Raw genomic sequence first — 576,716 nt, 5'->3', positions numbered from 1 at the left:
TCACTCACAGACACATACTTACACAAACACACAAATTCACACTTATATGCACTATCTCTCACATAAACACACTCTCACCTGAAAGCATACACACAACATACATTTAAAAGTATTTTTACTTACCTCAGCTGCCATGGCAGAGCATATTCACATTTTTATTACACTAATAGTGAATATTTCTTTATTCACTATTAGTGTAATAAATTTTTTACAGAAAACAAAGAAAGCGGAGACCCAATTGAGGTCCATAAGGTTGAGCTGTCACTGTGTTCCTGGCACTGTATTTTCCACCTCTGACGCCAGGGGTCGCAAATGCAGTGCCAGGCCTCACAAAGGTCAAACTAGGGGTCTCAGCTGTGACCCATGCCAACCCCCAAATGATGTCCATGAAGCACGGTGATACAAAATATTATCTCCTCTTTGATGGTTGCAACCCATTGGAATTTGGCATTCGCAGTTTTTTAATCAATGATCCTTTGGGGCAGCCCTGCTAGGTGATGTAAAAAAAAAAGGATAGACAATGACATGTGAGGGAGGCAGGCATTGTCTCCAATGTCCTGAAATGTGGGAATGTGGGGACTTCTTCACTGAACACGGGTCCAACTCCAATACAGTCATACATGTGACAAAAAAATGTCGAGGCAGCATAAATCCAACACAAACATAATGTTCCACTAGCTTTTTTTTTTTTTTTTTGCAAAGAAAGAAAGACATTCAACAAGAAATAATTAAAAAGTTCTATGGTGTCACTGGCCTACTCAGTCTGGGAAGTAGAATTTGTGCTCAGACTCAGATGGTTCACCTAGAAGTTGGTCAGCAAACACACTTGATTCAGACCAATCATCCTCTTCATCCTCCCGTGGTGTTTCGGGAATGCTGTAATCAGGTGTATAAAATGGAGGCACCCCAGGAACTGTGGAGTGGGTCTCTACATTCCAGCTGTTCTTCTTCCAGTTCTCAACAATCCACCTCTTATATTTTAAAACATCCCCTTCAGAAAAAGGATTGAAAGTGGGAAGAATTATTTTGTAACGTTGATCAAGTAGGGTGGCACAGATGTACTTTTTGGATGAGATAATGTCATTTTGCAGCCTTGCCTTACAAGTCAAGCAATAGCTTAGGCTCTCAACCAAGGCATGAGCTTCTTGCTCTTCGGTCACACCTCCCAGTGTGCACCTTTCAGACACCTTCTTTAGCTGCTCCTGTAGCAGATGCAACAACGGGATAGCTTGGGCCATAGTACTGTCCTCCTTGCTATATTCCCACATGAAAACCTCAAAAGGGAGCAGCATCTGCGTCAGGCATTTGACTAGGCCCCATTTGTCCACATCCATGGTCATAGCTGTCCCAATTGCATCCCCTCCTCTTTGAATGATATAGTCATTGATATGTCTGTACTGCTCAAACAGACGTTACAACAATTAATAGGTTGAGTTCCAGTGTGTTGGCACCTCCTGTATCAGGACTGTAAATGGTACTCTGTTAGCACACTGAATAATCTGTAGTGCAAAGATTTGTCTGCAGGTAGTCAGTATGTTGTTGACTATGGCGGTCATTTTGACATTGGCGGTAAAAACCGCCTATCGCTGCGGTGACAGCCGTCAAAATACCACCACTGCGGCTACCATCCGTCCGCCATATTATGAGCACTGCCGGACTTCCGCCACAAGAAGGGCAGAAATCCAACAGTGTTCATGGTGGCGGATAGTGGTAAGTTGGCGCTGCTACCACCAGCACCGCCATGCCAGTAGAACGCCACCAGCCACATTGTGACAAGTAATACGGCCTGGGGGTTTTCTGCTGGCGGTAGCAGTGCCCCTTCCCGTTCCCTGACGGAAGATTTCCTCGCTCAAGGTAAGTCGGGCTTCCGACAGGGGAGGGGGTGGGAGGTTGGGGGGTGTTGTGTGTGTGTTCATGCATGAATGTGTGTGTGTGAATGCGTCTGTGCTGTGTTGTTTGCATGGTTGTATGTGTGTGAGTGAATGTGTGTAAGAATGGTGAAGTGAGTGTGTGTCTGCATGTCAGTGTGATTGTGTGTAGGAATGTGTGCAAGCATGTCTGTAAATATGCGTGTATGAATGCGTGTATGCCAGTGTGAGTGATTGGGTGTATGCGTGGTGCATGTCTGCGGCTGTGTGCATGTACAGGGGCTGTGTGATAATCAGAGGGGGTGTGTGAGTGTGTGATGATCGGAGGGGGTGGAGGTGTGTGTGTGTACAGGGGTAGGGGGGGCTTTGGATGGAGGGGGTGTTAATTGTGTGTTGGGGGGTGAGGGAACCACATTATCGATGACAGGGAAGAAATTCCCTGTCACCGGTAGGGCCTACAACGCCACGAAAACCATGGTGGTAGGCTGGTTCTTAATGCTGCCGCCGGTACTGTGCCGGCCACTGGGCTGGAGATTGATATTTCCGGCCCAGCGGCTGACACCGCTATGGCGGTATGAGTGGAGAAGTGGCGGGTTGGCTGCAGCCACCCCACCATTCTCATAATGTGGCCACATTAACACTCACCGCCTGGGTCATAAAGACCCCCTATATCTTCTTTTTTGAGAATGTCATGCACAACCAATTTGATGCAGTTCGCCAAACACAGGACCCTGAAATAGTCACCATCTGCCATGGCCTTGACAATGTTACTGCCATTGTCCAGAGCAACAAATCCAATTTGGAGACCTCTGGGTCACAGACATTCATACACCTTGCTATTAAATTCGTCCAAGATGTTTACAGCTGTATGTGATTTCTCCATGGCGAACATAGCTACCGTTGAATGCCAGTGAACGGTCCTAAAAATGTCTTCAGGGCCAAGAACTGTAGATAGCTTTTGCTTTACCCCCGCAAAAGAGATCCAGTGTGCAGTGATGCACATGTATTATTAGCATGACAACTGGTCCACATGTCTGTCGTCAGGTGGATAGTGTGGACAACACTTTGCTGCAAAGCTTCTCCAACAAATTGCAGCACATCGTGATGCAGCGCTAGAACAGCAACTTTTGCAAAATAGGTCCACTTGGAATCTTCCATTTCTGGTGTATGGCTGTCACAAATTCTAAGAATCCTATTCCTTCCACAAAAGAAAAAGCGAGGAGGTTCACCATTAACATTTTAGCCAGCTTACTATTGTATAAAGGTGCCATCGGGTGGTTGCAATCGTAGGGCTCCTCCTGCCAGAAAAATGCCAGTAATAGTAGCTTGGATTTTCTTATTTTCTGGGACCACTGACGCATGTGACTTTCGAGAAGTAGGTGGTATTAGACTCAACGTGTATTGTGGTGCAGTCACCGTATGTAATGGTGTCTCCATCTGGCTCTGAGTCTTCCTGTGCCATTGTGATGTCCTGAGGTGGGTGATTCTGGCACACTGCTGGGAACATGGCTGCTTTGCATGGGGATGTCACCCTCTTCTTCCTCACCTTCCACTGTGATTTGACCAGTTGTAGCTGATGTTTCCTGGCTCTCCTCACCTTCACCACCGCAACCATGTTTTTTTAAAGATGCTCCTCCCACTTGATTGTGTGATTTTTTTTCATATGGGTCATCTGGTCTCCAGTACCATATTGTGAAGCAGTCTTACCTCGACGAACACTCGCGTGGCAAATGCAGCATATTGCAATGTTCTCCTCCTGTTTGCTAATTGTAAAAAAAAAAAAAGTCCCAAACTGGGAAGAAGAACTTTCTTACTGGGTCACTGCTAGTGCCTGAAGAAGAATTGGAGATAGTTGATTGTGTTGATTGCTTTGCTGCAGTGCATAATTCTACTGAGGTAGGGGTTGGTGCAGGTTTCTGTTAGAGCTATATAAATAAGGGAGCTTGCAGTGCTGCCTGTGCCACATCCCTTGGAGCAGGTTGGATTGTAATATCGGACTCCTCTGTGCCAGGTTTCACAATGACTGGATCATCATTGTCATCTGCCTCATCATCCCCTTCCATGACTCTAAGGCTTTCTGGAACTTTTCTTTACCCTTGCCTCTCTTGGCATCTCCCGGACTGTGCCAGAGTCCACTTCATGTCCCTTCCATTGTCATCAGAGGTGGTGCTTGGAGAAGATGGTGGACTAGTACTCTTCCTTTTTCTTGCTGGAGATGTGGGAGCCATTGATTCTAAAAGAGGAGGGTCTTGCTCGGCCCAAATCTCGACCTCCTGTTATGCTTCAACTTCGGGAAGATCTACTATTGCTGGCAACAGTTCTGTCCACTTTGCTCTGTTTCCTGAAACAATTGGCTACCACTTTGCAAAAGGGACAAATCGATTCAACATCACTGCTCATTGGCATCGCCATGATTACAGTGGCTGTCTCGCTGACAGACATGGTCTTGGGCTTAAGTTGGGATGGTGCTGTAGATGCAGGAGTGCTGCTCCCAGGTTCCTCCAAGGAGGTTGGTGTGGAAAACCCCTGTCTCCCTAAAAAGGTTGTGATGGGTACGCCACTGGTGGAAAGCTGCTTCTTCTTACTGACCACTTTCTTGGGATCAATATTGTTGGGAGCCATCTTAAAGCTCTCAGTTGGCAGAGGCACTAAGCTGCACAAGCGGAACAGATTGGAGGACTGAAATAACTTTCAGGCCTTCTCTTTGGCAGCACTGCGGGTGATGTGACGTTTCTTCTCTTATGCTCCTAAAAGCAACCAAGCAAGAAAAATTACTGAAACGTGGCATTGTTGCAGGTTGAAATAGTACAGACAAATGCAATATTAGTGCGGTTGGTTACTTATCTAATAAATGCCAATTTAATCAAACATTTTAAAGTCAAACCACACCACCACACGATAAATTTTCATTTCAAATCAGACAACACAACATGCAGATATAGCTCTTTGCTTTATCTCTATCTGTTTTAAAAGAAACACCGGTGGTAGTCAGAGAGAGGTGTATGGGTAAATGGAATAATCCTTAAAAACTATGGCGGCAAGGTGGTCCAGGGAAAATGGAATAATCATAAAAAAAATGAATTATGCTGCTGATGTGTCTGCAGTGCACCACAGCCATGGTGTCCAGTAGGAAATGGAATTACTATACATGTAAAGAAAGCGAATGTTGTAGCGCAGCTGTGTACTTTAGATGGTTGAATGGATGGAGGAATGGATGGATGGATCAAGGCAAAATGCAGAGTTAAATAAATTGAACAAAAAAAGTAAAAAATTTAAAAAATAAAGAACAAAAATAAAAAAATGAAATAAAAAACGAAATTAATTTAAAAAAAAAAAAAATTAAAATACAAATTAAAATATAAACTTAAATTAAACAAATTATTAAAAACTGCCAATGTTTGTATGCAAGCCTATGGCAAAGGCACACTCGCTGCATGCAGAAAATGTCTGTCAGCCACATGGCCAAACGACAACAAGAAACAAGGAGGCATGGGAAACAAAAAACACATGCAAGCCTATGGCAAAGGCAGACGGGCTGGATGCACAAAATGGCTGCCAGCTACATGGTCAAACAACAAGTAGCAAGGAGGCACGGGGAACAAAGAACACATGAAAGCCTATGGCAAAGTCAGACTGGCTGGATGTTAAAAAATGGCTGCCAGCCACATGGTCAAAGAACAAAGAACAACAACAAGGAACAAGAATGCATGCAAGCCTATGGCAAAGATACACTGGCTGGATGCACAAAATGGTCGGCAGCCACATAGTCAAACAACAACTGCAAACAAGGAGGCATGGAGAACAAAGAACATATGTAAGCCTATGGCCATAGACTATACAAAAAGGACCCTGGCCACACGGAATGGAGAACAAAGACAAATGGTGGATGATGACAAATACTGACTAAATGGCCCTTTGGTGATCTAGGCCACATAGTAAAATAATATTGTAAATCCTACAAACATGTAGAAAAGGTACTGAGCTACGCAACAAATTTCCTTTACTAAAGTTGAAAAATCAATGAAATGCAAAATAAATAATAACTAGACTCATATTTAAATTCCAGATCACAAACCACTATAAAATGTAAACATCAAATTAAAGTAAAAAGAAATACTGGTGCATGCCCAAGCAAAAAAAACAACCCCCTTATACAATGGTTTTTGAACGTCCTTGTGTGATTTCACAAAAACAAAGTCCTTAAATCCAAGAGTATATCCAGGAGACAACGAGAGTGATCCTTCCACCTCAGAATCCAAGTGAAAAGTGACCAAGAGATGGACAAAGCACTGGGAGGAGCCTGCTGGACAGAGACAGGAAGTTGGAGTTTCTGGGAAACTTCCTTCCTGTTTGAAAAAAAGGCTTGTCACACTAAAAAACAACATGAAGGGTCCATTGGAGAAGAAAATCCACTCAAAAACCTTTGTTTGACTTGATTTAGTAGAAAATCTACTCCAGGTGCGTCCACGCTTGCGAGCAGGACTGTTTTGGGTACCGCCCCGGCTAGAAGCGGCGCGATTAAACGCAAAGTCTTGCATGTGCCTAATAGTGGCTCAAGAGTTTCGTGGCACTTGTGAGCGAAGGCCAAAAAACAAATCTGACACATGCAAACTCTGCTCCGCACCGGATGGCAGAATTTGGGAACTACTCCGCGTAGTGCAAAGTGCCCGAATTCTGAAAACTCCACCGACGGAGTGGAGTTCTGCCCCCGGGCATACTTTCTGGTGTTCAGTCCGGACATCACCACCTTTAGTCGAAGCTGCAACTTGATGGCTTACTGCAATACCTTCACCTGATGTCACCTGTGACTCAGTTGTCGGGTTTTTGCAACCGCTTCCTCACCCGCACCGTCTCAGTGGAGAAAACCAGCAGCTGCAGCTCCCATACAGCACCAAGGATAGCCAAGTATACCTCTGCATACTCGACATCAAGACTAGCTGGAGTTGTTCTGCTTGGTGAATCCTGTTCCATGGACCCACACAAGCTTACACCCAGTGGGCTCCCACAAACTTGATCTGCAAGTGACAGAGTGTCACGAGTACCATTTTTCAGCACCTGCGGCTCCTGCATTCAGCACCTACAGCCAGGACACCTCTGCACCTGGGCCTTATGAGCCAGATAAAATTGGGCTGACTGTCACAGCTTGGTCTTGGAACCTGCACAACCTTAAGCACGAATGGGTTCCTGTGAAACCACCCTGCAAGTCACTGAGTGTCACTAGTGACTTTTCCTATTGACCGCAATGGTGAGATTTCACAGCTTATAAATGCGCTGTTTTATTTCTGTTTTACAATCCATAACTCCGGTTACAAGTAACTAATTTGCTTTATTTTGGTGTCTAAATTAATATAAAAATCTGCTTCATTTTTATAAATTGGTGTTGGATTCTTTCAAGTTGTGCCAATTACTTATCGTCCATGTTGGTACTCTGAAATGCTTACTACTTGTTCCTCTAGTAAAACCTAACTGCTCTTTGCCACAGTACAAGGACTGAACTAAGGGTTTATTATTGTGAATCCGAGGGATCATCTTTGGGTTATTGTGAAAGTATTATATAGTGAACACTAACTAGCATCACTGCATAATACTCCATTTTCCTACAGGCGACAACTGTGATGTCAAGCCAGGCCAACAACTGACTCTACCATATGGTTCAAACTACATCTGGTGTACATTCCAGGTAATTAACTTACTGAGGCACCACAATATAATTATGTTTTATTGTGCTGCTTATGCCCACTCACCTGTGTGTTCTCTGAGAAATGTATTGCCATTTGAGGTTTTTGTTTTTGACATGCTATATATCAAAATGCATAAAGATCACCAGCCTTCAAGTGATGGCCTTCATATGCTCAGAATGGAATTGTTTTGATTGATATAGTGGCTGTTAGAAATGGGGTCTTTGGTTGGCAGTTAGGTTACCCCCTGTCCATGCAAGGACCCTCACTCTAGTCAGGGCAAGTCACACACAATCTAAATTATCCTGTGCCCACCTTCTGGTAGCTTGGCACTGAGCAGTCAGGCTTAACTTAAAAGGCAATGTGTAAAGTATTTGAGCAATAAATAATGCAATAACACAGGAGAACACCACAAAAATACACCACACAGTGTTTAGAAAAATAAATAATTTTTATCTGGTAAGATGCAGGTCCAAACGATCAAGACTCAATAAGTATATGTGGCGATATCACAGTAAAAATGATATAAAATGTCTTTAGTCTTTAAAAAGCAACAAATGTCTCTTGCAAGCACAAAGTACCTGGTTTGCGTTCAAATTCCGCAGAGGAGGAGTTGCTTGGAAAACGAGAAGAGGTGCAGAGAAATGCTCACTTTCTAAAAGTGGCATTTCTAGAATAGCAATATTAAACGCGACTTCACCAATAAGCAAGATTTTCTATTGCCATTCTGGCCATACTAAATATGACCTGGCTACTCCTTTTAGATCAGAATCTACCACTCAAACAGTTCATGAGGGTAGCCCTAATGCTATCCTATGAAAGGAGCAGGCCTCTCAGCAGTGTGAAACAAATTCAGGAGTTTTACACTACCAGGACATATAGAACACACATGTTCATGGCCTGCCTTTTATCTACATAGCACCCGGTAGAAAAAGGGGACTTTAAGGCTTGGCAATTACTTTTAAATGCCTAGTCGAAGTGGCAGTGAAACTGCACACACAGGCCCTGCAATGGCAGGCCTGAGACATGGTTAGGGGGCTACTTATGTGGGTGGCACAACCAGTGCTGCAGCCCACTAGTAGCATTTAATTTACAGGCCCTGGGAACATGTAGTGCACTTGACTAGGGACTTATAAGTAAATTAAATAAGCCAATTGGGTATGAGCCAATGTCACCATGTTTCAAGGAGAGAGCATATGCACTTTAGCACTGATTAGCAGTGGTAAAGTGCGCAGAGTCCTAAAAGCCAGCAAAAATGAGGTCAGAAAAAGAGAAGGAGGAAGGCAAATAGTTTAGAGGGTGACCCTGCAGAAGGGCCATTTCCAACAGAGGCTCTTATGGCTGAATAATTTATCTCGATAGTCTTCTCTACAAGCATAGTCAAAGATAGAAAGGCATTCTTTAACATATACCTTTCTGGGCGATGGGTGCACCTCATTTTTATTGGGAAAAGTGTAAGGATGCTGTACTCTGCAGAGTCTAGATCTTTCCCTCACAGAAATGTGAGGAGATTCTGAGATTTCACTTAGAGTTTGATACTTGTTGGGCATTCTGGGCTACAAAAGACAGTAGAGTCCATGCAAGCCACATCACCCTAAGGTCTTCCATGTATCTATTTTTTTAGAAATATCTGTGGTAGGTTTCCCTGGGTGCTTGCTGTCTCCGGCTCCAATTACCACAGCTAGTAATATCCTAAAAACCTGTAATTGAAAGAAACAAACTTGAAGTTTCCATGTGTGTTTTTTGGACTTTTCTGTCCCTGACAAGAGGCCCACTTACAGAAGTTGGGCACTGATTTTATTGGGATTTATTAGGATGTGTGTAGGACACTGGGTGGTAAGACCGTTTTTGCAACCTAAAAATTCTTCACCTTAGAAATGTCAGGACATTCTGTGATTTCACCTTAAGTGTGAAATTTGCGGGAGAATCTGGGAACAAAAAGATACTGGGATACACGCAAGCTGCAAAGTCCAGAACTCCACCAGGTATCTAGTCTCCCAAAATATTAGTGTTATGTAGGTTTCTCTGGGTGCTGGCCAACTCCAGGCCCTGCAACAACCAACATCTCAAGAATTGATGTGATTCAAAGCAAACACTTGACGTTTCTAGGTGCCTTTCTCAGGGGCCTGCTCCTCTGCTATGGCGGAGGAGCGTTGCCCCACCAGCTGCAGCAGCTGGGAAACTTTTACAAGAAAATGATAATAAACTAAGTTTACTATCATTTTCTTGTAAAAGGGGGGGGGGGGTGGCTATGGGGCTGTGCCGGAGATGAGGGGGAGTGCACATAAAAGTATTATCTGTGTGAAATTCAAACAGTGCATTTCATTAACCTGCAGAACCGTTTCACCTTAGTACACAACATTATATAACTGCATTGAGAAGTATTTTTTAAAGTCCTAGTTTTCAAACATGAATTTAGAAACTATCATCCCCTTCCATCCCCCACACCCTGACAACAATGTGAACTGTGAACTAAAAGGCAAGTCAATTGTTATGTTACTCTTTGGGAGGGCTGGGTTTCTATAAAACATGAACAACATTATAGTTTATTAAATCAGACACAGAAGGTTTTATACAGCATACACCCTGAAGACATATTTCAAGGTTCTTATATGTGATGATGAAGAAAAACGAAAAAAGGAGGTAAAACGAAATAAAACATTTGCCTAGGATCACACAATTTGGTTAAGTGGAGAAACCAAGATTTACACCCAAGTTTCTGGTTTTACATTGGGCAATTCAGACCCTAGATGTATATGCTTCACTTGCCCTACACACACGTTACCACTACCCCTCCCCGCCCTTCCCCCAGCCCTCCGACCGCCACCATGCTGGCAGCAATGCGCCTTCGGTCACATCAAAGACCAAACAGTGCGGCCCCAGGGAAAATATTTGTGAGTACCCATGGTATAGAACATAGAGTGGTATAAATGATCTCTAGCTTTAGACTCAGATTCTTGGGCACTTTTCCAAAATACATAGGGCCATATTTATACTTTTTGGCGCAAAACTGCGCTAACGCAGTTTTGCGTCAAAAAAATTAGCGTTAGCCGCCGGCGCTGCCTGGTGTGCGTGGAAAAAAACGACGTACACCAGGCAGCGCCGGCGTAGGGGGATATGGGGCTTGGGCGTCAAAAAATGGGGCAAGTCAGGCTGAGGCAAATTTTTCGCCTCAACCCGATTTGCGCCATTTTTTTCGACTCCCAACCCCCATAGAAATGACTCCTGTCTTAGCAAAGACAGGAGTCATGCCCCCTTGCCCAATGGCCATGCCCAGGGGACTTCTGTCCCCTGGGCATGGTCATTGGGCATAGTGGCATGTAGGGGGGCACAAATCAGGCCCCCCTATGCCACAAAAAAAATAAAAGAAAATGACTTACCTGAACTTACCTTAATGTCCCTGGGATGGGTCCCTCCAGCCTTGGGTGTCCTCCTGGGGTGGGCAAGGGTGACAGGGGGTGTCCCTGGGGGCATGGGAGGGCACCTCTGGGCTCCTTCAGAGCCCACAGGTCCCTCAACGCCTGCCTTTTCCAGGCACTAAAAAACGGAGCAAAAGCGGCCGTACGTCATTTTTTTTGACCCGCCCACTCCCGGGCGTGAATTTTGCCCGGGAGTGTAAATACGGCACACATGCCTCGGAGACGGGAACGCCTACCTTGCATATCATTAACGCAAAGTAGGTGTCCATGCTAAAAAATGACGCAAACTCCATGGACTTTGGCTCTAGACGTGTCTAACGCCAAAGTATAAATATGGAGTTAGTTTTGTGTCGGAATTGCGTCAAAAAAAACGACGCAATTCCGGCGCAAACGGAGTATAAATATGCCCCATAGTTTTACTTCATATACATGTTTTATTCATTAGTGGTTTCCTAATGCAGTGACACAAAGTCAGCACACAATAAAAAAACGTTGTAATCTCTGGCTCAGTTTATGGCTCTGTGTAATGCAGGTTTTTGAAAAACTGTCTAACAGTAAATACCTCTGTTAGCAGAAGTGCAGTGATGAAGAGGGCCACGAGCAATCATCCTTGGGGCACTGGCACTTATTTGTCCTCTTCAAAAATTTACCAAGAGCCTGAAAAACAAACGAAGTGGAAAGGAGGAGGAGACAGACGGAGAAACCGTCCTAGTGGTAAAAAGCAGGAACCACAGTAGTGAGATTAAGCGGCAGGGAGTGGCCGATAGTATATTAAAAATGAATGAGGTGGGTTCAAGACTGCCCTGGTTTAGGGGCAGATTTATCATTTCTCACAGAACGCTACTTTGAGCAGCGTTGCGTGAGAATGTGTTGTGCCATGCTGCGGCAGAATCCTGAGTCATGTATGTGCCATATTTACCATGCAGTGCACCATAGAACAGGGCCGAGAAATATGTCACCAATGTGAAACAAAGTGGTAGTTTTGTCTCCATGAAGCATAACGCAAATTCACCCTTCAACGCAATTGAATTGCATCCCGTAAGACACCTTTAGGTGCCATACATAAACATTGCGTCACGCAAGAGTGCAATGGGTCGGGAAAGCTAGAAAAAGTCATAGTGCGTGATGCAAATCTCTGTATAACTGCTTCTGCTCATCTACATTTTGCACCATGGAAGGAGCAACAGGGCAGGAGGCCTCCAATCCACCAAATGGACAAGAAGTATGTGGAAAAAGAATGAGGAGGTCCAACTTCACTGAGGAAGAGAGTGAAATACTTTTAGGTGAGATCACCAAAAATGAACATCTATTATTTGGCACCTCAAAATTACCATTAGCAAAAAAGGATGCTTTATGGCAAGCAGTAGATGACAAGATCAATTGTGCGGCACCAACAAGAAGGACAGTGCTGTCATAGAGGACCAAGAAGATGTACAGGGTGAGTTGAACCAACTGCGTGTCAAAAGTTCTCATAATTTGATAGTGCAGCAAATGAAAAACATAGTGGCACATGTATGAAAGGGTCCTTTAATACAAGTACACCTTGTTAAAAGAGTATGGGCCAGATGTACGAAACTTTTGCGAGTCGCAAATGGGTTGCAGCACTATTTGCGACCTCGCAAAAAGCAAAATGGTATGTACCAATGCCATTTCGGAGTTCCAAATAGCGATGCAACCCATTACTGACTCGCAAAAATTGTGACCTGAATTTGCGACTCGCAATTATGAAGTTGCAAATTGCGAGTCGCAAACCGAATGCACAAGGCAGTCGCAAATTGCGACTAGTCGCAAAAAGCCCGTTTTGCACACCCAGATTAGCACTGATCCAAAGTCTGTAGGTGGTAACCAGAACCAAAGTATAAAAGGAGACCCAGAGGGCATCTGGTTTTCTCAAAATGGCTGCACTATACGTGATAGCATGGAGGAGGAGAGTCCAGGCTGCCCAGCAGAGGAGGAGGAGGCAGAGACAGGAGGGGATGTACCGAACCAGGCAGACACTATTTAAACAGAGGGTGAGATTTATGAAAAATACAGACTGAGCAGCGCAGTTATCCTAGAGATCATTGAACTGCTGAAACCTAAGCTTGAACGCCAGACAATGCGCGGCTACTCCATCCCCACACATGTGCAAGTGCTTTGCTCAATGCACCTCTTGGCCTCGGGTAGCTATCAGGGGGTGATTGCAGTGGCAGGTGGGGTATCCCAAAGTGCCCTCTCACGATTCTTCAGAGGTTTCCTAGATGCCATACTCGCAAACATGTCCAGATATATATACCTTCCCAGGAATGAGGCGGAAATTAACAGCACCAAGTTGGACTTCTACAGAAATGCCAACTTCCCCCATGTAATAGGGTGTGTGGACGGGACACATATACCAATTTGCCCACCAACAAATATGGAATATGTGTTCCGCAACAGGAAATGTACCCACTCACTAAACATCCAGGTGGTATGTGATGCCCATAATGTCATTACTGACATTGTGGCTAAATATCCAGGGAGTACACATGATGCATACATATTCAGGCACAGTGGGATACACCAACGCCTAGAACGTTGGGAGTTTGGCGAAGGATATTTATTAGGTAATGTAGAGTACACTCTGATGCCTTAAATACCTGTCACTGCATAACCCTGTGATGCCCTACTAATTTTGCCTCTTTTGTCACACAGGTGACAGTGCATATGCCCTGAGACCATGGCTGCTCACCCCACACCTAACACCTGGCAATCAGAATGAGAGGCGATACAACATAGGACATCGGCGGACCAGAGCTGTCATTGAGAGGACGTTCGGCTTGCTGAAGTCACGTTTCCGATGCCTGCACAAAAGTGGAGGGGCACTCCCGTATGCCCCAGAAACTGCATGCAAGATTGTTGCAACTTGTGCCATCCTCCACAACATTGCCACCAGATGTGGGCTATATCTCACCCTCGACGACATAGATCCGGAGGATGAGGAGCAAGAGCTACCACACCGACAGCCTGGGGATGGAAGCATCGCAATGGAGGGCAGACAGAGACGGAACCACATTGCAACCCACTACTTTGGCAGGTACGTGGCAACCGTGACAACACTCACTAATGTAAGACAGACATAGCCCAGTTGTGTAGTACAACATATTATCCCTTTAATTCCAGGAATATAATGCAGAAAATATTGTCAACTCAACTGCACGAAGAAAGCAAAAAACAAGTAATGTCTGACACCTTAAGTTCATGTGCCTCAGTCAAAACACAGATTGGTAGCTCACAGCCTCCTGCGAATACGGCCACCATGGCCCAATCCAGGTTGGTCCCCTGATCCATGCCGGGCACTGCTACTCTGCAGGATCCGTGCATCAGAGGCAGATACACTGCTGACACTGGAGATCTCCTCGCTATCCTGAGGGGTATCGCCAATGCCCCTTGCTGCCTGGCTGGTCTCTATCAGGTCCACTGCATGGCTGATACTCCCTAGTCCTCTTGCCACATCACCAGCAAAATGGCCAAGTTCCACCTGCAGCTTCACTGTGCGCCTTGACAGGCAGGTTGTTGTGGTTGCAAGGCGCCCATTTGATGCACTCAGTCTGTCCAAACGGGAACAGTGTTGCGCTCTCTGCGCCTTGCATGTGCCCTATCTGCCACCACTTCCCTGACCAAGTCATTTATGGAGCTTGTAAGGTTTGCCATGTTTGTGTTCATGGCAGTAAACTGGTTGTCCACATTGGCAAAACCCTGGGAGTGTCTGCTGCAGTCTGTTCAGGTTCCTATTCATCACCCGCATGTGTCTGTTTTGCAGCCGGTGACTTTGCAGTAAGGATGCCTCCAGTCCTAAAAATTGTTGGTCAGTGACTTCCTCCTCACTCGCTGACTACATTGGGTGTTGCTGTCTCCGCACAGAGCCAGCTGACCTATGGGGCCGACTCTCCCTCATCAGTGGCCCCGGTGTCAGGTTGCCTGCCTCAAGACCCAGATCAGTCTCATCCATGTTCTCTGGTGCATGTTGGACAGGTGGTGTAGTCATGCACTCCCCAGCAGTTTCAGTGGCTGCCTCCTCTGCTGTGTGTGTGGCTGGTTCATCTCCCTGCACAGTAGGGTTGTTGGTGGGTCCTTGTGGCAGACCTGTGGGACACAGGGGATACACTGTCAGTGCCTCACATATGTTTGATGTCTCAGAATAAATATTTCTCAAAAGTTGGACTACTGTACTACATTGCCCATAGTACACTGTTCTATAGGTTGCAACATAGGCATAGAGCAAATCTAGAGGATGCATGCTTATGTGTACTGTGGTTGTGTGCATGGTGCATTGAGTGGTGTAAATAAGTGAATTTTGGTACTTACTTTTGGATGTTCCCGGAGCAGAACTGCCAAGGTCTCCAATTCCGATTACTTCCTCTGGCTCCGGAGTGGTCTCCACCATGGTATCTATGGCTGTAGGGGATGGTACTGTAGATGGTCCTCCTCCAGTGCCATGCATTTCCCTCATACGCTCGGCCACCCTTTCCTTGGTCCTGGACCGGAGGTTGTACCACCTTTTGCGGACCTCATCTATTGTGCGATGGCTGACTCCAATGGCATTTATCTTGGTAAGGATATCCTGCCAGATTTTCTTCTTTTGGGTGTCAGGGACACTTATTGCTGCCTTTCCAAACAAGACATCATGGTACAGGCAGCACTCCTCTGTTAGGAACTCCAGCACCTTTTCAGAAAACTTCAGTTTCCTTTTCCTGCCAGCACTGGGTGTCTCCTTGTCCTGAAATGCCATGGTTGTAGTAGCTCCTCTCAGCTGGGTGTGACTCTGCTGTTTGTGCTGGTTAGGCTCCTCCCTGTTCCATGGGGGTACTTCCTGGTTCTGATGTCATCACTCAGAACCAGGAAGTGTGTTTTTAACTATTTTTTTGCACCTGTGTGCAATTTGCGACTCCGGACCACACCCTTGTGCAATTTGCTACCTCGCAAATTGCGAACTTGCAAATAGCGATTTTGCAAATTGCGAGGTCGCAAATTGTGGTGCGACTCCGCACCGAATCGCAATTTGGTATTGCGATTTTGTCATGCATCTCGTTTTGCGAGTCGGAAATAGTGATTCGCAAGGAGTCGCTAATTCCGACTCACAATTATTTTTCTTCCTACATCTGGCCCTAAAAGACCTGTGCCAAACACTGGTATTGTTGCAGAAACCAATCAGGCCGGCCTGAAATTGAGGCACTTTGTAACCTATGACTTTGAAGTCAAACATTTCCTAGAGTACCAAAGTTCTAAATAACCAATCTTGAGAACCACATACATGCAACTCCAAAGTGTCCTGGATAAAAAGGGGGAAAAAGCAAAAGGTCACTACTAGTCATTTAGTAGTGCAGTATTGTGACCATTTACAAACTCCAGGACAACTGTAATGGACCAATAAAGGAACAAATTAGGATTGCTAAGTTTAGGGATTCCCCACTTTTCAACAGAGGGGGAGGCCTTGATACACCCCGTACTACATTTCCCGGCACAGCCTGTGCCCGTGATGCTTGCTTGCCGCGAGGACTAAGTGCCTGGGGATGCTTAAAAAGTGGCAGTCAGCCCCGCAGCGTGTGATGTGCATGGGATGTGCCCGGGCACAGCCCAGTCGAAGACTGGGCCCGTCTTTGCCCATCATCACTCAGAAGAGTCTGGACTGGGCCACCCCTCTAACGTCTACAGCTGACCGGAGCTTACAGTAAGTGGTGGCTAGTTTCGGAGCAAAATAGAAAAAACTAAAGCAGCTGTAGTACATGACAAATCAACAGGGAATAACACCTTAGATGGGTTTTTACAGAAGGCTGTTGGAGTTCTAGAAAGGGAGCTTGAGTCGGCTGAACATCAGCTGTCCATTGTAGCCCTCCCGACGACACCCTTAACGCCATCCTTGCCCTCGCCAATGCCTCAATCCATCCTGCTATCCAGCCATCGGTGTGCAGCGCAAGTTGACTGCCAGGTCCTTATCCAGTTCCACCTCGACAGGGGTGTTGACCATGGTTCCTCCCCTTTTTAATGGGATTACAGTGTGCTCTGAGCCTCATTGTAAGGCTGACCACCCAACCCCTAACCCCAGATCTGTTACTGAGGTGCATGGGGCCACATCTACTATGCTAGCCACAGAACAATGCCAGCAGAACAGTATAGATCAAAACAAGGCAGGTGGTGGTGGGTACAACCCAGGAATCAGTGGTGGTTGGGAGGCTGCTAATTGTCCAGTTGCAGACTCTAGCAAAGAGGTAGGGCGTTGCGAACAGGGGCATGGAGTACTTCATCTTCTACCTGAGGCTAGTGCTCTGGTGGCAGTAATTACAAATATCCCAAGCCCAACAGCAGGGAATCTTTCACTGAATTGAAGAACAAGGTTCTACAATGGTTGTGTGTAAATGCCAATTTTCCTTACTCCCGAGCAACCACAATAATAAAGGTGAAGAGGGTGGCTTGGGTAGGCTTGTTGCGCAAGCAGTGTGAGGGGATTGTATTGTGGTAAATTTTAATTCCCCTCAATTGTCAACCAAGGGCCAGATGTAGGTAGAAAACATTTTGCGAGGTGCAAATTGCGAGTCCCAGCAACTCGCAATTTGCACCTCGCAAAATGTTATGCAGAAAGGTGTCTCAGACACCTTCTGCGACTCGCTATGGGGTTGCAAAGACCCACCTCATAAATATTTATGAGGTGGGTCGCAGTTTGCGACCCCATAGCGAGTCTAGGCACTCACGGGGATGGTGGCCTGCTGGAGACAGCAGACCACCATGTCCGTGACTGCTTTTAAATAAAGCAGTTTTTTTTTTCTCTTTGCAGCCCGTTTTCCTTAAAGGAAAACGACCTGCAAATAGAAAAAATACCGAAACCTTTTTGTTTCGTTTTTTTTCCAGAGTAGGCAGTGGTCCATAGGACCACTGCCTGCTCTGAAAAAATATTATTGTGAGCATTCACAAAGGGGAAGGGGTCCCATGGGGACCCCTTCCCGTTTGCGAATGAGTTACCATCCACTTCAAGTGGATGGTAACTGCGAGTTGATTTGCGACCGCTTTCGCGGTCACAAATCAACTCTACATCACGGTGCGACTCGCAAATAGGTAGGGAACACCCCTTCCTATTTGCGAGTCTGAAACACATTTTGCGAGTCGGTACCGACTCGCAAAATGTGTTTCAGCATCGCGTAAGGGCTTTTGTGCCTCGCAAATGGCGTTTTTTGCCGTTTGCGAGGTGCAAAAGCCTTCTTACATCTGGCCCCAAGTCTTTTCAAATTGTTGCAAGACTGGTTCAATACACAGGGGCCCCATCCTGTTCAGACTTGCAGCTTTTTACCAATCACTAAATCCTTTAGGCCCTTTCCCCTTTGTGGGATCACAACCCGGCCCTAGGGAATATGCAATGGTAGTATCCAAGGAGGTGGTCCATTCCTCCATAGAAATGTCCAGCTGAGGGCGCCATCTTTATTGTCTGATGGAGAAACAGGGCCCTCTAGGTCCTCTGCCGAACCCTCTCTCCCGGGGGGAGGGAGGGATGAAAGTTGTGGACCCAGTCGAACCCAACAATACTTGTTCTCGGACTGAGAATAAAGAATTGTCACTGTCTTTTTACCTTTCCAAAGACAGGAGTGTTACAAACCAAAATTCCAGTAGGTGTCCCTTCAGCACAATCTCCTGCTATGACTGAGGATTCAGTCAAAATTATAAACTGGAATGTAGCTGGTTAAGGAGCCAAACTTTCTAATCCAGACTGGGGGTATATTATAGACCAGCACATAATCTGTATTTTCCAGGAAACTTGGGTCCTGGAGACCAAGTATAGACCTGGTTATAAGAGTGTCTGGATTCCTGCGGGTAGGGTATCATCCGGCAGGCCTTTAGGAGGCTTGTTAATTCGGCTCAGTGGAATTCTTAAGTGTAAGGCCAGAAAAATGGATCTGGGCTCTGCTAATATACAGGGCGTAGTTCTATCGATCAACAAAAAGTATCCGGCTCTGCTGATAAATCTTTATAACAGAAGTGTGGGAAAGAGCAGTGAATCTGAAACTCTCTGTGTGTTAAGATAATCTGCTTGCTAGACGTGATAGAGCTTACTTTGAGCTAATAGCGGGGGACTTTAATACCACTTTTGAGCCTTATCCAGTGGCTCAGGAGCTTTACTGGGAAGAGGATCGCCTGTGGGGAATCACGAAATTGGCCACGTCTAGTAGGTGCAGATTGACCAGGGCTGCATTACAGGTTGTGGATATTACACTCTCATATGGCCTCCGGGCATGCAATGGTCGCTCTCGTTCGGATGCCAATTTGGCTCCAACATTTAAACTAGGGATGTGTAGAAGCCACTTAGATTATTTGCCCCTAGATATACGCTTGTCGGACCAATGGAACATATGGTGGTCTTGGAGCATGTTGAAAGTGACCATGACCCATTGTTACTCTCTGTCAGAAATTTGTTTCCCTGTATAAAGGCCTGTGTTTCTGGGGATTCAGGTCAACATTTAGTAGTGAGGAACAACAGACAAACTGTTTAAGTGGAAAGTGGTTGATTCTTCCCCCCTACTATTTCCACATTGTACCATTCGCTGGCCAATCACATGAAAACTATGCTTCAATGTGGGTTAGATCATGAGAAAATAGTGGCTGAGCATTTGAAATGATATGATCGTCTCAAAGTATTTTTTGTTAAAGACTCAGTAAGTACGATGGGGTCAAAGCGAATTCGTGGGTGGTATACTAAATCATGCAGGGAAGCTAAACACAGATTATTAAGGGCTCTCAAAGGTGGGAACAGGTGTATGATAAAGCAATCTAGAACGAGCTATAGGCTGGAGCTGAATCAGGCTTGGAAACACTGGGAGATGAAATGCTGGGAAGCCCTTTTAGAAGCAGCGAGGCGCAATGATCATGGAAGGTTCTGGAAGCTGGCATCAAATGATAGTGGGGTGTCCCAGCCTCCAATGGAATCTTCAGTTCTACCTGATCAATGGGTCCAACATTTTAGCACACTCTACTCTGGCAGGGAAGAGCCTAGACCAGAAGTGGCGGGTGTTTTTAGGTGGGAGACTGTTCCTCTACTTGAGTTCACTTTAAGTGAAACATCTGTGGCTGTAAACTCAATTAAATGGGGTAAAGCCCCTGGTCTTGATAAAATACCAGGCCACCTTTATAAATCTAATCCCAATATTTGGGTACTCTGTATCAATACAGTCTGTAATGCAGTAGCTGTTGGTGCACCTATTCCCCACACCTGGAAGGGGGCAGAAATAGCCCCTCTTTTCAACAAGGGTAATCCCAGTAACCCAGTAAATTTCCAGCGGATAAGTCTGATTGAAAATTTGCAAAAGATTTTTGCTAAGCAGATCTTGGAGTGGATTGAGGAGAGTGGGCTATTTCTAGCTTGCAGGCTGGATTCAGACCCGCAGTTAGAGCAATAGATCAAGTTTTGAGATTTTTGTCAATCAGATGGAAGACTGTGGACGTTGGTTGAAGGAATCTGTATGTTGCTTTTATTGACCTCCAAGAAACTTTCAATTTGGTTCCAAGGGGGACGCTGTAGGGCAAGAGATTGTGTAGTCTATCTGAACTTCTAAATCTGATTATTCGCCTACATGAAGGTATATAGGCTCGAATCAGATGTGGCAACAATGGTGCACTGACTGACCCAGTTAATATTGAGAGGGGTTGCAGCAAGGTTGTGTTTTGGCCCCTACCCTCTTCCTCCTGTACAACAACAACTGCATTGAGTATCTAACTAATTGCGTGAATGATTCTCCTAGCCTAGTTAGTCGGAAAATACTGGGGTTGTTCTACACAGATGATACCCTTATCCTGGCAAAAACCTTGAGGGGCCCTCAGAACTTGGTTGACAATTTCTGTTTGTTTTGTAAAGACTATGGGCTTGAGGTTAATGCAGGAAAAATGAAACTGATGGTCTGTTGCCATGGGAAGAAAAAAGGTGAAAGCCAAAATACACATGAATTCTGTTGACCTAGAAAGAGTCACTGAGATTGACTACCTAGGAGTAAGATTAATGGATTATAGCAGGTGGGATACCCATATTAGGAAATGTTCCCTTATAGTATGTCATAGGGGGGGCCCTAGGCCAGAAGGCTAAAGCTGCCCAGTGTCCCCCATTAAACCCTGTAATGGGAATATGTAAGTCCCAGTTCAGGGGCGCTGCCCTGTATGGTGCGGAACTGTGGGGCTCAAGTAACCTGAATATCCTCGAAGTTAAATATTTTGTTTTGTAAAGAAACATCGTGGGTATGGGGAGGGGTGCCCCGTTGGTGCCTTTAAGGTTAAATCTTGGGCTGCACACTATTACAGATCTTGCAGCTCTAAAGCCCCTACTCTATTTAATCCACCTCTAGAAGTCGGTAGAATTGGAGCCTTGAAGGGAGGATTTAAGGGACATAATGAGACGAGAAAATATCTTGGAGAAGGTTAGCTGGTTGCGGAAGATGAAATTAACATGAACAGAGCTTGGTCTCCCCCAATTTTGAAATGATCCTGAAACGATCTAAGCTAATGCTGTTTTTTGAGTTAAGAAGAAATTTTGGGAGAGGGCTACTGCCCGAGTTTTTTAAGCGAGTGTAAAAGGCCATCTGACAAGTGAATTTCTGCTTGTTAAGCAAGAACCACTAGCTGAGCATTTTATGGCCTCAATCAGACCAGCCTGCGCCCGTTCTTTGTTCCTATAGTTTAGATATGGCACCCTACCAGTGGATGCTTTTACTGCCCAGTGGTTCCCTAGGGGTCATGGTGATAGTAAGTGTAAACTATGTTTGGCAGACTAAAAAACAGATTAACATTTTCTCTTCTTCTGCTCTAATTATGCAGTCCCAAGGAGAAAATGGATAATGCCCCCATGTAAAAATCTATCTCTTTTTGAGCGCGCCAATGCCTATAGGTTTTGTAAAAGCAATCCATTGCTGGTGATAGTTACTGCTATCTCCAAATTTATTTGTGCTGCCTGGTCCATTCGCCGCAGAGCACTCAAGGCTTTTGGAAGAGTTAGCTTGAAGCCATAGGTCTTCATAGTTTCATCTATATGCAGTGCATTGATAAGGGCCTGAGTGTTTTCAACCCAGGCTGATCGCAGATTTGGTTTTCCTCTGTCTATTGAATGTTGATTTTCCCAAATATCTAAGATAGGTTTTGGGTTCAGTCAGATTCTAACAAGGTGATTTGCACTAACTTGTGCTAAAATACTGTTGATTTTTTCTACTTTGGTATATATATATATATATATATATATATATATATATATATGTTTTTGCATTAATTCTTATTTACTTTTTTTTTTTAGTTTTATTGATGATATTTTATTGTATGACGATCAGCTTTTATTTTTCGATATGCCCCAAAAAATATAATTTGTTTCCCCATCTTGAGTATGTGTAGTGCTGCAATGTTCAAGATGTGGATGTGAAGAGCTGTGTGGAGCTGAGTAGGTTCTGCTGTACGGAACCATAGGTGGCCAGACAGAGCAACTGCAGGACCACTTTCCAAGGTCCAGGATTGTGGTGGCACCACATAGGGGCTATTACAGCAGACACAGATCAAGCACTCGGAGAAATGTGTTTTGACGCATCCATGTCCCTGAGGCCCTGATCAAGAGGCAAGCCAGCTAGCCTATGAGGGTAATCCTTTGGTTGAGGGTTGAACGAACCATGTCCACTGCTTTCAATCTGGCAGCAGGTCAGCAGGGTAACAGAGCAACGGTCCTGTTTGCAGAGGCTCAGTCGCAGTGTTTCTGAGTCTCCAACATCTCCAGAGATCAAATGAACAGTTGGCCAAGAGATACCTATGTGATCTCCCTGGTGCTCATTCAAAAATCTGATCAGGTACTTGACTTAAAACCTACCCCCATCCACTCTTCCCCTGTTGAGTTGTGGTCATCGTGCCAGCCTGCCCTGGGCTCAGCTTGTCCCGGGTGTCAATACACCTTTCTCAAGTCCTTTGTGATTCACCTCAGGCAGTGTATGTGATGAGCAAGTGTGTTTGGTTACACCTCCTCCCCTTTATGAAGTTTGAGCTGCTTCATTATGTCAACATCTATGTACCTTTGCCTCAATTTCACAAAAATAACACGCATGAGTCACCAAATGCTACAGACAAGGAAATGTTCTAATTAAAAAAGCAGTATGTACAGAGTTTGCATTCCTAAGCTAAAATTGCCCTTGCATAGTGTTCCATTATAAACATTTTTACAAAATCAAATACACTTTCACACTTGATCCCAGCAAATATTTCCCACTTGTGATATATCATAAAATAATGCAGTTCCATCTTTTGGGAGATGTAAACATCACATTGTGTTCAGAAATTGTGACACTAATTCGATATTTGATCGTACCTAGGGCATATCTAAATTCAAAGTTCATGTGGAATGAATTAAAATACACCACACCCTTTCTTCTGTGCTGTTGTGCCCATACCTCAGGAAAGACGTAAATGGAGGACAAAGTGAGGTTTTGGTTTCGTAAGAGATATATCATGGCTGATCCAAAACGCTGTGTAAATATACACACACTTGCTTCACTGGCAAGCCACGGTCATGCATAAAGGCCTACATACATGGGTGCCACAATGACTGGTGGTTGGACACTAGTAGCAAGTAAATCACAGGCCCTGCATACATAAAGTTCTACTTTACTAGGGATTTAGACACAACAACAAAAAAATAATTTTGCTGGAAGCTTTGGTAACCACGTTGAACGGAGATAGCAAAAACACTATAGAATTGCTGATCCATGGTTATGTCAGCTGAGTCATAAGGGCATCAAAAATTAAAAGCTTTTGTGTCACAACATAGGCACACAAGGTGACTCATGTGACACAAAACCAAAATAAGATTTACCAAGTCATGCAAGGTCACCTTTTGTGGCCCTGTGTGGCTTGAGAAAAGAAACCTATAGTGATGCGAGGCAGGCCAAGTGCTTGCCTTGTGTTATTCTGCAACAACAACAACATGGAGATGGATGGAACGCTTGAGTTAATCTCAGCCACTGGTAAGCGCTCGGCCTGCATCCCAATCCATCGCTTTTCACTCACCATGCCACCTCAGTTTGGACACAGCCATATGCAATTCAGCCTCGACCCTGCTCCAATCAGAACAGACCAGCTCAAACTGCCAGGCCAGGTCCTTCCTGAACCAGAAACAAGCAACCCAGGACTGGTTTCACGCTTTTTATGGGATCATCAGCCAGTTATATCTTGATTCCAGTACCAAAGTGAGCATGAGACCCACGACCTATGGCTCCTTCTCCGAATGTTGTCCTTTGTGACCTGTGGTGTGGTTGGGCCAGTGGACATGCTCGGCATTGTGGGTGCAGGTGTACAGGCCCAGGTGCCCTTAGCCTTTTCTTCTTTATAGTGTTTGCCCATCCTTCTGAATCCTTTTACCACCTTCCCGATCCTCACATAATGGTCTTCTGTGATGCAACTTTTTCTTTTTTGTTTGCTGTCATATGGGCTACACATAAGGAAAATGATTACTGAATCATGATAAATACAGAAAAGAAAGTTTGATCTACAAATAACTGTACCTCATGGAAAGGCTTGACATTGATTTCTGGCATTATGGGGGTCATTCCAACCCTGGCAGTCGGTGATAAAGCGGCGGCCAACCCGCCAACAGGCAGGCGGTCCAAAAAAAGGAATTCTGACCCTGGCGGGAACCGCCAACACAGCCCGCCACTTTAACACTCCGACCGCCACGGCGGGACAGACAAACAGCACGGCGGTCACCGCCAACAGGCAGGCGGCAGACAATGTACTGCCCACCCTATCACAACCCACCAATCCGCCACCTTTTCCGGGGCGGGAGCCCCGCCGATAAAAACACGGCGGAAACAGACTACGAACGGGAAAACGCTCACCTATACACACTCCACGAGGAAGGAGGACAGCATGGAACCCGAATTACACATCCTACCAGCTATTGTCTACCTGCTCATCTACCAGGAGTACGAACGCCGGCGCAGACGACAACGGTGAGTACTGCACCTACGACACAGGCGAGGGGGGAGGAGGAAAGCTTACGGGCACACACATGCGCCATACACCCACCCCCCCACCACAAATACCTTCACCCCAATGCCGAGCAACAAGTCAGAGTGACACCACACAAACCCCCCGGAATAATGCAAAGACACAATTAAAATTATCTATAAAATATATGTATAAATAGCTCCATTGAAGGTATGGGAAATATGCCATATAAATGATACTAAAATAAGGAATGAACATATTCAACAATATATACATAGGCAAAAAGTCCTGCACATTCCGTCAAAGTTCCATAGTCCGTGGGCCAATGTGCACAAACACATGGGCAAAGCCCACACAGGAGACCAGATACCATTGGAGAGAACACTGCTGGGGCATCAGATGATAAAACTACAGGCACCTCAGGGGGAAGGGAAGGGGGGCACCTCAGCCACATGAGTCCACAACGCCAGATTCACGAGGGGCCTCCATGCCCACTGTACCATCCTGGGGAGTGCAAAGCCACAGTCTCACAAGTCCCTACAGTGGGTGGCTTGCCCACTGGACCATCCTGGGGAGTGCAAAGCCACAGTCTCACAAGTCCCTACAGTGGGTGGCTTGCCCACTGTACCATCCTGGGGAGTGCAAAGCCACAGTCTCACAAGTCCCTACAGTGGGTGGCTTGCCCACTGTACCATCCTGGGGAGTGCAAAGCCACAGTCTCACAAGTCCCTACAGTGGGTGGCTTGCCCACTGGACCATCCTGGGGAGTGCAAAGCCACAGTCTCACAAGTCCCTACAGTGGGTGGCTTGCCCACTGTACCATCCTGGGGAGTGCAAAGCCACAGTGGGTGGCTTGCCCACTGGACCATCCTGGGAAGTGCCAAGCCACAGTCCATCAGATGGATTACCGACTCCACTGTTAATGGAGGAGGCATGGTGCCCAGAGTGCTTCCTGAAGCCCTGCTCGACACAGAACCGGCACTGTCAATGGGCCAGCGGTGCTTGAGATGAAGGGGCCCAGCGGAGCAGTGCTTGAGACGGCGGGCCCAGCGGAGCGGTGCTTGACAGGAAGGGCCCAGCGGAGCGGTGCTTGAGATGAAGGGGCCCAGCGGAGCGGTGCTTGAGATGAAGGGCCCAGCAGAGCGGTGCTTGACAGGAAGGGCCCAGCGGAGCGGTGCTTGACAGGAAGGGCCCAGCGGAGCGGCGCTTGACAGGAAGGGCCCAGCGGAGCGGTGCTTGAGATGAAGGGGCCCAGCGGAGCGGTGCTTGAGACGGCAGGGCCCAGCGGAGCGGTGCTTGAGACGGCGGGGCCCAGCGGAGAGGTGCTTGACAGGAAGGGCCCAGTGGAGCGGTGCTTGAGATGAAGGGGCCCAGCGGAGCGGTGCTTGAGACGGCGGGGCCCAGCGGAGCGGTGCTTGAGACGGCTGGGCCCAGCGGAGCGGTGCTTGACAGGAAGGGCCCAGCGGAGCGGTGCTTGAGATGAAGGGGCCCAGCGGAGCGGTGCTTGAGATGAAGGGCCCAGTGGAGCGGTGCTTGACAGGAAGGGCCCAGCGGAGCGGTGCTTGACAGGAAGGGCCCAGCGGAGCGGCGCTTGACAGGAAGGGCCCAGCGGAGCGGTGCTTGAGATGAAGGGGCCCAGCGGAGCGGTGCTTGAGACGGTGGGGCCCAGCGGAGCGGTGCTTGACAGGAAGGACCCAGCGGAGCGGTGCTTGGGATGAAGGGGCCCAGTGGAGCGGTGCTTGAGACGGCGGGGCCCAGCGGAGCGGTGCTTGAGACGGCTGGGCCCAGCGGAGTGGTGCTTGACAGGAAGGGCCCAGCGGAGCGGTGCTTGAGATGAAGGGGCCCAGCGGAGCGGTGCTTGAGATGAAGGGTCCAGCGGAGCGGTGCTTGAGACGGCGGGGCCCAGCGGAGCGGTGCTTAACAGGAAGGGCCCAGTGGAGCGGCGCTTGACAGGAAGGGCCCAGCAGAGCGGTGCTTGAGATGAAGGGGCCCAGCGGAGCGGTGCTTGAGATGAAGGGGCCCAGCGGAGCGGTGCTTGAGACGGCGGGGCCCAGCGGAGCGGTGCTTGAGATGGCGGGGCCCAGCGGAGCGGTGCTTGACAGGAAGGGCCCAGCGGAGCGGTGCTTGAGATGAAGGGGCCCAGCGGAGCGGTGCTTGAGATGAAGGGCCCAGCGGAGCGGTGCTTGAGATGAAGGGCCCAGCGGAGCGGTGCTTGACAGGAAGGGCCCAGCGGAGCGGCGCTTGACAGGAAGGGCCCAGCGGAGCGGTGCTTGAGATGAAGGGCCCAGCGGAGCGGTGCTTGAGACGGCAGGAACCAGCGGTGCTCGAGACGGCGGGGCCCTGTTCAGCGGGTTCTTGTCCCGGCGGGGCACTGTTCAGTGGTGCTCCTCTCGGTGGGGCCCGTTCAGCGTTTCTTGTCCCGGCGGGGCCATGTTCAGCGGTGCTCCTCCCGGCGGGGCCCTGTTCAGCGGTTCTTGTCCCGGCGGGGCCATGTTCAGCGGTGCTCCTCCCGGTGGGGCCCGTTCAGCGGTTCTTGTCCCGGCGGGGCCCTGTTCAGCGGTCCTTGTCCCGGCGGGGCCATGTTCAGTGGTGCTCCTCCCGGCGGGGCCCGTTCAGCGGTTCTTGTCCCGGCGGGGCCCTGTTCAGCGGTGCTCCTCCCGGCGGGGCCCGTTCAGCGGTTCTTGTCCCGGCGGGGCCCTGTTCAGCGGTTCTTGTCCCGTCGGGGCCCTGTTCAGCGGTGCTCCTCCCGGCGGGGCCCATTCAGCGTTTCTTGTCCCGGCGGGCCCCTGTTCAGCGGTGCTCCTCCCGGCGGGGCCCGTTCAGCGGTGCTCCTCCCGGCGGGGCCCGTTCAGCGTTTCTTGTCCCGGCGGGCCCCTGTTCAGCGGTGCTCCTCCCAGCGGGGCCCTGTTCAGCGGTGCTCCTCCTGGCGGGGCCCGTTCAGCGGTGCTCCTCCCGGCGGGGCCCGTTCAGCGATTCTTGTCCCGGCGGGGCCCTGTTCAGCGGTGCTCCTCCCGGCGGGGCCCTGTTCAGCGGTGCTCCTCCCGGCGGGGCCCGTTCAGCGGTTCTTGTCCCGTGTGTCTAGGGAGCCAGACCTGGGCAAGACTTCCCGCTCATTCACCATCCGAACTTGCGGTCGCGGCGCCCTCCTGTGATGGAGTCCTGGGCCCGTGGGTGTCGTCCGTCACACCCGTAATGGGGCTGGTGGGGCCCTCCTGGGCAGCTCGCCTGCTGCCTGACTTCTCCGCCCTGCTGCCCTTGCCCTCCTTCGCTGAAGCTCTGTGGCCCTTGCCTCCCTTGGATGATGTGGCAGGTGACGGGGCAAGGCTACTGTCCTTGGTGGCAGCCGTCTCAGTCTTGTTGCGCTGGGCCTTTTTCTTTTTCGCCCTCTTCCCAGGGGGTGGGCTGGCTGTCCCCTTGCTGCTGGCCGATGTTCCTGCCCTAGGATCTGGTGGACTCCAATAGCCCTGCACTTTGGTCACAGTAGATGCAGGGCTGGTGGTGGCTGAGGTGCTTTTTTTACTCTTACCAGATGGAGGGGGTGGGTCAGTGATTGGAACGAGCTCAAGGTTGGAAAGGAAAAGGACTTTGGAAGGACAGGGACGGGTAGGTGTAGTGGGTTTGGGAGTGGAGGAAGAGGATGTGGTTGTAGGAGAGTCAAGTGTGCTGTCTTTGGGTGCAGGTGCTTGTGACGGAGGCTGTCGTGAGGTGGATGGCTGTTGGGTGGGTGGCTGCCTGCGTTTGTGTGCTTTGGAAGAGGGGGTGATAGACACACTGGGAGAGGACACAGGGGACGTGTAAATGGCAGTGGGGGTGGTGACTGCACGTGTGCGGACTGTAATGGAGGGTGTGCTGGTGATGGAAGTACTGGCTGATGGTGGTGTGCATGCAGGTGTGAGTGGAGACGTCACAGGGAGGGAGGAGGGAGATGAGGAGGTGGGGGACACAGAGGTGGTAGTGACTGTTGGCATGTCTGCATCTGGATGTTGCTTGTGTGAATGCTTGTGTGATCTGTGGTGCTTATGTCTGGATGAGCTGCCCTTGGGTGTAGAGGTGTGTGCAGCCTGGTTTGATGGTGTGGATGGGATAGGCAGAGGAACAGGAGACTGGGACTGGGTGGAGGGAGTCAGAAGAGGAAGGCTGGAGACAGGGACAATGGCTGCCGTCAGTGCTGAGGCCAGAGCGTTGAACGATCGCTGATGGTCAGCCTGACCCGAATGAAGCCCTCCAGGTATGCATTGCTCCGATGCACCTCCCTTTCTACACCCTGGATGGCATTCAAAAGGGTAGACTGCCCAACAATGAGTGTCCTGAGGAGGTCAATGACCTCCTCACTGAGGGCAGCATGGGTAACTGGGGCAGGGCCTGAGGTGCCTGGGGCGGTGGAGATGCCCGCCTTCCTGGGCGAGCGGGCACGGAGCGAAGGCTGAGGGGCTGCTGGGAGGGCGGGGCTGGTGCGCTGGGTGGCGGCTGTACCTGTTGTTGCGGTGGGCACAGATGTTGCCGCCACCGCTAGGGAGCTCCCTTCTGAGGACGTGTCGGTGTCGCTGACGTCTCCACGGGTCCCCGTTGTGGAGCTCCACTCGCCCTCCGTCTCACTGGTGTACTCGGAGTCTGTTGTATGGCCCTCCGGGGCCATGTGAGATGCAGCTCCCTCGTGCGCCGATGCCACTTCTCCTCCGCCTGATGATGCTAATGCACACATGAACAGGAAGACAAAGAAGATGGGGGGGGGAGAAATGAAGACAGGTTGAGTGCATGCATTGGCAACACCGTTGTCGGAGAGGACAGACACAGAAGCCCCCTGAACTAGGCCGCGCAATGGGGGTACACTACTCAGTTATTGTGAGTAGGCCTACAGGTCTATGGACGACAAATGCACACATGGGTGAGGCCGGACCATGGATAGCTATACTTGGCACCCTACAGAGGTGGGGGGCGGGGGCACAGGGCCGTGTCTAATGGAGGGGCCTAGCCTACAGAATGCGCCCTGGCCTGGAGATCGCCACAGCCCTCCTCCCCCACCCAGACACCTTCACTGCGCGCAAAGATAGCAGAATGTGCTGATACTCACCCCCTTGTGTCTGCTGTGATGTCCTAACGCGCCCATCCAAATCGGGGTAGGCCACCGCCAGGATCCGGGACATCAGGGGGGTCAATTGGCGGCTGGCACCCCTCCTACGTTGGGAGGCCATCCCCAGCAGAGACTTGCAGTCTTTCTGGTCCCGCGGTGGATGTCCTCCCACCTCTTTCGGCAGTGGGTGCCCCGTCTGTTGTGGACCCCCAGGGCCCGGACGTCCTTGGCGATGGCACGCCAAATGTCGATCTTCTAATGGGCGCTGACCTATGTGACATGTACAGGGTGGTAAAGGAAATCGCATCAGTTTTCTGCCTGGTCAATGTGAGTGGCCCCCCCCTCCCCAACCTTGCCATGTGGCACATGCTCTCATCTTTCGTGTGTTGCACTCCTCATTCGCTCCCCTCCCCACCATCTTACATACACCCCACTCAACACAGGCATAGCCCATTCAACGTGCACCCTGTGTACTAACCTGTTGGTCTGGAGGACCGTAGAGTAGCGCATACTGGGGGAGGACCCCATCAACAAGTTTCTCCAATTCTTCGGAAGTGAAGGCAGGGGCCCTTTCCCCAGTCGCAGCAGCCATTGTATCTCCCAGACCGAGGTCACAGCAGCACTTGCAGTATAGGTCCTCTCCTATGGATGATCAGGTCTCGAGTGATTAATCAGATAGAAAATGGCGGTCACTCCCGTGGCGGTGCGTACCGCGGCGGTGCGTACCGCGACCGCCGGCGCACATCGTCATTGGCTCCTGAGAGCCATAGGGTTCGATGTTAACCAATGCTGCTTTGCGCTGCGGTCTTCGACCGCCTACCGCCACGGTGTGCCACGCCAGCGCAGTGACCTCACATCCCACTGTCACACTTCACAGGTCAGGCAGCCGCCATTTCAAGGGCCCACATGGCATGATTTCTACTGAGTCACACAGGCCTAGGCCTTGCATTGCCACTCATACAAGCCATTCAATGCATAGCGATTCGTGTACTGTGAAAGCTGTGTGAACTAACCTGTGGGTTGATTGACTCTGTGCTCCATGTTGTCCTTCCTAGGCACCGTCCGCTGGGACTTGCGAGGAGAAGGATGAATCCTCCCGTGTACCGACCGCTGGTGGACCTGTCGACAATGGAAGAACGACATATCATACTTACATACCGGCTTGACAGAGCAACTATACATGAACTATGTGCCCAGCTGGAGCCAGACCTGATGTCCCCCATCCGCCAACCCACAGGGATTCCCCCTCTGGTGCAGGTTCTGTCAGTACTCCATTTTTTGGCAAGTGGGTCTTTTCAGACAACAGTGGCCATATCATCTGGGATGTTTCAGCCTATGTTTTCTAAGGTTTTGTCCAGAGTGTTGTCTGCCCTGATGAAATACATGCGGAGCTACATTATTTTCCCTGAGGTGGGCGAATTGGCTACAGTGAAGGGTGATTCCTATGCCCTTGGACATATCCCCAACATCATTGGTGCCATTGATGGGACCCATGTGGCTTTGGTTCCCCCCAAAGAAAGTGAGCAGGTGTACCGAAACAGAAAAAGTTATCATTCGATCAATGTCCAGGTGGTCTGTTTGGCTGACCAGTACATCTCCCATGTAAATGCCAAGTTCCCTGGGTCAGTGCATGACGCGTATGTCATGCGAAATAGCAGCATACCTTATGTGATGGAACAGCTACAGAGACACCGTGTGTGGCTAATTGGTGACTCTGGTTACCCCAACCTGTCGTGGCTACTGACCCCAGTGAGGAATCCCCGGACCAGGGCAGAGGAACGGTACAATGAGGCCCATGGGCGATCTAGGAGGGTCATAGAAAGGACCTTCGGGGTCCTGAAGGCCAGGTTTAGGTGCCTGCATATGACAGGGGGATCCCTCATGTACTCACCAAAGAAGGTGTGCCAGATCATCGTGGCCTGCTGTATGCTTCACAATCTTGCATTGCGACGCCAGGTGCCTTTTCTGCAGGAGGATGGTCCAGATGGTGGTGTTGTAGCAGCTGTGGAGCCTGTAGAGAGTGAAGAGGAGGAAGACGACGGGGACGACACGGACAACAGGGATACAGTCATAAAACAATACTTTCAGTAGCACACAGGTAAGAATCAGCCACGCCATTTTACATTTACTTAAGGCCTCATGCGTCTCCACTGTCTGTGTTTCCCCCCAGTTCCTGGTAACTGATTTGTGACTTTCCCTTCCCTTTTCAGAGCTGTATGACCCACTGCCTGACTTCCGCTTTGTTTGGCCATGGACTAAAGCTTATTGAAATTGGTATGTTGTCATCACAAAGGAACTGGACATTATTGCACCGTTATGTGTAATACATTTGTTAAGAATACAAGCAGACTCCTGTTTTTTTAAGTGGAATAAGTGATTTATTTTAAGTGCTACATATAGGTACATGATTGTAAAACGGTGATGGGTGGGGGTGGAGTAATGTCCATGGCAGAGTCCAGTTCTCAGTCGCACAGGTGCTTTGTCCATAGGCCTGGGGAAGGATGGAGCAGGGGCAGTTCAAGGTTGGACAGGGTGACAATGTGGGACAGTGGGATGACATCAGGAGGTATCTTAGGCTGGCGGGGGTCTTGCAATCCTACTCTGTCTTCTTGTGAGATCTCAGGTTCCGCTTGCGGGGTGGTTCTTCTTCTGCAGGAGGTGGGGTTCTGGTGGCCTGTCGTTGTGTGGGGGCCTCCTGTCCACTAGCGCCGGCGGAGGTGGTAGGCTGTTCCTGGCCTGGGCTAGTGACAGGGGCCCTTTGGGGTGCCACATGGTCCCGCAATGTGGTGACGATCTGGGTAAGGGCCACGACGATGGTCCCCATTGCGGAACCGATGTTCCGCAGTTCCTCCCTGAACCCCATGTACCGTTCCTCCTGCAGTTCCTGGATCTCCTGGAACCGGGCCAGTACCATCGCCATCATCTCCTGGGAGCGGTGGTATGCTCCCATGATGGAGGAGAGGGCCTCTTGGAGAGTCGGTTCCCCGGGCCTGTCCCCCCCTGTCGCACAGCAGCCCTCCCAGTTCCCCTGTGTTCCTGGGCCTCTGTCCCCTGGACGGTGTTCCCACTACCACTGCCCCCAGGTCCCTGTTGTTGCTGGGGTGGTGGGTCAACCTGGGTGCCCTGTAGTGGTGGACACACCGCTGATTTACATGTCCTGTAGACAGAGGCATGGGCCCGCTGGGTGGGAGCTGTGCTGGTGTTCCCAAAGGGGGTTGGGTCTGGTGTAGCCTGTGGCTGTCTGTGGGGAACCGACTGTCCAGAGGTCCCCGATGGGCCGGGCTGGTCGTCTGGCTCCAGGGAGACAGAGCTGCTGTCATCGCTGGGGGCCTTTTCTGGGGGTGGGATGTACATCTCTGGACCCTCCTTGGCGGTGTGGTGGCGTTCGGGTCCTGCAGGGGTATAAAGGTATGGTTATTGCTTCTGTGTGTGGCATTTCGTGTGATGGGTGGGTGTCTGTGTACCCATGTGCAGGCATTTCCTTGTGGGGGCTTTTGTGAGTGTGGCTTGTGGGGGTGATGTGTGTGTGCAGTGGGCATGCTTTGGTGATGGGTGTCCATGCTTTGTGCTCGCATGCAGGGCTTGGTGTTGGGATGGGTGGGTTGTGATGGTGAGCCTTTTGCTAGGGGTTGGTGTGATGGGGGAGGGGGTGAGGGTAGGGGTATGATTTGGCATGCAGGTGGGGTGGGGATGGGAAGCAGTAGTGAAGATTTGCCTTATCAGAGTCCATTCCTCCGCCTACTCCTGCGAGGCCCTCAGGATGCAGGATGTGCAAGACTTCCTCCTCCCACGCGGTAAATTCTGGGGGAGTAGGTGGGGGTCCGCCGCCAGTCCGCTGCACCGCAATGTTGTGCCTTGATTCCATGGAACGCACCTTCCCCCGTAGGTCGTTCCATCTCTTCCTGATGTCCTCCTGATTGCGTGGATGCTGTCCCACCGCGTTAACCCTGTCCACTATCCTTTGCCATAGCTCCATCTTCCTGGCAATTGTGGTGTGCTGCACCTGTGCCCCGAAGAGCTGGGGCTCTACACGGACTATTTCCTCCACCATGACCCTGAGTTCGGCGTCACTGAACCTGGGGTGTCTTTGGGGTGCCATGGGGTGGTGTGGTTGAGGTGTGGGGTGGCGTGTGTGGTGATGAGTGTGGTGCGTGTGGTGGTGTGTGGTGTTTGGTGCGTGGATTCTGTGTGGGTGATGGTGTTGTGTGCCTCTGTGTTGTGGGATTGTCTATTCTGTGCTCTCTCTCTCGCCTTCGTCAATGATTTCGGGTCGTAGGGGCTTGTGGGTGATGTGGGTGTGTGTTTTATATTGTGTTGGGTGTGTGGGAGTGGTGTGAGTATGTGTATCAGGTGTGTGTATTTCAAACTGACCAATGTGGCTGAGTTTTCTATGTGTGTGTGTATTTTGACCGCGGCGGTGTGTACCGCCAAAGGAATACCGCGTTTGAAAGACCGCCGCGTGGATTTGTGGGTCGGAATGGTATGGGCGTATTTCTGTTGGCGTGACGGTGGAGGTTTGGTCTTCGCCATTTTTTCGCTGAGCTTTGGTGTGGCGGACTTTTGTGGATGTCGGGTTTTTGGCGGTTTGCCAGTTGCGGGTCAGAATGACCGTGGCGGTTTACCGCGGCCGCGGCAGTGTTATGGCGGTCTTCTGACCGACGGTAAGCGCCTTTTACCGCCGAGGTCAGAATGACCCCCTATATGTTATGAGCACTTCTACATCATCATTTTCCATTGGCAGATCGCATTTAACTATAACTGAGAATAATTGTTCACAGTAATGTTGACTTCCTTAAGGAAGCCTACATGTTTGTACCAACTGGTAAAATCCACAACACATACATATTTGTAAAACGTTGCTATTGACATACACTTTGCATATGTGTGTTGTATGGCCATCCAAAATGCTTACAACCCTATGTGGTGCATCAACTGTTGCAGAATCCTCTGCAAATATTTTATCTTAAGTGGCCAATGCATACATATTGAAAACATGAAAGAGTGAAGCCTCATCATATTCTCTGAAAGAAAGTTTTGAGTCCCTCACCAGCTATTTTCTACAAGTGGTATGTTGTTGCCTCTCATGTACTAGTAGCTGAGAAGGACCCTGTGAGCAGAGTGTTGGTGACTTGCCAATCTGAAAGGTAACCCACCTCCTTCCACAGTCTTAAGGGACTTATATTTTCCCCTTTTGAGGGACTAGCACCTACCTTTCTGGATTCGCAAAGTCAGTGTACTCACATAAGAGAGGTTGCAGTGGGTAATATACTTTCTGGTACAACTGGGATCTGATACATAGAGGTCCTCAAGAAAGCTGATTACATATCCCAGTGCAAGTTAGCTGAAACATGAAACATGTTGACCATTTCATGTGAATGACAAGTGATTTGTTCCCATCACATCACACTGTTTTGGACGTTACCCTATCCCAGTCATAATAAATTAGATGTTTACCTGTGAAAATAGGTAATTTCAGCTCACTTTCACTGCACTTTTCACAGATCTCATCACGTCTCCATAACCAGTGGCTACTTTCCCTCCTGGTGGAGGTACAGACCCAATGATGAAGCTATCGACTACTAGTATACCAGAAGTGACAATATTCCACTGGTAGAAAATAGAGGATGAGGGTCTCAAAAAAGGTTTTCAAAGAGACACTGGTTGAGAACATTATGAGGTTTCACTTTTTTGATATTTTCAATACTTCTGTTGGAACCTGAGTGAATGCATTTAATTGCTTCTTTCTCCCACTACTGAGTGCTTGTGAGTCAAAGCATACATACACCACACTCCTCACACACCACACTCACTACTCTATTGTGTGGTCTGGTTTGTATCACATATTGATGTAAAGGTCCAGGCTTCATATCTTTTGAGTCAATGCAATACACCAAGATACATGTTAGCAGTGTGCTGTTTGAAAGGGAGTGTGTTTGAAAGAACTCTATGTAGTACCTGATTATGCATGTGCACATGCACAGCCTTGTGACAAGTGACAACACATAGGGGGTCATTCTGACCGCGGCGGACGGCGGTCGCCGCCCGCCAAGCGGTTCCCGCCGAAAGACCGCTCCGCGGTCAAAAGACCGCGGCGGTCATTCTGGCTTTCCCACTGGGCCGGCGGGCGACCGCCGAAAGTCCGCCCGCCAGCCCAGCGGGAAACACCCTTCCCACGAGGACGCTGGCTCAGAATGGAGCCGGCGGAGTGGGAAGGTGCGACGGGTGCAGTTGCACCCGTCGCGAATTTCAGTGCCTGCAAAGCAGACACTGAAATTCTTTGTGGGGCCCTCTTACGGGGGCCCCTGCAGTGCCCATGCCTTTGGCATGCCTTTGCCCAGGGGCCCCGCGGCACCCCCTACCGCCATCCTGTTCCTGGCGGGAGAACCGCCAGGAACCGGATGGCGGTAGGGGGTGTCAGAATGCCCAGCGGTGCACCGCCAGCCTCCGCCATGGCGGTAATTACCGCCAGGGTCAGAATGACCCCCATAAACCCTTGTGTTATTTTGCAAGTATGGGTGGTCAACAGCAAGAATAATTCCTCTGTCTGAAAGTGTAACATTGGTCTCTGGGTCAGTGATACCGTGCCAAACAAAACCAACTTGTAACACTCTACCGACATCTGTACATGGTGAAAATTCTGAAGGTGTGGATGCTTTATAACACTCAAGTAACAGCCATGTCATGCATCCCTTATGCTGACTAAAGCAAACCATCACATAGGCCTGTAATACACATTTGGAAGCCTAAGCAAGACCATTGTATTTGGGGAGGAGTGGTTTGGCATATTAGGCGTGAGCGAGCCTTGCCTTGCCCATGTGCTGCTTTGCTTCACACAAGCAAAGGTAAACTGCATAAAAGGGCCACCCTCTGTCATCAGTAGGAATGGGGGTGGCGGAGGTAGGCAGATAAATCAATCTTTCATGCAGCACAACGGAGCAAGCCATCTTGCTGCGCTGTACAGTGTGAAAGGGAAAGGGCATGAATGTGCTGTATATACCATTATATGGTGTATACCTGTCCTATTGTAGCGCTTCTGCACGTTAGGCTGCCTAGCGCAAAGGCAGGCACACTTGCGTCATAGTGCAAGGGTGCCTGTATTGCATGCAGGAACTATATTTTAGTACAGAAAGGGACATGTTCCTGCAAAAACCCATAATTCAGCAGCATTTACCTCTTTCTGTGTGTGCTCCAGAATGCGGCACACATAGAAATAGGAACAACTTAGTAGACATAAACACATTTCTCCTCGTTACTTCTCACCTGGGACGGCATAGCACATGATTTCCCAGGGCTGCCACTAATGGTAAATCTGGAAATAAACCCAAAACAACAGTTGGATGCGTGGAAACACCCATGCTGCAACCATTGAACATCTTCCCGACCCAGTTATGTAAAGCAGAAGTTTACACTGCCTTGCGTTACTCTAGAGGTATCAAGTCATGCATGGCCATGCAAGCAAATTTTCCCTCATATCACTGCACCATAATCTTAATGTTGACAAATATATATATATATATGAGCTACATTTTATCTGTCAGCTGAAACATGCCTACTGTGCTGCCTTGCAGCAACATGATCAAACAATCAACATTTTACAGGGGTGCAATATTCATGGAAATCATGTATGTGTCCAACCCCATAGCAAAGGCCTACCAAGATTAGGTACTGAACTTGATCATTTGATTCCCTCATATATATGCCAAAATCTAACAGCAACTCAAATATCAAGAGGAACATGCTTTGATGGTTATGTGTTACTCACTGGAGTATAAATTCTATCACAAAAACTTTTTATGTGTTGAAGTTAGCCACAGTACCATCACGGTGATGCTACACTTGACTTGATCATCGCATCCACTCATACCAGCAGTGTTATTTGTAGGTGTAACTGCTAAATTTGTACTCTGGTATTTGGCAGTCGAGCACTTGCTCTGTGACAGAACTACACCCATATATTACCCTTGATGCATAGCATTCAGTCACTGTGTACAACATCTTATCCTTAAAGTCCACAAATAGTTCCACAAAGGAGGCACATTACTGTCTAGGATACTTATCTACTTTTGTATACATAGCACATACCTTCAGCATTTGGGTCAGAGAAGCTCACAACTTCAGCATCATAAAAGGGTTTGTGTCCACCTGAAAGACATGATATGTGTGAAATGTTACATATTGCTTGAATATATAGTCTGCACAGCAGCTAGATACATCTCCAACAACAATGTGTGATATAGGTAGAAGCAATACTTTTTGCACTATTTCACCACTATTTCACTTCTCACTTGCATGTATAGATAAGCATTTGCATCTATGTCAGGCAACACAAAACCTCAAGAGTACTTAGGGCCAGATGTAGCAAAAAGAAAATTTGCGAGTTTCAAATTGTGAGTCCATGCGACTCGCAATTTGCAACTCGCAAATTGGTATGCAGTACGGTGTCTCAGACACCGTCTGCGAGTCGCTATGGGGTCGCAATGACCCACCTCATTAATATTAATGAGGTGGGTCGCAAATTGCGGCCCCATAGCGAGTCTAGGCACTCGCAAACATGGAGGCCTGCTGTCGTCAGCAGACCTCCATGTTCGTGACTGCTTTCTCAATAAAGCAGTTTTTTTTTTAAAGTGTAGCCCGTTTTCCTTAAAGGAAAACGAGCTGCACTTAAAAAAAAAACGAAACCTTTAGTTTCGGTATTTTTTCAGGGCAGGTAGTGGTCCCTTGGACCACTACCTGCCCTGAAAAAATAGTATTGGGTCCATTCACAAAGGGGAAGGGGTCCCATGGGGACCCCTTCCATTTTGCGAGTGGGTTACCATCCACTTGAAGTGGATGGTAACTGCGACACCCTTTGCGACCGCATATGCGGTCGCAAATGGTATTACATGCCACTCCGAATCGCAAATAGGAAGGGAACACCCCTTCCTATTTGCGATTCTGAAATGCATATTGCGAGTCGGTCCTGACTCGCAATATGCATTTCTGCATAGCAAAGAGGCATTTGCGCCTCGCAAACGGCGATTTTCGCCGTTTGCGACGCGCAAATCCTTTGCTACATCTGGCCCTTAGGGTTGACAGCTGCATGAAGGTAATATCTGCAACACATACAAAAGTTTCTATGGCCTATACCTGATCTGACTGTGACTGGAAGTGGAGTCCCAAATTTAGAATACTGTTGGCTCCCAGGCAATTGTATGGAGTACAGATTTTTATGTTGCTTATTTGTGCCATAATGTTTAAGTAACAATCCTGTTTCCTAGTATGGCTGGTTGCATCACGGAACCCCCTTTTTTAAGATGTGTGTTTTATGTTGACAACGTCCTTATGCCCTATGAACAAAGATTTTACATTTCCCTGGGCTGCAAAACACGTATCAGTCATTCTGACAGACCAATCACATGGAAAGGGGGAATGTCTGAGTGTGTGCCAGACAGCATTGTACACGGCACACAGTAAAATGGCTTGAGGCAGAGAGAGAGACCCCATTACAGGTGAGTAAAGTGACTGAGTGTTCCTGTTTGCAGGCTGAGCACGCCAAAGATCTTTCTGTAGAATCCACACACACATAAGATAGGCACTTACTTTGTGTGAATGTGAGGCAATTGTTATAGTGGATCTTAATGCGCAGAATAAACCTGTACTGATCTAGATGACACTTTGCAGGTTGAGATTTCATCAGAAGTGATCGAAAACTTTCTTGTGTGTCTGAAACTGTTCATTCATTAGTGAAGTAGACAAGGGTTATTGTATTTTGTATGTGTGTGTTATTGCTGAACGAGTGGGCGTGCAGAATGTAAAGGATGGGAACTGCTGCGAGGAGTGAGGTCTATGTCACAGTGTGCTGTTCTGGTATAGGCTAGTTGGTGTTGTACCGTGCTGCTATTGAAGGACAGCTTCATAAGGTGCTACGCTGCGATTGGTGGTTTACGTTGAAGCAACAGATTGTGAATACAGCATTGTTTTAGATTGAATTAAAGCTTTGAGGAAATTATTGAAAAATTAAAAGGTTTAAGAACCTGCAAAATTTGCTTAGACGGGATGTTCATATCCCCAGCAGAGAAGGCAAAGTGACGCATCCCGAAGGTACTCCAGATCATTATATGGCGGTTAACATAGGACTTCATAAATGTGTTTAGATTGGTCAATGGCATAAGATCACAGAAAAAGAGGATCCTTTGAGATTCACACAATAGGGCACATTTCATTTGTGAATTATTGAGAATTTGAGAAAGGTACTGGTGAAATGAAAACACCTTCTAGACCTGCACAGTATGAGGTGCTTATCGCTTGGTAGTGTACTGTCTATGCTCGAGAAAAAGAGAAATACCAGGGAAGAGCAAAGAAGGCTGTACATACTTATGCAGATGCTAGATGGGATGCTGTGCAGAAAAGGTGGAGAACGGTCATGATAGAAAGGGGCAAGCTCTACCCAGCCTTGACTAACGATGTGGTCGAGGGGGAAGGGGAAAAGAAAATGGTTCGAAGACAAAAGGAGAAAATAAAAATCAAAGAAGCATGATGACATGAGTATCTAGTCAGTGATGATGCTGGAAACAGTCTTCTAGACGTGTTATTGTCTGAAGTCCAAACCTTAATAATGAAGTTAGGAGTGAAGAGGGAAACAATGGTACTGGGAGCAGTGGCATAATTAACCTTTCTCACTGCCCCAGCTAAGACGACTCCTAGTCCTATGGGATCCATTCCAATTAATGTGCCTTGTGAACCAAGAAGCGAAGGTTTGAGAGAATGTGCTTCAGTCTATCTCACTGTGAGTACTGTTGATGCTCACACAGTCCCAGTTGCTATTCGCCTGGAAGTTCCTATGTATAAATCTGAAGGCTCTGGGAGAAATACGTACAATTTGGCTGCACCTAATAATACTGAAAGACAGAGCAGAGCTCCAAATAGCCCAAATACGAGGGAATTTGTTACTTTGATTCCAACGAATACTAGTACTTTGTGTGGAGCGAGTGCAGACACGACTTTGAATATGTCAGGATGCACTTCAATAGGTTCTTATCAGAAAGTACCCACCCAGACTACTCCTGTATGGGAACCACTTCTGGTTTTGGGAAATTGTGCTCAGGGAAATTATCCCACGCCTAAGATTCCTGTAGTGACTCAATCTATTAGTGCGAAAGAGATAGATGAATGGGTACAGTTATTTAATGGAGGTACTCCATTTAAAGAAAGTATGGGTATGGAAGTGAGTTAGGGAACAATTCCAGTAACACCGAGAGTAAGAACTCTGGACGTACCAAAGCTGACAATAGAATTGGACGCAATGATTGTTGGAGATCTTGGCTTAGAACAATTGGAGGCTTACCAAGAGGATGTACTCGCATTTATGTATAGAGTTCTCACTAGGCAAGCAGGCCAGGTTTATGATAAACTGACAGAATTGGCTCAAAAATATGAGGTAGTCTTAAATAAAACTTTGGCTGTGCAAAGAAGCTATCAAGTGTGTTTCAGTGAGAAAGACATTGCTGATATGAGAACACCAGGATTGAAAACTCAGATCAAAGAACTAATTCAGAACATTAGGAAGTGGGAGACTAAATGGCAGAAGAAGAAGGAGGTAAAAAAGCCTCCGGGTGAGCCGGGGAGGCTAATTCACTCCTAGATACAGAAGGGAAATGCTTTGCAAGTATTGCAAATATGGAGCGTCAGTCCTGGGCAGAGTATCAACTTAATTCCGATCAGTCAAACATGCTTCCAAAGGGATGCCACATTGAGGGCAACCTCCTCTGCCTATTCCATTTGAGTGAAATAACCATGGATGCAAAGGGAACGGCCCTCTATGTGGTCTTTATAGACTTTCAAATGGCTTTCGATAGCGTTTCAAGATCGAGGCTTTGGTCAAAACTGAATGCTTATGGAATTCCAAACAACTTGCTAAAAGCCATCATTGCTCTCTATTCAGACATGTGGGTTAAAAAAAAAGGTTAGCGCCAGATGGGCCACTATAGAAAAAATTATGACAGATAAGGGCCTAAAACAAGGATGTATAGTGGCACCTGTGCTGTTCAACCTGTATCTGGCCAACATGATAATTTATCTAGAGGGGCGAGGGCTTTTCCACCAAAAATGACAGGCACCAGAATACAATTGCTACAATACGCAGACAATACAGTGCTTCTTGACTTGACTCCTGTTGGGTTGCAGCGACTCTTCAACGCTCTAGCAGCCTATTGACAAAACTACAGCCTGAAGATAAATGTCACTAAAACAAGAGTTTTGATAATTTCAGCAAAATTGAAAAAATGTGGGTCCTGGTTTATCGAGTGAAGCCCTGTAGAGGTTGTGGAAGCATACAAATATTTGCGAGTATGGCTGTACCATAGGGGCTGTATCTCATCCCACATCCACGCTCAACAAGTAACCGCAAATTCATTGGAATGGGCCTTTTGCAAGTTACGGAAGTCATCGGTGAATCCTGATTTAAGGCCATTGCTAAAGGTGATGGGTTGTAAATTTCTCCCAACAATAACGCATGGGGCAATTGTCTTCAGAGAGAGAGTGGCAAAATGTCTAGATGGGGCCCAATCCATCTGTTATTGGAGAGTCTTTTCCCTGCCAAACTGTACGACACACGCCCAAATTCTGCTTGATCTCTCAGCACTGGGCTCTTAAAGCCAGATATTTACTTTATCTTGTGAAAGCCAAACAAGCAAAAGAAAGTACGCTGAAAAGCTTAATATGGGAAACAATAAAAGGCAATCCTGGCTAACTGGTACAAGTATTTTAACCATGCACTCAATGCCCTTGAGGCTCAAGAGATCTAGTCAAGCGGTCTCCCTGTGCCAATAGTCTCTAGACTGATAAAAAAGCAAGCAAAAGTACTGTCAAGGAAACAGGGCACTTAGATTATCAAGAAATTGGCCCATGGCATTTGGGCATCCCCATTGTATCAGCCAGGGGCCTTGCCAATTTATCTTGCCCTGACATTTAGCCTGGCCCGAAACCAGGAGCTAATGAGACTGAAACTGGGGCTAATTCCATTAAAAATGTACTGGTATGGTTGGAGACATCTTGATGAGCAGGACCGACACTGTAGATTTTGTGCAATGCAGGAGAAAACATCAATCGACATCCTCTGTGTCTGTGAAAAGCTGCTCCCTCTCAGAGTATTCTGGCACCGCCCAATTTGGTGCGTATTACATGTTCATACCTGCAGCACAGTCGTTGATGCATGTTTGAAAAGCGAGTCCTCAAAGTTGGCAGCTCTATTCATGTGGGCTTTCCCATCATGTGGGACTTGGGGCTGGCGGTAAAGGGGACTTGGGGCCCCCAGGCACAGCCCCATCGCGCATTTCACTGCCCGAATTTCGGGCAGTGAAATGTGCGACGGGTGGTACTGCACCCGCTGCACATCAGCATTGCCGCCAGCTCTATTATGTTGATGTGACTTTTCAGCTGGTGTTACCGTCCGCTGGCCCAGCAGAAAAGTCCAAATAGGGAGCCAGAAATTAAGCCAGCACTGGTGGTATACTGGCGCCCGCAGCTTCGGCGGTCTTCTGTGAAGACTGCCGAAGTTGTAATGAGGGAATGGATGAGACTAGCTTTAACCTCTTGTTGACCACAGCTGATACTTGGGATGAGGGGAAAAGGCTTCAAGAGGAACAACAGAGTTGGGTTACAGTAGGCTGTGTCAAAAGAAATGATTACATTTTGGGCCATATTTATGGAAAGCTAGGGGGCGTGGTATGACCAGCAAACCTGGTGCATGTGTGAATGCTGTACTCCGCTCAGGCCTGACAGATATCATTATATATGTATTGCCCCATCAGGGGTCGCAAACTGTCACCTGCTGCAAGACAGGAGAGGGGAAACATTGGAGGGGCCCCGGTGACGAGCGAAGGTGCGGAGAGCGAGTCGCCGGAGAGCTAAGCTGATGAGAGCCTCAGCCGCGTCTGGTGAGGCGGTGCTTGCTGGCTAGTGTGCACTTGGAAAGGAGCGGCTGGGCTGAGGCAGACTTGCGTGGCCAGGAGGGCTAGGTGGCAAACCAGATAGAGGAGGAGCCGCGGGGTCCACGCAATAGGGCAGCATTGGGAGCCCCAGGGACTTGCTGTGGCACATCGAGGGATAGAGACTGTCCCCTCACCGATGCCTACAAGAGACAACGAGAGGCCTGAGAAGAGCACAACATACCGGGGAAAGGTGGGGCCGGACCATCCTGCACATGCAGTGCACAGTGAAAGCATCGATGGGGACGCTTCTGGGGCGTTGGTCGGTCAGGCGCTCTGAGGTGGTGCAATATGGAAGATTCGGAGACAACGACCGTGAGTACAGTGTGACCTTTACACGGACCCCTAGGATAAGATAGGGCCCATCTGGGGATCCCATGGACTTGGGCCTGATAAATCCACGAGACATGCAGCGTTTCCCCCAGGGACAATAGGCAGGGCTGCTAACATTGGTGGCAATAGGCCACGTCTGCCTTCCACACTCCTGGAGGAGCGAGCGGAACATTCGGGGAGGGCACCAGCGGCGACAGCACACCCCACGACACCGGACCCCCCGTTGGACAGTTCTGCCATGGGGGACTCTAAACAGACCCATCTTGACGGTATCACTTGCCGTACCGAATTATTATTACTAAAAGCCGGAACAGAGCTAAGTCACAAGGGCGGTGCCGAGTAAGCGACATGGCCCAAACGGACATTGCAAACCCTGTCCCGATCTCTTTACAAGCCACACTAGACAAGATCCTGGGAGCCGTAGAGGAATCCAAAACAACCCTTCAGCAGGAAATATGCCCGGTATCCGCGGAACTGGGCCTGTTGAGAGCAGACCACGAGAAGCTAGCGGACAGGGTCCAACGCACTGTAACCACGGTCACGGACTTAACCCCAGTGCACCAGGAGATTAAAGCCACTGTCTTACAGCTGACCGAATGTATCCAATGACTGGAATGATGGGCAGAAGATACGGAAGGTCGGAATTGGAGGAACAACGTGCAAGTTATCGGTCTTCCGGAAGGCTTTGAGGGCGCTGACATGGTGGCCTTCCTGGAGAGATTGCTGAGGTCAGAAGTAGACCCAGAACAACTCATCCCTTTTGCATTAGAAAGGGCACATCGGGTGCCGTCAAGACCACTTACACCGGGCCGACCCCCACAAGCTGTAGTGGCTAAGCTATTGCATTACAGGGAAAGAGAAATACTGAAGCAACAAGCCAGAGAAGTTGGGCCCTTCAGAGTGGAAAATGGGACAGTAACCCTCTTCCCAGACTTCACGGCAGAGGTACAGACCAGGTGGGTCTCCTATGCAGTGGTGAAGGGGGCGCTGCGAGACGAGGGCATTCAGTACTCACTCCTGTTTCCAGCCAGGCTGTGAGTGATCATTGCGGGGCACAACACCTTCTTCCAAACCCCCGAGGAAGCATGGGAGTGGTTGGAATCACATAAAGCAGGTGGGGATTCCCACACCAAAATGGGAATGTCGACACAGTGTGGACGCAGGAGAATGAGGAGACAACTAAATAGGTCCCGACCGAGAACCAGACCGACCCCAGCACAGGACAGAAAGGCAGCCCTAAAGGCAGTAGTGGCAGTAAGTGTCACTACGGAATGTAGACCTGAGTGGCGACGCTAGCGGAGGGGACTCGGACCGCCATACACCTTCCACGGACTCAGACTCACATCACACTGATGAGGCTCCAAGAGTGGCCCAGTGTCACTGACCCCATGATGAGGGTTACTGAATGAACTTGGGGCCATGATGGCCACGGACACCCCCAGCTTCTCAGACGCTATTACACGAATGGCAAGAACACTATCTGACTTAATGCTACTATTATGTTTGCTTTACATATACTGGGCAACCAACGGTTGCGGTGTTGTTCTGGGGATTGGGAACTGTTGTTGAATGTTTTTGCTGCACGTAGGAGTTTAGATATTGTTGAATCGAGGCTGACACCGGTAGTTGGGGGCCGAGCGGAAGAGATGAGGGGCTGCTGCTATTGGGGAGAATGGGTGTCCATCTCTGTTTCGACTCCCCCAAATGGCGGACTCCAAGCAAGTAACATGGAACATCCGAGGGATGGGGACTATTGTTAAGCGCCACAAGATCCTGGCATTTTTAAAAAGAAGGGGGTACATATAGCATTACTTCAAGAAACACACATTACTACATGAGAGGTGGACAGGCTGCGACGCAGATGGAGAGAGCAGATATTTGCCACCACATACTCGGCATTTGCACGGGGGCACTGATATTGGTGAGGGCTGGGGTCCCGTTTGAGGCCATGTCCATATATACAGACCAGGAAGGTCGGTACGTACTGTGGAGAGCAGATTGCATGGTCAACATGTCATACTGGGCTGTGTGTATGCCCCTAACCAGGAGCAGATCCCCTTTTTTTGCAGATCCTCTCGGGACGTTTAGCTAAACGTTCGGGAAGACAGCTATTGCTTGGGGGGGGATTTCAACTGTGTACTGAACAACTGAAATGGACTGCTCCCTCCCCTCCCCTGCCTGGGGCAACAGCACATAAGATGACAAAGGTCGGATGAATGAGTCGGTACACACTGGGGGCTGGAGGATGGCTGGGGGGTCCAGCACCCTGGGGATAAGGACTACTCATACTACTTGGCCTCCACCAACTACATACTAGAATAGACGGGTGCTGTGTACTAGAACTATTAGCCCCAAGATCGTCCACTCCGAATATCTAGGGCAAACCCTGTTGGATCACAGCCATTACTGCTTACCTAGCGTTGTGCAAAAGTTAGGGCCCCCATCCCGACACGGAGACTTTAGCAAATGGCATTAGAGCACCCACCGTATACAGATGCTCTTAGGTCCCACCTGCTGGAGCACGTTAGCATTTATAAGGGATCCATTGCATCACGACACATAGAATGGGAGACCTTAAAAGTAGCGACAAGGGGATACTGTATGGGACAGTTGGTAGGGATCAGGCGAACCCTTGAGCATGAATTAAGCTGCCTGGAGAAGGAAATACATGATAGAGACAATGAACAGGCCGAGGATCAGGAGGCACGGCAACAACTCCTTAAAACAAAAGAGTCGTTTAATTAGACCCAGAAAAGGTTGTGCTGTCATAATTACCAGAAGAACCTGGCGTCCTTACATGCAGATGGGTATATCTGGTAGAATGTTAGCACTGCTGGTACGCTCAGGTGGGGAGGGCACCCCGATCATAAGTGTCAGTGGGATGGATGGGGGCCATGTGTATGCACCGTCACATATACACAATGAATTTAAAACATACTACTTGTGCCTCTACGGACAGCCTAAGGAAGACTTGCCACAGTCATTGGGGCATCACTTTCAGTCTCTCCCACTGAGAACCCTAGCACTGACGGACAGGGACCCCCTGGGTGAACCAATAACTTTGGAAGAGTTAAAGACCGCTATTTCAAAATTGTCGGCAGGCAAAACGCCAGGCACAGACGGACTCCCTATGGAGTTTTACAAAACATAGGCAGATATCCTTGCACCCCTATTGGTTGAGCTTTACACAGAGGCATATGAAAGGGGCATACTCCCTGCAACGTTGAGGGAGGCACTGGTGGTCCCCCTATCCAAGACCAAATCACAGGAGGCCTCAGTGGCTGACTTCAGACCCCTGTCCATGTTGAATTGTGATTTTAAGATCCTGAGTAAGTCTTTGGCTAACCGGCTGCTCCCGCATGTCCCCCACTTCATACACGAGGACCAGAATGGTTTCATACCTGTGTGCAACACCTCCCTGAATCTTAGACGACTATTTTCACTTTTACACATGCCACTCGACGAGAAACACCCCGGTGCTGTACTCCTGTCAGTGGACCTTGAGAAGGCATTCGACTCACTGAGATGGGATTATCTGTGGACGGTAATGATTTGGATGGGCCTGGGGGAGAAATTAGTGCGATGGGTAGACTTACTGTACTGCCTCCCAATGGCGAGGGTGTGAACTGGCAGGGCAGTATCGGATGCCTATCCCATATTTTGAGGTACCAGACAGGGATGCCCTCTCTCGCCCTTACTGTTCACGCTCACCATTGAGCCCCTAGCGGTTCAGTTCCGAATCGAGGAGCACGGCAGGGGTGTGCAGTGGGGCTCTGTGGACCATGTCATCTCGCTCTACGCGGATGACCTGCTAATTTATCTGCCGGATGGCACATCAGGGATCCCTTGGGTGCTCAAATTACTTGAGGAATTTGGTGGTCCGTCGGGCCTCGGAGTGAATAGAAAAAAAGACGTACATCTTTCCACTGGCCGCAAGTGCGGAACGCCCCTCCTCCTGCCCTATTGATATTAAATGGTCCCCCCACACATTCAGTTCCTTGGGAATACAAGTGTACCATGACATACGAGACCTTTGAGGCGGCAATCTCAGTAAAACGCTTCGGTCTTTAAGACCATGCGTGGCGTTCTGGCGCTCTCTTAGGCTTTCCATGATGGCCTGAGTGTCATTATCCAGAATGATTATGTTGCCCGCCTTTTATACCACTTCATTACTCTCCCAGTGAATATACCAGTGAGCTGGTTTAAAGAATTAAATGCCTTCCTCAGGGAACTCCTCTGGGACGGGAGACAACAGCGAACATCTCTCTCCACCCTCCGCTGCCCCACCGATGGAGGTGGGCAGGCAGTACCGGATTTTGAATTATACTACCTGTCGAGCCAACTTCAATGGGTTGCTAGATCGTTCGCGAGTGGGAACCGGCTAGATTTGACCACATCCAGGGGCGATGTCAAAGGAGATCTGTTGCTGGCGCGGATGCTCAGCCCTCACATCACCCTACCGGCACAAAATGTCATGCTGACAGTGGCCCTGTCTTGCTGCAGACGGTGTCTGAGACGTACGGGTGTGACTGTTGCCTACTCCCCTGAAATACAACTGACAGGGATACCCTTGGGGACACCGAATCACACTTTATCAAGAAACCAGATGAAGACCTGGACCCGGGCAGGAGTGACGAGTTTGGGGGATTGCTTCCGGGAAGGGGTCCTGCATCCATTCACGGCTTTAGTTGAGGATAGTGGAGTCCCGGGGGGGGCAAATCCTCCTACATCAGACACTGGCACATGCTATCAGAGGATTATGGCTTACAGTGAAGGCAGAACCAGATGCGCATAAAATACCCCAACTCTTATTGACAATAGGGGAGGTTACCCACCTGGTTGCCAGGCTTTACAGGGCCCATAGCGAGGTTACCTTGAAGTCTCTGCAAACGCTGAGAGCGAAATGGGAATGGGCACTAGGCAAGGAGATGATGAACACAGAGTGGCAGAAGGTGCTGGCATACCCCCATAGGGTGTTGCGTAACACACGTCTCCGTTACATCCAATACAATCATATACACAGAACATATCTCACTCCACACAGACTTAGGGTAATGTATGGCGGCAAACCCAGGATATGCCCCAGGTGCAATGCTGTAGATTCAGATTTAGATCACATGATATGGGAGTGCCCCGGGATACAGCAGTGCTGACAGGGGGCGCTGGAGACTTTGGGAAGGGTCCTCGACGCACAATTGGAGCTGGATCCCTCCCTCTGCCTGCTGGGATTACACTCTAGACCCACCTCTAAGATGGTTGACAGCAGGTTCTTGGACCTAGTACTACTGAAGCGTAGGATTGACATGGCCTGGAAATCACCTCCTAGTAGACTGGAGACGGGATGTATCAACTTTGACTCAGGCTGAACTACACGTGCTGCAGAGGGAGGAGGCTTGGGGGATACGTGCATGTCCTATTGCTCCCTTATGGGCTGACGTACTGGGAAACAGAGGCGGGAGGTAGGTGGGGACTTGGAAACCGGAGAGATCAGATCCTGCTAGTAATGGGCTACAACCCCACTTGATGGAGAATAGGGATGTGCTGTAATATCCCACGCAACACAGAGTACTCGATATGTCAATTACCAGAAGTAGGTGGGCAGGGACCACTGCTTTGACGCCAATAAATATATACTGCCTCAACTGGTTAACCATGGACGGTGTCTGTGACCAGTCGGGGGGACCCCCACACTTGTATGGGAGAGGAGGAGAGATCACGATGGAGATACTGACCTTCCAAATCAGATAGCTCAATTAACCTTGAATGCCCCAACTACACCACAACATGGAATTGCCCCTCCAGCGCATTGTTACATGTTGTAGTTAGTTGTGTTTATGGTTTAAATGGTAATATTAAGAATGATAGCGAATGCCTACTGACTAAAGCAGGGTAGGGGTTGCAAGACTATGCGAATGCAAATTGATGTACTGTATATACTGGATGCCATTAATACACCCGGAAGGGCCATGGTACAATTGTAATAGTGATCGGGAACCAGCTGAGATATCCGAACTTACACATGTGCCATGCAACAAGTGATAATACTCCTATCTAAGAGTTGAACTTCTCAGTAAAATACCAATAAACAAAGTTAAAAAAATAAATTATGGAAAGTTAACGTTGCCTTAGCGTCATTTATTTTTATGCTAAAGCGGCACTAACTTAACTCCATATTTATATTTTGATGCTAGACCGGTCGACCGTCAAAATATTGGAGTTAGCACCATTTCTAGGATGCGCCAACCCACCTTGCATCAATGAGATGCAAGGTAGGCACTCCCTTCCTAAAAATTACGCTAGTCCCCCAGCGCCATATTTAACACCTGATGCAGAAACGATGCGCAACGAGGAGGCGGGCCTAAATAATGGCACTAAGCCCGATTAGCGTAATTATTTAACACCTGGTCAGACCAGGCGTTAAAGCGCAGATGGGCCCATTTCTATGGGAAAACACCATGGAATGGGCACATAGATGCCCACCCCAACCCCCAGCATCACCACCATTCACACCATAGGAACACTACAGGAAGAGGGAGCCAATCACAGGTAAGTTGCAGGTAAGTGTATGTGTGAGGTATGCCACTAGGGCCCCCTGCCTGGCACTGTGTATGTTAGGCTTGCCCTGGGGACAGTGGTCATCAGTGGTGGGCATTGGGATAGTGGAAATGACTCCTGTCTATACTTAGACATGAGTAATTCTTTGGATGCTTGTGCATCAAAAAATGCTGCTAGGCTGACTAGCTGCAGAATTTTTGCAGCTAATTAGCCTACTGTCATTTATTACCCTTTAGCGCCATTTCCCCTAACACCATCCCTAACTGACTAGCCATTCCTTAGTGCCACCGTGCGTTATTTCTTAAATATGGCACACGGATGGCGTTAGGAAAGGCGTTAGCTCCCGTTAAAAAAAAAGACGCAAAACTGTGCTAGCGCAGTTCTGCGCCATTTTTCATAAATATGGTCCTTAGGTTTAAATGGATGGATGACCATTGTTACCACATAGCTTGTTATCTCCTATGGCTAGACATTTCCATGGTCCAGCTCATATTGGTAGGGATACAATGGTGAGGTTGTCCAGGCAGGCCTGGTTTAATTCGAAATTCAGACTGGTGGCTGAGGCATTATGTCACAGGTGTGTTAGGTGTCAAAAGAAAAATGTTGGAAAAGGGAGTGCAGTCACATTGAGCGACATAGGAAAGTCAGGAGGGCCTCTTAATAGGATAAGTTGGATTTTATTGAGCTGCCTATGTGCAACGGATTGAGGTATGTTTTGGTCATTGTATGCCTCTTTTCCTGTTGTGTTGAAGCATAAAATGACAGTCTTACTGTAGCAAAACTACTGTGGAGGGAACTCATTCCCAGATTTGGTTTTCGGACTTCTTTGGAATCAGATTGAGGAACTAATTTTAACAATGAGGTCCTGAAATTGTTGTGCGCAGCACTGCAAATGAAACAGAGATTGCATTGTAGCTACAGGCCTAAGATTTTGGGTCCTATTGAGCAGGTGAATGGCACACTGAAATCAAGACTGGCAAAAGTGTATGCTTCAACATCTTTGAAATGGCCTGATGCTTTGCCCCTTGTGTTGATGAGTCTTCGGAGTGTACCTGATCAAAAGACTGGACTGTGCCCCCACAAAATCGTGATGGGGAGGGTGATTAGACTGGTGGCGTTTCTTTGTGAATATAACAGATGATATGGTCCTAGACTATTGCAAGGGACAAACCGATGTAGTGCGTTCTGTCTCTCATCAGAGCGGAACAGTCACTGCCCCCACAACAAGAACAGTGCCGTGCCCTTAGTCCCGGAGATTACGTCTTGGTGAAGAAACACATTAGGAAAACATGTCTAGAACCCTGTTGGCGTGGGTCATACCAGAAGATCCTGGTTACGACGACTGCTAGAAGAGTGCAGGTCTCCCCAGCTGGATACATGCTCCCACACCTGTAGAGTTCAATATCACCTTGACATGACCATGCCTGTCCTAGAAGAACCAGTGGTATGAGAGAAACAATAGGTACAGGTTAGTCAAGTTGTTAGGGACCAACCTGACTTTGAAACACCACCAGAGCAAGTTGAAGAGGGTCTTGAACAAGTTACATCTGACTGTGACGCAGAAACAATCGAGTCTTGTCCTGTGGTGAATGAGTCAGACTCAGAATCAGACCTTGGAGAAGGAACAAGTGCTGGAAGAAAAGGAGAGGAAGCTGGAGACGGTTGGCTCAGAAGACAAGAATGGGGAAAAGTGAGTTTGCCTAAAGAACGTGTGCCACCGAAGATTGCTGAAGGGAATGAAAACTCTGACTTGACAAAAGTGAAGATGAGGGTGTGGCACTGAGAAGGTCGAAAAGGACAAGAGTGCCTAGGCGTAGGTATTCTTCACCAGAGTGCGATCTACTTTGCAAATGACACAGCCACAGATCAGGAGTTCTGGTACTATTGGGTTCAATATACAAGTTCGGCTGAACCTCCATGAACTGAACATTGTAGTTGAACTGTATCCTGAATATTCGCTGTCATATATGAGCTTAGTTTACGTGCATGTTAGAGACATTTACATTGGTTGGGATCGGGATTTGGAAGATTTCTTAGGCCCCAGGAGAAGAAGAAAGAGGCTTGTCACTCAGAAGAATGCAGAGTAGGCCTAGGAAAGTCTCAGGAGGATTTGCATGTTGCTGATAAATTAAGTTTGGACTTTTTGAACTCTTTTGCTGTTCGCACTGATGAAACCAACAAAGGAGTATTTTGCCATTGCTGTGCTTATCTGATGATAGATCTGATTCTAAAGATGTAATGGAGCCAAACCAGAAAGTTATATATATATATATATATATATATGAGTAGGTGCTTATTTTCCTTGTAATATTAGTAGTATTGCTAATAGAAGCATTTTCTCATACACGTTCTGAAGAGAAGGAGTTATCCCCTAGTGTTTCACCATTGAATCTTAGTCATAAGGATAATAATGACTATGGCCCCGCATTACGACCCTGGCGGTGGGTGATAAAGTGGCAGTAATATCGCCAACAGGTCACCAAATTATGACCATGGCAGTGATATCTCCGATAGACAGCCAATGTACCACACTAACCACCAGGGCGGAAACAACAGCCACCACAGCGGTAGCCGCCTACAGCCAGGTGGAAGTCAAAGTTCCCAACATATTAGGACCCTGAAAACCGCCACCTTTTCCGGGATGATACCAACACCAACAAAAGCCTGGCAGGAACAGAGCACAAAAGTGAAAGGACTCACCATTGGAGACACAGGGAAGAACCACGCCCCCATGAACCCGAACTGCAAGTTTTCCCGATGATCTTCTACGTTATGCTCCACCAGGAACACCAACACCGACGAAGACGGCAACGGTGAGTACAGCCGCCTAGAACACAAGGGAGGGTGGGAGGAAAAAGAGAGTGACACACACACACACCACACACACAAGCTGTACTACAAAAACAATTTGACCCCAAAATTCTGAAGAATAATGCAAGGACAACAGGAATTGACGAAAGTGACTGTAATCAGTTGAACATCAACATTAATAATACGATTTGGCCATGAAACAGATATGTAAACTTGTATAAAAAAAGGGACACTGCCCAGTCCAAAGTTCAAAGGGCGCACATGGACACAGGGCACAGTCCAAGGCCTAACTCAAATCGTGGGTACATAAGGATAGAACACTGCAGGGACATCAGTTTGCAAACAGGCAGGCACCTTAGGGGGAGTGGGGGCACCTCAGCTGGATGCGGGAAAAAGCCCACTGGTTCTGGTGGGGGCAACATGCTCATTGCTTTGTCCTGGGAGTGCAAGGCCAGTCTCTCAAGTGGGTGAATACACCACTGGTACTGGAGGGGGCAACATGCCCATTGCGTTGTCCTGGGGAGTGCAAGGCAACAGTCTCTCAAGTTGGTGAATACCCCACTGGTTCTGGAGTGGCCAGCCCGGACAGTATCCCCTGGGTGGGTGGACTACATTGCGCCCACCGGCGTTGATGGCTGCATGCTGGTTGTGGTTGGAGGAGGCTCCTGGGCAGCCCCTGCACTCTGAGATGGCTGCATGCTGGTGGTGGTTGGGGGAGGCTCCTGGGCAGCCCCTGCACTCTGTGATGGCTGCATGCAGGTGGTAGTTGGGGGAGGTTCCTGGGCAGCCCCAGCACTCTGTGATGGCTGCATGCTGGTGGTGGTTGGGGGAGGCTCCTGGGCAGCCCCGCACTCTGTGATGGCAGCACATCCACGGCTGGTGGTGGGGGCCATGTCACAGCTGCTGGTGGTGGCAGTGTTCGCCTGACAGCTTCTACTGGCGTAAAGTGCCTCTTGTCCTCCTGGTCATGGGTTGGGGGTCCCTTGCCCTTCCTGGCAGTGGTGGATGGGCTCTTCTCCTCTCTGCCTGGTGATGCACACTCCTTCCCCTTCCTCACAGCTCGTGTAGGCTCCTTCCCCTTCTTCACAGCTGGTATAGGCACCGTCCCCTTCTTCACAGCTGGTGCAGGCTCCTTGCCCTTCTTCACAGCTGGTGCCAGACTCTTCCCTTTCATCCCAGGTTGTGCTGCCTCCTTCCACTTCAGTGTTGTTGTTCTGGTATCCCTACCACCATGAGTAGGTGGTGCTACCACTGTTCCCGTGGACTGTTTGGCTGAGGTGCTGGGCTGTGTCCTTGGTACCCTGCCCATATGTGCAGGACGGAGGGGAGGGGTAGGGAATAGGTCAGTATGAGAAAGGAAAAGCTTTTTAGGGACGTTGGGGCGGGAGGAGTGAGGAGCTATGGGAGTGGAGGATGAGGGAGTGGTCGTTGGAGGTGTATGTCTGCTGGATTTGGGTGCAGGTGCATGGGCTCTATGCTGTTGTGAGGTGGATGGCAGTTGGGTGTCTGAGTGCTTGCGTTTGTGTCCCTTAGGAGGGGGGAACAGACACAGTGGGAGAGGACACAGGGGATGCGTGCATGGATGTTGTGGAGGTGTCTGCCAGTGAGGTGTGTGTTCTGCTTGGTGTGGTGATGATGCTGGTAGTGGATATTGATGTAATGCATCAAGGTGGGAGTGTGGCCATATTTGGGTGGGAAGTGGAGGAGGAGGAGGAGGAGGGGGAGACAGTGGATGTTGTCGTGTCTGCAACTAAATGGTGCTTGTGTGAATGCCTGTGGGATGAAGTGTGGTGCTTGTGTTTGCCTGTGCCACTCTTGTGTGTTGTCTTGTGTGCATGCTTGTCTGCCTGGGTGCTTGGGATGGGTTGGAGCCGAGGAGAATGGGACTGGTAAGTGAAAGTTGGAGGGGGGATGGTAGAAAGAGGGACAATGGCCGCCATCAGAGAGGAGGCCAGAGCATGAATCAATTTCTGTTGGGCCACCAATCCACCATGAATGCCCTCCAGGAATGCATTGCATTGCTGCATCTGGGATGCCAGCCCCTGGATGGCATTCACAATGGTTGATTGCCCTACAGAGATGGATCTCAGGAGGTCAATAGCCTCCTCATTCAGGGCAGCAGGGCTCACTGGGGCAGGGCCTGAGGTGCCTGGGGCGAAGGAGATGCCCACCCTCCTGGATGAGCAGGCAAGGGCAACTCGCTGAGGGGCTACTGGGAGGGCGGTGCTGGTATGGGGGGTGGTGGCCGTACCTGCAGCTGGGGTGGTCACAGAGGTGTCCGCCACCACTAGGGAGCTCCCATCAGAGGAGGTATCAGAGTCTGTGTTGTCCCCTCCAATCTCCGCCATGCTGCTGCCTCCGCCCTCCGTCCCACTGGTTCCCTAAGGGTCGGTGGACTATGCCTCAAGGGTCCTGTGGGATGCAGCTCCCTCTGTCGCCGGTGCCTCTGCTCCTCCGCCAGATAATGCTAATACACATAAGGACAGGATGACAAAACTAGAAAGGGGGAGAGAGAGACAAAGGATACAGTGGGTCAGTGACTGCACCAACACCACCATTGGCGTACACAGCACCCTCACACACAGGGAACAGGCCTACGCACTATGCATTGCACTACCAGTGAAATGGCTAGTCACCAAGGAATGAGGAGAGGCACACACTGCCAATGGAGCACACCTGGGACCCACGCAGCCCAGCCCAAAAGTTAATGCTAACAAGCTAGGTAAGCAGTATTTTCCATTCAAACCCTTAGCCTCCAGAGGACCTACGCTGCTGTGTCTGGCCTGGCCTAGGGGCACCCACTGACACACAACCACCACCCAGATATCACCCCACTAGCCGTAAGTTGTAATGATAGCCACTGTACTCACCCCCTTGGGGCTACTGTAATGCCCTCAAGCGCCAATACAGCTCAGGGTAGGACACCGCCAGTATGTAAGTCATCGGGGGGTCAGGGTCTGATGGGCACCCCTTCCTCATTGAGAGGCCATCCCCAGCTGGGCCTCCATGGTCTTTCGTGCCCAGCGTCTCAGGTCCTCCCACCATTTCCAACAGTGGGTGCTCTTCCTGCCATAGACCCCCAGGGTCCGCACCTCCTTGGATATGGCACGTCATATTCCATTCTTTTGATGGGCGCTGACCTGCAGAGGCAATAGACAGGAGAACACCATTAGACAAACAGTCCAGTCTGCCACACAAATGGCCCACCATACCCGGTTGCATCACCATTGGCACACACATAGCCCACTGCACAACATGTACACCGCGAAGAGGACATCCACCCACCCCCCTTACACGATGCCATCACACACAACTCCATGCATTCATGCCACATGCTTCGTGCCCAGTGTACTCACCTGTTGGTCTGGAGGCCCATACAGCAGTCCGTACTGGGGTAGGACCCCATCCACCAGTCATCCAACTCCTCAGAAGTGAGGGCTGGTGCCCTTTTCCTGGACACACAGGCCATGGTAGGGTCCAGACACAGGTCACAGCAGCACATGCAGTGTAGGTCCTCTCCTATATAAGGTCAGGAAACAAGTGAGGAATGTGAAATAAAATGGCGGTCAAGTTGTGGTGATGCATACCGTCACCGCCGGCGTAGATCCCCATTGGCTACTGTACCCCATAGGGCCCAATAGAAACCAATGAGGAATTGCACAGCAGTTCACGACCGCCTACGGCCATGGCGTCCAACGTCAGCGGCATTACCTCACTTCCACCTGTCCCTCCACACAGGACAGGCGGTCATCATTTCAGGGTGGGTGAACAGGCCTATCAAAAATTGCTGCATCACAGGATAAATAGGCACATATTTTTAAATTACACTGTCCCAAAACATGATTGTGTCGTAGTTTGGACTCTTGCTCTGGGCAAGACTGCTGGTTAAAGGATGACAGTACTTTTGTTTGTAGGTGTATCCTACAGCAAGTCGCAACTGTTGTCCCAACCTTACCGGCTCACCAGAAACACAATAGGAAAAGGTGATTTGTGGCAGCCTTTACGCTTGGACTCGAGAGCAAGACATCTCAGGGAGTGTCGTGGTTAAATGGATATTACCCCTTTCTCACAGATATATCATGTCTCATACAAACACAGGCAACGAAAAAGATGCAGTAAAGTTTCAATAGTTTTTATTTAACATAACTGCAATTTGCGAAAAGTTGCATGGGCTGCAATGATTAGGATAATGAATAATGCAAGGAACAGAATTGTGCAGACAAGAGTCATTATTACAAAGACCCCCACCATCTTGCAATGCATAAGAAAGACATACGAGATGTAATATGCCCTGATACCCTAATATGAGAGGCCTAACCTCCTACCTAAAGGAGAGCTGGGTTTGCTAACACTAATCTGCCAATGCCATGTCCATGAGAGGAGCCCCCCAACCCTTGTTACCTTGGAATGAGATCTCTATCTCAGACTCTGCAGGGACACGAAGACTGTGTCAGTGTCAAGACGACGTGCAGCATCGATATCAGCGATGGTGGCGATGCCCTCTGGTGGGAATCCCTCTGATTATCTGTCTAAAGTGCGATGTATTTATACAGATCTACAAGGACCCTTGACGTAGGTGTGCTCCCAAACAATAGATAACAGACATGCTTGGGATGGCAATTAATATAAACAATCCCTCAAAAGTATAGAGAGGGAAAATCCCTAAATATGAACACCTAGGGGCATATTTATACTCTGTTTGCGCCGGAATTGCGTCGTTTTTTTTTACGCAAATTTGACGCAAAACGAACTCCATATTTATACTCTGGCGTTAGACGCGTCTAGCGCCAAAGTTCATGGAGTTTGCGTCATTTTTTGGCGTGGGCACCTACTTTGCGTTAATGATATGCAAGGTAGGCGTTCCCGTCTAAAAAATGACTCCGAGGCATGTGCGCCGTATTTACACTCCCGGGCAAAAATGACGCCCGGGAGTGGGCGGGTCAAAAAAAATGACGTCCAGCCGCTTTTGCGTAGTTTTTTAGCGCCTGGTCAGGGCAGGCGTTAAGGGACCTGTGGGCTCGGAAGGAGCCCAGAGGTGCCCTCACATGCCCCAAGGGACCCCCCCTGTCACCCTTGCCCACCCCAGGAGGACGCCCAAGGATGGAGGGACCCATCCCAGGGAACTTAAGGTAAGTTAAGGTAAGTATTTTTTTTTTTTTTTGTGGCATTGGGGGGCCTGATTTGTGCCCCCCTACATGCCACTATGCCCAATGACCATGCCCAGGGGACAGAAGTCCCCTGGGCATGGCCATTGGGCAAGGGGGCATGACTCCTGTCTTTGCTAAGACAGGAGTCATTTCAATGGGGTTGGGAGTAAACAAAAATGGCGCAAATCGGGTTGAGGCGAAAATTTTGCCTCAGCCTGACTTGCCCCATTTTTTGACGCCCAAGCTCCATATTCCCCTACGCCGGCGCTGCCTGGTGTACGTCATTTTTTTTGACGCACACCAGGCAGCTCCACCGGCTAACGCCGGCTAACGTCATTGAATAAATACGGCGCCCGCATGGTGCTTCAGAATGGCGTTAGCCGGCGTTAGATTTTTTGACGCACAACTGCGTTGGCGCAGTTGTGCGTAGAAAAGTATAAATATGGCCCCTACTGTTTGTTTGTCTTTATTGCTTGATCTTGACTCCTTAGCGCGGTGACACTGATAATGCAAAGCATAACAAGTGGCCTAACTATAAACAAGGCAGCCATCTTAGAAGAATTAAATAATCAAATGGGCTAAGACAGAGCAATCTAAGTAGGTTTAAAGTCACTAGGTGATGGGGGCCCAAGTCTGCAAGCCAGAGGCTGAGCTAACTCCTGTTATCCCATTAAAACGAACTAGGATTCACTACAATTGCACGATTTGGACTGCTGTTGTGGTATAGTTGTTCACATTGTGTCAGCCTACTCCCTTAGATACCTACTGCTGCGGATGAAAAGGAGATGGAGACATACCCCCATGTACAGACCCCTGGTGGACTTGGCTACACTGGAGGACAGGCACATTATACTCACCTATAGACTGGACAGGACCACAATCACAGAGCTGTGTGCCCAGTTGGAACCTGACCTGATCTCAGCTATCCGTCATCCGACTGGGATCCCCCCTCTTGTGCAAGTTCTATTAGTGCTCCATTTCCTGGCAACTGGTTCTTTCCAAGTGACAGTGGGCTTGGAAGCAGGACTGTCACAGCCAATGTTCTCAATAGTGCTGGCAGGAGTCGTGTCTGCCCTGATAACACCCATGTGCAGCTACATTGCTTTCCCTCAGGTGGAGGATTTAGCCACTGTGGAGGCTGGGTTTTATGGAGTGGGACATATCCCCAATATAATTGGGGTGACTGACGGGATACATATTGCATTTGTCCCCCCTGGGAAAATGAACAGGGGTTCGGGAATCGTAAGAGTTTCCACTCCATGAATGTGCAGATGAGGTGCCTGGCAGACCAGTACATCTCCCACGTCAATGCTAAGTATCCTGGGTCGGTGCATAATGCCTTTGTCCTAAGGAATAGCAGCATCCCAAATGTGATGTTCCAACTACAGAGGCACAGGGTGTGACTAATAGGTGAGCCTTGGTTCCCACCCAGTATATGTTGGTGTAAGCCTATGCTGTTGGCCGTATAGGATAGTGTATGGCTAAATGTTGTCCCTCAATATTTGCAGGTGACTCTGGATACCCAAACCTATCATGGCTGCTGACCCCTGTGAGGAATGCCAGGACAAGGGCAGAAGAACGTTATAATAAGGCACACAGGCGAACCAGAAGGATCATTGAGAGGACCTTTGGCTTCCTGAAGGCCAGGTTCAGGTGCCTCCATCTGACAGGTGGATCCCTGTGCTACTCACCCAAGAAGGTCTGCCAGACAGTAGTGGCATGCTGCAGGTTGCACAACCTGGCCCTCAGACGCCATGTACCTTTTCTGCAGGAGGAGGAGACTGGAGATGCCCCTGTGGCAGCAGTGGACCCTGGGAACAGTGAGGATGAGGAGGCAGAGGATGAGGATGTGGACAACAGAACATTGGTGATATGTCAGTACTTTCAATGACACACAGGTGAGACAGTGCTACCTCACATTTCTATGATTATTGGCGTATTCTGTGTGGCATTGGCATGCTGGCATTACCCACTTGTTTCCCCTACTTACTGTTACCCATGGATATTCATTTTACAGAAGTTGGTGATATGACAACATTGTCCTGATGTGATCACAACAGCCAGCAACAGGTCATTCATTCTATGCTCATACTATTTACAGTTCATTTGCAATGGTTGTAGCTGTTTCAATCAATACAAATTTGCAATACATGAAATACTATTAGTCAAGTTTTATCCAAGGGTTTTTATTGTTGTACTAAAATACAGAGGGGAAAGTAAAATTGAACCGGGTGATGATGGGGAAAAGTGCAGGTTATTGGTCCAGTCAGTTTGTAGCACAGGTGCAGTGTCCATGGGGACATAGGAAGGGAAGCAATGGCAGTTCAAGTTGGAGAAGGTGACTGAGTGGGACACAAGGGGGACAATCAGGACAGTCTAATTTCCTGGCGATGGTCTTGGCAAGCGTTTCTAGCTTCTGTCTGGTTCGCAGGGAACATTTGTGGGGTGGTTCACCTTCTGCAGGGGGAGGGGTGTTGATGGCCTGTGGGTCCTGTGGCGGAGCCTCCTGGCCACTAGCAGCAGCGAAAGTGGAGGGCTGTTCAGATGAATGGCAAGTGGTAGGGGCCCGCTGATGTGCTGTTGCCTCCCTCATGATGTTGGCCATGTCTGCCAGCACCCCTGCTATGGAGATAAGGGTATTGTTAATAGTCTGCAAGCCCTCCATGATCCCCTGATACTGTCCCTCCTGCAGCCACCTGTTCTCCTGCACGTTGTCTAGGATCTGGCCCATCGTGTCCTGGGAATGTTGGTAGGCTTCCAGGATCTCGGAGAGTGCCTCCTGGAGAGTCGATTCCCTGCTCCTGTCCTCCCCCTGGCGCACAGCAGTCCTCCCAGTGTCCCTGTTGGCCTGTGCCTCTGTCCCCTTAACAGTGTGCCCACTGACCCCAGGTCCCTGATTGTCTTGTGGGCGAGGTTTGGTAGGGGCCCGCCGATGTGCTGTTGCCTCCTTCATTTTGGCCATGTCTGCCAGCACCCCTGCTATGGAGATCAGGGTGTTGTTAATGGTCTGCAAGTCCTCCCTGATACTGTCCCTCCTGCAGCCACCTGTTCTCCTGCACGTTATCTAGGATCAGACCCATCGTGTCCTGGGAATGTTGGTAGGCTCCCAGGATCTCGGAAAGTGCCTCCTGGAGAGTCGGTTCCCTGCTCCTGTCCTCCACCTGGTGCACAGCAGTCCTCCCAGTGCCCCTTATGGCCTGTGCCTCTGTCCCCTGAACGGTGTGTGTGCCCACTGACCCCAGGTCCTTGATTGTCTTGTGGGCGAGGTGAGGCCTGGGGTCGCTGTACAGGTGGGCACACTACTGATTGACATGTCCTGGGGACAGAGGCCTGGGTACGCTGGGTGGGTGCTGTGGTGTTGGTTCCTGATGAGGGAGGCTCTGTGGTGGTGTGTGAGTGGGCTTGGGTGAACGGCTGTCCAGTGGTCCCTGATGGGCAGGTAGGTCATCCAGATCCAGAAGTCCAGAGTTACTGTCATCACTGTGGGCCTCTTCTGTTGGGGGACTGGATAGTGGTGGCACCACCTCTCCAGTGACATTGGCTGGGGTACCTGTGGGAATGTAAATGATGTATTATGTTTCAAGTGTATGACATTTGTACTTTGGTAGCTTCCCCTCTATGGTTGGTGTTACCCTGCCATCTTTTGCTTGTGTATGTTGGTGTATTGTGGGATTGTCAGTTTCACTATGCTGTGCATGCTTTAGTGATGAGTGTCCATGCAGGGCTGGGAGGGGTGTCCATGTATTGGTACAGCATGCAGGGCCTGGCATTGGGATTAGTGAGATTTGTTGGTGGAGTGTGTGGGATGTGGTGGAGTGATGGGAGTGAGGGTGTGTGATGGCATGCAGGTATGGGGGTGATAAAAGTTGACTTACCAGTGTCCAGTCCTCAGCCAACTCCGGTGAGTCCCTCAGGATGCAGTATTGCCAGTACCTGCTCCTCCCATGCTGTGAGTTGTGAAGGAGGAGGTGGGGATCCACTGCCAGTCCTCTGTATGGCGAGCTGGTGTCTTGCTGCTATGGAAAATACTGTCTGCATGTTTTTAAAGCAGGTGTTCCATTTATGAATGAACTAGCTTCTACGCTGACACGTTTGCTGCGGATGTATGGTAGGGCTTTGCAACAGTCTAAGCTGTTTATTGAGACTTAACTCCACAGTGATGGCTGAGCATAGTTATTTTTTATGACATACTGATCACTTTTCATAGACCTCTCTCCTCTGTTATAAATTACTTTAGTAGTAGATTGCAATACATTAATATGTTTAGTAAGACGTTTGTCTCAGGTGACAGGTCATTGTAGAAGACATTTACAACAGACTGACCTCTGTGTTGACACATTTTTGAAGGATGAGGAATAAATTCACTAGTGGCTTGTGACACAGTGCTGTGTCTCTAAGACCCCTCTACTCGGTGTGTGTTTTAGCGGTATGTGCAAAATTGACGTCTGCCTAAAACCTCTTTCCATATTGATGAATGGTGTTGTTGTGGTTTGTGATAGAGCAACCTGTATGGTTAGGCCTCTTACTTTGGTGATTAGTGTTTAGAGCTTTGATTTACAAGAGACAGGACTATCCGCTCAGAACTCTCTCATGGGTAATAAGTAAGTGTACTAGTTGATAAGGTGACAGTGATCTCTGTGCTGTGCGTCTCTCACTTGTCTCTTTTCATTATTAAAAAAAATAATTATATATTTTTAAGCATATTGAATTTTACTTTGCTGGAGGATGTCATCAGTGATGTCATCAGTCATGTCATTGGAGATGGTATCAGTGATGTCACTGACCATGTCATGAGTAAAGCAATAAGTGGTGCATAAGTTCAGGTAACTATAACAGCTGAACTTCTATGTTTTGTGTGAGTGAAATCTGAGCCTAACTTTAACGTCCCTGGAACCTATGGTTTTTTAGTAAATTTCTATTTTTTTTTAATGCGGCTGGGGGTTGGCCAGTATCCCCATTAGACTTGTGAAGCAGGATGTGACAGTCACACAGGATGTGACACTCTTGTGTCAAGGGGGATGATCACAGCCCTACCCTGATGGTCACTCCAAAACAGTTCTGGGACAGTTTTCCCTCCCACTGGAGTTGGCGCCTGCCTGGTGTGAAGGAGAAAAACAGAGGTATGCCCAAGTATGAGCTATATCTGCCTGTAACAGGGAAAGCCCCTTTAGAGTGCATCAATGGTCTGGGGAATGACGCCAGGCCATCCTGTCAAGAAGAGGGCAACACCTTTTCACACTCAAGCCTCATTGCTTCTGCCCTGGAAGCAGTTCACACCTCGTCACAGGGGACCCATCAAGCCGCTAGCTGACAGTTGAAAACTTAGAGAAAGGTCTCCAGGGGCTTTAGGCAGGCAGAAGGTACCTTTTCTAAAGTACCTCTTTGGTAATAGTTAGGCAAAATTCTACTTTACCATTAAATTAGATATTTAACAATTGAAAATAGTCTTTCACATGTTTCTGACAATTACCAATCAGAAATTAGCATTATAAGTTGTTATAATGTAATTCAGTGTTTCCTGATTAAACCAGCCAGCCTTGCTACAGTTAAAATAGCTTCAATACTTTTTCGCTGCATAGACATGGCATATTAAACTTCTACTTATCCTACTTTTAAATACAATGCACCCGCCCCAATTAGCAATAGTGCGTATATTAGGGATGATTTATAAATATTAAAAGGATTTAGGCCTGTCAAAAGGGTTTACTATGACCAGTTGAATTGTCAGTTTAAAACTGCACAGCCAGGCTACAATGGTAGGCCTGGAGACATGGGCCCTCATTCTGACCTTGGCGGTCTTTTCGCAAGACCGCCGAGTTACCGCCGCGGTAAAGACCGCCGACCGCGGCGGTATGCCGCTGCGCGTATTCCGACCGCTGGGAGCGTTCCGCCGGAATACCGCCAGCAGCCACACTGGCGGTCGGCGGGAAAGTGGAGACTGGTCAACCTCCACCGCCACGCCAGCAGAACACCGCCCCCAGAATTACGACCCACATTTCTGTGTGGCGGTCTTCTGTTGGCGGTCTTCTGTTGGCGGTCACGTCCCTATGGCTCCCGTCGCCTCCCGGAGGACCAACGCACAAGGTAAGTTGATCGTCCGTGAGGGGAGGGGGTGGGGGGGTGTTGTGTGATGTGTGCGTGCATGGGGGTGTGCGTGTGAGTGTGTAGAGGGGTGCTGCTGTGTCTATGGGTAATGTGTGCTGTTCGGCAGGTGCGCATGTCGGCATGTATGTGTGCGGGTATGTGTCCCCGTTGTGTATGTGTGTGTAGGGGGTGTGTATATGTGCATGTTGGGGGTGTGTGCATGTCGGGGTACATGTATGTACATGTCGGGGTGGGGGTGGGGAGGGGGTTCGTACCACCTCTGGGGGGTGGCAGGGGGGTGGAGGGTGTGGGGGGAGGACTCGGGTGGGTAGTGGGGGGTGGGGGAGACCCCTATCAGTGCCAGGGAAGGAATTCCCTGGCCCCGATAGTGCTTACCGCCATGGTTCGCACGGCGGTTCCCGCCCGCAAGAAACCGCGGCGGTAGGCAGGGTCATAATACCCTTGGCGGTCTTGGGACGACCGCGGGGCCGGAGTGCGCAAACTCCAGCCCCGCGGTCATGACCGCCGCGGCGGTCGGAGTGGAGAAGTAGCGGTCGGTCGCGGCGGGGACCGCCGCGGTCAGAATGCCATTTTTAATACCGCCGGTCTGTTCGCGGTCCGACCGCCGTCTCTCCGCCGACCGCCAGGGTCAGAATGAGGGCCATGGTTTACTCTGTCACTGTAGTGTTTAATATGAGGGGTGCTGCAGCCCACTAGTGACATTTACCTTACATACCCTGAGTACACTTTGTACTATATACAAGGGACATATAGGTAAGCTAGATGAGCAAATGAGGTGTATACCAATTTCATCACGGTTAAAGGTGGGAGCACACACAATTCACCTCTGGTTAGCAGAGGCACAATGTACAGTCATATGGCCAACAAAAACAGGGTTTAGCAAAAAGTTTTTAAAAATCTGGGGTAACCTTGCAGAAAGGGCAAATTTCCAATCTATTTGAATATTATTATATGTATTATTAGTAGTAGTAATAGCACTAAGAAAATTAATAAGGAAAAGCACATCATGCATGATCCATATGCAACAAGTCTTCACAAAGATTGATTAGCATGCTTTTTTTAAATATCAGACAAAAAATGTATTATTTGCTACCATATCTAACCTACCATACCTATCAACTGTTTCTGCCATATTTAATCTACAATAGCTCAATCACTCAGTTTTAATAAAGCGCAACTACTCACCCGTGAGGGTCTCAAGGCGCTGGTGGTGGGTCTGGGCCTCATTCAAAGAGCCATGTCTTGAGGTTCTTCCTGACGCTGGTGAGTGATGGGCTTTATCTGAGATGAGTGGGCAGGTTGTTCCAGCTCTTAGCTACGAGCTAGGCAAAAGATCTTCCTCTGGCGGTAGTTTTCCGTGTGTATGAAATAGTGGCTAGCACCGGCCAGGTGGAGCGGAGGGGTCTAGCGGGGTTCTGGAAAGAGATGCGATGATTCAGGTAGGCCGGTCCAACGTTGTGAAGGGCCTTGTAGGTGTGGTTGGGTAGTTTGAAGTTGATTCGCTTCTCCATTGGGAGCAAATGGAGCATCCTCAGGTGTTGGGAGATAAGTTCCTGGCAAGGGAGGTTTAGGATGAGTCTGGCGGCAGTGTTTTGGATGAGTTGTAGTTTTCTGATCTTCTTTGTGTGCTGCCGACGTAGAGTGCATTGCCGTAGTCGAGCTTGCTTGTGACTAAGGCATGGGTGAATGCCTTGTGACAGTCGACCAGGATGAATTTAAAGATTTTGCGGAGTTGGCGGAGGGTGTGCCACCAGGAAGAGTTGACTGTGTTTACCTGTCGGGTCATTCATAGGGAAAAGTTGAGGATGATTCCTACGTTGCGGGTGGGGTCAGTCGGAGTAGGCGGGGCGCTGAGCGATGAGGGCCTCCACGAGTCGTCCCAGGCTGAAGTGAAGTGTCTGAAGATGAAGAGCTCGGTCTTGTCTGAGTTGAGATTGAGGGAGCTCTCCCTCGTCCAGGCGGCGACGGCGATTAGCTACCTGCTTACCTATCAAACCTACCAGCCTACAAAACCTACCTACTACACCTACCTACCAAATGTCTTTTGCCGTATATTTCTTGCAAACATAACATCCTACCAATCTGCTAATCCTACCATTCGTACCTAAAAAACCTAACCTGTCTAAATAACAAACCTACCAATCCTTTCTGAAATACATTCCTACCATAGCTTACATACCTAACATACTTAACCTACATTTCCTAACCTGCCCTAGCTAGCCCACTTTCCTCTTTGTGGGGGAGATGCTAGAGGAAGTCTCAATGAAAATGCCTAGATTAGGACAGCCTCTTTTTGTAAATCGAAAATCTCAGGTGGGGCGAGGTTGCATCTTGCAGCCGATTAGGGCTCCAAAAGGCTGGGTACCCCTGCTGTGAGGAGCCACTGAACAGGATTTGCTGCTGTGGTGAAGGATGTAGCAGGAGCTTCCATGAAGACAGGCCGACCGTTAATGTACATTGGGCAGGTCGACGAGCAGGCAGGACCCAGTCTCCTTCTTGTTCTCAAAGCAGTTTGTGGGCAAAAAATGTCCATTTCCCAGGTTATGGATTTGAGCTATCTGGGCGTTTTAGCATCACTTCCAAGGGTCCAGGACTGGACAGAAGCCAGTTGGAGGGTCAGAACTCACTCAGACAGGGTGAAGGTGTGGTTTCAGGATGGTTGGTGCCTTTTCTGTCACTGAAGCTCTGCTCAGGAAGCCAGCCAAGCAGCTCCTAGAGTCACTCTGGAGGTTCTGGGTTCAAGTAGCAGAGCAGGGCTCAAACATCAGGGCAGACCTCTTAGGGCTCAGAGAAGGCTTGAGGCAGCAAAGCAGATGTTCATGGTGGGGCAAAGCAGCCTTTCTGAAGTACACAGTAGGCCACAGAAGCAGGCAGTCATTTGAGAGTCTTTCGGCATGCCCAGAAGTGAACTGAAGAGTGGGTCTGAGGGTCCTATGTTTTATACCGGGTCCCTCTTTTGAAGTGGGAGAAACTTCTGGAGGTTTCTCCTCACTGATATGCCTGTAGGTTTCTGTCTCTGTGCCCTGACACCATTTTGTTTGCAGGACTCAAAGACTACTTGAAGTTATTTGTGTGAGAGCAGGCCATAGCCTATCGAAGTGCAAGTGGGGCTGTGTACAGCTCCACCCTCTATCCTGTCTGAGATGGCCCATTCAGGTGCGCAGACTCCCTCTATTATGTGGCTGTCTGGGAGGAATATACAAATCCCAGCTGCCACTCGCACCTAGCCATATGACCCAGGAACAGACTGCAGGCACCAAAATGTTAGGGCAAGAAAATGCCAACTCTCTAAAAATTGCATTTTAAGAATTGTGACTTAAATTACAATTTTACCATTAAAGAGGATCTCAAGTTACAATTCCTAAAACATCAAACATGATTTTCCTAGCTGATCCCAATCAAATGTTATCACTTGTTAAATGTAATAAGGCAACTCAATGTTATCCTATGGGAAAGGTAGGCCTCTCAGTAGTGAAAAACAGAATTGAGAGTTTTTCACAATCAGGACATGTACAACTAAAACACACATGTTCAACATTTTATTTACAATGCAACCTATTCTACGGGCTACCTAGGGCTTAACTTAGAGGTGGCATATGTCATAAAAAGGGAGTTATATACTTGGCTAAGGAGTAATTTAGCCAAGTCAGATTGGCAGTTTGAAACTGTATACAGGCTGCAATGGCAAACCTGTGGCATGCTTTAAGGGGCTACTTATGTGGGTGGCACCAGTCCTGGGTATATGTTGTACCACTTTAATAGGGACTTACAAGTAATGTAAATTAAATACGTCAATATGGTGTAAGCCAATTTTACCATGTTAAAGGGAGTGAGCATTAGCACTTTAGCACTGATTAGCGTAGTTATGTGCACAGAGTCCTAAGGCCAACAAAAACAAATCCAGAAAATGATAAGGATGAAGGCAAAAGGTTTGAAGAAAGACCGCTCTAAGGCTGACAGGTCTAAAACATTCTGGTGGTCATTACAACACCGGCGGTTGGTGTTAATGCGGCGGTAAAACCGCCAACAGGCCAGCGGTAAAAGAAATGGAATCACGACTGTGGTGGAAACCATCATAGACAGCCACTTTAACACTCCGACCGCCAAGGCGGTACAAACAAACACCGCGGCAGTAACCGCCAACAGACAGGCGGAAGACAAGGTTCCACCCACTGTATTCCAACAGTCCACCTTTTCTGGGGCAGAATCACCGCAAACAAAAACATGGTGGAAACAGGACTTGGAAGGGAAAACGCTCACCTCTACACACCCCAAAAGGAATCGGGACGCCATGGAACCGGAGCTCCAGATACTCGCAGCCTTTATCTTCCTCCTCCTCTACCAGGGACAACAAAGAAGGCGGCGAAGACCACCGTGAGTACTGCACCTACGACACAGGAGAGGGGGGAGGGAAAAAAGAGTGACACACACACGCAACACTCCCACCCACTACAATACACACACAAGTACATGTTGATACATTACATTAACAACCCCCAACCCCCCCTGGAAGAATCAAAGGACAAAAGGAAATGAGTTGAATGTTTGTAATCTATTACAAATACAGTAATCAAAAATATATACATATATATATATATATATATATATATATATATATATATATATATATTTACACTATAAACAAATATATACACCAAGAATACAAGTCCAAGGTATTTCACCATCATAGTCCGTGGACCACTGGGCCCAAAATGCATGGGAAGGGGGGCACCTCAGCTGGATGAGTGCACGATGCCAGATCCACGAGGGGGCTCCATGCGCACTGCTGTATCCTGGGGAGTGCAAAGCCACAGTCTCTCAAGTGGATGCTTTTCTCCACTGGTTCTGGAGGGGGCATTGTGCCCAGAGTGCTTCATCCTGCCAAGGACAGAGGTAGTGGATGCCTTACTCCACTGGTTCTGGAGGGGGCCTTGTGCCCAGAGTGCTTCATCCTGCCAAGGACAGAGGTAGTGGATGCTTTTCTCCACTTGTTCTGGAGTGGGCCTTGTGCCCAGAGTGCTTCATCCTGCCAAGGACAGAGGTAGTGGACGCCTTACTCCACTGGTTCTTGAGGGGGCCTTGTGCCCAGTGTGCTTCATCCTGCCAAGGACAGAGGTAGTGGACGCCTTACTCCACTGGTTCTGGAGGGGGCCTTGTGCCCATAGTGCTTCATCCTGCTTGTGGTGGCCTCAGTAGCGTCAGAAGCTTTGGCGCTCACTGGCCTGCAGTGCTGGTGGCGGCGGTGTCCTGTTCAGCGGTGCTTGTGGTGGCGGTGTCCTTGGTAGCGGTGATGGTGGCCGCGGTGTCCTTGGCAGCAGTGCTTGTGGCGGCGGTGTCCTTGGTAGCGGTGCTTGTGGCGGCGGTGTCCTGTTCAGCGGTGTTGGTAGCGGTCTTGTCCACCATGCAGGTTTTTGCAGACTTGCCTGTTTTTCTGTGCCCCTTCCCCACCTTGGATGGTGGCGCAGCTGTCTTCACACTCCCAACTGTACCCCTGGGAGAGGCTTTGGTGGAAGATGTTTTGCCTCTCTCCCGCCGGGCACTGGCCAACTTTTTGTGCTTTTGAGGTGGGGGACTGTCCGTGGTCTGGCTCCTTGGCACACTGGCTGCCCTGCTGCCTGGCGCACTCCAGAAGCCAGTTACTACTGGCACCACTGTTCCCGCAGATGTTGTGGCTGAGGCGCTGGTTTGGGACCTGGAAAGGCAGGCCCTAGGAGACTGAAGGGGTGTGGGAGGTGAGGAGAAGAGGTCAAGGTTGGACAGGGAAAGTTTTTTTGGACACACTGGGACGGGTAGATGGAGGAGGTTTGGGAGTGGAGGAAGAGGTAGTGGTTGTAGGAGGTGTACGTTTGGTGACTTTGGGTGAAGGTGGATGGCTGTTGGGTGGGTGTGTGGCTGCGTTTGTGTACCTTGGGAGGTAGGCTCACAGACATACTGGGAGAGGACACAGGGGATGTGTGAATGGTAGTGGGGGTGGTGACTGCACGTGAGCGGGGTGTGGTGGTGGGTGTACTGGTGATGGAGGTAGTGGCTGAAGATGTAGTGCATGCAGGTGTGAGTGGAGACGAGACTGGGAGGGAGGAGGGAGACGACGAGGAGGGGGACACAGTGGAGGCAGTGGCTGTTGGTATGTCTGCATGTGTATGATGCTTGCGTGAGTGCCTGTGGGATGTGTGGTGCTTATGTTTGCCTGAGCTTCCCTTGTGTGTTGAGGTGTGTGCATGCTGGTCTGATGGTGTGCTTGGGATAGGCTGAGGTACAGCGGTTTGGGTCTGGGTGGAGGAAGTTGGAGGGGGGAGGCTGGACACAGGGACAATGGCTGCCATCAGTGCTGAGGTCAGAGTCTGAAAAGCTCGCTGTTGGACTGCCTGACCAAAATGAATGCCCTCCAGGAATGCATTTGTTTGTTGCAACTGCCTTTCTACACCCTGGATGGCATTCAAAATGGTAGACTGCCCAACAGTGAGGGACCTGAGGAGGCCAACGGCCTCCTCACTGAGGGCAGCAGGGTTGACTGGGGTTGACTGGGGCAAGGGCTGAGGTGCCTGGGACGAAGGAGATGGCCACCCTCCTGGGTGATCGGCCACGGGGCATACGCTGAGGGGCTGCTGGGAGGGCGGTGCTGGTAGGCGGTGTGGGGGCTGTACCTGTAGATGCGGGGGGCACAGAGGGGCCCAGCACAGCAAGGGAGCTCCCATCAGAGGAGGAGTCCGTGTCGCTGGTCTCTGCTCCTGTCCCCGCCGTGGAGCTCCCCTCGCCCTCCGTCCCACTGGTGGCCTCTGACTCCGTTGTGTCGCCCTCCAGGGCCATGTGGGATGCAGCTCCCTCCTGCTCCGGTGGCACTGCTCCTCCGCCTGATGATGCTAATGCACACAAGAACAGGGAGACCACAAAAGGGGGGAGAAGACAGAAGAAAGACTTGTTGAGTGCATCCAATACCGCTACCGTTGGCGGACACTACAGACACAGAAGCCCCCTGCACTACGCCGTGCACTTAGAGTTCCCTAATTAATCAAAGGGACATGGGTTACAAGTCCTATGCCCGATTGCTGCACACATGGAAGTCACAGGAGCCTGACTAGGTGTAGGTGGCTCTGAACACAGGTGGGGTGGGGTGGGGTGCCACAGGGCCTGCCTTAAGAAGGGACCTTGCCTACTAAACTCGCCCTGGTCTAGGGGAACCCACAGCCCACCTCCCCCACCCAGACACCTACAATATGTGCAGAATCAGCAGAATGAGAGTGTACTCACCCCCTTGTGGCTGCTGTGATGCCCTCAAGCGCCCTTCCAACTCCGGATACGCCACCGCCAGGATCCGGAACATCAGGGGGGTCACGGTGCGACGGGCACCCCTCCCACTTTGGGAGGCCATCCCCAGCTGGGCCTCTGCCGTCTTCTTACTCCAGCGGCGAATGTCCTCCCATCTTTTCCAGCAGTGGGTGCTCTGTCTGTGGTGGACCCCCAGGGTCCGGACTTCATTGGCGATGGCACGTCAAATATCCTTCTTCTGGTGGGCGCTGACCTACAGGAATAGTACAGGGGAAAAGGAGAAGATATAACCGTCCGCACCGTCACAGTCATTGGCCCGCATCCCTACCCTTGCCATGACGCACATGCACTCACCGTCGTATCATGCACGCCTCATTCTCCCCCCCCCCCTATCTTTCATCAACACCACTCAAAACAGGCATTGCCCATACAGCATGCCCACAGTGTACTCACCTGTTTGTCTGGAGGACCGTAGAGGAGCGTGTACTGGGGAGGACCCCATCCACTAGTTTCTCCAACTCCTCCGTGCTGAAGGCAGGAGCCCTTATCCCAGACACACGAGCCATTGTCTCTTCCAGACTGAGGTCACAGCAGCACTTGCAGTGTAGGTCTTCTCCTGTAGAAGATCAGGTATGAAGTGATTGAACAGAGAGAAAATGGCGGTGACGTCCGCGGCGGTGCGTACCGTCACCGCTGGCGTACATCGTCATTGGCTCCTGGGACCCATTGGGTCCAATGTTAACCAATGCAGGATTGCGCTGCGGTCTTTGACCGCCTACCGCGACGTTGTACAACGCCAGCGCAGTTGCCTCATATCCCCTTGTCCCACATTACAGGTCAGGCAGACGCCATTTTGGGGGCCACATGGCATTAATTTTGACTGCGTCACACATATCTAGGCCTTGCTTAAACACTAATACAGCCATATGTCGATTTTCAAACATTTTTCTATAAAGTTGTGTTTACATACCTCAGTGTTAGTTGACTCTCTGCTCGCTGTTCTCCTCCATAGAGCACGTCCGCTGGGGCAGGTGAGGAGATGGCGGCATCCTCCGTTGTACAGATCGCTGCTGGACCTGTCGACAATGGAGGAGCGACATGTAATTATCACCTACAGACTTGATCGTACCATAATCCTGGAACTGTGTGCCCAGTTGGAGCCAGACCTGATGTCAGCTATCCGCCATCCCACAGGAATCCCCCTCTAGTGCAGGTGCTGTCAGTACTCCATTTCCTAGCAAGTGGGTCTTTTCAAACAACAGTGGCCATTGCATCAGGAATGTCCCAGCCTATGTTCTCCAATGTGTTGTCCAGAGTTTTGTCTGCCCTGCTGAAACACATGCACAGCTACATTGTTTACCCTCAGGTGGAGGATTTGCCTACAGTGAAAGGTGACTTCTATGCCCTGGGACATATCCCCAACATCATAGGTGCCATTGATGGGACACATGTGGCCTTGGTCCCCCCACGCAGGAGTGAACAGGTGTACAGAAACCTGAAGAGTTACCATTCTATGAATGTGCAGATGGTGTGTCTGGCTGACCAATACATCTCCCATGTAAATGCCAAGTTTCCTGGCTCAGTGCATGACGCTTAGATTCTGCGGAAAAGCAGCATCCCTTATGTGATGGGGCAACTCCAGAGGCACCGTGTGTGGCTATTAGGTGAGGATATGGACCCAATACAGTGTGACTAGGTGTCTGGGTCTGGGGATGTCCCTAAGAGTTAGTGTGTGTCTAACAGTTGTCCCTCGACATTTGCAGGTGACTCTGGTTACCCCAACCTGTCATGGCTTCTGACCCCAGTGAGGAATCCCAGGACAAGGGCAGAGGAACGCTACAATGAGGCCCATGGGCGGACTAGGAGGATTATAGAGAGGACCTTCGGCCTCCTGAAGGCCAGGTTCCGGTGCCTCCATATGACTGGTGGTTCCCTATTCTACTCACCAAAGAAGGTGTGCCAGACCATCGTGGCCTGCTATATGCTTCACAACTTGGCTTTGCGATGACAGGTGCCTTTTCTGCAGGAGGATGGTCCAGATGGAGGTGTTGTGGCAGCTGTGGAGCCTGTGGACAGTGAAGATGAGGAAGCAGAAGAAGAGGACATAGACAACAGGAACACAGTGATCCAGCAATACTTCCAGTGAGACACAGGTAAGAAGACAACACTGCCTGCTACATCTGATTTAATTTTTCTACCTCTCATCTGTCTGTCATTTTCACCCAGTGTATGGACACTGAGGGCCTGATTCTAACTTTGGAGGACGGTGTTAAACCGTCCCAAAAGTGGCGGATATACCACCTACCGTATTACGAGTCCATTATATCCTATGGAACTCGTAATACGGTAGGTGGTATATCCGCCACTTTTGGGACGGTTTAACACCGTCCTCCAAAGTTAGAATCAGGCCCTGAGTTGTCACTTTCCCTTTCGATTTCACAGATGTGGGTCCCACTGTGTGACCTCTGCTTTGTTTCCGCATGGACTAGAGCTGTGTGACATAGGTATGTTGACATTACTTTGGATATAGCATTTTGCCACAGTTATTGCAAATATACATTTGTGAAAGCACAGACTGACTCCAGATTGAATTGTGATTTAAGGGTGTTTATTTAAGTGCTAAATAGTGGAGGGGGTTGTAAAATGGTCAGGGGTGATGGTGGAGGAATGTCCATGGCAGAGTCCAGTCTATTAGTCTCACGGGTGCATTGTCCAAAGGGGCATAGGAAGTGGAGCTAGGGCAGTTTAAGGATGGACAGGGTGACAAAGTGGGACAGAAGGATGACAATCAGGGTGGTCTCATTTCTTGGCGGGGTCTTTGCATTGTTTTCTGTCTTTGTCCTGGATCTCAGGGACCGCTTGTGGGGTGGTTCTCCATCTGCAGGGGGTGGGGTGCTGGTATCGTGGTCCTGTGGCGGTGCCTCCTGTTCACTAGCGCCGGCGGAGGGGGTGGGCAGTTCATCGTCCAGGCTAGTATCAGGGGCCCCTTGTTGTGCCACAGTGTCCCTCCTGGTGTTGACGAGTTCCTTCAGCACCCCTACAATGGTGCCCAGGGTGGAATTGATGGATTTGAGTTCCTCCCTGAACCCCAAATACTGTTCCTCCTGCAGCCGCTGGGTCTCCTGAAACTTGGCCAGTACCGTTGCCACCGTCTCCTGGGAATGGTGATAGGCTCCCATGATGTTGGAGAGTGCCTCGTGGAGAGTGGGTTCCCTGGGCCTGTCCTCACCCTGTCGCACAGCAGCCCTCCCAGTTCCCCTGTTTTCCTGGGCCTCTGTCCCCTGAACCGTGTGCCCACTACCACTGCCCCCAGGTCCCTGGTGTTGTTGGGGTGGTGGGTTAGCCTGGGTTCCCTGTAGTGGTGAACACACTGCTGATTGACGTGTCCTGAGGACAGAGGTGTTTCTTGAGGGGGGAAGCTCTGTAGTGGCCTGTGCCAGTGTGAGGGGAACCGACTGTCCTGAGGTCCCAGATGGGCCGGGCTGGTCATCTAGATCCAGTTGGACAGAGCTGCTGTCATCACTGTGGGCCTCTCCTGTAGGTGGAGTGGACATGTATGGACCCTCCTGTCCGGTGACGTTTGGTAGGGGTCCTGCAGGGGTGTAAAGGCATGATTATTGCATCTGTATGTGCCATGGTGTGCAATGGGTGGGTCACTCTGTATCCCAGTGTTTCCATTCTTATGTGGGACCTTCTGTGATAATGGTTTAGGGGGGTGTATGGGTATGTGCAGTGGACATGCTTTGGTGATGGGTGTCCATGCTTTGGTGTTACATGCAGGGCTTGGGTTTGGGATGTGTGGTTTGTGATAGTGGGACATGTGTGAGGAGTTGGAGTGATGGGGGTGAGGGCGAGGGTGGGGGTATGTGATAGCATGCAGGAAGGGTGGGGGATGAAGTAGTTAAAGATTTGACTTACCAGAGTCCATTCCTCCAGCTACTCCTGCGAGGCCCTCAGGATGCAGTATAGCCAAGCCCTGCTCCTCCCATGTTGTGAGTTCTGGGGGAGGAGGTGGGGGTCCGCCGCCAGTCCTCTGAACCGCAATCTGGTGTCTTGAGACCACAAAACGCACCTTCCCCCATAGGTCGTTCCACCTCTTCCTGATGTCATCCTGTGTCCTTGGGTGCTGTCCCACTGCGTTGACCCTGTCCACGATTCTTCGCCATAGCTCCATCTTCCTAGCTATGGTGGTGTGCTGCACCTGTGATCTGAATAGCTGTGGCTCTACCCGGACGATTCCCTCCACCATGACCCTGAGCTCCTCCTCAGAAAACCTGGGGTGTCTTTGCGGTGCCATGGGATGGTGTGGGTGATGTATGGGGTGGTGTTTGTTGTGATGTGTGGGGTGATATTTAGAGGTGTGTTGTGTGAGGTGCGTGAATGTTGTGTGAGTGATGGTGTTGAGTGCCTGTGGATGCTATTGTTCTTTCGGGTGGTGTCTCTCTCTGGCCTTCTGTCGCAATTGTTGTCGTAGGGGTTTGTGGGTGATGTGGGTGTGTGTTTTATATTGTATTGGGTGTGTGGGAGTGGTGTGTGTATGTGTATCAGGTATGTGTATTTCGATTTGTCCAATGTGGTAGTTTTGTAAATGTGTGTGTATTTTGAGCGTGACGGTGTGTACCGCCAATGGAATACCGTGGTTGAAAGACCGCCGTGTGGATTTGTGGGTCGTGATAGTGTGGGCGTATTCCTGTTGGCGTGACGGTGGAGGTTTTGTTATCGCCAGTTTATCACTGACTTTTGGTGTGGCGGACTTGTGTGGGTGTCTAGATTTTGGCGGATTATGAGCTGTGGGTCATAATGGCTGTGGCGGAATTCCGCAGCAGTGTGTTGGTGGTCTTATGCGCGGCGGTAAGCGGCTTTTACCGCCAAAGTTGTAATGACCCCCTCTATCATCCCTAACCTACCTATCATATCTATCTTACCAAAACTACCAATAATACCTACTTTCCTACAGTCTGTAACTACTATACCTACTCTAACCTAACCAGATATCCTTAGGAAAGATAGCCTACTATACTTACATTCCTAATATACCAACGTACTATATGTAAACTATAATACCTATCTTACCTAACCAATCATACCTAACTTATCTACCACGCCGACCTAACATATCTAGCTTATGATGCCTAATTACAATACCTATCAACCTGCCTACCAAAACTCACACCTATCTATTGACCTACAATATATTACATACGTAAACTTACCAACATGGTTATCATTCCTAAACTACCATACCTAACTACGATACCTGCCTACTAACCACACCTAACCTATCTACCATGCCTGACCTACCTACTATTCCTATTGTTGTCTTTGATGACTTGTTTCAATCATACACACAGATGTGATGGCAGCAATGCTTGCAATATATCTAACCACTTGCAATCCTTCGGCTTAGCATTCCAACCTATTGCTCTTTTGCCCATCATTTCACCTTATATTAGCCATATACAAATCAGTCATGGTTCTGCTCCAATTGAAACAAGGCAGCCTGAACAGCCAAGCCACGTACTCTCTGAACCAGAACGCAAACAACCCAACACTGATTTTGGCCTGACTGGGCCTCTTCAGTCAGGTGTAGATTTGTTCTACAGGCACTGTGAGCAAGGGATCCACCTGTGGGCATACCCTTGGCCACTAAGGGGGTTACATTAAACAGACAAAAGGTGACAGAAGCTGTGTTTGCAATAGGTATATTCACTGGCAATCACTTGAAATAGCATTCCAACCTATCATTCTTTTCATTCAATATACCACTTCAGATTCAACCCAGCCATATGCAAACCAGCAGTTGGTCCTGCTCCAATAATAATAGCACAGCCCAAGTTGCCAAGTCAGGACCTCTTTGAACTAGAACACAAGCAACTCAAGATGGTTTCGGCGGGACTGCACCTCTTCAGTTGGGTTTAACTTGGTTCCCGTGGCACAGTGACTTTGCCGGCTGGTCTCTTGCTCAAGTCCTACCCCTATGTTCTCAGACAAATAATCCAATTTTATGGAATCTCTGTCTGACACCCTTAGAGAGAGAATTCAAAAAATTGTAACATTCCGAAGAAGAGTTTTTCGGCTGGCAGTATGGCCCTCAAATCCCTTTATGTGACTTGCCTGATGGTCCGTTATACTTACTCCCCATGGAACATGGCACAAAGGTGATCACAAATCATCTTCAACCCCACAGCACAGAATTAGTGAGGGATGGACAAATATAGCAAAATAGGTCATCCAAACAGGTCTGAATACTACAGCTTCGGTGGAACAATCCATGCGCATATCCATATCACTTCATCAGCATGGATGGCTTGGAAAATCAGGATTTTAAAAGGATGTCCAATAATAGACTTCCTGTTTGATGGGTCATACCTTTTCAGAGCAAAATCTGATTTGGCTCTCAGAAGATCTAAGGAAAGCAAGGCCACTGCCAGGTCCCTAATCTTCAGACTCAGCTGCAATTAATGGCTTTTCTACAGGTGTCTTCTTTTGAAGCAGACAGCAAGCTCAAGGGTCCCTACAACCACAGCAAAGGCCAACCCACTGTGCCATCAATATCGAGGATGTGCTAAAGGTATAGGCCATTTCTTGTCTGTTACTCTCTTCTCTTACTCATCCTCCACTCCAGTCACCACAGGGGAGCAGCCTCAGTTTCCTTTTGTCAGAACAAAGGGCACCCATTGGAGGACAGGTATCCTAATTTCAACAAGCCTGGAGGGCCATCATTTCAGACCAAAGGGTCTTGCAAATTTTTGATAGGGGTATATCATACCCATTCATTAGGCCCATCCATCCAGCTCTCCACTGTGGTCCCCAACAAGCAGACCACGTTCCAGTCTTTCAACAGGAGCTATAAATCTTCCTAAAACCAGTGGTGATAAATGGGGGGGGGGTCTTTATCTGACTGTAGACCTAAAGATTGTGAACTGATTCATGTCAAAGGACAAGTTAAAAACGCTGTCCAGAGCACAGGTTTTATTTGCATTGGAACTGGGAGACTTGATATGTAGTTTCATATCACCACTGTGGTTGCACAGGAAGTATTGATGCTGCACAGTGGGATCAGCGCATTTACTAGTTCACAGTCCTTCCATTTGGTCTGACTTCCACTCCAGCTGTCTTCTTGAAGGTGATGGTTGCGGTTAGCACCCAAATCAGATGTACAGGAACCCAATGTTTTCTTTCATGGTTGATTGGCTCATCAAAGCCCCCAGAGGTGATGGCTCAATACCTGTAAGTCAAAGGGTCTCTGCTTTTTGACCTGGGCTTTTCCATCAACAAGTAACCAATCTCAACTGGTTCCGCAAGCAATAGACTTTGCATGGCGGGGAGCTGCAGTGTTCCATCAGAATCTACAGAGACACCGCAGTGGATATGACCTGGATGAGCGTGGAAGGCAACCTGGTGCAAGGAAGACCATTTCAGCCACCACAAGCCATGGCAACAGTCATCATGGGTACTTCCATCATTTGTTGGGGAGCTCATCTGGAAGACCTGGAGATCAGAGGCTTCCTGGTTTCCGGAAGAGCAGATGTTCCACATCAATCATCTGGAACTATGGATGATTCAACTGGCACTCAAAGCCTTCCTGCCATCTCTTCATGGACCTCTGTCCAGATGTGACCAAGACAGACAACATAACAGTGATATGGTACCTCAACAAGCAAGGGGTGAAGGCTCGAGAAGCATTACGGCTCTGATCTTGGGCACAGAAGCATCAGATCTGGCTGGTTGCCACTCATCTATCTGGGGTTGTGAATGTCTGAGTGGAAACTCTAAGTCGGTGTCACCCTGCCTACCACGAATGCTGACTTTGCCCAGAGGTGATTCAATACATCTTCATTATTTGGGACACCTATTTACCGCCCCTACAATGGACAGTGTCCCATGTTCTGTGCACCCCAGTAACCACTGCAGGGAGCCTTGGGGAATTAGTTTTTCTAGAAGTGCAACTTTCCGCTTCACTACGTGTTTCCCTCCATACTCTTGATTCCTCAAGTGCTGAGTCAGATTTGCCTCGACCACATCCAAGTCATCTTAAAAGCCCCAGACTGGCAAAGAAGAGTGTGGTATGCAGACATGATGCACCTCCACTTGTGTCCCCTGACCTGTTTCCCTCATAGGGTAGACCTCCTTTCACAAATGCAGGGACAGGTACTGCACCCCAAACTCCCGAGCCTACACTTTCATGTCTAGAGATCAACTGAGGTAACCTGAATGCTTTTTCTCTACAAGTAGTATACAATATCCTAAGTGACCACAGACATTCCATCAAGCCCCCTTCACTACTTTCTTCCCCAAAAAGCTAGTTCTTAGAAACCAGGCTACTTTATTGCCTAAAGTCTCTTTTACAAAGGGCAAGCTGTCACCATATCCACATTCTTTCCTCCTCCACATCCTACTAAAGAGGAAGAGAGGCTTCATAGGATGGATCCCAAGAGAGCTACCAGTTTTATACTGATTGTATCAAAAACGTCTAGGTTGACAATCGGTTTTTAATAGGCCACAGTGGCAAGATAAAGAGCAAAGCCATCCAGAAGAGGACATCATCTGGGCTCACGAAGAACCACCAGAAGTCATCCAACCTCACTTAACCAGGTCTTTTACTTTAGCCCTGCCAAAAGGAGTTCCCATTGCAGAGATCTGCAAAGCATACTTGTGTTTCTCTCCACATCGTGGCAAAGCATTACTGTTTAGATTCTGTGGGAGGGAAGGTGAATTTGCAGACAATTCTTGAGGATTTCCTACTTTAATCAGCCATTAAAACCACCTCAGGTTGGGTACTGCATGGGGAATCTACTCAAAAGATGAGGATTCTGCAGTTAAAAGTATTCATCAAAAGTTGTGACCTGTGATAAAGATTTTTCTGGTGGATACTCTATCTAGCAGCAGATTAACCACCGACCCACCCTCTTTTGTATTTTCATGGCTAGTTTTGAATCGACCACTTTAATAAGGTTTAATATCTAGAGATTGTAGTGCTCCTTGTCCAGCTTCTATCATTCTTATATTGTTCATCTGGAGGCATTGCTTCTGGTGCTGAAGTGGAGTCAGTGCCCCCTACTGGCACGGAGAGCGAATTAAAAAAACCTTATTCAGTCTGACCCCCACAATATTCTAAAGGTGAGGAATCTACAGTCAGAGTACCCTTCAGACATATAGTTACTGACGGTAATTAACTTTTTTTGTGAGGATCAGAACTGCCGTTTATGCTTCACTTTCTTTATTGAAAACAGCAGCAGCACACCAATCAAAACATTTTGAAATTTCTGGGGAAGGGAACTACTAGTAAACCATGTGAGCAGTCAATCCAACTAGTCCTTAACATTGCCCTGGAACTCCACTATTTCTCATCATGCACCCTCACCCTTTGCTGTTTCTGATAAGCGTCATATCAACATGTATCTCAGTGATATGGGAGATAATGGCCTAGTTTTTGTTTTACACGTGTGGTACCTTCTCTTCTGTTGATTACAATCAAGAGGGAGCGGACCTGAATCACTTTTGGGAACTTAATGAGCCTCTGTGGCACAGTGAGCACTGGCTGCACATCTAGACAAACCTGTCGCACTTAGAGAGCATTAATCGCAGCTATAGGTAACTGCTCAAGGCTGCCTTCCATAATTTTTCATTAATTGTGTCACAGGACTCAGATTGTCCCTAACTGATTAAACATAAGTAGCCCAAAACTGGTTGGGGTTGCTTTTGTTCCCGTAAGGAGGGGACCTAGACTAGTAGTTTGCTCTGGGTAATTCCTATTGGAGCAGGACAACAAAAACAAGTTACTTACTGGTAACTTCAGTTCTCTAGTATTGGTGTCTTTCATAGATTCACATGCTTGAATCATCTCCGTCAGCAAAGATGGGGTCCAACCGTACCTTAACATAGCAGTCCATATCATTACCATAGGCCCCAATGCAAATGCCTTTAATAACCTATCTATGTTCTTTTTAAAAAAGGACCAAATTTGAACAATGACCAATCATGAGACAGCACCCTCTAGAACACTCCCTAGAGAGGCAGAATACCTCAGATCTTCTAGCACAAGTGTATAGAATACTCATGAGCATCTCAGGGCAGGAGGGAGGGTCGCTTGTGAATCTATGATAGATACCAATATTGGAGAACAGAGGTTACAGGTAAGTAACTTGTTTTCTTCTCCAGTATTGAAGCTTTCATAGGTTCACATGCTTGAATTGAGTAGCAAACAGTAACTTAAATAGAAGAAGCATTTGCAGCAGAGAAATTTGCAGATTGTGGGTAATGATATTGAACATATGTTCTTCAGCTATTATTAACTTAAAGAAATTAAAGATTTCTTAAAGAAATTAACTATAGCCTCGCGAACCTCCTCACAAAATACCCTGTCCCGGAGTGCCCCATGCAGCAGCTGCCACAAAAATGTGCGCTCCAACCCACAGGGCACCTCCAGCACTTGGTTAACCGGCAAATGATCCGATAGTGTGAGGCAGGTGATCCACAGACCGAGTCCAGAGCTCCACATTTCTAGTGCCCAACCAGCGATCTATACGAGACCAGCTGCTGTGAGTATAGTTAACACACATGTCCTCTGGCAGCACCATGCCTCAACCTCCACAGATCTACCGAAGCGCCCGCATTCAATGTGCTGCACCCTAGCTAAACTCTCACGATCAACCGCCGGGTCCAGAATCACGTTAACGTCTCCACCCCAGTTCACCGCACCACTTCCCATCGATTCCACCAAGCGCCACATCTCGTGAAAAAAAACTCATGGTCATCAGTGTTAGGACCATATACGGAGACAAGCCTGGAAGCTCTATCCAGCAGCATGCCGCTCAATATAACATATCGGCCGTTAGGATCAGCGACAACCTTCTGAGTGCGCCACTGCAACCCTTTACGCAACAAAATCGCCACCCCACGTGCATAGCGTGAAAACACAGAACAGTGATATTCCTCGATCCAGCCGGTCCTCAGCCTGCCCCACGTAGAAGCTACCAAATATGTCTTCTGTAGCATGCAGATATCAATTTCATGGCGTTTGACATAAGCAGACATGAGGCGCGCCTTACGCCCATCATTCAGCCCACGCACATTCCAGGTAAGACAACGAATGGCTGTCATTTCTCGATTCCCATCGCAACCTCTCAACAAGAAGGTGCATCCACAGTGCCCCAACCTGCCCACCAGCAGCAAACGAACAAGAGAAAGGAAAAATAAGAAGAAAGTAGGAAAAGACAAAACAGATATCCAAATCCCCAACCACGCAGACCCCACAAATAGGCCAAAGCAGAAAACCACTCCCCACCCCCAAACATACAGATACCCATTCCTAACAGGTAGAACAGAATCAGGACTTATCCAAAGGGTGAGAGCCAGGCCATCCATCCCACCATCCAATCAGGAATGGGGGAGAGGGGCGAAAGGGCCGAACAGCAAAGCAGTGCGGCAGAGCAGCCACAGGCAAAAAGAGTAAATCATGTGCTTCCCCAACAATCACGGTGGAGCCTCCTCAGCCCCCAACACCCCGCCAATCAGTCATTGTCGCTCAAGGCAGCATGCTCAGACCCAGGACCATTGCCTCCAACCGCTTAGGCACCGATTTGGTGAATTTGGCCGCCTGCTTAGGGTCAGTGAAGAACAGCAGTTTCCCTTCATGCTGCACCTTTAGCTTGGCGGGGTATAACAGAGAGAATCTCGCACCTGTCTGGCTCAACGTGTGCTTGATCGGCAAAAAGGCACGCCGCGCAGCCTGCACACCAGAGGTATAGTCAGGGAAGAAATTGAGTTCAGAGTTCTTGTATATCACAGGTCGCCGCTCCTGGGCCAGCCTAAGGACGGTATCTCTATCTCGATAGTTCAGCAGGCAGGCAATTATGGGACGCAGAGGGGTTCCAGGCGGGGGCCGAGGTCCCAAGGATCTATGAGCACTCTCAACCACCAACAGCTGGGAGAGTTCTCCAGAGAAGAGGTCAGATAGCATGCCCTCCACAAATTCCTCCTTGCTGCCCATAGCCGCAGTCTCCGGCAGACCAATTATACGGATATTGTTTTGGTGCGACCCCGCTTCCAAGTCTTCATTTTTGTTTAGAATAACCTCTAAAACTCGCTCCATCTGTAAAAGTTGTTCTCATCACCATTACGGTGATCCTCCAGATCAGATGTCCGTGACTCCAACAGCTCAAATCTAGAGTTATGATCGTCCACCTGGGCCTTGATACAGTCAAGCTGCTCAGCCACATGATCAAGTTTTGCATCAGTGCCAGAAAGACTGTTCTTGAGATCAAGAAACATAGCCTTAACCGAGGCATCCGGGCTCCCCTTCTCAGCATTCTCACCACCGGGTAGTGAGGCAGAAGAACCACCTCTCTTCTTTCCACCCTCCAAGATGAGCTTGGACTGTCTTTGCTCGGTCTTTCCCATGTTCCGCAACCGCCAGGCACCAAGGAACTCAGTCCCACCAACAATAAGACAACGAAGCAGTCAGCCCAGGAAATCTTCGCTCCCAAGTGTCACCTCAAAAACACTGAGAAGCCCCACAGCATAGTCCAGGCAAGGCAGAAGCAGGTCACCAGTCCACAACACAGGTGCACTTAGAACACCAGCCCTGAAAATCCTAGCCCCAACCTAGAGGTCACTGCAAGGGCATACGCGTGTGTCCCAAAATGAGGCACCTCCAAGGACAGTCCAGCGATCATGAGCCTCGACTCAGGTCCACACTCGGCGACGCCGGTCAACTCACCACGGGTACACCAGCCTTCCAAAGTAGTCAAGGCTGAGAAGGACTCCACAATTCTGGCAGATAAATAAGCTCCTCTGGCCCGATCTGACCGGCAACGCCCCCCCAAGCCACCAGGGCCCAGCACCAGCCCACAGAAGTGCACCACTTGGCAATCAGCCCGCGCAGGGCCACCCCAGGCTGACCCCAGGCGCTCTGCCAACACGGGACCAACAGAACACCTCCGGCCCGGATCTGCACCTCGGGCGCCCTGCCCCACAGAGACCAGGCCCGGACACTTCCAGCCAGCTGGCTCCGGCAGACACATCAGGCCACACACTCAGCGCTTCCGTGCCTCAGCTCCATCCAGGCCACGGCCCGAACTGGCCACCGATGAGGCCTCGGTAGGGAGGCTGAAAGCACAAAAAATAGTAAAAATGGGGTATGTCCCAGTAAAATGCCAAAATTGTGTTGAAAATTGGGGTTTTCTGATTCAAGTCTGGTAGGTAATGGTTTGTCGCACAATTGCTAAAAGTGGCTCCTTGCTTCTAACTAATCACCTTGACCTATGTTATTTTATGTTACTGTCCTTGAGTTGACTGGGCTAGTCTTCAATTGGTCTTCAGGCAGGCCTTAATTCCTCACAACCACTGTTTCCCCCCCCCCCATTTAAATTAGTTCCTATATAATAAAGACTTCTAGCTGCAGATTCTTTACTTTTTAGTTTTCCCGGGTGTCAGACTGGATCCGGAGGCGTTGGCTCCAGCGGTGTACCTGTACATGCGGTCGAGTGGCTCCGCCGGTTCTGTATAGTGTTGTGGGTGTAACATCACGGTTACCTATATAGGGGCATCACTTATTTTCGTCCCAGTTAGTGCAGATCAGAGAGAGCTACCCCTTGGTTGCTCTTTGACAGGCCTTTTTTCGACATGTTTTAAGTGTGTTTTTTTTCTTTCTTATTGGTGTGTCTGATGTCGTCCAGGAAGGTGGGGTTCAGACCGTGTGGCACCTGTCAACATGCCATGTCTGCTACGGATCATCACCTCATCTGCCTCTGGTGTCTTGAGCGCGACCATGACTTGAAATTGTTCTCAGTCTGCATGATAGTGGCACGCGTAATTTGGAGATTTCTCGTCCCTATCGAGCAGCAGGTCGCGAGACTGCTACTGGAGCCTGAAAATGTCACATTCGGGAAAGAGGCACAAAAAAGATGTCCAAGCAGACCTCTACTTCACCTTGGTTGGCGCGATGAGCGGGGAACATTGGCGTTCCCAGCTCAGTGCTGCACAGCTGTTGTCCAGTTAGACTATGTGCCTCCCACCGGTTCTGGGAGCCAGATCAACACCTGCTCTAATAAAAGAATTTAACAAAGCCAGGTGCTGCATTTTCGAGCGGGCTGACTCCTCTTGCGTGCCGTCGGGGGCCGTGGGTTCGGTGGAGGCCCCATCACGTTCGTGCCAGATTCTTCGGCCTCTGCTCCCATGCTGTAATATATCACTCTGGTTCTGGACCAGCGCAGGTCCTGACACTGATACTTCCGGTGGTGCCAGCCCCATTCTGATTCCCGACTATCTGGAGCCAGAACGGCATTGCATGTCGCCAATTGCAGACAGCACTCACAGGTGCCTTATTTTTCACAGCCAAGCATGGGAGAAGATTGTGAGAGGTCACTGGACCATTTAGAATACCAGTTCGAAAGATCTTTGGACTGGTATGAGAAGCTAGGTGAAGCAAGTGGTCAGGACACCTCTCCAGATACTGGCTTGCTTCCTTCCCTTAACCCCCCCCCCATCAGAGGAGGGAGCTTCCTATCCAGTGGTGGTGCGTAGGGTAGCAGAGGTCCTCAAACTGCCCTCTGTGGCTGCCAAGATGAACATCTTGACTGAAGTGCCTAGCATGGGAGTTCTTCTTTCAAACCCCTCCTGCCCTTTAATGAAGCACTTACTGAAGTCCTGCTGGGAACTTGGTGCAAGCCCATCACTGGCTCCTGTAAATAGGCCGATTGCTCGCTGCCATCACCCTTCACCGGGTGACCCTAGTTTTCTCAGCCAACACCCCACGCCTGAGATCTTGGTAGTCCAAGCCTCCACTTCCCATGGTGCATACCCTTCTGCTCCCCCGGATAGGGAATCTAAGAGGCTGGACCATCTTGGGAAGATGTTTTCTTGAACCAGCCTGGCACCGAGGTCTGTGAACACCTTGTGCTTATTGGGCCATTTCTCACACACCATTTGGAATATGGTTGCTTAAGTCATTCCTCAGGTCCCGGAGTAGGCCCGGGCCATGCTCTAAGCCGTAAGACTGGAGGGATGCAACTAAGTTCACCATTTGATTTGGTTCGGCTTGGATACCACTGACTCGCTGGGCAGAGCGGTTGTGTAGACTGGGCTTATGGTGCCACGGCTGCGAATATCTTTTTTTTTTTTCTTTTTTCCCCAGGGGATGTCTTGGCAAACCTTATGGACATACCCTTCAGTGTGACTCGCTTGTTTTGGCAAGAAGGCAGACTTGGTCGTAGCCACAGTTCTTAAAGCACTCCAGCACCAAGTCCTTGGGCCTCGGGGACCCTCCTCATCCACCATCTGCCTTTCGTGGCTACGTAAGGGGTGTGGCTCTATGCCAGCCACTGTCCTACACAACCACCGTAGGCTATGCGAGGACTTTGGCATGATACCTTCAGACCTAGAAGGTCTGGAAGCAAGAAGTCGTCTGCCACCCAGCCCCCCAGCAGCTGCCGTCTCAAAGCCCTCCTAGTTTGGTTCTGCAGGGCCATGCTTGCCCAGTTGGAGGGAGAATTTACCACCATCTCCTCCACTGGCAGTCTATCACATTGGAGGCATGGTACTGCAGATCATTCGGAAAAGCTATGTCCTGTCTTTCCACCAACCCCCCCACCCCAACCACCACCAAAATACTACGAACATTTGAACAGCTGGCTGAGGATCATTCATCTCTGTCCTGAGAGGAAGTTACAGCCCTCTTGGTCAAGGGAGTCGAAGAAAGGGACCGATTTATCAGAAGTAGGTAGTTGTTGTTGTTATTCCAGCTACTTTCTGATAGCCAAAAGAACAAAGTTATTCTAGACCTACTGACTGTAAAACTCTTCCTCAAGAAGTTCAAGTTGCTCATGTTGGCTTGGGTCTTGTTTGCTCTAGACCTAGAAGACTGGTTGGTAGTGCTGGACTTGCAGGATGCGTATTTTCATATTCCCATCCTGCTGGCCCACAGGTGTTACCTGCGGTCCATGGTAGGCCACAAACACTCAATTTACCATGCTGTCATTTGGCCTTACCAGTGCCCTTCGGGTGTTCACCAAGGTGATAGCGGTGGTCGCAGCTCATCTGCTTAGGTCAGGGGTTTCAGTCTTCCCCTACCTTGATGACTGGCTATTGAAGGTGGGCTCCTCCCAGGCTGTCTCCTCCCATCACCGGACTACAGCGAACCTTCTGCATTCTGAGGTTCACTATAAACGTGCTGCACTCACACCTGTCTCCCTCTGATGTTCTTTCATAGTAACTATTCTGGACACAGTGCAGTTTCAGGCTTATCCTCACAGGCAGCGAGTTCAGAATATTCAGGTTATGACACTGATGTTTCGGCCTCTATGCTGGGTTTCGATGAGGCTGATGAGCCACATGGCCTCCTGCATCCTGCTGGTATACCATGCCAGATGGCATATACGGGCTGTGCAGTGGGACCTGAAGTTCCTGTGGACGCAGGATCACAGAAATCTCTCCAACATGGTCCAGATCTCGTAGGGAACTGCAAAAAAACCTGCAGTGGTGGATTTATGAACCATGACTGGGTCAGAGGCAGGCTCCTCTCCCTTCTTCAACCAGACCTCACAGTAGTGACAGATGGTTCTCTTCTGGGATGGGGCGGCCATCTGGGAGAGGTGTAAGTCAGATGACTCAGATGTAGATTCTGGATTCCGCTGGAGACCAACCTGTTGGAGCTTCAGGCGATCCAACTAGCATTGAAGGCATTTCTTCCCTCTGTCAAGGGGAAGTTAGTGCAGGTGTTCATGGACACCACCACTGCCATGTGGTACTGCTACAGCAGGGTGAGGTGGGGTCATGGACCCTTTGTCGAGAGACCCTTTGTCTCTGGGCATAGCTGGAACAGCAGGGCATAAGCCTGGTGGTTCAACACCTGGCAGGTTCTATAAATGCCAGGGTGGGCGAACTTGGCCCTAGATACCTAGGGAATCACGAGTAGTGTGTCCATTTGTAGGTGGTGCAAGGATTTTATCAGCAGTGGGGAGAGCCTTGGTTAGATCTGTTCACTTCCAAAGAGAATGCGCAGTCGGTGGTATTGCGAGTTGGAGTTTCCAAGACTGCAATCGCTCTGCGATGCGCTTCGTCATGAGTGGAGCTCAGGCTTCGTGTACGCCTTTCGGCCCATACCACTCCTGCCCTGAGTTCTCAAGAAGATCATGAACGACCGGGCCCAAGTATTCCTTGTGGCTCCAGACTGTGCACGGAGAGTCTGGTATCGTGAGCTTCTGAAGTTGAACATTGATCCTCCAATCAGGCTGCCCCTTCAGGAAGATCTTCTGTCACAGCAGCATGGGAGGGTTGTCCATCCAAACCTGTCAACGCTAAGCCTTCAAACGTTGAGATTGAGCGGTGGCAGTTGACCGCTATCTTCTTCCCGAAGTCTATAATGTTTTAGCAGCCAGGTGTACCTCCACAAAAACGGTATATTCCTGCCGTTGGCAAAGATTTGTAAAATATTGTACAGAGAAGTATTTAGATCCCCTTTCTGCTTCTCTCTCTGATCTACTTTTCATTCTTTCTCTTGCCCAGCAGGGCTCTGCTCTGAGCACTCTTATGGGCTATCCATCTGCTTTGTCTGCATTTTGGCAGCTCCCTGACAACCCTCATTGTTTAAGTCCCCTGTTGTAAATAGGTTTCTAAAAGAGCGTCTACATATGTTCCCACCTTCACCCTTTATCATGCCTCGGTAAGATCTTAATTTTAGTTCTCACATACCTTGTGTGCTCCCTTCAAGCCATTGCACAATTGTCCCGTCTGGCTGCCTACCATCAAGACTGCCGCCTTAGTGGCAGTAAAATTTGACCTGAGGGTGACTAAGCTGCAGGCCTTGTCATCTAAGCCTCCATTTCTCACAGTATCACCTGACAAGGTGGTGCTTCTCACACATGCCTCTTTCCTTCCAAAGTGGGTGACCCCATTTCATTACTGACAGACTGTCACCCTGCCCACCTTCTTTACTCTCCCTGCATCCCTCGAAGGAAGAGGAGCCACTCCATCGACTGGACCCAAAAAGAGTGTTGTCGTAGCTTGACCACACATGTTCTTGGTGGATAACCAACTCTTTGTGGGATATGTGGGAGCAAAGAAAGGTTGGGCAGTACAGAAACATGAGGTCATTCGCTGTATAAAGATCTGCTATGACCTGGCTAAAAAGCAGCCTCCTGAGGGCTTATGAGCCCATTCCACCATAGGAAAAGCTGCAACCACAGCGTTAGCTTGTTGAGTCCCAGACATGTGTCAGGCAGCCCCATGGGCATCCCTGCACACATTTGCCAAACATTACCGCCTGGACAGTCCTGTCAACAGGGGCAGGCATTTCACATGTTTGGTCCTGCAGGACTTTCTAGTTTGGGGGGAAAAAAAATTGTCCGCAGCCCACTGCCAGGAGGATATGGCTTGGGTGTCTAGTCAAAGGTAAGGAATCTGCAGCTAGAAGTCTCTATCTGATGAACAAGTTACTTACCTTTGACTCATTATCTGGTAGAGACTCCATCTAGCTTCAGATTCCTTACACATAACCATGCCTCCCTGCTCTGTGGACTCATTTGCTAGGGTCAGGGTGATCCCATTCAGGCCATAGATCTGAGCTCCTTGCATGGAAAGTCACGATTAAAGTAACTGCCGTGCACGCACTCGGGTGGTGCCTAAATATGTGACCATGACATCTCATATGGCACCGACCGCGCCACTCGAAGCCAAAAGGAGCCATCCGACTGCGCGCACGGGGGTGTTGCTCGGGCGGACGTTTCCGGATCCGGTCTGGCTCATGGGGAAGTTCAGCAGTGGGGAATCTACAGCTAAATAGCATCTAACAGATATGCTGCATTACCAAAGGTAAGTAATTTGTTAATTTTAATAAAAACAAATAAAGTTGCCAGGTGTCTGGTGAATAAAGTTTTCGCCTTCATACTTACTCATCCTGTTCAGATAAATACATACAGTTGAAACTTATGTCAGAAAGAAGTCTTTTTTTAATTTTTCTTTTTAGAATTCCTCGAGCCCTAAAATTGCTAGCTTTCATCATAAAACCTTCTTTTTTTTTTTTTTTTTTTTTTATTGATCAGCTGGGCATAGTCCAGCCTCTAATCCCATTGCTTGACCACTGTTGAAATTTGAAGTGGCTCGCATGAGATTGGCATGTTTTCTTTCGAAATTTTGGGTGGAACGAGCTGTGACTCACTGCTTAACCTTTAAAATCAAAATGATTGCAGGGTGCTGGAACACTTGCATGTTTTTGAACTGAGTGTGTACACACTGATTATACACCCATGAACTTTGGAACATTTGAGCTTTATCATTAAGATTATACCACAGTCTACATCTTGTAAACATGCGTTGAGTGCACTGTCATATCGTCTTCCAGTTTTAGTAGAGTGTATACGTCATCAGCATAGGTAAAATGTTATTCCAAACGATGATATATATGCTAGAATGAAACTTAAAATAAGTAATAGTAACAAGGTGTGTATTCCTGCCACAGGCCAGCCCATTCAAAACATTATGTACATCTATGAGGTGTCATTGTCTTACTTCTCCCACTGAAAGGTGTTCAGTGGTGCCAGATCTCATCCTTGTTTCTGGTTTGATTGAGGTGCTGTAGGATTAAGCCCTGATCGACTATCGGATGCCATCGGACAGTCTTTGGTTCTGGAACCTATACATCATTTGAATTCATTGCCTGTCAGAAATCTCTCTTCCTCAGTATTGATCTTAATTCCAAGCTTTCTCAAACTCTGGTTGTGCTGGGGCCAAAACATTCATGAATGGCACGTTGCTCCAGTTTAAGTCCTTATTACTTACTTCCAGTTTAGCAGAAAATGGTAGGTTTGACCCTGAGAAACTTCGAATGCTTTGCGTCTGTTTCAAGCTGGTTTTCTGTGACCATTCTAGCATTAAGGTGAATATGTGGGGTTTAAGAATGCTTCAGTATTTGTCACTGTGCTAGCTGCTTGTAAACTCGAGAGTCCAATGGGAGAGCTGGATTTATTTTTTCACCCAGGTGCTTGAATTCAAAATTTAGTCTAGCTGTCAGTGAATAGGAACTAGCTGATCAGCCCTCTGCCTTGATCCATCATGGACTGGGCTCTATGCTGAAGCTTGGGCAGCACGTGCACTGTTTAACCTCCGCATGGCCTCATGTTCTGATGGTGACAAACGGTAACATGGGTATTTGCACATTCTTCACTCGTTTCATCCCACTTCTCCAGGTGGGCTCCTGGTAGCTATAGAAACGCTTGGTTATGCTGATAAATGCTGCTTCTGTTGGAACTAGTGTGGGGAATCGTATGTAGAAGATCCCACTGGAGACATTCTGTACACCTGAACTTTTGACTTGCTTGACAAAAGATCTGAGTATATGGCAGGGAGGGAATTCTCAATTCCCCTGTTGATCCGAACTCTGGATCTCATTTAATTATTATCTTCAGTAGCACAAATTCCTGCTCTCATCTTATCACACTTATCTACTCATCACTCTTATGTCATGTCTCTATCAAATTATCCTCCATTCTCACTCTGACTCATCCCAAATCCCTTCTACCACTTTCATCTCCTAAATATCTCTGCCTAAGCTCTTCCCTCCACCTCCACATCTAACTCACCAAACCTCACTCTACCTCTGTGACCTCCCACACAACCCTACTAAATTCTCCTGCATTCATCTCACCCTGCTACTATGCTCTCCCTAACCCTTCCACATACTATTCCCCCTCCGCCCCCCTTTATTCATCCCACGCCTTTGGGTTGAGTAAATAAAGGATATACTCCCAATTAACACTTCTGGATTTCTTTCCTCCTCCACCCCTCCATTACTCCAGTCAATCTAACTAACAAACGCTCATATCCGCAGCTCAAATTAACTCATAATAATACTAAAACTGTACTCATTATTAAACGATACTAATCCATCACTAATTCTTGTTGGGTTCCGGAGTAGCGTAATACTCATCGAAAAGCGCTTCGACGCCTCGTCAGGGGTAGTAAGCGCTATATAAATATGATTACAATACAATTATTCATTTAATGCATACATCTATATATATATTTAGCAAAAAATGTATACATATTCAAACTTATAAGTATAACACATAACATATCTATCTATCTAAATACACATAAAAGGATGAATGGAGGCTCACCTTATTGAAATAGATGACATAGCACTGCTTGACCAACTGCTGCATCAGCGCTTTCGCCAACTTGAGGAAATAATGCTGCCTGAATGTGTGCACATTACTTCAAGTTGCAGCACAACATATCCTGTCCAAAGACACACCAGCAAACAGGGCTGCAGATGTGCTCTGGTTGTGTGTGCTCTATCCTTGCTTGTTAACGGTCGTCCAGCTTTAAGGTGACAAAATTGTATTGTGGTTAAAATCCATCTTGCAATGGCTGGCTTGGTCACTGAAAATCCTTTACTCATTTGATTATAAGATACTAACAGCTGAGTTGTCGTTCTAAAATCTCTTGTTCGATGTAAGTAAAATTTGATGCATCCTTTGAGACCCAAGGGCCCGTATTTATACTCCGTTTGCGCCGAATTTGCGTCGTTTTTTTCGACGCAAATTCGGCGCAAAACTAACGCCATATTTATACTTTGGCGTTAGACGCGTCTAGCGCCAAAGTATTGGCAAATAGCGTCATTTATTTGCGTGAACGCCTTCCTTGCGTTAATGAGATGCAAGGAAGGCGTTCCCGTCTAAAAAAATGACGGCGACGCAAATGCGTCGTATTTATACTCCCGGGCAAAAATCACGCCCGGGAGTTGGCGGGTCAAAAAACCCCGCATTTGCGCCACTATTTAACGCCTGGGTCAGGGTAGGCGTTAAGGGGCCTGTGGGCTCAAAATGAGCCCACAGGTGCCCTCCCCTGCCCCCAGGGACCCCCCCTGCCCACCCCAGGAGGACACCCAAGGATGGAGGGACCCACCCCAGGGACATTCAGGTAAGTTCAGGTAAGTATTATTTTTTATATTTTTTTACTTTTTTTTGGGTGGCATAGGGGGGCCTTATTTGTGCCCCCCTACATGCCACTATGCCCAATGACCATGCCCAGGGGACATAAGTCCCCTGGGCATGGCCATTGGGCAAGGGGGCATGACTCCTGTATTTACTAAGACAGGAGTCATGAAATGGCGTCTGGGCGTCGTAAAAAAATGGCGCAAATCGGGTTGAGGCGATTTTTTTGCCTCAACCTGACTTGCCCCATTTTAAGACGCCCTAACGTCATTGTTTCCCAACGCCGGCGCTGCCTGGTCTACGTGGTTTTTTTCCACGCAAACCAGGCAGCGCCGGTCTGCTTGCGCCGGCTAACGCCATTCCATAAATACGGCGCCCGCATGGCGCTTCAGAATGGCGTTAGACGGCGCTAAATTTTTTGATGCTAAACTGCGTTAGCGCAGTTTAGCGTCAAAAAGTATAAATATGGGCCAAGGTGTTTAAGGAACTTTCTGCTGGTGAGGTTGGATTCGGGAAAAATGTTTCTTGGCCCCTGTCCATCATTAACATGTGAGGGACTGGTTTGAGATGGATGTGGTTGGCCTCTGATAGAAGGAGGAGCTCCATGAACCAGTGGTGTCTGGGTTCCCTGGGAGTGATTAATATGGTTCAACACCTCTCTATCTTGATCTTTTGAAGAACTTTCTGGATCACAGGAATTGGGGGGAAAGTACAGACAGAGATTACAGACCATCTTATCGAAAATGCATTCTCCCACGATCCTGGATGGGGATGCCAGCTTGCGAAGTACCGACATTGGCTGTTCAGTTGCATCCCAAACAGATTGAGCACTGGTTTGCCCCATAGAGAAAATATCTGTTCTAGCGTGGATCGATCTTTCTTGTAGGTGTCCTCCCCACCCTTCCAGAGATGCATCCACGGTAATCACATAGCCGGAAACTAGAAATAAGAATAAGAGACCTTTGTTAAGATGGTGAGGAATGGACCACTGGGTTAGAGCCGATATTATTCGAGGAGTAACTGTGATGAGATCCTCGAAGGATCTGTTCACCTGTAACTACTGTTTGTCGAGCTCTTCCTGTACAGGTCTCATCTTCAATTGAGCGTATGGTACGATATCTATACAAAATCACATCATTCCCAGAAGCAATTTGAACATCCTTAATGAAACACAATTTTTTGTGTGAAGTTTCAATGTTAGTCGTCGTAGGTTTTGTTGCCTGTCATGCGATAGGTAGGCTTTGTCTTGTATGGTAACCAGGATTGCTCCTAGTAAGATATTTGTGTCTATGGTACAGTCGAGAATTTGATGTGGTTGACTGTTAGGCCCAGGTTGCTGAAGAGCTTCAGGCAAGCTGAGGTGTTTTTTGTTGCCTGACTGGCTGTGGGTGCTTTGATCAGCCAGTCAACTAGGTATGGGAGGATTTGATGTCCTGAATCTTGCAGAACAGCTGCCACAGGGGATAGGCACTTTGTGAAAATACATTGTGCTGACTTGAGACCAAAGAGAAGAACCTTGAACTGGTAGTGAGTGTCGGCAACCGTAAATCTGAGGAACTTGCGATGCTTGGTATCTTGCCAGTGCTTAATTTGTAAATAAAAACGTGCTTGTGCTCAAAGCTCTCCTCTTAAACATGCGGCTGCTGCAATTCAAAGTGCGAACATGGAATACTAAGGCAGCGTAATCTCGATGCCATCTCTGACCTCTTCAATCCATTTAAAATCACTCCCTGCCCCTTCAGCTCACACCTGCAGCTTTTCTGCTTTCTCTCATCGTGACGCTCTTCGTTTTTCTCTTCCCCTGTCTTTCCCAAACGTGTCTTTTGCTCACAGCAAATGCTTGAGGCAGAAGACTGAGTGCCGGCCCTCAAAAATAAGTGCTGGTGCTCAGCACCGGAAACAACAAGCACAAATTAAGCACTGGATCTTGCAGATCCAGGGTAGTTAAATGATCTCTGTGATTCAAGAGCCTGAGGATGTCTGAAAGAGTAATCAAACGGAAAGACTCTTTTCTCAGATATTTGTTCAGTTTCGGTAAATCTAGAATAGGTCACCATTCCCCTGATTTCTTTTTAGCTAGGAAAAAAACAACAAGCACAAATTAAGCACTGGATCTTGCAGATCCAGGGTAGTTAAATGATCTCTGTGATTCAAGAGCCTGAGGATGTCTGAAAGAGTAATCATACGGAAAGATAATTTTCTCAGATATTTGTTCAGTTTCGGTAAATCTATAATAGGTCACCATCCCCCTGATATCTTTTTAGCTAGGAAAAAAACAGGAACAGGAACCCATTCCCCTTTGGGATTGAGGAACTCTTTCGATTGTTCCCTTCTCTAACATGATGCGGGCTTCTTGTCGCAATCACAGGTAACACAAGTTGTTATTAGTTAATGAAAACCATAAATTTTGTTCCTTCCACATAAAACTTTAACAGAGCAATTTTAGTGCAATAAGGCAATTACAGATCTTAAGCTTAGAATAAAATGGTATATAACATTTCCTTCCACATAAAAAATTAAAAAAGGAACTTACTAGTGCTATAAGGCATTAATAATAATAGGGCAACAGAACAATCTTAGTGTAGGTAAGGCAAATACAGCGCAAAAAAAGTCCTGTGTTTAAAATGAAATGATATATGAAATTTCCTTCCACATGGAAATTTAAAAGAGAACAGTAATAGGCCAATGAGGCATTAGTAAAAATAGGACAAAGTGGGAAGAGACCTTCTATCGATTTTATTTACCCCTACTCAAGTCTTATTGTTAGTACCAGACTTTATTACAACACATGCTAAGCAACCCAAATGTACTACCTAGAAGCCCTCCCTTCCTTAAGATGTTCAGAGTGGGTTATAGGGATTTTGTTATCATTTCCGCCCTCCCTATGACTTGGTTATTTCGAGAGGCTGTAATTTTAAAAGAGAAAATTTCCAAAAATTGAACCAGCCTAATGTTCAATATTGTATTTCGAGGGTTAAAAGCTGCAATTAATGCTTGTCTGCAGGATCTAATTCTTAAACCGTTTAATTCTTTTTTCAGTAAGAGTCTCCTTTCAACCACCAAAGCTGGACAAATGCAGACCACATGCACCAAGTTTTCATCTGCTAGATGACAAAGACGGCACTCCTGGGAGCCTACTTGCCGCTCCTTATTCCATTTTGGCATGAGGTCTAACGTTGGGACTTCACCCAGCCTAAGTCTGAGAAAGGATTGCTTGATTTTCCGTGAGTAGGAGCCAGCCTAAGTAGTGATTCTTTAAACATTTTGTAGGATTTAAGGATCAACCAACTGTGCTCCCTTTTGGTCAATGAGACCCTATCTTCTAGCCAGCTCTGTAATTTACTTGCTTTATTCACAGCTTCATTGAAAACGGGGATGGGTAGAGACCGGTCCCATACCTCATCTAAGTTCAAAAGAGACTTACTTTTTCTAGATACCTTATGTAGTTGCAGTTCCCTCTTTCTAGGATAATTTCCTGCCAGACTAGATTGGCTAAAGACCCTTTTGAAGCGCGGCTCAATTTGTAGCAGCATTTAATATATGCCGCGGGTCGGGCTAACGACTGTTTGACCAGCATAAATTCCAGTCTGACCTGGGCTGGCGAAGCACGCCGGGGAGCCGAAGAACGCGCTTATAGGTCTTTATCAGAAGCTTATCCAGTATACCTACTTCCATCCCCCTCATTATTTCGGTCCCATCGGTGATAGTTGGAAGTAGTTTCGCTCTCATTACAGCTGTTAATGGGTTCAGAGCATGACCACAGATTGAGTTTGCTAGCTTACAAAAGGCCTAAGTAAGGGCCTGCGTCTTGTTTTTTATTGCTTCTTTTTGTGGCGTGTAATTACCTCTAGCGTCCACCACAAATCCTAGGTATCTATATGATGTTACTTCCTCTAGGATATTCCCATTCATATGCCATTTACATTGGCTGGTTGCCCTGCGGTTTAAGGTAATCATTTTAGATTATTTATGATTGATTTCTAAATCATTAGATCCTGAGTATTCTTCTAATGCCTTTAACAATTTCTGCATGCCTATTCTGGTATTACTGATTTGTAGTAGGTCAACTGCATATAGCAGAATTGATACTTGTTGACCGCCCAGTGAGGGAGAGTGGGATGAATGACCATTTAACTTGGTGGGGAGATCTGCTATGTACAGGCTAAAGAGTGTTGGGGCCAATACACAGCCTTGTTTTACACCCACTGTTGTTTTGACTGCACTGGATAGGTGAGAGCCTTCCCCCAATTTAACCTTCACCCAAGAATCAGAGTATATCATTTTGATGGCATTTAAAATAGAATGTGGCAGCCGCTACAGAAGTAATTTGGCCCACAATTTGCCGCGGGAGACATGGTCAAAAGCAGCTTTAAAGTCAACAAAACATAAATAGGTTGGAGTCCCCTTTGCTTTTGCGCTGTTTCTGATCAGACCTAGCCCCATATGATTTGTTAATGTTCCTTGGTGCTTGGTGAAGCCGCTCTGATTAAAGGGTAGAATATTGTTATCTGTAATCCAGGCTTATAGATGTTTTAGCACACAGCAGGAAAAGTACTTGAGGTCAACGTCTAAAAGAGCGATTAATCTGTAGTTGCTTGGGGAGACCACGCTCCCACCCTTGTATATGGGGTGGATTATTGAGCCTTTCCAGGATGCCGGGACGTTGCCTGTTTTGAGCACATCATTAAACATTGCAGCCAGGAAATTGGCCCATCTTTCCGTTTCTTGTTTAAATAATGCTTGCGGTAAGCCATTAGGGCCGGGGGCGCAGTCTGTTTGTGACTTTCCAATGATTTTTAATAGTTCTGATGCCGTAAATTTCAAAGCTTCAGGGACGTTGGGTTCCCAGCCAATCATATGCCCCTGAATTTGAGGGCCTTCTTCGATGGTTAGTTCTTTTAGATGGGACTTTAAATGGGATACCCATACTTCCTCTGTTATGTTTACATTATTTCCTGCTTTTGCACCATTGTCTATTGTATTGATGATTTTCCAAAATCTTTATGAGTCAGATGTTTTGGTCGCAAAATGTAGTTTGGCCCACAGGACCTCCTGTTGGCCTTTTTTAAAGGTCCATCGATCCCTTTTATACAATTTCCTTTGCTCTCTCAGAGCGGTCAATATTGATCCATTATCTGGGCATTTACGCAGTGACCTTAACAATTTACCTACAGCTGCTTTCCTTTTGCGCACTGGCAGCGGTAAAAGTGAACTTTGGCAGTGATTCAATTGTGCTCCCTTTCTTGTATTACTTAAGGAATCTTTTTTTATGAGGTCGAGGGCAAAATTCTCCCAAACTGTTGTCAACTTTGCCCCATTTGTGGTCATTGATTCTAGCTTCCGTAGGGCCTCTTCTGCCTGACTTTCAGTGGTGTCAGAGGTCCATTTGAGTCGCTTTAGATTTTCGGTGCCCAATGCCCCGTTTAGGGCTACCACTTTCTCCGGTTTCTGTGGTGATGCACAGATCCCAACTACCTGTGGCTTATGATCACTTTCCGTGCGGTCCATGATGGTAAAGGTGTTTACTAACTTATATAAAGCAGGGGACACCAAAGTGTAGTCTAGATAGGAGACTGATTTCCCGGAGAAACTTGTCCATGCCGGTGGAATATCAGGACATTTAGCCGTCCGTTTAGCACGAAGAGGCCTACTGATTCACAAGTGCGTATAAAACTCTCCCCTATTTTGTCTTTCTTTAGTTTTTTGGGGAGGGTTTGGCTGGGCATTCTTGCCACTGTTTGAATGTGGTCCTCACTGGGGTTGTGGAATAAGCCGAGATTGAAATCGCCTGACTTTAGCCAGAATGCCAATTTTACTGTGCTTTTTATCCTTAACAGGTAACAATTTGTTTGCTTAATTTTTATTTTTTTTGGATTGATGTATGTGTTAACCAGGATCAATGGTTCCTGTGTCTTTTTCCCCCAGTCGTCCAGCCGGAGTAATTGAAAGGGTTGGTCTTCCTCCTTATGCTCAGAGATTTTTACCAAAAGGTTCGTACTAACGTAGATGGCTAGGCCTCCCTTCGGCCTACCGGGCCTATTTGTTTTCGTTGCTGGGCTAAAATATTCCATGAATCCGATTATCGGTATTGATTCCATTGCCCAGGATTCCTGTAGGAGTAAAATGTCGAAGGAACAGAAAAAATGTATTACTGCAGGATCCTCCAGTTTTGTCCGTGGGCCACCGACGTTCTAGGAGCAAATGGATAATATGCCATGTGAGGGTTGATCCTTACCTATTCAATTGTTGCCCATCGGTCTTGGGGGTAAAAGCCGTCGCTGCCCATTCCCTTTCCGGATCCATTTGCACTCTTTCCCTCCCTTCTTCTCTCCATACTTGGACTGTCTGCGGGTGCTTAGGTCGACTTTTCTCACTGGACCTTTCTTCAATGGGTCTGCTGGCCTGATGTACTCCTTTCAAAACAGACCATGTGCCTTTGGGATTTCCCAGGTATTGTGTGGCTAGTAATGGAGTTGGATAGCGCTCTCCTTTGTAGATGGTCACCTCAATGCCCCAGGCTTTCAATAGGTCCTTTCTTTTCATGATCCGCTTTGGGATATCTGGTGCCGAGAAGATGGTGAGTGTTGGATCCGTGTGTTGGTTGCCTCTTGCTTGGATAAATGTTATTGCTGCGAGGTCCTCCGAGGCTACAAACTGAAGATCTGGTAAGGATTTTATGATTCTTAAGATAGAAGAGCGATTAAGAACATCTGTGGAGGACCTGGAGGTGAATTCTGGAATCCAGAGTAACTGGAGGATGGACTCCTGGGAATTCGTGTCTGTTATAAGTGACTGATTTTGCTCTATGTGACCAGTGGCAGGCTTGTGTCCCTTGCTGCCCACATTGACCAGTGTTAGTTGGGAGGGCAGCGCAGGCGTGATGGGTTTTGGTTTTGTACTCTGCTGGCCCCTTGTGGGGCTTGGTCTTAAGTCTGTTGTGGTGCCAATTGCTGCGGGTGGCCTCAGGGGGAACTTTGTTGACTGGGCATTGTCTGCTGAGGCGGGGAGTGTTATCACATCTACTATTATGTTAGAGCTTGTACTTATGTGGGTAGTAATGTCTCTATTATACCCTCCATTTGACGTTGCATGGTCTTTAGGTGGTTCCTTTAGGCTAGTATCAGTGCTTTTTATGGCAATTAGTTGATGAAGTTGTGCGGACTTCCTTCCCTTCCTTGCCCGCTTTAGTTCTCTTTTTGAAAGGGTCCGGGTTGTGGGAAATTCAGGGTTCCCGGGCTTATTGATGGACTGTAGCAAAGGATGATTCTCCATGGGTTCCATACTAGCACTTGCTAGTTGACGTCTGTCAGCCAATATTCTCTCTCCTCACTTATAGTCGATGAAACGGGCGCTAGGGAGGAAAGGGGCTGCTGCTCCTCTTGTTTCTGCTCCCTCTGTGTAGATTTTAGCATGGTGGCGAGTGGTTTAGTGCATGTATGTTCATCCTTCCGGGTGAGGCAGATTTCTTGAAGTATTCCCTCTAGAATTTGTGGCAGTTGAGATATCTTTTCTACTACCTCCTTACAGGAGCAGATTGTAAAGTCGTTAGAGTGATTGACTTGCGCCCTTGTTATAAGTGCGTTTAATTTTTCCAACTTACTGTCAATCCCAGCGACAAATACTGCCAGGGTGTTTAGCAAGTCAACTAGAATGTCCATTTAATTTGAGTGAAATTGCAGCGCCATGACCGTTGCTTGCATTGAATTTAGGATTGCAGCCCACATTTCTTCTAACCTGACTGCCACTGGAGCTTGTATCTTTAAGTCAGGCTCTTGGTTACCACTTGATAATACTTTATTTATAGTTGTTTTATGGGGGACTTTCTGTGCGGCTGTCACTGTTTCTGCCTTTGCTGATCTGCTTGTGAAGACCTGTTCTATACCCCAGAGGTCCTGTTCTTCTTTTTCACAGTTGTACGTTGGAAATGAGTGGAGTTTCGGACTTTGACAGAATGGGCCACCTTCCTGAGATTCTTGTTCTAAATGTTCTGCAATTGCTACTAGTTCTGAGTCCAGGATGGGTAGCTTAGCTGGACTAGATGTACATTGGTACTTAGTGGCATTTAGGGATTTATTACATAGAATTAGGTCTTGCCTAGGATTGTAGAGGGATCCTGGTGTAGGAGTAGCTGGTACCGCATCTTCCTGGACTGTACTTGATGTGTCTACTTTCGTAGGCTGATTTTTCCCGATCACTACTGTTGGAGATAGGGGGAGGAGAGGAGGTGGATTCATTCTGAGTTTCTTTACGTTGCTTCCTTGCTGTTTCCGGTCTTGGCTGGATGAGGTTATTTCCCCAAAACTAGTTTGGGTTGGAACCAGGGAGTCGATCCTTTTTCTGGCAGCGTAGGTTCCAGCAGTAGTGAAATAATCGGTTATCTTGCGATGCTTGGGAGAGACTGTGGACTCTGGAACCCCCTCCGGCGGGGTCACCGATTTCCAAAAGCCGGGCTCTCCCCAGTTCATTTCTTCCATGCTGGAGTTTTGGTCACCTCCCCGCGTGTGCCATTTGTTAGATTTTGCCTCCTGCATGGGAGTGGGAGATCCTGTTTGCTGCTTGCTCTCCTTTTTGGGGTTGCTTCATCCAGAGCCAGGTCTCCTTTCTTTTTTCTCTTTCCTTGTTTTGCAGGACGGTTGATAATACTGCCTCGTGCTTTGCCTGACATCATGATCGGTAAGTTTTGCTGCCTTAGAGGGGGGTGATTTTGGGCGGGCTGTTGGAGTGGGAGAGATAGGCCTTGTTGTGCCTTTTAATACTTTGAGGCAGTTAAGGGTGCTGTCCTCCAAGAAGAAACTTTAACGTACGTTGATTTCTGAGGTTGCAGTGAAGGTAACCCTCAGGGGTGAACTTGGAGCTTTTGGGGGCCTGGGTCCTGGGGGGGCACCGAGAGTCTGGAATTGCCAGACCGTGCGGGTCCTTGTTGGTCCCTCCTACTCCTGCCCGGGCTACTCAGTCCTGTGGGAACCCTGGGCAAGGTGCAAGAGCAGGGGGAGAGGCAAGGGCAGGGGCAAGGGCAGGGGTGAGGCCACAGACTACCTGGTGGGTCTACCAGGGTGGGTGGGAGTGAGGGATGCTGCACGTCCTGGCAGTGAAACCGGGCAGCACCAGAACCTGGACCAGCTTTCCCCCGCCTTGTTGCTCTTCGTGCCCCTCCTTAGCCCTCTGCTGCTCACCTGCTCACTCGCCTCTTGCTGATGGTCGCGTCATGGGCAGCACCTGGAGTAGAGGGCCGGTTTCCCTGTAACCGGTAGCTGATGCCCTGAAGCCTGGCCTGGCGCCTTGTACGCCATCCTTGAAGGGCGTCCCTCCTTTCTTTGCCTCCTTAGATTGCAACCGCCCTATGCCCCCCGCAAGCCGCACCCACGATTGGGCTGCTTCCGCGGAGGTCCGCTGAGGGGAGGGGACGCTGTTGCTGCAGCGGGGCTCCTCTGTGCACACCGGCGGCTGATGCAGGCGTGCTCAGCAGACAGGCAGACTGCTGCAGGCACACCGGCGGCTGCTACGGGCAGGATCCTGATCCTGCCGCTCGTACTGGGGGAAAGTACACCGGTGGCGAGTGGCAAGTTTCAGCGGGGCCCTACCACTGCTGCTACTGCGCTCCGCTCTGATTGAACCGGAAGCTAATGTCGCAATCAGTGAAGACAAGGTGGAAGTGAACCCCTTGGAGGAGTCGTCAGCGTATGTTGTATGAACTCCAGGGTATGACCGTGGGTGAGAAGGTCTAATACCCACTTCTGTTGTTATTTTCCGCCATTAGTGCATAGAGTTGAAAATATACTCACCCACTGTTGGGACAGATTTGGTAGTAACCAACACTCAATACAGGTCACTGCTTTGTGTTGGACTCCTTCGTGTGAGAGACCTGTTTTCTATGCGGTCCTTGTATATGATATCCTTCTGAAGGGGGCTGTCTATATATTTGCTGTTGGTATTAAGGCCTGTATTGGTGTTGGTATGGTTGATGACCTCTTTGATAAGCACCCCGATATGTGGTGATGCCTCTTCCACAAGCTCCTCAAAAGGGGGCTTTTCTAAACTGTAGGACACCCAACAATCTGGCTGTTTCAGTGTCAGCGTTTATTGATTGTAGAGCTTCATGTACGTGTTTTCCAAAGAGAGCTTGTCCATCAAAGGCCATATACAATATTTTTGTTTGAACTTCTGGCCTAAACGAGGTGCATTCCATCCACTCCTGTCTCCGCAAGACTGAGCCTCCTGCGAGCTGTCAGAAACCCATAGATACAATGTCCATAGTGCAGTTGATTATTTCAGATGAAGTTCATTTGCCTTCTTGAAGAAAATTCTTTTTTTCCGCTCTCTTTTCTTCAGATAGGAAATCAATTGTATCCCCAATGTCAGACCATATCTGTCTGTCATAATGTGCTAGGATGGCCAGAACAGTGGCTGCCTGTACTATAGCAACACAAAAGGATGATGGACGGAGTGCTGACAATGCAAACACTCACCCCCAGTCACAGATCTGGGTTTAATCCATCGTTATTTTGCTCACCATGCCACCCCAGTTTGGACCCAGCCATATGCAAATCAGTCCTGACCCTGTTCCTCATGGGAACAGTCCAGCCCGAACTGCCAGGCCAGGTCCTCTCTGGACCGGAAACAAGCATCCTGGGACTGGTTTCGGGGTTTCACCCCTCATCAGCCAGGCTAGCTTGATTCCAGTGGCACAGTGAGCAAGGGACCCACGTCTGGGCATACCCTTCCCACTTAGGGCAACTTTAGCAACACAAAAGGATGATGGACGGAGTGCTGACAATGCAAACACTCACCCCCAGTCACAGATCTGGGTTTAATCCATCGTTCTTTTGCTCACCATGCCACCCCAGTTTGGACCCAGCCATATGCAAATCAGTCTTGACCCTGTTCCTCATGGGAACAGTCCAGCCCGAGCTGCCTGTACTATAACTGTATACATCGTAATGAAATGCTTTCTATAATCTAGGCGCCTGCCTTCTCTATCAGGAGTTGCTGAAATAGGTGCAGCTGGATATTTGGAGCAGCATTGTGCCACCTGGGAAATCACAGAATCTGCCTTCGGGTAATCTATTAAGCAGGCTGGTAAGTCTTCAGGGGCTTTGAACTTCCTTTCTATCCAGGGTAGGACAGCAGATACTGCAGCTGGATTTTGCATGATTTAATGCCTTCCTGCCAGATGTAGTCTATGATTGATATAGCCCTCACGGATTTTCTTTGCCGCTCTTCAAAGTCATACAAAAAACAGTCAGTTTGTTTGACTGTCATCAGGAGATGGAATCTATCAGCCGCCCTATCCATAAGAGCATGGAATCTGCCAATGTCCTCAGGAGACAAATCTACAGGATGGAAGGGCTGTGTACAAGATGGAGGAATTAGGTAGCCTTCCCACTCCTGTGAACAATTGTCATGTATTTCTCCTTTCTCATGTTCATCACTGGAGAATGAGGAATTATCCTGAGGAAGCGCAGCACTGGCGGACTGTGGAGTCATTCTTGGCATCATCGGAGGAAGAAGGTGCTCATGTATCTTTGGTAGTTGTGGAGGAGGTGGAGCAGCAACCTGTTGTGATGAGGCGTATCAGGATATCTAGTTTCGGAGTCATTTAAAATGCGTTGTAAGTCTTGTAGTAGTGACAGAGGTACCTCAACCAGGTCCTGAGGTGTTTGAGGCTGTTCATGAAACTTATAATGGCCATGTGATGAAGGTAGTCTACTAGGGAATGCTGGTTGATGAAAATAGTCATCATAATATTGACCATCCTCGTCTTCATCATCTAGGTCTTAGCATTTAACCCTTAACTGCAAAGGATTACTGCTGCTCCGAATGGACCCTCATTGTCAGAGTCCTCTACATCCAAAAGATGAGTTGTAGGGTATGGAGACCCCTTGCAGGGGTCTCCATTCCCTTATTTGATATTTTAATGATTGTTGATGGTCTTGTTGACAATGGCGTCTTCAGTGGGTTAAGAACTGTCAATGGTGGTAACCTTGCCGATGAGTCCCTCGTCGATGAGGTTGTGGTCGGTGCTGTCAACAGTGAGGCCATCATCAGTAGTGCTGTTGACAGTGAGGCCAACGATGGTAGTGTCATTGACGGTAGTATCTCTGTAGACTTAGTCACCGTGGATGGATTTGTCTTTGTCGATGTCGTTGCCGATGGGATAGGCGTTAGAGCAAATGTTGACAGTCGTCGAAATTGTCATCTTCGACGCCATACTGGATGCCACCTCAATGCTTGCCCTCGAAGGTGCTGTCGAGTTTTGTAGTAGATTTCACCATCGGCGGCTCTGAAGAGGATTTTGAGGAACTGACAGCAGTTTTTTGAGGTGGAGACGAAGGATCGGATCTACTGTGCTTAATAGATTGTTTTTTTTCCTGTCTTTGCCAGTCTCATGGTGAAACTTTTTAAATGCCTTTTTTGATGTCTCAGGGCATTCCTCAGAAGCACTTTAGATTTCTGCAGCCAGATTAAAAGTCTACCTTCACGATCTCTGAGGGTCTTAGATGAAAAAGTGCAGCAAATTTTACAGTCTTTCACCTTATGGTGAGGGTGAAGGCAATATATACAATCCTTGTGAGGATCATCAACATGCAGCCTCTTCTTAGCACATGAATTACAGGATCTCAATAATCCTTTCTGAGTTGTTTCAGCCATATCAAGTTAGAAGTAACAGGTACAAAACCAGAGAACTGAGAAGAATACTGAGCAGAGCTCAGGGAGACACCCTTCACATGATGTGCGGGAGAAAATATGATGGATTCTGCCTCTCTTAGGAGTGTTCTAGGGGGTGCTGTTGCATGATTGGTCACTGTTCAAGTTTGGTACTTTTTTTAAAAAGGACACAGATAGGTTGTTAAAGGCATTGCTCATTGCCACTGGGGCATATGGTATTGAAATAGACTGTTATGTTAAGGTACCATAGGAGTTCCTCTTCGATGACGGAGAAGATTCAAACATGTGAATCTATGAAAGATCCAGTAGTGGAGAAGTCTGATTTCTGTATTGCTGTTGTCTTGTCTAATGGGCAAAAAACAATAATCTGCAATTCATCCTATGAAATTGCTACTGGCTGATACTTATTCAAGAATTCCTTCCATGACTTTGTTGTTAGCTGCAATCCACTGGTGCAAAGGTTACTGTTACTTATTTCCCGGAAGATTTCAGTGGAAGCCAGTACTTTCCAGGTGCATGGGAGCAGGCTTCTGTCTTCATCAAATTATATGGGTCCACAGATACTAGAGGAGGTTTCTCAGTCTGGTGTAGTTGGTATATTGAGAGGGGTAGGATTCAGGTTCAGAACGTTCTGACAAAAAAACTTTAAGGCTTAGTGTAGGAAAGTGCCCTCTTTCTTGGCATGGTTACCCCCATTTTCTGCCTGATGTCAGTATGTTAGACTGTGTTTACTGGGTTCCTGCTAACCAGGACCACAGTAGCTTTGCTCTCTCCTCAAATTGTACCTTTTTCTCCCCAGAATTGGCATACTGGTCCCCCATGTAAGTCCACAGTATATGGTACCTACGTACCCAGGGCAATAGCTTCCACGGGATCCCTATGGGCTGCAGCAATTATTCTGCCACCCATAGGAAGCCAATCGTAGGGTTCTACAGGCCTGCCATTGCAGTCTGTGTGAACCCGGGTGCACGCACCCCGATTAACTACAGGTCTACACCAGGTCACTGTAAGTCACTCCTATGGTAGGTGCTCTGCCCAGAGGGCAGTGTGCAGGTACCTCTGTGTGAGGGCTCCCCTGCACTAGCAGAGATGCCACTCCAGCTCCATTTTACTAGAGTTTGTGAGTGTGGGGATGTCATTTTATATATGTACTGGACGTAGGTCACTACCTATGTCCAGCTACATAATGTTAACTCCGAACCTGGGCATGTTTGGTATCAAACATGTTGGAACCATACACCAATACTGTTGCAAGTATTGGAAGTATGATTCCATGCACTCTGGGGGCTCTTTAGAGAACCCCCACTATTGCTACCACCAGTCTTACAGGGTTTCTCAGGCAGCCCAGCTGCTGCCACTCCTCAGACAGGTTTCTGCTCAAGCCCAGGAAGGCAGAACAAATGATTTTCTTTGGGAGAGGGGTGTTACACTCTCTCCCTTTGGAAATAGGTGTGACTTGCTTGGAAGGGTTAGCCTCTCCACACCACTATCTTTGCTTTGAAGGGCACATTTGGTGTCCTTCGTGCATAAATCAGTCCACACCGGTTCAGAGGCCCCCAGTCCCTGCTCTGCCGTGAAACTGGACAATGGAATGGGGAGTGACCACTCCCCTGTCCATCACCACCCCAGGGGTGGTGCTCAGAGCTCCTCCAGAGGGTCCCTGGGTTCTGCCATCTTGATTCCAAGGTTGGCAGGGAACTCTGGGAGCATCTAAGTGGCCAGGCAGGTGACGTCAGAGGCACCCTCTGATAGGTAGTTACCTGGTTATGTGACCAAGTCCCCTCTCTGGGCTATTTAGGGTCTTCCTCTGGGTGGGTCCCCAGATTTGGCTTGCAAGATTGCAGCAGGACTCCTCTGCAACCTCTGCTTTGACTTCTGACCTCCGGAACCGCGACTGGACCCTCCAGGAACCTACAAGCTGCAGATCCACGAGTAAGACTCTTCTGCAACATTGTATCCAGAATTCCAACCAGCTTTGCATCAATTACACGGCTGTGCATCCTCAATAGACTGCAGCTCTTTGGCCTGCACAAGAAGAAGGAATCGCCCTTGGAGTGAAGGCATCACTCCCCTGTAACTATAGGTAACTGGCTGCAACGACAACTGGCTGCGTTGATCTCCCCTCATCCTGAGTGGCGTGGGCCCTGCATCACGGGTGGTGGTCCGGAGAGTCGCCCTTGGTCCTCTCTACCAGCTGTCACACTTTGGTGGTGGTAAGTCTTTTCCACTCCACGCAAGACAGTACCCCTGTGCACTGTGTCCTTTGCAGCTGTCAAGGCTTATTTGCTTCACCTCCAAGGGGAACTTCAGGTGATGTGTAGCTCCAACCCCCAGCACTCCCTCCTGCAACTCCAGGGCCTTTGCGTGGTCATCTGACGATGTGGGAGCAACTTCTGTGGTGCTGCGTAGGCTGCTTCTGTGACTTATGTGTACTTGTGCTGTGGGACACCTGTGGGTGCTGCCACTGCTTCGGTGGGCCTTCTGCAATGCAGAGGGTCCCCTGTGACTCCCCCTCCTGGGTAGAGTCCTCCTGGACCTTGCTGATCCCCGGCAGTGCTCCTTTTCCTCCAACCGTGAGTCTGTCTTTGCCAAGGCTTGTTGGTGGATATCCTTCACCAACACCCATCTGCAATCCATCTTCCAGCAAGGGACCTTTTGCATGCATAAGGAACTCTTCTACAGCTACTGTGCTGCAGTGCTGACCTGACTTCCTCCTTCGTCGATCAACTCCAAAAGGTACCTCTGGGTGGGTAGCATCTCCTACTCCCTCTGGATTCCACAGACACTTCTGGACTTGGTCCCCTCTCTCCACATGTCTCCATTTTCGGTAGTCCACTGCTGGTTCCTTGCAGGCTGTTCTGGGTGTCTTCTTTTTCTTCTTTTGGGTTGGTATTTGGGAAATCCAGTGTTTTTGTTTCCAGCGGGTCGCTGCGGGGTACTGTATTACTTACCTGTGTCATTTCTTAGTACTCCCAGCTCCCCTCTACACAATTTACGTACCTAGGTGGGGGTTCTGTGTTCACATTCCACTTTCTTAGTATATGGTTTGGGCTCCCGCTAGGGCTACTATCGCATATTGCTATTTTACACTATTTTCTTACCTTTTCATGCCTCTTACTGTTTATTAGTGTATATCTATAGTGTATTTAATTACCTCCTACTGGAGGGTTGCCTCTAGTATTTTCTGATACTGTGTTCCAAAAATAAAGTACCTTTATTTTTGTACAACCAAGTGTTTTCTTTCTTGTGTGTAAGTACTGTGTGACTGTAGTGGTCTTGCATGAGCTTTGCATGTCTCCTAGATAAGCCTTGGCTGCTCATCCACAGCTACCTCTAAAGATCCTGGCTTCTAAAAACTTCCTACACTTCACTGAGAGAGGATACCTGGACCTGGTATAAGGTGTAAGTACCATAGGTACCCACAACACACAAGGCCAGCTTCCTACACTTAGGTCTCCAAAACTACTGAAAAGTATAGAAGGGAGGCAAAGCCTCACAGCTTTTACCAGCTTGAAGTCACATAAGCAGGGACATTTCATAAGCGGGGACTTTTCATTCGGGAAGTATCACTTGACCATGTATCCCCAGTCAGAGGCAAAGAGTACTGCAGTAATTTAGGTGCAAAAGGATGAAAAAATGCAGGAGCTCTTTAGTAAAATCAAGCGTCCTGAAAAAAGCAAATATTTAAAGCATAGAAAGGTGATGCAACATGCCATATGAAAATGAACACAAAGGAGAAGAGAGAGCTCCATGTTCACAAGCAAACACAGACAAAATAATTGGAAATGGAGAGCAAGATGGACGATGGAAAAGAAGATACTGGAAAATGCAAAGATATTTCCTGAGGCAGAACCCATGTACGACTTTGCAGCTTTCAGCTCAACCTCTTTATTCTGAGTGTGACAAGGGGTAGGAACATTTGGTGGGAAACCTCACTTGAATTATTGAGAAGGATAGATGATCAAGGAGACCCTTTCTTAAATCTGCATGCCAACAATGTGAGTCAGGAACATGAACTCTAAGATAATAAAACAAGTTCAGAAAGGGCATATAGTGGCTTTCCATTGAAGTTTATCTCAAGATGCTTGCTAGACCATTTAACAGCAGCTGTACAACATACTTTTGGAAGCGTCCACGAACAGAAATTATTCTCTGGTCTGTTTTTGATAAGTTGTGTCATCATTAGTTACAAGTTCAAATAGACAAATAACCCTTTCAGAAAACTCTAAACCTGGGATAATGAACCATCATGTCTTTTGATTTCTTGTTATTGTACAGATTTACATTGTGCCTTATATGATTCACATTGACATTTTTAAGTAAATATACCATATTTAAATTTTTATGGCCTACAGGCTTTGAGGTTTGCGGCGGAAGACTGAGCTTAGAGTAGTATTCTCTCTAACCCTTTTGAAGAAATGTGTGTGCTCATGTGTATGTGTTCATGTACAGACCCTTAGTATAGCTATAGTGCCTCTAATTTGTTATGTCCCACCGAAAGAGAGGCCTTCGAAGAGCTTGTGGTAGAGAGAGAGAACCAAGACCGCCATTAATCCTTGCAAGTTGGGAAAGGAACTATGGGGTTCTCTGTGCAAAATCATGGTAAAACAAAAGTAGCCATGATATGCCACGGTTATCCAAGAGAACCTTTTAATGGCGCTCCCTGAGATGGTTACACATGAGGTCCATGATGCCAAAGCCGGATTAATTAAGTGAGTTGCCATTTATTTTACCTTGGGTTGTAAAAGGTACACTTTATAGATTATCTCTGAACACCTGATTTAGCAAGAGTAACTTAGTCTAATCAGAATATTTATCAATCCCAACAACTACTGTAGTAGTACTTTCACTGTTCGTGAAAGCATTTTCTGTTTAATATCAGCTTTAGGGGAAGCCATGTCCCACAGAGGTACAACAGTTCATCGTAAGACGAGGCCAGGAGCACAGGACACTGAGATCCCACCAACATAAATGGAACAAACGCAGAAAACTCTGTGTGCCACACTCAGTTTGTTATACCTATTAAAAATGTACAGGAATCACTCTAAAACCTTTCGCACTAGGAATTCAATAATCTCACAAGCATGTGACTTGAGATCAATAGAACTTTGGGAATAGTCAAATTTTAAAGTCCTCAAGTTAAAGCACTGTCAAAGACACTACCCTTTTACCTTTTTTATGGAGTCTTCCACAAAGGGTACTACTCCACAATGAAAACTGTAGTAAAGCATGACTTTTATATTCTTTTATATTTACTTACATGTGCCTATTATTCTTCCAAGGTACGCAATGGGACCTGCAGAAGCTTTTTTCATATGAGAGGGCCCTTTCTGCTTCCCACCTTCTGAGTAGTTAGTTACCTGTGGGTTGCTAAATGCATTTAAAAGGTATTAGGAAATTGCAAGACCTACATTTACAAACATTAGGTTTTCAGACTCTCACATGTCCATCTGTGTTCCAGTTAGTTTTGGGTCCAAGTGCCTTGCTACGTAGATTGGCAATTGATCGGTAAGTATTATGTATGCTTCGATATGTTAGGGCATTGTACCACACTCCCTATGGCTGGCCATCCGGAAGAAGCTCCTATTGCAGTCTAACACCATCCAGTTCAGCTTCCTGGAATGCAGTGGTGAGGGCCTGGGGAAAGCAGGGAATGTCTCTCTCCCAGGGTGAGAGATTTGGAGGAGAATCCACCTCCCCTAATAGAAAACCTTCCCGCTACTGAGCCCCCACATGCCCTCTGATTCAAAGCTCAGTGCGGAATCTCAGTGACGTCCCGGACATCCTCTTCTCGTACTCTCGATCAAAGCTTTCATTCTGAGCCACAGTGAAATGGTTCTTCCAGTCGCCTACAGCCCCTGCGAGGAAGTAAAAATAGAATGGTCAGTTTAGGAACATACTTCAATCTGTGGTGCGAACCAAATGACACTCCTTAACCACTTTTTCAATAGTATTGTTCTGCGTACAAACAACCATGCCACCCAAAGAAACCTGTAACATATTCCCTCTTCCTCTGCGACTTCAGCTTAAATCCTTCTGAATTATTTCTTTCGTCCTCCCCCTCCTTTCCATAGTCTCAAACAGTCCTCACCTCACAGGCCGGTTGAAGAACAGTTGTGAGATTAACATGCACATATCACCTAGACACAGCATTTCACCTAGTGTTCACAAAAAAACGAGCATCCACAGCTCCAAGCAATCTCTTGCCATCGTTTAAATAATGGACAAGTGTTAATGCAGTGATGACCTTGGTTTAAAGAGATATTGCACATCAGCCAAAGGGAGGAGCAGTGAGTTAAAGGTAGGAAAACATTACTCTCTAACAAACCCCCACTGTTCTGCACACAGTCAAAAGGGATACCTTCCAGTGTTCTGTAACTTTATTTCCTCTTGGTGAAGTGGGTTAGGTGCTGACAAGGATGGGACAGTTTCATATGTGTATGTTACTTAACCTTTAAGCATCTATTTGTAGCGTGTAGTGCTGCAGATTCACATGCTATGCACACTTCTGGAATCTAGTGTTTGGCCTGGAATCTGCAATTTGTTTTTCTCGAGGGAGAGTTTTATGGTCGACATTGTACATCGTATCTCCTCCTCCTCGAAGCATTGCACATGTTCAACGAATCCTTGATTAGACTGCAATATTTTCTCCCTGTCATACGGGAAGTGAGGATTGAGGCCCTCATTATAAGAATGGCAGTAAAAACTGCCTACCGGCGTGGTGACGGCCACCAAAGTACCGTCACCGCGGCAACCATCTGTCTGCCATATTTTGATCACTGCTGGACTTCCGCCACAAGAAGGGCGGAAATCCGGCAGTGATCATACTGGCGGACAGTGGTAATCTGGCGCTGCTACCACCAGCAGCGCCCGCCACGTCAGCTGAACGCCGCCAGCTGTATCATGACCTGTGATACGGCCTGGTGGTATTCTGCTGGCGGGCGCTGCTGACAGTAGCAGCGCCCCTTTCAATTCCCTTACGGAAGACCTCCTCGACAAAAGGTAAGTGAGGCTTCCGACAGGGGAGGGGTGGTGTGTGTGTGTGTGCATGAATCTGTGCGTGTGTGAATGTGTCTGTGTGTGTTGTGTTGTTTGCGTGGTTGTATGCGTGTGAGTGAATGTGTGTAAGAATGGTGAAGTGAGTGCGTGTCTGCATGTCAGTGTGATTGTGTGTAAGATTGTGTGCGAGCATGTCTGGAAGTATGCATGAATGAATGCGTGTTTTCCAGTGTGAGTGATTGGGTGTGTGTCTATGGGTGTGTGCGTGTATGAGGGTCGGGGAAGTCTGAGGATCAGATGGGGTGGGGTGTGTGTGTGAGGATCGGAGGGGTGGGGGGTGAGTATCAAAGGGGGTGGGCTGGGTGTGAGGATCGGATGGGGTGGGGGAGTTTGGATGGAGGGGGTGGGGTGTCAGGTGTATGTTGGGGGGTGGGGGAGCTGCCTACCGGTGACAGGGAAGGAATTCCCTGTCACCGGTAGGGCCTACTGCCATGGTATTCGTGGCATTGCTAACGCCACAAAAACCATGATGGTAGGCAGGCTCAGAATGCCGCCGCCGCCGGTACTATGCCGGCCGCCGGGCGGTATGAGTGGAGAGGTGGCGGGCTGGCTGCACCTAACCCGTTATTCTCATAATGTGGCAGTATGTACCGCCAGCCTATTGACAGTACTACTGCCACATTTCCACTCACCGCCGGGGTCATAATGACTTCTATAGTCTGCTACGTTAGCATTTGCTGTTGAACATGCTTACATTTACTGTGTATTTGTGCCTCCAATTAATACCTGCTGGAGAGGTGGGAGGGTGCATGTGAATGTGCAGCACTTCACGCTACGAATAGATGCTTACAGTATAGCTAACATACTCCATTCGTAGCATGTGTTGGCTGCAGATACACATGCTATGCATAGACTATAAAGCAGTACTCCTCTCGCTGTGGCTTCTGGCATCATATGGTGTATTTGCCTGAAGTAATGTGCGTAGAACGTTTGTCCCAATAGCTCTTGTTGTCTGGGTTGCACATCCACACCATAGTGTTTGGTAGAAGTGCATGGGTTTATCCATCTTGCCGATGTACAAATGTCTGTCAGCTGGATATTTCCCAAGAAAGCCACTGGTGCTCTTTTTTTACTTGTGGAATGATACCTTGGCATTGTGGGTAGTGTTCTTTTTGCTTTGATGTAGCAAATTAGTATACATTTATCTATCCATCTAGGGACTCCTGCTTTTGAGATGGGATTACCTTTCCTTGAATTTAAAAAAGCGCGTTCAATATCTGGTGCAGTGATTCCCAATCTTTTATGACCGGTGCCTGTGGCTCCCTTAACCAATTGGCTGTAACTCCCCATTACAATACTTTATTTTGACAGGGGGTTGTAAGCGACGTGGATATGTAAGCCCGGACTCAGTAGTACTTCCATTTTAATCCCTGAAAATTATTGGGATGAAGGTATGGAGAATAGTGTGTGCACTGTATGTCAACTCTGTTTTTTCACAATGTTTGTGTGCCCTCTGGCCCTGCAGTGATTCCATCTGATTGCTGTTTGTGCACACTCAACCTGGAGCTGGGCACATCCAGCCGAAACCAGCCTGGGTCACCTGGGTGCCACGACCCACGGTTTGGGAACCAGTGCACCAAGGCATAACTGACCACAGAAGTAAAAATTTTCAGAGGCCTATACATTGATGGAGGATGCTTCTCTCATTTGCTAAGCTTTCGTTTATCAGTCTTTGTGGCAAATGACCCCAGAAGATGGGCACTGTCAGCTAATACATGCTTGAGTATGACTAACTGAGGCAGCACATTTTTCCACAACTGGGTTACAATACATACCAGGTTCTCATTGTGCCACAAGAAACCAGATGGCTTTTTACATGACCAAATCTTTAAAGTACTCAGGCCCATATTTATACTTTTTGACGCTAAACTGCGCTAACGCAGTTTAGCGTCAAAAAATTTTGCGCCGTCTAACGCCATTCTGAAGCGCCATGCGGGCGCCGTATTTATGGAATGGCGTTAGCCGGCGCAAGCAGACCGGCGCTGCCTGGTTTGCGTGGGAAAAAACCACGTACACCAGACAGCGCCGGCGTAGGGGGAAAATGGCGTATGGGCGTCTTAAAATGGGGCAAGTCAGGTTACGTCGAAAAAATCGTCGTAACCCGACTTGCGCCATTTTTTTTCGACGCCCATCCCCCATCAACATGACTCCTATCATTGTAAAGATAGGAGTCATGCCCCCTTGCCCAATGGCCATGCCCAGGGGACTTATGTCCCCTGGGCATGGTCATTGGGCATAGTGGCATGTAGGGGGGCACAAATCAGGCCCCCCTATGCCACAAAAAAAAAAAAAAAAAAAACTTACCTGAACTTACCTTAATGTCCATGGGATGGGTCCCTCCGTCCTTGGGTGTCCTCCTGGGGTGGGCAAGGGTGGCAGGGGGGGTCCCTGGGGGCAGGGGAGGGCACTCTGGGCTCATTTTGAGCCCACTTGTCCCTTAACGCCATGCCTGACCCAGGCGTTAAAAAGCGGTGCAAATGCGCCGTTTTTGGCCACGCCCACTCCCGGGCGTCATTTTTGCCCGGGAGTATAAATACCACGTAAAGGCCTGGGAGTCATTTTTTAAGACGGGAACGCCTCCCTTGCATATCATTAACGCAAGGAAGGGGTTCACGCTAAAAAATGACGCACACTCCGGGCACTTTGGCGCCCGAAGCGTCTAACGCCATAGTATAAATATGGCGTTAGTTGGCGTTAGTTTAGCGTCGAATTTGCGTCGAAAAAAACGACGCAAATTCGGCGCAACCAGAGTATAAATACGGCCCTCAGTTTACAGAGTTTGGAAGAATGGAAAGGTAAGTCGGGCCCACCAGGACTTGAATTTGTGACCATACATTTTAAGGGTGAGCACTGAGTTCAATAAACTATCCCGTTTCTGATGCATTACCACTGCCTGACCGTAAGTTATAAAACACACACAGTAAAGATTAAATGAATACATTTTGGGCAAGCTATCATTGGAGGATGAAAAAATGCAAGTAAGAAAGTGTATGAACAAATATACAAAGCTTTATAGATGTGTATGCTAAATGTGATTTTTGAAGATGATTCAAGTAACACACCAGTTGTACAGATGGTGATGAAGGATTTATGTTGTTTGCACTACAAACAAAAACAAAGCGAATCCATTTTGCTGCATAACACACTCTTGTGGTTTGTCTTTTGACTTCCTTTAGCATGTCCATACATCCTAAAGGTAATTGTAGGTACTCAAATTCTACAACCCCGTGAGCAAGATTGCAAGATTGAGCTGTTGAACACTGGGGTGCCTGACTCTGCGAGTGAGAAGATCTGGAATGTTCGGAAGATTCCTGTGATGTACTAGGGAGAGCTCCAGCAATGTTGTGTACCATGGCTGACATGCTTATGTTGGAGCTGTGAGTATCATCTTTAGTGATTTTTGCATGAGTTTCCAGGCCGCATAGGGAATGAGTGGAATAGATGGAAAAGGGTATGCAAACATTCCTAACCTATTCATCCATAGCGTTTTGCCTGTGGACTGTGTTTGTGGGTGCCTGGATGCAAAGTTTTGGCATTTTGTGTTTTTACAGTGGCAAAGAAGTTCATTGTTAGACTCCCCCACCATTCAAAGTATGTATTTAGGATTTAAGTGTGGACTTCCCACTCGTGGACTTGTTCTTACGTCCTGCTTAGTAGGTCTACTAGTGAGTTGTCTACCCACAGTATGTATTATGCCAGGAGGTGGATTTCGTGGCTGATGGCTTATTTCCATATGATTTGTGCTAGTTGGGATAGCTGCAATGAATGAGTCCCTCCTTGTTTCTAGATGTAGTACATTCCTGTCATATTGTCTCTGCAAAGAACATTCTTCCCTGTTATGGTGGGCAGGAATGCTTTGAGAGCCATTTGTATCGCTAGCACTTCTAGAACACTGATGTGGAATGTTTGTTGTTGTGCCGACCACTATCCCTGTACCACAATATCCACCATGTGAGCACCCCAACTAGTAAGTGATGAATCAGTCGTGATTGTCACCTGCAGGATTGGGTCCCTGAAGGCTCTTGCCTTTTGTGTGCTTTGTGTTTTCCACCACTGTAGTGCCTGATGGACATTGGGTGAAACCAACACTAGAACCTCCATGTTGTCCCCTCGCTTGTGATTCTTGTGTTGCTAAGCACTCTTGTCGGGGTCTCATATGTAGTCTTGCATGTGGAACTATAACAATGCAAGAAGCCGTCATACCTGGAAGGGGCATCACCATTTTGACTGGTAGGCATTGATGTGGCTGAAAAAGAATTAGTTGGTGCTGGAGATTGAGAACCCTCTGTGGACTGGGGAAAGCTTTTGTTGGACTGAATTGAGTATGGCTCCAAGGTAAGGTTGTATCTGGAGCAGTTGTAAATCAGATTTGGTGGCATTTATTGTAAGTCCCAATTTGTGTAACAGGTTGATAGTTGTTTCAGTGTCCTGTAGACATTTTTGTTTGCTGGAACTCTTGATCAGTCAGTCGTCCACATAATGGAAGACATGTATGTTTTCCCTTATTAGATTTGCAGCTATTACAGCTAAGCCTCTGAAGAATCCACATGGGGCTGTTGTTACACCGAATGGTAGTACTTTGAACTGATAGGGACATCCACTTACCACAAACCAGAGGTTTTGGCGATGCACTGGATGGATTGGGATATGAAAGTATGCATCCTTCAGGTCTAATGCAGCCATGAAGTCACCTTCTTATGGTAGTGGTATCACTTCCTGAAGTGTCACCATGTGACAGTATTCAGATATGATGTATTGATTGAGTGGGCGAAATAGGACGGAATATGCCATCCTTTTTGAGTATTGGGAAGCATAGGTAGTATACTCCTTGTCCTTGATGTTTGTATGGGACAGGTTCTATAGCCCCTTTTTGTAACAATGTTTTTCCTTCTTCCAACAACAAGTGTAGATGTTGTGAATTTAGGATGTGTTTCCTTGGTGGGATATTTGGAGGTTGTTTGAGCCCCAGACAATATCCCCGAGGGATGATGTCTAACACCCATTGGTCTGATGTCACTTCTGGCAACAACTGATTGAAGTGTTGTATCCTTTCCCTGACAGGTGATGCGCGGTTGGGGGAATTGTTGGGGTGTCACTATTTGGTGTTAGCGGTTTCCTTTGTGGGCATTCCTTTACCTCCACCTTGTGCTTTATAGCCACTTTGGTAATAGCCTTTTCCTGATTGCTAGTGGTATTGCTGTTGTTGGCATTGGTAGCTTGAAGTTTCTGGTGTGGTACTCTTTGAGGTACCTCTCTGTTGGTTGCACCGAAAGGGCTGTTGCTTTTGCATTGTGGATTGCAAAATTGATTTGGATTTGGCTGTTTCTATATCCTTTTTTATCTTTTCCACTTGTGTGTCAACCTCTAGGTCAAAAAGATGTTCACAATCAAAAGGAATGTTCAAATTGTGCTGTTGCACTTCTGGTTTGAATCCAGATATGCGAAGCCATGCATGTCTATGGAGTATTACTGATGAGTTAATGCCTCGTGCTGCGGTGTCTGCACTATCTGACGCACATTGAATGGGTGTGTTTGTTATCTGTCTGCCTTCTGCAATTAGATCATATCCTTTTTTCGTATTTTGGTCGGGGAGATGTTATAGTAAGGCCTCCATCACATTCCATGTGGCCCTGTTATAGCATGACAAAAGGCCAGCAGAATTATCAATCTACCAATGTTTGGCGTGGCCTCTAGCCACCCTTTTCCCCATTGCATGAATGTAGTTCTTTTACAAGCTTTAGTGACAACTAAGGAGTCTTAAGGTAAGTACCCTGGATTTGACAGGATCTTTATAAATGTCCCTGGGTACATTTAAAATAGAACCTATCATTGGTAGATATTGTACCATACATTCAGTCAGTTTTTTAAAGTGTTTCCACTAAGAAACTGGTTTCCTCCTCTGTCTACATGAGCAGTTTATGGTGTTCTACAGCTCCTTGCATACCACTAAGGTATGAGGAGGTGTCATCAGGAAGAGCAGCTTTGTTGGGATTGGCTGCTCTATGTCGGTGTCCGGAAGGACCAAGTCATAGTCATCTCATGAGTCTGGGCTGAAGTGGGTATCTCTCTGAGAGTCTGAGTAATAATCCTCAAGCTAGGGCTATCCCCTCTTTTGTCTCCCTGAGTAGGTGAAGGTTGTCTTGTGTGTGGGGATAGAGGCTGATGTAAAGACATGGGACTTGTGACACTATGGGGGTGATTCCGACCTTGGCGGGCGGCTACCGCCATGCGGCCGAATTTAGGCAGACCCCATTCCAACATTCCGCCGGCCCAGCGGGTATGAGGCCGCAACACAGGAGCCGGCTCCGAATGGAGCCGGGGGTGTTGCGGCCGTGCGACAGGTGCAGTTGCACCCGTCGCGCTTTTCACTCTCTGCTAGGCAGACAGTGAAAAGCCGGCCGGGGCCCTGTTAGGGGACCCCTGCACTGCCCATGCCAGTGGCATGGGCAGTGCAGGGGCCCCCAGGGGCCCCAGGACACCCCTTACCGCCAGCCTCTTCCTGGCGGTGAAAACCGCCAGAAACAGGCTGGCGGTAAGGGGGTCAGAATCCCCAGGGCAGCGCTGCCCTGGCGGATTCTCCCAACCGGGGCAAAAACGGCGGAAAACTGCCAGCCCTGGCGGGGCGACTGTGGCTTTACCGCCGCGGTCGGAATGGGTGAGAAAGCACCGCCAGCCTGTTGGCGGTGCTTTGACTCATTATGGCCCTGGCGGTCTCGGACCACCAGGGTCAGAATGACCCCCTATGTGCCATAACCATTCTCTTAGGTAGTGCCTGTGGCGCATCCAATTGTTGATCTTGACTTCTGGATGATTGCTTATTGTGCGTTTCCTGCATGACTTGTGTAGGACTTCAAAAACATTGGCTTCTTTCTCTTGTGAAACTTGTTTTTGTGATCCTGTTGCCTGCTTTTCTGCTCCTGTTTTTGTGACTGAGGAAGGCACTTTTGTCTTTGCCATGTTTGGAGACACTGTTTTCTTCGGCTTTGAAGAGTGACCATGTTCCTTTTGTTTCTTCGAAGCTGATGATTGTTTAGATTCCAAATGACTCAAAGCCTAACCAAGCCTAGTGCTTTTCTGGTATCGAAGCCGGGTGCAGGTGTTTCGTCGGCCACGATGTGTGGTTCAACGTCGACAGCTGTATCGGCACCGATGTAGGTCTGGTGTTGGTTCCCTCCTTGTCTGTATGCCTGGTAGCCCGATTGGGACCGAGAACCCTCTCATCCTGTCTAAGCTCCGAAGCACAATCTCGATGCTACAGCCCAAGAGCTGTGGCGCACCGTGGCATGGAGGGGGAGGGCTATGTAAGATTTTCTTCTATCGAGGTGGGTCAATTGTACTCATGGCCCTTGGTATCGTCTTCATTCTGAGTCCAGATGCAGGTATCGGAGTTTGGTGCATAGCTTCCTCAACCTGCACATCCAATTCTTCTCCCCAACTGGCCTCATCGGTGGCGACATAGTGCGTGATGTGATGTTGGCGTCCAACTCACCCTTGTTGTTGGACTTCTTTTTGAGATAACACTGCACCATTGCAATCTCAATGGTGTGAGCCAGTCTCCGATCGCACCTGCTTTTGAAGGTTTTCTTGTTTTTGAACAAGTCACATGTGGCGCAGTCTTGATATTTGTGCTCTGGCGACAGACACAGGTTGCAGACATCGTGGGTGTCAGAGTAGGCGTACTTCGCCCCACACCGAGGGCACTTTCTAAATAAGCTGTCCTTTTTAGGCTTCATTACCCAGAGACACTGTTCTTGACAGGCATAGAGAACAAATAAATTAAATTCGAAGATGGCTGCAACCAAGTGTGTCCTACATAGTTCCAATTGCTGCAAGAGCGGTGTCTCTATTTTCGCTGTCGATCCTGTAGCTGTTAAATGCCAGTAGACCGAATGGGCGTCAAAACCTTTAGAGCACTAATGCAGTCCATCAGAGCCCAAAGGTGGAAAAAATAATCTAACGAAGCTGTTCAACATTTGCAAAGCCTTGAGGAAGAGGTGATACGATTCACAATATCGACCATGAAGACTTCCTCGAGAAAAACAAATTGCAGAGTGTGGGTCCAACCCTAGATGGCAGGAGGGTGCATAGCATGTATATTTGCACCAAACACATGCTATGAATACAGTGTTCCCTCTCGAACAGTGCAATCAGCTCCCAGATTGCCATATATTACTAGCCTCAAATAAGGGAGAAACCTCTGAATGATAGTTTCATATTATTCTAGTAGCCAGCTCCCTACACCCTTTCATAGAGAACCCATACAGTTCTACCTCAAGAGGGACCTGCTGATGTTGTTTTTAATCTGTAACCAGAGGTTGGTACACTGGGACTTCAGTGCGCCCACAAGTTCACCTTGGCTGAGACACCAAGACTGCAATTAGGTTTTCACTAATACCTAAGCTGCATTCAAACATCCATTTACACCAAGTCTGCATTCAAGTCTATTGATCAGAGACAAAGGGCACCTGTTACAAAGGTATGCTGATGAAATACTTGCATTGTGTGCTGTGAACCCAGATGTTAGACTCAGGACAGGAACAAGGCTATTGTTGGCTGCCCTGGGAAGAATTGGGATGTAGTGTCACATCACATCTAGTGAGACCTTAATACAGAAGAGCCTAGTAACACAGAAGACCTTCCTGTCAATCCATTTGCAGGGAACAGTTGAAAAGTACCAAGATCTGATGACCAAAAGTAAAGAAAGAAATTGAATCAATCTTTCAGCGCCAACGCAAACAATCTAATATATGAGGATTTGGGCTCTAATGGCTGTATGAGGGTTTAGGCCCCCAATGGTTAAATATGGCACTACCAAAGTGCCATAAATAAATGAGCACAGCATCAACACCTTCCAACACCACAAAGAACTGCTGTGGGATTTTTGCCATCCACGAGGCTGCAGTTTTCAGTCATTACAATAAGACATATCACCACTGCTCTACTTAACTTCCAACTACTTCAGAGACATGATTGTAGGAAAGTACCATCTTCCTTAGCATGTTACCCCCATTTTTCACCTGTATGTCAGTAAGTTGTTTGCCTATCTCAATGGGATCCGCTATCAAGACCACAGTGCTCATAATCTACGGCCTAATGTGTATGCCTGTGTAGTGCCTAACTGTGTAACTGAGGCTCTGCTAATCAGAACCTCAGTGCTTATGCTCTCTCTGCCTTTAAATGTGTCACTGTAGGCCAGTGACTTCATTTACCAATTTCAATTGGCACACTGGACCCCCCTTATAAGTCCCTAGTATATGGTACCTAGGTACCCACAGCATTGGGGTTCCAGGAGATCCATATGGGCTGCAGCATTTCTTTTGCCACTCATAGGGAGCTCAGACAAACCCTTACACAGGACTGCCATTGCAGCCTGTGTGAAATAACGCACATGTTATTTCACAGCCATTTCTACTGCTCTGAAGTAACTTATAAGTCACCTATATGTCTAACCTTCACTTGCTGAAGGTTAGGTGCAAAGTTACAAAGTGTGAGGGCACCCTTGCACTGGCAAATGTGCCCCCACATGGTTCAGGGACATTTCCCTGGACTTTGTGAGTGCGGGCCACCATTACACGCGTGCACCACATATAGGTCAATACCTATATGTAGCTTCACAATGGTAACTCCAAATATGGCCATGTAACGTGTCTAAGATCATGGAATTGCCCCCCCATTCCAAATCTGGTATTGGGGAGCCAATTCCATGCATCCTGGGGGCTCCACCATGGACCCCCAGTACAGCCAAACCAGCTCTCTGAGGCTTGCACTGCAGCTACATCTGCTGCCACCTCACAGACAGGCTTCTGCCCTCCTGGGGTCTGGCCCGCCCAGTCCCAGTAAGGCAGAACAAAGCATTTCATCTGAGAGCAGGGCATTAAATCCTCTCCCTTTGGAAATAGGTACTACAGGCTGGGGAGGGGTAGGCGCACCCAGCCTCTGGAAATGCTTTGAAGGGCGCAGATGGTGCCCTCCTTGCATAAACCAGTCTACACCGGTTCAGGGACCCCTTCTCACCTGCTCTGGCATGAAACTGGACAAAGGAAAGGGGAGTGACCACTCCCCAGTCCATCACCAAGCCCAGAGCTCCTCCAGTGTGTCCCAGACTTCAGCCATCATGCTTGGCAAGGTGTGGGGGCACTTTGGAGGGCTCTGAGTGGCCAGTGCCAGCAGGTGACGTCAGAGACCCCTCCTGATAGGTTCATACCTGCTAAGGTAACCAATCCTCCTCTCAGGGCTATTCAGGGTCTCTCCTGTGGGTTCTCTACAGATTCTGTTGGCAAGTTTCCTACAGGAATCCCCTGCAACAACTTCAGACTCTTCTGACCTCAGATCAACCGCAGCCTGCTCCAAGAAACGCTGTAACTGCAACAAAGTATCTACAAGACACTTTTCTTCAGCAACCTCAGCTCCAAGTCAGCAACTGCAACAGTTTCCACGGTGTACACGCTCTGGGGACTCCCTGTGGAGTCACTGAGTCATTCCCCTGCTCCAAGCAGGCACCTTCCAAGACGATGACCGGTACCCTGGGACTCCTCTCACAGCGACGAGCGTCCTCCTAAGGACACAGAGGGTGGACATCATCGACATAGACTGTCCTAAGGTCCTGCTGAGGCAATTTGGAGGAGGCACGTCCTTGCCTTTCCCGAGAGCGATGGTACCCCTGTGTACTGCATCTTCTTCGCCTCCTGAGGCCTCTGTGCACTCTTTTCAAAATTCCTTTGTGCACAGCCTGGCCCAGGTCCCCAGCACTTCATCCTGCGATGCTCAACTCGCTGAGTTATTCTTCGGCGGCGTGAGACCCCCAGGACCCTCCTGGATCCATCCAGTGCCATTTTGACACAAAACGCACTTTTAAAACCTGGGAAAGATCTGGCTTTATGCAGTTTATATAGGCCGATATCCTTGTTGAATTCAGATTATAAACACTTACCATTATGTTTGGTCAAAAAGACTTCAGGATCTGATTAGCAGGTTGATTCATGAAGGCCAGAAGGGATTTGTTAGGGGTAGAAAATTGTATGAAGTAACTCACAACTTACTAGGTGCAGTGGACCTGGCAACTTCAGAAAGGGTCACTTTAACGGTTCTCACTTTTCCTGCTGCCAAGCCTTTGACCGGGTGAACTGGCGTTTTTTTACAATATGTTATGGAGGGTTTCAAGTTGGGCTAAAAATTCATAAGGGCAATCCAGACTATTTATAAAGACCCGACCGCTAGTATTTTGGTTAATGATAGAATTTCTTCGAGATTTAGGATCGAGAGAGGGAAGCGTCAGGGTTGTCCACTATCCCCCCTTCTTTTTGATTTATACTTTGAGCCCTTGGCTGCAACAATTAGGGCTGACAGCCAGATTCCATCCTTTCAATGCCTTGGCTGCAAAAAGAAAGACGCTTTATACGCCGATGATCTCATGATTTATACCGGTGATTTGACAAATGTTTTTCCTAGAATTATACAACGTTTAGAGGATTTTGGTAGGGTGTCGGGCTATTCTGTAAATCCGGAGAAAACTGAAATTATGTGTTGGAATACCACCTATAATAGCCCTTTTGTTAAGCAACAGATTAGATATTTGGGGATTCTAGTTACTCCTTGCCTTAAAGAATTAGCTAAGATCAATTTTGACAAGGCCTGTATGGGGAATCGTAGACTGCTTAACACTTGGGCGATTCTTCCTTTGTCCTTTATTGGAAGAGTTAATATTCTCAAAATGATTATCCTTCCAAAGTTCACTTTCTTGTTCAATGCTATCCCTCTGGAATTCAAGAAATGTTGGTTTAAAAAGATACAGGCATATTTAACATCATTTGTGTGGTCATCCAGTGGGGTCAGGACTGCTTGGCAAAAATTATGTAGGCACAAAGGAAAAGGTGGGATCGCGGCTCCAGACTTTTATAAATATTACTTGGCTTTTCACTTGAAGAATGGGCGGATTTTGTTACGCAACAGATCTAAGTACACAGCCTTTTGGGGTGAAGTGACTAAAGAATTGTTAGAGGCTGGCAGGTACTTCTTGTATAAGTTTGGTCATCCCAAAAACTTTTAAAAAGATTCATTTGAAGATTCTTAAGGATGCTGCCAGAGTGTGGTGGCTGGTTCGACAAGCATTGGAAATTAAGTATTATACTTCTCGGGCTCCGGTTTGGGACTCCTCTGGCACCCCTGAATGTCCCTTAGACAAGTTGGCACTCCCATTAAAGGGGGTGGCGCGGTGGGGACAAATGTTGGAAGATTCTAGGTTGGTGCCTTGGTCAAGGTTTGAGGAATTAACTGAATATAAGGTTTCAAAGTTTAAATACTATCAGTTAGCAAGTTGGGTGGCTGCCCTTCAAGAGGAGGGAGATGCGAATAACCTCTGGGAGGAGAAATTATCTTTGGTTTTGGTCCATAAAAAATTTCTGTCTGGTACCAGGCGTTATTAGATGCTTCAGAGACAGTGTTTCCTTTGCCTGAGAAGAAATGGGGAGTGGTTCTACCAGCCTTAGATGTGGTAAATACCTGGGAATCTTCATGCTCTATACTTTGGTCTGCAACTAGATCGGCCTTTTTGAAGAAGAATCACTTGTTCACCTTGTATAGGGTCTATTGGTCCCCCCAGAAGTTATCAGCTTTGGGGAAGTCAAAGAGAAAGTGTCAATGTTGTGGTAAGGTTAATGTGAACGATATACATATGTTTTCAAGCTGCCCTAACCTTAGTGATTTTTGGGCTACTGTTTACAGACTACTTAAACAGATTATAAGTTCTCATGTAGAAGTAGCTCTCCCATTAGTGATTTTTGGGGTAGCACATGGTTTAGGTTGGGACTTGAATTTCCCTAAACCTTATAAGCACCTGATGTTTCTATTGATATTGCTGGCTAGCAGACAAATATGCTTCGTGTGGATTTCGTCTTCACCCCACATTGTATCCGACAGGCTGGTATCTATAAATTATTTTTGTTGTTTGGAGCGCACTGGTCTGCTGGGTAACAGACAATTGTTGCTCTATTTAGGATAACTTTCAGCAAAGTGGTAAGAACTTTTTTATATAGTCCAATGATTATTGGCCCCCTGGTTTCGGGAGGTTAGCTCCATACGTCTGGCTAGTCTAGATACAAGGGCTTGACCAGCGTGACCTGGAGAATAGTTCACGACCGGGAGAGGTGAAAATATATGTGGTCTCTTGTGTTGACCAAACAGATGGGATCACTTTTGACGGGCACAGGTTGATGACCCTCGTGCGGAAATGTGGGCTCTTATGAGGACAAAAAAAAAAAACACTTTTGTCGTAGCCAAGGCTTGTTGGCGACTTCCAACACGAAATCTCGTCTGCAACAATCTTGACGCTGTGGGACATCTTTCGCATCATGCAGGAACCCGATGGCATCTTCCTAGGGTGCATTTCTGCACTCTTCGACTAAACGGCAACTGTTCTTTTGCACCTTCTTCTGAGTTGGCAGGGGCTCCTGTCCTTCCTGGAACTTCTTTTGACTTCTGGACTTTATCCCCTTCTCTTGCAGGTCTTCAGGTCCAATAATCCAGCTGTTGTTCTTTGCAGACTTGGTTGGCTGCTGCAAAATCCCCAAAACGAGGTGTAGTGTGTCCTACAGAAACTTGCAGTACTTGGGCTCTGGGGTGGGGTAACTTACTTACCTTTACTGTATTCTTACTCTCCCACCGATCCTGCACACACTACACTTGTCTAGGGGGAATTTGTGATTCGCATTCCACTTTCTCAGACCTATCTGTCAACAAGCCCCCTAGTATAACTGGTTCTGGTAAAGGTTCACATACAAGTAGGGCTCCCTTCACCCCTAGAGGCCCGGTCACTAGAGTGGCTCCTGATACAGATAGGTCTGCCTCTGCAAACTCTCATGTTACCTCTGTTTCAGAGGTTTCACATAATTCTAATCCTGAGGACCAGTCCCTAGATAGGGAACTCAGAAAGCTGAGGTTAGAGGAGGCCAGACTGAAGCTAATGCGGCAGCAGCTGGCCTTAGACAGGGAATCCCTGGCTGTGAAGAAAAAGAGGCAGGATTTGGGGTTAGTTCCCCACGGTGGCTGGAGCAGTTTTAGAAATAAAAATGTTTGGGAACCTTCATTTAATTCTAAAAATCTGTCCCTCCTTACAAGGATGGTGATGACATCAAAAAAGTGGTTTGCTGCACTTGGGGTGGCCTGTAAAGTTCAGAGGGTCCCTCATGTACAGTGGACTGCTATCCTTTGGTTATCCTTCTCTGGCAAAGGTAGAGACAGACTTATTATTGTCAGAGAGGATGATGCAGATAATTACCAGGTTCTTAAAAATGCACTCTTAAATGGTCTGGGCTTAACCACTGAACATTACAGATTTAAGTTTAGGGAGACCAGAAAGGAGTCATCACAAGACTGGACAGACTTTGCGGACTGTTCTGTGAAGGCCCTAGAAGGTTGGTTACATGGCAGTAAGGTGACTGAATATGAAAGCCTATATAACTTGATTCTGAGAGATCATATCTTGAATAGTTGTGTGTCTGACTTGTTACATCAGTATCATGTGGACTCAGATCTGCCCCCCCCCCTCTAAGAATTGGGAAAGAAGGCATACAAATGGGTCAGAACAAGGGTGAGCTGAAAAGCCCATACAGGGGGTGACAAGGATGGCAAAAAGAAGGATGGTAAGTCACATGACAAGGGTGGGGGCAAAGCTCAAAAAATCGTCAGAGTCATCAGGCCCAGAAAAATCCTCTGGGCGTGGTGGGTTCAAATCCTCTTCTCACAAAGATAAGAAACCTTGGTGTTATATGTCTAAAGCCAAAGGCCATTGGGCAACTGATCCTCATTGTCGAAAAAGAAACACCAAGCCTCCCACCACCACAACCTCAACTGCAACCAATAGTGCCCCTAGTAATAGCAGTGGTGGTGGGAAGAACACTACTAATAGCCAGTCAAAGGGTGTAGCTGGGCTCACCATTGGTCTCTGATGGTGACATTGACCTAGCCACTTTAGTTGCTTGTCCCCTTAATATGGATAAGTACCCCTGATTAATGGTGTTCAGGTTGAGGCCTACAGGGACAGGGGTGCCAGTGTCACCATGGTGATGGACAAACTGGTTGTCCCTGAGTAACACCTACTTGGTCACGAGTATCAAGTGACAGATGCCCATAGCAACACCCACCCCATGGCTGTTGTGAATCTCAACTGGGGGTAGGGGGGTTACTGGTCCAAAGAAAGTTGTAGTAGCCACTAATTTACCTGTAGAATGTCTGCTAGGCAATGATTTGGAGACTTCAGCTTGGGCTGAAGTGGAGTTGGAGGCCCATGCAGCAATGCTGGGCATTCCAGGGCACATCTTTGCTCTTACCAGGGCTCAGGACAAAAAGCAAAGAGGACAGGGAAACTTGGATCCTGGAACCATGGACCAAGTGCTCCCAAAAACTAGGGGTAGGAAGGACAAACCCTTGTCCACTACCCCTTCCTCCACAGATGATTCCCCTTTTAAGGAAGAGGAATTCTCTTCCTGTGCAGAACCTACACCAGAGGAGCTGGAAGCTGATACAGCTGAACTTCTGGGTGCAGGGAGGCCTGCTAGGAAAGAGCTGAGTGTGGCACAGCAAACCTGTCCCACATTGGAGGGCCTCAGGCAGAAAGCTGTCAAACAGCAAAATGGTGATGTCACTGACACACACAGAGTTTATTGGGAGAATAATCACCTTTATACTGAAGCAAGGGACCCTAAACATGATGCCACCAGGAGACTGGTCATCCCCCTTCAGTACAGGGAATTCCTCCTAACTCTGGCTCATGACATCCCTTTAGCTGGATATTTAGGCCAGAGTAAAACATGGGACAGACTTGTTCCACATTTTCACTGGCTCCATATGTCAGAAGACACAAAGGAGCTTTGTCGCTCCTGTGTCACCTGCCAAGCCAGTGGCAAGACTGTTGGCACCCCAAAGTCCACTGTAATGCCACTACCAGTGGTTGGGGTGCCATTTGAAAGGGTAGGGGTTAACATTGTTGGACCCCTTGACCATCCAACAGCTTCTGGCAATAGGTTTTTCCTTGTGGTGGTTTACCATGCCACAAGGTACCCAGAAGCTATCCCCTTAAGGACCTCCACAGCTCCTGCAGTGGCAAAGCTCCTCCTAGGAATCTTTTCTAGAGTCAGCTTCCCTAAAGAAGTGGTGTCAGACAGAAGTAGTAACTTCATGTCTGCATACCTAAAAGCAATGTGGAAGGAGTGTGGTGTTACCTACAAGTTCACCACCCCTTATAATCCACAGACTAATGGACTGGTTGAGAGGTTTATTAAAACTCTTAAAGGAATGATTATGGGACTCTCTGAAAAACTCAGAAGGAGATGGGATGTCCTATTACCATGCCTGCTTTTCGCCTACAGGGAGGTAACCCAAAAAGGAGTCGCCTACAGACCCTTTGAACTCCTATTTGGTCACCCTGTTAGGAGTCCCCTTGCTCTTGTTAAGGAGGGTTGGGAACAATCTTTAAAAGCTCCAAAACAGGAAATAGTGCACTATGTAATTGGCCTGAGAAGTAGAATGGCTGAGTACATGAAAACGGCCAGCAAAAATCTTCAGGCCAGCCAAGAGATCCAAAAGCAATGGTTTGACCAGAAGGCTGCCCTGACAGAGTACCACTCAGGACAGAAGGTGTGGGTATTGGAGCCTGTGGCCCCAGGGCACTCCAGGACAAATGGCGTGGACCCCATCTAATTGTAGAGAAAAAAGGTGAGGTCACCTACTTGGTAGACGTGGGCACTGCCAGAAGCCCCCTTAGGGTACTTCATGTCAATCGCCTAAAGCCTTACTATGACAGGGCTGACTTAACCCAGCTCATGGGTACAGATGAGGTTACAGATGAGGGACAGGAAGAAGAAAGTAACTCTCTCCTTGATCACTTCTCCACCACTGAAACAGATGGTTTAGTGGAGGGAGTGGTTCTGGCAGACTGCCTTACTGCTGAGCAGAAGGAAGACTGAAAAAATCTCCTTGATCAGTTTTCTCAACTCTACTCACTCACACCTTGTACAACTACTTGGTGTGAACATACAATTGACAGTGGAGACAGTTTACCTGTCAAAAGTAAAATTTACAGGGATCCTGACCATGTCAAAGATTGCATAAAAAATGAAGTTCAAAAAATGTTAGATCTTGGAGTTATAGAGCCTTCTGATAGCTCCCGGGCTAGCCCAGTGGTGCTTGTCCCCAAACCGCATAGCAAAGAGGGAAAGAGAGAAATGCGGTTTTGTGTGTACTATAAGGGTCTCAATACAGAAACCAAAACAGATGCTCACCCTATACCCAGGGCAGATGAGCTAATAGATACATTGGTATCTGCCAAGTATCTAAGCACTTTTGACTTGACTGCAGGGTATATTGGCAGATCAAAATGTCAGAAGATGCTAAAGCAAAAACTGCATTTTCTACCATAGGAGGGCATTATCACTTCACAGTGATGCCCTTTGGTTTGAAAAATGCACCTGCCACTTTTCAGAGGGTGGTGAATACAGTCCTCCGAGGTTTGGAAGCTTTTAGTGCAGCATATTTGGACGATATTGCTGTCTTTAGCTCCACCTGGGATGATCACCTGGTCCACCTCTGAAAAGTTTTAGAGGGCCTGCAAAAGGCAGGCCTAACTATCAAGGTGTCAAAGTGCCAGATAGGGCAGGGGAAAGTGGTTTATCTGGGTCACCTAGTAGGTGGGGAACAGATTGCACCACTTCAGGGGAAGATTCAGACCATTATGGACTGGGCTTTCCCTACAACTCAGACCCAGGTCAGAGCCTTCTTAGGTCTCACTGGGTATTACAGGAGGTTCATTAAGAACTATGCCTCAATTGCAGGACCTCTTAATGACTTCACCAGCAAGTAAGTGCCTAAAAAGGTATTGTGGCCAGCTAGCTGTCAAAAAGCTTTTGAGGAGCTTAAGCAGGCAATTTGCTATGCACCTGTGTTAAAGAGCCCAAACTACTCCAAAAGATTAATTGTCCAAACAGATGCTTCTGAATTAGGGGAAGGGGCTGTACTATCACAACTTAACTCAGCGGGCCAGGATCAACCTGTTGCTTTCATTAGCAGGATGTTGACCCCCAGAGAAAAGCACAGGTCTGCCATAGAGAGAGAGGCCTTTGCCGTGGTCTGGGCACTGAAAAAGCTGAGACCCTACTTATTTGGGACTCACTTTATTGTTCAGACAGATCACAAACCTATATTATGGCTTAAACAAATGAAAGGTGAAAATCCTAAATTGTTGAGGTGGTCCACCTCCCTACAGGGAATGGACTATACAGTGGAACATAGACCTGGGAGTACCCACTCCAATGAAGATGGACTGTCCAGATATTTCCACTTAGACAATGAAGACTCATCCGGGCAAGGTTAGCCTTATTGTCCCTCGTTTGGGGGGGTGGGGGTTGTGTAGGAAAGTACCATCTTCCTTGGCATGTTACCCCCATTTTTCACATGTATGCCAGTATGTTTTTGCCTGTCTCACCTGCTGTTCAGGACCCTAGTGCTCATAATTTATGGCCTAATGTGTATGCCTGTGTAGTGCCTAACTGTGTCACTGAGGCTCTGCTAATCAGAACCTAAGTGCTTATGCTCTCTCTGCCTTTAAATGTGTCACTGTAGGCCAGTGACTTCATTTACCAATTTCAATTGGCATACTGGACCCCCTTATATGTCCCTAGTATATGGTACCTAGGTACCCAGGGCATTGGGGTTCCAGGAGATCTATATGGGCCGCAGCATTTCTTTTGCCACTCATAGGGAGCTCAGACAAACCCTTACAGAGGACTGCCATTGCAGCCTGTGTGAAATAATACACACGTTATTTCACAGTCATTTTCACTGCACTTAAGTAACTTAGAAGTTACCTATATGTCTAACCTTCACTTGCTGAAGGTTAGTTGCAAAGGTACGAAGTGTGAGGAGGGCACCCTTGCACAATTTCCTGAACACCTATACTTGGTGTCAACAAACAAATTCACTACTATCGTCACCATAAAAAAGAGGCTGAAGAAGGGATGTAGCTTGACTCCCTTGCTATTCTTTTTGTACTTTGCAGATTATCTGGAAGATTTATGTAACAAAGGATTTTTTCTGCCAAAGTTGGGTACCTGAACAATGAATCTATTTATGTATGCTGATGACACTGTGGTTTTAGATCTTACTCCAGCAGGCTTGCAGAGGAAATTGACAACACTGCAGCAATTTGTCAAAAACATTATCTCCAAACAAACATCACAAAAACGAAATGTTAGAAACTCTTCTGCAAGAGAGTATTCTGTCTGGTGTATCGATAAGATTAGGATTGAAATAATCCAGAAATACTTTTATTTAAGTATGTTACCTAAAGAAACCTCAGCTCAAAATATAATTTACAGTCTCAATTCACTAATTCATAATCAATAGGAAAGAGCCTACTGAACTTTTAGAATTAATTGCTCATCAAAGAAATGATGCCCTGCTAACAGCGATACTGCCAAATTTCCATCTATAAAGACATACAGATTGAAGTGGGTTTTCTTACAAGAACTAGTGAATAGTCTCTTATTGGAACACAGTTTATCGTTGAGAAAGTCAATGTCCATTGCAGAAACACCGTTAGAATTGGGTTGCAGCATTGTTTATAGAGGGTTATCACAAAATATACTGTAGTATCCTGTATGCCCCATGCCCTGGCCGAGAGTTCCAGTACATAGAATATTGTCTTTGTATAAAATGCTTTCTTTCTCTAATTTCACTAGTGTCTGTTGGAAGGGTCAGAGAGGACCTGGAGGCTGAGCTGGGAAACCTAGTGTGGTTTAGTGCTGTATAAGTACTTGAACTTTATATGTAACCTGAACTTCCACCTGGAGAAAAACAACGACAACAACACCACCACCCTGCTCGACAACCTCGGACTCAAGCAACTGGTGAGCACCCCCACCCACACCGCTGGTCACACACTCGACCCCATTTTCTCCGCCAGCAACCACATTTCCTTCAGCCACTCCTCCGAACTACACTGGACCGACCACAGATGCGTCCACTTCACCTTCAAATGAGAGACTCACCACCATTGCACACAACAAACCCCCCACAGACGCTGGAGCAAAGTCTCCACAGAGCAGCTCCTCTCTACACTGAACCAAAACCCACCAGCCATCATCATAACCGACGCCAACAACGCAGCCCACAGCCTCACACAGTGGATCACCAACTGTGCCGAAAACCTCGCACCACTCAAAAACCACCCAAGCGGGATCAGCATCAGGAAACCCCCACGGTTCACAGACGCCCTCAAAGAATCCAAGATATCCTGCCGTACCCTCGAAAAAACCTGGCGCAGGGAACGCACCACAGAAAACATGACAGCCCTAGAGATTGCCATCCGTAAGCACCACCAGCTGATCCGCTCCACCAAAAGGACATCATTCAAAGAGCGACTAGACAACAACACCCACAACAGCAAAGAACTCTTCAACATCGTCAAAGAGTTCTCCATCCCCAGCGCCAGCTCCAATGTCATCACACCATCACAAGAACTCTGCAACTCCCTCGCTACATTCTTCCACCGAAAGATCGTAGACCTACACGACAGCTTTGGACCCCAGACCCCGCCCCCCACCACTGAACCTACAGCCCCCACCACTAACTCAACGCCTGGAACCCCATCAGCTCAGAAAAGACCAGAAGCATCATGAACACCATCCACTCCGGCACCCCTCCGACCCTTGTCCCCATCACATCTTCAACAAAGCCGACTCCGTCATCGCCCCCCATCTCCGGAACATCATCAACAGATCGTTCTCTTCAGCCACCTTCCCAGAGAGCTGGAAACATGCAGAAGTCAACGCCCTCCTGAAAAAAAACACGGCTGACCCCAACGACCTGAAGAACTTCCGCCCCATCTCTCTTCTCCCCTTCCCAGCCAAGGTCATCGAGAAGACCGTCAACAAGCAGCTGGCCGCCTTTCTTGAAGCTAACAACTCGCTCGACCCTTCCCAATCTGGATTCCGGGCCAACCACAGCACAGAAACCGCCCTCATCGCAGTCACCGACGACATCAGAACCCTGCTCGACAACGGAGAAACAACCGTCCTCATCCTCCTGGACCTCTCGGCTGCCTTCGACACCGTGTGCCATTGCACCCTAATAACCCGCCTCCGCACCACTGGAATCCTAGGACAGGCCCTTGACTGCATCATCTCGTTCCTCTCCGACAGAACCCAGAGAGTCCACCTCCCCCCCTTCCGCCATCTGCGGCGTACCCCAAGGTTCCTCGCTCAGCCCAACCCTCTTCAATATCTACATGAGCCCGCTCGCTGCCATCGCACGCAAACACAACATCAACATCATCTCCTACACCGACGACACCCAGCTGATACTCTCCCTCACCAAAGACCCAACCACCGCCAAAACCAACCTACAGGAAGGAATGAACGACGTCGCGGAATGGATGAAGCTCAGCTGCCTAAAACTGAACTCAGACAAGACGGAGGTCCTCATCCTCGGACAATCCCCTTCCGCCTGGGACGACTCCTGGTGGCCCAAGGCTCTGGGCACCGCACCAGCCCCCTCGGATCACGCACGCAACCTCGGATTCATCTTGGACCCCCTCCTCACAATGACCAAGCAAGTCAACGCCGTCTCGTCATCATGCTTCAACACCCTACGCATGCTACGAAAACTCTTCCGAAGGATCCCCGCCCGAAACCAGAAAAACAGTTACCCATGCCCTCGTCACAAGCCATCTGGACTACGGAAACACCCTAAACGCAGGTACCACCGCAAAGCTTCAGAAACGTCTACAACGCATACAGAACGCCTCCGCACGCCTCATCCTCGACATCCCTCGCCACAGCCACATATCTGCCCACCTGAAACACCTACACTGGCTCCCCGTCAACAAAAGGATCACCTTCAGACTCCTCAACCACGCACACAAAGCACTCTACAACATGGGCCCCGAATACCTCAACAGCTGCCTCTCGTTCTACACGCCCACCCGTCAGCTCCGCTCAGCGAGCCTCGCCCTTGCCACCGTACCACGCATCCGCAGAACCACAGTCGGAGGAAGATCGTTCACCTACCTGGCAGCCAAAACATGGAACTCCCTCCCTCCACACCTAAGAACTACCCAGGACCATCTCACCTTTAGGAAGCGCCTCAAGACTTGGCTTTTCCCGTTATTCCCCGTTTCAAAATCCAACCATTCTTATAGAATAGTCTTAGATTATAGACACTTAGTCATACATACGCTATACAAAATTCACATAGCACAGCACTAATCAACAACATAGTGCGCAAAAAAATACAAAAACAACGTTGGATATTTCCAACGGGTTCTTCTGCCAAAACGTAGTGCACAAAAGTAGGGACCTGAGAGCATTCTCATTTGGCTCACAAAAACACTTTTGTCGTTTGCCTCAAGGCTACAAGAACAGCCGAGGGCTGTTCTCAGCCTGTGTATCATCAATATTACATGATATTGATCCTGAGGCATTGTCTTACGTGGATGATATCTAGCTCACAGATGACGACCTCAACATTCATCTTGCCACAGTTGATCGGATCGTTTTTAGGATACACAGCCCTTGGCTAAAAATGTAATTTTAGGAAAACTAAAATAACTTTTCTCAATGTATTGTTCCTGGGATACGAGCTATCAAATGAGGGGAAAACCTGGCCCCACACTTTCTAGAAAAATTTGCTCAACTCCACCCACCTAACACTCTCAAGAAATTACAGTCTTTACTTGGTTTCTTCAATTTTTGCAGAACATACATTCCTGACTATGCACAACGTATCAAGCCACTTTATGATTTAGTACGCCCTGATTTTTCAAGCAGACACTGGACAGTTGACTACACACTCCTCCTTAGGGAGTTGCAACATGACATGCTAGAAGCAAAACACTTACACACCCGTGACACCAAAACAAATTTGGTCATCAGAATAACTGCTGGTGCCACAGGGTTCACTTATGTCACCAATCTGCAGTAGCTACGGCTTCTGTGGCTGCAGTGACTCGTTCTCAGACAAGATTGGATAATGAAATATTGACTGCCGTGAAAGCTTCGGCTGAAGGCAAGTCTCTCCCAAAAGCATACCCCCAAAAAATACTCTTACCACATCAGTGCACAAAACATTGCCTACGCAACATTTCCTGGGGTTGGAGATCAAGTGATCCCCAACCAAGACCAGAGATTAGATCTAATAAAAGCAGCGCATGAGGGCATCGCTTCTGCTCATGCTGGTATTTCGGCCATAGTAACGCTTTTGGTGGCCAGGTCTATAAAAACAGACAAAACAATGCATCATTTGTTGTGACATTTGCCAGCAAATGAAGGGCTTCAACATCAAATGCCCACTGCAGACATCCCTCTTAGTGTCCAACAGGCCACTACAATGTGTGTACCTGGACCATTGCGGTCCTCATCAACACGATGGTGCATACACATACATCTTGGTCGCTGTAGATTCTTGTTCTAGATTCCTGTGGATACAGCCACAGCGGTCAGCTGTCGCTCGAACTGTTATAAATGACTTACTGATCTTTATCAGTACATATGCGGTTGTGACATTCCACTCAGACCAGGGCTCTGCCTTTGTCTCCAAGGCATTCGGGGACACCATGGGGACAATGGGTGTTGAACTCCATCACTGCTGACCATACCATCCTAAGGGAAATTTGGTTGTGGAGAGAAGGAATCGTGATCTAAAGCAGTCCTTAACAGCTAGAGTATTAGGTTCAGGCCACTGTTGGTTTCATCACCTATATGGGGTCCAGAGAGCACTGAATAATCTGCCAAGACAGTCCTTGAGGGGACGCACTCCCTATGAGGTTCTCTTTGGGATACCTATGTATGTCCCAGATCTTGATGGCCCTGGTTTGGTGGCAGCAGACACACCGTTTGACATAAATGAACTTTTTACTGTTTTACAGGAGCTTCAGCTATTTTGTGGTGACAAATCATCTGCCAGTGCTGCCACCTTAGGAATAAGGGATTTACCAACAACTTCCACTGGCTGGATTCCTAAAGTCGGGGATCTGGTTTGTGAGAAGACTGCTGTGAAGAAGGAATTCGGTCCATCATACAGAGCACCAGTCCCAGTCCTGGGAGTACAAGGTACTAGAACTGTCACCTTGCCACCGCTGCCTGGTTCCAAAGCAAACAGATTCATTTCTATTGATGATGTCAAACTTCACCATGTGGCCGATCCTACACAATAGACCCAGAGGACCCTTGGGAAGTTCCCAGTCCCCTCTCACTTCCCAACAGGATATACCTCTTCAAAGCAGAAATAACAACACCACTTATGACTACACAAGCATGTCCCAACAATGGTAAAAATACCTCCTCAACGGTGGGAAGGGCGGAAAATGAGCTCTTGCTGATTTCAGTTGCCACTTCAGCGAAAGCACCTGTCCAAGATTTGGCTGTTTTCTACACTAACACAACACAGACCGAAGAAACTGTCTACTATGAGCCTCCACGCGAAGTGGATCCATCCACTGGTAATACACCTACTCCTGTGTTTGCAGAGACTGCTCTGGTTATTTCATCAACATTGATGACTTTTCTTCAGACTCATCCACTCCCTCGACTGAAAATGTTTCAAAGACACGTAAGCTGTACCTATGGCTCAAAAATAACTATTTAATTCAACCATGGAATTAAAATGGCTAAAATGGCTAAAAGGGAAGCGAGTTTCACTATGCTTCACATAGAGAAGTTAGAAAAGTTGCCTTTCACAGTTGCAGAGAGCCCTTCAACAGTCTGGCTCCTACATGGCATTATTAATCTGCCCATTTCCACTTTTCATTTTTTGAAATTTCTGAAACATCTTGCCATGGGCAGGTACGAGCAACTAGGCGATAGCTATATTAATGAAGAGTGGGGGTTACCCTTTGAATACAAATGTCTGAACGGCGAAACAGAGGACTTTCTTAGCGGAAGCGAATGCAAGACTAGTGTTACTCATTCAATGATCTGCAAGCAGGTGTCTCTGCACGGCCATTGCAATGCGGGGGTCGCAAACTTGGCCTGTTTTCTGAAGGGCACTCCCGTCCGTTGTACTTTCGGATGGAGGTTATGTAGTGCTGAGCGACCAAAGCTGTTGCGGTATGCGAACAGGAATTGCCTATGCAATTTCAGTCTCTAAGGTCGCTACGTGTTGTGGACATGTTTTATTAACCGCTCCACGAGAGATAAAAGTATCAGAAATGTGGCCGCACATTGATACAGCTAATGTAAATTATGACAAGCTGAGCAGACTAAAGGTGCTACTGTTCCAAAAATAAGTCGCGTTGGCATCAGCTAGAGAGACGTATGCTCTCCAGATTGTCAGATCAGCAGCCAAGATACAATCCCTTTTAAATACCAACTTCCCCAAGCACTTTGGAGAGTTGGTACACAGAATTTGTAACGCCTCAAGCACTGTCCACTATTTTTAAGGCTGTTGGGTGTGGATTTGTGTCAATCTTCCAGACTGCCTTCGGAGTTATTCCATCGGCCATATATTCACTCTTTTCAAGAGTGTTTGGCGGCTTCCCTATAATTTTGCCATTGATAGGCAGAACACTGCTGCTATTTCTTCTGATTTGCAGTGGTTGCGTCTTTCCAGCTACACAAAGCAATGGAACCACTGCCGCCAGCTGAACTGTGCCGTGAACGCATGGTTCAGGTCTTTAATGCTCCGTTGCTGGATGAATTGGAGCGTGAATGGTCATTGTCATCCCGACCACTCCTATAGAGTGTGCAACAAGTGTTTCGCTGCATATGGTGACTCTTCAAACACTTGCCTACAGTGTGTCTTGCTGTTACGTCAGTGCCCCCTGTAGACCAAGCACTGCTGATATCCCTGATGAGGGTTTATTCATGGTTGTGCCCCTGAGACTAAGGCTGATTCCCGAGGCCACTTATGAGCCGCCCTTGGTGAACGATCTGGCTCTTTTTGGCACTGTGGAGAGTGCCGCTCCTGCAGGTGGACCTGCACAAGAGACTACTACACACTACTGCTCCGTGGATCCCTCTGCCTATCCTGTGATCGATCTAACATCTAACGATATGGCCTCTTTTCTGAGGTCCTTTCCATTCGATAGCTTTGAAGATGCTCTTCAAGATCATGGCTATTGTTAGGAAGATTTGATGATTGGCTTATTATATCACATTTTAAGTTTGCATTTATTGCCCTTACTTTGGTCTGCTGTGCTTGTCATGGTCAACATTATGGTGGTCATTACAACAACGGTGGTAAAAACCGCCTACTGCCACGGTGATGGCCACCAAAATACCATCATCACGGCTACCATCCGTCCACCAGATTATGAGTACTGCCGGACTTCTGCCACAAGAAGGGCGGGAATCTGGCAGTGATCATACTGGCGGACGGTGGTAAGATGGCGCTGCTACGACCAGCACCGCCACGCCAGTTGAACGCCGCCAGTAGTATCATGACCTGTGATACGGCTGGCGGTGTTCTGCTGGCGGGCGCTACTGACGGTAGCGGAGCCCCTTCCCGTTCCCTGAAGGAAGACCTCCTCGACAAAGATAAGTCGGGCTCCGGACAGGTGAGGGGATGGGGGTGTCGTGTGTGTCTGGTTGTGTGCATGAATGTGTGAGTGCGTGTGTGTAAATGCGTCTGTGTGTGTTGTGTTGTTTGCGTGGTTGTAAGCGTGTGAGTGAATGTGTGTAAGAATGGTGAAGTGAGTGCGTGTCTGCACGTCAGTGTGATTGTGTTAAAGAATGTGTGCAAGCATGTCTGGGAGTATGCATGTATGAATGTGTGTATGTCAGTGTGAGCGGGGCGTGTCTGCGGGTGTGTAAGTGTATGGGTGGTGGGGGTGTGTGTGTGAGGATCAGAGGGGGATGGTGGAGTGCGTGAGGATCGGAACGGGGGAGTGTAAGGATCGGAGGGGTGGGGGAGTGTGTGAGGATCAGAGGGGGGTGGGAGAGGTGTGAGGATCGGAGTGGGTGGGGCTGTGTGTGTAAGAAGCGCAGGGGGAGTTTGGATGGAGGGGGTGGTGGCGTCTGGTGAGTGTTGGGGAGCCACCTACCGGTGACAGGGAAGGAATTCCCTCTCACCAGTAGGGCCTACCACCATGGTTTTCATGGAGTTGTTAACGCCACGAAAACCATGGTGGTAGGCAGGTTCATAATGCCGCCTGCCAAGCTGGGGATTGACAGCTCCAGCCCGGTGGCTGATACTGCCATGGCGGTGTGAGTGGAGAAGTGGTGGGTTGGCTGCAGCCAATACGCTATTCTCATAATGTGGCCGTATGTACCGCCAGCCTGTTGGCAGTACTACTGCCACATTTCCACTCACCGCTGTGGTCATAATGATCCCCTATATCTCTTTGTATGTTTTTTAGCTATTTGGTTTTTAACATGGTTTTAAATTGGATTTTTGCCTAAGTTTCATACTTTTAGCTTTTAGTCCAGAGTATTATTTAGCATTGGCTCAATTCACCTTCAGTGGAGACAACTTATGGCTTCTTACTTGTTACAACAATGGGGAGGGTGCAGGGAATCCTAGTTAGTTTTAATGAGAAATAGGAGTTAGCTTAACCTTTGGCTTGCAGACTCATGCCCCCGTCACCTTGTGACTTTTACCCTACTTAGTTTGCTCTGTTTTAGCGCATTTATTTAATTATTTAGCATTGGCTCAATTCACCTTCAGTGGAGACAACTTATGGCTTCTTACTTGTTACAACAATGGGGAGGGTGCAGGGAATCCTAGTTAGTTTTAATGAGAAATAGGAGTTAGCTTAACCTTTGGCTTGCAGACTCATGCCCCGTCACCTTGTGACTTTTACCCTACTTAGTTTGCTCTGTTTTAGCGCATTTATTTAACTATATCTTTCAAGATGGCTGCCTTATTTCTAGTTAGGCCAATGTTTTACTTTCACGTTATCAGTGCCACAGCCCTGAGGCATCAATATCAAGCGACAAAGATAAACAAACTGTAGGTGTTCACATTAGGTACTTTCCCTCTTCACGCCTTTGAGGGAATTATTTACATAAATTGCCGTCCCAAGCATGTCTTGTTATCTATTGTTTGGGAACAGACCAACGTCAGGGATCCGAGCAAATCTGTATAAATGCATTTCACTTAGACAGACAGTCAGAGGGTTTCCGACCAGATGCCATTGCTGCTATCGATGCTGCACATTGCCTTGACGCTGACCCAGTCTTCGTGTCCCTAGGAAGTCTGAGCTAGAGACCTCATTCCAAGGTAGCGTGGGTTGGGGGGCTTTTCTCATGGACATGGTATTGGCGGATTAGGTCTAATGTACCTAGCTCTCTTTAGGTTAGAGATTAGTGGCCAGATGTAGCAAATTCCCAAATTGCGACTTGCAATTTGCGGGTCCCTGCGACTCGCAAATTGCAAGTCGCAATTTGGGATGCAGAAAGGTGTCTCAGACACCTTCTGCGAGTCGCTATGGGGTCGCAAAGACCCACCTCATTAATATTCATGAGGTGGGTCGCAATTTGCACCCCCATAGCGACTCTGGGCACTCACGGGGATGGAGGCCTGCTGGGAACAGCAGACCTCCATGTCCGTGACTGCTTTTAAATAAAGCCGTTTTTTTTTCCAAGTGTAACCCGTTTTCCTTAAAGGAAAACGAGCTGCACTTAGAAAAAAAAACCGAAACCTTTAGTTTCGGATTTTTGCAGGGCAGGCAGTGGTCCCTTGGGATGGTAACTGCAACTCCATTTGCGACCGCATAGGCGGTCGCAAATGGAATTGCATACCACTGCGACTCGCAAATAGGAAGGGAACACCCCTTCCTATTTGCGACTCGGAAATGCATTTTGCGAGTCGGTTCCGACTCGCAAAATGCATTTCTACATAGCAAACACGCATTTGCGACTCGCAAACGGCGATTTTCGCCGTTTGCGGGTCGCAAAGTGTTTGCTACATCTGGCCCCAAGTTCTTATTATTAGGTATTAGGACATATTTCACATCTCTTGTCATTTCATGTCATTGCAAGATTGTGGGTGTCTTTGTATTAATGGCTCTTGTCTTTACCATTCTGTTTCTTGCATTGTTCATTATCCTACTCATTGCAGCCCATGCAACTTATTGGGGATTGCAGTTTTGTTAAATAAAATCTATTGAAAACTTTACTGCATCTCCTTCATTGCATGTGTTTGATTGAGACATGCTGTTCATGTGAGAAAATGGTAATCTCCGTTTAACCACAACACTTTTAATTCCATGCGTAAAGGGTGCCACAAAGCACCTTTTATTGTTTCGTTTTTTGGTGAGATGCTGCTTGTAAGCCGGGAGGGTTTGGATGACAGTTGCGACTTGTTGTAGGTCTGGCATAGTCGCCTACAAACATAAGTACTGTAATCCTTAAACCAGCAGTCTTGCCTAGAGCAAGAGTAAAACTACGACAAGCCTTTGTCCAGATCACTATCTGGGCTGCTTTTTGGAAGTCATCTCAGTTAAGGGGTCCACCATGGTGCCATATCCCTTAACAAATCTGCGGTAGTAACCAGTGAGGCCTAGGAAGGCCCTCACTTCAGTTTGAGTTCTAGGTGGTTGCCAGGCCATGATTGTTTCAATCTTGGCCTGGAGGAGCTGCACCTTGCCAACACCTATTAGGTGTCCCAAGTACACCACGGAACCCTGCCAAATATGGCACTTACTGGCCTTGATTGTCATTCTTGCATGTTGCAGGGCTGTAGCACCTCTTGGAGGTGAAGCAGGTGTTCCTCCCAGCTGGCACTGTAGGTGGCAATGTCATCTAAATAGGCAGCACAGAATGCCTCTTTACCAGCCAGGCCCCTGTTAACTAACCATTGGAAGGTAGCAAGGGCATTCTTCAAGCCAAAGGGCATTACCCGGAACTGGTAATGTCCCTCAGGGGTTGAGAATGCTGACCTCTCTTTTGCCCCCTCAGTCAAGGCGATCTGCCAGTACCCTGATGTTAAATAAAAGTTATTGAGGAATTTGGCAGCACCTAGTCTGTCAATGAACTCATCAGCTCTGGGGATGGGGTGTGCGTCAGTCTTTGTGACAGAATCAATACCTCAGTAGTCTACACAGAACCAAAGTTCTGGTTTGGCAACCGGCAGGGCAGCCTTTGGTACCAATACCACTGGGCTGGCCCAGGGACTGCCAGAGGTTTCAATCACCCCTAAAGCTAGCATCTTGGTAACTTCATCCTTGATGCTGGCCTTCACCCTGTCTGACAACCTGTAAATTTAGTTCTTTACAGGGGACTGTCTCCCATGTCAATATCATGGACGCAGAGGTGTATGAGTCCAGGGGTGAGGAAAAATAGGGAGGAAAACTGCTCCAGTAACTGGTAACAGTCAACTTCTGATCTAGGGTCAGGGCGTCAGAGAGGATGACACCCTCCACTGATCCATCACTTTCCTGTGCAGAGAGGAGGTCAGGGAGAAGTTTACTCTCCTCTTCCACATAGTCATCTGTCACTAAGAGCATGCTGATTACAGACCTCTCACAGTGAGGCTTCAGTCTGTTTACATGGAGCATCTTTAGGGGGCTCCTAGGGGTCTGGAGGTCTACCAAGTAAGTGGCCTTCCCCTTACACGCCTTTATCTCGTATGGGCCAGTCCAGCAATCCTGGAGAGCTCTGGGCTACACTGGTTCTATGATCCATACTTTGTCTCCAGGTTGAAACTCCACCAGAGTGGCTTTCTGGTTGTACCAGTGTTTCATTACCTCTTGACTGGCTTCAAGGTTACTTTTGGCCTTCTTCCAGAAGTGGTGCATCTGTTTGTGGAGGGGCAACAATTAGCTGACCACATCCTGGGGAGCTTTCCTGTGAGCTTTCTCCCACCCCTCCTTGACAATACCTAAGGGCCCCCTGACAGGGTAGCCATAGAGAATATCAAAGGGACTAAGACCTGCCCCCTTCTGGAGCACCTCTCTGTAGCAAAGAGAAGGCATGGCAAGAGGCCGTCCCACTTACGCCTCATGGCCTCAAGTAGACCTGCAATCATGCCCCCAAGGTCTTGTTGAGCTTCTCAACTAGACCACTGGATTGAGGATGATAGGGTGTGGTGAACCGGTAGGTCACATCACACACATCCCACATGGACTTTATATATGCAGACATGAATTTAGTGCATCTGTTAAACACTATTGCTTTGGAGAACCCAACATAGGTCCAAGATTCTGGTCACCACTGATGCAGTCACCGTCCTCAAAGGGATTGCCTCTGGGTAGCAGGTGGCATGGCCCACCAAGACCAAGATGAACCTGTTACCTAGGGGGAGCAATAAGATCGATGCCCACCCTTTCAAAGGGGGTGCAAACGACGGGAAGTGGGATCAAGGAAAATTCAGCTTTTTCCCTGACTTCCCATTGGCCTGGCAAGTGGGACAGGACCTGCAGAATGTATCTGAGACTGTCCTCATTTGAGGCTAATAAAAGTGGATGACAAGCCTGGCAAAGGTCTTGTCTTGCCCTAAATGTCTTGCCAGGAGTATGTCATGAGCCAAACCCAGTAGGAAGGCCCGGTAACACTGAGGGACCACCAGCACATATGCTGCCCCAGTACCACGAGCCTTAGGCTCACTATATAGAAGAACATTCTCCCAGTAAATCAGGTGATCCCCAGAGGCTTCACCTGCTGCATGGACTGAGACCTGTTGCTTCAAGCCCTCAAGAGTGGGACATTCCTTCTGTGCTTTGCAGAATTCCTCCCTGGTGGACTCAGAGGTCTCCTCCTCAGGGACCCTGTCAACCTCCACTGTGGGAACTTCTGGGAACGGTTTTCTGCACCCCTTGCCCCTCTCCTTGGCAGTTGTCTGGGCCATTCTTCCATTCTTCCAGGCTCTAGACGCCCTTGACTTCCCTCCCGGGTAGCCATGGACCATGTGGTCATGCAGACCCACTCAGGCAATCCCATCATCTCCAAGTGAGACCTGAGCTCTACCTCTCTCCAGGTAGGGTGCTCTAAGTCACTGCCTAACAGACAATCTGCAGGCATGGCAGGACTCACAGCTACTTTCAGAGTACCAGAGGAGCCCTCCCCACTCAAAGGGAACCAGAGCCACAAGTAGATGACTCTCTCGATTGTCAGCGACTATGACTTGGTGCAATGTGTTTGGTAGGGCTTGCTCTTCTGAAAGTAGTCATGCTGGCTGAACACTCTGGTATAGCCCACAGGTCCGCCTCCTCAGCAAGCTACCTGGGATAGGTCAGCTCACAGTCAAGTAGGTGCTGGCCCAACTCTGTAAAGCAAATACTAAGCATGTGCTCTCTCAGGATTAAACTGTACAAACCCAACATAATCACTGACTTTGCTGCCCTGCACCCAGCCATTCAGTGCCTTATCGGACAAATCAATAAAGTCTACTCAGGTTTGGTTGGGGAGCTTGCTACTGTCCCTGAATCTTTGGCAATACCTCTCAGAGGTCAGTCCAAATTTGGCAAGCAAAATTGCTTTCATAGGAGTGTTCTTGGTCTGGTCCCCAACCTCTAATGTTAGACGTGTGTCCCTCCCAAGTCTTGGCACATGTTTCAAAAGCACCCCCCCCCCCCCCCCCAGTTCTCTTCAGGAATCCCATGTGCCCTCAGTGCAACTTCATAAGCAGAAAACCAATTATCGACGTCATCTCTCACCACATAACTTGGCACCAAACCTTTGGGTATACGAACCTTCTTGTCTCCATAAGGTACTGTACGTAACCTGCCACCATCGCTGCTGGATTCAGACTGCCTAGATTTGAGCTCCAGCTCTTTCAGACTCAGTTCAGAGCCAAGATAAGTTTCTTCTCAGCTAAAGCTTTCAGCCTCAGCTATCCTTTCCTCTGCCTCTATTTTTAACCTTGCCAACTGCAGCTGGAATGCTCTCTCCTACCTCCTTTCCTCTGCGGTCAGGCCGTTACTTGAGACACTGCTCCCTGGTTTAGCAGGGGGCATAAATCCAGGGGCGTCACCCCCCCACTGCTGTTGGCAGCTCCTCAGGAGAGCCATCCATGTGCTCTACCAACTCGTCAAGCTCTTGTGAACGGGCTTCTGCCCAGGCCCTCAGCGCCCTTTTGGTACTCATCCTTCTTAGAGGCTCCACTGGTTGGTACCCCCATCCCATTGCAAAAGCCCTTCAGCTGGTTAACTGTGTATCCCTCCAGCTTAGCCAGGTCAAACTCCCCAGCTCCACTTGTGGACCCAGCCAGAGACATGATGTATAGGATTAATTAAAGAATGTCAAGCAGGGAAACTGCAGCAAAAAGAAAACAAATCAGATTGACCTTTAACTGTGGTTAGGTAGTGTACATGTAGCTATTGTATGGCACTGCACAAACACAAGTATTATCCTCACTGCTGATCATCAATGTTAGAAATGGGATTAGATGGCAAAGGTATACACCCTTTTCCAAATAGGGACCACAGTTCTAGTCAGGGTTAGTCACAACACAATCCAAATTATCCTGTCCCCTCCCTCTGGTAGCTTGGAACTGAGCAGTCGGACTTAATTTAGAAGGCAATGTGTAAAGTATTTGTGCAATAAATCATACAGTAACACAGTGAAAACACCACAAAAATACACCACCCAGGTTTAGAAAAATAGATATTTAAATTAATAAAATAAGGTCAAAACAACAAAGATCCACTAAACACAAGTTGAAATAAAACTTATAAAATGTTTTAAAGAGTCTCAATCCTCGGAAAACACTAGTTATTTCTTTGTAACACACAGTACCTGTGGTGCGTCAAAAATAACGACGCACGGGGACCACAGAGGAGGAGATGCGTAGAAAAATAAGGTGTTGTGTCAGTTTTTGTGGCGCAGCACAGATGATGCGTCATTTCTTTCCACGCTGCAAGGGGTTGCTTAGTTTTTCAGGCATGCAGTCCTGGTTCCTCACCGTGTTGCGGGGATATTTTGATGCCCAGGGATGGTGCGTAAAAAATCCTTGACGTGCTGACAGAAGGACCAGGCACTGCATCGATCCGGTTGGCGATGCGTCGAATTTTCCATCGCAAGGCAGACACTGCGTCGAATTCTCCGTTGGGAAGTTGATGCTACGTCGTTCCTGTTAGCAGTGTGGCTATTTCTCAGCCATGATGCAGGCTGTGCGTCGATTTCTGCAGGTGTTGCGTTGATTTTTGACAAACAAGGAATTTCTTGAAGAGGTGAAGTCCTTGTTGGCCCTGAGACTTAAGCAGGCTTTTCTATTACCAGTCTGGCAATACCAAACAAGACATGGATACTCCTTCCAGATCAGAATCTACCACTTAAAGAGTATATGAGGGCAGTTCTGAAGCTAATGTATGAGAGAAGCAGGCCTCAAAGTAGTGGAAAAGGTTTTTCACTACCAGGACATGTAAAACACTTAAGTACATGTCCTGCTGTTTACCTACATAGCACCCTGCCCTATGGTTCACCTAGGGCCTACCTTAGGGGTGACTTATATGTAGAAAAAGGGGATTTTAAGGCTTTGCAATTTGTGGCAGTAAAACTGCACACCCAGCCTTGCAATGGCAGGCCTGAGACACGATTAAGGGGCTACTTATGTGGGTGGCACAATCAGTGCTGCAGGCCCATTAGTAGCACTTAATTTACAGGCCCTGGGCACAGGTAGCGCACTTTACTTGGGGCTTACGGGTAAATTAAATATGCCAATTAGGTAGGATCAAATGTTACCATGTTCAGGGGGACAGCATATGCTCTTTAGCACTGGACAGCGATGGTAAAATGAGCCGAATCCTAATACCAACAAAAACAGTGTTGGAAAAGTTGAGGGAGGCAGGCAAAAAGTTGGGGGATCCACTCTAAGGCTGTCAGGTCTAACAGACAGTTTTAGCCTTTCACAGACTAAACGTTCATATGAAACTACTGTGAAAGAATCTAAACACATTTACCTGTCTTGGTGCCCTCGCACTGTGTCCAGCCCCCTAGCTCCCTGTCAGGAGAGGGCACTGACCACTTCCCACCGTGGAAAGCCGCAGTCACGTGAACCTTTGACCAACAAGTACTCTCAAGAAGGTAGTTTGCTCTGGAAATAAGGTGTTATTAGTTCCTCTGGGTCCTGTGGCCTATCCTGCACTTTGAAACTCCCTGTGATAAATCTACCTCCAGCATCTTGCCTTTACGTGGCAATCCTGATTGGGGTCCCTCAGCTGCGTGAGTAACAGATAGAATCCCATGATGAGATGATGAGCAAAACTTTAACCTGGCTTATGCAGAACAGGGATATTTCTCTTTCTATGACCAATAATATTGTGCTCGCTCACAGCGCGGGTTGGATTGGGCCAGGGCCAGTGGATCGAAAAGGGGACTATGTCATAATCAACTTCATAAACACTCATTTAGAACACAGGTTCCTCTTTGATCCAGTGTGTTATAAAGAAGGTGGGTAGGGCACTGCTTTAATGCTTTTAGGCTACTTTTACAAACCCTGCAATTTCATCAGACATGACCATTCTCGGAGGAAGCATAGATGCTGCCCACCTCCGGGTACAATCCCAGTTCCTGAGGGCTTGCACCACAATAGAGTGGTTTTCAATGTTCCTGTTTTTAACCGATATGATCCCCTTGATGGAGTAGACTGACTCGTAGACACTAGGGTGTTGCTAGTCTTACCCTGTCTGTACTATCCAGTGAAGGGTTCCCTCTGGGAAGGCAGTGTCAGGAGGACGGGTGAACGGTTTAATAATCCTGGGCGATGGAGACGGGTCACAAGTTTCCACATTTTTGATCCCCCAAATTAACACTGAACTGTACACTGGAGCATATAATGATCCAGTAGACCATCCACACCCCTTATTGGAGAATACTAGTTCCAAATCCAGTTCTCTTGGTTGTGTGACATATCATCTGTGCAAGCCGCCTGGTAAGCCCTTCCCTAGAGCAGCGGGTAGAGAGGGATTCAGTCTTGGTGTGACGTTGTCCCAAGAACGAACCTATGCCCTGCCATGAGTGTTACCCCATGGGAAGGGAGCTCTGATGTGTCAGGAGCCCCTCCCCCCGCTCCCACTTCCTCCTACTAAGATCCTCTTGTGGAATGTTGCAGAGTTGGCCTCCAAACTAGGCTGTGCTGACTGGGGTATTTGTTTTTTTAGATCTGCTTGACCTTTCCCTGTTTCAAGAGACTCTGTTAACAACCTAGGCCCATCATTTGGGATATGCAAATTATAGCAAGGAAACAACCAAAACAAGGAAGGGTAGACCATTTGGAGGACTTATTATTTGGGTTACTGCTTCCTCTGGGTGCGCTGTCAAGGAGACCACAACTGCCTCTGATATCTGTTATATCTGTCTAACATTTTCCTCAAACAGTCATCTATGTATACAATGTTTATTTTAGACCCGTGGGGAACAAACTGGAATCACCCACCATTGAGTTACTGGCCTCACACCTGGAGTCTTTGCCAGACAGTGCTTTCAAAATTGTGGGTGGGAACTTTAACTGTCAATTTGAGCCCCTAGACAGGACCATTACTGATCTATCGTAGGAGGAAGACAGAGTATGGTCCATCCCAGATTTCAAAATTTCCCCCATCAGAAAATGGTCCCCAGTGGCCCTACAACTAAATGGCCTAATCCTTAAATAGCATTTTTGCGCTTGTAATGGCAGAACTCCCCGGACAGGGAAGGAAAGCACACTTTTAACAGTATCAGATGGTCTAGCCTTAGAGATTGCATCCTGGTAGATGTCAGGTGTTGGCCTTTTCTTATTGACATGATAGTCACACCTTGACATGATAGTGATCATAAAACCCTAGCTCTTACACTCTATCTTCCTGATTGTAGGGGGCCTGCTAGTCTCCTTGACTCCTTTGACAGTAGGATCAGATTATCTACCAACTGGTGTACAGTTAAATGGCTTATTATGTCAAATTCTCAGGAGCAGATTGGGTTAATATACAGACTGGTAGAGGGATCCTTACGGAAACTGCTCTGTGTGGACATGGGAATCGACCAGAGGGTGTCTCCCTTACAAATTGGAGACATTCGCAAGTCAATGTTCAAGGACCTTAAGAAATGCTTTTATGTGGAATATAAGCCGGGGGCAGGTAAGAGAAACCAGCCTTCTTGGTCCAATCATACCTGCAGAATTGTAAAGGGTGCATTAGTTGCTTCTATCAAGTAACAGGATAGAGGGATGATACCTCTCAGAAGGGTGGTCTATAAAAAAGCAGTCCTTGTTGCAAAAAAAGAATGGGATTAAGGGCGGTGTGATGGTCTTTCCGTATCTGCTAAGTAGAGAGATCAAAATACTTTCTGGAACATCGTAGCCACAGGGAATAAAGAGGGCTTCAGCCCTATTGAGACCAATATTACGGCAGCCAAGTGGATTGCTCACTTTTCAGTTCTGTATACGCAGTCAGAAGCTGAAAGTGCTTCCAACTTAGTTCAGAGGGGTACCCTCACATTAGGATCCAGTGATGTGTTTAATTGTGGGGAGTACCCTGCCATCACAATCCAGGAAGTGTGTCTAGCTATCAGGAAAATTGTTCCCAAACCCACCACCCACGTTGGATAAGATCCCGAGTGATCTGTGCCTTGTTGAGATAGATGGTTGGGGTGCGTACCTCACATTATTTTGTACTGCAATAATAAGTGGGACACCTACCCCCTGTTCCTGGGTGGGGGCTGAAATCCTACCAATTTATAAGAAGGGCTCTCACTTGCCGGTTATAGACCCATTAGCCTTGCAGACAGTTCCCAAAAGCAGTTTGGCAGGATCATCTTAGACATACTCCATGACTGGATGGAGGCTAAGGACCTTCTGTCCCTTTAAAAGCAGTCTCCTGTACATGAACCTCCACTATTGACCTGGTGTTTATAGCATAAGTTCACTGGTAGGGCAGCTGTGGGGGAGGGACTCAGGTAAAACATCATAGCCCTCTCTTCCCGACAGTGCCCTAGGTCCACTCCCCTGCCTCTCCAGTATTGGGGACCCAGGTACACTAAGTTGTCCCAATAGTGTAGGACATAATTTCCTGCAAATTTGCTCCTCGTCCACCAGTGCGATCTCTAGTGGTCCAGCCAAGGTAAATTTAGCACTCTTAACAGCTCTCTTCTTATTGTCTCTCTCACTGTCTCTCTCCAGGCATTCATGGGGCTCTCCTCCCCCATCATCGTTGTCATTTGTGCCTGTATCAAAAGCGGCCCCCTGCACCCCTGGTCTCTCCTTCTCTAGTTCTACCTGTTTAGTAGACTGCTGCAGTAGTGGTGTCTTATCCAGCAGTAGTAGTGCCTTATCCACCTTCTGATAGAAGCTGGTGATACTCTCATTGAGCGCTTGGGTACTGCTTTTCTTACGTTAGGATTCCGTCTGTCTCTCTGTGTCATTCTCTGTTGCTTTTCTGACAGGGATCAGATGGTTCATCATTAATTTATCGTTAATTTGTTGTTCGGCTGCAGCGTGCTAGAAGGGACTTGGGCCCTGGGCTTCAGTGATCGCAATGACCAGAAAGATTGGAGTGAGGGTAATCAAGGAGGAAAAAAACAACTACTTAAAAGTTCCTTGATGTTTCTGGATTATTCGCTTCATGATATACCGTGCAGTGCAGCATCGTTCAGAAACGAGACCAGAAACGAGATGGAATCCTGCGAACCATCTAACGCTGGGCTGGCATCTGAAGGCAGTTTGTCAGAGGCTGCTTTTGATTTCAAGTTTACAAACAATAGTTCCTCCCCTAGTGGGCCGCTCTGTTCGACCGACTCTGTATACCATCACCTTTCTCCCTCCCTGCATCAAAGGACCAATCCTGCATCTACAGATTCCCCACAAGGGTTCATAATTTCTGAAGCTATGCTTGCACTAAAAAATGTCTTAACATTGATTCTTGCATTCGTAGGTGATCAGAGCACACAGAGTCATTGCGAACTATGATATTACAGGCTCTAGTCCCGGGCGGAGGAACAGACGGAGCAAACCAGGATATTTCTTACAAGCCTCCCTGGTATGCTAGTCACAGCCAGTCCAACTATCCTCAGCCCACAAGGAGTACTGTGCAGACGCAAACTGTAGATCTCACTACTGCCCAACCAAGGAGTTTACCACGGGTTAGTGGGCCTCTGGCTATGGCTTCTTCCCATGGTGACTCCACCTATGGCAGTAAAGAAGGTACCGGGCATGCTCAAACAGGGATGGCCAGCCCCCTCATAGAAGAGCACCAGGTTAACACAGGTGAAAGAGCTATACCCACATCTACGGTATTTCAGGATCTGACAGCGGGTCCTGGGGAATGTGGAAGGAGGGACGGGGGTTGCAAAACGAAACCCTAGGTGGAGCAAGTGTGATCCTGAGAAAGGATATTGAAAAGGAAGGCAACGGTAAGAAACATTTCCTGTGTACTCCCTTAAATGGCTGTTCTCTAACCCCAAGGATGGTGCAGATAGAGGGTCAATTCCACCTGCAAGCCCTGTGAATGCGCCAAGGGGGGGTAAGCGAATTACCAGCAGCTAGGCTGTCTCTGCGCCTGATAACACTTCTTGGCAGGCCGATGGATGCAGGGGTGAAGCAGCCCCCCCACGATCCACTTAACCCTTACACTGTGAGACTACGCAAAATGAGGGTGATGCAATGGAAGACGCAGACTGCCAAGTTCATCCCCTAGGGAAGAGGAGGCCTAGGAACAAGAAGAAAGGCTCCATAAAGAGGAAGAGGAAAAGAATGGTGGCGGGACGGGCTCACTGAGAACAATTGAGGCAGACAGTCCTCTGTCCTGCACTCAGGGGATGGTGGTAACTCCAACTGAACAGGGTGATCTGCGAATATCTAGTGAACCAAGGGTCCTCCTTGGCTCAAACGCAAACTTGAATCCGGATGCCGCACCATTTTCAGCACTCTCAGGAACTAGATGCACAGACAGTATGGATGCTCTTGACTTACATCATGCTGGCATTGCCTCAACTCCTAATGTTGTGCCAACGAGAAGATTTAGAGGGCATTGTCTGGAGTAGTTGTTGATTTTTTTCTGGATGTGGGACTAAATCTACCCCTAAATAGGTCACGGTTACTAAGCCTCTTCTATGTTGTACCGGAGCTGAGAGTCCTCTCCTCCAGCGATATGAGATAAGTAAAACTGGGATATAAGCAAGGACAGACCGATTATGACAGCAGGTATGCTCGCCCTGTAGCCTCCCAGGGCGACTTAGTCCGCTCCTGCCCTTCAGCTCTGGTCAAATTCGCTCTACCAGGTACAGCCAGCCTAATCCTCAACCATGCAGATTGCTTTCACATAATGGGGGTCGATGTGCAGCCATGTCATAATTTTAACCAAGAGGAACCCAGGAGGGCTAAGCTGTGCAGGACTAGTCCAGAAATGTTAAGGACTGGGAGTCCTCTCAGGTATGGACCGATACTATGGCAAGATAAGAAGAACATCGCAGCTAAGGGAAATGGAGTGCGAGAATAACTGACCATCACTACCCACAAGAACTGTAGACAAATTAGGATTCCCAGCCATGGTGAGAGGAAGAAAGGGAATACCTGTGAGGATTGGTCATGGGTAGCAGCTGTACTGTCTGTGGATTCTGGAGCACACTCTGGAATAGGTGCATATTGAACGACGAAGTCACCTTTCCAGCATTTTACCATCCCCCTTGCATGCCCTTCCCCGTGTAATAATTCGAAGGGGGGATGCCTGCGAATCCCGTACTGGAATATAGCAGGGTTGGCCAGCAAGGTGGAAGAGATTGGTTACAATTTGTTAGCTTATTTGACATTTGCTACTTTCAAGAAACTTGGGCTGTTGAAAGAATTTGTATTAATGGGTTCTTGGGGTTTGACATGTTGGCCGGCCGGTCCAGGAAGGGACGCCCATTGGGTGGTATTTCAATCTGGGTCTTGTGCAGGCTAAACTGTAAAGTAGAGCAAGTAGATGTGCCACTTTCGACAGCTCCCGATAATATCACGCATGTGAGACTTTGGGCAAGCAGAGATAAAGAGGGTGCGATGGACATCTTGAATTTATATATTCTGCCAGGCTGGTCCCTAGGGGTTCAGTTAATTTAGAAAGAGTGCTCCGCATACATTAGTAAAATTAGAAAAGGCACTGTAAGTGATTACACAGCAAGTGGCCACGAAAGAGATGGGGATGTGATACTGGTCTGTGGAGATTTTAACACATCTGCCTGTGACGCCATTAGTTGTAGCGAAATCATGATAGAAGACCGCAGTATGGGGAATCCTGAGACAGCAATGAGCTGCCCAAGGTCCACAAAAAAAGCTGAGGCCTTTACTGATTGTATGCTTAGCAATAAGCTCCGCTTTGTCAATGACCGTTCCAAGTCGGATGGTGCAGCGAAGGCAACCTTCGACAATGGTAGATTCTTATCGGTCATTGACTACGTTATTGTTAATGTGGAAGCTTGGCCAGCTGTCCTTGACATGGCAGTGGTTAGTAGAACGGAAAGCAACCATAATCCACACGCTCTTAATATGAGGCCAAATGTCCTAGGGATAGGAGGCATGACATCTATTGTGAGGCACCCCTTTATTGGGCTAAAATCCTTACTAAAGTGTTCAACGCAGCCCTTGAGGGGAATGCAGTTCAGCAGTCCTGGTGCTCTGCCGTCACAGTACCGATTTATAGGAAGGGCGACCAAGAATGCCCTGCCAACTATCGGTCGATCTCTCTGCTAGACGGGGTTGGGAAGGTTCTAAGGAAAGTTCTGCATAATCGCCTCCAGGGGTGGGTTGACACCCAGGGTGCGATAACAGAAGTGCCATCCGGCTTTCATTCCGGGGTTAGAACCATAGTCCACATCATCCGTCTTTACCTGATCGCATTTAAGTTCACAGTAATCAGGAGGTCCTAGTTGTACCTGTTTTTTATCGATCTGAAAGCTGCCTTTGAATCAGTAGATAGGGGCAAATTATGGAAGTCATTGTTAGGCATAGGGGTTGATGCTCCCCTACTGAAAGCCATAGTAGCACTGCATTCAGACAACACGGCTAGAGTGAGATACGGGATGGATGGGGAGCGCACAGACGCCTTTCAGGTACAAAAGAGTGTCCGGCAAAGCTGTGCCTTGGCACTCCTACTTTTTAGCCTCTTTTTGAATGACGTGACATAGTTCCTCTTATGGGAGCAGCTAGATGCACCTCTCATAGCCAGAAGGAGGGTTCCTATACTATTATTCGCAGATGGTGCAGTCTTTATGGCACACACTGAAAATGCGGCCGATAGGCTCATCACCTGCTTGGTTAAATACTGCGAGGAGAAATCATTAACTATCAACTGTAAAGGACCATGGGGATGACTTTTTATGGCACGCACTGAAAATGCTGCCCATAGGCTCCTCACCCGCTTGGTTAAAAACTGCGAGGAGAAATCATTAACTATCAACTGTATGAAGACCATGGGGATGACTTTGCAGCCCTCCCCTAGCCTGCGGAGGAAATTAATAATCAATCATGCCCCAATTGAGGTTACCAAGCACTTTGACTACCTAGGTGTGTGGTTCTCTGAGAATCTATTGCCAAGTTCGGAAGGCAGCCATAGCCCTTAAACAAGCAGCTGGGGCTATATTGAGATTCAAGCATAAGGCCGGTGGCCGAAGTATTACTATTATCCTGGAGATATATGTTTGGAAAGCAGTGGCTGCAGCACTCTGTGGAGCGGAAGTCTGGGGATATACGAATATTAGAGTGTTGCAGGTTGCTGAGAACAACTTTCTGAGAACCCTATTGGGGTTGGGGCAGGGAACCCCCCTGAAAGCCCTCTTTGCAGAATTAAACCTGATACCGATATCGGAGCTAGCAGCCCTAAGGCCAATACTGTATTGGGTGAGGCTAGTTCGTAACCCTAGGGCGGTGGTGTACCTAGAAACCTTGGAAGAGGTAACTGCGTACAATGGATCCGGGGCGCGCTCCTGGGGAGCTCACGTTAAAAAGACTCTGGGGAACCTCCGTTTGGAGGACCTATGAGTGGACCCGAGTAGAGTCAGTAAGGGTACGGTGGGCGTGGTAAAAGATTGGTACCAGGAACTCAATAGGATGAGGGTGTACCGGGAACTTAGGTCTGACTTGATCACACATTATTACTTTAATAACGTTCATGAGATAATCCCCCAGGCATATCTGGATATGTTGTATCCTGAACTGAAGCGGACTCTTTATATAAAATACAGGCTGGGAGTGCTGCCTTTAAGAGGTTATCTGGTTCGCACTCGCAGGCTGGCAGCAGGTATGGAGTTCTGTGACTGTACTACTGGGGAGGTGAACAATGTGGCGCATTTTACCCTCGCCTGTAAAAAATTTGATGAGGCAAGGCGCCGGTGGCTCCTACCTCTTTTTAAGTCCAATGAAGCACATTGCGCCAAAATTGCAATAGCAGTTTGTATGAGCCCCGATTAGGGGAATTGCCAATTAAATTAGGGATGGCCGAGCCATAAAATCCTATAAGACCCAATAGGGCCCCAGGTGCTGGGGGTGAGATGGAATTATGGCTTTCCCAACACTAGAACAAGGCCTTCCATTTCTTCATTGCTGCTAATATAAAAGCGCTGGGAGCACAGGCACTTTTCTTCTTCCCAGTAAAGGGTAGGCACTGTCAAGGGGCTGCCCCTCTCTTAAAATGTGTTGGGGGGGGGGTGTAGCGGTTTATTCATTATTTATTTAAACTGTTCAGGGTTTTACGAGTTATGGACTTACTAGATCAGTGTTGATTGCTGCTAATATGTTTTTAAATCGTGATTATGGTTTTATATGGATTTAAGTACACTGTTCTGTGTATTGTTTTATATTATTGTAAGGTTTTTGCGGATACAATTTATTAAATCTACTAGACTAGGTGTTTAGGCTTCAGTTGCTATACTGGAAAACAGTTATATTATTGTAAGACTTTTGCTGATACAATTTAATAAATCTACTAGACAAGGTGTTCAGGCTTCAGTTGCTATATTGGAAAACAGTTGTTCTCCAGGGTGGACAATTGTACGTTGTGTTTGTGGATCCACGCTCCGCCTTTGATTTGGTCCCCAGGCCCATGCTGAGGCAAGTATTAGATGATTTGGGGATCCCGAATTACCTGCTCTGCATCATCATCAGGGCTCATGAGCAACATTTTGCACAGGTTAGGTATGCCCAATTGGGCAAAGTGACCAAACTTTTTCTGTCAATAGAGGGGTGAGACAGGGCTGCGTCCTTGACCCCACTTTTTTCCCCTTGTATGTCAACGATCTGATAGCCCATCTAACTCTTGTGAGGGTGATGCCCTAAGGTAAGCCACTATGAAAGTTCCTGCCCTAATGTTTGCTGACAATACACTCCTATTGACCAAATCTCCCAGGGGGCTAAAGAAAATCCTGAATAACTTTAATAGCTTTTCCAGAATGAAGGGTGTGGAAATTACCATGGCCAAAACAAAGATTATGGGGCCAAATTTAAGAAACGTGGCGGTGCATCCAATGCAGCGCCACTTTTCTTCCACCCCTCTGCACCCTCTTAATGCCACCATGAGTGCGCTGCATTTTAAGATACGGCTCACCACGGTGGTAGTTAGAACAATGGCATCAACATTTTTGATGCTACTGTGGTGCTTTGCTATACTAGTGTCAAAAATGTTGACGCTAGTGTAGCCAAGTGCAAGGAGCCCCATTGATTTAAATGGGCGTGTCATTTTAACACCTGCTCTGAGAGGGTGTTAAAAATGACAGTAAAAATTGTGTATTTCACTGCACCATCTTTTTGGGACTCCTAACAGGGGAACACCCCCCACTTCCGCACATTATGCCTGGCGAAGGCATAATGTGGCACAAGGGGTTACAAAGTGGAGCAATGCATGCATTGTGCCACTTTGTAAATGGCGAGGGGAAAAAGCTACCTTAGTGCTGCCTTAGCGTAAAATAAAATGACACTAAGGCGGTGCTAAAGTGGCGCAAGGGCCTCTTAAGTCTGCTCCAGTGGTTTTTAATGCCTGCCCGACTTCAAGACCCCATTGTACCCCTGATTGGGCCTCCCCTTGAGCAGTTGCACACTTCTGATTACTTAGGGCTCACCCTCACTGAGCAGCTGGAATGGGCTACCGATATTTCCAGGTGTAGACAAACTGGATCATCCCATTGGAGGGGTTGCTCGCTCTAGGCCAATTTCTCCTGTTATTCAAATCTACAATCTCCAGGCATTAGGAGCTGCTCTCTCTGGAGCTGAATTATAGGGGTACAAGGATGCAAATGCCCTGGTGATCGCTGAGAACCATTTTCTGCAGCAGTTATTGGGTGTCCCGGTCAGTATCCCTTTACTTCCACTTAGGATGAATATGGGGCTCAGATCTATCTCCGAGTTCGGTGTTCAACACATACTGGAGAAGAATCTGAGGCACCCCAGAGCTACAATCCTACTGTGGAAGTATGGAGGGAATCCTTAGATTTCTGAGGCCTAGAAAGAGTCTATGGATTAAATATGTAAGATAGACCCTAAGTAAGAAGAGAAATAGTAGCACGTGCGAGGACGCAAGGGGAACTTTCCATCTTATTCTCAAAGCAGTCCTTAAGAGTAACTTCAAACAGTACAAACTGAACTACATTTTAAATAGGTCTTCTCTTTGTTCTCTGATGGATATATTTCTCCTGAGGAAGGATGTACTCATGCAGAGTAGTATCTTGACGAGATATAACCTATGTTAGCTAGGAAGCTTTGTATTCAATTTAGATTTGGGTCTCTGCCACAGCACTAATTTACAACCAATTGGGTCTGCCCTGAGAAATCAACCGAGCGGGATTGCCCGTCTTGTGGTTCCTCCCCAGAAAACGCTGTACAATATTATTTTCTTTTGTACTAAGTTTTCAAAGCCAAGGGCAAATGGCTAATCCTGGACGCTGTACAATATTATTTTCTTTTGTAATAAGTATTCAAAGCCAAGGGCAAATGGCTAATCCTGGTGTGCCACAACCTAGGCACTAGACAGCTAATGGTAGCACTTAGGATCTTGTAGACTGTTACCCGCCACCGAACAGTATTTGTTGTCTGTAAGCTCTTATATTTTATGTGGCATATCAGGCAGAAATCTAGTCTGCTTTCATCTAACCCAAGTGAAACAGAGGCAGAACCAATTAATTGTAATCTTCTGCTTACCTGGCACAGTGCCACTATACATTTCTCTTTTCTATCCGCCTTATGCACTCTATGCCCTTGAGGATGAATTGGTATTTCGCTTCATTTTGCACTGTAATTTATTCTTGTGCCACCCCTGATTTTAATTGCTTCTAAGTTGGCTGTGATCTTGTAGCAATGCTCTTTGGATTGTTTTCATTTAGTTTTATCTATCAACTGTTTTATGCATTTCATAGCTTTTTTAGCGTTGGTCTTAAGTATGATACTGTGAATTCATGATGCTTGTACTGTTTTCATCTGCTCTTTTATGGCTTTTGCCGAAATAAAGCTTATGACGGATTGAAATAAAGCTTGGGATTGATTGTTAAGCTGCCGAAATAAAGCTTATGATTGATTGAATAAAAGCGTATGATTGATCAGTGAATTGAAACCTGCTACTGCCATGTTTTCTTGCTTATACTAACTTAGTTAACAAGATGTGCCCAACTCTGAGCCTAAAGTGCACTGTGTCCCGGCACTCTAGACACAAAGGGGGTCATTCTAACTCCTTGACCGCCGGGGTCGGAATGACCCCCAAAGTGTGAGCTTGCTCAGCTTAGACTGTTTGCATTGTTTATGCTACTAAGGTCCATCTACTAATTCTCATAAGCTCAGCTAGCCACCTGCTTGTTCTCTTAATGAGATTTTTTTGTGTGGTCGTTGCTAAAACTGTGTATGCAGCAGAATATATATTTGAGCTCTGCCTTGCATCACAATGCCCAACTCCATTGATGATGTATGAGGAACCCGCTTATTAGTAATATTTGTGATGTTACAGAGCATCTCTTTTCAGAAACGTGAGACCGAGTTGTTGTCTATATTATTCTCCACTATACATGTCCACTAAAATCATTCTTCAGGTTGTGCTGGTTAATGAAGCTAGACAACCTCTGACATGGACTTTTCACAGATATTTACTCCTAAGGGATAATTTTTAGAGTACTTAAAAATTCAGTTAAGTTGGTTATAATGAAAATGTCACTTACCCAGTGTACATCTGTTCGTGGCATCAGTCGCTGGAGATTCACATGTTCTGCATAGCTCGCCATCTGGTGTTGGGTCGGAGTGTTACAAGTTGTTTTTCTTCGAAGAAGTCTTTCGAGTCACGGGACCGAGTGACTCCTCCTTCTGTCTCCATTGCGCATGGGCGTCGACTCCATCTTCGATTGTTTTCCCCGAAGAGGGTGAAGTAGGAGTTGTGTTGTAGTAATAGTGCCCATGCAATGGAGTGACTAAGTATGTACCTATTTAAGGTTAAAATAATATATATACAAATGTACAAAGTTGAAGCTAACTTCCAAACTGCTACAGGCTCCCGGGGAGGTGGGTGGGCACATGTGAATCTCCAGCGACTGATGCCACGAACAGATGTACACTGGGTAAGTGACATTTTCAGTTCGATGGCATCTGTCGCTGTAGATACACATGTTCTGCATAGACTAGTAAGCAGTTATCTCCCCAAAAGCGGTGGCTCAGCCTGTAGGAATGGAAGTGGTTTGAAATAATGTTCTTAACACGGCTTGACCTACTGTGGCTTGCTGTGCGGATAACACGTCTACACAGTAGTGCTTAGTGAACGTGTGTGGCGTAGACCATGTGGCTACCTTACATATTTCTTGCATTGGGATGTTTCCTAGAAAGGCCATGGTAGCACCTTTTTTTCTGGTTGAGTGTGCCCTTGGTGTAATGGGCAGTTGTCGTTTTGCTTTAAGGTAGCAGATTTGGATGCATTTAACTATCCATCTGGCTATACCTTGTTTTGATATTGGGTTTCCTGCATGAGGTTTTTGGAATGCAATAAATAGTTGTTTAGTCTTTCTTATGTTTTTCGTTCTGTCAATGTAGTACATTAATGCTCTTTTGACATCTAATGTATGTAGTGCCCTCTCAGCTACGGAATCTGGCTGTGGGAAGAACACTGGTAGTTCCACTGTTTGATTTAGGTGGAACGGTGAAACAACCTTTGGTAAACATTTTGGATTAGTCCTTAGGACGACTTTATTTTTGTGTAGTTGTATAAAAGGTTCTTGTATTGTAAACGCCTGAATTTCGCTTACTCTTCTTAGAGATGTAATGGCGATGAGAAATGCAACCTTCCAGGTTAGGAACTGTATTTCGCAAGAGTGCATGGGTTCAAAAGGTGGACCCATGAGTCTTGTTAAGACAACATTCAAGTTCCATGAAGGAACAGGTGGTGTTCTTGGTGGTATAATTCTTTTAAGGCCTTCCATGAATGCTTTAATGACTGGTATCCTATATAGGGAAGTTGAATAGGTAGTCTGCAGGTATGCAGATATTGCCGCAAGGTGTATTTTAATGGAAGAGAAGGCTAGGTTAGATTTTTGTAAGTGAAGCAAGTAACCCACTACGTCCTTTGGAGTTGCGTGTAAAGGTTGGATCTGATTATGATGGCAGTAGCAGACAAACCTCTTCCATTTACTTGCATAGCAGTGCCTAGTGGACGGCCTTCTGGCTTGCTTTATGACGTCCATACATTCTTGAGTAAGTTGTAAGTGTCCGAATTCTAGGATTTCAGGAGCCAGATTGCTAGATTCAGCGATGCTGGATCTGGATGTCTGATCTGTTGGTTGTGTTGTGTTAACAGATCCGGCCTGTTGGGCAATTTGATGTGGGGTACTAATGATAGGTCTAGCAGTGTTGTGTACCAGGGTTGCCTTGCCCAAGTTGGTGCTATTAAAATGAGTTTGAGTTTGTTTTGACTCAATTTGTTTACCAGATAAGGAAGGAGAGGGAGAGGAGGAAAAGCGTAGGCAAATATCCCTGACCAGTTCATCCATAGGGCATTGCCTTGGGACTGCCTGTGTGGGTATCTGGATGCAAAGTTTTGGCATTTTGCGTTCTCTCTTGTTGCAAACAAGTCTATTTGAGGTGTTCCCCAGAGTCTGAAGTAAGTGTTTAGAATTTGGGGGTGAATTTCCCATTCGTGGACCTGTTGGTGATCTCGAGAGAGATTGTCTGCAAGTTGATTCTGGAGCCCTGGAATAAACTGCGCTATTAGGCGAATGTGGTTGTGAATTGCCCATCGCCATATCTTCTGTGCTAGAAGGCTCAACTGCGTTGAGTGTGTGTCCCCCTGTTTGTTTAGATAATACATTGTTGTCATGTTGTCTGTTTTGACAAGAATGTATTTGTGAGTTATAATTGGTTGGAAAGCCCTTAATGCTTGAAAAACTGCTAGCATTTCTAGGTGATTTATATGCAGTTTTGTTTGATGTACTTTCCATTGCCCTTGTATGCTGTGTTGATCGAGGTGTGCTCCCCACCCTGTCATGGAAGCATCTGTTTTTATTACGCATTGTGGCACTGGGTCTTGGAATGGCCGCCCTTTGTTTAAATTTATACTGTTCCACCATAGAAGCGAGAGGTAAGTTTGGCGGTCTATTAACACCAGATCTAGAAGGTGACCCTGTGCTTGTGACCATTGTGATGCTAGGCACTGTTGTAAGGGCCTCATGTGTAGTCTTGCGTTCGGGACAATGGCTATGCATGAAGACATCATGCCTAGGAGTTGTAATATCATCTTTGCTTGTATTGTTTGTGTTGGATACATGCGTTGTATGATCTTGTTGAAATTTTGAATTCTTTGTGGACTTTTGTTGTGTCTATTATGGCTCCCAGGTATTGTTGTACTTTGCAAGGCAAAATGTTGGAGAGTTGACGGTGAACCCTAGTTTGTAAAGGGTTTGTATGATTTGATTTGTGTGTTGTAAGCACTTTGTTAGTGAATTGGTTTTGATTAGCCAGTCGTCTAGATACGGGAATACATGTATTTGCTGCCTTCTGATGTGTGCAGCCACTACTGCTAGACATTTTGTAAAGACTCTTGGTGCGGTTGTTAAACCAAAAGGCAATACTTTGAATTGGTAATGTATTCCTTTGAATACGAACCGTAGGTATTTCCTGTGCGACGGATGTATTGGTATATGGAAATACGCGTCTTTGAGGTCTAAGGTTGTCATGTAGTCCTGTAGTTTTAGCAATGGTAACACTTCTTGTAGCGTGACCATGTGAAAGTGGTCTGATTTGATGTAGGTGTTTAGTATTCTGAGGTCTAGGATTGGTCTCAGTGTTTTGTCCTTTTTTGGTATTAAGAAGTACAGTGAATAGACTCCTGTGTTTGTTTGTGTGTTTGGTACTAATTCGATTGCATTCTTTTGCAATAGTGCTTGAACTTCTATTTCCAGGAGTTCGGAATGTTGTTTTGATAAATTCTGTGCTTTTGGTGGTATGTTTGGAGGGAATTGCAGGAATTCTATGCAATAACCATGTTGGATAATTGCTAAGACCCAAGTGTCTGTAGTTATTTCCTCCCATGCTTTGTAATAATGACCTATTCTTCCCCCCACTGGTGTTGTGTGGAGGGGGTGAGTGACATCTGAGTCACTGCTTGGTTGTAGGGGTTTTTGGGCTTTGAAATTTTCCTCTATTCCTAGGGAATTGCCCTCCTCTGTATTGGCCCCGAAAGCCTCCCCTGTACTGTCCCTGGTAGCTGGACGGTGTTGCCTGCGAGGTGCTGGCTTGTGTGGCCTGACCCCGAGACCCCCCTCTAAAGGGTGTCTTGCGGAAGGTGCTGTAGGTTCCTCTGCTCTGCGGGGAGTAGAGTGCGCCCATGGCTTTAGCAGTGTCAGTGTCTTTTTTAAGTTTTTCGATTGCCGTGTCCACTTCTGGTCCGAACAGTTGTTTTTCGTTGAATGGCATATTGAGCACTGCCTGCTGTATCTCTGGTTTGAACCCAGACGTTCTTAGCCATGCGTGCCTTCTAATGGTCACAGATGTATTAATTGTTCTTGCAGCTGTGTCTGCTGCGTCCATAGAAGAACGTATCTGGTTATTTGATATGTTCTGCCCTTCCTCAACCACCTGCTTTGCCCTCTTTTGTAGTTCCTTGGGAAGATGCTCGATGAGGTGTTGCATCTCATCCCAATGGGCTCTGTCATAGCGCGCAAGTAGTGCTTGAGAGTTAGCGATGCGCCACTGGTTTGCAGCTTGTATTGCGACTCTTTTCCCAGCTGCATCGAACTTGCGGCTCTCTTTATCTGGGGGTGGTGCATCCCCAGATGTGTGGGAGTTGGCTCTTTTCCGAGCTGCTCCTACTACGACAGAATCTGGTGGCAGCTGTGTGGTGATGAAAACAGGGTCCGTAGGAGGTGCCTTATACTTCTTTTCCACCCTTGGCGTTATTGCCCTACTTTTGACCGGCTCCTTGAATATTTCCTTTGCGTGCCGAAGCATACCTGGCAGCATAGGCAGGCTTTGGTAGGAGCTGTGGGTGGAGGAGAGGGTGTTGAATAAAAAGTCATCCTCGACTTGTTCTGAGTGGAGGTTTACGTTGTGGAATTGTGCTGCTCTAGCCACCACTTGAGAGTATGCTGAGCTGTCTTCTGGTGGTGAGGGCTTTGTTGGATATGCCTCCGGACTGTTGTCCGACACCGGGGCGTCATATAAGTCCCAAGCATCTTGATCCTGGTCACCTTGGCTCATGGTGGTGTGAGCCGGGGAATGTGACGGAGTTTGCGCTGGTGAGACGTTAATTACAGGTGGAGGAGAGGGTGGCGGAGTCACCTTTTTCACCATTTTTGTTTGTGGCGCCTGGTCTGTTTGAAACTCCAGTCTCCTTTTTCTCCTAATAGGGGGAAGGGTGCTTATTCTTCCCGTTCCCTGCTGTATGAAAATACGTTTTTGCGCATGGTCCACTTCGGTGGACTGCAGCTCTTCCTCAAACCTATGCTTTCGCATCTGAGAGGACAGTGATTGTTCCTCTGTATAAGAGCCTGGACCTGGGTCGGTTACGGGTTGTTTCGGCACCGAAACCCTGCCTGTATCTCTTTTCGGCTCTGAGGTGGCTTTTTTCTTTTTTGGCCTCGAAACCTCTCGGCGTCGATCTTCGTCGGTGCCGCTGTCTCGGCGTCGAGCCGCTTCTACACCGCTATCTCGGTGTCGTTGCTTTTCTCCAGCACTTTCTCGATCCCGAGAAGGCTGCGTGCCGGTGTCTCGACCGGAGTCGGACGACCTCGGCACTGTTTTGGCCTTTTTCGGTGCCGATGGTCGGTCACCGAATTGATGGGTGGAGCCATGGCCTGGTGGCAGTGGCGTCCCCTGGGCCTTGTCACTTTTCTTCTGTGTTGTTTTCGACGTCTTACTCACGGTTCTTTGATCGTCGAATTCCTCGGAGTCCGATTCGTGGATCGAAAAGGTTTCTTCTTCCTCTTGTTCCTCGAACTCTCGGTGCGCTGTCGGCGTGGACGCCATCTGAAGTCTCCTGGCTCGACGGTCACGGAGTGTCTTTCGGGACCGGAACGCACGACAGGCCTCGCAAGTCTCTTCACTGTGCTCAGGCGACAGGCACAGGTTACAGACCAAATGTTGGTCTGTATACGGGTATTTGTTGTGGCATTTGGGACAAAAACGGAACGGGGTCCGTTCCATCGACGTTGTTCGACACGCGGTCGGGCCGACCAGGCCCCGACGGGGGATCGAAACTACCCCGAAGGGCACCGGAGCGCGTCGATCTTAGATGCGGTGTTGACTCTGACTACACCGATCCCGAACGCAACAATACCGACGAAAATCTTCCGATACTAACTAACTTTCCGTTCCGAAACTCAGAGCGACAGGAACCCGTCCGAACCCGATGGCGGAAAGAAAACAATCGAAGATGGAGTCGACGCCCATGCGCAATGGAGACAGAAGGAGGAGTCACTCGGACCCGTGACTCGAAAGACTTCTTCGAAGAAAAACAACTTGTAACACTCCGACCCAACACCAGATGGCGAGCTATGCAGAACATGTGTATCTACAGCGACAGATGCCATCGAACCTGGCATTTCGATCTTCACGCTTTCAGCATGACTGGTTGGGGTTTTCACACAGCACACATCTTGTGGTCTGGCAAGATACTTCTCAATTAGACTGAGTAGAGAGCGTAAGGCAGAATAAAATAATATACAGCACTTGGGAAGATTAGTACAAGGACACTCAACATCCATATCCACAAATAAAGAGAAAAACAACTATTTCAGTGCTTAATTTGTAGAAAAATAAGTGCTAGAGCCCTTGTTAGAGGCCACTATAGCTTGCACCAATCAATTGTCCCTGCCAGACCTGCCAATGGCAGCACCAGCCCAGCTAATTACCATGATGCTCCTTCAAGTGCAACAATTCAGATTATTCCAGAACACTCAAGGCTATTAAAATGGCTTACATAGCAAATATTAATCATTTTGAATTTAGATTGAATTATTAAACAACTGTTGTTGTGGTCATCTGAAACACAGACAGTACCACAATGTGATGGACTGTCATAAGTTACAGTATTGACAATTAAGTGGGGGTGACGAGCACAAGAAACCACCAGCTGAAATTAAGCACTGAACTATTTGCTTGAGCAGATCTATAAGGTCATGATTTAGGAGAAAGAATCACAATTGGCTAGAGTTAGTCTTGGCATCCTTGGTGTGGTCTCCCCTAACTTTTTTGCCTCTGCTTCCCAGGTTGTTGATGTGTGCTGGACTCTGTTTTTGCTGTTTTTGATACTCAGCACTTTACCACTGCTAACCAGTGCTAAAGTGCCAGTGCTCCTATGTAAAATGTATGTGTAATTGGCTTATACATGATTGGCATATTTGATATACTAGTACGTCCCTAGTAAAGTGCACTAGAGGTGTCCAGGGCCTGTAAATCAAATGCTACTAGTGGGCCTGCAGCACTGGTTGTGACACCCACATTAGTAGCCCTGTAAACATGGCTCAGACCTGCCACTGCAGTGTCTGTGAGTGCAGTTTTAAACTGCCAATTCGACTTGGCAAGAGTAACCACTTGCCAGGCCTAAACCTTCCCTTTTTATATATGTAAGGCACCCCTAAGGTAGGCACTGGGTAGCCCCATGGGCAGGGTGCAGTGTATGTTAAAGATGGGACATGTACTAATGTGTTTTACATGTCCTGTCAATGAAATACTGCCAAATTCAGTTTTAACTGTGGAAGGCCTATCACTCTCATAGGCAAACATGGGGACTGCCTTTAAATATTATTAAAGTGCAGATTCCCTTTGAGAGCAGATGGAAATATGGAGTTTGGGGTCTCTGAACTCACAATTTAAAAATACATCTTTTAGCGAAGTTGGTTTTTAGATTGTTGGTTTGAAAATGCCACTTTTAGAAAGGTGGCATTTTCTTGCTTAATCCATTCTGTGACTCTGCCTGTTTGTGGATAGTCTGTGTGGGTCAGTTTGACAGTTGAGCTGTTTGTGAATCCCCTCTAGAAAGCAAGTCAAAGGGAGCTGGGATGTAGCCTGCATATCCTGATGAGCCATCTATGCTAGAGTGGAGATAGGAGTGGTCACTTACACCTGAATGGGCTGCACCTGTCCTTTCACAATGCAGTCTCCTACCCCCTGGTGTGTGTCTGGGGCCTGGCCTGGACAAGGCAGGATCTTGTGAATAACAGAGACTATCCTTTGAATTAGGCCTACTTCAAAGGCAGAAAGGGGTATAAGTATTGGACCCAAACTCCATAAAAATTAGATCACTTCTGGATTCAAGAGGAACCTCTGCCAAGGACAAGAGCTGAGGAAAAGTGCTGTCCCTGCTTGTGACTGTGCTTTGTTGGGCTATCCTGCAGTTGCAGGCCTCGCAAGTCTCTTCACTGTGCTCAGGCGACAGGCACAGGTTACAGACCAAATGTTGGTCTGTATACGGGTATTTGTTGTGGCATTTGGGACAAAAACGGAACGGGGTCCGTTCCATCGACGTTGTTCGACACGCGGTCGGGCCGACCAGGCCCCGACGGGGGATCGAAACTACCCCGAAGGGCACCGGAGCGCGTCGATCTTAGATGCGGTGTTGACTCTGACTACACCGATCCCGAACGCAACAATACCGACGAAAATCTTCCGATACTAACTAACTTTCCGTTCCGAAACTCAGAGCGACAGGAACCCGTCCGAACCCGATGGCGGAAAGAAAACAATCGAAGATGGAGTCGACGCCCATGCGCAATGGAGACAGAAGGAGGAGTCACTCGGACCCGTGACCCGTGACTACTAGTGGGCCTGCAGCACTGGTTGTGACACCCACATTAGTAGCCCTGTAAACATGGCTCAGACCTGCCACTGCAGTGTCTGTGAGTGCAGTTTTAAACTGCCAATTCGACTTGGCAAGAGTAACCACTTGCCAGGCCTAAACCTTCCCTTTTTATATATGTAAGGCACCCCTAAGGTAGGCACTGGGTAGCCCCATGGGCAGGGTGCAGTGTATGTTAAAGATGGGACATGTACTAATGTGTTTTACATGTCCTGTCAATGAAATACTGCCAAATTCAGTTTTAACTGTGGAAGGCCTATCACTCTCATAGGCAAACATGGGGACTGCCTTTAAATATTATTAAAGTGCAGATTCCCTTTGAGAGCAGATGGAAATATGGAGTTTGGGGTCTCTGAACTCACAATTTAAAAATACATCTTTTAGCGAAGTTGGTTTTTAGATTGTTGGTTTGAAAATGCCACTTTTAGAAAGGTGGCATTTTCTTGCTTAATCCATTCTGTGACTCTGCCTGTTTGTGGATAGTCTGTGTGGGTCAGTTTGACAGTTGAGCTGTTTGTGAATCCCCTCTAGAAAGCAAGTCAAAGGGAGCTGGGATGTAGCCTGCATATCCTGATGAGCCATCTATGCTAGAGTGGAGATAGGAGTGGTCACTTACACCTGAATGGGCTGCACCTGTCCTTTCACAATGCAGTCTCCTACCCCCTGGTGTGTGTCTGGGGCCTGGCCTGGACAAGGCAGGATCTTGTGAATAACAGAGACTATCCTTTGAATTAGGCCTACTTCAAAGGCAGAAAGGGGTATAAGTATTGGACCCAAACTCCATAAAAATTAGATCACTTCTGGATTCAAGAGGAACCTCTGCCAAGGACAAGAGCTGAGGAAAAGTGCTGTCCCTGCTTGTGACTGTGCTTTGTTGGGCTATCCTGCAGTTGCTGCTTCTGCCTGTGAAAGGGGACAAAGACTGGACTTTGTTGTGCATTCCTGTATATGAGGAATCTCCAAGGGCTTGAACTAAGCTCCCCTCCTGTTTTGAAGTCTCAGGGCCATCAAAGACTTATTCTGCCAGAACCTAGACTCTCTGCTGAGACTCCTGTCCTGCCAAGTGGTGCCCTATCCAGTTCCTGGGGCCTTGAAAGATGTAGTTGGCAGACAAGAGCTGAAAATCCACACACAAAATGCAGAGCGGGAACATTTTCGAAGCACCATCTGCAACGTGGCTGATAAAAGATGCGCTGCCGACTGCGCGGCTGAAATCAATGCTCCACCTGCATCGATGCAAACCCCATGCAGCACAATTTTTTAACATTGTGCAACCAGATTTTCCAAACATCATCCCTGGGTGTCAAAGTCAACCCGGCTTGGCGGGGATAGGAGGTGCCCCATCCATAAATTGACGCATCACCCTCCTGCAAGGGAGAAAAAGGATGCATTGCCAACCCGACCGGAGAAGGAAACGACGCACGGCCTCACTTGGGAGTAAGGAATCGACGCATCACTACCCTTTTCCGATGCACACTCGCTGTGCGGCTTTATTTTTTACGCTAACTAGGTACTTTGTGGAAAATCAACGTTTAGATTGATTTCTATGGAGTAAGACTCATATTCTTTTGACTTGTGTATGTTGGATTTTTGTTGTTTTGGCCTTGATTGCTTTAGATAAATATTACCTATTTTTCTAAACTGGTGTAGTGTCCATTTTGAAGTGTTTCACTGTATTACTGTGTGTGTTGATACAAAATACTTTACACATTGCTTCTTAAGTTAAGCCTGCCTGCTTGTGCCAAGCTACCAAGGGGGTGAGCGGGGGATAACTGAGTGTGATTCTCCTTTATCCTGACTATAGTGAGGGTCCTTGTTTGGGCAGGCGGTAACCTGACTGCCAACCAAAGACCCCATTTCTAACAGCTAGCGGAGCCAAACAACCTCAAAAACAGAACCCCAATATTTTTGAGTCTGGTGAGGGATCTGGTACATGATAGCGTATGCATAATGAACAAGAAACACAGTGTGTTGTTCCAGCTATCCATGGTGACCAACGGCAGTTACAGTATGAAACAAAAATGATATACTATAGTACAGTACAAATGTTTCATAATATTATCTGCTGGAGTCAATCTTTTCAATCCAAAATGAAATTTTAGCAGACAAGATACCACGTACCACAAAACTTGACCACATGCCTGATATAAAACACATAAACAGTGAACGATTCAATGGCAATTTTATTATACGCCAAAGAGATGTTCGGGTGCGTGACATGACTATAAGTCCTATAATTATATATTAGGTGTAAATGATTTATTCTCTACCAATAGCTCATAATTTGATGTTAACTCCACCTATGGAGTTCAGAAGAGGCGTATGCCAAGGGTGCCCCCTGTCAGCAGCAGCACGTGCAATCCATTTGGATTCATTTATAAAGCAGATGTGATTCTATCGGTTACCTGTGTAGGTTGTCAAGTTAATATCATGTTTCACGAAGATGACGCTTCAGTTTACACTTCCAGGCTGGATGAAACAATGGAAGCTACTTATTTGTTAGCTTTTGAGCCTGGCGCTGTATCTGTCTACAGACACGATCAGGAGAAATATCAGACACTATGGTCAGGCGAGATGCTCTCCGCAGACTCCTGAATAGTTCAGCGTACTAAATATCTTAGAGTAACTCTAGCAAACAACTTCGATCAAGCATTCAAGGCCAACTTCCCCTTTCATGGGAAGTATGTGGTTGGTCTCTCCCAAAGTGGAATATGTATTAAGGGGTTGCAAAAGGGAAGAAGTAATGCCTATTGCCATAAACAATGTCTCATCTTCTATGTTCTTTGCCATTTTTATAGCCCAAGGAGTTGTTTCACTTTGGTTAAATTTGAGAACCTCCTGTTTTTAACAAAGTTCGATTCAAGTCCTTAGCATGTTTTATAACATATGGGCCAACATAAAGACATTTCTTAAAAATGTGTCCTACTAGCATATCATAGGAACATACTCACAGTTTGGGGATGCATTCTGTTCTCTTGACTTGCAGGTCAATTGTACAAACTAGCTGGCTTTTCTTGGATTGACAGCAAAGACAATGGATATTATGAAGAGATAACTGTTTGTCCTAAACTCAGCCTTCTTTAAGTCTTCACTAATGAGAGGCTGTCTCAGTACGCACTTTTGGCACAGAGGGAAATGCTCCTTTGAGAGCCATTGGTCATAAATTATTTATTTTGTTCGGCAGACAGTCTCAACCATTTCCAATTCCTACATGATATTCCTCAAAGAAATGACTGAGGACTTGCCACAGTCGGCAGGCAAGTTGTCTAACTTGATAGGGGAACCAAATGATCCAGCTTAAGTATAGAAAGCCTTCGAAAATGCATGTAGATTTCTCACACACAACTAATTAAGGACTATACCTTTGATTGCTATATTACTTCCACCAGGAGAACAAAATAGAGAGTGTGGAGCTAAGGGCTATGTCCTGCTCCTGATTGCACCCACGGATTTAAACTGTCACCTTATATAAGGTAACATTTTTCAAAAATCTATTTATTACAATGTTCCCTATTATTTTATAAATTATATCCATTTCAATTATATGTTATTTGAAATGTAAGTGTAAGGCTCCACTACATTAAAAAAAAAAATCTTTGTACACTACTGTAGACAGATAAGCTGCATATAATTTCAGGCTTTAGCCATTTTACCAGGTGCAATACACTTACTCCTTTCTCATATTGACAAGAAAGTCTATTCTGAGTATAAGATTCTTATGAGGAACCTGTCACAGGTGCAGCAGCCTTGAGAAGTATGCTCGCAAGGCCTACGTCTAGCTCATGAACATCCTTGATCCCTTCTCAATTTCTACATGCTTCGAGTAACCCTGTAAAAAAAGGGATAGTACAACACACAGTAATCACTGGTTCACATGCTATCTAATTTATACAGGGAACATTTCTCTAGGGCTGTATAGCTCAGTCCTGATAGTCCATGATATTGCATAAATTCCTAGAACCATCTATTGCAGCGTTTCCCAAACTGTGGGTCGGATCCACTGGTGGGTATTGAGCCAATTTCTCGTGGGGTGCAAAGGTTCTGGTCTAAGGTGATGAACAATGTCCCTAAGCCCAGTTTTAAAACAATCCTTAGAAGTATTCCCAAGCAAGACAGTCTTGTCATCTCACTCGCCGCACTACATTAACTATAACTCACACCTTTTCCATGTACTGGTTATACCCTTTCATACTGCATCACTTATATTATGTGAAAGCATAGCATTCATAACAACACTTATAATATCTCAAATTACACTATTTGTCACAACACAGTGCATTGCATTGAATTTCAATAGTTTTTGTCCACAAGTAGAGTGTTACAGTGGAGGAGAGTGCTGTGAAGTCTATTGTCATAGAGTGGAGTGTTGTGGAGTGGAATGAAGTGGAGTTGAGTGGAGTAGTGTGTTGTACAGTGTAGTAAAGTGCTACATAGTGTAGTGGCTTAGTATCTCATATAATGGAGTCAGGTACTGTAGAGTGGAGCAGTGAGTTGTGCAGTGGACTGGCATGCCGTACAGTAGAGTAGGGTGTCAAAGACTGTCACAGAGTGGAGTAGTGTGTCTTGGAGTGGAGTAGGGTGAAGTAGAGTGTTGTAGAGTAGAGTATCATTGAGTGGAGTGTTGTATAGTACAGTGAAGGAGAGTAGAGGAGAGTGTTGTAGAGTGGAGTGCCATGTCATATAGTGGATTGACATATCATGGAGAGAAGAGAAGTGGTGTTTTGTGCTGTCAAGTGTCATACGGTGTGGTACAGTGGCACAGACCGGATGGGCACAGAGCGGAGTAGGGTGCCATTGAGTGGCAGAGTGCAGTACTTGAGTTGTAGAGTAGAGCTGCATATAGTGGCGTAGAGTGTCGGCAGTGGAGCAACATAGACTGGAGTATGATACAGTGGTGTATAGCGGGATTGTGTTAAGGGGAGTAAAGTGTCTTGGAGTGGAGTGGCATCTTGTAGAGTATAGAAGTGTGGAGTGGAGTAGAGTGGAGTGATGTAGCATACAGTCAAATAAAGTCTCATCAATTGGAGTTCTGTGTTGTACAGCAGAGTGCACTGGGTTGTCATGCAGTACTGGAAAGTGTTGTAGACAACAGTAGAGTAGAGTGGCCTACAGTCTAATAGAGTTTTGTGGAATGGAATGGTGAACAGTACATTGTTGTAGAGTGTGGTAGAGTGGATTGGCATACAAAGGCATTGCGTAGTGGTGTAGAGTGCAGTAGTGGAGTAGGTTGGAGGACTGTGTCATTACAGTAGATTGGAGTAATGTGGGGTACAGTGGGACACAAAGAGTTGTGTACATTATTGTGTCTTGGACTAGCATATAGTACAGTGGCATAGAGTGGTGCAGAGTGTTATACAGTGGTATATAGCATCGTACACTGCAGTTTACCGATACAGACTGGAGTAAAGTGTCAGGGAGTGGCACACAGTGTAGTAGAGTGTTGTAAAGTGGAGCTACATGGAGTACAGTAGTGTGTCAAACAGTGATGCTGCATAGATTGGATCGTTCGATAGTAGCTTAGAGTGAGTTAAAGTCTCATATGATGGAGTAGAGCCGAGTGGAGTGGCGTAATCTAGTGTAAAGTATAATAGAGTGCATTGGAATGTCGTAGAGCAGGTTGGCATGGAATGGAATGGACTGGCTTAGCTTAGCTTAGGTAGTAAAATGTTATAAACTGGAGTGTGGTCTTATACAGAAGAGTGGAATGCTTTGTTGCAGAGTTTAGTAAAGTGTTGTATAGTGGAATAGAGTGCTGTACAATGGAGTGTATGGGCATAGAGTGGAGCGTAGAGTTGGACAGTGGAGTGTTTTTGGATAGTGTGGTGTACAGTGCCATAGAGTGTCATAAAGTATAATACGGTTTTATAGAATGTAGTTATATAGAGTGGGGGACAGTGTCATACAATGGAGTGGTGTAAAGTGGAGTGGCATATACTATATTGGCATTGAATGGAGTACTGAACAGTGGGATAGTATAGAGTGGAATAGTGTTGGAGTTATATAGAGGGGGGGACAGTGTCATACAATGGAGTGGTGTAGAGTGGGGTGGCATATACTATAGTGGCACTGAATGGAGTACTGAACAGTGGGATAGTATAGAGTGGAATAGTGTACAGTGGAATACCATGCAGTGGAGAGTAGAAGAGTGGAGTTTCACAGAGTGAAACAGTGTAGAGTGGTGCACAGTGGAATGGCGTATAGTGGCTTACAGTACAGTGAAGTGGCATACATTGAAGTGGCGTAATGTAGAGTTGGGCAAACTATCATAAACTGGAGTGGCATCTCACACAGTAGAGTGGAATGCTGTGTCACACACTGCTGGAAACTGTCGTAGAGTGGAGTAGAGTGTTACACAATAGAGTGTATAGGCATAGAGTAGAGTAGAAATTTGGACAGTGAAGTGTACATGGATAGACTGGAGTAGTGTCTAGAAGAAAGGCACAGAGTGTAGAAGAGTTTTGCAGAGTGGAACTATAGAGTGGCAGAGAATGCACTGGAGTGTCAGAGAGTGTAGTAGCGTACAGTAGAGTGGCACACAGAGGAACATCATACACAGGAGTGTCTTAAAGTGGAGTGGCATACAGTGGAATAGTGTAGAGCGGAGTGGCTTAGACTGCAGCAGCGTACAGTGGAGTGGCACAGAGTGTAAAAGCGTGTGGTGTAGTAGCATACAGTAGAGTGGCATACTTTGGAGTGGTGAGTGGCATACAGTAGAGTGGGGCAGAGTGTAAAAGCATACAGTGGAGTGGCGTACAGTGGAGTGACGTCCAATGGACTAGTGTAGAATGGAGTGACATACAGTAGAGTGGCAAAGATTGAAGTTGTGTACAGTGTAATAGCGTACAGTGGAGTGGCGTAGAGGCGAGTACAGTGCAGTGACATAGAGTGGAATACTGTTGAGTGGAATAGCATGCATTGGACTGGCGTAGAGTAGAGTGGCATCCAATGGACTAGTGTAGAATGAAGTGACTTACAGTGAAGTGTCATACACCATAGTAGTGTAGAGTCGAGTAGCATATACAGGTTTGGCATACAGTGGAATAGCATGCAGTGGAGTGGGCTACACTGGAGTGGTGTAGAGAGGATAGCAAACAGTGAAGTAGAGTACAGAGTAGCGGCATACACTGGAGTGGCATAGAGTGGAGTAGCATACACTGTAGTGCATCCAGTGAAACAGCATATAGTAGAGCGTTATAGATTGGATAAGCATATATAGTGGAATAGCACAGAGGGGAATGGCATAGAGTGGAGTGGAAAAGCATAAAGTTGAATAGCGTATAGTAGAATAGAGTGGTGTAGAGTGTAATAATGTACAGTGAAGCAGCGTACGGTGGAGTGGTGTTTATTGGAGCAGCATACAGTTGAGTGGGGTATAGTGTATTAGCACACACTGGAGTGACGTACAGCACAGTGACATCCAATGGAGTAGCATAGTATGGAGTGGTGTACAGTGGAGTGGGGTAGAGTGCAATACCATATACAGTAAAGCGGCGGAGACTGAAGTCGCATACAGTGTATTAGCATACAGGGGCATAGAGCGGAGTGGTGTACACTGAAATATTGTATAGTGAAATACATTGGAGTGATGTAGAGTGGAAAAGCATACAGTGGTTTGGTGAACAGTGGACTGTTTTCTGCTATTCCTTGCACACCCAGCTTTAACGGGTCTCTGCCTCCTGCACATTATAGAAACCCTTGGAAGGGGCATCTGGCCTGATGGTCAAGTGGAAAAAGTCTTTCCAGGTCCCCATTCGCGGAGACCACCAAGATGAGGCCTGCCATCCTGAGACCCTGCTACGACGACTTAGTTTTTTATACCCGAAGGTCCACATCTCCTGGGAGCCAGGCCTTACATGGAGCCTTTATCTGCGTCCTCTAGTGCAGATGGCCAGAGCAGACATAGCCCACTGGGACAAATTCCCTCTAAACCTCATTGGCAGAAATGCCCTATTCAAAATGATGGTCCTCCCCCACTTCTTATATGTCTTGCAGAACTATCCACTTCATGTTCCACAATCCTGATTGGCCGCAATGGAGAGACCGTTTATATGGGTGAATAATCCCCCATGAGTAGCCCTGGGCGAATGTGTACGTATGGTATATGATAAAGAGCTGGGGATGGCCAACGTGCACCTCTACTACTCGGCAACCCAGCTATTGATCATCAGTGGTTGGATGCATGGGGGATGGGGAGACCTGACATATCAGGGAGAACTGGCCCTCATTTACTTCTGCGACATAATGGCTATTCCATAAGGAGCTCCTGTAACTACTGCTGTCTTTTCGCTGGTCAAGCTGGTACCTTAGGCTCCGCCTGGAATCTCCCCTTTCAAAAGGTAACTGGCTGATACCAGTGGCACAGCTGGAGGGATTCCAGAGATGAGATAACATCTGGATCTCATGTTTTGGGGGGATGTGGAGGACCGGAACACATTAAGGGGTATATTTCAGATACTGTAGCACCATCTTAGCACCGCCATAGCGTAATGTTTTTGACGCTAAGGCGGCACTAAAGTAACTTTTTCCACATGCCATATTTACAAAGTGGTGCAATGCATGCATTGCACCACTTTGTAAACCCTTGAGCTACATTATGCCTGCACCAGGCATAATATATGCAAGGGGAGCATTCCAGCGTTAGGAAGCTCGCAAAAGTGGTGCAGTGAAATTTAACAGATTTCACTGCACCTTTTGTGGCGTCATTATTAATGCCTGCTCAGAGCAGGCGTTAAAATGATGCTCCCATAGAAACTTATGGGCCTCCTTGCACTTTGCTTCACTAGCGTCAACATTTTTGACGCTAGTATAGCCAAGTGCCACAATTGCATCAAAAATGTTGCCGCTGTTGTGTTAATGACCGCCATGGTGCACCGCATTATAAATACGACGTTAGGTGCCAGTAAGGGGGTGCAGAAAAAGTGGTGTATCAGCTCTGATGCACCACTTTTTCTTAACTATTGGCATAAATCCTTCAAATTCTCTGTAAGGAGTTCAGTATGCAAAATGGGAAGACTGGATGGTGAATTAGACAAGACCGACTGGCAGGAGGCATGCATGGCACAGAGAAAACTGGCCATTTTGGCAAGGCTCCGACTTATGTAATTCAAATACCCCACCACACATATTTTACATCCTGCCATCTGTAAAAGGCTCAGGTCCGTGCATCCCTAGTTTGTACTAGATGTCATGACCCTCACAGCAATTCTTATCATATGGTGTGGTCCTTACCTGTTATTTTCAAGTACTGCAAGAGTATTGTGTTCACCTTACACGATTAGTGGGCACACACATAGAGTGGGACCCCAAACTTGCACTGCTGGGCATCCTGACTACATGGGGGACACCCGGGGGAGAGAACCTGGGTGCGCCTTGGCACACTCCTAGACACAAAGGGACATAGCTAAACATTGGAACTCTCCTTAAGCCTCACCCCTCAAGGCATGGTGGAAGGGCTTAGACTGATGCCCCAAGGTAGAGGAAACTGTATATATTGCAAGGGGAATTCCTCAAAAGTACGAGAAAACGTGGCACAGTTGGTGGGCGTAGTTTGGCTTGACTGTGTGAGGGGGAGGGAGAATCACCCCTTGCGCCGATCTGGATCACTGGGGTGGGGGGTGGCGGAGAGGAGGGCCTTCTAGGAAGGGGCAGGCCTGGCTATTGGAGCATGTATTTAATGTGCTGTTTTATTTTGTCAGAGCAACAGTAAGCAATGGTCCTTTCTAAAAATAATAAAATGTTCTCATAAAAAAATGTAAACACTTTTCACTAAACTATTTGTGAAATATAGTGTATGGCACTGTTTTTTCGATTTTTTTTAATACTGATTTTTTTAAATTCTTCTTAGGTAGTACTGTTTATTTTAAAAAAAATATATAGAAAGTTATAATTATTACTATAATTATTACTTTACTAAAGTGGTGAAGGTAGGGAAATTATATAAAACCGAATACTTACCATATCTAAGACCCTAAGCCACAACAATGTTGGCCTTAAAACAACAAGGCTGCCTTTAACTTTTGTAACAGCAGCCATTATGCAATCAGAAAATGACATGTCATTGCCATGGGGTGCTGTAGTTTCACAAATTCCTTGAAAGTAACACAGTCACAGATACCACTAAGTTTAAATGCTTTATGTTAGACCTGACAGCCTTAGGGTGGCCACCCCTAACTTTTTGCCTGCCTCCCTCCCTCCAATTTTGAGATACTGTTTTTGCTGGTTTTTAGACTCTGCACACTTTAACACTGCTAACCAGTGCTAAAGTGCATATGCTCTCTCCCTTTAAACATGGTAACACTGGATCACACCCAATTGGGCTAATTAATTTACTTATAAGTCCCTAGTAGAGTGCACTATATGTACCCAGAGCCTGTAGATTAAAAGCTACTAGTGGGCCTGCAGCACTGATTGTGCCACCCACTTAAGTAGCCCTTTAACCTTGTCTCAGGTCTGCCATTGCGAGGCCTGTGTGGCAGTTTCACTGCCAATACGACTTGGCATTTAAAAGTACTTGCCAAGCCTAAAACTCCCCTTTTTCTACATATAGGTCACCCCTAGGGTGTGCCCTAGGTAACCCCTAGGGCAGGATGCTATGTAGGTAAAAGGCTGTGTAGTTTACGTGTCCTAGTAGTGTAAAACTCCTAAATTCCTTTTTACACTTCTGTGAGGCTTGCTCCCTTCATAGGCTAACATTGGGGCTGCCCTCATACATTGTTTGAGTGGTAGCTGCTAATCTGAACGGAGTAGGAAGGTCATATTTAGTATGGCCAGAATGGTAATACGAAATCCTGCTGACTAGTGAAGTTGGATTTAATATTACTATTTTAGAAATGCCACTTTTAGAAAGTGAGCACTTCTCTGCGCTTAAATCTTTCTATGCCTTACAATCCATGTCTGGCTCGGTTTAGTTGACAGCTCCTTGTGCATTCACTCACACACCCCAAACACAGGCTACTCAGCCTCACTTGCATACATCTGCATTTCGAATGGGTCTTCCTGGGCTGGGAGGGTGGAGGGCTTGCCCTCACACAAAGGACTGCCACACCCCCTACTGGGACCCTGGCAGACAGGATTGAACTGAAAGGGGACCTGGTGCAGTTCTATTCCACTCTTTGAAGTCTTCCCTTCTTCAAAGGCACAGTTGGGTATAAAAACAGGGCCTCTGCCCTACCACCTCAGACACTTCCTGGAGAAGAAACCTGAACCAGAACCTGCACCCTGACAAGAAGAACTGCCTGGCTGCCTAAAGGACTCACCTGACTGTTTTCTGAAGAGGACTGCTGCCTTCTGTTGCCCTGCTGTCTTGCTGCTCTCTTGCCTTGTTGCAGAAGTGCTCTCCAAGGCCTTGGATAGAGCTTGCTTCCTGTTCCCCGAAGTCTCAGGACCAAAAAGACTTCTCTCCTTCAGCAGAAATCCCCGTGCGGTGAAAATTCGACACACCGCCTTCGAAGAACGATGCACAGCCTGCTCGCTTTGAAAATTTCACTGCATGCCGAGATCAGAACGACGCAGCTCTGACTTCACGACAGAAGATCGAAGCAGCGCCAGTGACGCAAACGGAAATTCGACACACAGCCCTACTGGATCGATGCAAGCCAATTCAGAACGACAAAAGCCCGACTTCTTGAGAGGAATCAACGCAGCGCCTGCTGTGCGGAAGAAAATTCCACGCATCGCCCACCGGAGTCAACGCAGCCCCTGTGATTTCGCTCCGCAAGCACAGGATTCCACGCATCGTCCCCGGGGCATCTTAAAACCCCACAACCCGAAGAGGATCCAAGTCCGCGCGCCGGAAATCGACTCAACGTCTTCCCCAAGTGAAAAATAACTACCCAAGTCCGTATGCAAAGGGGCGAAACCAACACCGTTTTCCATGCATCTCCTCCTCTGCGGTCCCTTGCGAGGATTTTCAACGCAAACCAGGTACTTTGCCCTGCAAGAGGCACTTGTTGTTTCGAAGACACTTTTTATTGCTTTTAAAGAAATATTTAAACTCTAAGACACTTGATTACACTTTCAGTGATAGCCCTACATTTGCTTATTTCATCTTCAATTGTTTTGACCTGCATTTATCCAGATAAATATTATATATTATTATAAACACTGTGTGGTGTATTTTTGTGGTGTTATATTGTGGTATTGTATGGTTTATTGCACAAATACTTTACACCTTGCCATCTAAATTAAGCCTGACTGCTCAGTGCCAGGCTACCAGAGAGTGGGCACAGGATAATTTGGATTGTGTGTGACTTACCCTGACTAGAGTGACAGTCCTTGCTTGGTCAGGGGGTAACCTGACTGCCAACCAAAGACCCCATCTCTAACACCTTATAACTTAAAAAATACTTAACCTACTCACCTGCAGTACCCAACAAGGATCACCTGCGCACCATAATGTATAATCCTGCCAAATTTCATGTAAATCCGTTCAACCGTTTTTGTGCTACATCTAATAGTCTGTGGAAAATGCATTGGTGGAAAAAGCTAGTTTTGAGACTCCCACTTTTATCTTTGCACTCCTTAACTATTCACCACTAAAATTTACATCATCACAAAATGTAAAAAATGCTATAGGTCGGCAAAGTTTTGTGGTGATTCGTCAAATGGGTAGACAGTAATTAGCATAAATTAGAGGAATTCCAATCTCTGGGAATTGTAACTATAACTACAAAGTGACAATCAGTTTTAATGTGACTTCATTCTTTTTATCTACTTATCTGTTATGTATTTGATTATTGGTTTGCCTAATCATCTAACCCTAAATGTGCTTTTAGTTGTTCATGAGGTAATTCTGCAACTTTACATAGGCAATCTAGGTTATTTTTTGGGCTTCCTTGCTACATTTAGTATTATTGTGCTAAATATGGAGTCCAAAGTGAATGAAATGGTTGTTGTTATAAAAAGTTAGATCATTAATTGTTTCCTAATGGCCAGTTATCGTGTCCTCCTACAGTAGTTTGTGTAACTCACTCATTGGTCATTTTCCATAGGAGTGCATGAAGAAGATGGTTTTAGTTTGGCTTGTTGGGCACAGTTTTATTTTGTGAGCCATAGTGCATGCAAACAAAACGTATGTAGATCAAGATTAATATCTATTGTATTAGTTATGTATTTGTTATTGTTCCCATTAGCATGTGACCATAAATGGGTCTTTCAGTTGTTCATGTAGTGAATCTTTACATATGCAGTCTAGTTTACTTTTTGGGCTTCCTTGCCAGTATTATTGTGCTAAGCATAGTTTTCAATAATTGTATTGCAAATGTTGCAGTGATATTGAAGTCATAGAAAATTCCATGACTGATGTAATATGTGGGGTACTTAGCACATGCCCCCCACCCCAGGCCAATTTTAGCCCTGGGGACACCATCCCCTGGGACCCAGCACATTTTCTAGGGGAGGGGGGCATGCGCCTCTCACCTTGGGCCAATTTTGGACCCAGACACTATTCCCCGGTGCATGGCACATATTTTTAGGGGAGGGGGCATGTGGCCCCTCTTCCGGGGCCAATTTTATCCCCAGGTCCCCATCCTCTGAGGCCTGCCATTGTATTTAAGAGGGAGAATTTAAGAGGGAAGGGGGCACACAGCACCCATCCCAGGTCAGATTTCGGCCCAGGGACCCCATCCCCCAGGGCCTGGCAATACTGCAAAAAGGGAAAGGGGCACACAGGCTGATTTCCACCCCGGGGACCCCATCACGCGGGGCCTGGCCAACAAAGGGGGGTGCCCACCAAGGGAACCCACCACACTATGGTTGGGGATCTGGGGGAGCCCCAAGGCCCCTGATGGCTCCTCGCCTCTAGAAGGAGCTGGCATTTTCCCCCCTCCCCCACACCCTCCCCACAGGGAGCAACTAAAACTGCTACAGAGCAGGTAGGAAAACAGATGAAAAGTCTGGTTCCAGCGGGCAGCAGCATTTTTCATGCTCCCACCACTGGGAGTGTACTAAGTGCCTGATTTATATCTTGGTATGCGGGTTGCTCTGTCACAAACGTGATGGTTATTGCGTTCATCAGGATATAATGGACTCTTAACACAGCGAATGGGATATTCGCCACATTTGTTACAGAGTAACCCTGTCCGCCAAGGTCTAAATCAGGCCCTCAGTGTTTGCTCCTGCGTGGTGGGAGTGTTGAAATTGCTTCCGCCAAGTGGGAGCAAACATGTTTCCCTGTCTGTGCCAGTATGGGCAGGGAAACCGCTATGTCCTCGGGGTGGGCTCTCCAGACCATAGCCTGGTCCAGCCCTGGGAGATGAGGTCCTCAGTGTCATTAAGGCTCAGGGAGGGGCAGCGTGGCCCCCTTTCCCATTGCATGCAAGGTTGGGCCTAGGGGGATGGGCCCCCAGGGGCCTAAATCATCCTGGGGAGGGGAGCCACCCAAACCCTACTCCCCTTTTAACATTTGGCAGAACCCCGGGGGATGGGAGCCCCGGGGCCAAAATCAGTCCCAGGGTGGGGGCTGCGTGCCCCTCTTCCAATTTTTAACAAGGCCGGGCCCCAGGGGTTTGGGTCCCCCGAGGATGAAATCAGCCCAGGGAGGGAGGCAGCATGGCCCCCTCCCTCTTCACAATATCGGCTGGACCCTGTGGGATGGGGTCCTGGAGCTGAAATTGGCCAGATGAGGGGGGCACGCATGCACACCTCCCCACAAATAGATATTAATGTTCCCCCGGGACCTGGCCTACCCTGGAGGGGCTTAAAAAGAAAAAATACAAGCCCAGGAGATCGCGCTCGTTTTTTCATTTTGCCACGGATCTTCCAAAAATTAGCAGCAAAATTAAGAAAATGTGTTTTGCCTCTGGCGGGGTCCCTTTGGGACCCAACCACCAGGCCTAAGGTGTCAGGGTATTCCTACCCTGCCTCTTGTGGGTTTTTGTTTGCTTTTTTTTCTTGGGACTGGGGCAGAATCCCGAGTCCCAAGACAGCTACCACCACTTCCTGGTTGCAGTGGTGGCAGCCAATCATGGCATTTGCTGTTGGCGTGTTGACCCCCATCTCTAGATATACTTAAATCTTTTTTTTTATAACAGATTTACACCAAATGTTAACAAAAATCACTATTTCTGGACCAACATTTAGCTTTCTGTCAAATTTGGTGTATTTCCGTCCAGGGGTTCAGCTGTAATCCTGTCTAAAATCCCTATGAGAAACTGCATGTGGAAAACGTGTTTTGGAATACCCCCTTTTTCTTTGGCCCAGCTTGACGAATCACTCTGAAATGCTCCAGGCAGCAGCTGAAGTGAGTGTCAAACTAGTTTTGAAAATTTTGTGGAGATTCATCAAACGGCCCTAATGTGTTTAGCAAAACGAAAAATGCTTTTCCTATGAAAACTAGGTCCTAACTATAACCACCTACTGGCGATTGCCAGTAGCTAATTCAAAATTTCACTAATTCACCAGTGGGCCTTGTTTTTATACAAAAATGGATATGAGTCCTTATGCTTTACTCTGCTACAGAGAGGGTTTTCCAAAGTTGCTAAAATCACTGGTATCAACATCACTATTTTACAGAAGCCTTGTGAATTTAGTGAATGGATACCACAGGCCAGCACTCCACTCTGAAAAGTGTTCCAGCTCTAGTGCACTTCACCAGCTGCCATTGTTATAGGAAGATTAATATCTTGGCCACAGTCTGATATCAAAGGGTGTGGTCAAGGTTGTGACATTTACAAACAATTGCTTTTATTACATTAAAAAATCACTCCCACATTACGTTCATTAAAGCTAGGTGGGTTGTGAAATTATGTCATTCTAAAAATTATGGCTCTGGTTCTAAAACGTTTGGGGAGCACTGATCTATTGTATACTTTCTTGATTTGCTTCCTCATGTGAGTTTCCTCCATGGACATGTTTAGCTTCTCAATCTACTGGAAGCTGCTTTTTTAAACTGGTGTATTTTACATCAGCGCTTACAGTACCACTGCAGCACATTTACTAGACAGTGTGAAGACTAAAATCGCCATCCTACACAGAGACACCATCAAAGTCACCACCAGCTCCCAAGACACTATTGGCAACCCTGAACACGTGCACTTCCTCATCCACATCAACAACAACTCCACCCTCAGATGTTCACTAATCTACAGACCACCTGGACCACGCCCCGCCTTCTGCGACACCATCGCCGACAGCATCAGCCCGTACGCCCTCACCTCCACAGACTACATCATCCTCGGTGATTTCAACTTTCACTTAGAAAACCCACAAGACCACAACACCACCTCCCTCATAGACAACCTCAACAACCTCGGACTCAAACAACTGGTCACCGCACCCACCCACTCAGCAGGACACACGCTGGACGCAATCTTCACCTCAAGCCAACACATAGCCTACACCCACACCACCGAACTCCTCTGGACAGACCACCGCTGCGTCTACTTCTCCTTCACCAAACCCCCCACACACTACCATCAACACACCACACCCTCCCGCATGTGGGACAAGATCCCCACAGAACGACTAAACTCCCAACTGGCCCACAACCCCCCCCCCAGCACCAACGACCCCAACGCAGGAGCACACAACCTCACCAAATCGATCACTACCTGCGCAGACACACTAGCACCCCTCAGAAAACACATCACCACAAGCAACATCAAGAACGCCCCATGGTTCACCCCTGAACTCCAAGACTCCAAGCGCAAATGCCGCCAAGCTGAGAAAATATGTAGACTAGAACCCTCCTCAACCAACTTCTCCACCCTCAAAACCAACGTTCGCACCAATCACCAACTCATATGCACCGCCAAAAGAGATCACTACAAGACACGCCTTGACAACAACTCCCAAAACAGCAAAGAACTCTTCACCATCATCAACGAACTTGCCAAACCCAAAGCCGGCAACATTAGACTCCACACACACACACAGCCCCTATGTGACGCCCTTTCCAACCACTTCCTCCACAAAATCCTGGACATCCACAACAGCTTCATATCACACACACCCACCACACATACCCCTCTCTCACCCAACTCAACCCCCACTCAAGACCCCCCCTCCACACTATCCACATGGACCCCTACCACACACGAAGAAACTGAAAAAACCATGAACTTTATCCACTCCGGTTCCCCCTTCGCCCCCTGTCCACACCGCATCTACATCAAAGCTAGCCCTACCATCGCCCCCATACTCTACAACATAATCAACTCGTCTTTCGACTCCGCCACCTACCCAGACCCATGGAAGCACGCGGAAATTACCGCTCTCCTAAAAAAAAAAAAAAGCCGACCCGGAGATCCTCTCCAACTACTGCCCCATCTCCCTCCTCCCGTTCCCCGCCAAGGTTGCAGAGTAATTGGTCAACACTCGCCTATCCCACTTCCTCGAAGCAACCAACACCCTTGACCCCTCACAATCTGGGTTCTGCAAGAACCACAGCACAGAAACCGCCCTCATCGCATGCACTGACGACATCAGGACCAAAGTCGACAAAGGCGAGACCGTCGCACTCATCCTCCTAGACCTCTCCGCTGCTTTTGACACCGTCTGCCACCACACACGCCTCCACAACATAGGAATCTGCCACAAAGCCTTAGACTGGCTCTCTTCCTTCCTCACCGACCGAACCCAGAGAGTCCGCCTCCCGCCCTTCCACTCCAACACTACCAAGATCACCTGCGGAGTCCCCCAAGGGTCCTCCCTCAGCCCCACACTCTTCAACATCTACATGATCCCCCTAGCCAACATTCTTCGAGCACATGGAATCACCATCCTCTCGTATGCAGATGACACCCGACTCATCCTCTCCCACAACCCCACCACCGCCAAAACCAACCTACACGCCGCTCTCCTAGACACAGCCAACTGGATGACCACTAACCATCTCAAGCTCAACTCAAACAAAAGCGAAGTCATCATCTTCGGCCCCAACAAAACCACATGGGATGACTCCTGGTGGCCCACCGCCCTAGGCCCCGCACCCACCCCCGCAACCCACGCACACAACCTCGGCATCATCCTCGACCCCTCCCTCTCCATGACACAGCATATCAATGCTCTAACCTCCTCCTGCTTCCACACACTCCGCATCTTAAAAAAATCCTTCAAATGGATCCCCCCAGAAACCAGAAAGACAGTCACCACGCACTCATCAGCAGCAGACTGGACTACGGCAACGCCCTCTACGCTGGCACCACACTCAAACAAACGCAAACTCCAAAGAATCCAGAACACAGCTGCGGGCCTCGTCCTTGGCCTCCCCCGACACGAACGAATCTCACCACACCTCAAATCCCTACACTGGCTCCCCATAGACAAAAGAATCACATTCAAGATCCTCATCCACGCTCACAAATCCCTCCACAACACCGGCCCAACCTACCTCAATGAAAGAGTAAACTTCCACACTCCCACATGCAACCTCCGATCAGCCGACCTCGCCCTAGCCACAGTCCCCCACATCCAGCACACCACCTCAGGAGGCAGGTCCTTCTCCTACCTCGCCCCCAAAACCTGGAACGGCCTCCCCATCGACCTTCGCAAAACCAAAGACCTACTGGTCTTCAGAAAGAACCTCAAGACTTGGCTGTTCGACCAGTGACCCTCTCCCCCCCTCCCCCAGCGCCTATAGACCCTCACTAGTGAGTAGCGCGCTCTACAGATTTCTTTGATTGATTGATTGATACAAGCTGTAATACATAGAAGGGGCCGAATTCATCTGTATAAGCTTGCGGTTGCTATTTGTAAGGAATTCAATCTGTTTTAATCCTGGTTAGTTGAAAAAGATCAATTTAGAAGACTATAGTGATTGATTACAAGATCCAGAAGTCTCCATTTCTAGTTGGATCACAGCACAAACATAGCACAGTCAACCAGCCTCACATTTCCATCTGCCTAGACAGAGGTGAGAAGAAACAAAATACTGAATTCTGCATAGTTGTAATAGCGGAGAAATAAACTGCACAACTTAAGCATCCAGGACTAAAGATTGCCAGACAAGTACACTTGCCATTCTCTCTCCATATGAGATTTAGGGGGGGTACTGGCGAGGGCAGCAGGGATCATACAAGGCTTTTCTGTCTTATAATATTCCCCCTAGTGGCAAGCACATTGGATGAATGATGAGAGGGCCAACTTAAATTCATCTCACAATGGTCCACAAGCAGTGATCGTTTTACTTCACAAGCATGTCTTTTCAAGACCTCAGAACAAGCTTCTGTTGAGTTCACAACTTCTCTCTGACTACGGGTTGAATTTGGTGATGGGTAGGAGTGGTGGTTGGGCAGGGGTTAATTTTTGAAAGTTTACAATTATCTAACAATTAATATTTTTCCAAACAGCCTCTCTTCCCTTAGTATAGATGTTTAAACCTGCCAATGAGGGCACACTTTATTCTATAACCCAATTTCTGCCATAGAATAATGAAGGATCCCTATGGCTCCTTGTACCTTTTCTCATGAAGGGAGACACAGACTGGTCAAATATGAAAGAGGGCAGAGTGGTGTAGTTGACCATGGGATTCTCCTTCATTGCCTGGAAGGTCGTGTGCTGAATGACCTTCTCCAGAAGCTCTTCACTTAACTCCTGCTCCATGAACTGCGCCAACTTCAGGATTTCACCTCTCAGGTCCTGGAAAAGAGGAAGAGACATGAGGAGGAATCAGTGAAAACAGGGCACTACTTGAGGATACTCGGGGTGGTGACCTCTCAACACAGAGAAAGTATGGATGAATACGTGGTCTGAAGCTAGCAACAGTGTTCTGCATCTGAAGCCACCATCAAGAAACTGTTATATCTTTGTCTTGCAGAATGCCCTGATTCTAGCAATAATGTCACACCCACATTTGCAGTGGTGTAACACTCTCACCTACTGGACTGATGGCACCCCCATTTCTAGCTGCATTATGAATTACCCTTACCTGCAGTTGGGTCACATCCTGTCTGATTTTAATAGGGTCACAGCCTCTCTTCTTGCAGGTGCAGCACATCAACACCTTTGTGTAACAGAATTTTTGACCTTACAACTCAAGTAGCATCGCAGCTAAATCATGCCCTGCCTTGCGTTAGCAATGCAGTCTCACATTTTTAATATTGCACCTCACATCTTTGATTAAAGAAAAATGTTCAGCTCTTCCATTAGCATCTCTTCCCAGGGCCGCAGGCAAGGGGTGCTGGGAGGGCACATTTGAGGGCCGGGCCAGCCTGTTTGCCCACTCCAAATGACCTAGGCAGCTAGGAGAGTGTTGTTTGAGAAATGAGTTTATTTAAACAAACTGCATTTGTCTTTGAATTCTAGAATTTAAACCAAAAGAATCACATGGCCTTTTCTTCACTAAATGCGTCTGCTAAGTCTTCTTGAAGCAGAGAACATCGTTTTCAAAGCCCTAATAATGTCGGGCCCAGATTTCACCAGTCACCAAGAAAAGGAAAGAATGAAGAAAAATACATGCACATAAAAACATAAAGGGGGTTATTCTAACTTCGGAGGAGGTGTTAATCCGTCCCAAAAGTGACGGAAAAGTGACGGATTTACCACCAGCCGTATTACGAGTCCATTATATCCTATGGAACTCGTAATACGGCTGGTGGTATATCCGTCACTTTACCGTCACTTTTGGGACGGATTAACACTCCTCCAAAGTTAGAATAACCCCCAAAATGTATTGGCTTAAAATTGTTCTTTTTTTGAAGAGCTTGTATTCGGAATTGCTTTTATTATTTTAAAGTGCCACACACTAGATGAATAGCTTGACTGATTAGGTTAAAAAGTGCAGCTTTAGGAGTTTGTTATTCCAGGGATGCTAGTATGAACATTGGCAGCTAGTGGTATAGGTGTTTCACATGCTTTGAGTACATTCTTCAGAAGAGATTAACCATTTGAAGAGCATGGGCGTAGCTTCAGGAGGGGTTACCACTGTAGTAAATGTATTTTCTGATAAATAGTTGGGTGAGAGCTTTTAATCGATTATGGTGAGGTCTGTCAGATTTCAGCAAGAATGTTTACGTGCACTCAGACACAAAAGCACACACACTCTCTCCATCTCTCTGTTTTGAAATTCCATTTTTTTTTAGGTATTTTACACAATTTTATTTTTTCTCTCACTTAGTAGTCCTACCATTCCACATTCCCCTCCCTTTCCACTGCTCTTTAGACCCCTTTCATGTACCCTACTTGTCGCACAATGTATTTTAAGATTGTATGCCAGCGTGATTGTTGAAACATCTGAAGCTTACCCCCTCCCAATCTTACGGACTAAGCTATGCCCCTGATGAAGAGCTGAAAGCTCAGAAACAAGAAACAAGCAGTGGTTTTAAGGAAGCCACAGGGGAGTTTCCACCCAGCCTTCTCTAAAGGTATTTTTTTTAATGAAGGGTCTTTTTGACCATGCCGAGGTGGCCCAGCCATCAAAAATATGAGAATGTGGCTTGAATGGGAAGCCTACAAGGTATAAAAAGTTTCAGACAGTTGATAGTTCAGCATAAATCAGTGATTTTTGCCATTGTGCCCGATGCTGGTTTTTACCATCCCTGTGGTTCTTCTGTAGGAATTTTGTTTTTTTCTGTGACACATGTAGTCATCTTAACAGACAGAGGTGAGAAAAATTAGTTTACATATTAGTATTATGAAACCATTCACTTAGTCAGTCAGTCAGTCATAAAACTTTATTTGGTCAATTTTTTTACCATAAAAGCACATCAAATACAACATTATTCACCAACTGATAAAAAGGTTAAAACACCATTGTTAATAACAAAGCCATGAAATGGAGCGCCTAAATAAAATATGAATTTGTCAAACAACCTGCAATAACATACCGCTTTCTAGTACCTACAATAATTTTCTTTGTGGTAAGAGAGGAGTACATGTTATTTCTAGCAAAACATTTTCAAGAATACAGCCCTAGGTACCATATTTTTTCTGGAGTTTGATTGCAGCCCTAATATAACTCACGACCGGGTAACATACTTCCAGCGTGGCAGCAGAGTGCAGATATTTCAAACCATCTTTGTGAGATTTAAAGTGCATATGCTTTAAATCAGGACAAAGGAAATCAGCCCGAATCAGTACATACAATTTACAAAAAAGCACAAAATGCATAGTTGATTGTGTTGAAACATTAACACAGGGACAGTGAGAAAAAAGGCTACTATCGAGCCCACTGTTGGAAAAGCAACTAAATGATGTATTGAAACCAGCCTTAACCTTGTATAAAAAAAATCTATGCTGCGGGGTAGTTAGCCATGTCAAGTACCCGTTCATGCCTAACTGTTAGGAAGCTGAATGCAACTCAAGACAGAAACCATCTCAAGGGACCTTACTGTGTGACCTTCGTCTTTATGAGACAAATACATTTTTTAAATAATATTCTTTGTTTGAATCCGTAACCCTTCAGGCACTTCAAAATGTTGGTGCATCCCAAGACTACACGTTACTTTTTACATAGGCTAACCACACAATAGCATCCCAATTATCCAAGTTCAGACAATCCATAATAACTTCCTGAGAGAACCCAGCCTTGGGGGTGCTCCAGATTTTAGCCCAAAGCAGCAGGGGAGCCATGCCCACAAAGTCTTCCAAATTATCCATTCCAAGTTCGAAATGGGATATAAAACTAGCCGTACTTGGAGTTATGGCAAGCAGGCCACTGAGAAACCTATTCTCAATTACCTGCAGTTTACTTGGCATGACACAACCCAAAACACTTGTTCCGTAAACGCCAAGTGATAAACATTTGCTGTTGTACAACATAATCAGCTTCCTGATTGGTTAATAGCCCAATCGATTTTCAAATCTAAATAACACATCACAGGCTGCCCCCATCTTCAATGCTCTCTGTGCAATAAGCCTTTCCCATGAGCCACAAGTGTCAAACACAATCCCTAAATAACTGAAAAATAAAGAACTTTTAAAATTCGAGTTCCTCTAATATAGACATTTTTGTTCTTATTTAACTTAGGACCACAGGTCAAGACAAATTATTTCAGTTGCCTGATCTTAAGATTTAATTTACTCATGAAATCATTAAACCCAGTTAAAAGATTTTGTAGACCATTTGTGGTTAATGCCAGAAGAACGGCACTGTCTGCATAAAGGAGGTCTGGAACTGCTTGCGTGCCAACTTGTGGAATGTCTTTACTATATGACTCTAAAATGTGCCCAAAGAGTTAATATATAATAAAAACAGAAACGGGGCTAGGACACATCCCTGTCTTAAGCCTCTGGAGACCCTATTTAGGTTTAGTACACTCCCCAGAAAGAGTACAGTGCACCTTAGTAGATGTATTCGTATGAAGGTGATTTACTAACATCACCAATGTGGGATTGATTCCTGCCTGACCAAATAAGTCCCATAATATTCCCCGAGCCACTAAATCGAAAGCACAGGAGAGGTCCATGAAAGCCATGAGCAGGGCATCTCACCTGGCTTTGACATATTTTCCCAGAATGAGAGTAAGGTTTAATGCCTGCTCTATAGTCTCTAAACTGGACCTAAACTCATATTCTAATGGGGAAAAAAGCATGTTGATTCAGCCCAGTTCTCTAATTTATCTAAAATTACCCTTCCCAGGATCTTCACTGTTGAATCTAACAAAGAGTTTGGGTGGTAGCAAGAGGGCATGTTTCGATCACCTTCTTTAAAATTAAGTACTATGATGTCCTCCTTCCATGAGTCCTTTAGATTTCCTTTAACAGCTGCCCTCAAAACATTGGTCAGCAACAGGGCTCAGAGATCAATATTATATTTAAATAAATCAATTGGTGCCCCATGTGGACCTGGGGCTTTTGCCATTAGATGCTCCCTGGATTGCTTTTACAACTGATGCATAGTTCACAAGGTTGGCTATCCAGTCTTCAGTGACCCCAAGAGGTGAGAGGCCCAAAACATCCCTTTGATCTACTGAAGTACCTTCAGAATTAAAATTGGATGTGAAATGATTAGTCTAATCCTGGGCGCTAATATGACACTCAATTCCAGAGGAAAAATCATTAGGAAAAAAGAGGCCGGTTAACAATCTCCCAGAGAAGTTTGCTATCCTTTAAGACTGCCGCTTTTTCTAAATCCTCCCAGGCCTTAGTCCTCAGTTCTTGTTTACTTTTAAAAAGAGTTTGCTTATTAGCTCCTCTGGCCCTTTTAATTGCTTCTAAATTGCGAGGTATGTGGGAAGTTACCTTTTTTTAGTGCCTTAAGTGCTATTGTACACTCGTGGCTGAAACAAGATTTCACTAGGCGCTCCCTTGGTGATTTATGTATGGTTAGATTGTGTGCAATAGTACAGCAAATGTTATTAAAACTCTCCAGGAGCTCTCCAGAGGGCCTATCCATTGACAGACAACAGAAGAAATCATCATACTTTGTTGTAATAAGATTATTAGTAAAATTGTATGGATTCATTTTACTCCACTTTAAACGCGCTCCACCATGCACGTCGCCTATTGGCAGCTTATTTACCGCCATTGGCTCTTCATCATGATGGACATCCAAACATACATGGATAGGATTGTGGTCACTAAACAGTAGGGGGTATACTTTAAAGAGACCTAATCTATTGGCCAAATCAGAAGACATAAGCAAAAAGTAATTTGTGCTGCCCTTGCCCCTCCCCATATATGTAGGCGGACTAGAGTCACTTTGCCCCAAAATGTCTGCTCCATCAACCAAGTTGTAAGCCAAAATTAATTTGTTTATTGGTTCCCCATAAGGTTTGTGTGAGAAGTGACCATTGATAGCCCCCTCTACTTCAGAAAACCCAAAATACCTTCAGCACTATACCGATATTTAGTGATGTTAAAATCAGCTGCCCAAATTTTAGAGTGGGAGGCTTCCTTGAATCTATTATGAAATTTAAAAAGCAGCTTCCCCAAATCCTCTACTATCACAGCTCAATCAATATCAACCAATAAATAACTTTATTTTGGCAGAAAGCCATAAAAGTATCCAATAAACAGCAAACCATAATCATGCATTAAAATTATAAATAGATAAAAGGTAGGGTTCCACATAATACATTTAGGAGTGCTAACATTTCTACTGGGTTAAGTTGTTGAAACACACAATTGTAAAAACAATACAGGACGGATATCAGATTCTGAAATCCTGTAAGCCTATCTATCTTAATTCTGCATGGTAATCTATTTCTGACTAAAATGATTTAATCTAAAATAAATTATTAATACACAGAATTATAGCAACAATACAAGGCTGCCATCAGAGTTTCTTTTTTTTTTTTTTTTTTTTAAAGCTAAGCCTTCCTGTCTTGATTACACTTAGTAATCTTCTTTTGCCTTGAGTAGTTATGGCTATGCCAATCAATCAGCAGAATTTTCTCTGGTTCTTATGGCCCATGCGTTTTGTAAATACCTTGCGACTGCAAAAACTACCTTGTCGCTTGTGTCACTTGCAAAAATTCGCAAGGATATGTTATGTTTCCTTATCCCCATTAATCTACATAGAGGGATAATCCACTTCTTCCTGGACACCGAATATCTGGGACAAAAAAACAAAGTGTGCAAGCTTCTCTGGTTGCTCGGGGCAAAAATTACAAAAGCTCGAGTTGTAATCCTCCTTGCTCCATCTTCCAGTGAATGTCTTAAGTGGCAATATCCCTAGCCTAAATTTAATAAAAAGGGTTTTGACATAGGGGGATTGATGTTGTCCATGTAGGCCTCAAACTCGGGGCTACATTTGTGGTCTAGAAAATGTAGCGTCCTGCGGCCTTGGACCTTATTGGTCCAAGTTTGCACCAAGATGGTCTCCCAGTAGCACCGACTTATTTGTGTCGTTTACTTCCTTTGTTAAATTACAAGGATCTCTCCACACCTCCTCCATTTTGATGAATTGGCACATATCTCTAATGTATTTAAGCCAAGGAATTTTTAATACACCACCGTCCGCTAAAAGCTCAGCTACTGCTACTGGACAGGTGTTCGGATGTCCAAAGACGGACCCAGTACGTAAGAGGTCTTAAGGCAATCTCATTGTGAATCTCGTTTAGAGCTAAGTCAAATCTAAGGGGAATGAGAGGAGTACTCATCGGTAATCGCAGAAAATTACGCAGGAAGCGATTTTCCACCGTCGTTAAACCTCTAGAGTTGCAATGCCCCCATAGCCCAGCACCGTAGGTTGAAGCAGCCACTGCCGCTGCCTTATATATTGTAATGGCAGGTGAGATTTCTCCTTCTGAGATATTTGCAATTTTCCTCCCTATCACAACTGACCTCTGACGGAGGACAGACAAACTCTTCTCAATCTGTGCGGTCCACCGTTGGTCATCCGATAATCTGATCCCCAAATAGTCGAACTGGCTAACTCTTTTTACCAATTGTCCTGCTATAGTCATTTTCCCCCTGAAAGACTTGTGCGGATTGAAGGCCATAAATTTGCTCTTAGAAAGATTTATCTCAAGGCCCCTCTTGGTGCAAAATTTAGAAAAAGCATCATGTTCGTTTTGGAAGCCCATTGGGGGTTCTTTGGATCAATAAAGTATCACCTGCGAACATTAAGATAGGGACAGGAATTCCTGCTAACTTTGGCGTGTCATGGTTACAGTTCATCATCTGGTCAACCACACTGTTGATAAAGAGGTTAAACAGAGTGGGGGCCAAGACGCACCCCTGTCTGACCCCCTGTCAACAGGTATGGCTTCTGTCAAGTCTCCGCCTTGAGACCAGCTTACCTGGGCATGAGTACCCTTGGGGAGACACCTGATCAATCTCAGCATCTCTTTGTCGAGTTTATAGATCTCAAGGACATTCCACAATAAGGGCCAGATGTAGCAAAGTGTTTGCGCCTCGCAAACAGCGAAATACGCCGTTTGCGAGGCGCAAAAGCCTCTTTGCTATGCAGAAATGCTTTTTGCGAGTCGGACCTGACTCGCAAAATGCATTTCCGACTCGCAAATAGGAAGGGGTGTTCCCTTCCTATTTGCGACTCGCAATGCGATTCAATTTCATTTGCGACTGCGAAAGCGGTCGCAAATGAAATCGCAGTTACCATCCACTTGAAGTGGATGGTAACCCAGTCGCAAACGGGAAGGGGTTCCTATGGGACCCTGTAGGAAAGTACCATCTTGCCTGGCATGTTACCCCCATTTTTCACTGTATATATGTTGTTTTAGTTGTATGTGTCACTGGGACCCTGGTAACCCAGGGCCCCAGTGCTCATAAGTGTGCCTGAATGTGTTACCTGTGTAGTGACTAACTGTCTCACTGAGGCTCTGCTAATCAGAACCTCAGTGGTTATGCTCTCTCATTTCTTTCCAAATTGTCACTAACAGGCTAGTGACCATTTTTACCAATTTACATTGGCTTACTGGAACACCCTTATAATTCCCTAGTATATGGTACTGAGGTACCCAGGGTATTGGGGTTCCAGGAAATCCCTATGGGCTGCAGCATTTCTTTTGCCACCCATAGGGAGCTCTGACAATTCTTACACAGGCCTGCCACTGCAGCCTGAGTGAAATAACGTCCACGTTATTTCACAGCCATTTTACACTGCACTTAAGTAACTTATAAGTCACCTATATGTCTAACCTTTACCTGGTAAAGGTTAGGTGCAAAGTTACTTAGTGTGAGGGCACCCTGGCACTAGCCAAGGTGCCCCCACATTGTTCAGAGCCAATTCCCTGAACATTGTGAGTGCGGGGACACCATTACACGCGTGCACTACATATAGGTCACTACCTATATGTAGCTTCACCATGGTAACTCCGAATATGCCCATGTAACATGTCTATGATCATGGAATTGCCCCCTCTATGCCATCCTGGCATAGTTGGCACAATCCCATGATCCCAGTGGTCTGTAGCACAGACCCTGGTACTGCCAAACTGCCCTTCCTGGGGTTTCACTGCAGCTGCTTCTGCTGCCAACCCCTCAGACAGGCAGCTGCCCTCCTGGGGTCCAGCCAGGCCTGGCCCAGGATGGCAGAACAAAGAACTTCCTCTGAGAGAGGGTGTGACACCCTCTCTCTGTGGAAAATGGTGTGAAGGCAGGGGAGGAGTAGCCTCCCCCAGCCTCTGGAAATGCTTTGTTGGGCACAGATGTGCCCAATTCTGCATAAGCCAGTCTACACCGGTTCAGGGACCCCTTAGCCCCTGCTCTGGCGCGAAACTGGACAAAGGAAAGGGGAGTCACCACTCCCCTGACCTGCACCTCCCCTGGGAGGTGTCCAGAGCTCCTCCAGTGTGCTCCAGACCTCTGCCATCTTGGAAACAGAGGTGCTGCTGGCACACTGGACTGCTCTGAGTGGCCAGTGCCACCAGGTGACGTCAGAGACTCCTGCTGATAGGCTCCTTCAGGTGTTAGTAGCCTATCCTCTCTCCTAGGTAGCCAAACCCTCTTTTCTGGCTATTTAGGGTCTCTGTCTCTGGGGAAACTTTAGATAACGAATGCAAGAGCTCATCCGAGTTCCTCTGCATCTCTCTCTTCACCTTCTGATAAGGAAACGACCGCTGACCGCGCTGGAAGCCTGCAAACCTGCAACATAGTAGCAAAGACGACTACTGCAACTCTGTAACGCTGATCCTGCCGCCTTCTCGACTGTTTTCCTGCTTGTGCATGCTGTGGGGGTAGCCTGCCCCCTCTCTGCACCAGAAGCTCCGAAGAAATCTCCCGTGGGTCGACAGAATCTTCCCCCTGCAACTGCAGGCACCAAAAAGCTGCATTACCAGTCCCTTGGGTCTCCTCTCAGCACGACGAGCGAGGTCCCTCGAATCCAGCGACTCGGTCCAAGTGACACCCACAGTCCAGTGACTCTTCAGCCCAAGTTTGGTGGAGGTAAGTCCTTGCCTCACCTCGCTGGGCTGCATTGCTGGGAACCGCGACTTTGCAGCTACTCCGGCCCCTGTGCACTTCCGGCGGAAATCCTTCGTGCACAGCCAAGCCTGGGTCCACGGCACTCTAACCTGCATTGCACGACTTTCTAAGTTGGTCTCCGGCGACGTGGGACTCCTTTGTGCAACTTCGGCGAGCACTGTTTCACGCATCCTCGTAGTGCCTGTTTCTGGCACTTCTCCGGGTGCTACCTGCTTCAGTGAGGGCTCTTTGTCTTGCTCGACGTCCCCTCTCTCTTCAGGTCCAATTTGCGACCTCCTGGCCCCTCCTGGGCCCCAGCAGCGTCCAAAAACGCCAAACGCACGATTTGCAGCTAGCAAGGCTTGTTGGCGTTCTTTCGGCGGAAAAACACTTCTGCACGACTCTCCACGGCGAGAGGGATCCGTCCACCAAAGGGGAAGTCTCTAGCCCTTTTCGTTCCTGCAGAAACCTCAGCTTCTTCTGTCCAGTCGAAGCTTCTTTGCACCCGCAGCTGGCATTTCCTGGGCATCTGCCCATCTCCGACTTGCTTGTGACTTTTGGACTTGGTCCCCTTGTTCCACAGGTACCCTAGATTGGAAATCCACAGTTGTTGCATTGCTGGTTTGTGTCTTTCCTGCATTATTCCTCTAACACGACTCTTTTGTCCTTAGGGGAACTTTAGTGCACTTTGCACTCACTTTTCAGGGTCTTGGGGAGGGTTATTTTTCTAACTCTCACTATTTTCTAATAGTCCCAGCGACCCTCTACAAGGTCACATAGGTTTGGGGTCCATTCGTGGTTCGCATTCCACTTTTGGAGTATATGGTTTCTGTTGCCCCTATCCCTATGTTTCCCCATTGCATCCTATTGTAACTATACATTGTTTGCACTGTTTTCTAAGACTATACTGCATATTTTTGCTATTGTGTATATATATCTTGTGTATATTTCCTATCCTCTCACTGAGGGTACACTCTAAGATACTTTGGCATATTGTCATAAAAATAAAGTACCTTTATTTTTAGTATAACTGTGTATTGTGTTTTCTTATGATATTGTGCATATGACACTAAGTGGTACTGTAGTAGCTTCACACGTCTCCTAGTTCAGCCTAAGCTGCTCTGCTAAGCTACCATTATCTATCAGCCTAAGCTGCTAGACACCCTATACACTAATAAGGGATAACTGGGCCTGGTGCAAGGTGCAAGTACCCCTTGGTACTCACTACAAGCCAGTCCAGCCTCCTACATTGGTTGTGCAGTGGTGGGATAAGTGCTTGAGACTACTTACCACTCTTGTCATTGTACTTTTCATAAGAGAAAAATATACAAAACAAGGTCAGTGTATATACACATAGCCAAAAAGTTTTGCATTTCCTCTCTTCACTCTTTTCTAAGTGCTGAAAAGTACCTCTAAACTTTCAAAAAGTTCTTAAAAGTTTAAAAAGTTTTTTTCTGTCTTTCCAAAAAAATTCTGAAAACTTTTTTCTCTTTTTCTATCACTTTAACTCTCTCTAAAAATGTCTGGCACAGGCCAAAGTGTTGATCTGTCCAAACTTGCATATGACAACCTTAGCTGGAAAAGAGCAAGGAGTCTCTGTATATAGAGAGGTTTGAGTGTAGGGAAGAATCCTTCCTTGGAACTGTTACTTAACATGCTTAGAGAACAGGATAAGGCCATAAGTGCCCCATCTGTTGAAAAAGTACCTAATAGTTCTCAATCAGATTCAGGGACTCCCCCAGGAAAAGATTCAGGAAAGAAACTTCCTAGCCTGCCCATTACTAGACAATCTAGCATAGATGGTAATGATGATGAGCCACACCATATAAATAGTGTTGTCTCACATCATAGCAAAAGCATTTATTCTCACCATACTGGTAGTAATGTTTCTGTAAACCAAGCTGTTAGGGTGGCTTCTGTAAGGGACAGGTCTCCTTCTGTTCATTCCCATCATAGCTCTGTTTCTAGAAATGTCACTCCCACCAACCCTGATGACAGAATGTTAGAGAGGGAACTCAATAAGTTGAGGGTGGAACAAACCAGACTGAAGCTTAAAAAGCAACAGCTGGATTTGGATAGACAGTCTTTTGAATTAGAGAAGGAAAGACAGAAGTTGGGTTTAGATACCCATGGTGGCAGCAGCAGTATTCCCCATAGTCATCCTGCAAAAGAGCATGATTCCAGGAATCTGCACAAGATAGTTCCCCCTTATAAGGAGGGGGATGACATTAACAAGTGGTTTGCTGCACTTGAGAGGGCCTGTGTTGTACAGGATGTCCCTCAAAGGCAGTGGGCTGCTATCCTATGGCTATCATTTAGTGGAAAAGGTAGGGATAGGCTCCTTACTGTGAAAGAAAATGATGCTAATAATTTCCAAGTTCTTAAGAATGCACTCCTGGATGGTTATGGCTTAACCACTGAACAGTACAGGATAAAGTTCAGAGAGACCAAAAAGGAGTCTTCACAAGACTGGGTTGATTTCATTGACCAGGCAGTGAAGGCCTTGGAGGGGTGGTTACATGGCAGTAAAGTTACTGATTATGACAGCCTGTATAACTTGATCCTGAGAGAGCATATTCTTAATAATTGTGTGTCTGATTTGTTGCACCAGTACTTGGTGGACTCTGATCTGACCTCTCCCCAAGAATTGGGAAAGAAGGCAGACAAATGGGTCAGAACAAGAGTGAACAGAAAAGTTCATACAGGGGGTGACAAAGATGGCAACAAAAAGAAGGATGGTAAGTCTTCTGACAAGGGTGGGGACAAATCTAAAAATGAGTCTTCATCAGGCCCACAAAAACACTCTGGTGGGGGTGGTGGGTCCAAATCCTCCTTTAATCAGAACAAGGAAAAGAAACCATGGTGCTATTTATGTAAAATAAAAGGCCATTGGACAACAGATCCCAGTTGTCCAAAGAAAGGCACCACAGCTCCTACCACTACAACCCCAACTGCTACACCTAGTGTCCCTACTAATAGCAGTGGTGGTGGGAGCAAACCTACTAATAGCCAATCCAAGGGAGTAGCTGGGCTCACTATTGGTAACTTAGTTGGGGTTGGCCTTGTTAGGGAGGCCACAGAGGCTGTGTTAGTCTCTGAGGGGGCTATTGATTTAGCCACCTTAGTTGCTTGTCCCCTTAATATGGATAAGTACAAGCAGCTACCCCTAATAAATGGTGTTGAGGTTCAGGTCTACAGGGACACTGGTGCCAGTGTGACTATGGTCATAGAGAAACTGGTCCACCCTGAACAACACCTACTTGGTCACCAGTACCAAGTAACCGATGCTCACAACAACACACTTAGCCACCCCATGGCTGTTGTTAATCTCAACTGGGGGGGGGGTTACTGGTCCAAAGAAAGTTGTGGTAGCTTCAGATTTACCTGTAGACTGTCTATTAGGGAATGATTTGGAGACATCAGCTTGGTCAGATGTGGAGTTGGAGGCCCATGCAGCAATGCTGGGCATCCCAGGGCATATTTTTGCTTTGACAAGGGCTCAGGCCAAAAAGCAAAAAGGACAGGGAAGCTTGGATCCTGGAACAATGGACCAAGTGCTCTCTAAAGCTAGGGCTAGTAGAAGCAAACCACTTCCTACTATCCCTCCCTCTACAGTGGATTCTACTTTTGAGGAAGAAGAATCCCCTCCCTGTGCAGAACCTACACCAGAGGAGCTGGAAGCAGACACTGCTGAGCTTTTGGGTGAAGGGGGGCCTGCCAGAGAGGAGCTGAGTGTGGCACAGCAAACCTGTCCCACATTAGAGGGTCTCAGACAGCAAGCTGTCAAACAGGCTAATGGGGATGTCAGTGACTCTCACAGAGTTTACTGGGAGGACAACCTCTTGTACACTGAGCATAGGGATCCTAAACCTGGAGCTGCCAGGAGATTAGTGATTCCTCAGGAGTACAGAAAGTTCCTCCTAACCCTGGCACATGACATTCCCCTAGCTGGGCATCTGGGTCAAATGAAAACTTGGGACAGATTGGTTCCATTGTTTCATTGGCCTAGGATGTCTGAGGACACAAAGGAATTTTGTAAGTCCTGTGAAACCTGTCAAGCCAGTGGCAAGACAGGTGGCACTCCAAAGGCACCCCTTATCCCACTGCCTGTGGTTGGGGTTCCCTTTGAAAGGGTAGGGGTTGACATAGTTGGCCCCCTTGACCCTCCTACTGCTTCAGGCAATAGGTTTATCTTGGTGGTAGTGGACCATGCCACAAGATATCCTGAAGCAATTCCTTTAAGGACCACTACAGCTCCTGCAGTGGCAAAGGCCCTCCTGGGAATATTTTCCAGGGTGGGCTTCCCAAAGGAAGTAGTATCAGACAGAGGAAGCAATTTCATGTCTGCATACTTAAAGGCCATGTGGAAGGAGTGTGGTGTAACGTACAAGTTCACAACACCCTATCATCCACAAACAAATGGACTGGTGGAGAGATTTAATAAAACTCTCAAAGGCATGATTATGGGTCTCCCTGAAAAACTCCGCAGGAGATGGGATATCCTTCTACCATGCCTCCTTTTTGCCTACAGGGAGGTACCCCAGAAAGGAGTGGGCTTCAGCCCCTTTGAACTTCTTTTTGGACACCCTGTTAGGGGTCCACTCACACTTGTAAAGGAGGGTTGGGAACAACCTTTAAAAGCTCCTAAGCAGGATATTGTGGATTATGTACTTGGCCTCAGATCAAGGATGGCTGAGTACATGAAAAAGGCCAGTAAAAACCTTCAGGCCAGCCAAGAGCTCCAGAAGCAATGGCATGATCAGAAGGCTGTTTTGGTTCAGTACCAACCAGGGCAGAAAGGGTGGGTCTTGGAGCCTGTGGCCCCAAGAGCACTCCAAGATAAATGGAGTGGTCCCCACACAATTGTTGAAAAGAAGGGAGAAGTCACCTATTTAGTTGACTTAGGCACTGCCAGGAGTCCCCTTAGGGTGCTCCATGTCAACCGCCTGAAACCCTACTATGACAGGGCTGATCTCACCCTGCTCATGGCAACAGATGAGGGACAGGAAGAAGACAGTGATCCTCTACCTGATCTCTTCTCTTCCACAGATCAAGATGCTCTTGTGGAAGGTGTAGTTTTGGCTGATTGTCTTACTGCTGAGCAGAAAGACAATTGCATAAATCTCCTAGGACAATTTTCAGAACTCTTCTCTACTGTGCCAGGCACCACTTCTTGGTGTGAGCACACTATAGATACTGGAGACAGTTTACCTGTCAAATGTAAGATCTATAGGCAGCCTGACCATGTCAGGGACTGCATAAAGCAAGAAGTTCAGAAAATGTTGGAACTAGGAGTGGTTGAGCACTCTGACAGTCCATGGGCTTCTCCTGTGGTACTGGTACCAAAACCCAATTCTAAAGATGGAAAGAAAGAAATGCGGTTTTGTGTAGACTATAGAGGTCTCAACTTGGTAACCAAAACTGATGCTCACCCTATACCCAGGGCAGATGAGCTCATAGATACACTGGCATCTGCCAAGTATCTAAGCACTTTTGATTTGACTGCAGGGTATTGGCAGATCAAATTGTCAGAAGATGCTAAACCTAAGACTGCATTTTCTACCATTGGAGGACATTACCAGTTTACTGTAATGCCTTTTGGTTTGAAAAATGCACCTGCCACTTTTCAAAGGTTGGTGAACACAGTCCTGCAAGGGCTGGAAGCTTTCAGTGCAGCATATTTGGACGATATAGCTGTCTTTAGCTCCAGCTGGGATGATCACCTGGTCCACCTATGGAAAGTTTTGGAGGCCCTGCAAAAGGCAGGCCTCACTATCAAGGCTTCAAAGTGCCAGATAGGGCAGGGTAAGGTGGTTTATCTGGGACACCTTGTTGGTGGGGAACAGATTGCACCACTTCAGGGGAAAATCCAAACAATTATTGATTGGGTTCCCCCTACCACTCAGACTCAGGTAGAGCCTTCCTAGGCCTCACTGGGTACTACAGGAGGTTCATTAAGAACTATGGCTCCATTGCAGCCCCTCTTAATGACCTCACATCCAAGAAAATGCCTAAAAAGGTATTATGGACAGCAAACTGTCAGAAAGCTTTTGAGGAGCTGAAGCAGGCCATGTGCTCTGCACCTGTCCTGAAAAGCCCTTGTTACTCTAAAAAATTCTATGTCCAAACTGATGCATCTGAATTAGGAGTAGGGGCAGTCCTATCACAACTTAATTCTGAGGGCCAGGATCAACCTGTTGCTTTTATTAGTAGAAGGTTGACCCCTAGAGAAAAGCGTTGGTCTGCCATTGAGAGGGAGGCCTTTGCTGTGGTCTGGGCTCTGAAGAAGTTGAGGCCATACCTGTTTGGCACTCACTTCATTGTTCAGACAGACCACAAACCTCTACTTTGGCTAAAACAAATGAAAGGTGAAAATCCTAAATTGTTGAGGTGGTCCATATCCCTACAGGGAATGGACTATACAGTGGAACATAGACCTGGGAGTAGCCACTCCAATGCAGATGGACTCTCCAGATATTTCCACTTAGACAATGAAGACTCATCAGGTCATGGCTAGTCTTATTGTCCTTCGTTTGGGGGGGGGGGGTTGTGTAGGAAAGTACCATCTTGCCTGGCATGTTACCCCCATTTTTCACTGTATATATGTTGTTTTAGTTGTATGTGTCACTGGGACCCTGGTAACCCAGGGCCCCAGTGCTCATAAGTGTGCCTGAATGTGTTACCTGTGTAGTGACTAACTGTCTCACTGAGGCTCTGCTAATCAGAACCTCAGTGGTTATGCTCTCTCATTTCTTTCCAAATTGTCACTAACAGGCTAGTGACCATTTTTACCAATTTACATTGGCTTACTGGAACACCCTTATAATTCCCTAGTATATGGTACTGAGGTACCCAGGGTATTGGGGTTCCAGGAGATCCCTATGGGCTGCAGCATTTCTTTTGCCACCCATAGGGAGCTCTGACAATTCTTACACAGGCCTGCCACTGCAGCCTGAGTGAAATAACGTCCACGTTATTTCACAGCCATTTTACACTGCACTTAAGTAACTTATATGTCACCTATATGTCTAACCTTTACCTGGTAAAGGTTAGGTGCAAAGTTACTTAGTGTGAGGGCACCCTGGCACTAGCCAAGGTGCCCCCACATTGTTCAGAGCCAATTCCCTGAACTTTGTGAGTGCGGGGACACCATTACACGCGTGCACTACATATAGGTCACTACCTATATGTAGCTTCACCATGGTAACTCCGAATATGGCCATGTAACATGTCTATGATCATGGAATTGCCCCCTCTATGCCATCCTGGCATAGTTGGCACAATCCCATGATCCCAGTGGTCTGTAGCACAGACCCTGGTACTGCCAAACTGCCCTTCCTGGGGTTTCACTGCAGCTGCTGCTGCTGCCAACCCCTCAGACAGGCAGCTGCCCTCCTGGGGTCCAGCCAGGCCTGGCCCAGGATGGCAGAACAAAGAACTTCCTCTGAGAGAGGGTGTGACACCCTCTCCCTTTGGAAAATGGTGTGAAGGCAGGGGAGGAGTAGCCTCCCCCAGCCTCTGGAAATGCTTTGTTGGGCACAGATGTGCCCAATTCTGCATAAGCCAGTCTACACCGGTTCAGGGACCCCTTAGCCCCTGCTCTGGCGCGAAACTGGACAAAGGAAAGGGGAGTCACCACTCCCCTGACCTGCACCTCCCCTGGGAGGTGTCCAGAGCTCCTCCAGTGTGCTCCAGACCTCTGCCATCTTGGAAACAGAGGTGCTGCTGGCACACTGGACTGCTCTGAGTGGCCAGTGCCACCAGGTGACGTCAGAGACTCCTGCTGATAGGCTCCTTCAGGTGTTAGTAGCCTATCCTCTCTCCTAGGTAGCCAAACCCTCTTTTCTGGCTATTTAGGGTCTCTGTCTCTGGGGAAACTTTAGATAACGAATGCAAGAGCTCATCCGAGTTCCTCTGCATCTCTCTCTTCACCTTCTGATAAGGAAACGACCGCTGACCGCGCTGGAAGCCTGCAAACCTGCAACATAGTAGCAAAGACGACTACTGCAACTCTGTAACGCTGATCCTGCCGCCTTCTCGACTGTTTTCCTGCTTGTGCATGCTGTGGGGGTAGCCTGCCCCCTCTCTGCACCAGAAGCTCCGAAGAAATCTCCCGTGGGTCGACGGAATCTTCCCCCTGCAACCGCAGGCACCAAAAAGCTGCATTACCGGTCCCTTGGGTCTCCTCTCAGCACGACGAGCGAGGTCCCTCGAATCCAGCGACTCGGTCCAAGTGACACCCACAGTCCAGTGACTCTTCAGCCCAAGTTTGGTGGAGGTAAGTCCTTGCCTCACCTCGCTGGGCTGCATTGCTGGGAACCGCGACTTTGCAGCTACTCCGGCCCCTGTGCACTTCCGGCGGAAATCCTTCGTGCACAGCCAAGCCTGGGTCCACGGCACTCTAACCTGCATTGCACGACTTTCTAAGTTGGTCTCCAGCGACGTGGGACTCCTTTGTGCAACTTCGGCGAGCACCGTTTCACGCATCCTCGTAGTGCCTGTTTCTGGCACTTCTCTGGGTGCTACCTGCTTCAGTGAGGGCTCTTTGTCTTGCTCGACGTCCCCTCTCTCTTCAGGTCCAATTTGCGACCTCCTGGTCCCTCCTGGGCCCCAGCAGCGTCCAAAAACGCCAAACGCACGATTTGCAGCTAGCAAGGCTTGTTGGCGTTCTTTCGGCGGAAAAACACTTCTGCACGACTCTCCACGGCGAGAGGGATCCGTCCACCAAAGGGGAAGTCTCTAGCCCTTTTCGTTCCTGCAGAAACCTCAGCTTCTTCTGTCCAGTCGAAGCTTCTTTGCACCCGCAGCTGGCATTTCCTGGGCATCTGCCCATCTCCGACTTGCTTGTGACTTTTGGACTTGGTCCCCTTGTTCCACAGGTACCCTAGATTGGAAATCCACAGTTGTTGCATTGCTGGTTTGTGTCTTTCCTGCATTATTCCTCTAACACGACTCTTTTGTCCTTAGGGGAACTTTAGTGCACTTTGCACACACTTTTCAGGGTCTTGGGGAGGGTTATTTTTCTAACTCTCACTATTTTCTAATAGTCCCAGCGACCCTCTACAAGGTCACATAGGTTTGGGGTCCATTCGTGGTTCGCATTCCACTTTTGGAGTATATGGTTTGTGTTGCCCCTATCCCTATGTTTCCCCATTGCATCCTTTTGTAACTATACATTGTTTGCACTGTTTTCTAAGACTATACTGCATATTTTTGCTATTGTGTATATATATCTTGTGTATATTTCCTATCCTCTCACTGAGGGTACACTCTAAGATACTTTGGCATATTGTCATAAAAATAAAGTACCTTTATTTTTAGTATAACTGTGTATTGTGTTTTCTTATGATATTGTGCATATGACACTAAGTGGTACTGTAGTAGCTTCACACGTCTCCTAGTTCAGCCTAAGCTGCTCTGCTAAGCTACCATTATCTATCAGCCTAAGCTGCTAGACACCCTATACACTAATAAGGGATAACTGGGCCTGGTGCAAGGTGCAAGTACCCCTTGGTACTCACTACAAGCCAGTCCAGCCTCCTACAGACCCCTTCCCCTTTGTGAATGGACACAAAAATAATTTTTCAACAAAAGGTTTCGTTTTTTTTTCTAAGTGCGGCTCGTTTTCCTTTAAGGAAAACGGGCTGCAGATAGAAGAAAAAAAACTGCTTTATTAAAAAGCAGGCCACCATCCCCGTGAGTGCCCATACTCGCAATGGGGTCGCAAAATGTGACCCACCTCATTAATATTAATGAGGTGGGTCTTTGCGACCCCATTGCGAGTTGCAGAAGGTGTCTGAGACACCTTTCTGCATACCAAATTGCGAGTTGCAATTTGCGAGTCGCACGGACTCGCAAATTGCAAGTCGCAATTTGGCTTTATCCTACATCTGGCCCTAAGTCCCTTGGGACCATGTCGAAAGCAGCTTTTAGGTCGATGAAGGCTACATACAAGTGGCTCTTGTTGAGTGTCAAATATTTCCAACAAAGGAGATTGAACCTAAACACCTGATCAATTGTGCTCACTCCTTTCCTAAATCCTGCCTGAAGATCGGAAAGGATCTGTGAGTCCTCTATCCGTGCCTGCAGTCTGGTCAAGACTTGCTTACAGAAAACCTTTTGGCTAATGTCGATTAGACTTATTGGCCTATAGTTGGTTGGTAGTTCCCTTGAGCCCTTTTTAAAAACAGGGATTGTGATTGCTCCTTGCCATGTGGAGGGAAAGCCACCACCCCTCAGAATCTCGTTGCTAAGTGTATTTAAATATAGAGACGAAGTTCTGGGTCGGGACAAATACAAATCGCCTGGTATACCATCTAACCCAGGAGCCTTCCCTTTACGTAACGTTTGAAGAGCTAGAGTTGTTTCTTTTAAGGAAAAAAGATCCAAATCAAATTTGGATGGTATAACTGACCCCAAAGTTGGTGAATGGGAGGGCCCCTCGGTAGATGAAGGAACAGTGGTGCTGCTAGTTTGAGCCGCTCTATACAAATTTCCAAAATGTGACACCCAGAGTGCTGGCTGGATTACTGGGTAGGTCTCGACGTTTTGAGAGTGTCCTTTATCTGCCACTAGTTTCCAAAACAGTTTTGAGTCCTTTTCATGAAGAGCGTCTACCAAAGCGTTCCAGTGTTTAGTTTCCCACTCTTTTTTAGCGTTTTTCAGAACTGTTTTGTATGCAGTCCTGGTAGCTCTTATCTCTCGACAACTCCCTACCTTCAATGCTCCCAAAAGCTGTGATTTGGCCTGTTGGCAGGAGCTAGAGAACCACCTCAAGGGTCTGTCTCTAGCTTCTACCCGCCTCCCCCTGCCCAAATTTTAGAGTGGGAGGCTTCCTCTAATCTATTATGACATTCAAAAAGCAGCTTCCCCAAATCCTCTACTATCTCAGCTATCTGGGAAACTAAGTAATTATAATAAAATTGAATTAAAATCAAATTCAACACACTATCCTTTTGTAAGTGTAGAATTTGAAAATTAGGGGTAGCTGCCACAAGCGTAACCTTAAAATTTGTCAATGAGCAGGTAACAAAAAAGCTGCCTCTCCCACCTGGTGATGGCATAGCGGCTGAGCAATGGGCTGTATATCCATTTAGAGAGACATGGTTCAGAGCCCATGTTTCCTGCTAACATATAATGTCATATTTGGCTAAACAATTCAACCATTCCTCATTAGAAGGTTTATCACGAATCCCTGCAATATTCCATGATAAAAGTTGTAAACTCTGCCCGCACTTTATACTTGTCATAGCCTGGGTAGTGTGTGGTTGCGTGTTACTGGAAACTTGAGAAGAGGGTGAACCAGATCAGGGAGAACCCTTTTTTCCTTCAGTTGGCAGGACAAAACATGAGTCATTGTCTGATAAACCTGACAGGGCCTCAAATCGATTAGGGTGGGTCCATTGAAATAACAGTGCCGGCCTGTACAATTCCCTATTGGACTTATAAAAATTATCCTGCTTACTTCACTCAGCTCAATCGATGATGGTGGGTCAAAGAAGTCCAAGGGTCTTGACAGTATTGTAGTGCTATTTCCGTTTGTACAATTTAAATGCAAAAGTAGGAATTAAAGACACCCAGGGTCCTTGAAATTTAACACAACACAGTCTCCTTCAATGGATTTTGTTATGTGACCAACCCATCTAACTTCGTGCGCCATGATTAAATTATTAAATAGTTCTTGATCGGTGCCAGATTATTTCCTGCACCAAAATGGAGCTTTGTTCAACAAATTCCGAGGATCCTCATATGTATCAGCTGCCAAGGAGAGAAGACCTGCTAACACCAATGTATAAGGAGTGCTTCTGGGGGAAGGGGAGAGGGGATGTAAACAATCAGAGGTCCCTTTAAACTTTGCATGGACAACAGATTGTCGAAGATCCAGCTGTGATGAGTCAGATGAGCCTTCTGGGGGAAAGTGCACGGCCCCACCCTACGGCTAGCATCACTCCGGGGTTCTAGGCTACTGGAGGAATCTGGATTAAGGATGGCCTTATCAACTTGTGAGGAACCCACGTTGTCACAATCGACAGCTAAATGGCGCCTCATTATGATTAACATCCCGGACACCTACCTGCCTTGACCCTAAGGAATGACCTCTGCTGGACACATTTATCAGTGACTCAAGATGGTTCTCGGTCTTCCTCATACGTTTCAGTATTGGATCTAAGGCATCAGTAATTAATTTCCCAATGCTTGATAGCAGTTACTCCTGAAAGAATACCGTCCCTCCAACTAGTTCGGGATCTGCCACAAATGCCTCCTTACTACAATTGGGTGCGTTATTAGTGGGGACATATTTTTGCCTCTTAGATCTTGTATTGATTTCTCCTCTTCTTCTTTTCCCATTTTGAGATTTAGTAACCACGCCCTCTCTTCTGGGTTGAGACTTTGTTAGCTGAGGCATAATTAATTCTATAGAAGAACCTTCACATGCCACAGAAGGGGAAAGTGGAAGCAAAGGTCGGCCAACTCGGTTACTTGTTGAATATCTTGTAGAATGTCTTCCTCCCGTGCCCCAATCTTGGCCCCCTAAAGCGAGGCTATCGATAAAGGTAAAACACAAGGCAGGGATGAAGATAAGGATAATCTTCTCTTAGCCAGTTCAATCTCTTTAGTCAAACGCTGACAGTTCTTTGTAAAAGAACCATCCAGTGTTGTATTGGCAGAGTTAACAACTTGAGCCCCCCACTGTGGTCTTACGTTTGTCCATATTAAATATTTATGAGATTGCCCAATCAACATTCTGTAATCCAACAACAGACCAGCACCTCATTTGTAGTAGTATTTTCATATTGGCTTGGTGGTTTTACTTTCATTGCTTACACTAGGGCCACTGAACCCCAGGCTATCCCACTAATCATATTTAAGTGTGAAATTGGATTCATATTCTATTGGTCTAGAAGGATAGCTGTTAAACCCTGCCCTTTCCAACTGGAAAAGCTGAGAGACCACGTATGCCATAGTTTGCAGGCTTTATCTTGAAAGAAGGGTTAGTCCTTGATGTTGTGATCATACATTACTAATATATTTTATTCTGGTTGCTTAGCATTGGTTTTAATTTAAATTGCATTCTTATATTTCAACACAGCTAACTTAACCATTCTAAGCTTGCAGCCACAAATGCTACAATAATCAGTACTATAAAGAAAATGCATGTCCAGTTGCAGCCAGTTTTAAACCCAACCTATGAGCCTATGGGCAGATTTACTAACCTTTAGGGAAGTGCAGTAACTAAAGCTGCTGCACTGTGTTTCACAAAGGTGGGAAGACGGCACAGAGGTATATTTACTAAAAATGGCCTTTTGCTGAATTTCATGCCCTTCTCTGGTGCATAACCAGGCTGCCTAACATCATGCACAACATTTGCACCATGATGCAAAGGTATGTGTGTGATGTCTAGCACAGGTTTTGTACTTGAAGTATACCCTCCCAGTACAAAAATACTAACCCTCTGTAATTTCTATGCTGTTCCACATATTGAATGTGCGAGTTACAGTTGATTCCTTTGTTCAGTTGAATGCAGAAATTAATAAGCTGCTTCTGAAGTCCTGTAACCTTAGTCGGGTGGAACCTAGGTGGTTTGATCGGATGTGTAGACAGGCCTCGATATTAGTTCATGAGGCCCTCAGGGAATCCCCATGGGATATTAGCAAAATTAAAAGCTGCTGATCACAATATAAATTACCTCTATGGAATAGAACTAAAGAAATGCAAAACAAATCTTGGTGTAATCTGATCAAGGCACGTAGGCTGAAGGATACCAGGGCATTTTGGTGTGAGGTAAACTGAGCCAGGCCCATAGCAGTCAAGCCTAATTCAGTAATCATGGCTATTAGTAAGGAGGCCTGAGTTGACCACTTTAAGACAGTCTATAGTGGTAGGGGCGACCAGTGCTATTCAAAAGAGAAGGTTGCCTTCCCACTTGCTATTGACCTTACCCAAGAAGAAGTCTTGGAGGCTATTTTGAGGAGCTTATCTAATAAAGCTCTCGGCCCCGATGGAGTCCCTCTCAACCTCTATAAGTTAGCCCCAGACTTCTGGCCCCCTTATGTCTAACTCCTTTAACAAGATTTGTAATGTTGCTATTCCCCCTTCTTGGAGTACCGCTGTTGTTGTTGTGCTTTTTTTAAGAAGGGCGACCCTTCCTCAGCTGGGTGTTATGGCCCAATCTCAATATTGGATTCCATAGTTGAAATAGCCGAGTGAGTGATTTTGGAGCAACTGCACACATGGCTGAAGGGAACCGACATGCTGTTTGAGGTGCAGTATGGGTATAAAGAGGGGCATGACACACCTAAACGTTTATCTTTTGGTGAGCTTTCTAGACAGGACTCGGTCTGCCTGGCCTTTATGGACATTTCACACACTTTCAACAGTGTTCTCAGGTCCAAATTGTGGAAGACTCTTTTAGATTTGGGGTGGAGACAGAGTTAAGAGCTCTGCACTTTGATTCCTCAGCATCTGTGAGATACGGCCCGCTGAGGGAGAGGACTGGCAGCTTTAAGCTGGGGCACGGGGTGAGGCAGGATGATGTACTGGCACCTATATTGTTTCTTCTGTATATTACCAGTATTGGGGTAGCTTTATCTGGTGATACCGCAGATGTCCTATGATTGGCAGGAAAGAGCTCCAGCCTTATTGTACGCAGACAATGCAATTTTACTCTCTAGAACCCATAATGGCCTCCATATTCTATTTCAAGAATTTTTATCCTTTATGGAATCCATAGGCTTGGCTACTAATCAAGCAAAAACATTTACTTTGGTCTGTAACCTGAAGAGTAATAGGATGTGGGTATTGTGCTGAATGGTCAGCCTGTTATGCAGGTTTCTGAGTTCCCGTATTTTGGTGTGGCTATGGATGCCAACTCTAGTTGGGGGCCATGTATTACTAGAGTGAAGAGTAAATTTGTGAGTGCTGCGGGCTGTGTTTTTAACCCAGCAAAGAATATTGGTAAGAAACCTATGGTCCCTCTTCTGGAAGTGTACAAAAAGAAATGTCTTCCTATCCTCAAATATGGGGCTGGGATTTGGGGATATGCAAAAACTAGTGCTTTCAAGTGGAGCACAATGGAGTCTTGAGGAGACTCCTGGGGGTTCCTCTTTCGTGCTCCACGTTCACTGCCCATCAGGACCTCTGGATGGAGTACGTGGAGGACACTGTTGAGCTTGCTCCTTTACTTCTTTGGTGCTTCAGCTGGGTTAATGCTAAGGCTACATTAAATAAGGAGATTATCTCTGATTGCCTGGGGTGCGAAGAGGGCCTGAGAATCACGATTGAACTGGGAAAGTTGGGTAGGCTGTCCCCTTTTACTAAACCTTTCTCCGTTCAGAAGGCTGATTTAATGAGGGTCAAAACTGCCTTCTTGAACAGGTCTAGGCTTTTGAGGGAGTGACTTGAGTTTGATAAACTGTCCATGAGGAACTATGCTGAGGTCCATCTTTCCCCATCCCTAGAGCCTTATCTTGAGTGGATGGACAGCTCGTGGGATAGGTGAATGCTCACTAGATTTAAGCGGGTTTTGTGAAGTGGAACCTGGGGTTTACTTTAGGTAAATTTGACCCGACCAAGGTGATTCTTTGTCCTTGTGACGACGCCTCTCCACAAAGTCTGTTGCATTTTATTTAAAAAAATATATATTTTAAAGACCTCTCTATGCAATTTCTAGTCCTGATTATTCATTAAAAGGGGATCAGATTCGCAATGGCAGCTTTAGTGTTCTTACAACGATTAGACTCTCCCATGAACTGCTTGAACATTTGTTTCTTTTTAAAATGTGCACTTAGAAGGAGAAAATCTCTACTGTTTTAATTGGGTTATTCTTCCTGCCGATGGTCGTTTTATGACTCAGAGTAGGTATTTTTATTTATATATATGTATTTTTTATATGTTTTAAACTGCTGCACTATGATGCTTTACTGTGTACACTTTTATGGCCACTTCTTATGGCCAAAATAAAGTTTTTGAATTGAATTTGAATTGAATTGTGTGAGGTAAAGTGCAGCACACATGCAATCTGTGGAATGTTTTGACAAATGAAAACATTTCTCCAACTTTGCATCTGCTCCAAGGAGATATAACTTGTTGACACAAAGCCCAGCCTGACTATTTCAGTACGAAGGATTACACATATTGAGTAAATGACCTGGTAAGATTAAATGTATAGGTATCGCTATTTCACTAGTAAGGGAGTGCATATTACAGCATAAGATGGCAATAACAAACAGTGAGCTCACACACTCAGTGGCAAGAAATTTCCACCAACAGCATGCTTATAATGCTGAGTTAGTCAGATACTGTGGCATTGAGAGTGTGAGATTGGAAATAAGTGGAGGGGACAGGGATGCCAAGCTATAGCGTTTGGAACTTCAGTACATCATATACCTGGATGAATTAGGATGAAGAAATGATTGTACACTTAGTTTGAGATGTAAATACTCATAACATAAGAGGTAGCTCTGTTTTCCTAATGATAATAGTTCAATGATTAATAATGATTCTATTATGATAAGATGGCACTGAAAATCAGAATGAACGGTTAGTGTTTTGTTTTCTGCTTTAGCTCTCATCCTAGTTGATGATTGGGAGGGTAATTGGTTTCTTTAGGAGGTTTAATCTCTCGTTTTTAACTGATGTGAATACAAGTACCACTGAGGGTCTATAAGTGGAATTATGATGATTTGGATGACGTTTTGCACAGAACCTTTAGCACAACCTACCTGTAACAAAGAGGGATGCATGTCAATGTCTGAGCCTGCTTAATGTACATGCAGATTTAGACTGAACTATTAACCTTTTGTCACAACATTATAGTGAACTTCGTTGTCGGACCTTCCCAACTTCCCCTGTTAAATTGCATTTAAATTCTATTTAGTTGTCACCATTATTTAAGCCCTAAAATGTTTAAAACACTCGTTTACCATTAATTAACCAAATAATCCATGATGGATATGGTTCAACAACCTGTAAATGTATTCTTAAATTGGTGAAGGAGTGAAATTTAAACTTTACTCACAATGGAGGGAAACATTAGGAAACTTCACTGTTTATGAAACAGATGTTTTCTATTTTTGCCAAGTTAGGGGTGAGTAAAGAAAATGTCCCTTTCACAAAGACAGATGATGTTTCCTAGCCTTTGCCAAAGTAAAGTTTATCCCTACATACCTTGCAGAAGTTGTGATTTCCTGATGCATAATGTCCCAGGTAGTATTTCCTCCAGCAGAAAAATGTTGTTCAAGAAAGAAACATGGGAGTAAGGGCTTCCAGCAGAGGGCTGCTTCCTTTATGTTTTTTAAACTTTACAAGCTGTGCATTTCTCAATGCTTGAACAGTTTAGAAAATGTCCAAAGGTGCAAATCATCCAACTTTACACCCCCATACTTTTAATCACACCTATTTGATGGAATTTAAAGTTTGGTTGCGGAAACCTGACTCAAAGTGCTTTAATACACACACAATCATTGTGTGGTTTAAAATCATCCATACTTTAGCATTTACCCTACAAATATTTGGGTGAAAAGGCACCCTGCGTGTGCAGCTTTAATGTTGGGTCATTACTAGTGGCCATGCTCCCCAAACATATACTTCTGGCTACAGACTTGTCTCTTCGTAACCTGCAGTCATGTCCTCTTCTCATGACGTAATGCCGAACCTCACTTCCTTCATTACCATGGCAGTCTCACTTTTTGCAGTAATGTCATACCATTTACCAGAAGTAGTGTTCCACACTCACCCCCACAACATCATTATGCCCTCACCTCCTTCAAGTCCTCATAGAAGATGTATAGAATCCTTTGTGAGTCCTTCGCGTCCCACCAGCCCTTGACATGGTCATACCAGGAGCCCCATGGCACTGGAACACACGGCAGAGGAAAACAAAATAAAAGTGTTCAGTTATAGGGACCTTGATCATAGTTCCTTCTCTGTAGTACAGTTGAGAGACCTATTAATTTCATGCATGGATGCAGAGTTTGGAGCCCGGTATCAGAATGGTAGAGCACTGCCATCATATAAAAAGAAAATACAGAGGACCATAATTGTCCTGCTTGGACAGATGGGTTCTAGTGTCCTCTATGTGCAGTGGGTCTGAGCTATGTGGAGATGTTTATCCCTTTAGAGTGGAATGCACTGAATAGATGTGCTGTAAGGGTTCAGTGCCTGATAGTGCTGTGTCAAAGTGTCTAAACTGCAGAACTGAGCTCCTCTTGGAGTGTGTTACATGGTACTTAATTATGTTCCTCCTCTAACTGGAAAGCTTATAATGTATCTGTTTTTGCACCTGACTATGTTGAAGTCTGTGTCATTATTATATGATATTGATATTGCTCTCCTCAGGAGAGATTTACTACATTTGTAAATGCGATCAGATGAAGATGTCACACCTAGCTGTGCCAGAAACGTTTTACCTGACAGTGGTAGAACCTAGGAGATACAGTCCAGAAGAAGAAGAGGCTGCAGTATATTTCACTCTAACAATTGTGCATGGAGCCTGGCGAGCGAAGGTTATATTTGTGGTCTGCAGTTGAGAAGAAAGACAGTGGTCTGTAGTTGAATGGTGCCAAGATCTGCTTGTCAGTTGAGTGGATGAGAGGATCCAGCACACAAAGTGCTCAGAGACAAAGGACTGCTAAAGGAAAATGTGCATAGAGGGACATTCTTCAGTCTGTAGCAAGGCATGGAGCCTACAGAATGCCTGACAAGACATTTCCATGTGCTTAATCATGGTACAGGTAAATGCAAAGCTGAATAGACGCTCATTCACAAATGCTGAATTAGGGCCATGGTCCTTGTGACTGCTTTGGCAAAAGCCAGCAAAAGAGAAGCATTAATAGTGGAATATTCATTGCTCCTAAATGATTATACAAACTGATCAGGTGCTGATACCTGACGAAGCAACTGTATGCTATTGTAGTGCAGTCTTGCGCAGAATGCAGAAGTGAAGAAATACGGTGTGCTGGAAAAGGTTTCTGTCAGTAGACGGCAGGGCGCTAGATGCCACGTTTGTATTTGTAAGTAAATATTACAAAGTTTGGCTCACCCAATATTGATATTTCATCCAAAGAAGCAATAAACATTGTGTTTCCCAGCAACTTAAGGATTTGGGAAAACACAATGTTAAGACTTCAGCATAGCAAATTTGAATGCAATTCATAATCTGCCTGATAAGGTCCTCTTTGGAAATTAGACTTCCTGGGAGGTGCTGGCCAAAAACAACTAAGCAGAAAATGGAGATGTTTTCTAAGGCACACCCAATCTTTGTACTCTTGTATAAATGGCTATTTGACTGTTAAGGCTCACATTTAATTAAACTACCCCTGTGGAGGGGACTAACTGCAATTGGCATTATATGTTAAAGGGACTAACTAGTAATGTTCCAGGTGGGATTAACCTCTTGAGTCCACCTATTTCCCTTACAGGGATTTTGAATATGGACTTGTGCCCCCTGTTTTGCAACTAAGCTGGTACTGCAGCTAAGTGCACCTTATGGAAGAGAAAGCCAGTTAAACAAGTTACTGATGATCTTGTTCTGTGGCTGCTAAGGACAATGAGGTTAAAGTAGTAGTAGCAAAATAGATTTTGGAGAGATTAAAAATTCACTTTAGTCTACCTTGCTGCTGATGACATGGGGAGTTCATTGTCACTAAATGTATAAAATTATTATGTGAGTGAAAGACAGAAAGCGATATTTGAGAAAAGGAGAAGAAGGAATAGAGAGAACTAAACAGTGAATGCAAACATGGAAGACAGTACATAAAAGATGGGTGGATTAGTGGATGGGTGTGGAGAGATTGATTCTGTAATTTTTTCACTGAAATGATGTGGGTGACGAGTTATTGACTGGATTGATAGGGTAGGATAAAGTAGATGAGATGAGTAAGAGACTGAGGGCCTGATTTAGAGTTTGATGGAGAGAACCTTCATTCAAAAACATGAAGGATATCTCCTCTGCCTTATTACAAGTGGATTATATCCTAAAGCACTTGTAATAAGAAAGTGCATTATAGCCTAATGCACTTGCAATAAGATGGACAGGATACCAGTCACATTTTGGCCTTGTATCCCGTCTACCAAAGTCTATTCAAGCCTTATGTCGAGGGAGAGTGATTGAGTAAACAGTTGGAGCCAATGACTGAGTGAACCAATGGATTTGTGTCTGAGTGAATGCAAAGGTAAATATCTAGATGGACTTGATAAATTAGTGAGCCCACGCTTTGGTAGACAGATAACTATGAATTCATGTCACATCTAAAAGTGATGCATTGAATGCTTGAATTAATCTTGTCCACTTTTAGTTAGACTCCATCACATTCCTATTGATTGTTATTTTGCTTGAGATTCCATATAGAAAGGCTGTGGAGTAGTAGATTGGGATAGACTGTTCATATTTTAGAAAGATCAAGATTGATTTGCATGTGGTTAATCTTTGTCTAAATTGAAACAATGAGCAACAAAAATCAATAGAATGTAATCCAGTCCAGTGTAATTACCAGTGGCTGTAATTGAATCAAACACTTCATACCTCGCTTTTTAGGTCTGACTTGACCGTGCAGCAACCTGCAAGACCATTTTGTTTTACATCTTCTTCTACATATGAAGGCAGGGGGCTATGGCCCTAGCCAAAGGAGCACTTTCCTCTCATATGCTATTGGCTTTTTGGTATATCATTCCGCTCCTAAGAAGTGCTTCCATTACAGTGTAGGAGGGACTATTTTGAATCTGAAAAGCCAGTTCAATTATCACACTTTTTGTCAAATTTATTACTATATCTCCTACATAAAGTCTATACAAATAGCAATATTTTGGCCAAAGCCAATTTGTTTTTCTTTAATGTGCTAAACTGCATTTATATGATTACATGTGCGAGAGAGTGTGGCCTACCTTTATTTGGCCACTTCTTTTTGCAAAAAGCTGGAATTTCTTCATGAAGTAGACAAATCAAGATATGTGCGGGACGATTGTTCTTTATCACTTATAATTTAACTGTTTTGATTTTAAAGCACACACATAGTCACCCTGCTACAAATCTAAATTGGTTAGAAATTAATAGAATTTCAGCTATGATAATGCACCTTAAATGTAATTCTCCATGGGTTGTATATCTTAGAAGATGTAAAGGATAGAAGAAACAGAATAAATATGGGTCAAAGAAGGGAAAAAAGTAAAGAATAAGGAAAGAAACGAAAGGGGTGCACCACACTACCTCGAACCAACTCCTAAACTGGAGAGGCTGAGTTGTCCAATCTATAAAACCGGCAGGAAAGTCTATCAAAATTCTTGTGGTTTAACCTGGCTCCGAGATCCTCTGCAAATTCTAACTCTTGCAAAAAGATAGAACAGCTCAACAATTTAGGATTCTCTCTCTTCATAGCAATCAACCACTTCAATGGCCTGTGATTTGTTTACACTACAAACCTAATGCCAAACAAGTAAGGGCAGAATATACGCAAGGCCCACTAACTCAAATCACTCTTTTTCAATAGCTGCCCAGTTCCGTTCCCTGGGTAGTATCCTCCTACTAATAAAGGCTACCAGACGCTCTCTACCTTTGTCGTCCAGCTAACACATTTGCAACACCTTTGTCAGAGGCACACATTGATGCAATGAAAGGATGACCGTAGTCAGGTGCTTTCAGCACAAGTCCACTGCACAGTGCCTTCTTCGGTTCCTCAAATGCTTTTTGATTCCCCTTCAGTTTAGTATACTTCCATAGTTTGCACTAAGTTCCTGTACTGCTTGGTGAGTCTTAACAATGCCCTCTCTTCAGTCCATGTAGTAGTCACATCCCACTCCATCACAGACTGCATCTTGGTATCCAACAGGTAGATCTTCCATTTACCTACCTCATGCCCAACAAAGACTACAGATTACTATCCCATCTGACACTTGATTCTCTTCATAATTAGTTTTGCCTCCTGTATCCTAGCCAACACCTGACCTATGTGTCTCAGGTGATCCTGACATGATTTGCTAAACACTGCAATATTATCCAGATAGGTCACACAGAACTCCTCCAGCCTTGCGAGAACATGTTTCAGCAGGTGCTGAAAAGTGTCATGAGCATTCTTTAACCTGAAGGGCATCACCTTGAACTGATATAGCCCCTCTGGCGTACAAAAAGTAGTCTTTTCTCTGGCATTTGGTGCTACAGTGATCTACCAGTACCTACTGGTCGGATCACATTTTCTCAAGTACTTTGCAGCACCTAGCCGATCCACAAGCTCTTCCACTCTTGGGATTGGATGGGCATCAGTCTTTGCCACATCACTGAGAGCTCGATAGCCCTCACAGAACAGCAAGTCAGGAAACCCTTGCTATGGTACTGGTACCATGGGACTAGACCATGGACTACGACATCTCTTAATGACCCTCTGGTCCAACATGATGGCAACTTCAGCTTTAATGCATCCCTTAACCCAGTCAGACATTCTGTGCATTCTAGCCTTCACTGACAGACTGTTTCCTGTGTCTATGTCATGCACACAGAGAAGTGTCAAGCCTGGAACCTGTGAGAACAGATTGGAAAACCATCCTAACATCTCTCTACACTCTATCTGCTGCTCAGGTGTTAACTCAGAACCTAAGTGAACCCTTTCCACAGTGCCCTCATTCATGTCACTCTCACTATGCAGGAAGACACTTAGCGCCTGATTTAGATTCTTGAGGGCGGGTTACTCCGTCACAATGGGGACTGATATCCTGTCTGCAGAAGTATAAATCCCATTATTTCCTGTGGGATTTATATTTCGGTGGATGGAATACATGTTACAGTTGTGACGGAGCAACCCATCCGCCGAAATCTAAATCAGGTCCATACTTTCTGCCATAACCTTCGCTATGATAATCACTGTACAAACTCTCCTGAAGTAAGGCTTCAGAAACCTATTCACATGGAATACACTCTTGGGTACCCACCTGTATCCACAAAGTAGTTAACATGAGAAATCTTTTGTCCTCCAAAGCCACTGGAACAAATAGGCTTTAGCACCAAAACCTCCTGACCTTCCTGATAACCAGTCAGAGTAGCTTACTGGTCATACCAGTCCTTCATCAGTGGTTAGCCCAAGGTGTTATTTTGCCTAACTCATGGATTGTGCCAAAAATCTCCTGAGGCCAATTACACAGCCCACAACATCCTTCCGTGGAGACTCTAAAGTTCATTCACACCCTTCTCTTACTAATGTGAGCGGACATGTCCATACAGAAGCTCAACTTGACTGACCTCTACCTCTTCTTCTGAATCTTTCTGCAAGAACAAAAAAAACTTTGCAGAAGGTGGTTATCCTTGAGAGGCGGTAATGTCAGACGCTCTGTAGGAGAGCAAATGATCTAGACCTAACCGCCGATCCCCATGGCGATCAAGCCCAGGTTGATACCTCGTTTGCAGCACTAAAGATGGCCCCGCCTGCACCACAAGACCCAGTACAGAGACAAGGAGGCCGCAGTCAGAAGCTGCGAAAGAAATAGACTGACAGCCAGACAAGCCAGGGGGCAGGCTGTGTTCACCAGGAGCCGAACCCCGAGGGCCACCTCCTGTTGACTGGGGGCTGGGAGAACACCGCTGCTGGATCACTGGCATTTCCAACATCTGGGGCAACGTGGTAACCCTGAGAGCTGCAGGGGAAGCGATGGGCCCTAAACCATGCCTTGGCCTGCACTTCTGGCTGCAAGGCCCTTCTCACCATGACTTGAGCCCCAGCGGCTAAGGGCAGTGAAAACAAACCCACATGTAAGGGGGCCCGCACAACTGTTGCCCCAATTCTTGGCCTGGCGCCCTGAAGCAGGGGCATGCCTGACATCTGGAAGCGGGCGACAGGTCCTAAGGAACTGCTGTCAGTCTACACACACGGACATCCCCCCAGAAGAGAGTGGCCCTGAACTGGCCAATGCCCATCCCACCCATTGGCGCTGACATTGGGGAGGGGAGGCTGGATCCGTGGACAGGTGAGTGACTTTTCTCTCCCCCCTCCCACTGAGATCCCGGATGCGGGCCTACTGCTCATGGAGCTGGGGCTTGGTGGTAACCCCGTGCCTCAGTGTCCCTGCTACACCTTAGACGCTCCCTGCCTCTGCAGCGCCTCTGAGGCCAAATTGGCCCTGCAGACCCAGCCACATCTGGCACCATTACAGAGCTGTGTGGCACCCACTGTCCTTGATGCAGATGCCCCCGTGATGATCCTGGTGGTAGAAGGAGGCCCTGCATGGACGGAGATTGGGCAAGGGCCTGGGAGTTGACAGCTCAGTTGCGAGGGGTGACCTGCTGTTTTCCCGATAACCCGCATCTTGGTCCAACTGGGGTCATGGCCGTCTGGGTGGCACAAAGCACAGAATGCTATCCTTGACCCTCTGGTACTGGACTTCTGCCACCCCATCATGGCAAGAGACACACCCTCTGGCTCCACAGTGCAGCATAAAATTGACAAACACAATGCAGGTAGCACTGGCGGAGGATATTGGCACTGCGGGTGGTAGGAACACGCAATAGGAGGGGCTACAAACGTCCTCAATCATGTAGTTGATGCAAGATCTCAAAGAAAGCCATGGAGGACAAAATGGGGGAACTGAAAGTAGACCTGTTCCTGATCGGGCATGATCTACGGAATACAGTAGACAGAGTCACAGAGGTGGAGGGCAGAGTTTCTGAAACTGAGGATAAGGTCAAATCACATGAATCCCACCTCTAGTCCCTACAACCTTTAGTCAGCCATCTGGAGGTCTGGGTGGAGGATGCTGAAGGAAGATTGCAGCGTAATAACTTGTGCATTGTGGGCATCCCAGATGGGGTGTAGGGAACCACACAGACCTGATTCATTTTTGACTGGCTCAAGAGGTAGGTGCCGGCCTCAGAGATGTCAGCCTGCTTTATCATAGAGAGAGCACACAGAACACTAACCATAAAACCGCCTGTGGGTTCCCCACCTTCCCCCTTCAAAGCCCAGGTTCGTAACTATGCAGATCGAGACAACATCCTTTGGTGGTGTGCAGGACTCGGTCTCTGGTGTTCCCATCCTTTCCAATAATGATCTTCCCAGTCTACAACTTAAAGGTTCAACAACAGAGGTGGTCCTTTCAGGAAGTGAAACAAAAACTTAGAGTCATGAACATCCACTACATGCTCCTTTTCCCAGGTTGCTTGAAAGTTATATTCCAGGACAAGACTTTGTTTTTCGATACGCCAGAAGCAGCCTGGGATTTGGTAAAGGAGTGACCCAACCTGTGCGGTGCTTTTTCCATCTCACTAAGGGGAGGGTGGGGGTTTGAAGGGTAGGGGAGGAGAGGGCCCTTCAAGCGAGTGGCACAGCTCCCTAGTGCATAACTCGCAGTTGTAATCACAGGGCTTATTTTCTGGAGCCAGAGAGCTCTCTGGCACAGAAGATGACCAGGACAGTGGATATGAGACTCTCACAGAAGGTGGTGACTCTGACTCACTGCTGCCCTTGCAAGAACCCTCAACTCAACAGGTTCTGCATAGACTTGGTGGGTGCCTGCACATGTTGTTGAGAAGGCATGGTGTGGCTCCTTGAGCACTTTTATTTTTTATCTTTTGTTTGTTGGGGTTGATTGAGGGGTGATTTGGCTGCGGGGTTGCACGACAGGCAAGACGCACATCTCAAGTTACCCCAGTTGACTACCGTCCCTAGTTGTGTCAACAGTTACTTCTAGTTGGCGTAGCAAAGGGTGGGAGTTGTGGAAGGGGAGGGGTTGGTAGGGGGTGTTCGTTTTGACCTGGCATTGGTACATCTAGAGGCATTCACTTGGCAGGCACATAGATGACACGTACCTCGAACACGCACCTCATCACTTGGGACACTACTAACTCAGGCAAATAACTGACTCACAGAAACATACTCTCTCTCGAGGAGGCTTAACCTCTTCTTGTGGAATGTTAAAAGCATGCGAGACAAGTTTAAGAGAGAGGCCGTTCTGAAGGTAGCCCACAAATGTAACCCCAAAATCTTAATGCTCCAGGAGACGCACCTTATGGGCAATCAATGCCCCTTCCTGTCTTATATGGTGTATACGCAGGATTTCAACTCGGGGTTCGAGAGGGGTTGCCATCTTGATCCATCAACATATTCCTCTAGTGGTGTCCAGGATGTAGCATGACACCAAGGGAAGCTATGTGGTGACAACCAGCACTTTTCAGGGGTCCCCGATTTCTCTTGTTTGCGTCTATGCTCTCCCAGCCCCTCACCCCTGAATTTGTGCGCACACTGAGCCGTCTCTTTATGAAGCTTCTGCACCCCCATGGATTTTGGGGGAGGCCTCAATGGGGTTAGTAACCCTGGCCTAGATACCTCTTCCATTTTGACACTCCACTTTTCAACACAACATGTTGCTTAACAAAGAGTGGAGGGTGCACCATCCTGTGTGAGATTGCTACACCTTTTATTCAGGAACACATAGATCCTTCTCCCACCTTGACAGGACAGTCCGGATATTGCAGAGGGGACTGTGAGACCACTTGCTGATACTGCTGGATCTTGCCTGGGGGCCAGATCAATTTGCTGTGGGGTGGCGCACAAGCGACTGGAACCTCCACAGCGAGGAATTCCGTGAGGCATGCTAACATACGAGTCAACGATTTCTGACAGAAAATAGCAGGACAGTAGTCTCCCCAGGCGCCCTCTTGGAGGCACTCATGGTTACTCAGTGTAACAAAATTATCAGCTATAATAAAGGGCAACAGGGTCGAGCCCAGCATACTGTGGCAGACCTACAGTCTTGGGTGTTTGAGCTCGAACAGAGTTATGTAGCTACAGCGGAGGACTCAATCCTGGCGGCTTCCTACACACTCAAAAACTGCTAAGTTAGGAACTTATGCAAGAGGCCCGTGAGACATGAATGGCTACTCACAGTCATGTCTTTCAATGGAGGGGACAAAGCAAGCAAAATGCTGCACTGCCTGTGTATTTCCTTTGCTCCTATAGCCTGTATCAAAACAAATGGAGGGTCACAAATATCGGGCAGCGAGGCCATAGCAGAGAATTTCGCTGGGTATTACCAGCGGCTCTATATCCTCCTCCTGTAGGTCCCCCGGTCGACCTGCGCCAGTTTGTGGTGAACCTACCAGTGACTTGTCGGTCCCAGTGGACCGCATTTCTTTGAAGGCAGATGTCACCTGCGAGGAATTGAGGACAGCCCTTGCGTAGCTTCAGGAGGGTAAGGCACAGTGGCTCAACAGCTTCCAGAGGGCGTTCTAGATAGTTGTATGGACTCAGGGAGGTAGGCTTTTGCTCCAGACCTTTAGTGAAGCCCTGATGTGGAGTGAGTTGCCCAGGGCACTTAGAGCAGTGGGCATAGTGGTGGTCCCTAAGTTGGGTGTCCACGGAACACGTTGCGAGGACTACAGACCAATACTTCTGCTGAACACAGAGGACAAGGTCTGGGCCAAAGTATTAGCTTATCGACAACTGGGTGTGATCAGACCTCGTCCATCCCAATCAGTCCTGGTTCATGCCCCAATGGGCCTCCAGACACAACGTACGGAGGGTTAACAACACCATCTAGATGAGCAACATTTTACCGGGTCATCAAGCTCTGCTACTGGTGGACTTTCAGACAGGGTTCGATTTGGTGGATTGGAACTACCTGCTTGCCTCATTACCCCGTCTTCAGTTTGGGCCAAAATTCATTAGCTACATTCGACTGCTATATACGTGGCTCTGTGCAAGGGTACTAGTCAGCGGGGCTATGTCTAATTGGTTCAGTATAGAGAGGGGCACACTCCAGGGAGACCCTTTCCCCCTTGCTTTTTGCCATGGCAGTTGAGCACCTGGGGGCGTAGGTAAGGGTGGATGCTCTGTTTCATGGTTTCCAGTGGTCCTCAATGGTCAGCCATAAAATACCCCTATATGCAGATGATGTCTTATTGTTTCTGGACGATCCTGCTGTGACAGGCCCCGGGGTCCTTCAAATTCCCCATAAATTTGGAACCTACTCAAGTCTTTGCATAAACAGGGCCACGTCTTCCATTTACCCAATTGCCCAGTGCCCGACAGCCATGACATGGGCACTAGAGTTGCAGGTTCAAATGCCTAGGGGTATTTGTAACTGAAGACATGGCCTGGGACTATGACGCCAACCTACAATCTCAAGTGGTAGGTCTGACGAAGGGTGTGAAATTCTGGTTCTCCCTCCCGCTGTCCCTACTCGGATGCTCTCCATATTCAAGAAGCAGCTTCTATACCAGCTCCAGAATACCACCTTCCCGATTGGGCAAGGATTCTTTACTAGAGCTAAAACTCTGTTAAGGAATCTTTTGTGGGGTGGAGGGATTCCCCGGATTGCTCTTCAGAAGTGCTGCAGGCCTGCCTTTAAAAGCGGCATAGCCATCCCAGATCTACTGTTACATTAGACGGTGTCCCATTTTTTGGTGCTCAACGACTGGTGGTTCGGGGGTTTTAAGACCCTGCGTATGTGGTAGAGGGATTGGTTATGTACTGAAACCCCCGCATCTAATACATGGTGGGGACATTCCAATGTCTATGGGTGTTTACAGAAAAGGTCATGGGAAGCGCGATCAGGCTCATGTTCGAGACTCCGCTGTAGAGGGGGACCAGACTCCTGTAGGTCGCAACACTTCATGGTTTCACCTGGTGGGACACTATTGGTAGATGTGCTCCTCAATGGGCCACTTAAGTCCTTTCAAAAGTGGCAGGTAAATACCACATGTTTTTCCGTTAGCTTAAGCTCCGACATGTACTTGTGCCATATTTGCTGTTCAACTTGGTCATTTCCGAATACTCTACCCTAAAGGTGAAAATCCTGCTCACCAGCATTAAGGAACACAAACTGTCCGCCCTCTATCTTTGTTGCACAATCAGCTGGATCACAAGGCCAAGGTGAGAGCAATGTGGACACAAGACTTAGGGCCACTGGGGGACAAGGACTGGATTGAAGTTGTGGTTGCCACTAGGGAGGCTGTGATAGCCTCTCAGAGTAGTGTCTGATTGAGCTCAAACTGCTGCATCACACATACCTCATGAGGGCACAGCTGTACAGAATGGGGCTGGATAGCGCAGGAGGTTGCTTGGCCTGTAGAGGGGGTATTGGAAACTTTGGAGACTGTTTTGGGTTGGAAGATCCCTAGGGACCTGAAATTGATCCTCCTACACATCACAGAGGATATAGGGAGGTGACAGATGCAAGAAGGTGCTGCTCTGGCTGGGCTTGCTTATAGCTGCACTTTGTGGCACTGTAATATGAACTGTGGAGATGCTGTTTTAATTTATTGCTGGCTCTGTTCCAAGCTTGGGTGTGTTATAAGGTCAAAACTCACTCAATAAAAAGTGGAAAAAAATAAAAATAAAAATAAAATGGCAGGAGAAGATCCTAGTTCCTCTTAAGGTGTTAGTGGAGTTCCCAACGTGCCTTTCAGTGTTTTGTAAAACTCCTCCACCAAACTGTGGCTTGTGGGTGGTATGTTGATTGAGGAGTGGTATGTCACACCAGCTTACTCCTATATCTCTCTCATGTAAGACAAGATGAAATTGGTTCCCCGGTCTCGCATTATTGTTCTCCGAAATCCAACCCTAGAAAAAATTCCCAAAGAGCGCTCTTATTACCACCCATACAATCATGCTTCTCAGAAGTACCACCTCAGGATATCTGGTGGCGTGATCCACCACAACCGAGATACCTGTTGCCTGATTGGGAGGGGTGGTCAAAAGGACCAACTATGTCTATTCCAATCTGCTCAAATAGGACACCTACAACTGATAGAGGCACTAACAGTGCTTTGTCCTCCCTCCTTACTTACCACACACCAGGCATGCGGGACAGGTTCTATAGAACTGTTCTGTGTCTCTGTCCATCCGTGGCCAGAAGTACAGTGGGTGCAGCCTATCCTGGGTCTTTCTAACGTCCAAGTTACCTGCCAAGGGCACTTCAAGGGGCACTGACAACAGGTAATTCCTGTGCACCAGTAGAACTACTAGCCTCTTGCTAGATCCTGACTTTAGATCCACCAGCTCACTGTACAGTAGGCCATCCACCCAGCCAACATAGTGTTTTCAACCACTCCATTGCTGACCTGTTCCTGGGCTTCCTTCTGAAGTCTCACAAGCGTAGGGCACTCATCATGTGCCTTATGAGAATCATCTCTTGTAGGCCTCCCAGCAGCTAAGAAACCCTGCATCTCTGAAAGTAACCCAGTGACACCTGGTCTTTGTCAGGAGCCTCATCCTCTACGAAGCAATGACCGCCATGGCCAGTGCATTCCAGGAGTCTGCTCTTTCCAGAAAACTATCTTGTTTCGGTCCCTGCAAATTGTGAATGGTTCCAGTCTCATCATGGGTTTGATGTGCAGCCTGTGTGCTCGTCAACACAGCTGATGTGGTCAAAGCCATAAACGCTTTTAGTCATGGCACCATGCCAAATCACTGCCAAAGAGACAACCAGCACCTTGATTTTCTCTTACCCCAGTACTGATCATGGCTGCCTTGCCGTCGGGCTCAGCATCAACTGGGGCAACTGCGTACTCCATGCATTTTCCACTGGCTACTAAACTGGCTATCAAACCTGTATCCTTGGTACCAGGACTAATCTCCTCAGGCTTAGGGTACTTCCTCTCAACCAATATGTGGAAGGCTCCAGCATCCCGAAGAGCAGGCATTCTCACACCATTAATACTAACTTTGTGCACAAACTCCATTGTGTTGGTATTATTGTGCTTCACAACATCTGGGTCCCTTTTCCAGATGTCCATAGCCACTAGACTGAGTGCAAACATTCACCCATGCAAAGCATACATGATATCATGGATGCAACCTTAAGAGGGTCGTACACCTGACATTCTCTCTTAAAAGTGTTCCACTTGGTGGCACTTGTACCAAGTCACCACCAGGGCAACGGCCCTCAATTATTCACTGGGGCCTCACCTGGCATTTGGTGGTTGTGAGCAGCACAAATATGGCAACGGTCCCATTCAGGTCAGAGTGCTGCACAGAGCAATGGCCCTTTTTTCATCACAGCATGGTATCAGGGACATGACCCTTATTCTTCCTCACGAACCTCATCTGGCATACATGGGTCGTGAACAGTACATCCCAGTTGGTGTAACTGTCCCGATGGACCCAAATCTGACACTCTGACCTTGGGACCACTCAGCAGTATCGCCACTTGATCTCACTCCCTACGGGAGATCTACTTCTCCTCACAGTGTCCTCTGGTCTTGGATAAGATAGAAGCTGGTGTTTCAAGCTCCAGGGCAAGTGTCCTTGATTCTTCTGGGTGATGTCCCCTCACCCAGCAGGGTGAGTGTCAGACCTTCAGTCCCCTGACCTGGTCACAACAGAAGGGAGTCGTGCTGAGTTTCTCCACATTGAAATACAGCTTTAGTTTGACAATTTGGAAGCCTCATGCTCCCCTTTTTATGTTCTGGCTTGACAGGGCAGAAGGCACCAACCATTTATGTGAGCACCACTTGAAAGGGGCTTTGGGTCTGTCCACATGTTGGTAGCCGAGGGAGTACATGTTTGATTGGTCAGAAGTTGTGTGCTTCCACAAAAAAAGTGCTTGCCATCCACATAGCTGTGATCAATGTATTCATTTATTCAGCTACCTGAGCTTGAACTTTCAGGGGCACACACATGAGATTGTAAAGCTGTTAAAGTATCTTAGATAACTAAATAATTTATGATGGTTTTCTTTGGCAACAGGGAAGATGGAGGGAAGGCAGTTGTTTAACCTACACAAATATTATTCTACAGTTATTTGCTTCCACCTAAATACATATTCATTTCTATGCTATCCACTTGAAATGCTTCACATTACCATATAACATTCCTTTAAAGCCAACCTATTGGTATTGCCAGCCCTATTATCTGTTAATAAGTTTCCAGACATAAATGTGATTTAGTGTTTCAGTCTTTGAAATTTGTGTAATAGGTGTTGCTCCATTTGAAGTGTCCTCTTTTCTGTCCCGACCTTTGCACAGGAAGGCATCTCTCACGTTAGGGATAAATCCAAGTTGGTCGCCCCACAACACAGGCCATCCGAAGGTCTTGAGGTTCACACCTGGATGTCTGCCTCACTTATATATGTTCAAAAAAGGTTTCCAAAGGGCTTCATCCCTACTCTTTATGATTTTCTTTTTAGCCACATCTCCTTCCTGAGATGTGTCCAGGCCTCTTTGGCCAGTGAACTCCTCCAGCATCAAAGAGGCCCTTTGAAGTGTATGAAAAGCCTGGCTCTTCTGTCTCCCGGTGTGTGTGTCCCATCCTCCGCTCAGGAATGAAGTAATCCACAAATCTGTCTGGGGGAATCTCCTCTACCATTATATGCCTTCTCAAGCAGGACCTGGGTTTCCCAATATGAAACCCACAGGCATCCATACACTGTGACACTCACAAGCACACACATGCATCCTTAGGCACTACACATAGAATAGAGTGTAGCCTTCCATGTACTGCAACACTCACAGATACCCATACATACCAGCGATCAGTACAGAACACATTCAAGTATACTGAAAAACTATGAAGCGAAGGGGAGAGCTATAAAGAAATGGAAAATGGTAGAACCTGAGAGAATATGAAAAAGAAGAAAAGGGTGTAGGGTGGAAGAAAGGACAGCCAGGGCAGAAATCAAGAATAGTTAAATGGAAATCAGATAGAATAAAACAGACATAGAGCCTGATTTAGATCTCGGCGGATGGAATACTACATCACAGATGTGAGGGATATCCCGTCAGCTGTATTACGATCTCCATAGGATATAATGGGATCGTAATACGGCTGACGAAATATCCATCCCATTTGTGACGGAGTATTACCCTCAGCCAAGATCTAAATCAGGCCCTTAGACAGGAAACAAGGGCACAATAAAGACCGGGAGAACAGAGTCACAGAAAGTAAGATAGACAGTGTGTGAGTTTATTCTGCACCCTGTAGGAGCTCAGAGACAGTATCTGCATGGTTAGCTGCTTAGTCTCAGTGGGGTACAGTGGAGTAGTTACATAAGTTGTATTAGATGCCTGAAGGGGTTCAGCATGGTGTATGAATGAGCTCAGTAAGTTACTTGAATCCCTGCAGGAGTTCTACTAGTAGGTTGCTTAAGTTCGATTAAGTGTTTAAAACAACTCTGTTAAGTGCCTTTATGAGCCTCCTTATGTGCCTACAAGAGCTACATTGTGTGCCTTCAGGAGACTGATGGGCTTGCACCAGAAGCACAGCGCATTGAGTAGATCACCGATAAATAAAGCGGTTTGAACACATTTATATCTGAATGGTTACATACTTTGCACATCACAAAAAATGCCGGAAAATGTTTGTCTTTTAGAGGTGGAAAAGGTAAAGGCAAGCATTGTCAAAACATTGAATCAGGCCTTGACAAGCATGCAAACTTTTTAATCACTTTATTTGCAACGGAATGAAATAAATATTAAAAGTGAAAAATTAAGATATATATATATATATATATATATATATATATATATATATATATATATTCACTGAAAAAACAAATGGGACATTATAGTTAGGTTCTGAATGTACTCGTACAAAACCATAGAAATTCAGCAGTTATAGTTAGAGTTCTTTCAAGTAACTAAAACTTTCACCCTAAGGTAACTATAACTTGCGCCTTCGCCATGCACAATCGTCTCATCAATAATTTTCTTGCAAATGTTGCAGTGAGAATATGAAAGATAGCACAGAATATGTCATTGATGATATAATATGAGGAGAATTAGCTGTATCTGGGGGTAAGAGTGGAAGTCAGAGTGTCTGTCTAGGTGTGGGAGTGCATACATCAGTGTTTTAGTATGTGCGCAGGTCTGTGAGAGGGTGGATCAGGGTGTTAGTGGTTATGTGAGTGGGTGTGTGACTGAGTGGGCGTGTGAGTGGGTACGTAACTGTATGAGTGAGTCTGAGTGGGTGTGAGAGGGTCTGACTGGACCTGTGAGTGAGTGCAAGAGGGTCTGAGTGGCTCTGTGAGTGGGTGCGTGAGTTTCTGAGTGGGTGTGTAAGTGGGAGAAATGATTGAAAGAGAGACAGAGTGAGTGAAAGAAAATGAGAGGGAGAGAGACAGAGTTTTTAGGCTATGATGTCAGATATACTTAGAATGAGTTATTTGCCTCCAATTTAAAATAAGAAATGTATTTGTGTTTTTTAAATATAATAATTAAAATAATAATAATTGAAATGAGTCCAGCTAGACGTGAACCCCCAAAGCTCAGTGTGAAGGTCAGCAACCGTCACACTGAGCTATGGCAATTTTTATCTTTTTCATTCTTCCAAGCCCTTTATGGGCTATCTGGGACCGCGAGGGAGCACTCAAGGGCTCCCCTTGGTCCCTCCATATTTATTTATTTTTTAATAAAAAGCCTTTACTGGTTACCTGGCACTGTGGGGGAAGCCTTAAGGTTTCCCTCGCAGTGACATTGCTTCAGCAAGCACGGACCTGCTTTGACAGCAGTTCCGTTCTTGCTAAAGCATTGCATCTCTGTCCTCTGCATGCCTACAGGAAACAGAGATGAAAGTTTTGGATTTTAACAGCGGGACTTGCTTTAGAGGTTCTGCTGTCAAAACTTGAAGTGCTTGCTGTGGCTTGGCTGCAGCCAATCCACAGCAAACATCTATGTCCCGGGGATGGGCACCCCAGGACATAGTAGGAGCAAGCCCTTGGGTTTGGCAGTCCCAAAGACCATCAGTGGCTCGACAAGCGGGGGCTACACGCCCCCCTTCCAACGTGGACATAGCCACAGGGGTGGTTGTCCCCAGGGGCAGCAGGGGCGCTGTTCTCCTTGCTTGCATTTATAATTTTGAAAGCCTTGGAGAGGTGGCAGACCCCTAGGCAGCGTGGGGTGGGGGGGTGCAGATCCCCCTGCATTTTTAATAATGAAAGCCCTGGTGAGGTGGCAGTCCCTAGGGCAGCCATGGGGGCCCCCGACATTTTTAAAACTGAAAGTCCTGGGAAGGTAGTAGTCCCCAGTGTAGCAGCCCCCCCCCCACATTTTTAAAAATGAAAGCACTGGGGAGGCAGTGGTCCCCAGTGAAACAGGGGACCACGGCCCCCCCCCCATATATAGTAATGAAAGCCCTAGGGAGAGTCCTGGGGAGGCCGCGGTCCCCAGGGCAGCAGGAGGGCCAAGGGCTCCTTTTGTTTAGTTTTTTTACTTTTTTTCCTGGGACTCGGCTCAAGACAAGTCCCAAGATGGCTGCCAACACTTTCTGGTTAAAGTGTTGGCAGCCAATCAGAGCTGTGCACTTTCCTGCACAAGCTCATCTTTGTTTGCGAATACTTTGCAGCCGGAGATATACAAATTTTAATTTCCCTAAATTTCTCAAAAACTACTGAACGGATTTACAAAAATTCACAAAAAGCACAATCTGCGTACCAACAGCTAGCTTTATGCCAAATTTGGTGTAATTCTGTCCAGCAGTTCGGGCTGTAAACGTGTTGACAGATCCTATGGGAATAAAAATGGGAAATGCAATGTTTTTTCTCAGCCCCGCTTGACGGATCATCCAAAAACTTTCCATGCATACTCAGAATTACCCGGCCACTTCTTTTGGAAAATTTCGTGAAGATTTGTCAAATGGTCATAAGATGTAGGCAAGTCAAAAAATGCTTTTTCTATGGAAACATGGTCCTAAATATACCTACTGGTGACCGCCAGTAGGTGAGATATATATTCCAGTAGAAGGCATTCTGCTGAAACGCGTTCACATCTTATCTCAGGACTCTGTGTTACCCTTATAAGAAATAAATTCAATGAACTGAATTTGAGCTTGCTGGATATGATTCTGTTTCAATAATTGGGATCTGACTAACGGGATCGGTGCAGCCGTCAGATGGCCATCGGTCCATCTGTTGAAGATTTATATATATATATATATATATATATATATATGAAGAAACTGCTAAAGCTTGCTTAAAAAAATGAGCGTCCTACTAATTTCATGCAGTAAGTGCACTAACTGAACAAGCGAATGTCTGCTTTTGAAACAAGATCACTTGTCGTTAGTCTGGCCAATTTAGTTTTTAACCTAAAATGTAAATCCCTGGTCAAAAAAGTAAAAGTTTAAAGGTCTGGGAGGAAATTTTTAAAAGGGCTGGGGGTCGTCATCTCCAATAAGGAAGAAACTGCCACTGGGCTCTCAAACAGAGGTGAGAGCAGCCTCATTTGGCCATGGCAACAGCCAGACAAGCCTTTCGTGCCTCCCTCGGCAGGGTGCAGTTTTAGATAAGATTTGAGATATAACCTCATAAGGGACTGCTCAACAGGCAATTCTCTGCCTTTTGAAGCACAAGAGCATTTTGGGGGGGGCAAACCCGAGCTCACTATGCTGGGCCTTTCAGAGTAGAGTGAGTAAGTAAATCGGCCTTTAAAACGTTGTCTATTTTCTGGCTCAGCTGCCAACTTTTATTACTCTACTAAGTGTTATCTTGATCAAGGCAGGTACATGAAACACAGTATGAACTATTGCTGCCATTAAAAAGATTGCAGGGCTCCTCCTCATGCCACCAACTCTGATTTGTGTCAAGGCATGCAACTGGGCCCATTTGGTATCATTCACTCTTTTGGCAGTATCCCTTCTGTTGCACACTTACTATGTGGATTACTGGACCTCAGGGGCGGCTGTTGATTTATAGAGGAGAGGGAACGGCCGGGCCACTCATTCAGCACATACATACTTACAATCACCCATCTACATGCCCACTCACTCACACCCATCCATTCACAGGCGTGCAGGCACCCATTCACAAGCACATACACACGAACACACCCATTCACAGCACACATGGACAAACACACATTTGTTCATACATACACACGTGCACACAAACATTAAAAACTTAAAACTTACAGGGATGCAGCTGTGACCTTGGGTGGCGGGTGGGAAGCCTCGCGGTTCCTGGAGGATTGGGACTGCCACCTCATCTCTTTGGCCAATCTTGTTATGGGTCAGCCAGTAAGAGGAAGCAGAAGTCCCTTACTCGTCACAGAGAAGGATGGGATCAGTGAGAGTTCAAAACTGAAGTGCGCAGGTCCAAGTGTATCTATAACACCTCCCACTTGTCATGAGGGGGAGGACCTCCGCGTACTTTGCCAGGTTGTGGAAGTCACTCCTATAGGGCTGCAAAATCTTAACCCGGCAAAGTTCAACTCAGGCAGCCAGGTGCCTGTTCATTTAGCGCATGTATAGCACCTGGCTGCCTGACTGACCTGAACATAAAAAAGGGCCTGATTACAACTTTGGAGGATGTGTTAATCCGTCCCAAAAGTGACGGTAAAGTGACGGATATACCACCAGCCGTATTACGAGTCCATTATAGCCTATGGGACTCGTAATACGGCTGGTGGTATATCCATCACATTTGGGACAGATTAACACCTCCTCCAAAGTTGTAATCAGGCCCAAAGTGTGTCTGTGAGGCTGTGCTTTGCTCAGCGCGCAGGTACCTTTCATGTTTGCAAAAAGGTGGGGAGGGATGGTTCCTCTGCCTTTAAGGAAGGGTTGCATCACGCCTGCTGGTCCTTTAATTACGCTCTTTTTGTGTTAACACACACAGTGCTTGCCTGGCTATGTTGATGCAAAGGCAACATGTTCTAACAGAACCTGGTGAGCAATAGCAAATTGCCACTGATCTCTTCCATCCAACAGCAAATGTTAGACACAATGGCGCAGATTTATGAAAAGTGGCACTGCACCCAGTGCAGCGCCACTTTTCTTGCGCCCCTTACCGCCACCATGTTTGCGCCGTATTTAAAATACTGCGCACCATGGCGCAGGGTAGAGGGCAATAGCGTTTAACTTTTTTATGTAATTGATGTACTGTTCAGGGTTAGCGCCAACATTTTGGCGCTAATGCTGAACAGTACATAGGGGCCCATTGTAACCAATGGTGTGCCCTCTTTTAACATCTGCTCTGAGCAGGCGTAAAAAGTAGCTGCAAATAATGATGCAGGGGAATCTCTTAGATTCCACATGGCCATTTTTGCAGTCTCCCTAAAGGGGGATCGCCCCCTTTGCATACATTATGGGGGTCATTATGAACCCCGACGGTTCAGCCCGCCATGCCGGCGACGGGTGAAAAGCCCGCCACTGGCATGGCGGGCTGAACCACCATATAATGAACACATGGAGGGCTGCCATAGGTGGCCCTCCTCCACCGCCAGGCTGCCTCCGACAGGCAGCCTGAGGGTGGAAGGAATCATTATCCGACAGGGCAGCGCTGCTGTACTGTGGATAATTATCGCTACAGCCCCCAGGCTGGCGGAAGGGGTGCCCCGGGGCCCCCCCGGGGGCCCATGTACTTGGCTTGTGCAGTGCAGGGGCCCCTGTGCAGTGCCCCATCACGCAGGTTACTGCCCGATTTACGGGCGGTGATCTGCGCGACGGGTGCTGCTGCACCCGCCGCACAGAGGCATTGACGGCAGCTCCATGTGGAGCTGCCGGCAATGTCCCGGCCAGGCATTCTGCTCTTCTGGTCTTCTCCTGGTCTTCTGAGAGCCCTCAGAAGACCAGGCAGGGCCCACAGGAGTCTCGGAACACGGGGACAAAGAAGATGCAAAGCATGCTGGAAGTACATTGGAAGGTCCCACGCCACCGAACAGCTCAGGGAGCTGTGCGTCGCAGGATGGAGTGCTGGGGACCTGGGCTACGCTGTGCACAACGGATTCTTGGAAGAAGTGCACACAAGCCCAAGAAGCTGCAGAAGACGTGGTGCACAAGGGTACTGTTGCAGCACGGGGAGGCAAGCTCTTATCTCCACCAAATTTGGACAGCTGGACCCTTGGACAGTCTGGGTCACTTCGGTCCACCACCTGTGTTCCAGGGAGAGGAGGGCATCGTCAGAAGAAGAGTCCCAGAGTACCGGTTGTCGTCGCAGAAGGGTGCCTGCAGAAGCAGGGAAGTGACTCTGTCACTCCACTGGAGATTCCTTTGGTTCTTCTGGTGCTGTGTGAAGACAGGCAGTCCTCAGAGAGTGCACACCTTGGAAACTGTAGCAAAAGCTGGCTGGAGCTGAAGTTGTAGGTCACAGGAGTCACCCTGGATACTTTGTTGCAGTTACAGCGGTTCCTGGAGCAGTCTGCGGTTGAACCGACGGTCAGAAGCCGAAGCAGAGGATGCAGAGGAGTTCTGGAGGAATCTTGCAAACCGAATCAGAGGAAACACCCAGAGGAGAGACCCTAAATAGCCCCTAGAGGGGAATTGGCTAGCTACCCAGGGAGCACCTCTCAGGAGGGGTCTCTGATGTCACCTGCTGGCACTGTTCACTCAGAGGTCTCCAGAGGTCCCCACACCTTGGAATCCAAGATGGCTAATGTCAGGGACACTCTGGAGGAGCTCTGGGCACCACCCCTGGGGTGGTGATGGACAGGGGAGTGGTCATTTCCCTTTTCTTTGTCCAGTTTCGCGCCAGAGCAGGTTTAGACTGGATTATGCAAGAAGGGCACCGTTTGTGCCCTTCAAAGCATTTCCAGAGGCTCTGGGAGGGTACCCCTCCCATGCCTGTAACACCTATTTCCAATGGGAGAGGGTATAACACCCCTCTCCTAAAGGAAATGCATTGTTCTGCCTTCCTGGGATTGAGCTGCTCAATCCCCTGGAGGGCAGAAATCTGTCTGTGAGGTGGCAGCAGCTGGGGCTGCAGTGGAAACCTCAGAGAGCTGGTTTGGCAGTACTGGGGGTCCATGGTGGAGCCCCCAGGGTGCATGGGATTGGCCCCCCAAATACCAGATTTTGATTGAGGGTGACAATTCCATGATCTTATACACCTCACAGGGCCATATTCGGATTTACCATTGTGAAGCGACATGTATGTATTGACATATGCAAGTGTGCACGCTTATAATGGTGTCCCGGCACTCACGAAGTCCGGGAAATTAACCCTGGAAAACGTGGGGGCACCTTTGCTAGTGCAAGGGTGCCCTCACAAACAGTAACTTTGTACCTAGCCTTCAGTAAATGAAGGTTAGACATATAGGTGACTTATAAGTTACTTAGGGCAGTGAAAATTGGCTGTGAAATAGTGTGTGCACTATTTAACTCAGGCTGCAGTGGCAGTCCTGATGAAAGGTTTGTAAGAGCTCCTTTATGGGTGGCTAAAGAAATGCTGCCCCCCATAAGGATCTCCTGGAACCCCAATGCCCTGGGTACCTAGGTGCCATATACTAGGCACGTATAAGGGGGGTCCAGTGTGCCAATCAGAATTGGAATATGGAGCCACTAAAGTGTAGTGACAAATTTGGTAAGTAGAGAGAGCATAAGCAATGGCGTTCTGGATAGCAGAACTTCAGTCAAGACAGTCAAGCATACCAACAACACATATAAGCCAAAAATATGAGCACTGGGATCCCGGCTACCAGGATACCAGTAAGGCAGGCAAAACAGACAAATAGGGTTTTAAACTATTAGCACTGGAGTTCTGGCTAGCAGGATCCCAGAGAGACAGTAAAAACACACTAACACTCACAAACAGGCCAAAAATGGGGGTAACCATGCTATAAAGAGGCTACTTTCTCACAGACTCTCCTGGGCTAAAGAAAAGGAGCTGTAGTTTAGTTAATCAAGGATACATTAAAAGACCTCTAGCTACAGAATAGCAAAGGATACTGACACCTTGCCGTAAGTGCCATCCTAAGTAGGATGGGTATGTCCAGACATTGGTCCTGTGCACACTGTGTCACTAGAACCAGGCAGTGTCCAGCTGATGGGCCTATAACTATTGGGAGCCAGTCCAGGGTTGCTTGTGTTCCTGTTCAGGGAGGACCTGGCTTGGCATTTCGGGCTGGATTGTTTCAACTGGAGCAGGTTCAAGATTGAATTGCATATAGCTGGGTCAAAACTGAAGTGGCAGGGTGTGCAAAATAACAATGGACTGGGGTGCAGCCCCAAATAATTACCAGTGGCTGAGATTAATTCAAGCATTCCATTCATCACTTTTTTGTATAGTTTAATTTGTCATCCTGTAGCAGGAGTTTCTTCACCACTCACGCGCAGCAACACATCTACGGTCCTCATTGTCCCCAAACCCCGGGCCCACTATTTGTGCATGCATAGATAGTCATGGGACACTGGAACTACCGCTTGCCTTCACTTGTCACTACCCTCCCTTGCTCATCAATCTGTACCTCGCACTCTCTCACCTTTCCCATTCTGGAAGGCGTCAAAATATTCAGACCAAGATCCTGGCTCCATCAGCCCTTTGTTCATCTTCTGGAAGTAGTAGTAAGACACCATGATGTCCTTTGCATTCCGAGCTACGTAAATCACCTACAAAGAGGAGAAGAAAAAGAGCAGGTACAATTAGAGGTGTAAAGGAGTCAAAAGAAGCCAATCATTTGAACTTGCGTTAACCGTTGACTGCAGAAGGGTATTTCTGACCCAGAAGTCTCTTCAAGTGGCAGTATAAGAGGTTGACCTGTGCAGCTTTTTGGGAGTGTTGTGTGTGTGTGGTGGGGGGGGGGTGCATGCCAAGGCTGTCAGTGTCCAAATCAGTGGTAGCAAAATCAGCACCATCCATGTGTTCTTTGAACTTCTGTTAAATTAGAGATTTATTTCGAAGATCAATTAGACCTTCTGTTTATAAGTTAGGTACAAAAAGTAAACCTGTACAATGAAAAAGGATGGGCATTATCTATTTCTATGAACTGAAAAAGGTATGGGGCGCAAGACAGAGGAGATAAGTATCAGGAAAAATAGCACTTTGCCTCTGGATTGCTTTCCTAATGCTAACCAATACATTTTTCTTGCTTCTTTTTTGCTATATGGTGCCACTTAGGGCCTCATTACAGTGACTTCTGTTACAGCACATGTTGGAAATATGAGTTGTGGTGATTTTATTGTACCCTGTAAATACTGGGGGCCTCACTTACGTGGCCCTAACAGCACACTGCACCACCGGAGTGTCATTTTTTGGACGCTCCAGTGGCGCAGTATGCCAGCCCATATATACAAGGCGACGCAAACCACCTGTTAAGCGTGAAAATGGCATTCCATGGGAGTTACTGTGGGTGTTCCCATGCAACACCCATGGAATCCGACGGAATCTGATGCCTTCCCAGATTTACAAGTATGAGAATGCATCAGATTCCTATGCCGCCTCAGGGGAGCATTCTACAGCACACAAAGAAAGACAAAAACACCATTAATTATTGTTTATGTGCAGGAAGGTGTCACTTTCTGCACATTAACAATCATTCCCTCAACACAGGCACCCTTGCACCATGGTGCAAGGGTGCCTGCGTTGGTGCAAGACAGCAATTTCAGCACCAGCGCAGGGGACAAGGACAGGAATGCGCTGTATCTTATAGATATGGTACATTCCTGCTGTCTTGTTTTGACGCAGGGTGGTGCAGCAAAAAGGCTTGCGGCGCTGCCCTGCGCAAAAACGTAGTAAATGAGGTCATGGATGTGATGAAATCCACTTCCCCGGAATATATTTCAGCAGGTCAAAACTGCTCAAAGTTATTGGGACAAATCTACCTGGAAGAAATACCAGGTCATGCGAATTTTGGTGCAGTAATCACCAAACTCCTTGTGTTAGGTCCTATTTTGTGGGTAAAACATATAATTGGCAATAGTTATGACATATGATAAAATCCACACATCTTGCTGTCGGATTTTACATGTGTGATAACTATTGGACTCGGCACCAGCGCACTCGTGATGAGACCCCTAGAGGATACGAAACACAACCACCATGCAAGGCTACAAAACTGATGTAGGCAGACATTCAACCACCAAGTCACTCCATATTTCTATCCTTCCATTCTTGTCTCTTTCGTCAGTAACAGAGTCTATAAAATTCATGTTTTAATACATTCCCTTTCCATGTCACACAGACAGACATCCTTTTCAGCTATTACAAAATAGCTGTTCAGCGATGAAAACAGCCGGATTGGAGAACATTTTTCATGCAATGAAATAAAGCCTGAATTTTAACCTACAGCAGTTACGAGACATCCAAGAAGTTATCATTCACAGGTATATATTTCTTACAAGCACTACCTGGAGGACCAGAAATTCCTGTCATCAGCTTTAAATCTGAAATTATTGTACAAAACAGAATACAAACACATAACAAGCGTGAGAAAAGCCAATAGGTCTAGACTGTAGAAGTAGAGTCAAGGAGGAGACCCGACATGAAAGGAATGCCGTGAACGCCCAACACCAGGGTAACAATTGTAATGTTGGGGGCCCTAGGCCCTCATGTTAAGTTAGTAATGACACGGAAACATACTTATGGTTACTATAACTGGGCTCGGGCACATGCGCCCGGACCCTTTTATTAGGAGGGTCATCTGACCGGTGACACCTGAGATGGATGGGTGTGGGGTGAGTGTGGAAACCAGCCCTCAAGAGGTGGCTGGTGGAACCACGTCATCTTGAAACACAAGTATGAGCCCAGCCAGACTCTACAACGATTTAGAGAATGAAACCTGATTTGCCCCCAGCGAGAATATTGAGGAATCAGGTCCACAAACTGTACGTCTTGGTAGGGTATCCTGGGACTTGACTATGACTGGTCCAGGAGTGTACGAGGATCATCGGTCACTGCATTCTTTAAGCCTGAGTCAGGAGAGAGACGATAAGGCTTGGCTGACAATGGACTCCCTTTAGTTTCTGACTTTCCCTTCACTCCAACGTTACAGGTTCCTCGTCCATGGAGCTCCGAAAAAATTGTACAAGTTATCTCATTCTCTATGGTCCTGCTCCATCTTTACCTTACCATCCCACCCCCACCTTCTCTCCACCCCGCCCACTAGCGCCCAGGGCACACATATCAGATTCATATGAACTCAACTAACCCCCAAGGGAGTCCACAGGTACTCCTCCACCTTTCAGACACGAACGGCTCAATGCACCAGAACAGCACCCATGACTGCAGATGCATAAGGTATTAATCTCAAACATATGGGACCTCAATGCCCCTGCCAAGCGACTTACCCTACACTGACAATGCCCCAGGACTCGGACAGCGACATTTGCCCTCATCAACAGATATACCTTCTTAAAAAGGACTGGGCCTACTAAGTCAAATTGGTTAATTAGACCGTACTTCACCTCTGGACCCAATAAGAAAGCTGGCATAGCTATATTACTGGCTACATTTTAGGGTAACATACTAAATAAATAATCAGAGATTTCCAGTAGAATTCAGTCCCCACAGATCTCCATAAATGATTACACTTTCACTTTGGCTAATATTTATGTGCAGCCTGAATGACGCCAAGGAGTAGTTTCTCTATAAAGCCCTCCTCCTGGTAATGACCGCCCTAGACAGGAATATTCTGGTGAGTAGACACTTTAATATTGTTTTGGCCTGATGTTGGATACAATAAGCCCCATGTAGGCCAGATGGGTGTTACATGGCTGTCTGACAGAGGGCTAGTGGACATCTGGCATCTACAGAATCCCACCAGCAAGGACTACTCTTTTTCTGCCTCCCGGCACACTTACACCAGGCTAGTCTATTTCCTAGGCTCCCCTGTACCCATTTGGCCACCACTCAGGCTGATATAGAGGTTTACACCCTCTTGGACCATTACCTATAACCCTAAACATTAAAACAACCCCTTTCACACTGCATTTGCCACAACTAGAGGCTGAATGACAATCTTCTTATAAATGACACCATCAGTATAAAACAACAGAACTATAGAGGGGGCAATAAAGCCAGGCGCTTACTGGCTAGCAAGTTGTGAGCCAAACAACATAAAGATAGAGTGGCAGTCTTTGTCATAACCCAAAGGGAACATATATGGTCAAACAAAGGCCTTGCCAGATCATTCAATCAGTTCTATGGTAATCTTTACTCAGCAGGCAATGGTAATGAGTTAGCCTTATAAACATACCAGTGTGCAGCCCACACTACGGAGCTCCCATTACTCCACGCAGCTGCACTTGAGGCTGGCAGTGATTTCTGGCACAGCTAAACTCCAACTCAATAAAGCACCAGGCATCTACTAGATTTTCTGCCCTCTGTTTGCCCTGCTACTTCAGCACCTTAGCAACTCCTTTGTGGATACAGGGACACACACAGATAGTATGAGAGAAACTGTCAACACTGTAATCCTTCCCCGCCACGGACGTAATGGTTACGTCCATGGCAGCGCCCGTGTGGCGCCATGGACGTAACCATTACGTCCAGGGACTGGCAGTCGGGGGAAGCGCTAGCGCTTCCCCCGAGGGCCGCCCCCCAACACCCCCAGGCCAGGGCTGAAAGGGGAATCCCTTCCCCTTTCACGCCCACCCCCCCCGCCCCCCCCATGACGTCAGCGCGCGATCGCGCGCTGATTTCATGGAAACGGGGAATGACGCGCTGGAAGCCATTTGCTTCCAGCGCGTCAAGGGAGAAGGTGAGTATTTCACCTTCGTGCGGGGTGGGGGTGCTCTCAGAGAGGCATCGAGGGAAAGGAAAGGGTTTTCCTTTCCCTCGATGTCTCTTTGAGCATTCCTGCTGCCCGATCGCGATGCGATCGGGCAGCAGGAATGCCCACTAGACACCAGGGATTTCTGTATGTGTGTGTGTGAGTGAATATTAGTGTAGGGGAGCGACCCCTTGGGCAAGGGTCGCTCCCCTTTGGGGGCACATGCTTTTTACGTCGTTTCTGCCCCCCCTGGGGGCAGATTGGCCCTATTTTTAGGCCGATCTGCCCCCAAGGGGGGCAGAAAGCCACTAGACACCAGGGATTTTATTGTTGCTGTGTATTTTTTGTGTTGGGGGGCGGCCCCTTGGGCAAGGGTCGCTCCCCTTTGGGGGCACATGTATTTTACGTCGTTTCTGCCCCCCCTGGGGGCAGATTGGCCCTATTTTTAGGCCGATCTGCCCCCAAGGGGGGCAGAAAGCCACTAGACACCAGGGATTTTATTGTTGATTTGTATTTTTTGTGTTGGGGGGCGGCCCCTTGGGCAAGGGTCGCTCCCCTTTGGGGGCAAATGTATTTTACGTCGTTTCTGCCCCCCCTGGGGGCAGATTGGCCCTATTTTTAGGCCGATCTGCCCCCAAGGGGGGCAGAAAGCCACTAGACACCAGGGATTTTATTGTTGATGTGTATTTTTTGTGTTGGGGGGCGGCCCCTTGGGCAAGGGTCGCCCCCAGGGGCCCTCATGTATTTTTGGGCAGTTCTGCCCCCCTTGGGGGCAGAGAGGCCTATTTTTTTTAGGCCTTTCTGCCCCCAAGGGGGGCAGAATCCCAATAGCGCCAGAAATAGTATGTATGTATGTGTGCTTTGTGTTGGGGGGTGGCCCCTTGGGCAAGGGTCGCTCCCCCCAGGGGCGCAATGTATTTATTGTCGTTTCTGCCCCCCTTGGGGGCAGATTGGCCCTATTTTTAGGCCGATCTGCCCCCAAGGGGGGCAGAAAGCCACTAGACACCAGGGATTTTATTGTTGATGTGTATTTTTTGTGTTGGGGGGCGGCCCCTTGGGCAAGGGTCGCCCCCAGGGGCCCTCATGTATTTTTGGGCAGTTCTGCCCCCCTTGGGGGCAGAGAGGCCTATTTTTTTTAGGCCTGTGTGCTTTGTGTTGGGGGGTGGCCCCTTGGGCAAGGGTCGCTCCCCCCAGGGGCGCAATGTATTTATTGTCGTTTCTGCCCCCCTTGGGGGCAGATTGGCCCTATTTTTAGGCCGATCTGCCCCCAAGGGGGGCAGAAAGCCACTAGACACCAGGGATTTTATTGTTGATGTGTATTTTTTGTGTTGGGGGGCGGCCCCTTGGGCAAGGGTCGCCCCCAGGGGCCCTCATGTATTTTTGGGCAGTTCTGCCCCCCTTGGGGGCAGAGAGGCCTATTTTTTTTAGGCCTTTCTGCCCCCAAGGGGGGCAGAATCCCAATAGCGCCAGAAATAGTATGTATGTATGTGTGCTTTGTGTTGGGGGGTGGCCCCTTGGGCAAGGGTCGCTCCCCCCAGGGGCGCAATGTATTTATTGTCGTTTCTGCCCCCCTTGGGGGCAGATTGGCCCTATTTTTAGGCCGATCTGCCCCCAAGGGGGGCAGAAAGCCACTAGACACCAGGGATTTTATTGTTGATGTGTATTTTTTGTGTTGGAGGGCGGCCCCTTGGGCAAGGGTCGCCCCCAGGGGCCCTCATGTATTTTTGGGCAGATCTGCCCCCCTTGGGGGCAGAGAGGCCTATTTTTTTTAGGCCTTTCTGCCCCCAAGGGGGGCAGAATCCCAATAGCGCCAGAAATAGTATGTATGTATGTGTGCTTTGTGTTGGGGGGTGGCCCCTTGGGCAAGGGTCGCTCCCCCCAGGGGCGCAATGTATTTATTGTCGTTTCTGCCCCCCTTGGGGGCAGATTGGCCCTATTTTTAGGCCGATCTGCCCCCAAGGGGGGCAGAAAGCCACTAGACACCAGGGATTTTATTGTTGATTTTTATTTTTTGTGTTGGGGGGTGGCCCCTTGGGCAAGGGTCGCCCCCAGGGGCCCACATGTATTTTTGGGCAGTTCTGCCCCCCTAGGGGGCAGATATGCCTATTTTTTAGGCCTTTCTGTCCCCAAGGGGGGCAGAATCCCCATAGCGCCAGGGATGCTATGTATGTGTGTGTGTGCTTTGTGTGGGGGTGTGGCACCTTGGGCAAGGGTCGCCCCCCCCCAAATGGTGCAATGTAATCTGGGTGATTTCTGCCCCCTCCCCTTGGGGGTAGATTGGCCTATTTTTTTTTTAGGCCCATCTTCCCCCAAGCAGAGAAGACTAGACACGGGAAAATGAAAAAATGGTTAGTGGCGGAGTGTTTGTCAACTGGCGAAGTATTTACTTTTATGATAATAACAGTTTTTCTCCTTTTTGTTTTAGTTCAAAGCTTTTGCTGACTTTGCTGTGGCTTGTTGCAGTTTTGGCAGTAGTTGTCCTGCGGTTTGCGTAGTTGCATGTTTTAGGTAAGTAAATAAATTTACTCCAAGTGAGTATTGTTGCAATGCATGAATGACATGTTTGTAGGTGGTGTACTGAATGCAGGATTGTGTGTGAAATTGTCCTTAGAGTTATGCACAATGATTATTGTGTTGTCTTATGTCTAATTTGCTTTTTTTTTTCTCTTTTTAGTGGGATATCGTTGGTGATTGCTGTGGCTGTGCAGAGTAGTTGCTGGTGAGTCAAGCTTTTTCAGGCAAGTGAGCAGTATAGTTTTTGAGTTTATAATTCTTAGTGATAAACCTATACTTTGTTACTTATCTTACACAGTGCTGGTTGTTGGTGGTGTATTTGTTCAGTTAATTTTAGTAGGAAGGATCATGGCCAGCCGTAGGATGACCGCTCAGCAGGTTGTTAGTGTGCTTTTTGAGTCATCTTCTGACCATGAATATGAGACTGACTCTGCATCTGAGGCAGAGGAGGAAGTGCAGGATTCTGGAAGTGAATTTTCTGTCAGAGATGAATCATCTGATGATGAAGCCACTCTCAGTGCTGATGAAGGGCCTGTTTTAGAGGAGGACAGTGATGTGCCAATGGTGCAGGAGCCAGCGGCTGAAAGGCTTCCCATTGGAAGACCTGACGCATGGGTTGCACCAAACATGGAGCAGCCACAGTTGCCTGCGTTTACTGGTTTTCCAGGGTGTCGAGTTAATACGGAAAACTTTTTGCCCGTCAACTTTTTTGAGTTGTTTATGGACGATATATTTTTGGAAGAGATTGTTGAGCAGACTAATTTGTATGCAGAGCAGTTTTTGAGGGACAACGCTGCCAGACTTAGGCCACACTCTAGAGCTAGCCGGTGGATTCCCACAAATCTGGAAGAGTTGAAAAAGTTCTTGGGTTTAACTTTTTTGATGGGGCTGATAAGGAAGCCGTCGCTGTCTTCATATTGGTCTACTAGTCCCTTGATGGCAACTGCTATATTTCCTGCCATCATGAGTCGTAACCGGTATGAGCTTCTTCTTCGGATGTTGCATTTTGTAGATAATGCTTTAGCCTTGCCACGAGATCATCCTGATTCTGACCGTCTTTTTAAGATTAGACCTGTCCTTGATCATTTGGTAGATCGGTTTTCAGAGATCTATGTTCCAGGGAAAGAAATATCTGTAGATGAGTCTTTGGTCCTGTTCAAGGGTCGTTTGGTTTTTAGGCAGTACATTCCTAGCAAGAGGGCACGGTATGGAATTAAATTGTATATGCTGTCAGAAAGTAGTACAGGATATGTTTATAATTTCCGGGTCTACACTGGTAGGGATTCCAATATTGACCCCCCTGGTTGTCCTCCCACTTTTGGAGTTAGTGAGAAAATTGTGTGGGAACTTGGTAGACGACTGTTTAACAAAGGTCACCATTTATATGTAGATAACTTCTACACTGGAGTTCGGTTGTTCAAGGAGTTGTTCAGAGTGGACACTGTTGCTTGTGGCACAATCCGCTCTAATCGGAAAGGCTATCCAAAAGAGCTTGTCTGTAAAAAACTTGAGAAGGGACAGTGCAGTGCCTTGCGGAATGATGAGCTGCTAGCTCTGAAATTTGTAGACAAGAGGGATGTATACATGCTAAGCACCATCCATGATGAGAGTACTTCACCTGTGGCTGTTTGGGGTCAGGTTGCCGAAGTGCGCAAACCTGTGTGCATCTTAGACTATAATAAGCACATGGGTGGTGTTGATAGAGTAGATCAGAGGTTAGAACCTTACACTGCTGCTCGTAAGTCTTATGTGTGGTATAAGAAATTAGCGCTTCACTTGTTCCACTTGGCAACTTTTAATGCTTTTGTTGTGTTTAAGGATAGTTCTCCAGAGTCAAGGATGACATTTGTGAAATTTCAGGAGTCTATCATAGCTAGCCTTGTTGTGCTGGAACAGGCAAGAGTTCCTAGAGAAGCAGTGGTGGAGGATGTGGCTAGATTGAAAGATCGTCACTTTGCTGAGCACATTCCTCCCACGGCCAAAAAAAACTTTCCTGCTAAGAGATGTAGAGTCTGTGCTCGAAGAGGTATCAGGAAGGAGACTAGGATGTACTGCCCTGATTCTCCTTCAAAGCCTGGGCTGTGTGTGGGTGGCTGTTTCAGGAGCTACCACACACAGAAGAATTATTGGGAAATTCCGTGAGCGTAAACTGGTGTTTTATATTTTTATATGTTCGGTTTCACGGTTGGCATTAGTCATGTATTCAGTTAGAGCTTTTGTGTTTGTAGTTTTGTACTAATTTATGATTAGTGGTTTCTTTGTTGTTTAAAAACAAAAAAAAGGGGATGGCATGTGTAGAGTGGCGCTTGGCTGGCGGCGTGGGTGTGGTGGCGCTTGGCTGGCGGTGTGTGTGGGGTGGCGCTTGGCTGGCGGTGTGTGTGGGGTGGCGCTTGGCTGGCGGTGTGTGTGGGGTGGCGCTGGGCTGGCGGTGTGTGTGGGGTGGTGCTGGGCTGGCGGTGTGTGTGGGGTGGCGCTTGGCTGGTGGTGTGGATGGGGTGGCGCTTGGCTGGCAGTGCCGGCCAAACGCCAGTCCACACACTCATCAGCTGGTGTGATTGCTGTATCAGGCATGTGGGCGTATGAAAGTGATGGGCCCTTGACTGGCGCTGTCTGTGGATGCGAGTCTTGTAATGTGCTGGGCCCGTGGCTGGCGGCGTGAATGGTCTAGTGCATGTCATGTGTGAATGGACTGTAAAGCGGTTGGTGCCTTGTCGTGGCTTTACAGCTCACGAGCTGTGAGTCATTGGTTCAGTTTTTTGGCCTTTCAGTTATTACCAGTGCATTTCACTTTTGTGAAATCTCTTGTTAATAAAATTTGATCTACTGAACCATCACTCACCCTCGTGCCAAATCCAACCAGTATGTGTGGTACAAATGACAAAACCTGCTCCGCTGTAATCAGGCGTCGCAGCACACTTGAGACACGCTAGGTGCCTCAGGTGGGACCCCGATGATGAAGCATGCCACCAACTTGGTTGGTGGGTGAGGGGTCTTCTTCACATAACCTAAGTGTGTTTCTTTTCACAATTTTAGTGTTTGGCACATCACGGACGTATGTGCACACATCAAAGTGATATATTCCAAAAATACCTGTGTTTGGGGGGGAGGGCCCACCTATGTTTTTGGTCCTGGGTGCGGCCGTCATGTAGGGAAACCTACAAAACCCAGAAACTTTTTAAAACTAGGCACCCCAAGGAGTCTAGGGAGGTGTGGCTTGTGTGGCTCCCCCAACATTTTCTTACCCAGACTCCTCTGTAAACCTCACAATTTGCATAAAAAAGCATATTTTCCTGATTTTTCTTAGTAGGATCACCGCTCCAGCACAAAATTCCTACTCCCCAGTTTTCCCCTCAGTCTCCCAAGTAAAATGACACCTCACTTATGTGGGTCCCCAAAGCAGAGTCCGTCTAAAGATGTATAAAAGAATATGCCCTTATAAACTTGCTGTGCTATCCCTTCTATCCCTTCAGGTTTTGGGCCTTATTATGTTGCAGGCACCTGGGCCACCCACACAAGTGAGGTATCATTTTTATCGGGAGACTTGGGGGAACGCTGGGTGGAAGGAAATTTGTGGCTCCTATCAGATTCCAGAACTTTCTGCCACAGAAATGTGAGGAACATGTGTTTTTTTACCCAAATTTTGAGGTTTGCAAAGGATTCTGGGTAACAGAACCTGGTCCGAGCCCCGCAAGTCACCCCTCCTTGGATTCCCCTAGGTCTCTAGTTTTCAGAAATGCACTGGTTTGGTAGGTTTCCCTAGGCGCCGGGTGAGCTACAGGCCAAAATCCGCAGGTAGGCACTGTTTTCTCCCAAAATTGTGGATGTGTCCACGTTGCGCTTTGGGGTGTTTCCTGTCGCAGGCGCTAGGCCTACCCACGCAAGTGAGGTATCATTTTTATCGGGAGACTTGGGGGAACGCTGGGTGGAAGGAAATTTGTAGCTCCTCTCAGATTCCAGAACTTTCTGCCACAGAAATGTGAGGAACATGTGTTTTTTTAGCCAAATTTTGAGGTTTGCAAAGGATTCTGGGTAACAGAACCTGGTCCGAGCCCCGCAAGTCACCCCTCCTTGGATCCCCCTAGGTCTCTAGTTTTCAGAAATGCACAGGTTTGGTAGGTTTCCCTAGGTGGCGGCTGAGCTAGAGGCCAAAATCTACAGGTAGTCACTTTGCTAAAAACAGCTCTGTTTTCTGTGATATGTCCACGTTGTGTTTTGGGGCATATCCTGTCGCGGGCGCTAGGCCTACCCACACAAGTGAGGTATCATTTTTATCGGGAGACGTGGGGGAACGCTGGGTGGAAGGAAATTTGTAGCTCCTCTCAGATTCCAGAACTTTCTGCCACAGAAATGTGAGGAACATGTGTTATTTTAGCCAAATTTTGAGGTTTGCAAAGGATTCTGGGTAACAGAACCTGGTCCGAGCCCCGCAAGTCACCCCTCCTTGGATTCCCCTAGGTCTCTAGTTTTCAGAAATGCACAGGTTTGGTAGGTTTCCCTAGGTGGCGGCTGAGCTAGAGGCCAAAATCTACAGGTAGGCACTTCGCAAAAAACATCTCTGTTTTTTTCCAAAATTTAGGATGTGTCCACGTTGCGCTTTGGGGTGTTTCCTGTCGCCGGCGCTAGGCCTACCCACGCAAGTGAGGTATCATTTTTATCGGGAGACTTGGGGGAATGCTGGGTGGAAGGAAATTTGTAGCTCCTCTCAGATTCCAGAACTTTCTGCCACAGAAATGTGAGGGACATGTGTTTTTTTAGCCAAATTTTGAGGTTTGCAAAGGATTCTGGGTAACAGAACCTGGTCCGAGCCCCGCAAGTCACCCCTCCTTGGATCCCCCTAGGTCTCTAGTTTTCAGAAATGCACAGGTTTGGTAGGTTTCCCTAGGTGGCGGCTGAGCTAGAGGCCAAAATCTACAGGTAGTCACTTTGCTAAAAACAGCTCTGTTTTCTGTGATATGTCCACGTTGTGTTTTGGGGCATATCCTGTCGCGGGCGCTAGGCCTACCCACACAAGTGAGGTATCATTTTTATCGGGAGACGTGGGGGAACGCTGGGTGGAAGGAAATTTGTGGCTCCTCTCAGATTCCAGAACTTTCTGCCACAGAAATGTGAGGAACATGTGTTTTTTTAGCCAAATTTTGAGGTTTGCAAAGGATTCTGGGTAACAGAACCTGGTCCGAGCCCCGCAAGTGACCCCTCCTTGGATCCCCCTAGGTCTCTAGTTTTCAGAAATGCACAGCTTGGTAGGTTTCCCTAGGTGGCGGCTGAGCTAGAGGCCAAAATCTACAGGTAGTCACTTTGCTAAAAACAGCTCTGTTTTCTGTGATATGTCCACGTTGTGTTTTGGGGCATATCCTGTCGCGGGCGCTAGGCCTACCCACACAAGTCAGGTATCATTTTTATCGGGAGACGTGGGGGAACGCTGGGTGGAAGGAAATTTGTGGCTCCTCTCAGATTCCAGAACTTTCTGCCACAGAAATGTGAGGAACATGTGTTTTTTTAGCCAAATTTTGAGGTTTGCAAAGGATTCTGGGTAACAGAACCTGGTCCGAGCCCCGCAAGTCACCCCTCCTTGGATCCCCCTAGGTCTCTAGTTTTCAGAAATGCACAGGTTTGGTAGGTTTCCCTAGGTGGCGGCTGAGCTAGAGGCCAAAATCTACAGGTAGTCACTTTGCTAAAAACAGCTCTGTTTTCTGTGATATGTCCACGTTGTGTTTTGGGGCATATCCTGTCGCGGGCGCTAGGCCTACCCACACAAGTGAGGTATCATTTTTATCGGGAGACGTGGGGGAACGCTGGGTGGAAGGAAATTTGTAGCTCCTCTCAGATTCCAGAACTTTCTGCCACAGAAATGTGAGGAACATGTGTTATTTTAGCCAAATTTTGAGGTTTGCAAAGGATTCTGGGTAACAGAACCTGGTCCGAGCCCCGCAAGTCACCCCTCCTTGGATTCCCCTAGGTCTCTAGTTTTCAGAAATGCACAGGTTTGGTAGGTTTCCCTAGGTGGCGGCTGAGCTAGAGGCCAAAATCTACAGGTAGGCACTTCGCAAAAAACACCTCTGTTTTTTTCCAAAATTTAGGATGTGTCCACGTTGCGCTTTGGGGTGTTTCCTGTCGCCGGCGCTAGGCCTACCCACGCAAGTGAGGTATCATTTTTATCGGGAGACTTGGGGGAACGCTGGGTGGAAGGAAATTTGTAGCTCCTCTCAGATTCCAGAACTTTCTGCCACAGAAATGTGAGGGACATGTGTTTTTTTAGCCAAATTTTGAGGTTTGCAAAGGATTCTGGGTAACAGAACCTGGTCCGAGCCCCGCAAGTCACCCCTCCTTGGATCCCCCTAGGTCTCTAGTTTTCAGAAATGCACAGGTTTGGTAGGTTTCCCTAGGTGGCGGCTGAGCTAGAGGCCAAAATCTACAGGTAGTCACTTTGCTAAAAACAGCTCTGTTTTCTGTGATATGTCCACGTTGTGTTTTGGGGCATATCCTGTCGCGGGCGCTAGGCCTACCCACACAAGTGAGGTATCATTTTTATCGGGAGACGGGGGGGAACGCTGGGTGGAAGGAAATTTGTAGCTCCTCTCAGATTCCAGAACTTTCTGCCACAGAAATGTGAGGAACATGTGTTTTTTTAGCCAAATTTTGAGGTTTGCAAAGGATTCTGGGTAACAGAACCTGGTCCGAGCCCCGCAAGTCACCCCTCCTTGGATTCCCCTAGGTCTCTAGTTTTCAGAAATGCACAGGTTTGGTAGGTTTCCCTAGGTGCCGGCTGAGCTAGAGGCCAAAATCTACAGGTAGGCACTTCGCAAAAAACACCTCTGTTTTTTTCCAAAATTTAGGATGTGTCCACGTTGCGCTTTGGGGTGTTTCCTGTCGCCGGCGCTAGGCTTACCCACGCAAGTGAGGTATCATTTTTATCGGGAGACTTGGGGGAACACTGGGTGGAAGGAAATTTGTAGCTCCTCTCAGATTCCAGAACTTTCTGCCACAGAAATGTGAGGAACATGTGTTTTTTAGCCAAATTTTGAGGTTTGCAAAGGATTCTGGGTAACAGAACCTCGTCCGAGCCACACAAGTCACCCCTCCTTGGATTCCCCTAGGTCTCTAGTTTTCAGAAATGCATAGGTTTGGTAGGTTTCCCTAGGTGGCAGCTGAGCTAGAGGCCAAAATCTACAGGTAGTCACTTTGCTAAAAACAGCTCTGTTTTCTGTGATATGTCCACGTTGTGTTTTGGGGCATATCCTGTCGCGGGCGCTAGGCCTACCCACACAAGTGAGGTATCATTTTTATCGGGAGACGTGGGGGAACGCTGGGTGGAAGGAAATTTGTGGCTCCTCTCAGATTCCAGAACTTTCTGCCACAGAAATGTGAGGAACATGTGTTTTTTTAGCCAAATTTTGAGGTTTGCAAAGGATTCTGGGTAACAGAACCTGGTCCGAGCCCCGCAAGTCACCCCTCCTTGGATTCCCCTAGGTCTCTAGTTTTCAGAAATGCACAGGTTTGGTAGGTTTCCCTAGGTGGCGGCTGAGCTAGAGGCCAAAATCTACAGGTAGGCACTTCGCAAAAAACACCTCTGTTTTTTTCCAAAATTTAGGATGTGTCCACGTTGCGCTTTGGGGTGTTTCCTGTCGCCGGCGCTAGGCCTACCCACGCAAGTGAGGTATCATTTTTATCGGGAGACTTGGGGGAACGCTGGGTGGAAGGAAATTTGTAGCTCCTCTCAGATTCCAGAACTTTCTGCCACAGAAATGTGAGGGACATGTGTTTTTTTAGCCAAATTTTGAGGTTTGCAAAGGATTCTGGGTAACAGAACCTGGTCCGAGCCCCGCAAGTCACCCCTCCTTGGATCCCCCTAGGTCTCTAGTTTTCAGAAATGCACAGGTTTGGTAGGTTTCCCTAGGTGGCGGCTGAGCTAGAGGCCAAAATCTACAGGTAGTCACTTTGCTAAAAACAGCTCTGTTTTCTGTGATATGTCCACGTTGTGTTTTGGGGCATATCCTGTCGCGGGCGCTAGGCCTACCCACACAAGTCAGGTATCATTTTTATCGGGAGACGTGGGGGAACGCTGGGTGGAAGGAAATTTGTGGCTCCTCTCAGATTCCAGAACTTTCTGCCACAGAAATGTGAGGAACATGTGTTTTTTTAGCCAAATTTTGAGGTTTGCAAAGGATTCTGGGTAACAGAACCTGGTCCGAGCCCCGCAAGTCACCCCTCCTTGGATCCCCCTAGGTCTCTAGTTTTCAGAAATGCACAGGTTTGGTAGGTTTCCCTAGGTGGCGGCTGAGCTAGAGGCCAAAATCTACAGGTAGTCACTTTGCTAAAAACAGCTCTGTTTTCTGTGATATGTCCACGTTGTGTTTTGGGGCATATCCTGTCGCGGGCGCTAGGCCTACCCACACAAGTGAGGTATCATTTTTATCGGGAGACGTGGGGGAACGCTGGGTGGAAGGAAATTTGTAGCTCCTCTCAGATTCCAGAACTTTCTGCCACAGAAATGTGAGGAACATGTGTTTTTTTAGCCAAATTTTGAGGTTTGCAAAGGATTCTGGGTAACAGAACCTGGTCCGAGCCCCGCAAGTCACCCCTCCTTGGATCCCCCTAGGTCTCTAGTTTTCAGAAATGCACAGGTTTGGTAGGTTTCCCTAGGTGGCGGCTGAGCTAGAGGCCAAAATCTACAGGTAGTCACTTTGCTAAAAACAGCTCTGTTTTCTGTGATATGTCCACGTTGTGTTTTGGGGCAGATCCTGTCGCGGGCGCGAGGCCTACCCACACAAGTGAGGTATCATTTTTATCGGGAGACGGGGGGGAACGCTGGGTGGAAGGAAATTTGTAGCTCCTCTCAGATTCCAGAACTTTCTGCCACAGAAATGTGAGGAACATGTGTTTTTTTAGCCAAATTTTGAGGTTTGCAAAGGATTCTGGGTAACAGAACCTGGTCCGAGCCCCGCAAGTCACCCCTCCTTGGATTCCCCTAGGTCTCTAGTTTTCAGAAATGCACAGGTTTGGTAGGTTTCCCTAGGTGCCGGCTGAGCTAGAGGCCAAAATCTACAGGTAGGCACTTCGCAAAAAACACCTCTGTTTTTTTCCAAAATTTAGGATGTGTCCACGTTGCGCTTTGGGGTGTTTCCTGTCGCCGGCGCTAGGCTTACCCACGCAAGTGAGGTATCATTTTTATCGGGAGACTTGGGGGAACACTGGGTGGAAGGAAATTTGTAGCTCCTCTCAGATTCCAGAACTTTCTGCCACAGAAATGTGAGGAACATGTGTTTTTTAGCCAAATTTTGAGGTTTGCAAAGGATTCTGGGTAACAGAACCTCGTCCGAGCCACACAAGTCACCCCTCCTTGGATTCCCCTAGGTCTCTAGTTTTCAGAAATGCATAGGTTTGGTAGGTTTCCCTAGGTGGCGGCTGAGCTAGAGGCCAAAATCTACAGGTAGTCACTTTGCTAAAAACAGCTCTGTTTTCTGTGATATGTCCACGTTGTGTTTTGGGGCATATCCTGTCGCGGGCGCTAGGCCTACCCACACAAGTGAGGTATCATTTTTATCGGGAGACGTGGGGGAACGCTGGGTGGAAGGAAATTTGTGGCTCCTCTCAGATTCCAGAACTTTCTGCCACAGAAATGTGAGGAACATGTGTTTTTTTAGCCAAATTTTGAGGTTTGCAAAGGATTCTGGGTAACAGAACCTGGTCCGAGCCCCGCAAGTCACCCCTCCTTGGATCCCCCTAGGTCTCTAGTTTTCAGAAATGCACAGGTTTGGTAGGTTTCCCTAGGTGGCGGCTGAGCTAGAGGCCAAAATCTACAGGTAGTCACTTTGCTAAAAACAGCTCTGTTTTCTGTGATTTGTCCACGTTGTGTTTTGGGGCATATCCTGTCGCGGGCGCTAGGCCTACCCACACAAGTGAGGTATCATTTTTATCGGGATACGTGGGGGAACGCTAGGTGGAAGGAAATTTGTGGCTCCTCTCAGATTCCAGAACTTTCTGCCACAGAAATGTGAGGAACATGTGTTTTTTTAGCCAAATTTTGAGGTTTGCAAAGGATTCTGGGTAACCGAACCTGGTCCGAGCCACACAAGTCACCCCTCCTTGGATTCCCCTAGGTCTCTAGTTTTCAGAAATGCACAGGTTTGGTAGGTTTCCCTAGGTGGCGGCTGAGCTAGAGGCCAAAATCTACAGGTAGTCACTTTGCTAAAAACAGCTCTGTTTTCTGTGATGTGTCCACGTTGTGTTTTGGGGCATATCCTGTCGCGGGCGCTAGGCCTACCCACACAAGTGAGGTATCATTTTTATCGGGAGACGTGGGGGAATGCTGGGTGGAAGGAAATTTGTGGCTCCTCTCAGATTCCTGAACTTTCTGCCACAGAAATGTGAGGAACATGTGTTTTTTTAGCCAAATTTTGAGGTTTGCAAAGGATTCTGGGTAACAGAACCTGGTCCGAGCCACACAAGTCACCCCTCCTTGGATTCCCCTAGGTCTCTAGTTTTCAGAAATGCACAGGTTTGGTAGGTTTCCCTAGGTGGCGGCTGAGCTAGAGGCCAAAATCTACAGGTAGTCACTTTGCTAAAAACAGCTCTGTTTTCTGTGATGTGTCCACGTTGTGTTTTGGGGCATATCCTGTCGCGGGTGCTAGGCCTACCCACACAAGTGAGGTACCATTTTTATCGGGAGACTTGGGGGAACATAGATTAGCAAAACAAGTTCTATTGCCCCTTGTCTTTCTCTACATTTTTTCCTTCCAAATATAGGAGTGTGTGTAAAAAAGACATCTATTTGAGAAATTCCCTGTAATTCACGTGCTACTATGGTCACCCCGGAATTCAGAGATGTGCAAATAACCACTGCTCCTCAACACCTTATCTTGTGCCCTTTTTGGAAATGCAAAGGTTTTCTTGATAGCAATTTTTTACTCCTTATATTTCAGCAAATGAATTGCTGTATACCCGGTATAGAATGAAAACGCACTGCAGGGTGCAGCTCATTTATTGGCTCTGGGTTCCTCGGGTTCTTGATGAACCTACAAACCCTATATATCCCCGCAACCAGAGGAGTCCAGCAGACGTAACGGTATATTGCTTTCGATAATCTGACATTGCAGGGAAAAGTTACAGAGTAAAAAGTAGAGAAAAATTGATGTTTTTTTCACCTCAATTTCAATATTTTTCTTTTTCAGCTGTTATTTTCTGTAGGAAACCCTTGTAGGATCTACACAAATGACCCCTTGATGAATTCAGAATTTTGTCTACTTTTCAGAAATGTTTAGGTTTCTGGGATCCAGCATTGGTTTCATGACCATTCCGGTCACTGACTGGAAGGAGGCTGAAAGCACAAAAAATTGCACAAATGGGGTATGCCCCAGTACAATGCCAAAATTGTGTTGAAAAATTTGGTTTTCGGATTCAAGTCTGCCTGTTCCTGAAAGCTGGGAAGCTGCTGAGTTTAGCACCGCAAACCCTTTGTTGATGCCATTCTCAGGGGAAAAACCACAAGCCTTCTTCTGCAGCCCCTTTTTCCAATTTTTTTGAAAAAAACGAAATTTTCACTGTATTTTGGCCAATTTCTTGGCCTCCTTCAGGGGAACCCACAAAGTCTGGGTACCTTTAGAATCGCTAGGATGTTGGAAAAAAAGGACGCAAATTTGGCTTGGTTAGCTTATGTGGACAAAAAGTTATGAGGGCCTAAGCGCGAACTGCCCCAAATAGGCAAAAAAAGGCCTGGCACAGGAGGGGGAAAAGGCCTGGCAGCGAAGTGGTTAAACTTGGGAAAGATGCCCTGCACTAGTCCTCATATAGTCCTATATCCCTTTTAAATATCAGCGCCAAGTTGTTTGAAGGAATCTTGGCCAGGTGCCTCAACCTGTACACGCAGGGCCTGGTGGACCCGATCATTCCGGGTTTATGCTGAAGAGGATCTTTGGTGACAACATTAAACACGTTTTACACATTATAGATAAGGTTTCCTGCTTCAAGCAGCACGCACTTCTTCTCTCCATCAGCACAGAGAAAGTGTTGGACTGCGTTGACTGACTTTTCCTGATGTCAATCCTTGATAAATCCAGTCTTAGTCATAGGTTCCAGAAGAGGATATTGTGTGGCTACTCCCATTCTAGAAAAACACAAAAGGTGAGTCAACTGCATGCAAATCACTCTTGATCTTGCTCCAATACGAACAGCTAGCCAAGGGTATAACCAGATGTGGGTCCCCTGTTCACTGTCCCACAGAAACCAAGCTACACCTGACTGAAGAGCCTCTATCAGGGCGAAACCAGTCTTTTGTTGCTTGTGTGCTGGTTCAGAGAAGGCCTGGCTTGGTAGTTTGAGATGGACTGATCTTACTGGAGAAGGAACAAAACTGATTTGCATATAGCGGGGTATGATTTGAGGTGGCATGGTGGGCAAAAGAACAATGGGTTGGAATGCTACCCCAAGCAATTTCCAGTGGAGACTTATTACAGGCATCCTCCTGTCACCTTTTGTGTGTTTGATCCTCCCATCTTAGAGTGAATGGGATCCTGTTGAAGCTTTTACATGTGAGCAGGGGCACAAAGAGGGGTACTACCTCTCCCTTTCCTCTATCTTGGGCATAATCAGTGGGCTCAAAAAGCATAAACTGATGCTATATGCAGATGACGTCCTATCTGAAAACTCTATTCCCATTAACCCGCCCGACCACGTTAACTATTCAGGGATCATGATATGCCCTTTCTTAGGGAAGGCAGTTGATTGCAACTATGCAGAGCTTCTGTCCACATTTTAGGTGGATCTGCAATCCTGGCAGCACAGAGGTTTGTCCTGAATGGGTAGAACAGATGCAACAAAGATGTCCCTTTTACACAAATTCTATATGTAATACAGACACTCCTCCTGCAACCTTCACCCTGAACTTTATTAAATCTTATTGAAGCCCCAATCTCTTCTTGACTCCTTCATTGATGGGAAAGAAACCATGAGTGGCAAAGACGCTCAACTATCTTTCATTAAGCAATGGGGACCTGGTACACTGAACATTGTTAACTACTACTTAGCCACGCAATTAAGATATACCCTGGAATAGACCAGAACCTGTACCAAGAAACACTGGTGCCTCATCGCCCGAAGCATTGAAAGCGTCCACATGTGGAAGGTGCCCTGGCTACACAAGATGTATAGACCATAGTGGGTGTATTCCTCTTCAATAATCAGTGCCACAATGGTAGCATGGGAAAAGGTTTCAATACCTTGGACCAGACCACTTATCACTTCCCCCCCACCCTCGATTGTCAAACTTGAATTCACCCCAGCTTAGACAGAAGACAACTCCTTAACATGGCAGAAAGTCCACTGTAGACGGGTGGGTGAATTCTTTGATAAAGCTGGAAGTATGTCCTTCAAACAGCTTAAGAAGGGATCTGGGGTCCCAGAGGGGGAGAGGTGGCGATATCTCCATATCAGGCACTGGATGACACAAACTTCCATTAAAACTTATGCCAGAAGGACACTTATACCCTTTGAGAGATTGGTCTTCACCAAATGGGATGACAAAAGAATGCTTTCTGACCTTTATAAATTCCTTAACAGGACCATCCACACATGGGAGACACCGGCCCAGAGATGGTGGGAGTCGAAACTCAGCCGCACCATCACAAATAAAAATGGTCATACATTTTCTACAAAACAGAACACACTATATTGGTACTATACCCAAGCTTGAATGAAACCATAGAAGGCCTCTTCTTTAGGGGACTACTGGCTTAAGTGTGGAAATTCTACATCTAGAACATTTTGAACACAGAATGAGATAAGTGGCATTGGGAGTAGAGCAATAAAACACACATGCAAATACACATGCAATCAAGAGTAGTGAATAGTTAGTTTGGGAAGCATCGTTAGAACTGCAATAAAGAATGTGTAAGAGACAGGTTAAAGGTTTAGGGACACCGGTGGTGTGACATTTTGCAACAAACATGTAACTGATCAGTATTTTTTTATTTGACCTTTTGTAATAAGCATTGTTCATGTTGCTATGTGAGTGGCAACCTGTGAAGCAGTAGATTAAGACCAGCTTTTTATCTGTATGGAGATAGCTACTCTCCCTGCCACCTCAGTAAAAAGCTGTATTTGCCTTGCTGAAAGGAATCCTGTCTTTTTATTTATCCTAAGTTTCCCCGCAACAATGGACTCTAGGAAATCCTAGGCATGGAATAAACTTTGGCTGTCCTAGAAAATAAAATGGACACTTTCTGAGGCTAACCTAATCCAAACTGTTTGCACTCACATTGCAATCACTTATGGAACCATGAGCCACTGGTGCAACTGGATAAAATGCAATCGCTAAGGGTATATAACACTCTTACTCTCTCAGACCCTACCTAAGGGAAGATGGATCCCGCTATCAACGCACTACTCTTATAAACCTGTCTCCCTCATGCCTTTCCGTTGCTTGTCCTTCCCTTCCATTTGCCTCCCCTTTATTTCCTCCTCATATTTTATCCCCACCGGCTGATGGTTGTAGGTGGGTGCACATGTTAAAAATGTTTCAATAAACAGATTTAAACCATAAAAGTTGAGTCATTGGCTTTGCAAAACTATGTCATTCTCAAGGAGCGAATGCATGTGTCAAGACCAAAGGTCGAAAGGGGCAGGATCTGAGGGGCTGTGACGCACCGATACTTTTTTAAATTTGACACAGTTACTCTACTTTATGCTAAAAGCCAACCGTCCAGGATGATTAACTTCGACAGTTGAGATGCTTCATCGGAAGGTGAGAGACTCTCCTGTGCTGGGAAGCGAGGGAGGGACAGTCAGCTAATCAAGAAACAATTCTTCTTGCCACGGTGCCTGATGGCCTGAAAGAAATATAAATCTGCACATTTGGTTAATCTGTAAATTTATAGGCTGCTTCAAAGACTGTATTGGCTTTAATTGACGGAATTCCCTGAGTATTCTTTCTGAGAGGTATTGTTATGTGACCCAATAAAATCTGGAGTGCGTGCTTTTAATGGACAGTTATGAAAATGCTTGCACTAGGTACAGTCTGCCTATTACTCAGATTTATATTTTGGAAGCACTTTCTTAATCTTAAACCTAAGGGCCTGATTTAGAGTTTGGCAGATGGGTTACTCCGTCACAAATTTCCTATCGGCCGTAATATGATGTCCATAGGATATAATGGAATCAAATACAGCAGACGGGGATATCCTTCACGTATGTGGCAGAGTAACCCCATAGGCCAAACTCTAAATCAGGCCCTTAATCTTTTTTTGATTTTGTGGCAGCCTATATTATACTGTGTGTAATACAAGTTTAAAATAATGACCTACATATTTACAATGTTTTCTGTCACACGTCAGACCTCATTACAATAAAAACACACAAGTCACTATTATCCACTGCACCAACCAGCATTCACTTCTGTGGATCTCTTGTTACACACACACACACACAGATATCTGCAGCGATCACATTGACAAATGGAAGTTTCACAATGTAAAATAGGGCATCAATCACTGATTACTTTCACTAGCATTTATTTTTCATTTAACCTGTATTATTTTATATGCAATTATTTGAATGTGAAAAACCGACAAAATCATTACAGAATGGTTTCTTCTTTTTAGCTGTGCCTTTGATCCTGCCCTCATTGGTCTCAGGATCACAGTTTCCATCGTTTTTTAATGCACCCTGACCACTGGGCAACCAGGTGCTTTTACACGCATGGCCAGTAACCTTGCAATGGGTTTTCTATTAATGAAAATCCATTCCAAAATTGCTGTTGTTGCGTACGTATGCCTTCTGATTTATAGGGATGTATGTGTTCTAACATGTGCAAACATGTGCTGTGATGCATGGCTCATAAGGCATGGTGGAATCTGTTCTAACATGAAAGATAGCCATGTACATCAATGAAAAGTAAGTTTCCGTTTGAGTGATAGGAGCAAGCAGTCTTCCAGGCACGTTGCAGCTTCTAAGTAATCATAAACGAAGAAAAAACAAAGTAGGAAAGAAAGAAATAAGCAGGGAATAAAAATGAGGAACACAATGCCACACAGGACTTTGCAGCAGCCGTGGCTTAAAAAAAAAAAGAAAGTAACAAAAGAAATGAAGTGGGGGAGGGGCCCTGCCAAGTGCCACACATTAGGAGTCAATCTAACGCATTTAAGTGCTGGTCCCCTGCATTAACGCAAATCTCATATATATTAAGGGGCTTATTTACAAGTAGCTTGCGCCGCTGTTGCGTCATTTGACTCATCAGTGGGGCATTCTCGGCTCCATATTGCCCCATACTTGAAAAATTACGCATTAGGCCTAATGCCTCATTTTTTTTAGGCCTGCAAAAAAAATACCAGCTGTGCCATGCAGTTCATAATGTATGCACTTGGGACTGATGTGTTATCTACAAGTATTTCAATGTGGGACGCATCTTTGAGATGCGTCGCGCTTAACCTGGAATGTGTCACAATTCCTACGCTTCTTCAATCCAGGCGTAGGAAATGATGCAATGGCTTTCTAATAGGAATCTGACCAGTTGAAGTCACTTAACATACTGTAATGAGTAAGTATATTGCATTCCCTCAATGTGTGGTAGGCCTACACATGTAACAGTGATGTTGTAGGACCTCTTGACCAACCTGGGACCATGGCACTTATAATATCATCATCCACTTCAGCAAGGCTATATGACGCTGTGTACTACATGAAGGGACAGGCCAGGATTGTCACTTCTCCATGGAGGAATAGGTCCCCAAGTCCCGGTCAGTATGCTCTAAAGGACAACAGGTAAGTACACACATAAGGTAGGTTATACATGATTGCCACTTAACATTACAACATATACTTGCATTCACTCACATTACACTGTCACTCACTATGTCACACATACTCAGGTCTCTACATACACATAAGTAGACTCTGACCACTGTATTGTAAGACATAGACATACTACATACATTACATTCAGGACCAATATAAGAGTGTACAAGGTGCTATTCCACCATTTTACAGACTTTTAGATTGGTCCCCGCACGATAGGCTACTTGCAGCAGTCAGAACTGGTTTTTCACGCATTGCTGAAGTTGAGTCAAACCTTGTACATGAGGTCCTTATTTCCTCTCTGAGCATAAAGAGTTACAGTTTCTCTAAAATCCACTGCCAGGGAGGCTCCCTTGCTGTGTGCCCCTGGAAGAATGTAAGTGGGGACCAGGGTCGAAAAAATGTAAGTGGTTGCCATGAATAACAGTCATCTTAGCCCGGCCCAGCTTGTTTAGTTTGTATCTTTCTCAGTGGCAACCCATTCAGCCTAGCCTGTGCATTAATGTGTACTGCAAGATGTGCTTGTGAACACACCTTGTCCAATGTCAGTTGAAAGCTGCAACTCCTTAAAGACATCGGCTACAACAAGCAAGGCAAGTGTGTGCGTTGATTTTAAACGCTTTTGTTTGCATTTGTGAAAAAGCTGCTCCAAACCTGTACTTGTAGCTCCCTTTCTTGTACTTGAAAACAAAAAAAAAATCAAGGTGCCTGTACTATCTGAGTACCAGTTTGCAACTGAGAATTCAAATGCCTTAGACCAGTGGTTCCCAACTTTTTGACTTCTGGGGACCCTCACTTAATAATTATAGGAACCCGGGGACCCGCACTGAGTAATTACTGGAAGCCAGGCACCCCAGTCTAAACATTTGATGATTTGAACCGCAAAACAACACACAAAAAATACAGAAAAAAGCATTCATCAAAAAATACACAAATGATAACACATTTATTTAATTCTCAAACACATAAATAAGACAAAATCAAAATATTAATGTTAATAGAAAGATTGGAGCTTTTCTAAATTTAATTGAGGCCACTCATTGTCCATACTATATTCTGTTTGATAGACCTCCACTGTTATCACGAAACAATCTGAGGCTACTATTTTTTTAATTTGTAGCTTCCAATTTCCAATTCCTTCACATTTACAGTAGTTTAAACTTTTTCAATTGTACATTTAGCTTCTTTATTTAAATGCACTTGATCAATATATTTAATTTTCTATGTAGTCATGGATCCCCTGAGGAGGCTTCGCGGACCCCCAGGGGTCTCTGGATCACAGGTTGGGAACCACCGTCTTAGACTTTCATTCACTTCAGGGTTAGACTCTTGTAGTCTCTTGCCTTTGTTAGTAGAGTTTTGTTTTGGCAGCCTAGGTGTCTATTTTTGGTTCTTATTTGTGAGTATTAGATGCCACGAGGTAACCTTTGCTCTAGGTTTACCAAAAGACTGTCATTTCTTTACTGGTGCACAAAAAGAAGGTAGAAAAATGCTGCATACGGACAGGCTATGTAAGCATTCCCAAAATTAAGAAGCTACTTAAACCAGAGGGGGCTATAAACCAAGCAGTTTTTCAAATTGCAGAAGAGTGTTGCACTGTGTCAGTCTTTGTTACCACTCAAAATAAATATTTTTACCTACCTCAGGATAAAGACGGAGAAAAACATTTTATATTCTGCTTTCATGTTTTACTGTTTGTATACAGCTCCTTGAAGCCAATACATAATTCACTGAGTTACAATAGAATGATTATGAATTATGACCAGCAGGCAACAACATAATATATGTATAAAAAGTAGTAGTTCTATGAGCTCTACACATATAACACTAATGGTTGACCTGCATGTTATGCCTTGTGCTTTGCAGAAGGAACTTGAACCTCCTATACTATTTTATGATGAGCCTAAACTGTGACTAGACTGCACAAACATTCCTCCTGCAGAGCATTAACCATCAAGAACGTTACTGACCATCCTTTTCGTGTATTTTGCGATTTTGCAGCAGTTTTAAAGCCATTTTAGAGTTTTACATTGCTCAAGATATTCATCTGTTTACATGGGCTTTAATGTTCGGTTTGGCTCGCCGGAAAGTGTCCCTCGAAAGATCACACATTTGGCAGGAGATAATTACTCATAAGTACATTGAAAGCATAGAAATGTCACACGTAAGCTATCGGAAAACCTGGCAGCTGTAGCCGAAAAAACACAAATAATTACATCCACTCCCCTGAGTACATAAATAAAAGAGCCCATTCAAGGCATTCGTAACAGGGCACAAATCCTTTATTCAGAACACCGTGAGATCAAACAGCTCCTGGTGGGACAAATACAAGAGATAGAGAGAAAACCCACTGATTAAAGATCAGAAACCAGAGGTCGACAACAAGCCTTACAATCATGACCAAGGAGCTGACCTAAATTGAAGCCTAAATAGATGATATGTATCCGCAATAGGTCTGCCAGCAGACAGCTTTAATTCCTCTGTAGAATAAACCTAAAAAGAGCTCAACAGAATCCATTGTAAATTACCTTACATTTATAGACTCATCCAAGCGGGCGGAGCTTCATTAAGAAATGTCAGCGGACAGTGCAATGTATTGTATGTATGTATGTGCACTGTAAAGTAGGCCTGCTCAACCGTGACAGAGAAAAAAGCGGGTAGTGCTGTGCTTTCTTTAACAAAAAAAATCTAAATGAATATTAGAGAGTTATGAGCCTGGACCATTATTAATTCTGTGGTTTGCCGTGCTTGCAAAAAGATGTTGTGTTACTTTTATGGCTGGGAGTCTTTTATGGCTGCAAACAAAGAAATATTTTTTTAACAGACTTTTTTGAAAATTCTGTGCATCTCACCATTCAAAGACCCGGTACTCCCTCAGCCTCAGTATTGTTCAGGGTTGACAAAACAGCCACTGAACGCTGGCAGTGCCAATGAAACCTTCAGTGTCTGCCATGCCCCACAATGGTCAAGCTTAAGGTCAGCTGCGTCATGGGGCAGATTTAATTACATTTCATGCTATGCAGAAAGGCAACTTGCTGCACACCTTTGCATGAGAGGTTTATAGCAGAAACATATTTCTGATGCCTCCCAGCTCTGGCCCACTGTGTGCTACCTAGCGCCAACGTAGGCACTGTTGCAACTTTGTGCAAGGAAGCCTGCGTAGCAGGCATGATTGTTTTTGTGCAAGGAGGGACATCTTCCTGCACAAAACAACCCTTAACGGCATTTTACTCTTTCTATGTCAGCTGCAAAAGAGAACATACATGGATAGAGGAAATAACAAGGAAAAAAAAGATATTTCTCCTTGTTATACCTCACTAGGGTAGGCGTAGCATTTTGACCTATTCCTAGGTTGACAAATCTGGGAATGCTCTAAAATACATAGGTGGATGCAGGGGAACACTTGCCAATGCAAAGTAACACAAGGCAGGGCTTTGAGCTGCCTTGTGTTACTTTGTATTTACTAAACCACTAAAGCCACGTGGCTCTGCATGGATGGCTTAGTAAATTACAAAAATTATTTTTCTTTGGGGCTGCACCATAAAAGTGATGCAAACCCAACACAAAATCAAAGTAAATCTACCCCTATGAGTCCAATGGAAACCGCACCAAGGCACAACTTAGAACAAATGTGTTAGACCTGTCAGCTCTTGACCCCTGTCTTTTTGGCTTCTGACCTCCTGTTTTTGATCCTGTGCCGAATTTCGTTTTTGCTGGCTTTAGGATTCTGGACACTTTACCACTACTGGACAGTGCTAAAGTGCAAGTGCTCTCTGTCTAAATGGTATTGGTGATTAGTTTATCCATGATTGGCATATCTGATTCACTAATACGTTCGTAGAAACATGCACTATGTGTGCCCAGGGCCTGTCAATCAAATGCCACTAGTGGGCCTACAGCACTGATTGTGCCACCCACATGAGTAGCCCTGTAAACATGTCTCAATACGGCCACTGCAGTTTCTGTGTGTGCAATTCTAAACTGCAAGTATGACCTGGCAAGTGCCAGGCCCAAACCGTCCCTTTTTACTACATGTAAGTCATCCCTAAGGTAAGCCCAAGGCATCCCCATGGGCAGGGTGCCTAGTATTTAAAATGTAGAACATGTAAAGGTGTGTTTTGCATGTCCTGATAGTGAAATACTGCTAAATTCGGTTTTCACTTTTGCAAGGCCTATCTCTCCCATAGGTTACATGGGGATTGCCTTGAAATATCTTTCAAGTGTAATTTCTCATTGGAAGCAGACAGAGATAAGGAGTTTGGGGTCTCTGAACTCACAATTTAAAAACCCATCTTTTGGTGAAGATGTTTTTTTAAATTGTAAGTTTGAAAATGCCACTTTGAGAAAGTAGGCATTTTCTTGCTTAGCCAATATGTGCCTCTCTCTGTCTGTGGAATACACGCCTAGGTCAAGATGACAGTTGGACTGTTTGTGAATTCACTCTACAGTCACACAGATAGAGCTGAGGTGTGCCCTTCATATTCTGATTACCCTTCCTGGGCTAGAGTGGTGGGGGGAGTTGACATTTGACCTCAATAGGGCTGTGCCTGTCCTTACAAAAAGCAGTCTCAAAACACCCTGGAGTGTGTCTGGGACCGAGGCGGGAAAGGCAGGGTCTTGTGCACTACAAAGACTTTCTTTTGAGATTTGCCTGCTTCAAAGGCAGAAATGAGTATACGTATTTGACCTCTGAGACCACAACTTTAAAATCCTTCTGGACTGAGGACATTCTGCAAGGAAGGAGAGCTATATGATGTAGAAGGAACTGACACTCTGCCTGTTGCTTTGACTTGCTGGCCTGCTGCTTGATGCTTCTGTCCTGGGAGTGAAAGGACTGTAATTTGCTTTCTATATCCTGCTTCCAAAGGTTCTCCAAGGGCTTGGAGTGAGCTTGCCCCCTGTTAGAAGTCTCAGAGCCATCGAAGACTTCATATGCCAGCACCGGGGCTCCGTTGCTGAGGTTCCTGACCCACCATGTGGTGCCAAATCCAGTTCCTGGGCCCTTGGGAGTGAGTTCTGGTGTAACCCAGAAGAAACCACGTACTTCAGCTCCAGAACCGGTGCCGCTGTCCGACTTGGCGCCGCTGCCTGCACTGGAGCTGTGATCCCCGCTGAGTGCAACGACCACAATCAATGCTGCAGGCCCGCCACAGAGCCTCTAAAGTCCCACCGCAGCATGAGTCCCGAGTGCCGTGCCACCAACGTTCATGACACTCGACCCCGACTCTGTGGGTGCATGGTGTGAACGTGACACCGCAAAGTCAACGCATCATGTCTTCATATGCTGGATTCATTGACCCCACCCAATCATATGGAACCGACACCTCGCCACTGACGCCACATCTCCTCCCCTGCAACCGCAGGGAGCAGCCACTTCACCTCCCCTGCTCATCAGCAAGTAACCAACGCCTCACCTCCCCGGTAGAAGTAACAGACACCCACACGCACCCCGCATACACTCATTCACCAACCCTGACATACACAAATCGTTCACATGCATCCATACACGCATTCACCTCAACACTCATATTCGCATTCACCACAACACTCATACTTGCATTCACCACAACACTCATACACGCATAGACACCCGCATACACACTTACATTCATACATGCACTCACTTCTACATTCATACACGGATTCAACCACGTATACACACATACATGTACACACGCAGACAACACCCACTCACACACGCACAACACCCCCCACCCTCACACGTCAGACAATCGACTTACCTGGGCTGGGGAGGAGGTAGTCCGGCAGGGAACAGGAACAGGTGCTTCCACTGCCGGCAGCACCTTGACATCAGGACACTGCCACGCCGTATTACTGCTCATAATACGGGGGGCGGAGTCCTTTTGGCGGGGTGATACCAGTGGGTGTACTGCCCCAGCGCCTCAACCCACCACCACGACTACTGCTGGATTTCCACCCAAAATATGGCGGATATCCAGCAGTACTCGCAATATAATGGGTGGGAGACCGCCAACACTGACGGTCTTCTGGCGCCCGTGGCTTTGGCGGTCTTGCTAAAAGACCGCCAAAGTCATAATGAGGGCCTAAATCTTTAAAAAATCATATCTTTGCTTGTGTATGTTGGACTTTTGTCAGTTTGGTCTTGTTTTACTCAGGTAAATATTGGCTATTTTTCTAAACTGGTGTGGAGTACTTTTGTGGTGTTTTGGCTGTGTTACTGTGTGTGTCTGTTACTGTGTGTGTGTGTGTGTGCCAATACTTTACACATTGCCTCTGAGATAAGCCTGACTACTAATGCCAAGCTACCAGGGGTTTATCTTAGCTGTGTGACTCCCTTACCTTGACTAGAGTGAGGGTCTCTTCTTGGACAGGGTGGAAATCACTACCAATTAGAGACCATGTGCCAGATGTATCAATCTTTCCAATAGTGATTACCAAATTGCGTTTTTTTGCAAATCGCAATTAAGTAATCGCTATTGTGATGTATGAAACTCCAAGAGTTTCATATAGCGATTCGCAAGGTCTCATGAATGGACCTACCTCATTAATATTCATGAGGTAGGTCGCAATTTGCAACCCATTGCGAGTGGCTAGAATCACAGGGATGGTGGCCTCAGCAGACCACCATGTCTGTGACTGCTTTTAAATAAAGCAATCTTTTTTTTTAATGCAGCCTGTTTTCCTTAAAGTAAAATGGGATGAGTTTAAAAAAGAAAAATGAAAAGTTTTCTTTTCATTTTTTAAGAGTAGGCAGTGGTCTCTAAGACCACTGCCTACTCTTAAAAAATGTTTTCACATGCATTCATAAAGGGTAAGGGGTCCCCTTTCCGAATGGCTTACCACCTACTTTCAATGGGCGGTAAAATGTGAATGTTTTGTGACCACATTTGGGTCACAAAACATTCATATATACCTCTGAGATTCGGTATTAGGAAGGGACGCCCTTGGCACACCCCTTCCTAATACTGAATAGGTATGTAGTCGCAAATTGGTCTGGACACATACCAAAATGCATTTTTGCGATTGCAAAAATGTTTGATACATCTGGTCCCACATTTTTAACAAAATGGGAGACTGCCAACCAGCTACTAACAAAAGGGGAACTGTTCTCAATCCACTGTTTTACTGTCGTAACCCACACTATCCAGAATATCCATGGAGGACCACTATGGAATTTTCAATTATTTTAAGACACAGAGGTGAGAATTATGCTACTATATTTTTACTGCATCAAAAACACACCAGCCAAATAAAATACATTAAACTGAAAAACTACTTATCCCATGAACACCTTGTCTATTACAACCATCACATGCTCCAATCATAGTGAAGTTAGACCCTTAAGTATTGGAACCCTATATTGATTTATTTTTCTTCGCTCTGTAGCACACAATGCAATGGTGGCACTCATTCGAATTACATCATCATGAAAAGAGTTTGAGCCAAGAACCAAAACGACCACTACATAAATGTCATTTGTCATAACATGGTGGGTAAATAAACTACAATGGAAAATAATAAACACAATAATGTATAACAGAATACTTATATAGAACATAAAGACAAACCTCGGATGAGATAATACTCACTTTCGCGTTCTTAATAGAATAAAAAATTCTTGTTGCATAAGATAGAAGCTTTTTTATTCTATGTCAGGACTGGAGGCTCCCATTACGCTTGTTTAAAGCTGTTACACCACTAATGAAGCAAAATCCACAACAGGCTCGTAATAAAAAAAGCCTTAAAAGTAGACTTTGATGACCAATCGGTTGTTTTCATAATATCTTCCACAATGGAACCCAAAGCAAATGATTTGAAGGCCATAGCGCCCCTAGTGGAATGTGCGCCAAATCCAGAAACGTCAATACCTGATAGAAGCCAGTGTACCCATCTAGCCAGTGTTGCAGCCGGCACTGGCTTGAGTGGTCGGAAATGCAATTAATAATTGTCCACCATGATCTTTTCCAAATTCACTAGTTCATGCCTCATACAACCTTCAAGCAGCACACAACACATTATTTTGCATTATTGGGCAAAGCTAGGTAAGACACAGGCCTGGAATTAGTTTTAGTGCGCCTAAAAATAGAAAAAGAGACTTCATCTGGTAAAAATACTCTACCTAAGAAATCCAGACATGAACATCTGACACCCTTTTAAAGGAGATTAAATATAACAAAACTGTAGGCTTAGCTGAAAACTGCTTACGCGACAGGGAAGCATTATCAGGCGATGCACCAAATCGAAAAACAATGTTGACATCACATCAAGCTAAGAATTTTGGAAGAGGGGACTTAGTCAGTAAAATGCCCGCGTCAGCTTTCCTACCAAAATGGTGTTCCCCAATTGGTTTGCCCTCCGCAGGGCAATGCACTGCTGAAATCGCAGACTGGAATTTTTTACTGACCTGCAAGCCAGAACTGAATACACCAAGGAGGAAAGAAACTTAATCACCAAGAAACAGTCTGCCTCCGAGAGATCAGCGCTTCATTTGTTAACCAGCTAACCCATCTCCGCTATGCAGAAGCATAACACTTATGGGTACTTGTTGACCAAGCCTGCACAATATAGAATCTAGCGAGTTGCGAAAGTTCTGGCAAATTCCATCTCTCTCTGAAACCTTGCAGGCTAGCAGAGTGAGTTGCTTGGACAAGATAAGTGGTTTAGGAAGGCCCACAAAGCCCAACAACAGGTTCAGACAGTGAGATATTCTGACCTGGCAGGCACAAGGCACCTCCATCAGAACCTGAAACCACGACTGAGCCTTCCACTGCAGAGTCACTAGAATGATCTCTGCCACTTGCCTCTGAACTTGCAAAAAGACTCTGGAGATCAATATGAATTGGGAAAAAAGAATAACCCCAATTCTGAGACCTATTTTGGAGAAATGTCGCCTGCGCCTTTGCATTCAGGCACCAAATGAAGAAGCTTGGAATCTGTCAACTGAGTTGGGATCCACCTTGCAAGGACCCCAGAGTCGATTAAGTGTGAAGTCTCCAACTGCTGTCATCCCAACCAGTAATCCCAATTCGCTATTGTATTCCTTTGACCTGGCAGATATTTGGCTAAGATCGAAATCCGATGTTGAAGGCAAAAGTGGCAGAAGTCATTGGCTATCTCTGCCAGGAGACAGGATTTAGTCCCGCCAGCTTGATGACATAATGGACCACTGATATGATGTCCGTCAGTAGCAGGTCACACAAACTGTCCTCTCCGGTGACAGACATCTGGTGGCACACAAGCCCGCTAGAAGCCCCAAGCAACTGATGTGAAGATATAGTTCTGTCTCTGAAAACTCCAGGCTAGAACCAGGTTCCTCCTGGTAGCCCTCAAAATTCTCCTCATCAGGATCAAATTGAGCAATAATGAAAACATTTCAGCAACAGTCCAAGCGCCAGGCGAGTAAGACCCAAAAAGGACAGTATAAAAAAGTCAAATGTGGAGACAGCTGCCTCAATAACACTGTGTGCAAAGCCTTCAATAATTTGTACAACCGTGGCAGAACTCAGCTGTCCACGGCGTCAACTGGGGAGCTGAAAAGGACCGAGCCACGAAGTGGAGAGGGGTTGTCAGGACTGCTGGAATTACAGTGGTCAGGTATGCTCAGCTGTTTGAAGCCAGTGGTACCCAGTGCATGCGCGCTAGTCCAGCAAACAACAAAAGAGGACTGCGCCAATCCAAGGGATCGGCGCAGTCTACTCATCGCGCCTGCTCCACTGGTAAAACCAAGTGTGGTTGGGAGACAGACCGTGGACAGGAGGCTGATCTCCCAATAATCCTGGAAAAAAATAAAAACCTAAATAAAAGGTGCAAGTGCAGCAATCCGAAAGGCAACAACAGTCAGACGCGGAAAGAGCACCCACCAAAGGCAGCACCGATCTCAATCAATAGGTGTAAACCGCTTATTAATACAACACAGTAAAAGATATATGTAAAGACACTTAAATGGCTGCAAATAGCAGCAAAGAAAGAGGAATCGAGATGGCCATTCCAAGACAATTTTCACTGTTACTGGAGCATATGATTGCTGTTATGGACAAGGTGTTCATGGGATATGTGGATTTTTAAGTTGAATGTTTTTTAATTGGCTGCTTTGTTTTTGGATCCGGCCAAACACATCTCTAGCATCCCTTTTCTTGGAAAAAAACACAGTAGCCTAATTTTTTGGAGTGACGGTTTAGCAAGCCCGCTTTACCATACACAGTGATATGAACAATACATTACACTGTTTAAAATTCTCAATTAATGCTGTACTTGCCCGTGGGGCCTACGTGCATTCATTTTTGGGGCTATTGGGGCCCACCGTCACTTATTTTACCTTATCAGATATTCCTTGTGAGAAAGAGAGAGTAAACCACCCAAATGGAAAAGAAGGAAGAGAAGATGGAAAACAGTCGACGGGAGCACATCGTGAGCGCCGTATCAAATGGTCACCGAATGTTGAGCCTTCCTGCCGGCCTCGACAATGTTTGTTTAACGTGACACATTTGTTTCAGACTGCCTGTTCTGGAAAACGGATCTCAACATCAGAAGGTGGCAGCCTTCCTTTGATGCATTTGTTTTTTCTCTGGAGACATCAATTCTTTAGTTTACAGCAGGGAAATGAAACACACTTCATCTCCAGATGCCATTTGAATGCCTGACAGGCATTTAAGTGGAGAATAGCGCAATGGAGTAGAAAGTCCTTGCCTTCTACTTCATAAAAATTAAGTGAGTCACTGTTTACCAAGCACATGTTGGCATCTTAAGTCTAGTTAAATCCTGCAATGTAAAAAAGTTGTCCAAAGGCATTGTAGAGAATACAACACAAGCTGCTGCGTGGATTATAATTTAGCTTTTTCATTTTCTTTACTCCAAACAAGTTGGAAAAAAATACAAAGGTTCTGATCTGTTATTTCATACATGCTGTGAATGAGGACGTTTGAAACACTGCGGTATTCAGGGGCATATTTATACTCCGTTTGCGCCAGAATTAACTAACTCCATATTTATACTTTGGCGTTAGACGCGTCTAGCGCCAAAGTCCATGGAGTTAGCGTCATTTTTTAGCGTGGACACCTACTTTGCGTTAATGAGATGCAAGGTAGGCATTCCCGTCTAAAAAATCGACTCCGAGGCATGTGCGTCGGATTTATACTCCCGGGCAAAATTCACGCCCGGGAGTGGGCGGGTCAAAAAAAAATGACGTACGCCGCTTTTGCGCCGTTTTTTAACGCCTGCAAAAGGCAGGCGTTAAGGGACCTGTGGGCGCTGAAGGAGCCCAGAGGTGCCCTCCCATGCCCCCAGGGACACCCCCTGTCATCCTTGCCCACCCCAGGAGGACACCCAAGGCTGGAGGGACCCATCCCAGGGACATTAAGGTAAGTTCAGGTAAGTGTTTTTTTTTATTTTTTCTTGTGGCATAGGGGGGCCTGATTTGTGCAGAAGTCCCCTGGGCATGGTCATTGGGCAAGGGGGCATGACTCCTGTCTTTGCTAAGACAGGAGTCATTTCTATGGGGGTTGGGAGTGAAAAGAAAATGGCGCAAATCGGGTTGAGGCGAAAAAATTGCCTCAACCTGACTTGCCCCATTTCTTGACGCCCAAGCCCCATATCCCCCTACGCCGGCGCTGCCTGGTGTACGTCGTTTTTTTTAACGCACACCAGACGGCGCCGGCGGCTAACGTCATTCAATAAATACGGCGCCCGCATGGCGCTTCAGAATGACGTTAGCCGGCGCTAATTTTTTTGACGCAAAACTGCGTTAGCGCAGTTTTGCATCAAAAAGTATAAGTATGGGCCTCAGTGTGTGAGCAGGTTTTACATTGTTGTGTGGAAGGTGTTTAAACAAATTCCCTCCATGGACCTTTGCGAAAACTATGGGTCCATCTTATCTTGATAAACAAGGAAACATGAAAACAAGAGAGCATTAACGAATACTAATAAAGGCGAGATACTCGCCACCTCGCACATCTTTCTGCACTGCATTTGTCCAGTATTACAAATGCAGTGATATAAACTATTTATATAACGAAATGTCTTTTTCTCAGCCATTCCTCAAATTCATGGGTCCTGGACATTAAATAATTGGCATCTTTCACTCTACAGCTTTTATGCCCTATATTCCTAAATGGGTAAATCTTTAAAACAAAAAGCTAAAGGACCATCTACTCTTTCCTCCCGAAGTCAGTCGCTCATCCAAAAACACACCAATTAAACCTAATTCCTAAAACTTGGTCAGTCCTAGTGGAGGGTGTAAATGAGCCAGTAACGGGACATCTGGAGTTACCCCCAAAAATCTATCCACTTCAGTCAACCGACATAAGAAAGACTCAGAATCACCTCCCAAATCACCCTCACCTTTCTTTTTGGAGGATGTCACGGACAAAATTAGAGCTTTGAAGCCTTTTGTTGTGGAAACCAATGCCTTTCTTTTAAGAATAGAGGAGAAATGGTCCTCCCAAGACCAACGAATAACTGCAATGGAGCAAAGAATTAGCAAAACTGAACATTCAACTCCAGATGTAGCCTCACTTACAAAAGAGCTACTCAAACCGACAACTGAGGATTTGGAAAATAGAAATAGGTGGAATAACGTGTGCTTATATGAGATACCAGAGAACTCGGAAGGGTAAAAAATGATCTAATTTTTTAAATGGATGCTACCTTCCATTGTTCACACTACAAGACCAAAGCCCGCTTAACATCCAGAGAGCACATCGTCTGGGTCCAAAAGCATCTGTATGTGAGACTAGTACTAGGCCAAAAGTTATCATAAACGTTTTCTTACAGCATACAGATTTAATGCACATCTTCTCTGCTGCTAAACATGCTAAATCCTTGCAGTGGTCTGGTCACAAAGTTTTCTTCTCTCAAAATGTGTCTAGTGCAACAGCCGCCAGGTGGAAACACTTTCTTGAAATTCATCCACAACTCAAATCTTTGAACATACGATATAGTTGAGTACATCCTTGTTGCTTCAAAATGACATATAAAGAAACATCCTCCACTTTTGAGGATCTAGCTAAACTACAAGACTTCCTTCAACAGCATTGCCTTGAAGGTATGAAAACTGGAGCTACACCTAAAATATAAATGCCACTTCTGCATCTACTATATTTCTCGTCATATATATTTTATAATATTTTAATTCACCTTGTCTCATATATTTCTTACATAACCATATGCACTATGTTCTAACCTCTTGTCTCTTGTCTTCTTTTCAGCATCAGTCAACCTGAGACTGTATTTGAGTGTCTTCCATGTTCAACCATTCGTTGTAGTTGTATACTCATTTATGCACACCATTACCCTAGTTCGTTCCTGGTAAATTCACCAATATGTTAAGATGTTAATCTATCTGTTTAACACCGTCCCTTTTAAATGAATACCTTTTTTAGTCAATTTTGTTGCTGATTATAAGCATCTGTGTTCTATTTATGTAGTATAAAATGCGTTTGTTCTTATTGTTTTCTATTAATATTGTACCAGTTCGCGGGGGTCAAGTTTGGCCCCATTCTCCTTGGTGCTACACAATCTCTATATATACTTTGGGATTTCTCTCTTTCAACTTACTGGTAATACTGCAACCAAGGGTCCTTCATCCTGTGTTGCCTTTTTGCCCACTATGTTTTTTTAGGGCTTTTTATCCCCCTTTTCTACTTTTCACTATCTCTGTCTCTTGCTCCCATTCTTTTTGCAAACCCTTCTGTTTTTACTGAAACTTCCTATGTTTAATTTAATGAAGTTACTACATCTTTATGATTTGTATTGATGACATCCTATGACACACCATTGAGAACTACAACTTGGAATGTTAAAAGCTTGAGAAACCCAATTAAACTCCAACGGGTGCTTTCACACCTATCTCGTTTACACATTGTCACATTACCTTACTCCAAGAAACACACCTCACTAATTTAGATATAAATAAGCTAAAAAAAAAATGGCTATGAGAGCTTTACTCTTCCCGTCAATCCAAGGTAAAAACAGGGTGACAATACTCTGCCATAAAAAGCTAAATATAACCTTTGTTAAACAAGACAATGATGACAAAGGTCGATGGGTTATTGTCCAATTTAAACTTAATGACATTTTATATACGATTATGAACGAATATGGCCCCACAAATCCTGATCCCAGTTTCTGCAGAAAGGTTTCCCATAGGTTTACTGAACATTATACTGAAAATTTCATTCTGGGAGGAGACTTCTATCATATTCTAGACCCTTTTCCAGACCAACATTCTGTAATAACATTTAAATCTTACAAAGCCCACAAAGCTTTTCAACACACTATTCAACATAACATTCTTTCAGACTCATGGAGATTAGCACACCCTTTTCTTCAGGAATATACCTTTTACTCCTCTCCTCATAGATCTCAAACTAGAATAGATTACATTTTCCTTAGTAAAAAACTAACCCAATCCATTTTAAAATCAGAAATTGGATCCATCTTGATTTCTGACCATGTCCCGTTTTTTTCATATTTGGATGCTCCTATAAAAAGCACCACTTAATTCTCGATGGAGCTATAATAATAATTTGCTTTCTGACAAGTATTTTCTCTCTTCTTTTAAAGAATTTATACTTGAGTATTTTGATATCAATGATACAGGTGGGATCTCCTTTTAATTTGTCTAGGATGCATTCAATGCTACATCTAGAGGCTTTATCATTAATTACGTTTCCAATAAACTAAAATGCATGAAAAAAGAATCTGCTTCTATTTTAAATTACATTAAAACACTAGAGCATAAATACTTTAACTCCAAAAATAATAAATCAGATTTAGAGGTGATAGTTGCAGCTACAATTAAATTTAATAATGCTACAATAGAGAAATCATGATGAACTCTCTTAAAAATTAATGCAAGATATTACAGAGTTAGGAATACGTCTGGCACTTTTTAGCCAATTACCTGGAAGGCAGAAAGGAAAAAAGCTCCATCAACTCAATTAGCAATCAATCAGGTGCTACTCTTTTTTGAGACTTAGCCATTGCTCAAACCTTTGCAGACTACTATCAAAATCTTTATACCCCTGAATCTACACCTTCCAAGGATTCTACTAACACTTATTTTTTTCATCCTTCAATGTGCATAACATCTCAGATTGATTTAAGCTCCCTAGATACACCAATACCATTGGAGGAGTTATTTACTGTGGTCAAAAATCTACCATTTGGTAAGGCACCTGGAACAGATGAATTCACTGTTGAATTCTACCTTCATTTTTCAAATCTACTCTTCCCTAAACTACTTAAATTAATCAATCATTTAATCTCAGTCAATAAATTGTCCAGAACTTTTACTGAAGCCATGGTATGCATCATCCCTAAGAAAGACAGAGATTTATTACAATGTAAAAATTACTGCCACATGTATCTGATAAACACAGATTGTAACATTTTTCCAAAAGCATTGGCTATCAGATTAGCAACATTATGCCTGATCTAGTTGATGTTGAACAAACCATTTTTTTAAAAACAGGAATATAGCAGACCATTCATGAGTTTTACTTAACATGCTTAGCAAAGCACCCAAACTCAAACAATCTTTGGCGGCAGTAACACTAGACATGGAAAGATCATTCAATAGAGTCACTTGGCAGTTTCTAATGCAAGCTTTCTGCAGGCATGGTTTTGGCGGAGGTGTTTTTCAATTAATTTCCCTATTATACTTTTTGCAACTTTCCTCTGTATTACTGAATGGTTCAGTCCCCATATTTATCTCTCTATAGTGGCAGAAGACAGGGATGTCTCTTATCACTATTACTTTTCAAATTAGCTCTTGAACCTTTTTTGTACAGACTCAAACATTTCGATAATTGTTTCAGTTTCCAACAGAAAGATGTTCTTATTAAATTCACCGCATACACAGATGACATACTCGATATCTCTAAGCCAGATGCCACTCTTCCTTATTTTTTTGATCAGTTACACCAATATTCAGAGGTGTCTGGATATAAACGTAATATAGACAAATCTGAAGTCATGCCTTTAAATAAACATTGTCTCAAGGCAGATACAGGTTTGGCATGGCAACATGACAAGATTAAGGGGGTCATTCCGACCCCGGCGGGCGGCGGGCACCGCCCGCCGGGCGGAAACCGCCCAAACACCACACCGCGGTCAAATGACCGCGGCTGTGATTCCAACTTTCCCGCTGGGCCGGCGGGCGATCTCAAGAAGATCGCCCGCCGGCCCAGCGGGAAAGCCCCTGCAAAGAGGAAGCCGGCTCCGAATGGAGCCGGCGGATTTGCAGGGGTGCGACGGGTGCAGTGGCACCCGTCGCGATTTTCAGTGTCTGCAAAGCAGACACTGAAAATCATTATGGGGCCCTGTTAGGGGGCCCCTGCACTGCCCATGCCAGTGGCATGGGCAGTGCAGGGGCCCCCAGGGGCCCCACGACACCCGTTCCCGCCATCCTGTTCCTGGCAGTAAAAACCGCCAGGAACAGGATGGCGGGAAGGGGGTCGGAATCCATGGAGGATTCTCTGGGCCAGGGGTAAACCGGCGGGAAACCGCTGGTTCCCCTTTTCTGACTGCGGCTTTACTGCCGCGGTCAGAATGGCCCAGGAAACACAGCCAGCCTGTTTGCGGTGCTTCCGTGGTCGTTGACCCCCCAAATGCTTAGGGATATTATATCATAATAATCTCAGAGATACACTTAAAGCTAATATGGATGGTTTGATCACTAAAATCACTATATTGCCTCAAAAATGGTTGCCACCACTTTTATCATGGTGGGGTCATCTTGACGCGATTAAAATGATGATTCTCCCAGTAATCAATTTATCTCTAAGGATGTCGCCTCTTGGGAAATACTTCTTACCTATTGACAAAACGTTATCACAATTTTTAAGGAATAGTACAACATTTTATATCTCTGTCAACCGTCTGAATCTAACAAAAAATGTCAGAGGGTTTAAATTCCCTAACTTTTCACTTTATCATAAAGCATTTACTATTAAGCAATTTCAAGATTCCTTTCTGAACCCTTCAGAACCCCAAACTGAATTATGGTTCAAAATGGAAAAGTCCTCGATCTTTCCCTTTTCACATGAACATATTCTATATACATCTCAATACCGTAAATATTGGTTACCTTCATTGATTTATTATTCCTGTTCCCTATGTAAACCCTATTTTATAACTAATTCTTCTTCAATGGAACAATCCCTATGAAGTCCTATTTGGTATAATAAACAGCTGTCGCACAATGGGAAACTACTATTCTGGAGTAGATGGACACAGAAAGGTATTTTTTAAGTTTCTTAATTAATTCTTCCTAACTATGGACCTATTCCCTTTCACACTTTTTCATTCTCTTACAACTTATCCCCTAACTGTATCAAACAATATCAAAGTTTAGAACCCACGCTTAAACAGTCATTAGCAACTTTTTCATCTCTCCCTACTAATCATTCCACAACACAACTACCCCTAAACACTATAATTCACATCTCCAAAGCAGCATTAATGTACAAGTTGCTTACCTTCGGTAACGAAATATCTGGTAGAGACATATTCTAGTTGCAGATTCCTTACCTTAGAATTTCCCCCCAGGCGTCAGACTGGATCCGGAGATTTTTCTTCGAGCAATACCCTTGCGCATCGGTAGGTGGCGTCGGTCGACTCCGCAGGCGTCATAGGCGTCGTGGTCGCCGTGATGACGTCGGGAGTACTACATAGACGCCGCCCTCGCGCAGTGACGTCAGTTTCTTTTAACGACTTTCCACGCCAGAGCGCAGAACCGCGAAGAACACTGTGTTTGTTGCGCCAGAGCTAAGGACCTGAAAGGGGGGTATCCCTGTTCCTAGAAATCAGTTCACAAGCGGGGAGGATAGGTGGGCGGTAAGGAATCTGCAAATTGAATATATCTCTACCAGATATTTCATTACCGAAGGTAAGTAACCCGTACATCTGATAGAGACTTCTAGTTGCAGATTCCTTACCTTAGAATAGATACCCAAGCAATGCCATCCTTGGTGGGGGGCTGCGAATATCATACTAGAAAGTCCTGCAGGACCGAACGACCAAAGTAGCCGTCCCGACGGACCTGACTATCCAGGCAGTAATGCTTAGCAAACGTTTTCAGATACGCCCACGTAGCTGCCTGACAGATATCCAGGTCAGTAACTCCGCGTGCTAACGCAGTGGATGCAGCAGTGGCCCTGGTAGAATGAGCCCGCAAGCCGTCAGGAGGTTGCATTTTCGCCAAAGCGTAGCACATTTTGATGCAAAGAAGCACCCATCGAGAGATGGTATGTTTCTGCACCGCCTTCCCTTTCTTCGCACCCACATAGCCAACAAAGAGTTGATCGTCCACCCGGACGTCTTTAGTACGATTGAGATTGAACGCCATCGCTCTTTTTGGGTCCAGACGGTGGAGTCTCTCCTCCTCATGGGAAGGATGTGGGGGTGCGTAGAAGGTAGGCAAAGTGATGGACTGGCCTACATGAAACAGTGTAACCAACTTAGAAGGAACGAAGCCCTAGTGCGTAACACCACTTTATCGGCGGTGCACGGACAAGTATGGAGGCTTTAAAGAAAGGGCCTGAAGCTCACTCACCCTGCGAGCAGAGGTGATGGTGATGAGAAAGACAGTTTTGAATGTGAGGAGCCGTAAGGGACAATTATGCATTGGCTCAAAGGGGGTACACATCAAGTAAGTAAGTACCCACTGAGGCATGATGAAGGGAGTGGGAGGAAATAAGTGGGTGAGCCCCTTTAAGATCCTACTCACAAGAGGAGATTTAAAGAGTGAGGGCTGATCAGGAAACCTAAGAAAGGCGGAAATGGCAGACAGATACCCCTTAAGGGTGCCCAATGCAGAGCCCTGCGGGCTAAAGAAAGAATGAATAGAAGAACGTCTGAAAGAGGGGCAGATAGGGGGTCAACAGATTTGTTGGTGCACCATGCCACAAATTTATTCCAACGACAGGCGTATACAGTTTTCGTCGATGGACGCCTGGATGCCAAGATAACATTGCAGACTTCGGGTGGAAGGTCAAATGCTGTCAACTGTTGCCGCTCAATTTCCACGCATGAAGGCGGAGTTTGGACAGGTTCGGGTGGAGGACCGTCCCCTGCTGCTGCGACAGAAGATCCGCCCGAAGAGGTAGTCTGAGTGGAGGATCGATGGACATTCTCAATAGCTCTGGATACCACACTCTTCGAGCTCAGTCCGGAGCTGTAAGGAAATGCCTCCTTGGCATGGTTGCCCCCTGACTTTTTGCCTTTGCTGATGCCAAGTTATGATTTGAAAGTGTGCTGAGGCCTGCTAACCAGGCCCCAGCACCAGTGTTCTTTCCCTAAAACTGTACCTTTGTCTCCACAATTGGCACACCCTGGCATCCAGGTAAGTCCCTTGTAACTGGTACCCCTGGTACCAAGGGCCCTGATGCCAGGGAAGGTCTCTAAGGGCTGCAGCATGTCTTATGCCACCCTGGGAACCCCTCACTCAGCACAGACACACTGCTTGCCAGTTTGTGTGTGCTGGTGGGGAGAAAATGACTAAGTCGACATGGCACTCCCCTCAGGGTGCCATGCCAACCTCACACTGCCCATGGCATAGATAAGTCACCCCTCTAGCAGGCCTTACAGCCCTAAGGCAGGGTGCACTATACCATAGGTGAGGACATAAGTGCATGAGCACTATGCCCCTACAGTGTCTAAGCAAAACCTTGGACATTGTAAGTGCAGGGTAGCCATAAGAGTATATGGTCTGGGAGTCTGTCATACACGAACTCCACAGCACCATAATGGCTACACTGAAAACTGGGAAGTTTGGTATCAAACCTCTGAGCACAATAAATGCACACTGATGCCAGTGTACATTTTATTGTGAAATACACACCAGAGGGCATCTTAGAGATGCCCCCTGAAAACATACCCGACTTCCACTGTGGGCTGACTAGTTTTGCCAGCCTTCCACACACCAGAAAAGTTGCTGGCCACATGGGGAGAGTGCCTTTGTCACTCTGGCTACTAACAAAGCCTGTACTGGGTGGAGGTGCTTCTCACCTCCCCCTGCAGGAGCTGTAACACCTGGCAGTGAGCCTCAAAGGCTCACCCCCTTTGTTACAGCACCACAGGGCATTCCAGCTAGTGGAGATGCCCGCCCCCTCCGGCCACAGCACCACTTTTGGCGGCAAGGCCAGAGGAGATAATGAGAAAAACAAGGAGGAGTCACTGGCCAGTCAGGACAACCCCTAAAGTGTCCTGACCTGAGGTGACTCTGACTTTTAGAAATCCTCCATCTTGCAGATGGAGGATTCCCCCAATAAGATTAGGGATGTGCCCCCCTCCCCTCAGGGAGGAGGCACACAGAGGGTGTAGCCACCCTCAGGGCTAGTAGCCATTGGCTACTAACCCCCCAGACCTAAACACACCCCTAAATTGAGTATTTAGGGGCCCCCAGACCAAAGGAAGAGAGATTCCTGCAACCTAAGACGAAGAAGGACTGCTGACCTGAAGCCCTGCAGAGAAGACAGAGACACCAACTGCTTTGGCACCAGCCCTACCGGCCTGTCTCCCCACTTCGAGAGAAACTGCAACAGCGACGCGCTCCCCAGGGCCCAGCGACCTCTGAGGCCTCAGAGGACTAACCTGCATCTAAAAGGACCAAGAACTCCAGAGGACAGCGGCCCTGTTCCAAAGAAACCAAAACTTGCAACAAAGAAACAACTTTAAAAGGTCTCGGCGTTTCCCGCCGGAAGCGTGAGACTTTCCACTCTGCACCCGACGCCCCCGGCTCGACCTGCGGAGAAACAACACCACAGGGAGGACTCCCTGGCGACTGCTACCCCGTGAGTAGCCAGAGTTGACCCCCCTGAGCCCCTACACCGATGCCTGCAGAGGGAATCCATAGGCTCCCCCTGACTGCAACTGCCTGCTTCCAAGAACCCGACGCCTGGTAAAGACACTGCACCCGTAGCCCCCAGGACGTGAAGGATCCAACCTCCAGTGCAGGAGCGACCCCCATGTGGCCCTCTACCTTGCCCAGGTGGTGGCTACCCCGAGGAGCCCCCCCCACCCTTGCCTGCCTACTTTGCTGAAGAGACCCCTGGATCTCCCATTGAAACCTATTGCAAACCGGATGCCTGTTTGCACTCTGCACCCGGCCGCCCCGTGCCGCTGAGGGTGTACTTTCTGTGCTGACTTGTGTCCCCCCTGGTGCCCTACAAACCCCCCCGGGTCTGCCCTGCGAAGTCGCGGGTACTTACCTGCTGCCAGACTGGAACCGGGGCACCCCCTTCTCCATTGAAGTCTATGCGTTTTGGGCACCACTTTGACCTCTGCACCTGACCGTCCCTGAGCTGCTGGTGTGGTAACTTTGGGGTTGCCCTGAACCCCCAACGGTGGGCTACTTTGGACTCAACTTTGAACCCTGTAGGTAGTTTACTTACCTGCAAAACTAACAAATACTTACCTCCCCCAGGAACTGTTGAAATTTGCAGTGTCTAGTTTTAAAATAGCTTATTGCCATTTTTGCCAAAACTGTACATGCTATTTTGCTGATTCAAAGTTCCTATGATACCTAGGTGAAGTACCTTTCATTTGAAGTATTGTTTGTAAATCTTGAACCTGTGGTTCTTAAAATAAACTAAGAAAATATATTTTTCTATATAAAAACCTATAGGCCTGGAATTGTCTTTGAGTATGTGTTCCTCATTTATTGCTTGTGTGTGTACAACAAATGCTTAACACTACCCTCAGATAAGCCTACTGTTTGACCACACTACCACAAAATAGAGCATTAGAATTATCTCTTTTTGCCACTATCTTACCTCTAGGGGGAACCCTTGGACTCTGTGCACACTATTTCTTACTTTGAAATAGTACATACAGAGCCAACTTCCTACAGGAGCCACCAAGATAACTTGGGCCCGGTCGTACTTGATTTTCTTGAGAACTCTGGGCAGAAGAGGGATAGACGGGAAGGCTTAAAGAAGGCCGGAGTTCCACTCGAGAGGAAAAGCGTCTCCGAGCGAGTGCCGCCTTGGAAACTCCAACCCGCAAAATAGCTAACATTGCACGTTCTCTGCAGAGGCCAACAGATCTAACCAAGGCTCTCCCCACTTGAGAAAGAGACCTTGCACCACCTCCGGATGGAGGCGCCATTCGTGATTGACAGTGAGTCGGCAGCTGAGTTCGTCTGCTCTGGCGTTGAGAGCCCGCCAGATGTTGAACCATCAGGGTAATGATCTGATGTTCCAGCCATGTCCAGAGGTGTAGGGCCTCCTGACAGAGGGTCCAGGACCCTACCCCGCCTTGTTTGTTGGAGTACCACATGGCGGTAGTGTTGTCCATGAACACCTGCACTACTTTCCTTTTGAGAGAGAAAAGGAATGCTTTTAACGCAAGTCCGATCGCTCGGAGCTCCAGCAACTTTATGTGGAGTCCGGCCTCTGATCGCCGCTTTGCCCATGTGGCTGCCCCAACCCAGAAGCGACACATCTGTCACTATAGACGGATGGGTGGGGAAGGGAGAGGGATCTGCCAGTGACCCAATTGGGATACGAAAGCCACCACTGCAGGTCTTTCGCAGTCCCCTCCGAGATCTGGACCATGTCGAAGAGATTCCCCTGATGCTGCGCCCACTGGAACTTCAAGTCCCACTGCAGAGCCCGCATATGCCACCTGGCATGTGTTACTAGCAGGCTGCAGAGGCCCAGCAACCTCAGAGTATGTCTCTCCGAAACCCAAGACCAAGGCTGAAAGATCGGAATCATAGCCTGAATGTCTTGGACTCGCTTTTGGGAAAGATAAGCCTGAAACAGCACTGTGTCCAGAACTGCTCCAATGAAAGGGAGCGTCTGAGAGGGAGTCAGGTGTGACTTCGTCACGTTGATAGTGAACCCCAACTGGTGCAGGAGGTCCACCGTAGTCTGGAGGTGGGAGACCACTGTCTGGGGCGAAGGCGCCTTCAACAGCCAGTCGTCTAGTTAGGGGAAGACTGAGACCCCTAACCTGCGCAGATGAGCTGCAACCACCGCCATCACTTTCATGAACACCAGAGGGGCACTGGTAAGGAAGAAAGGGAGCACGGTAAATTGAAAGTGCTCGTGACTTACCACGAATCATAGGTAACGTCTGTGGGCAGGCATGATGGGGATGTGGAAGTAAGTGTCCTGCAAGTCCAACACTACCATCCAGTCTCCTGGGTCCAAGGCAGACAGAACCTGAGCTAGGGTGAGCATTCTGAACTTCTCCTTCTTGAGGAAGTAGTTCAGGTCCCGAAGATCTATGACAGGGCGCAAGCCTTTGTCCTTCTTTGGTATCAGAAAGTAGTGGGAATAACAACCACGACCTACTTCTGGCACAGGGACCCTTTCTATAGCTCCCTTGGCCAAGAGAGACGCAACTTCCCGGCGGAGAAGCACCAAATGACCCTCCGAAAGGTGATGGATGGATGGTGGCATGTGTGGTGATGCGGATTCGAAAGGGAGGGAGTATTTGCAAAACCCATCCGTCCGTGGTGATATGCACCCAGTGGGGCAGGTGATGGCGGATTCTGCCACCAACTGGGCGGGAGTGAGGGGACGGACTAGGAAGGTTTGGAGGCTGCTGCGGGGGCAGAGGTTGACTGGACAGACCTCCGGTTACCTGTCCCACGAACACGTGGGATTGCGCGCCCCCGGCCACGCATAGGCTGTCCAGCGTGCATGGCCCGGTGGCTGGGTTGAAGACGCAACAGGGCACCCCTTCCGTGGCCACGGAAGGGACAAAAAGCAGACTGTGGGGAGCGGGTGCCAGCAGAAAGGCCAAGGGACCGAGCCGTAGCCCGGGACTCCTTGAAACTCTCCAAGGGCGAGTCCGCTTTGTCTCTGAAGAGACAGGTGCCATCAAAGGGCATGTCCATGAGTGACTGTTGGACATCCCCCGAGAAGCCAGAAGTACGTAACCAGGCATGGCGCCGTAAGGCCACTGTTGTTGCAACCGATCTGCCCAGAGAATCGGTCGTATCCAGCCCACAACGGATCGTGAACTTTGCCGCGTCTCTCCCATCTTCGACTGCTTGGGAGACGATAGCACGGGCCTCCTCCGGTATCTGTGACAGGACTTGGGCAACCGTATTCCACAGTGAGTGGGAATAACGGCCCAAAAGGCATGCAGTGTTCACGGACGCAGCGCGAGGCTGGAGGAAGAAAACAACTTCTTACCAAATTGTTCCATCCTTTTGGATTCCCTATCCAGGGGTGCGGAAGGGAAGGCGCCAGAAGAAGAGGACGCCTGGATGACAAGACTCTCAGGCGTAGGATATTGAGACAGGAACCTCAGGGCTTTCGGCGCAGGCCGATGGCGGCGAGCGATAGTTCTGTTCACAGGAGCCCCTGTGTTGGTTTTGGACCATGTACCCAAAAGGACATCAGTGAGGGCCTCATTAAATGGGAGAAGGGGTTCAGACGTAGAAGCCCCAGGCTGAAGCACCTCCGTCAGGAGGTTAGACCTGACTTCGACAGTAGGTAGCTCAAGGACAAGGACCTCAGCTGCCCTACTAACCACCTTACTCCAGGTAGCTTCCTCAAGAGTAGCCACGGTAGGAGGAGACAGCATGCCAGCATCAGGAGAAGTATCTAGAGCACTGGCTTCGCCCAAGTCCTGTGCCCAGTCCATAGTAGGGTCTTCCTGGTATTCATAAGGGTCCAGGGACCCTCCAATTCCTCCCGTATTCGTACCCATAGGAAAATGGGTCAGAATCCGACCTCGGGCGAACAGGGCCCACTGAAGCCGATGGCGGCGTTGGTCGACGCCGCTTCGACTCCGAGTCGTCGGGAATGAGAATCGGGTCGACGTCGATAGTGGGCACTACCAACGTCGGGAGCGTTGCTAAACGACCAGGCGCCGGGGAAGGTCTTGATTATGCAACCGGCGTCGGTGAGGATCCGCGCACGGATCCGGAGGCGACCTCGGTGGCCGGGGCCCGGAACCCAAAGGCCCCTCAGCCAAGCCCCTTGGGCCTGAAGGCACCGTATCAGGGTCGGCACGCCCAAAGATCAGGCGCATGGCCTCGTAGAACTCCTTGAGTTGGGAGGGGGTCGCTCCTGGAAACTCGGGGAAGCGCGGAGTCGACCCAGATGTAGGCTCTGAGGACGGAGGCCTAGTGCGTGGACGCTCATCCAGCGTCGCGTCAGCCGAGTGACGGGGTGAAGTCGGAGAGCGATGGGACTTCTTTGACTTCTTCTTCTTCTTACCTTGACCCGAAGACTTCGAAGAAGACGAGTGGTGATGGCTCCATGACCGATCGAGACCTTCCTCTTGAGCGAGATCGGGATCTACGCGAAGTCGAGTGCCGGGCCGCAATCAGCTTTAGGGACCGCTCCCTCAAAGCCTTCTGATGCATTGCCCGACACTCGGAGCACGACTTCGGGTCGTGGTCACGCTCGAGGCACCACAGACACACACAATGAGGGTCCGTCACCGACATCATGCGGTGGCAGTCCTCACACGCCTTGAACCTGGTCTTCGGGGACATCCTCGACGCACCAAGTGTTGCACCAAATAAGTTCGACAAAACGGTTGAATTCGGCCAAAAAATAGCCTAGGGTAGCTCTCTCTTCGATCAGTGCATGGCGCGGAAAGAAAAAAACTGCTGTCACTGCGTGAAGCCGGCGTCTATGTACTACTCCCGACGTCATCACGGCGACATGGTATTCAGCACGGGGACGTTTAATAGCATCAACCGTTGTCTTTTGAGCAGTGATTTGGGCACTGGTACTCACAATGTTACAAATTAACCACTGTAATCCCTTATATCAATTCGTGAATCAGCCTCAACCAATCTCTAAGGGCAAAACATTATGGGTTTGATTATTTATGAGGGATTTCTAATTTCCTAATTTTAAGTGCTAGTATGGTTGTTAACATAACTTCACCAATAATGCTGGGGTGCCAGAAATGCATGCCTGGTACTGAAACGTTTATTGTAAGTGATTCCAACAAAAGCGCTCTGAGGTAACTCAAATATTACACACAGTGCTACGTAAAACTCATAAGCAATGTATAAATTTATTGGATTGCCTCGATCTGACCTAGCTTATCTCTCAGTGCTCATCATACCTTACAGTTCTGGTCCCTGAACGAAGGTGGTATGAGCTGGATGGGGAGATGTGATTTTAGAGTCCTTGGAGAAGGCATGGCCTCTGCTTCTTCGAGACCTGTGAGAGAACATATAGGTATTAGATCCCTAATTATAAATCTATGAACATGTAGAACCAGGCAAGCCAGTTATTGTGAACATCAACGGGCTACCTATGTCGAAAAAATCTACTGTGTCGAAATGTTGCATAATATTTGTTTATTCATTTAAACCATTTAAGTGCACAACTCACTGGAAATGATAACAGGGTAACATACGAAAGAGCAAACACTACTTTGTGAAAAGGGCACAAAACATAAGGCCATACATTATGAAAAGTTAATAAAATTTAAAACGACAAGTATTGACAAAGCCCTTGGGCAAGGCTTCTGTTTAGGACAACCATAAATGGCACACAACTATTAACATAATACACATATATAGAAAACATCCCACTTAAAGTCACACATGTTTAAAAATATACAGGCAGTTGGAACAACAAATCTGCAAACAACAATGCACACAGGCCACAATTTATACATATTGCTGCGCAGCCAGGGGCGAAGAGTGATACGCAACTGTGGAACAAAGGATGGCATGCTGCATTGAGCACAGAAAGAGCTCAAGGTCTTGTGCACCAGGCAGCACTACTGTTGCACCTTGGCGTGAAGTGCTTTACAGGAACACTAGTTATGTGACTCCTGGGCTTACTAGCTGTAGTGCATCAGGGAGTCCTCGGGGTTTGTGAATGAGGCGAGCACTAGATGTTGCTAATTAGGAGAGCAGTAGGTGATAGAGAGTCTATACATTCAGTAATACATGAAACACGTTGGACTCCACAAAAAGGACAGAGAATATTCAGTTTCAAACCATGAAGGTTTACTAGAAATTAATGGTTTATAGGATGCAAAAATCAGGTGTCACAAATCATAATCAAATTACAGTTTCTTCATTTGATATACATATGAATTAAATCAGTCATATAAATCAGAGGACACTCCAGCATGGAGCCACCTCAAGAAAAAGGCAAAAGAAAGCCAGTCTCTAAACTCTCCTGCTCTGCTCTACTTCTGGGTCCGAAATCCCACTTACTTCAGCTCCTCACTAAATAGAAAGAACCACAAACTTTACCATTTTACAACCCTACACGCAGTTCTCATGAAACTGTCCAATCAGGTTAAAGCAGGATGATAAAATTGTATACTTGTTAGGCTCTCAAGGTTTTCTCATAAACAAGCTTCTCTCTGTGGCCTTAAACCTTACCCTATCTGCAACAGGATAAGAAATAGGAACATATGAACAAAGCGTTTTTGAGTTCACAAATGCAAATCGTCTCATTTGTGAATGCAAAAAGGCTTTTTGAAATGTACAAAGCCCTATCTGTGACTCGGTAACCTATTACCGAATCACAAATTGGGTTTGCAATTCCTTATTAGAAAAGGGCATGTTCAGGGCGTCCCTTCAAAATACCGAATAGCAGTGGCATGTAAGAATGTTTTGCGACCGAAATGTGGTCGCAAAACATTTGCATTCTACCACCTACATAAAGTAGGTGGCAACCCATTTGCAAATGTGAAGGGGTCCCTATGGGACCCCTTCCTCTTTGTGAGTGCTTGTAAAAATATTTTTTAAGAGCAGGCAGTGGCCCCATGGACCATTGCCTACTCTTCAAAAATTAAAAGAAAACTTTCGTTTTTCTTCGGAAACACATTCCATTTTCCTTTAAAGAAAACGAGCTGCATTTAAAAAAAAGATTTATTTATTGGAAAGCAATTACAGACATGGTGATATGCTGACCCCAGCAGGCCACCCTCCCTGGGATTTTTGCGATTCCCAATGGTTCCCAAACCGAGACATACCTCATTAAATTTAATGAGGTATTTCTATTTGGGACCCACTGGAACTCGCAAAATGTGTAAACGCACACATTTGTGCATGGTCTTTGTGATTACCAAATAGCGAATCACAAAAATTTGCTATTTCGTAATTGCAAACACTTACCTATGTACATGTGGCCCATAGAGACAAAGCTACATTCTGCAGGTGTCTTCTTGAATGGGCTATACATTAAAATATTCCACAATGATTAATAAGAAAAGAAACATTTCTTCACACGGGAAAGAAGGAAAACAGAACATTGTGTTAGACAGTCTAAAATATGTATGTGTCACAGAGTAAAGATGGGAACCAATGTTAACCATTTTACAATTCAGGCCCACATTAACTATAGTCAATCAAAACATGCAAGTTACATAATTTCTCCCTACATATAGCATTTGAATGTCTATGTTTTAATGTGATGTAAATGCAATTATAATAAATGAAAAGGCTTCATCATGCCTAATGCCATAGGTGAAATAGCCAGCCCTCTATTTTTGGAGCGCACCATTTTATATTCTTACACTTTTAGGCGTATGCTTATAATGGTAAAAAGAAACACAGAATGGAAAATACATTGTTTGTAAATGGGGAGGGTCCATGGAGCAGTGCCCATTGGAGCCCTATCTCTCCAACCCTTTAGGTAGCTCTAACAGTGGTGATCTGCAGCATGCCACCCATTTTCTTCTGCTTGTAAGTACTTGTGTCTGGGCTTTCCTCCAAGTCTTCTTTGGCTTTTGCACATTTGTGCATGTGAAGCCAGTTTTGGGGATAAGAGGGTCTTGGGGAGTCTATCAATCTATGCTGGAGTCCAAAGAGGCTGCATAACCAAGGCCAAACATGGCCTTGTCTCCACAAACACTCTCTCACACCTTTGGTAAAAAAAACACATACGAGTATGGCATTTGCACCATTCAACATGACAGGAAGCATTGGTTGGATGAGGACACAAATATTTAAAATGACTGATTTTATGTCAGAAAATGTAGTTGAACAGAGCAATATTTTTAAAAGGTCAATCATTTGAATTAGAATTATCGGTTTTAACTGCGTAGTCTCTCACTGAGACATGATAATACCCTGGAAAGTTCTTTATTGGAGAGTAGAATTGTATCAATTCAACAAACAAAATAACACCAACATAACAAAAATTCAATAAGGGGTGCCATAGATTTTAGGGGCATATTTATACTCCGTTTGCGCCGGAATTGCGTCGTTTTTTTTAACGCAATTCCGACGCAAAACTAACTCCATATTTATACTTTGGCGTTAGACGCGTCTAGCACCAAAGTCCATGGAGTTTGCGTCATTTTTTAGCGTGGACACCTACTTTGCGTTAATTATATGCAAGGTAGGCGTTCCCGTCTAAAAAATCGACTCCGAGGCATGTGCGTCGGATTTATACTCCCGGGCAAAATTCACGCCCGGGAGTGGGCGGGTCAAAAAAAATGACGTACGGCCGCTTTTGCGCCGTTTTTTAGCGCCTGCAAAAGGCAGGCGTTAAGGGACCTGTGGGCTCTGAAGGAGCCCAGAGGTGCCCTCCCATGCCCCCAGGGACCCCCACTGTCACCCTTGCCCACCCCAGGAGGACACCCAAGGCTGGAGGGACCCATCCCAGGGACATTAAGGTAAGTTCAGGTAAGTATTTTTTTTAAAACAAATTGTGGCATAGGGGGGCCTGATTTGTGCCCCCCTACATGCCACTATGCCCAATGACCATGCCCAGGGGACAGAAGTCCCCTGGGCATGGCCATTGGGCAAGGGGGCATGACTCCTGTCTTTGCTAAGACAGGAGTCATTTCTATGGGGGTTGGGAGTGAAAAAAAAATGGCGCAAATCGGGTTGAGGCGAAAAAATTGCCTCAACCTGACTTGCCCCATTTCTTGACGCCCAAGCCCCATATCCCCCTACGCCGGCGCTGCCTGCTGTACGTCGTTTTTTTTAACGCACACCAGACGGCGCCGCCGGCTAACGCCGGCTAACGTCATTCAATAAATACGGCGCCCGCATGGCGCTTCAGAATGGCGTTAGCCGGCGCTAATTTTTTTGACGCAAAACTGCGTTAGCGCAGTTTTGCGTCAAAAAGTATAAATATGGGCCTTAATGTTTTAAGTAGAAATAGTGCCAAAAAGTTCAAGGCGCCAATGACAGCCAATGGGTGCGATAGACCAGGGCGTAGGTGCAATTTGAGACTGACAGCAATTCAGTGTGGGCGAGATACACCAACCAGGTTTGTTGTAGTCAAAGATTTTACCTTCTGACGTAGAAGATCATTTAGAGTTTGGCAGAGAGGTTAGTCTGTCACAAATGTGACGGATATCCCATCCACAGTATTACAAGTGCCATTGGACATAATCCACTTGTAATACTGCTAACAAGATATCCTTCACATGTGTGATCAGTAACCCATCCGCTGAACTTTAAATCAGGTCTTAAGTCCTTTAAGTTCCCATCTACCAAAGAAGTACACTTCTAATGACCCCCAAGACCTCAGGGGAGGCACTTAGAGTATTACAGAGTGCCGGGAATTGGACAACTGCAGGGTCTAATCCACGTTGAGATGCCACTGGTCAGCTGGGCACTTCAAGGAAAAGGCCTCTTGCAGCTTATTGAATCCTAGTAGCTTCAACAGAAGGTCCGCCGAACGACTCTTGGAGTCCACTTCTTTGTCCTGGATACAAGAGGGAGCAGAACCAGTTTGTAGGGCTCTTCTCTAGTTACAAACAGCAGTGCCAGTCCTCTTCTGATCTTCTCCAAGTCTAGTAAGTGTTGTGAAGTAGATGGTTAGAGGTGCAACATTTACACCTGGTACTAGCTAATGGGTAGGAATGACTCTTAGGCAGGCCCTAATCACTGGGGTATAAATTTCCAGGGTCAACCCTACCCACTTTGGACATTTTCAAGATGGCAACAGTCTTTAGCCACACTACTGTAAACTTGGGTTCTAAGGGCAGGGAGTTTGTGTGAGGAGTGTACTATGGTAATCCTAGTGTCCTCCCACATCTAACACTAAAATCCTATTTGAGTTAGTCACTGTACCGACAATGAACCCACAGACAGAAGTCTAGTAGGACAAAAGCAGAGACCTTCAGCAGCCAGACAGTTGATCCACAAGAACTGTCCTGACATTTTGTTTTCTGTCCTTTCAAGTATGCCCCAAAGGTTATGCGTGAACCCCGCAGATCTGTTGAGCAGGATTTGACTCTCAAGCAGGACTTAACACTGTAGTGTAAACAAGCATTTGCAATGCAGTAGGTCTAGCATTTGTGAGAGTTAGAGCTATTGACAATGACAATGTCTTTTACCTATGTGTTTTGGTTTGGAGTGTAGTGGATGTATGCCAGGTGCCACAGCAACCCTCCTAGGCCTGTCGCTCCAGGAGAGAGGACACAACAAGCCGCCATTGTGGGGGTGGTTTTGCCTTATTCCCACAGACTGGCTGTGATATTATACCAGAGTCCAGAGGGTGCTGGGGAAGTGCACTGCATCTCTGACAGCGACTGTGAGGGGTATTCGAGGTGCGGTCTCTTAAAACAGGAAGCAATGCTGTTCAAGCACTGTTTTAGACAAAACTTCCGGAAGTGGCATCTGCAAGGTCGTAATAGCTGTGAGGGGACTGTCAAAACCATGACACTAGTGGATTCTGAGAGGATGAAGTGATGGAGTTTGCTTCACTTTTATGCCCTTTGATACGCTGCTCCTCTCACTGTGGCACCCTTGTGTTCGCTTCTTTGCGCTACAGGATTAGGAAAATGTCGGCCTCTACTAACTGAACTCTTTTTGAAGAGGCCCAATTTACATTCAAAGGCTAGATGTTTTTTGCTATCAAGCTTGAGGCCGTGAAGTGCTTGGATCTGGATCCACAACTCCTTTTCCACCAATTTGGAGACAACACCTTTTGCAAACTTCTTGCCTAGAACTTACCTATGTGCTTGGTTGGTGACCCTACAGAGGTTATCAAGAGCACATGCTATCACATAGTGTAAAGCTCTACTCAAGTCAGTTGGTTAATGCACCCACTGCAGAGATCTTGACAGAACCGGAATGTCACAGATTACAATCCTGACTTATCTTTTTCACCTATTCATCTCTGCAAGGTCGATGCAAATGAATTATAGCGATTTTGTTAAGAATGGCATCTGCTTTGCAGTGCTATGAAATGGCAGTACTGGTGTTACCAAATGCTATAAAAAAAACTAAAAAAAACAAGTTATTCCCAGACTGGTCCAACACTCACCAGACAAAGAGCCACCTGGGAAGAGGATGTGGAAGAGCCAGGGCTGCCAAATTTGGAACTGGGGAACACCGTTCTTTAAAATATTTTTGCTTTGCTATGTGCGATATTCACGAAAATGTGCGAATATTTGCAAATTTTTGCAAATTATTCACAAAATATGAAAACATTTGGAAGAGAAACGACAGACTCATTCATACACTAATTCATTCACTTATACATGCACTCAGACACTGACACACCCATTCACAGACCCACTCAGACCCTCATGCACTCACTCAGATCCACTCAGACATTGATGCACCCACTCACAAACCCACTCAGAAACTGATGCATCCACACACAGACCCACTGAGACAGAGAGATAGGCTGTGGCCAACTCCCTTTAGCCATGCGCAGCAGTGGTGGAATTAATGTTTAATAATTAAAATTACTATACGTTTAAAAAACTTAGAAATTCACTGAAAAAAACAAAGGTTACATGGACTGTATAGTTAGGAAACAGAATTTAAAAAAACCTTAGAAATTCACTGGAAAAAAACAAAGGTTACAGGGACGTTATAGTTAGGTCCTGAATTTACTTCTACAAAACCAGCGACAATTCAGCAGTTATAGTTACCTGAGCTAACTATAACGTGTGCCCCTGTACTGCAGTACTTATGAAATCACATATTACACCACTCATGACATAGCCAGTGACATCACACCCCTAGTTTCCACAGAAAACCTTTTTTTAACTTCCTTATATCTTTGGCACCGTTTGATGAATCTTCATGACATTTTCCCAAAAAAGTGTCAAGTGCATGGAAAGTTTTGGAATGATCCATCAAGTGGAGCCAAAAGAAAGGCGAGAGGTAAAAAAAAAAAGTATGTTTCCCATGTTAATTCCCGTAGACCCTTTAGACACGCCTGTAGCTTGAACTGCTGGACGGAATTACAACAAATTTGCCAACAAAGTAGCTTTTGGTCAGCAGATCACCCTTTTGTATTTGGGCGTATCCATTCAGTAGTTTTTGAGATATTGAAATGAAAAGAAATTTGTATACCTAGGGCCGCGGATCCAGGGAGATCTCCTGCTGAGATTTGATTGCCTGCCAACACTTCAAACAAGAAGTGTTGGCAGCCATTTAGGGATTCTGCTTCAGCCGAGTCACAAAAAAACCACAAGTGGATCCGCCCAGTCTGTCAGAATTTGGGCATTAGACAATATGCTATTGCCCTTAGGATTTTAAACCGCGACACTTCTATTGTACTGATACATGCAGTTAGCAAGTTCCTTGTGGCTGCATGGCATATTCGCACTCGCCTTCTCTTTGTAAAAACACAGAGACATCTCCTGATGGATCCTCAGATTTCATTGTGATAAAAAAAAAATGCGGTCTCCTACATTTCTCATTTTGTTTTGCCTGGGGTGTGCCAGGTCCCTGGAGCATTATGGAGCAAAAATAGAGGGGGGTGCATGGGGACCCCCTTCTAGAGCTTTTAGAAGCACCTGGGACCATCATCTCCCCAGGGCTATGCTTAATAAATATGCAGGGGGTTCCTAGGTCCACTGCGCGCCACAGACCACCACCTCCTCAAGGCAACATATTATTAAATTAATGGGGGAGGGTCTGCGGAACCCCCCCAGGGACTGCCACCTCCCAGGCGCTATGTCTAAAAGGTATGTGGGAGAGCCCACCATACCCCAGGGACCAACACCAACCTGGGGCAATATGTTATGTAATTAATATGATGGTCTTGCGGACCCCCCCCCCCCCGGGCCCCAGGGACAGCCACCTCTCTGGAGCTGTGTTTTAACAGTATGTGGGGGGGCTGCATGGCCCCCTGTGCCCAAGGCACCACCACCTCTTTGGGCCTCAGGGACCATCAACTCCCTGGGGCTACAAAATGATTAAAGGATGGGGTCGGTGTGGACCCCTGGCCTTGGGGACCACCCTCTCTCTAGGGCCAAATAGAAAAGGAGGAGGGTGGGAGCGCCGCCCCCTCCTGGAGCCATACATGGCCTTGGGGATCGCCACCTTCCAAGGCTGACTCCTGCTACCTCCCTAGGTGCCCACCCTTGGGAGGTAGCTGTTGCTTTTGCTTGGCGGGAGCTGATGGTTTCCCCAAGCAAAGGCAAATAGCCCACTTTCACTAAGCGGAAGCTTTAACAAAGCTCCCGCTTGCTGAAAGCAGGGTTTTTATCTCTTTACCTGCCTGCTAACATGCAGGAAGAGAAAGAGATGAAAACCTTGTTCGTGCACGCAAGGAGCTGCTATTTGCAGCACCTCCCAGATGCAGGATCAATGCCGGCTCCCACAGGCGGCGGGGAGCCGGCTGGGACCACAGGGGCCTTGAGGCTCTCCCCGCGGTCCCTTGCAAACAAACAAGTACAGATCATCCAAGTGTATTTTCTTTGCAGTACCACCCAAAGTTATTTGAAGGAGACGCTCAAGGAACAACAATAATGGCAAAGTTACAGACACAATGTCACTGGAGACATTACCTCAGCATCCTTTACATAATTGTAGTGTAGGAGATGCACTATACAGTTACCAAACGAGGTACCACTTACTACTTAGCTAGTAGAAAGTACTCTAGATGGGGTAGCATTCTTCACAAGATGCTGTCCTTTTCTTGGATAAATACGCATTTGGGCATGATACTCATTTACAGATATAAATAAAGCAGTTGCTCAAGTTGAAACTCCACTTCTGTAAAGTATTAATCATCTAAATTTCTTGCACATGGTGAAATCAAAGCAAGTGTTTTTTCTCTGCATTTCGACCTCGAAAAGTTATCTGTAAACCTTGAAGGAAATGTTCCTGCTTTTTTTTAGTGCAATATCTCATGTTGTAACCATGATGAGTGGGTTCTTTCTTGTCCACTGCTGCTGAGACCCAGCCACTGCAGCGCACGGCCAAAGGCCATGTGTGACATGGGCTCAGATGGTTATAGAGACTTGGCTGCAGGCTCTGCAGCCAACCCACTCCTTACATAGCTGAAGGCTGCCTGTGGAGCGGGGTTGGGTGGGTATAGGGGGTGGGCTGAAAGCCTTTGGCCATACGCTTGGGTAGTTGGATTAATGTTTAATAATTAAAATTACTTTATGTTAAAAAAATATAAATTTACTGAAAAAAACAAAGGTTACAGAGACTTTATAGTTAGGAAATAGAATTTAAAAAACATAGAAATTCACTTAAAAACCTAAAGGTTATAGGACCAATACAGTTAGGCTCACATTTTTGAAACATACTAAACCATAGAGATTCAGCTGTTATAGTGTGAATTATTTCAAGTAACTATAACTAGTACCTTACGGTAATTATAAATCACGCCCTCGTGATACACTGCTAATAACTCCAAATATTACAGCATTCATGACATCTTTGATAACATGGTTTATATTATCAATGTAATATTTGCAGTAAAGCTATGGAGGAAAAAACTGTGCATTGCGGGCGTGAGTTATGGTTACCTTATGGCACGGGTTGAAATAACTCTAACTATAACAGCTGAATTTCTATGGTTATGTATGTTTAAAATGTGAGCCTAACTCTAACGTCCCTGTAACCTTTGGTTTTCTATCTATTGTGTGATTATCCAGGGAGATTTTAATGTCCATCTGTAGCCCCGGTGCTGTTTTATCTATGATGCACCACTTTGAGCACTCAGAACAAGGGGAGGCACTGGAAGGTCTCATAGCTGTCATGAATCTGCTTCACATTGATCAGGTGACTGAAGGCGATGCTGCTCCATCATTTATGGGGAGAGGTAGTCAGACTGTTATTGACTTTATTTTTGTATCAGTTCTATTGGTTCATCAAGTCATAGAGATAAAGACTGAATGGAATAACCTCAGTGACCACAATCCCCGTATGCTGGAAATGGAGTGGAGGTTGGGGGATGTGGTCCCTCACGGGGTGGACCTGAGGAATACTGAAATTTCCCCTAAGGATCAGACACGGAGGCTTAAATGGAGCAAAGTAGTCCCAGAGTCCTGAATGAAAAATCTTGTAACTGTGAAGGAACAAGATATTAATGTCTGCTTAGAAGCTGGTACTCGAGAAGATGAGGTAATGAACGCTTTTAATAGGGTTGTGTGAGCAGGTCACAATAACCTAACAATCACAGTGAAAGTAATCAACTCAGGGTGGAGAAATGGTTTGATGAAAAATGTTCAAAAGCCCATAAAAACTTGATGATAGCTTTAAAACAAAACCCAAAGGACAGGACTAGGATAAAGGAATGCAGGAAGGTTTACAAACTGGCAAGATAAGCTCGATGAAAGGAAATTAGAAATCAGGCATGGTATGATCTCCTACAGATAAGTGTTTTAAATAATAGTGCCAATTTCTGGGATACGGTGAATAGACCATTGCTTACCGAGGTCAGGACTGAAGTCACAGATTGCACTATTTCTCCTGACATATGGATCAGACACTATCCCTGATTTTTAAAAAGTGTTCAAGAACTGAGCCCCAATGTTATCGGACAAACTCGCTAATAGATTCAGCAGTGGAAATCATCGGGCGGGTAGTCTTAGCAGAACTGAACAAGTGGTTGGAGCATAATAACGTTCTATTGAGTCTCCAACATGGGTTTAGGCCAGGAAAAGGGACCATTGACCAATGCATAAATCTTCAACTGATTATTGGGTAGTATACAGTAGTCAAGAGAAGCAATTTATATCTGGTGTTTATGGAACTCACATCAGCTTTTGACAGAATGAACAGATCGAAACTCTAGGAGCTGCTGAGGAACCTAGGAAATGACAAAAAGATTTTTAGTGGAGCTTCATTAGGATTTATGAGCATCAGTCAGGTATAATTTAGATGGCAGTCTTACTGCACCAGTGAGAGTGCAAAGAGGGCCTCTACTGGTCACCCTTTACATTAACAACCTGGGGCCTACTTTAAGTGCTGCATGCAAGGATATTCCCCGGACGGATCCCTACCTCAGGCCCGCCCTCTTGTATGCAGACAATGCTGTGTTGATAGCTAGGACACCAGTGGGTCTCCAGTGTTTGCTCAACCCATTTATCAATTTTATGGGGGATCTGGACCTGAGCACAAATTATTTTAAGTCACATACTATGGTGGTGGGCCAGGAAAGAAAGCCAAGAATTCATTTTTTGGGGGTGGTACTGAATTGACTAGAGTAACCATTTTGCGTTACATGGGGGGGCCTTTTCAATTAACATGGGTCCTGGGTACCCCAAAGGAAGATCAAGATAAATACTTTATATAGAGCTGTTGGTGCAATATTTGACTTTGCAAAGAGCCTTGGGGCAAAACCAGTTCAGGCCCTGGTCAAGGTGTACCAAGCCAAATGTATCCCAGTGGCAAACTATGGGTGTGATGTCTGGGGTTACAAGGATACTAGAGAACTACAGATAGCAGAAAATAATTTGGTGCACAGACTGTTAGAAATTCCTCAGGGAGTCTCCTGATACATGTCACATGAAGAAATTGGTATAGGCTGTACTTCTGATCTCGTGGCTCTTGGCCCTTTATTGAGATGGATCAGGACATGGGTGAATCCTGATTTAGAGCTCCATCAGGCAGTGACTGAGGACTGGTTGTCTTTATCCAGCATTCCATGGCTCAATTATATTGTAAACAGTATGCACCCTCGGACGTCCAGAGTGTTTTGGAAACCCAAGGTCTTTTGTTACGGAAGACCTAAACGCCATTAAGAAACCCTTTTTTGAGTAAAAATTGGCAGAGAGAGAATTGGCCCTCTTGATCCAGGTTCTCCTTGCTCAATCGGGTCCGCCTGAGTCTGGTAATTTTGGTCCTTGCCGTCCCATCTGCCATTGTCAATTCCCCTTTCTCTGCCCCACTTGGAAATCCGAGCCCTGATCCCCTGGGTCCAAACCTTCATGCCCCTCTTAGCCCTGGCATTGTCATGATCGTTTTACAACACCTTGTCCTCCTTGCTCTGGTCTTCAAGGTGCCCTTTGCATTGGTCCCCTTGATCTTCCTAGTCCCTGTCCTGCTTATCCTGGTTTCCAGGTACTACTGGCCATTGCCCTCCAGGTCCTGATCTTTGTAGTCCTCTTCATTGTGGTTCTGATACTCCAAGCACTTGTCCTCCTGTTTATTGTTCTCATAGTTCTGCAGCTGTCGTAGTTGGCTCCTAGGCGAGACCGCTGGTTTAGGGATGACAGCACTTTTGTTTGTAGGCAACTAAGCCAATCCTACAACCCTCCTGGCTCACAAGCAGTACCTCATCAAAAACACAAACAGTAAAAGGTGATTTCTGGCAGCCTTTACACATGGGCTCAAGAGCGTAATATCTCAGGAAAGTAGTGGTTAAACGGACAGTACCTTTTCTCACATGAGCAATAAGTCTCAGTCACACGCAGGCAATGAAGGAGATGCAGTAAGGTTTTCAAATGGTTTATTGAAAAGACTGCGAATTACTGCAAAATGCAGGAACTGCAGCGATTAGGATAATGCACAGTGCAAGAAGCATAATTGTGAAAACGAGAGTCTTGAATACAGAGACCACCACCATCTTGCAATAAACATAAGATGTAAAATACCCTAACATCCTAGCATGATGAACCTAATCTCTAATCTAAAAACAGCTAGGTGTGATAAACCTAATCTGCCAGTACCGTGTCCATGAGAAGCGCCCAACCCTCATTACCTTGGAATGAGGCCTCTAGGTCAGACTCCGTGGGGACATGAAGGCCGAGTCTGCATCAAGGTGACGTGCAGCATAGATAGCGTTGATGGCACCTGGTAGGAATCCCTCTGATAACCTTGTCTGAGTGAGATGTATTTATACAGATCTTGTAGGACCCCTGACACAGGTATGTTCCCAAACAATAGATTAAGGGGGCATGCTTAGGGTGTCAATTATATAAACAATTCCCTCCAAAAGTACATTATGTTCCTGTCACACGTAAGTCGAAAAGGAACATGACATGAATACGTACGTATATCACTTGTCTTTGACGCTGATAGTGACGCCTTCACAGGGTGGCACTGATAATGTGAAATCAAAATATTTAACTAATTATAAACATAACAGCCATCTTGGAAGAAATAATAAAATAAATGCACTAAAACAGAGTAGACTAAGTAGGATAATAGTCACTAGGTGATGGGGGAACAGGTCTGCAAGCCAAGAAGCTAAGCGAACTCCGGATTCCCAGTAAAACTAAATAGGATCCACTACACAGCTAGCATTGAAACTTCCTGACCATGGACTTTTTGTCTGTGTGGCCATCATTCTCGTGTATTCCTGCACTTAGTCCTTTGTACACTGGGTCTCCTGTTTCACAGGCTCTCAGTCCTGGACCTTTTCACCTCCCTCTCCCTAATATTCATCCATTAGTCCTCCTGGTCCTGCTCCCCTGGTTTATCTATTCCCTTGGTTTGCCTATTTCTAGTCCTTGTGCACCTGGTACATGTAGTCCTGGTCTTAGTTCTGGTACATTTTTCCATGGTCCTCGTGTATCAGGTCTTCTGATACTGGCCTACTGAGCTTACTTAGCCCTCTCTGTCCCCAGGTCCTCCTACCCCAGCAGATCTCTTGGTTTGCCTTTTTCACACTATTCTCATCAATCTGACCCTGGCCCTCCTCTATCATGTTCCTGCTAGTAATGGTCTTCCTGGGGCTAGTTTTCCTCACCGTGCTGGCACTGATCTTCTTAGTTCTGCATCATTACCAAGGTCACCCTGATTCATGAAGTCCTCGTCACTCTGGTTTAAGATCCCATGAGTCTGACCCTCATAGACGTCCTGGTACCACTGGGCTTGGACTTCCTGGTCCTTTATACCCCGTGGTCATTCTAACGTAGGGTCTCCAGGTCTTGCTTGCCCAGGTGCTTTCTGGTTGTGGTCTTCCCAGTTCTGGTCCATTCACTTCTGGCATCTTAGTCCTCTGTGATCTGATCTCTGTGGTCTTGGCCATCCTCTGCCAGGTTTTTCTTCCCATTGGTTTGCTAGCACTGGTCCTTTTTTGTCTGTCTACCTGGTTTGCTAATCCTGGCCCTGTTCATCCTTATTCCTCTGGTCCTGGTTGGTGCCCTCAGGCACTTCTAGTTATTATGGTTCAGTGTCTTCTGTTCCTTCCGTCCCTTGTCCACAGGGTCGGGATGCCCTTGCTCCACAGCCATCTGGCCCTCCTGATCCTTCTCACCCTGGCCACGGAACACCTAGACTTGTTTTTCCTTGTCCTGCTTCTTACCATCTATTTGTTCCTAGTTCAAAATGGCACTGGTACCACTGTCCTTGTGGATTAGGTCTTCCTGAGCCTGACTATTTTTGTCCTGGTCCTCGCTGCTCCGGTCGTCCTAGTCCTCCTGGTGGTCCATCTTCTGGTTCATATTCTCCTTCCCTACTTGTCATCATCCGCCTCCTACTGGTCCTACTTCTTCTTCCTCAGACCCCCTTTGCAATGACTTTAGTCAGGTACAGCCTCTAATCCTGTCATCCAGATTTTTATTTTTTATGCTTAAAGATTTATTTGCTAAGACTGCACTGACAAGGACAGAAATAAGGACTTTGCCCACTTAAAACACTGATTATCATGCTAAAAAAAATAAAAACTCCCACTCCCAAGATACACTATAAGGTTCACATGGGACCAGTAAGCACCTATGCCTGAAACCCACTCTACTGAGTTAATACTATAAATAAGTCTGTTTATTCATATACAGCAGAGTGAACTTCTCCTGTTAATGATCATTTCTTACCTGTCTCCTCCTTCCACTTTCCCATTCAGTTGAAGCCCCAGTACTGTGTTTCACTCAATTTATCTCCTGCAAATGTCCCAAAGCACTGTGCCCCCAAGCACCAGTTGCCTATTGTACGTGCGCCTCCCAGTAGAGCCCAGATACCACCTATCTATCTACATTCCCTGTTTGCTGCTGCTTGTTGGCTGGTTCTTTGTTGCCAGGCTTGAAATACTAACCAAGCCGCCCCTGTTTAAAAAGAAGCCCAAAGCTAGAACAAGGCCTTCCATAGGAAGCCCAAAATGAGCCCTGCCCACAAAAATCATTAAAAGGAGGGTCACAAACATAAAACATATGGCCACCAGTCAACATATACATAATCTCTACTATTTAGGCAGCAACTAGCTAAACAGCAGAGATTATGTACAAGTTTGCCAACCGCTGGGTCAATAGCAGAGATTATGTGCAATATGGCCGGTGGCCAAGTATATAGGCACTTCCTGAATTATTATGCAAGTCTGCTAAATTTCCAGCATAATGGTAAGGGCTTTTAGTCAAAATCCATCTTGGAAACAGATATATATCAGAAGAGATTTTAAAAAATGGAACTGAGATTTGTACCCCTCGGGATGCTGAAATTCAATTTAGAGATTTTGCTCCGGTCCAGATTTGAAGGGGAAGTTATGAGATCGGTAATCCTGATTAGTCTGTTCCTAATAACATTTCTCAGGGACTAAAGAGACTGGCTGCAGAATTTAATAAGGTACCGGAAAGTCTTTATTGATAACAGGATTGTGTGAACCCCAGTTTCATTATTTTGCATCCTGTAATCTAAAACTAAATCCAATTAAATTTGACAAACATGAACCTGTAAATTCAGCTGAATTGAGCCTGAAGCTGGCACCTCTCATAATGTGGTTAGTGTTTGTTTACAATGCCTCCAAGATGGAACAAATGGCATACGACAACCAATGCAAAGATCTGGTGAACCTGACTCTTCATGCTACAGTGACCGGAAAAGCGAGATCTGAACTTCAAGCTATAGCAACAACAGCCAGAGGTGACTGTACTTCAAGCTCCAACAACAACCTTCCATGAATTTTGACCAGCTCTTCACACTACAGGGACAACATCTTGTGCCACTCTGTCTGCTCTTCATGCTGCAGTGACGAACATCAAGAACGCTGTCTGGGCTTCTTGTGGCCTACTTCACCTCAAATGGAATTCTTTCCGCCAGACTTTGAGAAGGTAACATTTTCAGCGGGCCAAACCTCGTCCTTGTATCTGGCCTGCACTTCAACATGGTCAGCCTAAACTTATGACTTTTCCCTGGTCTAGCACGACCAGAAGACCTTGACTGGCGCTTTGTTCTTTTAGAAGCTATATTTACTTGGACATTTAAAACAGGATATTTCTGGTTCTACTGATTCGATTTTTGTTGTTCTGATATCATTTTATTTATTAAAATGTACTCTCTTTTGATAAATTGTTTTGGTATTTTTCTTGCATTGTGTGTTCATTTTATTACTGTTTGTGTGTTGCATAAATACTTTACCCTTTGCCTTTAGCCTCACTACCTTGTACCAAGCTGCCAGAGGGTTAAACACTGACTAATTTAGTGAGTTTTGTTGTTCAGTCTGACAAGAGTTGGGGTTATTGCCTGAGTGGGGCTTCCACTCCCTCAACTAATAATCCAGTTTCTTGCAGTGATCCCTCACAAAATGTTGATAACTTTGACATCTTGTTATAAGTAGTAGGGAATGAAGTGTCCAAACCAGCCTACTCTGAGAAAGATTTCTCCAATCATAGGTGGTTATTATGAGTCTGGCAGTCGCATGACCGACAGGCTCGCGGTTGCGGCCCCACCGGCAACAGGCTGGTGGTGGGACCGCTACATTATGACCGTGGCGGAGCCGGCGCGGTCAGACCACCAACACCGCCAGGCTGCCGCAAGTCAGCACCGTGGCGGTCCCGGTGGTTTCTCATCCTCCAGGGCAGCACTGCTTGCAGCGCCGCCCTGGGGATTAGTCAGCCTTTCTATGGCGGTTCATACCGCCATGGAAAGGCTGGCAAAATTGGGGACTCGGGTGCACCTGGGGACCCCTGCACTGCCCATGCACTTGGCATGGGCAGTGCAGGGCCCCCCATGCACAGCCCCATCGCGCATTTCACTGCCCGAATGCAGGTGCATGCGTGATGGGTGCTGCTGCACCCGCTGCACCGCCACATTGGCGCCGGATCCATTACGAGCGGGCGTCAATGTTAAGGCCCTGTTCACCGCCGGGCCAGCAGGCAGAAACACTATATCCGCTCGCCGGCCCTGCGGTGAAGTCCTACTAGGGCCAGCGAGGTTCAGGCCGCACAGGCAATCTGAGGGCTGGAAGAGTTTGGCGGGCAGCCTCCGCCGCCCGCCAAACTCTTAATGACCACCATAATGCACTGTGTGATCACAAATCATGTTATTTGAGATGTCATAAGTGTTGCTATGAATGCTATCATTTCCTGTCGTACAAGTGATGCAATATGCAAGGGTATAACTAATGTATGGTAGAGAGGTGAGTTATAGTAAATGCAGTGTTGCGAGTAATGTGATAAGACTGTGTACAGAAGTTCGCAACATACAGTAATTTCTAGGTGGTGTGTACATTTCTAAATTTAAGTTCTAACTATGAGTTTAGAATTTGTAATGTTTGTATAGTTTAAGTTGGGTTTGTAAAGGAAGAATACATACACTTTTCCAAACTATAATTTAGCTTTAATCTTTGGTTTTTAAATTACATTTAAATGTTTTTTTTATTTATTATTAAAAACGTGTTTCAAATCGCAGTGTTGAGTCATTCAGATGAGTTTTGTTAAGTGCAGTGTGGTAGAGTATAGTGGAGGACAGAGCCACGGAGTGTAGTGCCACAGAGTTTAGTGCTGTACATTGGAAAAGAGTGTAGTGGAGCAAAGTGGAGGGGCACAATGCACAGTGAAGAAAAGTGTTATACAGTGGAGCTCTTTGGTGTGTCATAGTGGAGTACTGCAGAGTGGACGGCTGTGTTGTATAGTGGAAGGGTGTGTTGTACAGTACAGCTGAGTGTTGTACAGTGGAGTGTTGCCGACTGCAGTGTTTTCGAGTCGAGTATCGCGGAGTGTTGTCGAGTAGAGTGCCAAACAGTGGCTCATACAGTGGAATACATTGTTGTAGAATGTACTGGCATAGAGTGGAATTCAGTGGAGTACAGTGTTGCATAGTTCAGTATTGTTGAGTGGATTGTCGTACAGTAGAGTGGCAGAGAGTCTGGTACACCATAATGTTGTATAGTGGAGTGTCATAGAATGGTATGTCGTATAGTTGACTGTGTTGTATAATGTAGGAGAATGTTGTACAGTGGCATGCTTTGTCAGATAGTGGAGTGGCATGTCATTGAGAGAAGTGGCGTGTCCTATAGTGGCATACAGTATAGTACAGTAGCGTAGCATGGATGGGCATAGAGCGGTGTAGAGTGTCACATAGTGGCATACAGTGTGGTAGAGTCTTGTAGAGTGGAGCTTCATTGAGTAGAGTAGGGTGTTGTACAGTGGAGGCATAGAGTGGATTGTTGTACTGTGGTGTAAAGTGAGGTAAAGTTTTGTGTGGTGGTTTAGACTGGAGTGGAGTGTCGCAAACGTAGTGTGGAGTGAAGTATAACACAGTAAATTTGCATGTTGTAGAGTAGCTGGGCATTGAGTGGATTGGAGTAGAGTAAAGTGGTGTAGCGTAGAGTCCAGCTAAGTGTCATAAACTGGAGTGGCATCTCGCACAGTTGAGTGGAGTGCTGTGTCACAGAGTGTTAGAAAGTCTCGCAGAGTGGAGTAAAATGCTGCATGGTGGAGTGTATGGACATGGAGTGGAGTACAGTTCTGTACAGTGGCATACAGTGTAAAAAAGTGTTGTAGAGTGGACTCGTATAGAGTACAATGCTGTAGATAGGGGCAGAGTAGAGTGGCATAAACCGGAGTAGAGAGCAATGTCGTACAGTGTTGTGTTGGAGAGTGTCATACTGTAGAGTATTATGGGGTACAGTGTCATGGCGTAGAGGGTTGTGGCGCAGAGTGGAGTAGCACAAAGTGGAATAGCGCAGAGTGGAGAAGCGTACAGTGGAGTGGCCTACACTAAAGTGGCATAGAGTGGAGTGGGTTAGAGTGGAACAGCATAGAGTGGAGTGGCATAGAGTGGAGTAGAGTACAGTGGAGTGGCATAGAGTGGGGTAGCATACAGTTGAATAGCATAGAGTGGAGTAGCATACACTGGAGTGCCGTAGAGTGGAATAAAATAAAGTACCATACAGTGTAGTGGCATACAGTAGAGTGGGTTAGAGTGGAGTAGCATGGAGTGGATTGATGCAGAGTGGAATAGCGTACAGTGGATTGGCGTGAGTGGAGTAGCGTAAAGTGGAGTGGCATAGAGTGGAGTTGTGTACAATGGAATAGCATACAGTTGATTGGCGTAGAGTGGAGTAGTGTAGAGTGGAGTGCCATACAGTGAAGTGTCATAGAGTGGGGTAGTAAAGAGTGTAGTGGCATATAGTGGAATATCGTAGAGTAGAGTGACGTGATTTGGAAAAGCATACGGTGGAATAGCGTACAGTGGAATGGCATACAGTGGAGTGGCATAGAGTTGAACAGAGTATATCAGAGCAGCATACAGTGATGTGGCATACACTGGCATGAGTGGAGTGGGCTACAGTACAATAACATGTGTGGTGTAGAGTGGAGTGGAGTAGAGTGGAGTGGTGTAGAGTAGATTGAGGTACCTTGGAGTGGCATACAGTGGAGCAGTGTAGAGTGGAGTGGTGTACAGTGAAGTATTATAAAGTGTAGTGATGTATGGGCGAGTGACGTAGAGTGGAATGGCATAGGATGAGGTGGCGTAGAGTGGAGTGGAATAGTGTAAAGTGGAGTGGCGTAGAATGGATGGCATTGAGTGAAGTGGAATACAGTGGAACAGCTTAAAGCATAGCGTTATACAGCAGAACAGAATACAGTAGAACAGCATAGAATTGAGTGGCACAGAGTGGAGGGACAAACAATAGAGTGGTGTAGACTGGGGTGTTGCACAATGGAATTGCATACAGTACAGTAGACTAGAATGGAGTGATGTAGAGTGGAGTTGCATAGAGTGGGTTGGGGTAGAGTGGCATGCCGTACAGTGAATTAGAGTGGAGTACAGTGGAATAGGATAGAGTGGAATGCCATACAGTGGAGTGGAGTCGAGTAAAGTGGAATAGCGTACAGTGTAGTAGTGTACAGTGGAGTGGTGTAAAGTGGAGTAGCATAGACTGGAGTAATGTACAGGAGAGGCATAAAGTGAATTGGCGTAGAGTGGGGTTATGTACAGTACAATACTGTATAGTGAAGTAGTGTAGAGTGAAGTGGAGAAGAGTGGAATGGCTTAGAACAGAGTGAGGTACATAAAGTGGAGTAGTTTAGAGTGCAGTGGTGTACAGTGAAGTTTTATAGAGTGTAATGACATACAGGTGAGTCAACTAGAGTGGAGTGGAGTAAAGTTGGGTGGTGTAGAATGGAGTGCCATACATTGGAATAGCATAGAGTGTAGTTGCTTAGACTGGAGTGGCGTAGAGTGAAGTGGCGGTGAGAGGAACAGTGTAAAGCATAGTGTTGCACAGTGGTGTTGCATACAGTGTTATAGCGTGGACGGGAGTGGCATAGAATGGAAGGGCATACTAAGAAGTGGTGTAGCCTGGAGTGTCGTACAATGGAACGGCATAGAGTGTAGTAGTATAGAACAGAGTGGTGTAGAGTGGAGTTGCGTATAGTGGAGAGCCATACAGTGGGTTAGCGCAGAGTGGAGTAGCTTATAGTGGAGTGACTTAGAGTGGAATGGCGTAGAGTGCAATTGTTTATAGTGGATTGGCTTAGAGTGTAGTGGTGGGGAGTGAAGTGTGGTACTTGAAACAGGTATAGCGTGAACGTTGGTTAACGGATGTAGATGTAATGTGGCAGGAATAAAAAATATAAGGTGTAAATGTAAATTTTTGGTACAGGGAGAGTGGCCTTAAAACCACATGGCTGCCTTTAACTTTTGTAAAAGCAGTCATTAGCCATTAACATAAGGACTTGTTATTGCTATGTACCACGAAGGCTTTGCAAAATTCTGCAACATTTCACAAAACTACAGCAACAACAGATATCACTAAGTTTGAATGCCTTATAACGCAAAAAATACCCTACTTACCGGTAACGCCAAAAAGGATAATCTGCACACTATAATCTACAATCCTGCCACATTGATGGAGCCTCGACTGGGCATTTGCCCTCTATGTGTGAGTACAAAGTTTATGGAAAAATGCACGGTGTTCTAATGTGTTTTGGGACCCCCTTGGCCAATCATAGCAAAACTTTCCATCCTGTGCCAATCTAGAACAAGCATTGGCAAAGCCAACAGGTCTTGCTTATGGGTGAGGTATTGCCTCTGGCAATATGGTGGGGCTGGTGAACGGGAGGGCAGGCGGGAGGGTTGAACATAAGGGTGGGTTGTTGGTGCATGGGAGGTTTGTTGGGGGTGGATAACAGGAATCGTCTCGCCCCACTGACTCGGATGAACATGTTTAAAAAAACAACAACACTACGCAAGAGCAAAGCAAGGCGGGAGGTGGGGGGTGGAGATCGCAGACCATGCGCTGCATGTGGATGTTGTGAGGGCTGGCAGGGAGGTGGGGCTCGGAAGAGAGGTTCTGGATCAGAGGCTCTGTAAGCTAAAGTGAAAGCCCTTGATCTGTGAAAAGCTTGACCTAAAAGGAGCACAACACTATGGTTGTGTGGAAAAACAGTGTTGTATATTTAGAAGTGCATTATATAATATATAAAGGACAGACACTTAGTAAGTCTTCACCCCCTCCTAACACATTAAAATGTTTTAGTATGTTAGCAGGGCTGAAGCGGCCTTCGACAAATTGTTAGCAACACCTAAAAATATTATGGGGTATTTTACAGAAATTCTTATGGAAATACTAGAAAGGCAGTAGTCATATGCTACAAAGGAAAGCAGCAGATACAAAACCCATTTCCTGCCCAAATTTAGATTGCTGCCAAGGACAGTGAACGTTGTTAAAGCTGTTTAGTAAAGCTGCATGGCAGGGTTGCGGAAGCATTGTAAAATGCAAGTTAGCAGAGTAGTTTATTATTAGAACTAGGAGTAGCTGTAAAAAAAAACTCTGGCACTGGAAATAAAAAAGGGCCGACCACAACAGTGTCCAGTGCGCTGTTAAAATTACAAGAAGTTGTGGGGACTAGACCTCTGACAGACTTTTTAAACGCTACATAACAGCTGTACTTAGCACCCCTAGGTAAAGTGTTGTTTGAGCATGTTGCTGTGTATGCTTCCAAACACACTGCATTCAACATCATTAACGCCATCAAATTTAATTAACTTCCTGTACTAAATGTATTTTACTGATGTACTAAAGATAGTCATAAAAAATAAACTTGCGTAATTCAGGGCATACTTTCTTGACAGCCTGATGTTTCTTTCACTGTTGCTCTGTAGGTGAAAGTGAAGGATAGACATGTGCCAAGCTGGCGCCCACTGTACTAAGAGGTAGATGGCTGTCTGTTTTCTTTGCTCCAGATGTAAACGCCACTTGAAGCAGTAGTGTAGGAACTACTAGCCCCTCTTCAGTGTGTACGGCTAGCCGACCCCCGGCTTCCTGGTTCTCATGCAGCATTTCTATGGACACCAATGAAACATTAAGATGGCTGCTAGATCAGTCTCGCCAATGTAGATGTGGAGTAACAGCTAGATCAGGCGACTTTTGAACTGTGGAAATGGGTTTGAGTCTCTGCGGGAAGCACATGTGATTGTTAAGAAAACATTTTAAATGAAAATGCAGTGAAGAGTTTGATTTGTTGGGTGGGGCAAGCAGTGATGAGGGGGTTAGGGCACGAACAAGAGCCCTCTGGCATATTATCTCGGACTTTAAACGCTTACCAAATGTGACCGAGACAATAGCATGATTTACATCCCTGTTTAGAGAAACAGTGTTGAAGCAAAGCTAAGCTCAGAGCGAGAATGCTCTGCAAATGAAAAGGGAAGCTTCGCGAAACACAAACAGGAAACTAAGAAAAGAAAAAGTCTCCCAAACGAACACATCAACAACCAAAGTGTGAAGATGCAGTAATAGATACCTGCCCCGTGGGAGGAAACAAAGAAAAAAAGGAGGGGCAAAGAGAAAGGACTGACCACTAGCAAACAAGGATTTTTAAAGCACACTGAAACAAACAAACAAAAACCAGTGGGCCTGGATTTAAGCCCACAAAGAAGTATCTACTAAAGAATATACAAGGGGTCTCGAAAACTTGACCTAAAAAGCAATAGGTCTGAAAAGATTGTGGAGATTTGTCACATGGATCCAAAGTTATTAATGGTGAAATATCTGAGGAATTCCTATATCTGGTAAACCTGTAACCCTACTCATACCTACAGAGTGACTACTGCCACTCTGTTACATATTTATTTATATATATATATATATATGGAAAATGTCACTTACCCAGTGCACATCTGTTCGTGGCATGTTCCGCTGCAGATTCACATGCTGTGCATATACTTCTGCCATCTAATGTTGGGCTCAGACTGTTACAAATTGTTTTTCTCTGAAGAAGTGTTTTCGAGTCACGGGATCGAGTGACTCCTCCTCTTCGGCTCCATTACGCATGGGCATCGACTCCATGTTAGGCAGGTTTTGCCTGCGATGATGATGCCTCTGCTGTTTGAGCTCTAAATCCACCTCTAAACTGAGGTTTACGTAAGGATCCCCTGTATGGTATGGTGTATAGTGCACCCATAGCTTTAGCGGTGTCTGAATCTTTGCACAATTTTTTAATTGCAGTGTTCACTTCTGGGCCGAAAAGTTGTTTTTTGAACGCCATATTCAACACCGCCTTGGATTTCGGGTTTGAAACAGAATGACCTGAGCCATGCTTGTCTCCTTATTGTTACAGCAGTGTTGACACTCCTGGGAGCTGTGTCTGCTGCGTCTAGGGCAGACCTAATCTGATTATTGGTGATGGCTTGCCCTTCCTCCAGTATCTGCTGTTCCCTTTTTTGATGTTCCTTCGGGAGATGCTGAATTATGTTTTTCATCTCATCCCAATGGGCCCTGCCGTATCTAGCCAACAGCGCCTGTGAGTTGGCTATCCTCCATTGATTGGCTGCCTGGGATGCAACCCTCTTCCCTGCAGCATCAAATTTCCTACTCTCTTTGTCTGGTGGGGGTGCATCACCTGATGACTGTGAGTTTACCCTCTTTCTGGCAGCGTTTACTACTACTGAGTCTGGAGGGAGTTGCTGAGTTATGCAGACAGGATCAGAGGGAGGTGATTGTATTTCTTCTCTATCCTGGGAGTAATTACCCTTGCTTTAACTGGGTCCCTAAATATTTCTTCAGCGTGTTTTAGCATGCCGGGGAGCATAGGAAGCAACTGGTATGTTGAATGTGTGGAGGAGAGTGTATTAAACAAAAACTCATCCTTCAACAGTTCAGTGTGCATGGTGACACTATGGTATGCTGCAGCCCTAGCTAAAACTTTATTGTACTCTGTACTATCCTCATGTGGTGAAAGCTTAGAGGGATAGCAGTCTGGATCGTTGTCAGGAATGGGATCTGGATCAAAAAAATCCCATGGGTCTACATTGTCCTGTTTCAAGTCAAACTAATGTGATGGTGACTGCATTGGTGGAGGACTGGTAGGAGGAGAGATATGCAGGTGTGGAGAATAAGGAGGAGAAAAATGAGGAGGTGGTGGTCTCTCCTTTCGCTTTGGCACTTTAGATGGAGGCTGTGTAGTGTCCAATTCCTCCTGAAAGGCTAATTTCCTCTTAGGTTTCAGAGGAGGTGCTGTTAGGATTCTGCTAGTTTATTTGTGGATATGAATCATGGCTTGCCTTTCATCCATTACTTCAAGTATTGGCTGTACTTGAGTCTCCTCTGCAGAAGGTTTTGTGGCTTTCTTAGAGTGTCTTAGAGAGTCCATGCTCCTCGGTGTGACCTGCTCTTTTCGGCTCCGAAGCTGGCTTTTTTGATATCGTAAAAGATGGTGTAGTGGTTGTTCTCAGCTCCGAAAGGGATTTCTGAAATGTTTACTCCGAAGAGCAGTGTTTGCTCGAGTCGGAGACAGAGCTTTTCGTCGACTCCGATGGTTTCGGAGGAGTGGCCTTTTTCGGTGCCGAACTGGCTGTTTGGTCACCGGATGTCTTCTTTCGGGTCGAGCCATGGCCTTCTGGCAGTGGCGTACCCAAAGCCTTATATTTCGGTCTTTGAGATGGTACAGGGGCAGGCGTACTCATGTGTTGTCCTGCCGTGACCGGTCTGTCTTCCTCAGATTCCTGGTCGGAGGCAGAACCTCGCTGTCTGCATGATCTCTTCCTCTTCGACGTCGAGATGTTCGGAGCTTTTGGACGCCACATCGAGCCTCCGTTCTCTTCTATTTCGAAGTGTCTTTTTTGATCGGAGGAATCGGCAAGCCTCGCAATTTTCTTCCCGATGATCTGGGGAAAGGCAAAGATTACAGACGAGGTGTTGGTCTGTAAAAGGGAATTAGGCGTGGCACTGAGGACAGAATGGAGTCCGATCCATGAGGCTTCCACGTGGTCGGCCCGACCAGGACCGAGTTGAGTGCCCGCACCCCGAAGGGAGAGTCTAGATGTCTTTTCCGACGGTACCGATGTGTCTATAGAAGATATAACCCGATCGATACAATACCGACAAAAAATAAAGCGTTTTCAAAGTTTTCCAAATCTAACTATCGGAGCAAAAGGAAACACGAAACACGTCCGAAAACACTTCTTCGAAGAAAAAACACTTGTAACACTCCGAGCCCAACACTAGATGGCAGAAGTATATGCACAGCATGTGTATCTGCAGCTACACATGCCATCGAACATATACATATATATATGGAAAATTTAACTTACCCAGTGTATATCTGTTCATGGCATGTCCCGCTGCAGATTCACATGTTGTGCATACGTCTGCCATCTAGTGTTGGGCTTGAAGTGTTACAAGTTGTTTTTCTTCGAAGAAATGTTTTCGAGTCACAGGATCGAGTGACTCCTCTTCTTCGGCTCCATTGGGCATGGGCATCGACTCCATGTTAGATTGTTTTCCCACAGAAGGTAAGGTAGGAGTGATAGAGTATAAAGAAAAGAAATGTCCATGCTAATGGAATGTTAAATATATATAAATATCTACATATGTACAAGTATTGTTTAACTTAAACGGCTACAGGCTTCCGGGGAGGTGTGAGGGTGCATGTGAATCTGCAGCAGAACATGCCATGAACAGATGTACACTGGGTAAGTGACATTTCCGTTCAATGGCATGTGTAGCTGTAGATACACATGCTGTGCATAGACTACAAAGCAGTTAGTCCTCCCATAAAAGCGGTGGTCAGCCTGTAGGAGTTGAAGTTGTTTGAAATAATGTTCTTAGTACAGCTTGACCTACTGTGGCTTGCTGTGCTGCTAAAACATCTACACAATAGTGTTTAGTAAATGTATGTGGTGTTGACCAAGTAGCTGCCTTACATATTTCAGCCAATTGTATGTTTCCTAAAAAGGCCAGTGTAGCACCTTTTTTTCTTGTAGAATGTGCTTTAGGAGCAACTAAAAGTTGTCTTTTAGCTTTAGGGCAACATGTTTGGATGCATTTTACTATCCATCATGCTAAACCTTGTTTTGAAATGGGATTACCAGTATGAGGTTTTTGAAAAGCTACGAATAACTGTTTAGTTTTCCTGAATGGTTTTGTTCTATCTATGTAGTGCATTAGAGCTCTTTTAATGTCTAATGTTTGTAGAGCTCTTTCTGCCACAGAATCTGGCAGTGGGAAGAAGACTGGTAGTTCCACTGTTTAAATTGATATGAAAAGGTGACATTACTTTAGGAAGAAATTTAGGGTTAGTTTGTACTACAACTTTATGCTTGTGTACTTGTATGAACGGTTCCTCAATAGTGAAAGCTTGAATTTCGCTAACTCTTCGCAATGATGTAATTGCGACTAGGAAGGCAACCTTCCATGTTAAGAATTGTATTTGACACAAGTGCATAGGTGTAAGCACTATGTTTAGGTTCCACGAAGGAACTGGAGGTGTTCTGGGTGGAATGATGCGTTTTAAGCCTTCCATGAAGGCTTTGATAACAGGTATTCTAAATAAATAAATAAAGAGCTGTGCTGTACATTTGCAAATATGCAGAAATTGCAGTGAGATGTATTTTTATGGAAGAGAATGCTAAATTAGATTTTTGTAAATGAAGTAAATAGCATACAACATCTTGTATTGATGCTGAAAGAGGGGCAATTTGTTTAGATTGACAGTAATATACAAATATCTTCCATTTGTTCGCATAGCACTGTCTAGTAGTGGGTTTTCTTGCTTGTTTAATTACTTCCATACATTCTGTTGGCAGTTGAAAACACCCAAATTCTATGACCTCAGGAGCCAAATCGCCAGATTGAGTGTGTTAGGATTCGGGTGCCTGATCTGCCCTTTGTTTTGTGTTAACAGGTCTGGTCTGTTTGGGAGTTTGGAGTGTGGTACTACTGACCGGTCTAATAGTGTTGTGTACCACGGTTGACGTTCCCACGTTGGTGCTATGGGTATCAGATTGAGCATGTTTTGACACAATTTGTTGACTAGTAATAGAATGGGAGAGGGGGAAAAGCGTAAGCAAATACCCCTGACCAATTCACCCATAGAGCATTGCCCTTGGATAGGGAATGTGGGTATCTGGATGCAAAGTTTTGGCATTTTGCGTTTTCGCTGGTGGCGAACAGATCTATGTCTGGTGTTCCCCATTGTTGTAAGTATTTTTGAAGTACTTGAGGGTGACTCTCCCACTCGTGTGTCTGTTGATGATTTCTGCTCAGAACATCTGCTAGTTGGTTGTGTATCTCTGGAATGTATTGTGCTACCAGGTGAATTTGGTTGTGTATTGCCCATTTCCAAATCTTTTGAGTTAGGAGGGAGAGTTGGGACGAATGTGTCCCTCCCTGTTTGTTTAGGTAATGCGTGGTGGTCATGTTGCCTGTTTTGATCAGGACATTTTTGTGAATGAAGAGAGGCTGAAAAGCTTTGACAGCTAACAACTCTAAGTGATTTATATGTAGCTGTTTGTGTTGGGCATCCCATTGTCCTTGGATGTTGTGGTTGTTGAGGTGAGCTCCCCAACCAATCATTGATGCATCTGTTGTAATTATGGTCTGAGGCACAGGGTCTTGAAATGGCCACCCTTTGTTTACATTTGTGGAATTCCACCACTGAAGGGACATGTATGTTTGGCGGTCTATCAACACTAGATCTTGAAGTTGAGCCTGTGCTTGTGACCATTGTTGTGCAAGGCACTGTTGCAAGGGCTGCATGTTTAGTCTTGCATGTGGAACAATTGCAATACATGATGCCATCATACCTAATATTTTCATGACAAATGTGACAGTGTACTGTTGATCTGTCTGTATTTGTGCTATTATATTCTGGAATGCTTGTATCCTTTGCATATTTGGACTAGCAATCGATTTTTGAGTATTCAGTATTGCCCCTAAATACTGTTGTATTTGCGCAGGCTGTAGTTGTGACTTTTAGTAATTTATTGAGAACCCTAGCGTGTGCAGGGTTTGTATTACATAATGTGCATGGTTTTGAAACTGCGTATGACTGTTTGATTTTATCAGCCAATCGTCTGGATATGGAAAGACACGTGTGTGTTGTCTTCTTAGGTAAGCTGCGACTACCGCTAGGCACTTTGTGAATACCCTTGGAGCTGTTGTTATTCCAAAGAGTAACACGTTGAACTGATAGTTCTTTCCTTGAATGACAAACCTGAGATATTTTCTGTGCGCAGGATGGATGGGTATATGAAAATTCGCATCTTTGAGGTCTAATATTGTCATGAAATTGAGTTTTTGAAGTAGTGGGATAGCATCCTGTAGAGTTACCATGTGAAAGTGTTCTGACAGGATGTAAAGATTGAGGGTCCTGAGATCTAATATTGGTCTTAAGGTGCCATCCTTTTTGGGAATGAGGAAATACAGTGAGTAAACTCCTGTCCCTACTTGATTTTCTGGCACTGCTTCAATTGCTTGTTTGCGTAATAGAGATTTGACTTCCTCCTGTAACAGTGATATGGTGTGTGGATAGCTTGTGTGGTTTTGGTGGAATGTTTGGTGGAGTTTGTATCAATTCTAGGCAATAGCCATTGCGGATAATTGATAATACCCAGTTGTCTGTGGTAATGTTTAGCCAATTGTTGTGGAACTGTTGCAGTCTTCCTCCCACAGGGGAGGTGTGGACTGGAAAGGAAAGGCACAAGTCACTGTTTACTCTGTTGTGAGGCTTGTTAAGTTGTTTGGTATTTTCCCCTGCCTCTGGGGTACTGGCCTCTACATGTCCTTTTAAAACAGCCTTGTTGGTATTGAGGTTGGTAGGCCGGCTTTGGCTGTGATGTGGATGCCTCCGCAGTTTGAGCCCTAAATCCACCTCTAAATTGGGGTTTGCGAAAGGATCCCTTGTATTGTGTGGTGTATAGTGCGCCCACCGCTTTTGCGGTGTCTGAATCCTTATGCATTTTTTCTATAGCAATGTCGACCTCTGGGCCGAAAAGCTGTTTCTTGTTGAATGGCATATTCAACACTGCCTGTTGGATTTCAGGTTTGAATCCTGAGGACCTAAGCCAGGCATGCCTCCATATGTTTACAGCAGTGTTGATGCTTCTGGCCGCTGTATCTGCTGATTCTAGGGCAGACCTAATCTGATTGTTGGTGATGGCTTGCCCTTCCTCCACTATCTGCTGTGCCCCCTTTTGCTGTTCTTTGGGGAGATGCTGGATTATATCTTGCCAACGGGCCCTGTCATATCTTGCCAACAATACCTGTGAGGTGGCTATTCTCCACTGGTTGGCGGCCTGAGATGCCCCCCTCTTTCCTGCAGCATCAAACTTCCGACTCTCTGGTGGGGGTGCATCACCTGATGACTGCGAGTTTGCCCTCTTTCTGGCAGCGCTTGCCACTACTGAGTCTGGAGGTAGTTGCTGGGTAATAGAGACAGGATCGGAAGGAGGTGGCTTATATTTCTTTTCTACTCTAGGAGTAGTTATTCTTGCCTTTATAGGCTCGCTAAATATTTGGTCAGCATGTTTTAGCATGCGGGGAGCATGGGGAGCGACTGATATGTTGCATGTGCGGAGGAGAGTGTATTAAATAAAAAATCATCCTCTAATGGCTCAGTGTGCATGATGACATTATGATATGCTGCCGCCCTAGCTATCACTTGATTGTAGCCTGTACTATCCTCTGGTGGATGGCAATCTGGATAGCAATCTGGGTTACTGCCCAGAATAGGGTCTGGATCATAAAGGTTCCATGGATCCACATTGTCCTGCTGTGAATCAAATGAGTGTGATAGTGACTGCATAGGTGTAGGACTGGTAGGAGGAGAGATATGTAGATGTGGAGAGTGAGGAGGAGACTGAGGAGGAGAAAATTGAGGAGGTGGAGGTCTCTCCTTTGTTTTTGGCACTTTAGCTGGAGGCTGTGTAGTGTCCAATTTCTCCTGAAAGGCTAATTCCCACTTTGGTTTAGGAGGAGGTGCAGTTACAATTCTGCCAGTTTCTTTATGGATATGAATCCTGGCTTGCCTTTCATTCATTACTTTCATGATTGTTTGCATTTGTGAGTCCTCCTCAGTAGATTTATGGCTTTCTCAAAGTGTTTTTGAAAGTCCATGCTTCTCAGTATAACTAGGTTTCTTTGGCTCCAAAGCTGACTTCTTCGGTATCGAAAGATGGGGTTGAGGTTGGTCTCGGCTCCGAAAATGATTTCCGAGATTTGTACTCTGAAGAGTGGTGTTTGCTTGGTTCGGAGACGGAGCTTCGGCTCAAGTCCGATGGCTTCGGAGGAGTGGCCTTTTTTGGTGTCGAACTGGTGGATTGGTCCCCAAGCTTCTTGTTTCGGGTCCAGCCATGGCTTTCCAGCAGTGGCGTCCCAAGGCCTTATGTTTGGGCTTAGATGGTACATGGGCTGGTGTACTCACATGCTGTCCTGCTGTGACTGGTCTGTCCTCCTCAGAATCCTGGGTGGAGTTGGATCCTGGAACGGAGACTGCGGTCTGCATGATCTCTTCCTCTTCGATGTCGACATGTTCAGAGCTTTTTGATTCTATCTCGAGCCTCTGTGCTCTTCTGTCCGAGAGTGTCTTTTTTGACCGGAAGGATCTGCAGGCCTCGCAATTCTCTTCCCGATGGTCGGGGGAAAGGCAGAGATTACAGACGAGGTGTTGGTCTGTATAGGGGAATTAAGCGTGGCACCGAGGACAGAATAGGAATGGAGTCCGATCCATGAGGCTTCCACGCGGCCGGCCGGACCAGGCCCGAGTTGGGCGCGCGCGCCCCGAAGGGCGAGTAGAGATGTTTGTTCCGACAGTACCGACGTATGGATCAAAGGTGTAACGCGATCGAAACAATACCAACGAGAAATGAAGAGTTTTCAAGGTTTTCCGAATCGAACTATCGGAGTGAAAAGAAGCATGTCCGAACGCGATGGCAAAAAGAAAACAATCTAACATGGAGTCGATGCCCATGCGCAATGGAGCCGAAGAGGAGGAGTCACTCAATCCTGTGACTCGAAAACACTTCTTTGAAGAAAAACAACTTGTAACACTCCGAGCCCAACACTAGATGGCAGACGTATGAGCATGTGTATCTGCAGCTACACATGCCATCGAACATATATATATATATATATATATATATATATATATATATATATGTATATATATATATATATATATATATATATGTATATATATATATATATATATATGTGTATATATATATATATATATATATATATATATATATATATATATATATATATATATATATATATATATATATATATATATATATATAAATAAAATGTCACTTACCCAGTGTACATCTGTTCGTGGCATGTTCCGCTGTAGATTCACATGCTATGCATACCGTCTGCCATCTAGTGTTGGGCTCGGAGTGTTACAAGTTGTTTTTCTTCGAAGAAGTGTTTTCGAGTCAAGGGATCGAGTGACTCCTCCTCTTCGGCTCCATTGCGCATGGGCATCGACTCCATGTTAGATTGTTTTCCCACAGAGGGTAAGGTAGGAGTGATAGAGTATAAAGAAAAGAGATGTCCATGCAAATGGAATATATGGAAAATGTCAAGCACCCAGTGTACATCTGTTCGTGGCATGTTGCGCTGCAGATTCACATGCTGTGCACTGTTCCTGCCATCTAGTGTTGGGCTCGGAGTGTTACAAGTTGTTTTTCTACGAAGAAGTCTTTTCGAGTCACAGGACCGAGTGACTCCTCCCTTTCGGCTCCATTGCGCATGGGCGTCGACTCCATCTTAGATTGTTTTCCCCGCAGAGGGTGAGGTAGGAGTTGTTAAAGTAAGGATACTAGAGGTGCCCATGCAATGGAGTAAATGTGTATGTACATAGAGTATTAAAGTCAAAATTATTTACATATACACACTTTTAATTCAACGAAAACGGCTACAGGCTCCCGAGGAGGTGGGAGGGCGCATGTGAATCTGCAGCTCAACATGCCACGAACAGATGTACACTGGGTAAGTGACATTTTCCGTTAGATGGCATGTGTAGCTGCAGATACACATGCTGTGCCTAGACTACAAAGCAGTAATCTCCCCAAAAGCGGTGGTTAGCCTGTAGGAGTTGAAGTTGTCTGAAATAATGTTGTTAGTACAGCCTGTCCTACTGTGGCTTGTTGTGCTGCTAACACATCTACACAGTAATGCTTAGTAAATGTATGAGGTGTAGACCAAGTGGCTGCTTTACAAATTTCTGTCAGTGGTATATTACCAAGAAAAGCCATTATGCCGCCTTTCTTTCTAGTGGAGTGTGCCCCTGGAGTAATGGGTAATTCTATTTTAGCTTTTGGGTAACAGGTTTGTATGCATTTGACAAGCCATCTGGCAATGCCCTGTTTGGATATGGGGTTACCTGCATGTCGTTTTTGGAAAGCTACGAACAATTGTTTTGTTTTCCAAAATTGTTTTGTTCTGTCAATGTAATACATTAGTGCTCTTTTTATGTCTAACGTATGTAATGCCCTTTCTGCTACTGAGTCTGGCTGTGGGAAGAAGACTGGGAGTTCTACCATTTGATTTAGATGAAACGGTGATATGACTTTTGGTAAGAATTGTGGATTTGTACAGAGAACCACCTTATGTTTATGTATTTGTATAAAGGGTTCGTGAATAGAAAACGCTTGTATTTCGCTAACTCTTCTAAGTGAAGTGATGGCTATTAGAAAGGCTACTTTCCAAGTAAAAAATTGGATTGGACAAGAATGCATGGGTTCAAATGGTGGGCCCATGAGTCGTGTTAACACAATATTAAGATTCTACGAAGGCACTGGTGGTGTCCTTGGGGGTATGATTCTTTTTAGTCCTTCCATAAAGGCTTTAATAACTGGGATTCTAAAAAGCGATTTTGTATGTTTAATCTGCAGATAAGCAGATATTGCATTGAGATGTATCTTAATGGAAGAGAAGGCTAGATTGGACTTTTGTAGGTGTAGTAAGTAACTTACAGTGTTTTGTGTGGAGGAGTCTAGTGGCGTAATCTGATTAGCCTGGCAGTAACAAACAAATCTTTTCCATTTGTTAGCGTAACAATGTCTGGTTGTGGGTTTCTTGCTTGTTTAAAGACCTCTATACATTCTTTAAGAAAGGTGTAGATATCCAAATTCTAAGACTTCAGGAGCCAGATTGCTACGTTGAGCGATGCTGGATTCGGGTGTCTGATCTGTTGTTTGTGTTGTGTTAACAGATCCAACAGTGTGGTGTACCACGTTTGGCGAACCCACGTTGTTGCTATAAGTATTAGTTTGAGTTTGTTTTGACTCAGTTTGTTGACCAGATAAGGAATGAGCAGGAGAGGGGGAAAAGTGTAAGCAAATATACATGACCAGCTGATCCATAGAGCATTGCCCTTGGACTGAGGGTGTGGGTACCTGGACGCGAGGTTTCGGCATTTTGCGTTTTCTTTTGTTGCAAATAGATCTATGTTTGGTGTCCCCCAGAGGTCGAAGTGATTTTGTAGAATCTGGGGATGTGTTTCCCATTCGTGAGTTTGCTGTTGATCTCGACTGAGATTGTCGGGCAACTGATTTTGAATGCTTTGTATGTATTGTGCTATCAGGCGAACGTTGTTGTGAATTGCCCAATGCCAAATTTTTTGTGCTAAGAGACACAGCTGTGACGAGTGTGTGTCCCCCGTTTGTTTAGATAATACATTGTTGTCATATTGTCTGTCTTGACAAGAATGTGTTTGTGGGCTAGAAGTGGTTGAATTGCTTTTAACGCTAGAAATACAGCTAGCAGTTGCAAGTGATTTATGTGAAGTATTTTTTGTTGATTGTCCCATTGACCTTGTATGCTGTGATTGTTGAGGTGTGCTCCCCACCCAATCATGGAAGCGTCTGTTGTGATAATGACGTGAGGCACTGGGTCTTGAAAAGGCCGCCCTTTGTTTAAGTTTACCGGGTTCCACCATTGAAGCGAAGAGTGTGTTTGGTGGTCTATCAACACTAGATCTTGGAGCTGACCCTGTGCCTGTGTCCATTGTTTTGCTAGGCACTGCTGTAAGGGCCGCAAGTGTGGTCTTGCTTTTGGGACAATAGCTGTGCATGAGGACATCATGCCTAGTAGTTTCATCACAAACCTTACCATGTATTGTTGGTTTGGTTGCATGCTTGATTTTACATTTTGGAACGACTGAACTCTTTGTGGACTTGGAGTGGCAATTGCTCTTTGTGTGTTGAATGTTGCTCCCAAGTATTGTTGTAGTTGGGATGGTTGTAGATGTGATTTTTGGTCATTTATAGAAAACCCTAGTTTGTGTAGAGTATCTATGACGTATTGCGTGTGAAATTGACATTGTTGCTGAGTGTTGGCTTTTATTAGCCAATCGTCTAAATATGGGAATACGTGCATGTGCTTTCTCCTTATATGCGCTGCTACTACGGCTAGGCATTTTGTAAATACTCTGGGGGCTGTTGTTATTACGAACGGTAGCACTTTGAATTGATAATGTTTGCCTTGTTTAACAAACCTGAGGTATTTCCTGTGAGATGGATGGATGGGTATGTGAAAATACGCATCCTTGAGATCCAGTGTTGTCACGTATTCCCCCTTTTTTTAGTAAGGGAACTACGTCCTGAAGTGTTACCATGTGGAAATGATCAGATTTGATGAAGAGATTCAGTGTTCTGAGATCTAAGATTGGCCTTAATGTTTTGTCCTTTTTTGGAATAAGGAAATACAGGGAGTAAACGCCTTTTCCTTTCTGGTGATAGGGTACTAGCTCTATGGTTTGTTTTTGTAGCAGTGCTTGGACCTCTATTTGTAATAGGTCTAAGTGTTGTGGAGACAATCTGTGTGCTTTCGGTGGAACATCTGGAGGGAATGTTGTGAATTCTATGCAATAACCATGTTGGATAATTGATAGGACCCACATGTCTGTGTTAATGTGTGTCCAATGGTGGTAGTATTTGGTTAGCCTCCCTCCCACTGATGATAAGTGTTGGGGTAGTGTTACATTGAAGTCACTGTTTGCAAGGGCTTCGTTTGGAGGGCTGGAATTTCCCTCTTCCTCTTGGGAATTGTCCTCTGTAGGAACCAGGAAACCCCCCTCTTTGGTATTGCGACTGATAAGTGGGTTTTGTTTGGGAGGTGAATGGTTCAGCTGTCTATTGTCGAAATCCTCCCCTAAACTGTGGTTTCCTAAATGTGCCTCTGTACTGTGAGGCGTAGAGCGCGCCCATGGCTTTGGCCGTGTCCGTGTCTTTTTTCATTTTCTCGATCACGGTATCCACCTCCGGCCCCAACACTGATGTTGATTAAAAGGCATATTTAGTACTGCCTGTTGTATTTCTGGTTTAAATCCAGAACTTCGCAGCCATGCATGCCTCCGAATTGTTACAGCTGTGTTGACAGTCCGTGCTGCTGTATCTGCAGAGTCCAGGGCAGACCGTATTTGATTGTTCGATATGGCCTGTCCCTCTTCTACTACTTGTTGGGCACGTTTTTGGTGTTCCTTGGGCAAATGCTGGATGATGTCTTGCATTTCGTCCCAGTGTGCCCTGTCGTAGCGTGCAAGTAGGGCTTGAGAGTTTGCAATTTGCCATTGATTGGCTGCTTGTGATGCCACTCTCTTGCCCGCTGCGTCGAACTTTCGACTCTCTTTATCAGGTGATGGGGCATCCCCTGATGATTGTGAGTTCGCCCTTTTCCTTGCAGCTCCCACAACCACTGAGTCCGGAGGGAGTTGTTGAGTAATAAACACTGGGTTTGACGGGCGGTTTGTATTTCTTTTCGACCCGTGGCGTGGTAGCTCTCCCCTTTACAGGCTCTTGGAAGACCTGTTGTGCGTGTTTGAGCATGCCCGGTAGCATTGGCAGGCTTGGATAGGATGCGTGAGTGGATGCCAGAGTGTTGAAAAGGAAGTCATCCTCCACTGGTCCCGAGTGCATTGTTACGTTGTGGAACGTAGCTGCCCTGGCTAGTACTTGCGTTTATGCTGTACTGTCCTCTGGTGGTGAAGGCTTGGTTGGATAACACTCTGGGCTGTTATCCGATATAGGTGGGTCATATACATCCCAGGGATCCGCATCATCTTGGGTCATCCCAGTATGTGTGGGTGACTGCGCCATCGGTGTACCCGCTGGTTACAAGTGTGGTGATTGCAGTGGGGATGGTTGTAGTGAGATCTGTGGTGGTGGTGATTTGTCTCTAACCACTTTGGCTTTGGGTTGCATTTCAGTTTCTTGAAAGGCTAGTTTTCTTTTGGATTTGAGTGGAGGGATGGTTTGTATCCTCCCTGTCTCCTTCTGGATCTGTAAACTTTGTTGCGTTTGGTCCTGTTCTTCTACATCCAGATCTTGCTCAAATCTGTGCCTTTCTTTAAGCTGCATCGAAAGCCTTTGCTCTTCGGTGTAGGAAAAACGTTTCGGCTCCGAAGCTGTTTTTTTTGGTACCGAAATTCCTAACGTAATTGTCTTTTTCGGTTCTGAGGAGCCTTTTCGAGGCTTGCTTGACTCGATAACTCGATGCCGAGATTTTTCGGTGCCGGAATCTCGACCGGAGTCGGAAGTCTTCGTCAAATCTTTGGCCTTTTTCGGTGCCGATGTTATCTGGTCACCTTCCTTTCTGTGGATTAAGCCATGGCCTGCTGGCGGTGGCGTCCCCGTGGCCTTGAATTTTTTGGTGTGACCCTGGGTGTGGGACGGGGCAGGTTTACTCACAGTTTGTTGTGCCGTTGAAGGTCGTTCACCATCGGATTCATCCAAGTCCGTTTCTTGGATGGAAATTCTCCCTTCCTCCTCGACGTTGAGATCTTGTTTCGGCTTCGACGCCATTTGTAGTCTTCTTGCTCGTCGATCTCTTAAGGTTTTCTTCGATAGAAACGCTCGGCAAGATTCACAAGTATCCTCTCTGTGTTCGGGTGACAAACACAGGTTACAGACCAGGTGCTGGTCTGTATAAGGATACTTGGCGTGACACTTAGGACAGAAACGGAAGGGGGTCCGGTCCATTAGTCTTGGACGACGGGTGTGGTCGGGCCGACCAGGCCTTGATGAAGAGCGGAAGCCCCGAAGGGCCGCCAAAGTGGTCTTGATGTTGGTGCCGATACGATAAAACTAAACCGGTACGGAACGAGAACAATACCGACTAATTTTCGATACTTAGCTATCTTTCCCGATTCGAAATACAGAGCGAAGAGAAACACGTCCGAACCCGATGGCGGAAAGAAAACAATCTAAGATGGAGTCGACGCCCATGCGCAATCGAGCCGAAAGGGAGGAGTCACTCGGTCCCGTGACTCGAAAAGACTTCTTCGAAGAAAAACAACTTGTAACACTCCGAGCACAACACTAGATGGCAGGAACAGTGCACAGCATGTGTATCTGCAGCTACACATGCCATCAAACATATATATACATATGTACAAGTGAATGTTGAACTTAAACAGCTACAGGCTCCCAGGGAGGTGGGAGGGTGCATGTGAATCTGCAGCAGAACATGCCACGAACAGATGTACACTGGGTAAGTGACATTTTCCATTCAATGGCATGTGTAGCTGCACATACACATGCTGTGCATAGACTACAAAACAGTTTTTCCTCCCATAAAAGCAGTGGCCTGTAGGAGTTGAAGTTGTTTGATATAATGTTCTTAGTACAGCTTGGCCTACTGTGGCTTGCTGCGCTATAAAACATTTACACAGTAATGTTTGGTAAATGTATGTGGTGTTGACGAAGTAGCTGCTTTACAAATTTCAGCCATTGGTACATTTCCTAAGAAAGCCATTGTAGTCCCTTTTTTCCTTGTGGAATGTGCTTTAGGTGCAATTAAGAGATGTCTTTTAGCTTTAAGGTAACATGTTTGGATGCATTTTACTATCGACCTTGCTAAACCTTGTTTTGAAATGGGGTTACCAGTATGTGGTTTTTGGAAAGCCACAAATAACTGTTTAGTCTTTCTAAATGATTTTGTTCTATCTATGTAATACATTAGGGCTCTTTTAATATCTAACGTATGCAGGGCTCTTTCTGCCACATAATCTGGCTGTGGGAAGGAGACTGGTAGTTCCACTGTTTGATTGATATGAAAAGGTGATACAACTTTTGGAAGAAATTTAGGGTTAGTTCGTAGTACAACTTTATATTTGTGTACTTGTATGAATGGTTCTTGAATTGTGAAAGCTTGAATTTCAATAACACTTCGCAATTAAGTAATTGCGACTAGGAAGGCAATTTTCCATGTTGGGTATTGAATCTGACAAGAGTGCATAGGTTCAAATGGTGGGCCCATACGTCGTGTGAGCAATATGTTTAGATTCCACGAAGGCACTGGAGGCGTTCTAGGTGGGATGATGCGTTTTAACCCTTCCATGAAGGCTTTGATAACAGGAACTCTAAATAAAGAGCTGTGCAGTATATTTTGCAAGTACGCAGAGATTACAGTGAGATGTATTTTTATGGATGAAAAAGCTAAGTTTGCTTTTTGCAAATGAAGCAAATAACATACAATGTCTTCTATTGATGTTGAAAGAGGGGTAATTTGTTTAGATTGACAGTAATGCACAAATCTTTCCATTTGTTGGCATAGCACTGCCTGGTAGTGGGTTTTCTTGCTTGTTTAATTACTTCCATACATTCAGTTGGTTGTTGTAGATACCCAAATTTTGATGACCTCAGGAGCCAAATCGTTAGATTGAGCATATTGGGATTTGGATGCCTGATCTGCTGTTTGTTTTGTGTTAACTGATCTGGTCTGTTTGGGAGTTTGATATGTGGTACTACTGACAGGTCTAATAGTGTTGTGTACCAGGGTTGACGTGCCGACGTTGGCGCTATGAGTATCAGTGTGAGAGTGTTTTGACGCAGTTTGTTGACTAGAAATGGAATGAGCGGGAGATGGGGATAAGCGTAAGCAAATATCCCTGACCAATTCATCCATAGAGCATTGCCCATGGATAGGGGATGTGGGTATCTGGATGCAAAGTTTTGGCATTTTGCGTTTTCGCTGGTGGCGAACAGATCTATGTCTGGTGTTCCCCATTGTTAAAGGTATAGTTGAAGCACTTGAGGGTGAATCTCCCACTCGTGTGTTTATTGATGATATCTGCTCAGAACATCTGCCAATTGGTTGTGTATCCCTGGAATGTATTGTGCTACCAGGTGAATTGTGTTGTGGATTGCCCATTGCCAAATTGTTTGGGCTAGGAGGGAGAGTTGGGATGAATGGGTCCCTCCTTGTTCATTTATGTAATACATTGTTGTCATGTTGTCTGTTTTGATAAGGATATTCTTGTGAGTGAGAAGAGGCTGAAAAGCTTTGAGTGCTAGGAATACAGCTAGCAATTGTTGAGTGATTTATGTGCAACTGTTTGTGTTTGGCGTCCCATTGTCCTTGGATGTTGTGATTGTTGAGGTGAGCCCCCCAGCCAATCATTGATGCATCTGTTGTAAGTATGGTCTGAGGCACGGGCTCTTGAAATGGCCGCCCTTTGTTTAGGTTTGTGGAATTCCACCACTGAAGGGACATGTATGTTTGGCGGTCTATTAACAATAGATCTTGAAGTTGACCCTGTCCCTGTGACCATTGCTGTGCAAGGCACTGTTGCAAAGGCTGCATGTTTAGTCTTGCATGTGGGACAATGGCAATACAGGATGCCATCATGCCCAATAGTTTTGTGACGAATTTGACAGTGTACTGTTGGGCTGGCAGTATTTGTGGCAATATATTGCAAAATGCTTGTATTCTTTGTGGACTTGGGCTCGCGAGCGCTGTTTGAGTATTCACTGTTGCTCCTAAATACTGTTGAATTTGCGCAGGTTGTAGGTGTGATTTTTGGTAGTTTATGGAGAACCCCAGGGTGTGTAGGGTTTGTATTACATATTGCGTATGGTTTTGACACTGTGTATGACTGTTGGATTTTATTAGCCAATCGTCCAGATATGGAAAGAAATGAATGTGTTGCCTTCTTAGGTAGGCTGCAACTACTGCCAGGCATTTTGTGAGTACTCTGGGAGCTGTTATTCCGAAGGGTAACACTTTAAACTGATAATGCTTTCCTTGAATGACAAACCTGAGATATTTTCTGTGCGCTGGATGGATGGGTATGTGAAAATACGCATCTTTGAGGTCTAGTATTGCCATGAAATCGTGTTGTTGAAGTAGTGGGACAACATCCTATAGTGTTACCATGTGAAAATGTTCTGACAGGATGTAAAGATTGAGGGTTCTGAGATCTAATATTGGCCTTAAGGTTCCATCCTTTTTGGGAATGAGGAAATACAGTGAGTAAACTCCTGTTCCTATTTGATTTTGTGGCACTGCCTCTATTGCTTGTTTGAGATATAGAGATTTTACTTCCTCTTGCAACAGGGCGATATGTTGTGTGGAGAGGCTGTGTGGTTTTGGTAGAATATCTGGTGGAGTTTGTGTCAATTCTATGCAATAGCCATTGCGGATAATTGGTAATACCCAGCGGTCTGTGGTAATGGGTAGCCAATTGTTGTGGAACGTTTGCAGTCTTCCCCCCACAGGTGAGGTGTGAATTGGGAAAGGATGGCTGAAGTCACTGCTTTGCTTGTTGTGAGGCTTGTTTTGCTGTCTGATAATTTCCCCTGCCTCTGGGGTACTGGCCTCTGTAAGTACTTTTGAAACCACCTTGTTGATATTGAGGTTGTAGGCTGGCTTTGTTTGTGAGGTGGACGCCTCAGCTGTTTGGGCTCTGAATCCACCTCTGTATTGGGGCTTACGAAAGGATCCCCTGTATTGTGTAGAATACAAAGCACCCATGGCTTTTGCTGTGTCAGAATCTTTTTTCATTTTTTTCAATCGCTGTGTCCACCTCTGGACCAAAAAGTTGTTATTGGTTAAACGGCATATTGAAGACAGCCTGTTGTATTTCAGGCTTAAATCCTGAAGACCTAAGCCATGCGTGTCTTCTTATTGTTACAGCAGTGTTGATGGTTCTAGCTGCCGTATCTACAGAGTCTAGGGCTGACCTGATCTGGTTATTGGTGATGGCTTACCCTTCCTCTACTATTTGTTGTGCCCTCTTCTGCTGTTCCTTGGGCAGATGTTGTATGATGTCTTTCATCTCATCCCAGTGGGCCCTGTCATATCTAGCCAACAATGCCTGAGAGTTGGCTATCCTCCACTTGTTGGCTGCTTGAGATGCCACCCTTTTCCACGCAGCATCAAACTTTCTACTTTCCTTGTCTGGTAGGGGCGCATCCCATGATGATTGCGAGTTTGCTCTTTTCCTGGCTGCGCTTACTACTACTGAGTCTGGAGGCAACTGTTGTGTGAAAAAGACAGGATCAGAGGGAGGTGGCTTATATTTTGTCTCCACCCTAGGAGTCATTATTCTAGTTTTAACTGGGTCCTTGAATATTTGTTTAGCATGCTTTAACATGCCGGGGAGCATGTGAAGCAACTGATAAGTTGCATGTGTAGAGGAAAGTGTATTAAAAAAGAAGTCATCCTCTAACGGCTCAGTATGCATGGCAACATTGTGATAGGATGCCTCCCTAGCTATGACCTGAGTGCAGCCTGTACTATCCTCTGGTGGTGATGGTTTAGAGGGATAGCAATCAGGGTTGTTGTCTGGAATGGGGTCCACATTATCCTGCTGCGAATCAAATGAGTGTGCTGGTGATTGCATAGGTGTAGGTCTAGTAGGGGGAGAGATAAGTAAATGAGGAGAGTGAGGAGGAGACTGAAGAGGAGAAAATTGAGGAGATGGCGGTTTCTCTTTGGTTCTCTTTAGCTGGAGGCTGAGCAGTGTCCAATTCTTCCTGAAAGGCTAATTTCCTCTTTGGCTTTAGAGGAGGTGCTGTTAAAATTCTGCCAGTCTCTTTATGGATGTGAATCCTGGCTTGCCTTTCATCCATGCCTCCATTTGTAAGTGCTCCTCAGTAGGTTTATGGCTTTCTTTGAGTGCCTGTGAAAGTCCATGTTCCTCCGTGTAAATTGGCTTTTTCGGCTCCGAAGCTGGTTTTTTTGGTATCGAAAAAGTCAGGGTTGAGGATGGTCTAGGCTCCGAAAATGATTTTCGAGGTTTCAACTTGAAGGATCAATGTTTGGTGGGCTCGGAGAAAGAGCATCGGCTCAAGTCTGATGACTTGGGTGGTGTGGCCTTTTTTGGTGCCGAAGATGTGGGTTGGTCACTGAAGCTCTTTTTCCGGGTAGAGCCAAGGCCTTATGTTTGGGCTTGGCTGGGACAGGGGCAGGCGTACTCAAGTGCTGTCCTGCCGTGACTGGTCTGTCCTCCTCAGACTCCTGCTCGGAGTCAGATCCTCGAACGGAGACAGCCGTCTGCATGATCTTCTCCTCTTATACTTCGAGACGTTCGGTGCTCTTGGATGCCATCTCGAGTCTCCGTGCTCTTCTGTCTCGCAGCGTTTTCTTGGAGCGGAAGAATCTCCAGCCCTCGCAATTTTCTTCCCGATGGTCTGGGGGAAGGCAGAGATTACAGACGAGATGTTGGTCTATGTAGGGAAATTTAGCGTGGCACCGAGGACAAAAGCGGAATGCGGTCCGGACCATGAATCTACCACGCGGTCGGCCCGACCAGGCCCGAGTTGGGCGCGGGTGCCCCGAAGGGTGAATAAAGATGTTTGACGATGGTACCGAAGTGTTGATAGAAGATGGAACGTGATCGAAACAATACTGACGAGAATTAGAAAGTTTTGAAACTTTTCCAACTCGAACTATCGGAGCGAAAGGAAACATGTCCGAACCCGATGGCAGAAAGAAAACAATCTAACATGGAGTCGATGCCCATGCGCAATGAAGCCGAAGAGGAGGAGTCACTCTATCCCGTGACTCGAAAAAACTTCTTCTAAGAAAAACAACTTGTAACACTCCGAGCCCAACACTAGATGGCAGACGGTATGCATAGCAATTGTATCTGCAGCTACACATGCCATCAAACATAAATATATATATATATATATACATACACACAACTGCACCGCATCCCACCGAAGCCTTCGTTCTCTAAATGGGGCTCGTGATCAGGTGTGGGAAACACGATATATCCAAACAAAAAGTCTTCCAATGCAAAATGAGAATCACGCACACTCCTGGTGAAGCATATATTCAATGAAGTTTATTGCAGGCAATGCGGTCACCAGTAGGTAGTTATAGTTAGGACAATGTGTCAATAGAAAAAACTTTTGGATTTGTCTATATGTTTGGCATCATTTGACGAATCTTGACAAAAATTTCCAAAAAAAAGTGTGCCGGTGACCCTTTTTGCACACGGGATATCTTTTAGGGTGATCCATCAAGCAGGGGCAGAAAAAAAGAGGGTTAAAAAAATATGCGTTTCTCATGCTAATTCCCATAGGCGTTTTGAACACACTACAGCCCGAACTGCTTGACAGAATTGCACCACCAAATTTGTCAGAAATGTAGGTTTTGGTACGCAGATTACGCTTGTGGACACTATTGCAGCAAATAGACGAATGCAAGCGGACACAGGAATGCTGTGATTACCTGATATCAACCTGACCAGAAAGTTGTGGTCGCCATTTTAGGTAACCGAACATAGTCCCAGTGGCTGAAAAATAAAAACAAATGTGGAATAACGTGTCAGGGTGGAGTCATTCAGACCCCTGGGGTTGTTCTATAAGGGTATTTGAGGGTGAAATTATGACCTTAAAATATGACTTGAAATATTTGCAAATAAGTCGCAACGCTCAGCGCAGCCTGTGTAACATTGCAACAAATTCACGAATATCGGCAATTTAAAAAAAAAAAGAATATTTGATTCATTCATACAGTAAATCATTCACTCATAGAAGCACTTACACACTCATGCACCCATTCACAAACCAACTCAAAGTCATGCACCCACTTTCAGGCCCACTCAAAGACCCATGCAGACACTCACGCACCCAGTCACAGTGAGCGAGCAAGGAAATATTTATTTCCTGCGTGTGTTTATACACTGGAAAGATAAGGGTATCAATTTTAACCGACTTCCAAAAGAGCCTGGTGCACTCTATAATGGATGGCATTCCTCATCACAACAAGGTGAGTGGCTGCCTTTCAAATCTTCTATTTTGCTGATGCGGCCCTATAGGGGTCCGGAGACTGTGTGTTCTGCTCTAAGTCACGTTTTTGAAAGCACTCGAACAAGAAATGTACTTAGTATTTTGACTTTGCCTGCAAACAAAAAGACATTCAGAACCATGTTTTAAAGGGCACAACCTGCTATTAACATGGTGAAGTACGAAAGGATTTATTTCATCTGAATCGGAAAGTGAGAGATATGTGCTGCAGCCAAACACTTTGCGAAGTTTGAATTGAAAAGAAAATGAGAATGGCATTTGGAAAAGATGAGGAAATGTTAAAAACAAGAGAGCACATTATCGTATTCAAAATGGAACGTGCGTATGTGAAGGGAGGAAAAGTGGCTTAATTGTTCCCATGTGTGGGAATTTCTTGAACTAACAATCCCACAATGCCTAGTGATGACGCAGAAAAAGAAGGTCCGACATATATTCATACATATCGTGTAATCAATACATATAATGAAGTGTGATTTTAGTAAAGAGAATAATGTACGAGGGAAAATTGTGCCCTCAGGGTAGTTCGCCATCATTGTAAACGAGCTTAATTAATCATGAAGTATTGAAAATGTAGTAATCCGTCATAATTGCAAATGTATGCCATGATTTCTTGTTTTAAAACTGTTTTGCTTAGCTTAAATTTAGTACAGGCTTTGGCCTAGTTGCCTGGTTTCAAATTTTAACTGCGTGGTTTTTCCTTGAACTAATGAAACATATATTCTTGCTTGAAGTTGTATTTTTCCAGTAGAGCTGACTGATACACTTATCTCCAAGGTTTCGTACTAGGCCGGTTCCATCCCCTTTGATACAAGGTCAGTCTCTGCAGGTGCGGACAATGAAGGTACAGATAGTAAAATAATTGGCAAACCATGTTACAATTTGTGTTCCAAGGCTCCAAGGACAGTGTATGCATAAATGAGCGCTAGTAAAAGACAATTTTGATTGGACAATTTGAAGCCAACCTATGAACCCTCCAATCGAAGACCCTGCAGAATTTGGAATGTTTCTTACTTAAACCCACCGGACAAAGAGAAGTCAGCCATTTTCCTCGATGCCAGTTTGAAGCCTGATGCCAGACTCCATTTTGAACAGCACCCTGATGCCCTTTTCTCTATCTGAGAGAAAGAGACTTTAAGAATTCTCACCCTAGAGACTTTAACTTTGATTTGCCCCGTCTTGCCCATGCAGTAACTTTGCCCCATTCTCCTTGCCGCTGCAAGGAAGCTTGCCCTTAACTTTGCCCCTTTGAAACTTGCCCCATGATGATCAACCGGTACCTGAAGGACGAAGACTTTTCTTGAATGCTGATTGTATTTGGTAAATATGAAAGGACAAATGTATTATGCATTGTGTTTTTCCTTTTAGGTACCAACTGCTATTTTGATAGGGTCCTAGCTAGAAGTTTTCCAAATTTGTGTTGACTAAATTCGTTTTGCATGAAGCCCCACATGCCGATGCTAATTAGAGGTTAGTCGAGGTATTCATTCAATGTACCATGCTAAATTGAAATCTTGTTATGCTGACCAATGTATGCAATTAGTCAAATACAGTTAGTCATATTGGTGATTTGCATTGCGATAACTGAGTGTATCATTATTCAGATTTTACGTAGATTGCGTTTCTTCCGCCGTTATGGACAGCTAGTAATGTTCATATACATATATCAATTGGTTTTGAGACATATATACATCGTGCTAGCTTTGTTAATATAGGGAAATAAATTCACTAACTTTTAATAAACTGGTGTATTTATTCATGACTGAAAGGTCATGGTGCGCCGAAATGCCAACTGTTATTGATTTCTGATGTGCTATATTGATCTATTAATTGAGTATTGATTACCGATTACAATAGTTATTGATTATTGATCTGAGTGACTCGACTATTTTAGGATGAGGAGAGCCCGACTCGGTTAAAAGATTCACTGACCTCCAACGTGTCCAGGTACAGGTAATTTATAAGGGCTGGACGCGTTATCAGTAGATGGTAGCAGAGATTGATGGTTTAGCCCTTTGGGACCCCATCCGAACAATAGACAGAGTCAAGTTAGAATTTTCTTTGATAAAACAAGTTGGAGAGATGATGATGCCCTAAGTCCCCAATGACTTTCCCGGAATCTCGGAGCTTGCGAATGAGGAACATGGAGGTATGAGAATGGTCTCAGCGTTTCTAGTGACGGTATGAGTGAAGTTAGGGTTTCGCGCTTGCACAGCTTATCGCCGCAGATTAATTGAGAAGTTTGTAAGGATTTTAAGGGGGGTTAAAAGATATTAGAGGAGTGTTACTCCAAAGGTGTGAGAGTAGGGAAGTCGTCGAACTTCACGTGTGTGTAGCGCTTTGAGCAGAAAAAATTGTCCACGTGGTTGTTGATGTTGAGACGTGCCCTGCGAGGTCAAGAGACTCCGGAGTATGTTGAAAAGTGTATGTGACACTTGTTTGATGTTGTGATCTGGTCAGGTTTAATAGGTTGATCGGGCGTGGTCAACAAGTCGGTATGAATGTTGCAGAGTGAAAGAAAACTTCGACTTTGAGATTTGACGAATTCTAAAGTGCACTAGAATAGTTCATTGATCAGTTGAGAGTAAAGTTTGCGGGTCAAATTTTGCTTGCGAAAGTGGGAAACCGAGAAAGATGGAATAACTGCCGAGGCTAGTGAAAAATCCCTAAGGTTTCTGAAGCGATTGTATTACCTTTCCTGTAGTAAACCGACAGATCTGTTTTATTCTTTTGGTTAAGTGCTCGCGTTATATTGCAGAAATTAGTTTATGAGTGAAGCCGAATGAAAAGAGGACAAGCCGTGGGACTTTGTCAGCCGCAGTGTGTGAGTGTGATGTCACTAGGAGCCGCGCTGGGATAGGTCGGTTGGTGAGAAGGGTCGCGCACGGATTGGACGCAGTCCGTGAAGCGCAATTGGAAGGGGAAAGGCAAGCGAAGAGTATTCCGGGAACTAAAGTCACTTATTGATTACATATTTTAGAAAAACAAAAAGACGGAAAGATGAAATTTTTCAAAGCATTTAAGAGTGCCATGAGGGGAGATGTTTATATTAAAGCAAATGTAGGAGAAGAAACGCCGCCTGAGGGTACACCAGCTTACATTGTCATTGAAGAAAAGGGTGTAGCGCCATGTCTTTGGTTAAAACAATGGTGCAAATTAACAGAGAAACATCGTCGTTTAATCTAAGAGTTTTAGAAAATCTGAGATTTGCCCTATACGACATGAAAGTACCTCCAAGACCAGCACAGTTTGAGGCACTAGCAATTTGGGAGCTAACAGCTAGAAACCAACAACAAAAGAAATTTGAGACAAGAATAAGAAAAGTAGAAAAGACACTAGCGGATGCTAGATGGGACAGCACACAAAAGGTTTGGAGATCAGACGTATTGTAGGGGATTAAATTGTTTCCAGCGATCACTGATGAAGCGGAGATGGAAGGAAGGAAAGCCACCTATAAGATAAACAGGAGTCAGTCTAGAGAGAGAGAGAGCAATAGAAACTCGAAAAGGGGAGACAAGTCAGATGATGAAGAGTTCATTATACAATTGCTGAATGATCGCCCACCACCATACGTGGAAAGCGAAAAAGGCTCAAGCATTAGTACTGCCCCTCCAGAACCAGTACAGGGTAATGTAACACCAAATTTGAGAATATCTCAGAGGCCGAGCAGCTCCGACATGCCTTTCTCACCACAAATACCACAGATTCAGAGAGTATACCCAGACGTGCCTACATTGAAACCTTCTGATAACTATCAGCCACAGGTTCAAAGGCACTGTTGTGATGAGCATAACATGGGAATGGCTTCTGATTCAATGGCGCAGGGAGGACAAAACTATCAGAGACCGACATTGATTCAAGCTGAATCAACACAGTTCTCGATGCCCCAAAAGCAGACACAAGAAGTGCGAGTAATAGAAAGCCAGTTAGGTATGCCAGCAATGATGAACCACAATGTGGGGATTAACATGCCACAGAATTCGGGGAACAGACAGAATCCAGACCCAATATCTCTACCTATCACTGTAGGTCCACCAGTACCACTGTACATACAGGCAAATTCAAGCACAAGCGACCAAGGGTTAATGATACAGAATGGGACAGGGAAAAGATGCATAGAAACCACTCCAGAGACAACTCCGATAGCGACACTGCCAAATGGATCTGGGTCCTTGTCGGAATTTAGTCCAATTCCAATTTGTGCTCCGTCAACCGTGGTAAGGTCACATCCACCACTATTAGTACCGTTAACCTCACAGACTGAAACATTGCAGAAACCGTCAGTGGCAGTTGATGTAACTGCTACACTGATGGGACTGAACGCGCAACAGTTAACACAATGGTTCAACAGCCTGAACTCCCAACAGAGTGCATCTAGCGGGAAGGGAGAAGAATACCTGAATAAAATAAGGTTGGGTATGGAGGCAGATGAACTGGTTGAGGGAACAATGGGTTTGAACAGATTAGAATCATACACAGAGGAAGAACTAAGATACATGTGCCCTAGGATTACAAGAGAAGTAAGCAGCATACATAAGAAGTTACAAGAAATTGCAGACAGAAACGAGATCGATATAGGTAAGACTAAACACCTGAGCAGAAGTTACAGGTTAGACTTTGAGACAAAAGACTTTGAACACATGAGATCCGCAGGGATGAAAACTCACCTTAAGGAGATACTGCAGAGTGCACAGGTCTGGAGATGTTTAGACAAGTGGGAAAGCAGGTGGGTTAAGAAAAAGGACAAAAAGAAAGTGTTAGAAATGGGGTCTTTGGTTGACAGTCAGGTTACCCCCTGTTCAAGCAAGGACCCTCACTCTAGTTAGGATAAAAGAGAATCACCCTCAGCTAACCCCTGCTTACCCCCTTGGTAGCTTGGCAGAGCAGTAGGCTTAACCTCAGAGTGCTGGGCGTAAAGTATTTGTACCAACACACACAGTAACTTAATGAAAACACTACAAAATGACACAACACCAGTTTAGAAAAATAGGAAATATTTATCTAGACAAAACAAGACCAAAACGACAAAAATCCAACATACACAAGTCAAGTTATGATTTTTTAAAGGTTTAAAATAAAAAGAGTCTTTAGGTAGTTGTAACACCACACTAGCGCTGCTAGCGTGAAAATGTACCTGGTTTGCGTCAAAAATAACCCCGCACGGGCGGTGTGCGTCGAAAGTAACCCTGCACGGCTGTGTGCGTCGAAAACAACTCGGCACGGCGGTGCGTGTTGAAAAAGCCAGCCACACGACGATCCGAAAGTCCCGCGGCGCAGGGTGCGATCTCTCAGCGATGCTGCGCGTCGTTTCTCCTGCTCCGGGCGTCGGTTTTTCGGTCGCGTTTCCTGCGGCGTCGTTTCTCAGCTGCGGAACCGGCGTCGCGTCGTTTTCTCAGCCGCGATCGGATTCGCGTCGATCTTTCCTCCGCACGGCGCTCGGTGCGTGTATTTCTGTCCTTAGGCTGCCAGCCTCTCCTTTCAGGGTCCCAGGAACTGGAAGGGCACCACAGAGCAGAGTAGGGGTCTCTCCAGAGACTCCAGGTGCTGGCAGGAAGAAGTCTTTGCTATCCCTGAGACTTCAACAACAGGAGGCAAGCTCTACATCAAGCCCTTGGAGATTTCTTCTTCAAGATGGAAGGCACACAAAGTCCAGTCTTTGCCCTCTTACTCTGGCAGAAGCAGCACTGCAGGAAAGCTCCACAAAGCACAGTCACAGGCAGGGCAGCACGTTTTCCTCAGCTATCAGCTCTTCTCCAGGCAGAGGTTCCTCTTGGTTCCAGAAGTGTTTCTGAAGTTTGTAAGTTTGGGTGCCCTTCTTATACCCATTTTAGTCTTTGAAGTCACCTTTCTTCAAAGGGGACTCACACCTTCTTGTGAAATGCTGCCTTGCCCAGGCAAGGCCTCAGACACACACCAGGGGGCTGGAGACAGCATTGTCAGAGGCAGGCACAGTCCTTTCAGATGAGAGTGACCACTCCACCCCTCCCTCCTAGCAGAGATGGCTAATCAGGAAATGCAGATCACACCCCAGCTCCCTTTGTGTCACTGTCTGGTGTGAGGTGAAAAACAACCCAACTGTCAAACTGACCCAGACAGGGAATCCACAAACCAGGCAGAGTCACAGAATGGTTTAAGCAAGAAAATGCTCACTTTCTAAAAGTGGCATTTCCAAACGCACAATCTCAAAATCAACTTTACTAAAAGATGTATTTTTAAATTGTGAGTTCAGGGGTCCCAAACTCCACATGTCCATCTACTCTCTAGGGGAATCTACACTTTAATCATATTTAAAGGTAGCCCCCATATTATCCTATGAGAGAGAGACAGACCTTGCAACAGTGAAAACGAAATTGGCAGTATTTCACTGTCAGGACATATAAACCACATTACTATATGTCCTACCTTATCCATACACTGCACCCTGCCCTTGGGGCTACCTAGGGCCTACCTTAGGGGTGCCTTACATGTAAGAAAAGGGAAGGTTTAGGCCTGGCAAGTGGGTACACTTGTCAAGTCGAATTTACAGTGTAAGAATACACATACAGACACTGCAGTGGCAGGTCTGAGACATGATTACAGAGCTACTTATGTGGGTGGCACAACCAGTGCTGCAGGCCCACTAGTAGCATTTGAGTTACAGGCCCTGGCACCTCTAGTGCACCTTACTAGGGACTTACCAGTAAATCAAATATGCCAATCATGGATAAACCACTTACATACAATTTAAACAGGAGAGCATATGCACTTTAGCACTGGTTAGCAGTGGTAAAGTGCTCAGAGTTGAAAAGCCAACAGCAACATGTCAGAAAAAAATAGGAGGCAGGAGGCGAAAAAGACTGGGGATGACCCTGCATAAGCAAAAGTCCAACACGACCCCCTACCAGCCTAAAGCCAGGGGAGAACAATCAATACCTTGATGTACTTCCCTGATTGGGGCGATAGAACAGGGACCCAGGCCCACAACAGCAGGGGCATGTTCCAGTTCTACGCCTTCCTGACTCCAGTTGGATCCCTCTGTCCATACTCTCAGGGCCCACTAAGCTAACCCATGGGGAACCCTTCTCCACATCTACAGACACCATCTGTGCAACACCTAACTTTACTTTGCTCACAGATGTATTGCAATGGGCAGATAGTACCACCAGGGCCAACACAGTGGTGTTGCCCACTCCACCCCCGGGGTGTGACTCTCGTCCTCCCCCCCCCAGGGGCAACTCTGTCCACCAGGACAGCAAGCCACAGTGGCCCCAGACAACTGTCAGGGATGAGAGCCCGACCTCAGGCCTCTCTAACCACTGTGACCGTGGAGAGTGGGGGGTGGTAGCCCCAGGTGCCTGGCACCCTTTGACCACTCTCTCTTCCACCAGTGCAGGGATGTTAACCTGCAACTGATCCTCCAACCTGGGGTCTGTACCTTCAGGTTGGACCAGGGCCAGGGGTGAGGCTTCCCTCCCCCTGCCCTCTCCTCTGGGGTCCTGAACCACCCAACTAGGAGTGGCCCCCCCAGAAGACAACATGGTAGGGGCACTGTTAGCAGTAGCCCCTTCCTCCAGGTCAGGGGGGACACCCTTAACCTGGCCTCCCAATCCAGGGTCTGTACCCACAGACTGGATCACTGCCTGGCAAACCAGGACTTCCTGGGGGGCATACCTACCCCCTACCAGGTCAGAGTTTATCCTCTGAACCTGGTCATCCAACCCAGGGTCACCACCCTGCGGTTGAACCACTGCCTGGCACACCAGGACTTCCTTGGGAGCACACTTACCCCCCATCAGGTCAGAGTTTACCCCCTGAACCTGATCATTCAACCCAGAGTCACCACCCTGCGGTTGAACCATTGCCTGGCACACCAGGACTTCCAGGGGGGCACACTTACCCCCCTCAAGGGACACACTGTCCCGAAGGGCCACACAAGAGTCTGGCTGGCGCAGGTCTCCTGACCTCTGCCCATCTGACAGAGTCTGGATTCCCCCCAACCCAGAAATGGTCTTACCAAGGTCATTCATGGGGGGCTCTGCTCTCAGAGCTGACCCCTGACCCTCCAGGTTCTCCACTGGGGTCCGCAACCCCCTCTCAACCCTCTGTCTGGACTTCTGCACCACCTCACTAGGAGTGGTACTGCCAGACACCAGAACTGGTGGGACGCTGGCTACAGCCGCCCCCCCAAGTTCTCCTGACACTGTGGGGTCTCCCTCAACAGATGGCCCTATGGTACAGGCTAGGCTCCCCTCCTGGTGTTCCCGCAGGGAACCCTCCAGGACCTGGGACCGGATCTCGGGCACCTTGGGCCTCAACCCATCCCCATTCCCTCTCCTCTGAGACTGGACATGGGGTCCCTCACCCATCCCACTACACTGGGACCTACCTGGGACACTACAATCCTTCCCTTCCTCACCTGGTTGGGAACTACCTAGACCACTCCTCTCAGGAGCACCCCCAAATGCCTCTTCAGACTCTCTGGTACTCACCCAGAAGTCTGCCTCCATTGTAAGCTCCCTGGGGTCAGAGAACTCACACTCCACCTGGTGTTGGCATAGCTCTGGAAAATAAGGACTAGACATATGCTCTCCAGCAATTACATCACTCAGCCCCTCACATGAATTAACCAAAGTACCCTTCACCCAACCATCCAGTGACTCTGCCTTGAAAAAGCACCCCACATCACCCTCCTGAGGCTGGTGAGACAGTACCTGACTGTCCCTGACACTCAACCCACACTCTTCTGGGATGTTTTCACACTCCATAACCAGGACTTCTACCTGGGGGGAACCCCTCTCCCTGTCACTCTCACCTAGAGTCAGTAGAGTGTCCCTCCCATCAGTAGGAATATGACTCCCCATGCCAGTTCCCCAATCCACCTCAGGGACCCTGTGCATCACTGGAGCTACCTCATACCCCTGAACCTCCTGGCGTGTGTTAACTCCCTCCTTCAAGTAGGGCACCACCTCTCTGGGCATGTGCACTTCTGCAGCATCACTGGATATACAATTGTTGCTGCCACCATTCCAGCTGGACTCAGCCCTCATGACTTCCAGCTCTTTCAATTTAAGCTCGTAAGCATAAATCATTTTTTTAATCTCTAAGTTCCTCCTCCTTTCTTCCAACTCCCAATCGAGCTTTTTCAGCTCCCATTGGTACTCCCTCTCTGCCTGTCTGTCCTGTAACTCTTCAGGAGTCAGACCCTTGGGTGACACCCTGCCACCCCTCCTGGGGACCCTCCCCCCAGGCGTAACAGGTTCCTCCACTACACCACTGTGTATCCTCTGCACTTCCCCACCCATATTCTCCTCCTCTGTGTGCCCTCCAGCCTTCTTGATTGTCACCCAAGCCCTCTGTGCCTGTTGCAGCTCCCCCTCCCTGGTGGAGCTCTCAGTGGGACAGTCAAGATCTTTAAGGAACTGTTTCAATTGAGCAACTGAGTACTCCTTCAGTTTCTCCATTTCAAACACAGCTCCAGCTGTTGCATCTCCAGATTGAGACATGATGGTCACAAGTGCAAAGTTCCAAAAGGCAGAAAAAAATAATTTCCCAATGAAGTAAAAAGAATCAGTCAAGGGATCAGCAAAATCATGGAAGTAGAATAAAAAGAGTCCTTAAGAGAAAAATCAAAAGATCACCAAACAAGTAGTATGTGGTCACGTAGTGGTCTGAGATCAAAACAGTAGTGTACACTCAATTACTGTATGTCAAGTACAAATACAAGTCCAATCCCGACCGCTGGTCACCAATGTTAGAAATGGGGTCTTTGGTTGACAGTCAGGTTACCCCCTGTTCAAGCAAGGACCCTCACTCTAGTTAGGATAAAAGAGAATCACCCTCAGCTAACCCCTGCTTACCCCCTTGGTAGCTTGGCAGAGCAGTAGGCTTAACCTCAGAGTGCTGGGCGTAAAGTATTTGTACCAACACACACAGTAACTTAATGAAAACACTACAAAATGACACAACACCAGTTTAGAAAAATAGGAAATATTTATCTAGACAAAACAAGACCAAAACGACAAAAATCCAACATACACAAGTCAAGTTATGATTTTTTAAAGGTTTAAAATAAAAAGAGTCTTTAGGTAGTTGTAACACCACACTAGCGCTGCTAGCGTGAAAATGTACCTGGTTTGCGTCAAAAATAACCCCGCACGGGCGGTGTGCGTCGAAAGTAACCCTGCACGGCTGTGTGCGTCGAAAACAACTCGGCACGGCGGTGCGTGTTGAAAAAGCCAGCCACACGACGATCCGAAAGTCCCGCGGCGCAGGGTGCGATCTCTCAGCGATGCTGCGCGTCGTTTCTCCTGCTCCGGGCGTCGGTTTTTCGGTCGCGTTTCCTGCGGCGTCGTTTCTCAGCTGCGGAACCGGCGTCGCGTCGTTTTCTCAGCCGCGATCGGATTCGCGTCGATCTTTCCTCCGCACGGCGCTCGGTGCGTGTATTTCTGTCCTTAGGCTGCCAGCCTCTCCTTTCAGGGTCCCAGGAACTGGAAGGGCACCACAGAGCAGAGTAGGGGTCTCTCCAGAGACTCCAGGTGCTGGCAGGAAGAAGTCTTTGCTATCCCTGAGACTTCAACAACAGGAGGCAAGCTCTACATCAAGCCCTTGGAGATTTCTTCTTCAAGATGGAAGGCACACAAAGTCCAGTCTTTGCCCTCTTACTCTGGCAGAAGCAGCACTGCAGGAAAGCTCCACAAAGCACAGTCACAGGCAGGGCAGCACGTTTTCCTCAGCTATCAGCTCTTCTCCAGGCAGAGGTTCCTCTTGGTTCCAGAAGTGTTTCTGAAGTTTGTAAGTTTGGGTGCCCTTCTTATACCCATTTTAGTCTTTGAAGTCACCTTTCTTCAAAGGGGACTCACACCTTCTTGTGAAATCCTGCCTTGCCCAGGCAAGGCCTCAGACACACACCAGGGGGCTGGAGACAGCATTGTCAGAGGCAGGCACAGTCCTTTCAGATGAGAGTGACCACTCCACCCCTCCCTCCTAGCAGAGATGGCTAATCAGGAAATGCAGATCACACCCCAGCTCCCTTTGTGTCACTGTCTGGTGTGAGGTGAAAAACAACCCAACTGTCAAACTGACCCAGACAGGGAATCCACAAACCAGGCAGAGTCACAGAATGGTTTAAGCAAGAAAATGCTCACTTTCTAAAAGTGGCATTTCCAAACGCACAATCTCAAAATCAACTTTACTAAAAGATGTATTTTTAAATTGTGAGTTCAGGGGTCCCAAACTCCACATGTCCATCTACTCTCTAGGGGAATCTACACTTTAATCATATTTAAAGGTAGCCCCCATATTATCCTATGAGAGAGAGACAGACCTTGCAACAGTGAAAACGAAATTGGCAGTATTTCACTGTCAGGACATATAAACCACATTACTATATGTCCTACCTTATCCATACACTGCACCCTGCCCTTGGGGCTACCTAGGGCCTACCTTAGGGGTGCCTTACATGTAAGAAAAGGGAAGGTTTAGGCCTGGCAAGTGGGTACACTTGTCAAGTCGAATTTACAGTGTAAGAATACACATACAGACACTGCAGTGGCAGGTCTGAGACATGATTACAGAGCTACTTATGTGGGTGGCACAACCAGTGCTGCAGGCCCACTAGTAGCATTTGAGTTACAGGCCCTGGCACCTCTAGTGCACCTTACTAGGGACTTACCAGTAAATCAAATATGCCAATCATGGATAAACCACTTACATACAATTTAAACAGGAGAGCATATGCACTTTAGCACTGGTTAGCAGTGGTAAAGTGCTCAGAGTTGAAAAGCCAACAGCAACATGTCAGAAAAAAATAGGAGGCAGGAGGCGAAAAAGACTGGGGATGACCCTGCATAAGCAAAAGTCCAACAGAAAGAAAATACTCTAGAACGGAATGAGAAAAAAACAACAGAATGACGATCTGATAACCATGTTACCAATGAGAGAGACAGCAGGGGGAAAACTTGTACATGTACCGTGGCACAGGTGCGATATTCAATCCTTTACGGATGACTTTCCCAAATTGATAGAGAAGCTGATTGAGTGGTATCAACAAACAGATAGATTTGTGAAACTCGCGAAGTGCCTCTGGGAAGACTTGAATACTTTGTTTGAAATTGTGGTTCCGGCGGATTTGTGGGAAGATTGTAAAAGGGCTGTAGGTTGGCCGACGAGTGAACCAGAGAGAGATAGGGACACAGGTGCGCCATCACCTACGGTAATGAGTTTGTACCACAAGGTGATCGAGCACTTGAAAACCAAGGTTGCGTCGAAAACTGTGGATTGGCAAAGGATTGATAGGACCGCCCAAGAGGTTAAACAATCTATACACGCGTATTATGAGAGATTGTTGAAAGCGTTTAAAAATTACAGTGCCACGGAAACGATTGAGCCAAAGGACATGCTCCATTTTGTGTTCAGGTTTGTGGAAGGGCTGAGACCCGAAATTAGCCAGATGATTAAGTCACACTTGATTTGTTGGCAGTCAAAGTCGATCGATGAAGTGTTGAATTATGCGAAATACTGCAGTGATGAAATTGAGACCAAACAGAAAAGATTGAAAGAAAAGGTGATGGTGATGCAGCTCAGAGCAGCTCAGACAGGTTTACAAGGTTTACAAGGTTTACAAGGTTTTCAACAACAGATGCCGCAGCAGCAGCAGGGAAATGCTATGTTTCAGCCGCAGATGAGAGGCAGAGGCGAGGAGGTTTTGTGAATAATGGTCCTGATTTGAATACTGTTGTGATTCCAAATGGTATACAGGCAATGAAGAAGGTGATGCCATGTCACACGTGCGGAATTGTCGGGCATTGGAAACGGGAGTGCCCAATGATGGTGCAGGAAGGTGTAGGTCAGCAAAACAATGATGTCAATGCATTCCAGACTATGAGAGGACAAAAATTGAGAGGTCCGAACGCAAATTTCCAAAACAATATGAACGACCTGCTGGGTTTACAACCCATGCAACCGCAACAGGTGCAAATGCCTCATGTGCAAATGACACAATTGCAGCCAATGCAACAGCATTTTCCTATGGTACCTAATCAGCAAATGCAAATACCCTTAGCACCAATGAATCAGCAGCAAGCAATGCTTCCTCAACAGGTCACGGGTCAGGGAATGAGTCAAAATGACACAGTACACCAATTCCCACTACACAGCGAGAATGGAATAAACGATGTATGGGAGAGTGGAAGTTCAGATGAGGAGGGAAATTGTGTGCTTGCAGCATCTTTGGAAGTTGATCAAAGGGGTCCGTATGTGGAGGGAAGAATTATGGGTCATCGCGTTTCATTCTTGGTTGACACAGGAGCTACACGTTCCACTGTTAGGAGCATTGAGGTACCGAATTTGCCACTTTCAGGGAGAACAGTTCAAGTAGTGGGAGTAGCAAACAGGTACCTGACGAACCCAATCACAGATCCAGTACAAGTCAGAATTGGTAACTATCAAGGGACACATAATTTTGTGGTATGTGACTCAAGCCCGATATCACTGTTAGGGAGAGACCTATTGTGCAAATTGGGATGTTCGATTATGTGTTCGAACGATGGAATTAGAATTCAGACGAGCAGTGATGGGGAAGAAGAGGACAGTGTAGAAGGGGATGAGATGGAGACTGTCGATGAAGAGTATCCCCTGATTACCCTTTACCCAATGATCACTGAAGCAGATATTCCTGCTGAGTTACAGGAAACAGTCGGAAAAGAAGTGTGGGATATGACAGGAAAAGAAGTGGGATTGGTGAAAGGAGTGGAACCAGTGAAAGTGACCGTAAAGCCCAATGTAACCTTTCCCCAGACCCCACAGTACCATATGGCACAAGACACCCTCATGAAAGTCGCCCAACTCATTGATGAGTTTGTAAAACAGGGAGTACTGAAAGAAGTGTTAAGCAGTCCATGTAATTCACCAATTATGGGACTAATAAAGCCAAGTGGAAAGGTCCGAATTGTGCAGGACTTGAGGAAAATAAATGACATAATAATAAAATGTTGCCCTGTAGTACCAAATCCAGCTGTGATAATGTTTCAAGTCCCTTGTGATGCCGAGTGGTTCTCAGTCATCGACTTGTCACAAGCATTCTTTTCGGTGCCTCTTCATGAGGACAGCCAATTTCTCTTTTGTTTCAAATTCTTAGACAGAGTTTACAGTTGGTGTCGAATTCCTCAAGGGTTTTCGGAGTCACCGTCAATTTTCAATCAGATTCTAAAGAAAGATTTGGAGGCGTTGGAATTGCCACTCGAGTCAACCCTAGTACAGTACATTGACGACTTACTGATTGCATCCAAGACAGAAAGTGACTGCACAGCCGACACCATTGCCCTATTGAACCATTTGGGAAGGAATGGACACAAGGTGTCTCCTTCGAAATTACAATTCTGCCAGAAGAAAGTGAAATATTTGGGTCACCAAATAGAGAAAGGGTCACGGAGAATAATGAAGGAAAGGATAACGAGTGTACTCCAAATGAGACCCCAAAGACGAGGAGGGAGGTGAGGAAGTTTTTGGGAATGGTGAGCTACTGTCGCCAATGGATTCCCAACTTCTCAACTCTAGCAAAGCCTTTACTGAAACTGACCCAGAAGGATGCATTGGATGAAATTGAGCTGAAAGGAGATGAGATGGATGCTTTTATTGAATTGAAAGAATGCATGTGCAGGGCTCCAGCTTTAGGTATGCCTGACTACACAAAGCCATTCACATTGTTTTGTCATGAACGTGATGCATGTTCCTTGTCTGTCTTGACCCAAGCCCATGGTGGCGTAAACAGACCAGTAGCATATTTTTCAGCTACTTTGGATCCGGTCGCAGCAGCACTGCCAGGGTGTTTGCGCGCCGTAGCAGCAGTTGGTATCAGCCTCACTCAAAGTGAAGGAATAGTGATGGGACACCCTTTAACAGTCATGGTCCCTCACTCAGTCGAGATACTTTTGACACGTTCCCGAACACAGCACATGACTGGTGCTAGACTTACAAGGTACGAAACAATAATTCTGGGATCACCTAATGTGCAGCTGAAAAGGTGCACTACGTTGAATCCAGCAACCTTGTTTCCCAGTGAAAATGCTGAAATTGAGAACGCTGAAGACATCGAGCACGACTGTCTTCAGGTGACTGAATTTTGCACCAAACCAAGACCTGATATCAAAGATACCCGATTGGAAGAAAATGATCAAATTATTTTTGTTGATGGTTCATGTTTAAGAGATGCACTGGGTATATTGAAAGCAGGGTACGCTGTATGTACAGTAACAGGTGTTTTGGAAGCATCTTGGCTTCAAGGAGTTTACTCTGCACAGGTAGCAGAATTGGTAGCCCTTACTAGAGCTTGCCAACTCTCTGCATTAATGAAAGTTACCATTTACACTGGCTGCCAGTACGGGTTTGGAATAGTGCATGATTTCGGACAAATGTGGTCACAGAGAGGCTTCATGACCTCTTCAGGATCACCAGTGAAAAATGGTGAAAGAATAAGAGAATTGTTACATGCCATCCAACTGCCAGGAGAAGTAGCAGTGGTAAAATGCAGTGCACACTCGAAGGGACAAGATAATGTTTCTCTGGGAAATGGATATGCGGATCAAGTCGCAAGGTTTTGCGCATTGAACTGTATATTGCTTAGGGATGAATGGAATTTGATAAGTGAACTAGAACGCGAACCAAGCGAAATCTTTGCTCTAAAGGTGGTAGATACGATGGACGAATTGAAATCCTTACAGAATGATGTCAGTGAGGATGAGGAACTCTCGTGGACCAAATCACAATGTGTAAAGAGACTAGATGAATTATGGGTTTCAAGTGAAGGGAAATTCGTTCTTCCAAACAGCCTTTTGACACAGATAGCCAGATTTTACCATGGACAAGCTCATCTTGGGAGGGATGCCATGATTAGACTGTTTAAAACTGATTGGTTTAACCCCAAATTCCGTGAAGTTGCTGAAGCAGTTTGCCACCGTTGCGTCATTTGCCAACAGATGAACGCAGGGAAGGGAACCGTAGTAAATTTGAGCCACATTGGAAGAGCAGGGGGTCCATTCAGCAGGATGCAAATGGACTTCATTGAGATGCCTGTGCATGGAGGCTTGAAGTATGTGTTGGTGGTTGTGTGCATTTTTAGTCACTGGATCGAAGCATACCCTACACGCAGGAATGACAGTCTCACAGTTGCAAAACTACTCTTGAGAGAGTTAATACCACGTTTTGGATTCCCGATCTCTTTAGAATCAGATAGAGGAAGTCACTTCAATAATGAAGTAATAAAATTGCTTTGTGCAGCACTGAACATTGAGCAAAAGCTGCATTGTAGCTACCGCCCTGAAGCATCAGGTCTAGTGGAGCAAATGAATGGCACATTGAAATCAAGAATGGCGAAAATATGCGCATCAACAAACTTGAAATGGCCTGACGCATTGCCTTTGGTACTAATGTCAATGAGAAACACTCCTGACAGAAAGACTGGACTGTCCCCACACGAGATTCTCATGGGCAGAGCTATGAGACTTCCAGTAGTTCCTGCAAATGCGCTTTTGAATATTACAGATGATATGATGTTAGACTACTGAAAAGGTCTAGCTGATGTGGTTCGCTCTTTTTCTTACCAGGTGGAGGCAACCACCTTGCCACCGATCCAAGGTCCAGGACACGCCCTGAAAGCAGGTGACTGGGTCGTGATAAAGAAGCACGTGAGGAAGTCGTGTTTGGAACCCCGTTGGAAAGGACCATTTCAAGTGATTTTGACGACTACCACCGCTGTGAAGTGTGCGGGAGTTCCAACTGGATTCACGCCAGTCACACAAAGAGGGTATTGTGTCCCAAAGACGAGGAAGTTGAAGCGTTGAAGTTGCCAGTACCTGATAACAAAGTACCAAGCGCTGAGACAGAGCGAAAAAGAACTAGAGGCGAACAGGCAGAAATAGAGGAGGGAGAAGTATTTTCTGAGGACGAAGCAACTGATTCACTTGGGGAAGACCAAGGAGGAGCCTCAGAAAGCGACAAAGCAGCTGAAGGAAACAAAGAGCCTGAAGCAGCTGAAAGTGACAAAGAGCCTGAAGAAAGTAACGGTGACAAAGGGCTCGAAACGGGTGAAGAAGCAGGAGAGCCTGATCAGAGGAGGGCTTTCCCAGAAGCAGACGATACAGAAAAAGAAAAGGAAAACCTGATTGACTCCCCAGAAGCAGGGGACAAGGCAGAACAGAACAAAACTGCTCCAACTCCTTCAGAAGAGATTGCAGGTCCATCAAGTGGACCCAGTGCGAAAAGGAGACCAAGCATATCGCCAGTAAAATTAAGAACTAGAGAAACGTTGAATGACAGTGAAGGGCCAAGAGTAAAAGAGAAAAGAAAGGAAGTGTCTGTTGTAGTACCAACACCAAGTAAAGAAAAGGACTTGGCCAAAGAGGAAAGTACCAGTGAGAAAGAATCAAAGAGAGATGCAAAATTGAAAAGAAAAAGGATACCGAGCAGAAGGTATTCCGGTCCGGAGTGGGCGTATGTAGCCAATAACGATTGGTCAGACGAATTCGTATCCCTCAGTCTTGAGAACGAAAAGGCAGAACTTCATTTTGGAAATAAAAACTTTATGGACTCTGTTGATTGAAAACATTGATCACCTGATTGACTTTTCAACCGGCTAAGACATTGCTAACTTGATTGACTTTGAAACCGATTTTGAGACAACGCTGCTAACCGATAAGAGACTAAGCTGCTAAAGAAAACTGTGTGAACATTGAACTCGTTCAGCTTTGTAAATACCTGCAAATACGCTTTGATAAAGTGTCTTCAACTTTCTGATTCTATACAGATCATGACTAGCTTCACTACACAGGGGCGTAAGATGAAATGTTGTAAATACATGTGTATCGGTCTAATAACCGCATGCGTACTAATCATCGTAGCAATAGTTCTTGGAATGCATGGTAAAAATGAGAGTGAGACGAATGATGCTTCTACTTCTAAACCTATTATCGTTACTGAACTAACAGCTCTGAAGAGACTCGAGCAAGACGAGAGACACTTGCATGATAAGAAGGAACTTTCATCTAACGTTTTCTATCGCTTGCTGAGTGAGTATGTTGAGACCATGGATGCGAAAGATTGTTATGTGTGTACACAAATACCTACCTCAGTAGTGGAAGGGGTAACGTATCACAGCATGCCTCTTACGTATGGAATTACATGTAGTATAATAGCTTCCAGATTTTATGGTCAAAAGGACATTCATTATTTCTACACTAATTACGATGTTACTTTTGCATATGTCCCCATAATAGGGCACCTAAGTAAAATAGCTAGAGATTGGTATGCCAAATTAATGAGGGAATTCTTCGAACCAATGTCACCTTTTCACACAGCTCACGCACATAGAGAGAACCTTACATGCTTGCTTTCACCAGTAGAAATAGAATTTTTAGACCGCACTGATGATAGGAAGAATGAAATGAAGGAGAAATTAGTGAGGGAATTACACGAAAGAACATCTGTAGATAATTATGCTTTTGCTGCAATAAAGACACAAGGGAAAATAGCTTTAGATACATTGCACGTAGGGAGATTTTGTATATATAGAGCTGAATCATATTATGACACAGTTTTTGTGGGAACGAGTGAATGCAAACATACGTATGCATTTAAACCTAAGTGGACGTTCATGCTGAATGGACAAGACCCAGTGATTCCAGGGGTATATTATATTTGTGGACTTAACGCCTATTATCGTCTTCCTAAAGGATGGTATGGGAGATGTTATTTGGGAATAGTGTTCCCAAAGGTTTACCAACTAGACGACTTAAAGAAATTTCCAAGGCTGTCTGAATCACATCATGTTCAGAAAAGGGAGACAGCTTCTGGTGTGGTAGGAGATATATTTGGAGCATTGATTCCTTCAGTAGGAGTCATATTGAATTCAATCAAAATACGAAAGTTGTCTACTATTGTGGATAACATGCTGACAAAGTTTTCAGGAGCTATAATCCTGATGGATGCTGAACTTGCTGCAGAAAGAGCTATGACTCTTCAAAATCGGCTTGCCTTAGACATTCTTTTAACAAAGGATGGCGGCGTTTGCAAAATGCTTGGTACACGTCACTGTTGTACATATATACCAGACAGCAGTGGAAAAATTAGAACAATGCTTACAAATTTAACTAAAGAAAGTGTAGATTTAAAGGAATTGAAAGAACCCGGAGTTTGGGAGAAAGTTGGAAAAGGATTTGCTTCTGTGGGAAATTGGCTCAGCAACGTTTGGAACGGATTGTTACTAAAAATAGTAAAGGGAATAATAATAATATTAATTTGTCTATTAGGTTCTTGGGGAACATTGAAAGCTTTCAAAATGTTAAAAGCAAGGAACAAAAGAAAAAGAGAAGAGAAAATAGAGAACAAAATGGTGGAATTATATAGAGAAAAGTCAAAAGGGACTAAAAGAAAAAGGGAATTGACTGAAGTGCCAAATTACTATACAGAATTTCAATGGAATAAAATTTGTGGGTAGATTTGATGTGATGACATAATTAGTCATCAGAGGAGGGATTGATGACGCAGAAAAAGAAGGTCCGACATATATTCATACATATCGTGTGATCAATACATATAATGAAGTGTGATTTTAGTAAAGAAAATAATGTACGAGGGAAAATTGTGCCCTCGGGATAGTTCGCCATCATTGTAAACGAGCTTAATTAATCATGAAGTATTGAAAATGTAGTAATCCATCATAATTGCAAATGTATGCCTTGATTTCTTGTTTGAAAACTGCTTTGCTTAGCTTAAATTTAGTACAGGCTTTGGCCTAGTTGCCTGGTTTCAAATTTTAACTGAGTGGTTTTTCCTTGAACTAATGAAACATATATTCTTGCTTGAAGTTGTATTTTTCCAGTAGAGCTGACTGATACACTTATCTCTAAGGTTTCGTACTAGGCCGGTTCCATCCCCTTTGATACAAGGTCAGTCTCTGCAGGTGCGGACAATGAAGGTACAGATAGTAAAATAATTGGCAAACCATGTTACAATTTGTGTTCCAAGGCTCCAAGGACAGTGTATGCATAAATGAGCGCTAGTAAAAGACAATTTTGATTGGACAATTTGAAGCCAACCTATGAACCCTCCAATCGAAGACCCTGCAGAATTTGGAATGTTTCTTATTTAAACCCACCGGACAAAGAGAAGTCAGCCATTTTCCTCGATGCCAGTTTGAAGCCTGATGCCAGACTCCATTTTGGACGACACCCTGATGCCCTTTTCTCTATCTGAGAGAAAGAGACTTTAAGAATTCTCACCCTAGAGACTTTAACTTTGATTTGCCCCGTCTTGCCCATGCAGTAACTTTGCCCCATTCTCCTTGCCGCTGCAAGGAAGCTTGCCCTTAACTTTGCCCCTTTGAAACTTGCCCCATGCTGATCAACCGGTACCTGAAGGACGAAGACTTTTCTTGAATGCTGATTGTATTTGGTAAATATGAAAGGACAAATGTATTATGCATTGTGTTTTTCCTTTTAGGTACCAACTGCTATTTTGATAGGGTCCTAGCTAGAAGTTTTCCAAATTTGTGTTGACTAAATTCGTTTTGCATGAAGCCCCACATGCCGATGCTAATTAGAGGTTAGTCGAGGTATTCATTCAATGTACCATGCTAAATTGAAATCTTGTTATGCTGACCAATGTATGCAATTAGTCAAATACAGTTAGTCATATTGGTGATTTGCATTGCGATAACTGAGTGTATCATTATTCAGATTTTACGTAGATTGCGTTTCTTCCGCCGCTATGGACAGCTAGTAATGTTCATATACATATATCAATTGGTTTTGAGACATATATACATCGTGCTAGCTTTGTTAATATAGGGAAATAAATTCACTAACTTTTAATAAACTGGTGTGGTTATTCATGACTGAAAGGTCATGGTGCGCCGAAATACCAACTGTTATTGATTTCTGATGTGCTATATTGATCTATTAATTGAGTATTGATTACCAATTACAATAGTTATTGATTATTGATCTGAGTGACTCGACTATTTTAGGATGAGGAGAGCCCGACTCGGTTAAAAGATTCACCGACCTCCAACGTGTCCAGGTACAGGTAATTTATAAGGGCTGGACGCGTTATCACTAGTATAAATCAGGGTGAGGAGAGAAATATGGAGACAGCAGACGAAACCACCTGGAAGAAGACATTCTGTCAAAACACGCCGTGGTGTCTGTTGAACAGCTTTCTTTAAGTGAATAAATGAACTGCAATGATTTCAGTCTCCGGGAGTGCAGCGTCGTTTTGTTGGTTGCTTATGAGGGTATTGGTCTTAACCCTAAAGCGAAACCGGCAGTCAGGCGCGTCGCTATTTTGGACCAAGTGCTTGAAAAAGACCGTGTCGGTCAAAACGCGTTGTTCGTTTGCTCACAGTCGTGTAATAAATAATTGATATAAAGTCCTTGTTGGAGTGCCTTGCCGAACGTCTTTCTTTCCAAATATATATATATATATATATATATATATATATATATATATATATATATATATATATATATATATATATATTATACAAACTGTGTATAAAAGTTTTATATGTGTTTTATTTTTATGGTAAAGCCCAAATAAAATAAATTTGGACTGACTGACTATTGCTATGTATGGCATTTGTTGTTGGAATGCGTTGTTGTTTGCTGATGAATAAATGATTTTTCCATTGATTCAGATTTGTGAATGTACCATGAATTTGTAAATTATTCTATTTGTATACTCTTTCCCGAGTATTCCCATTAGGAGAACATTTGGCTACTTTATAAAACAGAAATCTGCCACAATTCCAAAAGCTGTCAGTGTTGCCGGCAACCCAAAAATGTCTATGGCACAGGTTGTTCAATTGTGTTGAACTGAACAACCGATATCTGACAAATTATTCACTTTTGGATAAATACACAAAGTAGATCAATCACATTTCTTTCAGAAAAGTCTTTTATGTTGACTGCAGGTAGGTTCCCTGTTTATCACACAAGGGAACGGCCGCTTCCAAAATGTGAAATTCCACAGGCCGTCCTTATTTTGAAACGCGGCTTACCTTGCACTCAGGAGGACGACGGTAGCCACAACGGTTTTGGAATAGCATGCTTAGAGTAGGGTCATTCCTGTCTGTCTCCTTACACTGTAGACGTGCTAAGGCGAAGGGAAATAACATGATGGTGGGGTGACTGTATTTAAGCCACACCTCTAGTTATTCTCTTATCGCTCCACTGTCTATACTGCAAACAGTATCAACACAGTTATGGCCGGGACTATTTCTTTTTTTTTTTATTATGATCTTGAACGAACGAGACCAGGGCAACAATCATAATGCATCTCCATGATAATATGAGTAGTACTATTACTAAATATGCTATTACTACTAATTACAATCATGATCGCAACAACAACAATAATAATAATATGAACTGGAGGGAGGAAACCTATCAAACATACCCTAAGCAAAGCAAACCTGGACACCACTAGACAGACTAACACTAAAGGATGAAACCTGGAACATTGGAACTTACCGGATGGAAGAGGCTTGGGGGGAGCGAGGTCTATGAAGGGGACTCTGGTATAGCAAGGAGCCCGTCGACATTTCTCTATGTCTCCATGTTGCTGTATCATGTCAACAATCTCTTGTACCCAGGTGGTGCCTGTAAGAAAGGGAAGTAATCATTACTGCACTTTCTCAGGAGGTCTTCATGCACAACAGCCAGTTTTTTGTGGGAATTGTAGGTACAGACAGGGTGGTTGCTGGAGTTATTTAACCATTAAATCACACTGTTATACTGGAGGGGACTTGGAAGGGCCCTTCACACTTTACAAGCAATAGAATGATCCAGCATCTCACTGTGAATAATTTTAACGGATAAATCAAGAGTTTCAGGTGGTTTGACTCTTATCAACCAGAACATTAAATCTCAGTCCACAAATGGAAGCATTTGCCAGTCTGAAGTGACCATGAAATAAGTGATACGCCCAGCATCCTTCTTTGTGCCTGCTGAAGTCCAGCTGTTTTTCTGGACTACGTTTCAAGCCAAGAATCCATTCTAAAATCATTAAATTCAAGTCACTGATACACACAAGTGACATACGTCTCGAGAGTTCCAGAATGCACATGGTCAACTTGAAGACAATGTCAACCTCCTCGTTTAAGGCATGCAGCACTAATATCCTGCAGGTTGTGTCTTTTCTAGACATAGGCTACATAGCCAGTGACCTATGGTGCCACAAGCTCAGGAAGTCATCCACTAACTCATTAACGGAGGCTGTAGCGACATGGAGGTGGAAAAATTGTATGTTGAGTGCCAAAATACCTTCAGGTAGACCTGTTTGTTTGACCTCAGATAGAAGTGGTTATGATGGCCAGATTTTCTTCTTCTTGTGTCATTCATCCCACTAAAACTAGATATCCTGTGTACATGGTGTGCATGAAACCTTTAGTTCCATCATCAGTGTGCATGCATGAGTTGTCACTGCATAAATAAATTAGTACAGTTGCAAGGAGCTGCTTTTATCGTCTTTGATATAGAAAGCTGTCCTATCTATCATTCCCAAGCCATCTATATATTGAGGCGTGAGATCTGAAGAAATCTTTGCTGGGTCTGACCTATGTCTGAAGTTAGATGACTTTCTAGGGAAAGAAGCTGTTCAGTACCTTTCAGAAGAAGTAACCGACCGACAGCAAAGTCAGTAGGCCAAGCCCACTTGTTTGCAATGGTCCCATCCACAGAGGTGAAAGGGGTCTAACACCTGCCTAACACCTGGACACTCAATGAGAGACAAGGTAAAAATCATCTGGTGAAGAGTCAGAGGGTCCAGCAAAGGGACAAAAGGCAAGATATGCAATATACGTAATTCTGTGCTATAGATATAACACTGTCAGGAAGACATGCAAATAACGTATATTGCTCAGTACACCACACAGTGCCCTTCCCACTATGAACACCCCTATGACATTTTCCATCCCATCGATGGCGGAGAATCAGTGCAGTGATTGAGGTGGGTTCAACAATGTGCTTGTGACACTGTACATGCAGTGTTGCTCTTGTTGACATGAGATGTTAGAAATATGGGTCATAACATGTGCAGGAGACAACTAGGGGTAATCTTCTCCTGACAAAGTGTAATGTTGTTTGCAAAACTCAGAAAAATACTGGGTAGAAGCCCAGGTCAGTGTGCCAGTGTTCTCATAGACCAGTGGCAACAAATACGTATCAGGATGAGTAGGAATTACTTTAGTGTCAGAGCCAGGCTCTCTGATTGCTGGCTTCCTTCCAGTTAGTGGCAACCTGAGCAAGACCTGTGCTAGGAATGCAGTAGACTGCCTGGAGAAAAGGAGGATATGCCTGCTGGAGAAAGGTGATTGTTGGATTACATCTTACAGTGGAGACGATTGCCCTGTGAAGTCATTATGAAGCATTGTTATGATTAAGGAGCTGTGCAAGGGACTTGGGTTATAGACCTTTTGGATAAGTTAAATATATGACTTGTAAGAAGAGGTTACACTCACTGCAGAGAAAGGATGCTGCCAGAGCACTCTGGAGATAATGCTGTCTAAAGGCTGAGGGATCCGCTGTGCCTTAGGGACAAAGAAAGGTAAAACAAATTCTGAGTGTCAGGGGCCCCCAGGAAGGTGGTACTTATGGACAAACTCGTTCACCGGGAGCAAAAGGTTGCAGACCGAGTGGAAATCTGTGGTCTGGAGCTGGAGCCATCCTTCAAAGTAACTGCCACTTGTATGCAGGATCTTTGCAGCTGCAGGCGGTGACTGAGAAGACAAGAGGCACCTACCACATCAAAAGATCTCAAGCGTTATTGCATAATCACTCCCAGGAACCCCGTGAGCCATTGAGTGCTCCTGGAATATCTCCAGTACAACCTGCTTATCATAACATTATCTCATCAGAGGTGAGGGTGAAAACAATAAACCGGTTCCCAGAAGCACCAAAATATGAGTGTCTTGACTGGAACAAATTGAATCTGCTGGACTACCTATCCCAGGACTCTGTGCGGCTGAGAGCAGGGGGAAGAAGAGGCAGGCCCCTCAAAGCCATTTTGGCTCCATAAAGTACATCTGCAACCCCAGTTGGGAGGGAAAGAATTTCATCTGCCACTTGCATCGTGACTTCATGTTGTAATTCATGGTGTCCCTTGTTTAGTCCTCCAGGCAGTAGAATCTACAGATCAGCTGAAAAATAAGGCTGAGTAGAAATGTCAGAATTCACTCTGGCTTTTATGACAACATTCTATTGGTGCGTAGGGGAGGGTGGCTAGGCCCTTTGACTAAGAGCATGATTTAGAGTTTCGTAGATGGAATACTCCATCAAAAACAGAATGGATATCTTGTCCACCGTATTACAAGTGCCATGGGATGTATTGCACTTGTAATACAGTGGACTGGATATCCATCATGTTTGGCCATAAATGCTTTAATGGGTAGTGCAGAATTGTGAATTTTAGACACTAGCACTTGACCGGATGGCGGATACAACAATCAAATCGAGGCTTACTTCTTCCAGGCCCAGTAAAGCTTTTGGCCTCTTTTTTTTCACTGCCATCTGATGACAGTTATAAGACAACTTTGATTAGGCCAAAGCCATTTTTCTGTTTCGGATTCAGTTGATTTTTTTGTTTCTCTGTTAACTGTTTCTCAGTTCTATCAAATTTAGATGAGAACGATGGGGACTATATCCAAACTCCCTCTCAGACAGTAATCAGTCTGTGGAACCACTGGATAACACCAGTGGCCTACCCTTTATTTCTATTGAGTCCGATGTTAGTCCTGCATTAAACAGTCTGCTCACATGGGAGCATTGTGAAGCGTAGTCTGTTACTGCCTTGTTAATTAAGAATGTTGTAATTAAATAATTAGGTTGTAATATAGCGGATGTGACTGCTAAACTAGGCCAGGAAAAATAGGTTGAATACATTAACATGTCTGATATTGTTTTGCTCCAAGAACCATGGGTCACTGAATAGGGTATTTGCAATGGCTTTATTTGTCATACAGGCCCACCCTATCCTCGGCCTCTGGCAATGCTAGGGCTGGTTTAACAACTTGGTTTAAGGTCTAGCTTAATTGATCGATCAAGCTGATTTTAATGCTCATCCGGGAGATATGGACATTACAGTAGCACCCAGTCATTGGTACAACAGATATCGCATTGACCCAGGACTCACTGGGTAATATGTTGTATGATTTCTTACTAACTTGTGATTTCTGTAATGCCTTAAAGATTTTAGGACCTAAAAAACACAATGCAGCAATATTTGTGAGGCAAATGTTGCTGTACTACATTAGACTAAAATTCATCACAAGGAGCTTGTCCACCCTGATATTAGAAGTAGGGATTGGCAGAATTTGCAGACTTTCACTCCACAGAATTCCACAGTTACATGAATACTCCACAAGATTCCGTGGAGGTATGTTAACGGGTGGCAATAAGCATGCTGTGGTGTTTGCGCCGGATTTTAGTGCCAGGAGCTCATTCTATGCTGAAAAATCAGTATGAACGGCACCACGCAGTGTGCCCGAGGGCACTACTTCTGGTGTTGATTTTGCTGCTGCTCGAGTAGATTTACTACTTGAGTGGCAGCTTTCTGACCGGAAATGGTCGTGATTGCCCGCAACAGCCTGTGTTGCAGAATTTTCATTGGGTGCCTTCCTAGCGACCGGAAATCATGCTAGGGGACCCAAAATTTCGATCACCAACTTACCATAAGCGAGCTGTGAGTGAGAAAAAACTCTGCCATGCGACAGTTGGCAGAGCTTGGCCAAAACATCCGTGTTACAAGCGTAATGACGAGTGGCTAAAATGTTGCCAACTCTGCCGGTGGAGTGGAATTTATCGCCCACCACTAATTAGAAGGTGGTATATAAGCAAACATATAAAGTGACCACATTAACCTTATTTTCTCTATTATAACCATCAGAAGTAGGTATGGGGTGCTGTCTGAGGATGAAACTGAACTCTCCACTAAAGATAATGAGTGAAGGCTGATCTGGAAACATGTTAACATGAGAAATGTATTATGTCAACTATATGTAGGTGATCTAGACCTCAACAATAGCTGCGGATCACCTGATTTCAACCCTACTCTTATTGTCAAATCCATTGCAAATTTGGGTATTAACACAAGGGCCCTATTTTTAAAACCAGGGGGGATAGTGATGAGTTTTGGTTTGATGAGGTCTGGTAAAGAGCTAGTAAAAGGCAGCGAAATCCACTTAAGTCTTCTCCTAGGAACAGGGATGATATAGTGATCTGCAGGAAAGAGTATAAAAAGTCCCAACAAATGGTGAATCTTATTTATAAGTGGAGAAAAAAGAAAATGTAGTTTGCTCCTGTGAGCTCGAAGATACACAGGTGTTTTAGCAGGTGGTTAGTTGAAATAAATTCTCAAAAATGCCCAGGAAACCTTTTGGTTCCAATATTGCTCCAGAAGATTGTGTAGTTCACTTCTCTAGGATTTATTGTCCCCAAGAGAGTGAATGGGATTCTAATAGTATAGTGGTGCTACAATTTCCTGTTAACATAACATTTTCCCATGGAAGAATAACCATAAATAAAAGTCCTGCTAAAAAGACTTCAGGACTAGCCAGTGTTCCGATGGACTGTCATAAAGAGGATGTTGAGTTCTGGGCAACACCCTTGACAAAATGTATTAACTGAGCGTGTAAAACAGAATTTTCTAAATCCTGGAGTTCAGCAATTATCATCCCAGTGTTAAAGTAGGGGAACTGTCAAGACCCCAAATACTATCACCTGATCTCCTTATTGGACTCAATGGTTAAAATAATTGGAAGAGAGATTTTGGATAGCCTGCTGCTCTGGTCCTCGGATTTTAAAGTTCTATCTGAAATTCAGTATGGGTTTAGGTCTGGTTTGGGAACTCTCGGGCAATGTCTACATCTGTTGATTAGCCAGTACAAAATTGCTCAACGTAGTTCATTATACATTCTCTTCATTAACCTCACTAGCACCTTTGACAGTGTCAACAGGTCGAAGGTTTGAGAACTTCTGTTGTCTAGGATTGGACAGATGTTTAGTGGATTTTCTCCATGCCCTACATTTCGACCTTTTTGCTTCTGTCACATTTGAGGAAAAGGGAGAATGAAGTGATCCTTTTGTGCTAAGGCGTGGTGTGTGACGGATGTGTTCTAGACCCAATCCTGTGCTTTTTGTCTATCAATAGCCTTCATAGTGCCTTGATCACAAAAGGATGAGATATGCGAACAATCAAAAACAAGCCTGCAACCATCCTGCTTCATGCGGGCAATGTAGTCCTTTTCGCTAGAACCCCAAGTGGACTCAAAATCCTGCTTGATGCCTTTGATGATTTTTTGGATCAACTGAATTTGTACGTTTATTGTTCCAAAATGTTTATTATGGCATATGGTCCTAAAAATATGAAAGCCACTAGCTTATCTATTAAGGGCTCACATGTAGAGAGGATTACCCAGTTTCCCTAGCTGGGGGTAACTTTGATCATTCCAACACTTGGGTCTCATGTCTTACCATCAGGAAAAGGTGCTTTATTCAAGATGTGGAGACACTATTTAGTTTGTCTTCAAACATAGGAAAGAAGCCTATTCATCCACTTTTGGAAATCTATAAAAGGAAAGGTACTCCTATTTTGACTTATGGAGTGGATATGTGTGGCACAGTAACATCACTAGCTCATGGACACCAATTCACTCAAATACCAGGGGTAGCGAAAGTGACAGCACATGCCTCTTGACCTCCACTTTCATTCACACATGCAGATTCACACTTATATACACTCTCTCTCATATGAACACATTCTCACCTGTAAGCATGTACACAAAATATGTTTAAAAGCATTTTTTACTTACCTCAACTGCCATAGAAGGGCATATTCAAATATACTCCATTTGTATTACACTAATGGTGAATAATTCATTATTATTCACTATTAGTGTAATACAAAATCGACAGAAAACAAAGAGAGTGCAGTCCCAACTGGCGTCCATAAGGACGAGCTGCCACTGTGTTCCTGGCACTGAATTTGCCACCTCTGAGACCAGGGGTCTCAAATGCAGTGCCAGGGGGCACAAAGGACAAGCCAGGGGTCTCAGATGCTACCGCTGGTGACCCCTAAATGACGCCCACGCACTAGCTTTCAAGTAGAAGAAAATAGAGTAATTAGGTGGATCTTGGAATCTCCTTTTTCTGCCCAAATGATATAATACAAGAAAAGCTGGATTTGGATGATGTTGAGAACTGCATTAAACTAGCCCCTCTGTTCCTCTGGTGATCGATCTCCAGCAAAATCATACATCCTTCAATAGTGATGTAACTGAAGATTGTCATGTGACCTGGTAAATAATACCCCTCGGCTTCAATACATTACTAGCACCCCTATTATCTTGGGCAGACCGTCTATCTTCTGCGAGCCATCAGAGCTAAGTGGAAAGAATAAAGGCTGGCACATTAAAGCATTTATGGCGCAAAGGAAAATGAAAGGGGCGTAAACAAGTTTAAGAAATCCTCACTACAAGTCTACGGGTCTTATTACAAGTTTACCACCATGGCTTTGGCCCAACAGCCATTGGGTTGGCAGTTGGGCCACCGTATTACGATGCATGTGGGTTCACAGAGGAAAGACCGCCATGGTCTCGCGGCACCGCCAGGCATCGCAGACCGCCGCGGTGGTGAGAGAGGCCAATGAGGCTGTCGGAACCAGTGTTTCTGACGGACAGATTACGATATTGACTTCCGCCAACGTGACTGTGGCGTCCTAACCACCACGTCACAGCTGGCAGGAACTTCGATGTTAAATGACGGGACTCACCTACAGGCAGCGTCACAAGTCCTGTGCTGCCATGGAACCGATCACACACTTCCTGCAGGTGCTGCTGCTCATAGACAAAACACAAAATCCACGCTGCCATGGACGCAACCAACGGTACCTTCCCGTGTTCCGAAACTCAACAACAGACCGATGTGCCACCATCTACCTAGTATGTGGGTTACGAAACGTGAACCAAGTACACTTGTCATTGTGTGCAGGGTCGGAGTCGTTCACAACAAATGACCCAGGCACAGCCACATGATGCCCCGTTTGAGCAGATCGCTGACACTGTCTGGACCTGGCCTGGCAGTTTGAGCTGGACTGTTCCCATGGGGAACAGGGTCAAGACTGATTTGCATATGGCTGGGTCCAAACTGGGGTGGCATGGTGAGCAAAAGAACAATGGATTAAACCCATATCTGTGACTAGGAGTAAGTGATTGAGAAGTTTCAGCACTCTGTCCATCATCCTTTTGTGTTGCTAAAGTCGCCCTAAGTGGGAAGGGTATGTCTAGATGTGGGCCCTGTGCTCACTGTGCCACTGGATTCAAGCTAACCTGGCTGATGAAGGGTGATACCCTGAAACCGGTCCCAGGATGCTTGTTTCCGGTCCAGGGAGGACCTGGCCTGGTAGTTCAGGCAGGACTGTTCCCAAGAGAGACGGGGTGAAGACTGATTTGGATATGGCTGGGTCACAACTGGGGTTGCATGGTGAGTAAAAGAGCGATAGATTAAAACTAGATCTGGGCGTGAGTGTTTAAAAAGTTTTAGCACTCTGTCCATCATCTTTTTGGGTTGCTAAAGTTGCCCTAAGTGGGAAGGGTATGCCCAGACGTGGGTCCTGTGCTCACTGTGCCAGTGGATTCAAACTAGCCTGGCTCATGAAGGGTGATACCCTGAAACCAGTCCCAGAATGCTTGTTTCCAGTCCAGTGAGGAGCTGCCCTGCCAGTTCGCCTGGACTGTTCCCATGGGAAATAGCGTCAAGACTGATTTGCATATGGCTGGGTCCAAACTGGGGTGGCAAGGTGAGCAAAAGAATGATGGATTAAGCCCATATCTGTGATTGGGGGTAAGTGTTAGAAAAGTTTCAGCACTCCGTCCGTCATCCTTTTGTGTTGCTGAAGTCACCCTAAGTGGAAAGGGAATGCCCAGACGAGGGTTCCGTGCTCACTGTGCTACTGGATTAAAGCTAGCCTGGCTGATGGAGGGTGATACTCTGAATCTGGTCATTGGATGCTTGTTTCCGGTCCAGGAAGGACCTGGCCTGGCAGTTCAGGCTCAACTGTTTCCATGGGGAACATGGTCAAGACTGATTTGCATATGGCTTGGTCCAAACTGGGGTGGCATGGTGAGCAAAAGAACGATAGATTAAACACAGATCTGTGAGTGGGGGGAGTGTTTGAAAAGTTTCAATACTCCATCCATCATCCTTTTGTGTTGCCACTGATACTGCACCGCCACACTCCACAAAACACGTCTGCTCATCCCAGTTTCTGGGACAGTGAAGTGTACAGAACCTTTTGTCACACAACAGCAACACCACATCAACATTACACATAATTTAACTGACACCCTCACATTGCTCAAATGCAATGGACTGTTGTGATATTGAAGACACATATGTATGGATGTATCATTTAACCCAAACACACCTTCCATGTAACATCCCTGTAATGGACCCACACATATCAACCACATTGCAACACAATGCAACGTCAATGGGATGCACAATTTTTCCTGAGATAAATATCCAAAATTCTCAGTGTAAACAATACCAGCACAATAGGGATGGGGGCATCAGGGGCACTCCAGGAAGGATGCTGCCCTGGAACACTTTTCACTTTGCACATGCCCCTAAAACACCATTTGCACAGGAACTGGGCCTTCGTTTATCTCAGGGACAAAAGTAGGAGAGCCAAGTGACATGCCAATCTGCCAAATATTTAAGTGGAGGTTAAGAAAGCAAATGCAACAGCAATAGCATAGGCCACACATGTAGATGAAGTAGCTGCGAGATACACACATCAAATGGACACATGAAGGTAACAAAATTGAACACCTTCCATGAGTGGACAAAGAAAACTCTGGCTTGCACACAAGACTAATGTCCAATCTACAACAGGGGACCAATTTAACACAAAACATTCACCAAGCCAAGATGAAATACTTACCATATCAAACAAAACACAATGCAATGACACCCCAATTGGATTACCACCGTTATATCCATCCAGTGAACATCTATCCTTGTCCCAGGTGACATCAACACTGCCCACAAAGTCAGATCTTGATAACAACAACAAATGGATCAGGAAGCAGGGTGAAACACACACATCTGTAGGCATACAGCACAAATTACTCAGGAACAACAAACAGGTAAAAAAGTAATTGCAGGACAAATGTGTTCCCAAAAAAACAACACCTTGGGTTTACTACGATAAAACGATGAAGATCAAAGGCTATTGGCTAGTCCATAGATAAGTCCATGCATAGTACTGTGCACCAGCTTGACTCTGCTCACTGCCATAAAACCTCCACAGGAAGGGGCATCGAATGGGCATGCAGGCACCACAGGGGTCGTTCTTAGGTGGGGTGGGGTCGGATTTGGGATTGGTGGGTTTGGGAGGGGTCGTCTTCACCTTTGGAGGGATGGCCTTCTACTTTGGAGGGGTGGCCTTCTTCTTTGGGGTGGGAGGAGTATGGCTGCTTACAGGGGGGCAGGTGTGACAGGGGAGGACTTGGCTGTGGAAGGGATGGGATGGGATGTGGGTTAGGGTTCTTTTAGTTTTCCAATGGGGGATCACAGGGGTAAGGGCAAAGTCAAAAAAGGAACTTTCTTGGGGAAAACGGATAGGTTCTGCAGAAGGAGCTAGGGGTTTGGAGGTTAAGCAAGTGCTTTTCTGGCCAGTGGGTTTTGATGCTGCTGGGGTGTATAGTGTGTGTGTGTGAGGAATGCTTGGGTTTGGGTGGTGTCTGTTGCATGTGAGTGTCGGCTTTTGCGTTTCCTGGGGGGCTGTGAGGTGGAGGTGGTGGGTAATGTGGGAGTGGTGGTTATGTTTGTGTGTGTTGTGGTGTTGTCCATGGGTATAGAGGATGTGATGGCTGTGTTTGTGGTTGTTGGAATGGTGTCTGGAGGTATGGTGGGTGTGGTGGCTGTGTCTGTGGGTGTTGGGGTGGTATCTGGAGGTAGGGTGTGACTGGTGGCTGTGTCTGTGGGTGTTGGGGTGGTGTCTGGGGGCACAGTGTCTCTGGTGAGTAGGTCTGTGGGTGTTGAGGTGGTGTCTGGGGGTATGGTGGGTGTGGTAGATGTGTCAGTGGGTGTTGGGGTGGTGTCTGTGGGTATGGTAATTGTGATGTGTGGGTCAGTGGGGGCAGCCGTGCTGTCTGTGGGAATGGTGGGTGTTGTGGTGTATGTGAGTGACTGTTGAGTGCTTGAGTGCCAGTGTGTCTTGGTCTTGTGGTGCTTGTGTTCATGTGTGCTACTTTTGTGTTTTGAGATGCGTGTGTGCGAATGTGTCCATGTGCTTGAGAGAGGTAGGGGAATAGGGAAATTGGCATCAGCGAGGAGGCCAGAAAAGATATCTGTAGGCCAGACATGGCACTACGAATGCCTTCCAGGTACGCAACCATCTGCAGGAGCTGGCTGGCCTACACCTGGATAGCATTCAGAATGGCAGTCTGACCCACAAAGATAGTCCTTAGGAGGTCAATAGCCTCCTCACTCAGAGCAGCAGGAGTAACGGGTGCAGGTGGTGAGGTGGGTAAATGAGACACCCACCCTCTTGGGTGAGCGGGCACGGCCAAATGGGTGGAGACCAACATGGAGGGTGGTGATGGAGCTGGGAGTGGCGGACAAAGATGGAACAGGAGCAGATCCTTATGGTCCTTATGGGTCCACCACCACTAGGGAGTGGCCACTGCAGGACAAATATGAAGATGATTACGTGGATCCTGTGTCCTCCATGGCACCCCCTCACACTCCCGGCCACTGGGTCCCTCCGTGTCAGTTGTCTAATGACTGGAGGTACCGTGGGCAGCTGCTTCCCCACTTGGTTCCACCCTGTCTCCTCTCCTTGCCTGGGATGATGCTGAAATTACAAGGAAAAATAGGGTCACTACATGTTCCTAATCACTCTTGAACAGCTATGATAAGCAAACATTATTATGACGTACAGTAGCCCCCAGCCACAAGCTCCAGCAAAGTGGCTCCAACATCTGCAACACCATATGCATGCATGCTACTTAAACTGTCAACAGTTGCCCACAGGAAATTCAGAATCACAGACCACTCCAATTTCATGGGTGAAGTTGTGCAATCACAGTACTCATTGAGCATGTAGGAGACCTTATCACCTTCAATGGTTTGTCTCATGTAGCATCCCTCAGTTACCTGTTGTCACACAAAAGTAGAGCAATGCCAAGCTGAATTCCACAGACACCACACAAGGTCATGCATACAGCTAATCTTCATATACCCAATGCCACATCATGAAGAAATGACGCCCAAATATTCCAGTCATGTAGCCGAAAGAAATACAGTAGCCAGAAGAAGGTGACATGGAAACAGCCATGTCACACAGGAAAAAATCAACAATGGTCACTTCACTATATGTACATTGTCTAAATTAACTCATGGAGGTTGCACTAATTTTACTCAGAAAGATAACATATCTTGCACAGAAATGTACACAGGAGACAAGTTGGGCAAAATGTCAGGGAGATTTGTCTACAAAATCCACACCACAATGAATCAGCTAGCCCCAGGGAAATCACCTCTCTTAATCGGTACTCCTGACAATACCATGCTTTGAATGCATCAGTAGAAGCCAATAGTCCCTTGAATGTTGTAGAAGCCCAGGGATTCTCTAGTACCTGCAGAAGGCCCTAAACATGTTGCTCAATGTGAAGACATATCACGTCTCTTCTTGTCATGCAAACACGGATTTCCTTGGATGTATGGTTGTACACAACCACATATGACTCCCACATTACTGCAAGTCACTCCCTCATACACGTCTACACTTAGTAAATGAACCTTCATCATTTAACATGTGCTAAGCACTGTGCTAAATGATTCTACATCAAAGGCATGGAAATGCACATTGTGGGTAAAAACAGTAGTCCTACCTGTCATGTCCTTCATTGCTACTGCAGTTGTACATGCCAAATTACATGGAATGATGGTTGAGGGTATGTGCGAGCCACCAATCAATGGTGACACACTCATGTCTTTGGCACCACATGAACTGTAGCCCATCACATATGTCCAATTCAAAACACATGTTGGCATGCACACATATGTGAGGGAATCATACATCATCCCTTAAAGACAGGTAGACCAAGCATGAAACAGCAGAGAAAATGATATGGTACACATGCTAACATGTAGGCACAAGGAATGATGGCAACATTGATGTCACCAAACTCATGTTACTGGATAATCACTACTTACCAAGGGAAAGTATTGATCTGAGACTGCAACCAAAGGGCAATGCATGCTCTGTCACATCTATGATCGCAACCTTCACATAACAGACAGTAGTGAGGTACCTGCACTCATCACACACTGAAGACAAGTAGCCTGCGGGGGACAGATGCCAATAGACTCACTTGAGCAGACACATGGGCTGGGATGTTGTTTGGGCTGACACACTGAAGACAAGTGGACTGTTGGGTACAAATGACCCCCAACACAACAAAGAACATGACCTGATTGATCACTGTAATAAGCCATGTTTTGGACCTGGAGAGACAGTTGGTTGTGGACTGTACTTTGTTGTGTCCTAGGTCACTGGGCCAATAGGCAAGGCACATCAGCATGCATCAACTACCATACTTATACAAACAGTCACTCATTTTGTGTCACACATGGCCTAGCTCCAATCTTCAGGAGGAGATGGCAGACTCTAACACAGCAGCTTGGCAATGTAACAGGCAGGAATATGCACAGGCCCCATCCCTTGTAGCTGCTGTGCTACCCTCAAAACGACCATCAAGCACAGGGTAGGCATCGCCAGAATGCGGGCCATTAGGGGGGTCAGGCTCCGAGGTGCCCCTCGCCTACGTTGGAACGACAGCCTCAGCTGGACCTATGCAATCTGCTGGGCACAGCGTCTCAGGTTCTCCCACCTCTTCTGACAGTGGGTGCTCTGCTGTATATGGATCCGCAGGGTCCGCACCTTTCAGGCAATGGCTCTCCAAATCCCTTTCTTCTGATGGCTGTTGACCTGTATGGATACAAGAGATAAATCCATTTTTGTGCCAAATGGTTGTGTCACACACATTTCAGAAACACCAGTCACAAACATTTTGTAGTTTTAAACACAACACAAGTATAAAGCACATATGCTGATAAGTACAGGGGCATGACTACACACTTTTGGAGTCATCTGCAGGCTAACCCCCTACCCTGCTCATTGCCTACACTGACTGAGCAAGACTACTGACATGTGTTAGCCCACCCTCAAGCAACACGCACTGTGATGTGAGCCACAATGAAACAGAGCACACCACTGTGGCCTTCTGAAGGGTAGACTCTGTGGGCCATGCTGGACAGACACATCTACATCCAGCCACATAGACTCAATGCATACAGTCCCTCAAGGCAACTATTATAGTACAGACTTCACCCTAACACTTAAGTGACAATGAAAGGGCTACCAAGGGTGGCACAGAAAGTCTATTCCCTGTGCATGTGTGGACATGTGGGCTACCCAATGTTAACTCGTACTACTTCAGGGTGGGTTTGTGTGGTATGCACTTGTAGCACAGAACACGCTTTTTACCATAAGTGGCAATCCTACAGAGATGTCATCCAACATACTAAAGTCATTTTGATCTGATTGGTTGCATTTAACCAAGCTAATGAGCCACATGTCATGCCCTCCCTAGAATCAACAAATTATCTGCACTGTTGGTTTGGGACTTGTGCAATATGCCTACACCGGACATATATAACTTATATAAAGGTGACAACAGAGCTGTGGGACTAAGGGACCTCTCATAAGTCAATGACACACAAAATTCACAAATGTGCTAGGTCACGGAGTTACCTCAGTACCCACACCTAATGCAGTCAATGGCCAAAGGCCTTCAGGCCAAGTCTTGCCACTGAAGATTAATTTTGACCACATGCCAGGATCTGCAGGTCTACAAGGAGTGGGCCTGGTGCCACAGTAGCATAGCTACAGTAACTGTACCTCAGCCTGGCCTAAGTCCCATACTGGGAGAACCTACACGACACTCACATTTCCATCACTTCAATGCATGACAGTACATCATGTGCCCATCCTCTATGTGGGTTGTGGCTTGTGTGGCCCTCTGAAGAGCACAGTGATTTTTATATGGTTCTCACACAACAGTTTGCCAGGCCAGATGTGTGCTGAGTGCTCTGTGGCACTATACACATTGCTAACAAGATCCTCAAATGACTCAAACAGTATATCTACACAGCTCATAATGTGATGAACCTATATGTCATTTGGCATTTGCAAGCGTAATATCCACAGATATGTCATTGTATGGCTGTAAAGTCTCCTTGCCTAGATATATGAAAGCACCACAAGGAGGATCTAGGCCTTATCATACATCAAAAAACACAATGTTAATCTGAAATACATAGAGTACCTTTCTCCACTGCCTGCACAATGTACATCCCATGTATGGCACACAAAATATGACAAAAGACACTCAAAAACTCTAACTGGCACACACAGGTACATTGTAGCATATGAGGTAGGAAAGGATGGTGTTGAACAGAGTCAAATATGCCTATGAGGGTCTTACCTGTTCCTCTGGTGAGCCACAGTGCCTCCCATACAGGGGTAGGAGCTCCTCAACGAGCCGCTTCAGCTCCTCAGGAGAGAAGGCAGTGGCCCCTTCACCTGCCTGACCTGGGATTATTGCTCGTGGAGGCAGCACACAGCAGCTCAAGGTGGAGGTTTTGATGGCAGCAGTATCAGGAGTCAAGTGAGTGAATTTACAAAACGTGGCGTACATGTATGCCACGTACGCGGTCATCAAAGCAGACGGCCACAGCCACTGGCCCGCAACAGTCACAGGCAACAACATTAGCCTATGGTTGTGTCTGCAATTGTTGGAACCGCCCATCACGTGGTCAACTTCCGCTGGCAACCGTGGGTGGTTCCGAATGTTCAGTGAAGTAGGTCAGGCATCTGCTATTTTTGGCGGTTGGAAATACAGTGTTGGGCCCTGATAAATGCATCACAACCTCCAACATATATGTCAGATCATCACAAACATTCTAAAGCAGACTTTTTGTGTAGGTTCTACAACACAATCACCAGTGTAGTGTGTTGCTGGCCACAGATGGCATATTATGGAGGTTCACTGTCCGCCATCACTGATAGCATTTTTGCAATTGGAATAGACTGTTAAATTTCGAGGGGCATTACAGCAGCCGATAGTTGGATGTTGCTCATATCCATGTTGTGGACACGTGTTGTCAACCATGGGGGTTACATTTGACCCTTGAGTAGTTGACAGCTGTGATGTGCACTAGGTGTAATGTATTTCCAGTCACAAATGCTTGGTCACATGATTTTGCTGCTATACATCATGTATGTTGCTGTGGACACATTGACTAATGCTCCAACTTATTTATTTTCACAATTAGGTACTCTGGGAGAAGTAGGGGCGCCAACCTCCAGTGTACCATCCATTGCCAGACCTTCAAACCATGGAAGTTATCACATCATGAAACAGTACCATCAGAATAGGCAAATAATTGAGGATTCATGTTGTCAGTTGGGGACAGATCTGATGTCTGAAAACACTAATCCAACATGCATACCGCCAATTGTTCATCTCATGGCAGTATGACACTTCCTGGCCACAGGGTCTTTCCAATATACAGCGGCCCTATCTGGTGGTATGTCCCAACTTACATTCAGTGTTGTGTTAAGAGATGTGCTATCAGCAGTGATGAAACACACTGACAGCTACATCAGGTTTCCTAGACCAATGCATGTGATGGGAGCCATTGAGGGCACACATGTTGCCTTGGTGCCACCGCAGGCCAGTGAACAAGTTTATCGCAACAGGAAACACTTCCATTCTATCAACGTGCAAGCTGTGTGCTTGTCGGTTCTCAACATCTCAAACATCTGTGCCCGGTTTCCAGGTTCAGCCCATGATTCCTTTGTAATGCGGAACAGGACCATACCCCTGCTGATGTCACAACTGTACCCTGAGAGGGCCTGGCTGGTTAGTAAGTCACATCTGTCCTTATTTTGTGTGTGCAATGGCAGGTGCGACAGTCATGACGTGAGTGACTCATTGTTGCACTTATATCTCATTCCTTAACAGGAGACTCAGCATATCCAAACCGTCCTCGGTTATTGACGCCACTGCAGAATCAAATTACTCCAGGGGAAGTCTGCTTCAATGAGGCCCATGGAAGAACAATGTGGGCAGTGGAGCTGGCTTTTGGGCTCCGGAAGGCCAGATTTCACTGTCTGGACAGGACTGGGGGAGCTCTCCTCCACTCACCTCAGAAAGTGTGTCAGATCACTGTGGCATGCAGCATGTCCCATAGCATCACTCTGCAGAGGAATATTATTGAAGAAGATGCCACAGCACAGAATTTTTGAAGAAGATACCACAGCATTGAAAGTTCAAAGTCCAGAGTATTCCTCCATTTGGAAATGGAATGTGGTTCAGGATCAGTCCAGAGAGTGTATCTGTGATGCACAAAGGAGGACATTAAGGAAGAGGTTTATTACTGGCACTGGTGGGTGTCTTGCCATCTGCCCCTCCTGCATTCTCTGCTGGACCTCCCTGCTCGCAAGGGGAGGGATCAGCTGCTGCAGAGACAGGGGTGTTTGTGGTGGTTGTACCTCTGGCAGGGCTTCCCTTCCTGTGGCTGCTGCAGATGTACTTGGGCGTGATGTCTTAGCTACACAGAAAGGGCTACATGGTGGGGTGAAATCCCTGCTCATGGTGGTGTTGATTTCCCTCAGCACCCTTATTAGGGTGCCCATGTTGTCACTGTGGACATCCATTTTTTCTATTATGACCCTCTGAAGCGGCTTTATTTTCCGGAGTTCAGTCAACAACTGGCCCATAATGCCTTGGGACTCCTGATAGACCACACAGCAGCCCCAGGGGCATCACCCCGCTGGCCCACAGCATCCCTCTCATGCACCCTACCCCCACTAATCTGTGTCCTTGGCACAGGGTGCCGTCTCCAACTAGGTCCTGGACCCTCAGTGTCAGGAGTGTTGAGTTGCACCTCGGGATCCAGGACTGCGGGGAACAAGATGGTCGATACATTGCGAGGTACACAGGTTGGGGGGGGCTCATCGTTGGCTAGGATGTTGATGCAACAGGGCTGGGAGGCGACATTGTGGCCACTATGAGACTCACTGTTGCTGTCTGCCCAGTTTGCCCAGATGGGCCAAGACCGTCCTACAAATCCACAAGTCCAGGAGTGCCATCATCACTGAGGATTTCATACAGGGGGCTAGTGGGTGTCTGTTCGGTGGTCTCTGTGTGCCCAGTGGCAGCTCGACCTGTTGATGGGGGAAGTATATTGTTACTGGTTGAAGTGTGACATCTACCTCCAAAGGTTTTGTGTTATGGTAAGCAGAAACATTGGACATTCTTAAGTTGTAGGTTAGCCTATTGTGCCGTGTTACCATGGTATTGCACTATTTGACATGACGTGTGAAGGTTGCCTAAACTATTACACTCAAGCAACTCATGAGATGAGCAGATCAGCTGCACTTTGGATGATGGAATGAAAATGACATTTTACCAACAGTGAACCCAACAAGGTGGAGAGGCAAAATATGCCTTTAACCATTTGGAGGCCTAGTTGAATGAGATACAGGCAAACCCAGAACATTGTTGTAGATGTACCTGCAGGCATCATGTTTGCAGTGCTATGTCAATGTGTTTGCTTCTGCTACCAATCTGGTGATGCAGCTTAAGGCCTTAGGAATACTTGGTGTACACACTTGGTTAGGTGTCATTCCTGTCCCCAGCACCTTATTCTTGGGGTAGCAGGTCAAGATGGAGCAAGGCGGACAGCCACATCTCTGAGTTGAACATGATCTGTATATTGCTCACTCACAAGCGAGTACACTTCAATTGAGAGTTAACAAACAGGGTTATATGGCCAAGTGACCACTGGGCTAGTGGTTGAAGTTACTGAAATAGGGCCTCAATGTAGTTGCAGGCAGGTCACTCCCTTCACTTTCCACACTTGACAAATGATATCCTCCCAGGTGAGTACACTTCAAATGAGAGTCTACAAACAAGGGTATATGGTCACCTGACGACTGGGCTGGTGGATGGAATGACAGACACAGGTCCACCTGGGAGTTGCAGTGAGGTCACTGCCTCTACATTCAACACTTGACAAATGGTATCCTCCCAGGTGAATACACTTCAATTGAGAGTTAGCAAACAAGGGTATGTGGTCAAGGGAACACCGGGCTAGTGGTTGGAATTACATACACAGGGCCTCCTGGGAGTTGCAGTCAGGCCACTCCCTCTACTTCCCACACTTGACAAATGGTATCCTCCTAGGTGAGTACACTTGAATTAAGAGTTAACAAACAGGGGTATAAAGTGACCACTGGGCTCCCTGGAGTTGCAGGCAGGTCACTCCCTCTACTTCACACACAAGACAAATGTTGGGTATTACATATCTGTAGGCAGACTGTCTTTAGGTTTGAGCATACATTTACATGTTGACACATACCATGAGTCCTGGGATTTTTTTTGGACATTGAAAAACGTACAGGCAAAATTTCGACTTATGGCATGTGATGGGACTTGGTAGCTGTGCTGTTGGGTCCAACAATACGCATTGACAATGTTAAATATCAGATACTCTGGGTACTGAATGTTGGTGAAGTACATGAGCAACACTGTGGCAAAAGCTCAACTGTGAGCATGCAGGACATTGCAGTTTTGTGACAGCTTTTGTGTGGTAGCTTACCAGACTCCACTCCCCCAGGTTTTCCTGTCAAGTCCTCAGGATGCAGGATGGCCAAGACCTTCTCCTCCCAGGGAAAGAATATTAATGGGGCACTGGGAGGGCCACCACTAGTCTTTTTGGCCTCCATCTGTTGCCTGAAGACCAGGGAGCGCACCTTGCCCCTCAGGTTATTCCATCTCTTCCTAATGTCCTACTTTGTACGTAGGGTGGTGCCTACAACATTCACTCTGGCAACCGATTTTTTGCCACAGTTCAATTTCCCTACTGAGAGGAGCATGCTGGACTTGGGCTCCAAACAATTGTGGCTCTACTCTTATGATTTCATCCACCATGGCTCAACTCATCTTCAGAAAAACAGGGATTTTTGGAATGTGACATGGTGGACCTTTAAAGTGGTTGACAGGGACTTAATTAACAGGGGTAGTGCAATAGGGAGTGAATGGGCAAAAGTGTGTGCAAGATGTTAAATGGGATGGTGGAAAAAAAGGAGTGCCTAATTTATGGAAAATTCAAAAAATGGTGGTTGGTGTTCTTTGTCTTATGGTGGAGATGCAAGGGATTGTGGTCTGGGAAGGGGTGTGTTTTATAGTGTGATTTGCAGGTGTTTCCACTGGACCAATGTGTATCAGCTATGTTGTTTTTGAATTCATAAAATGTGCACTTGTCTGTTACTTTGCTGAACACAGACCGGGGTGGTCGGCCACCATTGGCTCACGGCCACAATGCAACCGCCATGGCGACTGTGTGTTTGTAATAGGCTTGGTGTTGGAGGTCGGACCGCCTAGACAGCAGACCGCTGCGACACTGGTGGTCTGCTTTTTTGCTTGGCGGGTTGCGGTTCTACCTGTTTACAGCATAATATGGCAAGCTAGGGATCGCCAGAGCAGCGGTCTTTTAAGGACCGCCAACAAGGTGGTCTGGCAGTCTGAACACCAAACTCGTAATCAGGCCCTTTGTCTTGATACAAATTTCGGCTGGCCTCTGACCCTACCTGGACAAGTTATCACATTCATGGGAGTGAATGATATGATTTTGTCCAGGTTTTGGTTGGGCTCTATCAGATGTTACCTTGATTTCCTTTGGGGTAATACGGCACAATGGAAATCTGTTATTGCCAATGACAAAACTTCTATAAAGACCTTGTTATATTTTTTGACTTTTTGTAAATTTGAACAGTCTCTGTCTTATAAATTATAAAACGCTGTTGTCAATAGGTTACAGTTCAAGAGATACAGACCAGCATCAATCTACTTGCAAATGCTAAATTCCCCTTAGATATGTTTGGGAGTTTGGCGTTTTGTTTTTTAAATCTGGTATATGGTATCGGAATACTTTATTGTTCTGAATTTTGAGGGCTGGTATTATAGCTGTTTGCTGTGTCATAATAATGTTAGCTTGATTTCTTATATTATGATTAAATTTGTATTTATTTTAAATTTTCATATTAATCTGGAGTAAATGTATTGATGTAACATGATATGATTTTATTTTTCTATTATGATAGTTTTTTCATGATGTGACTTGAGTGTCTTGACCCTGAAAACTGTGGAGCCCTCACAGGTTTAAGAGCACTGATTACACTTTTTCTTGGTCCCCTCACACCGAGGTGCCTCTGAGTAAGCAACATGGAGAGTGGGTGATGTCGGTACCTCTGCCCTGCACTGAAGAGCATCTGGCAGGTGAAGTGAGGAGCTGGCATTATTGCAGCTCTTGTGGTTTAACCCAAAGTGTGTACTGGTGCCTCAATAAAAGAGCAAACGGTGCCCAGCAGCAGTGGTGTAACAAAGGCCCCCACAGCCCCTTGGGTGCAGGGGACCCCCTGAGCTCCATGGGGTTCCCCTCAGCACAGTATCCTGGCATGAGAGCTCCTGAGTGAGTCCAGAGGTGGGGGGTTCCATATTCTTTGCAGGGGGCCTCCATATTCTTTGCAGGGGACCTCCTCAAGTTTTGTTACACCAGTGGCCCACAGGTGAAGACCTGCTGACATGGGCATCTTAAATGCTACAAAAAATATACAAAGAAAATGTCCATGACCTACTTCTAAATAAATCACCATGACTGGCAAAAGGGGCACCCCATAAAACGTTGGGTCCTCTGGGAGAAATGCACATGTGTAAGTAATCTCTTACATGAATAATGCCCAATCTTCCTACACTTCCTTTTTGTGGATACAGAGATGAAATGTATATTCCTTCCTTTTGGTGTCTTTATCCATTTAACCTCTTCCATACCAAAGAGTTCAGCATGATGGTGAGTTGGACTGAAACGTCATTAGCTCTTTAGCAGGAGGAAGGGTGTTGTTGTACCGACCTGAAACCTTTCTACGAAGAGTAAACCCTGATTGGACAACTGTGCTGGTGGAGGATATTACCAGAAAAAGGTACTACTTTCTGCCTCAGCAAAACTCCTCATGACTAAACAGAGCTTATGTAGATGGTGGGTGTCATTCTCTGTGAGAATGTTAAAAACGGCTCTTACATTGAAAGCTGGTTTGTGAGAAGAGTCACCCTTTTGAGCTCATACAAGGAGATATTTCAGCTTTACAATTTGGATCAATCAGTAAACTATGAATTCTTTGCTACTTAGGGTTGCTTCATACATTCTTGATCACTTCACTCTCAAGGGGATTTCTCTGCTAGATCGTGATCATTCTCATGCAGTCAGAGCTAAGGCAGAGTTAATCGCCATGTAGGACTCTAATCTGCACAACAGCCACCTGTGTAACCCTTATGAGATCTATGCACATTCTAGGGAAAGCCAGAGATGAGGCACCGCGTGATGTCATCACTGGGATGTTGGAACTGCTGCTGGGGCGAAGGAGAATGTTTGACAGCTCAGAATTTAAAAAAAACGTGAGAGAAACATGAACATGTAAGTTTGGGTCTGTTAGTACAGAGGAGTTGGTGCAGAATCTGAATCCTATTCAGTGCTCTTGAAGATACTTTCATGTAAGTAGACCCTTTGGTAACTCTTGAATACAGAGTAATATCTGGGACCTTGCATAGGCATACCTTGAGAGATATCCCAGGTTTCTACTGACAGTCGATGTTGGTGAGCCAACCCCCTACCTCAGTAGGAGAGCTGCAGATAAAGTGTAGGGGTGTGCTAAATTTGCTTTGGCGAAATTAGGCAAAATCCCCCAAAACATTACATAATAGCATTTAAAATCACTCAAAATTATGCAAAATGCATAACTGGCATGTAGTGCTATATTTTAGTGTGAAATGCGCCCTTGTATCGATTTTGGATGCTAGGATGAATTTTGCAGACAAAAAAGCACAAAAAAACACCAGTGCTGCAAGAAACAGGCATGTGGTTCTAGTACTCCACAGCTACAATTTTGCTGAAAATGCAGTCTAATTATGCCGCGTGGTATAAGGGCGTAATTTTAGGAATTTCGTGTAACAAGCGTAATGCGTAATTGGTGAGATTATGCTGGTGTATCGGAATTTTTTTATGAGCCTAGTTAACAGGTCACCCTTGTGTTAAACAATCCATCAGGATCCCACATTTTAGCTGCACTGATCAATCAAGCCTTTCCTGAGTTCAGAGCTCCTGTCGAGGGTAGATGCGGGTAGATGCCGCCTACCCACTATTTTCAGAGGGTAGACACCGTCTACCCTGAAGCAAAGCTGACCGCTTTCAGCAGAGTACCACGTTCCTTTCCTACTTCTCCCAGAATTCACAGAAATATGCTGAACTCGTCCCGGTGTCATTTTCTGACACCGGGACACTTTCACCAGAGCCTGCACGTTGTCTGCTTTTGTTCTGAGCAGCAAAGTGCAGGAGGGGAGGGGGCTTATCAGAGTCCAGCTTGTCCATAACAAAAGCCGAAGTTTAGGGGCCTCTTTTTGTTGGAGTAGAAGCCTCAGACCAAGATGCAATGCAGGGAAAACAAAGGCTCAGATCTTATCACTTCACAGGTACTTAAGAGAGAAATGCTTTTGACCTTTTGACCTTTATTCAGTCTCTATATATAATAGATATTCCTACAATGTAACAATGTCAAATGTGTTGGTGTAGGAGGATGGACTGGCTTGTAGTGAGTACCAAGGGGTACTTGCACCTTGCACCAGGCCCAGTTATCCCTTATTAGTGTATAGGGTGTCTAGCAGCTTAGGCTGATAGATAGTGGTAGCTTAGCAGAGCAGCTTAGGCTAAAGGTACTTTATTTTTATGACAATATGCCAAAGTGTCTTAGAGTGTACCCTCCGTGAGTCGATAGGAAATATACACAAGATATATATACACAATAGCAAAAATATGCAGTATAGTCTTAGAAAACAGTGCAAACAATGTATAGTTACAATAGGATGCAATGGGGAAACATAGGGATAGGGGCAACACAAACCATATACTCCAAAATTGGAATGCGAACCACGAAGGGACCCCAAACCTATGTGACCTTGTAGAGGGTCGCTGGGACTATTAGAAAATAGTGAGAGTTAGAAAAATAACCCTCCCCAAGACCCTGAAAAGTGAGTGCAAAGTGCACTAAAGTTCCCCTAAGGACAAAGAAGTCGTGTTACAGGAATAATGCAGGAAAGACACAAACCAACAATGCAACAACTGTGGATTTCCAATCTAGGGTACCTGTGGAACAAGGGGACCAAGTCCAAAAGTCACAAGCAAGTCGGAGATGGGCAGATGCCCAGGAAATGCCAGCTGCGGGTGCAAAGAAGCTTCTACTGGACAGAAGAAGCTGCGGTTTCTGCAGGAACGAAAAGGGCTAGAGACTTCCCCTTTGGTGGACAGATCCCTCTCGCTGTGGAGAGTCGTGCAGAAGTGTTTTCCCGCCGAAAGAACGCCAACAAGCCTTGCTAGCTGCAAATCGTGCGGTTAGCGTTTTTGGACGCTGCTGTGGCCCTGGAGGGACCAGGAGGTCGCAAATTGGACCAGGAGAGAGAGGGGACGTCGAGCAAGACAAGGAGCCCTCTCAGCAGCAGGTAGCACCTGGAGAAGTGCCAGAAACAGGCACTACGAGGATACGTGAAACGGTGCTCACCCGAAGTCGCACAAAGGAGTCCCACGTCACCGGAGACCAACTTAGAACGTCGTGCAATGCAGGTTAGAGTGCCGTGGACCCAGGCTTGGCTGTGCACAAAGGATTTCCGCCGGAAGTGCACAGGGGCCGGAGTAGCTGCAAAAGTCGCGGTTCCCAGCAATGCAGCCCAACGAGGTGAGGCAAGGACTTACCTCCACCAAACTTGGACTGAAGAGTCACTGGACTGTGGGGGTCACTTGGACAGAGTCGCTGCATTCGAGGGACCTCGCTCGTCGTGCTGAGAGGAGACCCAAGGGACCGGTAATGCAGCTTTTTGGTGCCTGCGGTTGCAGGGGGAAGATTCCGTCGACCCACAGGAGATTTCTTCGGAGCTTCTGGTGCAGAGAGGAGGCAGACTACCCCCACAGCATGCACAAGCAGGAAAACAGTCGAGAAGGCGGCAGGATCAGCGTTACAGAGTTGCAGTAGTCGTCTTAGCTACTTTGTTGCAGTTTTGCAGGCTTCCAGCGCGGTCAGCAGTCGATTCCTTATCAGAAGGTGAAGAGAGAGATGCAGAGGAACTCGGCTGAGCTCTGGCATTCGTTATCTAAAGTTTCCCCAGAGACAGAGACCCTAAATAGCCAGAAAAGAGGGTTTGGCTACCTAGGAGAGAGGATAGGCTAGCAACACCCGAAGGAGCCTATCACAAGGAGTCTCTGACGTCACCTGGTGGCACTGGCCACTCAGAGCAGTCCAGTGTGCCAGCAGCACCTCTGTTTCCAAGATGGCAGAGGTCTGGAGCACACTGGAGGAGCTCTGGACACCTCCCAGGGGAGGTGCAGGTCAGGGGAGTGGTCACTCCCCTTTCCTTTGTCCAGTTTCATGCCAGAGCAGGGCTAGAACCGGTGTAGACTGGCTTATGCAGAATTGGGCACATCTGTGCCCAAGAAAGCATTTCCAGAGGCTGGGGGAGGCTACTCCTCCCCTGCCTTCACACCATTTTCCAAAGGGAGAGGGTGTCACACCCTCTCTCAGAGGAAGTTCTTTCTTCTGCCATCCTGGGCCAGGCCTGGCTGGACCCCAGGAGGGCAGATGCCTGTCTGAGGGGTTGGCAGCAGCAGCAGCTGCAGTGAAACCCCAGGAAGGGCGGTTTGGCAGTACCAGGGTCTGTGCTACAGACCACTGGGATCATGGGATTGTGCCAACTATGCCAGGATGGCATAGAGGGGGCAATTCCATGATCATAGACATGTTACATGGCCATATTCGGAGTTACCATTGTGAAGCTACATATAGGTAGTGACCTATATGTAGTGCACGCGTGTAATGGTGTCCCCGCACTCACAAAGTTCAGGGAATTGGCTCTGAACAATGTGGGGGCACCTTGGCTAGTGCCAGGGTGCCCTCACACTAAGTAACTTTGCACCTAACCTTTACCAGGTAAAGGTTAGACATATAGGTGACTTATAAGTTACTTAAGTGCAGTGTAAAATGGCTGTGAAATAACGTGGACGTTATTTCACTCAGGCTGCAGTGGCAGGCCTGTGTAAGAATTGTCAGAGCTCCCTATGGGTGGCAAAAGAAATGCTGCAGCCCATAGGGATCTCCTGGAACCCCAATACCCTGGGTACCTCAGTACCATATACTAGGGAATTATAAGGGTGTTCCAGTAAGCCAATGTAAATTGGTAAAAATGGTCACTAGCCTGTTAGTGACAATTTGGAAAGAAATGAGAGAGCATAACCACTGAGGTTCTGATTAGCAGAGCCTCAGTGAGACAGTTAGTCACTACACAGGTAACACATTCAGGCACACTTATGAGCACTGGGGCTCTGGGTTACCAGGGTCCCAGTGACACATACAACTAAAACAACATATATACAGTGAAAATTGGGGGTAACATGCCAGGCAAGATGGTACTTTCCTACACAACCCCCCCCAAACGAAGGACAATAAGACTAGTCATGACCTGATGAGTCTTCATTGTCTAAGTGGAAATATCTGGAGAGTCCATCTGCATTGGAGTGGCTACTCCCAGGTCTATGTTCCACTGTATAGTCCATTCCCTGTAGGGATATGGACCACCTCAACAATTTAGGATTTTCACCTTTCATTTGTTTTAGCCAAAGTAGAGGTTTGTGGTCTGTCTGAACAATGAAGTGAGTGCCAAACAGGTATGGCCTCAACTTCTTCAGAGCCCAGACCACAGCAAAGGCCTCCCTCTCAATGGCAGACCAACGCTTTTCTCTAGGGGTCAACCTCCTACTAATAAAAGCAACAGGTTGATCCTGGCCCTCAGAATTAAGTTGTGATAGGACTGCCCCTACTCCTAATTCAGATGCATCAGTTTGGACATAGAATTGTTTAGAGTAACAAGGGCTTTTCAGGACAGGTGCAGAGCACATGGCCTGCTTCAGCTCCTCAAAAGCTTTCTGACAGTTTGCTGTCCATAATACCTTTTTAGGCATCTTTTTGGAAGTGAGGTCATTAAGAGGGGCTGCAATGGAGCCATAGTTCTTAATGAACCTCCTGTAATACCCAGTGAGGCCTAGGAAGGCTCTCACCTGAGTCTGTGTAGTAGGGGGAACCCAATCAATAATTGTTTGGATTTTCCCCTGTAGTGGTGCAATCTGTTCCCCACCAACAAGGTGTCCCAGATAAACCACTTTACCCTGCCCTATCTGGCACTTTGAAGCCTTGATAGTGAGGCCTGCCTTTTGCAGGGCCTCCAAAACTTTCCATAGGTGGACCAGGTGATCATCCCAGCTGGAGCTAAAGACAGCTATATCGTCCAAATATGCTGCACTGAAAGCTTCCAGCCCTTGCAGGACTGTGTTCACCAACCTTTGAAAAGTGGCAGGTGCATTTTTCAAACCAAAAGGCATTACAGTAAACTGGTAATGTCCTCCAATGGTAGAAAATGCAGTCTTAGGTTTAGCATCTTCTGACAATTTGATCTGCCAATACCCTGCAGTCAAATCAAAAGTGCTTAGATACTTGGCAGATGCCAGTGTATCTATGAGCTCATCTGCCCTGGGTATAGGGTGAGCATCAGTTTTGGTTACCAAGTTGAGACCTCTATAGTCTACACAAAACCGCATTTCCTTCTTTCCATCTTTGGAATGGGGTTTTGGTACCAGTACCACAGGAGAAGCCCATGGACTGTCAGAGTGCTCAACCACTCCTAGTTCTAACATTTTCTGGACCTCTTGCTTTATGCAGTCCCTGACATGGTCAGGCTGCCTATAGATCTTACTTTTGACAGGTAAACTGTCTCCAGTATCTATAGTGTGCTCACACCAAGAAGTGGTACCTGGCACAGTAGAGAAGAGTTCAGAGAATTGATCTAGGAGATTTATGCAATTGTCTTTCTGCTCAGCAGTAAGACAATCAGCCAAAACTACACCTTCCACAAGAGCATCTTGTTCTGTGGAAGAGAAGAGATCAGGTAGAGGATCACTGTCTTCTTCCTGTCCCTCATCAGTTGCCATGAGCAGGGTGAGATCAGCATTGTCATAGTAGGGTTTCAGGCGGTTGACATGGAGCACCCTAAGGGGACTCCTGGCAGTGCCTAAGTCAACTAAATAGGTGACTTCTCCCTTTTTTTCAACAATTGTGTGGGGTCCACTCCATTTATCTTGGAGTGCTCTTGGGGCCACAGGCTCCAAGACCCACACTTTCTGCCCTGGTTGGTACTGAACCAAAACAGCCTTCTGATCATGCCATTGCTTCTGGAGCTCTTGGTGGCCTGAAGGTTTTTACTGGCCTTTTTCATATACTCAGCCATCCTTGATCTGAGGCCAAGTACATAGTCCACAATATCCTGCTTAGGAGCTTTTAAAGGTTGTTCCCAACCCTCCTTTACAAGTGTGAGTGGACCCCTAACAGGGTGTCCAAAAAGAAGTTCAAAGGGGCTGAAGCCCACTCCTTTCTGGGGTACCTCCCTGTAGGCAAAAAGGAGGCATGGTAGAAGGATATCCCATCTCCTGTGGAGTGTTTCAGGGAGACCCATAATCATGCCTTTGAGAGTTTTATTAAATCTCTCCACCAGTCCATTTGTTTGTGGATGATAGGGTGTTGTGAACTTGTAAGTTACACCACACTCCTTCCACATGGCCTTTAAGTATGCAGACATGAAATTGCTTCCCCTGTCTGATACCACTTCCTTTGGGAAGCCCACCCTGGAAAATATTCCCAGGAGGGCCTTTGCCACTGCAGGAGCTGTAGTGGTCCTTAAAGGAATAGCTTCAGGATATCTTGTGGCATGGTCCACTACCACTAAGATAAACCTATTGCCTGAAGCAGTAGGAGGGTCAAGGGGGCCAACTATGTCAACCCCTACCCTTTCAAAGGGAACCCCAACCACAGGCAGTGGGATAAGGGGTGCCTTTGGGGTGCCACCTGTCTTGCCACTGGCTTGACAGGTTTCACAGGACTTACAAAATTCCTTTGTGTCCTCAGACATTCTAGGCCAATGAAACAGGGGAACAAGCCTGTCCCAAGTTTTCATTTGTCCTAGATGCCCAGCTAGGGGAATGTCAGGTGCCAGTGTTAGGAGGAACTTTCTGTACTCCTGAGGAATCACTAATCTCCTGGCAGCTCCAGGTTTAGGATCCCTATGCTCAGTGTACAAGAGGTTGTCCTCCCAGTAAACTCTGTGAGAGTCACTGACATCCCCATTAGCCTGTTTGACAGCTTGCTGTCTGAGACCCTCTAATGTGGGACAGGTTTGCTGTGCCACACTCAGCTCCTCCCAGGCAGGCCCCCCTTCACCCAAAAGCTCAGCAGTGTCTGCTTGAAGCTCCTCTGGTGTAGGTTCTGCACAGGGAGGGAATTCTTCTTCCTCAGAAGTAGAATCCACTGTAGAGGGAGGGATAGTAGGAAGTGGTTTGCTTCTACTAGCCCTAGCTTTAGGGAGCACTTGGTCCATTGTTCCAGGATCCAAGCTTCCCTGTCCTTTTTGCTTTTTGGCCTGAGCCCTTGTCAAAGCAAAAATATGCCCTGGGATGCCCAGCATTGCTGCATGGGCTTCCAACTCCACATCTGACCAAGCTGATGTCTCCAAATCATTCCCTAATAGACAGTCTACAGGTAAATCTGAAGCTACCACAACTTTCTTTGGACCAGTAACCCCCCCCCCCAGTTGAGATTAACAACAGCCATGGGGTGGCTAAGTGTGTTGTTGTGAGCATCGGTTACTTGGTACTGGTGACCAAGTAGGTGTTGTTCAGGGTGGACCAGTTTATCTATGACCATAGTCACACTGGCACCAGTGTCCCTGTAGGCCTGAACCTCAACACCATTTATTAGGGGTAGCTGCTTGTACTTATCCATATTAAGGGGACAAGCAACTAAGGTGGCTAAATCAATAGCCCCCTCAGAGACTAACACAGCCTCTGTGGCCTCCCTAACAAGGCCAACCCCAACTAAGTTACCAATAGTGAGCCCAGCTACTCCCTTGGATTGGCTATTAGTAGGTTTGCTCCCACCACCGCTGCTATTAGTAGGGACACTAGGGGTAGCAGTAGGGGTTGTAGTGGTAGGAGCATTGGTGCTTTTCTTTGGACAACTGGGATCTGTTGTCCAATGGCCTTTTATTTTACATAAATAGCACCATGGTTTCTTTTCCTTGTTCTGATTAAAAGAGGATTTGGGCCCACCACCCCCACCAGAGTGTTTTTGTGGGCCTGATGAAGACTCATTTTTAGATTTGTCCCCACCCTTGTCAGAAGACTTACCATCCTTCTTTTTGTTGCCATCTTTGTCACCCCCTGTATGAACTTTTCTGTTCACCCTTGTTCTGACCCATTTGTCTGCCTTCTTTCCCAATTCTTGGGGAGAGGTCAGATCAGAGTCCACCAAGTACTGGTGCAACAAATCAGACACACAATTATTAAGAATATGCTCTCTCAGGATCAAGTTATACAGGCTGTCATAATCAGTAACTTTACTGCCATGTAACCACCCCTCCAAGGCCTTCACTGAATGGTCAATGAAATCAACCCAGTCTTGTGAAGACTCCTTTTTGGTCTCTCTGAACTTTATCCTGTACTGTTCAGTGGTTAAGCCATAACCATCCAGGAGTGCATTCTTAAGAACTTGGAAATTATTAGCATCATTTTCTTTCACAGTAAGGAGCCTATCCCTACCTTTTCCACTAAATGATAGCCATAGGATAGCAGCCCACTGCCTTTGAGGGACATCCTGTACAACACAGGCCCTCTCAAGTGCAGCAAACCACTTGTTAATGTCATCCCCCTCCTTATAAGGGGGAACTATCTTATGCAGATTCCTGGAATCATGCTCTTTTGCAGGATGACTATGGGGAATACTGCTGCTGCCACCATGGGTATCTAAACCCAACTTCTGTCTTTCTTTCTCTAGTTCAAAAGACTGTCTATCCAAATCCAGCTGTTGCTTTTTAAGCTTCAGTCTGGTTTGTTCCACTGTCAACTTATTGAGTTCCCTCTCTAACATTCTGTCATCAGGGTTGGTGGGAGGGACATTCTTAGACACAGAAGAATGAACAGAAGGAGACCTGTCCCTTACAGAAGCCACCCTAACAGCTTGGCTAACAGAAACATCACTACCAGTATGGTGAGAATAAATGCTTTTGCTATGATGTGAGACAACACTATTTGTATGGTAAGGCTCTCCATCATTACCAACTATTCTAGACTGTCTAGTAATGGGCAGGCTAGGAAGTTTCTTTCCTGAATCTTTTCCTGGGGGAGTCCCTGGATCAGATTGGGAACCATTTGCTACTTTTTCAACAGATGTGGCCCCTATGGCCTTATCTTGTTCTCTAAGCATGTTAAGCAATAATTCCAAAGAAGGATTCTTCCCTACACTCAAACCTCTCTCTATGCAGAGACTCCTTGCTCCTTTCCAGCTAAGGTGATCATATGCAAGTTTGGACAGATCAACATTTTGGCCTGTGCCAGACATTTTTAGAGAGAGTTAAAGTGATAGAAAAAGAGAAAAAAAGTTTTCAGAACTTTTTAGAAAGACAGAAAAAAAACTTTTTAAACTTTTAAGAACTTTTTGAAAGTTTAGAAGTACTTTTCAGCACTTAGAAAAGAGTGAAAAGAGGAAATGCAAAACTTTTTGGCTATGTGTATATACACTGACCTTGTTTTGTATATTTTTCTCTTATGAAAAGTACAATGACAAGAGTGGTAAGTAGTCTCAAAGCACTTATCCCACCGCTGCACAACCAATGTAGGAGGCTGGACTGGCTTGTAGTGAGTACCAAGGGGTACTTGCACCTTGCACCAGGCCCAGTTATCTCTTATTAGTGTATAGGGTGTCTAGCAGCTTAGGCTGATAGATAATGGTAGCTTAGCAGAGCAGCTTAGGCTGAACTAGGAGACGTGTGAAGCTACTACAGTACCACTTAGTGTCATATGCACAATATCATAAGAAAACACAATACACAGTTATACTAAAAATAAAGGTACTTTATTTTTATGACAATATGCCAAAGTATCTTAGAGTGTACCCTCAGTGAGAGGATAGGAAATATACACAAGATATATATACACAATAGCAAAAATATGCAGTATAGTCTTAGAAAACAGTGCAAACAATGTATAGTTACAATAGGATGCAATGGGGAAACATAGGGATAGGGGCAACACAAACCATATACTCCAAAAGTGGAATGCGAACCACAAAGGGACCTTGTAGAGGGTCGCTGGGACTATTAGAAAATAGTGAGAGTTAGAAAAATAACCCTCCCCAAGACCCTGAAAAGTGAGTGCAAAGTGCACTAAAGTTCCCCTAAGGACAAAGAAGTCGTGTTAGAGGAATAATGCAGGAAAGACACAAACCAACAATGCAACAACTGTGGATTTCCAATCTAGGGTACCTGTGGAACAAGGGGACCAAGTCCAAAAGTCACAAGCAAGTCGGAGATGGGCAGATGCCCAGGAAATGCCAGCTGCGGGTGCATAGAAGCTTCTACTGGACAGAAGAAGCTGCGCTTTCTGCAGGAACGAAAAGGGCTAGAGACTTCCCCTTTGGTGGACGGATCCCTCTCGGCGTGGAGAGTCGTGCAGAAGTGTTTTCCCGCCGAAAGAACGCCAACAAGCCTTGCTAGCTGCAAATCGTGCGGTTAGCGTTTTTGGATGCTGCTGTGGCCCTGGAGGGACCAGGAGGTCGCAAATTGGACCAGGAGAGAGAGGGGACGTCGAGCAAGACAAGGAGCCCTCTCAGCAGCAGGTAGCACCTGGAGAAGTGCCAGAAACAGGCACTACGAGGATGCATGAAACGGTGCTCACCCGAAGTCGCACAAAGGAGTCCCACGTCGCCGGAGACCAACTTAGAATGTCGTGCAATGCAGGTTAGAGTGCCGTGGACCCAGGCTTGGCTGTGCACAAAGGATTTCCGCCGGAAGTGCACAGGGGCCGGAGTAGCTGCAAAAGTCGCGGTTCCCAGCAATGCAGCCCAGCGAGGTGAGGCAAGGACTTACCTCCACCAAACTTGGACTGAAGAGTCACTGGACTGTGGGGGTCACTTGGACAGAGTCGCTGGATTCGAGGGACCTCGCTCGTCGTGCTGAGAGGAGACCCAAGGGACCGGTAATGCAGCTTTTTGGTGCCTGCGGTTGCAGGGGGAAGATTCCGTCGACCCACGGGAGATTTCTTAGTAACTACCACCAGCGCATCAAGGACTGCCATCACAGCCTGCATCGACACAGCAGCCAACCACACAAAAAAAACTCTTCAAAATAGTAAAGGAATTCTCCAATCCAGCAGCCACGGAGAACATCATCCACCTCTCTCAAGAACTCTGTGACACCCTCTCGGACTATTTCCACAACTAGATTATCACCCTCAACCTCAGCAACCTTGACCAACCAGCTCACACCAGCCGAATGATCACCACTAGGTCCCCGATCACCTCTCAGACTACCATGGCCATCACATCACCCATTCACTCCTGGACACCCACCAACGCCTGCCTCCAGTGGCTTTTCAACCTCAGAACCGACCGTATCAGCACAGAACACACCTCCATCACCACAGCAGCCTTTCCGGACAGCTGGAAACACTCAGAGGTCAGACCCCTCCTAAAGAAACCCTCAGCCGACCCCAGCAAACTCAACCAATCTCACTGTGCTCCTATCTGGCCAAAGTACTCCAGAAGGCCATGAACAAACAGCTTACCGAATACCTGGAACAAAATCACCTACTTAACACCTCCCAATTAGAACTCCGTGGTGCAACCACAGCACTGAAACTGCTCTGATCACTGCCACAGACATCAGAACCCTCCTTGGTCACGGGGAGACAGTGGCCCTTATCTTGCTCGATCTCTTGGCTGTTTTCGACACCATTTCCCACCGCACCCTCATCAACAGACTCTACAACATCGGCATTCAGCAAAATGCCCTTAAGTGGATCGCCTCCTTCCTCACAGGACGCACACAGCGAATCCGACTGCCTCCCTTCAACTCCAAACCAAAGGACATCTTATGAGGCGTACACCAAGAATCTTCCCTCAGCCCCACCTTGTTCAACACCTACAAGACCCCCTTGCATACATTGTCAGATCCCACCGCCTCAACATAATTTTTTACGCAGAGGACACTCAACTCATCCTTGCGCTCAACGAAGACCCCTCCATCACCAGAATAAACTTCTGCAACGCTGTGACTAACGTAGGCAACAGGATGAGACAACTACCTTTAACTCAACTCTGACAAGACAGAAGTTCTGATCTTTGGGAAGAACACCTCCATAAGGGACCACATCTGGTGGCCAGCTGAACTCGGACAAACATCCACCCCTACAGACCTTGCAACCAACCTAGGCATCATCCTCAACATGAACTCACCATGAAACAACAAATCAACGCTGTGGGTGTGACATCTCTGTCAAAAAGCCAGGTCTGGAGTTTCTTCCTGACATCTGCATGCCTCCATACCCTTTGCACGCTCTGCAGAATCTTCTGATGGATCCCAGTTAACTCCAAAAAGACTGTTACTCAGGCCCCTGAGCCACCAGCCACCTCAACGACGGCAACTCTCTTTACGCCGGCATCTCCACCCAGCTCCTCAAAAGACTCCATACCATAGAGAATGCTGCAGCCAGACTTACCCTGGACCTCCCCAAATGGACCCACATCACCTACCACCTTAGATCCCACTGGCTCCCCATCCAGAAAAGATGCCAGTTCCAGATCCTCACATGCGCCTACAAAGCTCTGCACGATCAAGGACTGGCCTACATCAATCATCAACTGAACATCCGCCTATCCACAAGACACCTGTGCTCTGCCTCACTAGCTTGTGCACACCCCTCCACATCCTTCGCAGCCGCAGCAGGGGTTGATCCTTCTCCTATATTGCTGCCAAGACCTGGCATGACCTACCCTCCATCTTCGTACAGCATCCTCCCTGGCTTTTCGACAGACATCACACCCACAGTGCCAAGATACCCCTAGGGGTACCAGTACTGCACTATACAAATGCTAATGATTGATTGAGTGATTGAGATGTGTGATATAAAGCACTCTGCCACCCTGCATTGGGATGAGTAATGCCACTACTCATCCCAATGTAGAGTGTCAGAGCACTTTACATCACATGTACAGATTATAGATATACAATAAATCATATGTGTGTACATCAATATAAAGGATGTGCTACATAAGACAGTGAGAAGTGTAGGAGCCCCACGTCCTTCATACTTCACAGAGCTTTATTAGAAGGATTACAATTTATGAACTGCAAGTAACAAAAGGATCTCTGTCCTAAAAGCAGTAACCCACTTACCCATTTACATAAAATACAAATCTGTCATCTATGTGTTAGATAATGTGCTTTGCAGGAGACATATTAACTCTTTATGCTACTTTGATTCAAAAATAGCACTAGGCAAAACACAGAACTCACAAGCAAATAAGTTACCCTCCAGAGTTATCTTACAATTATTATTATTCCCTGAGATTAAGCTGTCACAGAAAGATCTCTGCAGCAGGTGCCTTAACCCCATAAGATATTTTAAAATACAGACATTGCAACTAAGCAAAACACAGAACTCACAAGCAAATATGTTACCCTCCAGAGTTATCTTACAATTATTGTTATTCCCTGAGATTAAGCTGTTACAGAAAGATCTCTACAGCAGGTGCCTTAACCCCATAAGATATTTTAAAATACAGACATTGCAACTAATTAAGCAGAACAGATTTACTGCCACGTTTCTCCTTGTTGCCAATTTCCTTGTGGCAGGGTTTAAAAAAATAATATATAAATTGAGGCCCATATTTTCAGGGTTGCATCAATATTTTGGCACAACCCCAATAAAAAATGTAATTTGTTAAATATTGTAATGTGTTCAAATGTACTAATGATAGACCTGCTAAACATATGTAAGTTCTTAGGATCTGATGAGGTCATGGGCTGTGATGCCACTTCCAATGATGCCACATGTGGTCACGAGCTGTTATGTCACGCACTGTGATGTAACTCGCCATGATGTCACTTGCATACTGCCTAACTTGATAAGTCCCCCAACTTCTTTTTTTTAAGGACTTGTGCCCTGAAAGGAAATGTTGATTTGTGCAGGTTGCCAAATACTTGAATATTTTTTAAATTACTATGTGCTATTTTCAGGGTATTAAGCTAGAATTTTTTGTTGCTAACATTCTCAGTCACCGCAGAGCCTCCCTGTATGAAGTGTGACTGAAACACTTAAATGAGCAGCTTTGTCACGCACATTTTCATGCTAATCAGCCTCCATTACTCACCTGCATTTGCAGAAGCTTCTATGCACAGTTCTGAGGTTAATGGTAAACTGTTCACACAGAACAATAGCATGTTGCTATGACCCATTTTAAAATCCTCTGCTTTGTTGGTATTGGAACCCGTGATCTGTTATGCATGAAAGTGTTGCTGGTTTAACACACTGGGCTAGTCATCTATCACTTAGCTAAATTCAATTCCCGTTTATACAGTTTGTGTGAAATACACACAAAGGTAACATGATTTACTGAGGTTAAAGAAATTGGGAGTCTGGCTCCAAGCTACTTAAAAATATTGATAGGCAGGCATTTCCCCAAAAGCCAAACTGAATGCAATAATTGGTACCTCCAACTACTGTTACACACGTTGTGCAAGTTTTAAAACTGAAGGTGAGGAAGAATTTTCCTGGAATGAGTGACAGCCTGTTGCCCACCTGACTGTGACTAAGTCAAGTGGATATAAAAGGGGGTACTCCCAGGGGCGAAGCTACAATTGGTGCAGCAGGTGCAGTGGCTCCAGAACCCAAAGTACTGAATGGCCCATTGATACTTGGTATTTGCTGTATTGTACTACCCCAACACTCTAAGGAACATTTCACTGGCTTACACCATGGCATCCTTGGTATGCCCATTGTCCGGCTCTCCGGCGACATAGCTGACAAGTTCCCCAGGTCTATGCCTGATGTGCTGGTCCAGTCCAGTCCAGTTTTTGTCTTTTAATCCTAGGACCTGCAGTCTGTTTTATAATGGAATAAACAAGACTACAAGTCCCAGAATCCCCCCCAAAAACTTGGATTGGTGCAGCACCCACGCATGGACCTGGGAAACTTCATAGGGCTCCTGCAAGGACTCACTAGATACAAAAGAAGCAGTTAACAGGAGCAGACATTTTTTGTACCACCACCTCTGTAAGATGGTCCAACAACAAGCTTCATTTAATACTTGCATGACGGTGTCCAAGCCCTTCCTTTAGAGTAGCAGTATTGGGCTCCTTTTGGTTCGCTTTGGACTAGCGAGTGTTCTAAAAAATCTGGCAACATTAGAAGGGAGTTCATAGTGTTTTGGAATTGTTTTTAAAGGACTGCCATAGCCCGCATTACTGACATAAATCGTGTTGGTGTCCCATCTCATCCACCTTTTCTGCCTTCCCGGACCATGTACCATAATTATTAAATGGCCCTGCCCTAGCAAAACATAAAAGTGTTTAGAGGGGGAAGGACTAGTGGGTACAGTGAGGGTCAGGGATACTTAAAGAAGAGTAGTTAGAGTGCAAGTGGAGGTTTGGTGTTGCTTTAAGAATGCACTTCCTGCATGTGATACTAAATAGGATTGTAAACATCATTGTATGTATTCTATTGTAACATTTATTTTCTGTCTTTTTTTTATTTGAATTAGTAGCCATGGATCATTACCAAAGCTCTAGAACTCATTTAAAAGTGTTTTGTATTTATATTTGCTGTTTGAAGTATGTACAGATAAAGACTAGAAATACCGGCTTTAGGTGGTTTTGCTTATTTGCTGATGTTGCCCACTTCATTATTATATGTGGAAATGTTCTTCGTGCTTTCTTGTATTACTGTTGCTCGCAGCAGTGTAAGGTGTGGGGTTAAAGCTCAAGGAACCATGGGGCTTATTTACACTTTTTATATGGGAAAAAGTGACGTACCGTTGGCGCAAAGGGCTTGTAAATGAGACCCCATGTACTGAAGGACTTTGCTGCTCAGGTTATTTCTTCATGTAAGCCCTTCACGTAACATTTAAACTAACAGATGCAGAAACACCATTGTACCAGGTCCCTCAGACAAATTGGAAGAGTAATTTTGAGTCTGTATAATTTGCAGTATTTTATAGACAAATGGCACTGAGGGTTTGTTTACTGTCATATGCATGCCAGTACCTTGGTGCAGTGGTTGCCAGTGTCTTGGTGGATCGGGGTAAAGGCTTGACTCTTACATATATCCTCATTGAGTAAGGAATGGGACAAGGATGGGAATGAGGATATAATGGTTTAATTACTTACTGATAATCATCAGCACTCTGATCCTAACACATTTTTCCCATTACTTATGTGAACACCCTTCCACCTGTAACTGTCTCACTTCTTGGGCATGTGCTATGATGCCAGAACTCTAATCTATTTTCATTATTCCTTGCACCAGGGACCACAAATTGTTCCATAGAACTTGATGAAACTTTCACTAAAGGGAACATGTTCCTCCTTCAGCAGCCCTTCAGCTCTTTGGAATATTAATATTTGTGGGTTCCAGCTTGATGAATAACCGGGCAAGCATGATGTCATCTGTCCTTCAACTTCCAAAACGCTTATGGTCTTCTAATAAATGTAGTCTTCTTTTTACGTGCCACAGCTTACAGACTTTATCCCAGGAGCCACCCAATTAAGCAGAGCTCCCTGTTTACATATTTACCTGAAGCCCCATTTTTTTTGTCCTGCTCATACCTGCCATGGTCCTTCCTCCAAAACAGCATGGCCGCGTCGGGTCTCATGCACACCCAGGAGACAATACAGATTGCCATGCTGAGAATTACAAATACAGTATGCAACTTGCATTTTTTTTCTTATAATGATCGGAGTGTTTATAATTATTGGTGTATACAATCTTGGGTAAATTATTAAATTTCATAGCTCACCATTGAAGTTTCTAGCGTCTTTATTGCAATGTGCTAACTACTTTGTTCTTGGTGCCAAGTTTAGTATGCCACAGGCTTAATTACGGATCAGCATAATACTTGTTAAACCTCCTAATAAATGAAAGTGTACTCCTGATAGCATGCATGTCCCTTCCTGTGATGTCACTTCCGGTGGTGTCACGTGTGGTGATGTCACTTCCAATTATGTAACACGCAGTGATGTCATGCACGGTGATGTCACGCCCATTCTGTCGAATTTGATAAGTCCCCCTGCTTCTTTTTTTTAGGACTTGAGCCCTGCCTGAGTTCTATAGAAAACGTGCAGGTAAAACAGAAAGAGAAAATAAAATGAGGCAAGAGATCATGGGATGATCAGGAAAGTGCTTAGTGTATGGAAAAGGACTGGATCAGCAGAGTGACACACTCTAAATATGCACGTTCTTTTAGACAAATTTAAGATTTGTTTACGTCTTCTGGAGAAAGAAAATAATGTGGTAATGTGAAGGATGCTCACAAAGGGATAGGCAATTTTCACAACTTTTTACATATTCTTGTGGCGCATTAACCATGTATCATAGAATCCAGCAGGTGACTTAAATTGTTGTTTGCCTAGTCTGGTGTTTTGAGTTGAACTGAATGAAGGGAATGGTGTGACAGACTTGTAGTAAGCTTTTTCATTAGCTTATGATACTGTTCTGATAAACTGTAATATACGTTTGGTCGAGCAAAATTGATTCCCAAAACTGCTTTTTGATTATGCATGTATAAATGTTTACAAAAAATTGAATGTTTTTTACCCATAGCAGGAGTGGGCACTGTTTTACTCTGAAAGGAGTGGCACTCAGATTATGGAATCCAAGGTGTTTTTGCTCATCTTCAAAGTGTAATTAATACATGTATTTATTAAGGAAAATGGAGGTACTTGAATTTAGGATTTTTAAAATCCGCTTAATAGATAAAATAGTTTGTAGGTGGATCAAAAAGACTTAGGTAGACTAAACCACAGCTTTGCTAAGACCGTAACTCCCATTTTCTGTTTATTAGACAGTGTCATAAGTTAACAAATGGAAAAGTCTTCATGTCACATGCAGCACATCTAAAGTTAGGATGTGACAGTAGGTGTCACTTACTTACAATAACAGGAGGGGAGCACTCACCTGGAAAACACCCTACATGTCTTGCAAGCACAATGCACAAGACATCGGCTCTAGATCTCTGTCCATAAATTCTTTAGAGTCTCCCTTGTGAACCTGAGCAATGCTGTGTGGTATGTAGCGCGACTGCTCTGCAGCGTGGCCAGAAATAAAAGAAAGGTGCTATGACACTGTTTGAAATGGCCCTTTCTGCAGGGTCACCCACAAACCTTTTGCCTTCCCCTTCCTCGTTTTCGGACCTTGTTTTTGTTGGTGTTAGGCCTCTGTGCACTTAACCACTGCTAACCAGTGCTAAAGTGCTTGTGCTCACTCCTTAAAACATGGCAACATTGGTATATTAACAAATGACATATGTCATTTAGTTGTAAGTCCCTAGTACACTGCACTTAATGTGCAGAGGGCCTGTAAATTAAATGCTACTAGTGGGGCTGCAGCACTGATTGTGCCACCCACTACAGTAGCCTTTCAAACATATCTCATGCCTGCCACTGCAAAGCCAGTGTATGCAGTTTTAAACTGCCATTTTGACCTAGCAAGTGTACCCATCTGCCAGGCCAAAACTTTCCTTTTTATGGCTCATACGTCACCCCTAAGGTGGGCCCTGGTTAGCTCCAAGGGCAGGATGCAGTATATTTAAAAAGTTGGACATGTACATTTAAGTTTAACATGTCCAGGTAGTGAAAAACTATTAAATTCACTGTTCACTACTGCAAGGCCAATCTCTCCCATAGGTTAACATTGGGGTTACCTTGAAGCATCCTTTAAGTGTAACTTCAAATTGGGAAATAATTGAAAATTGGAGTTTGGTGTCTCTGGACTCACAATTTAAAATCGCAACTTATGATGAAGTCTGATTTTAAATTGAAAGTCTGAAAATGTCACTTTTAGAAAGTTGGAATTTTCTTACTTTAACCATTCTGTGGCTCTGCCTGTCTCTAAATACAAATCTGGGGTAGATGACAGTTGGGCTCTGTGCATTCCCTCTAGACAGTTCCACACAAAGGGAGCTGGGCTGTGACATGTGCATCCTCAAGGCCCATCATCTGGCTGATGGGCCATTAACCATCTTGATGGGGAGGCGGAGTTTAGCACTGCCTCACTTACACCTAAATAGGGCTGTGCATTTCCCCACACAGGGGGCTGCATAACCCCCTGTAGAGTGTCTAGAGCCAGAGCAGGAAGGGCAGGGACCTTGTAATCTTCAAAGGCCTCTTTGAGGCCTAGCCCACTTCAAAATCACATTTAGGTGTAAGTACTGGATCCCAAACCACAACAAATCAGAAGTCTACTGGAACCAAGGACACACTGCCAGGAAGAAGGACTGCTGTACTGCCCGGAGGGACTGCCACTCCGCAATTGCATTGCTGTCTTGACCGCCCTGCTTGGTGTGTGCTGCGCTGTAGAAGGGACTACCACTTTGCTACTTGCTTTGCTGTGTTGGCTTCCTGCCTGCTGCTTCTTGCCTGGAGTGAGAAGGTCTGAGCCTGTTGTCTACATCCTTGAACCCAAGAGTCTCAGGGACATCAAAGACTGCCTGCAACTCTCCTGGTGCTGCTAGACTCTGCCATCTGTGAGTAGTTCTACCATCGCCTGAGGTTGCCCCTAGAGTCTTGGGCTCCTTAAATGGACTCTGCTGCTGATTTCTGCAAAAACCAACACATTATGCCTTTGATATTGACTTTTTGCTCCATCAAAGGGGCTGTTTCAGCGGACCCTGCATGGGTTCTGTAGCCGGCCTACCCTCCATCGCAGACGGCCTTGAATTTGGATCACACAGATCCTTCGTGACCTCAAGTTTTCACATTTATGCTTTAAAAATTCATATCTCGACTTCTACTTATTGGATGTTTGTCATTCTGGTCTTGTTCTACTCAGATATATATTCTCTATTTTTCTAAACTGATATGGAGTCTTTTTGTGGTCCCTAGTTGGACAGGGTGCATACCTCTGTCAACTGGAGACCCAATTTCCAAAAGACAATGCTTCTGTATTTTTTATGTTTAGCCATGTGTTCCCCTGAGGCAACACAGAGGGAGAGAGGGAGAAAGAGAAGGATGCAGATAGTGGGAGAGGGCAGGTGAGAGGAGGTGGGGGACACCCATGGATAATAAGGGCTGGGGGGTGCTGGGAACAAGCATGTGGACAACAAGGGTTGGGTGGGGGACTGAGAAAGGAACACAAAGCGGGGAGAGGTACATGAGAGAGACGGCGGAAAAACACATGCACTCTTGAGAAGTTCTTAAACAAAAACAAATTTAGCATCTGCAAAATGAGCAATGGAAGGACAGAAGTAATGTGTCAATGCTGCAGGGGATGGACGATTAAACGAAGAGGAAGGAAGTCTATGGAAGCTGATGAATGGGAATCAAGCAACTGAGAATAATAATGAAGCCAATCAGTGGTAAGCAATGGGTAGCTTCTAAGCACCCTGTAAGGTAACAAACGTCCTCACAAGAGGTAGCTTATGGGGTGTCATAGACAAGACCTAAAATTGAGCTTTAAGCTGGCTAAATGTGCTCTAGTACCCAACTGTGCAGGGAGGACATCCACTATTTAGGAAAAATGGGAGGGTATCTACAAATACAAGTTACTATGGCAAGTAGCGCATTCTTCTCAGTGAGTTAAATGTCTGGTACTGATATTTCCTGTGGTTTGCATGCTATGACACCAGTCTGAATCATGACAAGGTCAACTAATGTTTCCAACATTCCAAGGTGAGAAAACTAAATATAATTAAATTAGGTAACACTAACTCATGCTATTTGTATAAATAAGTTATTATTACATGACTGAATTTTACTTTTTTAAACTGCCCACAAAATATGTTTACAGGAGTGGCCCTGACGGAGACAGTGTGATTAATAACGGTGGTCTCCTTGCAAAATCTAGGGAACCGGGCATGTATTCATGGCACAACCCGTGCAGAGAATTTTTTCTTTTATGCTTTTTGGTGTAACAATCTAATTACTTCACTTACTGTGTGGTGATTTCTTGTTTCATTTCCCTAAGTGTTCTCAAAACCTTAAAGCGATGTTATGGTAGGCTAAACAAATCTTTCTGCACACTACTTCATGAAATTACCTTTTCTGAGATCCTACTTTTGAGTTTTTTAGCCAGTTATCTTTATTACCACCCCCTGCCGTTATTGAGAAAGGTCTCACCTGCTTTAGGGTAGGTACAAATTAGCAGGTCATCTGTCCGGGCCTTGAATCTCCAGATCTGGTCCCACATATCACAGGTGGTTTTGGCCAACGGAATGCCCTCTACCTCTGCATGTTCTGGGCGGGTTTGCATTGTCAGCCTCAGACTCTCCATTATCTCAGGGTCCATGCTGATGCTGTGGTATCCTGTTTGTGGTGATGCAGTTCACAGGTGGAGGCACGGGTCACAGGCGCAAGTGGAGATCACCAGTGAAGATCCCCCAGAGTAGACTGAGCTGCTGAGGGTCAGTGACCAGAGATACTGCAAAAAAAAGAAAGTAAGTGTTGTGTTAATGAGTAAGTACCAGAGCTCCTACACTGTGAAAGTTTTACATTATTCTGTACAACTCCCTATAATATCAATGCCGCTAATCTAGCCCAGTCCCCTCACACTGCTTTCTTCACACCTCCTACTACCCCATTCCATGGTTGCCAAGTGTCCTCAGAGCATTCATGACAAATTCAGGTTGTGATGACGTTTCAACCACAGTTTACAATGAAGAACTTTGCCCTTAAAAGATAATGGCCACAAAGTCTCAGCATGTAATGTTCTGCTAGATATAAAGAGAGAACTGAAGAATATGCCACAACTGGCATTATTCTGCTCAGCAGCGACTCAGATTCTGTAGCCCACAATCATATACCTTGTGGTCTAGTCAGCATTCCTACAATCATTCTTTGCAGCAGCTGCCACTTTACTTATTCCCATGGGTAAGGGTTTAGAAAGTACTTGTGTTTTTTAACTAACAGCACTTTGAATACTGGGAATTTTAAGCATGCTTAACAGCAAAACTATCTAACTTCAGGATGGAACATGCTGGCAGTTGGTTAAAAGTTCAGGGCTGACTGAATGTGTCACACTACAGGAGAACAGCTACCAGCTATGCTGTAGCTCACAGCAGGAGTGCTCCTAGATCATCCCTCAAAATACATAATACCAACAACTGAGAAGTATTCCGCATATGAGAAAAAAGCTCTCAGGAAGGGCTTTGAGGGGTCTCAGATATATAATGTTGCCAGATGAGTTGATGCCATAAGTGACACTGTGGTCCTGGTCTGGTTTTCAGGTCTGGCTTTACAGCGCAGCTGTCGTCAAACATCATGTGATCAACTTAAAACAGGGCTTTAAGAAGCACTACCAAAAGAGGGGCTTTGGCTCCCCCTTATGCTGGTAGCAGAGAGTATGTGCTGATTTTATCCAGATGCCTGAGCTTGAACTTTCAGGGGTACACACATGACACTGTAATGTTGTTAAAGTATCTTAGATAACTAGATAATGTATGATTTTTCTTATTTCTCTGAAAGAAGCACATATGTAAGGAGGGCAGCCATAAGGAATGGGTTGCAGCCTCAGTACCCTCCCCTTCCATCATAACATTAGACGTCAGAGTACAGATTTGTGTTTAGGAGCAGTTTGGGATGTGCAGGGCTGCGCTAATCTACACAGCTCTTTAAGCCTGGCTTGATAGTGCAACTGGTACCTGAACTTATGTGATCAACAAAAAAGAACTAAATTTGTCGGCTTTCACTGAAAAAAAGAGTCTTCTATTGCACTTTTTGGCTTGCGGTAAAGCTTATACTCGATACAGCAGGACTGAGCTGGTTAAGGTGGGATATCAATGATAATAGCTATGGACCTGATCTGTGTATTATCAAGTGTTATGATAAAGATAATAATGCCTGTGATTTTTGTTGTGAAAAGTATATGTTAAAGTCAATAGGCAATAAGGTGGTCATTACAACCCTGGCGGTCGGTGTTAAAGCGGCCAACAGGCCGGCGGTAAAAAAAATGGAATCACGACCGTGGCGGAAACCGCCAACATAGACAGCCACTTTAACACTCCGACCGCCACGGCGGTACAAACACTGCGGCGGTAACTGCCAACAGACAGGCGGAGGATAATGTACCACCCACACCATTACAACCCACCAATCCACCACCTTTTCTGGAGCGGATTCACCGTGAACAAAAACACGGAGGAAACAGGACTTCGAAGGGAAAACGCTCACCTCTACACACTCCACGAGGAACCAGGACACCATGGAGCCGGAACTCCAAATTTTACCTGCCATTCTCTTCCTGCTCTTCTACCAGGAGCACGAACGCCGGCGGCAAAGACCACGGTGAGTACTGCACCTACGACCCAGGAGAGGGGGGAGGGAAAAAACAGTGACACACACACGCAACACCCCCATCCCCACCCTCACCCACTACAACACACACACTAATACATGATACATTACAGTTATACCCCCAACCCCATGGAAGAATGAAAGGACAAAAGGAAATGAGTCGAATAATTGTCATATATTCAATTACATAAATCAAAAATATTTACAAATATATACATTTATACTACATACAATTATATACACCAAGAACACAAGTCAAAGGGATTCCACCATCACAGTCCGTGGATCACTGGGCCCAAAAGGCATGGGCGAGGCCCACACAAGATACCCAAACAAGACGGAGAGAACACTGCAAGGGCATCAGATAGAAATAAAACAGGCACCTCAGGGGGAAGGTAAGGGGGGGCACCTCAGCCGGTTGAGTGCACGACGCCAGATCCACGAGTGGGCTCCATGCCCATTGATGAATCCTGGGGAGTGCAAAGCCACAGTCTCTCAAGACTTTTCAGTGGGTGGGTTGCCCACTGTTCAATCCTTGGGAGTGCAAAGCCACAGTCTCTCAAGTCTCTACAGTGGGTGGTTTGCCCACTGTTCAATCCTGGGGAGTGCAAAGCCACAGTCTCTCAAGTCTCTACAGTGGGTGGTTGCCCACTGTTCAATCCTGGGGAGTGCAAGGCCACAGTCTCTCAAGTCTCTACAGTGGGTGGTTTGCCCACTGTTCAATCCTGGGGAGTGCAAAGCCACAGTCTCTCAAGTGGATGCCTTTCTCCACTGGTTCTGGAGGGTGCTTGGTTCCCAGAGTGCTTCATCCTGCCAAGGACAGAGGTAGTGGATGTGAATCTCCACTGGTTCTGGAGGGGGCTTGGTGCCCAGAGTGCTTCATTCTGCCAAGGACTGAGGTAGTGGATGTGAATCTCCACTGGTTCTGGCGGGTGCTTGGTGCCCAGAGTGCTTCATCCTGCCAAGGACTGAGGTAGTGGATGTGAATCTCCACTGGCTCTGGAGGGGGCTTGGTTCCCAGAGTGATTCATCCTGCCAAGGACTGAGGTAGTGGATGTGAATCTCCACTGGTTCTGGAGGGAGCTTGGTGCCCAGAGTGCATCATCCTGCCAAGGACTGAGGTAGTGGATGTGAATCTCCACTGGTTCTGGAGGGGGCTTGGTGCCCAGAGTGCTTCATTCTGCCCGTGGTGGGCTCAGTATCGTGGGAATCATTGTCGCTCACTGGCCTGCGGTGCTGCTGGCGGCGGTGTCCTGGGCAGCGGGTCTGCTGGTGGTGGTCTTGTCTTGGCCTGCGGTGCTGCTGGCAGCGGTGTCCTGGGCAGCGGTTCTGCTGGTGGCGGTCTTGTCCTGGCCTGCGGTGCTGCTGGCGGCGGTGTCCTGGGCAGCGGTTCAGCTGGTGGCGGTCTTTTCCTGGGCAGTGGGGCTGCTAACAGTTCTGTCTTGGGCAGCGGGGCTGCTGCTGGCGGTTCTGTCTTGGGCAGTGGGGCTGCTGCTGGCGGTTCTGTCTTGGGCAGCGGGGCTGCTGCTGGCGGTTCTGTCTTGGGCAGCGAGGCTGCTGCTGGCGGTTCTGTCTTGGGCAGTGGGGCTGCTGCTCGTGGTTCTGTTTTGGGCAGTGGGGCTGCTGCTGGCGGTTCTGTCTTGGGCAGTGGGGCTGCTGCTGGCGGTTCTGTCTTGGGCAGCGGTGCTGCTGCTGGCAGTCTTCTCCTAGGCAGCGGGGCTGCTGGCGGTCTTGTCCGCCGTGCTGATCTTCCCAGACTTGCCGGTTTTAATGTGCCCCTTCCCCACCTTGTATGGTGTCGCAGCTGTCTCCATACTCCCAACTTTACCCTTGGGAGCGGCTTTGGTGGCTGATTTCTTTCCCCTCTCCTGCTCTGCACTATTCTACATTTTTTTTGCTTGACAGGTGGGGGACTGCACGTGCTCTGGCTCCTTGCCACAATGGCTGCCCTGCTGCCTGGTGCACTCCATAATCCGGTGACTACTGGCACCACTGGTCCCGCCGATGTTGTGGCTGAGGTGCTAGGTTGGGACCTGGAGTGTCAGGCCCTAGGAGACTGAAGGGGTGGGGGAGGTGTAGGAAAGAGGTCAAGGCTGGCCAAGAAAAGTTTCTTAGGAACACTGGGACGGGTAGCTGGAGGGGGTTTGGCAGTGGAGGAAGAGATAGGGGTTGTAGGAGGTGTACGTTTGGTGACTTTGGGTGAAGGTGCATGGGCTGGAGGCTGTCGTTAGGTGGATGGCTGTTGGGTGGGTGTGTGGCTCCGTTAGTGTACCTTGGGAGGTGGCCTCACAGACACACTGGGAGAGGACACAGGGGATGTGTGAATGGTAGTGGGGGTGGTGACTGCAGGTGAGTGGGGTGTGGTGGTGGGTGTGCTGGTGATGGGGGTAGTGGCTGATGGTGTAGTGCATGCAGGTGTGAGTGGAGACAAGACTGGGAGGGAGGAGGGAGACAAGGAGGACGGGGACACAGTGGAGGCAGTGGATGTTGGTGTGTCTGCATGTGTGTGATGCTTGTGTGAATGCCTGTGGGATGTGTGGTGCTTCTGTTTGCCAGAGCTTCCCTTGTTTGTTGAGGTGTGTGCATGCTGGTCTGATGGTGTGCTTGGGATAGGCTTGGGATAGGCTGAGGTACAGGGGTGTGGGTCTGGGTGGGGGAAGTTGGAGGGGAGAGACTAGAGACAGGGACAATGGCTGCCATCAGTGCTGAGCCCAGAGTCTGAAAAGCTCGCTTAAGGGCTGCCTGACCAGAGTGAATGCCCTCCAGGTATGCATTGGTCTGTTGCAACTGCCTCTCTACACCCTGGATGGCATTCAAAATGGTAGACTACCCAACAGTGAGGGACCTGAGGAGGTCAATGGGCAGGGGCTGAGGTGCCTGGGGCAAAGGTGATGCCCACCCTCCTGGGTGAGCGGGTACGGGGCAAACGCTGAGGGGCTGCTGGGAGGGCGGTGCTGGTAGGGGGGGGTGGCGGCTGTACCTGTAGATGCGGGGGGCACAGATGGGGCCGCCACAGCAAGGGAGCTCCCATCAGAGGAGGAGTCCGTGTCGCTGGTGTCAGCTCCTGTCCCGCCGTGGAGATCCCCTCACCCTCCGTCCCACTGGTGACTTAAGACTCCGTAGTGTCGCCCTCCAGGGCCATGTGGGATGCAGCTCCCTCCTGCTCCAGTGCCACTGCTCCTCCGCCTGATGATGCTAATGCACACAAGAACAGGGAGACCACAAAAAGGGGGGGGGACAGAAGAAAGACATGTTGAGTGCATGCAATACTGCTACCGTTGGCGGACACGACAGACACAGAAGCACCCTGCACTACGCCACGCACTTGGAGTCCACTATTCAATCTCTGGGACATGGCTTACAAGGCTATGGCCAATCTCTGCACACATGGATGTCACAGGAGCCTGACTAGGTGTAGTTGGCACTGTACACAGGTGGGGTTTGGTGCCACAGGGCCTACCTGAAGAAGGGACCTTAACTACTAAACTCGCCCTGGCCTAGGGGAACCCACAGCCCACCTCCCCCACCCAGACACCTCCAATGCACGCTGAATCAGCAGAATGAGAGTGTACTCACCCCCTTGTTGCTGCTGTGATGCCATCAAGCGCCCATCCAACTCCGGGTACGCCACCGCCAGGATCCTGAACATCAGGGGGGTCATAGTGCGACGGGCACCCCTCCCACGTTGGGAGGCCATCCCCAGCTGGGCCTCCGCCGTCTTCTTGCTCCAGCGGCGAATGTCCTCCCATCTTTTCCGGCAGTGGGTGCTCCGTCTGTGGTAGACCCCCAAAGTCCAGACTTTCTTGGCGATGGCACGCCAAATGTCCTTCTTCTGGTGGGCGCTGACCTACAGGAATTGTACAGGGGAAAAAGAGAAGTAATTACCAACTGCACCGTCACAGTCATTGGCCCGCATCCCTACCCTTGCTATGACGCACATGCACTCACCGTCGTTTCATGCACGCATCATTCTCAACCCCCCTATCTTTCATCCACCCCACTCCACACAGGCATTGCCCATACAGCATGCTCACAGTGTACTTACCTGTTTGTCGTACATTGTCATTGGCTCCTGGGACCCATAGGGTCCAATGTTAACCCATGTTAACCAATGTAGAATTGCACCGCGGTCTTCGACCGCCTACCACAACGGTGTACAACGCCAGCGCAGTTACCTCATTTCCCATTGTCCCACCTTACAGGTCAGGCAGCATTCATTTCATGGGCCCGCATGGCATTATTTTAGACTGCGTCACACATACCTCGGCCTTGCCTAAATACTCATACAGGCAAATGTCGAAGTGATAATATTTTCTGAGTAAGCTGTGTTTACGTACCTCAGAGTTGGTTGACTCTATGCTCGATGTTCTCCTCCATAGGCACCGTCTGCTGGGGCATGTGAGGAGATGGCGGCATCCTCCGGTGTACAGACCGCCGGTTGACCTGTCGACAATGGAGGAGCGACATGTGATCATCACCTACAGGCTTGATCGTGCCACAATCCTAGAACTGTTTGCCCAGTTGGAGCCAGACCTGATGTCATCTATCCGCCATCCCACAGGAATACTCCCTCAAGTGCAGGTGCTGTCGGTACTCCATTTCCTAGCAAGTGGGTCTTTTCAAACTACAGTGGCCATAGCATCAAGGATGTCCCAGCCTATGTTCTCCAACGTGTTGTCCAGAGTGTTGTCTGCCCTGCTGAAACACATGCGGAGATGCATTGTTTTCCCTCAGGTGGAGGAATTGCCTACAGTGAAAGGTGATTTCTATGCCCTGGGACATATCCCCAACATCATAGGTGCCATTGATGGTACACATGTGGCCTTGGTACACCCCCCGCAGGAGTGAACAGGTGTACAGAAACCAAAAGAGTTACCATTCGATGAATGTGCAGATGGTATGTTTGGCAGACCAGTACATCTCCCATGTTAATGCCAAATTCCCTGGCTCAGTGCATGACGCTTACATCCTGCGGAATAGCAGCATCCCTTATGTGATGGGGCAACTCCAGAGGCACCGGGTGTGGCTATTAGGTGAGCACATGGACCCAATACAGTGGGAATAGTTGTCTGGGTCTGTGGATGTCCCTATGAGTTAGTGTGTGTCTAACAGTTGTCCCTCGCCATTTGCAGGTGACTCTGGTTACCCCAACCTGTCATGGCTACTGACCCAAGTGAGGAATCCCAGGACAAGGGCAGAGGAACGCTACAATGAGGCCCATGGGCGAACTAGGAGGATTATAGAGCGGACCTTCGGCCTCCTGAAGGCCAGGTTCCGGTGCCTGCATATGACTGATGGTTCCCTATTCTACTCACCAAAGAAGGTATGCCAGATCATCGTAGCCTGCTGTATGCTTCACAACTTGGCTTTGCGACGACAGGTGCTTTTTCTGCAGGAGGATGGTCCAGATGGAGGTGTTGTGGCAGCTGTGGAGCCTGTGGACAGTGAAGAAGAAGACATCGACAACAGGAACACAGTTATCCTGCAATACTTCCAGTGAGACACAGGTAAGAAGACAACACTGCCTGCTACATCTAATTTAAATCTACTACCTCTCTACTGTCTATCATGGTCACCCAGTGTATGTTCTCACTTTCCCTTAAGATTTCACAGATTTGGGTCCCACTGTGTGACATCTGCTTTGTTTCCTCATGACTTGAGCTGTGTGATATAGGTATGTTGACATTACATTTGAAAGAGCATTTAGCCACTGTAATTGCTAATACACTATTTCGAAATCACAGACAGACTCCTGATTGTTTTGTGCTTTAAGGGTGTTTTTTTCAGTGCTCAATATTGGAGGGGGTTGTAAAATTGGTCAGGGGTGATGGTGGAGGAATGTCCATGGCAGAATCCAGTCTATTAGTCTCACAGGTGCATTGTCCAAAGGGGCATAGGAAGTGGAGCTAGGGCAGTTTAAGGATGGACAGGGTGACAAAGTGTGACAAATGGATGACAATCAGGGCGGTCTCATTTCTTGGCGGGGGTCTTGGCATTGTTCTCTGCCTTTGTCCTGGATCTCAGGGACCGTTTGTGGGGTGGTTCTCCCTCTGCAGGGGGTGTGGTGCTGGTGTGGTGGTCCTGTGGCGGTGCCTCCTGTCCGGCGGAGGTGGTGAGCAGTTCATCGTCCAGGCTAGTGTCAGGGGCCCTTTGTTGTGCCACAGTGTCCCTCCTGGTGTTGACGAGTTCCTTCAGCACCCCTACAATGGTGCTGAGGGTGGAATTGATGGATTTGAGTTCCTCCCTGAAGCCCAAATACTGTTCCTCCTGCAGCCGCTGGGTCTCCGGAAACTTGGCCAGTACCGTTGCCATCATCTCCTGGGAATGGTGATAGGCTCCCATGATTTTGGAGAGGGCCTCGTGGAGAGTGGGTTCCCTGGGCCTGTCCTCCCCCTGTCGCACAGCGGCCCTCCCAGTTCCCCTGTTTTCCTGTGCCTCTGTCCCCTGAACCGTGTGCCCACTGCCCCCAGGTCCCTGTTGTTGTTGGGGTGGTGGGTTAGCCTGGGTTCCCTGTAGTGGTAGACACACTGCTGATTGACGTGTCCTGGGAACAGAGGTATGGGCCCGCTGGATGGGTGCTATGCTGGTGTTTCCAGAGGGGGGAGGCTCTGTAGTGGCTTGTACCAGTGTGAGGGGAACCGACTGTCCCGAGGTCCCAGATGGGCCGGGCTGGTCATCTAGATCCAGTTGGACAGAGCTGCTGTCATCACTGTGGGCCTCTTCTGTGGGTGGAGTGGACATGTCTGGACCATCCTGTCCGGTGACGTTGGGTAGGGGTCCTGCAGGGGTGTAAAGGCATGATTATTGCATCTGTGTGTGCCATGGTGTGCAAAGGGTGGGTGACCCTGTACCCCAGTGCTTGCATTCCTGTGTAGGACCTTGTGTGATGATGGTTTAGGGGGGTGTATGGGTATGTGCAGTGGCCATGCATTGGTGATGGGTGTCTATGCTTTGGTGTTGCATGCAGGGCTTGGGTTGGGGATGTGTGGTTTGTGATATTGTGACATGTGTGAGGAGTTGGAATGATGGGGGTGAGGGCGAGGGTGGGGGTATGTGATGGCATGCAGGTAGGGTGGGGGATGTAATAGTTAAGATTTGACTTACCAGAGTCCATTCCTCCAGCTACTCCTGCGAGGCCCTCATGATGCAATATAGCCAAGACCTGCTCCTCCCATGTTTTTAGTTGTTGGGGAGGAGGTGGGGGTCTGCCGCCAGTCCTCTGTACCGCAATGTGGTGTCTTGAGACCACGGAACGCACCTTCCGCCGTAGGTCGTTCCACCTCTTCCTGATGTCATCCCGTGTTCTTGGGTGCTGTCCCACTGCGTTGACCCTGTCTACGATTCTTTGCCATCGCTCCATCTTCCTAGCTATGGAGGTGTGCTGCACCTGTGATCCGAATAGCTGTAGCTCTACCTGGATGATTTCCTCCACCATGACCCTGAACTCCTCCTCAGAGAACCTGGGGTTTCTTTGCGGGGCCATGGGGTGGTGTGTGTGATGTGTGGGGTGGTGTGTGTTGTGATGTGTGAGGTGATATTTAGAGGTGAGTTGTGTGAGGTGCGTGGATGATATGTGAGTGATAATGTTGAGTGCCTGTGGATGCTAGTGTTGTTGATGGTGGTGTCTCTCTCTGGCCTTCTTTCTCGATTTTTCTCGGCGGTGTTGCGGCCGTCGCGCTTTTCACTGTCTGCTATGACAGACTGCCCAGTGGCATGGGCAGTGCAGGGGCCCCCAGGGGCCCCAGGACACCCCTTACCGCCAGCCTCTTCCTGGCGGTGCAAACCGCCAGAAACAGGCTGGCGGTAGGGGTGTCATAATCCCCAGGGCAGCGCTGCTTGCAGCGCTGCCCTGGCGGATTATCACCGCCGGGGCTAAAACGTCGGGAAACCGCTGGCCCCGGCGGTGCGACCGCGGCGCTACCGCCGCGGTCGTAATAAGGGCCTCCGTACCGCCAGCCTGTTGGCGGTACAGACGCTACATTACCCCTGGCGGTCTCCGACCGCCAGTGTCGTAATGACCCCAATTGTGTTACAGGATGGAGACAGGTATTTTGTTACATGTAGTCTCACTGATCAACATAGTAGTCAAGGATTTCGGAGGTGGCCTCTCAGCTGTGACAAACCCTGGGTGTCTTCACTGTAATGAATCTTTTTAGTCCTGTTGAGAGAGGCTGTACATTGTTTTAGAAGCTGTATTTTTCTGTAAATTTGCCATTTTTAACTGCATGAATGATGGTTGTCACTTTAAGGGCACTTGAAAAGGCTAGTGTAGGGTAAGGATTGAAGTCAATGATAAAGAGCAAAGGCTTGATCAGCTCATTGGGAAAAGTCATGCCAGGTTTAAAAGGATTGTTCTGTTTATTATAAAACATGGTAACAAAGCCAGTAGAGGTAGGTATTGTGAAAACTGTGGGTTAAGGACAACAGGCTTTTAAAGACGGATTATTATTACACTGTGCTAAAGTCTGAAGGAAGGTATTTTGTTACATGGAATATCACAGATTACGTGGTAGGCAAGGGTTTTGTTGTTGGCGATTCACCCGAACAAACTGTGGGGATAGAGGCTATGCACTATCCTTGTTAGTCTGTCTCTCTTTAGAGAGACAGCATTTTGATTTCCCAACAGTAATTTTGTATACATCTGCAATTTAGTGACTGTCTATTGGATGCCTGCCTTGTAGAAAGCTTATAATGAACACAGGAGGCTTGAGTTGATTATGGTGACATTCCAGTGATAATGGCTATAGACCTGATTGTTTGTCATGAAAAGGTATTATAAAGGCAGAAGGCCTGGCATATTAAAGGTGAAAGGCATATGTTAAAATAAATAGGCATTTAGCAGGCCTCGACAAATCATAAAAATGCTTCTAGACCTGTAGGTCTAGTGACTTAAATAATCTACTCAACCTAACGGTAATGCTCTTGACCCATAACCTGGTTTCAAATTATGTAATATGGGCAAATATTTTCCTCATTATCACATATGATAGTACTTTTAAATATGTTAGTGCAGCATATCCGCTGTACAAAAAACTCCTGTTCAATAGACTAAGGCCCACATTTTCACTTTGGCAGTCTTTTTTTAAAAATCCCAAAGCCGTGGGCACAAGAAGACTGCCCACCATATTATGAGTACTGCTAGATTTCTGCCATATTTTGGGCGGGAATCCAGCAGCAGTCGTGCTGGCGGGAGGAGGGGCATGGGCGGTTCCACCACCGGCCCCATCCCGCCAAAAGGACTCCGCCAGCCGTATTACAACCTGTAATACGGCCTGGCGGTGTCCTGATGGTGGGGCGCTGCTGGAGGTGGAAGTGCCCGTTCCTGTTTCCTGCGGATGACCTCCTTGCCAGATAAGGTAAGTCAGGCTTGCAACAGGGGAGGGGGTGGTAGGTGTTGTGTGTGCATGTGAGTAGGCGTTTGTGTGTGCGTATGCGTGTTTGTGTGTGCATATGTGTGTATGAATGCTGAAGTGAATGAGTGTCTGAGTGCTGAAGTGAATGCGTGTATGAATGGTGAAGTGAATGAGTGTATGGATGCATGTGAGTGAATGCGTGTATGTCAGTGTTGGTGAATGAGTGTATGTGGGGTGCGTGTGGGAGTCTGTGTGCATGTGTATGTATGCGTGAGGGTGGGGGGCGGGCGCTGTACCCCGAGGGAGGCTGGGGGCGCTGTACCTGGGGGGGTGGGGGTATTGTGTTCGCTAGGAGGGTGGGGGGGGGTTATCTGCCGGAGACAGGGAAGACATTTCCTGTCACCGGTCGCCTTTCCACCAGGGTTTTCGTGGCAGTGCTCAAAATACTGCTGAGGTCTTCTGTGGATTGCCGGGTCGGAGATGCTTAGCTTCTGCCCGGCAGGTCAAATCACCCTGGCGGTATGAGTGGGGATGTGGTGGGGTGGGAGAAGCCAACCCGCCACACTCATAATGTGGCGGTCTTCACCGCCAGAATGTTGGCAGTGAAACCGCCACTGTCAGAAGACCACCAGGGTCATAATGAGGGCCTGAATGTTTGCTCCATATATAATACAAATCTAGCTACATATAGGACACACATGACCCCCTCTTAGTCAGGGCCACTGGAATTATGTGATTGTGTGACCGTGGGGATTCCTGCATACTTATAGATTTGCCGTATTTGCCACATAATCCATTATCTGCCACATAATCTACAGCTTTTAACAAAAAAATGTTTCTAGTTCAAATGGTTCAAAAGTTACGAAAGATGTGATGACGTGTCGTGCCGTGCAGTGAAAGGCCTTTTGCAAAGCTGGAGTCATCACCTTTTTGTTTCTTATTGCTACATTTGGATGTTAAATTGGTACCAATGAGGTACACGCAATGCCCAGTTGTGTTACCAAGTTTCAAAATTACAAAAATAATGAAGTAATAATATTGCAAAATATGCAACATTTTGCTGCATAATTAGCCTTTTCTTGCCACATAATTTACTCAACCCTGCCGCATAATTTGAACCTCTACTGCTGTATAATTCAAGTGGCACTGCTCTTAGTTCTTTAACAGCATTGTCGTTTGGGCAGGGCAAGACTGTTTCTCTAATCATGGTTCAAAACTATCACTTTTATTGAATATGTAGCTAAAGCATGAAGTGGTAGTGTACTGGCATTTCCAGTCAGCACATTTTACATTAAAATAGCCACAACATTCTCAAGTTGCATGTGGTTTACTGATAAAACTATATAGTGTACAAACAGTAATGTTTGGAAGTCGAGTTTCTGCAAATATTTGTCATTTGAACATCACCAAGTAAAGTGTTCTGATTTGTTCTGCTGTATTTAAATCTTTGCATCACACTTCTGAATAACAAAAAAGTTAATTTGTAATTCCTGGTATATTCTAAAATATTTGCAGTATTTATTTACAAGCTATTTAAATTAAAAAACTGACATCCTGAAGCCTATTGTTTCACAATGATTGTCAGAAAGCTCACTTTACAAAATCGTCTAACAGTAGCAAGAGAAAAAAGTGAACACCATTTTTCAGGATAAAACAAGCAGCATTTAGTAAAAAGACAAACTGACCTTTGACCTCTGTCCTTCAACAGACAAGAAATGTGTCAAGATAAAGGAGATTTAAAGGCATCTTTAATGCTCATTCATTTCTGAATGAACAGGACACCTGTTCCTTTCTAGCTCACGATCACTCGCCAGAAAGGACCAGTAGGTCCTAAAAATAGCTCGACCTGATAAAATCTCACTCGCCATAGCGAGTGGTCGAGTAGATTTTTTTAGACCTATTTAGGGGTGAATTCTTATTACTCTGTATTAAAGCCGACAGTATTTTTTATTACATGGCATCTCATAGATTGTCTTAGTAGGTGAGGGTGTTGGTGTTGGCTACCCCCTTCGGGATGTCATTGGTATAGAACATAAGCACTGTGAGAAACCTTGTTAACCCTGTTGGGAAAGATAGAATTTTCCTTTGCCAACTGTAATTTTGTATACAATTGCAGTTTTATGACTATATATGTGATGTTCACCTTATCGGAAAGCTTATTCTCAAAACAGTAGGCCTGAGTTGGTTATGTTGACAACAAGCCAATGATAACAGTTATAGGCTTTAATTAGGGAACATGGAAATGTTATGCCAGGTGCAGAGGTCTGGACTGTTTATTATGAACAATTATAACAAAGGCAGTAGGCCTGGCTTATTTATGGTAAAACAAAACATGCTAAATCCAATAGGTCTTTAACAGTGGATTATTGTCACATGCTACAGGCCATTGAACGATATTTGGTTACTAGTAATCTCACAGATTTCCGTAGCAGTCAAGGGTTTTTGTACTGGTCACCCAACCTCGCATACCATTGGAGCAGAGTTTCCCGGTTGACAGTGGTTGTATATGGCTCTATTAATAGGGAGTTTATATATTTTTAACAACTGCATTTTGTACATATTTGTAATTTTATAATGGTATACCTGATGGATGCTTTGTGGGAGGGGTTATAACCAACATAGTAGGTCTGAGTTGCATGGTGACAAGCCAATGATAACAGAAAGAGGCCGGATTGGTTCACTTGAAAAAAATATTTCCCATGCCATAGATCAGAACTGTTTAATAAGAAGAGCTATGATAAATTTAGTAGGCCTGACATATTGACTGTGAAAAGCATAATTTTAAAGTCAATAGGCATTTAGAGGTGGATTGTTATTTCTCTGTATTAAAGCATTTAGATAGGTATTTTGTTATATGAAATGCCACAGATCACCTTTGTAGGGAAGGAATTGGGCCCTAATAACAACCCTGGCCGTCGGTGATAAAGCGGCGGTAATACAGCCAACAGGCCGGCGGTAAAAAAAAAATGGGATCACTACCACGGTGGAAACCGCCAACACAGACAGCCACTTTAACACTCCGAACGCCACAGCTGTAACAACAAACATCACGTGGTAACCACCAACAGACAGGTGGAAGACAATGTACCGCCCACCCTATCACAACCAACCTATCCGCCAGATTTTCCGGGGCGGTACAAACGCCATCAAAAGCACGGCAGAAACAGTACCCAGAAGGGGAACCACTCACCTTTCCATACTCAACAAAGAACTAGGATGCCATGGAGCCCCAACTACAGGTCCTGCCGATGCTGATGTATCTGCTAATACACCAGGAACACCAAAGAAGAAGGCGTCGACGACCACGGTGAGTACTGCACCTAGCACACAGGGGAGGAGAGGGAGGAAAAAGAGAGTGACACACACACGCAACACCCCCACCCCCAACACCATACACACAAACACATGCAGCAACAGTACATTTACACCCCGTAAGCCCCTGGAAGAACGCAAGGACAAAAGGAATTGAGTGTAAATAGTGATATTTAGAAATATGCAGATAAAGTTAACGATTGGAACAAACAGTATATACAAATATTTACAATATGTACAGAATGCCGTACACTGTCCTTTGCAAAAGTTCATGGCCCAGTGGGCAAAAAAACATGGGCGAAGCCCACACTTGACTCCTGCCCCAAAACGGAGAGAATGCTGCAGGGGCATCAGGTCGTAAACACACAGGCACCTCAGGGGGAAATGGGGGGGACCTCAGCAGGAAGATGGTACTACACCACGGCTCCTGGAGGGGGCAACATGCCCACTGCTTGGTCCTGGGGAGTGCAAGGCCACAGTCTCGCAAGTGGGTGGTTTGCCCACTGCCTGGTCCTGGGGAGTGCAAAGCCACAGCCTCTCAAGTCTCTCAAGTGGGTGGTTTGCCCACTGCCTGGTCCTGGGGAGTGCAAAGATACAGTCTTTCAAGTCTCTACAGTAGGTGGTTTGCCCACTGCCTGTTCCTGGGGAGTGCAAAGCCACAGTCTCTCAAGTGGGTGGTTTGCCCACTGCCTGGTCCTGGGGAGTGCAAAGCCACAGTCTCTCAAGTCTCTACAGTGGGTGGTTTGCCCACTGTCTGGTCCTGGGGAGTGCAAAGCCACAGTTCCTCAAATGGATGCCTTCTTCCACTGGTTCTGGAGGGGGCCTTGTGCCCAGTCTGCTTCATCCTGCCAAGGAAAGTGATAGTGGATGCATATCTCCACTGGTTCTGGAGGGGGCCTTGTGCCCAGTCTGCTTCACCCTGCCAAGGAAATTGATAGTGGATGCATATCTCCACTGGTTCTGGAGGGGGCCTTGTGCCCAGTCTGCTTCATCCTGCCAAGGCAAGTGATAGTGGATGCATATCTCCACTGGTTCTGGAGGGGGCCTTGTGCCAAGTCTGCTTCATCCTGCCAGGAAAGTGATAGTGGATGCATATCTCCACTAGTTCTGGAGGGGGCCTTGTGCCCAGTGATGTTGCACCTGGGGTGTGGCAGTTCCCATTCCCTCACCTGGGTGTCTGAGGCACGAGATTTGCAGGGAACAGGTAGAATGATACTCCACGGAGGTAGAGGCAGACTCCATCCTGCGGCGACTTAGGCTGCAAACTGCTGGTATTTCGAGTGCTGGTAGTGGTGCTTCAAGTGGTTGGTGGAGGGTCAAAGCCACCTCCTGCATCCCCGGACAGCTGCCCACTGGGGATGCTGCTGATGACAGATGTAGTGGCACCGGCTGGGCATGTGACGGTGCAGATGGTGGTGCAGGTGGCGGTGCTTGCGGCGGTGTCTGCAGCGGAGATGCTGCCGGTGCTGGCCGTAGTGCAGGTGCTGGTAGTAGTGGAGGGAGACACCAGGCGTCTCCTGCAGCCTCAGACAGCTGCCCACTGGGGATGATGCTGCTGACTGTTGTTGTGGCAGCGGCGGTGCAGGTGGCGGTGCAGGGGGCTGTGGAGGTAGCGTGCAGGGGGCGGTGCAGGTGGCGATGCCTGCAGCGGTGTTTTACGCGGTACAGGTTGCTGGGCTGTCTGTACTGATGGTGGGCACAGTCCCTCACCTGGAGGCTCCGAGGCCTGAAGTGCCTTTCCTTGGGTTTTCTTCCCCTTTCCAACCTTGGCAGACGCTGCTGGGACCTTGGCACTGGCAGATGCAGTTTTGGAGGAGGGCTTGCTGGGTGGGTCATTCTTCTTGGTCATGCTGCATGCTAGCACCTTCTTCACCTTGGCAGGTGGTGGAATGGGTTGGTCCTTTGCAGGGGTCGGTGGCACACTGGCAGCCCTGACGGGTACCCCCTGTGATCCCCTGGGACTTGCTGGTACCACAGCGGACGCCGACTTGGTGGCTGAGGTGCTGGCCTGGGATCTTGACACCCTGGCCCGAGGGTGAAGGAGGGGGGGGGGGGGGGATGGCGTAGGGAAGGGGTCAATATTTGCCAAGAAAAGTTTTTTTTTAAACACTGGGATAGGAAGATGGAGAGGGTTTGGGAGTGAAGGCAGTGGGAGTGGTTGTAGGAGGTGTACGTCTGCTGAGTTTGGGTGCAGGTGCATGGGCTGGATGCTGTTGTGAGGTGGATTGCTGTTGGGTGGGTGAGTGTTTGCGTTTTTGTACTTTGTGAGGAGGTGTCACAGACACCCTGGGAGAGGTCCCAGGGGACGTGTGCATGGTTGTAGGGGTGGTGACTGCTTGTGAGGGCTGTGCTGTGATGGGCGTGCTGGTGATGGACATAGTGGATGAGTATGTAGTGCATGCAGGTGTGAGTGGAGATGATACTGGGAGGGGGTGGACGTCAAGAAGGAGGGGGACACAGTGTAGGCAGTGGATGTTGGTGTGTCTGCATGGGGATGGTGCTTGTGTGAGTGCCTGTGGGCTGAAGTGTGGTGCTTGTGTTTGCCTGAGCCACTTCTTTGTGTTGATTTGGGTGCACACTGGTCTGAAAGTGTGCTCGGGATAGGCTGCGGTTGAGAGGATTGGGACTGGGTAGCAGAAGTTGGAGGGGGAGGCTAGATACATGGACAATGCTGCCATCAGTGCTGAGGCCAGAGCCTGAAATGCTCTCTGTTGGGCCGCCGCGCCAGAATGACTGCCCTACAGGTATGCATTTGTTTGCTGCAAATGCCTCTCGACACCCTGGATGGCATTCAGAATGGTTGACTTCCCAACAGTGAGGGATCTCAGGAGGTCAATAGCCTCCTCACTGAGGGCAGCAGGGCTGACTGGGGCAGGGCCTGAGGTGCCTGGGGCAAAGAAGATGCCCACCCTGCTGGGTGAGTGGGCACGGGAAGCACGCTGAGGGGCTGCTGGGAGGGCAGTGCTGGTGGGGAGGTGGCGGCTGTACCTGTTGTTGGGGTGGGCACAGAGGTGTCCGCTACTGCCAGAGAGCTTCCATCGGAGGAGGAGTCACTGCCACTGGTCTCACCTCCTGTCCCCGTCGTGGTGCTCCCCTCGCCATCCGTCCCACTGGTGCCTTCACCCTCGGTGGATTCAGCCTCCCGGGCCATGTGGGATGCAGCTCCCTCCGTCGTCGATGCCTCGGCTCCTCTGCCAGATGATGCTAATGCACACAAGGACAGGGTGACAAAGCAGGGGGTGGGGGGGGGGGGGAGACAGAGGATACACTTGGTCAATGCCAGCAACAACAACACCGTTGGCTTACACAACACACAGGAAGCTGCCCTATGCACTAGGCCATGCCCCACCAGTCACCAAGTTAGTCACAAGCCCATGGGGTACAATACCTAACGCCAGCATCTGCACACCTGACACCCACAGGACCCTGCCCAGTAGTAGATGCCCATTAACACCATTGGGTTTGGAGTGCTTCAGAGGATGCACACAAGGGACCTACCCTGCCATGATCGCCCTGGCCTAGGGGCACCCACACTCCACATACCCCACCCAGCTAGCTCCCAAAGCGCGCAAAAGTCATGATTTAGGATCTGTACTCACCCCCTTGTGGCTGCTGTGATGCCTTCAAGCACCCATCCAACTCCGGATAGGCCACTGCCAGGATGCGGTACATCAGGGGGGTCATGGTGCGATGGGCACCCCTTCCACGTTGGGAGGCCAGACCCGGCTGGGCCTCCACCGTTTTCTTGGTCCAGCGGCGCAGGTCCTCCCCTCTCTTGCGGCAGTGGATGCTCCGCCTGTGGTAGACCCCCAGGGTCCGCACCTACTTGGCGATGGCACGCCAAATACCATTTTTCTGGTGGGCGCTGACCTAGAGGGAAACTACAGCAGAAAAGGAAATTACTCACCCGTCCGTACCAGCATACACATTGCCCCCCCAGTTCCCACCCATGCCCTGACGCACATACACTCACCACCTCTCATGCAGCACTCAGGCCAGGACGCATCAGCACCCCCCAACATATGGCTTACATCCACACCACTCCAAACATGCATTGCTCATACATCATGCTCACAGTGTACTCACCTGTTTGTCTGGAGAACCGTAGAGTAACGTGTACTGTGGTAGGACCCCATCCACCAGTTTCTCCAACTCCTCTGCAGTGAAGACAGGGGCCCTTTCCACAGACACTCTAGCCATTGTCACTTCCAGACTCAGGTCACAGCAGCACTTGCAGTGTAGGTCCTCTCCTGTTGACGGTCAGGTAGCAAGTCAGTGAATAGTTAGAAAATGGCGGTGACGTCCACGGCGGTGCATACCATCCCAGCCGGCGTACATCGCCATTGGCTCCTGGAACCCCTAGGACCCAATAATAACCATTGCGAATCTGTGTGGCTGTCATTGACCGCCTACCCCGACGGCGCACAATGCCAGCGCACTTACCTCGTTTCCACTTGTCCCGCTTCACAGGTCAGGCAGCCGCCATTTCAGGGGGGCACAAGGCATGGCACCTAACTGCGTCACAGCAGACATTGGCCCATCAACTGACTCTAGACTTCACATACTGCTTGTGTGACCTAAATTCAGCAACAGTTGTGCATTTTATGTGGAAATATGACCTTCTGCTCACCGTTCTCCTTCATAGGGAACAACCGCTGAGGCAGATGATGAGATTGCAGCACACTCCGGTGTATAGACCCCTGGTGGCCCTGTCGACAATGGAGGACAGACACATTATCATCACATACAGACTTGATCGTGCCACAATTCAAGAACTTTGTGCCCAAATGGAGCCAGACCTGATTTCAGCTATCTGCCAGCCCAAAGAAATACCCAGTCTAGTGCTGGTTCTGTCAGTGCTGCATTTCCTGGCAAGTGGTTCCTTTCAAACTACAGTGGCCATGGCATCAGGAATGTCTCAGACAATGTTCTCCAACGTGTTGTCCAGAGTGTTGTCTGCTCTGCTGAAACACATGCGCAGCTACATCGTGTATAATTTGGTGGATAATTTGGCCACAGTGAAAGCTGACTTCTATGTCCTGGGACATATCCCCAACATTATTGGTGCCATTGATGGTATACATGTGGCATTTGTTCCCCCCTGGAGAAATGAACAGGTTTACAGGTATAGAAAAAGCTATCACTCGATGAATGTGCAGATGGTGTGTTTGGCGGACCAGTACATCTCCCATTTGAATGCCAAATACCCTGGCTCTGTGCATGACGCCTATATCTTGAGGAATAGCAGCATCCCTTATGTGATGGGCCAACTCCAGAGGCCCCGGGTGTGGCTAATAGGTGAGCCCAAGGTCCCCACCCAATATAAGTAGGTGTCTGGGCATGGGGTTGTCCCTAAGGGTTAGTTTGTGTCTAACAGTTGTCCCTCGAAATTTACAGGTGACTCTGGTTACCTCAACCTCTCATGGCTACTGACGCCAGTGAGGAATCCAAGGACAAGGGCAGAGGAACGTTACAATGAGGTACATGGGCGTACAAGAAGGATTATTGAAAGGACCTTCGGCCTCCTGAAGGCCAGGTTCCGGTGCCTCCATCTGACAGGTGGTTTCCTGTACTACTCACCGAAGAAGGTGTGCCAGATCATCGTTGCATGCTGTATGCTACACAACCTGGCCTTGAGACGTCAGGTGCCTTTTCTGCAGGAGTATGAGCCTGGAGATGGTCTTGTGGCAGCGGTGGAGCCTGTGGACAGTGAGAAAGAGGAGGCAGATGAAGAAGATGTGGACAACAGAACAAACATTATCCAGCAGTTCTTCCAGTGACACACAGGTAAGAGACTGTAACTCAACTTTTCTTTTCAGTAATCTTTTGGACATTGTACATGGCAGCCTCTTAACCTCTGTCTATGGACACTGACTGTACCTTTTGGATTACCTATTTTTCAGATCTGTGTGCCCCATTCTGGCTCCTGCTATCTGTACTTCTGCCCACAAAAGGTCATCCTGTAGTATATTTCACTGAACATATGAAGTGCAATGCTTTGATAATGTTGTACTAATCCATTTTTCGAATCATTACACTGACTCCAGTATGGTATTTGTTCCAAGGGTGTTTGTTTTTGTGCAAATAAGTATGGGGGTATGTGCAAGGGGCTGGGGTGATGGTGGAGGATTGTACAGTTAGAGTCCAGTCTATTGGTATCATAGGTGCATTGTCCAATGGGGCATAGGAAGGGGAATAATGGAAGTTCAAGGCGGACAGGGTGACAGAGTGGGACAGAAGGGTGACAATCAGGAGAGTCCTATTTCCTGGCGGGGGTCTTGGCAATGTTCTCTGGCTTCTGTCTGAATCGCAGGGACTGTTTGCGGGGTGGTTCTCCTTCTGCAGGGAGTGGGGTGCTGATGGCCTGTTGTTCCTGTGGCGGGGCCTCCTGTCCAATAGTGCCGGCCGAGGTGGAAGGCTGTTTCTTGGTGGGGCTAGTGTCAGGGGCCCGTTGGTGTGCCACTGCTTCCCTCATGGACTTGCCCATGTCAGCCAGCACCCCTGCAATGGTGACCAGGATGGTGTAAATTTTTGTTAGGTCCTCCCTGATCCCCAGGTACTTTCCCTCCTGCAGCCGCTGGGTCTCCTGCAACTTGGCCAGTACCTGGCCAATGGTCTCCAGGCAATGGTGGTATGCTCCCAGGATGTTGGAGAGTCCCTCGTGGAGGGTCGGTTCCCTTGGCCTGTCCACCCCCTGTCGCACAGCAGTCCTCCCAGCTTCCCTGTTGGCCTGTGCCTCTGTCCCCTGAACTGTGTGCCCACTGCCACTGACCCCAGGTCCCTGATCGTCCTGTGTTTGTGGGGTTGCCTGGGGTCCCTGTAGTTGTGGACACACTACTGATTGATGTGTCCTGGGGACAGTGGAATGGGCCCGCTGGGTGGGTGCAGTGCTGGTGTTTCCTGAGGTGGGAGGCTCTGTGGTGGGTTGGGAGTGTGGCAGGGCAACCGACTGTCCAGAGGTCCCTGATGGGCCAAGTTGGTCATCGTGATCCAGGCATGCAGAGCTGCTGTCATCACTGTGGGCCTCTTCTGTGGGGGGACTGGATGTAGGTGGCACCTCCTCTCTGGTGACGTCCTGTTGGGATGATAATGCATTGTTAATGTATCTGTGTGTGCCATCTTTTGCATGGGTGTGTTTCCCCGTATGATTGTGCTTTCCCTACCGGCTTGGCCTTGTGTGAGTGGTGATTTTGTGGGCTGGATGAGTCTCTCTATTGGGCATGCTGGGGTGATGGGTGCCCATGCAGGTCTGTGATGGGTGTCCATGCATTGTTGTTGCATGCAGGGCTTAGTATTGGGATGGGTGTGTTGTGATAGTGGGGTATGTGTGAGTTGGTGGAGTGATGGGGTGAGGGTAGGGGTAGGAGTTTATGATGGCATGCAGGTAGGGGGGGGTATAGTAGTAATGATTTGACTTACCAGAGTCCAGTCCTCCTGCTACTCCTGCGAGGCCCTCAGGATGCATGATCGCCAAGACTTGCTCCTCCCATGTTGTTAGTTGTGGAGGAGGAGGTGGGGGTCTGTACAGCAATCTGGTGTCTTGATACCACAGAACGCACCTTCCCCCGTAGGTCGTTCCACCTCTTCCTGATGTCATCCCTGGTCCTTGGGTGCTGTCCCACGGCGCTGACCCTGTCCACGGTTCTCCGCCATAGCTCCATCTTCCTAGCAATGGTCGTCTGCTGCACCTGTGATCCGAATAGCTGTGGCTCTACCCGGATGATTTCCTCCACCATGACCCTTAGCTCCTCCTCAGAAAACCCAGGGTGTCTTTGGGGTGCCATGGATGTGGTGTGCATGATATGTGTGAGGTATTGTGTGGGATGATGTGTTGTGGTGTATGCTGTGATGTGCGTAAATGATGTATGGGTGATGGTGTTCTGTGCCTCAGATTCAGTGGGTGCTCCTGGCTTGGCTCTCTCTGTGTTGCCTATCTTTTTTTTCGTTGTAAGGGGTTGTGAGTAATGTGGGTGGGTGCTTTATATTGGATTGGGTGTGTGGGTGTGGTGTGTGTATGTGTGTCAGGTGTGTGTAGTTTGATTTGTCTAATGTGGTGTAGTTTTTTAAGTGTGTGTGTGTATTTTGAGCGTGGCGGTTAAAAGACCGCTGCGTTGATTGGTGGGTCGTGATACTGTGGGCGTATTCCTGTTGGCGTAACGGTGTGGGTTTTGCTATCACCAGTTTATCACTGACCTTTGGTCTGGCGGACTTGTCTGGGTGTCTGTATTGTGGAGGTATTCTATGTGGAGGTCATAATGCCCGTGGCGGACTACCGCCGCGGTCACGGTATGTTGGCAGCCGTCAGCACGGCGGTAGGCGGCATTTACCGCCAGGGTTGTAATGAGGGCCTTGGTGTTGGTTACTGCCTCTGACAAACCCTAGGAGAGGATCTGCACTGCAATAATTACTGCTATAATCTTTTAGTTGCGTGCCAGGATTTCATAACAAAATCATTAAATAATACATACATCTTTATATAAATATATATCCATATAGGTACATTGAGGGCCTTTGGGTCAGCTCTGTTCTGCCATTAGTCTGTCTGACTGTCATTTACAGTCTGCTTCCATCGCTGACAGCGTACTGCTTGGGTTAATGGTTCAGTCCACATCAGCCATTGACTCTCTTGCCCTGTGAATAAGGCATTTTCTGGTGACATGTGTACAACCCCCTGAAAATGTGTGTGCGTTAGTGTCATGGCTGGTTGGCCAGTCCTTTAGTTTTCAATTTTCTCCTTTTACATCCACCTTCAATTTCCTTTTTAGTCCTCTTTTTATTTTATTTTTTCTAAAACCTATACTACAGCTCTTCAGGCAGTGCTAACAGCACTTGCTTGCCTCTCATTTAATCTACAGTGTGCACATCCCCTGTGGCTACTTCATCTAAACCAGGAGACAGGTATGAAATGCTGTTGTCCCATAGTGTAGGATTGTTTTAACATTTCAATATGGCCAAAATGTTAGTCCTACATGTGACAGCCTTGCTAAACTTTAAAACAATAAACTACTTACAACACCTCTGCAAGACGGACCCCAGCTTCAATGTTTATTATTGTTGTTGTAATCATATGTCTGATGTGTTTAAACAATATCATGTTTTCCTTTTTCTACCTGTATGATTTTAATTTATATTGCATATGTTGTTGAATTTGTGTGTGCTTTATTGCAGTTGTGTCAAAGGGCAATGGAAGAATGGGTTAAAGGATGGGTGAACGGATGCATGAATGCAAAGATGAGAGGCAGAGTACATATATTATGACTTACTGAGTGCTTAAACCCATCAATGACTCAAAAGGAATGTTTATTCATAAGCCAGTCTGTTAGAAATGGGGTCTGTAGTTGGCAGTGGTTTGCACCCTGTCCAAGTAGGGACCCTCCTTCTAGTCAGGGTAAGGGAGTCACACAGCTAAGATAACTCATGCTCATCCCCTGGTAGCTTGGCTTGAGCACTTAAGTTTATCTCGGAGGTAAGGTATAAAGTATTTGTACACACACACACACATATTGACATAGTGAAAACACCACAAAAGTACTCCACAATAGTTTAGAAAAATAACCAATATTAATCTGAGTAAAACAACACCAATACGACAAACATCCAACATACACAAGCAAATATTCAAGCTTTTAAAGATTAAGGTCCTCCTTATGACCCTGGCGGTGAAGACCGCCACATTATGAGTGTGGCAGGTTGGCCTCTGCCAACCCGCCATATCCCCACTCATACTGCAGGGCGGTGTGACCCGCCAGGCTGGAGATGAGCAACTCCGACCTGGCGATCCAGAGAAGACCGCCAGTGGTATTTTGAGCTGGCTTTCCACCAGGGTCTCCGCGGCAGTAGCTTCACCACAAAAACCCTGGTGGAAAGGCTAATGGTGACAGGGAATTTCTTCCCTGTCACCGGCAGGCGACACCCCCCCTCCAGCAAGCACAATACCCACCCCCCTCCAGGTACAGCGCCCCCCACCTCTTTAGGTACAGCACCCCCACACCCCTCCCCGCATTCATGCACACAGACGCCCACACACACCCCACGTACACTCATTCACCAACACTGACTTACACGCATTCACTCACATGCATCAATACAAACATTCACTTCAACATTCATACACGCATTAACATCAGCACTCATACACTCATTCACTTCAACATTCATACACGCATACACACATGCATACACACACAAACACCCACTCACACATGCACAAACAAACACCTCCCATTCTACCACCAACCCCCCCCCCCCACGTCGGATGCCCAACTTACCTTATCCGGCGAGGAAGCCGTCTGGCAGGGAATGGGTGCTTCCACCTCCAGCAATGCCCCGCCATTAGGACACTGCCAGGCCGTATTACAGGTTGTAATACAGCTGGAGTAGTCCTTTTGGTAGGGCGGGCCATTGGTGGAACCACCCATGCGCTTCCACCCGCCAGCACCGCTACTGCTGGATTCCTGCCCAAAATGTGGCAATAATGCTGTAGTACTTGTAATATGGTGAGCGGAAGACCGCCAGCACTCGCAATCTTCTGGCGCCCATGGCATTGCCGGTCTTTGATAAAGACCACCAAAGTCAAAATGAGGGCCTAAATCTCAGCAAAGCGTACAGAAACGCAATAACTCCATCCAGGGCTATCACAGCGTCTTGACTGAGTCGTTATCACTATTCTGATGCCACTTGCGAGGGAGTGCGGGGTGGTCACGGACCCCACGTACAGTAACTTCGAAACCTTAGAGGGAAGACATTGCACGGAGTCAGGGAGATGAGGCATTGCTGGATCCGGTGTGGCGTAGGTTCCTTAATGCTACAGCGGAGGTGAGGTGTGGGTTCCTTACTGCTAGGGGGTGGAGGGGAGGTGTTGGTTCCTTAGGGTTGTAGGGGAGGTGATGCGGGTCGGTGGCGAGGTGTTGGTTCCTTACGATCTAACGAGGTTGATGAATCCAGCAGGTCAAGACGCGTGGTGTTGCGATCATACTATGGGACCACAGGTGCTGCGGCAAAGTCGTGTGTCACAGACGTCAGTGACACAGCACTCGGGACTCATGCTGTGGGTTGACTTCAGAGGCGCTGCAGCGGTGTCAGTGGTGGACCGCGGTTCTGGTGCGGGCAGTCGGACAGTGGCTCAAGTTCTGAAGTCACTCTGGTTGTACTTGGTTTCCTCTTGGTTGCACCAGAACTCACTCCTAAGGGGCCAGGGACTGGATTTGGCACCACCTGGCAAGTCAAGACTCTCAGCAAGAGAGCCCAGGTACTGGCAGATGAATTCTTTGATGTCCCTGAGACTTCTAATGGGAGGCAAGCTCAGTCCAAGCCCTTGGAGAACCTTTGGAATCAGGATTCAGATAGCAAAGTCCAGTCTTTTCACTCCCACGACAGAAGCACACAGGCAAGCACTACAAACCAACAGGCAGAGCGGCAGTCCCTCCTACAGCATCTAGCTCTTCTTCCTGGCAGAATGTCCTCAGCCAAGAAGGATTCTAACTTTGTGGGGTCAGAGGTTCAATACCTATACTAATTTCTTCCTTTGAAGTAGGCGCTTCGCAGAACAGTCTTTGTAGTGCACAAGACCCTGCCTTTCCTGCCCTGGCCCCAAGACACACTCCAGGGGGTTAGAGACTGATTTGTCTAAGGACAGGCACAGTCCTATTCAGGTGCAAGTATCAGGTCCACCCACCACTCTAGCCCAAGAAGATCCATCAGGATGTTCAGGGCCCCACTCAGCTTCCTTTGTGTGACTATCTAGAATGAATTCACAAACAGCCCAACTGTCATCCTGACCCAGACGTGTATTCCACAGTCAGACAGAGGCACAGGATGGTTAAGCAAGAAAATGCCCACTTTCCAAAAGTGGCATTTTCAAAATTACAATTTAAAAACCAACTTCACCAAAAATGTATTTTACATTGTGAGTTCAGAGACCTCAAACTCCATATCTCTATCTGCCCCCAATGGGAAATTCCGCTTGAAAGATTTTTCAAGGCAATCCCCATGATACCCTGTGGGAGAGATAGGCCTTGCAATAGTGAAAACGAATTCAGCAGTATTTCATTATCAGGACATGTAAAACACACCTTTGAGTGTTCTACATTTAAATACACTGTGCCCTGCCAATGGGGCTGCCTTGCATGTAAATGGAAAGGTTTGGGCCTGGCAAGTGGGTGCACTTGCCAGGTCACACTGGCAGTTTAAAACTGCACACACAGACACTGCAGTGGCAGTTCTGAGGCATGTTTACAGGGCTACTCATGTGGGTGGCACAATCAGTGCTGCAGGCCCACCAGTAGCATTTGATTTACAGGTCCTGGGCACACATGGTGCACTATACTAGGGACTTACTAGCAAATCAAATATGCCAGTCATGGATAAACCAATTACCAACACCATTTAGACAGAGAACACTTGCACTTTAGCAGTGGTAAAGTTCCCAGAGCCATAAAGCCAGCAAAAATGAAATTAAGTACAGGACCAAAAACAGGAGGTCAGAAGCCAAAAAGTCAGGGGAAAACATGCCAAGAGCTTACAGGTCTAACACAGTCCTATTGTCATTGCCAATGCTTGGTATTCTTATAGAACTCAATTTGTTTGTGTGTTGGCCTAGTTAGCTCTGTTAACATGAACCAAGGCTATTAAATCCCAGAATGCAGATGTTAAAGAAAAGGCAAGGGCTAGGCAATAGCATCCCTGATGTAACTGAGTTGCCTTGTAACTTTGCAGAGAGGTTAGCTCAGAAAGGAGTACCCACAAAGGGAGATATTAGAAGAGCAGTCAGGAAAAGACCGAGAGGTTTTTCTAAGAAGGGGAGAGGCAGAGAGAGTGGTTCAAATAAGGTTACTCTAAAATAGGTTTTATGGCTGCCAACTGGTTGTCACCTTGCTGACGTTTTACAGACATGTCTGGTGTTTTCTGTGGATAGGCCAGTGATGTTATGAAAATCAGATGCCCATAGGTCTGGTTTCAGCTAAGACTTTTTGATTTTAATATAATTATATGTATAACATACTGGGCCTTAAAGGGTCTTTCAGCCAGGTATTGTCATCCATTGTTCTGTTGTTATGTCATTAACATTTTGCTTCTACCCACAACAGCGTACAGGATGGAGCAGTGAAACAGCCTTCTTTAGCCATCAGCCAATTTCACTTTGAGTGACTACATTTTGCTCTTTCACAAGGAGAACAACCACAGACAAAGTAGTACTCTTCAATCCCAGTGTTTTTGTTTTTACTTTACTGTTGTTTTTATGTTTAGAGCCAGATAAGATAGCAGGCCGATTTTGATGTGAGCACAGGGCACATTACAGCTTTATAAGAACCCATCTCCTGCCAGTACTGTGGTAAATCCCTTTTGGAGTGGTTCTTCTTTATCTGACTGCTGCTGTTTCACAGCGTACCAGTTTTTGTCTATTTGAAAGTATTCCTGAAAAAGTTATGCTCTTTTTATATGCATGCAATGAAGTGAATTTATAACTGCATTCCTGTTTGTTACGCTGGTATGTCTTTTGAGGACTACAGTTATACTTGTAAACCACTTTAGTCGATATATCCTGCTTGTATGGATTTATAGTTTGCTTTCACTGCTCTTGTATGTTGTGCTTCTATGGAATGTAACTATTATAACACTAATTGAAGCTGTGCCATTTATTCAAATTGCCTTATCTATCTATCTTTCTATCCATTTATTACCTATCTATCCAACCTTCTCTATGTATGCAACCATCTCTATGATGTAGTTATCTTTATTTGCAACCATATCTATCAATGCAAAACTGTCTAGCTGTGCAACCCTCTCTAAGTGTCTTGAAAGACCCTCTATTTATCTATTGTTTCAACCCTCTCTATCTATTTGTAATAAAGACTTACAAAAACATTATAAGAAAAGATTAACAAAGCCAGGAGGCTGCCAGCCAACACCAAATTGACTGCTTTTTTAGGTCAAGCATTAGCATTCGACCTGGTGTATACTTAAGTATACTTATACAGTGGGTTAATGCAACTTCATTTGTTGGTTGCTGTGTTAAAAATTCTTGCTCGCTAGTGGTCAGTGCTGACTTTTTCTCCCTCCTTTTTCTGTTTCAGAGCAGGGAACTACTACTGTATTATCCCACTTTGGTTTCTTTATCTGTTGCTGTGACGGACTGACATTTCTTTGGTTCTCCCCTTTCACTGTAGGTGGTTTAGGTTGGTAGCTTACTGCATTTTATTGCAGCATTCCGTTCCTCCCATCTCCTCCCATGTCGCGGACATTTGTTATATTCGGGTGCTGTCCTCGTACCTGGCACCTTTAAATAAGCTTATTTTACTAAACAAAGGGCTCCTAAAATAAGCATATTTTAGTAAACAAACACAATATACCCTTGCTTCGCATCACAGACAGACTCTCTCTCTCTCTCTCCAGGGCCCCTCCCTGCCAGCACTCAGGACATTGCACAGGGCATTGCTTATCTCCTTTATGGGGCCATAAATCTTCTCAGGCTGCTCTGCTAACTTCATTAAAGCTTGTGTACTTTGTTTGCGGGAGTGCGCTGGATGCACACTGGGAAGAAGAGAGGTGAGTCGGGTTCCACGCGTAATTTGATTGCGATGGTTGCATCAATATAATTCAGTGATTTTAAAAAAAGTCAATATGGGGGATACGGATAATTACACAACACCAGACCCCAGTAGGGGCATTGTTGTGAGGGATGGCTTGTTCTGTGTGACGTCAGAAAGGTGTGCGGAGCTATTACTGCTCGGAGCTAACTCAACGCAACTTTTTTTAAGGAATGGAATAAACTTTTTGTCCCCGCCTGAAATGCCTGTCTTGTGGCTCTTGCTTCTTTGGAAAGTAGAGGGGGCTCAGTAGTACTACTCCAGACTCCATTCACATAAAAGAGGACTTGTGTGCTACCGAGGAAAGTGGGAAGGAAATACTAGCAAGCGCAGGAGATTGTCTTTTCTTTGTTTATTATTCGTTAAAGATAATGCAGTGTGTGGAGCATTTCAAGAGGCTGAGGTGCAGCAAACCTGTCACACTCATACCTGTAAACTGTTTTATTTATGTGCGATTATCTTATTTTTTGTCTACTTATTTTGACTAATTTTGCATACCTGCTTGCAAAATATGAATATGTCTATGTTTAGATATATGATGTTTCTTCTTCCTCCTTGAAGAAAAAAAAGAAACTAACGCATGTTAATGCCCCCGCCACCTCACTTGCACCTAATTGGGTTTTTATTAAACGTTGACTAGTTATTGTTGTGGTCTCTTCATTGCACAGTGAGGTTGCTGTATTGAAATAGTAGTATGTGGTGAGTGCTGCTGTTTGCTTTTTTTTTCTTTTCACTTTCATGGAACTTGTCTGCTCTGGCAGTGGAGGAGACGTAATCTTGGCTCCCCCTAAATCCCTTTCGCAAGTCCCCTCCTCTCAGCACCTCGGAAGGGGGTGAGTGAGGCCTTTTGTTCCTCCAACATCAAAAGCATAAGGGGGAGGGAGGAATGGAGCGAAGGCACCCTTCAGTCAAAGATCTGGCCTTGTCAGCCGCCTGTTCCAAGCTATCTTTTAAGAGAAGAAGAAAATATTGTTACACTGTTTTGGGCCAGGAGGTCTTAAAATGAACAATGAAATTGGAAAAAAAAATAAGAGTTGATGGAGAAGGAGGAGAAGTTTTCACACAAGCGTTAGAGGATTTGGATGCTCACTTTTCTCCAACAGTGTGTGTGGCAGTGGACAGTTTTACATTTTTCAGAGCAAACAGAGCAAGTTCGAATCTGTTGAGGAATATGTATCGGCCCTTAAGAACTTAGCGAAAACTTGCAGATTTGATGGGTTACAGGAAGAACTTATCCAGGGCCAAATAGTAATGCATACGAGCAATCCTAATATCCAGGACAAGTTGTGGGTAAATGGTGAAGCGCCGTTGAAGGAGGTCATTGCATTGGTGAAAAAAGCTGAACTTACTGGTAGATGCGTGAAGGCTATGGTAGAGGATGTGAAAGATGTTAAACATGTTCTAGTTACCAAAGGAGAAAAAGTAAACTACAGAAATGACACTAAAACCATTGGCACCAATCAGAAGGAGCACCATGATCATTATGAGTGGAAGAAATGTTATAGGTGTGGGAGTACGGACCATTTCACTGATAATAAGAGATGTCCCACAAAAAATCAAAAGTGTTCATTGTGTAGTCATATGGGGCATTTTGCGAGAGTGAGCAAAAGTTAAAGTTAAATATATTGAAGAAGAAGCTGTATCAGTAACCGACTCGGATTTCCAAGATGATAATAGTAATGATAAAGGAGTATTTTGCATTGAGTATGACCTGTTAGATATTGAGCAGGGAACGAGGAGGAAACCTTTGGGTGAAGTATGCATGGGGGGGTGTAGCAGTCAAAGTAGCTGTGTATTCCAGCTCACCATTCACCATAATTGAAAAGAACATTTGGACAGAAAAAGTCAAAGAAATATATGGCGATCAGTTAGAAAAGACGGATGTGAGGGCGAAAGGCTATACCGGAGAAAGGATTGAATTATTGGGGTAGAGAAACATGGAATTTGAATTCAAAGTGAGGAAGGCAATGTGTAAGTTATATGTATCTGAAAAAGGTCCATCGGAATTCGGTTGGGAAGATCAAGGGAAATTAGGTATAATCTTGAATCCGAATTGTTCTGAACCCGTGTTATCTATGGAGTGTGATTATGTGTGCAATGAAGTAGTGCATAAGTATCCAAAAGTATTTTCTTGGAAGATTGGATGCCTGAATGATTTTTGTCATAAAATAGTATTGAAAGAGGATGCTAAACTGTGTGTTCACAAGGTTCGGTACATGCCTTTCTCAGTCAGAGAGAAAGTCTTGAGAGAAGTTAACGGTTGACATCTGAAGGTATAATTGAGCAGGTAGAATCTGCTGAATGGATTTCTCTGTTGGTGGTGGTCAAACAAGCGAATGGGAAGATTAGATTATGTGTTGATCTGCGAAGTCTGAATGAGAATATAGGGGGTCATTATAACCCCGGCGGTCGGTGGTATAGTGGAGGTATTACCGCCAACAGGCTGGCGGTACCTACCTCCACTATTGTGACATTGGCGGTTTGGCCTAAGCCAAACTGCCAAGTCAACACACCGACCGCCACGGCAGTAACGACCGCCGGGCTGGAGACTACAGTCTCCAGCCCGGCGGCCGTTGCTAGGCCGCCCATGGAATTTTGACCCCGCCCACCGCCATGGTTTCCGTGGGTTCTGTACTGCCACGGAAACCGTGGCGTTAGGCACTATCAATGCCAGGGAATTCCTTTCCTGGCACTGATAGGGGTCTCCCCTGCTCCCCTCCTCCTCCCCCTCGCCCTCCCTCACCTTCCCCCTCCCGACCCCCCCGCACATTTACACATATACATACACACCCATTCACACACGCATACACACATTCACCCACGCATTCATACATCCATACACACTCACAGTAACACTCACTCGCAAACATCCAGGCACACACGCAATCTCACGACACAACATGCACATACACTCACACCCACTCATGCACACACGCATTACACACGCATGCATGCATTCACACAGTCACACAGTCACACACACCCCCACAACACCCCCCTCTCCTGTCGGAGAACCAGACTTACCTGCTTGCAGGGGGTCCTCTGGCAGGAAATGGGACGCGGCACTGCTGCCAGCAGCTGCGTCCGCCAGCAAAACACCACCAGGCCATATCATGGAACCTTACCACCGCCATGACCGTAGACAGAATTCCGCCAGCCTTCTGTTGGAATTCCGACTACGGTCATAATGCCATGGACGGTCGGTAGCCACAGCAACGGTATGTTGGCGGCCGTCGCCGTGGCGGTAGGCGGCATTTCCCGCTAATGTCGTAATGAGGCCCATTGTGGTGAATCAATATCCTCTACCAAAGATTAATGAAATGTTTGCTAACACAAGGGCTATGAGTTGGTTTTCCACGCTTGGTTTGAAATCATCAGATAAAGTTGCACCAAGATAGCAGAAAGTTAATGACGTTCATTACACCTTTTGGATGTTTTCAATTTTTAAGGGTGCCATTCGGATTAGCTTATGTGGCTGCAATGTTTCAAAGAATAATGAGTGAACTGTTATCAGATATCAGTGGAGTTATGTTTTTCCAAGATGATGTACTGATAATGGGAAAAACACAGGAGGAACATGATGAGAAGTTACGCATGGTTTTACATGTGTTTGGAAAGAAAGGGTTAACTGTGGAATATGAAAAATTCAAAATAGCTATGAGAGAAGTGAACTATTTATCACATGAGATTAGCGAGGAGGGTATAAAACCAAAGCAAGAGTTAGTGAAAGCAATTATGAAGGCACCTGCTCCCCAAAATATGGATGAAGTGAGAGCTTTTTGGGGTTTAGTAGAGTTTATTTAGAAATTCATAAATATTTTTTCAGGAAAAAACATATACAATTAGAAAACTGTTGAAAAATAGAGTAAAGTTTTAACGGTCTGAGGGTTGTCAGGAAGAATTTGAGAAATTGAAAGTTGAAATCAGTAATGCTCCATTTTTAAAGGGATCTGATCCTCTGAGTAAGATATTCATCACTACGAACACCAGTATGAAAGGTTTAGGCACTGTTTTGTCTCAAAAGAATGATGAGAATGAGGAATGGATTGTGGGTTTTGCATCAAGGGTGTTAACCACAGTGGAAGTAAAATATTCTGTGATTGAAAAGGAGATGCTTGCTTGCACTTGGGGTTTGGTCCATTTCCGACAGTATATTTGGGGACTCATGTTTGTGAGGACAGATCATAAACCTTTGACTAAAGTTCTTACCAGCAAGGGACTACAAAATGTGTCACCCAGACTAGCAAGGATGTCTGTGAAATTGTTGGATTTTGATTACAAAGCACAATACATTCCAGGTGTGAAGAATAAAGTGACTGATTTTTTGAGTTGCATGCCATTACCTGCTGATCTAAGGAAGGAAGGTGATGAAGAAGTAGAGGAGGAAGAGCAGGTTGCGTTGTTATTTGATGATGGGCAGGATGGAGTCAATGAGCATGAATGGAAGAAGACCATGGGACCAGACAGAGAATTGCAAAGATTATTGACATATGTGTGTTCTGGGTGGCTGAACAGGAAATATCCTAGTCAGTGTGAACGTAGTTATTGGGAAGTTCGCAATGAGCTGAGTGAGGAACAAAGCATATTGATGAGGTGTAAGTTTGTGCCACCGGTGGCTTTGTATGCAAAGATATTGCAAGTATGTCATGAAGGACATTTAGGTATTGCCAAGACTAAGGCAAGAATAAAGAATATGTATTGGTGGCCCAGATTAGATAGTGATGTGGAAAAACTAGTAACAGAATGTGTCAACTGTGAGAATGCTGATAAAACGAGTAAGACATTTAAACCACCATTATGTCCAGTACCTTGTCCAAATATGCCATGGGAAAAAGTGGGTGTTGACATTATGGGACCAACTGAGAACGATCTGTGTGAAAAGAAATATATTATAATGGTAATGGATCATTTTTCTAAGTGGCCTGAAGTGAAGGTCACAGATAAATTTCAAAGTGACAATGTGATACAGTTTTTGGATAAAATATTTATGAAAGAGGGTTTCCCTAAGTGTGTGATTCTGATAATGGTCCTCAATGTATTGCAGACACATTAAAAAAAAAATTGAAAAGTGTTGGACCTGGCTTTTTGACAGGGACATCCCCAAACTTTTTGCCTCCTACCTCCTATTTCTTCTGACCTGTTGTTGTTGGCTTTTGACCTCTGGGCACTTTACCACTGCTAACCAGTGCTAAAGTGCATATGCTCTCTGTATAAATTGTACTATTGATTGGTTTATCCATGATTGACTATTTAATTTACTTGTAAGTCCCTAGTAGAGTGCACTACATGTGCCTAGGGCATGTAGATTAAATGCTACTAGTGGGCCTGCAGCACTGGTTGTGCCACCCACCTCAGTAGCCCCTTAACCTTGTCTCAGGCCTGCCATTGCAAGGCCTGTGTGTGCAGTTTCACTGCCACTTCGACTTGGCATTTAAAGGTACTTGCCAAGCCTAGAACTCCCCTTTTTCTATTCATAAGTCACCCCTAATGTGTGCCCTAGGTAACCCCTAGAGCAGGGTGCTGTGTGGGTAAAAGGCAGGACATGTACTTGTGTGGTTATATGTCCTGGTAGTGTAAAACTCCTAAATTCGTTTTTACACTACAGTGAGGCCTGCTCCCTTCATAGGCTAACATTGGGGCTGCTCTCATACATTGTTGAAGTAGCAGCTGCTGATCTGAAAGGAGCAGGAAGGTCATATTTAGTATGGCCAGAATGGTAATATAAAATCCTGCTGACTGGTGAAGTCGGATTTAATATTACTATTCTAGAAATGCCACTTTTAGAAAGTGAGCATTTCTTTGCACTAAAACCTTGTTGTGCCCTTCAATCCACGTCTGGCTAGGTTTAGTTGACAGCTCCTTGTGCATTCACTCAGACACACCCCAAACACAGGGTACTCAGCCTCACTTGCATACATCTGCATTTTGAATGGGTCTTCCTGGACTGGGAGGGTGGAGGACTGCCACACCCCCTACTGGGACTCTGGCAGACAGGATTGAACTGAAAGGGGGCTTGGTGCATTTCATAAACACTCTTTGAAGTCACCCCCACTTCAAAGGCACAACTTAGTATAAAACAGGGCCTCTGCCCTACCTCATCAGACACTTGCTGGAGAAGAAACCTGAACCAGAAACTACATCCCGCCAAGAAGAACTGCCTGGCTGCTCAAAGGACTCACCTGTCTGCTTTTCTACAAAGGACTGCTGCCTTGCTGTTGGCCTGCTGCCTTGCTGAACTCTTGTCTGGCTGTAAAAGTGCTCTCCAAGGGCTTGGATAGAGCTTGCCTCCTGTTCCTTGAAGTCTCAGGACCAAAAAGACTTCTCTCTTTCACTTGGACGCTCCGTGCGCCGAAATGTTCGACGCACAGCTTACTCCGCGGCAAGAAAAACGCTGCACACCGACGCTGACCGACGCGACGCCTTCGGGGCGACCGAAACTTTGACGCACGGCCTTGCAAGGACAACGCCGCCCGACTTCTAAGAAGTAATCGACGCAACGCCTACCGTGAGCTTGAAACTTTGACGCACGGCCTCGCAAGGACAACGCCGCACGACTTCCAAGGAGAAATCGACGCGCCGCCTGCCGTGAGACCAAAACTTCGACGCACGGCCTCGCAAGGACAACGCCGCCCGACTTCCAAGGAGAAATCGACGCGACGCCTGCTGTGAGATCAAAACTTCGACGCGCAGCCCCGCAGAACGACGCGCAGCCGGAAAACAAGCAGGAGAATCCACGCACAGACCCGGGCCATCTGGTAACCCCCGCGATCCACAGAAAGAGACTGTCCGCGCGCCGGAAAACGACGCACGACTTCCCCGCGTGGAAAATAACGACGCAAGTCCGTGTGTGCTGAGGAGAAATCGACGCACACACCAGTTTTCCACGTACCTCTTCTCCTGTGGCCCTCTGAGGAGATTTTCCACCAGAAACCAGGTACTTTGTGTTTGAAAGAGACTTTGTTTACTTTCTAAAGACTTAAAACACTTTATATCACTTTTCAGTGATATCTTTACAAATTCATATTGCAACTTTGATCGTTTTGACCTGAAGATACCCAGATAAATATTATATATTTTTCTAAACACTGTGTGGTGTATTTTTGTGGTGTTATGCTATGGTGTTGTATGATTTATTGCAGAAATGCTTTACACATTGCCTTCTAAGTTAAGCCTGACTGCTCGTGCCAAGCTACTGGAGGGTGAGCACAGGCTGATTTTGGATTGTGTGTGACTTACCCTGACTAGAGTGAGGGTTCTTGCTTGGACAGAGGGCAACCTGACTGCCAACCAAAAAACCCATTTCTAACATTGGTGATCAGCGGTGAGGATAGGACTTGTGTTTGTGCAGTGACATACAGTAGCTAAGTATTTCACTACCTACCCACAGTTGAAGGTCAACTTGATTTTTCATCTTTTTTGGCTTTTGATTCTCTGATGTCCTCCTGGATATACTATTGATATTTTGGACTTTGGATTTTGGTTTTTGCTGGTAAGATCTTGAATGGGATTGCTTACCTACTCATTCTTTGTTCGTACTGACCACCTCACTAAGGCTGACCTAAGGAAGCTTTGCAGAAAATGGGGCCTTCCTGTAGCAAGGAGATCTACTAAGGCGGAGATGCTACATAACTACATAGTCTGGGGGGAGGAAAGATGGGCAGAGAGAGAGGCAGCAAGAAACCAAATGACTAAGTACCCCTCAGATGAGGAGGAGGACTACGCACATGAGGAGGAAGACTGCTCACATGAGGAGGAAGACTACTCAGATGAGGAAAGAGACCCAGAGATAGATGAATGGCTCCGAGGTCAAAGGCGACAGGAGCAACAATTAGAGGAGTATCTTGCAAGGGTTGAGGCAAAAAGACTCTTAGCCCTGGAAGAAGAAAAGATTGCAGCTCAAGAGCTGAGCTGTAAAGAGCTGAAACTGGAGGCCGGAAGGGCGGAGTCCAGTTCAGATGGTGGCAGCAAAAATCTTGCATCTAGTACTGCTGAAGAAGGGCACAAGCCCAGAGATGTGGTGCCCAACTTGAAGAAGGGAGTTGACACACCCCAGGCGGTTCAAGGGTATGAGGTAGTTCCCGTTATGCACAGGGTCCCTGAGAAGGATTGGGGAACTGGCACAGGGAGTCATATTCCTACTGGGGGGAGGGACACTTTACTGACTCTAGCAGAGAGTGACAGAGAAAAGGGTTCCCCCCTGGTGGACGTCCTGGATATAGAGTGTAGAGACATCCTAGAAGAGTATGGGTTGAGTGTCAGGGACAGACAGATACTGTCTCACCAGTCTCAGGAGGGTGAAGTAGAGTGCTTTTCCAAGGTTGAGTTACTGGGTGGTTGGGTGAAGGGTACTGTGGTTAATACATGTGAAGGGCAGAGTGATGTAATTGCTGGAGAGCATATGTCTGGTCCTTATTTTCCAGAGCTACGCCAAAACCAGGTGGAGTGTGAGTTCTCTGACCCCAGGGAACTTACAATTGAGGCAGACTTCTGGGTGAGTACCAGAGAGTTTGAAGAGGCATTTGGGGGTGCTCCTGAAGGGAGTGGTCTAGGTGGTTCCCAACCGAGTGAGGTGGGAAAGGATTGTAGTGTCCCAGGTAGGTCCCAGGTCCTAGAGGGTTCCATGAGGGAACACCTGGAGGGAAGCCTAGCCTGTACCGTAGGGCCACCTTTTGAGGGAAGCCCCGCAGTGTCAGAAGAACTTGGGGGGGTGACTGTAGCCAGCATCCCAACAGTTCTGGTGTCTGGCAGTACCCCTCCTAGTGAAGGGGTGCAGAAGTCCAGACATAGGGTTGAGAGGGGGTTGCAGACCCCAGTGGAGGACCTTGAGAGTCAGGGGTCAGCTCTGAGAGCAGAGCCCCCCAGGAATGACCCAGGTGAAACCGTTTCTGGTTTGGGGGAAACCCAGACTCTGCCGGATGGGCAGAGGTCAGGAGACCTGCGCCAACCAGACTCTTGTGTGGCCCTTGGGGACGGTGTGTCCCTTGTGGGGGGTGAGAGTGCCCCCCAGGAAGTCCTGGCATGCCAGGCAAAGATTCAACCTCAGGGTGTTGACTCTGGGTTGGATAACCGGGTTCAGAGGTTAAACTCTGACCTGGTGGGGGGCAGGTGTGCCCCCCAGAAAGTCCTGGCGTGCCAGGCAATTGTTCAACCTCAGGGTGGTGACCCTGGGTTGGAGAACCAGGCTCAGAGGTTAAACTCTGACCTGGTGGGAGGTAGGTGTGCCTCCCTGAAAGTCCTGCTATGCCAGGCAGTTGTCCAACCTCAGGGTGTTGACTCTGGGTTGGATAACCGGGTTCAGAGGTTAAACTCTGACCTGGTGGGGGGTAGGTGTGCCCCCCAGAAAGTCCTGGTGTACCAGGCAGTTGTCCAACCTCAGGGTGGTGACCCTAGGTTGGAGAACCAGGTCCAGAGGTTAAACTCTGACCTGGTGGAGGGACAGTGTGCCCTCCAGGAAGTCCTGGCGTGCCAGGCAATTGTTCAACTTCAGGGTGGTGACTCTGAGTTGGATGGCCAAGTTCAGAGGTTAAACTCTGACCTGGTGGAGGGTCAGTGTTCCCTCCAGGAAGTCCTGGCGTGCCAGGCGATGGTTCAACTTCAGGGTGGTGACTCTGAGTTGGATGGCCAAGTTCAGAGGTTAAACTCTGAACTGGTGGAGGGTCAGTGTGCCCTCCAGGAAGTCCTGGCGTGCCAGGCAATTGTTCAACTTCAGGGTGGTGACTCTGAGTTGAATGGTCAGGTGCAGAGGTTAAACTCTGACCCGGGGGGGGGAGTAGGTGTGCCTCCCAGAAAGTCCTGGTTTGCCAGGCAGTGATCCAGTCTGAGGGTACAGACCCTGGGCTGGAAGACCAGGTTCAGGGTGTCCCCCCGGACCTGGAGGGAGGGGCTTCTGATAACAGTGCCCCTACCATGTTGTCTTCTGAGGAGGCCACTCCTAGTTGGAGGGTGCTGGACCCCAGAAGGGAGGGCAGGGGGAGGGAAGCCTCACCCCGGGCCCTAGTCCAACCTGAAGGTACAGACCCCAGGTTGGAGGGCCAGTTGCAGGTTAACAGCCCTGCACTGGTGGAGGAATGGTACAGGGCGACTTCTATAAGAACCCTGACCATGTGGGACTCTGGGGGTACCGCTCCAGGAGGGAGGGTACAGAGCCCCAGAGGGGAGGACCAGGTTCAGGCTGTCATCCCTGACCTGGTGGAAGGGAGAGTGGTTAAAGGGTGCCCAGCACCTGGGGCTACCGCCCCCCACTCTCCACAGCCACAGTGGTGGGAGAGCTTTGAGAGGCCTGGGGCCTGGCTCTCATCCCTGGCAACTGTCAGTAACCACTGTGGCTTGCTGTCCGGGTGGACAGAGTTATCCCTGGGGAGGGGACAAGTGTCACACCCCGGGGGTAGAGTGGGCAACACCACTGTGTTGGTCATGGTGGTACTATCCTGCTCCTGGGATACATCTGTGAGGAAAGTAAGGTTAGGTGCTGCACAGATGGGATCCGCAGGTAAGGAGAAAGGTTCCCCATGGGTTGGCTTAGTGGGCCCTGAGAGTATGGACAGAGGGATCCAATTGGAGTCAGGAAGGCGAAGAACTGGAGCATGCCCCTGCTGTTGTGGGCCTGGGTCCTTGTTCTATCGCCTCAAACAGGGAAGTACATCAGGATAGTGATTGCTCTCCCCTGGCTTTAGGCTGGTGGGGGGTCATGTTCGACCTGGCTTTTTGACAGGGACATCCCCAAACTTTTTGCCTCCTACCTCCTATTTTTTCTGACCTGTTGTTGTTGGCTTTTGACCTCTGGGCACTTTACCACTGCTAACCAGTGCTAAAGTGCATATGCTCTCTGTATAAATTGTACTATTGATTGGTTTATCCATGATTGACTATTTAATTTACTTGTAAGTCCCTAGTAGAGTGCACTACATGTGCCTAGGGCATGTAGATTAAATGCTACTAGTGGGCCTGCAGCACTGGTTGTGCCACCCACCTCAGTAGCCCCTTAACCTTGTCTCAGGCCTGCCATTGCAAGGCCTGTGTGTGCAGTTTCACTGCCACTTCGACTTGGCATTTAAAGGTATTTGCCAAGCCTAGAACTCCCCTTTTTCTATACATAAGTCACCCCTAATGTCTGCCCTAGGTAACCCCTAGAGCAGGGTGCTGTGTGGGTAAAAGGCAGGACATGTACTTGTGTGGTTATATGTCCTGGTAGTGTAAAACTCCTAAATTCGTTTTTACACTACAGTGAGGCCTGCTCCCTTCATAGGCTAACATTGGGGCTGCTCTCATGCATTGTTGAAGTAGCAGCTGCTGATCTGAAAGGAGCAGGAAGGTCATATTTAGTATGGCCAGAATGGTAATATAAAATCCTGCTGACTGGTGAAGTCGGATTTAATATTACTATTCTAGAAATGACACTTTTAGAAAGTGAGCATTTCTTTGCACTAAAACCTTGTTGTGCCCTTCAATCCACGTCTGGCTAGGTTTAGTTGACAGCTCCTTGTGCATTCACTCAGACACACCCCAAACACAGGGTACTCAGCCTCACTTGCATACATCTGCATTTTGAATGGGTCTTCCTGGAATGGGAGGGTGGAGGGCCTGCCCTCACACAAAGGACTGCCACACCCCCTACTGGGACTCTGGCAGACAGGATTGAACTGAAAGGGGGCTTGGTGCATTTCTTAGACACTCTTTGAAGTCACCCCCACTTCAAAGGCACAACTTAGTATAAAACAGGGCCTCTGCCCTACCTCATCAGACACTTGCTGGAGAAGAAACCTGAACCAGAAACTACATCCTGCCAAGAAGAACTGCCTGGCTGCTCAAAGGACTCACCTGTCTGCTTTTCTACAAAGGACTGCTGCCTTGCTGAACTCTTGTCTGGCTGTAAAAGTGCTCTCCAAGGGCTTGGATAGAGCTTGCCTCCTGTTCCTTGAAGTCTCAGGACCAAAAAGACTTCTCGCTTTCACTTGGATGCTCCGTGCGCCGAAATTTTCGACGCACAGCTTACTCCGCGGCAAGAAAAACGCCGCACACCGACGCAACGCCTACCGTGAGCTCGAAACTTTGACACACGGCCTCGCAAGGACAATGCCGCACGACTTCCAAGGAGAAATCGACGCAACGCCTGCCGTGAGACCAAAACTTCGACGCACGGCCTCGCAAGGACAACGCCGCCCGAATTCCAAGGAGAAATCGACGTGACGCCTGCTGTGAGATCAAAACTTCGACGCGCAGCCCCGCAGAACGACGTGCAGCCGGAAAACAAGCAGGAGAATCCACGCACAGACCCGGGCCATCTGGTAACCCCCGCGATCCACAGAAAGAGACTGTCCGCGCGCCGGAAAACGACGCACGACTTCCCCGCGTGGAAAATAACGACGCAAGTCCGTGTGTGCTGAGGAGAAATCGACGCACACACCAGTTTTCCACATACCTCTTCTCCTGTGGCCCTCTGAGGAGATTTTCCACCAGAAACCAGGTACTTTGTGTTTGAAAGAGACTTTGTTTACTTTCTAAAGACTTAAGACACTTTATATCACTTTTCAGTGATATCTTTACAAATTCATATTGCAACTTTGATCGTTTTGACCTGAAGATACCCAGATAAATATTATATATTTTTCTAAACACTGTGTGGTGTATTTTTTTGCTGTTATGCTTTGGTGTTGTATGATTTATTGCACAAATGCTTTACACATTGCCTTCTAAGTTAAGCCTGACTGCTCGTGCCAAGCTACCGGAGGGTGAGCACAGGCTGATTTTGGATTGTGTGTGACTTACCCTGACTAGAGTGAGGGTTCTTGCTTGGACAGAGGGCAACCTGACTGCCAACCAAAAACCCCATTTCTAACAGAAAGCAATGGCATTAGTCACAAATTGACGTTGGTGTATCATCCTGAAGGCGATGGTTTGGTGGAACGATTTAATGGGGTGATTAAAGAAACAATTCAATTGGCTGTTAGTAGTGGAATTAATTGGGAAAAGGAAGTAACCAGGATGATTTGGGTGTACAGAGTAACTCCCAGTTGTAGTACAGGAAAAAGCCATTTTGTTATAATGAGAGATAGAGAACCCATTAGTAAGGAGAGTGCATGGATTAGGGAGAGTAAAGTCTCAGAATGGTCTCCGGAAAATGCATTAAAAAAATTATTGGAGGCCAAAGAAGCGTACAGAATGGGTTATGATCGAAAACAGATTGTGAAAATGGTGCCAGTGGAAGCAGGTGCATGGGTCAAAGTGAAAAAAGATGGGAAAGTATGTAAAGGTGAATGCAGGTTCAGCGAACCATTGAAAGTTTGTGAATTGTTTTGCAACCCAGCATGTTTGAGTGACGGAAAGGTGTGGTATTTAAGCCGGTTTTGGAAATGTAAGTGGAAAGGCAATGTAGAGAGGAAGAGAAATTATGATTGGATGGAGGATGTATGTGAAGAAAAGATCTGTGGAAGAGAGGTGGAGATCAGTGAACCAAGGGTGGTGAGTGATCAAAGTGAAAACAATTATGTAAGTAGGAAGGGAAGATATGGTAGGCGTATAAGAACACCAATGAGGTTGAGAGATTTGGAACATTACAAAATGTAATAGTGTGAATAAGTATATGTATATGTAGTAAATTCTGGTTACCATTTCAAAATGTAATAGTGTGGATAAGTATATGTAGTAAATCCCTGATAAAAACAAAAAGGAACTTAAAATTCAAGAGGGAAGATGTGTAGTGATGTTGTTATTATGTTAGGATGTTATATAGTGTAGGGTGTCTATAAATGTATAATTCTTACTTAGAATGTTGGGGATTGGAATGCAAAGGGTGGACAGTTGAAGTGGATAAAGACGGAGGGCGGAGGTTACCCGGTGTGCGGGCTGTTATATGGAATAAAATAAAAGCTTGAAGACCAAGTTGGCAGATGGAGTTACTACAGTGGTCCTCAGGACGACTCACAGCAGGCTCAAGATTACACGGTAGTCAATCAAAATTAATTCTCTAAAAAACGATCGTTTTGAACCGTGATCCTGCCAATCACAAAAGGTAAGGTGCGTCAGCATGGTCAAGCCAAAGTAGCTTCCTTTTGACGAGTGTGAGATCCACTGTGTTCATGCTGAGCTGTCTTTGTTTTTCCTTGTCTTGTTTTGGAGGCTTTGTCGACTCTTTAAGGTTGATAGAACCCTTTACATTAAGGTCAGTTTAATTTAAATTAAGATGTCGCACCGAGCTGACACATGTGAAATTGGCACCTGCCAGACAAAAATACATCTGTGCTTCCCAATGTACCTGGGAGTAACCCTAGGTCACGAGTAATGTTATACTTATCTGTAGTGTTAGATTTGTAAACCCATTTTCGCAGCCCTTCTGGCCTAAACCGTGTACCTTGTTATAGTTTTGGAGGCAGGAATAGGTTAAATTGATTTCTGGTTTATGTGTTTAGTCTTGTTTCTTTTTCAGCACATCTTGGCGACCCTTGCCTTAATCTAAAAGGTGCTTTTCATTTTAATCATGTGCCTATTAAAATGTGGTCTTCTTCAGATACTGGTCATCAGTAAGTCCAGCCTTGTGCTACCGGTTTTCTGCATCAGCAATAATGCACTTGATGATTACGAAGGAGTACTAAACAGCTTTACGGGGATAATTGACAGTAATTGGTAAACAAAGCAGAAAAGCTACGGATTGACTGGGCATGGAATGCAAACAACCCTCTTGCCTCATGGCCTCAGGGGTGGACGCCCCTGTATGGCAGGTTTTGAGACGTGTTAAAGTATGTTAAAGAGTCAATGGGCCCTGCCCCTTGTGGCACATGAAAAGCACAACTCGCTTTCCTTTGCATTCTGGGACATGAAGACCTGTATTTATTATAGTACACGGCTGCCAGTACCAAAAGGCAAATCATGAAAAATGAATGTATAAAATGTAATGTGTATTTCCACTGGGATTACAAAAAAATACATTCAGAGTCCCTTTGGGCCAACCTCTGAAACGTAGATGGGAAACATTCCCTCTACCATGTGCTATGGTGAGACCCAGGGCATGCTTGGGCTTGCCTGGTGGGCTCCTGGGACACTGAATGACTCCTTTTTAAAACCTGCTATGCTGTGTCACTGAGGTGAGGCAGCACAGCAGGTGACTGTTTAAATAATTCAGCACCAGTCCAGGGAGAAGAGGGGTGGTGAGAATGTGAGCATGCACTAAATGGTTATTAATGTGCGCTCTCACCCGGGCAGTTCTAAAAAAAAAAAAAAAAAAAACAGGACAGCGTGATAGAGTGCACTGTCCGGCCACATTGGGATGTCTGGACACCCTATGTAAATACGACCTGGACCCAAATGCTTTTAATTTTTTTTAAGTATATTAAATACGTTCAAGAGCTCTGCTTACACTTAGCACCACGATGTAGAAGAAGGTCAGAAATAAGCATCTTGCTAAGCATCTGCAAGCACCAGCACAAATTAAGCACTGGTTATGTTGTAGCTGCCTTCTGCTTCCTTTGAGATTGTTTCTGTAGCAGTTCTGCTCAGAACTTTTTCTTAGTCTAGTGCTCTCATTCTGACCTTGTCTGTATTATCAGGTGGTAAATCAGCCTTGGAATTACCCATACCCCATGTTCACTGTTTCACCTCTGTTAGTTGTATTTCTTGATTCACAATTTCACAAGCCAGATTAGAGCATTATGTGCTGTGTCTGTTTTTACCAAATAGTACAAAAGTGTGCAAATCCCCTTTCTAACTTTTATTTTTTCTTGAGCAATCCCTCCAGGCAGTACATGGAGGCACTTGCGCAGGGGAAAAATACACCTGTCGTTGTGCAATTTGTACCAGAATGGTTGAATTATGTTGCATACACATGTCTCAAATTTACAAGGTTGTAGCAAAATCTTTTTCCGCAAAAATAGTCCACTGGATGTAAAGTCACCTACAACCCCATTACCTCACTGTGCATAAAAAAACATTTTATGAACTCATGGTTTTCCCTTCAATCTGCCCCCCCTCCCCCCCGGCACCTTTGACCTTTCTGGGACCAGTAATCCCAGAGCAAAAAAGGACAATCGCCCTTATGCAAATCCCTGCTCTCTTTACTTATGCCTGTGGCCTGATCCCTCCAGAGCAACCCTACCTGACTGTCCTCCCAACACCCACCAGCGAGCTAGCATGGGCCATTTCTTGTTCTTTGGAGCAGTGTGCATCCTGAAACCACCTCAAAGGGCCTCTTTCTCTTAGCAAAAATGTCCATGCATGGAAAGAAGGATAAGAGTCACAATGTTACTGCCCCCCCCATAAAGAGAATTGCAGCTTCTGTACCGATTGCTGCAAACACTCCTTTTGAGATCCATGTGACACTGGTGTTTTCTGTGCCTTAATCCCTGTTAGATGCCAAGGGGATTTGAAGTGTCCTCGTCAACCATGAATCCACCCCATCTCAGTACCATAACAGGCATAACATAACAATTGTCCTACAACAGAAAACATAATTAGAGACAAAAGCATATACGGCACAGCATTTTAGCAGTCAAGAACTGTCAACATGAGAAATAACCTAGCATGACAAGACTACACCCAATCAACTCTACTGAACTAAAGGATGGAGGAATGGAAACAACAAAAGTTGCCTGCAGCGGCTTCTGGTGGCTCTGGGTCTCATGGAGGCTGGAGGTAGTCCAGGGTTGACCAATTTATGTGGCAAGAAAAGTCCAGTTATCAATTTACAATGCCAATAGCTCTAACTCAGACCTATTGCATTGCAAATCCTTATTTTAGGTGTGGTGTTAGCAAAGATCTTTTGATTTTGTTAAAACCATATGTATAACATAGTTTGTTATAGGCGTTTTAGCCAGACAGATTTTATCTATTAGTCTGTTGTTGGGCCATTCACCTTTTTCATACCAACTCCAGCATGCATCACTGGGCAGTGAGTCAGTCCTTCAGTTACTGGCTGACTTCACTGTGAGTTATAACATACTTACCTTTCACAAGTAGCACATCCACACACAAAGTAGTTCTCTTCAATACTATGGTAATGTATGTTTTTTCAGGACAATAAAATATATTTTTGCCTTTAGCCATTTCATAGATTATTAAGAGCCTGGCAGCTTCTCCGGCAACAAGGTTTTGCAAAAACTATGACAGAACAAAATAAGAATTGCCAAAACCAAATGGCTGGCGGCCAGTGCCAATCCTAATGGCTTTGCCAATGCTTGTTTTTCTTTTAGAGTCAAAATGTTAATACAGAAATTGAAAGATGTCAATATTTGAAAACTCCTAAATAGACATCTATAATTGTCATACTGAACACAAATAAAGGGACATTTAAAAAAATCCTATTTATGTACCTTCCTTGACTTCAAACCTAGGATGACCAGATTTTTAAAGTAAAAAAACCAGGAACTTTCACAAAAACAGAAGAAAGACTACAATTTTAATTCAACAGAGCGCAGAGAATGACAGCGTTTATCAGCACAGAGTTACAGAAGAGGCAACAAGAACAACATAAAATATTTTTTTAAACCGTATCAAGCCTCTTAGTTAAATTACTTTCTGATAATAGCTGGAAACTCTCTCTGCTTTGAAAAATATAAAAACGCACCTCCCACTGATTTCAGTCGACATCCCCCCCCCCTAAAAACCGGGACTGTCCCGGCAAACCAGAACATCTGGTCAGCCTATTCAAACCACCAAAAGAAAGACGGTATATTTCAACTTTAAAAGATGGCAACGTTATTTACACAGAGAAATTTCTTTTAGTTTCACTTAGAAGATTAGAAGCCAAACTGGACTAGTCAGAAACTGCTGGAGGTGTCACGCATGACATATGGACCGTTGTCCAGCTAAGATGAAGTGCTTGATCGGCACATTCATGCCACCGGTGAAAGAGCCAGCCCTGGGCCTTCCTTTATTTATTATCAGTTGTGTTAGTAAAGTTGATCCAAATAAAGCAAATGAAGATCACAAATGTTAAATACAGTGATATATGAAAAGAAAGCGTAGGGCTCAGTGGCGTACGCAAAATGATGGGGGTCACACAAAGAAATTAGGTATGAGAAACTTCCATACCCTGAAAGAAATGCTTAGAATTAGGCAGAATGTGCAACCCCCAGAAGGATCATCACAGACCCATGTGTATGTAACCCTACGAGGAAAGTGAGCTGACGGAAGTGAACTAATAAGGAGCTTTCTGGGACAGAGAAGCCACAGGCTGCTGGAGTGCCATGGAGGAGTATCCTGGCTGCCCGCCTGGCATCTGGAAACCATATGTCCTTTCTGTGGTATAGAGAGATGTAATTGGAGACAGATTGTTCTGTACTTTGTCTACATTTCTCACACTAATACAGCCTCCCCTTCTCGGGCCTCCTAGATTCATATTTCAAGGCAGCATTGTTCAAAGTATTTTCAAGGCCTTATTGTCAGCTGAATGGCCTTTCCCGAAATACAGGCAATAAGCAGTGGGTAACACATTACGCACACAGGAGGTGGGAGATGGACAGCGTCGTGCTAGGACGAAAAATATGTCCTACACGAAATTAAAAAAGTGCCCCCCCCTCCAATTTGTGAAGTAGATAGCTAAAAAGTGGCAATATCAGGTAAATCTACAGTAAAAGCTAGCCCACCAGGCCATAAAACATCCCACAACTGCTTAAAAAACAGCCCACACACTGATTTGTCAGACCAACCCATCGGGCACTGCCTGACTGCCCTACAGGTGAGTCCGACTCTGGAGGTGGAAGGACTGGTTAAGGAGGGGGAAAATTACCCGAGAGAGTGTTAAACGTCATTGCATTGAATCTCACCCTATAGTCTCTGCCAAGATTATCCACATTGCTGCCAGAAAGCCCAGCTCTGAAGTAACTCTCGTCCCTCACCTTGTCCTCAAAACAAATCCTGTTTACAGCTGTGACCTAGAAAATCATGGATCCAGTCCAGAGCTCCCTGTTTTCGCAGCCCTGGCCAGTCCAGGTATCTTTTTAGCATCTTGGTTCTTGTAGTCATGGTAATTCCATTCAAGACAACAAGTAGAATACAAAGAAGAAATCAGGACTCGGTAACCATGCACACAGAATTGAGGGCTCTTCGCACTTCTAATACTCTCTGGAATTTAAATGGAAATTCCAGGTCAGACCATCATTACATGTTAGCAGAACCTCTTACATATTCCAAATATTGAGATCAATGAGTGAGTAGTGGTGGGCAGGCCAAACGGTAACACAGACAGCCGCATCAGATCTGAACCAAGGGTCTAACATAGTTCTAAGAAGAGTGCGCACATGAGCCAAGCCATCACAAGATTGGACATGCAATTGTGCAAAAAACATTCTGTAAAATATAATAGACTCATCAGAACACAAACAATATATTTCTTTAACATGCAGTGTTTCATTTCAGTACATTGAATTATGCCAAAGCACTGACTGGACTGTATTAGAAGTGATAGTTTCTAAACATGAAATTGGAAGCATTCATGCCCCCAGATCCTGAAGACAATGGCATTAGTGAACCAAGAGCCAAGTTAGTTATCGTGCAACCCCAATATGCGGCCTAGCATGTGTCAGGAGATGCCTATGAAGGGACATTTGCACAAGCTGCTTTTGTGCTGTACATTTCCTGAACTGATGTGCTTCACAGTGCTTTCAGATGTGAGGGTGAAGGAAAAGGGGGCACAGTGAAATAAAGTAATTGCATAGAGTCACACAATTTGCTCAAGAGGGGAAGCCAGGACTGATACCACTAAATGCATATTCCTTTCTCTCTCCCAGTTCACATCAAAAGTTAATGCTTTGTATTTCATTCTTTAAAGAGCTAAATCAGTACACTGTGTGGAATGAATATGTGTTAAATCAAGCTCGTAAAATAATTTCCTTCTAGAACAATCAAATACAAACTTAAGAGATGCCAATTTACTATATTTTAATGTTTATATCGCTAGCTTCACCTGACTCTATAAAGAGACAAAATAGTTGGCTAGTTTTAGGCTCGAGTGTCCAAGAGGTCCTTGGGCAGAGCTAGAGCCAGGCATCTGATTTGAGCAAGCCTCACGTCTTCAGTTGCTGCCCCCTCTATGAATGAGTACTTTCTATGATGGTTATTCTAAAAAAAATAGTATGGAAAGGAGGTATGTTTCTGTTAAAAAAACTCTAATTTTAGCTCAAAGTTGGCAAGTGTTCCCTTTACATTCCACTGTGGGGCTTGTAGTATTCCTTTAAATAGCATGTGTAATTGCTTCTGATAGTTGCTTTTAGCCCAGAGCACTTTTTGAGACCATACTTACAGTGTTAAAAGCAAACCCAGAAGCCACACATTGCAATGTGCTTTTGACTAAAATTTAGGGGCATATTTAAGAAAGGTGGAGCTGCACCTACTACAGCACCACTTTCCTTGCGCCCCATAGTGCCCCCAACCGCCACCATGTGCATGCGGTACCTGAGATACGGCGCACCATGGCGCAGGGCAGGGGGCAATAGCGTAATTTTTATTGACACTATTTATGTACTCTGCAGGAGTAGCGCCAAAATATTGGCGCTACTCCTGCAGAGTGCATAGGGGCCCATTATAAATAATGGAAGTCCCCTTTTAATGCCTGTTCTGAGCAAGCATTAAAAGTGCCGTAAAAAATGACGCAAGGAAATCATTTAGATTTCCTTGCACAATTCCCCCTCCCCCTAATGGGGGAATTACCCCTTTGCATATAGAATGCCTGGCGCAGGCATAATGTAGCGCAAAGAGTTACAAAGTGGTTCAATGCATGCATTGCGCCACTTTGTAAATATGGCGTGAGGATTTTGGCCTCGTTGGGCCACATTAGCGTGAAAAAAAAAAGACGCTAATGTGCCACAAGGTGCCGCTAGGGGCTTAGAAATGTGCCTCTTCATGTTTGCTAAAAGTGTTTTCGAGCATTGGGCCATTTCCACCAATGGTGTTAATGCAACGGATTCTACAACAAAAACTTTACAATAAAATAATTTGAATATAATCTAGTTTTCATTCATGTATTGGTGTTTTTATATCACACAGGCCTTGCCTCAAGGGCAGCAAGAGTACTTAATAAGTAACAATAGGAAGAATTAACATATTTTCATAGAGAAAGAGAAAGGCAGAGAAGAGAAAAAAACAGCACATGAGAAGAGGCTAGTCTCTAACGTAGGTTTGGAGGGGAAAAGTCTTCAGGGTTTCTTTAGAAAGATTGTTGGTTGGTATTAGAGCTTCAAGAAAGTAGATAACCCACGTAAAAGTATCCCAGTTTGAAATAAATAGTAATGCTTCAAGTCTAGTTCTTTAAATTCAAGTGCATTTATTAATGGCAGTTGTGCCTAAAAATCTTTAAATGTTCTGTTCTGTATAGAACATTTGAGTATAAGGAGAAAAAGTAGCCGACACATGTTTCGCCCCCTTGTGGTAGGTTCACCTAGGGCTTCTTCAAGGCTGTAAATGGTAAGTAATGATTAGAGAGCACTGTGAGATTGTGAGAAATAAAGAGAAGTGCAAAGCTATAGAACCAGCATTGAGTGCCCCATTGCTTTAGTGTTAAAAGAAAAGAGAAAAACAATCGCGAGTGGGCAGAAACAGTCCCACATTCCTCCACCTGTATAGTAAGAGAATCACATATGAGTGATAAGCCATAAAGAGAAAGAATACTTTTTTATAGAATTGGAGTGGTTTTAAATTTTTTGTAAAGCATGAGACTGGTGCTAGCTAGAAAGAAGTGATTTTATAATGTAGTGTACTGGTAAGAAAGATATTCAAAGTAGTAAGTGTAGTGATCAATGGCGATAAAGATAAATAAATCTCATACCTAGATTTTGTTCACAATAAAACATCCATTCTTAAATCGATTGTGATAAATCTAAATAAGAATATTAGATCACTAGGTACATATTTTGCTCATTAATGATAACATACAAATATGATGCCCTTTTATAATATAAAAGTTCATTATTGAACCAGCCAGACATATTGTTGCAGGAATAGCATGGTTAACCCTGAATGAGCCACTTGTATGATCCTTATAAGATGTTACGATCTGTCTAACATTTATGTCAAGAAAGTTAGCAAAGCATAAAAGAGGAGAGTTGGTTCAGGAAAATGCTGAGTATCACTTGAGAAACTTACTTCTCATGGCAAATCATGAAAAAGGAATGTATAAAATGTAATGTGTATTTCCACTGGGAATACAAAAAAATGCATTCAGGGTCCCTTTGGGCCAACCCCTGAAACGTAGATGGAAAACATTCCCTCTACCATGTGTTGTGGTGAGACCAAGGGCATGCTTGGGCTTGCCTGATGGGCTCCTGGGACACTGAATGACTCTTTTTTAAAACCTGCTATGCTGTGTCACTGAGGTGAGGCAGCACAGCAGGTGACTGTTTAAATAATTCAGCCCCAGTCTAAGGAGAAGAGGGGTGGTGAGAATGTGAGCATGCACTAAATGGTTATTAATGTGCGTTCCCACCCGGGCAATTCTAAAGAAAAACAACAACAAAAAAACAGGACATATATTTATTCACAGAGAAAATATCGGGACAGCGGGATAGAGTGCACTCTCTGGCCAAATTGGGATGTCTGGACACCCTATGTAAATACGACCTGGACCCAACTGCTTTTCATTTTTTTAAGTATATTAAATACGTTCAAGAGCTCTGCTCAAACATAGCACCACGATGTAGTAGAAGGTCATAAATAAGCGTCTTGCTAAGCATCTGCAAGCACCAGCACAAATTAAGCACTGGTTATGTTGTAGCTGCCTTCTGCTTCCTTTGAGATTGTTTCTGTAGCAGTTCTGCTCTGAAGTGTTTCTTAGGGGGTCATTCTGACCCTGGCGGCAGGGCGTAGGTTGGCGGTAGCACCGCCAACAGGCTGGCGGTGCACCGCCGGGCATTCTGACCGCGGCGGTACAGCCGCGGCCAGAAGCGGAAAGCCGGTGGTGTACCGCCGACTTTCCGCTGCCCATGGGAATCCGCGATGGCGGCGCAGCTTGCTGCGCCGCCATGGGGATTCTGACACCGCATACCGCCATCCTGTTCCTGGCGGTATGGGGTGCCGTGGGGCCCCTGGGGGCCCCTGCAGTGCCCATGCCAATGGCATGGGCACTGCAGGGGCCCCCGTAAGAGGGCCCCACAAAGAATTTCAGTGTCTGCTGTGCAGACACTGAAATTCGCGACGGGTGCAAGTGCACCCGTCGCACCTTCCCACTCCGCCGGCTCCATTCTGAGCCGGCGTCCTCGTGGGAAGGGTGTTTCCCGCTGGGCTGGCGGGCGGACTTTCGGCAGTCGCCCGCCAGCCCAGTGGGAAACCCAGAATGACCGCTGCGGTCTTTTGACCGCGGTACGGTCTTCTGGCGGTTCCCGCTTGCTTAGAATCACCCCCTTAGTCTAGTGCCCTCATTCTGAACTTGTTTGTATTATCAGGTGGTAAATCAGCCTTGGAATTACCGATACCCCATGGTCACTGTTTCACCTCTGTTAGTTGTATTTCTTGATTCACAATTTCACAAACCAGATTAGATCATTATGTGCTGTGTCTGTTTTACCAAATAGTACAAAAGTGTGCAAATCCCCTTTCTAACTTTTATTTTTTCTTGAGCAATCCCTCCAGGCAGTACATGGAGGCACTTGCGCAGGGGAAAAATACACCTGTCGTTGTGCAATTTGTACCTGATTTTGGACTTAAGAATAAACTTCAAGAGTTTAACCATCTGTCATCTGTGTTTGAATCATTTTTATTTCCACTTCAGATGTATGTCATACAGCACAATGGTTGAATTATGTTGCATGCACATGTCTCACATTTACAAGGTTGTAGCAGAATATTTTTTCCCCATAAATAGTCCACTAGATGTCAAGTCACCTACAACCCCAATACCTCACTGTGCATAAAAAATACTTTTATGAACTCATGGTTTGCCCTTCAACCTGGCCCCCCGACACCTTTGACCTTTCTGGGACCAGTAAGGGTGCTATCCCAGAGCAGAAAAGGAAAATCGCCCTTATGCAAATCCCTGCTCTCTTTACTTGTGCCTGAGGCCTAGTCCCCCCCAGAGCAACCCTACCTGACTGTCCCCCCGACACCCACCAGAGAGCTAGCCTGGGGAGCTGGGCCATGTCTTGGTTCCCTGGCGCAGTCTGCATCCTGAAACCATCTCAAAGGGCCTCTGTCTCTTAGCGCAAATGTGCATGCATGGAAAGGCGGATAAGAGTCACAAACGTTACTGCCCACTCCCCTGAAAAAAAAATGCAGCTTCTGTACCGATTGCTGCAAACACCCCTTTTGAGGTCCATGTGACACTGTTGTTTTCTGTGCCTTAATCCCTGTGAGATGCCAAGGGGATTTGAAGTGTTCTCGCCAACCATGAATTCACCCCATCCCAGTACAATAATAGGTATAACAAAACAATTCTCCTACAACAGAAAACATAATTAGAGACGAAAGCGTGTACGGCACAGCATTTTAGCAGTCAAGAACTGTCAACATGAGAAATAACCTAGCATGACAAGCCTACACCCAATCAACTCTACTGAACTAAAGGATGGAGGAATGGGAACAACAAAAGTTGCCTGCAGCGGCTTCTGGTGGCTATGGGATACATGGAGGCTGGAGGTAGTGCACAGTTGACCAATTTATGTGGCAAGAAAAGTCCAGTTATGAATTTACAATGCCAACAGCTCTAACTAAGACATATTGCATTGCAAATCCTTGTTTTAGGTGTGGCGTTAGCAAAGATCTTTTGATTTTGTTAAAACCATATGCATAAGATAGTTTGTTATAGGCGTTTCAGCCAGACAGATTTTATCCAATAGTCTGTTGTTGGGCCATTCACCTTTTTCATACCAACTCCAGCATGCATCATTGGGCAGTAGGTCAGCCTGCTTCAGTTACTGACTGACTTCACTGTGAGTTATAACATACTTCCCTTTCACAAGTAGCACATCCACACACAAAGTAGTTCTCTTCAATACTGTGGTAATGTATGTTTTTTCAGGACAATAAAATATATTTTTGCCTTTAGCCATTTTATAGATTAATGAGGGACTGGCAGCTTCTCCAGCAACAAGGTTTTGCAAAAACTATGACAGAACAAAATAAGAATTGCCAAAACAAATTGGCTGGCGGCCAGTGCCAATCCTAATGGCTTTGCCAATGCTTGTTTTTCTTTTAGAGTCAAAATGATAATACAGAAATTGCAAGATGGCAATATTTGAAAACTCCTAAACAGAGATCTAGACTTGTCATACTGAACCCAAATAAAGGGACATTTAAAAAAATCCTATTTAAGTACCTTCCTGGACTTCAAACCTAGGATGACCAGATTTTTCAAGTAAAAAACCAGGACCTTTCGCAAAAACAGAAGAAAGACTACAATTTTAATTCAACAGAGCGCAGTGAATGACAGCGTTTTTCAGCACATAGTTACAGAAGAGGCACCAAGAACAACATAAAATATATTTTTTAAACCAGTATCAAGCCTCTTAGTTAAATTGCTTTCTGATAATAGCTGGAAACTCTCTCTGCTTTGAAAAATATAAAAACGCACCTCCCGCTGATTTCAGTCGACATCCCCCCCCCTAAAAACCGGGACTGTCCCGGCAAACCAGAACATCTGGTCAGCCTATTCATACCACCAACAGAAAGACGGTATATTTCAACTTTAAAAGGTGGCAACGTTATTACACACAGACATTTTTTTTAGTTTCACTTAGAAGATTAGAAGCCAAACTGGACTAGTCAGAAACTGCTGGAGGTGTCACGCATGACATATGGACCATTATCCAGCTAAGATGAAGTGCTTGATCGGCACATTCATGCCACCGGTGAAAGAGCCAGCCCTGGGCCTTCCTTTATTTATTATCAGTTGTGTTAGTAAAGTTGATCCAAATAAAGCAAATGAAGATTACAAATGTTAAATGCACCGATATATGAAAAGAAAGCGTAGGGCTCAGTGGCGTACGCAAAATGATGGGGATCACACAAAGAAATTAGGTATGAGAAACTTCCATACCCTGAAAGAAATGCTTAGAATTAGGCAGAATGGGCAACCCCCAGAAGGATCATCACAGACCCATGTGTATGTAACCCTACGAGGAAAGTGAGCTGACGGAAGTGAACTAAGAAGGAGCTTTCTGGGACAGAGAAGCCACAGGCTGCTGGAGTGCCATGGAGGAGTATCCTGGCTGCCCGCCTGGCATCTGGAAACCATATGTCCTTTCTGTGGTATAGAGAGATGTAATTGGAGACAGATTGTTCTGTACTTTGTCTAACTTTCTCACACTAATACAGCTCCCCTTCTCTGGCCTCCTAGATTCATATTTCAAGGCAGCATTGTTCAATGGATTTTCGTGTAAAGGCCTTATTCTCAGCTGAATGGCCTTTCCCGAAATACAGGCAATAAGCAGTGGGTAACACATTACCACATAGGAGGTGGGAGGTGGACAACGTCGTGCTAGGACGAAAAATATGTCCAACGCTAAAATAAAAGTGCGCCCCCCCATTTGTGAAGTAAATAGCTAAAAAGTGGCAAAATCAGGTAAATCTACAGTAAATGCCAGCCCACTTGGCCATAAAACTCCCAGTCCCACAACTGCTTAAAAAACAGCCCACACACTGATTGGTCAGACCAACCCATCGGGCACTGCCTGACTGCCCTACAGGTGAGTCCGACTCTGGAGGTGGAAGGACTGGTTAAGGAGGGGGAAAATTACCCGAGAGAGTGTTAAACTTCATTGCATTGAATCTCACCCTATAGTCTCTGCCAAGATTATCCACATTGCTGCCAGAAAGCCCAGCTCTGAAGTAACTCTTGTCCCTCACCTTGTCCTCAAAACAAATCCTGTTTACAGCTGTGACCTAGAAAATCATGGATCCAGTCCAGAGCTCCCTGTTTTCGCAGCCCTGGCCAGTCCAGGTATCTTTTTAGCATCTTGGTTCTTGTAGTCATGGTAATTCCATTCAAGACAACAAGTAGAATACAAAGAAGAAATCAGGACTCGATAACCATGCACACAGAATTAAGGGCTCTTCGCACTTCTAATACTCTCTGGAATTTAAATGGAAATTCCAGGTCAGACCATCATTACATGTTAGCAGAACCTCTTACATATTCCAAATATTGAGATCAATGAGTGAGTAGTGGTGGGCAGGCCAAACGGTAACACAGACAGCCGCATCAGATCTGAACCAAGGGTCTAACATAGTTCTAAGAAGAGTGCGCGCATGAGCCAAGCCATCACAAGATTGGACATGCAATTGTGCAAAAAACATTCTGTAAAATATAATAGACTCATCAGAGCACAAAAAATATATTTCTTTAACATGCAGTGTTTCATTTTAGTACACTGAATTATGCCATAGCACTGACTGGACTGTATTAGAAGTGATAGTTTCTTAAACATGAACTTGGAAGCATTCATGCCCCCAGATCCTGAAGACAATGGCATTAGTGAAACAAGAGCCAAGTTAGTTATCGTGCAACCCCAATATGCGGCCTAGTGTGTGCCAGGAGGTGCCTATGAAGGGACATTTGCACAAGCTGCTTTTGTGCTGTACATTTCCTGAACTGATGTGCTTCATAGTGCTTTCAGATGTGAGGGTGAAGGAAAAGGGGGCGCAGTGAAATAAAGTAATTGCATAGAGTCACACAATTTGCTCAAGAGGGGAAGCCAGGACTGATGCCACTAAATGCATATTCCTTTCTCTCTCCCAGTTCACATCAAAAGTTAACGCTTTGTATTTTATTGTTTAAAGAGCTAAATCAGTACGCTGTGTGGAATAAATATGTGTTAAATCAAGCTCACAAAATAATTTCTTTCTAGAACAATCAAATACAAACTTAAGAGATGCCAATTTACTATATTTTAATGTTTATATCGCTAGCTTCACCTGACTCTATAAAGAGACAAAATATTTGGCTAGTTTTAGGCTCGAGTGTCCAAGAGGTCCTTGGGCAGAGCTAGAGCCAGGCATCTGATTTGAGCAAGCCTCACGTCTTCAGTTGCTGCCCACCTCTATGAATGAGTACTTTCTATGATGGTTGTTCTGATAAAATAGTATGGAAAGAAGGTACGTTTCTGTTAAAAAAAACGCTCATTTAAGCACAAAGTTGCCAAGTGTTTCCTTTACACTCCACTGTGGGACTTGTAGTGTTCCTTTAAATAGCATGTGTAATTGCTTCTGATAGTTGCTTTTAGCCCAGAACAGTTTTTGAGACAATACTTACAATGTTAAAAGCAAACCCAGAAGCCACACATTCCTATGTGCTTTGACTAAAATTTAGGGGCATATTTAAGAAAAGTGGCACTGCACCTACTACAGCACCACTTTCCTTGCGCCCCTTAGCGCTTCCCTACTGTCACCATGTGCATGTGGTATCTGAGATACAGCGCACCATGGCGCAGGGCAGGGGGTAATAGCGTCATTTTTATTGACACTATTTATGTACTCTGCAGGAGTAGTGCCAAAATATTGGCGCTACTCCTGCAGAATACATAGGGGCCCATTATAAATAATGGAAGCCTCCTTTTAACGCCTGTTCTGAGCAAGCATTAAAAGCGCCGTAATAAACAACACAAGGAAATTCTTTAGATTTCCTTGCGCTATTTTTTCGCCCCCCCCAACGGGGGAATGACCCCTTTGCATATAGAATGCCTGGCGCAGGCATAATGTAGCTCAAAGAGTTACAAAGTGGTTCAATGCATGCATTGCGCCACTTTGTAAATATGGCGTGAGGATTTTGTCCTTGTTGGGCCACATTAGCGTAAAAAAAAAAAGACACTAAAGTGGCACCAGGTGCCGCTAGGGGCTTATAAAATTGCCCCTTCATGTTTGCAAAAGGTGTTTTCGAGCATTGGGCCATTTCCACCAATGGTGTTAATACATCTGATTCTACAACAAAAACTTTACAATAAAATAATTTGAATATAATCTACTTTTCATTCATGTATTGATGTTTTTATATCACACAGGCCTTGTCTCAAGGGCAGCAAGAGAACTTAATAAATAACTATAGGACGAATTAACATATTTGCATAGAGAAAGAGAAAGGCAGAGAAGAGAAAAAAACAGCACATGAGAAGAGGCTAGTCTCTAACGTAGGTTTGGAGGGGACAAGTCTTCAGGGTTTCTTTAGAAAGATTGTTGGTTGGTATTAGGTCTGATGTGGCTGTCTAGTTACCTGTCCTGTCTGAATGTAGTAGTCTCACAGAACTGCTATAAAAAATAATCTCAGCACCAGCTAATAATCCAATCACTGTAAATGCGGCCACTGTGGCCTACTTTTTTTTTTTTAATGCAGCCTATTTTCCTTCAAGGAAAGAGGACTATATAAGGAAAGATTCGTTTTTTTTTTTTAAAGTTGTTACTAAAACGTAAAATGGATTTAGTAGATTTAAAAAAGCAATTTTGCAGTCTCAAACTGTGATTTTGTGGATTGCAGACTCTGTAACCACAAAATGGCTCTGTACAACAGACCCCAAGTATATCATCTAATTAAGCTGGAGAGAGAAGACAAAATAAAATATACACAAGCTTAGGAGCCTGTTTTGAATATGATCTTATTCCCAGCCCAGCTCACAGAAACCATAGCCTTGAAATTGTCAACATTTAGACTATGAAAGGCAGCTATGCTCAAAGTATTGTTCGCTGCCGAAGTGCAAACGAGATGGGAAGAGGTGGGGTGTACTGGTGACGCTGCACTCAAATCCCAACTTGTCTATTTGGTCAAATTGTGTAATCCTGGGCAAATCACTTCTCACTGTGGTTTTCCTTATATCCTTATGTGTCAAGCATGGGTATGCCTTGGGAGCATTTAGTAGTTTGTAGTGCAAGCTGAAGGTTAATTGATTTGTACGCGGTGTAATATGCTTTACTTAAGTGTCAATCCAATTACAACATTATACAACCAGGGCAGGCTCCAGGGCAGTGCGACTGGTGCCACTGCACCAGGTGCTGACTTTGAGCGGGGTGCAGTGTTTGCAAGTATATTACAGTGGGAAAAGCCACTAAGGCAATGTTCCTCGCCTCTGGCAGTTTTTAGGCAACAATGAAAATGTCAATTAAATTCTGGTGATTGATGTTCTGCCTGGAGAGAGATGGGGGTTTTCTCTAGTGAAAGTTTTAAGGTTGGGCAGAGGGTTAATATGCCTCCTGTAAAGAACGTGTACTATGCCGATCACAAAGTGTAAATATTGCAAATAGGTCAGTGGGTTACTGCTTTTGTCAGAGAGGTCCTTTTCTTACTTGCAGTGCATAGGTTAAAATCTTTATATAGAGCAGTAAACTATTAACTGTCATCAAAGAGCTGCATGCATACTGCAAGGTATAAATGAGTGCGTTGTGATTTTTCCCCCAGTTTTTTATTATCCTAATGTTGCAAAATGGGTTAATTTGGGTAGAAATCAATTCTTATTATTAAAGAGAACCACTCCAGCCATGGTGTTGCATTTTACATTCTGGGTTTGTACTTCTCCAGACCAAGCACTCTTAAACAATACTGTCTACCAGTCTGGATGACATGAGGCTCCTACATCTTGTAGTCCTCTGTCTTATGTAATATTTTTTATACACTAATTTACACACCTACGATTGATTTTCTCTGTGTAATGTGTGTGCATTGTAAAGTGTTATGACACTCTACACTGGTAAGAGTGCTGTTATAAAACGAATAAAATGCATTTAAGAGACTGACTATAGATACTTGAGGGGCACTTTTAAAGGGTGGTAGTGAGGGAATCTGTGGCGGAGGAGGTCCTTGAGGGGCGCCATCAAACACTGTCGCTTAGGGCGCCTCTGGCGCTAAGGCTGGCCATGTATACAACATTAAAGTCAAACCAAAATCTGAAAAATATTCTTAAGGCCCAAATATGACAATGCAACAAGTAAGACATGCCATTTTCGCACTGGCAAGTCCACAAAATTGCATTACCCTTTTTAAATGTTCATAAATTATATACATTCTTATGAAAAACATACAAATTCTGCACTGGTTTATATTTGCCCTCATTGGTTGGTAGTACAATTCATTTTCTTTCCATACTTTGTGCCCTCTCTTCCCAGAGATGTATAGTGACACCCCTGAATTTTTGTCTGAACCATCAAATGGAAAACAGGAGAGTCAGTAGGTCAATTTTGGGGCGGGTGTGAATGCTGCAGGAAACCACAGGGTATAGCAGGGGATCACATCCACAAAGCAAATTATTCAACACTTTTCCTGTCTCCCTTACTACAATGCCAAGTGCTGCCTCCTTCCTATGTCTTCCTGTGCCTCCTCTGTTTCTGTCAATGCTTAACTTGTGTAAAACATGTGACGAATTCCAAAGACTTTCCCAGGAGCCCATCACGGGCACTGCCCAATCCCTGGATTGCGGACAACTGCAGTCGGCTGTCTAGTCTTGATTCCACCTCATGCTTCTTTCTTCCATCACCTTACACTCTCTGACCCCTGTCTCTTTATCTAACTCTTGCAGAGTCCTTCTCATCTCTGTTTTCTCCGTTTGCATTGTTTTCCTATCTTTCTCTTCCTCCTTCTTTCTCCACTTTCTGCCTTTCTTTTTATTGCTCTCACCAAAGTATGGTGATGAAAAGAGTATGGTGATGATCCCCGAAAAAGAGTGCCCTTACAGACCACCTGTACTTGTACCACTGGTCTGTCTCCTTTGTACTGTTCCTCTCTATATTTCTCTTTCTCTTCCTTCCATCTTTGTCCTGTTGTGGGATGAAAGTCCATCAGGAACAGTTGACTGTTGCATCCTGCCTCCTTTTTGTGTTGTTTAGTGCCCTGTAATTTTTAATGCCAAAGGAACTGGATTTCAATACCACGGAGGATTACTTCTCAATCATTAGGCGACCCTACATCAGTGCCAGACTCTGCTGAATAGGAGGCACACCAGAGGCCAACGAAAAAAGAACCAGAATCAACCCTAATACCTTCCTAATACCCCATACCTGGAATGAGTAGTTCTAGGGGGTAACTGAGCAGGCAGAAATAATGCTGATTCCATGTTTTGGGGGATCAACATAGGAAAATCATGTTTCATCACTGATACCCACATACCTTTCTCCACTGTTTACCACAGTTTCACTTGGACATTTCCCTTGTGTTCAGCAGGAAGTGCATCTCGGTAAAAAACAGCAGGCCCTGGATCTTGTAATCCTGATGAGGCCTGGAACTCTTGTTATCTCCCTCCATCCTGCCATAAGAATTAGTAAGCCACTTATAATGAGCTCCGAAGTTTAGTCCCATCCATAGTGGAACGCGCCTATTGTCATCTCAACAAGATAAGGGGAAATTAAGACTTGACGGCAAATGTCAGCTAGCCTTTTTAACTGTACTGTTAGTAATCGTTACAGAAGTATAGACGGATCCCTTCAGCAACTCTGTCCCTCACTAAGACTCCCACTTACTCACAATTGTGTGATGTGATTTAGCTTAGGCTTGCTTGAAGAGTGTGTGCTCTATGAATGGTGTCCTCTCTGTGAGAACATTTCAAGGCGTTCAAAATGGTGAGTGACTGCACACGCTGTTTCAGCTTCCCATTCCTTGGTGTAGCCCCTGAGGTAGCACAGCAAAAGCTTAGTGTATGTATCACACTTTTTCTGATTTCAGGTTGAAATCTGCTAAGACCAAAGACCTGCCTGAACACAAACAAACTACCCTAAAAAGGTTTGACTGCCTGAGCAGGTGGGCATGCTTCCTGATGTGTCTGAGGATGGCTTGCCAATGCTCAGTGTCTGCTCTGTGTGGAGCCCCACCCACATTTCATGGCACCTATTCCCTCCCATCTTGGTGCCGAGCTAACTACATTCTGAAACTAGACTTCTCCTGGGAAGCCTGTCCTTTCTAGTGCAAAATACACGCAATTTACTATTTGGTGTCAGCTTCCTCACGTCCTTTGATAAACTGTCAAGGAAGACCTTGCACTGAGTCACCAGGATTATCATTTTGAAAGTGTTACACCTTTTCATTGGCCCTGGTTTCCCGTCAGTGCCCCCAGAACTGAGCAACAGCTAATTCTCCAAATCCAGTTAATTGTATTCAATTTGAACTCAGAGCTCAGCTGCCCATCTCACAAAAGTCTTCTGAGTTACTAGATTCCCCCAAAGCAGGGACCAGTCCTAACACTGGAAGACCCCTGCTTTTGCGGCTGGCCTTGAAGAAGTAGTCCAGGACTACTCACCAAGGAGTGGAACATCCCTGAAGAAGAGAACAAAGAACAAACCCCAACTTATTAAAAAATTATGTGAAAGAAACCACACCTAAGCCATGTAGGTGCCTTTAAGACCATTCCTGCCTACCAGCTGTGGTCAGACAGAAGGACATCTGAACTTCAGAAGTGACAAGGGCATGCGGGAGGCATTTAAAGACTGCACCAGTGCTATGCTTACGTACTGTCTGTTCTCCACTGCCCATCTACATTATGCCATTGCTAGGAAAAAGTGTAGGAGCCTGAAGTTTTTCTTCAGTGTCTGTTTCTAAATGCAGGGGTTTCCAATTACCAAGGCTGTCCAGCTTTCATGCTACCTGATTGCCCCTTTCGTTTAGCACCCTAAAAGTTGTATTTCTTTATCTGTCTCTTGAGGTTCTTTTCACACTTACCTTCTCCCACTATCACTGTTTTACTCTCTTTTCCTTGTTCTTTTTCCCTTTTCTGCCCTCTCTGTTGGCTGGGTCATAGTCTGATGATGAAAGATAAGCCCGTCCCTAAAATGAATGCCAGTGCCCACACCTGCAACCAGCAGCACTAACACAACATTGATGTTTCCCATTGACTATGGCCGGTCGTCCTCATTCCACAACAGTTTCAACTTCTATTGTATGATGACCCCACAGTTCTGATGATATACCCATTTAAATTCGCAATTGGACCCTACCGTTAAAATCCCAGTTTCCCTGTTGCTGAAGGATACTGGTTTATTAAGTGATTCCCTCAGGGGCCGTGGGAGCTGCACTTATCATAAGCTTTTGACCTGGGCCTGCTGTTTAGGAGATACAGAACAGTTATTGCTCCTGCTGCTAGCCTGTTTTGAGCACCAGTAATCCTCTTGAGCGAACTGTGGCGTTTGTCATCTCCAAATAACAGTACCCTTTGATCCTGTTAAATGGACATCGGAACATTAGTTTTTGTGCTTTGATCTATTTTTGGCAGATTTTTAGCAGCCTTGGCTCAAACTCAGTGAGTAGTCCCTCCCACATTGCAACCGGATGCAGCTGAGAAAGTAGAAGAAGAGGCAGAAACAGCAGAGGTACTTAATACATTGTACAATCTATCTGGTTTCTTTGTTTCACTGACAGGGGGCTAAAGACGAAGTTATAGTAGGGGCACTGACCTTCAAAGGTTTCGAAGCACAGCAGAGAACTCATATTGCTTTCCCCTTGGGATAACGTTCTACATATAGCTCATAAGGCCCATGTACTTAGATCTACAGGTCCTTGCCATGGAGAGGCTTTAAAAATGTTTGGGGTTGTAGCTCAAGCCCAGCATGTGCTAGAACCTTCCTGTTTCTTATTCCTTTTCATTTTCACAGCTCTGCATGCTGATATTCTAAAGACCTACATTCTTTAAAGAGATATATCTCGGTCTGGGCAGCGACCATTGACATATTATGTTAACTTTATCATTAAAGCACACATTTGCTGATATGATCATACTTGTAAGGTGCATGGATACTGAGATGGCACAATTATTTTGGATATAGCAAGTTCTAGCTTTTCTCTTGCGGCTAGTAAATGGACCCCCCCCCGCACAGCCTACCTAACAGTTTATTTCATGGTTTGGTGGAAATCAATTTCAAAGTCCTACACCATCTCTAGCAATTGTAGGGGAAACTGCTTATGCTCCATAATGCTGCACATTCTGTGCCACTATTATTGTGGTATTTTGTCATTTTACCATACAATAATTCTGTCAAAGCAATCGTTTTGCCTCACTAATACCAGTTTAATCACCACAGAACTAGCCTATCGTCTGGAGAGAGCACTCGACAGGTATACGTACCTACCCTTCGGTTGAATTTTTATCTGCCTCTCACATCTCCCACTGCGTCTCTATCTATCGAGCTATCTATCTGTCTATCTGTGTCTTCTGCCCCCTGTACACCTACCCCTGTTTCTCTGCCATCTCCCTTCTAATTTCTTTACATTTCCACGGTCCTGCATCAACTCTTTACTGCCAACGCCTCTCCATCATCGTCTCTTTTCACAACTCATAATCCAGCATATTTTTCTCTCAGCGCAATCCACTGTTCATGTCTTCCTTCTTAGCCTCATGTCTTTCTCCTATCTCATTCTCTCTCCATCTTTGCTGTGTTTCCCATTCCTACCGCTTACTTTTCTCTTTTACCCTCGTATTTCTCTAACTTTCCTTTGCGGTTAGTTGCCGCTTTCCTTTTCCCACTGTTTTGCTCCCTCGCCTTCATTTTGTCCGTCATATCTACTTCTCGATTAACATTCCTTTGTCTCTCTAGATACCGTATTTCAATTTCACCTCTCTCCCGGTCTCTGCATCGTCTTTCCCCGTCTCACTCTTTTCGTTGTGTCCTCCCAGTCCGATGACACCTACCTCACCCCTCCCCAGTTTTCCTTACCTTAAAAAGCGCACGTTCTTCTGGGTCCGATAAAAGCAATTAAAAGGTTTTAGCTGTCCAGCCTTAAGCCCGAAACCCCTGCAAGCAGCTGAGCTCCCTCCCAAACTATTTTATTTTAGCCCGTTCTCTTCCGCTTCCTCCGCCCGCCCTTTTCTCCTGCCTCTCTGCCTTTCCTGTATCGCAATTTGAGAACCTGCGTACAAAGGCCATATGCCACCTAGTAATTCTTGTTTGCACAGGCAGGCTTTGTGAGGAGGCCTCATTCGCTGTACTCGCCATGCCTGCAAAAGTTGCGTACACTGACCACACCACATTTTTATGCATTTCCAGTCGCCCAGGGTCTACTATCCGCATGTAACCTGCATATCGTTTCACAATGTTTTAATATTCTTTGGAAAACAGGAACCCAGTTTTAGACTTTGGTCGTATTGGGAAGAGGCGTGCGAAATTTTAGCTTTGCCGCATCAGCTTTCGTGACTGAACATTGAATGCCAGGGCTTACGGCTCGTTAAACAGTCTTGAATGGGGCCGGCAGGAAGCGTGTTTGAGAAAGAAAGTGTTTTGGGCACGAATTTATTGTTGCTGTAGTAAATACAATTTCTGTTCAGAACAGTCTCCCACCACCAAGAAGCGTCAAATTTTGCACTAATGATTTATTTCACAATTTCTCAATGATTACATAATGCGAAATTTGAAAAAATTATGAGGCTACACAGGCGTAAAAAAGTTATTTGGGGCCCACTTAAGGGCAAGTAAAGTTTTCTTTAAGTAGTGCCTACTTAATGTAAAATTCACTTCTTGTATCAGTGTACAACCAGGGTCGAGCTAGGGTGACCACCTAGCATGAAGGCAAAATCAGGACAATGACAATAAAAATTGAAGACAAAGGGTCAAATAATTCAGGACAAAATTCAAGACAAAAGGTCAAATTTATGGACACATCTAAGTAAGCCAAGCAATAATATAAATGTAAGTAATTAGGCAACTGACACAAATAGAAAACAAAGCAAAGCTGGTTAGTTGGCTTTGGGATGTATAATGCAAAGCACTATTGAGTGAAATCTCACGTTTAACTTGGCTTATTTAGAGATTGAAAAACTAGTAAATGTGCACAGTAATCATAATTTGACAGCTTGCATAAAGGACAGCTATCACAAGAATTTGACACCTTATCATGAATTATAGCACTAGAGGTAATGCTGTGTGAATGGATGTGAACTTCCAGCTTATAGACAGTACTACTATTACTACTTGATACAACAAAGAGGGAGAGTGGGTGTGTGAGAAAGTAGCCTCTTTCTAGCATGGTTACCCCCACTTTTGGCCTGTTTGTGAGTGTGTGTCAGTGTGGTTTTACTGTCTCACTGGGATCCTGCTAGCCAGGACCACAGTGCTCATAGTTAAAACCCTGTTTATCAGTGTGTTTTGCCTGTCTCACTGGGATGCTGCTAGCCAGGACCCCAATGCTCATAGTTTGTGGTCTAATGTGTGTGTTGTCAGTAGTTCTTAACTGTGCCACTGAAGTTCTGCTAACCAGAACTTCAGTGCTTATGCTCTCTCTGCTCCAAAATTAGTCGCTATAGTTTAGTGACTTCATATTCCAATTCCAATTGGCACACTGCACCCCCCTTATAAGTCCCTAGTATAGGGTACCTAGCTACCCAGGGCATTGGGGTTCCAGGAGATCCTTATAGGCTGCAGCATTTCTTTTGCCACCCACAGGGAGCTCAGACAAACCCTTTCACAGGACTGCCACTGCAGCCTGCGTGAAATAGTGTACACACTATTTCACAGCCATTTTCACTGCACTTAAGTACCTTATGAGTCACCTATATGTCTAACCTTCATTTACTGAAGGCTAGGTGCAAAGTTACTAAGTGTGTGGGCACACTTGCACTAGCAAAGGTGCTCCCATGCTGTCCAGGGCCAATTCCCCAGACTTTGTGAGTGCGAGGATACCATTACACTCGTGCACTACATATAGGTCAATACCTATATGTAGCTTAACAATGGTAAATCCGAATATGGCCATGTAAGGTGTCTAAGATCATGGAATTGTCCCCCATTCCAAATCTGGTATTGGGGGGCCAATCCCATGCATCCTGGGGGCTCCACCATGGACCCCCAGTATTGCCAAACTAGCTCTCTGAGGCTTGCCCTGCAGCTACAGCTGCTGCCATCTCACAGACAGGGTTCTCCCCTCCTAGGGTCTGAGCAGTTTAGTCCCAGGAAGGCAGAAGAAAGCATTTCCTTTGGGAGGAGGGTGTTACACCCTCAACCTTTAGAAATAGGTGTTACAGGCTTGGGAGGGGTAATGCTTTGAAGGGCACAGATGGTGCCCTCCTTACATAAACCCGTCTACACCAATTCAGGGACCCCCAGTACCTGCTCTGGCGCGAAACTTGGACAAAGCCACCCCAGGGGTGGTGCCCAGAGCTCCTCCAGTGTGTCCCTGACGTTAGCCATCTTCTTTTTCAAGGTGTGGGGACACTCTGGAGATCTCTGAGTGGCCAGTGCCAGCAGGTGACGTCAGAGACCCCTCCTGATAGGTACATACCTGGTTACGTAGGCAATCCCCCTCTCAGGGCTATTTAGGGTATCTCCTGTGGGTTCCTCTTCAGGTTCAGCTTGCAAGTTTCCACCAGGAATCCTCTGCAACTTCTGCTTCAGCTTCTGACTGTCGGATCAACCTCAGACTGCCCCAGGAACCGCTGTAACTGTAACAAAGTATCCAGAAAAGCTACTGTGACCCTGCAACTTCAGCTCCAGCCACCAACTGCAGCAGTTTCCAAAGTGAGCACACTCTGAGGACTCCCTGCCCTCATCCTGCACCAGAAGAACCGAAGGAATCTCCCGTGGACTGTCAGAGTCACTTCCCTGCTCCAGCAGGCAACTTCTAAGACAACGACCGGTTCTCTGGGACTCTTCTCCTGGCAGCTGTCCAAATGTGGCAGAAGTAAGAGCATGCCTTCCCAGTTTGCGACAGTACCCCTGTGCACCACGTCATCTCTACCTCCTGAGGCCTCTGTGCACCATTTGCAAGACTCCTTCGTGCACAGCGTGGCCCAAGTCCCCAGCACTCCATCCTGCAACGCACAACTCGCTGAGTTGTTCTCCGACGGTGTTGGACCTTCTTCTGTAGTGCTGCAGCAAGTGCAATTTGCACCTTCATTGTCCCCGTGTCCTGGGAATCCCGTGGGTGCTGCTTGGTCATCAGTGGGTCATCAGTGGGTTCCCTCCAGTGCTGGAAGCACTCTCTGCCTCCTCAGTCTGAGTTGAGGCACCCAGATCCCTCCTGGGTGCAGGCAGCGCTATTTTGACGTAAACCGTGACATTGCTTGAACCAAGGCTTGTTGGACGAATCCAGCACTGCAACTTCCCTGCATCCAACATCTCGATGTGGGACATCTCTTGCATCTCGCAGGAACCTGCAGCCATCTTCTTTGGTGCTCTTCTACAGACTTCTTCTACCAGGAGAATCCTCTTTTGCACCATCTTCTAGGTTGGCAGGGGCTCCTGTCCTTCCTGGAATCTTCTGCAACTTCTGGACTTGGTCTCCTCTCTTCACAGGTCTTCAGGGCCAGGAATCCACCATTTGTTACTTGCAGTCTTACTTGGTTCTTGCAATAACTCTTATCACGACTTGTAGTGTGTCCTGAGGAAACGTGCAGTACTTTACCCCTACTTTCCTGAGCTCTGGGGTGGGGTATTCTACTACCGTTTGTGGTTTTCTTACACCCCCAGCACCCCGCTACACACTACACTTGCCTAGGGGGGAATTCGTGATTTGCATTCCACTTTCTTAGTATATGGTTCGTGTTGCCCCTAGGCCAATTGCATCCTATTGCATTCTAATGTGTTTTCTAAGGTTTGCACTATTCTGTTACTGTTTACTTACCTGATTTTGGTCTATAGTGTATCTATTGTGTATAATACTTACCTCCAGAAGGAGTATTACCTCTAAGATATTTTTGGGCCTTGTGTCACTAAAATAAACTACCTTTATTTTTGGTAACACTGAGTATTGTCTTTTATTGTGTATAAGTACTGTGTAACGATAATGGTATTGCAGGAGCTTTGCATGTCTCATAGTTCAGCCTAAGCTGCTCTGCTACAGCTACCTCCAATAGCCTAGGCTGCTAGAACACTGACTACATTTCACTAATAAGGGATAACTGGACCTGGTATAAGGTGTAAGTACCCAGGGTACCCACTACAAACCAGGCCAGCCTCCTACAGGGGTTGAAATGTAGAGGAAGTGGTGAAAGTGTTTTTCTATGATTGTTTCTGTGTGTTTCAACCAGCCTCAACTCAGTGCTATCTGCTGTCCCCCTACCTCCACCAGCCTAGAAGGAACAGTCTGGAGTGATATCTACAAGGTCTTGTACTCAATACAAATGCCAAAGTGAAGCATGTTAAAACATAAGTAAGCACTGGCAAAGCCAATAGGTTTGAAGCTCACACTTGAGTGCTGTTAGTAGCACTACATGCCTGTGAAAGTTTAAAACATATAAATAAAAAAGGATTACGCTGCCACTGAGAGGGATCCCAGACTTGTCAGGTGCTCAATTGAATTGCATGACAAGAAGCCCAGAGAGCACAATGTGTATCTCACGGCCCTCAATGCTTTGATACTACCACTTGTATTTCTCAGAGACCTTCCTAGTATCTATATAGGTAGCTGCAGCTTCATTATATCAGAGTGCAAACCAGAACCTGTTCCCCGCCGGCTAATAGTGCAATACTAATCGTGACACACAGGCTCAGCAGAAAGGTTAATAATACATTGTTAAACAGGTGGACAGTCTGCACGAAAAGCTTGTTCAGGTTGAGGTTCTAGGAGGTAACCATCCTGCTCAAATGCCACCTCCGCTTCTAAATCCTAAAAGCACCACACAACCTGCAAGGCAGATTTATTGCCATCTTTGAATCCTACATTTAAAGCTGTGATCTTTACTAAATATCAGCCTTCATGGAAAGCCCAGGAAATGTCATGTCCTAAGCCCCCAGGGGTGTGCTGGTTGTGTGTGGAAACTTCAATGGTAATATGTCAGTAATTCAACAGGGCACAAACCCCTGCATGCACTCATAGGAGTCCCTTTCCTTTTGCAAGGTCCTCTTCCTCTTTGCAAGATCATGGGCCTGGGCAACCCTTGGAATTTTTCTACCCTAATTAACAATCTTGGGCTCACACATCCCCTTTTGGATACAGTATTTTCTAGTGCCACTCTCCATCCATGGACTCTTCATGCATACACATATTCTTGCCAGAGACCTGTTGGATCATTCCTCATTGTACTCACACTTGACCTTAATAGGTAGAGGTAAGAGACCTGGTGGAGACTTAGTAGATGGTGGCAGACTGAAAGTAAATATAAGGCTCAGCTAGTAACAGACATTGACACTCAACCACAAAGCCTCTGGTGGAATAAATCCACCAACTTGCTCAAATTTGAGCTTTGACTGGACAAGAGATGAAGACACTGTGGCCCTCATTCTGACCCTGGCGGAGGGCCGCGGAAGCACTGCTGGTTTACCCCTGGCCCAGGGAATCCTCCATGGCGGCGCTGCAAGCAGCGCCGCCATGGGGATTCCGACCCCCTTCCTGCCAGCCTGTTTCTGGCGGTTTTCACCGCCAGAACCAGGCTGGCGGGAACGGGTGTTGTGGGGCCCTGGGGGCCAGGGGCCCCCTAACAGGGCCCCACATAGATTTTCTGTGTCTGCTTTGCAGACACTGAAAATCGCGACGGGTGCCACTGCACCCGTCGCACCCCTGCAAATCCGCCGGCTCCATTCGTAGCCGGATTTCTCTTTGCAGGGGCTTTCCCGCTGGGCCGGCGGGCGATCTTTTGAAGATCGCCCGCCAGCCCAGCGGGAAAGTTGTTATGACCCCCGCGGTCATTTGACCGCGGTGCAGTCTTTTGGAGGTTTCCGGCCGGCACCCGCCGCCCGCCGGGGTCGGAATGACCCCCTGTGTCTCTCTATGCAGGCAATGTCCTTTTATACCTCCAAAATCCTGCCTTGTCTTGTCCTTGAGCACTTCAAATGTTACATACATGCAGCAAATGTTCAGGCTTCATTGTTAACATGGCCAAATCAGTAGTCTACCCAACCAAGGAAGATACAGCAGTGATGTACTGGACCTCTGGCCTTAAGGCTGTGACCAATGGTTTTACATGCCTTGAGGACTGAGGACAAAGCGGCAGGGAAACGTAGGTCAACTACTGGACAATCTCCTGCAAGACTCCTTATACTGATCCCATTCTAGTTATCCTTGATGGGGCGTGCCCACATAATCAAAACTGTGTTGCTCTACATAATTGTCCCCACTATTGCACAGTAACTTCTTTACATAACTGAATGTCATGTTGAGAATATACATAATCGCAGGTTGGCCATGATTGAATGCCTGACATCCCCATATGATTTAGATTTGGATATGGGTGACATCTATCATACCACTCCTCCCAAACGGTGTTTATCAGCAACTGGATATACAGCCCCACCTCACACCCGAGTGGTGGTTCATATGTGATCTACATACTCTGCACCTTTTATACAGGGACAACCCTCCAGTCACTCTACACTCACTTCTAAAAAACAATTTGGTGTAGAATAATACACTGCAGGCCTTTAAATGGGATAGATGTCTCACAGGTGAAACTTTCTTGTGGATGTACACAGTATTAAAATAAGGTAAGTCTGTATCAGGTTTCAGGGTCGTGGATATCAAATTAGAGGATGTTGTGATGCAGAAAACTGTCTGCTCATTTTTCAACCTAAAAGCAGAATTCCTGCTTCATAAATATCAATTCTCTAAGTCACTGGTTCCCAACCTGGGCCCCGGGACCCCTGGGGGTCCATGAAGCCTCCTTGGGAGGTCTGTGACTGCTTAGAAAATGTAATATTATTATCAGATTAGGTCCCCAACTTTCAGTAATGACTCATTGGGAGGGTGCTGAGATTTGAATAATGATTCAGTGGGGGTCCCTGGGTTCCAGAACTGATAAAGTGGGGGTCCATAGAAGTATAAAGGTCGGGAACCACTGCTTTAAGTATTTGCAGCTTTGACATGCCATCATCAGATACCTGAAAAGATAAACTCCCTTCCAGAGATTATCGCACTAGAAGCCAGACTACTGATGGGTAAAATGAGGAGATATAGAATATATCAGCTGTCCAGATCACTCATTCCTTTTTGATACTATGTAAAGCTTGGGAGGTGGACCTTGGCCCATTTGATTAACAGAGTGTGAGATGTCACAGGGGCTCTAAGGGAGGTGACAACCCCAGCCCAATTCAGATTGATCCAATTTAAGTACACAACCTGTACCTACTTAATATGAAAAAAACTCAGGAGCTTTCAATATGTCTCCTCCATTCTATGTGTAAAATGTAATGATGTGGAAGTGGACATCCTGCACATGACATGCTTATGCCTATGATCAGACCTCTTTGCTTAGTATGGCCCGCACACTGTTGCAAGCATTAGGGAGATTTCTCAAGATCACACCCAAGTCTGCCCTGCTCAATATTCTATTACACACTGAAGAGAATAGATATACCTGAGCATTTCTACAAATCAGTATCATAGTGGCTAAGAGAAAGACATTGGTTACAGATGGCATGATGTGACTTCCCCAGACCTGGAAACTTGGGCAGACGGCCTAGACCACTCCATGACATTGCAGAGCTCAAAATAGAGGCCCCAAGTTCCCTCAAAAACACCAGAAAATATGTGACTTCTGCAGATTCTACAAACGCATTATAAAATGAGTGATGAAGAGGGCATGGAAAAGGGGTAAGTGCTAAATGGGATGGTGGTCAACAGAAATGTGTGTGTAAATCGCTTATTATTAGAGTGCCAATGTCGGTACCTATTTTTTTTACATGAACACTCAGGTTTAAGCAATATGCTGTGTGACCATGCAAGGATTAGGGATGTGCGAAACTAGTGTATTTTCACTTAGAAGTGAAATTTCAGGAAAATTACAATTGAATGACAAGTTATCATTTAGAGCCAAATTTGTAACAAGAAATGTGCCCCTGCATGCACTTCAAGCTAAAAAAAACAGCAGCAAAAACACAAGTCTCACAAATAACAGCTGTTTGTGTTCTGGTTATTTGTGTTGTTCCCATGCTGTAATGCAGTATAATTACGTGACCTGGTGTAATGGTGCAATTTTGAAAAGTTTATGTACAAAGAGTAACACAAAATTACCAAAATTGCTCTGACATAATTTACATTTTGCATAGTTCTTGCAAAAATGTAATTTGTCCTATGTAGGTTCTAGCAAACAATGGAGTGCTCGGGCTTCTAATGGCTGGTATAAGCCGGGAGCTCCAATATTCCAGTGTTGTCAGGTTCACAGCTGTTGCTGAGCACAAAGACCTCAAAGAACCCAAGGGGAATTGAATCAATCCCCTTGGCTCTGTGAGGTCTTTGTTTTATTCATCAGAACATTCGGTCCTCTAGTGGCAGAATGTTCTAATAGCCATAAAGCCCTCCGTAGCTGGGCTGCACCTGCATTACAGTCCTGCTCTCTTGGCCTTTGGCTCTGGCCTTCAACGCTGGAGCGTTTTTTAAGGCTATAATGGCAATAAAGTTTATGGTTAAATAGAGTTTGTTCATATCTACCAACTCATCCATCCATGTATCCATCCATGCGCCCACCTACATCATTAATTCATCTATCCATCCACCCAAGCATCCATCCATACACCATCCATCAATATTCTGGGCCAATGCAGCCATTTATTCATCCTCTCACCTATCTACACTCAATACACTCATCATCCACAATCCGCATCCATGCATACATCCACCCATCCATCAGGCCACTCATCCACAGCTCCATCAATATACCTCAAACAATATTAATAAAACATCAAAATGAATTAACAACATGTTCAACATCAATGAAAACTTGGAATGTGCTTAAACTTTGTGCAAATTATGTGGGAGGAAAATGGAAAGAATGAAAATAAATTCGAACACCTTTAGAATAAATGATGTTATTTGTTCTGTTGAGTATATAAATCTGTCCCATAAAGTGTTCTTTAACCTATTAACCTTTGGTAGTGCACTGGAAGACAGTTCTAATATCGGTTCTCGGAAATGGGAAGCAGGTTAGAAAGACACCACAGCAGCTGTTAGCCGCAAAGTTTGAAGACTGAACTTACAAAACTGAACTTGCTCAAATTACAGACAAATGCTGTCCATTAAAATCTTAATTACGGACATCGGACTGAATTTATGGACGGTCCGTGAAATTAATGGGCAGGTGGTCATTGTAGGAGGCTGGCTCAGTTTATGGTGTACACCTGAGAGAGCGTAACTTATATAATCTATATTAACATGAAATGTTTATGAATCAATGTGTGATGATGCCGCATAGAAACTATAATAATGGTAATTTTGCTTAAACATGCACTTGAATTGTGACCACGAGGAGTGGCCACCAATGTATACGTAGACTAATAATAATGACCCAAATGTTTATATTATGTTTAAATAAGTTTATACTAATGTTTGCGTTATTGAATCTGTATTGAAATCCTCATAGGCCTAAAGTTAGCACGAGCCGAAGCTTAGCTGCCCTGGCTCTCATATTAAATGCATTTTTCTATTTTTCAGTGTGATGACTCACAAGGGGACATGACCCTGCCTGTTTTTTTTCTTCAAACTTGGAAGATGAATGTAACCATGTTAGATCCGTTCCCATCACTTTCTCTCGTTTACAGAATAAATGTTAAAAGTAAATTGAAACAGTGTAGATTAATGTAATGTACAAGGTCATTCAAACCGGTGAAGACAATGGAACTGCTGACCAAAAGATGTGCAAAGAATTACAGAAGGATGAAATCATACCGGACGTACCACCTCTGAAGACGTCAATTACGAAGACCAATCAAAGAATTGTAAAACAACATGGGGTGAAGAATTGGATTACCTAATGTACTTTCTGATAGGTTAAAGATAGTGGGGTATAACAAATGTCCAATAAAATTTTGGGGGAATGTACATCGAAAAAGGGATAAAAACCCATGTCACGGGGAGTCATTTAGGTGGGTTAGGGAATGCTATTGATTTTATCCAGAAACTCTGTCACTCTGTTTGGTGACTTGGTGGGTTACTTAAAACCATCCTCGCCCTTAGAATTGTCCATTTTACACTTTACCTCCTTATGAGGAAAGTGCCCTTTTGCCCCGGAGCTCAGTTCTGACTGATAGCAATTTGACTGAAGTCCTGAGGATGAAGACTGAACCTGTGCGCTGACCTAAACTTTGGAGGGTAATTATGACAATGCGATTGTGATTTGTCTGTTTGCTTTTCCTTTCTAGGTACCAACTGCTTGCTTTTGACAGAGACCTTAGCTAGATGTTTTCCAAATTGGTGTTCTAAAATGTTTTGCATGAAGCCCAACATGCGAATGCTAATCAGTGGTTAGGACAGGTTTTCACCAAACTGACTCAAATAGACAAATGACTGAGATTATGCTTTGTTGAACTGACGCGTTATTGACACTCTGCTAAATTGATCTATGTTCACACCATGTTATGTTCTGATGTTTGTGATTCTCGCTTTAATGAAAGCTTACCAAAGTTGCCATATCGTGACTATGCTATTATGTTTCTTGGTGTTGAGATTAACGTATTTGCTATTAGACTGTAATTAATAGGGAATAAAACTCATAAAATTCTACTAAACAAGGTGTGGTTATTCATGGCTGAAAGGTCATGGTAGCGTCTTTGAATTGATTAATGACTTTGACTAAAGTGAAATTCATTGTCGTGATAAATATTGATGACATTATTGATGTATTGATTGATATATTGATTAGCTATCTCGTCCTAAGGTGTCTCTCAATTGGGTCAAAAGATTCATTGGCCTAAAACGAGTCCTGATGTGTAATAAAATATCATAAAGGGACGCGTTATCACACCCATGGTGTGGTACCCTATACTGAGTCCAGGCAACCCTTAGTGATAGTGAATAGGTGTTCAGATAGCAAAATCTTTCTAGGGGTAGCTGAGGCGAGCTCTCTCTAAAGCAGTAATCCACTTATGGATTTCATCCCCAGACTTGTAAGGAGGGACTATCCTGCCAAGATTCCTAAAATCAAATGTGTCTTCCTTGACCCTGGACTCTATTATGCTGCCACCATGGGGTACTAACCCCAAATTCTCTCTTTCCCGTTCCATCTATAGGGCCTCTCTCTCTCTAGAGCCAGCTGCTGTTTTATCGACTTGAGTTTGGCCTTCTCAAGTTTCACTAAGCTGACCCCCATCTAGGGAGCCCTCATCTGAGCTAGAGTGGATAGTGGCAACAGCAGATGCTGAGGCAAGGGAAGCTGAGGATAAGCAGGATACACTCCTCTTGGATACCCTTTTTACCAACCCAGGGGGAGAAAAAGGGGGCCTACGACCCTCTCTTGTGCTACCAGCACAGCTCCCTGCAGGTTCAAGGTTCTCTCCAGAATCCTCATGGTTCTGCCCAGTGAGGTCGTAGGAAGTACCTGATACTTCCTTTTCCAACACTAGAGGTTCACCCTCCCCATCTAATTCTCTTTCGCTATCAGGATTCTGAAGGTAATCTTGAATAAGTAGGTCTAGGAGAATAGCTTTGTTAGGGTTACTACCTGTCTTCAAGTTTCTAACTGAACACAGGGACCTAAGTTCTTTGTACCTAAGCCCCTCATACCTAGACTCCTGAGTCTGGTCAGTGTTCTCCACTAAAGACATGGTCTTAGAGTAGTGTATGTGATGCACCTACCAAGTCTAAGTTTCTAAATGTTTAAAAAGGCTTGGAGACAGGGCTATGCTAGACACCTGACTACCCAGGCAAAAGTTTGGAAGTTCTTGAAGTTATTAGTGTAGTATGCAACCAATAGCTAGTAGTGATCTTTCTTATGGAAAGTCACTGTCTGCTGACCAAGTGGTAAAGCAATGTAAGTGTCTTATCCCACTGCTGCACCACCAGTGTAGGAGGCTGGATCAGTTTATTTTGTACACCTATGATGTGGCACCATAGACTGAGTCCAGGCAACCCTTACTGATAGTGAATAGTTGTCCGGCTAGCAAAAGCTATCTAGGAGTAGCTGAGGCGAGCAGCCGAAGCTTATCCAGGAGCTATGTAACACACTTGCAATACCAAAGTAGTCAGACAGTAACTTACTCATAAGAAAGAACCATGCAAGTATTGCAAAAATAAAGGATTCTTTAATAAGGCACTATTACTAGACTAGCACTGGTGTATCTCCCTTTTGGAGATATCTACACACAATATCTGCACAAAATAACCAACAGAAATAGCATAAAATACACAGAGTCCTATGGTGGGGGCAAACCATATACTAAGAAAATGCAATGTGAAATAGTGAACTCAACCAAGGTAAGTGTGGTAGTTAACTAGGAGCTGGGATAGATGAAAACACCAGAGGTAAGTAGGGTAAGTGTCCCCAGCAGCCAGGTGCAAGGTAGTTACCCACCCAGTCACCCCTTAGACTAGCACAGGGAGTAGTGGTTGGAGTTTGCGTGATTCAGGATCCTTCCCAGTGGACACTGCGGACACCAACAGACAAGAGGAAGGTTGGAGAGTGTCCCAACCAGAGGATACCCAGATGCAGAGGTGAGAAGGGACACTCTTTGAAGTCAATGGAAGCCTCGGATTGTCCAGCTGCTGTCACGACCAGGCCGGTGAAACCCAGGGATGGATTCCAGATGTGGAGGACCAGAAAAGTGTGTTAGTACAGTTGCTCCAAATAAAGCAAATGAACCACAAATGTTAAAAGCACTGATATATGAAAAGAAAGCGTAGGGCTCAGTGGCTTACGAAAATGATGGTGGTCACACAAAGAAATTATGTATTGGAAACTTCCATACTCGGACAGAAATACTTAGAATTAGGCGGAATGGGCAACCCCCAGAAGGATCATCACAGACCCATGTGTATGTAACCCTACGAGGAAAGTGAGCCGAAGGAAGTGAGCTAGGAAGGAGCTTTCTGGGACACAAAAAAGCCACAGGCTGCTGAAGTGCCATGGAGGAATATCCTGGCTGCGCGCCTAGAACCTGGAAACCATTTCCCCCTTTCTGTGGTATAGAGAGATGTAACGGGAGACAGATTGACTGTACTTTGTCTAACTTTCTCACACTGATACAGCCTCCCCTTCTCTGGCCTCCTAGAATCATATTTCAAGGCAGCATTGTTCAATAGATTTTCTTGTAAAGGCCTTATTGTCAGCTGAATGGCTTTCCCGAAATACAGGCAATTAGCAGTGGGTAACACATTACGCACATAGGAGGTGGGAGTTGGACAGCGTCGTGCTAGGACGAAAAATAGGCCCAACACCAAAATAAAAGTGCCCACCCCCCATTTGTGAAGTAGATAGCTAAAAAGTGGCGATATCAGATAAATCTACAGTACAAACCAGCCCACCTGGCCATAAACCGACCCACAACAGCTTAAAAACAGCCCACACACTGATCTGTCAGACCAACCCATCGGGCACTGCCTGACTGCCCTACAGGCGAGTCCGACTCTGGAGGGGGAAGGACTGGTATAGGAGGGGGAAAATTACCCAAGAGAGTTTTAAACTTCATTGCATTGAATCTCATACTATAGTCTATGCCAAGATTATCCACAGTGCTGCCAGAAAGCCCAGCTCTAAAGTAACTCTCATCCCTCACCTTGTCTTCAAAACAAATCCTGTTTACAGCTGTGACCTAGAAAATCATGGATCCAGCCCAGAGCTCCCTGTTTTCCTAGTCCTAGCCGGTCCAGGTATCTTCTTAGCATCTTGGTTCTTGTAGTCATGGTAATTCCATTCAGGACAACAAGTAGAATGCAAAGAAGAAATCTGGACTCGATAACCACGCACACAGAATTGAGGGCTCTTAGCACTTCTAATACTTTCTGGAATTTAAATGGAAAGTCCAGGTCAGACCACCATTACATGTTAGCAAAACCTCTTACGTATTCCAAATATTGAGATGTATGAGTGAGTAGTGGTGGGCAGGCCAAACAGTAACACAGACAGCCGCATCGGAGCTGAACCAAGGACCTAACTTAGTTCTAAGAAGAGTGCGCGCATGAGCCAACCCATCAAAGGATTGGACATGCAATCGTGCAAAAAACATTCTTTAGAATATAATAGACTCATCAGAACACAACAAATATATTTCTTTAACATGCAATGTTTCATTTTAGTAGTATGAATTATGCCAAAGCACTGACTGGACTGTATTAGAAGTGATAGTTTCTAAACATGAACTTGGAAGCATTCATGCCCCCAGATCCTGAAGACAATGGCATTAGTGAACCAAGAGCCAAGTTAGTTATTGTGCAACCCCAATATGCGGCCTAGTGCGTGCCAGGAGGTGCCTATGAAGGGACATTTGCACAAGCTGCTTTTGTGCTGTACATTTCCTGAACTGATGTGCTTAACAGTGCTTTCAGATGCGATGATGAAGGAAAAGGAGGCACTGTGAAATAAAGTAATTGCAGAGTCACACAATTTGCTCAAGAGGGGAAGCCAGGACTAATACCACTAAATGCATATTCCTTTCTCTCTCCCAGTTCACATCAAAAGTTAATGCTTTGTATTTTATTCTTTAAAGAGTTAAATCAATACAGTGTGTGGAATGAATATGTGTTAAATCGTGTTCACAAAAGAATTGTTTTCTAGAATAATCAAATACAAAGTTAAGAGATGCCAATTTACTATTTTTTAATGTTTATATTGCTAGCTTCACCTGACTCTATAAAAAGACAAAATATTTGGCTAGTTTTAGGCTCGAGTGTCCAAGAGGTCCTTGGGCAGAGCTAGAGCCAGGCATCTGATTTGAGCAAGCCTCACGCCTTCAGTTGCTGCCCACCTCTATGAATGAGTACTTTCTATGATGGTTATTCTAAAAAAAATAGTATGGAAAGGATGTGCGTTTCTGTTTAAAAAACGCTAATTTTAGCACAAAGTTGCCAAGTGTTTCTTTTACACTCCACTGTGGGACTTGTAGTGTTCCTTTAAATAGCATGTGTATTTGCTTCTGATAGTTGCTTTTAGCCCAGAGCAATTTTTGAGACCATACTTACAGTGTTAAAAGCAAACCCTGAAGCCACACAATGCAATGTGCTTTGACTAACATTTAGGGGCATATTTAAGAAAAGTGGAGCTGCACCTACTACAGCACCACTTTCCTTGTGCCCCTTAGGGCCCCCCTACAGCCACCATGTGGGCACCGTATCTGAGATACGGCGCACCATGGCGCAGGGTAGGGGGCAATAGCATCATTTGTATTGACACTATTGATGTACTCTGCAGGAGTAGCGCCAAAATATTGGCGCTACTCCTGCAGAGTGCAGAGGGGCCCATTATAAATAATGGAAGCCCCCTTTTAACGCCTGTTTTGAGCAAGCATTAAGAGTGCCGTAAAAAATGACGCAAGGAAATCTTTTAGATTTCCTTGCGCCATTTTTTCGGCCACCCCCAACGGGGGAATGACCTCTTTGCATACAGAATGCCTGGCACAGGCATAATGTAGTGCAAAGGGTTACAAAGTGGTGCAAAGCATGCATTGCGCCACTTTGTAAATATGGCGTGAGGATTTTGGCCTCGTTGGGCCACATTAGCGAAAAAAAGAAAAAAAAACGCTAATGTGGCGCAAGGTGCCACGAGGGGCTTATAAATATGCCCCTTCGTGTTTGCCAAAGGTGTTTTCGAGCATTGGGCTCTTTCCACCAAAGGTGTTAATACAACTGATTCTACAACAAAAACAAACTTTACAATAAAATTCTTTGAATAAAATGTACTTTTTACTCATGTATTGATGTTTTTATATTGCACAGGCTTTCCCTTAAGGGCAGCAAGAGTACTTAATAAGTAACAGTAGGAAGAATTAACATATTTGCATAGAGAAAGAGAAAGGCAGAGAAGAGAAAAAAGCAGCACATGAGAAAAGGCTAGTCTCTAACGTAGGTTTGGAGAGGACAAGTCTTCAGGGTTTCTTTAGAAATATTGTTGGTTGGTATTGGGTCTGATGTGCCTGTCTAGTCACCTGTGCTGTCTGAATGGAGAGCAAACTCACAGAATTGTTTAAAAAAATAAGTTCAGCACCAGCTAATAATCCAATCACTGTAAATGCGGCCACTATGGCCTACTTTTTTTTAATGCAGCCTGTTTTCTTTCAAGGAAACAGGACTATATAAGGAAAAATTAATTTATTTTTTTAAGTTGTTTACTTCCCCCATCAAACTTGTTTTGTTTTACGTTCACAAAGCGGAAAGGGCCCAAATGGAATCCCTTTTTTGTGTGTATGTGTTACCATCCCAACTCTGTAACTCTTCAATATTTTACAAACAGATTGTGCTTCCAAAAAATGATAAAACTATAACAAATTGATATTTGGCAGGGACTCCTTAATATGCACCTTCCAAATGGCAATTCGTTATGCCTTTCTTAACCGATTTTGCATTACATTAACATGTTATTGAAACATAAAATGGATTTAGTAGATTTAAAAAAGCAATTTTGCAGTCTAAAACAGTGTGATTTTTGGAATTGCAGACTCTGTAACCACAAAATGGCTCTGTACAACAGACCCCACGTATATCATTTAATTAAGCTGGAGAGAGAAGACAAAATTAAATAAAATATACAAAAGCTTAGAAGCCTGTGTTGAATATGATCTTATTCCCAGCCCAGCTCACAGAAACCATAGCCTTGAAATTGTCAACATTTAGACTTTGATCAAAACTATAATAATTGTACTCTGAAGAAAATCTTACGAATGGCAGCTATGCTCAAAGCATTGTTCGCTGCTGAAGTGCAAACGAGATGGGAAGAGGTGGGGTGTATTGGTGACGCTGCACTCAAATCCTGACTTGTCTATTTGGTCAAATTGTGTAATCCTGCGCAAATCACTTCTCCTCACTGTGCTTTTCCTTATATCCTTATGTGTCAAGCATGGGTATGCATTGGAAGCATTTAGTTTGCAGTGCAAGCTGGAGGTTAATTGATTTGTACGAGGTGTAATACGCTTTACTTATGTGTCAATCCATTTACAACATTATACAACCAGGGCAGGCTCCAGGGCGGTGCAACTGGTGCCACTACACCAGGTGCAGACTTTGAGCGGGGGCGCTGCGTTTGCAAGTATATTCCAGTGCGAAAAGCCACTACTGCAACGTTCCTCGCCTCTGGCAGATTTTAGGCAACAATAAAAATGTCAATTAAATTCTGGTGATTGATGTTCTGCCTGGAGAGAGATGGGGGTTTTCTCTAGTGAAAGTTTTAAGGTTGGGCAGAGGGTTAATATGCCTCCTGCAAAGAACGTGTACTATGCCGATCACAAAGTGTAAATAATGCAAATAGGTCAGTGGGTTACTGCTTTTGTCAGAGAGGTCCTTTTGTTACTTGCAGTGTATAAGTTAAAATCCTTATATAGAGCAGTAAACTATTAACTGTCATCAAAGAGCTGCATGCATACTGCAAGGTATAAATCAGAGTGTTATGATTATTCCCCCGTTTTTTATTATCCCAAAGTTGCAAAACGGGTTCATTTGGGTAGAAATCAATTCTTATAATTAAAGGGAACCACTCCAGCCATGGTGTTGCATTTTACATTCTGGGTTTGTACTTCTCCAGACCAAGCACTCTTAAACAATACTGTCTACCAGTCTGGATGACATGAGGCTCCTACATCTTGTAGTCCTCTGTCTTATGTAATATTTCTTATACACTGATTTACACGCCTATGATTGATTTCCTCTGTGTAATGTGTGTGCCTTGTAAAGTGTTCTGACACTCTACACTGGTAAGAATGGTGCTATAAAACTAATTAAATGCATTTGAGAGAGACTGACTATAGACACTTGAGGGGCACTGTTAAAAGGTGGTAGTGAGGGAATCTGTGGCAGAGGTGGTCATTGAGGGGCGCCATCAAACACTGTTGTACAGGGCGCCTTCAGCGCTAAGGCCGGCCCTGTATACAACATTAAAGTCAAACCAGAAACTGAAAAATATTCTTAAGGCTCAAATATGACAATGCAACAAGTAAGACAAGCCATTTTCGCACTGGCAAGTCCACAAAATGGCATTACCCTTTTTAAATGTTCATAAATTATATACATTCTTATGAAAAACGTACAAATTCTGCACTGGTTTATATTTGCCCTCATTGGTTGGTAGTCCAACTAATCTTCTTTCCATACTTTGTGCGCTCTCTTCACAGAGATGTGACACCACTGAATCTTTGTCTGAACCATCAAATGAAAAACAGGAGAGTCAGTAAGTCAATTTTAGGGCAGGGTGTGAATGCGGCAGGAAACCACAGGGCATAGCATGGGATCACATCCAAAGAGCAAATTATTCAACACTTTTCTTCTCTCACTTACTGCAATGCCAAGTTCTGCCTCCTTCCTATGTCTTCCTGTGCCTCCTCCGTCTCTGCCAATGATTAACTTGTGTAAAACATGTGAAGAATTCCAAAGACTTTCCTAGGAGCCCATCACGGGCACTGACCAATGCCTGGATTGCGGACAACTGCACTCGACTGTCTAGTCTTGATTCTACCTCATGCTTCTTTCTTCCATCACCTAACACTCTCTGACCCATGTCTCTTTATTTAACTCTTGCAGAGTCCTTCTCATCTCTGTTTTCTCTGTTTGCGTTGTTTTCCTATATGTCTCTTCCTCCTTCCTCCTTCTTGCTCCACTTTCTGCCTTTCTTTTCATTGCTCTCGCCAAAGTATGGTGACGAAAAGAGTATGGTGATGATCCCCACAAAAGAGTGCCCTTGCAGATCACCTGCACAACTTGTACCACTGGTCTGTCTCCTTTGTACTGTTCCTCTCTATATTTCTCTTTCTCCTCCTTCCTTCTTTGCCCAGTTGTGGGATGAAAGTCAATCAGGAATAGTTGACTGTTGCATCCTGCCTCCTTTTTGTGTTGTTTGGTGACCTTTAATTTTTAGTGCCAAAGGAATTGGATTTCAATACCACAGAGAATTGCTTCTCAATCATTAGGCGACCCTACAGCAGTGCCAGACTCTGCTGAATAGGAGGCACACCAGGGGCCCTCAACAAATGAACCGGAATCTATCCTAATACTTTCCTAATACCCCATACCTGGAATGAGTAGTTCTAGGGGTGATGAAGCATGCAGCAATAATGCTGATTCCATGTTTTTGGGGATCAACATAGGAAAATCAAGTTTCATCACTGATACCCACATGCCTTTCTCCACTGTTCACCACAGTTTCACTTGGACATTTCCCTTGAGTTCAGCAGGAAGTGAATCTCAGTGACAAACAGCAGACCCTTGATCTTGTAATCCTGATGGGGCCTGGAACTCCTGTTACCTCTCTCCATCCTGCCGTAAGGATTGGTAAGGCACTTATAAGGAGGTCCGAAGTTTAGTCCCATCCATAGTGGAACGCGGCTACTGTCAACGCAATAAGATATGGGGAAATTAAGACTTGACGGCAAATGTCAGCTAGCCTTTTTAACTGTACTGTTAGTAATCGTTACAGAAGTATAGACAGATCCCTTCAGCAACTCTGTCCCTCACTAAGACTCCCACTTACTCACAATTGTGTGATGCGTGACTTAGCTTAGGCTTGCTTGAAGAGTGTGTGCTCTATGAATGGTGTCCTCTCTGTGAGAACATTTCAAGGCGTTCAAAATGGTGAGTGACTGCACACGCTGTTTCAGCTTCCCATTCCTTGGTGTAGCCCCTGAGGTAGCACAGCAAAAGCTTAGTGTATGTATCACACTTTTTCTGATTTCAGGTTGTAATCTACTAAAACCAAAGACCTGCCTGAACACAACAAAAAACTAGCCTAAAATGGTTTGACTGCCTGAGCAGGTGGGCATGCTTCCTGATGTGTCTGTGGATGGCTTGCCAATGCTCAGTGTCTACACTGTGTGGAGCACCACCCACATTTCATGGCACCTATAGCCTCCCCTCTTGGTGCTGAGCTAACTACTTTCTGAAACTAGACTTCTCCTGGGAAGCCTGTCATTTCTAGTGCAATATACACCCAATTTACCATTTGGTGTCAGCTTCCTCCCGTCCTTTGAGAAACTGTCAAGGAAGACCTTGCACTGAGTCGCCAGGGTTATCATTTTGAAAGTGTTACACCTTTTAATTGGCCTTGGTTTCCTGTCAGTTCCCCCAGAACTGAGCAAGAGCTAATTCTCCAAATCCAGTTAATTATATTAACACTGGAAGACCCCTGCTGTTGCAGCTGGCCTCAGAGAAGTAGTCCAGGGCTACTCAGCAAGGAGTGGAACATCCCTGACGAAGAGAACAAAGAACAAACCCCAACTGATTGAAGATCTATGTGAAAGAAACCACACCTAAGCCATGTAGATGCCTTTAAGACCATTCCTGACTACCAGCTGTGGTCAGACAGAAGGACATCTGAACATCAGAAGTGAAAAGGGCATGCGGGAGGCATTTAAAGACTGCACCAGTGCTATGCTTACGTACTGTCTATTCTCCACTGCCCATCTATATTATGCCATTGCTAGGAAAAAGTATAGGAGCCTGAAGTTTTTCTTCAGTGTCTGCTTCTAAATGCAGGGGTTGCCAATTACCAAGGCTGCCCAGCTTTCATGCTACCTGATGCCCCTTTCGTTTAGCACCCTACTGGTTGTATTTCTTTATCTGTCTCTTGAGGTTCTTTTCACACTTACCTTCTTCCTGCTATCACTGTTTTTCTCTCTTTTCCTTGTTCTTTTTCCCTTTTCTGCCCTCTCTATGGCACTGGGTCATAGTCTGATGATAAAAGATAAGCCAGTCCCTAAAATGAATGCCAGTGCCCACACCTGCAACCTGCAACCAGCAGCACTAACACAACATTGATGTTTCCCATTGACTATGGTCAGTCGCCCTCATTCCAGAACAGTTTCAACTACTATTGTATGATGACCCCACATTTCTGATGATATAGCCATTTAAATTTGCAATTGGACCCTACCCTTAAAATCCCAGTTTCCCTGTTGCTGAAAGAAACTGGTTTATTAAGTGATTCCCTCAGGGGCCGTGGGAGCTGCATTTATCATAAACTTTTGGTCTGGACCTGCTGTTTAGGAGATACAGAACAGTTATTGCTCCTGCTGATAGCCTGCTTTGAGCACCAGTAATCCCCTTGAGCGAACTGTGGCTTTTGTCATCTCCAAATAACAGAACCCTGTGACCCTGCTAAGTGGACATCAGAACATTAGTTCTGGGCCGGTGTTTGGTTTCTGAAAGCCATAATTATTTCTGTGACTGGGAAAAACAGATCATATTTCGTTGATGGATTTTGAATATCTATAGCATTTTTGTGCTTTGATCTAAGTTTGGCATATTTTTAGCTCAAACTCAGTGAGTAGTCCCTCCCACATTGCAACAATTCTATCTGGTTTCTTTGTCTCACTGACTGGGGACTAAAGACAAAGTTTTAGTAGGGACATTGACCCTCAAAGGTTTCGAAGCACAGCAGAGAACTCATATTGCTTTCCCCTTGGGATAACGTTCTACATATAGTTCATAAGGCCCATGTACTTAGATCTACAGGTCCTTGCCATGGAGAGGCTTTAAAAATGTTTGGGGTTGTAGTTCAATCCCAGCATGTGCTAGAACCTTCCTATTTCTTATTCCTCTTCATTTTCACAGCTCTGCATGCTAATATTCTAAAGACCTACATTCTTTAAAGAGATATATCTCGGTCTGGGCAGCGACCATTGACATATTATGTTAACTTTATCATTAAAGCACATATATGCTGATATGATCATACTTGTAAGGTGCATGGATACTGAGATGGCACAATTATTTTGAATATAGCAAGTTTTAGCCTTTCTCTTGCGGCTAGTAAATGGACCCCCCCGCACAGCCAACCTAACAGTTTATTTCGTATATATATAATAAAGGTTGTGGCTGGGAAGACAGTGAGGCCAAGCACGAGGGGAGTGCAGATCGAAGCAGCCTTCATGAGCCTCCCGTGACCACAAGCACAAACAGAACAAGCGTGTGTAATTATTTTTACATTAATCGTGCAGAACGGCTGAATGTCGGAAGCGCCGACATTACATTTTGGCGACGGAGGACAGAGCACGAGACTCACTGTGCTGCTCTGACCCGTGACGGACGCTTCAGTCGCGGTGCTCGTGCCACGTGGGTTCAGACAAACCGGCGGTATCTCCTGCTGTTGGCCGCTCCCCAGCCGCCATGTGGGTTCAGACGAACCGGTGGTGTCTCCTACTGTCGGACGCTCCCAAGCCGCTCCTCATATATGTGTGCACGCTGCCCCTGGTGCCTGTGGAGGTCTGTTTTCACCCCGCATTTCTATTTCATTGGTGTTGGCGTGCCTGCTGTGAGGAGCGCGTTGTTTCCTTCCTGTGGCCTGTGTCTGTGGCCCAGCCCACACTGTTTATATCAGGCTCCTTTCTGCTGTGCTGCTGATTCTGCCGTTTTGGAGAGCTCCCGGCTCTTCCTGCTGCCTCCTATGTGTGGGAGTTTCTTCAGCCTACTGCTACAGAGGATCCTCCTGCCCCTCCTCATTTTAGGAGAGTACTTAGGTGCCCCCAGGCCTCCTGTATGACTTTGTGACTTGGCACTCAGGCTCTCTACACAGTTTTGGCTGCTGACTATCTGGTGAGTGCCCCTGCCTATAGTTTTCGATCTGCAGTCACCCAAGCTCTTCGCAAACATGCACCCACCGCTACCATGTCAGCTATACCGCCCATAGAGTCATTTCTCATCGAAGGGGCCCCCATCTGCACAAGCCCCTGAGTACAAGAGTTTTGTTTTCAGGCAAGCCTGTCAACAAGCAGAAGAGTCACTAGACTCTTTCCACATAAGACTTAGGGATCTGGCCTGCACATGCAGGTTCAATGACGAGACAGAAGAGATAAGAGGGCAAATAATACAAGGTTGTTTAGCAATAAAAATCAGAGAACGGATCCTGGAGGATTCTGGAATTTCTCCACCCGACATCCTACGGATGGGGCGCACAAAGGAGCTATCTAAAGCCAGAGCCTCTCATATGGAGGCGGCCTTACAGAGGCCCATAAAAGAGGAGGCAGCTAACATAGTAGCTCCAACCACGAGCAGAACAAAGTACTGCCCAAACTAACAGCCAACGAGACAATGTGGGTATTGTGGTGGATCAACGCACAAACTGTCTGAGTGTCCAACACGGGGTAAGAAGTGTGCTGGTTGTGGAAAGTTACATCACTTTGTGAAAGTGTTTAGGTCAAGCAAAGCACGAACAGGAAACACTCCCGCCAACGTGGCAACTGACAAATCTGAGCATGGTAGAGACATGGATGACCATGAAGCCGCGGTACACGCCATTCATTCATTGTTCATGGTTGGGAACACTCCCTTTGTGTCAATAACATTGCCAAAATGCCAAGGTCAAGGGATCCGGGCCGTGGTTGAGACGGGAGCATCGCTATATCTCCTAGCCGCTGATGAATACCGTAAGATGCCGCTGATTCCTATACTTGCCAAAGCCAAAGTAGAAGTCTACGCCTACGGCCAGAACACGCCACTTGCCCTAAAGGGTATATTCCAGACTACCATCTCACATGGGTCTCAAACCACCCTGGCTAAAGTCTATGTAACACAAGAGGGACAAGGAATTCTGCTAGGCTGCAATGTGGCAGAAGATCTCGGAGTAGTCACCTTTGCACTCAGCATACATCAGGAGTCAGTAACAGAGCTGTTGGCCCAATACCAAGGAGTGTTCGAAGGAATTGGGTGTTTAAAGAGTAGGGAGGTAAAGCTACACTTCGACAAGACGGTGCAGGCAGTCGCCCTTCACCATAGGTGCATTGCGTTTCACCTCCGACCCCAGGTAGAGAAGGAGTTGGATTATCTTGAGAAGGCAGGTATCATAGAAAGAGTGACAGGACCAACGCCATGGGTGTCACCAATCGTCGTGGCACGCAAACCCAAACAACCTGGAGAAGTCTGCATCTGTGTGGACATGCGCCTCCCGAATGTAGCCATTAAACGGGAGAGACATTTAACACCCATGATTGATGACATTATTGGTGAGCTCAGTGGGTCCTGTTGGTTTTCAAAGATGGACTTAAGATCAGGATAGCACCAGCTGGTGCTGTCAGAGGAGTTGCGCTCTATCACAAAATGTTCTACTCACATTGGGCTGAGAAGGTATAAGCGTTTGAATTTTGGGATCTCCAGCGCCGCTGAGGTCTTCCAAAATGTGATACAAGAACTACTAGCAGATCTACCTGGGACGATCAATGTCAGTGGTGACATTCTGGTTCATGCACCCACCATTGCAGAACACCATTCCCATCTCAGAAGTGTGCTTCAGATGATCCAGGAGTCTGGGCTAACGCTGCATCACAGTAAGTGCGAATTCCTGAAAGACAGAATACAGTTCTTTGGGTATGTATTCTCAGCCGGTGGCGTTGCACCGGACCCAGCGAAAGTAAGCAACATCAAAGATGTACCTCCTTCCACATGTGTGACCGAAGTTCGAAGTTTTTTGGGGATGGTAAATTACTGTGGGCGATTTATAAAAGACCTGTCCACTCTCTCACAACCTCTCCGTAAATTGACCAAAGCATCTGAATCTTGGACATGGGGTTCAGCTGAGCAAATGGCATTTGAGGCTATCAAGGATGCTTTGTCTAGTGAAACTACGTTGAGGTATTTCGACCCCAAGAAAAAAACTAAAGTTGCTGTCGATGCAGGGCCAAAAGGACTAGGAGCTGTGCTATTCCAAGATCAAGGTGAAGGGACCTGGTCCCCGGTAGCGTACGCCAGCCGATCTCTCACTGAGACTGAACAAAGGTACTCTCAAATAGAGAAGGAAGCCATTACTGTGCATTGGGGCGGTAAGCATTTTCACATCTATGTGTATGGTCGCCCTTTCGTAGTGACAACGGATCACAAACCCCTAATACCTTTGTTCAACGGCACGGCATCAAAGCCTCCTCCCAGGATAGAGAAAAGGATGCTCCAGTTTCAGGATTACAGATGTCAGTTAGAATACCGTCCTGGGTCTGAGAACCCTGCTGATTATATGTCAAGACATCCACAAGCCACGTCAGGGGAAGAAGTACATGATTCCTGAGAAACGGAAGAGTACGTCAAATATGTGTCAGACCGGTCTCGACCGTGACCCCTCTTGCTGAGTGAGGTTGTTCAGGCTACCGAAGCCGATGAGTGTTTACAAAAGGTGTTAACTGCCATGCGGACCAATCAGTGGTACATGGTGAAGAAACAACTACCCACTCTAACTTCTGAATCACAACGTATTCTGGGTTGTTAGTACAATGTTCGAGATGAACTAACAGTGGACACAGATGGATGTGTGTTTAGAGGGTGCAGGTTGGTCATACCATCGTCTCTCACTGCTGAGTGGTGCAGCTTGCTCACAATGGTCACCAAGGTATGGTCAAGACAAAAAAAAGTCTGAGATCAAAAGTGTGGTTTCACTTTATTGATGAATAGGTGGAGGATGTGGTGAGGTCTTGTGTGTGGTGCCAGGCCTCTGGTGAGCCCAGCCGACCAGTTCTAGTTGAAACAGAGCCTACCCGGAAGAACCCTAGGTGTCAGCGAGCCTTGATTTTAGGAGTCTCCCGGACGGCCATCACACAATTGTTTTGGTTGATGACTTCTCCAAATACCCAAAGGTGGAAATCATACCATCTCTCACAGCTGATGTGGTGATCTCCAGGTTGGAGAAGCTCATGGCCACACATGGTCTCATCTCTGAAATCAAAACTGATAATGGTCCACCTTTCCAGAGTCAGGAATTGGCAGGGTACTTTGACAGCACCGGTGTTCGACACCGTCGAATAACACCACGATGGCCCCAGGCTAATGGGGAAGTTGAACAGTTTATGAGAGCACAAAACAAAGTGATACGCATCACCCATGCCAGTGGTCAAACCAGTGACTATGCCATATACTTGTTTTTGCTAAACTATCGCCAGACCCCTTATTCAACGACTAACCGAGCCCCTGGACATGTAGTTTTTGGGCAAGCTGCTATTGATTTCATCCCGCATCACCGCTCTTGCGTCCCTCCATCCATCAACCCTGATCAAGTTCAAGAGCGATGATTATCCACGAATAATTATGCAAGCCGGAAGAGACGAGCGGTGTCGTCAGATCTTGTGGTTGGTGACAAAGTGCTATTGAGAGAGCTGGCGTCTGGAAGTAAATTCCGCATGCCGTTTGGTACCACTCCCTGGACATAATCCGTCAGTGGTGGCGCAACGCAGAGCTGACGTGGTCACCTGCAACATATCCTTTTTTCAAGAAGTTCCATCCTTCCACTGGTGTCGCCAAGGGTGTACCTAATCCATGTATAGGCAGTGACATGATATTGCTACCTGATGATGACCCTCGTAGTGTTCCGTCCCCTGACGTGTCACCCGATGCCACGCAGACTTCGGCCCATTATGTTATCTCTTGTCAGAGGCTACACGTTATAATCTGCGCAACAACGCGACCATCTGGTGGATGGGTGACTTGAGGTTTTGTTGTCCATTTTCAGTTGTTTTATTTTTAGGAGGAATGTAGTGTCGCGTTCCAATCACGTAACTGGACACTAGACCCTACCATTAGGGGAGGGTGCATAATATATACCCTGTATGTTCTGGGAATATGGTTTTGCCCTGAAGACGAAAAGGGCGTATATATATAATAAAGGCTGTGGCTGGGAAGGCAGTGAGGCCACGCGCGAGGGGAGTGTGGATCGAAGTAGCCTTCATGAGCATCCCGTGACCACACGCACAAACAGAACAAGCGTATGTAATTATTTTTACATTAATCGTGCAGAACGGCTGAACGTCGGAAGCGCCTACATTACATCTTCCTTCTGAGCCTTATGTCTTTCTCCTAGCTCATTCTCTCTCCATCTTTGCTGTGTTTCCCATTCCTACCGCTTACTTTTCTCTTTTTCTATGGTCTTTCTCTCACTTTCCTTTGTGCTTAGTTACCTCTTTTCCCCCACTGTTTTTCTCCCTCACCTTCATTTTGTCCGTCATATCTCCTTTGTCCATGAGCATTCCTTTGTCTCTCTAGATATCTTAATCCGTATTTCAATGTCACCTCTCTCCCGGTCTCTGCATCGTCTTTCCCCCTCTCATTCTTTTCGTTGTGTCCTCCCAGTCCGATGTCATCCGCCCCACCCCTCTCCAGTTTTCCTTACCTTAAAACGCGCACGTTCTTCTGGGTCCGATGGACGCAATTAAAAGTTTTTAGCTCTCCAGCCTTTAGCCCGAACCCACTTCAAGCAGCTGAGCTCCCTCCCAAACGCTTTTATTTCAGTCCGTTCTCTTCCGCTTCCTCCGCCCGCCCTTTTCTCCTGCCTCTCTGCCTTTCCTGTATCGCAATTTGAGAACCTTCGTCCAAAGGCCATATGCCACCTAGGGCCATATGTACCAAAGCATTTTCCCATTGACACAGAATGGGTAAAAACCTTTGATACGTCTGGCCCCTAGTAATTCTTGTTGGCACAGGCAGACTTAGTGAGTAGGACTCATTCGCTGTAATCGCCATGCCTGCAAAGTACCCTTTCCTCACGGACCCACCACATTTTTTATACATTTCCAGGCGCCCAGGGTCTACCATCCGCTACGTTATCTGCATATCATTTCACTATGTTTTTAATATTCTTTATGTGGAAAACAGGGGCCCCGTTTTAGACTTTTGTCGTATTGGGAAGAGGCTTGGGGAATTTTAGCTTTGCTGCATTAGCTTTTGTGACTGAACATTGAATGCCAGGGCTTACCGCTCGTTCAACAGTCTTGAAAGGGACCGACAGGAAGCGTGTTTGAGACAGAAAGTGTTTTGGGCACGATTATACTGTTGCCGTAGTAAATACAATTGCTGTTCAGAACAGTCTCCCGCCACCAAGAAGCGTGACATTTCGCACTAGTGATTTTTTTCACAATTTCTCATTGTTTACATCATGCCAAATTTGAAAGTTTTATGAGGCTAAATAGGCGTAAAAAAGTTATTTGGGGCCCACTTAAGGGTAAGTAAAGTTTTCTAGTGCCTACTTAATGTCAAGTTCACTTCTTGTATCAGTGTACCACCAGGGTCGAGCTACGGTGACTACCTAGCATGAAGGCAAAATCAGGACAATGACTGTAAAAATTCAAGACAAAGGGTCAAATAATTCAGGACAAAAATTCTAGACAAAAGGTCAAATTTATGGACACATCTGAGTAAGGCAAGCAATAATATAAATGTAAGCAATTAGGCAACTGACACAAATAGAACACAAAGCAAAGTTGGTTTGTTGGCTTTGGAATGTATAATGCAAAGCACTATTGAGTGAAATCTCACGTTTAACTTGGCTTATTTAGAGATTGGAAAACTAGTAAATGTGCACAGTAATCATAATTTGACAGCTTGCATAAAGGACAGCTATCACAAGCATTTGACCCCTTATCGTGAATTATAGCACTAGAGGTAATGCTGTATAAATGGACGTGTACTTCCAGTTTATACACAGTACTACTATTATCATCTAGCATGGTTACCCCCACGTTTGGCCTGTTTGTGAGTGTGTGTCAGTGTGGTTTTACTGTCTCACTGGGATCCTGCTAGCCAGAACCCCAGTGCTCATAGTTAAAACCCTATTTGTCAGTGTGTTTTGCCTGTCTCACTGGGATGCTGTTAGCCAGGACCCCAGTGCTCATGGTTGGTGGCCTAATGTGTGTGTTGTCAGTAGTGCTTAACTGTGCCACTGAAGTTCTGCTAACCAGAACTTCAGTGCTTATGCTCTCTCTGCTTCCAAATTAGTCATGATAGTTTAGTGACATCATATTCCAATTCCAATTGGCACACTGGACCACCCTTATAAGTCCCTAGTATATGGTAACTAGGCACCCAGAGCATTGGGGTTCCAGGAGATCCTAATGGGCTGAAGCATTTCTTTTGCCACGCATAAAGAGCTCAGACAAACCCTTTCACAGGACTGCCACTGCAGCCTGCATGAAATAGTGCACGCACTGTTTCACAGCCATTTTCACTGCACTTAAGTACCTTATGAGTCACCTATATGTCTAACCTTCATTTACTGAAGGCTAGGTGCAAAGTTACTAAGTGTGAGGGGACCTTTGCACTAGCAAAGGTGCCCCCATGCTGTCCAGGGCCAATTCCCCAGACTTCGTGAGTGCGAGGATACCATTACACGCATGCACTACATACATGTCAATACCTATATGTAGCTTCACAATAGTAACTCCGAATATGGCCATGTAAGGTGTCTAAGATCATGGAATTATCCCCCCATTCCAAATCTGGTATTGGAGGGCCAATCCCATGCATTCTGGGGGCTCCACCATGGACCCCCAGTACTGCCAAACTAGCTCTCTGAGGCTTGCACTGCAGCTACAGCTGCTGCCACCTCACAAACAGGGATCTGCCCTCCTAGGGTCTGAGCAGTTTAGTCCCAGGAAGGCAGAAAAAAGCATTTCCTTTGGGAGGAGGGTGTTACACCCTAGCCCTTTGGAAATAGGTGTTACAGGCTTGGGAGGGGTAGCCTCCCAGAGCCTCTAGAAATGCTTTGAAGGTCAGTCTACACCGGTTCAGGGCCCCCCAGTCCATGCTCTGGCTCGAAACTGGACAAAGGAAATGGGATTGACCACTTCCCTGTCCATCACCTCCCCAGGGGTGGTGCCCAGAGCTCCTCCAGTGTGTCCCTGGTGTTAGCCATCTTGTTTTCCAAGGTGTGGGGACACTCTGGAGATCTCTGATTGGCCAGTGCCAGCAGGTGACGTCAGAGACCCCTCCTGATAGGTGCATACCTGATTAGGTAGCCAAATCCCCTCTTAGGGCTATTTAGGGTCTCTCCTATGGGTTCCACTTCAGATTCAGCTTACAAGTTTCCACCAGAAATCCTCTGCAACTTCTGCTTCAGCTTCTGACCATCGGATCAACCTCAGAATGCTCCAGGAACCGCTGTAACTGCAACAAAGTATCCAGAAAGGCTATTGTGACCCTGCAACTTCAGCTCCAGCCAGCAACTGCAATAGTTTCCAAGGTGTGCACACTCTGAGGACTCCCTGCCCTCGTCCTGTACCAGAAGAACCGAAGGAATCGTCCGTGGGGTGACGGAGTCACTTCCCTGCTCCAACAGACAACTTCTAAGACGATGACCGGTTCTCTGGGACGCCTCTCCTGGCGACAAGCATGCTCCTTGGAACACAGGCAGTGGACCCCTTCAACCCAGACTGTCCTAAGGTCAAGATGTCCAAATTTGGTAGAGGTGAGAGCTTGCCTTACCGGTTTGCGACAGTACCCCTGTGCACCTCGTCATCTGTAGCTCCTGAGGCCTCTGTGCACTATTTGCAAGAATCCTTCGTGCACAACGTGGCCCAGGTCGCCAGCACTCCATCCTGCAACGCACAACTCGCTGAGTTGGTCTCTGGCGGCGTTGGACCTTCTTCTGTAGTGCTGCAGCAACTGGAATTTGCACCTTCTTTGTCCCCGTGTCCTGGGACTCCCGTGGGTGCTGACTGCTCATCTGTGGGTTCACTCCATGGGTTGGGAGCCCCTTCTACCTCCTCAGTCCAAGTTGAGGCACCCAGGTCCCTCCTGGGTACAGGCAGCGCTATTTTGAAGCAAACCGCAACATTGCTTGAACCAAGGCTTGTTGGACGAATCCAGCACTGCAACTTGCCTGCATCCAACATCTCGACGTGGGACATCTCTTGCATCACGCAGGAACCCGCAGCCATCTTCTTTGGTGCTCTTCTGCAGTCTTCTTCTAACCGGAGAATCCTCTTTTGCACCATCTTCTAGGTTGGCAGGGGCTCCTGTACTTTCTGGAATCTTCTGTGACTTCTGGATTTGGTCTCCTCTCTTCATAGGCCTCCTACAGCGGGTGAAATGTAGAGGAAGTGGTGTGTGTTTTTCTGTGATTGTTTCTGTGTGTTTCAACCAGCCTCAACTCAGTGCTCTCTGCTGTCCCGCTACCTCCACCAGCCTAGAAGGAACAGTCTGGAGTGATAGCTACAAGTTCTTGTACTCAATAAAAAATGCCAAAGTGCAGCATGTTAAAACATAAGTAAGCACTGGCAAAGCCAATAGGTTTGAAGCTCACACTTGAGTGCTGTTAGTAGCACTGCATGCCTGTGACAGTTTAAAACATATAAATAAAAAAGGATTACGCTGACACTGAGGGGGATCCCAGACTTGTCATGTGCTCAATTGAATTGCATGACAAGAATCCCAGAGAGCACAATGTGTATCTCACGGCCCTCAATGCTTTGATACTACCACTTGTATTTCTCACAGACCTTCCTAGCATCTATATGGGTAGCTGCAGCTTCATTATATCAGAGTGCAAACCAGAACCTGTTCCCCGCCGGCTAATAGAGCAATACTAATCGTGACACACAGGCTCAGCATAAAGGTTAATAATACATTGTTAAACAGGTGGACAGTCTGCATGAAACGTTTGTTCAGGTTGAGGTTCTAGGAGGTAACCATCCTGCTCAAATGCCACCTCTGCTTCCAAATCCTAAAAGCACCACACAACCCGCAAGGCAGATTTCTTGCCATCTTTGAATCCTACATTTAAAGCTGTGATCTTTACTAAATATCAGCCTTCATGGAAAGCCCAGGAAATGTCATGTCCCAAGCCCCCAGGGGTGTGCTGGTTGTGGGTGGAAACGTCAATGGTAATATAAGTCAGTAATTTGACAGGCCACAAACCCCTGCATGCACTCATAGGAGTCCCTTTCCTTTTGCAAGGTCCTCTTCGTCTTTGCAAGATCCATGGGCCTGGGCAACCCTTGGTATTTTTCACACCCTAATTAACAACAGTTTGTTTTACCCTTGGACTCACACATCCCTTTTTGGGTACAGTATTTTCTAGTGCCACTCTCCATCCATGGATTCTTCATGAATACACATCGGGGGTCATTCCAAGTTTGGCGGGCGGCTGTTGCCGCCCGCCAAACTTAAGCCGCCAATTGGCCGCTCCGCGGTCAAACGACCGCAGGGGCCATTCTGACTTTCCCGCTGGGCCGGCGGGCGCCTGCCAAGGGAGCGCCCGCCGGCCCAGCGGGAAAGGGCCTGCAACACAGAAGCCGGCTCCGAATGAAGCCGGCGGTGTTGCAGGTGTGCGATGGGTGCAGTAGCACCCGTCGCGCTTTTCACTGTCTGCTAGGCAGACAGTGAAAAGCTTAATGGGGCCCTGTTAGGGGGCCCCAGGACACCCGTTCCCACCATCCTGTTTCTGGTGGTGAAAACCGGCAGAAACAGGCTGGCGGGAAGGGGGTCGAAATCCCCATGGCGGCGCTGCTTGCAGCGCCGCCATGGAGGATTCTCCCAGCCGGGGCTAATCCGGCGGGAAACCGCCGGACCCGGTTTTCCGACCGCGGCTTTACAGCCGCAGTCGGAATGGGCACTGAAGCACCGCCAGCCTGATGGCGGTGCTTCCGTTGCCCGCGGCCCTGGCGGTCTTTGACCGCCAGGGTCGGAATGAGGGCCATAGTCTTGCCAGAGATCTGTTGGATCATTCCTCATTGCACTCACACTTGACCTTAATAATCAGAGGTAACAGACCTGGTGGAGACTTAGTGGATGGTGGCAGAATGAAAGTAAATATAAGACTCAGCTAGTAATAGGCATTGACACTCAACCACAAAGCCTCTGGTGGAATGATTTCACCAACCTGCTAAAATTTGGGCTTTGACTGGACAAGAGATGAAGGCACTGTGTCTTTCTATGCAGGCAATGTCCTTTTATACCTCCAAAATCCTGCCTTGTCTTGTCCATGAGCTCTTCAAATGTTACATACATGCAGCAAATGTTCAGGAGTCATTGTTAACATGGCCAAATCAGTAGTCTACCCAATCAAGGAAGATATAGCAGTGATGTACTGGACCTCTGGCCTTAAGGTTGTGACCAATGGTTTTACATGCCTTGACGACTGAGGACAGAGCAACAGGGAAATATAGGTCCACTACTGGACAATCTCCTGCAAGACTCCCTATACTGATCCCATGCTGATTATCCTTGATGGGGCGAGCCCCCAAAATCAAAACTGAGTCGCTCTACATAATTGTCCCCACTATTTCACAGTAACTTCTTTATATGACTGAATGCCATGTTGAAAATATACATAACCCCAGGTTGGCAATGATTGAATGCCTGACGTCCCCATATGATTTAGATTTGGATATGAGTGACATCTATCATACCACTCCTCCCAAACGGTGTTTATCAGCAACTGGATATGCAGCCCCACCTCACACCCGAGTGGTGGTTCATATGTGATCTACATACTCTGCACCTTTTATGCAGGGGCAACCCTCCAGTCACTCTACACTCACTTCTAAAAAAATTAGGTGTAGAATAATACACCGCAGGCTTTTAAATGGGATAGATGTCTCACAGGTGAAACTTTCTTGTGGATGTACACAGTGTTAAAATAAAGTAAGTCTGTATCAGGTTTCAGGGTCTTGGATATCAAATGCATCTCCAAATTAGAGGATGTTGTGATGCAGAAAACAGTCTGCTCGTTTTTCAACCTAAAAGCAGAATTCCTGCTTCATAAACATCAATTCTCTAAGGCACTGGTTCCCAACCTGTGGTCCAAGGACCCCTGGGGGTCCATGAAGCCTCCTTGTGGGGCCTTGTGACTGCTTAGAAAATGTAATATTATTAACAGATTAGGTCCCCAGCTTTCAGTAATGACTCATTGGGAGGGTCTCAAGATTTGAATAATGATTCAGTGGGGGTCCCTAGATTCCAGAACTTATAAAGCGGGAGTCCACAGAAGTCAAAAGTTTGGGAACCACTGCTTTAAGTACTTGCAGCTTTCGGATGCCATTATCAGATACCCAAAAAGATAAATTCCCTTCCAGAGATTATCGCACTAGAAGCCAGACTACAGATGGGTAAATTTGATTAACAGGAGTGTGAGATGTCACAGGGGCTTTAAGGGAGATGACAACCTCGGCCAAATTCAGATTGATCCAATTTAAGTTCACACACTATGCCTACTTAATATGAAAAAAACTAAGGAGCTTTCAATATGTCTTCTCCATTCTATGTGTAAAATATAATGATGTGGAAGTGGACATCCTGCACATGACATGCTTATGCCTATTAATCAGACCTCTTGGCTTAGTATGGCGCTCACACTGTAGCAAGCACTAGGGAGATTTCTCAAGCTCATACCCAAGTCTGCCCTGATCAATATTCTATTAAACACTGAAGAGAATAAAGAGAATAAATATACCAGAGCATTTCTACACATCGGTATCATAGTGGCTAAGAGAAAGACATTGTTTACAGATGGCATGATGTGACTTCCCCAGACATGCAAACTTGGGCAGATGGCCTAGACCACTGCATGACATTGCAGAGCTCAATATACAGGCCCCAAGCTGCCCTCAAAAACACCAGAAAATATGTGACTTCTGCAGATTCTACAAACACATTATAAAATGAGTGATGGAGAGGGCATGGATAAGGGGTAAGTGCTAAATGGGATGGTGGTCAACAGATATGTATGTGTAACTCGCTTATTATAAGAGTGCCAATGTTGGTACCTATTTGTTTACATGAACACTCAGGTTTAAGCAATATGCTGTGTGACCATGCAAGGATTAGGGGTGTGCGAAACTAGTGTATTTTCACTTAGAAGTGAAATTTCAGGAAAATTACAATTAAATGACAATTTATCATTTAGACCCATATTTGTAACAAGAAATGTGCCCTTGCATGCATTTCAAGCTAAAAAATAGCATCAAAAACACAAGTCTCACAAATAACAGCTGTTTGTGTTATGGTTATTTGTGTTGTTCCCATGCTGTAATGCAGTATAATTACGAGCTCCAACATTCCAGTGTTGTAAGGTTCACAGCTGTTGCTGAGCACAAAGACCTCACAGAACCCAAGGGGAATTGAATCAATCCCCTTGCGCTCTGTGAGATCTTTGTTTTATTTATCAGAACATTCAGTCCTCCAGTGGCAGAATGTTCTAATAGCTATAAAGCCCTCCGTAGCTGGGCGATACCGTCCCGCTCTCTTGGGCATTTGGCTCTAGCCTTCAACGCTGGAGTAGTACTTTAATGCTATAATGGCAATAAGGTTTATTGTTAAAAAGAGTTTGTTCATATCTACCAACTCATCCATCCATGTATCCACCCATGCGCCCACCTACATCATTAATTCATCTATCCATCCACCCAAGCATCCAGCTATCAATCCATACACCATCCATCAATATTCTGGGCCAATGCAGCCATTTATTCATCCTCTCACCTATCTACACTCAATACACTCATCATCCACACTCTGCATTCATGCATACATCCGCCCATCCATCAGGCCACTCCACAGCTCCATCAAACACCTCAAACAATAATAATAAAACTTCAAAATGAATAAACAACATGTTCAACATCAATGAAAACTTGGAATGTGCTTTAAAAACTTTGTGCAAATTACGTTGGAGGAAAATGGAAAGAATGAAAATAAATTCGAACACCTTTAGAATAAATTATGTTATTTGTTCTGTTGAGTATATAATTCTGTCCCATAAAGTGTTCTTTTTACCTATTAACCTTTGGTAGTGCACTAGAAGCCAGTTCTAATATCGGTTCTGGCAAATGGGAAGCAGGTTAGAAAGACACCACTACAGCTGTTGGCCGCACAGTTTGAAGACTGAACCCACAAAACTGAACTTGCTCAAATTATGGACAAATGATGTCCATTAAAAGCTTAATTACGGGCATTAGGCTGAATTTATGGACGGCCCGTGTAATTAATGGGCAGGTGGTCATTGTAGGAGGCTGGCTCAGTTTATGGTGTACATCCCTGGTGTGGTACCCTATCCTGAGTACAGGCAACCCTTAGTTATAGTGAATAGGCGTTCAGATAGCAAAAGCTTTCTAGGGGTAGCTGAGGCTCTATCTCTCTCTAAAGCAGTAATCCACTTATGGATGTCATCCCCAGAATTGTAAGGAGGGACTATCCTGCCAAGATTCCTGAAATCAAATGTCTCTTCCCTGACCCTGGACTGTCTCATGCTGCCACCATGGGGTAATAACCCCAAATTCTCTCTTTCCCTTTCCATCTATAGGGCCTCTCTCTCTGTACAGCCAGCCGCTGTTTTTTCAACTTGAGTTTGGCCATCTCAAGTTTCAGTAAGCTGAACCCCCTTTCTAGGGATCCCTCATCTGAGCTAGAGTGGCTAGTGGCAACAGCAGATGCTGAGACAAGGGAAGGATAAGGAGGATACACTCCTCCTGGATACCCTTTTTACCAACCCAGGGGGAGAAAAAGGGGGCCTACGACCCTCTTTTGTGCTACCAGCACAGCTCCCTGCAGGTTCAAGGTTCTCTCTAGAATCATCATGGTTCTGCCCAATGAGGTCGTAGGAAGTACCCAATACCTCCTTTTCCAACACAGGAGGTTCACCCTCCTCATCTAATTTTTCTCTTTCCCTATCAGGATTCTGAAGGTTATCCTGAATGAGTAGGTCTAGGAGAATAGCTTTGTTAGGGTTACTACCTGTCTTCAAGTTTCTAACTGAACACAGGGACCTAAGTTCTTTGTACCTAAGCCGCTCATACCTAGACTCCTGAGTCTGGTCAGTGTTCTCCAGTAAAGACATGGCCTTAGAGTAGTGTATGTGATGCACCAAGTTTCTAAATGTTTAAAAAGGCTTGGAGAAAGAGTTATGCGAGACACCTGACTACCCAGGCAAAAGTTTAGAAGTTCTTGAAGTTACTAGTGTAGTATGCAACCAATAGTTAGTAGTGATCTTTTTTTGCTGCACCACCAGTGTAGGAGGCTGGCTCAGTTTATGTTGTACACCTATGATGTGGCACCCTTGACTGAGTCCAGACAACCCTTACTGATAGTGAATAGGTGTCCAGACAAGAGCTCCCTAGGAGTAGCTGAGGCGAGCAGCTGAAGCTTATACAGGAGTTATGCAAAGCACTTGCAATGCCAAAGTAGTCAGACAGCAACTTACTCACAAGAAAGAACCACACAAGTATTGCAAAAACAAAGGATTCTTTAATAAGGCACTACTACTAGACTAGCACTGGTATTTCTCCCTTTGGAGATATCTACACACAATATATACACAAAATAACCAACAGAAATAGCATAAAATATACAGAGCCCTATGGGGGCGGGGGGCAAACCATATACTAAGAAAATGCAATGTGAAATAGTGAACTCAACCAAGGTAAGTGTGGTAGTTAACTAGGGGCTGGGATAGATGAAAACACCAGAGGTAAGTATGGTGAGAGTTCTCAGCGACCATGTGCAAGGTAGTTACCCACCCAGTCACCCCTTAGACTAGCACAGGGAGTAGTGCTTGGAATTCGTGTGATTCAGGATCCTCCCCAGTGGACACTGCGGAAACCAACAGACAAGAGGAAGGTTGGAGAGTGTCCCCACCCAAGGATACCCAGATGCAGAGGTGAGAAGGGACACTCTTTGAAGTCAATGGAATCCTCGAATTGTCCAGCTGCTGTCACGACCAGGCCGGTGGAACCCAGGGAGGGATTCCAGACGTGGAGGACCAGAAAAGTGTGTTAATACAGTTGATCCAAATAAAGCAAATGATGACCAGAAATGTTAAATGCACTGATATATGAAAAGAAAGCGTAGGGCTCAGTGGCTTACGAAAATGATGGGGGTCACACAAAAAAATTATGTATGGGAAACTTCCATCCTCTGATGGAAATGCTTAGAATTAGACGGAATAGGCAACCCCCATAAGTATCATCACAGACCCATGTGTGTGCAACCCTACGAGGTATCTGAAATACGGTGCACCATGGCGCAGGGTAGGGGGCAATAGCGTCATTTTTATTGACAATATTGATGTACTCTGCAGGAGTAGCGCCAAAATATTGGCACCACTGCTGCAGAGTACATAGGGGCCCATTATAAATAATGGAAGCCCCCTTTTAACGCCTTTTCTGAGCAAGCATTAAAAGTGCAGTAAAAAATAACGCAAGGAAATCTCTTACATTTCCTTGCGCCATTTTTTCGCCCCCCCCAAATGGGGGAATGACCCCTTTGCATACAGAATGCCTGGTATCAACATCAAAAGGGGTGGGACAGGGAGGATAATGGTCCAGTGCACAGTCTCCCTAATCTATTACTAACAAAACGATGGGTACACTGTTCCAAAAAAGCATAAGGGGAAACCTACATGTTTAGGAGGAAGAGCCCTCACACATCCAATCGGATGTGATGCTTCATCATCGGGGATGCTCCTCGTCAGACCGGCGCTGCAATGTCTGACGGGCTCCCCGTCGGAGGGCACTTTGCCAGAGATCTTTTATAGTGACTGCCGTGGTAGAGTGTACTTGTGGATAATACCTAGGAGCAGACACTAAAAGGGCAGGAGAGAGAGTCTAAACCTCGACGAGCATCATCATTTAATTTAATCAGCAAACGAAAGGATTAGACCAAGGTTAAAAACAATATGAAAGTGGTAATTGAGAGATAATGCTCAATCACTTTCCTAATAGGTAAGGAGATGGAAATTATCGCATGTCCTCGAAACAACGGGCAACATTTTTCGCATCCAGCGGTCCAACCGGATCCTATGACACTTCATCAGGACCAAGAAAAAAAGAAAAGGGTATCTTCTCCTGAAGCACAATAATTAGAAAAAGACACTGGTAGGTCTCACTAGAAAGTATGTTAGGGAACAGTCACTTACATTCAAGTATACTGTCCGTCCGGTCAAACTAAACAATCAGGTCGCCCTGTAAAAGTAAGGATTAATTAAGAATCAATCCAAAAGTGCATAAGGTGCATTCAAACTTAACCCGTGGCAAACAGTGAAATAAGGGTGAAGACCGTGATGAATAGTAATAGAAACTGATAATAGGCCTACCATCCCCAATTCTGGAATAAGGCTACTTGGGAAGGCACATGCCTAGGACTGTTGCTGCTATTGTCAGGAACAGGTATCATATACTCAAATTATAAAGGCTTGGATAAAACTGCATCGGTCAGGTTAATGTAAGTAATATGGTACACGTACACTGAAGTGTCAACATAAATCAGGAAGACAGAGCCAATGTAAGCAATATAGTCTCAGCCATAGTCAAAAACATAATGCTATTGTCATAAGCTTATTGCTGTAAACTTAAAGGCTATGGAAGATAATATAGAAAACATGATATACTTTAAACCTCAACAGAGAGAAGGCAAAGCCTAGTACAGAACTGCGCAAATAAACGGGTCTTTAAAAAAAATGCTATTCAGTACTCACAGAGTAAGCAATAGATCCGCACTTCTTGAACCTACCCCGGCTGTCCTCCCGAATGATGGACGCGGGGCGCTAACAATGGTGCTTTAACATAGCAGATGCGGAAGTAAGCTCACTTCCGGATCGCACGTCTGAGAAAAACTAGAAACTGAAGACGGCAGGGGGGAGAGGGAGGAGCCTATCCCCGGCTAGCCTCATCAACATGAAAGAAGGACTAAGCAGTGTACAAATCAAATCGCCATGACTCAGAGTATCATCGTGGTGGTAAAAAAAACAGAAAAAATATTTCGAGACAATGCTCATTAGGAGGCTGTGAAAATGCAATTGTCCTAATAATGCTAATTTAAAAGAATCATGCCAAGAAGCATGCCACTCTCAATTAGGGGACACACATTATGAAAATTATTTTAAAAAATGTGTATGGAAAAAGTGTAAATATCATATTGCCAGAGAAGTACAAACACGCCAGCTGTGTGCCATCTTAATGTAAATATTATAAAAAAAATCAAGGGGAGAGTAAATTAATGTATAAATACAATGAAACTCCCCTTGAACTTATTACTCATGTAGGGCCATTGAGGCGAAGTGGAAATTAAATCATCAATATGCATAGTTCGTGAAACAATCTCAAATGTTGCACAGAAACAAAAATTTGGTGGCTCATGATGTAAATAAAGACACACTGTGTCATGAAATCCAATCCATGATGTCGCACTTAACGGAAATAACCATGCAGAGAAAAAGAGAATAAAGGAGAGACTTAAATTGATTATTGGGACAGGTTGACCCAAGATATCTCATCGTTCAGTCCATGTGTACTGGTCCTTAGTTTAAAGACCCAATGTTGTTCCAGCCTGAATAAGGAACGTGTGTTGTCTGATCTGAATTTGGGAGCATCCAAAACTACCCACCATAAATCGTTAGGGTTATGAGGTATTTCTAAGAAAGCACAAGAGCAGGCATGGGGAACAAGCTGAGGGGCTGCTGGGAGGGGGGTGCTGGTAGGGGGGTGGCGGCTGTACCTGTTGATGGGGTGGGCACAGAGGTGTCCACCACCGCCAGGAAGCTTCCATCGGAGGAGGAGTCGCTGTCATGGGTTTCCCCTCCTGTCCCCATCGTGGTGCTCCCCTCGCCCTCCGTCCCACTGGTGTCTTCACCCTCAGTGGATTCGCCCTCATGGGCCATGTGGGATGCAGCTCCCTCTGTTGCCAGTGCCTCAGCTCCTCCGCCAGATGATGCTAATGCACACAAGGACAGTGTGACAAAAGAAGGAAGGTGGGGGGGGAGACAGAGGATACACTTGGTCAATGCCAGCAACAACACTACTGTTGCCGTACACAGCACACAGGGAGCTGCCCTATGCACTAGGCCATGCCCAACCAGTCACTAAGGTAGTCACAAGCCCATGGGGTACAATGGCTAACGCCAGAATCTGCACACCTGACACCCACAGGACCCTGCCCAGTAGTATATGCCCACTTACACCATTTGGGTTTGGAGTGCCTCAGAGCCTGCACACAAGGGACCTACCCTGCCACGTTTGCCCTGGCCTAGGGTCACCCACAGCCCACATACCCCACCCAGGTACCTCCTAAAGCACGCAAAGTCAGGATTCAGAATCTGTACTCACCCCCTTGTGGCTGCTGTGATGCCCTCAAGCACCCATCCAACTCCGGATAGGTCACCGCCAGGATGCAGAATATCAGGGGGGTCATGGTGCGACGGGCACCCCTTCCACGTTGGGAGGCCAGCCCCAGCTGGGCCTCCACCGTTTTCTTCGTCCAGCGGCACAGGTCCTCCCATCTCTTGCAGCAGTGGGTGCTCCGCCTGTGATAGACCCCCAGGGTCCACACTTCCTTGGCGATGGCACGCCAAATACCCTTTTTCTGGGGGGCGCTGACCTAGAGGGAAAAGACAGGAGGAAAGGAAATTACTCACCCGTCCGGACTGACATACTCATTGCCCCCCAGTTCCAACCCATGCCCTGACACATATACACTGACCACTTCTCATGCAGCACTCCTCAACATGTGGCTTACATCCACACCACTCCAAACATGCATTGCCCACACATCATGCTCTCAGTGTACTCACCTGTTTGGAGGACTGTAGAGTAACGTGTAGTGGGGTAGGTCCCCATCCACCAGTTTTACCAACTCTTCCGCAGTAAAGGCAGGGGCCCCTTCCCCCAGACACTGTAGCCATTGTCGCTTCCAGACTCAGGTCACAGAAGCACTTGCAGTGTAGGTCCTCTACTGTTGACGGTCAGGTAACAAGTGAGTGAGTAGCTAGAAAATGGTGGTCACGTCTGCGGCGGTGCATCCTGTCACCGCCAACGTACATCGCCATTGGCTCCTGGAACCCATAGGGCCCAATGATAACCAATGCGAAGTTGCGCGGCGGTGCACAACGCCAGCGGAATTACCTCATTTCCACTTGTCCTTCCTCATATGTCAGGCACCCGCCATTTCAGGGGGGCAAATGGCATGGCACCTAACTACGTCACAGCAGACATTGGCCCATCAACTGACTCTCGACTTTACATACTGCTTCTGTGACCTAACTTCAGCAACAGTTGTGCATTCTATGTGGAAATATGACCTTCTACTCACCGTTCTCCTCCATAGGCTACAACCGCTGAGGAAGATGATGAGATGGGGGCATCCTCCAGTGTACAGACCCCTAGTGGACCTGTCAACAATGGAGGACAGACACATTATCATCACATAAAGACTTGATCATGCCACAATTCAAGAGCTGTGTGCCCAATTGGAGCCAGACCAGATATCAGCTATCCGCCAGCCCACAGGTATTCCCCCCTCTAGTGCAGGTTCTGTCAGTGCTGCATTTCCTGGCAAGTGGTTAATTTCAAACTACAGTGGCCATGGCATCAGGAATGTTTCAGCCAATGTTCTCCGACGTGTTGTCCAGAGTGTTGTCTGCCCTGCTGAAACACATGTGCAGCTACATCTTATTCCATCTTATTCCCCCAGGTGGAGGATTTGGCCACAGTGAAAGCTGACTTCTATGCCCTGGGACAAATCTTCAACATTATTGGTGCCATTGATGGTACACATGTGGCATTTGTTCTCCCTGGAGAAAAGAACAGGTTTACAGGAATAGGAAAAGCTATCACTCGTTGAATGTGCAGATGGTGTGTTTGGCGGAACAGTACATCTCCCATGTGAATGCCAAATATCTTGGCTCTGTGCATTAGGCCTATATCTTGAGGAACAGCAGCATCCCTTATGTGATGGGCCAACTCCAGAGGCCCCGGGTGTGGCTAATAGGTGAGCCCAAGGTCCCCACTCACTATAAGTAGGTGTCTGGGTATGGGATTGTCCCTAAGGGTTAGTGTGTGTTTATCAGTTGTCCCTCAATATTTACAGGTGACTCTGGTTACCCCAACCTCTCATGGCTAATGACCCCAGTGAGGAATCCCAGGACAAGGGCAGAGGAACGTTCCAATGTGGCAGATGGGCATACAAGGAGGATTATTGAGAGAACCTTCGGCCTTCTGAAGGCCAGGTTCCGGTGCCTCCATCTGACAGGTGGATCCCTGTACTACTCACTGAAGAAGGTGTGCCAGATCATCGTGGCATGTTGTATGTTGCACAACCTGGCCTTGAGACGTCAGGTGCCTTTTCTGCAGGAGGATGAGCCTGGAGATGGTGTAGTGGTATCGGTGGAGCCTGTGGACAGTGAGGAAGAGAAGGCAGATGACAGAACAAACATTATACAGCAGTACTTTCAGTGACACACAGGTATGAGACTGTAACTCAAATTTACTTTTCAGTAATCTTTTGGACATTGTACATGACAGCCTCTTACCCTCTGTCCTGTAGTACATTTCACTGTACTTATAAATTGCAATGCTTTGATAATGTTGTACTAATACATTTTCAATTCATGACACTGACTCCAATATGGTATTTGTTTCAAGGGTGTTTATTTTTGTGCCAATAAGTATGAGGTATGTGCAAGGGTCTGCGGTGATGGTGGAGGAATGTCCAGTTAGAGTCCAGTCTATTGGTATCACAGGTGCATTGTCCAAGGGGACATAGGAAGTAGAGCAATGTCAGTTCAAGGTGGACAGGGTAACATGGTGGGAAGAAGGATGACAATCAGGAGGGTCTTATTTCCTGGCGGGGCTCTTGGCAATGTTCTCTGGCTTCTGCCTGGATCGCAGGGACCGTTTGCCAGGGGGGGGTTCTCCTTCTGCAGGGGGTGGGGTGCTGGTGGCCTGTTGGTCCTGTGGCGTGGCCTCCTGTCCACTAGCGCTGCCGGAGGTGGAAGGCTGTTCCTCAGTTTGGCTAGTGTCAGGCGCCCGTTGTTGTGCCACTGCCTCCCTCATGGTCTTGCCCATGTCAGCCAGCACCCCTGCAATGGTGACCAGGAATGTGTATATTTTTGTTAGGTTCTCCCTGATCCCCAGCTACTGTCCCTCCTGCAGCCGCTGGGTCTCCTGTAACTTGCCCAGTACCTGGCCCATGGTCTCCTGGGAATGGTGGTACGCTCCCATTATGTTTGAGAGTGCCTCGTGGAGGGTTGGTTCCCTGGGCCTGTCCTCCCTCTGTCGCACAGCAGTCCTCTCAGCTTCCCTGCTGTCCTGTGCCTCTGTCCCCTGAACCGTGTGCCCACTGTGGCTGACCCCAGGTCCCTGATCGTCCTGTGTTTGTGAGGTTGCCTGGGGTCCCTGTAGTGGTGGACACACTGCTGATTGACGTGTCCTGGGGACAGTCGCATGGGCCTGCTGGGTGGGTGCTGTGGTGGTGTTTCCTGAGGGGAAAGGGTCTGTGGTGGTTTGGGACTGTGGCAGGGTAACCGACTGTCCGGAGGTCCCAGATGGGCCAGGTTGGTCCTCATGATTCAGGCATGCAGAGCTGCTGTCATCACTGTGGGCCTCTTCTGGTGGGGGCTGGATGTGGCTGGCACCTCCTCTCCGGTGACGTTGGGTAGGGGTCCTTTTGGGAGAAAAATGCATTGTCAATGTATCTGTTTGTGCCATCTTGTGCAAGGCTGTGTTTCCCTCTATGACTCTGATTTCCCTGTCGTCTTGGACTTGTGTGAGTGGTGATTTTGTGGGCTGGGTGAGTCTCTCTATTGGGCATGCTGGGGTGATGTGTGTCCATGCAGGTCTGTGATGGGTGTCCATGCATTGTTGTTGCATGCAGGGCTTGGTATTGGGATGGGTGGGTTAAGCTAGTGGGGTATATGTGAGTTGGTGGAGTGATGGGGGTGGAAGTTTGTGATGGCATTCAGGTAGGGGGATAAAGTAGTAAAGATTTAACTCACCAGAGTCCAGTCCTCCTGCTACTCCTGCGAGGCCCTCAGAATGCATGATCGCCAAGACTTGCTCCTCCCATGTTGTTAGTTGTGGGGAAGGAGGTGGGGGTCCACCGCCAGTCCTCTGTGCGGCAATCTGCTGTCTTGAGACTACGGAACGCACCTTCCCCTGTAGGTCGTTCCACCTCTTCCTGATGTCATCCCTTGTTCTTGGATGTTGTCCCACGGTGTTGACCCTGTCCACGATTCTCCGCCATAGCTCCATCTTCCTTGCAATGGATGTCTGCTGCACCTGTGATCCAAATAGCTGTGGCTCTAACCAGATGATTTCCTCCACCATGACCTTAGCTCCTCTTCTGAGAACATGGGGTGTCTTTGGTGTGCCATGGATGTGGTGTGAGTCATATGTGTGAGGCTGTGTGAGGTATGGTGCCTGGTGCTGTGTTGTGGTGTGTGCTGTGAGTTGCGTGGATGGTGTATGGGTGGTGGTGTTCTGTGATTGAGTGGGTGCTCCTGGCTTGTGTCTCTCCCTATTCGCAATTTTGTTTTGGGTCGTAAAGGGTTGTTGGTAATGAGGGTGTGTGTTTTATAGTGTTGTAGGTGTGTGGGTGTGGTGTGTGTATGTGTGTCAGGTGTGTGTAGTTTTAATTGTCCAATTTGGTGTAGTTTTGTTAGTGTGTGTGTATTTTGAGCGCAGCGGGGTGTGCCGCCAATGGTTCACTGCGGTTGAAAGACCGCTGCGTTGATTCATGGGTCGTGATACTGTGGGCGTATCCCTGTTGGCATAACTCGTGTGGATTTTGCTATCACCAGTTTATCACTGACCTTTGGGCTGGCGGACTTGTGAGGGTGTCTGTGTATAGTGGTGGATTTCTATGTGTGGGTCATAATACCCGTGGCGTATTACATGTGCGGTAACGGTATGTTGGCAGCCGTCAGCACGGCAGTAAGCGGCTTTTACGGCCAGGGTTGTAATGAGGACCTATGTCTTTATTGTGGTGCTTCCAGTCATCTAATTAGTGCTTGTCCCATTCCTCCGGCGAGGACCTTGGGAAATGCCAGCTCCCGTCCTCTGTGAGAAGGGAGAGGACAGGATATTCCGAGATACCTTCCATCTGTTCCTCCAAAGAAGAAATAACAGCTCTTTTTCTTTTACCCATCTCTTTACAATTAGCCAATGGCCAAGAATTAAAAGCTTTAGCCTTGTTGGATTGTGGGGCCAGTGGTATCTACTTAGATGAAACATGGGCTCTGGAAAGGAAGATTCCTCGGGTACCCAAGGACATACCAAAACAAGTTCATACAGTGGATGGTTCCTCCTCTAGCTTCTGGTCCTGTTACTAATACCACTCCTACCCTGTGTCAACAATTCAGGAAACATCAGGAATATGTTTCTTTTGATTTGATCTCTTCACCGAATCACGTCATGATTCTGGGTATCCCATGGCTCACCCGGCACAATCCCTATATTAATTGGGAAGCTAGAACCATTTCTCTGTCCTCCCAATTTTGTCAACAACACTGTTACTCAGCAGGAACATATTGGTCCCCGAAGAAAAAGTTGTCAACTAAAGTAAACTGTTCCATCAACCTCTTTCAAGGAGTACCCAGTCATTATCTGGAATATGCTGACGTCTTTCAAAAACCCGATAAACCAGTACTTCCGCCTCATAGTGAATATGATTGTGCCATTCCTTTAGAAACCAATGCTCTAGTCCCCTTTGGGAGAATGTATTCTCTTAATGAGCCTGAGAAGAGGATCATCAAAGAATACCTAGAAGAGAATATACAGAGCGGTTTGATTGCTCCTTCCTCTTCTCCCGCAGGGGATCCCCTCTTTTTCGTACAGAAGAAGACAAAAGACTTGCGCCCTTATATAGACTTTCGCAGATTAAATAAGATTACCACTAAAGATCGCTATTCGCTGCCCCTCATTGAAGATATTATAGAAGCCGTCAGAGGAGCCAAGAGATTTACCAAATTAGATCTTAGGGGAGCCTACCATCTTTTAAGGATAAAAGAGGGTGATGAATGGAAGACTGCCTTCAGAACCCCTTTTGGCCATTTTGAGTATTGGGTAATGCCCTTCGGGCTTACTAACGCTCCTCTATATTTCAGAAATTCATGGACACCATCTTTTCTGACCTTTTACACCAAACAGTGGTTGTCTATTTAGATGATATTCTTATCTTCTCCACTCGCCCTAAGCAACACACTAAACATGGACTCCAAGTCCTAGAGAGGCTTAGGCAACATCATCTATTCTGCAAGCCAGAAAAGTGTGAATTTGATCAGACTGAAGTGAGGTACTTGAGGTACCATATGAACCAAGCAGGGATTGCTATGGACTCAGACAAGGTTCAAGCCATTCTGGATTGGCCATCTCCCTCCTCCATTAAAGAAACCTAGTGTTTTCTAGGACTGGCCAATTTCTACAGTCAGTTTATAGCTGATCTCGCCCAGCAGACCAGTCATATAACTCAAACTCTTACGAAAGAAAATCTACGGAAAGGTTTTCATTGGACCAAAGATGCGGAAGCAGCCTTCCAAATGCTAAAACACGCCTTCACTCAAGCTCCCATTTCACGGCATCCAGATACCACCAAACAACTTATTTTTGTCACGGATGCCTCAGAAAAAGCAATAGGGGCCGCTTTGCTACAAAAACAAAGTGATAATGGGTTAGAACATCCCACATTTTACCTTTCCCTCATACTGTCCGGCTCTGAACGTAATTTTTCAGTGTTAGAACGAGAACTGCTCGCCTTGAAAATGGCTTGTACGGAATGGAGACAAAGAACCTTTTGAGACAAGAACCGATCACCGGAATTTGCAGTGTCTAAGAAACTTTCAATGCCAAAATAGTCGTCAAGCGTGATGAGCTTTCTTTTTCAGCCAAAACGACTTTTAAATCACGTATATCCCTGGCTCCCAAAACATTTTGGCTGATGCCCTATCACAACGCTATCCAGAATGTAGTGATTCTACTGCACAAAACCTAATTGAACCTGATAAAATCATTGGGGTTGTGCAATCTTTTCTTGACATAGTTCAATCCGAGTATTCCAATCTAGGGGAGACTGAAATGAATAAATTACGTCCACAATAACGCAAGGATAAGGAATACTATTACCATAAGAAAGCATTGTTCCTGCCAACTAAAACAGTCCAAACAGAAGCCCTACGAATGTGCCACAACTCCCCAATTGCAGGTCATCGCAGAATCAAGATCACCAAAAATCTCCTTCTGCGCTCCTTTTGATGGCCCACTCTTAAGGCTGACACTGAAAGTTATGCGACTTCTTGTCCTATCTGTGCACAAGCAAAGACATCTCGTAATAGACCAGTAGGATTGCTCCGTCCCTTACTGGTTTGACCGGCTCTGTGGCACACTGTATCCACTGACTTCATGTGTTCTCTGCCTCCCTCAACAGCAAATCAAGTAATAATGGTGACAGTAGACTCATTCACTAAAATGGCACATTTTACTGCATTAAAAAAGTTACCCACAGCAAAGAATTAAGTCAAATCTTTATTCAAGGGATCTTTCGGCTTCATGGCCTCCCTCAAATCATGGTGTCAGACCGTGGTTCCCAATTCATCTCACGCTTTTGGAAACAATTCTGTAAAACACTCAAGATCGGCGCAGCTCTTTCCTCTGGTTTTCATCCTCAGACTAACGGACAGACTGAACTGTTAAATCAAGGACTTGAACAGTATCTAAGGAGTTTATGCAATGCTACGCAAAGTAACTGCTCCATGTACTTAACTCTTGCCGAATTTTCATATAATAATGCAGTGCATAGTGCTTCAAAGGTTTTTCCATTTTATTGCTCGTATGGATTCCATCTGAAGGCCTTTTCTGTTATACTCAGAGGATCAGTTACCCTTCCTGACATCACAACGTTTGTTCGACAACTACACACCATACAATGTGTCATACATTCTAATCTTCAAGCCACCAAAATACACATGAAAAGAATGGCTGACAAGACACATTGTGAGGTTCCGTCTAATCAAATTAATGATAAGTTCTAGCTTTCCTCCAAGTTTTTACCTCTCTGGTTAACCCAAAATAAGTTTAAACCCCGGTATTATGGTCCTTTTCTGGTTCTTCAAAAGATTAATCCCATTTCTGTTCGTCTTCGTCTACCTCGGACTTGGAAGATACATCCAGTATCTCAGCTTCAACCATATGTACCTGATCCTTTTTACAGACAATTCTCCTGTCCTCCTCCTCAGTTGGTTGACAATGTGCCAGAATACGGGTTCCAGGAGATCTGTGACTCCCGGTATTTTTGTGGACATCTTCAAAATCTCATCCATTGCAAGGGCTATCCTATGAGTGAATGCTCCTGGGAGGATGACTTTTCGGTGCATGCCCCTCTCTTAGTCCGTCATTTTTTGCTGCCTTTTTCCTCACAAACCTGGGGCTTCGGGGGGGGGCTACTGCTGTGTCTACTGTTGGTCGGGCCACAGCGGGGGCTGTGGTCCATTTTATGGGCCGAGGGTGCCAGCGCACCCCTTTCTTCCGGCCTCGTACCGTCCTTTCTGCTGCGGCAGGAGCCCAAAATTGGGCTTTGGTTCTCGCCGCGCGTTGTGCGCAGCATGCATATTAATATTGAAGGCCCGCGGGCCCCCCCTCGACCTTTCACTCACCTGGTGCGCACTACTCAGTTTTTTCCTTCTTCTCTTTCTTCACGTAGCCATTTTTTCCTGTTTCCAACAGCATACCTTTCTCTTCTCTGGTTCCCTGCATGCATCTGCTTCCCTTCTTACTATGGTGCTTTTCCTATCTAGTCCTATTACCCCTTCCCTATCCTATCCTGTTTGTCACTTCCTGCCTAGGAGTATATAAGGGGATTGAATTATCTTCTCTTTGCGTTGCAACACTTCTCCTGTGGTGGTCACGCTCCAGTTGGTCTTCTTTTGGAATCCAGTTTTGGCTCCTGTTTTTTCCTGTTCTTCCTATGTTTTCCCTGGCATCAAGATTCTGATTTGTCTTGTGTCCTCCTTACTTCCAGGGAGTTCCTGTCTGGAGCGTTTTTCCCTACAGGGTTTTTCCTCTGGGACTCCTTCTGGAGGGCACGGACTGTAGTGGCGTATAACTGTCAACCGCACCGTGGTTATGGGAAGGGGTCTCCCCTACCTCGGCCAGAGCCAGACCTGCAAGGACCGAGGCTGCACGCCATCTCCCTCTGGCCTGGACGGTAAGCCAAAGACAAAACTTGACAAACATGGTACAAATGTCAGTATCACAGTGACTTTTGTTGACATCCTTATCCATTTTTAAATCATGATTGAGGAAAGGGAATGTGATTGCAGCAAGAAGCCATTATTTGCCTAGGTCTGTACCGGATAGAATGTTTCTACACTTTCATATGTTCAATCTCGTTTTGAAGGCTGTATTGTCTGCATTGTTGAAACAACTGGACAGCCGCATCAGATTTCCATAATGTGAAGATTTGGCCCATGTGAAGGATGATTTTTATGCTTTGGCACACATCCCACATGTGGTGGGAGCTATTGATGGCACCCATGTAGCCTTGGTTCCCCCAAATGGCAATGAACAGGTGTTTAGGAACAGGAAAAACATCCACTTCATTAATGTCCAAGTAGTCTGTTTGGCTGACCCATGCATTTCACAGGTTTGTGCAAGGTACCCAGGGTCAGTCCATGATGCCTTCATCATGCAGAATAGCAGTATCCCACTGCTGATGACACAACATTACACAGAGAGGGCCTGGCTGGTTGGTAAGTCATATATGCCATGCGTGTCTGCATCTTTGATCTGCTACCAAATGTGTAGATGCCCAAGATGTATGTTTGCATCTTTGTACCTATTCCTTATAGAGGACTCTGGCTACCCAAACCGACCTTGGTTTTTGACACCTGTAAGGTACCCAATCACGTCAGGGGAAGTCGACTTCAATGTGGCCCACGGAAGGACAAGGCATGTTGTGGAGCAGACTTTTGGGCTCCTTAAGGCAAGATCCCATAGCATAGATATGTCTGGTGGATCCCTCCTCAAATTTGTGTTGCCTGCTAAATGCTCCACAACCTCGCACTGAGAATTCAAATCCCATTTATATCAGATGAGGGGGGGCAGCAGTTCCAGCGGGTGAGAATGCAGAATTGCCAAGTGAGGATGTCAGTGATGAGGATGAAGCTAGAGACATCCGGGCAGATCTCATCAATCAGTACTTCACCTGACTGTAAGTATGTGATGTCCTGTAATTTTACTAACTCAGTGGGGTACTGGGGTGTTAGGGATGCTCGATAAGGGTCTTAGTATGACCATGAGACAGGTCATAAGTGGCTTCAGAGCACATAACTCAGATGTGCATGCAGGATACTACATGAGATAATGTGCAGCTTTTTGATCACCATAGTCTACGTTTGTCACAATGCACAGTCAGAGTTACTGTTGTATATAGGACATAGCTGTATGATGTTTTACAATCAATTCCTGCCTATACCTTATATATGACATTTTTATTGTGCAGACTACTTCACAAGGTCATCCTCATTTGGCAATATTTGACAGTGTCACAGGCATGTGGGATTTGCAGACTGACATGTGAAGTGAACATGGATAGAACCAGGTACTGTCATGAGATTTGTGGTGTGTGAGTTCCACGCCCAGACTGTCAGGACAGTGGGGTGGTAGTGTCCCATTCCACACTATAGGCCTCTTTGCCATGGGAGATGGACCCAATGGTACCATGTGTGTGGTCTGGTGTCTCTGACACGTCATCCTGTGCAATCCATAATCTCAACCTTCGTCATGGCTTGATTCTGGTAATACCTTTTTTGTATGTAGCTGTTACTGTGTTTCCTCATTTCATGCCACTGTGCTTGGGTATTAAGACTGACAAAGGTGAGTAGAATGCGAGCTGATACCTGACCGCGGTAGGTGTGAGGTTCAATGACTGGGAGGCATTTGTACGGACCTCTGTCTATATTATGGGGAATGGTCATTAGGGAGGTATGATATGTATATTTGATAATGCTTTAGCTGATGATACATTGAACTAATATATTTGCCTCTTAGAATAGTGAAAGACTGACATGTCCCTAACTTCATTTGTCTGTGGGGTTCTAATAATTCACACCTATGCTGAGTCACTAAAGTGAGCAGTGGTACTTCACTGTGTGATCATTGGCATTTTCCCAACCTATATATGTAGGAAAGTGCAATGCATGTGAATATGTTTGTCCATCAGTGTCATCAAATGTAAATTGTATCCTGATTAAACAGTACATGTGAGATGGGAGAGTTCGCTCTTTACTAAGTTGGTACATTTGTGCATATCTCTTTTGTGCAAGAGGTATTACAGTTAACAGTTACATATAGCTGAAAAATGACTCACACATGGCCAGTGGTTTGGTAGTGTTTATTAAGGTTCAGTCATGGTGGATTAAATCATGACGGTAGTTGCTGCAACATTTGGAATCTCAAGTCCAGTGTTCTTGTACCATTGGAAATAGAGATTGGTTGTAGGACAGTCAACATGATGTATCAGTGGCACACAAGGGGAACCAATCAGTAGAGGTTCACTTCATAGCAGTGGTTGAAGTCTTGGCATCTGCTCTCCTGGATGTTTAGCTAGATGTCAACGTTTGTGGGGGATTAGTCAGCTTCATAGACAGGAATGTCTGAGTGTAGGAAGTTGGCTCTGTATGTACTATTCCAAAGTAAGAAATAGCATGCACAGAGTCCAAGGGTTCCCCTTAGAGGTAAGATAGTGGCAAAAAGAGATAATTCTAATGCTCTATTTTGTGGTAGTGTGGTCGAGCAGTAGGCTTATCAGAGGGTAGTGTTAAGCATTTGTTGTACACACACAAGCAATAAATGAGGAACACACACTCAGAGACAATTCTAGGCCAATAGGTTTTTGTATAGAAAAATATCTTTTCTTAGTTTATTTTAAGAACCACAGGTTCAAGATTTTTAAAGTAATACTTCAAATGAAAGGTATTTCAGTTAGGTACCTTAAGAACTTTGAATTAGCAAAATAGCATATACATTTTTCACATACATGACATATAGCTATTTTAATACTAGACACTGCAATTTTCACAGTTCCTGAGGGAGGTAAATGTTTGTTAGTTTTTTCAGGTAAGTAAACCATCTACGGGGTTCAAGTTTGGGTCCAAGGTAGCCCACCGTTGGGGGTTCAGAGCAACCCCAAAGTTACCACACCAGCAGCTCAGGGCCGGTCAGGTGCAGAGGTCAAAGTGGTGCCCAAAACGCATAGGCTTCAATGGAGAAGGGGGAGCCCCGGTTCCAGTCTGCCAGCAGGTAAGTACCCACGTCTTCGGGGGCAGACCAGGGGGGTTTTGTAGGGCACCGGGGGGGACACAAGTCCACACAGAAAGTACACCCTCAGCAGCACGGGGGCGGCCGGGTGCTGTGTGCAAACAAGCGTCGGGTTTTCAATAGAAATTAATGGGAGACCAAGGGGTCTCTTCAGCGATGCAGGCAGGCAAGGGGGGGGGGCTCCTCGGGGTAGCCACCACCTGGGCAAGGGAGAGGGCCACCTGGAGGTCGCTCCTGCACTGGAGGTCGGATCCTTCAGGTCCCGGGGGCTGCGGATGCAGAGTCTTTACCAGGCGTCGGGTCTTTGAAGCAGGCAGTCGCGGTCAGGGGGAGCCTCAGGATTCCCTCTGCAGGCGTCGCTGTGGGGGCTCAGGGGGGTCAACTCTGGCTACTCACGGTCTCTTAGTCGCCGGGTAGTCCTCCCTGTGGTGTTTGTTCTCCACAAGTCGAGCCAGGGGCGTCGGGTGCAGAGTGCAAAGTCTCACACTTCCGGCGGCAAACGTGTGTTGTTTCAAAGTTGCCTCTTTGTTGCAAAGTTGCAGTCTTTGGTGAACAGAGCCGCTGTCCTCGGGAGTTCTTGGTCCTTCTAGATGCAGGGTAGTCCTCTGAGGCTTCAGAGGTTGCTGGACCCTGGAAACGCGTCGCTGGAGCAGTGACTTTAGAAGTGGGGAGACAGGCTGGTAGAGCTGGGGCCAAAGCAGTTGGTGTCTCCGTCTTCTCTGCAGGTTTTCAGTTCAGCAGTCCTCTTCTTCTTAGGTTGCAGGAATCTGAGTTCCTAGGTTCTGGGGAGCCCTTAAATACTAAATTTAAGGGTGTGTTTAGGTCTGGGGGGTTAGTAGCCAATGGCTACTAGCCCTGAGGGTGGCTACACCCTCTTTGTGCCTCCTCCCCGAGGGGAGGGGGGCACATCCCTAATCCTATTGGGGGAATCCTCCATCTGCAAGATGGAGGATTTCTAAAAGTTAGAGTCACCTCAGCTCAGGACACCTTAGGGGCTGTCCTGACTGGCCAGTGACTCCTCCTTGTTTTTCTCATTATCTCCTCCAGCCTTGCCGCCAAAAGTGGGGCCGTGGCCGGCGGGGCGGGCAACTCCACTAGCTGGAGTGCCCTCGGGGGCTATAACAAAGGGGGTGAGCCTTGGAGGCTCACCGCCAGGTGTTACAGTTCCTGCAGGGGGAGGTGATAAGCATCTCCACCCAGTACAGGCTTTGTTACTAGCCATAGAGTGACAAAGGCACTCTCCCCATGTGGCCAGCAACATGTCTGGTGTGTGGCAGGCTGTTAAAACCAGTCAGCCTACACGGGTAGTTGGTTAAGGTTTTAGGGGGCACCTCTAAGGTGCCCTCTGGGGTGTATGTTACAATAAAATGTACATTGGCATCAGTGTGCAGTTATTGTGCTGAGAAGTTTGATACCAAACTTCACAGTTTTCAGTGTAGCCATTATGGTGCTGTGGAGTTCGTGCATGACAGACTCCCAGACCATATACTCTTATGGCTACCCTGCACTTACAATGTCTAAGGTTTTGCTTAGACACTGTAGGGGCATAGTGCTCATGCACTTATGCCCTCACCTATGGTGTAGTTCACCCTCCCTTAGGGCTGTAAGGCCTGCTAGAGGGGTGACTTATCTATACTTCATAGGCAGTGTGAGGTTGGCATGGCACCCTGAGGGGAGTGCCATGTCGACTTAGTCTTTTTATCCCCACTAGCACACACAAGCTGGCAAGCAGTGTGTCTGTGCTGAGTGAGGGGTGCCCAGGGTGGCATAAGACATGCTGCAGCCCTTAGAGACCTTCCCTGGCATCAGAGCCCTTAGTACCAGGGGTACCAGTTACAAGGGGCTTCCCTGGATGCCAGGGTGTGCCAATTGTGGAAACAAAAAGTACAGCTTAGGGAAAGAACACTGGTGCTGGGGCCTGATTAGCAGGCTCTCAGCACACTTTCAAGTCATAACTTAGCATCAGCAAAGGCAAAAAGTAAGGGGGTAACCATGCCAAGGAGGCATTTCCTTACAATGAGGCATGTCCTTCGCCTGACAGGGCCTCCATTCTACTGGCTGCCGCAAATGTAAAAAGATCAGATGTCGCATTGCTAGTGAAAGGGGATAGCTGTTGTGCACATGACCTACTCAGGGTGGTAGTCAGGTCTCTCAGCACCCCTGCAATGGCAGCCAAATGGGCATTTTTGGCCTCCCACTACTGCATCACTTCCTGGTGTTTGTTCCTCTGCAGCTGCTTGATCTCCCCCATCATGGTAAGTACTTGCCCATCATGCCTTGGGATAGTTGGTACGCTCCCAAGACTTGGGAGACGGTGTCCTGGCCAGTTGTGTCCCCAGGAGGCTCCATCCTCGGGCCCACACCATCCATCCCACGCACCCTACCCCCCACCTGCTTGTGCCCCTGGTACTGTTTGCCCACTCCCACTGGTGCCAGGTTCACCATTGTCTAGGTTTACGACTGGTGACTCAGGTATCTGTACTGGGGGGCACATGATGGTTGTCAGTATCCTTGAAACACGGGATTGGGTGTGAATAGTTGACTGAGATGTTGAAGCAACTGGGCTGGGAAGAGTCGATGTAGGGAGGGTGAGGCTGACAGTTGTTGACTGACAAGGTGTCCCAGATGGGCCAGAGTTTTCCTCAATGTCCACACATCCATGGGTGATTTCCTCATTAAGAGCTTCATCCAGAAGAGAAGTGGCTGTCTCTGGCGACCTTTTCATTGTCGCAATGGATAGGTTACATGTAGGAGAACTAGAACACACAGTTACTGAAAGTAAGGCAACAAGTGAAATCAAACTTTGACCTGTTGACATGCTATGTGACATGCACACAAAGCCTATACTTGATCCCCTGATTTGACATTGACACCTGCATCCAAATCTGGCTTAAAGCTATTAGGGAATCAGAGATTTCCTATTTCATACACATTGTTACAAGATATTGGAGCATCTTGGTGGTTAGATGTCTGTTCATAGACTCATATCTTGTCTGCTAAATTACTTTACATTTTAAAGTTATCTCCAAGTTAGGTGTATGGCATCACTGAGTCAACTAACAGCTGTTCAATGTACTATGGAAACAGGATTGGCCAGCAATATAGGAGTAACCATTATATCTGGGCCTCTGTATGGGTGTACTCCAAGTACATCCAGCTTCCTATATGTGTGTGCCCCCCAGGTGAGTACATACCATTGTTTGACTCGAGGGTTAATTGCCAGTTTAGCAGGGAACAAGGCTGTAGCTGTGTGTTGGTTGGTATTGTACTGGCAGATGCCCATAGTATTGCTGTCATTGCCACAGACTGTACAATTGTAGAACATTCAGGTGGGTTGAATTGTTTGTTATTTTAACATGCAAGGCAATTTTGATTGTAGTACACTGTTCTTGTTTTCTTAATGATAGAACAGTGCCTGCTGGGAGTTGTAGTGCTATCAGTCCCTGTACTGCCCATGCCATACACAGACACTGGGGCCCAGGTTAGTTTAGATGACATGAGGGATGACAGAGAGGGGTATTTGGACAGTTCGACATGGGGTGGTAAGTGGGTTGGCTGTTAAGATGTCAAAAGATCAGTGATCATGCTAAACAAAAGTTTAGGGTTACATCATAGGTGTTTTGACTTACCCAACTCCACTCCCCCAGGTATTCCTGTCAAGCCTTCAGGATGCAGGATGTCCAAGACATTCTACTCTCATGATGTGAACGTAGGGGGAGGAGGTGAGGGCCCAGCCCACCGCCAGTCTTGAGGACTGCCAGCTGGTGCCTTGCGGCCACGGAACGCATCTTCCCCCTGAGGTTGTTCCACCTCTTCCTGATGTTCTCCCTTGTGCGTGGATATCTGCCTACAGAATTCACCCTGTTGACTATTCTTTCGCACATCTCCACTTTCCTGGCGATAGATGTTTGCTGGACTTGTGCTCCAAATAGAATGTTTTTGTGGGGACATGGTAGTGGTGGACGAGATGGTAAAGAAGTAAAAAAAAAATAGGGAAATAGATTTGTTGATGAAGTGTGGGTGCTGTGATGTGAGTGGATGACTGGTGGTTTTCAATGTGTGGGGTACTAATTGTTCATATTGGGTGTGTTGTGCAGGTGTGTAATCTGTGCTACGTGATGTTTGTAGAGGTGCCTGATCTATGGATTCTGATATTTGAGTGAGCACTTTTTTTTAGCTGTATACAGCGTTCTGGTTGCAACGGATTGTGGAGTGTGAAAGGGTGTGTTCTGTAGCACAGTGTGTAGATGTGTTGGATCTGTGGATATGTGTCAGGTGTGGGGTTTTCAAATTATCGAGTGTGGTGTATTACTGTGGTGACCGCTGACTGCCGCGGTTTGCACGGTCCTTGATCTTCTGCCATGGAAGAACCCCTATTGTGATTTCTGGGTTGTAGTAGGTTAGGTGATTTATTGGCAGGCTGGCGGTGCTGGCAGTGTGACCGCCTCTTTCCTGCCCTCCAGTGTCCCGGTGGTTTGGGATTTTTGACTGGATTTTAGCGGTCCAGGCAGTGTAACTCATAATATGTGGTGATCTTTTGGCGCCCGTCACCGCGGCGGTCTTACCGTCAGGCCACCAAACTTGTAATGAGGCCCTTAGGGCCTGATTTAGATCTTTGCAGTGTTAGTCCAGGACTCTTCGACAGCGGATCCAAAAAGACTGTCAAGCCAACTGTGTTCCACCCACCGTATTTAGATGTTACAATTCTGCAGATTGAATGGCGAGGGATTGCTGTTGGACGGAGTCAGCGGCAGAACCCAATAAATTTCGTACAATACCAGGGGCTATGGAAGTGAGGTTAGTGACACACACACTGCACCCTTAGCCATACATGTACCCCTTCACTATACACTACACAACACACCACATACACACAATAACCCATTGCCTTTCCAGCCCAGCACAACCCCTATATGCTAAAAAATCACACTGACATACATCCATGCCACAACATACACAAACCATTGACACTGTAACCACATATGACAAAACCACAACAACCAACACAACTACACAGAGCTACAAAAACACCCACACAAGCACAACTATACATAGCACCACAACGTCCTCCACACAATAACAACACTCACCTGAATGAGTCAAACAGCAACACAACATACACAACACCATCGATCTCACATGCAAGTGACAAACCTACCTGTACTGGTCCCCTTGCAATGTGCACACATGAACACAGTTGTCCAGTGTGAGTGTACTGTCATTGTGATGCCAGCATTAATTTTGTAGTGAATGATGACACCACAATGATAGTTGTGTATGTCTGCGATTTGCGTGTTGTGCCAATATGTCCCCATCCTTTGTGACTCAATTGTGACCCTGACATGTGCATGTCACAGTGACTTAAAAAAATGACTGTGACATGTATGTGCCTGCAGTGGTCCTGACCTTCTGTGCAGTGCCCACCCAATGTGCCCTGGCAATGTGGCATCCCTAACTTTGGGACCGGCGATGGGAGGGGTTGTGTTTTCTCCGTGGGTCAGTGGCAGCAGTGACAGCAGGTGTTGTCAAGTCATGTCCAGTTGAAGATGGGGTGGAATGGGGCAAAAGGCGAGTTTTCACCCACTTTTCCCCAATCAACCACCTCAAACGTTGAGGTCGAACCACTACTTTTTTCTTGGCAGTAAGGACATCCAAAAAAGGAAAGGTGTCTGGGGTCCTGCCATCAGCCACTTTTCCCTAAGGCGCCATCGACTTGGGCAGTGTTTCTTGGAGACGGTGATTCAATTGAGGGCTTTTGTCTATGGTACCCTCAACATCTAAAAACGGCTAGCGAACCGTTGCAGTGGCGGATGGGTTTTCAGTTAAAAAGTCAACGGCAGGACTGTTACCGCCAAGATCTAAATCAGGCCCTTAATGATTTTGTTTGAGGATAACATTGCATTGTCTCTAACATATTATTATTCTCTTATTTTCTCCAGGTTATATAGTATAATATTGAATTGTATATTATTCATAGTCGCTTTGACTTATGTTCAACTTTTGTTGTTTGTTCATTGTTTAGCATCATTCTTTTATATTCTGTTTTGATATTTCTTCTGTCTTATTTCATCACTTTGTTTAAAGGATGGAGATGTATTGTAGTTTAAGCACATTATTAAGTTGTACTACATTTTCTTATTAGTTTCTTAGGAGTTTTATTGGTATGGGCTGCCACTGCCTCGAGTCAATTGGTCACCGGTTGTCCTCTTGTGTGGTCACTGCACCACTGCTGGGGGATGCTTGTTTTAAGAATAAACCATATTCTTACCTGCAAGTAGCTGCATCCTTCTCCTCCACAGAAATCAATAATGTCCCTAATTTCTCCAGTCTTGCCAAAGTTTTATCCACCACAAATCCACTGTTAGGTGTCAAGCAACTCATCTTTGCAACTTACAAGGCTCAAAGGGTCTTAAGACCGCCAGCCTTGTAATGAGTCCCTCAATCTCTGATGGCAGACTTTAGATAAATATTCCCTAGGACTTCTGAAACCTGTCTCTGCTAAGGTTGAAGGGACAGACCCTTAAAAAAAACACTTCTCAATAATTCTACAGTTTTTACTACACCACAAGTTACTGCATCTAGGATAATTTCCAAATACCATGATTAAAAATTATTTTATTATTTAGTGGATGCTTTCAAGGTGAATCACTGTCTAGAAGACTGAATTTCTAAATCCAAATCCTCTTAATATGCTAGCTGTTAAATCCTAGGCCTCTCACCAGTCGCTAATCACAGTTGCCAAACTTGTTTCAGGAATGGGGTGTGTTAGATGTGGGTCAAAAGATCACTAAGGAAACTGAAGGGTTAGAAGAATTCAAAACATTTATTGATATGTTTAAGCCAGTGAAAACCACATAGGTGGTAGTTTGTAGTTCAGATTTCAGGTCTAACTTGTACTAAACAGTATTGGTATAAAACAGCCTTCATTATGAAGCTTTCTTGTCTTCTTTCATTTTTTATGTGCTTGGGATGTGGCATCAGCCAGTGGAACCTGTCTTGCCTATGGGACCTCAAAAATGAACATACAGTAAGTACTACTAAAGAAAAATAAACATTTGCAGAGAAACAACAGATTTCTCATTCGTGTTTCTCTCCTTTTATTGTTTGGGTTATGGGGGCTTCCTTGTCTCTCTTGCATTGGGCCCTTGACGGTGGTTGGGCCTGGTTTACCAGAAAGAAACCTTAAAATTCCTCAAGGTTAGTTATGACCTCTTCCACCCTCCTCCCCTTTACATTATTAGTGTACTTCAAATTAACGTCCTAGGGAAGTTTGTCTGAAAGGGTTTAATGATGTATGAACTAAACTGTTACAAAAACAAGAACAGAAAATAAAAAAATACTGTCCCATCAAACCATTGCCTTCTTGATCCTTTGTTCGGGTAGACATTAGGCTCTTCAGCATCAAGCATGTCACTTCTTTCACATCCACTTATGTCCCTTTTCTCTGGCAACTCTCCACCCATTTTAGTCAAAATGCATTTGTTGCTACCCTCCACCCTGATCGCTTGTTCCCTCGCGTCCCTATGCCAAAGGATAGGGATATGCAGTTGGTTAATATGGCATGCAGGGTTAGAGGGGCGACAACAAGGGGACACCCACATAGTGAGACACAACCCTTCCGTGGGCTGTGGTGGATCAGGAACTCTGACAAATGGGTCAGACCGGCTTCCACACTGACTCCAGTAAGGCATCTTTGTGGGGCTTTGCAATGGGGCCAGTTTGCTTTGGAGGTATCTTTTTCTTTTTGACTCCTTGTTGCATATCTGGGTTCTGCTGGGCTCTCTGCTGGTTCTTCGATGCAGGGTTCTGCATCTTTTAGCATCCTAAGCTTCCTGTGGCACTGGTTTCTTCTAACATCCTTTTCTCTCTCTGCTATTGGATGTCAGTCCTACTTTTGAAGACAGATTGTATGAATGAGAGTGAGGCATCCTGTTTCTTTATCACACACATGCTCCTATCCCCTATGTACTTCCATTTTTTAACATGTCTTTTGTTTCTTTTTTCTTTTCCTAAGTGCAGGTGCAACAGAGTCTGAGGAGCTGGAGGAATATGAATGTCTTCTGGTACGTCACACCCACATGGTGGAAAATATAATGGAGGAGGATGACAAGGAAGAACAAACTGTTGTTGTACAGATAATAACCACAGTACTGGGAACTACTGTCTTTGAGGCCAAAGGGGAGCTATCATAATTACATACCCTCTTCTCCCAAATCTTGCAGAACCATTGGGATGAGGGAAATTGGAGGGAAAGCATATAGTGATCCCTCTGGCCACGAAATTGCTAGTGTATCCAACTCCCAGGCTGCGTAGCACCAGATCAACGTACCGAAGTGAGAAAGTATGGTATTTGCCTGGGAACCAAATAAGTCCAAAGAAGGTTGACTGAAGTGCTCTGTCAGCATCTGAAATGCCTGCTGTTAGGCCTGACCTTCTTGGTGGGGTTTTCCCCCAACTTTTTGCCTTCAATTCTCTTGTTTTTGCTACTTTATTTTTGTTGGCCTTAGGACTCTGCACACTTTACACTGCTAACCAGTGCTAAAGTGCTTGTGCTCTCTCCCTAACACATAGTAACATTGGCTTTCACCCAATTAACACATCTAATTTACTTGTTGGTCCTTAGTAAAGTGATACTACATGTGCCCAGGGCCTGTAAATAAACGCTACTAGTAGACGTGCAGCACTGATTGTACGACCCAACTGAGAAGTCCTTTAAACATGCCTATGGATTGCCATTTCAACCTTCGTGCGCCATTTTAAACTGACATTTTGACCTGGCAAAATAAATAAACCTTTTGCCAAGTCCAAACCTTCCCCTTTAATACCCCCATGGTAGGCCCTAAACAGCCTATAGTGCAGGGTGCAGTGTATTTAACAAGTTGGACATGCACTTTTAACTTTTACTTGTCCTGCTAGTGAAAAACTCTTAAATGTGCTTTTCACTACTGCAAGGTCTATCTCTCCCATAGGATAACATTTGGTTACCTTATTATGTTTAGTAAGGGCTAACTATCAATTGGGAGCAAGTAGGAATGCCAAGTGTGGTGCCTAAATAATTGTCATTTAAAATCCTCTTTATGGAAAAGTTGGATTTTAAGTCACAACTCGAAAAATGCCACTTTAAGAAAGTTGGCATTTTTTTGTTCCAACCATTTGGTGCCTGCAACCTGTGTCCTCAGTCACATGACTAGGTGTAGCTAGCTGTTGACCTTTGTGTATTGCTCCTGGACAGTGAGACAACATAGGGAAGTGGTGTTGGCAGGATGGGTCATCTCTGACTTGATATAGGGGTGGAACTGTTATCTACTACACTTGCACATCACAAAGCCTCATCCTCAGCACACTCACAAACGGTTTGACACTAGTCCTGTGTGCCCGAGGCAAGTGGGATCCAGGGCAGGGATACAGGAACTTCCAAAAACTTCTGAGTCTGGAACCCTCTAGAAACTTCTCCTACTTCAAAGCTGACGACAAGGATAAATAGTGGACCCTCAGACCCAACTCTTCAGTGCACATCTGATCCTTTGGGTACTTTAAAAGAAAACCTGCTGTGCTGTTCTGCTGCCAGAAGGACTGCTACTCTGCTGCCCGCTTGCAGAGAAAGAAGTCTGGACCTGCACCTTTCATCCGAGGCTGAAGTGACTCAAAAGGCCACCTGACTGACCTCCTGTTCTCAACTATAGGGACATAACAAGCTCCAGAAGCCTCCCTGCATCTACCCAGCTGACCTGCTGCCTGGCCTGCAATTGGGTCTGCCTGAACTTTACCAGGCCTCCGCTGGAGTACGTTCCTTAACCCAAACAGGTATCCCTTAAGCCGTGGACCGTTAGTGTGGCATCAGTTGACCTCCCTCTTAAAGAAAAGGAGAAATCCTGAAATTTTGGGCTTTTTGTGACCATTATTTGGCCTATTTGCACCGAGATCTTGCAGTCTGTGTCAACCACCAACGAAAAGCTCTGTTGAACCTGACTCTTCATGACACAGTGACCACCAGTGATGATCATCAATGTGAAAGCTGTACTTTGAGCTACAGCATCAACTTCCTGAGGTGACTGCCAACACGAATCTCAAGCAACGACTGTTCACAATGCCCAACAGGATTTTTGCACTGCAGCAACAACCGTCCTCAATGCCAGGCCTGCTCTTTGTGCTACAGTGATGGCAAACAGCAACGCCCTGCCTAATCCTCGAGCCCCCTCCACCGTGAACGGAACTCTTTGTGTTGGACTTTAGAAGGTACACTTTCAACGGGGCTAACCTGGTAGCTGTATCGGCCCACGCTCCATCACTGTCAGCCTGAACTCATGGCTTTCACCAGGTTGTGCACAACCAGTTAACTGCGAGTGGCTCTTTGTGCATTTAGGCATTATACTTACCTTAAATCTTTAAAACTGCATATCTTTGGTTCCACAGATTGGATTTTTATTGATTTGGACTCAAATAATATATCACATTTTACACTAGGTTTCTAAATTGGTGTGAGATTTTTCTTGTGTTTTGTTTTCACTTTATTACTGTTTGACTTGTTGCAAAAAAAATACTTTAAACATTGGCTCTAAGTTAAGCCTGACAGCTTTTGTCTGCAACTAGAGGTTTCGGCACTGGTTAATTTAGGCTTTTCTTGTTTTTCATCCTGACAAGAACTGTGTTTGCTGCTTGAGTAAGGTTTCACCACCCCAACCAGTAACCCAATTTGCTACACCTGCTAACTGTTGGGCAACACTACTGATGATGGTATGTTCTGATTCAAACTGTCCACCTGAGCATTGTCCTTCTCTGGAATATACATCGCCCTCAGGGACAGCAAATGTGTCTCTACTCATAAGCAAGGTGAATGGGCCAGACGGAATAGAGATTAATCTTTTGTTCCCCTTTGTTGATTTATGTAGCACTTGGCTAAGAGGCTACCTGTTCTTATGGCAACTGCATTCCCACCATTGTACTCAGCAACCACTGGAAGAGTTTACTATATTGTTGCCAACTCCAGCTGAAGTTTGTAACCTCTCTCTCTGTCCAGCAATTCTTTATTTCCAACAAATCCAGAGTTGCTCACCAACCCCAGAGGCTTGCACCTGTGGAAATTATCAAGGGAAGATGGGTGTGCATGGAAACATCTTCTGTAGGTTCTGTGGCACCAGCTACCACTGGTGAGCCTACATTATCTCTATCGAGACATGTACTAACTGATTAAAGCTATGGTACAAAGGAGACCAATCTACCACCAAATATCAGTTTAGGGTGGCACCACTGAATCATGAAGTCGTGAGGGCAATTAATGCCTGTAGGGTTAGCTAGAGATGAGCTACAGCATTCTGATGATTCACAATATGAAATTATTGATTGTGCAATTCCACTCTCCTCTCCCCTGAGAGAAAACCTTGCCCGTAATGGGTATCAAAATGACTGAGAAAGGGATTTATTAGTGTAAATCGAACGGACCCAGTTCAGGGTAACATGTGAGTATTACACAGTGAAGCCTAATCAGCCTCACTGCATAATACCCCAATTTCCTACAATATTCATAATAGGGGCCCAGAGAAAACTCACATGCCCTGGGCCCCGGGCTACTGATCCTGTTTGCAATACTGATTGCTACACTTCTGCCTCACTTCAAAACTTGGAAAGTGGGACGCAGTCTCACAATTGCACCTTTTCTCAGTGAATATTTTTGTGTTACTGATGCATCTTCAGGTGAGGTTGCATCGGGAACTTGAGCAGAGTTTACTGATACTCTGAGTATCAGCAATGCCCAAAGTGTCTGAAGTACAAGACTTAAAGTGAGTGACATTAAAGGTGTCAGGTGGGGCTCATTATAGGCATTATGGATAGCTACCAAAATTTCAGTTTGCTTATATGTAACATTTGCACAGTTTCAGTACACTTAAAGTGATATTCTGCTGCCAAATGTGTGACACTCTAGATTGACCTCTTCTCGTGAGGAATACTAAGCACAGATAAGCGTCCCGCGCGGGACTGCTTTTTGGAGATCTTCATGATCGCAACAGAGTGCCAGGGAACTCTGTATGCATGATTAGTGAGTTTAGTGCTGTTGTGCGGGCAGTGCTGGCTTTAGGGTATGTGACCACTGCACTGGGTGCTACGCTGGGGGAGGGTCTTGCACTTCCACCAAAAGAGGCACGGTTGTCTGTCTTTTTATTTCCACAACATAATTTGTCATGGAAATTTAAGACAAGAAACCACGATCATGTGGTTGCAAATGGCAATCATTGTTGCCAGATTGCTGTGCCTTTGCTTCACTCATACACAGATGGGTTGGCGCATCCAGTGAGTAGCAGAGGTATGCCCTTAGTCACACCACGGGCAGGACATGGCCAATGGGAGAACACTAAGTGACGTCATCGAGAGGCACCCACTCAGGAGGACTTGTTAAATGCAGCACCCATGAGATGAACAGCCTCTTCATCCCTTGACTGCACACCGCTCAAAACAGCTACAGCTACTCTTCGCAGCTCCCTCGCGGACAGATCTACCAGTGGCTAGGGGCCAGATGTAGAAAGCAAAAGAATTGCGAGTCGGAAATAGCAACTCCTTGCGAATCGCTATTTCCGACTCGCAAAACGGAATGCGGACAAAAATCGCAAAACCAAATTGCGATTCGGTGCGGAGTCGCAACGAAATTTGCGAACTCGCAATTTGCGAAATCGCTATTTGTGAGCTCGCAATTTGATAGGTCGCAAATTGCACAATGGTGTGGTCCGGACTCACAAATAGTGATTGGCTCCAAATTGCATGCAAGTGCAAAACAAATAGGTGAAAACACACTTCCTCGTTCTGAGTGAGGACATCAGAACCAGGAAGTACCCCCATGGAAGAGGGAGGAGCCTACCCAGCACAAACAGCAGAGGCACACCCAGCTGAGAGGAGCAACTACCGCCATGTCAGCTCAGGACAAGGAGACACCCACTGCTGGGAGGAAGAGGAAACTGAAGTTTTCTGAAAAGGAGCTGGAGGTCCTAACTGAGAAGTGCTGCCTGCACCATGATGTGTTGTTTGGCAAGGCATCAATGAGTGTCCCTGACACCCAAAAAAAGGAAATCTGGCAGGACATCCTTACTAAGATAAATGCGATTGGAGTCAGCCATCGCACCATTGATGAGGTCCGCAAAAGGTGGTACGACCTCCGGTCCAGGACCAAGGAAAGGGTGGCAGAGCGGATGAGGGAGATGCACGGAACTGGAAGAGGCCCATCAACAGTACCACCCCCTACAGCCATAGAGAACATGGTGGAGACCACTCTGGAGCCGGAGGCTGTAATAGGAATTGGAGACCCGGACAGTTCTGCTCCGGGAACATCCATAAGTAAATACCAAAAATCACTTATTTACACCACTCAATGCACCATGCACACAACCACAGTACACAAAAGCATGCATCCTCCAGATATGCTCCATTCACATATTGCAAGCTACAGAGCAATGCATTACGGGCAATGTAGTACAGTAGTCAAACTTTTGAGAAATATTTATTCTGAGACACCAAACATATGTGAGGCACTGACAGTGTATGCCCTGTGTCCTACAGGTCTCCCACAAGGACCCATCAACAACTCTACTGTGCAGGGAGAAGAACCGGCCACCAACACAGCAGACGAGGCAGCCAGTGTAACTGCAGGGGAGTGCCTGACTACACCACTCGTCCAACATGCACGAAACACCACCGACAAGACAGATCTTGATCCTGAGGCAGGCAACATGACACCGGGGCCACTGATGAGTGGGAGTCGGCCACATAGGTCAGTTGGGTCTGGGCGAAGACGACAACGTCCAACACAGTCAGCCAGTGAGGAGGATGTCACCAGTGAACAATTTCTAGGGCTGGAGGCACCCTCACTGCGAAGTCACCGGCTGCAAAATAAACACATGCGGATTATGAATAGGAACCTGCACAGACTGCAACAAACCCTCTCCCAGGGTTTTGCCAATGTGGACAACCAATTCACTGCCATGAACAACAACATGGCAAACCGCATAAGCTCCATCAACGACTTGGTCAGGGAAATGGTGGCAGATAGGGCCCATGCAAGGCGCAGAGAGCGCAACACTGCTGCCCGTTTGGACCGACTGAGTCAATCAATTGGGTGCCTTGCAACCACAACTACCTGCCTGTCAAGGCACACCGTAAAGCTGCAGGTAGCACTTGGCCATTTTGCTGGTGATGTGGCAAGGGGACTAGGGCGCATCAGCCATACAGTGGACCTAATTGAGACCACCCAGGCAGCAAGGGGCATTGGCGATACCCCTCAGGATAGCGAGGACATCTCAAGCGTCAGCAGTGTATCTGCCTCAGATGCACGCATCCGGCGGAGTAGCAGTGCCCGGCAAGGATCAGAGGACCAACCAGGATTGGGCCATGGTGGCCGTAGTCGCAGGAGGCTGTGAGCTACCTAATCTGTGTTTTGACTGAGGCACATGAACTTAATGTGTCAGACATTCCATTTTGCTTTTTTCGTGCAGTTGAGTTGACAAAAATGTCTTCATTACATTTCTGACATTAAAGGGATTATTTGTTGTACTACACAACCTGGCTATGTGTGTCTTACATTTGTGAGTGTTGTCACGGTTGCCATGTACCTGTCAAAGTAGTGGGTTGCAATGTGGTTCCGTCTCTGTCTGCCCTCCATTGCGATGCTACCATCCCCAAGCTGTCACTGTGGTAGCTCCTGCTCCTCATCCTCCGAATCTGTGTCGTCAAGGGTGAGATATAGCCCACGTCTGGTGGCAATGTTGTGGAGGATGGCACAAGTTGAAACAATCTTGCCTGCAGTTTCGGGGGCATACTGGAGTGCCCCTCCACTATTGTGCAGGCATCGGAAACATGACTTCAACAAGCCGAAGGTCCTCTCAATGGCAGCACTGGTCCGCCGATGTCCTATGTTGTATCGCCTCTCATTCTGATTGCCAGGTGTTAGGTATGGGGTGAGTATCCATGGTCTCAGGGCATATGCACTGTCACCTGTGTGACAAAAGAGCCAAATTTAGCAGGGCATCACAGGGTTACGCAGTGACATGTATTTAAGACATCAGAGTGTACTAGACAGTACCTAATGAATATCCTTTGCCAAACTCCCCACGTTCTAGGCGTTGGTGTATCCCACTGTGTCTGAATATGTATGCATCATGTGTACTCCCTGGATATTTAGTCACAATGTCAGTAATGACATTATGGGCATCACATACCACCTGGATGTTTAGTGAGTGGGTACATTTCCTATAGCGGTACACATATTCCAGATTTGCTGGTGGGCAAATTGGTATATGTGTCCCGTCCACACACCCTGCACATGGGGGAAGTTGGCAATTCTGTAGAAGTCCAACTTGGTGCTGTTAATGTCCGCCTCATTCCTGGGAAGGTATATATATCTGGACATGTGTGTGAGTATGGCATCTAGGAAACATCTGAAGAATCATGACAGGGCACTTTGGGATACCCCACCTGCAACAGCAATCATCCCTGATAGCTACCCGAGGCCAAGAGGTGCAGTGAGCAGAGCACTTGCACACGTGTGGGGATGGAGCAGCCGTGCATTGTCTGGCGTTCAAGCTGAGGTTTCAGCAGTTCAATGATCTCTAGGATAACTGTGCTGCTCAGTCTGTATTTATCATATATCTCGTCCTCAGTTTGTTGAAATAGTGTCTGCCTGGTTCAGCATATCCTCTCCTGTCTCTGCTTCCTCCTCCTCTGCTGGGCAGCCTGGACTCTCCCCCTCCATGCTATCACGTATAGTGCAGCCATTTTGAGAAACCCAGATGCCTTCTGGGTCTCCATTTATACTTTGGTTCTGGTTACCACCTGTTTGGAATCAGTGCTAATCTGGATGTGCAAAACGGGCTTTTTGCGACTAGTCGCAATTTGCGACTGCCTTGTGTATTCGGTTTGCGACTCGCAATTTGCGACTTCTTAATTGCGAGTCACAATTTCAAGTCGCAATTTTTGCAAGTCGTAATGGGTTGCATCGCTATTTGGAACTCCGAAATGGCATTATACCATACCATTTTGCTTTTTGTGAGGTCGCAAATAGCGTGGCGACCGATTTGCGAATCGCAAATCTTTCGTACATCTTGCCCTAGGTTCGCTTATCATCAGCACAGAGCCAGAGGTGACTCTAGGGGGGGAGGGTTTGTTGGTTGTCAGTCGGGGACTTTGAGAAGTGGCTTGGCTCTTTCCAACCCATTTTTCTTAAGGAATGGCTTTGGATAGCAGTAAGGTGTTTACCATTTGAAAACTACGCATTGTTTGTACACTTTCTCAGTTTTTATTTTTGTGTTCTGCACTCCCCAGTTTTCCGCCTAATGCCGCTTGGCACGATATTCGTGTTGTAATGTATTGTGATGTTGGCAGGATTGTCCCTCGTGTTCTGGCCCATAGTGTTGCATTGGGGGTTATGAGTGCTCCTTACCAGGTAGTGTGGCAGTGCACCTGTTGTAGACGCAAGTTCGGCCCTCGGAGATCAACCCTGAAACATCTTCCATCTTTAGCGAATACCCAATAGAATGGTGAGAGGGCGAGCATCGCCAACATGGCATGGTACCACAGGCCCCTCTAAGGCAGCGGCTCAAGTTCCCACTGGTAGCAAAATGTTGTAAGGCCATTTTTGGTTTGTAGCACCGAGCAGAGTGTTAACGGATGTCTTTCAATTTGCCATTTATAGTTCACCGCGTGGAGCCGTGGCAGCATCAGGTTGTTTTCGGTCCTTGACCTTAAACAAGCATCCAGGTAGGTAAGAATTGTGGGGGCATGTGGTACAGAGTGGAAACATTCTTCAGGATTTGTGGTAACAGGTGGAAGTACATGGCAGGTAGGGTGCCTTGTCCTCTGCTTCTGGCTAATTTGTTCCCATATGAGTGCCTGGCAATGGCATGCTTTGGGGGGGCAGTAATTGGTTCACAGGTGAAGCTTTGCTGGTGGGAGAGGCAAAGCAGCGGAGCTGAAGCGAGGTGAGGTGAAGGATGCCACTTTATGGGGGGCCAATCGCATGAGTGGGAGAGGGAGTTATGCAGGGCACTTTAAGGATAATCTTTTAATGTTTCCCGTAGCATTATGGCTCCTGAGTGGGCACGGGTAGTCGCTAGTGGCCCAACAACTATTAAGGAGCACCGGTCTTTCAGCCAACTCTGGAAAGTGGCAAAACTCCATGCGATCGACTGGGCTCTCAAGATGGTATCGGAATGCCCGGGGAAGGGCCATTAGGTGGACGAGAGCCATCCCAAATGCCAGAGAAAGTTACTGGCATCCTTCAAAGACACACTACCAGCCTCGAGGACTGGAGCAGCGAGTCAGTCGCAGACAGCATCAAGCTGAGAGGGTGAGCCTACAGCCCCTTGGGGCAGGCAGGGTGGAGCTAGACAAGTTTAAAGTGCCTATGTAAGGCAGGTGGGTCAGAGTAATGTGGTGATCTTTCCCACCCGCAGGGTGCAGGGCCCCCCACAGCTGTGAGTCCTGGTTTCTCTTCACAAGTGGTGGGACAGCTCCCCCAACTCACAATTCCACCCCACCATCAGCCCCCAATGCCTCCCCAGTCGGTTCACCAAGGAGTAGGTGCACCATCAGCCTACTCCCACTCAACTCCACTGTTAGTAAGCTCAGCATCTGCTCCGGCAGTAGGAGCAACGCCCATCATACTGCCCTCAGCACCCCAGCTGTTAGCAGTGCCAGGGAGGGGACAACGACCAGCAGTTCAGCAGCTCAGGTGTGGGCACACACCAGGATAGTGGCAAGGCTGGTGAGTGGGGATTCTGGGCAAACTCCTCTTAGTTTTACCCAAGTTCTGTTTGGCACAGCCTTGCCTGCTCCTGCCCCACATTCCTGTGATTGCGTTGCATGTCCCCATAGAGACCAGGGAAAAGATACAGAAGGGGAAATATTGCGATGTTATGAGTTAATCAATGGAGGTGCAGTGCCAAGCCGAGCAAAGGGAGGGAAGGAATGGGAACAGAAGCCAACAAAGGTCTGGGTGGAATGGTCCCTGAAGAACTGGGTTACAGGCTTCTCCATATATGCGGCAATCTTGACTGGGAAGTTCCCAGACCATGCCCCCCAGTTGTTTGCTTATATGTCCTTGATCCGTAGTACGGCTTCGGCGTTTCAGAGCTCAGCATGGCTGCAATGATATAAAATTTAGACAAATGATGGCAATCGGGCCAGAGGTTGCTTGGGATCACAGGGAGATCAACATCTGGCATTCTGAGTTTAGCACAGGAGCGGCTCAGGGAAAGTCCCCCCAGACCTTTCGGATGGCCCGGGGTCCAGGAGACAAGGGAGCGGCCTCCTGGCAGTTCAACAAAGAACAGTGCCTTCGAGGATCTCACTCCAGTTTCAAACAATTGTGCTCCTTCTGTGGAACTCAGGGGCACCAAGAAATTTAGGGTGTGATTTAGATTCCCGCTGAGGGGTTTACTACTTTGTCACAACAGTGATGGATATCCCATCCGCTGAAATCTAAATCCCATAGGAAACAATCAGGCCCTAAGTGTTTTAAACCGCCTGGTAGACCAAAGGACCAGCCTCTCCCTTGGGCAAAGCAGCATCCACTGTACAATTCTACACTTTGGCACACCTCTTGGGAAAGTAAAACATGGGCAGGAAAAGTACCTTCTTTACTACATGTTCAGGGATGGTTTCTGCATCCCATTCAAGGTATTACTTTCCACAACCACTCCAAGGAATCAGTTATCAATCAGCATCCAGAGTTTGCCAGGGAAAATATACTAAAGAAAGTTTGGGGGTAAGGTTGGCGATCCCATTTGACAGCCCTCCCCTTGTGGACCTCTTCTGGTCACCCCTAGGGATGGCCCCCAAAAAAGAGCCTGGAAAGTTCAAACTTATCTACAATCTGTCGTACCCACCGGGCCAGTCAGTCAATGATGTCCTGCAGGAGTGATGGTGCACCTTCAGGTACACGTCATTTGATGAGGATATCCAGAAACAGCAGAGGTTGGGATAGGGGTCCTTGATGGCAAAGTCGGAAATTGAAGCTGCATTTTGCCTCCTCCCAGTACATCCGGAGAACATTCGCCTTCTAGGCTTCCCCTATGAAGGGAAATACTATGTGGACCTGTGCATGCACATGTGCTGCGCAATATCTTGTTCTAATTTGGAGACCTTCGGTTGGTTCCTGGAGTGGGTGTTCAAAGACCTAGTGGGCTCTGATGATATAGTGCATTACCTGGATGACTTCTTGTTCACAGGGCACCCAGCTCCACTGGCTTGTGGCAGGGATCTCAATGGTTTTTGAGCGCTAGCACAAGTGCTAGGGGTGTCTTTGTCAGAAGACAAGACAGAAGGTCCTACACCAACCCTGTCCTTCCTGGGTATTGAGAAAGATTCTGTGGCAGGAGTCTGCAGGTTACCCCAGAACAAGATTGCGGGTTTTGGGGCATCCATTAAGTCATGTCTAGCTCCCATGAAAGTCACTCTTCACCACCTGTAGGTCCCAGTAGGCCAAGTGAATTTTGCATGCAGAGTCATCCTAGTGGGGAGGGTTTTTTCCTAGAAGCATAGCCAGGGCCATGTTGGGCCTGCAAGCTAAGCACCATCATACTTGCCTGTCACCAGAGGTCAAAGAGGATTTGGCCATTGGAAAAGAGTTCCTGCAGAGTTTTAATGGCACGCTGTTATGGCACCAACCAGAGCAGACTAATGCAGAGTTCCCCCTCCACACAGACGCAGCAGGCAGTGTGGAGTCTGGGCCGATTTTTGGGCACAAAGTGGTGCATGAAGCACTGGCCTCCAGGGTGGGTCTCATCAGGCGTTGCTAGAAATTTTACCTTCCTTGAGCTACTCCCAATTATGGTAGCACTTTTCATCAGGGGACCTCTCCTGGCAAACAGGAGTTTGGCACTGGTGTGGGAGTATTTGCGTCTCTGATTCCCCACAACCTCTGCATCTTGTTAGTGCTTGAAGATGGCACCCCTTACACATTTTCAATTCATGTGAGCACTCAAACGAGTCCTGGGTAGGCTGGAAGAACATGCGCTTCACTTCGCATTTATTCTGCATTGTCACAGCCACTACAGCAAGGGTGCTGGCTTTCCTGCTGGGAGGATTAAAGAGGTGGTGAGGTGGAAGTCAACATGCTTTGAGCACTATGTTCAGCCACACTTAGCGTAAGAAGCATCACCCCTCCTACCCTGCTGGTCCCTGGCCCCCCTCTTCCTTCCAAGGATCTTGGTCTTTTTTATTTGTTTTTCAGTTCTCTTTACAGCTCCATGGCGGAGCCCTGACAACATTTGCTGGTGCAGGCATCCTTTTACCTGTAGAGCAGGCAAGCTCTTTTTGGGTTCCAATTTGGAAAAGACAAAGCTCGTCGCAGGTATAAAGCACCACAGGGTGAGTGTCAGAGGGCTGCAGCTGGAATACCGTTTTGACCACTTATTAGTGACGCTGGACTCAGGCATTTTAGGAGGACCACCCGATACCGAGGTCACCCATGCCATGGTTCCACTGGGGCAGCACACAGTGTGCAAGTTGCTGTTCTCTGCCCTCTCCACGGTGAGGAAGAGGCGTCTTGAAGCAACTCTGCTGTGGTCCGAGGTTATTCCCTGAGCGGTCTGTCCAAGGGGGTTCCCGCTGGTGCGGTGAACAAGCCAGTGAGAAAGCTTAACCACTCAGTCCAGAAGTTATTGAAGGGTTCTGTTGTGTCCATCGAAGAAAAGAAGCAATATCACGAACAGGTAAGGAATATCGGATACTTTTATTCTTCTAATAGTGCAGTAATAACTGCGTGGCCCTCAGCGACCTGGCCAAACTCCAATGCTTCTCCCACAGCAACCGTTATCGAACCTCTCCCACCAATTGGACCCAAGCATTCCACTTGGAGTCCTCGTGCTGCACCTCAGCTTGCAGGTGCTCACGAGAACACCAAGTGTGAGGATATAACACATCTTCCCCCCAAACCAAAAAAACCCCAAAGCAAACAAATTCATCCAACACGTAGGCCCTCATTACAACCCTGGTGGTAAATCCCGCTTTCCGCCGTGCTGAAGACCGCCACTATACTGTTGCGGCGGCGGAATTCTGCTACAGGTATTACGACCCACATCTCAGAATCCGCCACAATACAGACACCCACACAAGTCCGCCACACCAAAGGTCAGTGATAACTGGCAATACCAAAACCTACACCGTGACGACCCACAAATCAACGCGGCGGTCTTACAACCGCGGTAAACCATTGGCGGTACACACCGCCGTGCTCAAAATACACACGCATTTACAAAACACAACCACATTGGACAATTCAAAATACACACACCTGACATACATACACACACAACACCCACACACCCACAACACTATAAAACATACACCCACATTACCCACAAACCCTTACAACAAATAATTTTGGAAGAAGCCCAGGGAGAGAGATTAGCAAACACAACACCAGCATCCACCGGCACACAACACCATCACTCATACAACATCCATGCACCTCAAACAACACACACCAACACATCCCCCCACACATCACAACAGACAGCACCTCACACATCACCCACAACACATCATGGCACCTCAAAGACGCCCAGGTTTTCAGAGGAAGAGCTCAGGGTCATGGTGGAGGAAATCATCAGGGTAGAGCCATAGCTTTTCGGATCACAGGTGCAGCACACCTCCATTGCTAGGAATATGGAGCTATGGCGGAGAATCGTCGACAGGGTCAACGCAGTGGGACAGCATCCAAGAACACGGGATGATATCAGGAAGAGGTGGAACGACCTATGGGGGAAGGTGCGTTCAGTGGTATCCAGACACCAGATTGCTGTACAGAGGACTGGCGGTGGACCCCCACCTCCTCCCCCACAATTAACAACATGGGAGGAGCAAGAGCAAGTCTTGATAATACTGCATCCTGAGGGCCTCACAGGAGTAGCAGGAGGACTGGACTCTGGTAAGTCAAGTCTTTACTACTATATCCCCACACCTTACCTGCATGCCATCACATACCCTCACCCACCCCCTCACCCCCATCACTTCAACACCTCACATATGCCCCACTATCACAACCCACACATCCCAATACCAAGGCCCTGCATGCAACACCTATACATGGACCACCATCACCAAAGCATGTCTAGTACAGATACCCACACCAACACCAAACCAACTATCACAAAAGGGCAATCACAATTATGCAAGCACAGGAGTATAGGGTACCTCACCCAATGCACAAGATGGCACACACAGATATTAAAACTATGCATTTACACCCCAACGCGACCCATACCCAACGCCACCAGACAGGAGGTGCCAGACATATCCAGTCTCCCCACAGAAGAGGCCCACAGTGATGACAGCAGCTCTGCACGCCTGGATCAAGATGACCAGCCCGGCCCATCAGGGACCTCTGGACAGTCGGTTCCCCTGCCACTGCCACAAGCCACCAAAGAATCTCCCCCCTTAGGAAACACCACCACAGCACCCACCCAGCGGGCCCATCCCTCTGTCCCCAGGACACGTCAATCAGCAGTGTGTCCACCACTACATGGAACCCAGGCAAACCCACCAACCCAAGAAAATCAGGGACCTGGGGTCTGTGGCAGTGGGCACACGGTTCAGGGGACAGAGGCACAGGATAACAGGGAAGCTGGGAGGACTGTTGTGCGACAGGGGGATGACAGGCCCAGGAAACCGACACTCCACGAGGCACTCTCCAACATCATGGGAGCATACCACCATTCCCAAGAGACCATGGGCACGCTACTGGCCAAGTTTCAGGAGACTCAGCGGCTGCAGGAGGAACACTACCTTGGGATCAGGGAGGACTTGAAGTCCATCAACACCACCCTGGTCACCATTGCAGGGGTGCTGGCAGACCTTGTCAACACCATGAGGGACACAGTGGCACACAAACGGGCCCCTCACACTAACCTGGACGATGAACAGCCCTCCACCTCTGCCGGCGCTAGTGGACAGGAGGCACTGTCACAGGACCAACAGGCCACCAGCACCCCACCCCCTGCAGAAGGAGAACCACCCTGCAAATGGTCCCTGAGATCCAGGAACAAGACAGAGAACATTGCCAAGACCTGGCCAGGAAATAAGACCCTCCTGAAAGTCACCCTTCTGTCCCACTTTGTCACTCTGTCCACCTTAAACTGCCATTGCTCCCCTTCCTATGCCCCATTGGACAATGCACCTGTGAGACCAAGAGACTGGACTCTGCCATGGACATTCCTCCACCATCACCCCAGCCCATTGCACACCCCCCTCCACTTATTAGCACAGAAATAAACACCCTTGAATCACAAAACAATCTGGAGTCAGTCTGTGCTTTCACAAATGTGTAATTGCAACCTCTCTGAAATATAGCAATGACAATGTACTTGTTCACATACCAATGTTACACAGTTAGAGGCCAGCAGTACACATAGCAGAGGGCACAAAGTGGGACCCAGATCTGTGAAATGGAAAGCCAAAGTGAAAAGTCAGGGTCCATACACAGAGGTAAAAAGGCAGATTTATGCTAGGTCCCACAATAGTATGAGATGTGCGAAGCACTTCCATCCTCTTACCTGTGTCTCACTGGAAGTATTGCATGATGATGTTGTTTCGTTTGTATACATCTTCTTCTTCTGCGTTCTCTTCTTCACTGTCCAAAGGCTCCACAGCTGCCACAAAACCACCCTCAGGCCCATCCTCCTGCAGAAAAGGCACCTGGCGTCGCAAAGCCAAGTTGTGCAACATATAGCAGGCCACGATGATCTGGCACACCTTCTTAGGTGAGTAGTATAGGGATCCACCTGTCAGATGGAGGCACCGGAATCTGGCTTTCAGGAGGCCGAAGGTGCGCTCGATTATCCTCCTAGTTCGCCCATGTGCCTCATTGTAGCGTTTCTCTGCCCTTGTCCTGGGATTCCTCACTGGGGTCAGTAGCCACGACAGGTTGGGTTTACCAGAGTTACCTGAAAATATCGAGGAACAACTGTTAGACATCCTCCAAACATTAGGGAATCTCCCATACCCAGACAGCAAATGAAACTGTGTGGGGACTTTAGGCTCACCTATTAGCCACACACGGTGCCTCTGGAGTTGCCCTATCACATAAGGGATGCTGCTATTCCTCAAAATGTAAGCGTCATGTACTGAGCCCGGATACTTGGCTTTCACATGGGAGATGTACTGGTTTGCCAAATACACCATCTGCACATTCGTAGAATGGTAGCTTTTGCGGTTTCTGTACACCTGTTCATTCCTGTGGGAGGGAGGACAAATGCCACATGTGTCCCATCAGTGGCACCAATGATATTGGGGATATGTCCCAGTGGCATAAAAGTCACCTTTCAGTGTGGGCAGATCCTCCACCTGAGGAAAAACGATGTAGCTGCGCATGTGTTTCAGTAGGGCAGATAACACTCTGGACAACACGTTAGAGAAAACTGGCTGTGACATCCCTGATGCCATGGCTACTGTTGTTTGAAAAGACCCACTGGCTAGGAAATGGAGTACTGACAGGACCTGCACTAGAGGGGGTATTCCTGTGGGATGGCGGATAGCTGACATCAGGTCTGGCTCCAACTGGGCACACAGTTCCTGGATTGTTGCACGATCAAGTCTGTACATGATAATTATGTGTCTGTCTTCCATTGTCGACAGGTCCACCAGGGATCTGTACACCAGAGGATGCCGCCATCTCATCACCTGCCCCAGCGGACGTGCCCTATGGAGGAGAACGTTGAGCAGAGGGTCATACACCACAGAGGTTTCACAGGGCTATTTAGCACAAACGTTACATTTTTCTCTATATGCCTTTGCCTGTCTGTATTCCTGGCCTAAATAGGTGTAATGCAGTTAGTTGGCCTGCCATGTGACCCCTGAAGTGGCGGCTGCCTGACCTGTAAGGTGGGACAAGGGGAAATGAGGTCACTGCGCTGGCATTGTACACTGTCGCGGTAGGCGGTCGAAGACCGCTGCGCAATTCAGCATTGGTTATCATTGGGCCCTATGGGTTCCAGGAACCAATGACAATGTATGCCGGCGGTGACGGTACGCACCGCCGTGGATGTGACCGCCATTTTCTATCTTTTCACTCACTTGATACCTGACCTTCAACAGGAGAGGACCTAGACTGCAAGTGCTGCCGTGACCTGTGTCTGGAAGCGACAATGGCTACAGTGTCTGGGGAAAGGGCCCCAGCCTTCACTTCGGAGGAGTTGGACAGACTAGTGGATGGGGTCCTCCCCTAGGACACGCAACTGAACGGTCCTCCAGACAAGCAGGTGAGTAAACTGTGTGCATGGTGGATTGCACATGATTGTATGGAGTGTCGTGGATGGAAGAGACAGGGGTGGGTGACAGGCCAGCATGTGAGGATGGTGTGTGTATGTATTTCTGGGCCAGGGTGGGAGGTTTGTGGCCAATGTGTGAGAAGAAATGTACAGGGGAGTAACATCCACTTTTACTTCACTTTTCCTCTAGGTCAGCGCCCACCAGAAGAAGGGTATTTGGCGTGCCATTGCCAAGGAAGTGCGGACCCTGGGTGTCTACCATAGACTGAGCACCCACTGCCAGAAAAGGAGGGACCTTCGCCACTGGGCCAAAAAGATGGCAGAGGCCCAGCTGGGAATGGCCTCCCAACGCGGATGGGGTGCCCGTCGCACCATGACCCCCCTGATGTACCGGATCCTGGCGGCGGCATATCCGGAGTTGGATGGCACTTGAGGACATCACAGCATCCACAAGGGGGTGAGTACACTCTCATTCTGATGACTCTGCGCTTGACGAGGTGTCTGGGTGGGGGAGGTGGGCTGTGGGTTCCCCAAGGCCAGGGCAGACGCGCAAAGGTAGATCCATTGATTTGCAGCCTCATTCCCAGTCCAACCCCAAAGGTGGTATTTTCCCTCTACACCTAGCCAGGCTCCTATGGCTTCCAGCTGTGCATAAAATGGTTCTCGACAGAGTCCCCTATGGGCATGTGCTTTTCCCCTGCCCTGTGAGTGCATGGCTTAGTGCACAGGGCTGCTCCCTGTGTGTTGTGTCCGCCAACGGTAGTGGTGTTGCAGGCACTGACCATGTGTCTCTTCTGTCTTCCCCCCCTTTTTATTTTGTCACCCTGTCCTTGTGTGTATTAGCATCATCTGGCGGAGGAGCAGTGGCACTGGAGCAGGAGGGAGCTGTATCCCACATGGCCCTGGATCGTGAAGTAACTGAGTCTGAAGGCACCAGTGGGACGTAAGGCGAGGGGAGCTCCACGACGGGGACAGGAGCAGACACCAGTGACAGTGACACCTCCTCTGATGGGAGCTCCCTAGCGGTGGCGGGCACCTCTCTGCCCACCGCATCAACAGGTACAGTCGCCACCCCCCCCTACCAGCACCGCCCTCCCCGCAGCCCCTCATCGAGTTTCCCGTGCCTGCTCACCCAGGAGGGTGGGCATCTCCTTCGCCCCAGGAACCTCAGGCCCTGCCCCAGTCAGCCCTGCTGCCCTCAGCGAGGAGGCTATTGATCTCCTGAGATCCCTCACTGTTGGGCAATCAACCATTTTGAATGCCATCCAGGGTGTCGAGAGGCATTTGCAGCAAACAAATGCATACCTGGAGGGCATTCATTCTGGCGTGGCAGCCCAACATTTCAGGCTCTGGCCGCAGCACTGATGGCAGCCATTGTCCCTGTGTCCAGCCTCCCCCCTCCAACTTCCTCTACCCAGACCCAATCTCCTGTACCTCAGCCTATCCCAAGCAACCCATCTGACCAGCATGCACACTCATCAACACACAAGAGTGGACATGGCAAACATAAGCACCACACATCCCACAGGCACTCACACAAGCACCATCCCCATGCAGACAAACCAACATCCACTGCCTCCACTGTGTCCCCCTCCTCCACGTCCTCCTCCTCCCTCCCTGTCTCGTCTCCGCTCACACCTGCATGCACTACATCTTCATCCACTACCTCCATCACCAGTACGCCCATCACCACACATTGCTCACGTGCAATCACCAGCCCCACTACCATTCATACATCCCCTGTGTCCTCTCCCAGTGTGTCTGTGAGCCCTCCTCCCAAAGTACACACACGCAGGCACACACCCACTCAACAGCCATCCACCTCACAACAACCTGCGGCCCATGCACCTTCACCCAAATTCAGCAGACATACACCTCCTACAACCACTACCTCTTCCTCCACTCCCAAACCCCTCCATCTTCCTGTCCCAGTGTGTCTAAGAAACTCTTCCTCGCAAACTTTGACCTCTTCCCTACACCTCCCCCCGTCCTTCCCCTAGGGCCAGGCAGTCCAGGTCCCAGCCGAGCACCTCAGCCACCAAATCATCCAGCACAGTGGTGTCAGCAAGTCCGGTCACATCGCGGGCGGTACCCATCAGGGCTGCCAGTGTGCCACCTAGCGAGGCCAAGGAGCAGGCCATTCCGCCACCTGCCAAGGTGAAGAAGGTGCCCACATGCCGGAGGGAGAAGCCGCACCTACCACCAAGCCAGGGCTCCTCCAAGCCAAAAGAGGACAGTGGCAAGGCACCAGCAGCGACATCAAAGGTGAGGAAGGGACACAAGCCGAAGAGCAGGTCAGGACAGGGCACGGAGGCTCCGGCTGAGGGACCAGAGTCAGCCCTTCTGTCAACCAGAACATCAACCTGTATGGCGGAGGACACCGCCACCTGCACCGCCACCTGCACGTCTGCTACCTCAGCAACAGTCCCCGGCATCTTCCCCAGTGGGCAGCCGTCCGAGGCTGCAGGAGCTGTGCTGCTGTGTCCCTCAACAGGTGCAGACACATGCACCACCGCCAGCATCTCCGCCACAGACACCGCCGCAACCACCGCCACCAGCCCTGCGATGTGCTCTGACAGTGCCACCACAGCTGACATGGCAATCATCCCCAGTGGCCACCGTCCGAGGCTGCAGGAGACGTCCTGGACCCTGCCCAGTGTACATGAGGCATGACTCCCAGCACTGTTTGTACCTGCAGGTGGCAGGCGAAGTCGGAGCAGGGTGGAGTGTGTCTCTGCCTCCCTGGAGTATCATGCTACTTGTTCCCAGGCAATCTCGTGGCACACACACCCAGGTGAGGGAATGGTACCTGCCACACTGCATGTGAAGCACTCTGGGCACAAAGCCCCCTCCATAACCAGTGGAGATTCACATCCACTACCTCAGTCCTTGGCAGGATGAAGCACTCTGGGCACAAGGCCCCCTCCAGAACCAGTGGAGATTCACATCCACTACCTCAGTCCTTGGCAGGATGAAGCACTCTGGGCACAAGGCCCCCTTCAGAACCAGTGGAGACTGTTATCCAATTGTGAGACTGTGGCTTAGCACTCCCCAGGATGAAGCAGTGGGCAACCCACCCACTGGAGAGACTTGAGAGACTGTGGCTTTGCACTCCCCAGGATAAAGCAGTGGGCAAACCACCCACTGGAGAGACTTGAGAGACTGTGGCTTTGCACTCCCCAGGATAAAGCAGTGGCCATGGAGCCCCCTCGTGGAGCAGTGGTGTTGTCCGTTGTAGGAAAGTACCATCTTGCCTGGCATGTTACCCCCATTTTCACTGTATATATGTTGTTTTAGTTGTATGTGTCACTGGGACCCTGTTCACCAGGGCCCCAGTGCTCATAAGTGTGCCTGAATGTGTTACCTGTGTAGTGACTAACTGTCTCACTGAGGATCTGCTAATCAGAACCTCAGTGGTTATGCTCTCTCATTTCTTTCCAAATTGTCACTAACAGGCTAGTGACTAATTTTACCAATTTACATTGGCTTACTTGAACACCCTTATAATTCCCTAGTATATGGTACTGAGGTACACAGGGTATTGGGGTTCCAGGAGATCCCTATGGGCTGCAGCATTTCTTTTGCCACCCATAGGGAGCTCTGACAATTCTTACACAGGCCTGCCACTGCAGCCTGAGTGAAATAACGTCCATGTTATTTCACATCCATTTTACACTGCACTTAAGTAACTTATAAGTCACCTATATGTCTAACCTTTACCTGGTAAAGGTTAGGTGCAAAGTTACTTAGTGTGAGGGCACCCTGGCACTAGCCAAGGTGCCCCCACATTGTTCAGGGCCAATTTCCCTGACTTTGTGAGTGCGGGGACACCATTACACGCGTGCACTACATATAGGTCACTACCTATATGTAGCTTCACAATGGTAACTCCGAATATGGCCATGTAACATGTCTATGATCATGGAATTGCCCCCTCTATGCCATCCTGGCATAGTTGACACAATCCCATGATCCCAGTGGTCTGTAGCACAGACCCTGGTACTGCCAAACTGCCTTTCCTGGGGTTTCACTGCAGCTGCTGCTGCTGCCAACCCCTCAGACAGGCATCTGCCCTCCTGGGGTCCAGCCAGGCCTGGCCCAGGATGGCAGAACAAAGAACTTCCTCTGAGAGAGGGTGTTACACCCTCTCCCTTTGGAAAATGGTGTGAAGGCAGGGGAGGAGTAGCCTCCCCCAGCCTCTGGAAATGCTTTCTTGGGCACAGATGTGCCCAATTCTGCATAAGCCAGTCTACACCGGTTCAGGGGACCCCTTAGCCCTGCTCTGGCACGAAACTGGACAAAGGAAAAGGGAGTGACCACTCCCCTGACCTGCACCTCCCCTGGGAGGTGTCCAGAGCTCCTCCAGTGTGCTCCAGACCTCTGCCATCTTGGAAACAGAGGTGCTGCTGGCACACTGGACTGCTCTGAGTGGCCAGTGCCACCAGGTGACGTCAGAGACTCCTTCTGATAGGCTCCTTCAGGTGTTGCTAGCCTATCCTCTCTCCTAGGTAGCCAAACCCTCTTTTCTGGCTATTTAGGGTCTCTGTCTCTGGGGAAATTTTAGATAACGAATGCAAGAGCTCATCCGAGTTCCTCTGCATCTCTCTCTTCACCTTCTGCCAAGGAATCGACTGCTGACCGCGCTGGAAGCCTGCAAAACTGCAACATAGTAGCTAAGACGACTACTGCAACTCTGTAAAGCTGATCCTGCCGCCTTCTCAACTGTTTTCCTGGTGGTGCATGCTGTGGGGGTAGTCTGCCTCCTCTCTGCACTAGAAGCTCCGAAGAAATCTCCTGTGGGTCGACGGAATCTTCCCCCTGCAACCGCAGGCACCAAAAAGCTGCATTACCGGTCCCTTGGGTCTCCTCTCAGCACAACGAGCGAGGTCCCTCGAATCCAGCAACTCTGTCCAAGTGACCCCCACAGTCCAGTGACTCTTCAGTCCAAGTTTGGTGGAGGTAAGTCCTTGCCTCACCTCGCTAGACTGCATTGCTGGGAACCGCGACTTTTGCAGCTACTCCGGCCCCTGTGCACTTCCGGCGGAAATCCTTTGTGCACAGCCAAGCCTGGGTCCACGGCACTCTAACCTGCATTGCACGACTTTCTAAGTTGGTCTCCGGCGACGTGGGACTCCTTTGTGTAACTTCGGGTGAGCACCATTTCACGCATCCTTGTAGTGCCTGTTTCTGGCACTTCTCCGGGTGCTACCTGCTGCTAAGAGGGCTCCTTGTCTTGCTCGACGTCCCCTCTACCTCCTGGTCCAATTTGCGACCTCCTGGTCCCTCCTGGGCCACAGCAGCATCCAAAAACGCTAACCGCACGATTTGCAGCTAGCAAGGCTTGTTGGCATTCTTTCGGTGGGAAAACACTTCTGCACGACTCTCCACGGCGAGAGGGATCCCTCCACCAAAGGGGAAGTCTCTAGCCCTTTTCGTTCCTGCAGAAACCTCAGCTTCTTCTGTCCAGTAGAAGCTTCTTTGCACCCACAGCTGGCATTTCCTGGGCATATGCCCATTTCCGACTTGCTTGTGACTTTTGGACTTGGCCCCCTTGTTCCACAGGTACCCTAGATTGGAAATCCATCGTTGTTGCATTGTTGGTTTGTTTCTTTCCTGCATTATTCCTCTAACACGACTTCTTTATCCTTAGGGGAACTTTAGTGCACTTTGCACACACTTTTCAGGGTCTTGGGGAGGCTTATTTTTCTAACTCTCACTATTTTCTAATAGTCCCAGCGACCCTCTACAAGGTCACATAGGTTTGGGGTCCATTCGTGGTTCGCATTCCACTTTTGGAGTATACGGTTTGTGTTGCCCCTATCCCTATTTGTCCCCATTGCATCCTATTGTAACTATACATTGTTTGCACTGTTTTCTAAGACTATACTGCATATTTTTGCTATTGTGTATATATATCTTGTGTATATTTCCTATCCTCTCACTGAGGGTACACTCTAAATTACTTTGGCATATTGTTATAAAAATAAAGTACCTTTATTTTTAGTATAACTGTGTATTGTGTTTTCTTATGATATTGTGCATATGACACTAAGTGGTACTGTAGTAGCTTCACACGTCTCCTAGTTCAGCCTAAGCTGCTCTGCTAAGCTACCATTATCTATCAGCCTAAGCTGCTAGACACCCTATACACTAATAAGGGATAACTGGGCCTGGTGCAAGGTGCAAGTACCCCTTGGTACTCACTACAAGCCAGTCCAGCCTCCTACATCCGTTCCTTCAGCTGAGGTGCCCCTCCCCCCCTCCCCCTGAGGTGCCTGTTTATTTTCCATCTGATGCCCCTGCAGTGTTCTCTCCGTTTCGAGTCAGGTATCTTGTGTGGGCTTCGCCCATGCATTTTGGAACACTGATCCACGGACAATGATTTAATTAATATCCGGACTTGTGTAGTTGGTGTACATATTAGTATATACTGATATTTGGATTTGGCCTATCTGATATTTCAATGATTACACTTGTTACAATCATTTCATTTTGTCCTTGCGTTCTTCCAGGGGTGACGGGGTGTATATGTAATGTTGCTGCATGTATTTGTGTGTATGGTATTTGGGGTGAGGGTGGGGGTGGGGGGTGTTGTGTGTTGCGTGTGTGTCACTCTCTTTTCCCTCCCCCCTCCCCTGTGTGCTAGGTGCAGTACTCACCGTGGTCATCGCCGGCATCTTTGCTGCTCCTAATACAAGAGGAGGTAGACCAGCATCAGCAGGACCTGTAACTCGGCCTCCATTGCGTCCTGGTTGTTCGTAAAGTGTTGAAAGGTGAGTGGTTTCTGTTCCAAGTACTGCTTCTGCCGTACTTTTGATGGCGTTGGTACCGCCCCGGAAAAGGTGGCGGATAGGCGTGTTGTAATACAGTGGGCGGAACCTTGTCTTCCGCCTGTCTGTTGGCGGTTACCACCGCAGTGATTGTTTCTACCGCTGTGGCGGTCAGAGTGTTAAAGTGGCTGTCTATGTTGGCATTTTCCGCCATGGTCGTGATTTCATTTTGTTTTCCACCGGCCTGTTGGCGGTATTACCGCTGCTTTAACACCGACTGCCAGGGTTGTAATGAGGGCCATAATCTTCAAGATATTTAGGCTTCATAATAACCCATTTGGACTTTTGATAATCCCCATGAACCTTCTCCCCAAACTCCTCACCATCTCCATTAATAATCTCTGCACCCACACCATCGTTCACATCAGTCATTGATTCCTCCTCATCACACACCTGATCCAAACTTGAGCATCCCTCACTCTCCTCCAAAACCGACCTACTCATGACACCCATTTCCATCATCTCTTCTCCAGAAATTCCACCAGTAACCCTATTCTGTGACTCCTCAACCCTGTCTTTGATAATTTCCAACATTAGGTATACTCTTGTCCGGTTCAGATTTCTCAGTCACTCACTTAGGAGACAACTCATTGTATGAGTGTCTACCCCTCAACAAAGCAAAAGGAGTAACTCCAGTCATGGCGTGATGGGTGTTAAGAAAACACCATATTCTTTCAGCAACAGCTTCCTGAATAGATTCTCCAGCCTCCATAGCCATCTGCATAGTCTCCTTGAACATACGATTAACCCTTTCTACCATTCCATTACCTTGAGGACTATATAGCTAAATAGATGTTTAATACCTAGGATGTCCAAAAAACTCCTCATGAAATGAGACACAAATTGCACACCATTGTCTGTTACAACAAATGCTAAAACTGCTTCTGAATGAAAAAGTTCCTTCATGAATTTTATTACGTCAGCTGTGTTAGGTTCTCTCAAGAACTTATACGAAACAACCAAAACAAATTGCCTTCCTTCATTCATACCTCCAAAAGGGCTAATGAAATCCATGCCAATTTTCTCCCAAGGCAACTCAGGAAATCTCACTGGGTATAACAGACTTCTCGGCTTGTACACACCCACCACAATTGCCAACCACAACTTCTACACATGCATCCATACCAGGCCACCAATAGTACAGACCTAGTTTCTTCCTAGTACCTGTAACTCCCACATGCACCATGTGAGCCAACTTAATTAGCTTATTTCTCAGTAAAATAGGTGGAATCAACTTTGTACCCCTCATAACTAAATTACCCTCCAAACTCAATTCTTCCTTGACCTTGAAAAATAGTTTAACTTCTTCCGCCACCTGACCTTCTCTAGGCCAACCATTTCTTGTATACTCCTTTAGAATTTTTAACATGCAATCATTCACTACTTTTTTCTCCCAGCTCTCCTTCAAAATTACACCTCTACTTACTTGAACAAGTTAATAGTCATCTTTTGATAGCAGCGCCCAAGAGCAAAATAAAAAATAAAAAGTATGGAAACTGAGAAAAGACGACTTAACAAAATAAAATAAAGTTAGCTTTAAAAAAAATAAAACTTTGCAATTTTGTTTGTCCTGCTGGGCACGTTTTTGCCAGTCACAAGCCTTCTGTTTGTGGGGTACTGGAAGTTAGAACAAAATAGTACCTTGATCAGGTTGGGGGAAGGGGCAGCGGACGGGCACTAATTAAGTTGAAATCAATTAGTGCTTGATTCCTGCCGAATGCCAGACATGCCTAGACAAATTATGAGGCTGTCAAGAAGAGAGCAACGCAAACCAACAAATGGTGAGGGAGAGGCGGGGTCTACAACAGCGTTTCGCATAAGAGGCGCAAGCACATGCACTCGCAGGCTCAACCCTAAAAATTGCTGTTGCAATTCCGAAGCCCGATTTCACCAGGACACATTTAGAGGGTATGCCAATTTTAAAATGGCTCAGTCTTAACTGCTCATGGAAGGATAATAGAGTTTACTCTTGTAAACATTGGGAAGTGTACATCTGTTAAAGTTCTTCTGATATCTGGGTCTTGTGGCTGATTACTTGCTTCTGCTGTTTTCATTTCGAACGTCGACTATTCTGCCAGTACTAAAGCTGGTAAGCTGGTTACATTTCAAATTCTGAGTCTGTGTTGTTCTGGACCGAGCACTCTTAACCTGCAATGTTTCCCAGTATGAATGACATGTAACGCCTAAGCTTTGTAACCCTCAGTGTCTTATGTAGCGTTTCCTACACATGGATTTACACTTCCTGATTCATTGCCTCTGTATAAGAAATGTGGGTGATGTAAAGTGCTCAGACATGAAGATGTGAAGGAGTGGTTTTGAAGAGATAAGGGGCACTGTTGATGATCATAACTGGCACCACTAATGCTAAGGTGGCCCTGGGTGTGGGCACCAGCACTGAAATGCATTAGTCTGACGCTTGATGTATGGTACTTGGCAGGGCTGATGATGGTATGTGGTGTTGACAGAAATGATGCAGAAGGGGTGTATAATAACTCCACAGGTTTGTTGAGGATAAACATAAAGAAGAACAGCACACAACGTCCCTAGATGACTCTCCCAGATCAAGCCAACAACTTACTGGAACCTGGAATCCAATAAAGATTCCATAATAGACTACACAACTAAAGTGACCGTAACAATAAATACCCCACAACACCACACACTTCTGCTCTTTCTACAAACCAGATAATAATGAAAACCCAAAAGTAAACTGAAATAGAAATAAGAAACAAAACAAGCACCAATTTAAAACATAATCCTTCAAATGTTTGGAAAGGTCCGACACCCCACTTAGGCCTCCCCTCTTCACAAGCATAAGAATTATCTTCCAAAACAGAGAAACAATGAAACCAGCTTGCGACCCAAGCATATCATCATCAGGGCCTTCAACAGGACCTAACACATCCTATGCTATGCCATTCTTAATACAGGCATTATTATCGGCATCCCTACACTCTTTACTCCCCAACTTGTCCAACCACCTACCATAAGACAAAGAATAACCACTTGTTTCATCCTGTTCTTGTCCTCATTGGATCCGTTCAACTAATTCCTATCCTTGATCAATGCCACACTACTTTTGCTCCACCATTTGCCACTCGCCAATAGAATAGAATACTTAGGCATATTTACTCCACGTGTACACAGATAAAATTTAGAATTGCCTCTCCTTGAACCAGATGGGCTTTTGATCTTCACAAAATCACCTACCTTAAAATAACCAACTTTTACTTTATGTGCTCCATCATTCTCTCCTTGCTCTTATGTTGCGCAGCTTGAACTCTCCAGCAAACCTCAAAAACTCTAGGCACACGATCCTGGGCTTATTTCCTATCCAGAACCCAACATGGTGCAGCCCATTTGAGGAATGTCTACCACTCAGCAAAACAAACAGAGCATCACTTGTGGTAGACTGAGGGGTACACTAAAGCCTCATTTGTACCATGTTACACACATTCAGACCAGAAGACATAGCCAGTTAAATAGTTTCTTTTAAAATACGGTCCTCCTTCTCCACAATGCTATTCCCTTGAGGACTATACAATAGTTAACTGCTTGACACCATAATATAATGGGAAAGTCTGCATGGCCTTTGACTTAAACTGATCACCATTATCAGCCACAATCCAATTCTACAAAACCACTCCCTTAACCAATCAGTGATTGCCAGGCTGATGGGTTCACTCATAAACTTGTATTACACCCACTTGGAATGATAATCCACAACAACTAGGGGATAACTCATACTTTCATTCAAGACATACATTGACCCAATAAAATCCATCCCTAATTTTTCCCATGGCTCCTTGGGAAAATCAACAGGACTGAGAGGAACATTACACATTCTAAGAGATTCGTCTTCATCTTTATACTCCCTACAGCTTGAAACAAAACCTCCACTTTCATGTCCATTCCTGGCCACCAGTAATATGCCTGAAGACATTTCTTTGTACTAGTCATGCCTACATGACATTGATGCGCAAGATTGACTAACCTTGTTCTTAACTCTGTGGTAGGTATCAAAAAACTCTCTCTCAAAATCAGGTCATTCTGGGTAGACAAATCATCTTTAACTTTAAAAAAAACTTGGAAACTGTTAGATCTGACAGCCTTAGGGTGGTCTTCCCCAGAGGTTTTGCCTGCCCTGCCTCACTTTTGCTGATATGTTTTTGCTGGTCTTAGGACTCTGGGCACTTTACCACTGATAACCGTTGTTAAAGTGCATATGCTCACTCTCCTAAAACATGGCAACATTGGTGTATCTAAAATTGGCATATTTAATTTACTTGTAAATCCCTAGTAAAGTACGTATATGTGACTGGGGCCTGTAAATTAGATGTTACTAGAGGACCTGCAGCACTGATTGTGCCATCTGTTTAAGTAGCCCTATAAAGACGTCTCAGGCCTGCCATTGTAGAGCCTTTGTGTGCAGTTTCACTGCTTTGTAGACTTGACATTCAAACCCCCTTGATAAGCCTTAAAACCCCCACTTTTATTACACATAAGACACCTCTAAGGAAAACCCTAAGTAGCCCATAGGGCAGAGTGCAGTGTAAGCAAAAGGCAGGACATATACTTTTTAGTTTTATATGTCCTGGTAGTAAACAACTCCCAAATTCGTTTTTCACTGCTGTGAGGCCTAGCCCTTTCATAGGATAACATTGGGGATTAATTAATACCCATATTAAGTATAATTCCTGATTGAGAAGAAGTCGGGCTGCCATGTTTGGTACCTATGGACTTGTAATAATACATCCTTTTTACTGCGAAAGTTGAATTAATGATTGCAAATTTAAAAATGTCACTTTTTTAGAAAGTTAACATTTTTCTGTTCCTGCTGTTCCTGCTGCCTACAGCTGGGTGACAGCTGGGCTTTATGCATTTCCTCTAGACAGCCACACAAAGGGAGCTGAGGTGTGCCATTTACATCCTGACAGCCTAACCCCCTGGATTGGGAAAGGGAGAACCTATATGCACTTTGAATCCCATCTTTGAAGTCACCCCCTCTTCTTCAAAGGCACCACTGGGTATAGGAACTGGACTTCTGACCCTGCCAAATCAATACACTTTCGGACCAGAAGATACACTGCCAGGACGAAGGACTGCTATGCTGTTGAAATCTCTGCCGACGACAACACATCGCCCATCCCCAGTGCTGGTAGATGCCAAAGCCTTCCCCGAGTGCAGCTCGAGGCTTAAGCATTTCCCGAGCGCTGCTCAACAATGACGCCTCGCCAACTGATGCTAACACTCTCCTAGAGTGCTGCTTGATGCCAAAGCTTTCCAGAGTGTGTGGATCAATGACTACCCACCAGCAATGGACTCCCTCAGATCAGTGACGACACCTGCCTCCTGGCTCCTTGCAGCTTGACCTGAAGGTCGACACCAGTCCTCCAAAGGTACTGTGTTCAGCAAGCCATGGTTGATCCCTGAATCTGAACCATGCTCCATCGCGGTCAGCCTGAACTTTTGGATTTAAGCACGACCTCAAGTGACCACCATCTTTATCCATATTTATACTTTTTGACACAAAACTGTGCAAACACAGTTTTGCGTTAAAAAGTATAGCGTCGGCTTGGGTCATTCAAGAGCGCCAGCCAGGCACCAAGGTTATGGAATGCCGCAAGCTGGAGCAAAGGGTGGGCTAGCGTAAAAAAAATGACATTAGCCAGGTGGGGGTGGCGGTATGGGAGAAGGGGGTTTTGCACCAAAAAATTATGTTAGGCTGGTTAGAGGCAAAAAAAAATGCCTCTATCCAGTCTAGCGTCATTTTCTGACACAAAACCATTCATACCACATGACTCCTGTCTTAGAAAAGACAGGAGTCATGCCCACCACCCCAATGGCCCCAATGACCATTGTCCCCTGGGTATGGCCACTGCACCCTGTGCCATGCAGGGGACCCCAAGTCGGGCCCCCAATGGCACTTTAAATTAGAAAAATAATACTTACCTCTACTTAACTGGGATGGGGTCCCCCATCCTCCGGTGTCCATCTGGTGTAGCTGTTCCTGGCACTTGAGGAGGGCACCTGTGGACCCATTCCATGGTGTTCAACCATGTAAATGGGTCCACAGGTCCCCTAACGCCTGATATGACCTAGGTGTTAAATGATGGTGCAAAGCAAGCATTGCACCATTATTTAGCCCTTCCTCCCACCCGTGCGTCATTTTAGCACAGGGGATAAATATGGGGCTATGGAGTTAGCACCATTTTTTAGATGGGAACGCTTACCTTGCATCTCATTGACGCAAGGTGGGTTCATCTAAAAAATGGTGCAAACTCCAATATTTTGACGTTAGATGGGTCTAACGTCAAAATATAAATATGGAGTTATTTTAGCACCGAATTTGAGTAAAACAAATTACGCAAATTCGGCGCAAATGGAGTATAAATATGCCCCTATATTTGCAGATGTTCTTTAAAATAATTTCTTGACTTCTACTGATTGGATTTTTTTCATTTTAGTCCTGTTTTACTCATAAAAATATTCTTTATTTTTCTAAACATGTGTGGAGTCCTTTTGTGGTGTTTTCACAGTGTTAGTGTAATTTAGATGTTCCACAAATCCTTTACACATTGGGCATCATTAAGAGTCTTCCAGTCTACTGATCGTCAGACTTGCAGTGGCGGTCATACCGCTGCCAAATGCGGCAGTCCGACTGCAACATTATGACCGCAGCGGTTGCGCTACGGTTGGACTGCCAGAATCCATCGCCTCAGCAGTCTTAATCCGCCAGGGCAGCGCTGCAAGCAGCACTGCCCTGGGGATAATGACCCCCTCTCCGCCAGTGGTTTCATGGGGGTAACCACACCAAGAAAAGGCCGGCGGAGACGGGATGCAGGGGCAGTGCATGGGCACCCCAGGCCACACCAGTGCAGACAGTGAACCTTGCCATGGGTGCTGGTGCACCCTACGCACTACAGCATTGCCGTCGGTTCTATTACACGCTGAGACAATGCTGTAGGCTTTTTCTTCCTGGGCCAGCTGGCAGAAAATGAGGCACCATAAATTAAGCTTATCTGCTCTGTGCAAAGCTACTAGAGGGTGTGCACAGGGTAATTTAGGTTGTGTATCTGACTTACACTGACTAGGATTGTGGCTCCTACTTGGATGAGGTGCCTAGCTCTGCCAACTAAAGACCCAATTTCTAACAGCATCCCACACTGCAATTTATTCTCTTTATGCCAACCCGCAGACATAAACTTACTCAAAGATCTTAAAGATTCATCACACAAAGACATACTGACACATTCATGAGATGAAATCACATTCTCCAAAAATGCAGCACTATCCACCAGCCCAACATATTCCATCTCATCATAAAGATATTGACCACCAAAACAATAATTTAGATAAGAAGCCTGCTCTCATATTTTTCCATCCTGAGATATGTTTCGCACAAAAATTGAAACAATACACCTTTGGTAATAATCTAACCACTCTGGGACTGGCTTTGTCACTACTCCTTTCTGCAAGTGGATACACCAAAGGCTTGTGATCAGTTACCAATGATAACTTCTTTCCCCACAAATATGTAGAAAAATGATTAGAAACAAGCCAATGTTTCTCTTTCGATGGTGCTATAGTTGTGTTCAGCCATTGAGAGTCATCTAGAAGCAAAAGCAATTGTATTCTCTTTCCCCCAATAATCTGACTGAGAACAGCACCTGGACCCACACCAGAGGCATCCACCATTACCACACAATCAACATCATCTCTAAAAGCCTGGAGGGTAGGCATATCACTGCTTGCAGTTTTGAAACGTTTAAGCAAGCGACTCTCCTCACTTCCCTACTCAAATTTCACTCCAGTTCTCAACAACTTCCTGAGAGATTCAACTTGCACATCAAAATTATCCACAAAGCGAGAATACTAGTCACATAGCCCCGAGTAGGGTAGCTGTTGGTCTTTATCTTTCAGAGGGAGACTGTTCCTAATGGGCTCCACCAACCCATTTCTAGGTTTGCTGCCCTCACCACGATCTGACATTTTTCCCTCTTAATTGTGATATTTTTGTCATGCAAAAGGTTCAAAACATCTCCTAACACAAAAAAATGTCTTCAGTGTCTGTAAAAACAGGAATGTAATCTTGAAAGGCCAACACATAATCCATACTCCCATACAAGTTGAACATAAAAAAACAACACACCTGAGGCTAGACGAAATGACATGCAGAAATCTGTAGGCTCTAAAAGGCATATTGAATATAGTAATAGATAGGGATTCGTTACTTATTTCCACTGGGTGATTCACCAACCTAAAATTTATGGAAGAAAAAAACACTTTGGCCTGCCCCAGCAGTGTTAACATCTCTTAAATTTTGGGCAAGGGAAAGCAGTCAATCTGGATGTTCTTATTCAGTGATTTGATCTAAAATCACCAGATTTCTTCGTCCCTACAACAATCAGGGAAATCCATTGCAAAGAATCTACAGATTCATTCACTCTTTCTAGGCAAAGCATCTCCAGATTTTTTTTCAAATCCTTCCTAACACTTAGGGGGTCATTCTGACCTTGGCGGACCGCGGAGGCCGTCCGCCAAGGTACCGCCGTCAGAACACCGCACCGCGGTCGAAAGACCGCGGCGGTGATTCTGACATTTGCCCTGGGCTGGCGGGCGGCCGCCAAAAGACCGCCCGCCAGCCCAGGGCAAATCAACCTTCCCACTAGGATGCCGGCTCAGAATTGAGCCGGCGGAGTGGGAAGGTGCGACGGGTGCAGTTGCACCCGTCGCGTATTTCAGTGTCTGCTGGGCAGACACTGAAATACTTTTTGGGGCCCTCTTACTTTTTGGGGCCCCGCGGCACCCCCTACCGCCATCCTGTTCATGGCGGGAGAGCCGCCATGAACAGGATGGCGGTAGGGGGTGTCAGAATCCCCATGGCGGCGGAGCGCGCTCCGCCGCCATGGAGGATTCAGACGGGCAGCGGAAAGTCGGCGGTACACCGCCGACTTTCCGTTTCTGGCCGCGGCTGAACCGCCGCGGTCAGAATGCCCAGCGGTGCACCGCCAGCCTGTTGGCGGTGCTACCGCCGACCTCCGCCATGGCGGTAATTACCGCCATGGTCAGAATGACCCCCTTAATGGCATAGTATGCTTTTTGTGAACCACAGGAATGGCATCAGGCTTCAGAATGATCTTATGCTCAAACTCCTTCACCAACCCAAATTTGCCCACAAAAACTTGTGGCAATCCAATAACCTATTCAAGTGAGTGGATTGCCAAGAACCTTAATCAACTAGGGTAATAGGTCTCAAAACCAAACCGAACTGCCTCTGGTCCCTACAACTGAGAATATTATGCCCCTTCTTGGCCACCTAGATTTTGGAGTGGATAAACCAGTCCTTGTAAGTGATTGCATTCTGAAAGTAACCCAACATAAGTTAAATCCCCCAAATGCCACAGTATGTATGTCAGTAGAATGAAGATCAATAGAACTGCATTGTTTGAAATATAAACTCTCAGTTATAATAGTGGCTGGAACCTGAGTCCACAGTGACTTCAAGTTCAATGTCACCAGTGTTTATCACACAAGTAGGGTCACAACCTTTTCCACCAACCAAATTCGATTGCCTAACTATTTTAATAAAAGTCACCAGTCTGTTCCCCACATCACCACCAGCCACACTTCTCTATGAGTGCAAGTCTTGTTTATTTACTAAAACCACTTTTTGGGTACCCTTGCACACCCTAGCAAAATGACCCAGTTATTGCATTTTACACATTCATTCCAGACATGTTTTTGTTATTCCAGGACTATATGTTTGAATCAGCAAATTGAGACTTAGAACCACATCCAAAAAATGAATTACCTTGAGTAAATATGTCAGCATTCTTTGAGGCATAGTGAGAAGAACCATTTGAAGGAGACCTGGCCTTGGATCTCACACTGACAAAGGTAACACTGTCTGTTTCAGACACTTGTTTGAATTTCATTAACTTCTTGGAAGCCATGTTGGACCTCTCAACACCTCTGGCTATTTGTAAAATGTGTTCCAAACTTGGAGTTTTGTAGCAGAGTAACTTCTCTTTGCCTGTCAAAGCAGTTAACAACCAACTGGTCTCTCAAAGAACTATCCAAATTTTCATCAGAATTGTTTGTAGAAGCCAGAACTCTAAGTTCTGCTATGAACCCAGCAATGGGTTCATGTTGTAGCTGTCAATGTGTAAAACATCTATGGGCCTTATTACGAGTGTGGCGGTCCAAGGACCGTCACACTTGCATTGACAGTTGGACCGCCGCACTCCGGTTGGATGGACTGCCCAATTACAACTCTGGTGGGTGGTCCGCGGACCCGCCAGGGGACCGCCGTCCCTGCTGGGAATATGGTTCCCAACGTGGTGGCGGTGGTCTGAGTTATACTCAGCCAGAGTGGTGCTGAGCTCAGCACAGCCTGGCTGATTACAGCTCCCCTCACCACCAGGCTTTTCATGGTGGTTTTACTGGCATGGAAAGGCTGGTGGTAAGGGTATGCTGGGGGCCCTGCACCATTGGAAAGAGCACTGTCTGCTTTGTAGACAGTGCACATTCTGAGGGTGCTGGTCGGTCCCCTTTTTGCTATGAGATAGCAGTCAGCTCCCTTAACCTTGCAGAGAGCCTCACCTGTATTTACTAGAGTGCCTTTATGGAGTGGCAATGAAGCCTCCATCTCTGCAACCCAATTCTCATCTGACCATACTCTTATTTCAGCTTGGATTCCACCTACTGCTGTCAGTTCTCCTCCTGCTGAGCGTAAAAAAAAGGCAAGCATTCCAGACTTAAAGGCACCCAGACCGATCAATTGGTCTTGTATCCTAATGACCTCGCCTCCCCTTGTACTGTCTTGTCTCTGGGCTGTGAAATCAATGACTGTCTCCACAGATTGATTTATTTCTTCACATCAGTGCTGGCCACCAGCCTTTCTCCTGTGCTTGTGCATTTGGCTGACATAGAAAGCAAGTTGTCTGAGATTATGGGACTTTGTGATGGATCATGCTGTAAGAGGGTATTTACACCTTCTGTTGTTACCACTGCCTTACAGACCACTGCCCCTAAGATCATGTCCAGGGCCCCTCCCTGTTTCCCCTACCCTCCTATTACATTATCATCTACGGTTCTTCAAGAGACCCCAATCTCTCCACATCATTTGATGCCCCCTTTTCCTTTGGAGCGGCCAGCCACCAGTTTGCTTGTGGTTAAACAACCTCCGCAAGACTTGGATCTTCTTAGGGGCAGCTTTTCTGAGTTTAATCTACCCCCAGCTGCTTGTCCTGTGTGAGGATTCTTGCTAATGTTCCTAGACTTAAGTCACAATCAACTGAAAGTAGTGAGCACCTAAGAACAAGGCTACCCTTTGGCTACATTAACATGTTCAATGCAATTACAACTTGTTTTCTGATGTTTTGTTTGCTCACAGAGTTCCCTGGGTGGGCCCCACGACAAAGGAATTTGAGGGGGACTGTATCGTTGTAAGCTTTACCAAACTGTCAGTTGCCAAGGAATTGATTTGACCTGCTTATCAGGGTGTATGGCAGCAAAGCAATGCAAAGGTATTGCCTTTGGGGTATTTCTACAGAGTTTGGGGTACAAGGGGTGGTATATTGAGGAAAAAGACTGTCTCTGAGTTGGCACCAAGTGACTGCTATACTATGCCCACAGCCAGTCGTTTTCCACTCTGGCCAGAACCTGTAGTTGCCACTGACTTTGTCGTTCCTCCCCCCCAACCCTGCAGCCTGAAGTGGTTGATGGTGTTGGCTGTGACAACGAAATAAAGGCCCGTAATAGGGAAGATAAAATGTTACCTGTGTCAGCCCTAAACTGGGTAGAGAACTGTGAATCTAAATCCACATTGCTGCCTTTAGGTCCTGCAAATAAGTTGTTAAGCTGGAATATAGCCGGGCTGATTGCTAAACTACCAGTGAAGCAATGGGTGGACTTTGATCACATTATGACATTGTCATCCTACAGGAGATTTGAACCACAAGGGACTCATATTGTGTGAATGCTTCATTTGCTACTCTGTTCCGGCCATTTCTTCTGGCACTAGAAGGGCCCATGCAGTTTGGCTTAGGACTTCTCTTGACTGCACTATCCTGGCAATTTTGTCCAATAGTAGGTTAATTCTAGTGTTTCAGGTCAAGTGATCTAATTCTTTTAGTCTTGTTCTCATAGATTTCTATAGTGACAACCTTTCCATCAAGGCTGACCCTAATTTTGCACTTCCTTTTGATTTTATTGATAACTTGAAACCTAGTTATCCCCATTATGACTGGTTTTAATATTGTGCTTGCGGGGTATTCAAATGCTATATTGGGTTAATGGAAAGGTGGTATTAATGGTTTAGAATCCCATATTTTTCAACCTTTTTTTATGGCTGCCCCATTCTCACCAGAGATCGCAGAGGCCTGATGCCATCCCCTTATCTGTTTAGACATGATCTATGTAATGTCTTCAAATAGGTTGCACCTCAATGTCTTTAAATCCCTTTTTTTGTTGAAGGGGCAGGATCATTTACTATTGTAGTAGAAACACCCTTGCATTTGTGGGGGATGGTCCAATTATCTCTAGCACTTTTATCGATCACAATCCTCCTTCTGTTACCTTGTCTGGCTCAGGCCATCGCAGTGAGAGGAACACATTTTTTTCCTAGTCATGAAAATCAGCCAACTTGAATGCTGTACAGCACAGGCTTTATGCTCAATATCTGAACATACTGTTTGAATGCCTGAGTCTGACCCTAGATCCTCTAGCAGTAAGGATGTCTTTAATAACTTAGGAGGACACCATCAGAAATATCTTATGAAGCTGATTGTCCCCTCCGAACAAGCTGCCCACTCTTGATTTGACAAGGCTTGTAGGAAGGACCGTTGCCATCTACAGAGCGCCCCCAGGACAACCCCACAGGTCCCAGTGGAGGTTACTGCTTGTAGAAGAACCTACAAGCTAGCTATCAGCAAAAGGATGGCAGAACTTAGGTAGGATGTTTACTATACACTAGTCACCTACTGTAGGTCCAGAAACACTGGCCTGTTTTGGCACACTGTTAATACCAATCATTTGCTAAAATCTGACTCCAACTATATCTGTGATAACATCAGTGCTGATTCCTAGGTGGTCCACTTTAAGCAAGTGTATTACAGATCTGACTGTGGTCTGATCACTATATGCCCCCTCGGTATTGAATTCTCAGTGGAGGAAGTGGCTGAAGTCATTTGGGACAGCCCTATGCGGAAAGCTTCGGGCCAGATGGGGTAGCCAAGTTGGATGTGGGCACCCATATTAACAAATCATGCCAATTTAGCCTGCAAGACTTGTTTCCTTAGGTTGTGTCATTCGGCCAACATTGTTCCTTTCTTTAAAAAAGGAAATAGGGCTTCCCTCTGCTGCTACAGGCCCATATCTCTTTTGGACTTCTTAGTGAAAGACACTGGCAGGGTTTTCCTTATTAGAATTATAACATGGGTCATAGACAATCATATCATTTCTGATGTCCACTATGGCTTCAAGCATGGTTTGGACACTCAAGAGCAGTGTCTAAACTTATATATCTTAACCAATAAATATACTACGTCCAAAGATGGCCCTTTTTATCTTGCATTCATGGATCTAGTTTGCGCTTTTGATAGTGTGGTCAGATCCAAACTATGGGAAGTTCTCATATCATTGAGGCTTGATCCGGGTCTGGTGTCTTTTTTTCTGTGCTCTTTATTTTCAACCTTAATGCTTCTGTTAGATATGGGCCAAATCATAAGTGCAAGGAGAGCTTTGGCTTGGGCGTAGGAGTCCGGCAGGCTGCGTCCTCACTCCAGTTTTATTGCTTTTGTATATCAATGGCCTGGACGAGGCTCTGACCAACAGGGACAGTGACATTCCGACAGAAAATGACCGACATGTCCCTGTTCTTTTTTGTGTGCGTGATGCTGTCTTAATGTCCTGAGCACCAAATGGCCTTCAGATCCTGCTGGACTCTGGTTGGCTTTATCAATGGGTTGCCATTAAAAACAAACTTTGCTAAAACACTTATAATGCCCTGTGGTCCTAGGAAGACAAAGCTGCATCACTTTGCCCTGCAGGGAACGCCCATAGGAACAACCCATGAATTTCCATGTCTGGAGGGTCACTTTTGATTCATGAGGAACCTGGCTCCATGCCTGCAACAGAGATGTTATAAGTTTTGTAATTGGTAAGTTTCCTGCCTAATTTGTCTTCAAGATTAGGCAATAAGTCCATGGCGGCCGTTGTTTAGATGTACAATAGGAAGTCTCTGCCCACTCGTACCTGCAGGTGTGGCCTGTGGGAGTACAAGGTTGTTAAACAACTGCAGGATGAGGAGAAAATAGTATATAGGAACATACTTGGGGTGTCGGCGGAGTCACTAATGTTAACGCGTCCCTTTATAATAAATTATTACTCATTGGGACTCGTTTTAGGCCAATGAATCTTTTGACCCAGTTGAGAGACACCTTAGGACGAGATAACTAATCAACATGTCAATCAATACGTCAATAATATCATCAATATTTATTACCACAATGCATTTCACTTTAGTTAATGACATTTTGTTATGCTCAAGACACCACCATGACTTTTCAGTCATGAATAACCACACCAGTTTAGTATAATTTTAGTGATATTTATTCCCTATTTGTTACAATACTACTAACAAGTTTATTAATCTCAAAACCAATAAGCACAATAACAGAGTCACAATATGGCAACTCTGATAAGATTTAATCAAAGCACGAATCACAAACATCAGAACATAGCAAAATGTGAACATAGGCTATCCTTAGCAGAGTATCGTCAACAAAGCATTGACTCGGTCATTTGTCTATTTTGCGTCAGTTTGGTGAACCCTTCTCAACTAACCTCTAATTAGCATTTGGCATGTTGGACTTCATGCAAAACAATTTAGAACACCAATTTGGAAAAACATCTTACTAAGGTCTCTGTCAAAAGAAAAGCAGTTCGTACCTAGAAAGGCAAAGCAAACAGACAATCACAATTTCGTTGTATATAGTTACCCTCCAAGTTTGGGTCAGCACTCAGGTTCAGGCTTCGTCTTCAGGACATCAGTTGATTCGCCATCATTCAGGAACTCAGCTCATGAAGAGGCACCGGAAAGAACGCTTGTGACAGGTCCACAACTGTGAACCACTCTGCATCACACGGAACCTGAAACATGATTACTGCTGGATTTGGCAATATTGGGCAGCATTTTACCACAACCTCGTTTATTTTCCTAAAATCCTGCACAATTCTGACCATCCCACAAGGCTTTTTCAGACCCATTATTGGTGAATTACATGGGCTGCTCAATACCTCCTTCAGAACCCCTTGCTTTACAAAGTCTGCAATTATCTGCGATACCTGAATGAGGACATCTTGTGCCATGTGGTATTGCAGCACCTGGGGAAACACTGCATTCGGCTTTACCTGTACCTTAACCGGTTCCACTCCTTTTATCAGTCCCACTTCCTTTCCTGTCAGGTCCCACACTTTCTCTGTCACTGTTCCCTGCAACTCAGCTGGTAAGTCAGACACTGTAAGCATCGGGAATAAGGTTATCAAAGGGTATTCCTCATTTACGGTCTCTGTCTCCAATTCTGAAAACTGCCCATCATCCCCCTCATCATCACTGTTTGTCTGCACCTCAATACCTTCATTAGAACAGGTAATCAAACATTTTGTTTTGCACAGTAAGTCTCTTCTCAGTAGGGATACTGGACTAGAATCACAGACTACAAACCTATGCAGTCCCTGAAAGTTTCCAATCTCAACCTGGACCGGGTCTGTAATCGGGTTTGTCATGTACTGGTTTGCTACTCCTACCACTCTTATGGTATGCCCTGAAAGTGGCAATTTCGGGACCTCTGCACTTCTGACTGGAAAGCGTGTAGCTCCTGTGTCAACCAAGAATTAAACCTTATGTCCCATCACCTTTCCCTCTACATAGGGTCCCCTCTGATCTACTTCTAGGGACGCTGCAAGCCTGCACTCCTCACTGTCTGAACTATCATCCAACTATTCATCGTTTATTCCATCCTCACCACGCAATGGGAACTGCTGTACTGTGTTAATTTGACTCATCATTTGGCCTGTGACCTGCTGAGGAAGCATCACCTGTTGCTGTCCCATTGGAGCTAATGGTAATTGCATTTGCTGCCTAGGTACCATGGGAACCTGCTGTTGTACCTGCTGCATTTGTGCTGGTTGAACACGTGGCATTTGTATTTGCTGCATGGGTTGTAACCCCTGCATCTGAACCATGTTATTCTGAAAGTTTTGATTTTGGCCCCTCGTCTTTGGACCCCTCACATTTTTAAATGTAGTGACATTATTGCTTTGTTGAACAACACCCTCCTGCACCACATTCGGGCATTCCCGCTTCCAATGCCCCACACCCCCGCACGTGTGACATGGTGACACCTTCTTCATCCCCTGCACGTCATTCTGAACCACAACAGTATTCAAGTCTGGACCGCGGTTCACAAAACCTCGACCTCTCGGTTGCGCCTGAAACATGCCATTCCCTTGCGGTTGCTGCTGTACCATCTGCTGGATTCCATTCCCCTGCATACCTGCCTGCGCTGCCTTAATCTGCATTACCATCACTTTCTCCTTCAACTTTCTCTGCTTCAACTCAATCTCGTCACTGCAGTATTTCGCATACTGCAAGACCTCATCAATCGGATTTGCCTGCCAACAGATCAAATGATTCTTAATCATCTGGCTAACCTCTGGTCTCAGTCCTTCAACAAACCTGAACACAAGATGGTTCATGTCTTTCGGCTCAATAGTCTCAGTGCCACTGTAATGCTTGAACGCCTTCAAAAGCCTCTCATAATAAGCATGGATCGACTCTTTGACCACCTGTGAGGTCCGATCAATTTTCTGCCAATCAGTCACTTTCGGCAACACTTTCTGCTTCAAAAATTCAATCACTTTATGATAGTACTTCATCACCTCCTCAGATGGTGCTCCAGTCACCTTATCCCTTGCTGGTTCCTGTGTCGGCCAGTCCACACCTCTCTTACACTCAAGCCATAAGTCAGGTGGAACAATGATCTCAAATAGGGTATTCAAGTCCTCCCAAAGAGATTTCGCAAGCTTCACAAATCTGTCTGTCTGTTGATACCATTCTATCGGCTTCTCCCTCAACCTGGGATAATCATTTGTGAATGACAAGATGTCACCTCTAGACCATGGTACATGGACCAGTACTCCTCCGGATGTCTCTCTCATTGGTAACATTTTTACTGTCCCCGTGTCCGGTGTGACTTTAGCCTGATTTGGTTCTGGACTCTCGCCTTTCTCTTTATCTCTTTTCTTGGCCCATCTGCCTTCCCACTTCTCTAAGGCTTCCCAGATCTGCGCAGTTTGCAGTATTTCTTTAAGATGCGCTTTCATTCCGGCAGACCTCATGTGATTAAAATCTTTAGAATCGAAGTCTAATCTGTAGCTTCTTTTCAAATGTTTAGTATTCTCAATATCAATGTTATATTTATCTGCCAAGTTCGCCAACCTCTGGTGCACCTTGCCCACTTCTTTAGTGATTTTAGGGCATAGATACCTCAATTCTGCTTCTGTGTATGACTCTAATCTATTTACCCCCATTGTTCCTTCCACTAGTTCAGCAGCTTCTACTCCCAGTCTCACAAAGTTCAGGTATTCATCCCTCTCTGACCTCTCTGCGGTCACTGCAGTGGATTGTGAAGTATGAGTCTTTTCTAACCACTCGTTCAACTGTTGCACGGAAAAGCCTTGCAACGAAATGTTCCCTGACTGCATCAATGGTGATTGCGCCGTATCCGTACTCAGTGTCTGTGGGGCTAACACACTTAACCCTGCTTGTCTCATTGCTTCCAAAGGAGCCCCAATAGGACTAAGGTCTAACAGAGATCAGAGACCTTCTGCTGCTTGCTCTCTCTGTAGAATGGGCTGGGGAGTACCTGTAAACCCTCCTCTTATTGTCTCTTGGGTCCTCACTCCCTGATCGCATGTGCCAGGCTTACTTTGCGCATACAATGGTACTGGCGGACCAACAGTAATTGGTAATGATATGGCAGCTGGTGTCTGACCTGGTCCCAAACCCCATGGAGCACTAACTCCCAAAGCTTGGCTCACTGTGGCTGGTGCAGGTACTAACGGAAGCCCTGCCGCTGGATTAAAACCCGGAATCAGCTGTTGCTGCGGCAGCAATTGCGGAGTTGGCTCAATCTGCACTAGCCTTGATTTTGTGTATATCGGATCAGGCGGCACCATCAGACTCGTATTTGTCTCTAGTATTGGGACGTCTGGATAAATCCTCTGTACCTGCGGCGGAGGTTGCAACTGTATCTGCGGGTCTGGTGCAGTGGGTACACTGACACCATTCTGTATCAAAACCGTATCACTTGTCTGCATTGCATTTGCAACTTCCTTACTCTCTGTCTGGTTCCCAGGACCCACACTAGTGCTTGGAGCAGTGTCGTTAATGGCATATGGTGGCGGGCGGTCATGTAACAACTGGTTAAGAAATCTACCCAAGATCTCTGAGTCTCCTTTGGCTTGCTAGAGCCCTTGTCTGTCTTACAGGTGGCTTTCTTTCCCTGTGTCTCATTCTCCTGTGTTATTGCCGGAAACAGTTTTAGCTCGTCAACTATTCCCCTTCTCCACATTCTGCTCTCATTGTCCCATCTAGCCGCGGCTAAAGTCTTTTCTGCCTTTTTCATTCTCTTTTCAAATTTTTGCTGTCTTTGTCGTATGGCCATTAAATCCCAGACTGCTAATGCCTCATACTGAGCTGGCCTCGGAGGTGGCTTTTGTACACTTAACGTCCACCTCAAGTTCTCTAAAATTCTTGTATTTAATGTTCCGTGCTCCGGAAACGCTAAACATCCCTCCTTCTCTGTTAATTTGCGCCACTGCTTCATCCATAGGCAAGGCGCAACTCCCTTTTCCTCCATTACTATATAAGCTGGAGTACCTTCAGGCGGTGTAGGCTCCCCCTAACTCGCCATAATGTATGCGTCTCCTTTCAGAGCGCTCTTTAAAGCCCTGAAGAAATTCATCTTTGCGTCTTTTATTTTGTTTGAAACTAATCAGGAAGTGACTTTAATTCCCAGGACACACTTCACCCACCTTTCTCAACCTATTGCCTCTCACGGACGGCTGCCAATCTGTGTGCGACTCCTCTCAGCAACTGACCTATCCCAGCGCTGCACCACTGACATCCCACTCACACACACACACATTGCAGCTGACAAAGTCTTGCGGCTTGTCCTCCTCACACTAGATTCACAGCAGACTAATGCAATGTATTGCGAGCACCTTTAACAACAACAATAACTCAAGTTTGCCGGTTTACTACAGTAAGGGTAACACTTTCACTTCAGAACTTTACAGAGATTTCGCTTGAAGCCTCGGCCGCTACTCTCTCCTTCTCAGCTCCTGCATACGCAAGCAGAATTCGACCCGCAAATCCTACTCTCGACTTGTCAATGGTCTGTTCTAGTGCACTTTAGAACTTGCCAAATCTCCATCGAAGGTTTCACTCATACACTTTGACTCAAACTAGACTTGTCAACCACGCCCGATTGACCTATTAAACCGCACAAATTACAACACAAACCCAAGTGTCTCCTACACTTGTCAATATACTCCGGAGTCTTAGACCACGATGGGTCCGTACATTACCAACCAACCATGTGGATAATTTTTTTGCATAAAGCGCCACACTCACATGAAGTACGCCGACTTCCCTACTCTCATACTGCGGAGTACGCCCACTCCTACTAAAACAACATTACCTGGCCTAAACACACAGACTTCCCAAAACACCTGCAATATACAAAAGCTGAGCAAGCGCAAATTCTATACCACACATGCTAAAATGCCGAGAACATTCCCAACTCACTTAGGCAGGTTCCGAGATCCCAGGAAAGTCATTGGTAATTTAGAAACACATCATATCTCCAATTTGCATTATCTCAGAAAAACAATCTAAACAGTAATTCTCCGTCCTAGGGCCCCAAAGGGCCAAACCATCCTCTGCTACCAGAACTGTTAACACGTCCCTTTGTAATAAATTATTACACATTGGAACTTGTTTTAGGCCAATGAATCTTTTGACCCAGTTGAGAGACACCTTAGGACGAGATAACTAATCAACATGTCAATCAATACGTCAATAATATCATCAATATTTATTACCACAATGCATTTCACTTTAGTTAATGACATTAAGTTAAGCTCAAGTCACCACCATGACCTTTCAGTCATGAATAACCACACCAGTTTAGTATAATTTTAGTGATATTTATTCCCTATTTGTTACAATACTACTAGCAAGTTTATTAATCTCAAAACCAATAAGCACAATAACATAGGTGGTCATTCTGACCTCAGCGGTAAAAGGCGCTTACCGCCGGTCAGAAGACCGCCATAACACCGCCGCGGCCGCGGTAAACCTCCACGGTCATTCTGAACCGCAACTGGCAAACCGCCAAAAACCCGACATCCACAAAAGTCCGCCACACCAAAGTTCAGCGAAAAACTGGCGATGACCAAACCTCCACCGTCACGCCAACAGAAATACGCCCATGCCATTACGACCCACGAATCCACGCGGCGGTCTTTCAACCGCGGTATTCCATTGGCGGTACACACCGCCGCGGTCAAAATACACACACACTTACAAAACACAACCACATTGGACAATTTGAAACACACACACCTGATACACATACAAACAACACTCCCACACACCCAATACAATATAAATCACACACCCACATCACCCACAAACCCCTTCGGAAAAAAAAACGACAGAAAGCCAGAGATAGACAGCACTGCTTAAACAACACCATCACACAGAGGCAAACCACACCATCACCCACACAATATCCACGCACAAAACACCACACATCACCACACTCACCACACTCATCAACACATACACCACCCCACACCTCATCCACATCACCCTATGGCACCCCAAAGACACCCCCGGTTCTCAGACGCCGAACTCCGGGTCATAGTGGAGGAAATAGTTCGGGTAGAGCCCCAGCTCTTCGGGATACAGGTGCAGCACACCACCATTGCCAGGAAGATGGAGCTATGGCAAAGGATAGTCGACAGGGTCAACGCTGTGGGACAGCATCCACGAAATTGGGATGACATCAGGAAGCGCTGGAACGACATATGGGGGAAGGTGTGTTCCATGGTATTAAGGCACAACATCGCGGTGCAGAACACTGGCGGCGGACCCCCACCTACTCCCCCAGAATTTGCAGCATGGGAGGAGGAAGTCTTGCACATCCTGCATCCTGAAGGCCTCGCAGGAGTATCTGGAGGAATGGATTCTGGTAAGTCAAATCTTAACTACTTCTTCCCACCCCCACCCCACCTGCATGCCAGCACATACCCCCACCCCCATCACACCTACTCCCTGCAAATGGCTCACCATCACAACCCACCCATCCCAACACCAAGACCTGCATGCGTCCACAAAGCATGGACACCCATCACCAAAGCATGCCCACTGCACATACACATCTCCCCCACAAGCCACCCTCACTAACGCCCACACACAGGAATGCCAGCCCTGGGGTACACGGGCACCCACCCATTGACCGATATGGCACACACTGAAGCAATACCATACCTCTATACCCCTGCAGGACCGAACGCCACCACACCGCCCAGGAGGGTCCAGAAATGTCCATCCCACCCCCAGAAGAGGCCACCAGTGATGACAGCAGCTCTGTCTCCCTGGACCCAGATGACCAGCCCGGACCATCGGGGACCTCTGGACAGTCGGTTCCCCTCACACAGCCACAGGCCACAGCAGACCCAACCCCCTCTGGGAACACTAGCACAGCTCCCACCCAGCGGGCCCACGCCTCTGTCTCCAGGACACGTCAATCAGCGGTGTGTCCACCACTACAGGGCACCCAGGTTAACCCACCACTCCAACAACAACAGGGACCTGGGGGCAGTGGTAGTGGGCACACGGTCCAGGGGACAGAGGCCCAGGGAAACAGGGGAACTGGGAGGGCTGCTGTGCGACAGGGGGGGGACAGGCCAAGGGAACCCACTCTCCACGAGGCCCTCTCCTCCATCATGGGAGCCTACCACCACTCCCAGGAGACGATGGCGACGGTACTGGCCAGGTTCCAGGAGATCCAGGTCATGCAGGAGCAACAGTACATGGGGTTCAGGGAAGAACTTAGAACCATCAGTTCCGCAATGGGCACCATCGTAGGGGCACTCAACCAGATTGTCACCACATTGTGGGACCATGTGGCACCACAAAGGGCCCCTGTCACTAGCATGGACCAAGAACAGGCAACCACTTCCGCCGGCGCTAGTGGACAGGAGGCCCCCACACAACAACAGGCCACCAGAACCCCACCTCCTGCAGAAGAAGTGCCACCCCGCAAGCGGGGCCTGAGATCTCGTAAGAAGACAGAGTAGGATGTCAAGACCCCCGCCAGCAAAGGATACCCCCTGATGTCATCCCACTGTCCCACATTGTCACCCTGTCCAACCTTTAACTGCCCCTGCTCCACCTTCCACAGGCATATGGACAATGCACCTGTGAGACTGAAAAGCTGGACTCTGCCATGGACATTCTTCCGCCATCACCCATCACCGATTTCCCACCATGTCCCTAAATTCAGCATTTTAATAAAAACACTTATTGCACAAAAACAATCTGGAGTCTGCCTGTATTGTGAACAAATGTATTGAACATAATGCTGCCAAAATGTCCAGTTACACAGTGATGAAAACATACCACTGTCATACAGCTGTAGTCCATGGGGAAACAAAGCACAGGTCACGCAGTGGGGGCCACATCCCTTAAATTGGAAGGGAAAGTCACAACTCAGTTTACATACACTGGGGGAATAGGTCAGACAGTAGAGAGGCAGGAGACTGTAAGTAACTGTAAAATGCCGGTGTTGATTCTTACCTGTGTGTTATTGAAAATACTGTAGTATCACTCTGTCCCTGTTGTCTGTGTCGTCCCCGTTGTCTTCCTCCTCTTCACTCTCCACAGGTTCCACCGCTGCTACAACACCTCCATCTGGACCATCCTCCTGCAGGAAAGGCACCTGGCGTCGCAAAGCCAGGTTGTGAAGCATACAGCAGGCCACGATGATATGACACACCTACTTTGGTGAGTACATTAGGGATCGACCTGTCATATGCAGGCACCTAAACCTGGCCTTCAGGAGGCCGAAGGTCCGCTCAATCACCCTCCTAGTACGCCCATGGGCCTCACTGTACCGTTCCTCTGCCCTGGGATTCCTCACTGGGGTCAGTAGCCACGACAGGTTGGGGTAACCAGAGTCACTTATTAGCCACACACGGTGTCTCTGTAGCTGTTCCATCACATAAGGGATGCTGCTATTTCGCATGATGTACGCGTCATGCACTGACCCAGGGAACTTGGCATTTACATGGGAGATGTACTGGTCAGCCAAACAGACCACCTGGACATTCATCGAATGATAACTTTTTCTGTTCCTGTACACCTGTTCACTTCCTCTGGGGGGTACCAAAGCCACATGGGTCCCATCAATGGCACCAATGATGTTGGGAATATGTCCAAGGGTATAGAAATCACCCTTCACTGTAGCCAAATCCTCCACCTCAGGGAAAACAATGTAGCTCTGCATGTATTTCATCAGGGCAGACAACACTCTGGATAAAACCTTAGAAAACATAGGCTGGGACATCCCAGATGAAATGGCCACTGTTGTTTGGAATGATCCACTAGCCAAAAAATGGAGTACTGACAGAACCTGCACTAGAGGGGGAATCCCTGTGGGTTGGCGGATGGGTGACATCAGGTCTGGCTCCAGCTGGGCACACAGTTCCTCTATAGTGGCACTGTCAAGTCTGAAGGAGAGTATGACATGTCGTTCTTCCATTGTCGACAGGTCCACCAGCGGTCTGTACACGGGAACAGCCCTCCATCTCCTCACAAGTCCCTGTGGACGGTGCCTAGGAAGGACAACATGGAGCACAGAGTCAATCAACCCACAGGTACGTTCACACAGCTTGCACTGTACACGATTCTCTATGCATTGAATGGCATGTATGAGTGGCAATGCAAGGCCTGTGTGACGCAGTAGAAATTAAGCCATGTGGGCCTTTGAAATGGCAGCTGCCTGACCTGTGAAGTGTGACAATGTGATGTGAGCTCATTGCGCTGGCGTGGCACACCATGGCGGTAGGCGGTCGAAGACCGCGGTGCAAAGCCGCATTGGTTAACATTGAACCCTATGGGTTTCAGGAGCCAATGAGGATGTGCGCCGGCGGTCGCGGTACGCACCGCCGCGGGCATGACCGCCATTTTCTATCTGCTTAATCACTCGAGACCTGATCATCCACAGGAGAGGGCCTATATTGCAAGTGCTACTGTGACCTCGGTCTGGAAGTGGCAATGGCTGCTGCGACTGGGGAAAGGGCCCCTGCCTTCACTTCAGAAGAGTTGGAGACACTCGTGGATGGGGTCCTCCCCCAGTATGCACTACTCTACGGTCCTCCAGACCAACAGGTGAGTACACTGGGACCATGCTTAGTGGGCAATGCCTGGGTTGAGTGGGGTGAATGAACGATGGTGGGGAGGGGAGCGAATGAGGAATGCATCGCACGACAGATGAGAGCATGTGCCACTTGGCAAGGTTGGGGAGGGGGGGCCACTCACATCGACCATGCAGAAAAGTGATGATGTTTCTTTTCCCACCCTGTACATGTCACATAGGTCAGCGCCCATCAGAAGATCGACATTTGGCGTGCCATCGCCAAGGACGTCCGGGCCCTGGGGGTCCACAACAGACGGGGCACCCACTGCCGCAAGAGTTGGGAGGACATCCGCCGCGGGAGCAGAAAGACCGCCGAGGCTCTGCTGGGGCTGGCCTCCCAACCTAGGAGGGGTGCCAGTCGGACTTTGACCCCCCTGATGTCCCGGATCCTGGCGGTGGCCTACCCCGATTTGGATGGGCGCGTGAGGACATCACAGCAGACACAAGGGGGTGAGTACCAGCACATTCAGCTATCTTTGCGTGCAATGGAGGTGCCTGGGTGGGGGAGGAGGGCTGTGGGTATCCCTAGGCCAGGGCGATTTCTGTAGGCTAGGCACCTCCGTGAGGCATGGCCCTGTGCCCCCGCCCCCCATCTCTGTAGGGTGCCTAGTACAGCTATTCATGGCCCTGTGTCATCTATGTGTGCAGTTGTCGTCCATAGGCTTGTAGGCCATGTCCCAGTGATTGAGTAGTGTACCCCAAGTGCGCTGCGTAGTGCAGTGGGCTTCTGTGTCTGTCCTCTCCGCCAACGGTGTCGCCAATGCATGCACTCAACATGTCTTTATTTCTTCTCCCCCCCTTTTTTTTGGTCTTCCTGTTCATGTGTGCATTAGCATCATCAGGCGGAGGAGAAGTGGCATCGGCACACGAGGGAGCTGCATCTCACATGGCCCCGGAGGGCCATGCAACCGACTCCGAGTACACCAGTGAGACGGAGGGCGAGGGGAGCTCCACAACGGGGACCCGTGGAGACGTCAGCGACACCGACACGTCCTCGGAAGGGAGCTCCCTTGTGGTGGCGGCAACTTCCGTGCCCACCGCTATAACAGGTACAGCCGCCAACCAGCGCACCAGCCCCGCCCTCCCAGCAGCCCCTCAGCGTTCGCCCCGTGCCCGCTCGGCCAGGAAGCCGGCCATCTCCTTCGCCCCAGGCACCTCAGGCCCTCCCCAGTTACCCCTGCTGCCCTCAGTGCGGAGATCATTGACCTCCTCCAGACGCTCATTGTTGGGCAGTCTACCCTTTGAATGCCATCCAGGGGGTAGAAAGGGAGGTGCATCGGAGCAATGCATACCTGGAGGGCATTCATTCGGGTCAGGCTGCCCATCAGCGATCGTTCAATGCTCTGGCCTCAGCACTGACGGCAGCCATTGTCTCTGTCTCCAGCCTCCCTCCTCCAACTCCCTCCACCCAGTCCCACTCCCCTGTTCCTCTGCCTATCCCAGCCACACCTACAGACCAGCCTGCACACACATCAACACCCAAGGGCAGCTCATCCAGACATAAGCACCACAGATCACACAAGCATTCACCCAAGCAACATCCACATGCAGACATGCCAACAGCCACTGCCTCCTCTGTGTCCCCCTCCTCCTCGTCTCCCTCCTCCCTCCCTGTGACGTCTCCACTCACACCTGCATGCACACCACCATCAGCCAGTACGTCCATCACCAGCACACCCTCCAGAACACTCCGCACACGTGCAGTCACCACCCCTACTGCCATTTACACGTCCCCTGTGTCCTCTCCCACTGTGTCTGTCACCCCCTCTTCCAAACCATACAAACGCAGGCAGCCACCCACCCAACAGCCATCCACCTCACGACAGCCTCCGTCACAGGCACCTGCACCCAAAGACAGCACACTTGACTCTCCTACAACCACATCCTCTTCCTCCACTCCCATACCCACTACAACAACCCGTCCCTGTCTTTCTAAATTGATTTTCCTTTCCAACCTTGACCTCTTTCCAACAACTGACCCACCCCCTCCATCTCATAAGACTCCAATCAGCACCTCAGCCACCACAAGCCCTGCATCTACTAGGACCATAGTTCAGGGCTATTGGAGTCCACCAGCTCCTAGGGCAGGAACATCGGCCAGCAGCAAGGGGACAGCCAGCCCACCCCCTGAAAAGAGAACCAAAAAAGTGAAGGGCCGGCGCAACAGGCCTGAGACGGCTGCCCCCAAGGACACTAGCCTTGCCCTGTCACCTGGCACATCCACAAAGGGAGGCAAGGGCCCCAGAGATTCTGCGAAGGACGGCAAGGGCAGCAGGGCGGACAAGTCCGGCAGCAGGCCAGCTGCCCAGGAGGGGCCCACCAGCCCCATTTGGGGTGTGACGGAGGACACCCACGGGCCCAGGACTCCAGCACAGGAGGGCCCCGCAAGCGAAAGGTCGGATGGCGACTGAGCGGGACATATTGGCCAGATCTGGTTCCCTAGGAACACAAGACATGCACCGCTGAGCAGGGCCCGCTGTGAGAAGCACCGCTGAACAGGGCCCGCCGTGAGAAGCACCGCTGAACAGGGCCCCGCCAAGACAAGCACCGCTGAACAGGGCCCGCCATGAGAAGCACCGCTGAACAGGGCCCCACTAAGACAAGCACCGCTGAACAGGGCCCCGCCAAGACAAGCACCGCTGAACAGGGCCCCGCCAAGAAAAGCACTGCTGAACAGGGCCCGCCGTGAGAAGCACCGCTGAACAGGGCCCGCCGTGAGAAGCACTGCTGAACAGGGCCCCGCCAAGACAAGCACCGCTGTACAGGGCCCCGCCAAGACAAGCACTGCTGAACAGGGCCCGCCGTGAGAAGCACCGCTGAACAGGGCCCGCCGTGAGAAGCACCGCTGAACAGGGCCCCGCCAAGACAAGCACCGCTGAACAGGGCCCCGCCAAGACAAGCACCGCTGAACAGAGCCCGCCGTGAGAAGCACCGCTGAACAGGGCCCGCCGTGAGAAGCACCGCTGAACAGGGCCCCGCCAAGACAAGCACCGCTGAACAGGGCCCCGCCAAGACAAGCACCGCTGAACAGGGCCCCGCCGTGACAAGCACCGCTGAACAGGGCCCGCCGTGACAAGCACCGCTGAACAGGGCCCGCCGTGAGAAGCACCGCTGAACAGGCCCCCGCCAAGACAAGCACCGCTGAACAGGGCCCCGCCAAGACAAGCACCGCTGAACAGGGCCCGCCAAGACAAGCACCGCTAAACTGGGCCCCACCAAGACAAGCACCGCTGAACAGGGCCCCGCCAAGACAAGCACCGCTGAACAGGGCCCGCCGTGAGAAGCACTGCTGAACAGGGCCCGCCGTGAGAAGCACCGCTGAACAGGGCACGCCAAGACAAGCACCGCTGAATAGGGCCCCGCCAAGACAAGCACCGTTAAACAGGGCCCCGCCAAGACAAGCACCGCTGAACAGGGCCCCGCCAAGACAAGCACCGCTGAACAGGGCCCCGCTGTGACAAGCACTGCTGAACAGGGCCCGCCGTAAGAAGCACCACTGAACAGGGCCCCGCCAAGACAAGCACTGCTGAACAGGGCCCCGCCAAGACAAGCACCGCTGAACAGGGCCCCGCCAAGACAAGCACCGCTGAACAGGGCCCCGCCGTGACAAGCACCGCTGAACAGGGCCCGCCGTGACAAGCACCGCTGAACAGGGCCCTTCCTGTCAAGCACCGCTCCGCTGGGCCCTTCATCTCAAGCACCGCTCCGCTGGGCCCTTCCTGTCAAGCACCGCTCCGCTGGGCCCTTCAGCTCAAGCACCGCTTGTAGGAAAGTACCATCTTGCCTGGCATGTTACCCCCATTTTTCACGGTATATATGTTGTTTTAGTTGTATGTGTCACTGGGACCCTGCCAGCCAGGGCCCCAGTGCTCATAAGTGTGCCTGAATGTGTTACCTGTGTAGTGACTAACTGTCTCACTGAGGCTCTGCTAATCAGAACCTCAGTGGTTATGCTCTCTCATTTCTTTCCAAATTGT

General features: G+C 46.6%; 1 protein-coding gene across 2 annotated transcripts; it reads right to left on the bottom strand.

The window, feature by feature from the left end:
• Positions 1-110,638: 110,638 nt before the first annotated feature.
• On the bottom strand, positions 110,639-490,565 carry LOC138304174 (sulfotransferase 1C1-like). 2 transcript variants are annotated; one of them, XM_069244007.1, is made up of 8 exons: positions 490,428-490,565; positions 398,295-398,595; positions 355,333-355,461; positions 288,340-288,437; positions 238,789-238,915; positions 215,447-215,541; positions 188,339-188,519; positions 110,639-112,632 (listed from the first exon to the last, which is right to left on the bottom strand). In XM_069244007.1, the coding sequence occupies exons 2-8, from the start codon at positions 398,461-398,463 to the stop codon at positions 112,520-112,522; spliced, it is 912 nt and encodes a 303-aa protein (XP_069100108.1). In that variant the 5' UTR covers positions 398,464-398,595; positions 490,428-490,565; the 3' UTR covers positions 110,639-112,519. The 2 variants fall into 2 exon arrangements, with proteins under 2 accessions (XP_069100108.1, XP_069100107.1); XM_069244006.1 differs by lacking the exon at positions 490,428-490,565 and adding an exon at positions 463,240-463,377.
• Between the last annotated feature and the right edge of the window lie 86,151 nt (positions 490,566-576,716).

This window comes from Pleurodeles waltl, chromosome 7 (genome assembly GCF_031143425.1).
Source record: "Pleurodeles waltl isolate 20211129_DDA chromosome 7, aPleWal1.hap1.20221129, whole genome shotgun sequence".
Lineage (NCBI taxonomy): Eukaryota > Metazoa > Chordata > Amphibia > Caudata > Salamandridae > Pleurodeles > Pleurodeles waltl.
Note: the sequence above shows the minus strand (reverse complement) of the source record. Positions and strands in the feature narration are given on the sequence as shown.

Excerpts from the sequence above, each read along its gene's own strand:
- LOC138304174 (XM_069244007.1), bottom strand. The coding sequence starts at position 398,463 with ATGGACCCTGAGATAATGGAGAGTCTGAGGCTGACAATGCAAACCCGC. Across the intron at positions 215,542-238,788 it reads CGCCTTCCAGAATGGGAAAG|TGCCATGGGGCTCCTGGTAT; the intron begins GTGAGAGAGTGC and ends CGTGTGTTCCAG. Across the intron at positions 188,520-215,446 it reads TCTATGAGGACTTGAAGGAG|GACCTGAGAGGTGAAATCCT; the intron begins GTGAGGGCATAA and ends CCTCTTTTCCAG.